Here is a 478,945-nt window from a genome sequence, read left to right as displayed (position 1 = left end):
ACCAAAAAGTAGATGCCAAGTAGGGGCATTCGAGACAAGTATCAGAAGGTCATTTGAAGCCATGAAAGCTAATACTCAAAGCATTATATAATTTTTAAGATTCTCAACTGAAATTTAGAAAAATATGTTATTACTTTATACTGAATAATGCATTTTCAAAGCATTCTTTGGTTTGGAACCATTGCCCATTAACATTTTGGGAGGACCCTGGGCCACTGTATGTTGTTTCCAGAGCTGTGTTTGTGATGGCAGCTGAAGAGGAGTTGCAGGGACCTGTAAGTTCATTAACATTTTCCTCCCGGAAAGCTCATTTCCCAGCTTGGTCCACAAAGAAGGGAATGACTGTTTTCTTTACTTCTGTTCTACTACTGGGCCCTCTTGCTCTCTGTTGAGAAACCTTGGCCTGGATTAAATTCAGTTTAGATAACTCAGATCTGCATACATACATAGTTTTACTTTGCTTTTGTAGTGTTAATGAACTCATTTTTCTTCTTGGAGAGCACATAGTCTTCTCCACTAAAAATCTCCATGTCTGAAAATTCAAGAGTGGGGAGATATTGTTAGTGAATCTGGCCAATCCTATGCTTATCTTTCAGGTTCCTTTTTGCACCACTGGGCCTGATAACCAGTAGGAACAGCCAAAAAAAACCAAAGAGTTATCCTTTAAGCTAGAGAGGCTTTGAGGAAATGTTAATTTATTTTAACTCCCAAAAGGGAACTGGTAGTGGAAACATCTTGTAACAGACATATTCTATGAGGTGCTTTGGTACCCAGCATGCCTTGAAAACAGAACCTCCTAATTCCTGAGGAGGTGCCTATGGGTGTGACACAGTGGGAAGAAGCGACAGTTTCAAGTTCTGTCCATTACAGGTTTTCCAAAGCAATATATCTCTGGTTATAAAATGTAAATCTATAAGGAAATAAGGATTCTATATACAAAATCTTAGCTTACATACGACTTTACTTTTCAGACAGTTTTTATGGCAAGAAAGCTATGTTTAACCACTTCTAAAAGGTTAACTACTGCAATTTCATCACTTTCTAATAATCCTTGGGTAAAATAACTTCAATCACAAAATTAGAAGAAGTGTTATAAGCTATGTTTTCTGAAACAGTCTAAAGACTCCTGGATCTTTTGCCATTTTTACAGGCTGCTGTAAATACGCTTGATGGCATTGGCTTCTTCTTTATCAAGGATGCCTTTCTCCACATAAGCATCAGCTTGTTGGTTGATGAAGTCCCTCATCTTTGAGAGGTCATAATCTGGAAAATATCATTAGAGTATCATGAGCAGAGATCAGGAAAGAGACATCCCATTATAATGATGACCATTAACTAAGAAGCTTTTTATGCAACAACGCCAACTACCATTCCATCCCCATCTTTCACATTGGATAACATATTAAGTCTTGGCATTTGTTCAGTCTTTACAATTTAAAATCATGTTTATATGTATTATATTATCTCATTTGCTGTCCATCATCACACCTGCAAGGTGTTCAGGTGGGGAAGTGTTCCTCATTTGACCATAGAGGAAATAGGCTCACAGACCAGGGCTGTGCAAACTTAATATTAATACCAATCCTCTGGGGGCTCTTGCAGATTGGTATTCAGTAGGTCTGAGGTGGAATTCCAGATTTTGCATGTTAAATAAGCTCCCAGGAGATGCTGATGCTACTGGACCAGGAATCACATTGGGGTAATAAGATCTTAAAGCTTAAGTGTTGAGGATCACATGGTTAGTAAGAGTTACAAACAGAACCAGGTGTTTCAATTTTCTGCAAATGTTATACAGGTTAAGTGACTGTTGATATAACCCACTTTTTTTTTCAAATTAAGAATTACCATGATTTTTCACACTATCTGATTTATATGCATGGAGAAAAAAATATATGTATGTATAGAGGTTTTTTTTTTTTTTTTTTTTTTTTTTTTTTTAAAGAGAAGCCTCTTTACAGCTCTTCTGTCCTTCTTAAACAAAAAAAACCTGTGCAAACCATCAAACCACCCATCAAAAACAAAGTGATCCCCCAGTAAGGAGGATGCCTGTGGCATGTTTCTGAAGGCTTAAAGAAAACCCACATCCTCTCTTGATGCTTATTGTCATAAAAAATGGAAAATACAGAAACATGGAAATAAAACTTAAATCATCTGAATTGTATTAATCATATAAATAGCCACAGTTGGTTTTTTGTTCTACTTTTTCACTTTTCAAATATATCTCAACCCAGAATTGAGATCACAGTAAATATACAATCTTATTAACGAGCTCCTTTCACTTCACCCAGTGAGCATCAATATTCTTCAGCAACACCACTTTTAATGGCTACATACAATGCATCCTCTGGATGTACCAGAATTTATGAAGCACGTCTCTTGGGGTTAGACATGTGGGTCTTCCACACCATGGCGTACTTGGGGAGACCTCCCTGCCCAGATTTTGAGTTGCCCGGAGCTGAGTTTCCTTGAGAACAACACTGTTCGCCTTGGCTATAGCAGCCCCTGGGACAGAGCCCTGCCTTCTATCAGGTTGTGAAGGAGGAAAAAAAAAAAAAAGGAGAGAGAGGGGAGCAAAAGCCCAGAGCACCCCAGGAAAGGAAAACTCTAAAGAACATCTCTGTAAGTGCCAGGTGTTTATCATATCAAGTGAGTGGAGGCTTAGAGAAAGCCTGTTTCCTCCCCACCAAGAAAGGCATCTGCTGCCTTTTTAGGGCTTGGGCGTTAAGATTCAAGAGATAACTGTCAGCCCTGGGCACTTTACCACCATCATCTGACTCGCTCTTCATGAAACTCCATGAGGTAAGTGAGCATTAGTAACCCCATTTCAGGCATGAAGAAACGGGCCAGACGAGGTTAAGTCACTTGCTTGGGTCATGGCCGAGTCAGGCTCTGATCCCACGTCTGTTTGTGGGACAGTCACTGCTTTGGCCATTCTACGGCCTTGAAGCAGTGAACATGAAGCAACTATCAGGTGTAGAAGAAATGCGCAGTAAAATGCTCGCGGTTTTTGTTGTTGCTGTTCTTTTTCAGTTCCCTTACTGTCAGGACAAAACAATATATTTGTGTGCTCCTCACAAGCTTCCTGACCGGCTCAAGGGGTACAAAGAGGTGCATCTTGAGTATCACTGGTTCCAATTACTACTGGCCCTCCCGAGTTGGTTGCAGGGTCAACATCTTTAGTGGGACGCGGGGCAGCCCAGGGGCAGATGTGAAGAGGTCTGGGTGATATGAAAGACAAACAGGAAAATACTTAGCTTTCTTTTGAAATGGAAAAACTGCATCATTAAGACATGGCTATCACTATGTCTTCTTTTTTTTTTTTTTTTTAAAGCACAGATCTTATTTTTAAGGGTGCATAAAGTTTTATTCTCCTCCTCTGCCTATCACATGGCCTTCCTTTTCCTGGATCTGGGAAGGAGACGCCGGTCACTCAGACCCCTGCCCGGCAAAGGGCATCGCAGAGGTTAGGGAAGGTCAGAACTAATAGAGCTAATGGACGCCCCTTCACACAGCTGCAGCCACTGCCGCCCCAGGAACTAGATCCCCACCCACTTCACGAGATGACCGAGGTCAAGCAGAGCACATATGAAGCCAATGGAGGAAAAGCTCTCTGCTTCTGCCTTCAGGAGGGTACCCTGGATGTCACCCTCACTTCCTAGAGGCAGAGGGGAGCATCGCACGCAACACCGTCTTTCAGAAATTTGCTCACAGCGCCTACAAGATGCAAGCGCTAGGGTATCCGTGCTTCCCCAGTTGGTCACTTCTGGAAGTGGAAGATTAGATCACAGGGTGTTGTGGGTTATGACCAGGAGTCTGGTTCATGTGAATCAGCAAAAGAAAGAACATAAGTACTCCAAATTGTTGGGCCATAAAATTAACACTGGCTTCAGAATGTATTTTGGTGCCTACTGTATTAGATTGATCCTAAGATCAACATCTTTTTGATTTGAGAGTCTTCAGTCACTGATGGCACCTTATAATTTTTCTTCCTTAGTGGTATATGCAACAATGGTGTATTTTTCAGTCAACGACAGGCTTGATGAAATATGGTTTCTGTGAATTTTAGTGGAACTGACAGCCTGGAAATTCACACCATTTTGAACCACATTAAATAAAATATGTGTGGAGAGCTGATAATTCTTTCCATCTCACTCCATTTAACAAGATCTCAGGCTGAAGAGGGGCTAAACAGATCCCCTTCTCCCACTGTGCTCTGTCTCTCAGTGGTTCTCAAATTTGGCTACACAATGGAATCATGGGGAAGGGGAGTTAAAAATACTGATGCCTGCGTCCTTCCTCTTTCTGCTATAGTGGTCCTGAGATGCCACCTGGGGACCAGGAGCTTGAGGAGCTCCGCAGGTGATCTGAATGCACATTCAAGTTTGAAAACGCGGCTCATCTCATTTTAAAAGCATCACTTGGCAACTGCTCAGCCAAACACCGGGGAGTCTTACTGACTCCTCTCTCCCCACGTTCTTCTCAAGTTTCTCCTTTCTTTATTCCTCTGCCTTGGTTTAAGCCCCATCATTTCTGCTCCAGATCCTTGCCTCCAATCTCTGTCCAATCCTCTGGAGTCCTATTTCTTCAATCTGTAACCATATTGCTACGAGATAAATTTCTTAGTTCTTAACCTAATTAAGCCCTAATTTGGGCTCTTCTGACTAAAACTTACCTCCTTCTCAGGGTGCACAAGCTCCTTCCAGATCTGGCTGCCACCCACCTCCCCAGCTCTGGCTGTAGGTCCTCCCCACAAACACCCAGTGTTCCTGGGAAACCGAGTGGCTCCGGTTCCCAGAACGCGTGACTCCCTTTCGTTCCGTTATGTCTTGGCACCCAGTGTTCCCTATGCCTTCATCTCTTGTCACTTAGCTTTACAGCAAAGGCTTTTCTGCAGACCTTTCTCCAAGTGCTGGCCATCCCTGCAAAGAGATGGGCCCTCACATTTGTACTACTACATCTGTCTGTGATGGCAGTGAGCAGGGCCACCGGTAGCTCCAGTGATGCTGGGAGCTCCTTGGTGGGCCACAGAGGGCAGGCGGAGACTGCATCTGACATTTCTACATCTCTGGTACTCAGAGCAGAACCGAGTCTCATTCTGTGCTTTCGGGAAGTGACAGCCTTTATGATTGCAGAGTGCATCTCATGTGTGGTCAGAAAATGCCTTTGTTTAAAATACTCTAAGGGCACCTGACATTCAGTCAGTTAAGCATGTGGCTCTTGATCTCAGCTCAGGTCATGATTTCAGGGTTATGAGATCGAGCCCCATGTTGGGCTCCATGCTGGGCATGCAATCTGCTTAAGATTCTCTCTCTCCCTGCCCCTCTGCCCCTCCTCTCAGCTTGCACGTGCGCACACACACTAAATAAATAATATTTAAAAAATAAAATACTCCAAGGAAAGTCCAAAGTGTTAATTATTGAACGTGGTTGATGAACACATGGGGATTCGTTATGCCATTCTCTCTACTTTTGACATTTTTTACAATAAAATGCTAAAGAAAAGGTCTTTGCTTGAGAGCCTGCTTTGAAAAATAAGGAAATGGAAATTTTATTCCTGCATCTGCATTCCTGAATCTTTTGGGGCCCTGACAGGAGACTTTAGCCCAATTTGATTGTGAGAAACTTTATTTAACAAGAATCCCTGACAAATGGGGTGAAATTGGTAATTTACAACCATATTAAATCCTTACCTTCTTTATTTCCTTTTTTGTTATGTTTCTTCAACCATTCAATATTTTTTCTGATGGCTTCCAAATAGGCTTCGGTTTTCCCTGGAAAAGGGAAGAGAACCCATATCAAACACTCATAAACTATCACTGCATTTCTTTTGAAAGACCACACTCTTGTTCGGAACCATAAACACTGACCTTGTGGAGCATTTGTGAAGTGGTGTCCCTAATGAAGTGGGGTGCATATTTGTGTGCGTGGTGGGGAGGAATGTCGAGGAGAATGGGTAGGGATAGGATTCCAGGAGATAGGACCAGGCTCATGCCAAGGAGCCATTACACACACTCACATACACACACATGCGCGGTCTGAGGTCCTAGCAGAGAAGAGTTTTGATTCCGTTCACTGGATGCGTGGATGTCTTCAATTCTCAGACTGCATCATTTCTGGTTCAGAATGGTTCTTCAAAACTGAAGAGTATTCTCAGGTCAAGAATTAAATCGGAGTGGCAGATACTGCAAAGCCTCCATCAGCAATTAAATGATGTTAAATATGTCTCAGTCTGTGGCTTTGTATTGGCCCTTATATAAGTCTCCTGCCCAATCTGGTAGGGAGCATGGAAAAACTCAGGTGAAGCGGTGACCTGGGCCTCCTTTCAAGGTTTGGATGCGAACCTTAGAACTCACTCTAGTGGACGCCTGGGTGGCTCAGCGTTGAGTGTCTGTCTTCGGCTCAGGGTGTGATCCCTGGGTCCTGGGATCAAGTCCTGCATCAGGCTCCCCACAAGGAGCCTGCTTCTCCCTCTGCCTAGGTCTCTGCCTCTCTGTGTCTCTCATGAGTAAATAAATAAAATCTTTTTAAAAGAGAAAGAACTCACTCTAGTAAATTTCCCCTGAATATAAACACTGTCCCATGGGCCTCAGGTGCAGCGAGAGAAAACTAGTCGGCACTGAAGTGCCTGCTTCATGATGCCCTTTATATACACTGGGGTCTGCAAGTGGGTATTATCAACCACTTAGAGATGAGGAAACTAGCACTCAGAGAGGCCAAGTGACTTGGCTGAGGCCACACAGGAAATAACCAAAGTAGAATTTAGACTCTGGTCTTACCAGGTTTCTGCTACCTACACTATCCGAAAGAAAAGCTCTGTCTTTAGACATGGATACTGACGTGCCCTAGTCTTTTTCAAAGAAAGCAACCACACCTGAAACCAGGTGAGGTCTCTAGTACTCAGAAGGTCTGTACCAACGGACCAGGTGGTCTGGAGGATACCAGATGGCCCGAGAAAAGCCTTCAAAGTCCAAGAGCTCTGCAAGAAGCAATGGCTACCAAAGTTCAGTGGTGACTATGGATTCTGTGCCCCCTTTGAGCCCTGTTACCTCTGGTGTACTGCCCAGACTTACTGAGTTACCTGTACTGTGTGCTTAGGATGTGCCAAGGGGTGTGCTTTGCGCTCCAAAATGCGGTTATCTCTTTTACTCTTCACAACAACTTCTTAGGGCAATCTCGTTTCATCCCCACTTTACAGATGAAGAAACCAAGGTGAAGAGAGACAAAGTAATATGCTGAAGATCATATGGCTAGCAATTTGGGGAGCTAGGCTTGAGCCCGGGTGCATCTGACTACAGACCGTGAACAGTAACACTGCCTTTGGTGTTCCAGTTACTGGAACTGGTGTTCCGGTTTCCACTACAGCATTTACCTAAGTGATCTCCTGAGTGAGCATCTTTCTTCCTCATCTTATAAGCCCATACTTGTACCTCACCACTGGGGCTCCATGTTATCTGGACCCCAAAAAAGCACAGAGAAGCTCTTGTGCAAAAGCAGTGAATGGAGAAGGGAAGAGATCCACGATTTTCAGCTCCTATTCACTGCAACCACCTGTATAGAAAAAGTCTTTATTTCAGTGCTTTGTTTTTAAGAATGTTGGAGCATGTGAAAGACCAAGTCCTCCTGGCTGATGTTATAACATTACAGTGAATATACTGAAATTCATTGTCTGTTGCCTGTTTGTTGAGAAGGTCAGTTGGATTTGTTAACATAAAAACAGTGTTCTCTATTTCAAATTAACTCAGATAGAAACGGCATTTTGAACAAAGAAAGAAATCTTAGTGTAGACTATTTCTAAAGAATGCAGCTTCATTTTTTTTTAGTTTAAATCAAATTAGTAGCTCTTATAGGACTAACAAATAGATAATTTGTCATTAGCACACTAATTAGGGCTTCTGAAACTTTTAAGAATGTTTGAAAATGGTCTTGTTATTTTATTTAAATGTTAGGCATTTGCCCCACAATCTTATTTATGATATATTATCATGTGGAAAGCTTAGTCAAGAAAAGGAAAACCTGGGTCACCTGGGTAGTTTAGTCAGTTAAGCATCTGCCCTCAGCTCAGGTCATGATCTCAGGGTCCTAGGATTCAACCCCACATTGGGCTCCCTGCTCAGCAAGGAGTCTGCTTCTGCTATTTCCTCTACCCCTTTACTGTGCTCATGCTCTCTCTCTCAAATAAATAAACATTTTTTAAAAAGTATTCAACATATGGAGAAATAAAAATTATTAAGAAAAAGGAAAACCTGAACTTAGCCTCTGTATAAATACTGTGTTAAAAGTCTGAATTATAAGAGCACCTTGGTGGCTCAGTCGGTTAAGTGTCTGACTCTTGGTTTTGGCTCATGTCAAGATCTCAAGGTTGTGAGATTGAGCCTTGCATTGGGCTCTGTGCTTGGCAGGGAGTCTGCTTAAGATTCATTCTCCCTCTCTGTTCCTGCCCCTGCTCCCTCTCTGTTCCTCACCTAATGATGGACAGAATTGGTAGATAAATACCCAGTTTCCTTTTGCTTCAGGAACATTCCATACAGCCTCCCAGAGATCCCCAGTGGGACTGAGCCCCAACTGTCCACAACTGACGCCCACTTGTGAGTCCACCTTATATGAGCTTCTTTCCTCTCCCTGTCTCATGTACCTCTTCCCCCCAGTGGTGCTTCCTGGGGTCATCTTCAGTCAAACTTGACCTCAAATCCTTCTCTCGGCATCTGCTTCAGAAGGAACCCAACCTAAGGCAATTTTAAATGGGGGACTTGGCATCATCTTGTTGGGTTGCTTTTTGCTCAGGAACCAATTTCCTGAATGTTAAATTTTAGGGACACCTGGGTGGCTTGGTTGGTTAACCATTTGCTCTTGGCTTAGGGTATGATCACAGGGTCCTGAAATTGAGTCCTGCATCAGGCTCCCTGCTGAGCGAGGAGCCTGCCTTTCCCTTTACCTCTCCCTCTGTGCCTCCTCCAGCTCATGTGCTCTCTCTGTCTCTCTCTCAAATAAATAAATAAAATATTTTTAAAAATGTTAAATTTTAAAAAGTATGAAATGCATGAAACTAATTTCATTCACTATATTGATATTACCAACCCATAACAGAATGAGTTTACTGCAGCTTATAGGAATCTATACAGCAATCCATAAAAAAAAAAAATACTGTCTTGTAGATCATAACAACATATGACTAGGATAGTTTCTCTAGTTTATTTATTGTTTAGGATTTATTTATTTATGAGAGAGTGAATGAGTGTTGGGGGAGAGGAAGAGGTGAGAGAGAATCCTCAAGCAGACTCTGCAATGAACTCCGAGCAGCACTCCATCCCACAACCCTGAGATCATGACCTGAACCCAAACCAAGAGTCAGATGCTCAACCGACTGTGCCACCCAGATGCCCAGTTTTTCTAATTTAAAATACCCTCATCCCCCTCATCCCCCTCTTTTGCTTTTTTATCCATTGTACTTATCACTTTCTACCAAATCATATAATTTATGTGAGCTTATTGTCTTCCTCCCTTAGAAATATTTGTTAGCTGATAAAGCCTGACATGTAGTCTACCGATAAGTATTTGTCAAATAAGTGAATGGGTAAAGGCTTCTTAGATAGAAGCCAAATTGTAATCAGAAGGATACAATTTTTTAAAAGTATAAATGGTATAGATTTATTTTTTTAACCAAAAAAATGAATTATTTGAAAAACTTGAAGTTTAATGAATTCTGAATGGATAGTTATAACAGACACAATTTAAAATACCTACAAATAGGCTAGACATACTATATCCATATACCATTTAATCTTCATAGACCTCTATGAAATTAGCATTATTATTCTCATTTGACTCATGAGAGAACTGACACTTGGAGAGGTTAAGTGACACATCCAAGGGGACACAGCTGAGTAAAAATCAGAGCCTGGTCTTGAACCAGAATGAATCCAGAGCCTCTACTGCGTGTAGCTGGGTAAAATCCACCTTTTAGACTAGAAATGATTTAGTGCCCGTTGTTGTTAACAAGCTGGCCAACAAGGCAGTAGTTATCAATCTTGGCTGCACACTAGAATCACTTAGAGAAGATTTTAAAAAATTCTATGCCAAGGTTACGGTTCATACCAATTAAATTAGACTATCGAGAGCTGAGGCCAAGCATCGTTAAAAAAAAAAAATGGTCTTGAGGGGATTCACATGTGGGGGGAATTTGGGGAATCACTGCCACCAGCACTGAGACCTCCATACATTTACCAGAGTACTGGTGACAAGGTGAATAAAGTCAGGTGTCACTCTGCTATTGGAGAGAAGCAGCTGGTTCCTGTTTACATTTTCTCTTCTCAGGAGCTATAAAGCAAATCTTTTATTTACACAGTGTGCAGTAAAAGCCGATGAGAGTCCACTTTGGAAAGCTGGACTATTTTTTTCAAATGTATTTGAGTTTCCTTTGGAAAAAAATAGCTCATGGTTGAGGTAATATGGCACAAGCTTTAAAACATATGCTGAAGCAGATGGGAAGAGAGCCAGAATCAAGACACAGCCCTGCTTTTCTGGCTGTTCTGGTTTTCAGCAGTGAAAAATACCCTTTCTTATACATCAATGGCCCTGTGATATATACTAACCTGATCTGTTCCCCCAGCCCTGTATAAAAACAACAACAAACTTGTAGAAATCAATAGAATTAACCTATTGAATACTGAACATACTAAAGATAATAGATCTTAAGAGTGTTTATAAAAATTAAGTTTGCTACCCTTAAAATTCTGTAAAGATTACATGATTACAGTTTTGAACTGCATAAAACAAAGTAAGTGATAATGGTATCACAGATGCCAACATGGGCCTCACAGACATTCAATTCAAGAATTCCTGTACAATGATGGCATTTTACTAGCCCCAAAGAAAAGCTCAGATGAGTACTGGATAGGAGTCAAGGGAAAAGGGTTCATGGCCTGGCTCTGCCACTCTTTGGCTAGATCTTGGGTGAGTCACTTCATCTTCTGAGTCTTGGTTTATTTATTTACAATTTAGGAGTAAATTCAAAAAAGAAGATTTATGGTTTCTATGGAAAGAAATTCTCCTTTGCTATCCTTGAAAAACCTATGTTGATGGTAGGTCTCCTGTGCCTGCCCTTAGCTCCTGGCACACTTGCTGACTCACAGGGGAGACTGGACTTACTATTTTTGGACATTCTTAGCAGAATGCCTTGGGCTTGAATACAGGCACAGATTTTCTCCTCTTACGTTGCTTTAAAAATAACAGCATCCACAAGTGTTAGCCAATTTATTAATTAAAGAGGCTACCTTCTCTTTTCTGGTTTCTGTAAGGAAGATAGGGGAATGGTAGGCTATTTCGGTGAAAGATGTCTTAAAGATCAGTTTTTTCACCTATTTCCATTATCTGGCCACAAACTTGACAAAGGACACCTTTGGAATGAGTTTATGGATATGATAATGCTTATCTTATCCCTTGGATGGTTTAAAAAAAAAAAAAGGTTTTTTTTTTCAGTGACTCATAGAGCAGGAGTGAATGAGTAAACATCAAATTGGCAAATAGAGCTGCACTGAGATAATGGAATAAAGTTTTCAAGTACATTTCTTTAGTCTCCAGAGAGCAATTTACTTGAAAACTTAGGCAATTTTATAAATACTGTTGAAATTAGAATAAATTTGACTTCATTGGCATATCCCTGAATATAGGAATAACTACTGAATCATTCAAATGATTGTACCAATGAGAAATCAGTATTTTAAAAGATTATTCTTAATGTGAATACCTGTAGAATCAAAGAGTTTAAATAGTCTAACTCAATTATATTCAAAAGTGGATATACCACTTTTCATCGTTGGTAATTATATTTTTTTACATTAAACCTAAAAAGAGAGCCATGGAAACATGCTCTGTAAGTTGAAGGGTGATATAAATTTAAGGTATTATTGTTATTCCTATTCCCATTATTATTCCTATTCTTCACAGGATCCAGCATATGCTTGGCATGGTTAATAAATATTTGCTGAGGTTTGATGGGGCCATCGCCCCACATCACCAGACCAAAACAAATTTTTTATAGATACTCATGACAGTGTGCTCTGCTTATAATTACTTTTTTAAGTGGTTTTAGCTGGACTATTACCTCATTCCTTGCTCTGCCCTGTAATGTCTTCCAACTTTCTCTCTGTTCTACATACTCCTAACTCATCAATCAGGAAGATATGTGCACATGTATGTAGCTTGTGTTATACTTGCCTACATATGGGTTAAGAACCATTCTCAAATTATTTCAAAGCTTGCTTGGGTCCTCAGAGGTAAGAATTAATTCTTATGTTACTTGTATAGGTCTACTTCCTGAGCACAGTGCCAGGCATGCTATCAGGATAGATGTTTATTTATAATTGAATACATGTCTCAGGAAACCCAGTAAGCCCTGTTTTTACCCAAATGGATTCTTTTATTTTTCTGTCCAGAGACAATATGTGTTGTCTCAGTGGGTTTTATAATAGAGAAACAAAACAGCCTCTGAAAAAGTACAGCAAAGCAATTGTCAATATAAAAGTATATGTCATAATATGCCCTTTTGGGGATTACATACTTTTCAAGAAATGTTGGCCCTTGGCTTAAGCTGAGGCTGATATTCTCTAAATTGTACTAAAATCAGTTTTCGTTATCTCAGAGTAATAGGAGTCAGGGGTATGATGAATAAATTAAATCTCCAAATAATGGAAAGGAACTAATTTTAGCTCCAAATCCCTATCCTCTAATGTTTCATGAGAGCCATTACAAACAAAAACGCTAAATGGACAGAGTTTTACTCTCTTTTCTCCCTATTAGTATCTGATGGAATTCCTAATGGGAAAAGAAATCTGACCTCATTAGTCTCTAAACACTCACATCCTAAATAGGAATAGTAGACTACCAAGAACCAACTTCTTTATGTTTCTTTTTTTATACAGTGTTTTCCTAAAATAAGCAAAGATACCTGTCAGCATCCATTCCCATGGATATTGGCATAGTGGTCATAGAAGGTGTTGCTTCTGCAAGTCAAGGGTCTCAGATATGGCTTACTGTCTTTGGGAAATGCAGTCATTACACATGGGTTGCTCCCAGAGGAGATGACCCAGGTATGCTGGTTTCCTGTGGGGGTGAAGAGCAGTGCTCTGTCCTGCCCAATTCCTGGCTTTCTATCTCAGGTCACAGGACTCTTTTCCTGGTTAGCTATCTTTTAAAAGTTTACCACTCATCTTCTACCTCACATCCATCAGTGTTGATGAGGATGTGGGGAAATTGGAACCCTTGCACACTCTCGGGAGGAATGTAAAAAGGTGGAGCTACCTATAGAAAACAGGACGATGGCTCCTCAGAAAATTAAAAGAATTAACATATGATCTAGCAATTCCACTTTTGGGGATATTCCCCCCAAATCGAGTGTAGGGTCCCGAGGGGATATTTGTACACTTGTATTGACAGCAGCATCATTTACAATAGCCAAAAGGTGGAAGCAACCTAAGCATCCAGAGACAAACGGACAGATAAACAAAATGTATATACATGCAATGGAATATTATGCAGCCCTAAAAAGGAAATTCTGACACATGCTACAACATCGATGAACCTTGAGAACAATAAGTGAAGTAAGCTGGTCACATACGATATGATTCCACTTATATGAGGCTCCTGGAATAGGCAAATTCACAGAGACAGAATATAGAATGGTGGTTGCCAGGGGCTGAAGAGGAAGAAGAATGGAGAGTTTTGTTTAATGAATATAGGGTTTCAGTTTTGCAGGATAAGAAGAGTTCTGGAAATGGACAGTAGCAATGGTAACACAATAATATGAATGTACTTAATGCCACGGAGCTGTACACTTAAAATGGTTAATATGATCATTTTTATATGTATTTTACTATAATTTTTTTTACTATAATTTTTTTTAAAAAGACATTCAAAAAAGTTTACCACTCATCCAGAGTAGACCCAGGGAAGTATCAAGGCAGTGTGACTCACTGGTCTACAGAGTCTGCAAACATGACATTTATATTACCCATTCCTCCCTTCTTATGGCCCTTGATAAACATTACTAATTAATCATCCCAAGTTCCTTCCTCCCAAGCCCAGATGCAATATCATAACCTTTCTCAACACAGGCTACTATGCCAAATTATTAGAGCTGATCCATCAGCTGCGTCGATGTAGGAGAAAATTGTGATGGTCTATGAAATCTGTGCTAGAGAAAAAAAATACAATGATATAAAGCTTCATAAAATAGGAAAAATCGACATGAACTTGATATATTAAGAAAAAAAATGATATTTCCTATCTCAAAAAAGTCCCAATAACTGAACTAGAGGCAGTACTTTTGGCCCACATTACTACTCATTTGAACCCATATAACCCAGGTTCAGGTTTCTATATTTTCTACAAAAAGGAACTAGAACTCTGTGAAGCAGGACCTATTATCAAGTATGAATATGAATATGCACTTGTTTCTATCTGTATGAGCAGGTGAGACTAGGAACCTGTAAGTAGGCCAAGTAGCCCCTTCAAAATGAAGAGCAATACCATGAACATGAGCAGCTTTTGTGGTCTTATGTCATCCAGAAAGGAATACGGAGCCCCTCAGTTCATTAACACTCATGATTGCACATAATAAATAATGAAAAGAGAGCCCAATGGCACATCTTCAGATGATAGATTAACTGGATGTCACACTTCCCCTGGCCTTGAGAGAGCCAAAACTGGGGACCCACTCCTCCAGTTTCTATGGAATAAAATCTCTAGATGACCCTACTAATGAGACACTGATAAGATATAAGTAATGTTCCAATTATACCACAGAGGTCAGTATATCATAACGTCAGAAAAATTAGTTAAGTTTAAGCCATCTGTTCACAACTTCTGGTAAAGACATTGAGTTTCAGCAGAAGAGTATCTATCTGAGGGGTAGATACACCTTCCAGGATATAACGAGCAGACTTCATAATAAAAGGGTTTTGAACCATTGGACTGTGCAACCAGATTCCACATCCTGACCTGAAACCGAAGGGTTAGTGATTTAGAACTTGCATCCTCAGAGGGTCTTCTTTCTTTCTTTCTCCCCACATCCCCTAACACCTCTCCCAATAGGGTCTTTTTCTTTAAGGCTGTAATAAAATCTCTAAAATCCTAGGAAGAAGTAAATTTTATACCACATAGACTTCTAAGGCAGAGTAGAAATTGGACCACAGGCATGTGTAAAAGGATAAAAACATAAGTTTTGTAATTATTGGGCTAGTGCTTTTGTGCTTAAGATATTCAGGTTATTTAAGGAAATGTGATTTATTTGATTTGTGATTCTTAATCAGGTCCTTAAGAGCGCTTGTCTCATTTCAATCACTATAAATAAATGATCGAGGAAATTTGCTCTGTTAAATCCACAAATTTTGGTGACTTTGTTCAATAAGTAGTATATGGCTATTTGGGGAATGTTAATTATGTTTAAAGAAATACTGCTTAATAAATTATAAATTAGACATTAAACAATGTACTAATGGTCATAAGTATTCTTCTCCAAGCATAAAAATCCACTGGACAGTAAAGACCATCAGAAGATGAAACCAATTTGCCATTCCAGGAGACTCAAGACTGTTAAAGAAGATTGTTATTCAAATAAAGATATCATGTGCTGAATCTTTTCTATACAGATGGTGCCAATTTCTCAGATTTGGTGGGGCTTGCATTTTTGATCAACTTATGTGTGGTGCCAATTTCATTGCCACCTTAGAGCTGTTGATTCCATACCTTTTGGCTCATCTGTCTTTCCTCTTGGGTTATCATCTTTTGTGGAATCTTTCAAGGTTCCATATTCCTTTTCCATCTTAGCTGCTTCTTCTTTGGTACTATCTGTTTCTTCATGACTCTTTTCTGACGGTGCTGTAATCAGATTGTGCACCCTGTGGTTATAACCCTATTTCCTATTAATTAATTCATAATGTAGAAATAAGCTTTATTGAAAAGGTACAGTTTAAGGTCAGATAATTTTTCAGGCTGAAAGGGATCTAGTGATTATCTAGGCAACTTCCTCCAATTTTGCAGAGGAAGAAACTGAGGCCACAATGGGGAGAGATGTGAACGGAGTCGGCAAAAGAGCTGGGCCATAGCCTTAACTTGCCAGATTGTGGTTTAGTGTTCTTTCCCTTCTGCTACCATGTTGTTGGAGCACAGACTATTTTCTTTACTATAATCAGTGTAGGCAGTCAAGTAGGATATCTCAGGTCCCAAAGTAAGGTTGAATCTCCATTACAAAGTAAGAGAACTCTGTAGTTGTTCAATTTCTCCATGATGTTGTCTTTTTGAAGAACACTCTATAATTCGGAGTAGCATCTAAGAATTTGGGGCTATGGCAAGACTTCTTTCCTTCTGCCTCTTTCTTCATACTCCCTTATCCATGGTCGCCCTACTGCAAAGAAGAGAACTGGACCCTTGCTGTCAAGATGGGATTATCTTTGTTCACTTGTGTACTTAAATATAACTAATTTCCATATCAATTATACTTCAAAAAAAAAAAGGTGAGAAAACAAGAATTGAAAAAAACTGCATTTCTCCTAACAATCTTATGTTGAATTAAAAACATCATAAACCTTAAAGTAGCTAACTGCTTGAAAGCAACTATAATGTATCCCTGTTTAATAAAATAGGAAACGTCAAGCAGCCTAACAAATAGCTTCGCTTTTTCAATAAAAGGGTTATTACTATAGAAAAAAGAGGAAAGAAGAAAGAAGTCAGTTGTTTCCTCTTTATGCAAACATCCATTCCTAGTGCTGTGGTCTCTCTATTTTTTGATGTGCAATTTTTTTTCATAGTTGCAGTACAATTTTGTTCCTTGCTTTTGCCATTAACATCATTACAGAAAGATGTTTCCAGGTTATTAAAAACTACTTGGAAACATCATTTTAAGGTGCTGCATAATGTTCCATAAAATATATGTACATAACCTTTGTGATAGGAACACAAGATTAAGCATATGAACGTGTGATTTTTGTCATTTTGTTCCTCCCTCCCCACTCAAAGCAAGCTCCTTTGCACAGCTTGGTTCCGTAGGGTGATGGGCAGAGATGCACAAGTGAAGAAACCAAGAGAAGGGGGTAAATCACATTACCCAGGGGCACAGACTGTCTCAGAGGAGAGAGAAGACTTGGAAGGGGAGAGCCAGGAGAGGGGCAGCACAGAGTGGATGCATGATCAGGGATAGTGCACTGGAGAAATGGTGATCTTAGAAGAGGAAAAAAAAATGGCTAAAGGAGATTTGCAGGAAGAATGACTCAGTTTTGTGATACAGTCTCCTCCCTTCCCTGTCAGCGACCTCCTAAGAATCTTCAGGAAGACCTGCATTTCTCTTCAATGCTCCTTGGGATCAGATTTCTATGCTGAGTCTAACGCAAAATAGCCAAGGTTATAGCTACTTGGTCCTCTGGTTGGATTTCAGATTTTAAAACTTTTGAAATCTAGAATTGTTGATCAATGTTTGTTGAACTTATTTACCACACAAAGATCAATTATGCTCAAAGGTAGAAAAAAATAGTTAAATAAATCATACCTGGGAAAAGTTTGCTTTTATTGTCAGTAACATTTTTTTCTAGCTTGTTCTTAGTCTGAAGAGCAATAGTTTCATCCAAGTTTTCTGGAGGGAGGAGGGGAAGAAATATGAAATATAATTTTATTTCCTGAAAGATGATACCAAACTTCTACTAAAACTGTTTAAACCTCATCAGAAATATCACAAAGCATTAACACTGCAATTAAGATACTTTGACATGGATATTATTTCTAGGAATGCACTATTTGGGATCCTTAATTCAGCCTCCTACTCAGTTAATTGCGGAAGTTCCTTCTACATCTCTGTGGCCGCTGCTAGAACACATCCGGGGTTGAACTTTTAATGGGAACCTGTGGTTTGGACTTCCTCAACACCTTCTGGTAACTACACCTCGATTTTCCTTTGAAGAACCCAGATCATTTCCATTCTCAGCACATTTGACTCAGGAGGGGCCTAATAACCCAAGCCTGGCTCCTCAGGGGCTCCACCACGCTGGGCTGAGTGGTTGGTTCAAAGGCGAGCTCCTGACACAAGCCAGGACAATGAGATTCAATGCTGGGACCACTGGGGGAAAGAGGATCTTTTCTTGCCAGGATTGCTGTACTGTGAGGATGGAGATTGCCAGCCATCTTTTTCCCATAACAGAACAGCTTGTCTGGAATGAATCAACACATGGAAAATCAGTGCCGGGAGATGGGGAGGGACAGATTCTTCACACTACTGGTGGACTTTACAAACCCAATGTCAGACTACCCCCTCCACACACACACAACTCTCCACCCCTAGACTCCTCAGTTACATGAGGCAATGAATGCCTTTTCCACTACCATGCTGCATAGCACAGTTATAAACAGTAGTGGAAATACCTACCTCACACCTAAGCCCTGGTGGCATTTCTAATCTATTTCCATTGGATGAATTACTTCAGTGTGGAATTTTGGAGTCATAGGGTATTGGTATGAAACAATGACTGATCTGAAACAACTGCTTTGATCTACTGTTGAGCAAAGCCGGGCACAAAACATTACATATGATGTGAGCTCATTTTTTGTTAAGCAAGATAAAACAAGGAAAGAAACAACAAAGGTATATACATATGTGTGTGTGTGCGTGCACAAACACACAAATATCTAGAAGGATGTACACCAGAACATTACCTGGGTACCAGTATTATGAGTGATTTTTTTTTTTACTTTTTTTAAACATCATTTTGCATTGACTGATTTTTTAAAAATATGCTCTTTTGTAATCAGAAACAAAACAGTTAAACAATTCTCATGTGGAAAAAAATGGAGTTCATAGAGAGTCTTCTGGATTATTCTGTCCTATGAGATTTTCTCTTCTAATTCTCCCTCCTCTGTCAGAGATCAGAGTAAGGGGCCGTGAGGTCATCTTGCCCAAAGGACATCAGGGAGAAATGGTATTTGTTGATTAAACCAAGCAGGAAAACCTAAGGCTTTTTTTTTTTTTTTTTTTTAAACAACCTGTATGCACAGAGAATGTCCAAGCTTATCTACAAAATCCAAGGAATCAAAGGTCAGCAAACTTTTTTGGTAAAAGGCCAGATAGTAAATATTTTTTGGCTTTGTGAGTCGTATGGTCTCAGTTGCAACTACTCAACTCTGCATTGTAGCACAGAGCAGTCATAGACAACATTGAACAAATGAGTGTGGCTATATGCCAATAAAATTTTAGTTACAGACCCTGAAATGTGAATTTTATATAGCTTTCTTGTGTCATAGAATACTATTCTTCTTTGTTTTTTTTCAAACACTTAAAAATGTAAAAGCAATTCTTAGCTTGGTTATACAAAAATAGGTAATGGGCCAGATTTGGTCCATGGGCAGTAAGTAGTTAACCAGCCCCATCATAGATCACAAAGTCCTTTATCTTACAGATGCAGAAATTGAGGTCAAGAAAGGTGAGTGCCCTCCCCCATGGGACAGAGCTGGTCTCTGCAGAGCTGGACCAGGAGGCATCACTTCTGCTGCTCAGTCCACTGCTCTTTCCTTCCCACCACACACAGACCTCACTAGTTAAAATCAACTATTTTAGTCTTCGCCATTCAAACACAATTGAGAAAAAGAATCAAATTTTAATAAAGCTATTTCCATGAAGATATCTAGAAAATGTTAATAAGGCAAAGTGTAATAAATGTGGCATGTTTGTACTCAAGCTATATCTATAAAGAGTTGAAAACTTCTGGTTAATTTTATCTGTATGCATTATCAAGTTGGTCAATTCTGGTTACTCAGATGATTCGGGCTATTTTGGCATAAATGATCACATTTGTGAGGGAATTATTGCCAAATCTCTAATTCACTTTGGACAATGAAAATTCTTACAGTAAAACAAAACAAGTAGGACTCTCACCAAGGTAGGAAACGCCTTCTTCTGGAGATATTGTACCATATTTTACCATCATCTTCACAAAGTCAATCAATGTTTTCATGATAGTAATCAGTGTTTCTTTCTCTTTTGCTTCTTTTTCTATATAAAAGGACAAAATACTTAAAAATATATTTTATTTATTCATGAGAGGCAGAGAGAGAGAGAGGCAGAGACATAGGCAGAAGGAGCAGCAGGCTCCATGTGGGGATCCTGATGTGGGACTTGATCCCAGGACCCTGAGATCACGACCTGAGCCAAAGGCAGATGCTCAACCACTGAGCTACTCAGCCGGTTCCCTGCTTTTTTAAAGATTAAGATAAAAGAATTAAAAACAAAAAAACAAAAAACTAGTGGAGTATAGCTTCCTCTTTCAGTGTCAGTTTATGAAGTATGGCATTTATTGTAATATTTCTCCTTACATTTATAGCTGAAACCACATATATTTAATTTATAAAAAGTCTAAGATTTGATTGGGAATACAGGATAATGTACAGGTGTACTGAACTTTTCCAGAAATGGGCAATTATAACTTCTCCAAAAAGATTTACTTTAATCTAAAATACTTTATTAATAGGGTAGAAAACCTGAGGTAATATGAACTCAGAAAGAAGATTCATGACCCAACAGGTTTTTCTTTACTCAGGCTATATGTTTTTGAGGGCAAGAATGACCCCATTAATCAAACTTAATATTTGAAAATAAAAACATATATGTATTTTTATTTTTTAAAACTTAAGGTTGATTTTTAAACAGTAAATATTGCTTTCTAAACTTTATTTTATTTGAAAGAATATATGCATATAGCAAAAATATTCCGACAGTAAAGAAGTAAATAATAATGGAAATAACATCCCCCCCACCCCCACACACACACACCTAGTCCCTGTAGGTAACCACTATTAAGTTTCTTAGGAACTCTTAGGATTTGACATACTGTTCTGTATCTTGATGGAAGAGGATGGCTGATTATTCCATAGTCATTCCATACACACACACACACACACACACACACACACACACACACCATCCAGAGACACATATATATAGAACCCACATATATATAGAATATATATAGATGTTCTAAAATGTTTAAAAAATCTATTTCCATTTTTGAAGAAAGGTACTAGACAGCAGCCTATTTTCCCTATTCTTTTAGCTGCCATGAAGGATTTCTCTTAAAAACTCCTAGCCTCCACATCCCCCCACTGCCCCCTCTCACCACCGATAATCTTTTCATCCTTCCCACAGATGAGGTTAGTAGACAATGACCATTAGTCTACATCTCTTGACTTATAGGGATTTGGAATATTTCTTTTTGCTCCCCAGGAACAGTGAAAGGCAGTGTCCTGAGATAAATGCCTGCTCTGTAGAATCAAACTATCCTTGGTATTGGCTGTTTCAAAAACTAGACTGAAGATTGGGAGTGAACAAGCCCATTGTTGGATCTCACACGAAGCTGCATCTTAACAATCCTTATAACCCAGACTTCATTAGTATCAGAAATATTTTGGTTTTCTACCTGTTTTATGTTAGTTCAGACCTTGGGTGAGAAAGATGGGTTTTGTTAAAGACTTTAGTGTAAGTATTTAAATTAAAATTCTATAAAAATAAAGGAAATAAAGAACGGGGTCAAGGAAACTGCAAGATAAAAACAAATAAAAAGCATTCCATACAGTGGAATCTTTAAAATATCATGAAAGTCCCAAAGTTGGGAGAGAAGAAAGGTGAGAGAGGAGATGGGGAAGAGATCCTAGAAAAGCGCTGGAAAATAACTTCTGCCATCACAGTATTTGTTCAAGGTCACATCTGTATAGTATTTGGTGTCATGCTGATGCTCTTCACTGACAAGAAGTGACTCACCAAAATGAGAAAGGTTCTGAGCTGGACATTTGCCATCCAATGGGGCAAGATGGCTGAGAATGGACCCTCAAGATGTATAAGCCCTGCAGACACCAGCAGAGGGGCTGGTGCCATCTGGCCAATATCTGGAATTAAAGGACAATGGATGTTCTCCAGAAATGAAAGCTCACTTTACGGTCACTTCTTGGGGACATATTTATCACAAATGTTCAATCTGGGGCTGAGTCTTTAAAAAGGGAGAAGAAAAGCCATAAAGAAGAGTATCTATCTGGACAATAGTAACAACAGAAAATTTGCCCATTATTAACTTCCTTGAAGATTTATCAAAATTAAACATGAATCGACATTTTCAGCTAACTTATTTTGGTGTATATTTAAGAGAAAAAGCACATTAAGGGCTTTATTTTTAAAAAACAAACCATTTCCCAAGTGTGTTAGTTTATTTTAACTCATCTCAAGACTGAAGCTGAAAATGTCTAAAAAGTAAAAATCTGAATTATTTTTAAAAAGGATAAATTATGTTATACACACTGCTCCCACTAAGAGGAAAATGAACACAGCCTTAAAAAAAAAAAAAAGATTTACAATAAGATTTGAGGCTTGAAAAAAAAAAAGATTTGAGGCTGAGCAGGTCAGGCAGGGACACGGATTTCTCTCCTTATCTGCACAGCACTCACTTCAACGTCACAAACACCATGCATACCTGGTAACTATTTGTTGAACAAATAAATGAAGCCTCTGGTAGCAAGAAAATTAAATTATCCAAAAATTCCACCTTTTCTGATTATCCTATCCTAAATACTTTCATGACTAGTATACTTCTTTGAAAAAATTGGACATGAACTCTTTTCCCCCGAGGCCACTGACAATATATGTCATCCAAAATTGTATTTAGAAACTGAAAACAGGAAGAAAAAGAACCCACCCACACATTTCCTGGAATTGATGTTTCTATTCCACATGGTCACAGTGTTTACCTGAATCAATACTTTTCAGTAGTGCATAGAAGTTTGGGAAATATTGGAGTTCCTCAAAGTTATCTTCATTGTAGATTTTAGTTCTCCTTTCCAAGCCATTTGTCAAGGTTAAGGTATTAGAGACTGTTTCATCATTTTGTCCATTAGTAAAACCATCTTGAATTGCTGCCATTGGAGTCTCCATTGGGGGGGAAAAATCAATAAAAAATAAAATTTTGTTAGAACGAATCACACTCCAGCTCAGTTCTTTCCTCTGTGGTGCCCTTGAATGTGAAGTACAAGAACATGTCCTCCTTTGCAAGCTCCTGGAGGATCAAACCCATTTCCAGGCATGGGCATCTAGCCACATGGAAAGGTCATTGGGGCTAAGAGACATATGTTTCACCTGAGGACCCTGGCTCCTACTCCTGGAGAATAGACAGGGAATTTCTAGGTTCCTACTTGGCCAAGTTCCCCTCTGTCAGTTCTCATGAGTGTCTCCTCATAAGAGTGCCTTTTACCAAGGCAAGCTTTGAAGTCACAGACTCTATGACAGGATACAGGAAAGCCTGTCAAAATATCTAACACCAGCAGAGCAGTCATACCTTGGGGACTTTGCAGTAAAATTTTAAGGGCTATCTGGAAGGGTACACAGGACTCTTTCTGCCAGACCTGCTCCATTTCTAGTGTTAGGTAATGATCCATTGTCCCTTCAGTGGACTAGACAGAAATTTAAAAGCCTTTCTTGTCTCTTCCTCTTCATTTCCTTCATCTAATCCATCAGTAGCCTTGTTTGTCCTACTTTCAAAATTTATCCCAAATTTATAATTTCTCTCTTTCTCCATTACCTGGCTCTAGTCCAGGTACCTTCATCTCTTGCCTTCTAACTGGCACATCAACTACTTCTAATTGATTCCCAACACTGCATTTTCTGTGTTATAGCCAGAGTTATCTTTTTTAAAATGTGATCACATAACTCCTTTGCTTAAAATCCTCCAGTATTTTCCTATTAGTCCTACAATGAAGATCAGAATCCAAGGCCTTGCCTGGTCTGCCCTGGGTCCACCTCCTCAAGCTCATCTCTCATTGCTCTTTCTGTATGCCAGCCAACCTGCCCTTATTGCAGCTACTTGGATACTCCACACATTTTTCTTTACATACTGCCTCTCACACTCAAAGTGAACTCCTATTTAGCCTTCAGTTTGGGCTCAAGTCACTTCTTCAGGGAAGCCTTCCCTGAGCTTAAGTCCAGAAAAAGTTCCTTTTTTACAAGGTCTCATAGAATCAGGTTTCTTTCCTCAGAAAACTTAAGGCAGTTGTAGTTAAAATAGGTGACTATTTGAAGACCATCTACTTCTTCCATTAGACCGTAAGATACATGAGAGTAGGGATTCTATCTCTTTAAATGAGTATTGTATCCCCAGTGCTTTGTTCATAACTGGTACCTCAATAAATATGTATTGAATGAATATTTCCTTTGCTTTAATGCATTTAGATGACATGAGTGAACAGGTCAAGCATATGAATGTTTTAGAGATGGGTGAATAAGGAGTACAAATGGGAGTGAAAGATCAGGACAATACAATAGCTATGTCACTTTCAGTTCAGATGGTAAGCTTGAGTGAATGTCATGAGTTCTTTGATAGATCAAGAATGTTTTGGGTGGATTTTTAAAAGCTGTTTAAAAAATGAAAGCTGGTGATTAGAAATAGGGAGACCAAAGAACTTTATGTTACCTAGTAAAAGAAAAATTCAGACCCAATTTCTGTTTTCTAGCTTCCTCTAAAACATAATCATAGGCCTATACATTCTTTTTCCTTGTATTTGGGATACGATGTTGGAGGGGATGAAGAGCCATGGAATCTGGGTCCTCTGGTGGAGAAAACAGGAGAGATGAAGAGTTTAATATTTTCTTATATCCTTCTGTGGTCAGCTCCAACTAGAGTTTTACAGGGATTCAAAGACGGGAGAAAGACTTTAGTAGCTTGGCAGATGCCAAGAAAAGATGAAGAGGCACAGAGTCCAGGAACAGGAAGGAAGGATGAATGCTTAGTCGAAGTAAAGGATGGTTCCAGATCTCCAAACCAATGAGAAGAGGATAGAGCAAGTGGAAGAGCTCAGAATATAACAGGCAGTATCAGGCAACTAGCTCTGGGGATATACAGGATGGTGTGGCAGAGGATCAAATCAACCCAGGTTTCTTTTTTTGGGTTCTGGAGGCAGATGATGACACTCTGTGAACAGAAGTTGTATACTGAAAGAGCTGCGAAATATTTGGTTCCAATTCTCTGACATTATACAAGCAGCTGTTATGTGGAATGGTTATAACATTTCCACATAACATTATGGGTTAATTTACTGAGCAGTATAAGACGTAGCCTTTACTGTAGAATATAATATAACGTGTATCTTCATTTTCAACATAGAGTTGATTTATATCTTTTAACTTAACAGTATTTTGTGAGTATATATTTTAATTGGGTCAAACGAATCACATACCAAATCTTCTTTGGTATCAAGGAAGATATTAATTATATACAGATTGTATTAATTATATACAAATACAAGCAGACACATACACACATCTATAACATGCAGATGATTTCATATATACATACCACTTTCTCTGGTATTTTTCCAGCCTGACTCTCAGTCACACTTGTCGGTTTATTGGGTTCCTCCTCGTAAGTGTTGGCTTCCTTTGAGATCAATTTCTGTAAAACTTCTGCTACTTCATCTTCTAGTATGTGTGCCTGGCTTTCTGTGATCTGTTACAAAGAGTGAAAATATATATAACTGTTATTCTCAAACTTGTGATTAAAAAGTCTAGATTAAATTCTGCAGTTGAATAGATTTTTAGAAGTTGAGAGAATCTTTTGGTCCTTCTTTCTAGATAACCCTTGTTTATACCTGTATTAGTTGCTGGCCATTCTAGTGACTACCCCAGCACTCCTGGGAAAAAGTGCCTTTGGTCATGCAAGTGATCAGGCCTGTCTTTTGGAATCCATGGAATATTTATTTTGAGAAACATCTTGAGGGTTATTTCTCCACCCTCAGATGCAGGTCATGCCTAGGTAACCACTGAAACAGGCAAATTTAGTACCCTACTAAAGCCTGATAGGGCTGTATAAAGGCTGGGAGCCAGGCTGAGGGACTTAAATTGCTTACAGTTTCCCAAAAGTTGCAGGTCTTTGCTCCTGTTATTCTTTTCTCACAATTCATGTATCTGTTATCATCATGTATCATAAAACATGTACTGCTGTTCATTAAATCTTAACCATCCTTTTAAGCTGACTTCAAACACCTGCTTCTCTGAAGCTCTTACTTATTCCCCAACTGGATATAGTCCATCCTCTGGCATGCTGAACTACTTTTATGGTTCTGATGCAGCTTGCATTGTGGGCATGTGTGCATATGTGTAGTTCCTCTGGTAGATTATAAGTTCCTAGAAGAATGTTGTCTTACTTGTTCTCAAAACCTATGTTTAATATAAAGTAGATGTATTATAAATATTTGGCTATTTGGATCACATGGCTTGGCTTCTTAGCCCATTCCAAACTGTACTAAGAAATGGGTTTATTCTCATGCATGACTTACTAGACCAAGATTCAGCAGTTTAGAAACAATCTTGTCAAATACTCCTCTGTCATTTTCCTCATAAATCCTGGTAGCAATTTTCTGGACGATGTCTTCAGCAGTTAAAGGAGTTCCATCTAGTTGATGAAGGCCATCTGGATCATCTAGACAAAGTAATCACAGCCTCACATTGTAGTTATCACGGGCCTATTTCATGGATATTATATTTTTAATTTGTACACTTAGATTTATTTGGAATGTATTTATGGTGTTACTTGGTCCACAAAAACCCTGGTTTGAAGTAAAATTTTACTTAAAGGGAAGAAACTAGGATGATAATGGAAATTCTGAAAGCTTCTTATGTGATTTTTAAGAAAAAGGAAGATCTTAAGACAACACAAAAGGCCTCTCCATTTTTTTATTTTCATTAATAATAAAAACAAGATTGTATATTAAGATTTTACAGTGTGCCATATTTATGCAGTATGCCGTATTGGCCAAAACACCTTTCCATATAATTTGATATTCCATTTCCATACAAGGAGTGGACTAGTAATATCTACGCATGTATTTCTTCTGACAAATTCCTGGGCTGGGGACGGGGAATCTGCCTCACACTCAGAATCAGAGAGGATGTATCGAAGATTTTATGACTTATCTGGAATAAATATTTACTTCTAACCGAATGTGTGTCAGAACTCCTTTATGGAAGACAGCTTAATTTGATAAGCCCCTTTCTCTAGAGAATAGGGAACTTAGTGTATGTGTCTGAAATTTAAATTTTCAAAATGAGACAATAGGGACGCCTGGGTGGCTCAGTGGTTGAGCGTCTGCCTTTGGCTCAGGGCATGATCCCCAGTCCCAGGATCGAGTTTGGCATCATGCTTCCTGCGGGGAGCCTGCTTCTCCCTCTGCCTGTGTCTCTGTCTCTCTCCGTCTCTCATGAATAAATAAATAAAATCTTAAAAAAAAAAATAAAATGAGACAACAGATTTGTACAAAGCAATATGTAAATATATGTAAATCTCTGCAGAGATGCTTGCAAATATGTATCCTTGGCTTTCCTGGGAATACACTTGGCAGCACTAATTCAAAGTAAAGCAAGAGCTCATCCTGAGAGAAAGGGAGGACACAGAAGAGTTGGTGGCAAGGAAGCATTGCACCAGGTCCAAGACAACTCTCAGGAATTAACTGGTCTTTTCTAACATATACCACACCAAGCAATATATTAATATGTGCAAGTTTAGAAAGCATTTAACTCTTCCTGTCACCTCTAGACAGATGGGAAAGATCAGAATTTTAGCCTACGATACCACTTGTTATCTATATATCCTTGGACCACTGTAAAGGGAAATAATAATATTATTTGTTTCATGTGATTATTATGAGTATCAGATGGAATAAGATCTAAATGCACCTTTTAAATTGCAAGGTACTATATGAAAGCTAATGTGTAGTATTATATGAAAGCTAAAAATTATCATATATAGTGGATTTGTACCAAATGCAGTTATCTTCTAGAGAAAATGGAAATTGAATCTCTGGTCAAATTCTGCCTGAATAATTCTGATCATATTTCCTCAAAGAAAGAGGAGCCTAGTATTTCTATTCTGATTCTGTCCTTTTCTTCCATGTCTTTTGGGATTCAAATGAGAAATTTCCCTAACAACCTTTCTTCCAGAACCTATATAGCTGAAGATATATGCTGCCTTAGGCAGAACATTTTCTTGTTGTTTGAAAAGCTTAGGAAACTGAAAAGGGTGATTATACATGGAAGACTGGAAAATTCCTGGCAGTATATTATTGCTGAACTGTCGACAAACCCATTAGCTATGAGCCCTTTGATGCTTATGTACCAGGGTGACTAATAAACAGAAAAGATCCTAAGAAAAAAACCATAAAATCAGTTCATCTCCTGACTGACTGAAAATTGGGTTCTTCATCCATTTTTTTCAGGAGCAGAGACTCACTGTTATTTAGGTCTGATTTTTTCCTTTTGCTGATTGCAAGGCAGACTCTGGGGAATATGTGGAGCAGAAACTACCAAGATCTATGCAGAGGTGGAAAAATTTATTTCCCTTCCCACTTAATCCCTCAGGATCTGAAAAAAAAGAAGAGTACTGGTTGCCTGCCGGAGCTGGAAAATAACTGAGATGACTGTTTTTTCAGTTCATTTACTTCATAACAGGGAGAACATAACCAACACTCAGAAAAAAACAGCCTCTTTGCTCTGCTGCACCGCTGTGTTCTCTTGAGCCAGGAGCTTAGGACTCCCTTAGCAGACCTTTGCTGGATGAAGTTAATAGTTGACCACTTGGGCATTGCTCTTTACCTTCCACTAATTTTCCTTGGCTTTTCTAAAATGGACAGAATCATTCAGAGTGACTTTTCTACTGCTCACGAAGGTATATTTTACCCTCTTATATACCCTCGGAGGGAAACCAAACATGAGTTCAACATCCATATCTTTTTTAAAGCAGCTACAACATTCTAGGTGGGTGTAGAAGGACCATTTTCCAAGTCATTGAATACTTGGCATCTATTTATGGCACCTGACATTCATTTGTCCAATCAATTTTTTATCTTTATTTTTAAAGATGTATTTATTTATTTATGATAGAGAGAGAGGGAAAGGGGGGCAGAGACACAGGCAGAGGGAGAAGCAGGCTCCATGCCGGAAGCCCGACATGGGACTCGATCCAGGGACTCCAGGATCGTGCCCTGGGCCAAAGGCAGGCGCTAAACCGCTGAGCCACCCAGGGATCCCCTGTCCAATCAATATTTACTGAAGTCTTAATATGGGCCAGAACTGGAAATAGACTTATAGTTTAGGCATGATGCCTAACTACACAGAGCTTATTGTCTAGTTCATAGTTTGAAACATAGTAAACATAGCTCAATGAATATTCATTTGGTAAATGTACATAGGCGCCCCAAAGCACTACTTCATAAAAGAAACTTGGAAAAATCCTGAATCACATATACTGTAGAAAACACAGAAAAAGCCCATCTGGAGGTTTCCTAAAGGTGTAAAAGTACCCTGCAGAAGTTTGGCACCCTCACACTGTCTTCTGGGGTATAAGTCTGCATGCCTTTGACGTTCCAATTAACTTGGTGACCCCAAACCCACCTGGTTCCAGGACTTCCAAGGTATAAGAAGAGGCCAGTAATCCACTCATAGACTATTCTCCCCAAGAGTCTTCTCTGTAGTCTCAAGAGGACTTGAAATGACTTCTAAAGTAAACCTAGAGCTATCAGGTCTAGTAATTGATAGTTCTGAACCCATTTGGGATGGTAATAAAATGTTGAACAATTAAAAAAAAATAAGTTACTCAAGTTAGTGGCCAGATCACAAACAGAGCTATGCCGCTGCCTGGACATACAACCAGTTTGAGCAAAAAAAAATGTAGTAAAACAAGCATTACACTATTTTTTAAAATTTTATTATATCAAACAATTGGTTTAATCAAAGTGGTTGAAACTGTTTTGTATGTAGCTATACCCAGTGTCTATTTATTTCTAGGCCAAATATTTTAGGGTTCTTTTTAAAAAGATTTTATTTATTTATTCATGAGAGACACACAGAGAGGCAGAGACATAGGTAGAAGTAGAAGCAAGCTTCCTGCAGGGAGCCCGATGCGGGACTCGATCCCAGGACCCTGGGATCACACCTGTGCCTGCGAGCTGAAGGCAGACACTCAACCACTGAGCCACCCAGGTGCCCCCCAAAATTTTCGGTTTAAAAAGTAGAATTCAAGAGAAACAAATTTCCAGTAATGTTTCAAAATATAAGCCATCTCCTCTATCCCATTCACTTACAACACACTTCTGAATTTTTCTCAGGCCATGATATCCAATGAAAATCATATTTATTTAGTAGTTGTTCCCTGGCAGAGAAAACTAGCATAATTCTCTTGTGACCATACAGCAGAATAAGAACATTAAAGAAAATCTGTAGTCACTCTTAAGCAGTGGTCTTCAGCACTGAAAATACACTCTCTTCCTCTCTTTCTCAATGCTCAGATATAGTGGTTCATTTATTCCCTGTGTATGAATTTATTTGCTCATTTATACATCTATTCATAGTGATTTCATAAGCATTGAGACATTGGGTATACAACTAGTGAAGTTTTCAGTTTAATTAAGGAGAAAGACATAAATCATAAGTAGTCACACTTAGGATTGTAAAATTATAAATTACAGTAAGTGTCAGGAATGAAAAGGACAGGTTTCTATCAGATCATGTGTACTGGATGAATATAGAAATCTGTCCTTCCAGGACTATAGAAGCCACGTTAAGGATTTTGGGTTTTATCCCAAGAGAAATAAGAATCTACTAATGGATTTTATGCAAGAGTGACAAGTTCATACTTGTGTGTTGAAAAGATCACTCTGACAGCTCGGAGATGTTGAAAGGCCAAGTGGATGCTGGAAGATCCATTAGAAGATTTTGCTGTAGTTCAAGTGAAACATGATTAGAGTTTGGACAAGGATGATAGTGATCAAGGATGGAGGAAAAAAAACCCATTTTATATATAGGTTATATATATATATATATATATATATATATAATCTTGGAGAAGAAGTCTGGGCTAGTGTTACAAGACATTAGGCTATAGATCATAATTAAGACCATGGAAAGGTTAGAATGACCTAGAGAGAAAGGACTACGAAAAGAGAGAAAGGACTACGAAAAGAACACTGAAAAGAAAGTAATGGATATTTTAGCTTTTGCGAGGAGTATTTTATTGATTTAGTTATTTGAGAATTATGATATTTTCTTTGTACTAATAATTAAAATAAATTGGAATGTTAAAATGAATTCAATAACATAAAATATAGATAGCAGATTTAAACTGATTTCAAAGCATCAGTAAAGGAATCTTAAAAAGAGTAAATAAAATTCGGACTTTTGTAGAGCTAAGGCCTCACCAAAATTTGGGCTTTGTCTAATTTTGGTCCTGACTAATAAGGGACTACGAATATACAAAGTCTATTTTTAAAACATAGGACTTTCTCTTAAACCACAATGGGGAGACTCCAAGAGAAAAAATAGGAAGCAAAAGTTCTTTTTCCTCATTTACCTTGAAATTTATGATTCAGTCCACTCTTAGTAGAATCATAATCATCAATCAGTCTTCGATTCTTGGTTGAATCAACATCTTCCACATTCAATTTATTATCATATGGGGAGCTTCTAATGGATTGTCTTTCTTTCTCAATTTTTTCCTTTTCTGTTATTGCCTTTAGCAGGTTCAAGTTATCAACAAAGGAATAATTGCTTTCACCTGGCTTATTTTCTGTAAGAAAAGCCCCGGAGCCAAACACATCCATTTTAGTTAAGATTTTCATAACCTACATTATTAAATTACATCAACATAATTTCTTTTTACCTGGAGGGTATGTTTTTTTAATCTTGTCTGCTTCTGCTTCAGCAATCTGGGAAGTAAATCGGAGGTAGACCTGGTTTTAAATCATTGCTCCACCACTTAACAAATATGACAGCTAAATGATTTAATCTCTGTGGGATTTAGTTTTCTTATTTGTAAAATGTAGATAATACTTTCTATTTCAAAGCATTGCCATAAGGATTAAATGAGATGAAATAAAGGGCAGATGGTCTATAAATATTAATTCCCTTCTCCTGTAATATTGGTAAAAGATAAATCTGACAAGCAGTCTTAGAGTGGAGGTGATGTTGAGCTTACTCAGTAATTATACTGAGTATTAAACAGTTATTATACAGTCAGTTCTATGTATTATACATTATTCTATGTATATTATACAGTCAGTTCTATGTATTATACATTATTCTATGTAAATAACTGTTAAGACATACAATTTCCCAAACCATATTTTCCATTCTAATTTCTGTCAATTTATTACTAAGCTCCTGAAGTTTGTGAATTCAAAATGGCTAAAAAGCCACAGCATAATAACATTAAATATAATAACTGAATGAAACTGCATGAAATAGCATTTACAGTCTGACTTTTGACCTACCTGTTCATTCAAAGGTCTTTCTGCACTTAATTCTCTATTATGTAGGGGTTTGTCTAGAATAATCAAACACAAATATAAATTTAATTGTGCAGTGGAAAGACACAATACGTCTCTTACTACATAAAATCTCCAAAAAAGAGAAATTATTAGGAGAAATGTCTTCGGATGACTGAGAAACAAAAACATGTATTAACAAAGATAATCAAGATTATACATAATGATGATCATCAACGTTGCCTTGCTTCTTATCCTGGTGTACTTGCTAAGTTAATAGAATTACACTTTTATTTTTCTGCCCAGAAATGTTATCAATCTAACATATAGTTCTAACACTTGGCTTAACAGCTGTTTCCAACTAGAGCATAATCTGGAGTGGAGTGGCATTACTGGCACATTAAAGGCTCTTTTGTCATATGCTGCACATATTACGAATACATATCTGAGAAAGGTTGTAAGACAACTAAAAAAAGAAAAAAAGTCACTTTTTTTTAAGGCAGAGAAACCACCACCCCCCGACCAGTTTCAAAATAAGATATTTCAAAACAACTCATTATTACTCTATCATTCAAAAAGTGTGAGGGGAAGAAAAAAAATCTTTCTGTCTCTAAATTCCAACTGATTTCTCCATCAATATGCACAGATACGACCTGATCAGAAAACGAGGCAAGGCAGTTCACGGTTCACGCTTTACCTTTTCTTGGCGAAATCAAAGGAGGTGGAAAGACAAGTGCCCGCGTACCTGGACTGCCTCCCGGCTTGGGGAAAGCTTGAGTTGGGCTGCTTTGGAGCACCAACACCAGAATCCAAGTGCCGGTCCAAAGGAACCCCATGCTTCCACGCTTGGCTTCCGAAACTGCCTGGCGCCGGGCTCCCGGGCTCCCGGAGCTGTGGCTTTTGTTATGAATGAAAAGGAGGAGTAAAAACAGGAAGAGCTAAGAGGGCGGGTGAGGGGAGGGAGGGCGGCAGGCGCCCGGCGGCCGCTGGAGCTCTGGGCTCGGCTGCCGGGTGCAGGGATCCCAAAGGCTCGGGGCGGGCGGGCGCTCCCGAGTCAGGTCCTCAGGTGGAGGAGAGCGCTGTCCGCGCTCTGGGTGCTGAAGTTCCCGTGACGCGGGGCCGGCCGCGGGTCGCCTAGGGCGTAGCCTTACTCTCCCCTTCCTTGAGAGGAAGTGAGGACGGAGGCGCATGCTCCCTGACAGCCAGAGGCGGGAAGGGATGGCGTCAGCGACTCCAGCTACTCCAATCCCCCGGGAAGGCGAGGGGGGAGGGGCGACTGGCAGGCCAGCGGAGGAGTCTGTGCCGCAGTCCTACCGGGCTCCTGCGCTCAGGGTCACCTGGATTGCCATAGACTTGGACGTCATTGTCGTAACTTCCCAACTGAACGTTACTTCAAGGACCAGATGCCTCCCTGCCCTTGTACCTGTCAAGGAGAGCTAGATAACCTTGTATGAAGGTTTCTGCCTTCGGATAGTTCTGGGGTATCTGCTCCTGAATCCCGTATTTGCACTCTACCTCCTGTACCCAAAATGTAGACATGATTCTTACATCCTTAGAAAAGCCCTGCCTTTGTGATGAGTTGGCATACAAAAAGTCCCTTGGTGCTCTTATTTCTGTCTTAGCTCTACGCAGTCTTTTGAATTGGGGAATTCAAGGGACGTTCTTTCAGGTAGATTGCTGCGATGCATTCTCACTCTCCTAGATGCTGAAGCAGAACTAAAAAAATTATTACCTGTTCCCCTAAGCATGGATGCCCTCATCAGTCGCGGGTAGGTAAACATCAAGGGCCAGTTTCATTGTAAAATTTCCCCTTCCCCACTAAGGGGAAAGCTCCCTCTTCATCAGTACAAGCACCACAAAACCAACCAACCAACCAACCAACCTGCATTTCAGTAAAATTCTTCCCCAGGGTTCAATTATGCCTAAGGGCCTGGCTGTTCCAAAGGTCTTTGAAGAGAGGGGAGAGTCACAAAAAGCATTTACATCGTAACTAGGTCAACTAGGTCATCGTAACTAGTATGTTGCATCGTAACTAGGTGCTTCCTACCTTCTGAGAATATTCCCCCAAAGCCTAACATTATAGCATAAAAGAAGTTATCAAAAGACTTTTAAATGATGAATACAAGAAACAGTAATGTGAGCAGGATGCTGAGTAAGCTCTTTAGTTTCTGATTTTTAAAAGAAGCTTGGAACCTTTCCTTTGGACTGTGGCATTCTGGGAACCAATCTGAATAATGACCAAATAGAAGGATTCAGCACAATCAGGCCTTTGATTTCTGCACCCTTGCTTTTCAAGGAGCAAGTTAGTAATTCAAGTACCTAAAAACAAACAAACAAACAAGCTAATAAACAAATCTCCCTTTTTCTGAAGGTTTTTGAGTTTGGAAGTCACTCAAATACTTTCCTTAAGAATCTGAAGAGTACTTTCAATCTAACAGCTATTTCAAAACAAATAGTTGTTTCTTGGCAGTGATAACACAGCATTATTATCCCAGGATACTGCATTAAAAAAAATTGTAACAATTTAAGATCCCAGCTGATTGAAGAGTAAATTTCCTCAGGTTCCGCTTCTTTAAAACAGAGATGACAGGCTCTGTTTATCTCATAATGTTATTGTGGGGATCAAATGGTACATGTTTTGATCAAGTCCTTTTGATGCCAAGAATATTTTGACACAGCCTAAAAATAGGTTATGAAATGTTTTCAGCACTTAAGAACATTGACGAATATTACGTGAAATAGCCATTCACTAATCCTGACATTCACTCTTGCTTACCTCATTCCTCAGTCTTACACTATTTTTTAAACCATTTTCTCCCATTTTTTAATTGAAATATAGTTGACACACAATGTAACACTAGTTTCAGGTGTACAACATAGTAATTCAACAATTTTATATATTATGTTGTGCTCACCACAAGTGTAGTTACCATCTGTCAACATATGACACTATCACAATACAATTGATTATATTCCCTATAATGTGCCTTTCATCCTGGTGACTTATTCATTTCATAACTGGAAGCCTTATACCTCCCACTCCCTTTACCCATTTAGCCTCATTCTTTTATTTGTCTTGTTTCTGACTTATCTCTCCCCTCAATATATATTTGCAGTTGAGAGAGAGGTTCAGGTGGAGTGAAGGTAAGGGATAGCTACTAAGTACGTTGCATCGCTTACCAAAAATTTTTTAAAAAGGTGTTTGACCTTTCTCTGCCATTTCTCAAAGTGACTGTGTTAAATGTACACTGAATCTAGGTACATGTTATGTTTCTTATCAAATGAGCTGTGGAACACTGAATAAACTCTAAGGCATGGATTTACATTCCTAAGTCTTATGGATGTTTCTGCTGGACTCAGTGTAGGTCTGAATGGAGTGATCCTAAGTTTCATTATTCATTTAGCAGATATTTATTGAGCACTTGAAATGTAGCAGGTATTGAGATAATTGCTGGGTGTACCAAGACAAATAAGATGGCCACTGCTAGTCTTACAGCCTAATAAAGACAAAGGACTGTAATTATAACAACAACAACGAACATAACTATTTACTGTGTAGTTTTCATGTTCTACACATTGATCTCATTTAAATATAAGAGAACAAATATGCACAGACATGTGTTATGGGTCCTCTCTTTTATGTGCAGATTTTAGGTGGTGTGCAAATAATGGAATGAATGGTCAGGCAAAATTTCAAAGAGAATATATCTCTTTTCTTAATAATAAGATTAAAATATTTGATTAGGGATCCCTGGGTGGTGCAGCGGTTTGGCGCCTGCCTTTGGCCCAGGGCGCGATCCTGGAGACCCGGGATCGAATCCCACATCGGGCTCCCGGTGCATGGAGCCTGCTTCTCCCTTTGACTATGTCTCTGCCTCTCTCTCTCTCTCTCTCTGTGTGACTATCATAAATAAATAAAAATTAAAAAAATAAAAATAAAATAAAATAAAATAAAATATTTGATTAGTGTGTATACCTACACTGTAAACATTGAATAGTGTAAAAAATGTTGAAACTACAAGTGTCATTGACACAGATCAGAGTATCATAAAATAGGCATCATGTAATGTACAGGTAGTTTGTCAGTGCTTTCTGTGTATAGGTGAACACACACGTGGATTGTTTGTCATGCTCTCATTCACTGGTGGAGAAGATGCCTTTTTAAAAAAAAGATTTTATTTATTTATTCATGACAGAGAGAGAGACAGGCAGAGGGAGAAGCAGGCTCCATGCAGGGAAACCAACGCAGGACCTGATCCTGGGTCCCCAAGATCACAACCCTGGGCTGAAGGTGGCATTAAACTGCTGGGCCACCAGGGCTGCCATTTTTTAAAAAGATTTTATTTAAGGATGCCTGAGTGGCTCAGCGGTTGAGCACCTGCCTTTGGCCCAGGGCGTGATCCTGGAGTCCTGGAATCAAGTCCCACTTTGGGCATGGCTGCATGAAGCCTGCTTCTTTTCCCTCTGCCAGTGTCTCTGCCTCTCTCTTTCTGTGTCTCTCATGAATAAATAAAATCTTCAAAAAAAGATTTTATGTATTTATTTGACAGAGAGAGAGAGAGAGAGAATAAGCAGGGGCAGCAGCAGAGGGAGAGAGAGAGAAGCAGGCTCCTCATTAAGCAGGGAGCCACAGGTGGGACTCTGATTCTAGGACCCTGAGATTATGACCTGAGCTGAAGGCAGACACTTAACCAACTGAACCACCCAGGTGCCCTGTGAAGATGGCTTTTGAGCTGAGTCTTGAATATAGAAATATTTGAAGGATGTTTTTATTCATTATTGGAAAATAATTATATTAGTTATTGGATGTTTTATTATAGGAAACTTCAAACAAACACAAAAGTAGAGAAAATCCTGAAATTAACACCCATGTATTCATTATCCAACTTTAATGGTCATTATCTCATGACTACTCTTTTTATTTTATATTCCCAACCACTTTGCACCCTCAATGGATTATTTACCTGTAAAAATCCCAGACTTCATATCATTTCATCCATAACTATGTCAGTATATTTACCTAAGAGATAAAGTTTCTTTTATCCTAACATTACTGTAATACCTTTAGCATACATCATAATAATAATATTACCTTAGTATCATCAAATATCCAGTCAGAATTCAAACTTCCCCACTTGCCTTATAAATATTTTGACAGTTGGTTTGCTTGGACCAGGACCTAAACAAAGCTATGCGTTACATTTGGTTAGCATGTGAGAGACACATATGAACATAAGATTGGAAAGACTCATGTTTCAAGGTTTTCTTTGAGTTCCCCAGACAAGTTAGTTTCTTTCTTAGAATACTGTGCACACTTCCAATGTGGCATGTAGCCCATTGCGCTGCTTTTTGAATATGCTTCTTTTTCCTATTTCAAAAATAATAAATGTACATCAAAGGAAAATTCTGAAAATACAGATAAGCAATGAAGGGGAAAATCTGGTAGAGATAACTACCAACTTTTGGTGTATGTTCTTTTGGTGCCTGTTTTTTTTTTTTTCTAAGAAAATATTTTTTATATATCTTTATAAAACTGTATTTCATACTATATAATTACTTACATAATTTATCCCACTAGCTATTTATCCCACTAAACTAGGAAATCCTCAAAGGAAAGGATCTTGTCTTACTTATCTTTCATTTCTCAGCCATCCTTACAGCATCTGGAATCCATTTGCTTAAATAAATGAATAAAATGACAAGAATTACCAGTTCACCTTTGGTATTCAAATGCTGAGATTATGATGGGTGTCCCACACTGGAAGTCTTACAGTGCCAGGAGCTGCCGGTTGCCAAAATTGCTGTTAGCCCTTCCATCAGTTTGAATTTCCACTCAGCAATTTTTTTTTTTTTACACGAAAGAGTAATCTTGCAGAAGAGGTGTTCTTGAAAGGCCTAAGAATAGAGAGGAAGAGCTGGCAAAGGACCTTACAGCTACAAAGTTATAGGAATGAATCTGTTACAGTGAAAGAAACTGACACAGGATACCAGCACTAGATATAGTTGCTGGTATAACTCAACAGAGAAGTAGATGTGAATCTGGAAATTCACCATCAGAGGAAAGTTGAAATAGCCAAGGGTAATGGAAAAAAAGCAGATAAAAAGACTAAGACAATCAAGGAAAATGAAGGCATGGAAATGGAAAAAAAAAAAAAAAAGTATACAAAGAAAGTGGGCCCAAATGACAAGATCTTATAGGTTACCTACAGAGTGGGAAGTGCCAGAACTGAATCTGACAGTGGGAAGGAGAAGGTAGCTGAATGGTAAACTACTCTTGTTCACATCTTTACCTTGGTTGTACCAAGGTTGAACCAGATGGAGTCAGTCACCTGCTCAAGGCACCATGGAGAGAGGTGTGAGATACTATAATGGAAGGCTCCCTCCAGAACTACAAGAGCAGAACACTTTCAGAAGGAGTCAGGGTGAAGATATAAGACAAACACTGCATTGTGGAATACAGTATTTAATATGGATTAAACACTATTGAGTGAAAAATATCAGGTTTCCTATTAGCACTATGATTCCTATTTATAAAAATTGTCCATGAGTGTGTTATGTTGTGTGCACAGAGAGTTATCTAAAAAAATTATTTCCCACAATATTTACAGTGGTTTCCAGTTAAGAGTTTTTTCTTTGTTAATTAGGCAATTTTGAATTCCTTGAATTTCAACATAAGTATATATTGGTTTTGTAATTAGAAAAAAAGCAATGCAATCTATGTAAGTAATAGATTACATACTATATACTATCCTGTATACTTCATGATGTTTCAGAGAATTGAAATGAATGATTTTCTTCTGGGATATAGGAATAAATTGTGATAAGATCAGCTGAGAGAAAATTAAAATCTGGTGGGATTTTTTTTTTTGAGATTTTATTTATTTATTCATGAGAGACACAGAGAGGCAGAGACACAGGCAGAGGGAGCAGCAGGCTCCACGCAGGGAGCCCGATGTGGGACCCGATCCCGGGTCTCTGGGATCACACCCCCAGGCTGCAGGCGGCGCTAAACCGCTGCGCCACCACCAGGGCTGCCCATGGTGGGATATATTTTTTGTTTGTTTTTTGGGTTTTTTTTTTTTTTTTTTTTTTTTTTGGTCTTCTCTGACCTTCTGCCACCACTTGAATGCCATTCTAAACAATTTCCACAGTGCATTGTCATTACTTATATGTCTTTTTATTGTGACCCCCACTTGGGAGAAGAACTTGGTCAGGATTCATCTTTTAAAAACTCAGTGCCTGTAAAGAAGTCAATAAATGTTTGTTGAATAGAATTTTATCATCTTGTGAATCTACCTATAGCAGCTCGTTTACATGAGACTTGGCACCCTTTTCTAAGCCACAGGTTTACCTCAAGTAGCCAAATTGCACCATTTCTCCCCACCAACCCTGCCCAACTCCTCCCTTTCCAGGGGCCAAACTGCTAGGTGGTCAGGGGCATGCTTGGAGGGCTAAGGCTTCCCAAGTACTCCTCAGGTTAGTACATACTCTCTCTATCCTACTGGGCCCTGCAGCTGGCCTTTTGGGCACCGGGAATTAAGAATATTCCAGTTCCTGTTCAATGGTAGAGGTATGGGGGTTGAGGGCAAAAGAGATAAAGGGTACAAACTGGGATTCCTTTATATAGGGTCCAGCCTTGGGGGATTTGCTAAAATACTGATGACATGGACTCCCTTGTGGATCTTCACAAGGTATTAGCCATTCAAGGTGTGTTCAACTTGCATGAGTCAAGCCATTCTTGACTTTCTTACTAATTTGGTAGTCAGGTTGATCTTGAGTAGCTACTCCAAATCCTTAGGAATGTTGGATAGGGTCATCTAGGTTTCCCAGGAGGAGAGAGTATACATCAGAAACTTGCTCTCTAACTGCTGGAAGGCACTCATCTTATTTATTTTTTTATAATTTTTATGTATTTATGTATTTATTTATTTAGGATAGTCACACAGAGAGAGAGAAAGAGGCAGAGACACAGGCAGAGGGAGAAGCAGGCTCCATGCACCAGGAGCCCGACGTGGGATTTGATCCCGGGTCTCCAGGATCGCGCCCTGGGCCAAAGGCAGGTGCCAAACCGCTGCGCCACCCAGGGATCCCAAGACACTCATCTTAAATTTGTGCAGAATAGTAGGTACATCAGAGTCATCCTGCTGGCCCCTGAGGTCAGGTAGAGGACAAGGTTGAGATGAGTACCCATTACCCCTTATGCATATCCACGAGGTCATGCAGGGTATGCATTAATAGCACAGGAGTATGGCACTAAACGAGTCAATGGCTCTGTCCTAGGTAATTGGGCTCCATAAAATTGTCACTATCTGGGTGTCTTCTGACTGTTCAATGTGAAGGAAATTGGGATCCTTCTCTCATTAGGTGTGGTGGGCTTAAACATGAGTTGTTTCTGACCCATAGTTGCATGAGTGGAGACAATGGACAAATACTAAGAATCACATCTTAAAGGAGGGCATGATTAGAGCTGTGATAAATAGTATAAGTCAAGTCACCACACTGGGGGATTCAGACACAGGAACCAGAGCTCAGAGCTGAAAGGGCAGGGAAACTCAGAGAACTGATGAATCAGAGTACCAAGAAGGGGGCCAGTCTAGAAGATTTTCTGACATGGCTGATGGGCACCATAACTTTTTATGCAGTTCTTTTTCTGGTTTGCCTGGTTGTGCAAGGTGAATTAAAGGAATAAAATGGACTGGCCAGCGATATATGGAAATGGGCATGAGTCTTAACTGTCACTGTAGAACTCATCACAGACCTTAGCACTCCATTCTTCTTTTTTTTTTTCCATTCTTCTTCTCATCTTCTGAACAAGATGAGAGAGATCCACAGTGCAGAAGAATTACCATTTTAAGTTCTCAACTGTGTATTCTCAGAGGGTCTCAATCTTCTAAATGTCAGGCTCTATGATGAAGTGTATCCATTGGGTCCTTATCTGGGCCCTGGATATGAAGATTCCAAGAGATCTCTCTGTAGGTCAGCCTAACCATGGACAGTAGAAGCAGTTTCTCCCAAGTTGTATCAGCCTTTGTTTGACTGTAACCTATCCAAGGGACTGAGGAATCAATGTCCATATACAGGTAGTCCACTCTCCAATGACTTAAAGGAACAGGCAGTTATATTTGTTCTTTACCACAATTCATGTTAAGTTGCCCTGGGGGGGGGGGGTCCTAAGACTTTCTCTAAGAAAAATGGTGGCCTGGAGACTGGTAGGACCTGGGCCCAGTGGAAATAGAGCATCACTTACAGCTGGGTTCTCATATGCCTCATAATGATGGATTAGGACCTCCCCACCCCAGGTATGGCTGGAGGCTTCCTTGATGCCTGTGGTTTAATTCATTTATCTGACTCATGCATCCGGAAGATGAGGAAAACCGGAAATCTTGCCTAGAGAGCTGAGTCTTTTCAGGCAGCCTGAGAGGGAAAGGGTATGAGAGACAGCCTTTAGGAAATTCTCAAGCTTAAAAAAAAAAAAAAAAGAAATTCTCAAGCTCTCTGCTTTACTCTGAGAAAGATTCATATATATATATATATATATATGTATATATGTATATTTATTACATATATATGTATATATGTGTATATGTATATATATATACACACTATTTGAATTTCTATCACATCTTTGATTTCATCTTTTATTCTTTTATTTCATCTTTTATTATTCTCCCCTTATTCTTTCCAATTTAGCCTCATTAGATTCCTTGCTGTTCCTTAAATACAGCAGGCCCACTTCTGTCTCAGTGCCTTTACACCTGCTCTTCTCTATTCCTGGAATTCTCTTTCTCCAGATATTCCCAGGGCTCTATTGCTTACGTATATCATATATTTGCTAAGAAGTCCTGTTCTTAGAAAGGTTTACCATCTCAAGTTGGGTTCCTTGAGATGCAGACTCTGAAATGAAGATTAGCAGTCTAAGAGGTGGAAAGGTGGAAAACCAAGGTACCTTACAAAGTTTCAAACAGATTGGAGGCAGATGCTGTAAAGTTTAGGAAATAGCAGGTACAGAAGAAACAGATTGCTGCGTTCCAGTTATATAGAAGAGCTAAATAAGTGGTGCATCATCATGATGGTTTAGATTTGAATTAAGAAAGCGATCATACCAACAAAAAGAAAATGTGACATTATAAAGCCTTTGGAATTAATAAAACAGCAAATAAATTGAAAAAAAAAAGCTTAAAAGCTTAAGCTTAAAAGGCATAAAGCAAAGCTTTTCATAAGCTTAAAAGGCAGAAGCAGTTGCCATTAATTTATATGTAAAAAAAACTTTTGAGCATTCCCATTCCCAGACCTCAAAAATAACCTCTTTGGGGTTTTTCTGATACTCTTGGACACATCTTGCTAATGGATACACAAGATAAATTAAGATAAAGCACAGATGCTCACAGACACAGTTGAAAGCTATGGCAGCTTGATGTGGACATGTTGAGTGTATTTCCTGGGGAAGGGGCTCAGTGCTGCCCTGTTTACATAGTGCTGCCTCTATAATTGATCTGGAAAACAAATGCTGAATGCCGCTTTTTTTTCACCTTTGTGAAAGCAAAAATCCTCTTTGGATTTTTTTCAGTTAGCAAAAACAGGTACAGATGTACGTCTTTTATAAAAATGAACTGGCATAATGTGAACTTTTGAAAAACAGAGGATACCTGTATGCTTTTGAATCAACATCCATGGAAGGGAAAGAATGGGGAGGATACCAGGTTTGCCAGTGGGAGAAGTTGAGCTAGAAGGTCTCAGGAGAAGCTTTAGTTGATTCTACAAAGGAGTTCTGTTGTTGTTGTTGTTGTTTTTTTAAGGATTTATTTATTAATTTATTTTCTTCTAAAGATTTATTTATTCATGATAGACACAGATAGAGAGAGGCAGAGACACAGGCAGAGGGAGAAGCAGGCTCCATGCTGGGAGCCCGATGCGGGACCGATCCCGGGACTCTAGGACCATGCCCCGGGCTTTGCAAAGGCAGGCACCGAACCGCTGAGCCACCCAGGGATCCCTGTATGTATGTATGTATGTATGTATGTATGTATGTATGTATTTATTCATTCATTCATTCATTCATTCATTCATTCATTCATTCATGAGAGATACAGAGAGAGCGAGAGAGACGCAGAGACACAGGCAGAGAAAGAAGCAGGCTCCATGCACGGAGCCTGATGTGGGACTCAATCCCGGGGCTCCAAGATCACACCCTGGGCCCACCGCAGGCACTCAACCACTGAGCCACCCAGGCGTCCCATGGAATTCTAAAGATCTAAAGGAAATGATCCTTCAGAGCTATCCTGAACTGGGGAGAGAGGTGGAGGCCTTCATAATCCTGCATTGGGTATAGGCTTCCCCAGAAGGAGTCATGCATGACCCTGGATGAGATAGCTTTTTCCAGCATCTGTGAGAAAAAGTACTTTGGTCCTAAATGGGATCTGAGTAGTATGTCCCAGTGTTCACCACAGGTATCCTGACCTCTTATTTAAAGTTACCCCTTGCTTCCTGTACCCTCTCTCCCTCTCCCCTGCCTTATTTCCATTCAACTTATTGCCTAACATACTGTACATTTCACTTATTTATTTTAAAGATTTTATTTATTTATTCATGAGAGACACACAGAAAGAGAGAGAGAGAGAGAGAGGCACAGACACAGGCAGAGGGAGAAGCAGGCTCCATCCCAAGACCCCGGGATCACAACCAGAGCCAAAGGCAGATGCTCAACCCATGAGCCACCCAGGAGCTCTCACATATTGATTTAGTTATTATCTCTCTTCCCTACCTAAACCATGAGAGATTTGCAAACAGGGATTTTTTTTGTCTACATACTTTTTTTTCCATTGCTATATTCAGAGCATCTAGAGTAGTCTCTTATATATAGTAAATACTCAACATATATCAATGTATGGAATATGCTATGAAACACCCCAGGAAAAAAAACATTGCTAGACAAATAGAAAAAATAAGATTGGCCATTCATGAATAATTATCAAATCTGGGTATTGACTATACGGAGATTCCATATATTATCCTCTAATTTTGTATATGCTTGAAATTTTTCATAATAAAAAGCTTTAAAATAAAAGGGTTATTTGAATTTTACTGTGCACTGGTAGAGAGAGGAGTAAGAGAAACTGTTTTCCTTTCTTATTTCTCCCAAAGGTATTCTGAAAACACAATTAAACATCTTCCTCTGTGGAACAGAAAATCAATCGCTTTTCTCTGGTGCTCCAAAGCCCATCCTCCAGTCATCCCTGTAAACATGCGGCTGCCATGGAGATCCTGATTGATTTAGCTACAAATGCCCCGCCTGGTTAGTGGTGCAATTTCAGGTCTCTTCTCCCAGGATGCCAACATTTTATAGGTATTAGAGAATTAGGCCAGCATTTCTTGCTAGACACCACACAGAAACAGAGAGGGCTAATGCATTCTGAGAAACTAAGAGTGATTACTGGATTTCCCTTCCTATCAGTCTTGGACCGTGGGTAGAAACAGAGGCTATGGGAGAATGCTCAAGAGTACACCTCTCCCCAAAGTGGAGAGCTGCTTGACCTGCACAGGGAAGCAGTTCCCTCTTCTCTACTGCTTCTACTCCAAACAAATCCCCCCAAAGGCGTCACATGACATGTCTCCTATGGCCTCTCTGACTTCATTTTTTCCCACTCACTGCCAGGCTCCTGAGCTCCAGTTACACTGGCCTCTGATGTTCTTGATACGGCGAGACATGCCCTTGTATTGGTGCTTTTATAGTGACCTCCTCCTCTGATGGGAATAATTTTCACCTCCTCCAAACCTTAGCTCAAATGTCACCTTCTCAGTGATGGCTCATTTAAAATTGCACCCACTGCTGCCACTCCTGTTTTCTCAACCCTATTACATTGCTCTACTTTTTCATTATTCCTCGCCACTTACCTCTTTTAAACATACTATGAAATGTGTTTATTTCTCTATCTCAAATGCCTATAATGGTGCCTGGCACATAAACAGTTACTGAAAATTTTGAACAAATGAATGGAACTCAGAGTCCTGTGTTTCTCCAGTGTCCATACATTCAAGAATTTTCAATTCAGTCCTAATTTTAACTCTGTTGCTGTCAAAATCTCTCTGCTCCCTTTCTCTTGCCCTTTATCTCCATCCCTCCAGTTTATTTTTTTTAAATATTTTTTTTCTTTATTTATTTATGATAGTCACACGGAGAGAGAGAGAGAGAGTGGCAGAGACACAGGCAGAGGGAGAAGCAGGCTCCATGCACTGGGAGCCCAATGTGGGATTCGATCCCGGGTCTCCAGGATCGCGCCCTGGGCCAAAGGCAGGCACCAAACCACTGCGCCACCCAGGGATCGCCTCCAGTTTATACTTTAAAGCAACCAGACCTTTTAAAAGTGTAAGTATGATCAAAGTAAAGGTGGAACTTGGGCAAAGCAACATGAAAGTTGTAGCAGCCTGTGCCTAGTCACAGGTGGGAGCCATTACCACCCAGCCTGAGCCTGGTGTGAGCTCTACCAGAAGGCCCGCTGACAGGGAGTATAGCCTACAGTAGAGGATGCAACCAACAGGAGACAAACTAATAGGGAGGGAGCTAGGGAAAAAAAATCTCATGACTCCACACTTTCCTTTATTCCTCTCATCTCCTGCCAGTGGCTCCTTGTGGCTAAATTCAGCCAGAAACCAGACAACAAGGGAGCCATTCATACAGTCCTCTGAGGTCAGCCTTCTTGGGCATAGGGTTGAGTGGACAGTGGATCTGGCAGGAAGGAGAAAATGGAAGATACCCACTTTTCTCTTGTTTCATGCAGCTCCACTCTCAGGTCCCTTCCTATCATTCTCAGAATATGACCAGCTTTCTTCCCACTCAGGGCTTTTGCACTTGCTTTTCCTTCTGTCTGGAGTGTTCCTTCTGTTAGCTCTGTCTCATCCTGGGAAATTTCCCCTCCTCAGGCCTTCTCAGATCTGTGTCTTCACTCAATTATTTTCTGTTATATCATCCTCTTTCTTTCTTAGCATTTATCACAGCCTTTAATAAATTTCTTTTATTGTCCATCTCCTCCTCCAGACTATGCAAGCATTTCAAGAGCAGGAACTTGGTCTTTTTTTTTTTTTTTTTTTTTTTTTTTTTGAATTCTAACACCTGAGACAGTCTGGCATCTAGTGGGCATTCAATAAATATTTTTTTGAATAAATGAACAAATACATGAATAACAAAAAAACTCTAAAAGCAAAAGTAGGGGAATTTCCTACTAGATATTATAAATATATAATAACTAAAACATTTTGACCCTGCATAGGAATAGAATACCAGTTTAGAAGTAGAACCACTGCAATAGCTTCCTAATTGGTTTCTTTCCAAATGGATTTAGTACATGATAAAAGTGGCAATTAAAATTGATGAAGATTAGAGAGGCACCTGGGTGGCTCAGCTAGTTAAGTGTCCAACTCTTGATTTTTGGCTCAGGTCATAATCTCAAGGTCATGAGACTGAGCTCTGCATTGGGCTCTGTGCTAAGTATGGAGCTTAAGATTCTCTTCATGTCCCTCTGTCCCTCCCCTAGCTCTCTCTCCTTCTTTCTCTCTCAAAAACAACAACAACAACAACAAAAACCAGTGAGGATTAAATAATTAATACCTAAATGATGTTGGGATATTGTCTAGAATTTTGTTTAATGATGGATATATTCCTCATGCCTTCATTGAAATAAATATTTAAATATAAAGCCATGATAAATTGTGTGAATACTTTTATGATCTTGAGAAAAGAAATGCTTCTCCAAACATTAGAGACAAAGCAGAAGACATAAAAGAAAAGAACAATATATTACCACCTAAAATTTTTATTTATTTTTTAAAATAAATAAATAATTTTTAAAAAGATTTTATTTATTTATTTATTTATTTATTTATTTATTTATTTATTTAGAGCAATACATAGAGAGAGGCTGAGACACAGGCAGAGGGAGAAGCAGACTCCTTGCTGCAAGCCCAAAAGGGGACTCCATCCTGGGACCAGGATCACACCCTGAGCTGAAGGCAGATGCTCAACTGCTGAGCCACCCAGGTGTCCCCTAGAATTTATATTTAAGAAAATGGTAAAATGTTATAGCAAATTTGAAAAACTGGGGACAATGCTTGCAGAAATTAATTTCTGTAATATATAAAAGGCTCTTATAAATCAATAGTAGAATAGTCTAAAACAAAAGAGGCAAAGGACACAAACAGAAACTCAAAAAGGGGAAGAAAAGGGCGGCCCGGGTGGCTCAGCAGTTGAACATCTGCCTTTGGCTCAGGGCATGATCCCAGGATCCAGGATCAAGTCCCACATCAGGCTCCCTGCATGGAGTCTACTTCTCCCTCTGTCTCCCTCTGCTTCTCTCTCTGCCTCTCTCTCTCTCTCTCATGAATAAATAAATAAAATCTTTAAAAAAAAGAAGAGGAAGAAAATCCAGGTGCCTGGCTGGCTCAGTTGGTAGGGCATGTGACTCTTAGGGTGGTAAGTTCAAGTCCCAGGTTGGATGTGGAGCCAACTCAAAAGAAAAAAAGTTAAACTTGGCCTCTGTCATTAAAGAGTTCATCATTTTGTATATTATTTTTTGCAAAATATGTGCCTGGCTCATGGTGGAGACTCCAGCTTACTGAATGGATTAATATAAATGTCTAAAAAACTATGGAAGAGATGTAAACCTGCAAAATTTCAGCACACAGTGAAGCCTATTAAAGCTCACTTATTAGTAACAGATCTCATAATAAAACTGAGGGCTTTTATATACATTTAATTATGTATATGAAGAAAGTTTAACAAATATGTGAAAAAATGTTCACAACCACCAATAATCAAGAATGCAAGTAATATGACTATAAAATATCATTTTTGATCTTTCAAATTAGCAAAGATTAAAATGACTCACAAACGTGAATGTTTACCAGTGTATTAGTTGTAAGCTATTACCACAAATGTAATGGCTTAAACCTTCATAAAATTTATTACCTTACAGTTCTTTAGGTCAGAATTATGCCATGAATTTCACTGGGCTAAATCAAGATATCAGCAGGGTTGCATTCTTTTTGGAATTCTTGGGACTAAAAAATCCTTTTCTTGCCTTTTCCTGCTTTTAGAGGCTACTACATTCTTCAGCTCATAGCCCACTATTTCCATCTTCAAGGCCAGCAAGATTGCTTCTTCCTCTGATCCCTTTTTAATAGTCAGGTTGCAAATTTACAATGCCAGAATCAGGATGTCGTCACATATTGTATGCTTCTATGGATGTACATGCAATGTTTAGAATCAACAAATCTGTAGAGACAGAAAGTAAATTAGTGTTTGCCTGGGTTTGGTGGGGGTAGTGGTTAGGAATTGGGGGTGACTGGTAATAGGTATGAGGTTTCTCTTTGGGATGATGAAAATTTTCTAAAAATTATTATGGTGATGGTTATAAGACTCTGAATATACTAAAATCTACTCAATTGCATACTTTAAGTAAATGGTATGATATATGAATTATATTTCAATAAAACTATTATAAAACAAAAGAATCAGGCTGACACTATCCAAATCTAGGGATAAATCTTAATATCACAAATAGAACAACCAAACATATGGATGTTCTGTTATGATGCAATTTAAAGTACCTCTGAAGTATTCTTGACAAAAAATAAAAAGTTTTTTGAGTCTGATCAAGGCTTTAGACCTAAGTTCCAGAGTACTTTTAATTCCAAGGATACATTCATTTCCACGATGAAGCAATGAGACAAATCCAGAAGGTGGCAAATCCTACCAGGCAACTCTTCTAGCCTTCTCAAGAAATCACTGTCATGGAAGGAAAAGTGTGGATGGAAACAGTTCCAGATTTCATAAGATTTAAGAGATGTAACAAATGCAAAGTGTGGGCCTTGAAGTAGATGTTACTTTCAGTAAATCAACCAGAAAGGACATTTTTTATAATATTGGAAAATTTAGATATAAAATCAGTATTTTATGATAAAAGAAATATTAATTTTGTTAGGGATTGTGGTTATTTATCCTTAATTATTAGAGATCTCCACTGAGTGAAATGACATAATGTCTGTAATCTACTTTTAAAAAATCAGGAGGTGGGATCCCTGGGTGGCGCAGCGGTTTGGCGCCTGCCTTTGGCCCAGGGCGCGATCCTGGAGATCCGGGATCGAATCCCACGTCAGGCTCCCGGTGCATGGAGCCTGCTTCTCCCTCTGCCTGTGTCTCTGCCTCTCTCTCTCTCTCACTGTGTGCCTATCATGAATAAAAAAAAAAAAAAAAAAAAAATTTAAAAAATCAGGAGGTACCTCACTGGCTCAATCGATGGAGTGCGTGACTCTTGATCTTGCGGTTGTGAGTTCAAACCCCACATTGAGTTTAAAGATTACTCTTAAAAAAAATCTTAAGAAAATAAAACAAAAAATAAAAAATCAGAAAAAATATAAATGAAGCATATATGGTAAAATGTTGACCATTGTCAAATCCAGGTGTGTATACGGGGATCTGTTTTACTAGTTCCTGTTTTCTCAATATGAAAATTTTCATTATATAAACTTTTAGAGCCAGGAAATTGTAACATCTGTAATGATAACCAAAAAGAATTATCCAAAGAGTTTTCCAAGAGATGTTTTTGTTGTTGTTTTTAAAAGATTTTATTTATTTACTCATAGAGGCACACAGAGAGAGAGAGAGAGGCAGAGACACAGGCAGAGGGAGAAGCAGGCTCCATGCAGGAAGCCCGACATGGGACTCGATTCCAGGTCTCCAGGATCACACCCCGGGCTGCAGGCGACGCTAACCCGTTGCATCAATGGGGCTACCCTCCAAGAGATGTTTGAATAAATTAAGGAATATAAATAATACTTAGCAATTCTGAGTTCTATATTAAGCTATCAACTTCTAAGGCAGACACATATATTACAAAATGGCAGCCCAAATATTATTGAATTTTGTACTGCATTTGATAGAACATATTCCTTTTTTTAGTAAAGGGAATTGAAAATATATATAACTAAATATTTAATATCTATACCCATATAAAACTTTTCATGCGCATAAATTTAAAAAACAGGAAAAGTTCTTTATCACATTATGATCCCTATGTTGTGATCACAAAATATGGAAATTTTAACCACATATAAGAGTTAGAAGCATATTCTTGACATTTCAGCAGATGTCAACAACAACAGTAGGAAAAAAGGAACTAGTTCTGAATTCCTGACATATTGGTCTAGTATTCCACAGTCCAGTTGCCTCTCTTGTCCTATCCACTCAAAGATCTCTACCTCATTTCTGGAATTTCTTAGCATTTAGATGGTCTAGGAAACTGAGTATGTAGTCAGGTTCTCTCAGCAAGGTCAGAGGCAAATCATAAACAAATGGCTATTTTTTCCTACTTCTGGTCCAGCCATTGTTTGCTACATTCAAATACAGATTTACTGTGAAGCTAATGAAATCTACTTGTCCAAGTCCCTTCTAAATCCTAGTTATTATTCACATAGCCATATGCTTTTGTAAAATTTAAAGAAGTTTTAAAACACAACTGATCTTTATCATGACTTTGTCTTTGTACTCCAACCTTCCACCAAACTATTCTTCATATTAAATGTTGGATAAATAGCTATTGGCATTTCTGGAAGTTGAATTGGGGATACATTGAATTTAGTTCATAAAATAATTTAAGTGGTTCATAATCATGTCTGGGTAAAGTTATTGCTAGTCTGCTGGATATAGGAATGGATTCCAGGAACACACCCACTACCAGCTGTGCCAACTCATGAAAGTGCAGAGCTAGAGGCCTTACCCCAGTATGAACATGTCCTAAGCTTGTGGCACCAAAATATGTTGGTAGTGAATGAAAATCAAAGTCAAGAGTGTGATGGAGTCACTGAGGAATGATCAATGCTGCTGCAGTGAGAACAACCCGTTGAGCATGCAAACGGACTACATACTCCAGTAGAAAACAAAGATTATTAGACTGGGTAAAAGAAACAATCCAACTACTCACTGCTCACAAGTACATACTTTAGGTAAAGACACAGAAAGTTTGGAAGCAAAAAAAGATAGAACCAAACCAAGCCAGAGTTAGTATGTGGAAAATTGTTCTAGTCATCAGAAGTGTAAAACTCTAAATGCAAGATTCCCCTTAAGGTGGGAAGGAGTTTAGTGAGCTTGAGAAAAAGAAAGGAGTGTGCCTGGTGCAGATTGAACAATAGGGAAAGTGCCAAGAGATGAGATTGAAGATGTTGGCAGGGATCCGATTACTTGAGGCCTTCTAGGCCATGGCAAGGAATTTGTAATTTATTCTAAAAAGTATTGGAAGATATACAGTGTTTTTAATTTAAAAGAGAGACAAAACCCATTGACTACCTTGAGCTACTAGGTAGCACCAGCTTTGTACCAAGGTGTCCAACAGAACTCACAGGATGTATTCATTTTAAAGAAAATATAGCAATACATCTGTCAGATATCATACTAACTGGTAGCTCCAGATGGTTAACAATTTCAACATTAAGTTGAGCTATATTAATTTGGTGATGTCATATCCTTGAGAATGTGAGTTTTCAGCACAGCTGTGATAAAAACCAAGTATTGCATGAAAAACATTGTGCAACAGGAAACAACCATGGCAGCATGCAGTCCAATTGCAAGGTTTGGGAAATTGTGCAGTGCCCAACAGGTGCACACATCTCATTAGTGATTAACTGCAAATACTTAAAAATGAAGTAAAAATATTTTTCTTGTACATATGTTTACTGTGTTTTCAAAGAACTATTAGGTTGTTAGAATTAAAACTTATGAAGTTATTTGAACCTAACTACTTAATAAATGGAACTATTCCCTTTTTCCAGAGGCATTGTGAAAAAGTCACTGAGACACTAGGGCACCATAATCCAAGTAAGTTTGGGATACATATTTTTTATTTCTTTCTTTCAAGATTTTATTTAAATTCTAGTTAGTTAACATATGTATATAGTGCAGTATTAGTTTCACAAGTAGAATTTAGTGATTCATCACTTGCATATAACATCCAATGCTCATCCCAACAAGTGCCCTCCTTAATGTCCATCACTCAATTATCCCATCCCCTCACTCCCCTGCCCTCCAAGACCCCTGTTTTTTCCCTATAGTAAAGAGTCTCTTCTAGCTTGCCATAAGAGACTCTTAACTGTTATAGTTTGCCTTCCTCTCTGTTTTTATCTTATTTTATTTTTCCCTCCCTTCCCCTATGTTCATCTGTTTTGTTTCTTAAATTCTACATGAGTGAAATCATATGGTATTTCTCTTTCTCTGATTGACTTAGCATAATACACTCTAGTTCCATCCATGTGTCATTGCCAATGGCAAAATTTCATTCTTTTTGATGGCTGAGTAATATTCAATTTTATATATATTCTTCTTTATTTATTCATCAGTTGATGGACATTTGGGTTCTTCCTATATTTTGGCTATCATGGACATTGGTGCCATAAACACTGGGGTGCCTATGCCTCTTCAAATCACTATTTTTGTATCCTTTGGATGTGGGTGTGGAGAAAGGAGAACCTTCTTATACTGTTGGTGGGCATGCAAACTGGTACAGCGACTCTGGAAAACAGTATGGAGGTTCCTCAAAAAGTTAAAAATAGAACTGTACGACTTAGGAATTGCATTACTAGGTATTTATCAAAGGGAACCTTTGTCTTAAGCACAATTTTAGATTGATGAAGGAGGCCAAGGAAACCTAAGAGTGGGGCTAGAAGAATCATTTGCACAAAGGAGTTAGCTGTGGAAAGGAAGAAGTATGTTATTTTCTTCTAAGGCAGGAATAAGTTAGATAAGTAAAAAAGAAGCGAAGGTAAAGGTACAAAGATAAAGACAAAAATGTGATAGACAAAAGAAAGAAGCTAAAGGCTTTTCCTCTGTAGGGCCATGATTTTCTTGGAATGATCTGCAAAGAACAAAGGAGTTCCTGTGGGCTTTAGAGCATGAGAAAGATTGGGTAGAGAAGACAGAGAAATCTCCACTTTGAGGTACAATGTAGTTTGATTTCATTTTTCTCTGATTATTTATTAAATATAGAAATTGTACTGGGCAATGCTATTTTTTCTCTTTCTTTAGCTATTATTTTTTTCCTAGAAAGAAGATATGCCCATTTTCAAAAAGCATTTATGAAAATTTTCATAATACAGAAATTTGAGAATAGTAATAATGAATCCTGATACACACATCATCTAGATTTAACTGTTAACATTTTGCCAAATTTGCTTTTTTTTTTTTTTTTTTTTTTTGCTAGAGTATATTAGAGCAACTTATAGTCATCATTGTATTTTATATCTAGGCACTTTAATAAGCATCTCTGAAATATTAAGACATTTTCTTTTGTGCTGTCAGAGGATGAGACCATTACTCAACATTTGAAACCCAAAGCTTTATCTATCACTTAAGTAAACAAGTGGTATTCTGGGCAAGGACAATTTATCTGGGTAGAACAGATTGCTGATACTATGGAGGGTTTAGAGGGGGATGGAGTTCAGAGATTAATGGATGTTTGGGGGAATGGAGGGATTGGATTTTCAGAGATGTGGAAGTTACTCCAGTGAGGCTATTGCTGATTAGGTGGCATTTGGAGCCCTGTTCTTTGGAGTAACTCAATTGACTGATTTTCCAGAGCAAGAGACTGTTGCAAATGAATTAGATTACAAATTGAATTGAGGCAAATGGTCATTGTCAGACTAAATGGATGTAAAACTAGTTCTGGTGGTTGTTACCACAATTATAGAATGATCATTTACTGTGGTGCCTGGGGGGCTCAGTCGGTTAAGCATCTGCCTCTTGATTTTGGCTCAGGTCATGATCTCACGAGATCGTGAATCTAGCCCAGCATCAGGCTCTGCACTCGGTGCAGAATCTGCTTGTCCCTCTACCTTTGTTCCTCCCCTTGTGCCCTCTCTTTCTCTCTAAAATAAATAAAATCTTAAAAAAAAAAAAAACAAAAAACCTGCCATTTACTGACCAAGCAGGTTTAGAACCATTTGTGGTGGCTGCTTATTACAATAGTTAGGGTACAATCAGTCTTTTCTCAGGAACACGGGAATTTTTTCTATTCTCAGTATCATTATTATGCCTAATATAGTTAACAATAATTTCTTAATATCATCTAATACAGTGCTATATAAAATGTGACCCATAAAGTAAGTGGTGTGAGTCCATAAACTATTACCTGATGTGAAGAAATGAGTAAAGAAATTAAAAGTAAGCATTTGTAAGGATAACAATTTCATGGGAGTTTTTCCGTCTGATGACTAATAATAATCATAGACTTTGTTGTACATCTTTCTTTTACAGTTGATCCTTGAACAACATAGGTGTTGGGGCACAAAGCTGTGCAGTCAATAATCCACATATAACTTTTGAGTCCTCAAAAACTTAATTTACTTAAGGAAATTTATTTAAGTAAATTTACTTAATTCTACTGTTGACTAGAAGCTTCATATGTCAATGAACACATATTTTGTATGTTATATGTATTATTATCATATTCTTACAATAAAGTTAAAAAATGTTTTTATAAAATATTTTATTTATTTGACAGATCAGGAGCAGGGGGAAGGGCAGAGGGAGAGGGAAAAGCAGACACCGCCCTGAGCAAGGAGCCCTATGCCTGACTGGATCCCAGAACCCTCGGATCACATGACCTGAGTGAAAGGCAGACGCTTAACCAGGTGAGCCACACAGACACCCAAGAAAATGTTTTTAAGAAAGTCATTAAAAATCACTTACAGAACTGTATTTACCAAAAAAAAAAGAATTCTACAGAGTAAAGACCCACATAGTTCAAAGCTGTATTGTTCTAGGATCAATTGTACTTCACTTTTCTAGCAATTAAATTTTATTTCATTTTTAAAATGTAGTGGTCTGCAGTAAATTGGGTAAAAAATTTCTTCACTACACTTGAAGCAATAGTGATCTCATACCCAGCCCATATTTAAATTTTCCCAATTGTTCCCAGTGTGTCTTTTAAGGTTGGTTTGCTTAGCCCATTTCCTTATTATGTTGCTTAAGACTCATAATCTGGAGGTGCCTGGTGGGCTCAGTCAGAGCAGCATGCAACTCTTGATCTCAGGGTTGTAAATTTGAGCCCCTCATTGCATGTAAAGGTTCCTTAAATGAATAAACAAACTTAAAAAAATAAGACACTTATAATCTAGTGCATCCTTCTAGCACCACTTCCTTTTTCATGCTTTTGACTTGTAAAGAATCCAGGCCAACTGTCTTAAAAGATTACCCAACCCACTTTGTGGTTTGATTGCTTCCTCAATGTATTTTTTTCCAGCCAATAGCTTGCTTTTTCATTTTCTTAATATCTCTTGAAAGGCAAGATTCCCTTCACCCTTTTAACCCAACCCCCACTCCCTGCCTCTGGCAATCACCAATCTGTTCTCTGTGTCTGTGAGCTTGCTTGACAGAAGTTGTTTATTGTTTATGTTTGTTTTTTTCTTTTTTTAGATTCCACATATATGTAAGATTATACAGTATATATCTTTCTCTGGCTTATTTCACTTAGCGTGATACCCTCAGGGATGTTGCAAGTAGTAAGATTTCATTCTTTTTTTATGGTTAATATTTCCATTCTCTATTTTTTTTTAATGCATTCATCCATTGATGGACAGTCAGTTCAATATCATGGCTAACATGGGGGTGCAGATATCTTTCTGAATTAGTATTTTCATTTTGTCAGATAAATACCCAGAAGTAGAATTGCTGGATCATATGATAGTGCTATTTTTAATTTTTTGAGGAACCTCCATACTGTTTTCCATAGTGGCTATACTAATTTACGTCCCCACCAACAGCACAGGACGGTTTCCTTTCTCTGTGTTCTCACCAACACTTCTTATTTCTTTTCTTTTTTATACTATCCACTCTGACTGGTGTGAGGAGATATCTCTTTGTGGTTTTGTGGTATTTCTCTGATGATTAGTCATGAGCATCTTTTCATGTACCTGTTGACCATTTGTATGTCTTCTTTGGAGAAATGTTAATTCAGATCCTATGCCCATTTTTAAATCAGGTTGTATTGTTTTGCTGTTGAGTTTTATGCGTCCTTTATATATTTTGGGTACTAACTCCTTATCTGATATATGAATTGCAAGTATTTTCTCCTATTCAGTGGGTTGCCTTTTCATTTTGTTGTTAGTTTCTACTGCTGTGCAGAAGCTTATTAGTTTGATATAGTCCCACTTGTTTATTTTTGCATTAGTTTCTTTTGTTTTTGGTGTCAAATGAAAGAAATCATCATCAAGACTGATATCAAGAAGCTTACTGCCTATGTTTTATTCTAGGAGTTTTATGGTTTCAAGCCTTACATTCAATTGTTTCACCTATTTTGAGTTAATTTGTGTGTATGGTATAAGATAATGGTCCAGTTTTCCCAACATCACTTACAAAAGAGGTTGTCCTTTCCCTATTCTATATTTTTGCCTCCTTTGTCATAAATTAATTGACTATGTATGTGTGAGTTTATTTCTTGATTGTGTTCTGTTCCATCAATGTATCTGTTTTTATGCCAATACCATACTATTTTGAATACTATAGTACTGTAATATAGCTTGACATTAGGAAGCATGATGTCTTCACCTTTGTTCTTAAAATGAAAACAAATTAATACAATTTATAAGAGCATAAAAAAACAGCAAATATCTAGAAATATATCGAATGAAATGCACAAGATCCTTCTGCTGAAACTGCAGTACATTACAGAAAGAAATTTTAGAAGACTTAAGTAAGTGGAGAGGAAGAGCACGTTTGTGAATTAGAAGATCAATAAGGTTAAGGTATTGGTTCTCCCAAATTAACCCATAGATTACATGCAGTCCTAAAAAAAAAAAAAAAAACAAACCCTGCAGCCTCTTCTGAAGAAATTGATAAGCTTAGTTGAAAATTTATTTGGAAGTGCAAGGGAATCGAATAACCAAAATCATCTTGGAAAAAAACAAAGTTGGAGTTCTTACACTTCCTGAGTTTGAGACTTACCAAAAGTTGTATAATCAAGACAGTGTGATATTGACTTAAGGATAGATAAATATCAACAGAATAGAGAATCCAGCAAAATACCCAAGGTGCCAAGACAATAGAAAAATGAAACTCTTTTTAACAAATGGCTCTGAAACAACTAGATATGAGTGTCATAAGAAGTAAATCTTAACCTTATCTCACTCTATACACGAAAAATTAATTCAAAATGAATTAGAGAGGATACAGCTCAGTGACAGGGTATTTGACTGCAAGTCAAAATGTATAATAAACCATATGAGAAAAACTGGAACTATGAGGCCTGCACTATTCAATACAGCGGCCACTAGCCACATGTGACTTGAGCACTTTGAATATGGTTAGCTCAATTTAGATGCGCTGTAAATGTAGAATATACACCAGATCTCAAAGCTTCTGTATGAACAATTATAGTGTAAAAATCTCATTAATCAATTTTTGATAATGCGTTGGATACATGAATTGAATAAGATATTATTAAAATCAATTTCACTTATTTTGTTTTACTTTTTTTAAAAAAGAAACTACCAGGACATTTAAAATGACATATATAGGATATAGAAGCAATGATACTCTGGTAGTGATGGGCATGTCTAATGCTCAGATCCGGTTTTTTTTTTTTTCTTTTTTAAGATTTTATTTATTTATTTGACAGAGAGAAGGGGAGAGAGAGAGAGAGAGAGAGAGAGAGCACGCACAAGCAGGAAGAGCTGCAAGGAGAGGGAGAGGGAGAAGCAGGCTCTCCACAGAGCAGGACTCAATCCCAGGATCCTGGCAGATGCTTAATTGACTGAGCTACCAAGGCACCCTCAGAACTGGTTTTCTAATGCCATTCTTCAATAAAAGAAAACTTCTGCTCCTTGTAGAAGCGAGGGATTCTAAAACCGAGGCAGGAAATTTTCAAGATAAGCCTGGAATTTTATAGCATTTAGAAAGTAAGAAAATGCTCAAATCAAAGAAATTTTTAAAAAACCTAACCTACCTTGATGGGACATACCAAAGGGGCATAGGAGCCAACTCAAAGAGCTCCACTGGCCAAAGCTGGAACAATTTGAGCAACAAAATAAAGTAGTATTGGATTATAATCAGAAGTAGAAAATAAATATCTGGGAGTCCCTACTGATATAAACAATTAATTGAATGAATGAATGAATGAATGAATGGGAGAGATGAGACAAGTTTCTCTTGCAGAAGAAGTCAATATAATTCATGCAGATACCTACCCTCAAGGAGAGGGAGCATGCATGACTCCCTGCTCCTTAGATATGGGCTGCACATAGTTATTTATGAAGAGTGTATTCACATAAAAGTGAATGAAGTACTGATGGGAAAACATGGATGTGCCTTGAAAATACTATGCTAAGTAAAAAAGTCAGAATGAAAAGGCCATATATTGTATGATTCCATGGATATGAAATGTCCAGAATAGACAAATCCACAGAGACAGAAAGTAAATTAGTGCTTGCCAGGGACTGGGAAAAGGGGGATATTGGGAATGATTGCTAATGGGCACAGAGTTTCTTTATGGGTGAAAATAATGTTCTGGAATTAGTGTTGATAGTTGCAACAGTAAGTACACGTCCTAAAAACATCAAATCGTACAATTTAAAAGAATGAATCTTATAGTATGTGAATTACTTCTCAATTTATTAAAAAGTTTTAGAGAATGGCCAGGACTCATCTTACCCAACTAAAAATACGCTTTGGGGGTGGGCCCCAGGCACTTGTATTTTTAAAAAGACTCCTTCAGGGCAGCCCTGGTGGCTCAGTGTTTTAGCCCCGCCTTCGGTCCAGGGTGTGATCCTGGAGACCTGGGATCAAGTCCCACGTCGGGCTCCCAGTGTGGAGCCTGCTTCTCCCTCTGCCTGTGTCTCTGCCTCTCTCTCTCTCTCTCTCTCTCTCTGTGTGTGTGTGTGTCTATGAATAACTAAATAAAATCTTTAAAAAATAAAAAAATAAAAAGACTCCTTCAAGTAGCTCTAGTGGGTGGCTAAAGATGAGAACTACCAGTTTAGACCAAAAATATTCACCACCAGAGCACTGGAGGTTAAAAAAAAAGGGAGTTTGCCAGCAAAAAAGTTGAGGGAGGAATGGCTGACAGAAGGCAACCAACAGTGTCAGCCACACTGTGTAATAACTTGGATTATGTTTCAGGTAGAATTTCTCTCTCCACAGGAGCTGAATATTTATTAAACACCTACTATTTGCTAATGCTGAGTGCATGGTGGTGAACAAAACATGGTCCCTGCTTAGTCCCATGGAGCTTAGTCATGGGGATTAACTGTTCTAGTATACAGAAGTGTTGCTAAGGTAAAGAGGCAGCAAAAATTCAGGAAGTGAGAGGGTTGAGGGTGGGTATGTCCAAGGTAGTGAACAAGGGACGGTCTGGGGCTCATTCTTAAGGCTTAGGACCTTCACATACCAGGCCACCTTCCCTCAGTATGCATGTGCAAGGAAGTCCTGAGATGGTACTATAACTCAGATTACAAAATTAAGATCTAACCTTCTATAGTACTCATGGACATTCTCTATAAATTAATTCCATAGGGAAATATTAAGTTAAAGGAGTTTTGCAGCCTTTTGTTGGTATGTAGAATTCTATGTGTCATCTGTTTTTATGACTGCTTGGAATTTGCCTGTCTCTGAGGTTGTCCTTTATACTTCAAATATTTATTATGACCATTTATGTAATCATTAAAGAAGACAAAGTAGCAAAGATAGGCTTATATTTGGTAGATTCTTAGAAAGCTTATGACAACTACCTACATAGGATTAGCCATCCGAAGCAAGCTCCCAGATGAAACTCATTTTTTTTTTTAAAAAAAAGATTTTATTTATCTGAGAGACACACAGAGAGAGGCAGAGACACAGCCAGAGGGAGAAGCAGGCTCCCTGTGGGCAGCCTGATGCAGGACTTGATCCCAGAACCCCGGCATTACAACCTGGGCCAAAGGCAGATGCTCAACCACTGAACTACCCAGGTGCCCCTCAGAAAAAACTCATTCATTCACCAAATATTTATTAAGATTCTACGATGGAAATGTGGGTAAATATGTAACATATTGGTTATTGACATTATCTTACATGATAGAATTTTATCTATATTTCTAGACTTTAAGGTTATCTTCTGTATCTCCTTCCCTGACCACTTCCCTGACCTCATTTCCAGACGCACCTGAATGACCCACAAACATCTCAGGTCCCGAATGAAACTACTCGAGCTCCTTCTACCCTCATTCCTCCTGTATCTCAGACGATGTTAGCCAAGTGTCCACTGAGGCACTGAGGGTCATATGTGACTCCATCCTCACACTCCATGGCCTACCAATCATTTTCATTCTCTTTGTCCAATCCATCTCCCTCTCCTCTATCCCCCCCCCACTCAATTCATACTTTTGTTAATTTAGTATTTTTTGACCATATACCATGTAGGTTTTGGAACAAAGTCTCAGTGAACAAAAAGTCAGTGAACAAAACCAACAAAGCTCTTGCCTTCATGGAGCTTACATTCAACTGGAAAGAGAAAATAAATATAATAAATAAGCAAAATATACACCATTAGAAAGTAACTGGTACTTAGGAGAAAAAAGAAAGCAGGGAACCCTGGGTGGCGCAGCGGTTTAGCGCCTGCCTATGGCCCAGGGCGCAATCCTGGAGACCTGGGAACGAATCCCACGTCGGGCTCCCGGTGCATGGAGCCTGCTTCTCCCTCTGCCTATGTCTCTGCCTCTCTCTCACTGTGACTATCATAAATAAATAAAAAAAATTTTTTTAAATTAAACAAAAAAAGAAAGCAGGAAGAGGGGTATGATGTGTAGGGGTGAGACTGAAGGGCTTCAGTGGAAAGGTAACCTTTGAGTGAAGACTTAAGAAAGAAATGAGGGAGTTAGTCCTGTGGCTATTTGGAGGACATCTCCACAGGAAAAAGTACATGAAAAGGTCCTGGGGTAGGACTGCACCTCGTCTGTTTCAGCGTGGCAAAGAGGCCAGTGTGGCTGCAGGAGGGTGAGCAAGGGAGAGAGGAGTAGAAGGGATGGAAAGAAGTGAGTGACTTAATAAAGACAAGATCCTATAGGTCACAGCAAGGAGTTGAGGTTTTGTTCCAAATGGGCAGCCATCAGAAGGTTTTGGGTAGAGGAGCGACAGAATCTAACTTTACTATTGTAAAATAAAAGGATCACTTCAGTTGCTACCTTGAAAACAGACTGACAGGCAGCCTGGGTGGCTCAGCGGTTTAGTGCCACCTTCAGCCCCGGGCCTGATCCTGGAGACCCAGGATTAAGTCCTCCGTCGGGCTCCCTGCATGGAGCCTGCTTCTCCCTCTGCCTGTGTCTCTGCCTCTCATGAATAAATAAATAAATAAAATATTAAAAAGATAAAAACTTAAGAAAAAAAAGAAAGGAAAACAGATTAAAGTGGGGAAAGAATAAAAAGAAGAGAAGCGAAGCTATTTGAGTAATCTAATCGGGAGCTGATGGTGACCCCACACCAGTGTAGGAGGAGTGGAAGTTATGAGAAGTGATCAAATTCTAGAGCCAACAAAATGTGATGATTAACCAGATGTGGGGTGTGAGAGAGAGGTCAAAATGACTTTAACACCTGGAAGGATGGAATTGTCATTAGTGGAGTGAGGGAAAATCGCAAGGGAAACGTGTATTAGTGGTGGTGAGTAACTTTCAGGATCTCAGTTTTAGACATATTAAACTTGAAATGCCTAGTAATTATCCAGATGGAGAGGTCCAGAAAGCTGCTAGATAAAGAGTTTGGAGTGCCGGGGAGAGGCCTGGGCTGGAGATACACATTTGGAAGTCAAATTAAATATGAATGGCATTTAAAGCCTTGAAACTAAATGAAATCATCATCTCAGGGAGGGTAGGTTGAAAAGAGAAGAGACCCAGTTCAGCCTGGGGGCCTTCAAACAGAAGTGAAATAAGCTAGAACCAGAAAAGGAGATTTAGAAGGAGCAGTCAAAAGGATAGGAAGAAAGCCAAGCAAGTGTGCTGGGAACAAAGTGAAGAAAATATTCTAAGGAAGAAAGAGAGTGATCATCCAAAACAAATGTTGAATGAGGTCAGAGAAACTAACTTAGGATTTAGTAGTGTGGAGGGCTTTGGTGACTTTGAGAACAGTCTCAGTTTGAGTGCTGGTATCCAGCCTGATTGGACAGGTTCAACAGGGAACAGGAGGAGAGAAATTGGAAACAATGAGTAGAGGCGTATCTTCCACTGAGTTTTCTTGTAAAGGGGCAAAGGAAAAGGAGTAAGAGCTGGAGAGGGAGTTGAAGTCAAGAGAGATCCTTTTAAGATGGAACAAATAGTGCATATTTATTTGTACATTGATGGGAACAATCCAATGGAAAGCAAAAAAAAAAAAAAAAAATTGATGTAGGACAGAAAGGAAAGACTTGCTGGTACCTATGTTCTTGAACAAGTGAGAGGGTTAAGATCTAGCCAGGGCACAGTCCGTAGGCTGGCCATGCATGATCACTCCATGCACTGTGACAGGGGCGAGGCCTGGCACATGAGTGCAGTTGCCAGTGGATGGGAGGTGGTAGATGCTTGTGGAAGCTCTCTCCTGATTGTTCAAAAATTTTCAGTGAGTAGGAACGAAAGTCATCATCTGAGAGTTGAAATAATATTGCTATAAACAATTTAGTTCCTGCCTTTTTTTTTTTTTTAAGATTTTATTTATTTATTCATGAGAGACAGAGAGAGAGGCAGAGACACAGACAGAGGGAGAAGCAGGCTCCCTGCAGGGAGCCTGACTCGGGACTCAATCCCAGGTCTAGGGATCACACCCTGGGCGGAAGGTGACGCTAAACCGCTGGGCCACCGGGGCTGCCCTAGTTCCTGCCTTTTGAAACACATTTATATATCTTTCTGTTGGGAATAAATCTAGAGATAGAAATGTTGGGTTGGATAGAATGCAAATGGAACCATATAGGATTTTAAGGATTATTTTTTTTCTGATTTTATTAATTTTTTTTCTTGTTTTTAAGAATTTTTTTTTTCTGATTTTAAAAGTAGAAAACACAAAATTGTTTAAAGAAGCAGATACAGGGCAGCCCAGGTGGCTCAGCGGTTTAGCGCCGCCTTCCGCCCAGGGCGTGACCCCGGGGTCTCCAGATCGAGTCCCATGTCGGGCTCCCTGCATGGAACCTGCTTCTCCCTCTGCCTGTGTCTCTGCCTCTTTCTCTCTCTCTGTGTGTGTCTCTCATGAATAAATAAATAAAATCTTAAAAAAAAAAGCAGATACAAGTAAAATCCATAACCACCACTCCTGGAAAAAAATGTCATTAACATTTTAATATATTTTATTTCAATATATTAATTTTTCAATGTGATTAATATTAGGAGGAAAGTAGAAGTCAATTTTATATAAAGTTTGATTGCAATGATAAAAATATGCTTAGAGGAAAAAGGGCCAGAAATATAACATGCTAACAGTTTCTATTAGTAAAAATAAATGCAACTTCTCTTCTTTATCTCAAAAAATTTCTGCAACCTGATATTTTTAATGAGAAAAATTAACATAAAAATTGTAATAGAGGCAATTTTTTGAAGCAATCCTCAAAGAAAACTTCTAGAATTACCATACAGTTGTACTGACCTAGTTAGTATTTTCTGTAACAATCCTATCTCTTTCCGTTCATGTGACATTGGACATCACTTTAAAGGATTCTGTTTACCTGGAAAGTACTTTTGAAATAACAGAAGGTACTTTTGGTCTCCTCGATATTCTACCCAATATTTAGGAAATACCGCCACCACGTGGCTGGTAGGAATTTAGTTTCAGTTCCTGTTTTCATTCCGTATGGAAAAGTCGGAATATACCAGACAAAAGGTGTGTGGGGGTGGATTTGAGGAAACTGGGCGGTTGGGTTGAATTAGGAGCATTAACTTAGACAATTGCACATGAATATGGAGCCAAATAAGAAAGATGAAATCCCAAATAGGAGGGAAGCTGAAATGGAAATCTTCAAGAGACTGACTTGTACATCTAGTAGGCTGAGTAGTGTGTCCTGATTCTAATTTTAGAATCTATCCTAAGGAAATAATCATAGCTGTATAAAAATATAACAATGTTGCAAATATTTGATGCTGGTGTTTATCATGTTTGCTTTGTAAAAAAAAAAAAACAAAAAATGTAAATTTCCAGTGACTGAGGATTAATTGAAAAAGTGATACATCTTTACAAGTAACAATTCCATGTTTTTCATCACAAGCATCTTTGTTGTAGCCATCTTTGCTGCAAGCATTTTTTTAAATGAATTTATTTTTTATTGGTGTTCAATTTACCAACATACAGAATAACACCCAGTGCTCATCCCGTCAAGTGCCCCCCTCAGTGCCCATCACCCATTCACCCCCACCCCCCGCCCTCCTCCCCTTCTACCACCCCTAGTTCATTTCCCAGAGTTAGGAGTCTTTATGTTCTGTCTCCCTTTCTGATATTTCCCACACATTTCTTCTCCCTTCCCTTCTATTCCCTTTCACTATTATTTATATTCCCCAAATGAATGAGAACATATAATGTTTGTCCCTCTCTGACTGACTTACTTCACTCAGCATAATACCCTCCAGTTCCATCCACGTTGAAGCAAATGGTGGGTATTTGTCGTTTCTAATGGCTGAGGAATATTCCATTGTATACATAGACCACATCTTCTTTATCCATTCATCTTTCGATGGACACCGAGGCTCCTTCCACAGTTTGGCTATTGTGGACATTGCTGCTTAAACACCAGGGTGCAGGTGTCTCGGCGTTTCATTGCATCTGTATCCTTGGGGTAAATCCCCAGCAGTGCAATTGCTGGGTCATAGGGCAGATCTATTTTTAACTCTTCGAGGAACCTCCACACAGTTTTCCAGAGTGGCTGCATCAGTTCACATTCCCACCAACAGTGTAAGAGGGTTCCCTTTTCTCCGCATCCTCTCCAACATTTGTGGTTTCCTGCCTTAATTTTCCCCATTCTCACTGGTGTGAGGTGGTATCTCATTGAGGTTTTGATTTGTATTTCCCTGATGGCAAGTGATGCAGAGCATTTTCTCATGTGCATGTTGGCCATGTCTATGTCTTCCTCTGTGAGATTTCTCTTCATGTCTTTTGCCCATTTCATGATTGGATTGTTTGTTTCTTTGCTGTTGAGTTTAATAAGTTCTTTATAGATCTTGGAAACTAGCGCTTTATCTGATACGTCATTTGCAAATATCTTCTCCCATTCTGTAGGTTGTCTTTTAGTTTTGTTGACTGTATCCTTTGCTGTGCAAAAGCTTCTTATCTTATGAAGTCCCAATAGTTCATTTTTGCTTTTGTTTCTTTTGCCTTCGTGGATGTATCTTGCAAGAAGTTACTGTGGCCGAGTTCAAAAAGGGTGTTGCCTGTGTTCTTCTCTAGGATTTTGATGGAATCTTGTCTCACATTTAGATCTTTCATCCATTTTGAGTTTATCTTTGTGTATGGTGAAAGAGAGTGGTCTAGTTTCATTCTTCTGCATGTGGATGTCCAATTTTCCCAGCACCATTTATTGAAGAGACTGTCTTTCTTCCAATGGATAGGCTTTCCTCCTTTATCGAATATTAGTTGACCATAAAGTTCAGGGTCCACTTCTGGGGTCTCTATTCTGTTCCACTGATCTATGTGTCTGTTTTTGTGCCAGTACCACACTGTCTTGATGACCACAGCTTTGTAGTACAACCTGAAATCTGGCATTGTGATGCCCCCAGCTATGGTTTTCTTTTTTAAAATTCCCTTGGCTATTCGGGGTCTTTTCTGATTCCACACAAATCTTAAAATAATTTGTTCTAACTTTCTGAAGAAAGTCCATGGTATTTTGATAGGGATTGCATTAAACGTGTAAATTGCCCGGGTAACATTGACATTTTCACAATATTAATTCTGCCAATCCATGAGCATGGAATATTTTTCCATCTCTTTGTGTCTTCCGCAATTTCTTTCAGAAGTGTTCTGTAGTTTTTAGGGTATAGATCCTTTACATCTTTGGTTAGGTTTATTCCTAGGTATCTTATGCTTTTGGGTGAAATTATAAATGGGATTGACTCCTTAATTTTTCTTTCTTCAGTCTCATTGTTAGTGTATAGAAATACCACTGACTTCTGGGCATTGATTTTGTATCCTCCCACACTGCCAAATTGCTGTATGAGTTCTAGCAATCTTGGGGTGGAGGCTTTTGGGTTTTCTATGTACAGTATCATGTCATCGGTGAAGAGGGAGAGTTTGACTTCTTCTTTGCCAGTTTGAATGCCTTTAATGTCTTTTTGTTGTCTGATTGCTGAGGCTAGGACTTCCAGTACTATGTTGAATAGCAGTGGTGAGAGTGGACATCCCTGTCTTGTTCCTGATCTTAGAGGAAAGGCTCCCAGTGCTTCCCCATTGAGAATGATATTTGCTGTGGGCTTTTCATAGATGGCTTTTCAGATGTTGAGGAATATTCCCTCTATCCCTACAGTCTGAAGAGTTTTGATCAGGAATGGATGCTGTATTTTGTCAAATGCTTTCTCTGCATCTAATGAGAGGATCATATGGTTCTTGGTTTTTCTCTTGCTGATATGATGAATCACACTGATTGTTTTACGAGTGCTGAACCAGCCTTGTGTCCCGGGGATAAATCCTACTTGGTCATGGTGAATAATTTTCTTAATGTACTGTTGGATCCTATTGGCTAGTATCTTGTTGAGAATTTTTGCATCCATGTTCATCAGGGATATTGGTCTGTAATTCTCCTTTTTGGTGGGGTCTTTGTCTGGTTTTGGAATTAAGGTGAGGCTGGCCTCATAGAACGAATTTGGAAGTACTGCATCTCTTTCTATCTTTCCAAACAGCTTTAGTAGAATAGGTATGGTTTCTTCTTTAAACGTTTGATAGAAGTCCCCTGGGAAGCCATCTGGCCCTGGACTTTTGTGTCTTGGGAGGTTTGGGATAGAGTTTGAGTATAAAGCTAATAGCCAATGAAACCTCCATAAAACCCAAAAGGACAGAGTTCAGAGAGCTGGTTTGGTGAAATGTGGAGACTGGGGAGAGTGGTGGCACTGGAGAGCGCATGGAAGCTCTGCACTCTTTCCCCATACCTTGCCCTATGCATCTCTTCCCTCTGGTTGTCCCCGAGTTATAATCCTTTTATGATAAACTGATAATCTAGTGAGTAAACTGCATTCCTGTGTCCTGTGAATGGCTATAGCAAATTAATAGAACCCAAGGAGGGGTTTGTGGGACCTCTGGTTTATAGCTAGTCAGAAGCACAGGTGACAACCTGGAGTTGCAATTAGTATCTGAAGTGGGGTGGGGTGGAAAGCACAATTTTGTAACACCAAGCCCTTAACCTCTCGGATCTGCCACTATCTAGGTAGATAGTGTCAGAATGGAGTTGAATTGTAGGACACACAGCCAGAGAATTGCTTGGTGGTGTGGGAAAAAGTCCCCATACACCTTAGAATTGGATGCAGAACACTTAACTAGTCATTTCCTTATGAATTTACTTATTAGAATTAGAATTTCTCTTAAGTTATGGTAGCTAGAATTGAAAAGTGTTCCCTGGATACAGCCTGAATCAATGCACAATAGAATAAATTTATGCTCCTACTAATACTGCAGTTTTTACAAAACTTTATATTCAAATGGAAATTTTGACAGATCAGATTTCTCCAAAACTATACTTGTGGTTAATTTTTTTTCAACCTATGTCTAATTCTCTATATTTATATTGTTGGTTTGGCTCTGTGTTTTAATCTGCTTAAATTATTTTGCATTTGATTTTGTTATTTCCCACATCAGTTATTCTTGCCATCTGTGTATTTGGCAACATTCAGTATCTTCCTCCAAACATTTTAGATTAAGGCAGAAAGAGGGACTGACTCCCTATGACTCAGGTGGCGGGAGCACCACTGACCCACACTTATTGGATGCATCCTGTAGGTGATCCTTTTGGCCAAGGAAACAGGAAATCCCCCACACAAGAACTGGAAGTGGCAGGAAAGGGGGACTTCAGATAATTCAACTGAAACTCAACAACTGAGATACTCAAAGCATATTCTTCAAGACGTAGATGCCTGAGATTTTTTTCCTTAAAGATTTTATTTATTTATTCATGAGAGACACACAGAGAGAGGCAGAGACATAGGCAGAGGGAGAAGCAGGCTCCATGCAGGGAGCCTAATGTGGGACTCAATCCCAGGACCCTGGGATCACGCCCTGAGCTAAAGGCAGACACTCAACCACTTTGCCACCCAGGCGTCCCGATACCTGAGATTGAATTGTTTTAAGAGAGGATGTGTCAGTATTAAGGATATGGAATTAGCTGTGCAGAAACAAAGGAAGATCCCTGAGGTAAAATATTGGTCCTATTCATCCAGCCTTATGTCAAGCCACTTAATAGAATAGCTCTGTGAGAGGTGGATATTTGAATCATCTGACAAACTCCTTTTGTTCTATTTGATTCCAGACTCAAGCAAAGACTTTCTGAAGATTCAGCTTCCCATATAATTGACCCACAGGGAGAAAATAGATTGGTCAGATTGACCCCACTGTCTGGGCCACCAGCCTATTATATTTTTCACTGGAAGTTAATAAAGCGGCATGTGTTTCAACAAAATATATAGCCACTGATGTTCCAACAAAGGATATATTCATCAATAAATTATATAAACTGCTATATTAATACAGTGAAGCTCTGCTTAGTAGTAAAAAAAATGATGAATTGTTGGTATATGCAATAGTATGAATGAATATCAAAATATAATGTCAAGGGGATCCCTGGGTGGCTCAGCGGTTTAGTGCCTGCCTTTGACCCAGGGCATGATCCTGGAGTCCTGGGATCGAGTCCCACATCGGGCTCCCTGCATAGAGCCTGCTTCTCCCTCTGCCTATGTCTCTACCTCTCTCTGTGTGTCTCTCATGAATAAATAAAATCTTAACATATATATATATGTGTGTGTGTGTGTGTGTGTGTGTGTGTATATATATATATATAGTCAGTAAGAAACTAGATACAAAAGAATCCATACTGCATAATACCACTTATGTAGAGTTTAAGAACAGATAAAACTAACCTGTGATGGTAGAGATCAGAATAGGGGGTTGTCTCAGGAAGGTGGAGATATTGTCTGGAAAAGGAGAATGAGGGACACCTGGGTGGCTCACCCATTGAGCGTCTGCCTTAGGCTGAGGTCGTGATGCTGGGGTCCAGGATTGAGTCCTACATCAGGCTTCCTGTGGGTAGCCTGCTTCTCCCTCTGCCTGTGTCTCTGCCTCTCTCTCTCTCTCTGTGTGTGTCTCTCATGAATAAATAAATAAATCTTTAAAAAAAAAAAGAGGGACGAATGAGAAAATTTTCTGAAATTATGGAAATAATCTATATCTGAATCTGATTGTTGGTTATATAAGTGTATACATTTTTAAAAATTCACCATGCTATACAGTGAAGATGTGTGCTTTTTTCTTTACATAAATGTATTTTAATATAATATTGTTAACATTTTAACAAGCACCTGTGTTTTTTTTTTAAGATTATATTTGTTTATTCATGAGAGACACAAAGAGAGAGGCAGAGATGCAGGCAAGAGAAGCAAGCTCCCTTCAGGGAGCCTGATGCGGGACTTGTTTCCAAGATCCTGGGATCATGACCTGAGCCAAAGGCAGTTGCTCAACCACTGAGCTACCCAGGTGCTCCTAAGTATTTAGTTTTAATTATTAGTGTCTTATGGATTTTGAAGGCATGTAGAGATTGAGTTTCTGAGCTGGCCGGGTGAAGGTCAGAGTTTCAGTGATGGATTTACCAAGGGATCTTGTCATTTTGTAGAGGCCCCTGGGACCTGATTTCAGTGTGATAATCCAATAAGGATTTTGTCAAATTTCTCACTGAAAGAAGATAAAAGTTGTCTGTGGCATTAATTATATTATTCAAAGTAGATGTTACATAAATCTGACATCTTCTGTTCTCATTGAGCACTTACTGGCTTCTGATAAATATATTCCTTTAAAAAATTGCCACAGGATATGTATGTCTCATTATCCATTGAGGAAATTCCCAGATTTATTGGTGTGTAGTGTTTGGTATCCCACTATTTCTAGAAAATTAAGATAGCATTTGCCTGCATTAAACCCGATGGCACTTCTCACTAAGAAGCAAGTTTGAGTCAGAAAATGTATTTGCTTTTTTTAGAGAGAAATGTCCTAGAGAAGATCATTAACAATCCGAAGAAGAACTTTTTTTGAGGGAAGCAAACAAGAATAGTAATCAGGTTTTTTTGGTTTTGTTTTGTTTTTTTTTTTGCTTCCAAGTTAGACCTGGTTTGACTCCTACCTCACAGATAGGTCACCTTAGGCAAGTTCCTTTGCTTTTCTAAACCCCATTTTCCTAATCTGTGCAAGGGAATTGCTATAGTGATGATGAAATTTATATAAAGCACTTAACACAGCATCTGACACATAGCTATCATCATCATCACTGTTAGTGGGAATACTAGCTAGTCACACATGAATTGGCTTTCCAGGGCAATCAATATTGTGAATTTCCGTAGAGTGCTTCATAGGTCCAAAACTTGATCTTTCTGCCAATTTGGTGACTGGGTTCAGAAAGATCAACTTACATACACACCAATTCACAGGAAACCCGCTATTTATGTAATCACAAAAAATAGCTGCAAGAGTACATTCTTTCTATATGTAATTGGGAAGCCAAACTATCTGTGAGGGTGATAGATGTATAGTCCTCAGTGCTTAGTATAAATGATCTCCATAGATAGTTGATCTTATTACCTGTTCATCTTTATAATGTAATTTTCAGGGGAAACCTTATCTCTAGGCTTTGGGGGGTACATTGCTGTCTTTAATTGTTCAGACTTTAATTTTTTTTTTTAATCTCTGAAGATCTGAATTTTGAAATGGTTCTTACAGGACTAAAATCAAAGACTGTTTTTTTCTGGAGGCTCCAGGGGAGAATTTGTTCTTTGACTTTTTCACCTTCTAGAGATTGCCCATATTCCTTGGTTCATAGCCACATCATCCTGACCCTGCTATCATTTTAACATCTCTCTCTGTCTTGGACCTTTTTGCCTTTCTCTGTCTTATTTTATATGCCTGAAAACCTTGAATCATGAAAAAGATGAGCAAAGAAACAAACAGCCAAACAAAAAAACTAGGTCACTGTGACTTGACATGCTTGTAAGCAATGACATTTTGTTCCTACTGACCTATATATAAACCTCCAATCCTAAATAGCATCATTTCTCTACAAAAGGCTACCTCCACATTTCTTAAGCACTATAACATAGCTAAAGAGCAACATGATTGTGTCTGTCATATAATCTCCTAAATCTACATTTGTGAAATAATATTTATTTATTTATTTATTTATTTATTTATTTAATAAATATTAAATAAAATAAACATATTTATTTAATAAAATAAATAAATAAATATTTATAAATATTATAAATATTTAAATTTAATTTAATATAAATTTATTTAATATTTAAGTGTTTAATATTATAAATATTTATAAATTTATAAATATTTATAAATAAATAAATAATTTATATTTATTTAATAAATAATATTTATTTTTTATTTTTAAAAATGTTATTTGTTTGGGGCACCTGGGTAGCTCAGTTGGTTAAGTATCCAAATCTTGGTTTCAGCTCAGGCCATGATCTCTTGGTTGTGAGACTGAGCCTCACGTGGAGCTCCATGCTCAGCATAGAGTCCACTTGGTTTTCTTTTCCCTCTCCATCTCCCTCTCCCTCCTCCTCTTCCCTTACCTATCCCCCACTCTTTAAAATAAATAAAACCTTTAAAAATGTTACGTGTTCTTTTAAATTCTATTATAATGAACATACAAATAGTAAATTAGCTTCAGGTATATAATAGTGCTTCAACAGTTCTATACATTCATTACTCAGTGCTCATCATGATAAGGATACTCTTTAACCCTCATCAGCTGTTTCACCCATCCCCCTACCTCTCCCTGGCAACCATCAGTTCTCTATATTTAAGAGTCTATTACTTTGTCTCTTTTCTTCTTTGTTTTGTTCTTAAATTCCACATATGAGTGAAATCATATTGTATTTGTCTTTCTCTGACTTATTTCACATAGCATTATACCCTCTAGATCCATCCAGGTTGTTGCAAATTGCATGATCTCATTCTTTTTTATGATTAATATTCCATTGTGTATATATGCCACAACTTCTTTATCCATTCATCTATTGATGAACACTGGGTTGCTTCCATATTTTGGCTATTATAAATAATGCTGCAATTAGCATGGGGGCTCTGGCCCCCACAACCCCCTAAGTGAGAGTTCCCTGGGATCCCCAAATTGCCTAAGGTACACATACTTGGGTCCCCCAAACACCTAAGGTAGAAATCCCAGGACCTTCAATATTTCCAAAGGTAGAATTTGGAGAGGAGAGTGTTGCAAAAATCACTAAGTTTACTTCTCCCTCAAACACCTAAGGTCTAGTTTTCTGCCCCTTTCTTCCCCTACTCCCCATGAAATATCCTAAGCTGTAGTTGCCTGGACCCCCTACATTTGCCTAAGGTGAATTTTTTTGAGCCCCAACAATTAATCAACTAAGCTAAGTATGTCCTGGCTCTCCACAAAATCACCCAAAGCTACAGACTCCTGAGCCTCCACAATCAATCTGGCAGCATTGACTTGGATCCAATCACCTAAAGTTCAGTCTCCTGGGCCCCTCAGTTACCTAAACTAGAGATACCTGGGCCACCACATCATCTAAAGCAGACCTCACTGGGCCTCCACAATCACTTCTATAGAGTTCCTATATTTACAATTCCTAGGGTAGTGTTTCTTGGGGCCTAATAACACCTAAGGGAGAATTGCCTAGGCTCTACACAATCACTAAGATATGGTTTCCTTGCCTCCAAAATAGAGTTTTCTTAGTACCTTCAATCACTTAAGGTAGATACTTCTGGAACTCTACAAACATACCAGGTAGAGTATTTGGGGCCACTCTATTCACATAAGGTACATTATCTTGAACACACACACTCAAATAAGACAGAGCTCTAGTTACCACGCCCTGCATCACCTAATAAAGAGATTCATGAGCACACACAACCACCTAGGTAGAGTCCTGATATTCACTATGCCTTTGTAGTTTATCTTGAAATCTGGGATTCTGATACCTAGCTTTTTTCTCTTTCAAGATTGCTTTGGCTATTTGGGGTCTTTTGTGTTCCATTCACATTTTAGGATTATTTGTTTTAGTTCTGTATAAAATGTTGTTGGTATTTTAATGGGGATGGCATTGAACTTGTAGATGCCTTTGGATAGTATCAACTTTTTAGCAATATTTGTTCTCCTAAACCATGAGTTTGGAGTATCTTTCAATTTGTGTCATCTTCAATTCCTTTCAATAGGGTTTTATAGTTTTCAGAGTACATGTCTTTCACCTCTTTTGTTAAATTTATTACTAGGTATTTTATTGTTTTTGATGCAATTATAAATGAGATTGTTTTCTTAATTCCTCTTTCGGCTATTTTGTTATTCATACATAGAAATGCAACAGATTTCTGTGTATTGATTTTATATCCTGAGACCCTCCTGAATTCATTTATCTGTTCTTAGTAGTTCTTTAGTGGAGTCTTTAGGGTTTTCTACATACAGTATCATGTCATCTCCAAGGAGTGAAAAGTTTTACTTCCTCCTTACCAGTTTGGATACATTTTCTTCCTTTCTTTTTGTCTAATTTGTGTGACTAGGATTTCCAGTACTATGTCAAAAGAAGTGATGAGAGTGGTGGTGAGAGTTGTCTTCTTCCTGATATTAAGAGAAAAGCTCTCAGTTTTTCATTGTTGAGTAGGATGTTAGCTCTGGGTTTTTCAGAAATGGCCTTATTATGTTGAGGCATCTTCCTTCTAAACCCACTTTGTTGATAGTTTTTATCATAAATTGATGTTGTATTTTGTCAAATGCTTCTTTTGCATCTACTGAAGTGATTTATAGCTTTTGTCTTTTCTCTTATTGATGTGATTTATCACATTGATTGATTTGTAAATATTAAACCACCCTTGTTTTTTTTATTTTTTATTGGTGTTCAATTTGTCAACATACAGAATGACACCCAGTGCTCATCCCGTCAAGTGCCCCCCTCAGTGCCCATCACCCATTCACCCCCACCCCCCGCCCTCCTCCCCTTCCACCACTCCTTTTTTGTTTCCCAGAGTTAGGAGTCTTCCATGTTCTGTCTCCCTTTCTGATATTTCCCACACATTTCTTCTCCTTTCCCCTTTATTCCCTTTCACTATTTTTTATATTCCCCAAATGAATGAGACTATATAATTTAAACCACCCTTGTATCCCAAGAATAAATCCTGCTTGACCATGATGAATGATTGTTTTTAAATGTATTTTTGGATTCCGTTTGCTGACATTTTGTTGAACATTTTTTTGTATCTATGTTCATCAGGGATATTGTCCTATAGCTCTCTCTCACTCTCTCTCTCACTTTTTTTTTTTTTTGTAGTTTCTTCACTTGGTTTTTGGTATCAAGGTGATGCTGTGTAGAATGGATTCAGAAGCTTTCCTTCATCTATTTTTTGGAATAGTTTGAGAAGGATAGTTTTGACTGAAGAATAGGTGATACCTATTCTATTGAGAAGAATAGGCATTAAATGTTTGGTAGAATTCACCTGTGAGGCCATCTGGTCCTTGACTTTTGTTTGTTGAGTTTTCGAATGACTGATTCAATTTCATCGCTGGTAATCAGTCTGTTCAAATTTCCTATTTCTCTCTGACTCAGTTTTGGTAGGCTATATATTTCTAGGAATTTATGTACTTCTTCTAGGTTGTCTGATGTGTTGACATACAATTTTTCATAGTATTTTCTCATAATCTTTTGCATTTCTATGTGTCAGCTGTTATTTCCACTGTTTAATTTCTAATTTTGTTTGTCTGAGTCCTCTCTCTCTCTCTTTTTTGATGAGTCTGGCTAAATGTTTATCAATTTTGTTGATCCTTTCAAAGAACCGGCTTCTTATTTCATTGTTCTGTTCTTTTTTTTTTTAAGTTTTTTTTAAAGATTTTATTTATTCATGAGTAACACAGAGAGAGAGAGACAGAGAGAGAGAGGCAGAGAGAGAAGCAGAGAGAGAAGCAGGATCCATGCAGGAAGCCTGACGTGGGACTCAATCCCGGGTCTCTAGGATCACACCCTGGGCGGCAGGTGGCACTAAACCACTGTGCCACCAGGGCTGCCCTTGTTTTTTAGTTTCTATTTTGTTTATTTCTGCTCTAGTTTTACTTATTTCCTTCCTTCTACTGGTTTGGGGTTTTGTTTATTCTTTTTTTCTAGCTCCTTTACATGTAAGGTTATCTGAGATTTTTCTTGCTTCTCGAGGTAGGCCTATATTGCTATAAACTTCTCTCTTAGAACAGATTTTGCTGTGTCCCAAAGATTTTGGATCATTGTTTTCATTTTGATTTGTCTCCTTGTATCTTTTTATTTCCTATTTGATTTATTGGTTGACACATTCATTGTTTAGTGGCATGTTATTTAATCTCTGTGTATTTGATTTCTTTCTAGATTTTTTCTTGTGGTTGACTCCTAGTTTCACAATGTTATGCTTAGAAAAGATGCATGGTATGACTTCAGTCTTTTAGAATTTGTTAAGAATAGTTTTGTGGCCTGCCATCTGATCTTCTGGAGAGTGTTCCATGTGCACTTGAAAAGAATACATGTTCTGCTGTTTTAGGATGGAATGTTCTGAATATGTCTGTTACATCCACCTGGTCTAATATGTCATTCAAAGCCACTGTTCCTTGTTGATTTTCTGTTTAAATGATCTCTCCATTGATGTAAGCAGGGTGCTAATGTCCCCTACTATTATTGTATTGCTATTGATTACTTCCTTAATGTTTCTTAAAAGGGTGCTTTATGTATTTGGGTGCTCTCATGTTGGGTGCATAAATATATACAATTGCCATATCTTCTTTTTGGATTGTTCCCTTTATGATTATGTAGTGTCCTTCCTTGTCTCTTGTTAAAATCTTAGTTTTAAAGTCAGTTTTGTCTGATTTAAGAATTGCTACCCCATCTTTCTTTTCACTTACATTTTCATGAAAAATGTTTTTCCATCCCTTTGCGTTCAATCTGTATGTGTCTTTAGATCTGAAATAAGTGTCTTGTAGGCAGCATATAGATGAGTCTTGCTTTTTTATCCATTTCATTACCCTGTGTCTTTTGATTGGAGCATTTAGTTCATGGATATTCAAAATAATTATTGATAAGGTATGTACTTATTGCCATTTTGTTACTAGTTTTATGGTTGTGCTTGTAATTCTTCTCTATTCCTTTCTTCTTTCCTGATTTGTTGCTTTCTCTATTCATATACTTGGATACCTTTTCTTTATTTCTTGTGTGTCTTTACCAATTTTTTTGATTTGTGGTTACTATTAGGTTTATGTATAATATCTTGAGTATATAATAGTATATATATTAGTTTATTTATTTGACACACACAGAGAGAGAGCACAGCAGGGGGAGTGGCAGGCAGAAGAAGAGGGAGAAGCAGGCTTCAGAGCTTGACATGGGGCTCAATCCCAGGACCCTGGAATCATGACCTGAGCTGGGGGCAGACACTTAACCAACTGAGCCACTCAGCCACCCCTATTAAATAGTATACATTAAGTTGATGGTCATTTAAGTTTGAACCGATTCTAAAAGCACTAGATTTTTACTCTTCTCCTCCTCAAGTTTTAGGCATATAGTGTCATCCTTTATACTGTTTTATTTTGTTAATTCCTTGACTGAACTTTATAGATATGTTTAATTTTATTGCTTGCGTGCTTCCTACTTTCTTACTCCTGCTTATGGTCTTTCCTTTTCACTCAAATAGTCCCCTTTAATATTTCTTGTAAGGCTGATTTAGTGGGAAACTTTTGTTTGTCTGGAAAACTCTTTATCTCTCTCACTATTCTGAATGATAGCCTTGCTGGATACAGTATTCTTCATTGCAGGATATTTTTCATTCAGCACTTTGGACATATCATGTCACTCCTTTCTGACCTGCAAAGATTCTGCTGAAAAATCAAGTCATAACCTTGTGGGATGTCTCTCTTATGAAACTATTTTCTGTTCTCTTGCTGGTTTAAAAATTCTCTGTCACTACTCTTTGCTATTTTAATTATGACGTGTGCTAGTGTGGACCTTTTTGGTGACTTGGGAGCTTTCTGTGCCTCCTGGTCTGCATTTTTGTTTCTTTCCCAGATTGGATATCTTTTTAGCTAATTTTTCTCCAAATACATTTTCTGCCCCCTTTTCTCTTTCTTCTTGTTCTGGTGTTCCTGTAATGAGAATGTTGTTATTCTTGATGGTATTGCTGAGTTCCCTTAATCTATTCTCTTTCTTTAATAATCTTTTTTCTCTTTCCTGTTCAGTTTGATTGTTTCCCATTTTTCTGTCCTCCAGATTGCTGAACCATTTTTCTGCTTCTTTGAGTCTACTGTTTATTCCCTCTAGCGTATCTTTAATTTCAGTTATTGAATTCTTCATCTCTGATTGATTCTTTTTTATATTTTCTATCTCTTTATCGAGGGTCTCACTGAGATCCTTTACTCTTTTCTCAAGTTCAGTGAGTAGTTTTACTTAAAGTTCTCTATCAGACATATTATTCATCTCTATTTCATTTTGCTTTCTTGTTGTAATTTTGTCCTTTTGTTTCATTTAAGACATAGTCCTCTGTCTCCTCATCTTGGCAAACTCTCTCTGTCTGTTTATATGTGTTGGGAAAGTCAGCTATGTCTCCTGCTCCTCCTGCAAGTGGTGCCCTGAGGTGCAATGTCCCCTGTTCTCCAGAACCTGGTCCTTCAGAGGTGTCCCCTTTGTGTGTTGCATGTGCCCTTCTGTGGCACATTTGCCTTCAGTCCAGTAATCCACACTAACCTATTACTAATCTCCAGTAATGGCTTTCTTTGCCTGGGTAGGGTTTGGTCCTTGTGTTGTTAAGGGGCCATTATGGGGGCCACCTTGGTCTTGAGTTGTGCTAGAGCTGTGGCATTTGCCAGAGCTGCAGTACAACTGAACTGCAGGGCACTCTCCTGCCACTAGCCAACCACTGGGTCTACAGTCAAACTGCTGTGTGTGGTTATCTTCCCCTCTCCCCAAGGCAGAAGTCATTTTGGACTCCTTTGCCCTAGCTTCTGTTGGAGCTGGTTGCACAATGCCAAGATTATGGTGCTGTTTTGGATGTACTCTTGCTGAGGCCTGGTTGGAGAAGGTAGGTGTGTAGAATGGGGTGGAGGAGCAGGGTGGGTGGTGTTAGCAAGGTTTGTGTGGGTCTGCTGTGGGAAGAAGCTTGGCACCAATTTGGAGAACTGCCAATGACAGGTTGAAGGAGGCAAGTCTATGCAGAAGAGTGCAGGGCAAGGTCACACTGTTGGCAAGCTAAGTGGAGAGTGTTGACACTATGCTGTTTCCTGCAGGTGTCTGTGTATCTAGGCTGGGGGTGGGGGAGGGAAAGTGCCAGCCAGCTCTTTTGTTCTTGCAGAACTCTCCCAAAGATCCTTGTCCCTCAGTACATGCTCAGATTAGTAAATAAGTCACTTTCCTGTATACCCCAGGTGTTTTTCAAACTGCTGCTTCTATGCTGTATCCTAGAAGGGCTATTTATTGTGCTGTCTCTATAAGGGTAGGGATTCAATTTCCTGTTGCCTTCTGGCTCTCCCAGATCTTAGCCCACTGATTTTTTAAAGTTCCAAGTGTTAAGCCCCACTGATTTAAAACCAAAGGGGCTTGCAAAGTGAAGCCCTTTTGGTTTTCAAAGCCAAATATTATGGAGATTCATCTTCCCAATGTGGGTCCCCAAGGCCTCGGGTGCCAGTGTGGGATGCTTGTGGTGCTTCTCCTTCCCACAAACAGTCTCATGGGTCAGCTTGGTTCCCAACTATGTCTGTACTTTTCCTATTGTTTTCAATGGGGCCTCTCCTCTATGTTTAGCTGTGGAGAGTTTGTTCTGCCAGCCTTTGGTCACTTTCTAGGCTATTTACATTGATGTAGGTGTTATCTAGTTGTATCTGTGGGATGAGGTCAGTTTAGGATCATCCTTTGCCATCGTCCCCATAAGTCTTTGGAAAATAAGGAAAATAATACTAAAAACAAAATACCTACATTTCATCCCAAAAATTAACTAGGAGATTTTGTGCCTAACAATAAAGTGGTATGATTTCTGTGGAAAGAAATGTTTAGGTTTTTAAAAAATAAGGTAAAACCTCATACGAGTCAGAATGACTAAAATTAACAAGTCAGGAAATGACAGATGTTGGCGAGGATGCAGAGAAAGGGGAACCCTTGTACACTTCTGGTGGGAAGGCAAGCTGGTGCAGCCAATCTGGAAAACAGTATGGATGTTCCTCAAAAAGCTGAAAATAGAGCTACCTTACGACCCAGCAATGCACTACTGGGTATTTACCCCAAAGATACAAATGGAGTGATTCGAAGGGGCACCTGCACCCCAATGTTTATAGCAGCAATGCCCACAATAGCCAAAATATGGAGAGTCCAGATGTCCATAGACAGATGAATGGATAAAGAAGACATATTACTCAGCCATCAAATAAAAAAATGAAATCTTGCCATTTGTAGTGATGTGGCTAGAACTAGAGATATTATGCTAAGTGAAATAAGTCAATCAGAAAAAACAATTTTTTTAAAAAGATTTATTTATTTATTCATGATAGAGAGAGAGAGACAGAGAGAGAGAGAGGCAGAGACACAGGAGGAGGGAGAATCAGGCTCCATGCTGGGAGCCCGACATGGGACTCGATCCTGGGACTCTAGGATCGCGCCCTGGGCCAAAGGCAGGTGCTAATCCGCTGAGCCACCCAGGGCTCCCCCCGCCTTTTTTAAAAGAGTTCAATCAGAAAAGACAATTTATGATCTTACTCATATGTGGAATTTAGGAAACAAAACAGAGGATCATAAGGGAAGAGAGGAAAAAATAAGATAAAATCAGAGAGAGACAGACAAACCATAAGAGACTCTTAATCATAGGAAACAAACTGAGGGTAATTGGAGGGGTGAGGGGTGGGAGGATGAAGTAATTGGGTGATGGTCATTAAGAAGGGCACTTGATGTAATGAGCATTGGGTATTATATAGGACTGATGAATCACTGATCTCTACCTCTAAATCCAATAATACATTATATGTTAATTAATTGAATTGAAATAGAAAATAAAATAAAATAATAAAAAATAAGGAAAATATGTAAGGCTAAAATAGGTCTGTACCTACAATGTAATTTATAAGGCATAGAGTGTCTCAAAATAGATACATATGTGAAGAATCCATTTTGAATATGTCCTGCATTTTTTTTTTAAGATTTTATTTATTTATTGATGAGAGACAGAGAGAGAGAGAGAGAGAGAGAGAGGCAGAGATATAGGCAGAGAGAGAAGCAGGCTCCCCACAGGGATGTAGGACTTGATCCTGGACCCAGAGATCACCCCCTGAGCTGAAGGCAGATGCTCAACCGCTGAGTCACCCAGGCAGGCATTCCTTGTCCTGCATTTTGGTCTGACATAACCAGTGGTGATTTATTTGCTTTCATTTTTATAGTTCTCCAACATCCTTTTCTGAGTCAATCCAGAGAGAAATGTCTTTCTTCTGGTTCTCTGTTATTTGCAGTCTAGCAACCAGTAATCTGTTCTCTGTATCTATGACTTTGAGGGTTTTGTTTTGTGTTTAGATTTCACATATAAGAAAGATGACGCCATATTTGTGTTTCTTTGACTTATTTCACTTAGGATCATGCCATTGAGGTCATTCTGTGTTGTCGCAAATAGCAAGGTTTCATTCTTTTTACAGCTGAATACTATTTCAGTGTGTGTGTGTGTGTGTGTGTGTGTGTGTGTGTATCAAATTTAACTATTTATCCATCAGTGGACCCTTAGGCTGTTTCCATATCTTGACTATTGTAAATAATGCTTCAGTGAACATGGAGGTGCATAAATCTTTTGAAGTTAGTGTTTTCATTTTCTTCAGATAAATATCCAGAAGTAAGTTGCTAGATCATGGTCATTCTATTTTTTGTTCATATTTTGTTTTTGACCAACTTTAATAACTTCTTACTTAAAGACTGGCTTTGAAATACCATGCAATGTACTGGATAAGAAGGTGGTGAGGAGTGAGAGGTGGGGCTAGAAATACATAACTACTGTTTTTCTGTTAAAAATGTCTTTGTGTGTTTATATTATGAAAAAAAGACTTCAAAACATTTCAATTATGTTGTAGCAGTAGTGCTAGTAAATAGGTAAAATGGTTACTTTTATTGAGCAACTATTATGTGCTAGATCTTAAACATGGGACATTATTATATTTAATCCTTACAATCACATTTTCAAAAGTATAGTTTTATTATCATTATTCATATGAAAACATTGAAGATCAGAAAAGTAACTCACCTAAGGCTACATAGTGAGTAACTGACAGAGGCACTATCTGAACATAACTCCTAATTTTATTTTTTTTTAAAGATTTTATTTATTTATTCATTCGAAACACAGAGAGAGAGAGGCAGAGACACAGGCAGAGAGAGAAGCAGGCTCCCTATAGGGAGCCCAATGTGGGACTTGATCCCAGGACTCCAGGATCACACCCTGCGCTGAAGGTGGCGCTAAACTGCTGAGCCACCCGGGCTGCCCCTGATTTTAAATCCTGTGTTCTAACCTCCAAATTATATCAATGAAACCTGTCCAGTCCTATTTTTTTAAAGATCATTGGTCCTCTAATGTCTACATGTTGAATCACAGAAGAGTAGAGTTGAGGAAATTTCCATTTCTGGTATTTATTACAAATTTGCAGTGTGAAGTATAAAGATATCATTAGTCATTTGTTTAGGGTGGTAATTGATCTTTGAGTTCTCTAAGTCCCACTTATTAGTATTTGGACGTTAGCCTGAGCCAGGGTTGACTTAAGCACTAGCAGGAACTTCTCAATTTATACATCTTGAAAGAAAAAAAAACAGGGGAATTTTACCGCTTCAGCCAAATATTATTATTATTTTTGAAAATATTTTATTTATTTGAGAGAGAGTATAGTATGCACGCGAGTAAGTGGAGAAATGGAGGAGGAGAAGAGAGACGAGCTGACTCGGAGCTGAGTGTGGAGCCCACCATGGGGCTCAATCTCACGACTCATGAGAGAATGTTGGTTAACTGACTGAACCACCCAGCCACCCCAGCCAAAAATTATTAAGTGCTTATTTTAGTGTTGGGCATAGACACTACTAATCTAGTTTATGGGGCCCCTAGACTCCTGGCTTAGTGAGTGTAGAGACTTTATATAGCCCCAGCTGCTAACTGAGGTCCTAGGGCAAGTGAGGAGTTTAAAAAAGTTAGTTGAATGAATGGAGAATAAACAAAAGACATTTATAAAATTACAACAAAGACAGAATGAATGGAAGCTTGTTTACCCAACTATGGCAAACTAGAATCAAGGGGATACTCCTTGATTTATTTAAGAGAAATAAAGGAAATGCCACAGATAAAATAAAGCAACATAGAAATGAGCAAAAACAAACCAATCCCAACCCAAAGCCCAAAACAAATTCCCTGCCTTTAGTAGCATTGGATTCAGGAGTGAGAATTGACCCTTATTTAAGAGAACTGGAATTGTGGATTCTGATCACATACTATATTAAGTGAAGTTTTACTACTATAAAAGATATATAGTATTTGCCTGAGAGGGCTCAGTAACATGGACACCTTTTCTGCTGATTTAATTAGGATGCAGGAATCAGATGATAGTTTTATTATAAACTTCTGTTGAATTTTCCAAACACACAATGCAAGAGGTGCCATTTTTTGAGCACCTAGTTCATAGTAAATGTTCAAAAAGTGGTCTTCTGATAATTTTCACCAGTACTTTCACTAGGCTTGATAGTGTCTCCTTAGTGATATAAATGTATCAGTTTATCAGTTTATCAGTTTCACGTTAGGTGAAATTTAATAATTATTATTACCATTAAATTTGATCTGAAACACTTACATAGCACTTATTCTGTCTCTGCAGTGTCCTAGGTATTTTATATGTGTTTATTTAATTCTTACAACAAGAAGAGATAGGTGCTCCTGTCACCCCCATTTTACAGATTAGAACACTAGAGTATGGCATGGTTAATGTGCTGAAATCACATAATTAGCATGTGGTAGATCTAGGATTTGAATCTTGCCTGTTTCACTAGTCTATGTGTTATATTGCTTCCCACCTGGGATTTTGTTCAGGAGAAACATCAAGAGAACCCTGTATCAGCCTCCTTAATAATCAGAATCTCTAGGAGTAGTACTTACATGTTAGATTTTAAAAGGCTTTCCAGCTGCTTCTACAATTAGGACAGCATCAATCAATGGGAAGACATTAAGGAACTAGCCCTAGGTTCCTCTTGCCATCATTGCTTGGGCAACTATCATGACAGAGTTGTCATCACCTATGCATGTATGTCAATTCTTTAGAATGATGTCAGAAGCTTGGAGAAAATTCCAGAGACAGTAATGAAACATTCTTTTGGAATTCTGTAGCATTAATGCTTGTGATCACTCAGAGAATGATAACGGTGGAGAAAGACTTGACATTGATAAATCTGAGTTAAAAAGTGATTCAGTAGAGTTGAAGTCTGAATAAGATCGAGTTTTAGGAAATTTTGACCCATTTACTTTATTTACATTTCTCTTTTTTCTTTCTTTCCTCTCTCTCGTTCTCTCTCTCCTTTTTCTCTTGGACTTGGTACTCATGCTTTCAACTAACATCAGTGCTAAAGTCATTCAGCCAGCTTGGAATAAGGAGTATAGGTGTGCAGAAGCACACTCACACTGTAGTGGGTAAAGAAACCTTTAGGTGAGAGGCAGACAGGGAGAAGGCTTGAGAAGAAGGAGATGATGCAAGTGAACAAATGCTACTTGTGCGGAACGTCAGTCTGGAAACTTATGGACATAACAATATAACCTGACCATCAGTCTCTAGGAGATAACTGGCCTTCTGGGAGTATAACATGTACCTTGTTGCTTCTGTTTTTGTATACACCCTTCACACTTCTTTGTCTGGTGGATACTCCAAGAATCTGACAAATTACAACTGATTTAGTAAAACACAAGGGCAAGGAGAAGGTTTCTAAAAGATACAGCAGATGGGGTACCAGGGTGGCTCAGTCAGTTGAGCTTCCAACCCTTGGTTTCAGCGTGGGTCAGAGTCTTGAGGTTGTGGGACTGTTGGGCTCTGCACTCAGCGGGGAGTCTGCTTGAGGATTCTCTCTCTTTCTCTCTCTCTCTCAAATAAATAAAATCTTAAAAAAAAAAAAGATACAGAAGCATCTCACAGACATCTAGAAAAGAAAGGCAATTGGGTCATACAGATTTCTGCCTGGAAATGCCAGAACCTGCTACCTCCAGTACTCATGGCCTCTGATCTCTGCTACTGTTTGTGCTCTACATTGTTTCCTGCTTCTCTCTGCTGCCCAGCCTTTTCTGCTTATGTAGGGTTCTCCTCTGCTCCATAGTTTGGTCTTTCTTGCATTTACATCAGTCCAATCTACAAGGCATTTCAAGTCCTACACTCATCCTGAATCATCTCACAGTCTCTGTGTCCTAATGTCATATTCCCAGCTCAAAAAAGGATTGGTTCAGCTGGCCTATATGTTGGTTCTTATTTGAATAGTTGTATAGCCCTGATCTAATCAGATTATGCAAACCTTTGTGGGGGTCAGATGGGACAAACATGCTTAGGGTTCCCTTTTTAGATTGGAAGGCAAGTAGAGGCAATTTCAAAGAAAGGGGCATGATTTTGATTGGCATCCCAAAATGTCTTTTATTTGTGGTAGAATCAGTCATTACTCTGTAGTTCTCAACACCATTATTGCATTGTATATGACTGAGGTTTTTGTGTTTTTCCTACTTCATTAGACTCTCAGCTCCTAGAGGGCAAGATTTAGCATTGTATGACCTCAATATCCTTCTGTTTCCTCATTTATAAGAAGGTATCTATAAAAGTATCTAGGTAACCAGATGTTTGGTAGCATGAAGGGTAATGTGCTCAGTAAATATCTATCAATGTTATTTTCTCTTCTTTGTAGCATAATTTAGTCTTCCTGTTCCTGACATACCAACAGTAAGTGGCATTCAAAATTTTGTGAATGTGTGTGTGGTTGAACTGCATTCTTAGTAAGTCATGAATGGGTTTAGCCATAAGGGTACGTGTGGGATCACTTCTTTCCTAAGAATTATCTTAATTGTTCTCTCTCTCCCGGTTCATTCACTGTTCCATTATGTAAGTGCCACAGGTTAATCTCCCTAAGTCACAGCTCTTATATAGCATATGTAAATTATTTGTTTCTATACCTTTAATCTATACCAAATATGTCCTTGCGATCAGAAAACCTATTTTTCTACCTTTGTATGTTTGTATCCTCTACCTTTGTATGTATGTGTACCTGGTATGAAGGAGCTCAGTTTTTGTCTTTTTTTTTTTTTAGGATTTTGTTTTTATGTGATTTCTATACCCAACATGGGACTCAAATTCACAACCCTGAGATCAAGAGTTGCATAATCTACCAACTGAGCCAACAGGCGCCGCTGAAGGACCTCAGTGTTAAACCAGTTTCTGAATATGTGGCTTTGAGCTCATATTCTAGCAGAAATAGATAGCTAAGAAAATATTATCCAACATTTGGAAATGAGCAAAAGAAATGATTGGATGTCCCTTCGGTGAAGTGTTAGGCTTTGCCTGAGGGAATTTTAGGGATTATTGGATTCTATTTGATTGATTTGCTATTGATGAGGCTTTTTTTTTTTTTAAGATTTTATTTTTAAGTAATCTCTCCACCTAATGTGGGGCTCAAATTTACAACCTGGAGATTAAGAGTCACATCTCAACTGAGACTATTTTAAAACTGTGAGAGTAGAAGTTAAATTTTACAGTATTGATAGTTTACAAATAATTCATGGTCATAGCAATGCAAATAAACATTAGAGAATATAAATTCTGTAAGTCAAATTCCCATTTGAACTAATTTTAACATCTTACCACTTTCCTCATTAATGAGTTGAATGAGATATTTGGCACGATTTCATTTTATATTTGCATGGAAGTAGAGTTTTTTAACTTTTCAAAAAGTGTAGTTTAATAGAAATAATGTGATAAATCCTGTAACGGAGACCCTAAGATTTGTGGGATCATAAGGTGGGATCAATTTATTTGATATCACTGGGGAGAGAAGATTTTACCCAGGAGGTGATTTTTGAGTTGGGGTTTGAAGACAATGTTGAATTGATATCTGGTTGTGGTGGGGAGAGGGAAGTGAGCAAAGAAAAATTGACAGGCCAAAGCAACTGTAGATACGGTGAGTCTGTCTCTGGCCCCCACTGCTTAAGAAGTATGAGCTTTAGAACTACCACTGTCTCCTCAATCACTTTTCAGAGATGGTGACATTTCAGAGTTAGGCCTCCTGTTGCTGTTGTAAGGCTATGGAAGTCATCACTGGCTCCCAGATCAAAGGCCCAGTAGGGATTTGACCCCTTTAGGTATCCCAACACATATTCTGTGTAGACTTATTCAGGGTATAGTATTCACTGAAATTTTAAAACAAATTTAGACATGGCATTTGTATTCATATTTGAAATTCTGTATATAAGTGTGTGCAAATGATTACATTTTAAAAAGAGTAAAATATATTCCTTCAATCTCTTATATTCTCATTTAAAATCTAATTCTGCAATAGGAAAACTGACATAGATTACATACTAATCATGGTTTCCTAGTTTCTTAATTTAACCTCTTCATAGACTTGAAAGGCCACCCTTTGTTTGAAAACTTAAAATCAGGGGCATCTGGGTGGCTCAGTCAGTTAAGCGTCTGCCTTTAGTTCAGGTCATGGTCTTGGGATTGAGTCCCTCACTGGGCTTCCTCCTCAGAGGGTAGTCAGCTTCTCTCTCCCCCTCTGATCCTACTCATGCTCTTTCTCACTATCTCTATCTCTCAAATAAAATCTTACAAAAGGAAAAGTTTTAAATCATTATATGTTTTCTCAATTTAAAAGCAATGTATATATGTCCATTGTGGAAAAATTGGAAACAAATGTACAAAAAGATTAAAATTAAACTTGTTCATAATTCTACCAACTGGACACAGGACCTGTTAAAATACTTTCCAGATTTTTTCTTTGTACTAGTTTGTTTTTAATTTACAAAATATGGCTGTTTCTTTTTTTTTTTTAATTGAAGTGAAATTCATATAACATGTGAACAATTAAAAATGAACAAGTCAAGGGCATATAGTTAAAAAAACATTTTCATCACCACATAAGGAGACCTAGTACCCATTAAACATTTACTACCCATTTCTTCCATTCCCATGCTCCTGGCCATCACTCATCTGTTTTGTCTCTATGAATTTACATATCCTGGATATTTTGTATAAATGGAATCATACAATATGCAACCTTTGTGTCCGGCTTCTCTCATTGAGCATACTTTGAGGTTCACTCATGCTATATAGCATGTATCAGTACTTCATTTTTCATTATGGCTGAGTAATTTTTATAATATATATATATATATATATATACCACTGTTTATCCATTCATCCATCGATAGACAGTGATTTCTTTTGACAATCTGTTTTTAAAAAATATAAAACCTTAATATGTCCTGAATATTTTTTTATAATCTTGCTTCTGTAGTCACAGGAATATGCCTATACAAATGTGCTTGCAACATTTAGAACGAGATTGAAAGGAGAATCAAGTTAGAACTTCAGTTATTTTGTTAACAACTAATGCATGTCAGCACACCCACACACGTACATACATGCCATCACTACCAACACCTCTGGAGTCAGACCCTCCTGAGTTTTCTCATTTCTGCCTCCAGATATGAATTTTTTCTTACAGAGGGGACACTATGAGGAAATGTTGATTCCTGTCCTCTCTCACCTCTCTTTAGGGGTGTGGAGTTAGGGGGGTCCAGTCTTTTGGTCATCTTAGCCATGCCTAAGAGTATTGTACTGTACTTGGTGATCTCAATACCACAGTGCCTGGTCTCTAACCAGTAAGAATACTAAGTTCATTTTATTCTGTAAGTCTAGGGTGAGATTAATTTATTACTCCCTATTTAAAGTTTTATTTTTCTCAAACACCATGCCAACAAGACTAATTCATTTCTCCAGAGCCATTGAGTGGTCTGTTTATTACTTGGTAGGCCATACCTAGCTTCAATAACTAATTCCAAGTATTGTTTAGTTCTTACCCCTTATCTTAATGCCACTAGCCTTCTTTCCCAATAACCACCATCTGCCACTCCCCAGAAGATGAAGTATTTTGTTTTCTGAGGCCTTGGGAAGCTATGTGAGTTTTAAAATATTTGTGATTTGGGATCCCTGGGTGGCGCAGTGGTTTAGCGCCTGCCTTTGGCCCAGGGTGCGATCCTGGAGACCCGGGATCGAATCCCATGTCAGGCTCTCGGTGCATGGAGCCTGCTTCTCCCTCTGCCTGTGTCTCTGCCCCTCTCTCTTTCTCTCTCTCTCTCTCTGTGTGTGTGACTATCATAAATAAATACAAACTAAAAAAAATTTGTGATTTTTACTAATTCAATTTACATAATGTACCCCTAGTACAGTTAATAACTACTTGGCTTAATAAACATTTCTTGAGTTCCTACCATGTTCCAGGCACTTTGCCAGGCTTTAGAATTAAAAAGAAAGAAAGCTAAAAATGAATTAGGATTAGGAATAATTCTAACAGAGACACAAAAAAGTAGTGCCTTAAACAAGACAGAAGTTTATCTTTCATGTAAAAATCTAGATGTAGAAAAAAAAAATCTAGATGTAGAAGCTCATGGCTGATAAGGGGACTCCATGAATGTCTGGGACTCAGTGGAAAGCTTACTTCCAACTTTCTACTATGCCATCCCTAGGAATGAGCCTCATTCTCATGTTCCAAGATGTTGCTCCTGCCATCATATCTATATTTTAGAGAAATATGATAAAGGAAGGATGAGACATAAAGACTATGATAGCTATCTTTTAAAAAAAATTTCCAGATACTGCTATATATTTCATCTTCAGCTAATATCTTATTTGTCAGAAGTTAGCAACATGGGACACCTGGGTTGCTCAGTGGTTGAGCATCTGCCTTTGGCTCAGGTCATGATCTCAGGTCCTGGGCTTGAGTCCCACATTGGGCTTCCCCAAGGAAGCCTGCTTCTCCTTCTGCCTATATCTCTGCCTCTCTCTGTGTGTCTCTCATGAATAAATAAATAAAATTAAATAAAAAAAAAAAGCGAGAGAGAGAACTTAGTAACATGAATGAATAGCAACACATAGGCTGGGAAATGTAGTCTTTATCCCAGGAATCGGTTTCCCAGCTAAAAACTGGAGATTCTAATGAGGAAAGAGCAGGCAAGGAAGAAGAAAATCAACAACTGTCATCAAGACACAGTCCCTGCCCTCTGGACAGATAAGGGAAGGAAACACCTGTAAGAATGCATAACAGGGGATCTAATTCACACTGGGCAAAGCTCTCTAGAGATATGGGCTTCTGAACTGAACTTTTAAGGAAGAGTAGAAATTAGTCAGGCAAAGGGCATGGTGGTGGTCGGTGGTGCTGATGGTGGTAAGGGAAATCCTACATAGGGGAAGTAGCAACTTTCCAGAAGCTGAAAGATTAGAGGAGTGAGTAGCACTTCAGTGTGGTTGCAGTGTATGTTTAAAGGTCAGGAATACTAAAAGATGAAGTTGGAAAGATAAGCAGGTAGGTTAGCTCATGTCATATCTAGTCTACATTGCATAATAATTATTTAGAGTGACAAAATATTTTGAAAAAAAAGTTCCCTCTCAAGCTCTCATTTAAATGTTTATGAAACCACTAAACATTGATATTTAAGAAAATCAGTAATATTTGTAGAGCATCTTACTTTTCACAGTACAATCATAAATAGTGCAAAGATAGAAGCCATTTACTACAATTCCTCTAAGATGATCAGTCTTCTCTGATCCTAGCAACAAAAGAATCCAACTAGATCAAAATTTTCCTTATTTACCTGCTTATAAGATTCATAAGGATTAATCTCTGCTTCCTCACAAAAAGTGTCTAAAAATTGCTCTGTGTTCAGTGTATCCATATTAGAGACAAAAAGCTAAAAAGCCTAAGGTGTGAGTTACATAGCAAAGATTCTGAGTGGTAGTCACCAGGAAGACAGTAATTTGATGCTGCCTCCAGCAGAGGACATTCTTTTAGAGTTCCTGGACTCAATTCCAATGCCCCACCCTGCCAAAATCAAGCAATTCTCAGACACCAGCAGGGTGTCCAAGAATTCAACTCAATTCTGACACTATCTACCCAGAGATAGTATCAGATGATTCTACAGGTTAAGGGTTATCCTGAAAGACTGTCCTTCACTCCCCACTTCAGATGCCAGTTGCAAGCCCCGGGCTGTTACCTGTGCTTCTGAACCAACTGGCTACTGATGAAAGGTTCCAGTGACCTTCTCCTTAGGTCAGATTAATTTGTTAGAGGGACTCAACAGAATTCAGAGAAACATTTACATTTACCAGTTTATTAAAGGATATGACAAAAGATACAAATCAACAGATGAGATACATAGGGCAAGGTCACAGACAAGAGAGAATCTGTGTTCTGGGAGCCTGAGGCTCAGCTTGTTGGTACGCAGAAATGTTCTGCTTCCCCAAGCATGGGAGTTCTCAAAAAAAGAACCAGTAAGCTACCTTCTTGAGTTTTTCACAGAAGCTTCATTAATAGTCATGATTGACTAAGTCATTGGCCATAGGCTCATTCAATCCCAAGCCCCTCCCCCCTCCTTGGAGGTGTGGTATGGGGAGAGGTAGGGCTGAAAGTTCTAACCCTCTAATCACAGGCTTGGCTTCCCAGGCTATCAGCCCCCAGCCTTAGGTGGGGTCCAAAAGTCACCTCCTCAACATGACAAAAGACACTTCGACCCCTCTCAATACATAGGAAATTCCAAGGGTTGGGGAGTTCCTGTGACCAGGAACTGCAGATGAAGACCAAATATATATTTCTGAGTGACCAAATACATATTTCTTATAAATCACAACACTGCAAGCATCATAATAAATATGTAAACATTTTCATCCTATAAGTGCATTCTTTTTTTTTTTTTAAGATTTTATTTATTTATTCATGAAAGACACAGAAAGAGGGGTAGAGACACAGGTAGAAGGAGAAGCAGGTTCCCTGTGGGGAACCCGATGCAGGGACTCAGGCACTGATCCTCTGGGACTCTGGGATCACGCCCTAAGCCAAAGGCAGATGCTCAACCACTGAGCCACCCAGGTGTCCCCTATAAGTACATTCTTAACTCAAACAAAGCAAAAATAGTAAGTCGGTGGCCATGGAGATGACCAGAGGTAGAGTTTGGGTCTGTGATAAAGAGGGTTTGCACAGATGGCTACAATAATTCTTCCTATATCCTTCTGCAATATGACTTTTCTGCTCCTCCCATCGAAAGATGGAATTTATTTCCCTCTCTCTTGAATCGTGATGACCCTGTGACTTGTTTTGACCAAGAAACACAGTGGAAATAATTCTGCGTATTACCTTTGACACTGGGCCTGAGGCTGGTATGGAAGTCTGTCTAGCTTAGGAATGATGAGAGGCCACGTGGAGGGAAAGTAAGGCACCCCAGCTAACAACTAGCATCAATTGCCAGCCATTATGCCATCTTGTACCTTCTACCCCAGTGACCCCTCCAGCTGAATGCAACCATATGAGTGAGCCCAAGTGAAACCAACAGAACTCTTTATCCAATGCACAGAGCATAAGAAATAATAAATTGTTGTTTTAAGCCAAAGTCTTAGGGTAGTTTGTTACATAGCAATAGGTAACTGAAATAGGATCATTCCCTTGGTATTTTAGATTAAAATACATTACCACTATAGCATACGACTCAAAAGCAATGAAGGCAAGGGTGCTTGAGTGGTTCAGTCAGTTAAGCATCCAACTCTTGGTTTCAGCTCAGGTCATGGTCTTATGGGTTGTGAGATGGAGCCCCATTTAGGGCTCTGCACTCAGCAGGGAGTCTGCTTGAGATTCTCTCTCTCCCTGTCTCTCTACCCCTCCCCTCTGCACACTCTCTCATAAATAAATAAATAAATAAATAAATAAATAAATAAATAAATAAAATGAAGGCTTGCTATCACATCCATTTCAAGTTTAGTATAACAGACTACAAAATGAACTGGTAATAAGGAGTCAGAGTGTTCATTACTAACAACTGAAGAAAACAGCAGCTTAAAGTGTTAGATATCTGTAAGACACCTGTAGGGGTCTCCAGAACTAGAGGGAACATTTAGACATGGATATTAGAAATAGAAAGCAGAATCAGACTTATACCACATGATCTTACTCATGTGGAACCTAAAAAATAAAACATGAGTAAATAAAAACATGGGTATTAGATTCCTGAAACAAACATACTCACTTGGAAAATTCAATATTTAAAACACACAGTTTACCATTAAAAAACTGATAACAGATATATCAAAGAGCATTACGGCACTCCAGATTTATGAGTAGAGATTCCAGTTACCTTTGTAGGTAAGAATGAGAATGACAAAAATGATGCCCCTTGACGCATGAAGATAAAATCCTTGAGTTCTGTGGTATGGCAGTTACCCTCCAAGAAGGCCCCCAGTGATTCTCATTTCCTGGTACTCATTCTCTTGGGAAATATGCTCCCTAAATTATGGCTAACCTGTGTATCCAGTAAAATATGGTGGAAGTAGTGGTGTGTGAATTCTGAGGTTGGGTTATGAAGATATTGCAGTGTCTAGCTTGATCTCTCCCTTGATCACTTACTCTTGGGGAAGCTGGTATGTCTTGAGTATACTCATGCAGCTCTATGGAGAGGACCTCATAGTGAGGAACTGGGGGTTCCAACTAGCCACTAGGATCACCTTACCAGCCATGACAGTGTGTCATCTTGGAAAAAGGTCTTCTAGTCTCAGTCAAGCCTCCAGGTGACTGTAGCTCTGGCTGACACTCCTTTAAATTTTTTTTTATTTTATTTTATTTTTTTATTTATTTATGATAGTCACAGAGAGAGAGAGAGGCAGAGACACAGGCAGAGGGAGAAGCAGGCTCCATGCACTGGGAGCCTGACGTGGGATTCGATCCCGGGTCTCCAGGATCGCGCCCTGGGCCAAAGGCAGGCGCTAAACCACTGCGCCACCCAGGGATCCCCTGACACTCCTTTAAAAGAGGTTTATTAAAATTACCGTTTATTTACCATAAAATTCAGTGATTTTAAGTGTACAATTCAATGATTTCTAGTAAATTTACAGACTTGTGCGGTTATGACCATGATCTAAATTTAGAATATTTTCATCATGCCAAAAGAAATGCCATGCCCATTAGCAGTTACTTCCCTTTCCACTACCAGCCCCAGGCATTCACTATGTATTTTCTGTGTCTACATATTTGCCTTTTCAGAAAACTTAATCTAAATGGAATCATGTAATATATCATCTTTTGTGTCTAGCTTCTTTTTAGTGCCTAGCTGACATTTTGAGAGACTCTGAATTAGAACCTCCCAATGAAGTCACTACTGAATTCTTGATGCACAGAAATGGTGTGTCTATTGTTGAAGTTAGCCACTAAGTTTGGAAGTAATTTGTTATACAGTAATAGACAAATAGTACACATGAGTGTGTAATTACTGCTGGGAAACTAAGTCCCTCTGACATCCATGTTCCATTAAACCCAACCCCAAAGGTTCAACATTTGTTACATTAAAACTTGTGGACATGAAAAATTATACTTTACAGTTGTATTGGCATGTTCTGTTAGTGACACAAAACTGTTACCTTTCTATTTTTTAAAAGAAGGTCACTTCCAAATCAGAAGAAAAAGTCTCCACTTTATTTTTAGGTCTACACAGAAGATAGGGTAAGTGAGGAAGAAATGAATTGTGGATAATTAAAATGGGGTGGGTGGGCTACTAAGGAAACTTACTATATTAGCCTGGAAGGAGATTTGGTTGGTCACTTTGGATAACAAAAGACTAGGCTGTAATTGCAAGAGACTTAACTAGCCAGTTGCACACTTAGATTTTGCTATCAAAAAGTCTTTTAGGGGCACCTGGGTGGCTCAGTTGAGTTAAAGCATCTGACTCTGGATTTTGGCTCAGGTCATGATCTTAGAATCCTGGGATTGAGCCCTGCATTGGGTTCCATGTTCAGTGCAGAGTTGGCTTGACATTCTCTCTCTCCCTCTCACCTCCTCCCTGCTTGTGCACACCTGCTCTTTCTCTCAAATAAATAAATCTTAAACAACAACAACCACCACCACCACCACCACCACCACCACCACCACCACCAAAACAAATGGGGCTCCTGGGTGGCTCAGTCAGTCAAGTGTCTGCTTTTTGCTCAGGTCATGATCTTGGGGACCTGTGATCAAGGCCCATGTTAGGTTCCCTGCTTGGAGGGGAGTTTGCTTCTCTCCCTCTGCCTCTCCACTCTGCTAGTGTTCTGTCTGTCTGTCTGTCTCAACTAGATAAATAAAAATTTTTTAAAGTTATATAAATAATTCAGGAGGGAAGAGAGGAACAAGTAGATGCAGGCTCCAGATTTTGAGTTGAGACCAAATGGAAGAAGGAAGAGGCTTACAATTTTACAACTGTGGAATGAGTCAAAACTTCATGGAATGCTGTAAGACAAGAGCCAATTGTGAAATGCTTTAAATAATAGCGAGTTAATAAAGCCTTGATAATAGGAGTATAATTTATTGTTTGATGATGGTCTTTACTCAGTTTCTAATGTCGTGAAGGTTGAAGATTAAGAGATTCATCTAGAATCCAGAAGTAGCAATGGTTTTAAAGCTTGGAAAATATTTATATTTTTATTTTTTTAAGATTTTATTTATTTATTCATGAGAGACAGAGAGAGAGAGAGGCAGAGACACAGAGAGAGAAGCAGGCTCCATGCAGGGAGCCTGACGTGGGACTTGATCCTGGGTCTCCAGGATCACACCCTGGGCCAACAAGTTCATTTCTTGTTATGCAGCTATTATTCACTAAAATACTAGCTTCTATAACACATATACCATTTTTTTTCTGTTTTTCAATATGTATTATTGTTTAGTAAGATATTTGCCTTTAAGTATGAGCATGATGTTGAAATTTTTTCAAATTTATTATTTTGCTGCATGTTTCCAGTTTTTACTGAAATGTTGTCTACATGTATTGTTTGTCCACATGTACTAAATATCTTATAAAAGAAATTTATTTAAATTTGTTGTATTTAACCTTGATTGCTTTATACCAATTTTTACTGATATGTGCTATACATATATAAGAATTCTCAAAAATTTGATATGTGGCATGCTTTTCTGTTGCTAGTACCAAGATGTAGCACCAATATTTGCCTTCACGATACTTCACATAAAGGTGGGGCTCCATTTACCGAATATTTTTTTGTGTGTTTTGTTGTCTGTTATGTTTTCACTATTTTTTTTAGCTATATGACTTAGTACCTTTATTTGTGATTATAATATATAAATATACAAAACCTGTGATTTCCTAGAACTTAATATACTGTACATTGTATACTATATTAACATGAGCATGTAATACTTCCCTCCACAAAACCACTGTAAAATCTTTTAAGTACTTTCACAAATATATACATGTATAATGAAAGGTATTTATTTCCGCCATAAATTTTTCTTGCAAGATTGGATGCTTTTATTCACATTCAAACCTTGTATTTCAGTGAATAAAGTACAGTTGACCCTTAATCAACATGGGTTTGAAGTGTACAGGTCCACTTATACATGGACTTTTTTTTGATAAATACAGTTCAATACTGTAAATGTGTTTTCTCTTGCTTATGAGTTTAACCTCCTTTTTTCTAGCTTACTTTATTGTAATACATATAACATACAAAATATATGTTAATTGACTGTTTTTTATTATCTGTAAGGCTTCCTGTCAGCAGTACGCTATTAGTAGTTAAGTTTTGGGAGAGTCAAAAGTAATACAGGGATTTTTTACTGCACTGGGGGTTGACTTCCCTAACCCCTGCATTGTTCACGGGCCAACTGTGCTATGATTCAGGTGCTGCAAAACAGAGAAAATAAGACTGTGATCCTGACATAAAATATCTAAGACTCTAGAGGAAGAAACAGACACAAAACAGTAAGTGATATGTGTGTTTCAAGAGGAAGAAGCCTTGAGGTATTTGGGGGTGGATAAGGAAGGCTTTATTGAATAGGTGATTTTTAAACTAAATTGTGGTTTACCAGGTCAATAAGAGGAGGAAGGGCATTCCAGAGAGAGCAGAGAGCATGAACCAAGACAAGGAAGCATAAAACAATATAGTACGCTCTGGAAATGGCGAATAGCTCAGTGAGGCTGGAGAATAGGGGGTGTGGGGGGAACATTCTGAGATAAAACAGAGGACTCCACAGAAGTCAGAATGCATGGGTCTGTCTGCCAAACTAAGGAGTTTAGACTTCAACCTCTAAGGAGAGGGGATTATAAGTGGGGGAATTTTTTCCTTAAAAAAGATTTCTCCAACTGCAGTGTGCCAGAGAGCAGAGATGGAAGGCAGTCAAACTAGTTAGGAAGCCATTACGGCAATTAAATGAGAATGGTGAGGTCTGGAATGAAAGTAAATAGCATGGGGGAATGCTCAGGGTCATGAATGAGGGACCTTGATAAGTGACTCTTAGATTTGGGCAGGAGAGGAAGGAGCCAAAAGTAGCTCTGTGGTTTCTAGCCTGGGTGACTTGGGGGAGGTTATAGCACTAAACAAAAATGAAAATGTCCTAGGTCTTTGGAAATTAATCTTGGACTCCTTCTCTCTTCCAGGAACATACTACCAATCTCTGGCAGGCCTGTGCCTCCTATCTTCCCCATTCTTCTAATTACCTTTCACAGTGGTACAAAGTCATCTTCCTGAAGCAGCTCTGATTGTAGACGTTTCTGCTCAGAAACATTTGATGGAGTCCCCACTGCATGCAGGATGAAATCTAAACTTCTTCAGGAACAGTCAAGACTCTCCTTGTTCAGGCAGGCCACAGGCTACCTCTTGGATACCTTTATCTTGCTAAGCATCTTTTCCTTTCCCTACTCTATGTAGCATTTGCTCCAAACATTAATCTTTGTTCCCTAACGCATTCTGTCATTTTATACCTTGAAGCCTTAGCTCCTGCCATTTCCCCCATTTGAATGCAGTTTCTTGCCCATCTGAAGTCTCAATCACACTTTTGGCGTCCTGCCTGGTTTTTTAGACGGTTGGGTCTTGGAATCCCTTCTATTCCCTTACCCTAGTGATTTCTACGCAGTAGAGGTTCAAAAATTGGTGATGGATTTACCTGGAGCCGGGATCTGAGTCTTGCATCCCAACCCACCGAAAGTTCAGCGTACAGTCTGGAAAAATGAGACGGTTCTGCGAATCCATGACATCACTCATGAAAAAGAGTCTAGGGGAGTCACCTGTCTCTAGGGCTTCCTTTCGCTATCTAGAACATCCGTGACAAAAGGTGGAAGCAAAATAATTTGCGGTCAGGGGAGTATGGCTTCTCCAAATAGTTGGAAGATGCCTTTATTGTTTATGTAAAATAAAATACCTGGCGTACTGAGGCCCTACGGGGATCTCAGAGCTTCCGAGACGGAATTTCCCGGTGACTGGCGTCCTCCTGAGGTCCACTGCCCTGACCGTCGCGCGGTGTCCTCGGGAGTGGGTCAAACCCTCGGCCACCGGGAACCGAGGCGCACCCCCAGGGCCCTGCCGGGGCCCGGCCCCGCCCCGCCCCCGCCGGCCGCAGCCCCGAGGCCCCGAGGAACTCCCGCACGTCTGCGCGCGCAATCCCGGGACAGGGTCCACGCGGCGCGCGCAATTGCCCTGGAAACCACTGCGCGCGCACGCGCAAACGCGGGGCGGGGAGCAGGACTGAGCTAAGAGCTCAGCGGCTGGAGGAGGGGTTTGCCCTCCCAGTCTCCCGTAGCTTCCCTCGAGGGTGGGCGCGCGCACCGCCCTTCTCCCTCGGGCGGAGCGTCCTCTCCAGCACGCTCCCGGCTCACGCGCTACCCCGTCCCCCCGCCCCCCCCGCCTCACACGCACCCTTGCGCTCCTCCCGCAGTTGTGCGCCGGTGCAGCAGGCAGTGGGAGCATCCGGGCATTTCCGCTAGCGAGCGGCGATCCGGGCGGCGGCAGCGGTCGACGAGCTTCCCATGGCAGGGACGGGGAAGGGGGACGGCGAGAGCGGGGCGAGGCGTTAAGCCGGAGCCGCCGCGGGGTGGGTCCCGAGGGAGGCGGAGGGGGAGGCGCTCTCGCGGTCCGGCGCGGGGCTCGTCGCTCCTCTCGCGCGGTCCCTGCCGGCCCGGGCTCCGGAGATGCATCTGCATCAGGTCCTCACCGGGGCTGTCAACCCTGGAGACAACTGCTACTCCGTGGGCAGCGTCGGGGATGTCCCCTTCACGGTGAGCGGCGTCCGGGAGCTCGCGGGGGGGGGGGGGACCGGGGGCCGAGATCCGCTGTCCCGGCCCACGCCTCTCCGGGGAGGCTGTGCGGTGTTGGCGGGCCCCACCTGCGCCCCCTTTGCAGCCCTGTTTCGGGGGAGGGGGAAGCGGGCGTGGGAATGCGAGTCCTGCGGCTGCTGTAGGAAATTACCCTTCAGGGAGAAGGATTAGGAATCCACCGCACCGTCCGTCCTCAGCAAACGGGCCCCGGGGGGGACTGGACTAGAAGGTTCCTCTCCTAGGGCGGCCCCCGGGTCTGCGGTGCAGGAAGATGGTTGCAGTCGCCGAAACCCCGGAGTGTCCGTTTCGCACCTGCTCTGGGCGTGGAGGCGAGGACTTGGTCTCGTCTCGGAGCAGGGAGGCGATGCTGCACCTGGCTCCCTCTGCCCGCCGTGTAGGGCAGCGAGGAGCGCCCGAGCCTGTGGCTTTAAGCCCCAGGCGGCCCGACCTTCTTCATTTCCTGACATGCAGAGTCTTAATTCCAGCAAGGAAATAGAACATTTCATTCTTTGCCCCCCGAAAAGTCTAAATGGAAGGCTTCGAGTGACAGTGGCCTGGAAAGCTAATTATCACGAGATCACAGTTTGGTGACCTTCCTAGGTAATGTTTAATCCGTTTGCGAGGTAGGCTGGTTTGTTTTTAAACTAAGGCAATGCAAAAATTTTATAACTGTTTTTGTTCTTGTTGTTCGTACGAGTAAAGTGTGTGTAAACAGTAACGTGTTAGAACCTCTTTCAGATCTCCATGAAAAAGACATGTTTTCTCAATGAGCTTGGACGGATCAGTGCTTTTGGAGAATGGATGTCGTTAGTATAGCTAATTCAAACTAAGCCCTAGAGATTCTTTTTATCCATAGATAGACTCCCTTGGAGCAACGTGAGTTCCTTTTCCGTATGAAATTTATACAGGGTCCCCCTTAGAAGGCACTGTAGGCACTAAGATCTTGATTAAATACACATTGTTCTTGATGACTTGTGCTTGATAGAATTGGAAATAGCATAATGATACGCTTTTTAGACAAATAAAACACTTTGGTCTGATGTCTTCTTTCTAACAGCGTGTTTTGAAAGCTGCAGAAATAAGAAAAGGTCCAGCAAAACTGCAGAATCATTATGTAGCACAGTGCATTCTGGAACAGAATTTGTCTATCATTATGATACATTAAAAATAACCCCACTAGATTGCTTTTGGCCGTTTTAATTTTTAAAGGTAATCAACTTGGCTTTGTTTCAGTTTAGAATGAACCTTTAAGGATCTAATTTGCCTGACTTATATTGTTACACATGACCCTATCAATGGTGTCATCTGTGTTTTGTGTCCATGTGACCTAAAAATCCATATAGAATTGAGCTTCGACTTCAGGTGTATAGAGGCAATTTGGGGCATAGAAGAAATTCCCCTGATGCCCAGTTGTATAGGTGAAGAGGAAGTTCCCGAGCTTAGAGGAGTAGGCTTCCTCCATCAAGAAGTCTGGAACCTTGGGTTATGGGATAGTTCCGCGCTATTCTGGTGGTAGTAGTTTTGTGTTTCCATCTAAACTTGAGCAGTGTCTCATTGTAGGAAGGGTGAATAGAACTAAACGAGTTCAGATGCGGTCTGGAAGAGCCAGTGCAGGAACTCTTAGCATTGCGCAGGTGTGGTTATGCTGTAGGCCACCCATGACCAGTGGTCCTTGAAATCATTTTCAAGTCTAACCACCTCCTTAATTCAACCTATCACTAAGGATGACTGACTCTCTGCAGTGTCTATCAAATTTATCCCTCTTCACCTTAGTTACCGCCTGACTGTAGAACCTAAATTGTGTTAATATAAACACTTCTAAACTGGTTTTCCTCATACTCCTCTCTGATCGGTTAATCTTCCACACAGCTACTGGAATAATTTTTCTCAGACACCATTTCACCGTACCGCATTTTTTGGCTTAAGAATATTAAGTTCCTAATAGATGTGTTATGAAATTTAAGCTTGTCAGATATTCTTCTTCCATCTTTGACTTTATTTTTGATTATAAGTACTCCTCATCTTGCCCTTCTGCTATAGACCTAATCATCTTACTCTATTTTACATTTTAAAGGATAGACCTACTAATTATCTTACTCTACCATACATTTAAAAAAATATTTATTTAAAAGAGAGAAAGAAGTGTGGGGATGGCCAGAGAGAGAGAGCGAGAAAAGCAAACTCCCCACTGAGTGTGGAGTCAAATGTGTTTGGGCTTCATGTCACAACCCTGAGATCATGACCTGAACTGAAATCAAGAATCAGATGCTTGAACAACTGAGCCACCCAGGCGCTCCATATCCTACATTTTTATGTTGCAACACAAGAATCCTTGCTTTTTGTTTTCCCAAATATGACTCAAAATTTACCTGGTTTAGGATACTTGCCTATGATTCTGATTATTTTGGCCTTTTGGCATTTACAGAGTCATGCTGCTCACCATCTCATTTTAATATTTTAGTTTTGAGTGCACTGATCCAGTTATAGTTTCACTGTGAACTAGAAATGACCTTCTGAACCCTACGAAGAACAGATTTGCTTAAAAAAATTGAGAACAAGCTGTTTTTAAGTACTCTAGTATCAACTAACAATTATTTGAATGCCTACATTAGTATATTAAAAATAAAAAAAAAACCCACAAAAGTAGAGCTCCTTTACATAGAGTGTACCATTTGATTTTATAGCAATCAGATGAAAAACTTTAGTTCTGGGTCAGATGACTAAAAAGGGGACCAGCCAGGACTGGAATGGAGGTCCTGTGACTTCTCCTCTGGGAGGCTTTTCTTTGTAGTATGTTTCTTTTCTAGCAGAGTGCTTGCTTTGGAGGGTGTGTGTATGTTTAGAAGGAACAGTCATGGCCAGTGTAGAAAGAAAGACTGTCTTGCAGCTAGACAGTGGTTTTTAGCTAACGTTATCTTTTTTTTTTTTTAATTTTTATTTATTTATGATAGTCACAGAGAGAAAGAGAGAGAGAGGCAGAGACATAGGCAGAGGGAGAAGCAGGCTCCATGCACCGGGAGCGCGACGTGGAATTCGATCCCGGGTCTCCAGGATCGCGCCCTGGGCCAAAGGCAGGCGCTAAACCGCTGCGCCACCCAGGGATCCCCTAACGTTATCTTTTATGATAACTTGAGGATCTTTTCAAAATAGTGTAGATCATTTATTTCAGTCTGTAAACTACAAAGTTTTTGAAAGGAATTATTGTTTTTTTTTTTTTATTGGTGTTCAATTTACTAACATACAGAATAACCCCCAGTGCCCGTCACCCATTCACTCCCACCCCCCGCCCTCCTCCCCTTCCACCACCTCTAGTTCATTTCCCAGAGTTAGCAGTCTTTACGTTCTGTCTCCCTTTCTGATATTTCCCACACATTTCTTCCCCCTTCCCTTATATTCCCTTTCACTATTATTTATATTCCCCAAATGAATGAGAACATATAATGTTTGTCCTTCTCCGACTGGCTTACTTCACTCAGCATAATACCCTCCAGTGAAAGGAATTATTGTTAAAGGATTATGAAGTGTTCATGACATTGTAATTGAAAAACAGTGTGTTATATATATATCGCACTGTGCGTGGTGGGTAGTGGGTGGTGTGATTATCTGGGTTGTGAATGACTACTTATGTCACCATGGCCCAATCTGTGCTATGTTGTCATGATGGTGCAGTTTATAGTGGACAGTCCCAGTGATGTATGTATCTGTAGTGCTAACACACGCTATGATGGTTTTCACTTGTGTTTGGGCAGTTAGTGATTTTTAAAAACAATTGCGATGTTATAAATGTAGTTGTATATATCACCTTTTGTAGTTGTATATATCACCTTTTGATCATTTTGTTCATTTCAGTGTAAGAGCTAAGTTATGGAAATACTGTTATTCTGTGATAAATCAGGACCCAGATAATCCAAGGAGATGATCTTTTACTATGTATGAACTTTGTTGTAATTTATTTTTCTGAGACATTCCCAGCTACCTTCTTCTATATGAATGTTTTAAGGTTTAATACAACAACAGATAGTGTAAATTTTCCTTATTTATGTTTTTTATTGCTTTTCCTGAAAAATAGTATTTAGTTTTTCAAATTTTTTCCTGTAAGCATTAAAATATTAATTAAAATAATGATTATTAATATAATTATTTTTTTTCACATGTTGGCCTTAAGGGATACAGCATATTTTCACGTGTATAAGGGCAGTTCATGTTATTCCAGTCTGATATGAATTCAACACATTTAGTAAAGTTTGCAAAAATTAGTCATTTCCACTCAGTTTATCATGTGCTGGTAGAGATTAAAAATGATGTACATAATTATAATGTAAGGCAGGTGAAAGAGATCACATATAGTTGGGAAGATAAAAGATTTCATGTAAGATTGACAGTTGTAAAGACAGGTATTAGGCCTTTCTGGATGGCAGGAACAACACAAGCTGAGGAATAGTGTGAGGATAAATTATTGGGTGAATATTCCTTCACAAAGAAATTAAAAAAACACAAAAGACTACCTAATTAAATAAGAAAACACCCTCAGAATGTTGAAAAATATAACTTGCAAACATTACTCAAAACTTTTTAGGAAAATGTGTTCTGATGCTTCCTAACTTTTGTTGTTTTGCCTTTTTCTTAAAGTATCACCAGAAGGTTAGTAATGAATGAAAAAACATTTCATTTAAAAGTTAGAAGTTACTGTTAAGTGACCTCTTTCTCTGGCTTTTAGATATATTTTAATTCTGCAGTATAATAATATTCCAGTCGTAGAATTATGGCAACACTAAACTTTGAAAATGACCAGCCTATTTATACAGTTAGCAAATATTTGTGAAACACATAGGTGTGTGAGGCTCTGGAGGTCATCAACAATGGCAACAACAGAGGAATAAGAACACAGTACTGATTTCTGGGAATTTATTCAAGAAGTATAGGAACCTGGTAATCTACTTGGAGAGTTAAGACATGTACTTAACCACAGCCAGCTGGCTGTGTAGTGTTGTGAGGCACTTCCATTCTTGTGGGAATTCAGGAATAAGGGATTGCATTTGGCCAGGAGAATGGAGAGGTTGAATGAACAGAAAAATGCTTCTGTGCTGGTCAGTTATCAATGCCTATAACAACTCACAGCTATCGACAGCCTGTGCTGATAAGTAAAGGGAAAGACAGCAGTCAAGAATTCAGAATGGAGTTGTTTTCTAAGAGAGGTTGGCTTGTTTGTTCCTGGAGAGTAGCTTCTTAATTGTTTAAATTGATCTCTTTCAGAGTTTGTGGGCTTGTGTTTCGTGTGAGCCTATAGGTAAGTATGAGGTTATGTAAGTTCTTCTGTCCCTGTGGAGATTGTTAGTTAGCTTTCCTTCTTATAGTGGGGAGACTCTTAGAGGCTACCCAGAAATTCTGGTACAAGTCTCAAATAATACCTCCTTAGAAATGAGAGGTTAGAGACCAATAACTTCTATGGCCCTGGCTAAATCACTTAAACTTAGGTTTTTCATCTGTAGAATGAGGTTCTTAAATATTTTCTTTTTCTTTTCTTTAAAGATTTTATTTATTTATTTGACAGAACGATCATGGGAGTGTGCACAAATAGGCAGAGTGGCGGACAGAGGGAGAGGGAGAAGCAGATCCTCTTCTGAGCAGAGAGCACAATATGGGGCCTGATCCCAGGACCCAGGAATTGTGACCTGAGCCACCCAGGCACCAGTTTAATAAGGTCCTTAAATTAGGTTTTTAAAAAGTATTCAGACCTTAAATGAACATTATATGGACTTCTCTAGAGATTTGCAGGAGGCAAAAGGGACGGTGGACCAGAAACATAAGATGATTGTGATAAAGTTATAGGTTTAGAGTCAGCTGTATATTGCCCCCTCCACTTACATGTGTAGGATTGTTCGTCTGACTTTACAGTTAGGGAGTTTGATCTCCTTTCAGGCTCAGAGAATAAGCCATGTAGAGTGTTGAAGTAGTGCATGTTCTTTGGGTCCACAGTTGAGAAAGTGGCTCTTGTTCATGATTATATCCTCAGCATATGGTATGTGGTAGTTGCATGGGACTGTCATAGTGCAGTATGAAGTGGAAGATGGGGAAGGGTGATTGTATTGAGGTTTTTTACCCTCTAGATATACTTACTCCTCTACTTTATGTTCTTAGGATTTGGGGTATTTAAAAGATGACTTTAGGAATTATAATCAGTATCTTACCTTGGTTCTTGGGAAATTTCTAGAGCAAATCAGAGTCTTAGGTGTTTAATTATCAAAAAGAGCACAGGGTGTTGGGTTACAACCGCAGTGGCACAGTGGAAAAACAGGTCATGCCTGACCAATTTAATTTCCTTCTATGATAGAAAGCAAAGCAGTATTTAAAAGGATAATGATAGGAAATATCTGTTATTCACATTTAATAAGGCTCTTCAAGCTTGTGGGTTATTTTTTAAAACAACTTTGGAAGCCAAATATTTTAATAGAATTTTTAGGGTTTTCAGTCTTCTTAAATTTGTAGAATCCTTTTATACTATATTTTTGCTCTGAAACTATAATTCATTAAGTAACAGGATATAGAACCTGCTATTGACGAAGCAGGTGCAACTTACACTGGTGGTATTAATGTATTTTCTTGCTCTTGTTATCATAGCTTATGTTATCATGGAGCTTATATATGTATGTGAACCCAGTTGCCTGGGCTTTTTATTCTTAAACCTTCTTATTTCGTGATTGCTAGGGGCTTGTTTAATGCTTCCCTCTCCTCCCATTCTAAGTGCCTGCAAATATGATTGTTATTTCGTATCCTTCTGATAGTCAGTAGGCATAAAAGGCTCAGTGAATAGAATGAGAGTCCTTTAGCACTGTACATGGTAATTTGATGGGATGATTTGAGAACCATAAATAATATCCTCTTAGATATTATTGTCATTGAACATGTTCCATTAGGGATGCTTCCTCTAAAAATGAGGAAAACTTCTCAGAATAGTAACATTTATTTAATTAATTTTTAATTTTAATTAGGCTCCATGCCTACCATGGCACGACCCTGAGATCAAGAGTTCCATGTTCTACTGGCTGAGCCAGCTAGGTACTCCTAGTAACATTTAATTTAATTTGTATTAAGTTGTGATGTTTTCATCCTGTGATTTTACCTAGGAAACTTGAGACTATGTGGTCATTATGCAAGGGGGGCCCATAGATGGACCCCAAAAAACACATTAAAGTTTTGGCGTAGACTCAGTTCAAAGATGACACATAAAACTTACATGGTAGTTACAGCTAAAAAACAAAATACTGACATATTCCTAGGAGTAATAACTTTGGTTTTATGATATGCTAATAATTCCGTATGTTTTCTCTGGCCTTGACTATGTATATACTTAGGAGGATTTAATCAGAGGGATTATTCAGATTATACTGTACTCTACCCATAGCATCTTCTGTCATGCCTTTAATATACATGAATTGTCAGTATTTCCAGCAAAGGCTGTTTCCTCTCTTTGTACTTGTGGTTTTAAATTGGGAGTGATTTTGCTCCCTAGGGGACATTTGACAAATCTGGAGACATTTTTGATTGTTGTGACAGGGTTATTGGAGGAGGACAGGCATCTACTGGAGAAAGGCTAAGGAATCTGATACATGGCATACAATGCAAAGGACAGCCCCCCCCCCCCCCCGACCACCACCACCATGTTAATACTATAGAAGTTTTGAGAAATCCCAATTGCTATCCTAGTTCCTATCCTCTCTAATCTACTCGAGGGCACTGTGCTAGCAGTTTCTCCTTTTCTTTCCTGGAAAATTATTTTTCTTCTTTATTAAAATACTTTTCTTCAATAGCTCTCTTGGTTTTCCTCTACTTCCTTACTTGCTCCTTCTCAGCCTGATTCCAGACTTCTATATACAGCCATTTCTTTGTTATCTCCCTCTTGAATGTATAATAGCTATCTCAGAATCCCTATCCTCATAACATTCTCTTTCTCCAGCCTTCTCTAAATCAGTAAATGGCTACTTTTTTTTTTCTTTTTCTTTTCTTTTCTTTTTTTTTTTTTTTTTTTTTTTGCAGTTCTTTTGGAATCTTTCACTCTTTTCTTTCATTACACCTCATATCTAATACTGGCAAATTCTGTTGGCTGTACGTTCAAGATGTATCAAGAGTCTGACCACTTCTTATTTCATGTGTACTGCTACCACCATGATCTAAGACACCATCATCTCTATATTATGGCAGTAACTTCTTAACAGGCCTTGTTTGCCTTTAGTCTCATCCTCCTTTAGTAAATTCTAAATAGTAGGCAGAATGATCCCATTAAAATAGAAATCATGAGTGAAAATATCAGTGAGGATGACAAAACATGAGAGACACCTAACTCTGGGAAAAGAACAAGGGGTGGTGGAAAGGGAGGTGGGTGGGGGTTTGGGATGACTGGATGATGGGCACTGAGGGGAACACTTGGCGGGATGAGCACTGGGTTAGTTATGCTATATGTTGGCAAATTGAACTCCAATTAAAAAAAATAGAAATCAAATCTTACTAATTCTGTGTTCAAAACTTTTAATTGACTTTTCTTTTCCACTCAGAGAAAAGACCTGAAATGTCCTTTAGTTTTATTTCTTTAGCACCTAGAATAAAAATTTATTGGGTACAAAACGTACCCAATACAATAGTGAATGGAAAGGGCACTTAGTGTAATACAGAATATGCTTAAGTAAACATAGTGACCACTTTTATAATACTGTTTTTTATAATATTTTTTGATATAGGTCAATGGCATTTGGCCGTGTTTACATAAATGAATTTTATAAGATGGGGGCAGGGAGAGCTGATAATTACAATCCACGTATAAAACTTTACTAGTCTGGTTTAATCTAAGGATTATATTGTGTACTGAGAGGAATTGACAGTGTGCCCATCAAGCAGTTCTCCCATTTTCCTTAATTATACTTTTAAAAGACTTTAATACATAAAAAATTAGAGATAACCTAATACTTGGAGTGTATAGATTTTGTGTTTTAAAGAGTTACATGTTTTAACAATCGGCTGAGCTGGGCCTGGAGTTGAAAACTCTGGAGCCTACAGAGACATGAAAGAGGTGGGTGCTCCACTTGGTTATAAAGAGAACTCAGTCAAAGGAATATGGGTAGAAGCAAGATTATCTTTAGAACATAATTTTGATAATGTTCTAATATATAAACAAATGGAGTATTCAAATAGGGCTATCATAATTTTATGCTGGAAAAATTTTATAAAATTTATATAAAAATCAAAAGCCCAATTTGGCCATTAAAAACAAAAAAACCCACAAATAACATACATTTTTTATTTTAAAAAATCATTAATGTAATATTTGCATTATAAAAAACTCATAATTCAGATGGTGTTGAAAATACAGAAAATAAAAAGGAAAATAAGGAAAATTTCCATTCCTTGGTAGAATTTTAAAGCATAACTTTGTGGTTATTTTTTACTCAAAAGATATTTGAGCAGGTAGGCATTTTGCTCTCAGGTTAACCAGCTGTTTAAATGTGCATTATTAAACAAGAGAACTTAGTATATGTTGTTTTAAGCTATGAACTAACATTTATGAAAGTAATGATTTGGTTATAGAGGAAATGAACTGTAGCCTGTCTTTTTGGCAGGATTTAATAGTGCCAGTTGTATGTAGTTGGTATATAAAAAACACACACATTGTTTTCTTTTTGAAATGGTAGTATTAATGTCAATCTTGTATGTTAAGTTGGTACATGAAATGAAATGTTTCAGTTTGATATACTACAGGAATTTTAGATCCAATAATTAAGGGATTTAATCAAAGACACAGCTAGACCTGTGACATAATTAACATTGGAACCCAAGCTCATTCATACGGCCTTGTAGATAATTGGAAATGCAGAAGAAAGATAAAATCATTTGTGATGGTATAATCCAGAGATAACCCCTCTTAACCTTTTGGGAAATTAGACATAGACCTTGTGAAGGTGGCTTATATTATTGATATGAGAATGTTTATGTACTTTTTTTCCTAAATAAGTTTTAGATATTTTTCTAAGATTTATTCTTTTGTGTAGATTTTCAAATTTATTTGAATAAAATTATTTGCAGCCACCTCTTACTATCTTTTTAGTTTGTAGCATCTTTTGTATTGCTTCTTTTCTCCTTACTGCCATTTATTATTTGTGCTTTCTCTTTTTCTTCAATAGATGTTTATCAACTTTATTACTTTTTAAAAATAACCTGCTTATACATTTATTAGTTTTATTGCATACTTTTCTATTTCACTAATTCTTATTTTTAATTATTTCCTTCTCTCTATAATATTTGGATTAATTTTGCTATTTTCTCCTGCCCTTGTTGAGATAAATACTTAAACTCATTTCAGTCTTTTTTTTTTTTTTTGAGAACGTAAGAAGGTAAGTTCTTTTCAAGAACATGAGTTTTATATTCTTAAGACCTGTTGTATCTCATACAAAGCTGTTTTTTAATTACTAACTTGTAAACAAGTAGCTTGGAAGTATGTGTCTAAATTTCCAAGTATACAGAACTTTTCTAGTTGTAATTCTGCTTACCTCTTTCTAGCATAGCTGTATTGTTTAAACAACATACAACATATACTTCAATTTTTTAAGTCTGTTGAAATGTATTGGTTAGTCTTTATGAATGTTTTGTGTATGTTTAAATGTGTGCTCTATAATTGATAGGTATAGTGTTCTATATACATCCTTTAGGTCATTTGTTAATCATGTTGTGTAGATCTAAGACTTTACTGGTTTTCTGTCTGCTTATTCATTCTCTTACTGAGAGATGTGTTAAAATCTGAGTATGGATTAATATCCCTATTTCCTTGTAGATTTGCCAATTTTTGCTTTATTTGTGCATACAAAGTTAAAATTATTATATTCCTGGTGAATGACTTGTTTATCATTATGAAATAGTCTCCTCTTTTTTAAATCTATAGTAATACTTTTTGTTGTCTACTTTATCTGGTATTAAAGTAGCTTTCTCAGCTTTCTTTTGGTTAACATTTTCAAACCTTTTTCCATCCTTTTACTTTGAATTTCTCTATGTAGTTATATTTCAGAATTTTGTTTCCTAAATATCCTATAGCTAGATTTTTAAGATTTTTCTGTTAACTAGAATTTTTAATTCACTCGCATTTAATGTAATCACTGGCATATCCGTGTTTAAATTTGTCATCTTACTATTTGTTCCCTTTGCTCTTCCCTTTTTCTCCTTTTTACCTCTTTTGAAGTGAATATTTTTTTCATTCCATTTTTTTCCTGGTAGTAGTCCTAAAGTTATATACTCTGCTTCTACTCTAGAAATTATAGTATGCATTTTTAAGTTGCCATTTAACTTGCCAAAGTAAAGTCTGGTGAGGCTTTATAGCCCTTCAGGCAATACAGAATCCTTTGGTATTGTTTTTTACTCTCTTCCTGATTGTAGTCTATCCTTCTGTGGTAAGTCAATTCATGTTTATTAATCCTGTCAGACATCATTACTTCACATAATCAGTGCTTATTTACTTTTACTTACATATTTATTATGTTACTCTTCATTCCTTCCTGCATCTTTCACCTTCCATTTGGGATCATTTTCTTTCTTTCTGGAAAACCTCTTTATAATTTCCTTTGGTGTGCATCTTTTGGTGTTTTAATGTCATCTTTTGTTTGTACAAAACTATCTTTATTTTGTTTCATTCTAGAGAGATAATTTTGCTAGGTAGGGGATGACACTATTTTCTTTTCTGCACCTTAAAGATGGCTGTCCTCTGTCTTCTGGCCTCTACTGTTTCTGTTGAGAAGTCAGCTACCAGCCTACTGCTGCTTTAAAAGTTGTATTTTTCTCTAACTGCTTTGGGATTTTTTTCTTTGTCTTTCTGAAGTTTTACTATGTTGTATCTAGTTGTGCGTTTATTTTTTTTAACCCCATTTGGGGCTTTAGAGATTTTTGAATCTGTGAATTGATGTAGTTTTTTTTTTTTAATATTTTAATTATTTATTCATGAGAGACACAGAGAGAGAGGCAGAGCCACAGGCCGAGGGAGAAGCAGGCTCCATGCAGGGAGCCCAATGTGGGACTCAGAGGATCACTCCCTGAGCCAAAGGCAGACGCTCAACTGCTGAGCCTCTGAGACGTCCCGGATTGATGTATTTTATCAAACCTAGAAAAACCTCAGCTGCTCTCTTCAGAAATTGCCTCTACCCCATTGACCTTATGAGGTTTAATATATTGGACCTTATCACTTTATTTTTATGTCTAATGTCCTTTCCTTTTTATCCTCTGCAGCATTCTGAATGATTTCTTCTAATTCGGTCATATCTAATTTGCTTTATTGTATTAAATGCACTGACTACTGACTAGTATTAGGTTTTGTTTGTTTTTGTAGATGTTCTTTATAAGATTGAGCAAGTTTCCTTCTATTCCTTTTTTGCAGAAAGTTTTTTTTTTATCATTAAAGGGTCTTAAATATTGTCAAATGTTTTTTCTTCACTGATTAATATGGTCATGTGGTTTTTCTTCTTTAGGCCTTTTTTTTTAAGATTTTATTTGTTTATTCATGAGAGACAGAGAGAGAGAGAGGCAGAGACACAGGCAGAGGGAGAAGCAGGCTCCACAGGGAGCCCAATGCGGGACTTGATACCAGGACCCTGGGATCACGTCCTGAGCCAAAGGCAGACACTCAATCACTGAGCCACCCAGGCCTCCCCTTCTTTAGGCTGTTAATGTGGTGGATTACATTGACTTTTGTAAATTGAATTAGGTTTGTATTACTGGTATATTATCTGTTTTATGTCTGATTAAATTCAATTTGCTAATATTTTATTGAGGTCTTTTGCATCTGTGTTCATTAAGGATGTTGATCTATAGTTTAATTTTTTAAAATATGTTTATTTGAGAGAGAGAGAGAAAGAGAGTGTGCAGGAGGCAGAGAGAGGGAGAAGCAGATTCCTTGCTAAGCAGGGAGCCTGATGTGGGGCTTGATCCCAAGAACCTGGGATTATGGTCTGAGCTGAAGGCAAATGCTCAACCGACGGAGTCATGCAGGGGCCCCTGTAGGTATTCCGGTTTTTTTTTTTTTTTTTTTTTTCCTTCCTTGTATTGTTTTTGTTTGGTTTTGGTATCATTGTAATGCTGGTTTCATAAAGTGAGTTTAGAGATACTCCTTTTCTATTTTCTGTTGGGTTATATAGAGTTCATGTCATTTATTCTTTAAATGTTAGTAGAATTTGCCAGTGAAACCATCTGGGCTTGAAGTTTTCTTTTTCAGAAGGTTTTTTTTTTTTTTTTTCCAGAAGGTTTTAAACCACATATTTGATTTCCTTAATAGTTAAAGGACACTTCAGATAATGTATTTCATCTTGGGTATGTTTTTGTAGTTTCTGGTTTTGGAGGAATTAGTCTTTTTCATCCATTTCTTTGTCATATTTATGTGTATAGAATTGCATATAGTATTTTAGTATTATCTCTTTAATGTCTGCAAAATTAGCACTTGTAGTCTCTCTTTTATTCCTCATTGTGATAATGTTTCTTCCCTTTTCTCTTTGTCTTCTAGAGATTTATACATTTTACTGTTCTTTTTCAAAGAACCAGATTTTGATTTTGTTCACATTTTCTATTATTTTCCTGTTGTCGGTTTCATTGATTTCTTTTCTTTATTATTTCCTGCCTTCTGCATGCTTTGAATTTGTTTTGCTTTCCTCCACTAATTGATTAGGATGGAAGCTTAGATTACTGGTTTGAGAGTGTTCACCTGTATTTCTTTGAACATTTTTATCTTCGCCACTTTAATGTTTTGTCTGATAATCTCAACATATGGGTCTGTTGATTGATTTTTCCCTTGTGAGTTGAGTTGGGTTTTTTGGGGTTTTTTGTTTGTTTGTTTTCTTGAGAGAGAGTGAACAAGTGCCTGAGCATGGGGCAAGGAGGGGTAGAAGGAGATGGAGACTCAAGCAGGCAACACGTCCAATGTGTGGAGCCTGATATGGGGCTCAATTTCATGATCCTGAGATCATGACCTGAGCTGAAATGAAGAGTTGGATGCTTAACCAACTGAGGCACCTGGGTGCCCGAGATTTTCTTAGTTCTTTGTATCACTGAATAATTTTGAATTGTAACCTGGACTTTTAAAAACATTATGTTATGAAACTCCGTAAATCCTTACAGAGGATAACTCCCTTACTCTCTGTAAAGAGAACATTGATATTTAGCAGGCAGTGTAACTTAATTCAGGCTGAAAGTTCTGACCAGCCTTCTATGGGATGTCATTTCAATGTCAGTTCCATTTTTAAAGCCTTTGCAGTGCTAGTTAGATATATCCTGTGTATGTTCCACCTAGTGGCCAGTAAAGCATCTGGTCAGTGGCCTCTCCTGGAGTTCAGTTCTTCAGGTTTTTGCTCTTTTGTTTAAGGTATGATCCATACATGTGCTGCCTGGGAATGAGCCCAGGAGTCTATAAACAAAGTTTGTAGGATTGTTTTCCTGAGCTTTTCTCTTTTCTGTGATTTCTCTGGTACTTCTGGTTTCTGGGGCCCCCCTTTGTGGTTCTCTGGCTGCAAATGTTTCAGTTACTCTGTAGTATACTTCTTGGGAATATATCTGTATTTAGTACCAAGTAGCAGTAGGATAGCACAAGATGAGAAGCAATGGGAGTTTACCCCATTCTCTTGGAATAATAACTCCTCACGTGGAGCTGTGGGACTGCTTGGCGGCTGGGATATGAAAAAATTGAGAAAGAAAAAAAAGGATAAATAGGAAATTCTCCATCCCTCTCTGAAAACTAAGTCTTTCTTCCCACTTCTTCAGCCAAGAGTAAATGGCTTCTTTTGGAGCTCTCTTTTTGCTTCTTGTTTACATTCTAACTTTAGTTAAACTGTGCTGGCACAGTGGACTTCAAATTCTGATTTTTTTTCCTAGTTTACCTGCTATCATTTACTTTTCAGAGTCCTCAAATGGCAGTTTCTTACATTCTGTTCATGTTTTATGGATGCATTCAGTGGGAGAGACATAATTTATTGCAGTTCTTACTTTGAATTGGGACGATGATACCATTTTTCATACTAATAAAAAATATCAAGGACCTAGCAATAAGTCTAATGATGTATGTAGAAGACTTCTGTGGGCAAGATTAATAAAACCTTAGGGAGATAAATCCTGTATTTATGGACTGGAAGATTCATTACTGTAAATATGTCAATTCTTCCCAAGTATATTTTTAGCTTTGATGTATTGCCAGTCAAAATATTAAGAGGATTCTGTGAAATTTGAAAGAATGATGCTAAATTTTATGGAAATAGTTGGAGCCAGGAATAGATAAGGAATCTTAGGGAACAATAAAATAAGAGGACCACTTTGAGCTGCTCAAGACTTAAAAGTCATGACCATTAAGATAGTGTGCTGGTATCCTAAGAACAAATACATGAAAGTAATAAAACAGAGCACAAGATACAGACTTGCACATTTTTTGATGTTTGATTTATGTCAAGGATGACAAGGTAGAGTAGTACAGAATAGTTGATCTTTTGGATTAGTGGTGCTGGGACATATATATAGCAAAGAAGCATAAATCTGTCCCTATGTCACTCCATATACAAAAAGGAACTCCAGGTAGATTATAGGTGCTGAAGTGAAATATAGAAAAATAAAGATTTTAGAAGGCAATATAGAAAATTTATTGGTGTTGTGTCGTATTATACGACTATATTTTGGATATTAACACCTTGTTAGATATATCGTTTGCAAATATTTTCTCCCATTTAACAGGTTGTCTTTTTGCTTTGTTGATGGTTTCCTTTGCTGTGCAAAAGCTTTTTATTTTGATGTGGTCACAATAGTTTATTTTTGCTTTTGTTTCTCTTGCCTCAGGACACACACCTAAAAAAATGTTACTAAGGCCATTTTCAAAGAAATTACTGCTTATGTTCTTTTCTAGGCATTTAATGGTTTCAGGTCTCATTTTGGTCTTTAATCTATTTCTTTTTAAAGATTTAATTATTTATTAGAGAGCAAGAGAGAGCATGAGTTGGGGGGGGGAAGGGTAGAAGATGAGGGAGAAGTAGACTCCCCACTGAGAAGAGAGACTGATGTCAGGTTCAGTCCCCTGGGATCATGACCTCTGAGTTGAAGGCAGATGCTAAAAGTGTTTACACCCTGGGCTGAAGGCAGACAGACGTTCAATTGCTGAGCCACCCGGGCGTCCCTATTTTTTTCTTTTTAATAAAGATTTATTTATTTGACAGAGTTCTGGGGTGGGAAGCAGCAAAGGAAAAGGGAGAGTCTTTTAGGCAGACTCCATGTTGAGCACAGAGCCTAATGCAGGGCTGGATCCCACCACCCTGAGATCACGACCTGAGATGAAACCAAGAGTCAGATGGTTTACTGACTGTGCCACCTAGGCGATCCCAATTCATTCTTTGCACATAGCTGTCCTGTTTTCTCAACACCATTTGTTGAAGACACTGTTTTCCCCATTGTATATTCTTGCCTCCTTTGTCATAGATTACTTGGCCATATAAGCATAGGCTTATTTCTGGGCTCCCTATTCTGGTTCATTGATCTATGTGTCTGTTTTTGTGTCAGTACCCTATTGTTTTGATTACTACAGCTTTGTAATAGATCTTGAAATCTGGGATTCTGATACCTCCAGCTTTCTTCTTTTTCAGGATTGCTTTGGCTTTTCTGGGTCTTTTGTGTTCCATACAGGTTTTAGGATTATTTGTTCTAGTTCTGTGAAAAATGTTGTTGGTATTTTGATAGGGAGTGCATTGAATCTGTAGATTGCTTTGGGTGGTATGGACATTTTAACAATATTAATTATTCCAATCCATTAGCATGGAGAATCTTTCTACTTTTTTGTCCAATTTCTTTCAACAGTGTTTATAGTTTTCAGAGTACAGGTCTTTCACCTTATGTAAGTTTATTCCTAGATATTTTATTGTTTTTTGTACAATTGTAAATGGGATGGGATTGTTTTCTTCATTTCTCTTTCTACTACTTTGTTATTAGTGTAGAGAAACAGAATTGACTTTTGGTTATTAATTTTGTATGATATTACTTTACTGACTTTATTTACTATTTCTAGTAGTTTTTTGGGGGAGTCTTTAGAGTTTGTTATGTAAGGACTCCTGTCATCTGCAGATAGTGACAGTTTAACTTCTTCCTCACCAATATGGATACCTTTATTTATTTTTCTTGTCTTATTGCTGTGGCTATAGCTTCCATACTGGTTGGATAAAAGTGGCAAGAGTAGTCACCCTAGTCTTGTTCCTGATCTTATAGGAAAAGCTCTCAGTTTTTTTTTTTTTTATCATTGAGTATAATGTTATGTGTGGGTTTTTCATATATATACTCAACACTGAAGAAAATCTGATTAACAAATGGGCAGAGGACCTGAATGGACATTTTTGCAGAGAAAACATACAGATGGCCAACAAACACATGAAAAATGATCAGCATCACTAATCAGAGAAACACAAATCCAGACTACAGTGAGGTATCATCTTATACCTGTCAGAATATCTAAAATAAAAAAGACAGAAATAACAAGTGTTGGCAAGGTTGTAGAGAAAAAGGAACCCTCAGGCATTGTTGGTAGGAATGTAAATTGGTACTGCCATTATGGAAAACAGTATGGAGGTTCCTCAAAAAGTTAAAAACAAAATTACCATATGGTCTAGTAATTCCGCCACTGGGTATTTACCCAAAGAAAATGAAAACACTAATTTGGGAAGATACATGGACTTACATGTTTACTGAAGCATTATTTAGAATTGCCAAGATATGGAAGCAACCCAAGTGTCCATTAATAGATGAATGGATAAAGAAGATGTGAGGTATCCACAGTGGAGTATTACTCAGCCATAAAAAAAGAATGAGATCTTGCCATTTGTGACAACATGTATGGACTTACAGGGTGTTATGCTAAGTGAAATAAGTCAGAGAAAGTCAAATACTGTATGATTTATATGTGGAATCTAAAAAACAAATGAATAAACAAATACAAAGCAGAATCAGATGAATAAATACAGAGAATAAAAACTGATGGTTGTCAGCGGAGTGGACGGAGATGGGCAAAATGTGTGAAGGGGCGTGGGAGATACAGGCTTCCAGTTACAGAATGAGTAAGTCATAGGAATAAAAGATATGTCATAGGGGAATGCAGTTACTTGTATTGTGATTGCATTGTATGGTGACAGATCGTAGTTATCTTGTGATGAGCATAGCATAACAGAGTTGTTGAATCATATGTTATATACCTGAAACTAATGTTGTGTGTCAATTATAGTGAAATTAAAAATAAATAAATAAAAAAGGTTTATTCATGACTTTAAGGTTGCAAAAGATTTCTTAAAATGCTAAATATAGGGCAGTCTGGGTAGCTCAGCAGTTTAGCGCCGCCTTCAGTCCAGGGTGTGATCCTGGAGACCCAGGATCGAGTCCCACGTCGGGCTCCCTGCATGGAGTCTGCTTCTCCCTCTGCCTGGGTCTCTGCCTCTCTCTCTCTCTCTCTCTGTGTCTCTCATGAATAAATTTTTACAAGAGCTAAATATACCACAGTTGCAGATAAATAAATGTATCTTGGGTGATGGGAGCCAGGTTTCCCATTATTGAAGAGGGAATTACAAATTTGGAAAGTAGGAAGACTAGAAGGAATCCTGTGTTAGAAATAATCAGATTGGGGCATTAGTGTTTGTGTGTGTGTGTGTGTGTGTGTGTGTATACATATGTATATGTTATGTGTTTGTAGTATAATATGCATATGTGTGTATATTATATATAGAGAGCAAGAGAACAGTGATGTATCAGTATAGAGATACATAGATAATAGTAGGGATGTATGTGTGTCCTGGGGTGTAATTGCTCTTAAGCCTTTCAGTGGAGAGTTAAAAGTGTATGTGAGTGTCTACATACAGACATGCACATATGTGCCCATCTATTTCCTAGTCTCTTGGCTGAGAGGCCCTAGAAGCAGTGATACCCCAGTAGCAGTAGACACAATTGGCATCAAGATGTTGGTTTCTAACTACCATTTTCCACTAAAAGGAAACAACATTCCTGGAGAAATAGCAGACTCTAGGCTGAGGCAGGGAAATCACAAAATGAGCCCAGAATGTTTTATGCCAGAAAGTAAGGAATTGTTCAGAGGAGATGCAACCATGTGAAAAGAACATGGGAGCTAGCTTGAAGAGTTACTAGCCAAATCTGGGACAATTTGAGCATATAAATAAGTGATAGTAATGGATTATAACCTTTTGAATGAGATAGGAATCTATGACTCTTACTAATATAAATAAGTACAGAAATAAATAAAACTCTTCCTTACAGAGGAAAGCCAACTAATAAATAATGAAATGTGAGAATTAGATAATTGCCATTTGGCAGCCATCATAGTAGTAACTAATCAGGTAAGAATTGTCCAGTAAATAATTCAAAACTAGCGGGTAAAAGTTTGATAAGTAACAAGATATTTATATAGTCTCAAAATATCTTTCCACAAGATACTTATTAATTATGAAGGAAAAAAATTATGAAGGAAAAAATAATTTTACAGCGGAGAAACCTTGCAGATACCACCTTTATCAACCAAAGTTAATATCACCAGAAATATGGTAAATTGACAGTTGTGCCTCTTGATGAAATGCAGTAAGAACATGCCACATTTCTGTGATATTCCTGCTCAAAATGTATAACCTGAATATAATCATGAGGAAACAAAAGACAAACCCAACTTTTGAGACATTCTTCTACAAAATCTTTTCTAGAAAACTTTGAATTTATTTGGCCCAGATCCATCAAAGGAATCACTACCTGTGGCAGCTGTAGCCTTATGAAATGTATTTATAGGACTTGAAAATAAAATAATAATAGGACTAAATAAAATAATAGGACTTGAAAGTCAAAATTACTCTTTGATCCATGGACTGCAGAATGGATGTTGAGTGAGCAGGCATGAAAATAACACTAATCTCATTGTACGTCTGTATCAGAGCTCTTGGATGACCAGGTGCTTTGACAATGAGCAATAATATTTTGAAAGGAATCTTTGTTTCTGAGCAGTAAGATTGAACAGTGGGCTTAAAATACTGAGTGAACCATGTTGTAAACAGATGTGCTATCATCTACACTGTGTTGTTCCACTGACAGAGCACAGGCAGAGTAGACTGAGCTTCATTTTTAAGGGCCCTAGGATTTTCAGAATGGTAAGTGAGAAATGGCTTCAACTTAAGTCACCAGCTCCATTAGCCCCTAATGAGAGTCAGCCTATCCTTTGAAGCCTTGAAGCCAGACATTGACTTCTCTCTAGCTATAAAAGTCCTAAACAGCATCTTCCAACATAAGGCTGTTTCGTCTACTTTGAAAATCTCTTGTTTAATGTAGTCATCTTCATTAATTGTTATAGTTAGATCTTCTGGATAATGTGCTGCTGTTTCTACGAGAGCATGAGCTGCTTCACCTTGCACTCTTATGTCGTGGAGATGACTTCTTTCCTTAAACTTCATGATCCAACTTTGCTAGCCCCACACTTACCTTCTGCAGCTTCCTCACCTCCTTTAGCCTTCAGAGAATTAGAGTTAGGGCTTTACCTTGGTGTAGGTTTTGGCTCAAGGGAATGTTTTGGCTTCTTTGATCTTCTATCCAGATTGCTAAAACTTTCTCCATATCATCAATAAGACTGTTTCACTTCATTATCATTCATGTGTTCGTTAGAGTAGCACTTACAATTTCCTTCAAGAACTTTTCCTTTGCATTTACAACTTGACTAACTGTTTGACCCAAGAGGCCTGCCTTTTGGCCTGTCTTAGCTCTACACATGTCTTCCTTACTAAGCTTAATTATTTCCAGCTTTTAATCTAAAGTGAGTGATGTGTAACTCTTTCTCTCATTTGAACACTTAGAGGTCATCAAAGAGTTATTCATTAGCCTAATTTTAATATTGTGTCTCGGGGAATAGGAAGGCCCAAGGAGAGGGGGAGTTTTGGGGGAATGGCCGCTCAGTGTCTGCAATCAGAACCCGTACAACTGTTATTAAATTTGCTGTCTTATATGGGCATGGTTTATGGTACCCCAAAAAATCACAATGATCTTAAAGATTGTTGATCACAGATTGGCATACCAAATATAATAATAAGAAAAGATTTGAAATATTGTGAGAATTGCCAAATGTGACACAGAAATAAAGTGGCACATGTTCTTGGAAATATGGTACCAGTAGACTTACTTGATGCAGGGCTGCCACAAACCTTCAATTTGAAAAAACATAGTTTCTCTGAAGTACAACAAAGCAAAGCACAATAAAAGGAGGTATGTCTGACCTGTGGTAGATCCCAAGGAATCATAGATGACTGCTTTGGTAACTGTATCTTTTATACATCCTGTTTGGCTAGCTTTCCAACCTAGGGTCCTCATTATGTTCTCTACTTTAATTCCCTAATCTAATCATAGCTGATTCCACTTTTTTTTTTTTTTTTGAAGCCCTGCTCTGCCTATTCCCAATCTTTGTATCAGTTTTAGTTCAAGTCAGGGGACAGATGAACTGAAGTAAAAGCAAGATTTATTTCAATGAACCATCAAGGAGGGGCAGTTGGATTTCAGGGTGATTGGGTAGAATCAAGACTGCCTTCTCTTAGGGATTTTATGTACTTGTATTTTCATGAATTCTTTGTTTTTGGATATCTGATCCATTCATTTCTTAAACTGATGGTTTTAGTTTCAGATTGCTGATTTATCCCTGAACATTAATGACTTTTCAGCTTAACTTTCCTGCTAACCCTGGGTCTTTGATTTAGATTCTTCAGAGTAGACTTTGCTTGGCATAGACCATCTCTGTCAGCTGGCTGATAGCCACTGGTCATTACTCTGGACCATCCTCACATCCTGTCAGTAGTAAGGGAGGGAGTTACAGCATATAGACCATTTATCTGTGTCTCTGTGCAGAATAATGCACACTAGATTATTTGATCTTTTTAGCAGGACTTTTTTTTTTAAGATTTATTTATTTATTCATGAGAGACACAGAGTGAGAGAGGCAGAGACACAGAGGGAGAAGCAGGCTCCATGCAGGGAGCCTGACGTGGGACTCCATCCTGGATCCAGGGTCACGCCCTGAGCCAAAGGCAGACGCTCAGCTGCTGGGCCACCAGGTATCCCTTATCTCAGGACTTTTTGAAGCAAATTTGTGCACACAACTGAAAAATTAAAGGGATCTCAGAAGCGATCTAGTTACGGTCTTTCCATTTTACTGATGAAGGAAATATCTATAGAGATTGTTATAGTCAGTATTAGCATTTCTAGATTCTCAGGGATATATTCTTTCCATCAAATTGACAGAATTGAGAGTAACAATGTAATAGTTTAATCATTTGGGAAATATTTTTTGGAACACTGTCAGGACCATCTCCCTCAAAATATCAATACTTAGGTTAAATGAGTATCTTGAAATTTCCATTAGTTACAAAATAAGTGGAAATTGTCAAATATTACATATTAATTTTGGTATATATTAATGTACTATTAACTTTAAAATTCTTTAATAAAATGTGTTAAATTAACAAAATACTGAGTCACTTATTTTCTGTATTTCTCATAATTTAATGTCAAGAAATTATTCTATTTCTTTAGAAGTAGCCATTTAAAAAAAGTAGTCTTTTACTTCATTATTCTTTATGAAGTAAATTGTTGTGTATCCCAAGCTTTAGAGAACAAATCTAAAGCTGAAAGGTGGTTCTAGGTTTCTATACATGGTGGCCAGCCATGTATAGACTTATTTTTATCAATACTGCTGTGATTTCCTTTAGGAATTTTTGGTAAGTAATACTTTGAATGGTTTATTCTTAGCACTGACAGATTTAGAATAGATGATTTTTGATTTCTGCTTCCAGACCTACTTTTTGTGAAAATGCATGTAAGCTGGAGATAGAGCTGATTTTGTAATAGCTTATTAAAGCAAACTAATTAATTATTGCATATTTCTCTTTATAAGGTCTCATTTGCTTTTCAGATATTACCTACTAGCATCAGTAAATAAAAAAAAAACCCATATATTTGTACTTTGTTCAGGGTGATAGAAATAGGCATAGGTTGTGCTGCAGGTGTCTTTCTCTCTAGTGTAGTATTTAGAAGTTTGTTATAGCTCCATCTATTTTGTCAGTAAATTATCAAAATTGGCTACTTTCTAACTAATATTTAAGATTTTTTAAAATACAAAGTTTTAATTAAAGTTTTACTTTCGGATCTGTCATTTCTTTGGGGTTGTTAGGAAGAAATTAAAACAAGAATTATTTTGTTTCTTACCATTTAATCACAAGTACTTGTAATATTTCTTTTTTTCCCCACTCATTTCTTAAATTTTCTTCGATTTTTTTCAGCCATAGATTTTTGTTTTTATATATTATTAAGTTTTGTATTTCATTCAGCTTGCAGCTTGGGTTTTTTTCTACTATAAGTAGTCTGTTAATTTTGCATTTCCTGATGTGAGTTGTTTCTAAAGAAACAATCCCCTTTGTTTACCATGCATGTAATTAACTTCACCTGTCTCTTGACCTAGGGTGATTTTTTTGCTCTAAGCTTTTTGCATACTGTTTAGTTTCTCATTTATTTATTCTGTTCATTCAGCATTTTTTTTTTCCTCATTCAGCATCTTGAGTGGACTTTAGGCTGTTAGGATGATTGAATCATATTAGTAAAGTCTATTCTAAGTCATGTGGAAAGAAGAACCGTTTGTTTAAATACTATCTTCTCCTCCTTTTCTAACTGTAGTATGGGCTTCTGCCTCACTGGCAGAAGGCTTATCTCTTTCCGGGGGGATGGTGTGGGGGGCAGTCGTTGATAACGGTTAAGGCTTTGATTTTAGGTATAGACGCTTGGAAGGACAAAGGAGGCTGAATATATTACTGATAAATACTGTTATTTTGTGGACTTAAAATTCATTTTGAGAAATCTCAATAAGTTTGTATATTTTTTGTATGTAAACATATAAAGTAATCCATTAATTGGGCTTTTAAAATAGTCCATGGCCTATTGTGATCTATTTATAAAACTTTTCAAATTGGAATTGTGTACTATATAAATATATGATTTCAATGAAAAATAATGATTTGTCCTTTGCTTAATATATTTTTAATTCAGGCATTTGGTCTTTTTTTTTTTTTTTAACTTATTAGCTACATATGACAAAGGGTGAGTTTCCTTAATCTATAAACTGCTGTTATAAATAATTCAGAACAACAGTACCAAAAACTCAGTTAAAAAAATGGACCAGGGATCCCTGGGTGGCGCAGTGGTTTAGCGCCTGCCTTTGGCCCAGGGCACGATCCTGGAAACCTGGGATCGAATCCCACGTCGGGCTCCTGGTGCATAGAGCCTGCTTCTCCCTCTGCCTGTGTCTCTGCCTCTCTCTCTCACTCTCTCTCTCTCTCTCTCTCTCTCTCTGTGACTATCATAAATTAAAAAAAAAAAAAAAAAAAAAAGGACCAGTAGCCTCAGGAAGTTAAAAATACAGCTATCCTATGACCCAGCAATTGCACTACTAGGTATTTACCCCAAAGATACAAATGTAGTGATCTGAAGGGGCACCTGCACCCCAGTGTGTATAGCAGCAATGTCCACAATGGCCAAACTGTGAAAAGATCCCAGGTGGCCATTACGGATGAATGGATAAAGAAGATGGTGTGTGTGTGTGTGTGTGTGTGTATACAGTGCAGTATTAGCCATCAAAAAAGGATTAAATCTTCCCATTTACATCAACGTGGGTGGAACTAGAGGCTGTTATTTGCTAAGCAAAATAAGTCAACCAGAGAAAGACAATTATATTGTTTTACTCATATGAAACATAAGAAACATAAGAAACAGTGCAGAGGATCATAGGGGAAGGGAGGAAAAACTGGGAAGAAATCAGAGAGGGAGACAAACCATGAGAGACTCTTAATTATGGGAAATAAACAGGGTTCCTGGAGGGGAAGTGGGGGTGGGGTACCTGGGTGATGAGCATTAAGGAGGGCATGTGATGTAATGAGCACTGGGTGTTATATACAACTGATAAGTTAGTGAACTCTATATCTGAAACTAATGATGTACTATGTGTTGGCTAATTGAATTTAAATTAAAAAACCAGACAATAACAAGAATAGTTTTCAGAGAACAGAATATAAGTGGTCAATAAATGAATAAAATAAATAAATGGAAAGGTGCTCAATTTTCCTCCCAATAAGAATACAAATTAAAACAACAGGATGACACCAGGTTTTGTTAGAATGGAAAGATAAAAACATTTGATAATTATCTGTTAGGAAGTGGAGAAAAAGGTACTTTTTATATATGGGGAATAAAATCTTTGGAGGGCAATTACCAGTAGTTACTGATATTAATCACTCACCCAGCAAACTATGTCTTAGAATTTATCCTTTGAGTATACTTGCACACATAAGTGTAATATCATAAATACATAGGTGTTCACTGAAGAACATTTTATGATAGTGAAAGAGTACAAACTAATTATGACAAAGCCACGAAATTGAAGATTTTGCAGCTATTAAGAAGAATGAGACAATTCTTTCTATGCTATTAAGGAAAGTTCTCCAAGATAAATTGTTAATTAAGTGGAAAACTGGTTGCAGAATTGTGTGTTGCATAATCCCTTTATGTAATAAAATGTTTACACATAGATACACTTATATATACCCTAAACATTTCATAGGTAACTGAAATGATTGCTTCTTGGGAATGAGGAGGAGTGGCCAAGGGTAAGGTGAACTAATTTCCCTATTTAGTTTTTAAATTAGTGTTGTTACTTTTTCTATGAAAAAAATCTTAGTGAAAATATTAAAATTAAACATTTAAGATGGTTATTTAACTTGTAGGTGGATTTTGTGGATAAGTGATACATGAAAATTCTAGCTTAAGAAGGGACCCATTCAAAAATTTGTTTTAGAAGTTAATTTTTTTTAAAGATTTGATTTATTCATGAGAGACACAAAGAGAGGCAGAGACAGGCAGAGGGAGAAGCAGGCTCCCCAAAGGGAGTGCAATGCAGGACTCGATTCCAGGATGCCGGGATCACAACCTGAGCCAAAGGCAGTCACTCAACCACTGAACCACCCAGGCATCCCAAAGTTAATTTTTTCAGAGTAATCTTTAAATCCAATAGGGGGCTCGAACTCATGACCCCAAGATCAAGAGTCAAGTGTTCCAGTGACTGAGCCAGTCAGGCACCCCTACAAGTTAATTTTTAGTTCTGAGGAATATAGCAGTTAGGTATTTAATTACATAAATAAAATGAAAAGGGAAAGGATGTTTTCTTGGGAAATTTTTGTTAATCTGTGCTTCATTTTCTTGATTGTAAGATTTTTCATAGGTCAAGACTGGTCTCTTAAGATGTTTTCTGTAGATAACTCGGCATAACCAAGTGACTTTCAAAGCCAGACAACCCTGTCTTTTCTTTAGCTTTTTGTTATAGAGCAAAGATCACAGCAGCATTGAAGAATTTAAATGAATTTGTGTAATTACCCAACCAATGAGAAGAACAAAAATTTGAGCAATAGAAAACAAAGCGAAAGAAGGTGGTCATGGGGCTCAGTAAATAAGTCTTAAAAAAATATGTGTGTGTGTGTGTGTGTGTGTGTGTGTGTGTATATACACACACACATATATATATATAAAATCTTAAAAAAAAAAAAGATGGTCATTCGTGAAGTGGATAAAACAGTATAAAGAGACCTGAATTTGCCTCCCAGCCTCGTATTTACCTTGCTACTTAAGAATTTGATTAAATCCTGTGAACTTCCCTTTCCGCATATTAAAGTGGAAATGATAGCTAACTTCTGGGATTACTGCAGTCTTGAAAAAGAGACTAGGAATGTAGAATGCATAGTATAGTATCTGTTACCCAGTAGGCTTTCAATAAATGGTACCTCTTAAAATGCTTGTAATTATTTTTTTAGCTCTTAATGACACATGCCCGCATTTGTAGAAGGGTTAATGTATTTACATGAGTCAAAATTCACTATCAGGGAGAGGTGGGAATTTAACAGTGACACTTGGTATTCTTGGTAAGACCACAATACCTTGTTAAATTAGATAAACCTCTCAGCATGCTTAATACCTCTTAATTCACCAGTGCTTTTCTTCTTTTAAATTTAGGTACATGTCAGCAGTTGTCAATGACCTCTAACTTTGACCCTGTAACCACCAGAATATTAAAGCATCCAAGTATTCCATAGAAAATGCCAGTGTAATTTATCTATTTGTATTTTATATTCACATAGGAAAATTTATATTTGTGTAGGATTTTTTAAAAAATGTTTCTTTACACTTTAAGACTTAAAGGAAATCTAAAAAATTAGAAGTTTGTGGGATATGAGTATTAGTTTACTTTTCTTAAAATAATGTTAAGGCAATCATACATAAAACCTAAGTTAGGACAATAATTGTGTTATGTCTATTCAGATACACTTAATCACAATGACATTAAACCCTCTAGGGAAGGCAGCATTACTTTATTATGATAATGATAGTATGTTAATTCAGAGTACTGTATGACTTTAGAAGATATTTAATTTTAAAAAAAAGATAATTTTTTTCTTTAAGTGAAATTTTGGTAAGGAAAAAAAGAGCATGACTTTGTTGTTCACCCTCAACTAATTGACAAGGCTCTTCTAATGAAATTTTGGGTGTCACAGCTAAAAACAGAAAAGAATCTTGGTAATAAGAAATACTCAAATTTTTGGCTTCTGTAGAATTACTGTGAGAAAATAGGACACACCATGTACTGTGTCTAAAGGAGAGGTTCTTCTGGACAAACTAATGAGATCTGTGGATTCAGGAAAACAAGCATGTTCTTATGACTTTCAATGTAATTTCCAGGAATTTGGAGACTTTCTGAGACCATCTATGACTTACATCCATTAGACTTTGGGTTGAAAACTCGGTTTCATTTCTCAAGGCACATACTACTTTTCTCTTTCCTAAAAGGATGGTTTAGTGTCTGAAACTACAGTTTTTTTTTTTTTTAAGTGAAGATTAATTTATTTAAAGCATGTCTTTGACATTAGGGCTTGTACTACAGAATGATCTCTTATTATGACTCACTGTTGTCAGCTTGTTATTCTTTATCATCATAAAGACAGTTCAGTTCTTCCATAAAAGAAATCCTCCCACATGAATGGAAGGAAAGTGTGTTTTTCTAAAATGCGTTCTCTTTTCTTAGGCCTTATCTATCTGTTGGGGCCAAACCGTATCCTTGACTTTGAGATGAAAAATTTTATAGGTCAGTAGTGTTCTTAGTGCAGGACACTGGTATGTGGTATTGTGGCACAGGAGTGGTTCTGCCAAGAACCCAAGGGAAGAAGAACCTGGCTAAGGGATTCCATTTGCTGCAGGCTTGCTGCCCCTTTTCCTGCTTTACAGTAATGATCCCGTGGCTTATCTCCCACATGTGGAGTAGTTTATACTCCGTTAAATCAGTGATACATCATTTACCTAGTACAAAGGAACCCACTCCCCTATTCCCTGGGTTCATTTTAGTATTTGTGTGTAGTCTCAGTGAGTACCCTCTTTTCCTCCTGCACTACAGTTTCTTTCTCTAGTAAGACTGAATTCTGAAAAAGAAGAATGGAAACAGAATTGCTTTTGACCTAAAATTGAGAGAATGGGAATCTCCTGCGTAATTGTATCTTTTTTTTTTTTTTTTTTTGTAATTGTAGCTTTTGTATAATCCTTCTTAGCAGTTGTTTTTTTACTAAGTACTTAACTCTGTGCTAGGTGCTGTGGTAAATACTTGAGATTACAAAGATGAACATGGGCCTTCTAGCACTAAGAAGACAGAGTAAAGATGGAGTGATGTAGTGGGAAAGAACAGAAGCTTTATTATAAGCAAATGAATCCTTACTCTATGACCTTGAACAAACTACTTACCCTTTCTGGGCTTCAGTTTCTACATCTTTATAAAGTGGCCTGTGAATATACAGTGTTCATAAAGACCTAGCAGATGGCCTTACTATAGTAAGTTTTCAGTAAATAGTGAATTCTTAAGGAGGGCTTTGATAGATTCCCTTCTGGTAGATCTTCTAAATCCATGATACTGTTAGGCTGGAAATCAGCCCAAATCTTTCTTTCCTTGTGTAGCTACTATTGTAAATTTGGCCAGATTATTATTAGCAATGACGTATGTCATCTGTCTGAACTCCATGTTCTTTGACCTTGTTTCTAGGTATTGAGACTTCTGGAACCAGAAATTAGGAAGATTTGGATCATTTGTTTGTTATACATATATTTATCGAAGGCTGCTTATGCTAGGTGCTAGGAGTACAGAGATAAATAAGACATGGTTGCTTGCTCTGATAGACATTCCAGTATAGTGGGAACCTGACAGATACTAAACACATTTATATAAATAATTAAAATCTCACGAGCCTTCAGTTATAGAATGCATGTGATTCAATCTTGACTGATTATGAGGTTCCCATTTTTCCCTACTTTAGACTCTTTTTTTTTTTTTTTTTTTCCTACTTTAGACTCTTTAAAGAGTAATAATAGTCTTCCCTGTACTTTTGCAGGTTGTTTGCTTGCAGTGGTTTAAGGGCTTCTGTTCTAGCTATGACCATGGATATTGTATAAAATTGTAGGCATTGCCTTATTGTGGATCTAGGAATCCAGTACCACACACATTTGTTCTATTTTTATGGGAATTACTAGTTTGATAAGGAATTCGAGACCATTTTATTTTTATTATTATTTTTATTTTTTAAAAAGATTTTATTTATTTATTCATGAGAGACACACAGAGGCAGGCTCCACACAGGGAGCCGATGTGGGACTTGATCCTGGGACTCCAGGGTCACGCCCTGGGTTGAAGGTAGGTGCTCAATGCTGAGCCACCCAGGAGTCCCATTGAGACCATTATAGACTAGTGGTCTCTAAACTTTTAGTAGCTACATAGTGATTCAGTGTATGGATATTCCGTAATTTATTTAACCTCCCCTACTGATGGACAGTATGATTATCTTCAGTTTTTGCTGTTATAAATAATAAGCCAGTTACTATCCTTCTACGTATGTTTTGGCAGAGTTTTGTAAGTGTGCTTATAGTGTAAAATAAAGATTTGTTTGAGTGAAGGGTATATTTAAAATTTTGGTAGATATTCTCAAATTCTTTTATCCATGAAGATTGTGATTTAAGAAGTTGGTGGGACTAAGCAAATTGTGTTAAATAGGTTCCTTAGGTGATTTTGATGGAGCCAGGTTTGAGAACTATTGCAGGATCAGAAAAATGGCAGGATTCCCTACAGCTAAGGAGTATGGTACATGTCCCTTGGAAAAGATCCACCAATTATGAATATCTAAGGAAGAGTAAATATCCTTTTTGGTGATTGAGCAGTAAAAGCCTGTCTCTAGTACCAGTTGCTAGGAATGGCCCATCTTTAGAGAAGCAGCTATACTAATATCTGGAATATTTTAGTGTCTTTGACATATAATATAGGGGAAAATAGCCCAAGAATTGTAAAAACCAGAATTTGAACATCTTCTGCTTACTATGTAATCTCAGGCAAAGTAATGAATTTTGTATAAAGAAATGATACCTTCCTTTTAGATTTATTGCAAAGATTAAAGGGGGAGTGATATATTTATTGATTACCTTCTGTCTTCTGGTAGTTTGTGGATATCTCTGTCATGGCAGTTTGTCATTTAATTGTGCCTGGTGATTCATTTAGTCATCTTCCCACTAGACTCACTGGAACCACATCCTGTGGTTGTGTAGTCCCCGTCTCTGGCACAGGCTTGGAACATCATGCACTGTTTTTTTGTTTTGTTTTGTTTTTCTTAACGAATGATGTGTGCTAAGCACTATGCAAACGGATTTTCTATTTTAATTTTCATAATTATCCTAAGAGGTTAATATTATTTCTCCCATTTTACCACAAGGAAATTCTCAGACAGTTCGAGTAACTTAAGATCATTTAGTATGGCAGAACCCAAATTGAAAACCCTGCACATGTGATTTCAAAGTAAAGTTTATGCTCTTTTCATCACTTTGCTTTGTTGGGCTAATACTATAAAGCACTTTGGAAATTTTGAAATATTGTTTAAAGGTAAGATTATTTTTGTCATTTTTTAAAAAAGATTTTATTTATTTGTTCATGAGATGCAGAGAGAGAGAGAGAGATGGGGGTGGTGGTGGTGCAGAGACACAGGCAGAGAGAGAAGCAGGCCATGCAGGGAGCCCTATGTGGGACCCGATCCCTGGACTCCAGGATCACACCCTGGGCCAAAGGCAGACGCTCAACCGCTGAGCCAACCAGGCGTCCCTATTTTTGTCATTTTAATGTAATTTTTTCTATTGAGGTTTAATTGACATATACCATTATGTTACTTTCAGAGGTACAACTCTGAAATAGTGACTCAATATTTGTATACATTGCAAAATGATCACCACAGTAAGTTCAGTTAATATCTGTCACCATACATAGTTACAGAATTTTTTCCCTTTTTTTGTGGTGAGGACTAATAATATAATTTTAAAAATCAACAGAGTGATGCAAACATTTCTTTTGCCTGCACTCAATATTCCCTTTCAGGTTAGTTTTTTTGAATGCATGGTATACCAAATCCACCTTGTCTGTAAGAGTGTAAGTAGTTACTTCTTCCCATAAGTGATTTTTTTCTATATTTCCCTTGCCTAAAATTCTTTGTTTTTCTTTTGGTGAACTTTCTGGTATTTATAAATACATGAGTTTAAGATGGTTTATATTAGTTACAGCGGGATTTTGGCAACGTTGGAAATTTTAGGCATCAGTAGAAGTAGTGTTTGTCTTCCTGCCTGGTCTTTGGTTTCATTTCCCTCTTTCATTAGCAGCTGTATGTGGACCTTTCCTATCCACATACGGCTGGTCATGTCATCACATGTCAACCCTGGCTGTTGGATGTCTATATTTTGTAGGACAGAACTGTATTGCTTAAAGGTGTAGAGATAGTGGGATATATTATTGTTAAATTATTTTGTTAGTGTATATACACACATGTATATATATGTAGCTTTTAACAGGGCTTTTTCATTTGAGAATTAGATTGTTAGGTTGTTTAGAATACTTACTCATAAGTTGAGTTCCAAAGAAAAAGGAAAAGTATCCTTTAATCTCTGCCCTTTATGTCTTCATAAAATTCACAAAGTTGCAAAACAGGAATAGCACACATCAAGAAGTGTGGCAATAGGAAGAAACATTTGGTTTTACTTATTATAGTTCTGTTGAACAAGGGACTTTTCCAGGAACTTAATTTTGTGTTTCATTTTGCAGATTGTATAGTTACACTTATCAACATTTTAAATAAACTAGTTTACTTTTAAATTAAGTTAAATTTATTTTAATTAATTTTTTTTTTGTGTGTGAAACCACTTTGGGTTCATTTCCTCTCTCCCTCATTCCTCATGATGTTGAGGGGAGGGGGCAGGCAGGCTGCCTCATGGATTCACTGATAGGCAGTTGGTGAGTTTGCCTTAGTGCATGTAATTCTGCCTTGAAGGTTCATGCCTACTTCACTAGCTTTTTAAGCCACGTGGATTTGTGTTGGAAAATGCATCTAATTTCTTTCTTGATCTTTCTCAAGCCTGGTTTGAACCCTGGAACACAATTGCAGCCTTCACTGCCTTATTACCCTCAGATGGAGGTTATATTCTTTGGGGGTTTACTAAGATGAGCTTAGTAAAAAAGATTAAACAGGAAGATTTATGATCTGCAGGGATAGAAGCTGTAGTGTTTAAGAATTAGAGGAATTCTTTCTTTGTTAGTACTATTTGTTGAAAGATAATGCATGGAGTGTCATCATCCTGTTTTTCTTTAATGTGACTTTTACTTATTTATTTTTGATGTGACTTTTATTGTCTTATTTGTAAATTGATATCTTCATTTTTTACATTAACTATTTTTGTAAAATGTGTCAAAGTATTGTGGCAGTAAGATCTAAAGTATAATTCACAAGTTTCATATATACTGTAAAATTTTTCTCTTTTAGGCGTATGGATCAGGCTGTGATATTGTTATTTTGGCAAGTGACTTTGAATGTGTGCAGATCATTCCTGGTGCTAAGCATGGAAACATTCAAGTCAGCTGTGTGGAGTGTTCTAACCAACATGGAAGAGTAAGGGATTTAATTACCTTATTAAATGTCATCTTTTAATGTATTCCTATCCTTTTATACAAGGCTTACCTACAGTTTCTTATTAATATGCTTGCCTAGATGGTTATTGGTGGATAAAGTGATAGGATGTCTACAAATTGAAAGGAGCCATTAAGCTGGTAATGTGATAATTATTCTACCCATTATACGGTCTTAAAAGATCCTTAGGCCTCACAATTCTGTGCATACTGATATGCTAGTTGATAGTTCTAGCAACTATTAAGCCAATAGTAAGGAAGTAAACTTTCATCTTCTCTGCATAGCATCCCTTATCTCACCCAAATTATAATAACATCAAATTTTTTTATCAAGTTTAGCTAATTGTTAATGTCTAATATATTCATCATATAGCAGCTGCTTTGTAAAGCTTCTGTTAATTTAATGAAAGTTTGTTGAATGAAGAATTTTAAAGTTTATTCATTTAGACTTTCAAACAGAGGCCTTATTTTTGAGATAGTTTCAAATTGAATTTAAATTTAAAAATGAAGTAATTTACATTTCATCAAATGTACCTCTTCCCCAAAATACACATCAAATGTAATATACATCAAATTTTGGTTATATGTAAAGTAAGTATAGTATATTTGCTGTGTACTCTAGCAGTTCAGTAAGGCCAGTATTGTATAGAAGGGTTAAATGTCTATACAACATAAAAACGAGACTTTTCATGTAATTAGGGTAATAATTTAAATAGTCTTAATGTTCGAAAACTTTTTCTTTACTGAGAAGTAACAAATTTTATCAAAGATATGTAAAATCGGAATTTTCATGGAGATAAATAGTAATGATACAAATTCATGCCAAATAATAAATTTTTATTATACTATTTTTTAGTGTCCCACTCTGTTGCTTGTATCAAGCTTTAGTATTTGTATGAATGTGGCATGATATGACAGTCTAGTGACATAATTGACCTGGTATTGAAACACTGAATTTCCTGCTGTTTTTGATAATTGCTTCTTGCTTTTCTGATTTTTTTCCCTCAGTTTTTTTCCCCTAAATGTTGCTTACTCTTTAGAAAGCACTGACAGTACCAGATTTCTTTCATTAATTTTTCAGTGCTCATCTCCCTAAGCCAAATAGAGTATCTTTAAACCTGTCTAGAATTGTATGGTAGTTGTCAGAGATGGGTTTTAATAAATTATTTATGTGCTGGTGACAATCACAATAAAATTATCTGGGAGCAAAGTTTTTTTTCACATGTAAGGCTTTGGTGTTCATAACCATGTTCCGACTTTTCCTTACCTGGTTGAAAATAAAAAAGCAAAACTGGTACTTTTGATTTATTGTTTTTATTTCCGTCTTCTTTTATTTCCTTTATTCCCAGTCCTTGTGGTGATAACTTTGCATTTATGACCTTATTATGTTAGGTAATTGTAATCATTTATTCATTCACTGACATGTTGAATGTGATCATTCATAACACTTTTTGCCTGAGTGTTTACCTCAGCTGGGCATTGTAAGTAGCTTCCTCCCCACCATTGTGGAGTAAAAGCTTTTTCTTGGAAAGAGTGTTAGATATTAAGTAACAGTGAAAATCACTCTTACATGTGAGAGTGCTCTGAAATGACAGACCTTTTTGTCTGGCCTTAAAAGAACATATATGTGATTTCGTTTTATAGGTTAACCTTTGGGGATGTCAGCAGAGGTTGTTTTTGGTCTATTCCTTGAAGTTGATTCCCCTTTGAGAAGAGGACGAGCTGGGAATTAGCTTTCAAGGAATTACTGTAAAACAGGTTCTGGTATCTTCTAGGAACAGAGGGATTTATGTCCCTTTTTATCAGATGTGTGTCCTGAAGCAAAATCCAGCTGGCCCCCAAATCTCTAACTTCAGTTCATTTAGATGTCTATGTCAGCTCTTTCTCTTCCAGTTGGAGAGGAGTCTGATTTCTCCTTCATCCATTTTCTCTATTCCTTCTAGATGGCTTTCCCCATTGGTGTTTTTTGTTTTGTGGTATAATTAATGTCATTTTATTTGATATATTTTGCATACCTGTTTAGTACTTTTTTGATGTCTTTTACTACTTTTCGTGGTTTTTATATTATTTTCTCTGGATTATGAAATTTCTGACAGATGTGCCATTGAAATGTATCTTTGTTAATAAAGTTGCTCCTATGTTTAAAAAATTCTTATAGAAAAGGATGATTTCTTTGAACAGATCAACCTGGTATTTGATATGTAAAATAAAGCCTGCTGAATTTTGGCAACGGAGAAGAGATTCTTAAGTCCAGTACTTTTTCACTTATATTTATGGAATGGAATAAATCATAAATACTATATTGGGATTATATTATATGTAATTGTATTATATATATGTATATATGTTATATTGTATTACATATATTATATATTTATTAATGTGAAAAGGATGTTTTCTTTTCCTAAATGTTAATGCTTTGTTCATTTCTTTTTAGATTGCAGCTTCATATGGTAATGCTGTTTGTATTTTTGAGCCCTTGGGCATAAATTCTCACAAGAGAAATTGTGTAAGTATTAAATGGTAGTAGACGTTTTTTAGAGGTAAGTGTAGAATCCGGTGGGTAGCAGTAAGGAGCTCCTTAGAAGCTAGGGCTGAAGGTGAATATCCATGTGAAGTTGGTCTGGTGCCATATGGTGTAAGATCTTTTACATTCACTAGGGATATAGATATTTTAGAAGTCCAGTTTTCTACAGTACTGCTAATTGAGATTTCCTGTGTTAAATGTAAAAATTAGTGAAAGGGAATAAAGGGAAAGGAGAGAAAATGAGTGAAAATATCAATGAGGGTGACAAAACATGAGAGACACCTAACTCTGGGAAATGAACAAGGGGTAGTGGAAAGGGAGGTGGGTGGGGGGTTGGAGTGACTGGGTGATGGGCACTGAGAGGGGCACTTGGCGGATGAGCACTGGGTGTTATGCTAAATGTTGGCAAATTGAACTCCAATAAAAAATTTTTTTTAAAAGATTTCCCATGTTAATTTGGATCTACCTTAGTTGAACTACTGTTATTTCTTGTCTAGATTACTAGCATAGTCTCTATGTTTTATGTTCCTCTCTCCCCTTCTCTATTCTCAGCAGCAGGTCATGACACACTTCTCTCCTGAAAACTCCGTGTTTCTCTCAGCCTCAAAGCCAAAAAGCCTTAGAATAGACTGTAGCCTTTCTTTACTTCAGTAACCACTTACCACCTCTCAGAGCTCAACTCCTACTCTTTCTGTCCTCTCTGATGTCACTCCAACCACACTGGCATTCTCACTGTTGTTTGAACAGTTACTTTTCCCCTCTTAGGGTCTTTGAGTTGTTTTTTCTCTTCTCTGGAAAGTTTGTTTCTCTAGCTAGCTTCAGGGCCCGCTCTTGCAGATCCTGTAAATCTCTGCTCAGTAATACCTTCTAGGGGGGGTCCACCCATTTTAAAAACTGCCATTTGCTTCTACCACCTTTATTTTATCCCCCCATCCTCCTATTTTTAACTTTTTTCCGTAGCACTTATCTTGTTTATTTGTTATTTACTGTTTAAAGTATGAACTCCATGAGGGTATGTATGGAACTCTGTTTCGTTTGTTCACCGACGCTTCTGAAATACTTAGAACAGGATCTGGAACATAGTAGATGCTTCTCAATATTTGTTTAGGACTCCTGGGTGGCTCAGTGGTTGAGCATCTGCCTTAGGCTCGGGTCATGGTCCCAGGGTCCTGGGATCAAGTCCCACATTGGGATTCCTGCAGGGAACCTCCTTTCCCTCTGCCCGTGTCTTTGCTTCTCTCTCTCTGTGTGTCTCTCATGAATAAATAAATAACATCTTTAAAAATAAAAAAGTAGATAAATACTTGTTTAATGAAGGAGTTAGGAACTAGGTAAACTAATCAGCTGAGTGGTCTAGCATATTACATTGAGAACCATTTAGATTCATTCTGGTGCTATGTTTAATTCCACTTAAAATTGAGAAAACCTTATATGGTTGGAATTGTTAAGCCTTAAAAAATTACTATGGACATTAAAACGCCATTATCACTTATGAATAGTCAAAAGTACCAGCGTGAAATCTGAATGCCAAGAGTATATATATATAGTTAGTAGTAAATTAAAAAAATATTCATAAATGCATTCAAAAAGTAGGTTTGATATTTTTCATTAAATATATGTATTTGATAATTTCTTTTCATATTTCAAAAAAACAGTTTTTAATTTAAATTTATAGATGCAATTTAAAATATGATAGTATTAGGAAGTGGATGTCACATCTTAGAGTGCTTGAGTCACCTAGGGTACATATTAAAATTCAGATTTCAGGTCTCATCTTCAAAATTTCTGCTATGGAGTTGGCCCACATATTGCACTGTGAGAAATGCTAAAGAAAAGACTATTAGGGATTTCTCTAGTTGTAGGAATGATTTGATTATTACTCTAAAAATAGATGTTAATCAGTGTTTGAAATACTGTTTTGACTTTTGTTTGATCAGCAGTGGTAGGGTTAAAAAAAACATTTTCTTCAAAAAATATAAAATTATTTTTAGATAGTGAAATTCAGGTTTTGCAATTATTTTAAATAGTTTTGGATAATGAAATTCAGGTTTTGCAGTTATTCTCAATAGTTATGATATCTTGAATGAAGTATTAAGTATTTAAAAAATATGAGTAGAGAGGGAATTGTTGTTTATTAAACTATTATTACTTGCCAAGCAATTAATGTAGAACTTGCCTAGGGTGACATGGCTTTACATTACACTATACTTTCATAAAAGGACATTTTATATTTATTTACACAAATAAATGTCTGAACTTTGTTTACTTACTGTATTTCATGGGAAAGGCCTTTGCTTTTTACATTTTAAATCTTTTTAAAGCTTTTAGAATGTAAATGGTAAGGAAAAAAACGCGGAAATATTCAAATAAATATGACATGTGTAATATAGGTTTGTGGATTGTATATATTGTATAGTTCAAATTTATTGACTTTGGGAACTATATCTAGTTTTATTTTAGACCTTGAGTCCATCAGATTATGATAATTTACATTTCTTTCTAATGTGCTTTTATTTTGTTTTCACAAACATTTACTGAGCATCTGCATATGTTCCAGCCATTACAGGACACAAGTTCCATTACTCAGGACACAAGCTTATTATGGAATAATTACTGCTCTGCAGAGTTAGAATTTAATAGGAGAGTCAGACATATGAATGGATAATTCTCCAGTGTGACCACTGTTATAATGGTAGAATACAGAGTGCTGAGTGCTGCCAGGGTGTCAGAAGAGGCCACACCGCTAAAGGGATGATGTAGCTGGATCTTGATGTAAGCATAGCGGTTTGCAGGTAGAGGAGAGAGAAGCAGCATATCCTAAGTATGAGAATTTGTTTATAGACATGTAAGGAAGCCTGAGATAATATGCTTTGTTTGGGTATGGCACGCGCTTGTTATGGTAGAATAAATGATAAGTGGAACTATTGGATATTATTTTAGAAACAATATTTCGAATATAATAGTGAAGTATTTACATCTTTTATTTTTTAAATATATTTTTTAGTTTATTTATTCATGAGAGACACACACAGAGAGAGAGGCAGAGACACAGGCAGAGAGAGAAGAAGGCTCCATGCAGGGAGCCCGATGTGGGACTCGATCCTGGGTCTCCAGGATCACACCCTGGACGGTGGCACTAAACCGCTGAGCCACCCTGGCTGCCCTACATCTTTGTTTTAGATCATAAGGTCTTAAGTCAAAGAAAATTATACAGTGGTAGTGTTTGTGGAAATTACTTTAAAAAGCCTATGTTTTTTTTTTCTTTCTATGTTTCAGCAACTCAAGTGTCAGTGGCTTAAAACTGGGCAGTTTTTTTTGAGCTCTGTGACGTACAATTTAGCATGGGACCCTCAAGGTATTTAATAATTATATTTAGAGATTATGAAGAGTAAATGTGGATTTTAAATGTATGATTACAATGTGATATAGTCTCATAATAAGAAAATGATCAGTAGTATATTTATTTTTTGCTAGTGGATAAGTGTTGGTATGCACTGCTTTGTACAGTGCTTAATTTACTATTAGTTCTGTGCTTTTTCCTATGCCTTTGAATGTCTTATTACAAGAAACAGTGATGATTTGTTTTCTTAGTTAATGTGTGCTGTACTTTACTGTTACTGAAATAAAATCAGAAATAGGGCCCATAAAACCCCTATCTCATTTTATTATTTGTGTTTTAGGAAATTAATTGTCTTTAAATTTGAAAGATTAGAAGCCTCTAATGATAATGGCTGTTGCCTCTTTTTACAGTCATGATTAATGAGGGCAATTTTTATGGTCCGCATAGAAAAACAAATTTCATTAATCTTTAGTTAAGTTGTATATCCTGAGAACATTCTGTGTTTATATATCAGAACTTTTTGGGTTTGTTTTGTTATACTTTTTTTTTTTTTTTTTAAGATTTATGTGACATACAATAGCCCTTTGCCAGTACTATCTTTTCTTTTTTTGTTCTCATGTCTCTCCTGAGAACTACTCTTTCTTGGGTAGTGGATTCTTAGAACTTTAAAATGGATATGCCCCAACTATTTTTCATAGACAGTATTGCTTATTCTTTGCAGAATAGTTTATAGACCTAAAGACAAGCCCACATATTCATTTCTTTCTCCATATAATTCTTGTTTATTCATCAGAACTTTCTTTAAATTTCAGATAACAGATTGTTGACAGCAACTGATTCTATTCAGCTGTGGGCTCCTCCAGGAGGTGACATTCTGGAAGAGGAGGAAGAAATTGATAATAAAATTCCTCCAGTTTTAAATGATTGGAAGTGCATCTGGCAGTGCAAGTTAGTATCTGAATTGTTTTGTTCATTAATTTTAAAAAAAGCTTCCTAAAATATATTCCCTTTCCACAGTGATAGTACTATTACATTTAGAAGCCTAGGAAGTGGACCTTTTCTAACCAAAACCCATTATAATATTACCCTTCAGTCTATGTTGCAGTTGATTATTTAAAAACAAAAATATTTACATAGTTATAACCTCAGGACTTGAGTAGATAAGGTTGACATATGGAAATTACTCATTAATGGATGAGATATGGGTGGGGAAGGGGAAGATGTGATGAAAGTTGCCAGCTGTTCTTTAGTGGAAGAATGGCTGTACCATTGACAATATGGATTATGTGAAGGGGACCGATTGGCCAGGGAGGATGGTGAGCTCAATTTTTAACATGTTATATTTAAGATGTTGGTAGGACATATAGGTGAAGATATCTTTTCTGCATGTTGATTGTATTCTTTGGACCCCCAAAGTAAACTTCAGATTAGTTTTATTAATTAATTTATATTTTTGGGGAGGTGAAATTTTTTATTTTTAGAAAACACTCTAGTTATGAAAATCTTATTTTGACCATTTATATATAGATTTTGACCATTTACATATACAGTGTTCTAGATTTTTAAAATGCTGACTGTTTAACATTGTTTTTTTTTAGGACCTCAGTATCTGTGCATTTGATGGAATGGTCCCCTGATGGTGAATATTTTGCTACTGCTGGAAAGGTAAAGGACCAAATAAAACATAAAAGAAACAAAACATTTAAAAGTGTTCCTTTTTTATTTTCATTTTCAGTTTTCTTGTCTGTGAAATTGGGATAATCCTACTTTGCAAAACTGACCTGAGGGAATAGTAATAGTATTTATGAAAGAATCTGGCATGTTTCCCATAGGTAGTATGTGCTTGGGAAAATAAATGGCTATTATTATTATTATTATTACTATTATTATTATTATTTAACCTTTCTTTAATATTTACATTTTTTTGAAATTAATTTTTATGTTTAAAGAACAGTATATGTAAGTAACTTAAAAAGCGAGATAGTACTACTAGATTCACAATGAAAAGAAGCACTTTTTTGACCCTGTTGTTAATTTCTGTGTCCTAGAGGCAGTTATACATCAAATTGCGTATTTTGGTATTTCTTTTCATGTGCCTAAACAACTTGCTTATGCTCTATCTCTTGACTTTTTTTTTCCTTTGTTTTATGTATCTCCTCTTGCCTTCCTACTATGGAAGCTGAGATCTGAGCCCTTTAGCTGCTTGCCCCCATCCCCATCTCCACTTCTACCACATACACATGTTCACTTCCTTTCCTCCTATCTTCCTGCTGTAGATAGCTCATGATATTTGGGTAAATGTTCACATTATTACGATTGGGTAAAGTACTCTTCACAGAACAATTACTTTGGAGTTACCAGTTACTTTGTTTTACTATTTGCTTCATTTTCTACATACTTAATTCATCTGCAAACTTCTGACAGTCTTTGGATCTCCTCTCCGTCCCCACCTAGAGGGGGTCCTGAAAATGTGTGTTCTCTCTGCCCTACTCTGGCTTAGTTACTCTCCAAGCTTAAAATAGCAGAATTTTCTTTTACCAACCTTAGGAGATTCTCTTTGCCCTGTTTCTTAGCATCATTTATCTTCTTTCCTTGCTCTGATGGAGATACCCTCTAAGTAAGTTTCTGAGAAGGGTGAATGGGCAAAATTTTTTTAAGGTGTTATAAGCCTACACAATTATTCTTCTTTTATGCTTGATTTGACTGGACATAGAATTAGTTTGAAATTTTTCTCTCATAACATTTTATGTCCTGGTTCCGTTCCCTTCTAGCCACCAGGGTTGCTATTTGAGAAGCAATCTCCCACTCTGGCGTCCCCCCCCCCCCCGCCCCCCGCCCATCTCCAGTTTGTAGGTTTTAAAAACCTTCCCCTTATTCCTAATGTTCTGAGATTTCCAGATGATGTCGTGGATGGGTCAGTCATGTATAAATACTTTAAGGGTATACCTCTAAGGGAAAAAGAGTTTTGTGCTCAGGTAATTTGGTAGACTTGTTTAATCTGAAAACTCTTCAGTTCAGGAGATTACTTTGTATTATTTCTTTTTTTTTTCCTTCTCTTCATGTTCTCTTGGTTTCTCTTTCTGAATTTCCCCTTAACTCAGAGGTGGATCGTTTTTTACTGACCTTCTAATTTACCTTTTCTCTTCTCTTCCAGTTTTTTCATTTCTTCATTTTTTAATTTAAATTCCGGAGCATTTTTCCATTTTAACTTTGAAGTAATTTTTTTCTGCTGTCACATGTTAATTTTCAAGAAGTTTTTCTTCTATGAATGTTCATTTTAGTTACAAAATATTTCATAAGTGTAAAGGAATATATATGAAATATGAAATATATATATGTAGTATAATACACATTTACCTACCATCTAATTTGGGGCAAAGAACAATAAAACTGATAGGTTCCTTATCTTCTTGCTTGCATCATCTGCTTCCTCCCCCACCAGACAACCAGAATCTTGAATTTTACAGTTTAATTGTTTTTTAAAATAATTTCACATGTATAAATTTCCCAAATAGCATAATGTTTAGTTTTGCATGGTTTTAAACTTACAAAAATTATACCGTAAAGTTATTGAAATACAGCATCAAGATATAAAAAATAAATTTTTGATAATCATTTGTGTAATTCTTAGTTAATGCTTCAGTAACAAAAAATGACGTTTAAAAATCACGAGGTAAAGTTTAATTGTACATAGTTGTTGTATATGAAATTAAAGCTTTTATATTACACTACAAGGCAAGAATAGGTTTTCCAAGAATTCACCCTTTTTGAGTTGATCTCTAGTTGTAGAACACTTAACTGTTTTGTGGCTGAGTAATTAGTTGGCCCAGAGATAGTTGCTCAACAGGTGACATAATAGACAGGAAGAATGCACAATATTATAGGCAGAAAGACCGCAGTTACATGCATTTCAGTAGTTACTAATAACTCACAATTTCAAAGTAGCAAGGGATGTAAAAAACATTTTGAGATATTTACAGCAACTGTCATGTAATATTAAAATATCTGTAATTTCTGTTGGAGACAAGGTCGTGGGTGCCACTAACACTGCTTTGGTTTGTTGCTTATATGCATAACTGGAATTTAGCATTTCCAGTTAGCAGTTATGAAAATAGAGAAGTAATTGTTTTTCACCACTCAAGTTCATGGTAACTTTGGGTCTCAGATGTCTCAGTTTCTCAAGAAGCAGATCCCGAGACAAGAATTCGAGTATAAATAATTAATATGGGGAATGATCACCAAGAAATATATTGGTTTTGAGGCAGGGAAGTGAAGGTGCTTCATAAAGGGAGTGTTATCATGCAAGGAATTAACAGACTTGGATCTCTAGGTAACTGGTTCCTCACAACATTGTCTTTGTTCCTCACCCATATTCCTCATATATATCAGTTGTTGGTTGGAGCTAGGGGCAGGGCATTAATTTTCAGCACTCGAAACAACTCCTAGAAAACCTCAGGCAAAAATATAGACACAGTCACTTAGGTTTGGCACACTAAAATGCTAAGACGTGAGAGGATACAGGATCTATCAGAAATACCTTTTATATCTTGAATTCTATCCACAGGCCCCACGGGTTAGGAGATCTCAGACAAGAACCTATGGCCAAACTCTGAACATTTGTTTGGTTTTTTTTTCTTTTTGTCTTCCACATTTATGACTAAAATTCATGTGGAATAATTTTTAGATTTGGTTTGAGGAAGAAGTCAAGTTGGATTTTTTCCTTTGTGGATATCCAGTTGTCCAGCACAATTTATTGAAAAGCCTCATCTTTCTCCATTGCTCTGTGGTACCACTTTTGTCACAGAATCCAGTGTCCATGTTTGTGTGTCTGTTTCTGGGTTATTTTCTCTCATTGTCTTTTCTTATACCAGTGCCACCTATCCTAATTGTTCTATCTTCATATCTGATGCAGCAAATCTTCCCAACTTTAAGATGATCTTTTCTATTCTTAGCCCTTTGTATTTTCAAAATAGTGTTTGGATAAGTACCCAGTAGTGGAATTTTTACCAGACAAGATGGTATTTCTGTTTTTAATTTTTTGAAGAACATCCACCCTCTTTCCCACTGTGGCTGTATTAGTTTACATTTCCACCACCAATGCAGGAGGGTTCCCTTTTTTTTCAATCCTCACCAAGGCCTTTTGCATTTTCATGTAAATTTTAGGATGAGCCTGATAATTTTTAAAAAACTAACAAAAATCTCTTGTGATTTTGATTAGTTTTTCTTTTTTTTTTTTGAAGATTTATTTTTATTTATTTATTATAGACATAGAAAGAGAGAGAGAGGTAGAGACATAAGCAGAGGGAGAAGCAAGCTCCATGCCGGGAACCCGGGAGCCCGGGAGCCCGACGCGGGACTCGATCCTGGGACTCGATCCTGGGACTCCAGGATCACGCCCTGGGCCAAAGGCAGGCGCGAAACCGCTGGGCCACCCAGGGATCCCCTGATTAGTTTTTCATTGACTCAGTAGGTCAGTTGGGGAGAATTGACATCTTTACAGTTGAATTCCCATCATGAATGTAACATAGCCCTTCATTTATTTTAGAGCTTTTTATTTTTTATTTATTTTTTAGAGCTTTTTATTTTTATCAGTATTGTGTTAAAATATTTTTTTGTAGAGGCCCTAAACATTTATTAGACTCATTCCTAGATATTTCATACTTCCAGTGTTGTTATAAATTGCATCATTACATAAATTTCATTTTATAATTGTTAGTAGTAGATAGAAATACAATCGATTTTTATATATTTGGTTTAAACCTAGCAGTCTTATTAAAGTCCCTGATTCTAATAAACCCTCTGTAGATTCCTTTGGTTTTGTATGTGCATAATCATATTATCTGTGAATAATGAGAGTTTTATTTCATCTTTTCTCTCAAATGTTGTATATCTTTTCCTTTTTTTATTATGGTGTTTAGGACCTCTAGTATAATGTTGAATAAAAGTAGTAAGAGTAGGTATCTTTTTCTTGTCCCCAGTTTCAAAAGGATACCTTTTACTCTTTGCCTTTAATTATGTTTACTGTAGTTCTTTCTCAGATAAAGTACATTACCTTATTTATAGTTCCTAGAGGGGTTTTTAAAATTTTATTTTTTTAAAGATTTTGTTTAAAAAAAAAAGATTTTGTTTATTTATTCATGAAAGACACACAGAGAGAGAGAGAGAGAGAGGCAGAGACACAGGCAGAGGGATAAGCAAGCTCCATGTAGGATGCCCGACACGGGACTCGATCCTGGGACTCTGGGATCACGCCCTGGGCCAAAGGCAGATGCCCAACCGCTGAGCCACCCAGGCGTTGTGGGTTTTGTTTTTTTTAAAAAGACAAATGTTGTTGAATCTTAGGAAATATTTTTCGTGAATCTAATGAGGTTATCATTTTTACTCTTTGAATAAGGAAATAGATGGACTTATTTTCAAATATTAAATAAACCTTGTGTTTCTGGAATAACCCCAACTTCATTATAATGCATTATCCTTGCTGGATTTGGTTTGCTAATGTTTTATTTAGGATTTGTGAGAGCTATGTGTTGGAATGAGATTTGGCAAATAATTTTTCCTTTTTTTGAAATGTCCTTGACAGATTGATATCAGTGTCATGCTGGCCTCGTAAAATGGATTGGAAAGTTTTCTATTACCTACTGTATGAAAGAGTTTATGCAAGATCAGTGTAGTCTTTTTTTAAAATTGTAGGATATTTAAATTTTTAGTAAACTTCTTATGTTAGAATAGTTTTAGATGTACAGAAAGAGGGATCCCTGGGTGGCGCAGCGGTTTGGCGCCTGCCTTTGGCCCAGGGCGTGATCCTGGAGACCCGGGATCGAATCCCACGTCGGGCTCCCGGTGCATGGAGCCTGCTTCTCCCTCTGCCTATGTCTCTGCCTCTCTCTATGTCTCTCTCTGTGTGACTATCATAAATAAATAAAAATTAAAAAAAAAAAAGATGTACAGAAAGATTGTGAGGGTAGTACAGAGAGTTTCCATATATCCCACACCCAATTCCCTCTATTCTTAACATACGTTAGTATACATTTGTTATAATTAATGAACCACTATTGAAGATTGATGTAGTTTTATTCTCAAATATTTGCTGGTAAAGCCATCTGGACCATGAGTTTTCTTTGTAGATTTTGGTTTTTATTTTTTATTTTATTTTATTTTTTTAAGATTTTTTTTTTTATTTATTCAGAGACAGAGAGAGAGAGAGGCACAGACACAGGCAGAAGGAGAAGCAGGCTCCATGCAAGGGAGCTTGACGTGGGACTCGATCCCGGGTCTCTGGGATCATGCCCTGGACTGAAGGCGGCGCTAAACTGCTGAGCCACCCAAGCTGCCCAGATTTTGGTTTTTAAATAGTCATAGGGCTATTCATATTTTATATTTCTTTTTTAAAAAAATACTTTATTTAAATTCAATTTGCCAACATCTAATATAACACCCAGTGCTCATCCCATCAAGTGCTCTCCTTAGTGCCCATTACCCAGTCACTCCATCCCTTTACTCTCCTTCCTTTCTGTAACCCTTTGTTTGTTTCCCAGAGTTAGGAATCTCTCATGGTTTGTCTTCCTCTCTAATTTCTCCCTGCTCAGTTTCCCTCCTTTTTCTTATAGTCCCTTTCACTATTTCTTATATTCCACATGTGAGTGAAACCATATGATGATTGTTTTTCTCCAGTTGGATTATTTCACACAGCATAATACTCTCCAGTTCTATCCATGTTGAAGCAAATGGTAGGTATTCATCCTTTCTCATGGCTGAGTAATATTCCATTGCATATATATACCACATATTCTTTATCCATTCATCTGTCAAAGGACATTGTGGCTCCTTCCAGTTTGGCTGTGGTGGACATTGCTGCTATGAACATTGGGGTTCAGTGTCTTGTTGTTTCATTATGTATCTTTGGGGTAAATACCTAGTAGTGCAATTGTTGGGTCATAGGGTAGCTCTATTTTAACTTTTTGAGGAACATCCATACTGTTTTCCAGAGTGGCTGCACCAGCACTGTAAGAAGATTCCCCTTTCTTCACACCCTTGTCAACATTTGTTGTTTCCTGTCTTGTTAATTTTAGCTATTCTCACTGGTGTGAGGTGGTATCGTATCATTGTGCTTTTGATTTGTATTTTCCTGATGGCAAGTGATGTGGAACATGTTTTCATGTGTTTGTTGGCCATGTATAGATATTCTTTGGAGAAATGTCTGTTCATGTCTATTGCCCATTTCATGATTGGATTGATTGTTTCTTGGATGTTGAGTTTGATAAATTCTTTATAGATCTTGTATACTAGCCCTTTATCTGATATGTCATTTGCAAATGTCTTCTCCCATTCTGTAGGTTGTCTTTTAGTTTTGTTGACTGTTTCCTTTGCTGTGGAGAGGCTTTTTATCTTAATGAGGTCCCAACAGTTCATTTTTGCTTTTGCCTTTGGTGATGTATCTAGCAAGAAGTTGCTGCAGCCAAGGTCAAAAAGGTTGTTGCTTTTGTTCTCTAGGATTTTGATGGATTCCTATCTCACATTTAGATCTTTCGACCATTTTGAGTTTGTCTTTGTGTATGGTGTAAGAGATTGGTCTAGTTTCATTCTTCTGCACATGGTTGTCCAATTTTCCCAATGCCACTTATTGAAGAGACTGTCTTTTTTCCAGTGGATATCCTTTCCTGCTTTGTTGAAGATGAGTTGACCATAGAGTTGAGGGTCCATTTCTCGGTTCTCTAATCTGTTCCATTGATCTGTGTGTCTGTTTATGTGCCAGTACTGTACTGTCTGGATGATTACAGTTTTGTAATACAGCTTGAAGTCAGGCATTGTGATGCCTCCAGCTTTGGTTTTCTTTTTCAACATTCCTCTGGCTATTTGGTGTCTTTTCTGGTTCCATACATATATTTCTTTTATGTCAGTTTTGGTAAGTTACCTAGAATTTGCCAATTTTCTCTAAATTTTCAAATTTATGGGGATAAAATTTTGCAGAACATCTTACCTTTCTAATATCTGTAAAACTGTGATGATTTCATTTTCATTTTTGATATTTGTTATTTGTGCCTTCTCTTTTTCTTGATTCATCTCACTAACAGTTTATCAATTTTTTAAGTCTTTTTGAAGAACTAACTTGGTTTTGTAGACCTGTGTATTATATGTCTGTTTTTCTGTTTTATTAATTTCTGTTCAGTTGCTCTTCTATTTTTTTTCAAACTTTTTTAGATGGATATTTAGCCGTTTTTAGAAATTTGTGGTATATGTGTTTAACACTGTAACTTTCCCTCTAAGCTTCAGTTTATCTTACAAATTTCTTTAATTCCTTAAGTATTTATATGTATTATTTTCATAATTATTCTAAGCATACATTTTTCCAGTTTTTATTGTGACTAATTCTTTGATTTGTGAGTTTTCCATAGAAAGGGTTAGAGTTGAGTTATGTGGGGGGTGAGGGTAGATGGTGCAGGAGTACTTTAATGGTAGTGACAATTTTAATTTTTTGTTATTAAATAAAACTTGCAAGTAGTTTATAATTAGAATAATTACTACTACTATTATGACAGCAACTACTAATGATTGAGTGTTATGTACCTGTGCCTCCACAAAGCCTATGGGGCAGGTACTACTCTCCTTGAGCAATAGAAGAGGAAATTGCAGCTTGAGGACTTTCTGGAGAAGCTAGAACTAATCAGGAGGCAGACCTAGGGTTTTAGTCCAGGTGTGTTGGGTAGCAAGGCACCATTTTTCACTGAGAAAATGTTTATTGCAAGTGTGTTTGTGGGATTCTCTGAGGCCTTGGTTGAGAGTGCATTCTTTTAGCTTCTACCAGGTACGTGGGGGACAAATCCAACTCAATCTAAATTCTCAGTTTGGAAGTTGCTGTGCCATGTAGGTAGTGTGAGTTTCGGTCTTGTGAGGCCTGCCTTGTGGTTATAAATGCCCAGTGGAGCCTCCCTCCTCCGCTCAGAGTCTGGGTGTAGATAGACCTTTCCTTGCCATATCCCTTTTCAGAGTTTTTTTTTCCTCCCTCAGTTTCATCCTTTCACTTAGGTGTAGTCCTTAGTGGTTTTCTTGGAGTTATGCAAGTGCCTCTGATGTGACTTCTCACCTTGCATGGACTCTAGGCATTGTCTATGTGTAGCTCTGTGTTATTGAGTATTGGCAGATTCCCTTGTAGCAGTCCATTTGCATCAGCATTTGTTTATGGTGGGTTCTTGCCTGAGAAAATAAATGCAGTCAGAAGAGGATTTTGGGAAGCTCCTACCATCTACCTGTATCTGTTTACTTCCTAATATCTTTGCCTATGTGTACTGCCTGCCTTTGTGTTGCCATGGGTGAACTGTCTGTGCTTTTTTTTTTTTTTTTTAAGAGTGCATTTGAGTGGGGGGTGGAGTGTAGATGCAGAGGGAGAGAGAGAATCTTAAGCAGGCTCCATGCCCAGCCTGGAGCCTTGATGTGGGGCTCAGTCTCACAACCCTGAGATCAAGAGCTGAGCCCAAATCAAGAGTTGAATGCTTAATCAACTGAGCTATGCAGGTGCTTTTATAGAAGGCCTTTCTTTCACTTGTTTGCTAGATCCCATGTGCTCTTGCTTACTCAGGGACATCACTATTTCAGTTGTCTCCTCTCTTCTCCATGAGTTTTCCCTTCTCCACTAGGCCATCACATTGGCATATGTTATGGGCTGAACATGGCCCTCCAACCCATTCATATTTTGAAGCCCTAACCCCCATTGTGATGGTATTTGGATATGGAGCTTTTGAAAGGTACTTAAGGTTAGATGAGGTAGCATGAGCATGGCCCTCATGATAGGAATAGTAAGTACTTTTATAAGAAGAGACACCAGAGAGCTTGTTCTCTTTCTGCAACGTGAAGACACAGCAAGAAGGTAGTCACCTACAAGCTAGAAAGAGAGCTCTCATTAACTTACCCATGCTTGCAACCTCATCTCAGCCTCCAGGCCTCAGAACTATGAGAAAACACATTTGTTTAAGCCACCCAGTCTATGGTATTTTGTTATGGTAGCCCGGGTTCACTAATACAGCATAGCATACCAAACATGCTATAACCTTGTCCATTCCCATTCTGAAACAACCACAATACCAAAAACCCTCTCTTGACCTTCTCTCAGGTCACATTTCCTTGTCCTTATGGCACCTTCAAAGAGTTGCTTATAGTTGCTGTCTCCCAGTTTTTCTCCTCATTTTCTGTTTTGTATACTCACTACTACTCTTCTGAAAGTGTCATTAGTGAGTTCCTGTTACTGAATCCTGTGGTTAGTTCTTTCTTAACCTAATTGCATGATTTAACACAGTTGGTTACTTCCTCCCTCTTGAACACTTTCTTCACTTTACTTCCAGGACACACAGGACACTCTTGATTTGCTTTTCAACTCTGGCTGCTCCTCATTAGTTGGCTGGTAGGACTTTTTCTCCCCTACTTTTAAATGTTGGCATTCCCCAGGGCTAATTTCTTAGACCTCTCCTCTGACCGTACTCACTCCTTTGGTGATCTCATCTTATCTCATGGCTTCAAGTGCATTCAGATTTGTATCTTTTGCCTGTACCTCTCCTCTGAGCTCCAGGCTGATTGTTTTATACATACATACATATATATGTATATACACACATGCATACATACATACACACATAAAATTAATACATGTCTTCAAGTAAATGTATCTAAAATGGAATTCCTGATCTCTGCCCCTGCCCCGTACTCCCTTGACGTTTCTACCTTCAAAATATATCCACAGTCTGCTCACTTCTATACCACCACCATTGTTATTATCTATTTGAAGCCTCCATCACTTATTACGTGTATTATTGTATTAAATTCTTAATTGGTTCTCCCAACTTTTGCTGTGCTCCTGTACAGTGTGTTTTCAAACCAGTGGCTAGAGTGATCTTTTCAAAATGTTTGTCAGATAATGTCACTCCTCTGGTCAAAGCTGTCAAAAGCTTTCCCATTACATTCAGTAAAAACCCAAGTCTTTATGATGGCTTTCCAGGCCGCCCTATGCTTACCACATTCCTATCACTTCTTTGACTTTATCTCCTGTTATTCTCCTCCTTGGAAACCTTACTTCAGCAACACACCCATTGTGATTATTTTTTAAAGATTTTATTTATTTATGATAGAGAGAGAGAGAGAGAGAGGCAGAGAAACAGGCAGAGGGAGAAGCAGGCTCCATGCCAGGAGCCTGACGTGGGATTCGATCCTGGGTCTCCAGGATCATGTCGTGGGCAGAAGGCAGGCGCTAAACCGCTGAGCCACCCAGGGATCCCCCCATTATGATTTTTTTTTAAACACAGCTTTTGTACTTGTTTTTCCCTCCATCCAAAAACTTGTCCTTCCGGAGACCTACATGGCTTTTCCCTTGAATGTCTTCAATGTCACCGTCTCAGTGAAGCTCTTCCTAAAGCACCTTTTTAAAAATTATATCCCACCTCCCATGATACTTCTTATTCGCTTTTCCTGTTTTAATTTTATTCCTAGTACTTATCACTAGGCGTCTGTTTTAGTTTTCTCTTATTGCGTAACAAATGACTATAGACAGCAGCTTAAAACCACACATCTACTATCTCAGCTTCTGTGGGTTACATGTCTAGGTGTGGCTTGGATAGATGCTCTGGTCTGGGACTTTAAAGGCTGCAGTAAAGGCACCAGCTGGACTGAGTTCTCACTCAGAGACATGACGAGGACAGAATCTTTTCCACGCTCACTCAGGTTGTTGGAGAGTTTATTTCTTTGTAGCCATATAATTGAGGGGTTGGTCTTTTCCTGGCTCTTGGTTGGAGGGCTCTTTCAGGCCCTAGAGGCTGCCAGTAGTTCCTTGACATTTTGGCTTTCTCTTTTGTCTCCCTTTTCCCTACTTTCTCCTTCTCCTTTCTCCCTCTCCTTTCTCCACACAGATAACAGAGCGACCTATACAGTTTGGCAGAGTAGATAGTAAGGAACCAAAGGACAATAGGAGAAAATAAATAACAAGTAAATTAGAGGAAAAAAATTAGATTTTAAAAACAAACACTGAAAAACTTGATAAGCCAGTTAAATCACCTGCAAATTAAAAAAGGCCCTAATATTTAATATTTCTGGGTAGAATATGGAGATACAAGAATTTTCCATGTCAGAGAAAAGCATGGTTAATAAAAAGAAAACATCCAAATAATAGGAAAAATAGTTTGAAAAAGAATATAATTCTTGTCTTTGATCTCTAAAACTAGGCACTTTTAAAGCCTTGATCTTTAAAAACCAGTGTCCCATTACTTCTAAAACTTGATTTAGCCACAGATTTGTTCTTTTTGTTACTCATATGGGTTAGCATATACGCACAGATGATTAGTAAACTTAGTCTCCTTTGATTTAATGAATCTGTCATAGGTGAGGTCGTGATGATTTAATATAGGACCAACTCATTGTGATCAGAGAGGTACTCTAGTAGCTGGAATGCAGCTGTATAATATTCCTAGTTAGTCATTCCCTGACATCAGCTTGGGCATTGTTGCGCATGCTATGCTACATTTGAAGCATATCTTCCTTCTACCCTTTTTCAAAAAAAATTAACGGCACTATTGTATAAAGTCAGGTTTTCCTTAAAACATGTATTTTGACATATATATTGTCTGATGTACCTTTTATCTTAGAAAATTTATCTAAGAAAATGCACTTCAGGATTTCAGTAATTGATACTTGCAAAGTATACAAGAATCTTATCACAGTTGTATTCACATCATGATAGACTCTGTCATATTTATGTAAAATTTTACATATGTGCATGCATATATATGTATATATATATAATTTGTCCTCTATTTCATAGTGCATTTTTGAAGAAAATTTTACTTGAAATTAACAACTTTCATGTGTTTAGCAAATGTTTTTTGAACACCACATGCCCTGAGCTGTTCTGTGTTGTCTGTCTCATGATGAAGAGGATAGATAAGGTTGCTGTGTGCATGCAACTTAACTTGTTGTGAGGAAAGACAAAAAAATCATGTATTAATAAATGCTATCCAGAAAATTAAGACAGGATGACATAGTAGTGTGACTTGGTGTCTGTTAGAGTGGATGATCTTTAGAGAATGCTGTTCTGGGGAAGTAACTTTAAACTGAGAACTGAATAATTGGAAGGGGTCAACTGTATGAAGTTTAGAAGAAAGGGTATTTTTGGCCAAGAGGACACCAAGTATAAATGCTCTGGGATAAGAATTAGGGCTTGTTAAAATACAGCAGAATGCTGGAGTGTAGAGGCTAGATTAGAGTATGCATTTTGGTTAAGATATGAAATAGAATAAGATAGGAGTTCCCCCCAAAAAATAAATAAATAAAAATAAAAATTAAAAAAAAAAGGTAGGAGTTCCCTGGAGAGGTCAGAGTTATGGATTCCAACTTTGAATTCATTAGGCAAAAGATGGTGTTTATAAAGTTATGGGGCTGGGTGAAATTAACTAGAAAATGTATGCTGGAGAAGGGAATAGGGTTTAGGATGAAACCCCAGAATCCTCGAATACTAAGAAGGGGAGGAAAATGGGGAGAAGCCACTGAGAAGGAGTGGCCACTAAGATAGATGGAAAACAGGAGAATGTGACACTAGAGAAATCAGAAAGAGAAAAAACTCTAGAAAGAGGCAGTAGTTAATTATGTCAAATGACCTATAACATGGAGAAGACAGTGTAGATGTGTATTGAAAGGTATGTGCATAAATTAAAATATAAACTTAAACACTTCTAGAATTACAGGATTCCAGCCATCTTTGAGATCATAGGAAGCTGAGGTCTTTAGGGGTAAAGCCCACTTCTCTGCCCCTTCACTCCCTCTAAGCCAAGTTAGCATCTTCTTGCCTCTGGAACCTTACAGGCATTTGAAACCTTCCTGTAATCCTGTGTTTTCCCAGAGGCCAGGGTCCCCCAAATGTATTACTCTCATAAGATTTTCATGACTCCTGTTGCTCCTGGGATAAAGACCATAGTCCTTACCATGCATGGTAAGGCTCTGCTGTAGGATATAGCAGTGTGTACTCCAGCTTGTTCCCACCTTAACACCTGTCATACTACTGGCTTTTCAGAGCCTTGAATGTGCCAAACTCTCGATTGCTTTCAGGCCTTTCTGTGCTCTCTGGGGAAGCATCCTTCTCTATTCTTTGCTTGGCCATCTATGGTATCTTTCAGCTCTCCATTGAAATATCGCTTTTTTTTTTTTAAAGATTTTATTTATTTATTCATGAGAGACAGAGAGAGAGAGAGAGAGAGAAAGAGAGAGAGAGAGAGAGGCAGAGACACAGAGGCAGAGGGAGAAGGAGACTCCATGCAGGGAGCCCGACGCGGGACTTGATCCTGGCACCCCAGGATCAGGCCCTGGGTTGAAGTGGTGCTAAACCGCTGAGCCACCTGGGCTGCCCCAAAATACCACTTCTTTAAGGAAACCTCCCAAAGTCAAACCTCCCAAGGAAATACATTATGCTTTTTCATTTGTGGCACTTATCATAATTGTATTAAAACAATAATTTGTATCTTTATTTATTGTTGTCTTTACTTCTAGAGTATAATCTTTGTGCAACTAGGAAAGATATTTTGTTGTCTCTATCTCTTCCTTCCCTTGTTCCAACTATATCTGCAGCAGTTCATATAGTGCCTGCCTGCATTCACTAAATGTTTGTGTGAATGAGTCATGTGACCATTCGGTAGTATGTAAGCAGTTACTAGCACATCATTATTCATTTATATGTTACAGACTAATTTTGATTTTAAGTCTGAGACAGACTTAAAGATACTGAATTTGCTCACTGTACAGTTTAGCTCTTTAACAGGTCTGTATCTGGACATGATCAAATGAAATATAATTCTTCTAAAAAATATGTTAAAATCCATGTAATTGGATTGAATTCAGAATAGTACATTAATACAAATTATAAGATGCCCACCCTTCTCTAAATGAGACAAATGAACTGTTAAAATTACTTATAAAAAGTATTGTTCGTTTTGTAGCTTCTTCTTTTGTAGTTGATTTCCCTCATATATTCATTTTTTAAAAGATTTTATTTATTTATTCATGAGAGACACAGAGAGAGAGAGAGAGACAGAGAGACAGAGACACCGGCAGAGGGAGAAGCAGGTTCCCCATGGGGAGCCCGATGTGGGACTCAATCCTGGGACCACAGGATCACACCCTGAGCTGAAGGCAGAAGCTGAACCGCTGAGCCACCCAGGCATCCCTATATTCTTTTTTTTTTTTTTAATTGAAGTATTATTAGCACACGGTTATGTTGATTTCAGGTATACAATACAGTGATTCAACAATTCTATGCATTACTCAGTGCTCATCCTAATAAGCAGACTTGTAATTTCTTTTACCTGTTATACTCATTTCCCCACCCACCTCCCCTCTGGCAACCACTAGTTTGTTCTCTGTATTAAGTCTGTTTGTTTTTCTTTTTTTTTCTTTGTTTTGTTTCTTAAATTCCACATGTGAGGGAAATCATGTGGTATTTGTCTTTCTCTAACTGACTTATTTCCTTTAGCATTTTACTCTCTTGGTCCATCTCTGTTCTTGCAAATGTCAATATTTCACTCTTTTTTATGGTGAGTAATATTCCTCTGGGTGTGTACATGTACACCATATCTTCTTTATCCACTCATCTATTGACGGACTTTTAGGTTCCTTCCGTATCTTGACAATTCTAAATAATCTTGTAAATATAGGGGGTGCATTTATCTTTTCAAATTAGTGTTTTTTCTTGGGTAAATGCCCATCAGTGGGATTACTGGATTATGTGGTGATTCTGTATTTAAGTTTTTTCAGGAATCTGCATACTGTTATCCACAGTGGCTGTACCTATTTGCATTCCCACCAACAGTGCATGAGAGTTCCTTTTTCTCCACATCCTCACCAACACTTGTTATTTTTTGTGTTTTTGATTTTAGCCATTCTGACAGGTGTAAAGTGATATCTCATTGTGGTTTTGATTTACATTTCCTGATGATTAGTGATGAACGTTTTTTTTTCATATGTCTGTTGGCCATCTGTATGTCTTCCTTTGAAAAATGTGCACTTCCTCTGCCCATTTTTAAATTGGATTATTTTTTTTATGTTTGGATTTTTATAAGTTCTTTATATGTTTTGGATATTAACCCCTTATCAGATCTGTCATTTGCGTGTATCATTCAGTAGGTTGCCTTTTTTGTTTGTTGATGTTTTCATTCACTGTGCAAAAGCTTTTTATTTTGGTATAGTCCCAATAGTTTAATTTTTGCTTTTGTTTCCCTTGCCTCAGGAGACAGGTCTAGAAAAGGTTTCTATGACTGATGTCAAAGAAATTGCTGTTTTCTTCCAAAAGTTTTATGTTTTCAGGTCTCACATTTAACTCTTTAATCCATTTTGAGTTTATTTTTGTGTATGATGCAAGAAAGCAGTTCGGTTTTATTCTTTTGCATGTAGCTATCCAATTTTTCTAGCAGTGTTTATTGAAAAGATGGTCTTTTTTTCCATTGTATATTCTTGCCTCCTTTGTCATAGGTTAATTTGACCATATAAGTATGGGTTTACTTCTAAGCTCCCCATTCTTTTCCTTTTTTCTATATGTTTTTGTCTCAATACCATACTGGTTTGATTAATTTACCTTTGTAGTATATTCTGAGGTTGTGATACCTCCAGCTTTCTTCTTCTTTTTCAAGATTGCTTTGGCTATTTAGGGTCTCTTATGGTTCCATGCAAATGTTAGGATTATTTGTTCTTGTTCTGTGAAAAATGTTGTTGGTATTTTGATAGGGATAACATTAAATCTGTAGATTGCTTTGGATATTATCGACATTTTACCAACATTAATTCTTCCAATCATGAGCATGAAATATCTTTCCATTAGTTTGTGTCACCTTCAGATTTTTTTTTATCAGTGTTTTATAATTTTTAGAGTATAGACATTTCACCTCCGTGGTTAAGTTTATATGTATTTTATATGTATATGTTAAGTTTATATGTATTTTATATGTATATGTAGTTTATATGTATTTCTTTTTGGTGCAATTGTAAATGGGATTATTTTCTCAATTTCCCTTTCTGCTACCTCATTAGTAGTATATGGAAACCAACAGATTTCTGCATATTAATTTTGTATACTGTGATTTTACTGAATCCATTTATCAGTTCTAGTAGTTTTTTTTTTTTTTGTAGACTCTTTAGGTATTTCGTAGATAGTATCATGTCATCTGCAAATAGTGAAAATTTTACTTCTTTCTTACCAATTTGGATACCTTTTATTTCTTTTTCTTCTCTGATTGCTGTGGATAGGACTTATAGTATTATGTTGAGTAAAAGTGAGTGGACATCCTTGTCTTGCTCCCGATCTTAGAGGAAGATCTCTCAGTTTTTCATCAGAGTATGATGTTAGTTGTGGTTTTTCAAATGGAGTCTTTATTTTGTTGAGGTATGTTCCCTCTAGATCTACTTTGAAGGGTTTTTATCATGAATGGGTGTTGTACATTGTCAAATGCCTTTTTGTTCATCTAGTAAGAGTATCATATGTTTTTATCATTTCTCTTGTTAATGTGATGTATCACATTAATTTGTGAATATTGAACCACCCTTGCATCCCTGGGATAAATCCCACTTGATTGGGGTGATTTTTTAAAATGTATTCTTTGATTAGTTTGCTAATATTTTGTTGAAGATTTTTGCATCTGTTTTCATCAGAGATGTTGGCCTGTAGTTTTCTTTTTTTGTGGTGTCTTTATCTGGTTTTGTGTTGGATAATGCTGCTACCTTCATAGAATGAATTTTCCTTCATCTTTTATTTTTTGGAATAGTTGTTCATATAATCTTAATGTATGTGATTCTCTCTCTTTGCTTACTCAGTGTGTCATATTTGCCTCAGCTGTGTGTCACGACTGGTTGAACTTCAAGACTATTTTAGGATGTATGGTCTTTTGACAGGGTCATGTGATACATTAAAAACTATTAATGACCCATGTAAGATGATTAGTATTTGTTATTTGAACATCTACTGAATTTGAACTCTCATCTCTGATGAATTCAAAAGATGCCTTTGTACTTTAAAAACAACTGAGTAATAAGACTAAAAGCACATCCTCTTAATGGGACATCTAGATTTTAAGCTCCTTGAAGGCGATTCTGTTTGCATGTTCCATAATGCTCAGTATCTTTTCTTTGAATTTTTATTACAATAGCCTTAGCAATTGACTATTGAGTATTTTTCCCCAAGTATTAGTCATACTTTCCTTGCATTAAATTCACCAGTTCTTCTAAGAGCTAAGTGTCCTGTAATTGAAATGGAAAGATAAGAGTGCCTTACTGGTAAGGATACTTTGGAAATTAATAAAATGCTTCACAGGTTTAAAAAGCTTATTTCCTCATATTTTTGAGAAGATACCATGTCTAATTAAGGTCTTCTTGAGAAAAGAACAGAAACTAACTTTGTAATGTTGGCATTTCCCCCCCTCCACAATCTGTTCTGCTTCTGTTAATAAAGCCAAGTTTGCCTGACTTGATGAAACAGATGGTGACTGTGTGATCTACCACTAGAAGGCATTTTCCTCCGCCTCTGCTACATATGACAGGATTTCGGTTCAGGTGTTGTGGGACTCAGATTCAGTTACCTTCAGGATTTTTAATATTTCAGTTCATTGAGCACTTTTGCTGGTAAGATCTATTTTTTTAAGTGTGGTAAATTAAATTTTCTTGCACTTAATAGTATGTTAACTTTTTATCTGAGCTTTAAAGTCTTGTTAAAGAACTTTTTTCCCCCCACAAGGTGTACCTGATTACATTTTCAACTCAAGAATTGTTTTCTTCAGTTTGCTTGCTGTATTTATTTAAATTATTCATTTATAAAGTTTGTATCTCATCACTTTGTATAACGTTTATTTTGTAAAATTTGAAAATGAATTAAGATACTATTTTCTTGGGGCCCCTGGATGGCTCAGTCAGTTAAGCATCTTTCTGACTCTTGATTTCAGCTCATGTCATGATCTCAGTTGTTCTGAGATCGCGCCCTGCATCGGGCTCTGTTCTATATGGAGTCTGCTAGAGATTCCTTGAGATTCTTTCCTCCTTTCTTTCCTTCCCCCTGTTCACATTCTCTCCCTTTCTCTCTCTCTCAAATAAAATCTTTCAGAAAATAAAATACTGTTTTCCTCAGAAACTTTTTTTTTAATAGAAGATTATGCTTTTCAGTAAAAAAACTGTTGTTGTTTTTTTTTTTAAGGGCTCAGATAAGAATTTTTGAGGAGGGTGATTTTGGCAGGAAGGAAAGGAGAAGCCTACAAAATGATTCCAGAAGGTTTTCTTCCTCTTGAAAGCACGTCTCTGTTCCTAGATTCAATGTTTTGATTATTTAAGGGTTGCCTTCTTAACCTTTTTCCTTCCTTAAAATGGAAATACCTTTATTTTTTAAACATGATATGTATTCATTATAAAAAGAATGCAGAGAAAATGAAAATCTCCTGCAAAATAGTCCTACTTACAATAAAAAGGTCACTGTTTTCTGTTCAATATATATTCTTTCAGACTTTTTGATGTCTTTGTAAACCACACACATATACATACATACACAAATTAGGTCATATTCTTTAAATTGGTTATTTTTTCACTTAGTATATCATAGATTGCTGTGTAATACACATGTATGTGTATTCCTTTTATTTATTTATTTATTTTAAAGATTTTATTTACTCATGAGAGACACAGAGAGACAGGTAGAGACATAGGCAGAGGGAGAAGCAGGTTCCCTGCGAGGAGTGTGATGTGGGACTCAATCCCAGAACCCTGGGATCACGACCTGAGCCAAAGGCAGACACTCAATCGCTGAGCCACCCAGGTGCCCCTGTGTATTCTTTTTAAAGGTGACATAATTTTCCATTATATGAATGAATGTTATTATATTTTGACTTAACCAGATGACTATTAATGAACATTAAGTAGTTCTCATTTTTCTTTTGCTATTAAAAATAAACATCCTTGTATATAAATCTTGTCCTGTTATTTCCTTTTTTAGAATTAACTTTATTGAAATACACTAGAGATAAAATGTGTATTTTAAGTGTACTGTTCAGTGAGTCTTGACAGATTTATAGACTTTCTCAAGATTACTTTGGCTATTCACAGTCTTGTGGTTCCATGTAAATTTTAGGATCTTTGGTTCTAGTTCAGTGAAAAATACTATTGATATTTTGATAAGGGTTACACTGAATCCGTATTTTGATAAGGTTTCCTTTGGGTACTGTAGACACAATAGTCTTCCAATGTATGAACATGATGTATTTTTCCATTTATTTGTATCTTCTTTGATTTCTTTCATCAGGGTCTTACAGTTTTCATTGTGTAGGTCTTTCACCTTTTTGGTTAATTTATTCCTAGGTATTTTATTCTTTTTGATGAAGTTGTAAATGGGATTATTTTCTTGGTTTCTCTTTCTGCTATTTTGTTATTAGTATATAGAAATGCAACAAATTTCTGTAGATTGATTTTGTGTTCTCCAATTTTACTGAATTCATTTATTCTAATAGTTTTTGGTGGAGTCTTTAGCATTTTTCAAATGTTTTCTTTGTATCTATTGGGATGATCTTAGAAATCTTATCCTTCATTTTGTTAGTGTAATGTATCATGTTGATTGATTTGCATAAATCGAATCATTCTTATATCCCTGGAATAACTCCTACTTGATTTTGGTGAATGATCTTTTAATTTGTTTTTGAATTGGTTTGCTAAGATTTGGTTGAGGATTTTTGCATCTATGTTCATCAGGGTTATTGCTCTGTAATACAGAGTTGTATATAGCTTTATTTTATGTTTGGTAGAATTCACCTGTGAAGCCACCTAGCACTAAGCTTTTGTTTATTAGGATTTTTTGATTACCAGTTCTGCTTTGTTACTAGTAATTGGTCTGTTCAGATTTTTCATTTCTTCATGAGTCTTAGGAGGTTGATGTTTCTAGGAATCTATCCATTTTTTTCTAGGTTGTTTAATTTGTTGGCATATAGTTTTCTTTGTGGTAAACTGTAATTTTTTTTATATTACTGTGATGTTGATTGTGATTTCCCTTTTCATTTCTGATTTTATGTTCTCTCTCTTTTTTTATTGATTAGCCTGGCTAAAGGCTTAATAAGTTTATCTTTTCAAAGAACCAGCTCTTAGTCTCCACTTGATCTTAGCCAAAAGGCTGAGAAGCAGTGAACCAGCTCTTAGTCTCAATTGATCTTTTCTATTCTTTTTTAGTCTCTATTTTATTTGTTTAAGCTCTGATCTCTATTATTTCCTTTCTTCTACTCTACTCATTTTGGGCTTTGTTCTTCTTCTAGTTTCTTTAGTTGTTAAGATTAGATTGTTTATTTGATATTTTGTTTATTCCTTGAGGTACACTTGTATCTCTCTAAACTTCCCTCTTAGAACTACTTTTGCTACATCCTGCAGATTTTGGACCTTTGTATTTCATTTTCATTATCACCATGTATTTTTTTTAAGATTTTTTAAAAAAATTATTCATGAGAGACACACATAGAGAGAGAGTGTGTGAGGCAGAGACACAGACAGAAAGAGAAGCAGGCTCCATGCAGGGAGCCCAACGCGGGACTCGATCCCGGGACCCCAGGATCAGGCCCCGGGCTGAAGGCAGGCACTAAACCGCTGAGCCACCCAGGAATCCCTCGCCATGTATTTTTTAAATTAACTCTGTTCTTTTCATTGACCCATAGGATGTTGTTTTGCCTTTCTGTCTTTATTTCCTCAGGTGTTTTTTTTCTTTTAATAATTGTTCATAATGTGATCAGAAAAAGATGCTTGATATGGTTTCAGTCTTCTCGAATTTATTTAAAAACTTGTTTTGTGGCCTATTGTCTATCTTGGAGTATGTCCCATGTGTACTTGAAAGGGATGTGTATTTTTGCTGTTTTTGGGTGGAATGTTCTGTATATATGTTAAATCCATCTGAATGTGCTATTCAAAGCCACTGTTTCCTTAGAGATTTTCATTCTGGATGACCTATCCATTAATGCAACTGGGGTATTTAAGTTCTCTATTATTACTGTATTACTGTCAATTCCTCCATTTATGTTTGTTACTATTTGCCTTATATATTTAGATGCTCTTGCATTGAGTGCCTAGATATTTATAATTGCTATATCTTCTTGTTGGACTGGAACCTTTATTGTTAGGTAAAGCCCTTTTTTTGTCTTGTCAAGGTGTTTGGGTTTTTGTTTTTGTTTTGTTTTGTTTTGTTTTGACAGAGCACATGTGAGAGAGTGCAGGGGTGGTGAGGGAGAGAGACAGACAGACAGACAGACAGAGAATCCCAATCAGGTTCCATACCCAGCATGGAGCCCAACTTGGGTCTCAGTCTCACAACCCTGAGATCATGACCTGAGCCAAAACCAAGAGTCAGATGCTGAATGGACTGAGCCACCCAGGTGCCCCGATAATTTTCTTACTTCTAATTATGGCCTTTTCTGTCCACTTAAGGAGTTCTCCTCAGTACTTCTTGTGAGGCTGATTCAGTGGTGATGAACTCTTTTTTTAACTTTTATTTCTCTGGGAAAGTTTTTTTTATCTCTCCTTAATTCTGAATAACCTTGCCTGGTAGAATATTCTTGGTTGTAGGTTTTTTCTTTTCGGCACTCTGAATATATCATGCCACTTTCTTCCGGTCTGCAAAGTTTATGCTAGGTCAGCAGCTGATAACCTTTGGCGTTTCTCTTGTATGCAACTGTTTCCTTTTGCTGCTTTTATGATTCTCTCTTTAATTTTTGCCATTTTAATTGTTATGTGTTTCCGTGTGGACCTCCTTGAGTTCATCTTGTTCGCAACTTTCTTTGGTTCCTGGGCCTGGATATTTGTTTTCCTTCCCTAGGTCAGGGAGGTTTTCAGCTATTATTTCTTCAAAGTCATTTCTTCCTTCTTCCAGCCAAGTCTCTGTCCTTCCTATACTTTTCATTGTGACCTTCTCTATGATTAGCTGTGAAAGATCTGTTCTGCTAGTCTTCAAGTTGTTTTTAGAGTTGCAGTATATGTAGTTGTTGCCTCGGTATGTCTATTAGAGGAGGTAAGCCCCGGACACCATCTTTCCTACTTTCCATTGCTTTATAGTAAGTTTTGAAATTGGGTAGTATGATGAGTCCTCTTTGTTTTTTCTTTAAAAATCGTGTTTGTGGGGGTGCCTGCTCAGTCACTTGAGCATCCAACCCTTGATTTTGGCTCAGGTCATGATCTCAGAGTCGTGGGATCAAGCTCCATGTCAGGCTCCCTGCTCGGCATAGAGTCTGCTTGTGCCTCTCTCTCTGCTTCTCCTCCTGCTCACTCATGCTCTCTCTTTCAGTAAAATCTTTAAAATCTATTTTTTTGGTGGTATTGTTTCTTTGATGTCCTACAAATTTTAGAATAAGGTAGTTTCTGCCAAAAAGCTTGCTGTGATTTTGGCTGTGTTCACATTAAATCTTTTTATAGATCAGTTTGGGAAGAACTGGGTCAGTAACATTTGTTTTTCAAATCCCTGAAGATGGTATGTTTCTGTTTTTATTTAGATTTTCTTTCTCTTAGCAGTGTTTTGTAGTTTTTAGCATATATATCCTATGCCTAATTTGATATCTTCCTAATGTAAAATAAAAGGTATTTAAACAAATTACATTTCCAATTATTGCTAACATATAGAAAGAGAATTGCTGTTTGAGTTTTGGTCTTTAGTCTTATGTTATCAGGTCTAAGTCTTTTTTTTTTTTTTTTTAGATTCCTTAGGATTTTATGAATAAAGACTATTTTATTTTTTTCCCCCTAATTTGGAAATTTTCTGGTTCTCTTTCTGTTAATGATTTCTAATTCACTTTTGTGTGGTTTTAGTTTTAGGCAGTAACAGATGAAAGTAAAACTGTTCTGTTTGAGTGAGGGGTTGCTAGTGGGATGGGAGAAAGGAGCTAGCATGCCATCTGCTCATGGAAGCACTCGGCTTTTTCTTTACGAATGCTGAGGGGGCTCTGAGGTGCCTCTGTGGTTTTTATGGTATGTGGCCTGAAACCACTGCTGTAGGTTGTGCAGTAAATTTGGTTAGATGAAAATGATGCTAGGTTGAAGAAGTTCTTGGAGGAAAGCAAGTAGTACACTGTTAAGTGGTTTTCTCAGACTAAGCACTTTAAAAAATTTGCTATATAATTAAAATACCCAAATAAATGAGACCTTAGTGGAAACATACATTATGCAGTATAAATTGAAAATGAGTACTGAGATGATGATAAACAGAAATATTTGTCTAGTCCAGAAGACAGTATTTGGACCTATACATACTTTACAGGAATAAATCATTTGTTTCATAGAGTAAGATTTTTGCATGAATGGTTATTTTATTATTTCCCTTAAGACCCTATTCACTATTGAGGACAAAGCACTAGAAAGAGAATGATTTCTATTAAATAAGATAAAATTATTTTGACCTTTAACAAAATTCATAGAACTAAGTTAAGTGATAACTTAGTGCCTATTGTTATTTTTGTATCTTATTTAAGTGGGCATAGAGGTGATCCCTGACAACTACCTGAGTGCCTTCACTTCATTTTAAGTGGGGATCAGAAAACTATGATTTTTATGTTTTTAAAGGGTTGTAAGAAAAAAAGGAGAATTTGTGTTAGAGTCTATGCGGTCCACAAAGCCTAATAACTTCCTTACTGTCTGGCCCTTCACAAACTTTCCCTGTGAATACTGATTCCTGACATAGAGTCTAAGAAGCATTTCTATTTCAAAAGGACGGGTTTAACCTTTACAGGTGTCTTCAAAAAAGGAAAGTATGTTAACAGTGACTAATAACATGGCTTCTTTCTTATCCAAGGGCATCTGGTTTCAGAATCTTCCCTACAGTGACCCCTACATGTTTAAATGAGAGAATTTGGCTTCAGTCTCTCTTTGTAAACCACCATTATGCAGAGGAGATTGATAATGAGAAAACTGTCCATTTATTTTTCAAGAGTAGTGTTCTTTGAGGTCATAAACATTTTACACATAAGTTTGTGCTATATAAAACTCACACTTTAGTTTTTACAGATAGCTTAATTTTTAAGGTTTCTCCAAATCACATTTTGAATTGTGTAATGTTCAGATTAATTTTATTGACTTATATATTTTTGCAGGATGATTGTCTTTTGAAAGTATGGTATCCCATGACTGGCTGGAAATCCTCAATTATACCTCAGGATCATCATGAAGTGAAAAGGAGACAGGGGTCTACTCAGTTTTCCTTTGTTTATCTGGCACATCCCCGAGCTGTGGCAGGTTTCTCTTGGAGGAAAACTAGCAAGTATATGCCCAGGTTAGACAAATATGTACTATAATTTTGGTTTGTTTACTTATATATTTGTAAAAATAATGAAAGCAAAGATACTTTTAGTGCATTGACTTGGTGGAAATGAAAAGCATAAGCTCTGGATGTAAACTGCCCGAATTCAAATCCTGCTGTTGTTACTAGCTTGGTGAGCTCTTGCGTAAATTTTTTAAGTTCTCTATACCTCAGTTTTCTTCTCTGTAGGTAGTGGTACCTACCTCAGAGAGTTGTAGTGAGACTCACTGTGCTAGTGCATGTGAATATTTACTGCAGGCCTTTGCACATAGTCTGGGCTTAGGCTGTGTTAGCCAATACTGTTAGTAATAGCAACAGTAGTACAAGATTCCAGGAAGGAAATGTTTGCAAGTAACAGGAAGCACAGATGGAAGGAAAATGAAACATAGTAATAAACTATCAAAAATACATGTGGTGGGAAAGTATATCATAATAAAATGGCCAGGTTTTTCTTAACATATGAGCATCAAAGAATTTGTTATAATTTTTTCCTCATTGTTCAGCACTCTTAAAAGTATTTAGAAGGTTAAATAAAACTGCAGAACAGCTCATACAAATGATTCCTTTATCATATATATATAGTTACTAAAAAACTTGCTTAGAAATCTGTCTTCATTTTTGAGAGAAGGTTATTTCATCTGTGAACTATTTACACTGGATAGGAAATATAGCACATATTATAGAGGTAGGTGCTCAGGAAATGGGAAATTCATTCATTTTTGGAATCTGAATAAAAAGCTAATTCTGCTTAAGTTATTTGCGTCTATTGAAAACATTTGCAAAATACTTTTGACTGAGTCAGAGTCCATGTAGACATTTTTTTTTTTTTTAAAGGGAGAATGGTTTTTTTGTTCTATAATGAGTAGTTAAGTCACTTCAGCTGCTTGATGCTATAACATTTTGCTTATTTTAACTTCATGGAAATTGATTTATAGTTTGAAATTACATTCTCCTTGCAGTTTTATTTTGAAGATTCTCATTTGTTTATCTGTTTATAATATTTTAGATTATAAGGATGACACAAGATGACACAAGTACTGCCATAAGCCATGCAGTTTAATTACATTTAACAAACTTTTTATTATGGTCATTCTATAACCTGCCACGATTAGGTTTTCTTTTGCTGTATAGTTTGTTTAGAAGATACTAATATTCCCCCAGAGGCTAGTTTTCAAGCAGCATATGTGTGATCAATCATACATTTCTGTTTCCTTTGTCAAGAAAGGAAGTTTTTATGGTGTTCACCTTCATAGTGATACTGTGTATGATTTTAAGCTCTTTGACCTCTTTTTCCATACACTGTAATTTTTAAGCAATTGGAAGCATACTAAACTGTCATTTAATGGAGCTGTTCAAGGCATAGTTTTAATGAATCAAAGTATCAGTGACTGCTAGGTTGTTTCTGTTTTATGGTAACTGATTGCAGCCCTTTATTCAACTTGCCACCTTGCAAGTATGAACAGGTAGTAAATGGGGTTTGGTGAGAATGTGAAATAGCCTGTGTAAAATCTGTTACCATGACTGAAAAAGTAACTACTCTTGATCATACTGTTAGTTGTGTACTGTTATTTTTATACCTGAGAACCAGATATTAATAGCCTTTAATTAATTAATGGCACTACTATTCATAGTAACTTTTATTTACTTCTCTTTGTCATTAGAGGTTCTGTCTGTAATGTGTTATTAACTTCATGCCATGATGGTGTGTGCCGACTCTGGGCAGAAACCGTCTTACCGGAAGATTGTCTTTTGGGTGAACAGATTTGTGAGACTACTACTTCTAGTGTTGCCAGTAACCTCACTCATGCTGGAAGACACAAAGACAGAATACAACATGCTCTTGAGGTACGATATTATTTAAAATGGTAAATATATTTTGAAGATAATGTGAGTTTGGTGGGAATTTATAAGCTGAGATGCAGATAATACACATGGTACATGTAATGATGAAATTAATAACAAATAATTCTCACTAATTTGTTTTATGCTTGTAAGACCATTAATTTTATGCCACTTAGAAGCCAGATACAGTAGAAATAATTTCAGACATGTAGTCTAGGGAGTATAATTTTAATTTTTTCACTGTGCATGTCAAATACAGTAATCTATAGGAATAGGCAGCTTTGGTTACTAAAACATATAAAGACTCAGAAACTAGTTGTAATGAAAAATGTTTTGCTTTTGTTTCATGGGATTAAATTTTACATGTGTGTTCTAATTAAAAATGACTATTTTGATTCTTAAGATAAAGATGTTAAGATATACACAAGTCAACTTTTTTTTAAAAGTCAACTTTTATATAATTTTATAATTTCCATAGTTTAGTATTTTGAAGGTAAACTACTTTTTAAACATTTTTTTTAAAAAGTTTTTTTTTTTAATTTATTCATGAGAGACACACACAGAGAGAAAGAGGCAGAGACACAGGCAGAGGGAGAAGCAGGCTCCATGCAAAGAGCCTGATGTGGGACTCGATGCCAGGACTCTGGGATCATAACCTGGGCCAAAAGCAGGCGCTAAACTGCTGAGCCACCCAGGGATCTCCTTTTTCTAATTTTTAAATGCAATATGTATGAAATAAAAGTGTGTCCTATGAAATTATATTATAATATAAACTGTTGTGTCCATTATGAGTAGGGATAAAATGAGGTAAACACATTTTTGAAAATTACCAGAAGTTTATCAAAGCAAACCTAGATTACTAATTTTCTGAATTTTTCACGTGACTTATTACTACACAAAGAATATGTGCTTATTCTAAAACTAGATTAGAAAAATAATGGAATTTATAATCCAACTACTCTGGTTATGTATGTGTATTTTTTCTTTATGTATAAGATTGAGATCATATTATGCAGTAATGTTTTATAACTTGCTTTTTATGCTTATTATGTTATAAACATCTATGTTACTAATTATGTTTTTACATTATACTTTTACATTAGCAGTTTTATGGTTGCATAGATAAAATGTTTTGCTGTTTCAGCTAGCAGAAATATTTTTTAGGTTTGGTAGTCTGAAGATACGCTCCTTAAAAATTTTTTTTTTTATATATAGTAGGCTGGCTCTGATATCTAATACTATCTGTGATTGGGCTTTGTTTATACATTTCCCCCTCCCAACTTAAAGTATAAATGAAATTAAAAGCAGAGATAAGAACAGTTAAAGTTATATTTTGTTTTAATATTTATTGAAATTTAGTGAGACAAAGTACTCAATTTTTACTACATGTTTACAGTCATTTTTATATTCTTATATGACATTTTATCTTTAAATTATAAATGAGCTTTTAGAAACTAAGGGCTTTGAGACATCCTTGTGTCCTCCATAGTACCTAATATGTTGCCTTTCAGGTGTTAAATTGAATTACTAATTGCTGCATAAAATAAAAGCAAAAATTATAAGTAAACATATATAGTCAGTGATTTGGCAAATTTTTGCTACCCTTTAGTAGTGTTATTAATTAATTAATAATGTTAAGATTGTTTCTAATAGAAAAAGCTTAATTGTCTAATGTATAAGCTACCTTGCTTTTTGATATCCTTTTGTCTTAAACTCCTAACTGTAAGGTCTATAATTCTGTATATACTTATACATTTTGTTCCTAGGAGAAAATAATCAGCCAATATTACACCAGTCTTGCCAATATAATTTTTAAAATAATGATAAATGTCAAAGATCTAATGAAAATAATTTTATAGGTGTTGTGGTACAGGAGGTCTCTAATATATCCATCTTAAACCTATTATCAAAGAAGTAAGCAGCTCTATAGCAGGGTGACCAGAGGTGAAGGATATGCGATAGATCTGATACTGTTTTCCAAATGAAAAGGGGTAAAAAGCTTTGGAAATTGAAAGAAAGGACCAGATATTACTTTAATGTAGGAAGAACTGAGAGAATGCCACATTTTATTTAACTGACTATGAGGAACAAAAGAATAAAATGGGAAATTATTGTAAAGCATGGCATTGGGGGCAGGTTAAGTGACAGAATAAGGAAATACTGTGAGTTGGGGTTATTGGTGTGGAGATCTTTTCTTTTTAAAATAGTTGAGATAATTGGGTGTGCTAGTGGAGAATTTTTGTCCTACAGTCATACCTCAATTTAAACAAATTTAATATGTCAGCATTTTCATGAGAGCTTTCTTGGCTCCTCTTACCTAAATAGATTCCCCTTATTCTATATTTTTATTTTTATTTATTTATTTATTTTTTAAAGATTTTATTTATTTATTCATGATAGTCACACAAAGAGAGAGAGAGGCAGAGACACAGGCAGAGGGAGAAGCAGGCTCCATGCAGGGAGCCCGACGTGGGATTCGATCCCGGGTCTCCAGGATCACGCCCTGGGCCAAAGGCAGGCGCCAAACCGCTGCGCCACCCAGGGATCCCCTATTCTATATTTTTATACTCTATTTTTTCTTCTTTATAATAGTTGTAATTTACAAGTAAACAGCTGTAATTGTTTACTTGTAAGTGAGAATATTGGGGAGAAAGGCTCTTCTTCCTGCTAGAAAGATTCAGGAATTTTTTTTCTTTTTACTGTTGTGTCGAGTAAATTTCATTTCATAGTGGAATATCCTGAAAAACTTAGACTTTGGACTTCTCATCTTAATCAGAGTCTCTATAAATAATGAGTATTTTGAGCAACTACTTCTGCCTTAAATTATAAAATTTGCAAAAACTGGAGTATATAGTCAGGATTGTTCAGCTGTAGTTAAGGAAATTTCCTTTAAAATGTTCAGATTTTTCAGAGAGGAAAATTATAAAATCCTTAATAATAAAAGATACTTGGATCAGCATTTATTAGGCTTTCCAGAGTTGAATTTAACCATTATTTTTCTATTTTAGACAATACACCATTTGAAAAATTTAAGAAAAGGACAGAGGAGGTCTTCTGTTCTTGTAACTCACACCGAATTAATGTCTGACCAGATGGCAACGCATGAAGTTCAGAGACACATTTCCCACCATGCAAATGCACTGTGTCATTTCCACATTGCAGCAAGCATCAATCCTGCCACAGGTAAAGGATAGTAAAGTTTTAGTTCCTATAAATATGCTGAAATAAGATAAGTAAATAGAAAAGTAGGACTATTTTTAGAACTTGTTTTTAATTTTATGTTAATATTCCGCGTTTCCTTTCAAAATAGCTCTTAATTCAAACAGGAATATAATATAAAGTACCGTTTCTTCAAGTGAGACTATGTGATTCTCAGGAAACAATTGCATGTAAGTATTTTTGAGCACCTCTGTGTAGTATATATAGCAAGGTTCTAAGTCAATTAGAGCGTTAGTTGAACTTGGGAACACACATGGTGGCAGTCCGGTTCAATTGATTTCCCTCATTTTTATATTTTCACTACTAAACCTTCTTTTCAACTTTTCTTTATAACTATCTAAATATATTTTTACATACTTTTCCTTGTATTTTAGCATATCTTGTTTTCTACTTCCACGGACTTACTTTTTTTTAAATCCAAGATTTACTTATTTATTTATTTGAGAGAGAGAGAGGATGAGCACGTAGTGGGAGTCCAACATGGGACTTAGTCTCATGACTCATGAGATCATGACCTGAGCTGAAACCAAGAATTGGAGTCTTAACTAACTGGCCACTCAGGTGCCTCCTCATGTGGACTTTCTTATCCTACACTTAGGGAAAGATATTATTTCTTCTAACCTTAATATTTTCTTTTTTCTCTTTTCCTCCTGTGAGGTTGAGCAGTATTTTGAGGCAAGTTGTGTTGGCAAAAGCATATTTGAAAGCTTCTATTTAGGGGGATTGTTTTCTATATGCATGAAAAACATGAAAAGGCTCATAGATAATTTCATATTACATTGCCAGTAGAACTATATTTGTGTAAAGTTACAGTCATATTTATTGAAATGAAAGTCGATATATTGCTTCAGGATGCAGAGGAGTTTATTTTTAAATGTTTGTTAATATAGAGGTGATACTCAGTAAATACAGTTCTAGAAAGGTGATCTTTAGGACACTCCCCCCCCTTTGTAATAGTGGCTCTAGATATGTGCTGTCTAGTATGGTAGCTCCTTGAGCACTTGAATTGTGGCTAGCCGTATTGAATTATGCTGTAGAATACACACTGAATTTTTAAGACTTAGAATAATAGGAGGATGTAAGATCTCTCTAACAATTTTATTTAATATTGATTACATGTTGAAATGATGATATTTTACATATATTGGGTGAAATAAAATATTAAAAATAAGTTCACTTGTTTCTTTTCTTACCTTTTATAATATAGGTATTAAAATAAAAAATGTATGCCTTTTGTGATTTGCATTATTTCTATTGAAAATTTTTGCTAGCTGGTTAAATGTCATTTTGCTTACTGATCTCACATCTTAACTGTATTCTGAGATTGTCTTTATAATATGGACTTGTTTACAAAATGTTAGTGGTTTCAGATTTTTATACATTTTTAACTTTTTTAAAAGAACATTATCCTGAGTTATTGATGATGATGAAGATCTAACTTCAAATAGAATGTAATTAGTGATTGCAGTAAATTCAACACATATTAGAAAGGTTGCTTTTTAAAATGTATACACTGTGCTAAACAAGTGGAATAAGATCACAGGATTGTCCCTTGTGGATAGATATTCTATCACATATTTGAGTCTAAGTACCGGATATGTTCTTTTAGCCATTCAGCCTTGTCTTGCAGCATCTTTATTAAATAGCCTTCACCTTTTAACTAGTTCATCCATTTTTACTTTAACTTACTACATACTATTTTAAAAATCATTTTGTAAAAATATTTAACATCATGTATTTATAGGTGTTGTATGTAAATATAGCATATAGTTTGACCAAATGATTGCTAAATACAAATGATTTTGTACTGTAGGACTCTTCCTCTTTAACTTTTTTTGAGGAAACTTTTTTGAATCTACATTAAAGCTGAGAGCATAGTTCAGTGAATACCCATATAACCTTCACCTAAATTCACCTGTGGTTAGTATCTTTTCCTGCAAGCTTTTTTTCTCCCCTTCTGCTCATGTATGTATGTCGTTGCTTCCTCTCCCCCTATATTTGGTTGAGCCATTTGAAAGTAAAATTGTCACCAAAGTGATCCTTTATCTCCTAAATTTTATGATGTTACCTAAATATTTCAAATGTGCTTTCTAATAGAGAGTTTTCCTCCATTATCACATTATTGTTATTGCATGTAAGGAACATGGATAAGATTATATTTAATATACAGTTCATATTAAAATATACATTCTTCTATGCATTTGTCATTTTTTTGAAACTTCTAATCTACAGCAGTTCCTCTCAGTTGTCAGAAAAAGTCTCTCAGTCTCAACTTCTCTCTTAGTTTATCTTTTAAAGCATCCTGTGGTCTGAATATTTGTTCATGATAAGGTTTGGGTGAAACCTTGTTAGCAAGCATAGGGGGCATATTGTTTTATAGTATTCTTAATTTAAAAATCCTATTTTATGTGATTTGTTTCATTTTTATTAGAAAAAAAGGACTGTCACACAGGAATTAGAAAAAAAGAACAACTTGGAACTTTATTTAACACTGATATTTACTAACAAAACACTATTAGAATATCCTGTGTATTTTATCTTTAGACTTGGCATGTCTTTTTGTAGAGGACAGTGTTTTTTTGTTTTGTTTTTGTTTTTGCTTTCTGTTGAATGCATTATTGATAATATGAATTGGGATCAAGGAGATTAATTTTTTTAGTTTTACTATTTTACATGAACTAATCTATATTGTGAATTTCAGATACCCCAAATGGAGGAACCCTGTTTGTCTTCCTTATTCTTCTTTGGCATTATTTTCTCCCAGCTTTTTAGTTTCAAACATTTAGAAAATTTGGAACAATAGTAAAGTGAACACTCCTGTCTTCTACTTTGAACAACAACTGCTAACATTTTGCCACAGTTGCTTTATTCTCATTATATACTTGTGTGTGGTGGGTGGGTGGGGGGGTGCGGACATGTGTGAGTGAAATTCTTTCTTCATCTTTTTGGAGTAAGTTACATATGTCATGGCACATCATGCTTATATACTTCAGAAACTAACTCCTAGAATAAGGAAATTCTTTCGCATGATCACAATATCACTATTATACCTAAGAAAATTATAGGTAATTCCATAATCTCTAATATCCGGTTCATATTTTAACTTAAATTTCTCCAGTTATCTCAGATGTCTTTTATAGCTGCTTTTATATTTTATTTTTCTGTTCCTCCATACCCAAATTGGGATTTAGTAAAGGTTCATGCATTTGATGTATTTGGTTTTTAAATCAGTAATTTAATTCCATTTATTAATTTAAGTGTGTGTCATTAATTCCTAATAATTTACTTTTACCATTAAATTCAATTAAAGTTTTTATAAATTCTGCTAGAGTTATGTTGACCTTTTATGTGTAAGTATATAGTTTTTGTAAGCACTTGGTAATCCTTTTATAGACATGAAAAATTCATACTGAAATACTATCTTTTTTCCCACAGATATTCCAAATGTCTTGGTTGGCACTGTATTTAACATTGATGATGGAAATGGGGGCTTTGTGGTTCATTGGTTGAACAACAAGGAGTTTCATTTTACATCATCTACTGAAATATTTATGCAGCAATTACGAAAACTTTCTGAGAAGCAGATAGATCATGAAAGTGATGAAGGTGATCGAGAAGATGAGGAACGTTCACAGGAGGAAAAAGAGAGGGGTTTACATATGAAACTAGACCATGGTTAGTATTCCATGTTCAGATTTTTTTTTGATGAATCAGCAGCTTTATTGTGATACCATTGTTAGTTTGTAATCCATCCTTCCTGGGGTGCCTGGGTGGCTCAGTCAGTTAAGCGTCTGCTTTCGGCTGGGTCATGATCCCAGGGTCCTGGGATTGAGTTCCCTATTGCAGGGAGTCCCAGAGCAGGGAGCCTTCTTCTCCCTCTGCCTCTGCCTATCCCCCCACCTTGGTCTCCCATGAATAAATAAATAAAATCTTAAAAATCCTTCCTTCCTGCTCTTCTTTTTCACTTTTCCAACCATTTACTAACCATCTACTATGGACCATCTGCCATATAGCTCTATATGCTTTGTTATGCATATTGCTTTGAGTAATATATAACTTTGGAAGCCATGTCCTTTTTGGGAGGATAAGTTTTGCTAATGATAATATGAATGAAATTTTGATTTCTTTAAAAATAAGAAATAGTCATTTTCAGTTTATACCAGAAAATGGTTTTCTTCTTTTTTTTTTCCTTCCTCCCCTCCCCCTGGCCATAAATTGGAAAAGGGATTTATAGTTTCTTAAGATAGTATGCTATTGGTAATCCAATATGTAAATGAATTTTTATAGTATTATTGGTGTGTACTGATAAATGTATTTTCTGATTCAGAATTATCCTTGGATAGAGAATCTGAGGCAGGTACAGGATCATCAGAACATGAAGATGGAGAAAGAGAGGGAAGTCCCAGAACTTTTTCACGACCTAGTGTACCAATGCCACTGCCCACCGTCCTGCTTGATCGGAAGATTGAAATGCTGCTAACTGAATGGAATAAGAATCCTGACATGCTTTTTACTATACACCCTGTAGATGGTACCTTTCTAGTGTGGCATGTGAAGTATTTGGATGAATATAATCCTGGAATATTTAGACAAGTCCAGGTATATTTTGCTGATGAAGATATTATTACATTTCTTTTAAAAAAAGATGCTATTCAGATTTACCATATTTTCAGAAATACTTGAAAGATTTTGTTTTTGAGAAGCAACTGAGAAGAGAATACTTATTCTTGTTACCAGAGCAGGGGATCAACGACCACAGATTTTATAAACCTGGTTAATTGAAAGTAAAATGAATTTGGCTTTTAAATGTGGTACTGAGTATTTGAATATATGTGCGTTGGCTTTTTCCCTGGGAATTCACAATATTTTGAATAAACTTAAGAAATCATCCTAAAAATGTGACTCAGGATCCATGCCCCCCCCCCCATTTTTTATCAATTAAATCCAGCTACCTTTATCTGTTATCTTTCTGGACTTCATTTCTATTTAGATTTGTGGTTGGGGTCATTTAGCTGTATAAGTAAGACATTTGAAAATTGTTTTTTTTCAGGATTCTTTTGGGCCACAAATAGAGATATGGTATTACATAAATAGAGGAAGGAATTAGACCTTAAAGGGGTTGAAAATGATAGTTTTTCTAGGAAACTAAGATTTGACATTTTGAAAATGGAAGTGTTTTTGGAAGACATTTTTTTGAGAGGAGGAAAACTACTTATATTGAATTCATACTGTGTTTTCCAGGTTTCTTTTTCTTCTCGGATTCCTGTTGCATTTCCATCTGGTGATGCGAGCTCTCTTAGTAAAAATATCATGATGTATGCCTGCATAAATGCTACAAAAGATACTCCCCACACCCCGTTACACCAGGAGATGATGGCAATAGGCAGTCCTCATGGATCACAGCTGTACTCCAGATCACACACTACCAATATGAATATTTTAGCTCCCACAGTAATGATGGTCTCCAAACACATAGATGGTTCTTTAAATCAGTGGGCAGTCACTTTTGCAGATAAGTCTGCCTTTACCACTGTTCTGACCGTATCTCACAAATTTAGATACTGTGGTCATCGATTTCACCTCAATGACCTGGCATGTCATTCAGTTTTACCATTGTTACTGACATCCTCTCATCATAATGCTCTGTTGACTCCTGAATTAGACTGTCAGTGGGACTCAGACAACAAATTAAGTAGATTGATGGATCCTGTAAGACCTATAAAAGGTTCCTCGAAACAGCCTCTTAGAAATGCAGCGACACGTACATTTCATGACCCGAATGCAATTTATAGTGAACTAATTCTGTGGCGTGTAGATCCAATAGGACCTTTGTCCTATACCGGAGGAGTATCAGAATTGGCTCGAATTAACTCTTTACATACATCAGCCTTCTCTAATGTTGCTTGGCTTCCGACTCTTATTCCCAGCTATTGTCTTGGTAAGTGTTCATTTTAATTCTGAAATTAATAAAAGCTTTTAAACTTTTTTCATACACACATGGTTTATATTTGTCATTATTAGGATTTTTAATAAGTATTGAGAATGTGGGCATCAGACTTATGTTTAGAATTTCCAGAAGTTTGTTTTTAATTTTTCCCCTTCGTAACATTTCTATTGAATTTTTCTGTTAATAATTTCATATCCATTAATTTTATCTATTTAATTATGATTCTGGACCATGGTTGTACCTAAAAAGAAAACCTCAACCCAAAATAAAAATAAACTACGTATTATAATGCAAAGCTTTTACTCTTTCAGGCACATACTGCAATTCTGCAAGTGCTTGTTTTGTTGCTTCTGATGGCAAAAATTTGAGACTCTATCAAGCTGTGGTGGATGCAAGGAAATTATTGGATGAATTATCAGATCCTGAATCTTCGGTGAGAATTTCCTAATCTTTATTAAAATATCTGGCCTGATAAAGAATTCTCTTTTTTACTTTGGGACTTTTAGCTGGTATTTAGGGAGTGAACACTTGTTCTAGCGTCTGTATGAAAAATTTACTATTTTTCTTAATTTCTGTTTCAAGGTACATGAATCAGTATCACACATCAGTACATTTTACATTTAAATAAATAAACCTGACTTTTCCCCTTAAATATAATGATTTCTGCTTGACAATTTTTGCTCTCTGGTTCTGTTAATCTTTCTTTGCTTTAAGGCAGCTTTACCAAGCTCTTTGTTTAAGTTGGAAAAATTGAGCTTTTCTGAGCTTCATTGACCATCCTATGGCTAGAATATGTTATCAGTGGTTGGCAGTTCTGTATCTGAAGTGGAAGTCGTGTATATTAGTTACCATTCAGATTTGAATGCTGAATTTTACATTTACCTATGAAAACGTGGCTTTTTATAAAACACTTGTTCTAACAAAAGTGTTTCCAATATTGAAAACAAAAGACATTTTTGAGTACTATGTGTCCTTCAAAGTGTAGGGAATACAGAGTATAAGTCTCAGTGTGTGGCTTTAAGGATCTTTTAATTTAGCTGAGGAGAGAAGTTACTAATAAAAGGTTAAATAATAGTTTAAGACAGAAACAGTGTCTGAGGGTGGTATGTAATTAATTGTCAAGCAGATGGCACTAGAAGTATTCCATAATCCAAAGGAGAAAAAGATCAGATTAGGGAAGGCATAGAAGTCTTTATTAAGGACAGTATTTAGGTTTGTTTTTGATAGGTAGATAAGGTTTAGAAAGACAAATCCTTTCTCTTTGCCTGAATAAGAGAATGACCTGAAAGTGTGGATACAGGAAAGTGTGCTTATAAGTAAAGCTTGTTCCAGGAATGGTGGGAAAACCAATTGGACCAGAGCCAGAGGTTTGGCATAGAGGAAGTAACATCTTAAAATCATAGAATTGGAAGATATTTTATAGGTCACCTAGTTTAAACCAGCCATCTGATGCTTTATTCCCCTCTACCGTATTCCTGCCAATTTGTCATCTGGCCCTGGAGGGGGGATCTTCGACCCTAAATGCTGCCTTTGAATTATCCTCACTATTAGACTGAACTTAAATTTATATTTCTTAGATTCTGCTTGTTAGCCTTGGTTCCATTTAGAATAAGTTTGGTATTTCTTGTATGTGAAATAACTTAGATAATTAAAGATGATGGTCTTTATTAAACCTATAAAACATTTTTCCTCAGGCCAAACCTGGCCCCCTCCACCAATAAACTTATTGTGTTTTATATGTGACCCTGATTACTCTCTTTAGCAGTTTTCGGTTTGTCTATGTTCTGGGCGTTGTAGGACCACTAGAATACAACAGGATTGCCTCTCTCATTAGATTCTATTGTGTTTTTGGTAGTCATGCCAGATTTTTTGTATGTAATTGATTCATACTGAGCTAACTTATTTAAATATTCCAAAGTCTCTTTTTGTCAGCAAGCCATTCTGTATTTGTGTAATTTGAGTTGTGGCCCAAATGAAGGCTTATTTCACTATTACATTTCATCTTGCTAGGTTCAGTCTTTCAGTATCTTTTTTGAATCCAGATTCTGTTATTTGTGTTATTGCTTTATGACTTATATCACCAGTCTCTTGGATGAATGTTTCCACATCTTTATCTGAATCAATTATAAAAATGTTAAACAGGATAGGACTAAAAAAAGAGCCTAGCAGTGTACATTTGACATCTTTCTTCATTTGTATTGTCTGAAAAAAGAGCCTAGCAGTGTACATTTGACATCTTTCTTCATTTGTATTGTCTGTCTTTCCTTGAAAGACCAGAGACTGGAATATTTCAGCTTGTTTCTAGAATTTCCATGAGGCAGCTTGTCATGTACTTTGCTGAAATAAAATACAAAATACACCGTCTGCTAAAATATTCTGTAGTCAAAAAAGAAGTCAAATCTGCATGAGATGATTGTTTTAAAGTATAGTGGGTTAAATGTACCTACCCTGATGTCTGTTACAAAGACATTGTACAAATAGACATCAAGCTTAGTTTGCCTTACTGAATTATATTGTTTTCCTTTTTGAAAATTGGAACATTTACATATTGCTAGTATTTGGCCCTGACATTTCCCATTATTTCTCAGAGAACATCTTCTGTAGTTCATTGATTTCACTTGCAAAATTTCCCACTAACCCAGGCATTACTTTTCCAAAAAATATCAAGTTATGTAGAGCTGTTAGATATGTTCTTGGAATTTCTTAATTTATCCTGGCCTTCTACTCTTCCCTTACCAATGTACATTTTTTCTTAAACCTATTTTCATTAATTTTTTTAGTGTTAAGAAGTAATATGTATTCATTGTAGAAAATTTTTTGTTTATTTCTATTTTGGCAAGCTAACTTCTTTTTTTTCTAATTAAATCTTTAATTTTTTTTTAATTTTTAGAATGTGAGGGTGCATGTGCATGTTGGGGGAAGGGCAGAGGGAGAGGGAGAGAGAGAATCTCAAGTAGACTCCACACACAGAATAGAGCCCGACTCAGGGCTTGATCTCACCACCCTGAGATCATGACCTGAGCCAAAGGGTCTGTTGCTTAACTGACTGAGTCACTCAGGCATCACCCCAACAAGCTAAAATCTTGAAATGAAAGACCAGAGACAAAGCAGGAATTAGGAGGTCTTATTCTCTGCATCTTTATTAACATTAAAGTATCAGCCTCTACTGATAAGCTTATCTTTTCCTGTATCTCTGTACTCTGAAAACAGTAATTTATTCAGTTACTTAATTTTTAAAATAAATTCTTAGTTTTTGAATAGTTACAGATTTATTGAAAAGTTGCAAATACGGTAGAGAGTTCTCATACACCCCACAGCCAGTTTCCCCTATTGTTAACATCTTATATTACCAGAATGCATTTGTTACAATTAAGAAACTATCATTAGTATGCTATGATCAATTAAATTCTAGACTTTTTAAGATTTAACTGACTTTCCTGCTAATGTCCCATTTGTATTCTAAGATCTCATTCAGAAAACCACATTATATTTAGTCATCACGAATCCTTAGCCTTCTCTGATCTGGTATAGTTTCTCAGTTTTCTTCATTTCTTTCTTCCTCCATATTTTCTCATGACTTTGACAGTTTTGGGTAGTACTTGTCTGACATTTTGCAGAATTTTCCCTTGATTTGGGCTTGCTATTTTTCTCATGGTGAGACTGGAATTTGTTTTTTGGGGGAAGAATACCCCAGATGTGAAGTACCCTTCTTGCTACATTATATGATGGATATATGCCATCAACGTGGTAATTACTGTCTTCCTTTTTTTTTTTCCTTTTAAGTCTTGCACAGATTTGTTCATTTTATTGATACTATCAAAGAGTGAATTCTTTGTTTCGTTGAACTCTTTGTTTTTGTTTTCATTTTCATTAATTTCTGCCCCTTTACCATTTTTTTCCATCTTGTCCTTTCTGGGGGTGGGGGGTAAGGGAGGTTCTTTTTCTAGGTTTTATAAAATAGTAGCTTGGAGTCTTGTTTTGAAACTTTTCTTATTTTCTAACATATGCATTGACTGCTGTAAATTCCCCCTCTCAGCACTGCTTTGGCATTTTGGTAAGTAGTATTTTAATTTTCATTCACTATATTTTTAAATTTTCCTTGAGAATTCTTATTTGACCCATTGGTTATTTAAAGTGTGTTGTTTAACTTCTAGTAAATACTGGGGAGAGATTTTTCTGTTATTCTGTTACTGATTTCTAATTTGATTCCATGGTGGTAGGAGAGCACCCTCTGTGATTTAAATCCTTGCAAATTTACTGAGGTTTGTTTTATGACCCAGAACATTGTTTTATTTTAGTATACATTCCATGGCACTTGAATATATTTCTGCTGTTGTTGGATGGAGTGTTCTAAAAATGTCAATTAGATTTTGTTTTCATAAAAATGGTGGCATTGAGTTCCTCTAGATCTTTGCTAATTTTTTGTCAGTTCTATCAATTCCTGTGAGAAGGGTGTTGAAATTCTCAACTGTAATTGCGAATTTATCCGTTTCTTCTTTCAGTTCTTTAAGTTTTGTGTTTCACATATTTTCCAGCTCTATTTTTTGCATACACATGTAGTCTGAAATCAAGGTGTTGGCAGGGCCATGCATGCTCTTTCTCAAGGCTCTAAGAGAAGATCCTTTCTTGCCTCTTCCTAACTTCTGGTTCCTTCTACCAATCATTGGTGTTCCTAGGCTTGGAGCTGCAACACTGTGGTCTCTGCCTGTCTTCACATGGACTTCTTTTCTATGAGTGTCTCTATGTGTCCTCTCCTCTTTTTAGAAGGACACCCAACCTAACCTAGTATGACCTTATCTTAAACAGATTAGATCTGCAAACATCCTTCCTCTAAATAAGATGGCATTCTGACATTCTGGGTAGACCAACTCGTTACACTAACAGGCCTTTCTTTCTCATCAGTTGTGTTTGCAGTTGCATAGTCAGGAATGTCCAAGTCACTCTAGCCTCCAGATTCTCTTAAGCCATTTTAACTTTTAGAGCCATATGTTACAAGGAATTCTGAGATTTTTGTCTTTCTAAATGTTAAGACTATAGGGCCTCACCCTTATTGTTAATCTTAAACTCTTAACATGATTGCATCCTGTCAAGTTCTCATTATTTCTGCTGATCTTTTTCTTTTTTTTTTTTGTAAGTCAGAGCTGCAGTTTTTCTAGTTACTTCCTCTACTAATTGTGAGTTGAAATATGGCAAGAAGTTGTCACATGCTGTCCTTCCTCAAAGGAGATTTTTCTTAGATGCTGGGTAGAAGCTAGCTTTTCCTTTCTTTTCTTTTTTTGCTATAAGAAACTTCTGAAAAGATTTGAATTTTATTCTGGAAGTGAAAGCTGGATTTAGAGGACAATAAACTTCTTTGGACAGGGAAGTAAAGAGGTTAGTTTATAGGATAGAGTGTAGTTGGTAGGCACTGGAAGCATTGGAGATGGCAGGAAATCTGTTGAGGTCATCAAAGCATGTGGTAAAATAAACCTGAGCTAAAGTGAGATTTGGCTTGGTAGTAGCTGAATATGGATACTAAAATAAATGATTCTAAGGTTTCAAGTTTGGTAGTGGATCCACTAGCAGTGGTTAGGTATTTGTAAGGTATTGATGATGACTTAAGTTTGAGATACATTGAGTGTGAAGTGATTGAGGTTTTAGGTAGCAAAATGTAGTTTAGATAACTTTTGCAGACGTTTGGAAATTCCTAATGTTCCTTGTCAGATACCAGTGTACATTTGGTACTTATTATTAAGGGCATGCTTGAGATCTTTTAGACCTCTAAAGACACAAGTAACAGTTAATGTTCATAAATGTGACTCTGAGTCATGAAACGGATTTATGTTGAGCAGACTGTTTATGAAGGCAGTAATTTAAAGACTTTATTTTTAAGTAATCTTTACACCCAGTGTGGGGCTCAAACTCACAACCCTGAGATCAAGAGTCGCACATTCCACTGACTGGGCCAGCCAGGCACCCAGAAGGCAGTGAATGAACTTTAAGAAAAAATCTCCATCCAAAATACTGAAGATACCATTGTTTTGGTGCTTGGTGTAATGTCCTTTAAGTTTCTCTTGTAGCAAGTGACACGATCTTTTTAAAGGCTGCAAGATACTCCATTGTATGCACATACCACAGTTTCTTTATCCATTCACCTGTCAGTGGGCATTTGGGTTGCTTCTATCTTTTGACTATTGTGAATGATGCTGTGGTGAACATAGTTGTGCAGATATCTCTTCTCAGTCCTGCTTTTAATTTTTTTGGGTGTATCTCCAGAAGTGAGATTCCTGGATCATATGGTCACACTATTTTTGCAAATCACCATACAGTTTTCCATAATGGTAACACCATTTTACATTCCTGCCAGCAGGGCATAAGGATCCAACTTCTCTGTTTCCACTCCAACACTTATTTTCTATTCTTTGATAGTGGCCGTTCTGATGGGTATGAGGTGATATCTCGTGGTGCTTTTGATTTGCATTTCCCTAGTGGTTAGTGATATTGAGCACATTTTCATGTACATATTGGCCATTTATATATCTTCTTTGGAGAAATGTTCTGTTGAGGTCCTTTTTTGTTGTTGTTGTGGTTGTTGTTGTTGAATTGTAGAAGTCCCTTCTGTATTCCGGATGTTAACCCCTAACACATGGATGATTTGCAGTTACTTCCTCCATTCTGTAGGTTGCCTTTTACTCTGTTGGTTGTTTTCCTTGATGTGCAGAAGTTTTTAAGTGTGATGTAATTCATTTCTCTATTTTTTATTTTGTTGTCTGTGCTTTTGATGTCATATCCAAGAAATCATTGATGAAAGCAGTGTCCTGAATCTTTCCCCCATGTTATCATATGAATTTTAGGATGGTTTTTTCAATTTGTGCAAAATATGCCCCTGGGATTTTGATAGGAATTATATTGAATCTGTTTATTGCTTTGGTAGTATGGACATTTTAACAATATTAAATCTTCTAATCCACAGCATGCAATATCTTTCCATTTATTCATATTTTCTTTTCTTAGTAATGTTTTGTAGTTTTCAGCATATAAGTCTTTCATCTTCTTTGTTCATTTTCTTAAGTCTTTTGTTTTTGACACTCTACTAAATGAGATTGTAACTTCCTTTTTGGACTTGTCATTTTTAGTATATAGAAACACACCTGATTTTTGAATGATGATTTTGTATCCTGCAGCTTTGCTAAATTCATTTATTCTAACAGGTTTTTGTGTGTGTGTTTTGGGCAGTGTGTGTGTGTGGATTTTTGAGGTTTTCTGCGTATAAGATCATGTCATCTGCAAACAGGTAATTCTATGTCTTTTTTTTTTAATGCTTATATTTTGTCTAATTGTTTTGGCTAGAGCTTGCAGTCTGTGTTGAATAGAGTGGTGAGAGTGGGCATCCTTTGCCTTATTCCTGATCTTAGAGGAAAAACTCTGTCTTTTCCCATTGAGTATGGTATTAGCTTTGAGCGTTTCATCTCTGTCTTTTATTATATGGAAGTAGTTTCTTTCTCTTCATAGTTTATTGGGTGTTTTTTTTTTTTTCATGAAAGCATGTTTAATTTTATCACTGTTAAATCTGTGTGTCTGTGGGGGGAAGGTGGTCTTGGACTTCCTATTCTCAACATAGACGTCAGAATGCTATTTTTAAAGTGTAATTTGTTTGGGTCATGTCACTCTTAAGCCATTGCCTACCGTGAACTGTAATACTGTACGGGCTTTACCTCTCACCCCCATCCTGCCTTCCTTCACTTGTCTGATACTATATTTTTCTACTTTTTTGCCCCCCTCATTTTGGCTCCAGCGATACCTGTCTCTTTAGTGGTCCTGGAGCATGGCCAACAGTCTCTCATCTTAGTGTCTTTTACTTACTATTCTCCCGACCTGGAATGTTCTTCCCTCAGATAACGTATGGTTTGTATTCTTGCCTCCTTTAGGTCTTCAGTCGAGGGAGGGCTTCCTGACCACCCCTGCGAAATACTTCTGCCCACTTCCCCACTTTATTTTCCCCTTCACACTTAGTACCATTTCATAGTTTGTTTTACTTGTGTGCTATTTGTTTGTCTTCAGTTAAATGTGAGATGAAGGCAGTGCTGTATTCCCAGTGCCTGATATCTGATAAACACTCTATAAATATTTGTTGAGTTAATGAATAAGTTAATGAATATCATGCTTAAGAGTTTTATTACCTTGTGAAGGCAATGAGAAGCTAGCTGTTCTACCAATTTGTACTTCATCAGCAAAGTATGTGAGTACAGGTTTTCTCTGCCCTCTTTTTCTTTCTTTTTCTTTTTTAAGATTTTATTTATTCATGAGAGACACAGGGAGAGGGAGAGAGAGAGAGAGAGAGAGAGAGAGAGAGAGGCAGAGACACAGGCAGAGACACAGGCAGAGGGAGAAGCAGGCTCCATGCAGGGAGCCCGATGTGGGACTCAATCCCGGGACTCCGGGATCATGACCGGAGCCAAAGGCAGATGCTCAACCGCTGAGCCACCCAGGTGTCCCCCTCTTTTTCTTCTTTCTGTCAAAATCATTGTTTTGAACTGATACATACTACTTTGATTTATGCATTTTTTATTATTGCAGGAATGGAATGTTTTTTCATATTTTTTTGGCTGTTTGTATTTCCTCTTGAATTGGTTGTTCAAGTTTTGTGGGATTATAGTATTTAAATTGAGAGGGATGAGTATACTAAGTAGAAGAAGCTACACAAAGGTCTTTGCATATTGTGGGGAGAACACATTGGTAAAGGTTGCACTTTTTCAGGGAGAGACAATCAGTGCCACCTTGATTTAATCTCTGTCAGTCAGGGCCTGTGTGGGAAACAGATGACACACTTTTAAAAGTTTAAGTATGAAGAGTTTAATGAAAGAACTCCTGAACGATTTGAGCTCATGATTCACCCACTAGTGATAATAAGGCACTCAGAGTCTGGCAGAGGGATGAAGCTATTATTACCATTATTAAAATAATGGCCTCAAAGATGCTCATGCTAATCCCCAGAACCTGCAGATATGTTACCTCACATAGCAAAGGAGACTTTGCAACTTTGCATATGTGAATAAATTAAGGACCCTGAAATGTCAAAATTTCCTCAGTTATTTGGGTAGGCCCAGCCTAATCACATGAGTCCTTGAAAGCAGAGAACTTTTCCTGGCTGTAGTCACAAAGAGACGTGATAAAAGAGGAATGATCAGAGATGAATTTACTAACTTTGGGGAAGGAGAGAGGGGAGCCATGAGCCAAAGAATATGGATAACCTCTAGAAGCTAGAAAAGGCAAGGAAATTGGGCTTTTCTCTCAAGTCTCCAGAAAGAAATGGAGCCCTGCTGACAAATTGATGTTAGTTCAGTGAGACTCATGTCAGATTTCTGACCTACAGAACTATAAGGTAATACATTTGTGTTGTTTTAAATCGCTAAGTTTTGATAATCTTTTGCAGTGACAGTAGAAAAATAGATCCCTGTGCCTGCGGGACAAGAGAGCAGTAACAGTATACCAAAGTCTGGTGAGAGAAAAGCCATGGAAAAGGAGCTGCCTGTTGGGAGAGGTAGCCACACAGGAGAATAGCCACTGCTAGAATTGTGGGGAGCAGGGGGCATAAATACCCCAACTAATCTCTCTCTTTTCTCTCCAATCTCTGACCAGTCCCTCCCATGGAGTGAATTCAGCCTGAAGCTGAAGTGGGCTTGGGAGCTAGGTGATACTGTCCAGAAGAAAACCTCTTGGGGCACAGAATAAGCAGACAATGCATATCAAGTTTAGATGCAGAGAAAGATTAGCTAGCAAAGTCCACTCTTTTTGCCCCCTAGCATCTATTCCTGATTTTTATTTAGATGGAGAAACTTTTATCTCCAGCACAGGGGAAATGCAGATTCCTGTTTGGCATTGTGTCATTGTGTAATGATGCCAGCTTAGTCATGGTCCTACTTGGAACCTGAATTGAAGCTGTTGCACTCTCAGTACTTGTCACAGTTGGAAAATCAGGGGAAAGAAACAATGTCAAGGAAAGCTCTTATAGCCCCTGCTTCTACAGATAGTCACAGAGCCTGAATTCAGTAATCATAGTTTCCTCCTCTCACCACCAAATTCTACATTCTCTTACGCTCTTGTCAGCACCTTGGGTATTTGTCTTTTTTTTTTTTTTTTTCTTTTTAAACCTGGTGGGGGGGCCTAAACATTAGTGTTCACATTTTCTTTGAGTAAATGTCCAGTAGTAGTGGAATTACCGGGTTGGGCAGTTTTAGTGCTGTATTTCAAACAATCAAAATAAATGCAGAGAAGTCCTTGATGAACAAAATGACAAAATTTTAAATACAGATCCAGCAGTGCCACGATGAGCCACATTGAAGCCTGTGGCAAAAGGAAGCCTCTATAAACATATGTTTCTGTAATTTCTTAATGGTTAATTTTTTACCAGAACATTAAAGTAGTTGAAAATTAGAAGTAAGTATATTAAAATTCATGGTATTCTTTTAAGTTTAAATGTTACTTATGCCCTAAACAGAATTTATTATAATTTTATTTTCTTGGCTTTCATGAAGGCAAACACTTCAATAATGTGATCAAAATTTACTTCTTTGCTAATCCAGTTTTCAATTGAGATTTGTTGGATATAGTGAGAGAGTGAGAGAGTAACTTTGAAATTATGTTTGGTGAGTGTAAATTATTAGCAAGAGGTATGCGTATAGTCCCTGAACCGAAAATGAATTAAAAGCAAAAGGGAAACTGGAAATACATGAATTATAAGATGTGATATTCTTATTGGAAAAAATGCCTATCAAGTAAAGATTACAGAGATTGTGGGAATCTGTATTAGTTTCCTACTGCTGATATAACAAATTGTCACCATCAAATTGGTGACTTTAAAACAATACATTTACTATCTTATGGTTTTGGAGGTCAGACATTCTAAAACCAAAGTGTTGGCAAGGCCATATTCCCTCTGGAGGCTGTAGGGGAGAATCCATGTTCTTGCCCTTTCCAACTTCTCCCCCTGTGTCGCTTGGCTGGCTCATGGCTCCTTCCTCCTTTTTAAAGCGAGCATCAGAGCATTTTCAAATCTCTTTCTCTGGCCTTTGTTTCTCTCTCTGAGTCCTTCCATACTTCCTCCTTCTTATAAGGACCATCATGATTATGGTGGACCCTTCTATCTAATCAAAGATAATTTCCCATCTCCAGACGTTTAATTTAATCACACACAAAATCTCTTTTGTCATGTAAAGTAACATATTTACAGGTTCTAGGAATTAGGATGAGAACATTTTGGGGGCCGTTATTCTGACTACCAAGCATACTAATTTCACATTCAAAATGGAGGTATAGGGATCCCTGGGCGGCGCAGCGGTTTGGCGCCTGCCTTTGGCCCAGGGCGCGATCCTGGAGACCCGGGATTGAATCCCACGTCGGGCTCCCGGTGCATGGAGCCTGCTTCTCCCTCTGCCTGTGTCTCTGCCTCTCTCTCTCTCTCTCTGTGTGTGTGACTATCATAAATAAAAAAAACAAAAAACAAAATGGAAGTATGAAAAATTAACTGAATTGTTTTAGATTTTGAATTTTTAGCTGGAGAAAAGTTAATCTTGTTTTTCTTTTTTTAAGATTTTATTTATTCATGAGAGACACAGAGAGAGAGGCAGAGACACAGGCAGAGGAAGAAGCAGGCTCCATGCAGGGAGCCTGATGTGGGACTCGATCCCGGGACCAGGATCACACCCTGAGCAGAGGGCAGCCACTCAACTGCTGAGCCACCCAGGCGTCCCTAGATAATCTTGTTTATAAAATGCAGCTACTGACTTGCAGTCTTGTGGAAAATTCATCTGAAAAAGTTTTAAGTGTCATGCAATATCCATAATTTGTAATATAAAATCAACATTGTGTTTGGGTCTTCTAAAACTGATTCACAAATTTTGCTTAATGCAGTTTTATTCAAATTTGGAAGCAGACTTCAGAACTTTAAAAAAAAACAATACTAGTCACAATGTTGTCCTGCAAAAGAAGTTTCAGTAAGCTGAAGTTAATTAAAAATAATTTAAGGAGGCACCTGGGTGGCTCCTTCAGTTAAGCATCTGACTCTTGATTTTGGCTCAGGTTATGATCTCAGGATTGTGAGATTGAGCCCTACATTGAGCTCCACACTGGGTGTGGAGCCTGCTTACATTTCTGTCTCTCCTTCTCCCTCTGTCCTTCCTTCTCCTCCCTCTCGGGGGAAAAAAAATTAATTAATGAAAAAAATTATTTAAAATTGTCATTCAGTTAAGAGACTGCCAAATAGGGAAGTTCTCTGTAGTTAAAACAAGATAAGCAAAAAGTAGATTTAAAAAATATTGCTAAATTAGCTCCCACTAAATCCAGGAAAGTAAAATAGTCATTAATCTTATTTTGGTATAAATAAATTTAAGCTTAAAATAATATTGTGAGTTTTAATACACCTTCTTTTCAATTTTTCAGTAGTTTTCAACCATTTTAATGTTCTGGAAAAAAGCCATTAAAAATACATAAAAACATGTCTCAGCTCTAATATGGCTCACTGAGGCATTTTTTTCTTTTTAGTTTTTATTTAAATAATCTCTATGTCCAATGTGGGACTCAGACTCATGACCCCAAGATCAAGAGTCACATGCTCTTCTGACTGAGCCAGTCAGGTGCCCCATAACACTGTTGAATCCTATATTTAAAATTTTGGTATTTTGTTCATTATAAATTTTTTTGCATTACTTTTGATTTTAAGAAATACTGCATTGGGAAGCCTGGGTGGCTAAGTCAATTAAATGTCTGACTTGTCATTTCAGCCTAGGTCAGAGTCTCATGAGTTGTGAGATTGAGCCCCATGTGGGGCTCTGCACTCAGCAGGGAGTCTGCTTGAGGTTCTCTCTCCCTTTCCCTCTGTCTCTCCCCCAACTTGCACAGGCATGCCCCCCTCCTCTCTAATAAATAAATCTTTTAAAAATACTGCATTAAGATATTATTTATCTTGATTATTGATTTTTTGGCACCTCCTTCCCCACCCCCTTAATTTTCACACCTAAGGTAGTACTTCATTCACTTTATCCTAATTCTGGCCCTATCTTCTGCTGTTAAAAGGGTTCTTTTGTTGGAGGTAAAGTTGAGTAAGATCCTGTAGTGTTGAATAAGGCATTTGGTAAGGCCTTAGTCACAGTGCTAGCAGCAGAGTTGTGGGCAGGAAAGGCAAATCCTTACCTAAAATGGGTATCCCTGCAAGGAGATTGCAACTTTGATTTCATATTAGAAGCACTGAGGAGTTTGTAAAATGCCTGTGATCAGATTATACTCTAGACCAATAAAGCAGTCTCTGTGAGTGAGAGCTGAGCAGCAATGATTGTTAAAGCTCCTCAGGTGATTGAGTGTGCAGCCAAATCTGAGAACCATTGATCTATGTCAGTACATATTAAACTTCAGTATGTACAGGAATCATCTAGAGATTGTGTTAAAATGCAGATGTTTTAGCTTCCGGGCCTGAGAATTGTATTTACAGAAAGCTTCCAGACACTGCTGTTGTTGTTGGTCCATTGACCACACTTGAATAGCAAGGATTCATGGTGTGTTAGAGGTATTCCAGTATTTTAACCTCACCACCTGTAGGCCAGAGTTGCATCCAGATTTCAGTTAACAAACCCAGCAGACAGATGTCTGAGATAACACTTCAAATCCTGAATCTTGGGTGAATGTACCCAACAATAAATTCAGCCATACCCAGCCATGTATTTTGCCTCCTTGGTCTAATAACCATAGAATCTGTTCTCATACATGTCTCTGGAATTCTGCTGATACAAATTGGAAATATCCTTCAACCCCAGAGTATATGTTGTTTTTCCAGAGCCAATCTTGTATTTATATCCCTAGGCTAAGCTGGGATCTCACCCCTCTTACCAGCCCAGAGTTCATAAATAATAGGTGATATAGAAGAGAATGGGCATCTCCTTGTTAAGTAACTGCTTCAAGTGAAGTTACTGAAAGGTTTTTATGCAAGGAAATCCTGATTGGAAGGATGGAGAAAGGACTGCTTTTTTCAGCAGAAAGGTTTGGGAGTTTGGGGACTCATAGTTAGGCTTCCCATATTCAAACATCTTCATCTCAAGTTGCAGAGTCCCACTTCTTCTCAACCATTGCCCATACCTTCTAACTGGCAGCGTTGTACTTTTACTTGGCATTGCACATCTGCAGACCTTACACATGGGCGTTGGGCCAAATACCCAGCCGTGTCTGTCTTGGAGCTTTAAGATTGCAAAATGAAGGCATGTTAAAAGAACCAGATGCCTTAAAATAATATGCTATTTAGCTAAACGCTGTAGAATTTTCTACCTGGTTAATTTTAAAAATGAGAATAAGAGTATAGAAATTTGAAATTTTTTTTGAATGTATGAATTGCCATTGCCAATCAGTATTTAGAGGGGCCTTGAATGTCTGAGATGCTGTATCATACTCACAATAGATTCATAAATTGTTGATCATTCGCATTTTCTGTTTTTTATTTACAGAAACTTATTGGAGAAGTGTTTAATATTGTGAGCCAACAGTCTACTGCGCGGCCTGGCTGCATTATTGAACTCGACGCAATAACCAACCAAGTAAAAACATGCTTGTGAATGGAGATATTAATGTATTCTATTCCAGAGTGCTTTATGTGCATATATTTCGTTGTCAGAATAATTCTCTTGTTTGATACTAAATATAGCCAGCTTCTCTTGATTTCCACAGTAAAAATCTAATGATTTAGGAATTATTCTCCAGATGAATTATATCTGTAGCCTTGTTTCCTGTTTAAAGGTCATTTAATTCAGTCAGGGAAACCATAAAGGAAAATACAGTACAGCTGCATAGAGGCTTGGATTGTGGTTTCCCTTTTTACGTTATTCCTCATTTCAACTCAGCTGATAGTTCAATTCAGCTTTAGTGTTTGCCTTGCTAGGCTGAATATTAGATATTTTTATGATATCCAGTAAAATTCAGCTGAAAGTGGGATCCAAATATACATTTACTTTCCAATCACAGGTCTTTTTTGTAGTTACTGTTCTTCCCCAGAAAATACCTAGGAAATAGGGAGAACCCTTCTCTCTACAGTAAATTCATGAATCCCTTTCTAGTTCTCAGGATATTTGTTTCTTCAGGATCATGTTGGTGACCTAAAGGATAGACCTAATGTATTTATTCCAAATAAAAAAAAAACAAGATTGTTGTGAGGAAGTTATACCAGTATTTTTAAACAAGGAAATGAAGAAAGAGCTGACCATTTTAAAAAACAAATATAATTGTGTTATTTTTTTCCCCATGGTGCCTGGTACATTCTGTGGGTGAAAATGTAATAATTTTCACCAATGTAGAGAAATTACCATGTCAGCTCTTGGCAACAGAAATGTGGCTGCCAGACTCAAACTACAAATGCCTCCAAGGAAATCCTTAACCTGTGATTTCCTTTTTCCACTCCATAGGGATATGAGAGAAGAGTGGATTGTCTTCATTCCCATAAAGGCCTTGATTTTTAGTGGGCTGGGTGCTAAATTCATCTCCCACTTCAGCTTCATCTCTTCACCAAGGGTTATTAACTGAGGCCACTCTTCACTTAGCATTATGCCTTTAACTTCATACTTGTTCAAGAATTTTCACCCTCTAGTTGTGGCTGTCTTTAACACAAGGATTGGTAAACTGCAAGCACTGATAAATGGCTTAGGCTCGTAAATTACAAAGTTTAAAATACATTCTAGGTTTGTGTCTAGTGTGCTGTATGATTTCTGTCTCCGTAAAGACCTTACCTTTCCCTTTTCATTTATTTTTTTCCTTTGGGGAGGTGACCCAAATGAAAAGATTTTTGGTTTCTATATAGAGAAACATAAAAATACCATATAACTTTCATAAAACTTCAGTGGGTTAACCTAATACTACAGTCCTTTCATTTCTGTGTAGTTTGTAAGGAGGTTGATTTCCTTTATTCTGTAAGATTTAGCCCACTCATCCAGTGCTTCCCTTTCCTAAAATCTGTGGGGTAGCCATCTAATTGTCTTGACACACTTCCATAATAAGATTTAGTTTTTCCTTGAATTTCAGCTCACTTTTGTAATTGTAAGCGGCCATTTGTATTATTTTTACTCTTTTTCTCTGTGTTGTTAAAAAACGTGCTCACATAGCATAGCAGTAGCAGCTGACAGTGTTGTCTCATCCATCCTTCTAGAAATTCTAGTTACTTACATGTAAATACATTAATCCAGAGGTGTGTCACCCAACCCCAACTGGCTGTCATAGGGCCCCTCACAATTTCCACTAGACAGTCAGGGAATACTTTGAGGACTTTTCTGGTTTTCCTTTTCTTTTTTTGGTTCTCAAGTGGAATTAGAAAACTAAGGGAATCCTGTACTAGTTGCCTCGTAACATAGCATAGTGCTCTCCAGCCATTCATGAGACCTAGTATTTTTTAGCTCAGAGTGGTGTAGATCACTTGTCGTGTGTGTGTGTGTGTGTATGTGTTTAAAAGCAGATCTGTTGATTTTTTTTAAATTAAAGCTCTTCAATTCTGCCACTGGCTATCGTATCTTTGAAAGCGATTTTCTCTGCCCAGGTGATTCTAATGATTTTTTCGTTGTTGCTTTTTCCTTTCTAATTTGTCACTTGATAAAGAATAGAAATTATTAGTTTATTTCTTCTACAATAGTGTTCTTGGGGAGGTGGTGGGTGGAGGCAGGGAATTGAAAGATTAAATTTTTTTTTCATATTTGTAGTGTGGCTCAAATACACAGTTGCTTCATGTGTTTCAAGAAGATTTCATTATAGGATACAAACCACATAAGGAAGATATGGAGAAAAAGGAAACAGAAATATTTTTTCAGCCATCACAAGGTACTTTTAAGGAGTAGACTTGAGTTTGATACTTTAATCCTAAAAAATGTCCTCCAAATTCTTATTGAGTATGGATCTATATTATCAAAAGTCATCACTCTTGTAATTTTTAGCAAATAATATCAGTTCTTTAAAAATTGCTTGTTTGTATGTGAAGAAAGCATTTGGATGAAAATTACATTTTGAAAGAGAGTTTTACCAATGACATAGACTTTTGCCAAGAAAATATTATTTTTGAATCCTAGTTTGTTTTATTTTTATTTTTTTTAAAGATTTTATTTATTTATTCATGAGAGACATAGGGAGAGAGTCAGAGACACAGGCAGAGGGAGAAACAGGTTCCCCATGGGGAACCCAATGTGGGACTCGATCCCAGGACCCCAAGATCACACCCTGAGCCAAAGGCAAAAGGCCAACCACTGAGCTACCCAGGTGTCCCAGTTTAATTGTTTTAAAAAGTAATTTTAAGTGTTCAATCTTACAATTAAATTATCTCTTATTGGTATTAAGTTCCCTGTAGTACCTTAAGCAAACTAATTTTAGTGTAAGTTTTTAAAAGTCCCCGATAAATTGATAAAGACCATTGATGAATATATAATGTAAGACATTGTTTTTTATGGTATATCAGGGACCTTAGGTACACTGTGAATTAAAGATACCATCTCACGATGTTGCCCTCTGATATGTATTTGTTTTTTTGTGTGTGAAAGAAAGCAATTCTCCATAAGAGCTTTCAGGAGTAGAACCCATATGATGTTTAGTTTAAACTTTATTATTTAGCTTAAAATGTTCCCTTTAAAAGTTCTAACTTTGTAATTATGAAACAGTCATGTGCTATTTGAATATAGAACATATGTGAACATAGAACAAATAGAATATTTTCTGTTTGAAAGAAGGAAAGATATGTTCTGCTTTAAGAATTCATTTTACAGGGGATCCCTGGGTGGCTCAGCGGTTTAGCGCCTGCCTTTGGCCCAGGGCCTGATCCTGGAATCCTGGGATCGAGTCCCACGTCGGGCTCCCGGCATGGAGCCTGCTTCTCCCTCCTCCTGTGTCTCTGCCTCTCTCTCTCTCTCTACGTCTATCATGAATAAATAAATAAATCTTTAAAAAAAAAAGAATTAATTTTACAGGGAATCCCTGGGTGGCTCAGCAGTTTAGTGCCTGCTTTCGGCCTAGGGCGTGATCCTGGAGTCCCAAGATCGAGTCCCACGTCGAGTCCCACGTCGGGTCCCTGCATGGAGCCTGCTTCTCCTTCTGCCTGTGTCTCTGCCTCTTTCTCCTCTCTCTGTCTCTCATGGAAAAATAAATAAAATCTTAAAAAAAAAAAGACAAAAAACAAAAGGTTTCTAGATCCTTTATCTAATTTGGTTATAGATCATAAGTTTCTAAATAGACAAATAGACATAATAAATTTTCTTGATATAGCTTATATCACAGAATTATATATAGACATTTATGAACAGTATTTCTACCAAATTTATGTAGTGTCTTTTATTTAGTGAAAAATAAGAGTGAATTCTTCTCTGACATGTCTTTACCACTAGTAAGTTTTTCCTTTCATGCATCTTCTTATATTAATAGTTTTCTTCTTAATAAGTTATTCAGTTGTCACATTGTCTTATTTCACTATCAATAGGGCATAACAGGACTGCTTTATGGATTTAAAACATGCTTTTCTGTAATATTTCACCTTTATCTGGTTTGAACTTTTTAAAATGCTTTCCCAAAACCTAGCTACACTTTATCATCTTATTTCTAACAAGAAATTCATGCTAACCTACTAGAGATAATGCTTATAGAAAGTAATTATTTTATCATAATATTTTTAATTGAAAGACATTTAAAATGTTTTTTATTTACCTCCTTTTATATTTCTTTATGTCATTGTAAAATTAGGTCAAAAGATTTCCTAATGCCCTTCTTGGTTTTCCCTTAGATTTTGGTATTCTTCTTGATTTTATAGCTATTTTATTTCTTTAAAGGACTTGATAGGCATATGTTCTCTCTTCCTTGTCCCTGCCTTATTTTGTACTTCTTAAGTTTTAGTTAAAAATTAATTTCTTTTAATATTTAAAAAATTTTTTAATTTTTTATTTTATGTAGGCTTCATGCCCAACATGGGCCTTGAACTCATGACCCTGAGGTCAAGAGTTGCGTGCTCTACCAGGCACCCCTTTAACTTCTCTTTTAATTAAGAAAAATGCCTATTAGAGTACAAAGTTTAAAGATTTTGTTTCACTTGCTTTATCCTATTTCCTTTTCCTTTTTTCTAGAAAAAAAATTATTTATTTATTTTAGAGAGAGTGCAAGCAAGGGGGGTGGTGGGGCAGAGGGAGAGAAAGAATCCTGAAGCAGACTCCCCGCTTAGCGCAGAACCTGATGCAGGGCTCCATCCTACCACCCCAAGATCATGATCTGAGCCAAAATCAAGAGTCGGCTGCTTAACCGACTGAGCCATCCAGGTGCTCCTTTCTGAAATATTTTAAAACAAACCCAACCATCATGTTGTTTCACTCCTGTGTACTTCCACATGCATTTCTAAAAATGACTTTCTTTTTTTTTTCTAAAAATGATTTTTTAAATGAGTGCTGTTATCACATTGATAAATAACAAAATTCCTCAGAATTGTGTAATAACTAGTCCATGCTTACTTTATTCAGGTGTCTCAAAAATGTCAAAAGTTACTTGGTTTTAATTTGTTTGGCTCTATATCCAAACAAACTCTCTACATTGTTGTATTTCATTGTTTAAGGGTATTTTAATCTAAAGTGATGCCCTCTTTATACTCTCATCATGCCACTTATTTGTTTTAGAGAAAGTTATTATATAGGAATTTCCCTAATTACCTACAGTGTTATTCAAACTTTCTCCTATTAGCATATTACCTATGTAGATTTTATTAGATCCAGGTTCAGATTTCTAGGTGATGCTGTGCCCTTCATAGAAGGACATAAGAAAGAACATCTCTTAGGATGTCTCATTTTTAATGATACTAGATGCAGAAGACGCAGGTGGTGGTTTCAGTGTAATGTTTGCCACCAATCTGCTATATCATGGTTTCTCCTATTAATGTTGTTGTCTTTAGATCCATTATTTCATTTAAGATCGCAAAATTACATTTTCCTAACTTTATCAATTCTCATTTATTTATTAGCCGGAAAGTATTTGTAAAGAAAGGCTTTCTCTTATCAACTAGAGCTATTTGGCTACTTTGAAATACAGAATTATTTTTAGGAAAGGCAGGTAAGTATTTAGTTCTTTCCCTTTAATTGGGAATTTTAGAAGAGGGAGTTTGTACTCAAGTTATTACCAGGGATTACTGGTGAATATATTATTGTTGTTGTTGGCTTTCTTTTTCTTTTGAGTATCATTATGAATCCATTTTTTAAAAACACTTTATTGAAGAATAATTACATAGAAGTACTTATCACTCATGGATTTTTATGTACTCAGCATATATCAGCCAGTTTTCAGTCATTATTTTTATTGCTTACATTGTCCCATATTAGGCTAGTGAGGGCCCTTTCAAGTTGGTCCTGAGTCCTTTTGTCACAACTTTACTATTTTTACTAGTTTACCTTCTTTCAAGTACCATAAATTATCCTAAGCTTGTGTTGTAGATATCCTTTGCAAGAGTGGAGTTGTCACTCCACATTGTTCTTTTTAATGAGATGTGGTATTTAGAGACAATTAGAGCTCTAGCAGTGCTCATTGCCAAGAGATTGTCGTTACGGATTTTCATTTTTAAGGAAAGATTTGTTTAATATCATTCTTCAGGGAAATGCAAATCAAAACCATAATAAGATATCACCTCACAACTGTCAAAATGGCTAAAACAGAAAACATGAGAAATAGTCTTGGCGAGGATGTGGAGAAAAAGAAACCCCCATATACCCATAAACTATACTATTGGTGGGAATGCCAACAAGCACAGCCATTGTGGTAAATAGTATGAAGGTTCCTCAAAAAATTAAAAACAACCCTGTGGTGCAGTAATCATACTACTTACTGGGTGTTTACCCAAAGAATACAAAAACACTGATTTGAAAAGATATATGCACCCCTGTGTTCATTGCAGCATTGTTCACAATAGCCAAAATATGGAAGCAACCCAAGTGTCCATTGATTGATGAACGGATAAAGAGAATGTGGGGGGAGTGTGTGTGTATACACATATACACACAGTAGAATGTTATTTAGCCATAAAAAGAATGAAATCTTGTCATTTGCAACAATATGGTTAAAGCTAGAGAGTATAATGCTAAGTGAAATTAGCTAGTGAGAGAGAGACAAATACCATGTGGTTTCACTTGTATGTGGATTTAAGAAACAAACAATTGAACAAAGGGAAAAAAAAAGACAAACCAAAAAACAAACTCTTAACTATAGAAAATAGATGGTTACTAGAGGGAAGGTTGGTGGGAGGATGGGTGAAATAGGTGAAGGGGATTAAGAGTACACTTATCATGATGAGTACCGAGTTATGTATAGAATTGTTGAATCACTAATTGTACATCTGAAACTAATATAACACTGTATGTTAACTACACTAGAATTAAAAGGAAAAAAATACAGAAAGTTTCTGTTTTGTGTAGATTTCATTGTCACATATGAAAAATAGAATTGTCAACAGGGAAAATTATATCCACAGTGTCTTTTAATTTTAAAAAAATGCATAAGATTTCTAAAAAGTCTCTTCTGTACTGCCACTACTGCCCTTCCCCCAATGCATTTAAATTTTTTTAAAATTGTGTTTTCATATAGGAAAAGGAGGATACATGTTTCTTCAATTTTCCAAATAAGGAACTAGTGTCTCATTTACTATGAGAGGCATCCAGTGAAGCTGACTATGCTCTTGCACATTCTCTTCCTCTTTTGCTCTGTCTCCTTCTTCCTCTGTCTCTGTCTCTGTCTCTCTGTCCTTCTCTTTGTTTCTCTTCCTTTTATTCCTTCTGTTTTTTCTTATTCTTCCTTTTCCTTTTTTTCTTATGTGCCCTTTTTTTTCTCTTTTAATATTTAGGTACTCATGGTTTTTTTTAAGTGTCAGTATGTTTTAATAAATTGTATTCATTTTTATTCTTTGATACTCAGATTGTCTCATCTTTGACCAATAGGTATACCTTTGTGTTGGCTTTGGTGTACTTTTGACAGAGTCCCATTAGTCCTTGATAGCTACCTAATTTTTGGCACAAAAATGACATAAAACTCCTACATATCTATTTTTTCCTCTTCCTTCTGACTTGTATACATATCAAGAGATGTTTTTAAAAACTGTCTTTATTTTATTTAGCCCAATGGAAATATGACTTAAATGTACTTTTCTTTTGAATAATAGGATATCGTCCACCACCGTTTTCAGAAAAGTTCTTTCTAGTAGTAATTGAAAAGGACAGTAATAATTACTCTATTCTCCACATGTGGCACCTTCACCTTAAATCTGTACAGGCATGCTTAGGTAAGTAATTATATTATAATTTTATGCACAGGTGAATGTGAAATCATTTTACTGAATATGTTTTAGTTTGGCTAATTCTTTAAAATGAAGATCCAGTAAACTATAAATTGAGTTGCTGGATTGAAGTATGGATATGCCAGACTTTTAATTACAAGATCATAAATAATTGATGAAACAGATTAATTTAAAACCAAACCAGTCTGTGGGCACATTAGACATATTTTTTAAAAGTTTGATCTTTATTTTTTTCAATTAATATTTATTGAATGCTTACGATGACCATGTCCTAGATACTTACTGTGTCTCTATAAATTTGTTTTGCCCATAGAATTAAAATTGTGCTTTTCTGTGAATTAATGCATGATTTAATCTGACACAGCGTACTTAGCTTCAGAATCACTAAGAGAAGCAGATTTGCTATTATTAAAATACAGTTGAGCATCTGAAGCTCATAAGTAGAACTGTTTTTGTAGAATATTAAGAAATCCAACAGTGATAAGTTACATTAACCATGCTTTTGCTATACACATTCATACTGATTTCTTAGCAAATTAGAAAATCTGTAGTATGAAGCAAAGAAGTTGATCATGGATCCATCTTTTTAGAACAAACTTTTACTTTCTGAGTAAAATGAAAATAATTGTAAAAATGAACTGCACAGATAGCTATATGAAGCTGAATTTGCGTTAAGCTGGTTAACTCAAAATATTTTGTTTTTAAAAGATTTTATTTTTTCTAAGTAGTTGTATAATATAACTGATTTTGTATGCATTAAACATTTAATACAGTCAACTAATATTTTTTGTTCCCTTTGTAATTCATATTATCACATAATAAACAGCAGTTCTGACTGGGCCATGAACTAGGGTTAGAAAAGCCAAATGATTTGATTAATCTTTACCTGTGCCCATTTGAGCCTAATCTTGAGGTAGCAGGAATCCAGAAGTTCTTTCAAAGCCTTTGAAGTTCACTCTTGGTGTTACATGTTGTTTCACAAAAATTGGAAGAGTAGAGTGAACTAAAACCAGCTTGTCATGAAGAGAATTTTTAACCCACCAGAGAATACAGTATTTTCTAGAGTTGGACACAGAGCTGGGAATGGTTCTGAAGAAATTAATAGAGGTAGCGACAGATCCTTGTGGTAGGACAGGAAGAATGTGATACCTTCCATCCTCACTGCTCATGAAGGACGTTTCCCACTGCTGCTCCTCTAAAGCCAGGCCTAGTGTAGAGTTGCTTGCTTACTCGGTTTCTGATAGCAGTAAAAGGTCACAAACAAGATTACAGTAGAAACAAACAAATATGTTCTCTTCAGCTATGACTGAAAGTGTCTATCTTTTGGTTCTAACATTCACAACAGGTTTAACGTAGTGTATGTTGTCATTCACAGCAAATACTTGAATTTATCAGTATGTTGAAAATCCTGGCAGAGAATGAAATTAGACGTTTAAACTTAGATGGAGAAGGAACATGTTGACTACCTTTAAGGTGCCAGGCACTGAGATTAGTGTTTTATACACATGAGACAGACATTATCCCCAGTTTACTAATGGAATAATATTAAGTAACTTGACCAAGTTCCACATCTGGTTTGTCATAGGACCAAGTTTCAAAATCAGGTTTTGTGTCTCTAAGGCCTTTGCTTTTTCCCCCTGCTCTTACTTCCTTTGTTAGCATGAGATATATATTAGAAAATGTGGCTATGAGAAAATAGCCAGAGATTGTGAAGTGAAGCTTGAGGAGGCATACCCTAGTTAGTGGTAGGGCCAGGAGCAGTCCTTTTTTCTGCTGAGAGGCTGATGCAAGCTTGTGGTATCATTCCATTTTATGGAATATTTCTCATCTAGTGGTCTGCCATTCTAAGATAGATTGATATATTTAACATCCATCAGAAGCAAAAGGGGGATTACTCAATATCTCTTAGTATTCTGATGCTTCTTGGGCTATACAAAGCAAGCATCATCCTTGCCTTTGATAAATTAATAGTCTCATGGAGGGGGAAACAAATAAATGTAATTCTGAGTATCCCTTACATGTAGCAGAAGCACAGATAATTGAATCTGCTTAGAGATTTACATTCCACTCTAATGTAAGAGCTGGACTCTTGGGAAGAACCTCCCCCACCTATTTTTTTACAAAAAGGTGATTGTTTAACAGCATGGGAAAAGGACCGATGGGCAGAAAGAGCTGTCCTAGGATTGTGAGGAGTGACTGATTATATACTTTTAAATTTGTGGAGGTGGGGGTAATAAAGATAAAGTAAGTTCCTAAGGAATTAAGGAAATTTGAAACAAGGCTTTTAGGACCTTAGGTTAGCTGCTGTTAAGATAGGGTTACTTTTAGTCTTTAATAAAACATAAACATTAAGACATTAAGGTACCCATGAGTTCCTTGAGAAATGTCATGCTCTGCATGTTTCTGGATTCTATCAGTGGGCTGCAAGCCAGTCAACTAATACTGTCTTAAATTTGTTTAGAACTTTTATTTTTTGTATCTGTTTTTGAAATCATCTTGTTGTAGTGCTTGCTAGTTAAGACCTGGAATTTTAGTGTCTTCTTTGCCACTAGCTAGTTATATGACTGTAGGAAAGTTATTAAGCTCTCCGAACTGAAATTCTTTCATCTACTATGTGAGACAATACCTTGCTATTTCTCAAAGTTTGACTCATGATGCTCTGTTTCAGAAACACCTGGGCTGCTTATTAATGTGGATTTCTGGGGTCTACCCCAAAACAACTATATCAGTCTCTAGATGGTGAGGCCCAAGAATCTGCTTGTTAATAAGTTCCTCCTCAAGCTTTGGATATATGTATGTGAGCATGAGAGTAGGAGGAAGAGGCAGAGGGAGAGAATCCCCAAGCAGACTCCCCACTGAGCATGGAGCCTGACCACGGGCTCGATCCCATGACACATGAGATCATGACTTGAACCTAAACCAACAGTTGGACACTTGACTGAGTCAACAGGCACCCAAGCTTTTGATACTTTTTAAAGGTTGAAAACACTGGATGAAATAATTTGAGTTTTTTTCCTAGTTTTTATGTGTTGGGATTAAGTCTCTGTGATGGAGTTGGTGATGCTAAGAATAAAATAGAAGAAAAATTCTGTCAAAGTAACTGAGTGCAAGTCTGAAAATTGACCTTGTCCCCTAAGTATTTTTAAAAAGCCATGTTTCTTAAATGGTAACAAAATATTCTAGCTAATGTATATAGTAGTGATAGTAATATATTTCATAACTTATCTTCAAAGCTAAAGCTTCAGAAGGCATTTCATCAGAGAGTCTACTTTCAGTCCCTGGACAGAAGAATATAGACTCTTCTCCAGAAACTTCTCCTAGTGTAAGCCCCATGCCACACTCTGCATCAATTGCCAATCTTCAAACTGCTAGTAAACTTATTCTGAGTTCTAGACTGGTATATAGCCAACCTCTTGATCTCCCAGAAGGAGTTGAAGTAATAAGAGCAACGCCTTCAGCAGGTAAGGTAACTTGAAGAGTGGTAACTTGAGCAGTTGTAGCTCAGAGTGGTCTTCAATGGGTCAAATGGATGAACCTTTCTGAAATATGTATGTTGACAGCTCTAATTTTCTAGTAACGATGTATCTCTTTAGAAACATATACTTATTAGAAAGTTTCCTGTGATAAATAAATCAGTCTGACAGGAAATTATATGAATATTTTAATGCAAAGTTTCTTGCCTGCACTCTGATTTTCTATAAATAGGAATAATATGATAGTACAGTTGCGAAGAACAAATGTGTTCATTTACAGATCATAGAAACTTTTTTTTAAATTGAAGCTTTTCATTCACGTTGTGCTAATCATGTATCACTTATTAAATACGTTTGAGCAGGAGTTGGCAGATAAATGGGGGAAAAATGTAGGATACAAGATTATAGTCTGGCTGCCCTAGAATGACACTGAGTTTAACAAGGTAGGTAAGATAGTTTGGAGGGCAGGTAAATTTAAAATGAACTGTCACTTGTAAACTGTGATTAAAGAGTTCCTAGAATAGTATTTTTGGGGAACTGAAATTGAAGGTTCAAAACCATTTCAGTTAATGGTGAATTATTTTGAGTATGAGGGTTCTTTATTGATCCATAAGATAGGTTTGAATTCAGAGTTGGAAAGATCACATTAACGGTTTATATCTGGGCTTTTGTGGCAGGTACAGATCTGGGCCAGTTTTTGGGTCGAAATTTCAGAGTATTTGGAAAGTTTGGGGTATACTCAAAATAAGTTTATTGGAATTAATAATAATAAATTATATTTTGCAAAGGCTTTATAACATTCTTGTAAATGTGTTACTTAACAGTAACACTCCAAAGGAAGTAGTAACATGACGCCTAATATTTAGATGGAACAGGCTTAGATGTTGAAGTGGCTTTCCCACCATTGCAATGGGCTGGAACTTGAATCCAGGTCTTCTGACCCCAGTCCTAATGTCTATCACTCTTCATGTTGTAGTTGACAGTGGATGGGTGGTATTGGTCTTCAGCTGTCAGGGTTCTGGTTCAGTGTTAAGAGAGTTCGAATTAATCATGGTAAAATGGTGAGATCTAGCAATCTAACTATCTGAAAACATTTTGATGGTAGGGGCAGATATAGAGTCTGTATTATTTAGGGGCAGGTTAGGGGCATTTGAATGGGAAACTGTAGTGATGACTTAAGCATCTCTGATGAAAGCAATAAGTGGAAACTGAAAATCCAGTGAGGCATGTGGTGAAGCCATATATAAATTATAACAGGTAACAGACTTCATGATTAAGGGTTGACTTGTTTTATTACATTTGAGTTTTATTTTAGTGGAATACTAACCTCACTTAAACTTAAACATCTAAAAGCTGATAGATTATTATTGCATATTTTGATTTCACCAGTGGGCTGTTCAAGACTTGTAGTTACCTTGGCCAGTGGACACTTAGTATTAAGGGGAGTTTGCAGAATTACAATGAAGAAGCTTACTCTGACTTTGGATTTATCACATTGTAGAACTTGATTATTAGCATTTTATATTATAGTTCTATTATCATGACTATCTGCTTTTTCTTTTTTAAGGCCATCTGAGTTCTTCTTCAATTTATCCGGTGTGCCTTGCACCTTATTTAGTGGTAACAACTTGTTCTGACAATAAAGTTCGCTTCTGGAAGTGTAATATGGAAACCAACCCAGAATGTAAAAGTGTTGAGAAGGAAACTTACCAGTGGAGGAGATGGCCCTTGATGAATGATGAAGGAGAAGATAATACCAGTACAGTGAGCATCGTGGGAAGACCAGTTGCTGTTAGCTGTTCATACACAGGTCGCCTTGCCGTGGCTTACAAACAACCTGTCCACCACAATGGTTTTGTTTCTAAAGAATTTTCCATGCATGTTTGCATCTTTGAATGTGAATCTACAGGAGGATCAGAATGGGTTTTAGAACAAACAATTCATCTTGATGATTTGGTCAAGGTTGGAAGTGTACTTGATTCAAGGGTCAGTGTTGACAGTAATCTGTTTGTGTACAGCAAATCAGATGCACTTTTGAGCAAGGATAGATATCTTATTCCAAATATCAAACATTTAGTACATTTGGACTGGGTATCAAAAGAAGATGGCTCCCACATTCTCACAGTGGGGGTCGGTGCTAATATCTTCATGTATGGGCGGCTTTCAGGAATTGTGACTGAGCAAATCAACAGCAAGGATGGAGTAGCTGTCATTACTTTACCACTAGGTGGTAGTATCAAGCAAGGAGTTCGGTCAAGATGGGTTCTTCTTAGATCTATAGACTTGGTATCTTCTGTCGATGGTACACCTTCTCTGCCTGTTTCTCTCTCCTGGGTGAGAGATGGGATATTGGTGGTAGGAATGGATTGTGAAATGCATGTATATGCACAGTGGAAGCATGCTGTCAAATTTGGAGACATTGAAGTTGATAGTCCTGATGCAGAAGAGACAGCGTTACAAGATCATTCTGCCTTTAAATCTAATATGTTGTCAAGAAAAAGTATTGTTGAAGGAACAGCTATTGCTGATGATGTTTTTTGTTCACCAACTGTAGTTCAAGATGGCGGCTTATTTGAGGCTGCACATGTACTTTCCCCTACTCTCCCTCAATATCATCCAACTCAGCTGCTAGAATTGATGGATTTAGGGAAAGTTCGAAGGGCTAAAGCTATTCTCTCTCATTTAGTAAAATGTATTGCAGGTGAAGTTGCAATAGTTAGAGATGCTGATGCTGGAGAAGGGACTAAGCGACATCTTTCCCGAACCATTAGCGTAAGTGGCAGTACGGCAAAGGATACAGTCACCATAGGAAAAGATGGTACTCGAGATTATACTGAAATAGATTCTATTCCTCCACTACCATTATATGCACTGCTTGCTGCAGATCAAGATACAACCTACAGAATTTCAGAAGAAAGTACAAAAATACCACAGAGCTATGAAGAGCATACCAAAAGTGAACCAGAAGATCAATATTCAGAGCTGTTCCAAATCCAGGATATAACCACAGATGATATAGATTTAGAGCCAGAAAAGAGAGAAAACAAATCAAAAGTAATAAATCTTTCTCAATATGGACCTGCTTACTTTGGCCAAGAACATGCTAGGGTACTTTCAAGTCATCTTATGCACTCAAGTCTACCAGGCCTTACTCGTTTGGAGCAGATGTTCCTTGTAGCTTTGGCTGATACAGTGGCTACCACCAGTACTGAGCTTGATGAGAGCAGAGATAAGAGTTATTCAGGTAAATATTCCCACTAAAATTTACCAAGTTACCATGAATAGAACCATTTGTATAATTTATATAATGATTCACATTAAATTGCAGTCTTTCTTTAAACTTTGTAGTGAGAAGACCTCTCTAGTAGACAGTTATTGTTACCTAATATGATTAATTGTGAAAGAAAAGACAGTTGGGGATAGGTTATGACTTGCAAATATGACTTCATGGGTTTGTGGTATCTGCATTCTCACATGAATTTTTACAATGAAAGCTTTGTGTAATTTTAGATATATGTAGTCTTGTTTTTTTCAAACATATTTACTTCTATAGCTTGTTTTAATTTTTATTTTACTTTTAGTAATAATAATGGCCCATTTGATAATTTTGCTATTGAACTAAAAGGCTTATACAGACCTCATGAACTCAACTTGTTCATCTTCCCGTTTCTAGGTATATATATTTTTTATAATTACCTAATTTTCTCTGAAAATCTTGAAAAAGAGAAAAAGAGGTTTTAATACATTTTACTATAATGTGTGTCTTGACTAATTTGCTCTATAACCAAAATATTTTTGGCTGTCTCCTGAAACTAGATTCCATTCTCTTTTATACAGATAGTTGAAGGTAATGGTGTTGATTGTAAATGATGGCATTAGCCAAGGAAACCGAAAATTATTGATCATTCATTCATTCAGTAAATATTGTGGAGGAGTGAACAATTGCTATGTGCCAGGCACTTTATGTACTTTATCATACTTAATTATCACAACAATCTTCTGGTAGGTAGCTATTATTATACTAAATTTTATAGATGAAGACACTGATCCATAGGGAGGCAAATAGGGTCACACAGGTAATAAGTGGCAGAACTGGGGTTCATATGTGGATACATGATTGCCTCCCAGCCTGTACATTATTTCACAAGATTTCCAAATTTGAAAAAAAAGACTGTTCCTCAAAGCTACCTGGAATATATCTCTTCATACAGGTTTATATCCTTATAATATATCCCCTAAGTTTTCTGTGTAGATTAAAATAACTAGAGACCTTAGAAAGTTTTGCCTCATGACCTATTTTCTAAACATGTTAATTAAACAAATCCTAATGATTATGAGGTGTTATGTGCAATAGAGCAGAATTCTCCCCAGGAGAGTCTTAAGACTTTTTTGAAAACTTTTAGAGTTTTTACTCTGGGATATTAAGAAAATAGGTATTTATAATCCATGAAAAATAGTTTATAAACTTTCTAACTCAGAACTATATGATTGGCTGGGCAGTATAAAAATGGCTCATGCTGGTCCCAGTGTACTTTCATGAGGTAGATAAGGGAGGAATTAATGTCTCCATTTCACAGGTGGGAAGCTGAAGCTCAGAGTTTAAGTATGTTGCACATCTCAGTAAATTATTTCTAAGTAAATGAATTCTTCCAAATGGAATTAAAGGTATTCCTGACTCTGCTTTTTTTTACCCGCCATATCCAGTTTTGTGACAACTGCTACCAATTCTCATATATCTAGGATCCAGTCATTTCTCACTACTTTTTTTATTACCACTCTAGTCCAAGTCACTGTTACCTCCTGCCTGGTTATTGACAAAGTCTCCCAAAACTGCTTCATTCAAAAAAAAAAAAGGAACAACAACAAAAAAAAAAACTGCTTCATTCTTGTTACCTCAGTCTGTTGTCTACATAGGAACCAGTGATTAAAAACATTTAATCTCTTTTCTGCTCAGCATATACCAGTGGCTTGCTATCTCACTTTAGAATAAAAGCCAGATCCTTACGGAGGTCCACAAGGCCCTGTGTGATCTGTGTTCATTTTCATTCCACTACATTGGCCTCCTTGCTGTCCTAGGAAGACACTAAACACATTCCTGTCTCAAGGCCTTTGCATATTTTGTGTTCTCAGTGTGGAAAGCTTTTTCCAAGTTTATGCCTGGCTCATTCCCTCACCTCCTCAAGTTTCTGCTGAGACATCGTCTTGGAAAGTTCTTCCCTGGGTATACTATATAAAATAGAATCCCCTTGTTCCAGTACTCCCTTTCTGTCAAGCCTACTTTTTATTTCTCTCCATAGCATTACTTTCTGCCAGACACATTGTTTTTTGTTTTTGTCTCCTAAAATGAAAGCACCATGAGAGGAGAGATTTTGTCTTATTCACTGTCAAATCCCCAGCACCTACACTGTGCCTTTCCCGTAGTAGGTACTTGATTTGTTGAATAAATAAATGAATGGGTGGATGAACAAAGATAGCTAATGGGAAGTAGAGCTGGAACTTAAACTTTGAGATTTTAAAACATTTTATATTCTTCTAGAAAATATTATTTGATTCAACATTCTTAGTACTTCCCAAGTGGCAGTTACTGGACTGGGTGCTGGTCATAACTTTTGTGTTGCTTCTCCAACAGTGTCTATAATTTTAATGAAACTCCTCACACTTCATACCTTTGTGCAACTTTTAAATAGGAGTTAAGTTTGTGAAATCAGGTTAAGGGTCAACCTTAGCTTTGTAAAACTAGCCTAGGGAATCGAATTTTAAATCTTTCATAGTACTATATTTCAATTGAGCTAACCAGACTAGAAAATATTAGCTTTTTAATTAACAGTGATAATAAATAATGATTTCATTTTAGATATGTAATTTCTATCTTTTCAATCTCATCTAACTTCATGTGGGAAATGCTTCTTAAAATTGTACCTAGCTTACTATATATAGTTAATATATTTTTTATTGGATTTCAAGATTTCATTTATTATGAATAGCTGTAAGTACTGTTATTACCTATACTAATAGGGAATTATATTTTCCCCAGTCATTTTTCATTTGGGAGTTTTTGTATTTACAAATACCTTTTGTAAAGATGTATTTCTTATAAAGATATTTGACTGTTAGCAAAGGGATACACTCAAACATACATCTTGTGTAAATCGTTATTATTGAATTTAATGCTTATTTCCTAATTATTTACTGGTTTGTGACAGTTTTCCTGAAACATATTTTCTATTTGCTTTATAGGAAGGGACACATTAGACGAGTGTGGTTTGAGATACTTGCTAGCTATGCGTTTGCACACGTGCCTTTTGACATCGTTGCCTCCTTTATACCGAGTACAGCTACTTCATCAAGGTATTTAACTCCTTGTTTGGACCTTTCCACAACTTTTATTTCATATTGTAGTGGAATACTTGTATTTATATTTGTGTATAAGAATTAGCCAAGTCATTATATACATACATCCTTAAGATCTTCTAGTCACATAGTTTACCCACTTACCCTTTTTCTGTGCCTCTTTCAGCTCTGTTCTGCAACTTTTGCTCTTCTATCTCAGTTTCTCAGACTTACTAAAGTCATAGTAGCTTAGTAGTAAACCCTAAGGCCATAAGGGACTCCTGGGTGGCTCAGTTATTGAGCACCTGCCTTCAGCCCAAGACGTGATCCTGGAGTCCTGGGATCGAGTCCCACATAGGACTCCCTGCATGGAGCCTGCTTCTTCCTTTGCCTGTGTCTCTGCCTCTCTGTGTGTGTGTGTGTGTGTGTGTGTGTGTGTGTGTGTGTCTCATAAATAAATAAATAAAATCTTTTTTAAAAAAGTGGCCCTGAATTTCTTTGACAACTGATATATTTTCTTTAAAAATTGTGTGATTTTTGCCCTATGTATTATTATTTATGTTTATTTTAATATAAGCATTTTGTTATAAGTCATATACTCACAAGGAAAGCTGATGTTTCAGGAATATCTGCCCGATAGCAATGCAGTAGATTTACATACTTGTAGTACACTGTCACATACCCTGATTTGAAATGTAAGGATTTATGTCAGCCCCCTAATTGACAGATTAAAAAAACTATAAAGTGACCTGCCAAGATATAGGGCTACTGATAGAGTTCGGAGCTAGAATCCCAGCCCAGTGCAGTTTTTATTAGGCTATATTCCTTTTGAAACCAGCATCCTGGATGCAGTCCTATAAATAATGCTTTAGTATTGTAGGAACTAGAATACCAGGCTCTATAATTTCTTGGTCTTACCCATAACACTTACCCTTTACCCTCATGTAATTCTAAATAGCTGTCTGATATCCATTGTGTTTCTAAACTGTGCTTCATCTATCCAGTCCTTTAATTTTGAAACAGATTTTGCTGGTTTTCTTTTCTATATGAATGATCACTGTGATGAATGACCATATTACTTTGCATATAGATATTTATGTATATATCTGATTATTTCCTCGTGTTACTTTCCAACAGTGGAATCCGAGGGCTTGAAAATTCTTAACTCTTTTTTTTTTAAGGTGGTTGTTTTTATTTTTAATGTTTCAGTCAACAGTTTACAGTATTACCAGGCTGATATTCTAAATTCTGAATGTAACTGTACCTTACTGGTTTTTTTTTATTCAAGTATAATTGATATACAGTGTTAGTTTCAGGTATACAATATGATGATTCATCAATTCCATATACTTTTCAGTGTTCATCAAGATAAGCATACTCTTAAATCCTGTTCTGTTTCACCCATCTGCCTGCCCACCTCCCCTCTGGCAACCACCAGTTCTCTGTATTTAAGAGTGAAATTTCTTAACTCTTGATAGGTATTGCCCCAGACAGAAACACTGTCTTCCATTATATTCCCAGAAGCGGTGTTTGATGATTCCAAAGTTTAACCCATTGTTGACACTTGATACTATCACTGTATTGTTTTTTATTTTATTTTTTTGATATTAAACAATCTGTGCCATTTGATTAGGTTTTAAACAATCTGTGCCATTCGATTAGGTTTAAAAAGTGGTATCTCAACGGTTCTTTTATATTTTAGTTTTAAATGATAGTGCTGAATCACTTAATGACCATTGAGGAATTGAAAATTCCATTTTTCCCTTTGATACAGGTAAAACACTGGACATAAGATGTGATTGGTATTATAGGAACAGTTTTCAGGGAAAGTTAAGTAGCCAGTATATAGGTAGAAAGGCTAAGAACAGAGAAAAACTGCAAAGAATAGTTGTTATTGGTAGAGAAAAAATAAATTGATAAATAACTAACTACATGTTGGTGCCCCTGTTCTTTTTCTTCTTAATATCTTTTCTTGGTATAGGATATGGGGCAGATCACCTTAAACTCTGAAGTTTTGATTTTTTAACCTGTAAAATAGGGGGCTGATATAAATCCTTGTATCTCAAATCAGGGTGTGTGGCAGTGTGCTACAAGTATGCAAATCTACTGGATTACTATATGACAGATATTCCTCAAACAACAGCTTTACTTGTGAGTATATGACTTATGATACAATGCTTGTATTAAAATAAATAGGCTTCCACATATATTCACTGCACTTTTAATCTTGCCTTCTGAACCTAATTCCCCTGACATACCTGTGTGTTTATTGTTCCCACTTAATCATACTAAAAGTTTAATCAATCCCATTTCACTTACAGGTATGAAGTGTAATATATTTTATATTATTCTTTATATGATAAATTTGCAGTTAGCAAAGTTATTCTGTGTGTATTGCTATGTAATAGCAACTTATAAAGCAAAGTGTCGGTAGTTTGATATAGTGATTATTTCTTAAATTGGGCAAAGATTTAAAAAGTGAGAAAATTAATCTGCCTTTTAGATTCCAAAAAACTACAAATTGATGTTATTAAATCTTGACCATTTCCCCCTAAATTTTTGGTGGCAGTCAAGGCTTGTTGCACTAATTTTTTTGTGCTGTGATTTCAAGCACAGTTGTATATAAATGTTAGCATAGGAAATTTAAAAGATTTAAGATTATTACTCAAAATAGTCATAATAAGTTTTCCTTTTATACTTTCTAAAGGAACTGTTGTAAAGCAGTAATGGTTAGAAAAGCTTGAAACTGTATTGGAAGTCTATATAGTAGTTGTTAATGAAAAAAATCATATGTAGTAATATTGATGGTCTTAGAGCATTGAGAAGCCTGTACTGTAATGTACAGTACATCATTGACTTCAGACATGAGGTCCAAAATAGGTCCATATAGATGTCTATGTTGACCAGTTTGGCCTCTTTCCTAGGCTCCTCTGGTTCTTCCTGGCATTCCCGCTATGTGTCACCAATCAGTGTGTCATTTTCCTTGTTTCCTCTTCACCTGCTCTAAGTGGAACGAAGTGTTATCAGAAGTTCAGCTGCTGATAAACTCTCTTGTACTCCCACGTCTGATAGTGTTGCCTCTAAAAGCGGCCTAGAGCCCCGTCAGTCTTCTACCAGGGCAAAAAGAGTTTGCCATATATCACCAGTGTTAGGCAGCTTTAAACTACTTTTAACCAAGATGCCGGAGGCAGAGAAATGTGTTCCCTGCTATTCCCTGCAACTCTACTGCAGGTTAGACTTCACTGTGAAATACGTAGTTCATTGGCTGTTTGGTTAAGTGGCGCAGTTTCCAGTAGTCGGTGCTAAGGAATATGGTCTGCAAGCAAGGGGCTTGCTGTGAAGAAACTGAAAAAAACTCCCAAGGACACAGGCCGAGATATTTTGACTTGACCAGAGCTTTCACTGTTGATAAGTGTGGTGCGTGTACGTGTGTGTGTATGTATAAATGACCCGATGTCCAAATATCTTTCCAGTGGTTAAGTTTTAGTGCCTATGTTTTTGCAGAGAAAAAAGCAAATATTTTGGAAAAAAGAAGTTTTTGGTTTTGTATATTCTGCTATTGCTCCATGTGTTTAGAAGCGTGTAGTGTAAAACTGAGTGAGGAAAGACCTCCTTTTACCTTTTTTTTTTCCTGCTTGGAAATTCTTCCCAGAGTGAATAAATGCATGACTGTGTGAAAAGTTGTTTTGTGTTCTTTTTTGATATAGTTCTGAAGGTTATTATTTTGTATTTCTAATTTAGGTGTGTCTACCTGCCACTTTGCCTGGGCTTTTCATTCTGAGGCTGAGGAGGAACTGATTAATATGATTCCGGCCATTCAGAGAGGGGACCCTCAGTGGTCTGAGTTAAGAGCTATGGGAATAGGTTGGTGGGTCAGAAATATTAACACTCTTCGAAGATGCATTGAAAAGGTAACTTTACTTCATTGGATGCTTAAGTTAAAAAAAATCTTGATGGGACACTTGGGTGGCTCAGCGGTTGAGCATCTGCCTTCAGCTCAGGGCATGATCCTGGAGTCCCGGGATCGGGTCCCACGTCGGGCTCCCTGCATAGAGCCTGCTTCTCCCTCTGCCTGTGTCTCTGCCTCTCTCTCTGTGTCTCTCATGAATAAATAAATAAAATCTTTTTTAAAAATCTTAAAGGATAAAAGATACTGTCTTCCAGAAAATCTGTTGTAGGGAATTAGTTTGTACATCTTGAGATCTTGAGAATTTCTTAAATAAAAAGTTTTGGAGATTCCAAAAACTTGGCCTTTATGAAATGTTTCTGTAGTATATCAGTTGCCTTTTACCATACATACTGAGTTTATAATATTTATAGAATTGCATGTTTTCTGCTATCAGTTGAGGTATGTCCTAGCTTGAGAAAATTCAGGGTTCTTTTTTTTTAAATAACTGGCAGTATGTCATGGATATGAAAAGTACAACACAGGGAATGTAGTCAGTAAAGTTGTAGTAACATTGTACTGTGACAGATGGCAACTGCACTTACTGTGGTGAGTGCTGCATAATGTATAGTATTGTCGAATCGCTGTTATACATCCAAAACTATATTTTAACATTGAATGTTGGGTGGGAGGATGGGGTAACTGGGTGATGGGCACTAAAGAGGGCCCTTGATGGGATGAGCACCAGGTGTTACACTGTGTGTTGACAAATTGAATTTAAATAAAAATTAAATTAAATTTAAAAATTAAGAAAAAAACATTGGATGTCAACTATACTTCAATAATAATATTTACAAAAGAAAACACAGAAATCTAAATTTAGAAAACAAACTTCAGTTCTTTTCAGATATGTACACTATAGATATAAAAACTTTTTTTATATAAAGGATTCTCTGTGTGGCTACATTAATAAATAGCAAACTTCCTTTGCATACTTAAAATACCATTCAATAAAAGGTTTTGATTTGTGTGCACTTGAGGAATATATCTGTGGCAACAAATTAAACATGCTATAAAATTTTTTAAGACAGGCTTTTGGAATCCATTTTCTGGTAGATTCCCTTTAGAAAAAAATTTGTCCCATAATTTGTTAGTGGAAGCTGAAAGTTCTTTCAGTGTTGCAGTAACAGACTGTTGGTGAGCACCTACTGTGTGCCAGGTTGGTGCTGGTTGCTTTTCATAGATTATTTCATATAATCTGGCCCTGTGTTAGCATCTCCATTTCCACATGTTGGACTAGATCTAGAGAGGTTAAGTAACCCACACGCTCCTGGCATTTTTAAGTATTAGACTGAGTCTGTGCCCTTTCTACTCTACGGGGGTTAGAAAGGTGAAATTCTCACTTATTGTTTACTTGTAGGAGTTCATTGAAATTCCTCCAGGTACAATTAATGATACTACATTTGTGAAGTATAGATTTATTTCTCCCAAGAGGAATTCATTCCTCTACAGTAGTCGTCATCAAATTTTAGTGTGTCCAAAGAATCACCTGGCAAACTTTATTTAAAGTGCATATTCCCTCAGGCCCATTTTCATTTGGTAAATTGAGGGTGATTAGAGATGTGCTGTCTTCATCTCAGCATCCTGAGATTCTGGTGTTCATCATGGCCCTCAGATCAGTTTGAAATGTAAGCACAGAAGTGCCATTTTCTTGTTACATGTAAAATTGACAATAAGATACCAGTATTTCTCTCTTGAAAATAGGCACAAATGTAAGAAGGAATTTATTCTCACACCAACCAAGTAATGTAGTTTCTGGTGTGTAGGGCAAGTTAATTGTTACAGCATGTACATAACACAATACATTAAATTTTTTATATTCTAAAGCAATGAGAAAAGGACATCTTTGAAATGTTTCAGATGTCTACAAAGATCTTTTTAATTCCATCAACAATTGGTTGTGTCATATAATTATTTCTGATATGTTACATACAATTTATTTCCACAAGAGATTATCTCTTAAAATCGCATCAAAGAGTTACAATAATTTTTTGCCTTAAGATATATATTATAAATCCTTAGCTAAAAATGAACAAAAATTTCTCTAAAATTATTAAACATCAGAATTAAAATTATTAAACATCCGAATACTAAGTTAAATGACTGAAGGCAGAAAAAAATACCAAAAAAGTAGAAGAGAAATAAGATAAACAAGTATTGAGAATACAGCATTTTTGTGACTCAATTTCCCCCTCTCCCATGCCTTGGTAGTTTCTTTACTATGAGTCACTGTGAGCTAATTGTTGTTTCTTATTATTATATCTCTCAACTTAGTGATTTCCAGAAGTTTTCTAAGTGTCTTTGAAAAACTTAGATATGGTCTGTATGGTAATCGTGTTCAAAACAATATAATTATATACAATAATGTTACTGGCTTAATTCTTAAACTTAACACTGAGTTGATTGGTTCTGCATGAATTCGGCAGTTTTGGTTATAAGCTCCCAAGGAGAGTATCAGTCATGTGCTCACTTAGACTCTTTCTCATGGAATTTCTAAGAACTGAAATATGTAAGCTCTTCAAAATAATGGAGCTTCAGCCTTCTGTATTTTAATTACATGCCAGAAAGAAGGTGTCAGTCTTTTAGAATTATTAAAATTTGATTGGAAAAATACCAGCAAAGAATGTTTTTAAAAAACAGTGGAACACTTATTTTTGTCTGTAATTTTTTAAGTGTGTGTGTTATAGTTGATATTCACAGATGTCTGTATCAATATGAGTTGAGAAAGCTTAAATTGTGAAATTGCATAGCCTGTAGAAGTTATTAGCATTTTGGCTTTTATAAAACATTAAGAAATGTAACATTTAATTTTCATGAAGAAGATCCTATCTATTGAATATTCTGCCTTTTTTGTTGTTGTTTCCTAGGGTAGATAGTTTCATTACCACTGGGATTCTAATCCCTTTTCCACACTTTACTATGTAGCCTTAGGCAATTCATTTAACTTCTCTGTGTCTCCATTGCGGCCTATGTAAAAATAAGGATAATTCTCATGAATTGTGGTCGTTTAAGTAAGATAAATAAAAGGCAGTTAGATTGGTGCTTGGTACATGGTAAGTAATCAGTAAATGCTAGTTGCTATTATTATTTTTATTAAAATTACGTACAAATGGTTGTCTCTCAGAGTATATATCATAAGCTACTGGAGATTGTGGAATAGAGCAAACTTTTTTCAATCTCCATGGTTCCAATCAGTCATGTAAGAGCAGGGAACCAGTAACTCTTGGTTAATTGGTTGTAATTCTTTTATAAAATAGTCAACTTAATAGAATATTTTATTTACCATTTAGGTTGCCAAGGCTTCTTTTCAAAGGAACAATGATGCCTTGGATGCTGCATTATTCTACCTTTCCATGAAGAAGAAAGCAGTGGTATGGGGTCTGTTTAGGTAAATTGCCTCAACATTGTACATGATTTAATGAAATGAAGATTGTACTGCAAATCTCTGATGCTAATACTTTTGAAAGTACTTAGATATATGAGCTTGACCAGATCAGCTTACTTTTTTGTGTCTTGGTTTCTTTATCTGCAAAAAATGGGCATAATATTGGTTCAGCTTAACATAAAGGGTGACATATTGTTAAAAAAAAGTTGATAAAAGCATTTTGAAAAGTACACAATGCTCCTGTGTGCTGTTTATGTGTATATAAGGATTTTGAGCTTTCCTTATTAGAAGTGAAGCTTGGTAACAGACGCCTATTACTGAAGTTACTGTTTTTGATGGATGTTTGGGGTTATTTTCACATATTGTGCAAAGGATTCAAAATATTTTAGATTTCCTTTAACCGCTGATACTTGTGTTCTCGTTCCCAGGTCCCAGCATGATGAAAAGATGACAACATTTTTCAGCCACAACTTTAATGAAGATAGATGGCGTAAAGCCGCTTTGAAAAATGCTTTCTCTTTACTTGGAAAACAACGCTTTGAACAATCTGCTGCCTTTTTCTTGTTAGCCGGCTCATTGAAAGATGCCATAGAGGTATGAATAAAGAAAACATGTTGTGAGATATTTGTAGGAGATTGAAAACCTGAAAAGTTTGTAGAGTAGACTGTAATTTTCTGTCTGGTAACTACAGAGGTCACCAAACTTAAACAGTGGTGTAGTAACAAGCAAAATTATAAATCAATTCAAGTGTGAAACATAAACCAAAAATTTTATATAGGGAATATGGTACACTTCAAGTGTATATGCATGAAAAAATGGCAAAAAATGGTTTATGAATACTTTCTTCCTAGCTATTTTATGATTCTAAACTATTTCAAGTCTGCATAGGTCACAACCTCCTCCTTTGGGGTAGATAGAGGCAGCTACTTTTAAGTTCTTTTTTTTTCCTAAATGAAATTCATAGATAAGGAACTGGAATTGCTATTTGTACTGTTTGTAATGTAGTCTTAGGTATTTGAAAATGAATGAAAGAGGTAAGACTTTGCATTTTTTTGATATATACTCCTGGCAGCTGATAAAGAGAGAAATCATGAATGTTACTGTTATGAGACCTTCCTCCTAGGATAGTTATTGTCATTATGAACAATCCAAACAGGTGAAGGAAAAATAAGAAATAATTGGAAATAATATATTATAGAAGAAATAGGAAGTGTTCAATGAAGAGAAGTTCTCTATATTTAGGAGTAGTCATATATTCAAAATTATCTCTGGTGTATGATTTTTTAAATTAACAAATATTTATAATTTTGACATGGGAATTTTAACCTAAAGATAATCAGGAGAAGAGAAATAGTGATTGAGAGATGTTTATGTTGCCTGAATGATCTCAAATACTCTATATAAGTAATTAAATTAGAATATAAACTCAGAGAGAGTAAAGAATATGTTGCTTTATTTCATGTTATTTGTTTTGTAATTAGAATGTCCTTTTAAAATGGTAGCAATTGTATTTATGTGGAAATGTATTTGGAAATTAAGAGGAACTGATGTATATATAAATTCAAAGTTGTAAGTGTATTTAATTTAAATTGACAAATCTGAAATGATGTTGATATTTGTCTTATGCTTATTTTTAAAATGATCTTTCTAGGCTAGAAGCTGCTAAGTTCTAGTTTCTTTTTTTCTTGCTATTCCTTAATCTCCTATCAAGCAGTCATTTAACTGCCTTTTACTGTCTCAACCTCTGGACCCCTCCCACCACTAGGAGAATATAAATGGTAGATTTCAGGGTATTAGTGGAATATTTCATATATCTAAGTAGTTATTAAATAAGTATTAATATTTGAATTTATAGGTATGCCTTGAAAAAATGGAAGATATTCAACTAGCCATGGTTATTGCTCGTTTATATGAATCTGAATTTGAGACTTCATCCACTTATATATCCATCCTAAATGAGAAGATTTTGGGTTGTCAAAAGGATGGCTTAGGTTTCGATTGCAAAAGATTACATCCTGATCCTTTCCTGCGTAGTCTTGCCTATTGGGTAATGAAAGACTATACCCGAGCTTTGGACACGTTATTGGAACAAACACCAAAGGATGATGATGAACATCAAGGTAGGACATTGTGGCTTTCTCTTTTTAATTATTTTTTTTTATTTTTAAAGATTTTTATTTATTTGAGAGAGAGAGAATGAGCAGTGGGGTGAGGCAGAGGGAGAGAGAGAGGGAAAGGGAGAAGCAGACTCCCTGCTGAGCAGGAAGCCAATGTGGGGCTCAGTCCTAAGACCCTGATATCATGAGCTGAGCTGAAGGCAACTGCATAACTGAATGAGCCACCCAGGTACCCCCTTCCCCCCCGTTTTTTAAGATTTTATTTTTAAGTAATCTCTACACCCAATGTGGGCCTCAAATGTACAACCCTAAGGTCAAAAGAGTCAAATGGTCCATCAACTGAGCCAGCCAGGTGCCCCTCTTTTTCTTTTTTAAAAGAAGCCTGTTTCTTTTCTTTCTTTCTTTCTTTTTTCTTTTTTAAAGATTATTTACTTATTTATTCGTGAGAGACACAGAGAATGAGGCAGAAATACAGGCAGAGGGAGGAGAAGCAGGCTCCGTGCAAGGAGCCTGCCATGGGACTCGATCCCGGGAATCCAGGGTCATGCCCTGAGCCAAAGGCAAAAGCTCAACCGCTGGGCCACCCAGGCATCCCAAAAGAAGACTGTTTCTAAACTTATGTTTATTTAGAAAAAAAAATACAAAACAAAAAACAATTATATTAAGTTGAGGCATAAATAATTTTTACACATTGTATAGCTCTTTCCATATAATTATACACCCAGTTTTCATTTTTCTTTTTTAAAGTAGGAATTTTGGCTGTTCACATATTGGTTTTGTGCATGAACTTTTTTATTCTTGTGTGATAGATAAGCTTTCTTTACTTCTAGTTAACCCAAATAATTTAGATTTTTTAAAAGCAGCTGGAGGACATTTATTAGTACTCTGCAATACTTTTTTAAAAATGGAACATTTTAAGTGTCAATAGAATAGTTAAATGATTTATCGTATATCCATACCACAGAAATAGTGTGCCATTAGAAAATGAGGTAGATCAATGTATTAATATATGCTGTATTATTAAGTGAAGCAAGTAAGATGCAGAACAGTGTGAAAGAGCAACATTCTTGTTGCTTTTTATTTACATGTGCATGTTGCAAATGTGTTTGCATGTACATACTGCATCTAGTTTCCCTCTTCCTCTCCCTTTGCTGTTTGCTGGAACAAATCAAAAGAAACTGAGTACTGGAGCACCTGGGAGGCCCAGTCAGTTAAGCCTCCGACTCTTGTTTTTGGCTCAGGTTGTGCTCTCAAGGTGGTGAGATTGAGCCCGGTGCCAGACTCGGTGCTGGGTATGGAAACCGTTTAAAATTCTCTCCCTCTTTTTCCCCAACCCCACTTCTGCTTTTTATTGCTTTCTCTAAAATAAATAAATAAATAAATAAATAAATAAATAAATATTAATTTAAATAAATAAATAAATATTAATTTAAAAAAAAACCCTGAATTACTTTTGGGGAATAGGTGTGGGGAGATCCATGCTTTTACTTTGTATTTTGTGCTTTCTGTAGTTGTAATTGGATGATGAGTATTAATACTTGGAGGGCACTTGTGATAAACACTGGGTGTTATATGTAAGGGCTAAATCACTGAATGCTACTCCTGAAACTAATATTACCCTATATGTTAACTAACTTGAAATTAAATGAAAACTTGAAAAAAAAATTTTTGTCATGTATTATTTTTAAATGCTAAAAAAACTTAACTTACGGGGTACCTGGGTGGCTCAGTCACTTAAGCGTCTGCCTTTGGCTCAGGTCATGATCCTGGAGTCCTAGGATTGAGCCCCTCAGAGGGAGTCTGCTTCTCCTCTGACCCTCCTCTCTCATATGCTCTCTCTCAAATAAAAATATAATCTTTAAAAAAATTTTTTAAGAATAAAAAGGCTTGCTTACATGGATAAAGAGATTAGGGACCCATTTTTATATTCTTCTTTATAAAGAAGAAATATTTTAATAAACAATATAAATTTTAAAGGAAAGGAAATAAAACCATTAGAAGAAAAATAAGTATCTGAGTTTCCCAGGTAATTTTAATAAAATGTGCACAGTCTCCTACCATTCTCATCATAGATTTATCTTGAAGCAAATTCCAGCATATTATTTCTTTTGTAAACATTTCAAAATGAAATCTCCAGAAAGTAAGGACTGTTAAACGTAACACATATCACTGTAACAAAATTTGATTAATAAATCATGAAATGGGTAATGTTCAGATTTTCCTGTTGTCTCATAAAATCTTATACAATTGATTTGTTTGAATCAAGATTCAAAAGAGGCATATATGTTATGATTAGTTAAGGTGCCTCTTTTGCCTACTTTAATTCATAGTTTTTCCTTCTTTTTCTTGTCCTTTGAAATAAAGTCAGATTGTTTGTTTTGTGATTTCTCACTTAATAGAATTTGTTGGTTGTGTCCCTTTTCTGTCACTTCATGTGTTTTTTTCCCCATGTTCTCTATATTTCCTATAAATTGGTAATTAATATCCTAGATGCTTTTTTTGGATTTTTGGCAGAAATATTTTATGGTGATATGGAGTACTTCTATCAGGGAACTCATAATGTTTGCTTGTTTTGCTTATTGTATAAACAGCCATCAGTGATCACTGCATAGATTTTTTATTTCATCAATGTCTGTAAAATTACGATATTCTAATTGTGTCATTTTATTTTTCCTTTATGAGTTGGAATTCTTCTCTAGGAGTACAGTCTCCCTTAGCTGTTTGATTACTCTGAAATTCAGTAGTATATGTAGTGAAGGGAGCATAAATGTTTGATTCTTTCTCTTTACCAGTTTTCAAAATAATAGTTTGGTTCACTAACATACTACAAAGGTGACTAATTAGCTTTTATATTCTATTTGAGTTATTTGAACTCACAGATTTAGATAGATTTGTGTTTGAATCCATTGTAGTTTATTATTATAGAGGCTCAGACTATCTCATTTCTAACCAGGGGAGCCTCTACAAGTTATTGAATCCTATCGATATTATTCCTTGATAGTTTCTTTGCTTTCTGCTATGGCACGATGTTTCAGGCTCATCTTGTACATTTAATGCCCCAGAGCTGGAAATGGCCATCCTTCCAAAGGATCCTGGTTCCTTTTAAGTGGGGGAATAATAGAGACTACAGCCTGGGCATAGGGATCCTCATTTGCTATTGATTTTTTTTTTTTTGCTATTGATTTTGATTATTGTGTCTAAGCTGTTTTAATGAATGGAGCTAGTATATATATGTATTTTTTAACCTGAGAATTCATGAGCTCACACTGAAAATTTTAATTCAATATAGATTATAGATTTCTTTTTTTTCTTTTTTTTTTAAAGATTTTATTTATTTATTCTCTGTCTCTGAGAGACAGAGACCCAGGCAGAGGGAGAAGCAGGCCCCATTCAGGGAGCCCGACGTGGGACTCGATCCCGGGACTCCAGGATCACGTCCTGAGTCGAAGGCAGACCCTAAACCGCTGAGCCACCCGGGCTGCCCCAGATTATAGATTTCTTTTTAGATTTTACATTTCTGTCTTATAATGAAAAACTTGAATTCTCATAGCATTAGCATACTTGTTATTTTATACATATATGATCGCTTGAGAATAATGATGCAAAAATTTTTCATAGCAACATGATTACTGAGAGCAGTTTAAGCTTTTTTTTTTTTTTTGCAGTTATTTTTATAACTTTTTTTATGGTATATCCCAGTAAGAATGTATAGCCAAATTACTTATTTTTTTAATTTTTTTTTATTTATTTATGATAGGTACACAGTGAGAGAGAGAGAGGCAGAGACACAGGCAGAGGGAGAAGCAGGCTCCATGCACCGGGAGCCCGATGTGGGATTCGATCCCGGGTCTCCAGGATCGCGCCCTGGGCCAAAGGCAGGCGCCAAACCGCTGCGCCACCCAGGGATCCCCAAATTACTTATTTTAAAGTCACTTTATAGTTCCTCTTTGTGTAGTTACACTACCAGCTTGATATACAGAATCACTTTTTAAAATTTTGCTGTTTTTTTTTCAAATTTAATTTTTCTTTCTATATAAAATGTTGACATGGTTTTGAAATGAAATATATAAAACCATGATATTTTCAGAGAGATCTAGCTTCTTTCCTCATCTCTCCATTCCTGTTCTTCCCTCTCTTTTTAGGGAACCAATTAAACATTTTTTAGATGTTTTCTTTCCATTTAAAAAATAAAAGCAATGTTTATATATATGTTTATATATGTTTATATATATATGTGTATTATTATATATATAATATTTGGGTATTCTTATTTCGAGGAAATGTTGACATATTTTATTCTTTTGTAATATAAGTGCAAATTAACATAATATCTTGTGACTGTATGTTTTATTTCTATAGTTATCATCAAATCTTGTAACCCAGTGGTGTTTAGTTTCTACAACTACCTTCGAACTCATCCTTTGCTTATTCGAAGAAACCTTGCCTCCCCTGAAGGAACTTTGGCAACCTTAGGTCTCAAAACTGAAAAAAACTTTGTTGATAAAATTAATCTTATAGAAAGAAAATTATTCTTTACCACTGCAAATGCTCATTTTAAAGTTGGATGCCCTGTTCTAGCCTTGGAGGTACTCTCCAAAATTCCAAAAGTTACCAAAATATCAGCCTTACCTTCAAAACAAGGTCAGCCTGACTCAATTTCTAAAAAAATGGATGATTTACCTTCAGAATCAAAGATTCTGAGTGATGACAATAAAAGTTCTGGCATTGATTGGTCAAATGTAACTTCATCACAGTTTGACTGGAGCCAGCCAATAGTGAAAGTTGATGAGGAACCTCTTAACCTTGATTGGGGTGAAGAGCATGATAGTGCCTTAGAAGAAGAGGAAGAAGATGCTGTTGGTTTAATAATGAAAAGTACAAATGCCAGGGAGACAGATAGACAAGATGAGAAAGTCTCGGACCCTAATGTATTACTGACTCCTCAGGAAGAGGACTGTCTGGAAGGTGATACTGAAGTTGATGTGATTGCTGAACAACTGAAATTCAGAGCTTGTTTAAAGATCCTTATGACAGAACTAAGAACATTGGCTACAGGTTATGAAGTAGATGGTGGAAAACTCAGATTTCAACTCTATAACTGGCTTGAAAAGGAAATTGCTGCCCTGCATGAGATATGTAACCATGAATCAGTTATTAAAGAGTATACCAGTAAAACATACTCCAAGGTAGAAAGTGATCTTCTGGACCAGGAAGAAATGACAGACAAACCAGACATAGGTTCCTATGAGCGGCACCAAATAGAAAGACGGAGATTGCAGGCAAAACGAGAACATGCAGAAAGACGAAAGTTATGGTTACAGAAAAACCAAGATCTTCTGAGAGTGTTTCTTAGTTACTGTAGCCTTCATGGGGCCCAGGGTGGTGGACTGGCCTCAGTAAGGATGGAACTCAAATTTTTGCTACAAGAATCCCAGCAGGTATGAACTTCACTTTTGTTTTCAGGCTTGGTTATTTTAATAATTTTAATAGCTCTTTTTATTAGCTAACCTAAATATGTCCCATTTCTCTGCTTGTAGGAGGCAGATATTTATACTCTGCATGGGTCTTTGTTGACCAGAATTTTAGTGATTATGAGTAGGCTTAACAGTTTGAGAGCACAGCTGTGTCACATTCAATTCATCTTTGTATCTTCTGTGTCTCACATAGCAACTGGTACAGATTGGGTGCTCAATAAATTTTTGTAGAATGAGTGAATAAGTACATGCTGCTTTTATTCAGTTGTTCATCACCAGTATTTTTATCATGTAACTATTAGTTTTTTCATTTTAACTACTTTGCAAAAAATAATCTACTGTAACCCACAGGAGACCACAGTGAAGCAGCTCCAGTCTCCACTTCCATTGCCTACCACCCTACCTCTGCTTTCAGCAAGTATTGCTTCAACAAAAACAGTCATAGCTAATCCTGTATTATACCTAAATAATCACATCCATGATATACTTTACACTATTGTTCAAATGAAAACACCACCTCACCCCAGTGTTGGAGATGTGAAGGTATGTAAAGTTTATGATCAGTTGATATTGTACACATTGAGAAGGTAAATATGTTATACTTGTCTTCTGGTTTGAACTTAAAGGAATATTTTAAAGTGCTCTTAACGTGCTACTTTCCAGTCCTGATCAGTGGAAGACTCTTTATGGAAAAGTAATTTAAGATAGGCAAATAATTTTTGATTATGGAATTTTCTAGACAGTATTCTTGCCTCTTAATATTTCTTTAAATCCTCACTCTCCTTAAATGAACCAGTAATTGAGAAATGTTTATGACTATATGCCAAGATATATGAAAATATAAGCTCAGGGAATATATTTGAGAGAACCAGAGCTGATCAGAAATATCCCAAAGTACCCTCACTACTATTTCCATGGTGATTGTGTTTATTGGAGGCTCTGCAGTATTAGGGGCAATCAAGATTTTGACAGACTTACTACCCCCAAATAAATCCATACCCTGTATTGAAAACCTAAGAACAGATAGATTCCAAGAAGCACTAGGAAGGAAGCTTGGTAGGATTTGAAATTGATCAGACTACCTCTGTGCTAGCCTGTGTGTTGTGCTATGCTTTTCCAGTTCCAGTGGCTGATGTCATTTCAGGTCCCTGGCGTTTTTTTTGTTTGTTTGTTTGTTTTTCTTTTGTTTGAAAGGCATGTTTGACCTCTGGTAGTATATTCTTCTGAACAATTTACTGGTTACATCAACCTATTAGAGACTTCTAATCCATAGCATGAATTAATCTGTATCAGTATTTTAGCAGAGATTACTTAAATTATTTGTTCGGTGAATATGGACACTTAGAAAAGGCATTAAATGCATATAAATTATAAGGAAACATTTCCAGTTTCTAGAAATTTGGATAAGGCTTTGAAAGAGTATTAAACTGATTTCTAAGGTCCCTTCAAATTTTAAGATTTTATGAATCTGAAAATGTTGATTCAATATGGCATTTTTAGGATGTAGTTTTTATATTGATAATTTTTAAACTTTCTAAATTTAAAATTCTAAGAGTATACACTACTCTTAAGTATTAAGTAAACTACTTGCTTTCTGAAAAATCAGCCATTTCACACAGTGATTGATATATCTAAACATTTAATTCATTCTTCTTGGTAAGATCAACTATTTATTTCATCAAGGGAAATTTTATAAGGCAGTTTAAATAAAAGCTCTGAAAATTGTATACTTATTTTGGTTCTGCTTTTTTTTGGAATATTAATCTTGAAGCTAATCATTAGGTATAACAGCCCATTGGCACATTACTCAGCCTGGTAAATGGCAGGGTCACAGTAAGTAAATATTTGATAAAGATATGTTTGAATCAATTAGCTTTGTTTTGGGCATGCATATTAAGTTAGGTGTTATTTTAGAAGTTTTAAAGTAGAATTCGTTAGTCTTAGGATCTAGTCTTATGATATTGCTAGTTTGCTGGGTATTTTCTATAATATATAAAATCTTACTATTGTATAGAAATGTTAGTATAAAATGTAATTGTGGCTGTTTTGGTTTTAGGTGCATACACTTCATTCACTAGCAGCATCACTTTCTGCATCAATTTACCAGGCATTATGTGACAGTCATAGCTACAGGTAAAAAAAAAAAATCATGTTAAATTATTAATATAGCAAAAATATTAAACTGTCCAGAGTTTATACCAAGTTCTATATCCTAGTGACAGAAAAATCCTCAAAAATGACTGCCTTGTAGGGTAGCCCAGGTGGCTCAGAGGTTTAGCACCGCCTTCAGCCCAGGGCCTGATCCTGGAGACCCAGGATTGAGTCCCATGTCGGGCTCCCTACATGGAGTCTGCTTCTCTCTCTGCCTGTGTCTCTGCCCCTCTCTCTCTCTGTCATGAATAAATGAATAAAATCTTTTAAAAAAATGACTGCCTTGTATACTTTGATAGATGAGAAAGAATGAGAAATAGAATAACTGTTTAATTTAGCTGTCACCTAGAAACAACAGAGGCATATAGAAACTGATAAATAGTAAATAGAAATGATGATCATCACTGTCTTTTTTATTTTAAAAGAATTTTTCACTATTCAAAATAATTTATAATACGAAGTTTTCTAATTTTTTTTTTCCTTAAGACCGGTTTCTTTTAGCATTGGATTAGCTCCTATTTGTTTAACTGGTTTTCAGTTGAAAGAGAAAATGCTTTTAAAAAACTCAAAAAGTACGTTTCTTACATAGAATTATTAAAATCATAGATTGTACATAGAATATAAAAGTCTTTGGAAGTGATATCAATAAGAAATAATGCTTTAAATTTTCCTAAGGATCAGATTACCTTTATCAGTGTATACTGTGCATTTTAACGATGAGGGGAATGTAAGTAGTAGGAAATCCAATCACTTGGAAAGATGACCCAGATTTATTTATTTATTTTTATTTTTTTTAATAATAAATTTATTTTTTATTGGTGTTCAATTTGCCAACATACAGAATAACACCCAGTGCTCATCCCGTCAAGTGCCCCCCTCAGTGTCCGCCACCCAGTCACTCCCACCCTCCGCCCTCCTCCCCTTCCACCACCCCTAGTTCATTTCTCAGAGTTAAGAGTCTTCCATGTTCTGTCTCCCTTTCTGATATTTCCCACTTATTTTTTCTCCTTTCCCCTTTATTCCCTTTCACTATTTTTTATATTCCCCAAATGAATGAGACCATATAATGTTTGTCCTTCTCTGATTGACTTACTTCACTCAGCATAATACCCTCCAGTTCCATCCACGTCGAAGCAAATGGTGGGTATTTGTCGTTTCTAATGGCTGAGGAATATCCCATTGTATACATAAACCACATCTTCTTTATCCATTCATCTTTCGATGGACACCGAGACTCCTTCCACAGTTTGGCTATTATGGACATTGCTGCTAGAAACGTCGGGGTGCAGGTGTCCCAGCGTTTCATTGCATCTGTATCTCTGGGGTAAATCCCCAGCAGTGCAATTGCTGGGTCGTAGGGCAGGTCTATTTTTAACTCTTTGAGGAACCTCCACACAGTTTTCCAGAGTGGCTGCAGTTCACATTCCCACCAACAATGCAAGAGGGTTCCCCTTTCTCCGCATCTCTCCAACATTTGTGGTTTCCTGCCTTGTTAATTTTCCCCATTCTCACTGGTGTGAGGTGGTATCTCATTGAGGTTTTGATTTGTATTTCCCTGATGGCAAGTGATGCAGAGCATTTTCTCATGTGCGTGTTGGTCATGTCTATGTCTTCCTCTGTGAGATTTCTCTTCATGTCTTTTGCCCATTTCATGATTGGATTGTTTGTTTCTTTGGTGTTGAGTTTAATAAGTTATTTATAGATCTTGGAAACTAGCCCTTTATCTGATATGTCATTTGCAAATATCTTCTCCCATTCTGTAGGTTGTCTTTTAGTTTTGTTGACTGTATCCTTTGCTGTGCAAAAGCTTCTTATCTTGATGAAGTCCCAATAGTTCTTTTGTTTCTTTTGCCTTGGTGGATGTATCTTGCAAGAAGTTACTGTGGCTGAGTTCAAAAAGGGTGTTGCCTGTGTTCTCTAGGATTTTGATGGAATCTTGTCTCATATTTAGATCTTTCATCCATTTTGAGTTTATCTTTGTGTATGGTGCAAGAGAGTGGTCTAGTTTCATTCTTCTTCATGTGGATGGATGACCCAGATTTAAATGAGTTATATAAATAAGTGAAAAGTTTGTAATATAAATAGAATCACATTAAATGTATATTAAACATATGTCTAGGTTTTTTTCTTATAAATTCAGCAGTTTTTTTTGAGAAGACTTGATATTGCAAAAGGGATCAGCCCTTCAAAATGGCCTGTACTCTGCTTTTAGTCCAGTGAGGCCATGTCTAAGTAGTTACAAAGATTTGGAAATGTAAATGAGGAACAAAGTTTATTTAATTTTTTTTTTAATTTTTTTATTGGAGTTCAATTTGCCAACATATAGCATAACACCCAGTGCTCATCCCACCAAGTGCCCCCCTCAGTGCCCATCACCCAGTCACCCAACCCCCCGCCTACCTCCCTTTCCACCACCCCTTGTTCATTTCCCAGAGTTAGGTGTCTCTCATGTGTTGTCACCCTCACTGATATTTTCACTCATTTTCTCTCCTTTCCTTTTATTCCCTTTCACTAATTTTTATATTCCCCAAATGAATGAGACCATATAATGTTTGTCCTTTTCCAATTGACTTATTTCACTTAGCATAATACCTCCAGGTCCCTCCATGTCGAGGCAAATAGTGGGTATTTGTTGTTTCTAATGGCTGAGTAATATTCCATTGTATACATAGACCATGTCTTCTTTATCCATTCATCTTTCAATGGACACCGAGGCTCCTTCTTCAGTTTGGCTATTGTGGACATTGATTGTCTGAATGATCAAAGACAACTTGTTTGATATAAGTCACTGGTTAAAATGGCACCAGATGAGAGTTCAAATAAATATTTTTAAAATGTGTATTTTCTTATTCTTAGGCTATGATTGACTCAAGGAAGTTAGCTTTACTTTCTGCTTTTGTATTTTCCCTAGCTCCACAAAGATGAGGGAAGTAAATATAGAAGTACATTTGACTTTAGGATCAAATATTTCTAATATGATTCTCCATATTTTAGTTCATACTTTAATTCAAGGTTAAACTCGTACAATTTTACAGAGCTAAGAAAATAGTACCCAGAAACTTGAGTCTAGTACCAAAAAGTAGTCTCCTTACTCTCAGATTTTCTTTTCTTTTCTTTTTTTTTTTTTTTTTTAGATTTTATTTATTCATGAGAGACAGAGAGAGAGAGAGAGAGAGAGGCAGAGACAGAAGCAGGCTCCATGCAGGGAGCCCGACGTGGGACTCGATCCTGGGTCTCCAGGATCACGACCTGGGCCAAAGGCGGCGCTAAACCGCTGAGCCACCCGGGCTGCCCCTCTTTTCTTTTTTTTAGTAAAAATGGGTGAATTTAGAAAAGATTTTCAAGTATTAAGTAGCATCTGGAAAAGATTTTTAAAAAGACTAAATGTCATACTCCTGAAACCAATATTACACTATATGGCAACTAACTAGATTTTTTTCTTCTTCTTTTTTAAAGTAACGTCTGTGCCCAATGTGTGGGGGCTTAAACTCATGACCCCAAGATCAAGAGTCACATGCTCTACCAACTGAGCCAGCCAGGCACCCCTTCACTAACTGAATTTAAATGAAAACTAGGAACATGATTTAAAAAAAAGCCTAAATGTCATCATGATAAACATCTAAAGATACTATATATATATATATAGTACAGTCTATCTCTGTTAGAATTTTAAATAACTGAATCTTATTTGTATTAGCAGTCAAACAGAGGGAAACCAGTTTACAGGAATGGCTTATCAAGGACTTCTTTTAAGTGATCGCCGAAGACTAAGGACAGAAAGTATTGAAGAACATGCAACACCGAATTCTTCTCCTGCTCAATGGCCTGGTGAGAATTTAAGTGTTTTTTGTTTGTTTGTTTTTGTTTTTGTTTTAAATCTTCTATTTGGTAATTCCATTTTAAAAACTTACTAACTGGTTTCCTGATTGTTGTTCTTTGTGGATTTGGTGAATGGTTTTTTATTTGTTTTTTGATGATGTTTTCTGCCATGGATTAGGAATTCTTAAGTACTGTAATGTTGTCTGAAGACTCAGAAAGTTAAGGCTTCAAAACCCAGCTGTGTTGACCTGCATAAAAAAGCAAGGTTTAACATCTTTCATAAGGGTGAGCACATCCTCTTCCTTATCCGTAGAAATCCTAAATTAGAGAGCAGTATCACAGAGATATTTTCACAGTTATATCAGAGAGACTGCAATTATTCTTGAGTGTAAATTTGTATGTGGGGATAAGAGTGACCATTATGTGACACTTCTGTCCTGTCAGTCCTTCTCTGTCTCTGGTTAGCTTTCTCTCTCATTCTCCATATCAGTTATTTCAGACCTTCTCCACTTTATTCACACCTTTTTCTGGTCTGCTGTGTCATTTAGTTTTTACTGTGTTTGCTCTATAACTGTGAGTTTACATGTTAATCATGGTAGTGAAAAATGGCAGTAGAAAAAAAGTGACAAACTCACGGTGTTTATTTAAAATTCATTTATACAAAAAAATAAAATTCATTTATACATGTTTCCAGAAACATTGTCTTCATTTTAATTTTTTTATTGAAATAAGTGAGACTTCCAAAAAGTTGTAAAAACAGTACAAAGAGTTTTTGTTTAGCCTTCACCCAGATTCTCCAAATGTTAGCATTTTGCCATACCTTCCTTACCATTCATCCCTCTCTCATTCTCACCCTCACTGTGTGTATGTGTGTGTACGTAGGTATTTTTTCTGAAGTGTTTGAGAGTAAGTTACAGATTATGATATCCTTTTACATCTAAGTATACCAATGTGTCTTTCCTAAAAACAGACACTCTCTTATGTAACCATAGCACAGTTTTTTAAATTCAGCATCTTAACATTGATACAGTATTGTTCTTCTAACCTATAGATCTTTCAGAAATTTCACCAGTTGTCCCACTCAATGTCTTCCATGTAACATTTAGTTGTACTATCTCATGAGTCTCCTCTGATATGGACTAGTTATTCATTCTTGTTTTTGGTCTTTCATGATTGACACTTTGAAGAGTACTAGCCAGTTATTTTTTAGAATGTCCCTCAATTTGGGTTTTGCTGTCTTTTTCTTTTCTTTCTTTCTTTCTTTTTTTTTTTAAAGATGTTATTCATTCATGACAGAGAGAGAGAGAGAGGGGCAGAGACACAGGCAGAAGGAGAGGGAGAGCAGCAGGCTCCATGCAGGGAGCCCGACATGGGACTCGATCCTGGGTCTCCAGGCTCACACCCCGGGCCGAAGGCAGTGCCAAACCGCTGGGCCACTGGGGCTACCCTGTGTTTTGTTTTGTTTTTTTCTTTCTTTCTTTCTTTCTTTCTTTCTTTCTTTCTTTCTTTCTTTCTTTCTTTCTTTCTTTCTTTCTTTCTTTCTTTCTTCCTTCCTTCCTTCCTTCCTTCCTTCCTTCCTTCCTTCCTTCCTTCCTTCCTTCCTTCCTTCCTTTTTTTTTGTCTTTTTCTTAATATTAGATTCGGGTTATGTATTTTTGGCAAGGTTATCACAAAAGAGATACTGTGCTATTAGTGCAGAATATTAAGAGGCACATGATGTCAGTTGGTTCCATTACTGGTGCTATTCACTTGTTAAGGTACTTTCTGCCAGATTTCTCATTTATTAAGCTACTATTTCTTCTTTGCAATTATTAAGTTTCTTTTGAAGAGATAGTTTGAGACTGTAAAATACTATACTTTTACCCACTAATTTTAGCATCCAGTGATGATTCTTGCCTGAATCAGATTATTACTGTGAGGATTCCTGGATGGTGATTTTTTTTTTATATAATTTTATCATTCCTTCTACTTTTAGTTGAAATTGTACTATGAGGAAGAGCTTTCTTTTCTCTCCTTATTTATTTGTTCACTCATTAATAGCATAAACAAATAGATTCTTATTTCATTCCATAAATTATAATCCATTTCTATCATTTATTTTGTTGCTCAAATTATGGATACAATATATATTATCTAATATAGATACATAATTTTGGTTAAGTTACAGATTTGGATTTTTTTTTCTTCTAGAGCTTTCTTCTGATATACTTACTATGATATTATATACCCTTACAGGTGTGAGCTCACTCATTAATCTCTTGAGTTCGGCTCAAGATGAAGACCAGCCAAAATTGAACATTTTGTTGTGTGAAGCTGTTGTTGCTGTTTACTTAAGTTTATTGATACATGCTCTTGCTACAAATTCCTCCAATGAATTGTTCCGACTTGCAGCCCATCCATTAAATAATCGAATGTGGGCTGCTGTTTTTGGAGGTGGTGTGAAACTTGTTGTGAAACCTCAAAGACAATCAGAAAATATTTCTGGTAAGATAAATTTGATACAATAATGTATATAAATGTAAATGATTTCCAGGATTAAAGCTAAAGTAAAAAGTTTTAAGAATTTTTATTTTGAAGATCAGTGATCTTCAAAATATATCACTTTGGTTAGGATAGTAAATAACTAAACTCATGTTTGAATAAAAATATTTTTTCAGTTCAATATTTTTTAATAAACCAGGACAAATTTGAGGAAGATAAAAAAGGAAATAGAAGATAGGTAAAGATAAGTAAGAAGAATGTTAAGGAATGGAAAGGGAAAAGGATAGTTTTTAGAGAAAGATTTAAATAAAACCTCATAATCAATATAGAACATATCAGCAATTGGCTTCAGATTAGGTTCATGATAATGTGCAAGAGAGCCTTTCCAGTCATGCCTATGGTTTTCGAAATTCCATTTCCTGTCTTTTATTCTCTCCCTTATGTACAAGAATGTATTTTTTAATCCCACTTTTTAAGATGGTAGGATATGGTAAGATGTAGACTGATGCTGTGGGAAAGGTTTCTATCTTGGTGCCAAAACATCTTAATTTATCCTTAAAAATTATCCCGGGATCCCTGGGTGGCGCAGCGGTTTGGCGCCTGCCTTTGGCCCGGGGCACGATCCTGGAGAACCTGGATCGAATCCCACGTTGGGCTCCCTGCATGGAGCCTGCTTCTCCCTCTGCCTATGTCTCTGCCTCTCTCTCTCTCTCTGTGTGACTATCATGAATAAATAAATAAAATCTTTAAAAAAAAATTATCCCGTTACAGTGAGGAACCAGTGGTACAAAGAGTTTAAATGGAACTGGTTCTAATCTCTGTCCTTTCTGCTGAAGGTTAAATTCTTTTTTAAAGAAGTTATTTATTTGAGAGAAAGAGCATGTGCATGCAGGTGGGGGCGGGGAGCAAAGTGGGAAGGGTAGGTAGAAGGAGAAATGATCTCAAGCAGACTTCATGCTGAGTGTTGAGCCTAATACAGGGCTTGGTTTTACAACCTTGAGATCATGATCTGAGCCAAAATCAAGGCTGACACAAAAGAGACTAGAGTTGTTTTTTAAGATTTTATTTATTTTTTCATGAGAGACACAGAGAGACAGAGAGGCAGAGACACAGGCAGAGGGAGAAGCAGGCTCCATGCAGGGAGCCTGATGTGGGACTCGATCCTGGGACTCCAGGATTACGCCCTGGGCCAAAGGCAGCACTAAACCGCTGAGCCACCCAGGGATCCCGAGACTAGAGTTTTTAAAGAGGAAAGAGGGAATTCACCTAAATTGTTTGAAGGAGAGATGATTGGTGCTGGTATAGCTACAGTTCCCCTGATCTGTATGTGATTGGTTGCTAAGACTAATGCTACCATTTATGTTCTTTCCAAATGCGGCAGGTGCCTTGGCTTTTAGTGGAGTTCAGCAACAGCTACGAAAATTGGAGACAGGACATAAACCCCACTTCTTCAGGATCCTCCTGGCTCCATTTTAAATAACCTTCTTAGCGATACTGACTCCATTTTATTCTATCATCCTCTTTCATTGAGGTTTTAGTCACTGGTTTCTGTCGTCCCTTCCTCTTTTCATGTTGAACTGCTGCCTTCTTTTTAAAAGGCATGCCTTATACATCCTGTATCTTCAGTGAATCCTTGAACAGCATAACCAGAAATAGTCATTCAAGCATTAATGAATATGCCATTTATTTAATTCGTTATACATAGAATTACTTTATTACTCTGTATAGCATGCAGGCTCCTTCATGGCAAGATACTCTTTTATGTTCTATCCTCATCTGCATCTCTGCCATGATTGCTGGAAAACAGATGCAGTAACTTGGAAAGTTTAGAAGCACAGATAGAAGTAATTTAGTCTAAATTAAAACATGGCAAAAATAGGTTGAAAAGAAAAGTTAATGTTAACTCTTTGAATTAGTAATGGAAAATAAATGCTGTCTTTTTTTTTTCTCTTCTGTCTTTATTCAGCACCTCCTGTTCCTTCTGAGGACATAGATAAACACCGTAGGAGATTTAACATGCGAATGTTAGTCCCTGGAAGACCTGTAAAAGATGCTACCCCACCACCAGTGCCTGCAGAGAGACCATCTTACAAAGAAAAATTTATTCCTCCTGAACTTAGTATGTGGGATTATTTTGTTGCAAAGGTAAGAGGTATGAGAAGCACAAGTTTTATATGTGTTTATTTTATTAATTCTTTTGTAGGCATTACATAGGAATGATAAGGCAGCTTCTCAGTTGAATAACTACAGTTTATTTTTATTTCTATTATTTTTTAAAGATTTTGTTTATTTGAGAGGAAGAGAGCTGAGTGAATAAGAGAGCACGAGCAGAGGGGAGGGCAGAAGGAGCCGGTGGAGGGGGGAGCAAACTCCCCACTGAGTGCAGAACCCAACATGGGGCTGCATCCCAGGACCCCAGGATCATGACCTGAGCTGGAGGCAGATGCTTAACCCACTGAGCCACCAAGGCACCCCAAATAACTATAGTTTAGATATTTAATTTCTCAAGTCCAACTGAATAGCCATTCAGGGATGATCAGATACATGGTGATTATCAGATACTTGATATGAGTGAAACTGATGAAAATCTGTATGGGATTTAGGTCTTAAACAAAAGTCAGATTTATTAACATATAATCAGCATCATCATTTTCTAGTGATTGAAATACTTGTATCTGCCATCTACATTCTCTTCATCTAATTATTAGTAGTTCCCTTGGTCAGCATGAAATTAGAGCAAGAGGAGATGGATGGATATTTGGGGGTTTCATGAGGCCCTAGTTTAGCCCCATGACATACCTGTTTCTTCAAAGCAGTCACAACTCTGGAGATCAGAATACTCCTGGTGACTAGACCCATTGTAGTTCCATTTCATACCACATTGGGTACATGCTGCTAGTACTTGCTTTCTGCACTTTGCTTTTTCAAGCTGATCACCTTCCTTCTATTAATATTTCCCTCTTTTCATCATGCCTCCTCCCATTTAAAAATTTTATTAGACCTCAGAGTTCTTGAGATATTGATCCCACTCAGCTTTTGGTAGGCTAAGCTCATCTTTAGAAAGTCTTTCAAGGTGAGTTTTAAAGATTTGTTTTTGTTATCCTGTCTTTCCTTTCCTCCCACTTCTGTTATCTTTGTCATAGATTAAATATACTTTTTTTGGACTATATATTTCCATTGATAAGTTATTTCTTTTAATTACTTACTTTATTATCCACTAAAAAATGGTATCTTTCACCTTAAGAAGATTTCTCAGCTAACCTTGTCTATTTTTCTTCCCTATGAAACTTTAGAATCATTATGAAGCTTCAAAAAAGGAAAAGAAATCCTCAGGGGGATTTTTATTACAATTAACTTAAAACCTATAAATTAATTTGTAAAGAATTATAGTTTTACATGTCTCAGTCTCCTTATATAGCTTTTAGAAGGATTTATGATTTCCTTCACTATAGCTCTCTGACAATTTTCATAGTTTTTCCTTTGGTATTTATGTTTTTCAGTGTGTCTTTTTTTCTTTAGACTTTTCTAACTAGTTATGTAGATATATAAGAAAAAGTCTTGGTTGTTAATATTTCTGTCACATATATTTTATTTAATTTTTTATTGAATTTTAGGTGACATACGGTGTTAAATTAGTTTCATGTATATAACACAGTGACCCAGTATTTGTATATACATTATATTGTGCTCACCACAATAACTGTAGTCATTAGCTGTCACCATACAATATTATTACAGTATTATTAATTATATTCCCTTAAGCTATACTTTTCATCCCCATGAATTATTTATTTTATAACTGGAAGTTTGTACCTCTTAATCCCCTTCGCTTATTTTGCCCATCTCCCACCCCCTGGCAACCACCAGTTTATTCTCTGTATGATTCTGTTTCCATCTTTTGTTTTTTATTTTTATTATTTTTTTTAAAGATTTTCATTTATTTGTGAGAGAACACACATGATTGGGGGAGAGGCAGGGAGAGATAGAGGGGGAAGTAGATTCCCTGCTGAGTGCGGCTCAATCCCAGGACCCCGAGATCATGGTCTGAGCCAGAGTCAGCTGCTTAACCAACTGAGCCATCCAGGTCCCCCAGTTTGTTTATTTTTTATATGCTACATATAAGCGAATCATGTGGTAGGTACTTGTCTTCTGTGTCTGACATATTTCACTTAGCATAATACCCTCCAGGTCATCCATGTTGTTGCAAATGGCAAGATCTCATTCTTTTTAATGTCTGACTAATATTTCTCTGTGTGTGTGCCATGTCTTCTTTATATGTTCATCTATCAATCAGTGGACACTTAGATTGCTTCCATTACTTGGCTATTGTAATTAATGCTGCAGAAATGTTTACATTGTATCTAGCTATTCACTTATTTTATGGAATTTGAGAATTTTGCATAGTCTTTTTTACTTTTCTAGGTCTAGTATTACTTGTGAAAGGAAATTTTTACTTAGAAAACACTTAAAATGTTCAATATTAAGATAAACACCAATTATGTATTTAAAAAATAACTGTCTTTTATTGCAGCCGTTTCTCCCTTTGTCTGATAGTGGTGTTATATATGATTCTGATGAAAGCATTCATAGTGATGAAGAAGAAGATGATGCTTTTTTTTCGGATACACAAATACAGGAGCACCAAGATCCAAATTCTTATAGGTAAATAAGGATTCTCTCTCTCTCTCTCTCTCTCTCTCTCTCTCTCTCTCTCTCTCTCTCTTCTGGTAAAAAAAAAAAATCCTGATGTTAGTAATTTTAAGTAATAGTATGAATTTATACAAGAACTGACTTCTATTTTCAGGTTAGTAATTCTGTACCTTTGAGGTAAATTTCTAGACAGTAGAATCTTTCATATCTGGTTTCAAAGAATAGCTTACATGTAGAGGAGAAACACATTTTTAGTGAGAGAAAATACATAACTTATTTGATGTGCTTTTAGAACTTATATATATTCATTGATATGCTATTAGATTCCATGTGACTGTGTGGTAAATCTTTTTCTATTAGGTAATTTTCAGATCTTCTAAGTATGATATATTGTTACATATTTTCTATTTACAGAGCCTACAAAGGTTTAAGTTTTAGAAAAAAAACAGCTTTTTTTCTGGGTTGGATATTGGGTTAAACAATTGATAGGAATCATTATTATGCTTCTCTCCTGATGTTATTTTCAGTGAAGGAGAATTTGTTTGTTTATTTCCTTTGAACAGCTGGGCTCTTCTACATTTGACAATGGTTAAGCTAGTACTTCACAATGTCAAGAATTTCTTTCCCATTGCTGGATTAGAATTCTCTGGTAAGTAAGTAATGTACTTAAATACAGTAAGTAAGCATCAAGTTTCTCTTCATAAAAATCTATACAAAAGAGCATTTGGTACTAAAAATGGGAGATTTTTAGAAAGATTTTATTTATTTGAGAGAGAGAGAGCATGAGCAGTGGGGAGGAGCAGAAGGAGAGGAAGAAGCTGAGCAGGGAGGCTCAATCCAGTGTGATCATGACCTGAGACAAAGGCATATTCCTAACCGACTGAACCACCCAGGCACCCCAAAAATTATAGATACTATGTATTGTGTGTATTTTGTATACAAATTGTGTATGCTTGTATATTTTGGGCTCTGGTCTATGGTTTTAATTCATGCAAGCCAAGAATCATTGTTTACCCACAGGGTTCAAAGAGCAGGAAATCAGACTAGAGAAGCAACACATTTTTCTCAGAGAGCTGGCTTTCTGTTTGTTAAAAGCACTAAGAATTCAATATGTATATAAGATTAACATTTTCAGATTTATTTGTATTTTTAGAGGTTTGGGCTCTAAAAATTCAGATTTTTAAAATATGTGGATGGTGATCAGCATTTTTTTTTTTAATCAAAGCAAGATGACATTTTCTATTGCCTTTTAGAGTTGCCTGTGACATCACCATTAGGTATTGCTGTGATTAAAAACTTGGAGAACTGGGAACAGATTTTGCAAGAGAAAATGGATCAGTTTGAAGGTCCACCCCCTAACTATATCAATACCTACCCAACTGACCTTTCAGTAGGAGCTGGACCAGCTATTCTTCGAAATAAAGCAATGCTAGAACCTGAAAATACTCCATTCAAGTAAGGATGCTTATAATACTCATGAGAGTGTAAGCTGGTTTAATTTTTCTGGAGGATAGTTTGGCAAAATATGCCCATATCATGCTTATATATAAAAACACTCACAACTTTGAACCTGCAATTCTGTTTCTAGCAGTATATGTTAAGGAAAACAAATCTGGATAGAAAACATTTTTCCCAGAATTACCTATAGTTCGGTAGATGTTACTTTTATAATCAGAAAAAGCAAATATTGTATTTTTGCCATTATTTTAAGAACCCATACACAAATATTTTGGAATAATAATCTACATATGCAAACAAGGTGCTGCTGATGTTTTGGCAGTAGTTTATCAGTAAACACAGTGGTTTTTTTTTTCACATTAAGGTTTTTTTTATTAATGTTTTGATTTTCTACCTGCCCCCTACCTGTCCTTTGGATTAGCAGCATGCTTTTTGTGAGGCACCTGTCCCATAACGAAAAGTATTGCTGATAAACTTGGAAGAACAAGGCTTTTTAGCTTTGTCGGGCTATTAAAAAATGAAATCTGTGACTTTATATTCATTGGTGATATTATGTAACCAACAGAACCAATTCTACAGTATGATTTAAAAGGAGAATAATAACTTTTTTTTACTTTCAACCTGTTCATTCAGAGAACCTGTAATTAGAGAATTAATTGCTAGATGAAGGAATGATTTTTAAAATAACTAAAAATTAAAAGAAAGACAAATTATAAAATTTTGTTGAGCTTGATGATGCAACTTATTTGCAATAGATAATGGATTTTTTTTTAAAGTTTTGCAAGCATATTTTCTACAGAGTAAAATAGGATATGTTAATTTTTTCTAATAGATCCCGGGATTCTTCCGCACTTCCAGTCAAACGGCTGTGGCATTTCCTTGTTAAACAAGAAGTCCTTCAAGAGACATTTATTAGATATATTTTCACAAAGAAAAGAAAACAGAGTGAGGTATTTGAAAAAAATTTTCTGTTGTAGTTTTTGTTTAGTTTTAACATTTTTAATGAAGTCAGTGCTTGATTTACTTTTTGCTTGGAGTAAAAGCAAGCATACATTGCTTGCTTTTCATACATTGTGGGTAAATAGTTTGCCAAACTACAATGAATTTCTTTTCTAAGACTAAATCTCATAATTTTCATTTTATAACAATGAAACAACATAGGTCTCTTGGTAAATCATGTATAACCAAGTGAAAATTGGTACTTCCTTTGCAGTACTTGGCCATTGGGCTTTTACAATTAATAAATCCTGTGATGGATGATTTGGGTAATTTAATATATAAATGAGCATACTCTATATTATGATTCTATGAATATCATTTAATTAGAAATCTAACATAGCCCATTAAAAGCCTCTTATTTATTTAACAATTAAAAATGAACAGGATAAACTTTAGAAGCAGGAAATTCAGGATAATTTTGTGAAAGAATAAACTACAGAAATACCAGTATGATATGAAGTTTGCTCTTACAAAGTGAGGCAGAGTTCTGCATTGCACAGTGATTTTTAAGCTAAATATAAATTAGGAATGTAATGCCATACAGGGTTCAACAAGAATCAGGAATTTGGGCGACTGGTACTTTAGAACTTAAAGTTATCTCTTCCTTATAAAATGAGTGGTGCACAGTTCTGTTATATGAGCATATCAGTCCATTTGACTGCTTAATGAGGTAATGGGCATTTTGGAGAGTGTTCAGAACAGAGTATCAGATGACGTTAAAGATTTGGCAAACAAAATCTATGAGAGAAGAGCAATGAATTATATTTCACTTAGAAAAGTGAAAACTGAGAGGGACACTTTACATGGCTCAGTTTTCCAAGGTAAAATATAGAACTGCATCTCCATTTTCCCCATACCTGGGGTAGCAGGACCTACCCAACTCATTCTCTTCATTAGTTACCCACACCTAGATGGTAATTGTGGTCAGCATTTTGAATAGTCATTTATTTTCTGTATGGATTTAAGGTTATGTACCTAAATGAAGTAGGGGAAATGAGCTGTGGGGATTCTTTTGAGTCTTAGAGAAGCCTTTTGGATAACAAGATCCAGATGGTATTGAAATCATTGGTGTGTAGGGTTTGTCAGGGAAATCACAGAGCCAAATTCTTCGCCTCTTTTATTCAGTCCACTGTTACAGTATTTCCTATATGATGCTGGGTACAAATTCTGTAAAATAAGATCTAGAAATCTAAGAAATAGATTTAACATAAAAGATATGTTATTTCCAGAAAGCCAATATACTGAAGGATCTATTTTTTTGAGTGTTTAGTTCTTCAAATTATTAAATATAATGACTCATTGAAAATATACTTTATTATTCATAAGGTTTGTAGCAGTGATTTGGTTGGATTGTCAGAGCTTTGGAATACAGTGGGAAGCCAGGGGTCTAGACTGCTGGGACCCTCAGTCTTGTTCTTCAGGATCAGACCTGTCCTTTCAGGTTTCTGTCTTCTTTAAGCTTCTCCCTCTTTCTGCCTCTTAATCTCTGTGTTCTTGGGATCAGCAGTCCACGCTGTGTGTTCTCTTCAAATTTTCTACCAGCAGAGGGTCTCTATGAAGAGGGAGATGGGATACAGATAAATTGAACATTTCTTAAAATGCTGTGTAAGCATTGGTTGGCTCCACAGTTGGGAGGTAGATGGTAAGAGTTTGGACGGGAGGAAGAATTTTTATCATAGACCCTTTTGTACCTTTTCAATTTCAAATTATTGAAAGGAATTACTGTCTTGTCCAGTGTTATCCAATTGAACTTTCTGTGATAATGGAAATTTCTATCTGTTCTATACAATATAGTAGTTAGCAGCCATATATAGTGAGCACTTGAAATGTGGCTAGTGTGACTTGACTTTAATTTAAATGTAAATGGTCATATATGGTCAGTGGCTATTGTACTGAACAGCACAGATCTGCTAAAAATTTGCTTTCATTAAGGAAAAAAATTGAAAAAATGTTAAAGCTGTTAAGACAAAATAAAAACTGGTCACTAAGCTCAGAAATATGGAACATTTATCAAAACTATCTAGTAAGAGTGGTTTATTTTTTTAAATTGTTAAATAGGATTTTGGTACTCATTAATTTGATAAATTCAGTGAATTGACAAACTAATCCTAAAAGTTCTAAAATGTTGCCTTATTTTAAAAAATTACTTAGAAAATTAACCTGCAAAAAAAAAGAAAGAAAATTAATCTGCGAAATGCTGATATTTTAGATATATTCATCAGAAGATACTTTTACTCATACAGTATATTAAAGAAGAATATTCTGTAAGACAATTTTTTGTGAAATCAATAAATATTGCAAACTCAACTACTTGATTAAAGGCAAACAGGTTCTTCAGCAGTTTGGCTTTTGCTGATTGGGCCTTGCACACATTTACTTTTTTGTCATTGTCCATTGCAGCAGCCCTTAGATTGCTGAAGGCATGCAAAGAGAATTTGGCCCTTTTGACTAAAAGTGAAGCAGCCACTTCTATAAAGGTATTAGGAGGAGTGTGTTGCTCTGATCAAACCTTCACAGGTTTCCACAGCAGAGCAGAACTGTTATTTCTGATTGTAGCCATCCTTCATCAACCAAGAGCAAGATCTTTATGTGATTTCTTTCCTGTGCCCCATTTAATTAAACATTTCTTTACTTACAAGGAGAAAAATTCGATTATAGTAAATAACTGATGGGAATTCTAATCCCTGACTCCTCCTTCGTGGATATATTTCTTATGAGTATGAGTGAATGATTATGATTACTTTGAATCTGTGTTCAGAAATAGTTTTAATTTGTACTTGAAATAGCCTGTAGGATAGGGATTTATATTTATGTAGTATAGAATGCAACTTCTCATTCAGGTAGGTTTTATTTTAGAGATTGTAGCTTAAGATAGTATTTTACGTTACATAACTGGTATGCAAATAACTCATTTCTATTTTGAAACACAGCCTTTTATATATGTAGTAGTCACATTAATTTTAATTTTGCTTGTTTTGCTTTGTGTTGTGTTCATCTGATGACATTGTGTTTTACTCAGTTTTTCTTTCTTGATTTTGTGCTTTAAAAAGGAAAGTTTACAAATTCATTTTACCATCTTTAAGTTATGGATTGACCATTTTAGTTTGAAATTTTTCATTCTCTTTGTAATTTCATTTCACGCATGTGTTTTGTATTTGTGACGGTGTGGTGTTATTTAGTCTGTAGAAGAACATGTGGAACAGGTCAAACAAAACTACGTAGCAGAAGATTACCGCAGCAAGGTAGTGTTCCATGCTCTTGTATTTAGCTCATTCTCAATGTTCAAGGAGCTAACCTTCATCTCTAGTACTAACCATGTTGGCTAATCAGAGTACTCATTGCTCCCATACACGTCAGTGGCATAGGTTAGGAAATACACCACTGTTTCCGACTTGTTCTTCCTAAGCATTGGTGCTTCTCTTTCCTTCTTCCTGTTCCATCTTCACATGTTCACCTTGCCAGTCTGTTCTCAAACATGGTTGTTTTATCTTTCCTCCTTGATTCTGCATCTTCTTTCCTTCCTGTCACCTTTGACCCTAAGCCAGTGCACCTTCTCATCAGTCTCTTTTATCCTTTTCTAACTGTTCTTTACAGCTTTTACTTATTCCTATCTTAATATCCTATTTTTAAAATGTTTAATTTCTCATATGACTCCTTTGACTTACCCTCTTTCTCCTCCACTCTTTGCCTCTTGATGTATTCACATTCTTACTGCAGTATCTGCATGCTTTTGGAAGAGATGCGAGCGGTATATTGCTGTTACAAATACTAATGAAAAGTATGCTAGCTATCTCTCATCACGATGGAAATCTTTATAATCGGGGTAATAACAGGGCATCAGAGAATTTAAGCTAATTCCAAAGCTAATTCTCAACATACTAAAATTCCTTTCTTCTTCCTGCTGCTATTACATTTTCTTCGTACCCTTCTTTTAATTTTTGTGGAATATGTGTGTGTGTCACATGTTGCTGTATGACAACTGAAACTGCCAATAAACATTTTGTAGGTTGAAGCTGATCTGGGCTATCCAGGTGGAAAAGCGAAAATCATTCATAAGGAATCGGATATGATCATGGCATTTTCCATTAATAAGGTAAAATTAAAATCATTATAAAGATTGTACTTTTTTTTTTAAGTGAAATTGCTTTAATTATTGACTGCTCTACAGGCGAACTGTAATGAAATTGTCTTGGCTTCAACACATGATGTACAAGAACTCGATGTTACTTCTCTTTTGGCCTGTCAGTCATACATATGGATTGGAGAAGAGTATGACAGGGAATCCAAAAGGTTAGTCTGTCTTGTGTAGTCCATTTAAAATGAGGCTTTCTTAAAAAAGAACCCCTTGGGGATCCCTGGGTGGCACAGCGGTTTAGTGCCTGCCTTTGGCCCAGGGCGCGATCCTGGAGACCCGGGATCGAATCCCACATCAGGCTCCCGGGGCATGGAGCCTGCTTCTCCCTCTGCCTGTGTCTCTGCCTCTCTCTCTCTCTCTCTGTGACTATCATAAATAAATAAAAATTAAAAAAAAAAAAAAGAACCCCTTAAATCATTATGCATATGATTTGAATTATCTTGAAAAGTATATATGTCTCTTCCTTTATTTAGGTAGGAGACAAACATATAATTTGTTTAGCTGCCAATAAAAGGCTCTTCTTACATCAATTAACAAATTACCCATACTTCTTCCATCAGACATGGAAGTATTCATAGTTTTGGAGTCAGAATAATCATGAACACCAAAGCCTAATGCCAGTAATTACAACATTGACATTTAAGCTCAAAGAAATGTCAGGAATTACATACTATTCAGTAAATTTGGCTGATTTGGCTGATTTAGTTATCCCAATCAGATAACTAAAGTAAATAGCAGAATCCAACAACATATTAATTAGACTGATAAGTCACATTTACTGAGTAATTATCACTTTTTTCTTGATTATTACCTGATAAACATACCTTTTTTACAGATAAAAATGTAGACAACTCTGCTTTTCATTTTTTAAAAATTTTTATTTATTTATGATAGTCATCACAGAGAGAGAGAGAGAGAGAGAGAGGCAGAGACATAGGCAGAGGGAGAAGCAGGCTCCATGAAGGGAGCCCGACATGGGATTCGATCCCCAGTCTCCAGGATCACGCCCTGGGCCAAAGGCAGGCGCCAAACCGCTGCGCCACCCAGGGATCCCCAACTCTGCTTTTCAGTAAAGCTGTGGGTACTGCACCAACAGTATCTCGCAATACTTTCCTATTTTGGGGTTCCTCTTCCATATCTGTCTTCCCTCTTGCTTTTATCCAGATTCTTGGACATTTTATGTGCTTGAGAATGGTGCATCGTAGCCTCTCACCTTGTTTTGTTAGGTTTTCTGTTTTGTTAGCATATAATATTACTAGGTTTCAGTTTCCTGCTTCAGAATTGATGTAACCATGTAATATGATACAATCCATCATAAAATTTGCTTTAACATTTTTATGTGATGATTACTAATACTTGAAATCTTAAAACTCAGATTTCTTTAAAATGTATGAATTTGATGCATGGGATACCTGTATTTGAAGAGACCTTATAATCTTTTCCCATACATGATAAAAAGAATGCTTGTGTTAAATCCTTGAAAACAAACATTTGTTCCAGCCTGTACAGCAGTAAAATTGCCCCTGAAGAACATTAGATCTATACATTTTGTCTTAAGAGAAAAAAGTGAACTAGTACTAAAATTTAAAATTGCCTTTGAATAGAAACTACAGCTAAGTTTTTCTTATGGATATTTTTTCATTCTCTATAAGTAAAGACTGTTCTATTGGGTACATAAGCAGTCCTGTAATTGGAATTTGTGTTTAAGAGAAAATGGAACTTTCACAGTAACACACGAATATTTTTCACAGTTCAGATGATATTGATTATCGTGGTTCCACTACAACTCTTTATCAACCCAGTGCAACATCCTATTCAGCAAGTCAGGTGCATCCACCTTCATCTCTGCCATGGCTGGGCAGTGGACAGACTAGCACTGGAGCTAGTGTGGTATGTTTTTTTTTTTTACTATTAGGTATGGTTTCTGGATATGGACTCAAAAATAAGTTGAAATCACTTTGACTTAGGAATGATCCTAAAGATCAGGGGCAGTGACTCGTTATAACCCCATCATAATAATAGCTAAGATAGCGTGACTGTGTCAGGTGCATGCTTTCCCTCACAACAACCCTAGGTGGTAGGTGCTTTTATTATCTCCCATTATCATTTTATTTTATAGATGAGCAAACTGAGAGGCACCAAGTGGTAAAGCAGAGAAAGAGGAGTTGTGTCTACTACAGGTGTTTGAAAAATGTATCTATAATGTTGTTGTTAGTCACTGTAGCTGAAGGGGTCCCACTGTCATGTTCTGAAGACTCTAGAGATACTCCTGATTGTCCTCAGGGAGGGCACTTGGAGGAGAGTTCCCTTTGTCACTCGGTGAAGCTGCTTGGTATCTGCCCAGTCCATAGAGGCCAGGGCTATGCCAGTAAGTGACTGGTTCTGCAGCCTGTTTGGACAGATGTCAAATGTGAAGTGGTTCCAAAAACCTACAACAGGGCATGTGTGAGTAATAATCGAATTGTAAGAGCATAAAGATTATGAGAATTGGAGTTGGCCTGAAGTGTATTATTATCTATTCTATGATGCACAAAATGAATTTTTTATCTTCTTTTATAGCTTATGAAAAGGAATCTACATAACGTTAAGAGAATGACGTCCCACCCGGTCCATCAGTACTGTAGGTGTTCTATTTATGATCCAAGGCATTGTATAGGCCTCTGTCGTTTTGAAGTTCATTTATAGAATGGGAAATATTGGAACTCCTGTAGCTTTTTCATATATTGTGCTTTTCCTTTTGTGTTTCAGATCTTACAGGTGCTCAGGATGGTAGTGTACGAATGTTTGAATGGACACGACCTCAGCAACTTGTCTGTTTCCGCCAAGCTGGCAACGCAAGAGTTACCAGGTTATATTTTAATTCACAAGGCAACAAGGTTGGTTCTTGAGACTTACTGCTTAATTCATGTGAAAAATATATTTATGAGTATATGGTTAGTAACACTACATCTAAAAACCAATTCAGTGATCTGGATTTATGCTGGGCAGGCAGTTTATTGGTGTCTGCTTAAATACACCCTTGGCTCCCAATAAAGCACAGCTCTTCAAAATTCTGTATGGCTCAATCATCCACTTAAAGATATTAAATACTATGAAGGTAAAGAACTCTTTCTGTTGAGTGTGTTGGTGGTACCTATAAGCACAGTCAAGCACCTGAGAGAAACCTTCCAGTTTCTTACTAAATTATCTTAGAGATGTTTGGAGGAAAATGAAATGGGTACAGAAAAACACTTAAAAGGTTGCAGGATATTTATAGGGCCTGACTTTCTTGGGAACTACAGTAATAGAAATAGGTGTTGGCAGGACGTTAAGTGATGTTTGAGTGACTCTTCATCAATGATTTTGCCTCCAATATGCTTACTAAGAAGCTGTGTTTAATATTTATGCCATTCTTATAGTGTGGTGTTGCAGATGGAGAGGGTTTTCTGAGTATCTGGCAAGTAAACCAAACTGCATCAAATCCTAAACCTTACATGGTAAGTATCACTCAGCACTCCCAGAGAACATAGAGGCTTTTTTGAAAACTCTAACTTATTGATAGATTTCTAATATAGTATCGAAAATGAATCACTATAAAATTCTAACAGGTTCTGTGTATTCTAATTTGCTCCCAAATTTTTCTTACTGGTTATAAATTAACCAATCCCAAGAGGGCATTTCATTCATTAATCCAAACCATATTGAAACATTTGGTGATGCAGACAAATATATCTTTGCTTGGTGGGGGCTCCGGTATAATAGGAAGGGTGGGAGGTAGTGCTATCTTGTGCAGAACTTCTGGCTTCATATATATTTTAATTTTCTTTTCTAGACTATATATATGTTTTTAATTATGTAGATGAGACAAGATATTTCTCTTAAATTAGTACCCTGTACACTCTCATAAAGGCTTTACATAATTGGAAGTAATCTTGAATCTATCCTTTTGCCTTCACTCAGATTAATACCATGATAATTACAAACAGAATAATGTCTCTTTTAAATACCTGGACACCCCCCTGAGTCTTTGCCTCCAAATTTGTATTCATTCACCTGATCTAACAAGAAAACTCATGACTGGCTCAGTAAATCATTTCCCCTGGTGCTTGGAATATCCTTAGGAGTGGTTGTGGGCAGCCATAAGCCTGCAGATTATTTGCAGGACCTCTTTTGACCTTGATTTTATTATTGCTAAAAATCCTCACGTGGAAGGGAAGGCGAGGGCAGGAATGTGGAGGTGGTAATAAAGGGTGAATATTTGCATTTAGGTTACAAAATTAATATGACTTGAGTTCTTCACATTGTAGTCTCAGACTACTAGAGGGGCATGTAGGAGTTTCCCTCCTTGGGTTATTATTGTTTATTATGATACAGGTTATTATGGAAAGTTTATTAAATGTATTTGAGATTATTAACACTGAGTTTGACTGGGCCCTTAATGTAATGAAATGGCTTGGTTAAGTTCATCCTGTTCCTTTGCTAGATAATCTAAAGAAAAGCCCTTTAATTCTATATTTTTACCAACTCTTCCAATTTTAAAATATTATTGGATATTAGCTAAATATGCAAATAATAGGTAATTTCTTTTATCACTTATTCTTTATTCTAGGTTTTTAACAACTGTTCTTACTTCATGCATATACTACTAGCAGAATTGTGTGTTTGTGCGATACTGGAATATCTTGGACTTTTAGGTAACATCATTTGTACTTTGTTTCTTGTAGAGTTGGCAGTGCCACAGTAAAGCCACAAGTGACTTTGCATTTATTACCTCTTCAAGTCTAGTTGCCACATCTGGACAGTCCAATGACAATAGGTAAGTTGACAGAAGCATAATAAGAAATAAGCACATTTTAAGCAGAAAGGTATTCTTGCTACAAAATATGGATTTTTTTTTTTTTACCTAGAAAGGTTTTTCCATCTCAGGAATATAAAAACTTTGTTGCATAATTCTTAGTAGTTTTCCTTACCAAAAAGAGAAAAGCAAATACTCCTAAGGTAGGCTTTCAATAAGCATATGTGATTATGTTAAAAGCTTTTTTTTTTTTTTTTCCCCTTCCTGTCAGGTTCTTGAGACTCTGTAGCCATCATTGATGCTCAGTATGTTTCTTTGACCTGACACTGCTTTCATTTCATTGGCAACATATGCCATGAATAATACCTCTAATTTCCTGGCAGTGGTAACCCCTGGGGCTCAGAAGCATCCCTTCCCAGGAAATTGTGTCTCTTTCCCTTGAGTGGTAATGGAAAAGTTGAGGGGTTGGGGACGAGATGGCAGAGACATGTGGGACAATGTGAGACAGGACTGTGTGGTTCAGAAAAGATAAACTCTTAGACATATCCCCAGCTTCTTCCCCTGTCCTAGTTGCTTAATAAATAAGTATAAACAAAAGAGGTAGTAGGATGCAATGAGTAAAAACCAGTAACAAAAAGCACATCATGAATCGTTGTGTTCTCTCTTTAAGAAACGTTTGCCTCTGGGACACACTGATATCACCTGGAAACAGCCTCATTCATGGTAAGTGAGTTAAGGTCTGTGATCATTTTTTTAATACAATATGAAGGAATGCTTTCCTGGTTTTACTCTAACCAGTGTTTTGTTTTTTGTGTGTCGTAAATGAGTATCTGGCTATCTCGCTGAGGTAAATACCCAGCTAGCATAGAATAGTCTTTGTTTTGTGTTCCATTTAGAAAATATGGTATGGAGATTGGTGCTACTACAAGGCTTTTTAGGAATTAGTTGCAAAGTATTTGGGCTCAATAGAAAGGAAATATTTTAACCTTATAAGAACAAGAAATATGAAGAATGCCATTTAAGTATTATTAAGTATTATTCCTTTTATTCCTTTTAAGACAGTTTTCCCAATTGGTGCCTTAAAGATCCCTTTCTCACATGATACTGTTGAGAGAAGGCCCCATGTTCCAGTATATTTGGGCTAAACATAGCTAGGTGGATTCTTTTAAAGAAAGATTTTTCAGTCTTTTTTTATATGGATAGACATTTTGAAAGTATAGTTGTTTCTGTTTTATCTCTTTGCAGTTTTTAAACGTTTTATTTGAGAGAGTGAGAGCGCAAACAGAGGGAAAGGGAGAAGCACACTCCCTACTGAACAGAGAGCCCAACGTGGGGCTCCATCCTAGGGCCCCGGGGTCATAACCTGAGCCGAAGGCAGTTGCTTAACTGAGCCACTCAGGTGCCCCATGATTGCAGATTTTTTTTTCTGTGAATAATTAACAGTTCTTAAAGATTTACCACATACTGGTTTAAGGCTTTAATTATATTAAAATGCAGAGAATCCTGGGAAAGCTAACTCCTTATCTTGTAGCTGGTCATTTTCACACAACTGTAGTTGAGTTTGTTACTTACCTGACAACAACTTGCAATGAGTCTGTATGGGCAGGAACTAGGATACAGTAGATTCTTGTCATGGTGGGGATTAATGTGGTGGCTGAGTGGATCACAGAGAAGCTTGGTCTCCTCTACAGGTTTTGCTTCTACAGGCTTCTTACAAGGCAGTGTAACTTAGTTTGGGCTTAACATTTAAACTCCCTGCATGTGTTTTCATATTGAGGTTACAGATAAGAACATTTTTTCTGTCCCTGCTTGGGATCTTTTTTAAATTCTTGGATCATGATTATAGAAATTGAAATGAAAAATTTGTCAGTAGTTTCTGTATTATCTAAATGTGCATTTAAACATTACCAGAATTGTCAGGATAGAAATTATTTGGGAAGACTTCTTATGTTTCCTCCTTCAGGCTTCACATGCCACGATCATGGTGCCACGGTACTCCAGTATGCGCCAAAACAGCAACTCCTCATCTCTGGAGGCAGGAAAGGCTATGTCTGCATTTTTGACATCAGGCAAAGACAACTGATTCACACCTTCCAGGCACATGACTCAGCTATTAAGGCTCTGGCTCTGGATCCCTGTGAGGAATATTTTACTACAGGTTCGGCAGAAGGTAACATAAAGGTGAGTCAGTACAGGAGGTGGCATGTGCTAAGTGTTATTTGTACATGCTGCTGTCAAGATTGGGGAGCAGCAGCCCCCCTGCAGTCCTTGAAATGAGACTGTAAAATGATGCTTTGCAGAGATATTGAAGGTCTCTTGACACCTTTCCTCGCTTAGTACTGTGGAGTTCTTTTTAAACGGTAAGGGTCTGGAAAACCAGACAGTCAAGCTTATTAGGTCACTGAAAAGCTTTGAAGAAGTCTATTTTGAGTAAAGAATAAGTTAATGCATAGGATTTTTTGCAATGCTCTTTTGGCTCCTCAGACCCTCCTCTCTTTCCCACATTCTGCCCTTAGTATCATCTTTGTTTTGTACAGTTGAGGTGAGGTTTCTGGGGAAATGAGACGGTGGTATGTTTCTTCCTCTATTGCCCCAGGGCTTCCCTTGACATTAGCCATGCATTTAGTTAACTTAAATATCTAACTGAATTAAGAGGGGAGTATCTGTAGTTAATATGAAACTACAAGAGAATGTGAAGAGACAGTGAAAGGTAAGAACAGTAAATGGATCACTTCCCCCCCCCCCCCCCCCCGGGCCAGGGGCTGTTAGGAGAGAGGCAGTGGACTAGAAAGTTAGGCCAGTTCCAGGGCAATAGAAGTGAAGGCCATGTTTTTGCTTTTGGTCTTTTTCTTTCTCTTTTTAATGACGTACACTTGGTACTTTTACTCTTTTAAACTAGGTTTGGAGATTGACAGGCCATGGCCTGATTCATTCATTCAAAAATGAACATGCTAAGCAGTCCATCTTCAGAAACCTCGGAGCCGGAGTCATGCAGATTGACATCATCCCAGGCAACCGGATCTTCTCCTGTGGGGCAGATGGCACGCTCAAAACGAGGGTTTTGCCCAATGCTTTTAACATCCCCAACAGAATCCTTGACATTCTGTAGACTTAACGATTGGGGCTTTATTTTTATAAACATTTCAGTTTAAATACACTGTAGTAACTGATAGGCATTTCTGCTTTCCAAGCAGCTGTTCACACACTGGAAACAATACAGAGAATCTCTGTGTAGAATTTGAAACTGATCCAAGCTGAGCATTGCCCATACAGGCTGGTAGAGTGACCGTGCATGTACCTTGTTATCATGCTGACATACTTAAAAACAAAAAACCCTAGTGTTGTATGAAGGGTAGCTATTCTTTACAGCATTTAGCAAGCCTGATTCAGAGAACATTTGAGGTTAGAAATTAGCATGTTAGTAAGTTATAATGGGAAGAACCTTTATACCAAATTAAGGAAGAAAGTGTTGCTGATTCAGGTTTTTCTTCCTAGTCTTACCACTGATGGAAGCATGCCTGCAGGCTCCTGTGTTCAGTGAAGGATAGTCACAAGGTGTGAGATGCTCTAGGTCACCAGAAACACTTTCTAAGCTGTGGTGCAGCGTGAGTGACTAGTTCTCTGCTGGGAGAGGTCATTTCCATTCTTTCCTGCTGATTATTTTTCCTGTTAGTGTTTATACTGAGCTAGTACTGTACCTTGCAATTGAGTGCAAATTTAAATGCAATGTTTTCCTTACAATTTGCACACTCACATTTTTTGGACTGCTAGTTTTTCTATTTAAATATCTGCCTTCATGTTAGGAATGTAATACGTGAACATGACGTATTTGTAGTTGACCAGCATACCAGTTGAGTACTTTTTCTTTCAGGGTTAAACACCCACAAAATTTAAGGCTATGTTGAAACTACACCAATAGAGCATTTCATATCATAATTTAAATGAATGTTAGGCTTTTTGTGGCCAGTTAATAGTTGATGAGATCGGTGATATTATTTATTACCACAGCCTATTGTATAAACTATGCAGAGTTAAAATATTATTTGCTTATAAATTATTAGCCAATGTTGTCATATTTTGATGTACCTCCTTGGTTATGACCAAAAAAATGTTCTTGATATTGAAACCAATGTCTGTGTGTTTAAATGTTTACCAGCAAATTGTCTCATCATGTTAATGAGAATGTTTAATGCCTGTGTGGTAAATAGTAAAATATAATGGCATAAAAGTACCTTTCTCTGAAGGCGATGTGATGTTTGGGCTGTGAAATACTTATGTAAAAGAAAAATAAATGTTATTTGTTAGAGTTTTACCTTAGTTTGGTCTGGTGTTCTTTGATAGTATTTTTAACTACTTATTTTAAATTTGAATAAATATTTAACTGTTAAAAGAATTAAGCTGCTAGGCCGTTCATTTATTCACAGATCCTGAGTACTTCCTGTAGCAGAAGCCACTCTAGGCAACAGGATGCAGTGGTGAGCCAGACAGCAGGCACTCAGCATTGAGGCTTAGTTGGGGAAGAACTAATGTGATGGTACCTTTTCTCATTTATTGAATCAAATGCTGATTTTAGGGCTGACACTGGTGAAGGCGCTGAGCTGGGAATAGTGTTTAGGTGGAGTCACTGCGAGGAAAGGAGGTCTGAAAGCATGGAAACACAAATTTGACAAAAATTGCAAATATAGACGTAGACTTACCACAGTTTAGTACGTAGTAACCAGTGCATGTTGCATCTCCTCCATCTTTGTACTGTTACACTGTAGTACCAGTCTGCATGAGAATAGAATTTTGAAATGAAATTCAGATTTTTACAGTAGCTGCCACCTTCTTTGAGCATTGCTTTACAGTAATCTGCCATGTGTCACAATAATTTTGTCTTAAAAAGTTCTAAATACATTTTAAAAAGTTTTAGGTTTACAAAAACAAGTGAGCCAATACTAGAATTTCTATTTTTCCCCTCCCCCTCAGTTGCACTTACTAACATTTTGCATTTGTGTGATACAATTTGTTACTGCTAGGGAACCAGTACTGATGCATTAGCTAAAGTCTGTGGATTATATTATGCTTCATCCTTTGTGCTGACACTTCAGTGGGTTTTAGCAAATATATGTATCATGTATCCATTACAGAATCATACAGAATAGTCTCTTGGCCCTGCAAGTCCCATGTTCACCTATTCATTCCTCCCCAGGTCCCCCCAACCCCTAGCACTGATCTCTCTACTGCCTTTCCCAGAATGGCCTATGGTTGGAATCCTAGATGATGCAGCCATTTCAGATGGTCTTTCACTGAGCAATATGCAGTAAAGTTCCTGGAGGCTTGTGTGTAGACATAAGTTTTCAACTCTGTTGGGTAAATACCTTAGGTGACATTTTTTGATCTTAGATTAAAACTTTTTACCTCTGTGAAAAACTGCCAAACTGTTTTCCAAAGTGACTGCACCAGTTTGTATTCCTACCAGCAGTGAGTGAATTCTGTTGAGTTGCTGAATTCTGAGCAGTCCTGTTGTTGGACATCCTCATCAGCATTTGGTAGGTGTTTGGGAATTTTAGCCCATTATCAAAGACGTACAATGGTATCTATTGTTTGAATTTGCAATTCCCTAATGATATAGGATGTTAAACATCCTTTCTTAAACATCTTTTCATCTGTGTATTTTCTTTGGTGAGCGGTCTTTTTAACTCTTTTGCCCATTTTTTAATTGGGTGGTTCTCATACTGTTGAGCCTTGTTTTCTTGTTGTTTTAAGATTTTATTTATTCATGAGAGAGACAGAGAAAGAGACAGAGACAGGCAGAGGGAGAAGCAGGCTCCCCACAGGGAGCCTGATTCAGGACTCGATCCCAGGACCCAGGGATCATGCCCTGAGCCACCCAGGTGTCCCTTATCCTGTTGAGTTTTAAGAGTTCTTCATGTATCTAGAATCCAAATTATTTTATCAGATGTTATTTAGCCAATATTTTCTTCCAGCCTGGGGCTTAGCTTTTCATTCCCTGAATGGTGTCTTCCAGAACATAAGCTTTTAATTTTAATAAATTCTAACTCATGCTTTGCTTTCATGGATTGTGCTTTTGCAATTATGTGTAAAAACCCATTTAAAAAAAAAAAAAACCTAAACAATGTCACCTAGATTTTCTGCTTTGTCGTCATCTAGAATTTTACATTTTATATTTAGGTCTATGATCCATTTTTGAATTAACTGTCGCTAAAGACCTGTGTCTAGATTCATTTTTCTGCTCCTGAATGTCCAATTGTCCTCACACTATTCTTTGGAAAGGCTAACTTTTCTCCACTGAATTGTCTTTGCTCCTTTGTCAAAGATTATTTGACTATATTTGTATAGATACTCTGCTGATCTATTTGTCCTTTTGCCAGAACCACACTGTCTTGATTACTGTAGCTTTGTAGTAAATCTTTCTTGAAGCATTTTCTGCACCTATTGATTAATCTGATTTTTCTTCTTTAGTCTATTGATATGACAGATTACATTAATTGGTTTTTAAACCTTGAACCAGACTTACAAAACTAGAATAAATCTCAATCATGGTTTATAATTCTTTGTATGCATTTCTGGATTCAGTTTGCGAATATTTTATTGAAGGTTTTTGCCTCTGCAAAATAAGAAGTTGGTCTGTAGTTTTCCTGTCTTGTAATGCCTTTAGCTGGTTTTGGTATTTAGGTTAAGACAGGACAAGTTAGGAAGTAGCTCTGCCTCCATTTTCTCAAAGATTTTAAATAGGTCTTGTTTCTTCAAATACTTGGTAAGATTTACCAATGAAACTTCTCTGAGCCTGAGGCTTTCCTTTTGGAAGGTTAGTTATTTATTTAATAGATATAAGCCTCTTAAGATACTTTTTTTTTCTTTTAGATTTTATTTATTTATTCATGAGAGACACAGAGAGAGAGAGGCAGAGAGACAAGCAGAGGGAGAAGCAGGCTCCATGCTGGGAGCCTGACGTGGGACTCAATCCCAGGTCTCCAGGATCACGCCCTGGGCTGCAGGCGGCGCTAAACCGCTGAGGCATCCAGGCTGCCAAGTTACTTTTCTTGTAAGGCCCTGATCTCAGGGTCTTTGGGATGAAGTCCTGCATGGGGCTCCCTGCTCAGCAGGGAGTCTTCCTATAACCTCTCTATCTGCCTCTCCCCGACCTTATTCTGTCTCTTTCAAATAAACTAAATAAAATCTTTAAAAAAAGATACTTCTAATTTTGTGAATTCTGGTAAATCATATCTTTCAAAGAATTAGTCCATTTCATTTAGATTATCAAATATGGGCATAGGTTATTAATATATATTTTCCTTTTAACATACATGGGATCAATAATGACCCCTGTCTCATTTCTTTTTTTTTTTTCTCATTTCTAATATTAGTACTTTCATGTCTTTTATTTTCTTAGTTCACCTAGCTACAGGTTTTTTTTTTTTTTTTTTTTTTAAGTAATCTACACTCAGCTGGAGGCTTGATCTCACAAACCCAAGATCAAGAGTTGCACACTTGTGGACTGGGTGGCTCAGAGGTTTAGGGCCACCTTCAGCCCGGGGCATGATCCTGGAGACCTGGGAATAAATAAATAAAATCTTTCAAAAAAAAAAAAAAAAAAAAAAAAAAAACCTAAGCTACTTTCAAGTAACCTTATACCACATCATAGGTAGTACAGGTACCTTATGACACAGTATTCCCAATTGCTCCCTCCCATTACTATAACATTGCTGTCATTTCTTTTCCTTGTCTATAATCCCAATATATTGCCACTGTTATACTTTGAACAGTTATCTATTAGATCAATTATGAATATGGAAAATAAAAGTTTCATTTTACCTTCACATTTCTTTAATGCTCTTTCATTCTTGATATAGATCTGTTTCTGACTCATAATTTTCGATCTCTCTGAAGAACTTCTTTTAACATTTCTTGGAAGACAGGCCTACTGGCAAAAGAGTCCCAGTTTTTACTGATCTGAGAAAGTCTTTTCTTCACTTTGGAAGGGATAACTTTACTGGATATAGAATTCTAAGTTGGTATTTCCACCCTCCCCCACCCCAATACTTTAAATATTTCACTCCACTCTTCCTTCCTCTCATGGTTTCTGAAAAGAAGTAGGACAAAATTCTTATTCTTGTTCCTCTACTTACCTTAATATGTTGGTGGGCTTCTGGTGGTAAAACCCACAAGTGTGGGGTCCCTTAAGACTTTGCTCCAGGAGTCTTTAACCCTTAAGCTGGTCCACACTCAGCCTCCAGGAATTACTTTTTAAGTCTTCCTACCAGTAACTGGCTCTGGCAGCTTCTACTTGAAGTAGGTGGTCATTCACTGTATTTGCAGGTCTCTTCAGTTTTTAGAGTGGCAGTTTCCCCTGTGCTTTCACATCCTCTAATGGATCTAAGAAAATGTGTTGATTTTTATATTCTGTGCTTTTCTTCTTGAGATATGGACAGGAATGATGACTTCCAAGCTCTATTTATTCAGGCTGAAACTGGAAGTTCTACTTAAGTGTTTTTATAAGCATTATCAACTGTGTCTGTAACTAAAATTTTATTGTGCCAGGATATAGTTTATAAAAAGGTACATTTGTATGAGTCAATGTTATATACCTAGAATACTTATATATTTGGGTTCCACTGGAAGTTTTAGAGGAGATTGAGATGCAATTATGATGGTATTTTCTCCAGGGAAATGATTATTTATGGATTACTGACTGTACACACTAGCCCTGGGCTAAGCTACTTACATAGATTATCTCACTTCCAAAACAAGCCTATGAGAGGTTGTATCTATTGTTAGAGATAATGCATTTTTAAGATCCCTATTTTCAAATGAAAAATTGTTGAGACTTAGAGAATTACTATAACTCAGTTGTACAGGGATTCTAAATTAGTTTGACTCCAGAGTTCACACTCCCTTAATCCTACATTATATTATAAACATTCCCCACAGATGTGGAAGTCTTCTCCACAGATTCCTGAAGCCCCTGACAGAAATCTATGCTAGATATCTAATGCTAGGCTACTAGATCTTTGAACTCCATGGGAGATTATTTAACATAAGCTATATAGACACAAAAGCTTAGGACCCAAAGCAGACAAAAACAAAACAAAAACCTTTGACTTGCTTCCTACTCAAAACTCAAATCTGAGTCTTGGTTCCTGTGTTGCTCCAAAGTAAAGGTGAATATACACAATGATGAGAAGAGCTGGAGGGAAAAAGCTTGTGAGATTTTTATTACCCCAATCCCTAAGAAAAACTGACCCCCGCTTCCTCCTCAGGGTAGGAGATTTCAAGCCTAAATGCTCTGAGAGAGAGATTTAAAAGGAGGTAGAGAACTTCCTACTGTCAAAGCAGTAAGAAGCTCTAGATTTACCTGCTTACTTGAAACAAAAAAATTATATAAAACAAGATATGGGACATCAGGCAGTGAAGGACAGGGATCCCACAGAGGTAAGCATTATTACTGTCCCAACTTACTACCTGAAGAAAATTTCTAAGCCACAAGCAAGGAAGGAAAGCCAGCAAAGCTTGATGGTCTCTCCAAGTTACCAAATAGAACTGGGCATCTGGGGGAGCACAAGATAGAGTGGACTGAGAAGGCTACGAGAGAGGTCTGCAGAAGTGCCTCTTCATGTGTTCAGCTGAACATGAATCAGTGCATCTGTAGGAGGAAACTACTGGTGGTCAGGAAAAGGAAACCTCATAATTCATAGGGTGTTAGGTACTAATAAGAGTTTTGCTGCATTAATGGGACAAAAATCAGCGAAAGACTAAACACTGCAGTAGTGTCACCTAAGAAGCCTAAAAAGGAAAGAATTAAGCTATTTCCAAGTTAATTGCAGCTCAAAATATAGTTCCAGAATCTTTACAGAAATACAAAAAGAACCAGTAAGGTAAAATTCATAATGTTTGACATTTAATAAAAATTACCAAGCATGAAAAGAAGTAGGCTATGAGCCTACTGAGGAGAAAATTCAATCCATCAAAAAATAGTCCAGAAATAACACAGGTGATAGTAAAGGATATTAAAATAGTTATTATAAGTGTATACTATATGTTCAGAAGCTTTAGACTGGAGAGAATAAAGCATTAAAAAATCAAAACTTCTAGAAATGAACTACAGACTACAATATCTGAGATGAAAAATACACTGGATGGGATTCACAGATTACACACTGCAGAAGAAAACATTACTAAATGTGAAAATAGAACAATAGAAACTCCCCAAAGAAACAAACATTAGAAGAAAGTAAACAGCCTCAGTGAGTTGAAGAAAAACCATTAAAAGCCCAATATATGCATCCTGGGGTTCCTACATAGGAGTAAAAAATATATAATTAAAGAAATAAAGGCTTACAACCTAAGGGAAGATGGTGGAGAAGGAGGACCCAAAGCTCACTTCATCCCATGGATACAGCTATGTAACGTTCACATCAGTGTAAATAATCCAGAACATGACCTGAAGACTGGCAAAACAAACTCCACAACTAAAAGTAGAGAGGAGACCACATCAAAGAAGGTAGGAAGGGCAAAGATGCTGTTTGGAAGGGAAACAGACCATGGCCATTCGTGGTCTGGAGAGAACTGGTGGAGCACAGAAGGCTGATAAACAGCCTATCACACTAGAAGACAGATCCCCATTACACTTAGCTCTGAAGGCAACAGGGGCCAATTCTTAAGTTCTTAATAACCCATGGGACTTAAAGCCTGGAATTTTAAAACTCAGGCTTGGCTTTGGGCTCTGGGTGAGTCCCCGCATTTAAAGGGACAACACAATAAACAGCCAGTGAAAATCCAACATGGACGCAGCAGATTGAAAAAGGCGTAGAGCAGAAGGGAGGGAGAGTGACTTACTCATCTCAGAGTGTGGTTCCAAGAGGCAGGGAGCACAAGGAGACTCCTCCAGGAACAAAGGAGCTGGCATGCACCATTTCCCTGCCCTACCCCCTCAGCACAGACACACGGTCACCTACAGAAACCATGACACTCACTGCCTAACTTGCTTACACCAAGCCCCACCTCCCTGCCCCACACTTTGGTCTCATTTTCCAATATGGCACACACCTTATTAATATACAACCCACCCAGCCAGGGGCCAAACATAGCCTACAACAGGCAAAGAGCTTCTGCTGAGCCACCCAGAGATCCCCAGGAGCTGGTTTTTTTAAAAGGATCAACAAAATAGCTAAATGTTTAACCAGACTCATTAAAAAAAAAAAAAAAAAAAAGAAGAGAAGGAAAGAAAGAAAGAAAACCTGAACAAAACCAGAAATGGTGGTAAAAAAAAAAAAAAAAAAAACCACAGAAATAAAAAGAACTATAAGAGAATGTTATGAGCATTTATATGCCAGCAAATTAGACAACCTGGAAGAAATGAATTCCTAGTAACATATAACCTACCAGAACTGAAGCAGGATGAAACAGAAAATTTGAACAGACTGATTACCAACAATGAAGTTGAATTGGTAATCAAAAAACTCCCAAACAAAAGTTGAGGACCGATGTCCTCATAGGTGAATTCTACCAAACATTTAAAAGACAGTTAAAACCTATTTTTCTCAAACTATTCCAAAAAATACAAGAGGAAGGAAAGCTTTCAAATTCATTCTGTGAGGCCAGCATCATGCTGATGCCAAAATCCGATAAAGGACACTACAAATAAAGAGAACTACAGGCCAATATCTCTGAAGAATGCAGATCCAAAAATCTTTGAGAAAATATTAGCAAATGGAATCTAACAATATATTAAAACAATGATTCACCATGATAAAATGGGTTTTATTCCTAGGATGTAAGGGGGGTTCAATATTCACAAATCAATGTGATACATGACGTCAAAAAGAGAATGGACAGAAACCTTGTGACCACTTCAGTATATGCAAAAAAAGCATTTGATAAAGTGTAACATCCACTCATGATGAAAACCCTAACAAAGTAGGTTTAGAGGAAACATAGTAAAGCCCATATATGAAAAACTCATAGGTAACAACAATGGTAAAAAACTGAGATTTCCCTCTAAAATTGGGAACAAAACAAGGATGTCCACTCTCACCTCTTTTATTCAACATAATACAGAAAGTCCTAGCCATGGTAATCAGACAACAAAAAGAAATGAAAAGTGTCTAAATCAGCAAGGAGGAAGTAAAAATTTTACTCTTTGTAGATGACATGATACTATAGATAGAGAACTCTAAAGACTCTACCAAAAAAAAAAATCAGTAGAACTGATATATGAATTTAATAAGGTCATAGAATACAAAATCAGTATACAGTAATCTGTTGCAGTCCTATAACTAATATTGAAGTAGCAAAAAGAGAAATCAAGAAAATAATCCCATTTACAACTGCATCAATAATAATAGAATCCTTAGGAATAAACTTAACCAAGGAGCTTAGAGACCTGTACTCTTAGCACAATAAAAAACATAAAAGAAACTGAAGGTGATGAGCACTGGGTGTTATTCTGTATGTTGGCAAATTGAACACCAATAAAAAATAAATTTATTATTAAAAAAAAAGAAACTGAAGGTGAGACAAACGGAAAGCTAGTCCATGCTCATGGATTGGGAGCACAGTATTATTAAAATGTCTACACTACCCAAAGCAATCTACACATTCAATGCAATCTCATTTAAAATAATGCCCCCGTTTTTCACAGAACTAGAACAAACAATCCTAAAATTTGTATGGAACCAGAAAAGACCCCAAATAGCCAAAGTAATCTTGAAAAAGAACAAAACAGGAGGCATCACAATCCCAGACTTCAAGATGTATTACAAAACTGTAATCATTGAGGCAGAGTAATACCGACACAAAGACAGGTAGATTGATGGAATAGGAACAGAATAAGGATCTCAGAAATAAATCCACAATAATATGGTCAATTAATCTTCAACAAAGCAGGAAACAATATCCATTGGAAAAGAGACAGTCTCTTCAACAAATGGTGCTGGAAAAACTGGACAGGGACATGCAGAAGAATGAAACTGGACCATTTCCTTATAATACACAAAATGAAACTCAAAATGGATGAAAGACCTAAATGTAACATAGGAATCCATCAAAATCCTAAGGGAGAACAGGGCAGCAACCTCTCTGACCTCAACCACAACAACTTTTACTAGATATTTCTTTAAAGGCAAGGGAAACAAAAGCAAAAATGAACTACTGGGACTTCATTGAGATCAAAAAAAGAAAAAAAAAAAGCTTCTTCACAGCAAAGGAAACAATCAACAAAATGAAAAGGCAACCTATGGAATGAGAAAAGATATTTGCAAAGGACATATTGGATAAAGGGCTAGTATACAGAATCTATAAAGAATTCATCAAAATCAACAGCCCAACAATAATCCAGTTAAGAAATGGGTAGAACATATGAACAGACATTTCTCCAAAGAAGACATACACATGGCCAACAGAGACATGAAAAAATGTTCAACATCACCCATCATCAGGGAAATGCAAACCAAAACCACAATGAGATAATCACACTGGTCAGAATGGTTAAAATTGACAACTTAGGAAACAACACATGTTGGTGAGGCACTGTAAAGGAGAACCCTCTTACACTGTTGGTTGGAATGCACACTGATGCAGCCACTCTGGAAACCAGGATGGAGGTTCCTCAAAAAGTTGAAAAAAAAAAAAAAAAGTTAAAAATAGAGCTACCCTACAACCCAGCAATTTCATTACCAGGTATTTATCCAAAAGATACAAAAACACTGACTTGAAGGGACACAAGCACCTCAATATTTATAGCAGCACTGTCAATAATAGCCAAATTATGAAAAAAACCCAAATGTCCATCAACTGATGAATGGATAAAGAAGATGTGATATAGGGATGCCTGGATGGCCTAGTGGTTGAGTGTCTGCCTTTGGCTCAGGGCATGATCCCAGGGTCCTGGGATTGAGTCCCACATCAGTCCCACACTGGGCTCCCTGCATGGAGCCTGCTTCTCCCTCTGCCTATGTCTCTGCCTCTCGCTGTGTGTCTCTCATGAATAAATAAATAAATAAAATCTTAAAAAATGTATGTGATATATACATATAATGAAATATCCCACCCATCGAATAGAATGAAATCTGGCCATTTGTAGCAATGTGGATGGAACTAGAGGTTATTATGCTAAGTGAAATAAGTCAGAGAAAGACAAATATCACATAATTTCACCCATATGTGGAATGTAAGAAACAAAACAGATGAACATTGGAGAAGGGAAGGAAAATTAAAACAAGATAAAAAACAGAGAGGGAGGCAAATTGTAAGAGACTCTTAACTCTAGGAAACAAACTGAGGGTTGCTGGAGGGGAGGTGGGTAGGAAGATGGGGTAACTGGGTGATGGCATTAAGGAGGGCTTGTGATGTAATGAGCACTAGGTATTGTATCTAAGTGATGAATCACTAAATTCTACCCCTGAAACCAATACTACACTCTATGGTAACTAACTTAATGATAAAGGAGCGATACTACTATTTTTTAATGGGATTTTTTTTTCTTTTTGCTTTGTAATTTTTTGTTTACAAAAGTCATCAGTTCATGCGTGGGCTACCCAACAGCACAGACCCTTTAGAGGAGGTTAGAAAGAAGCAGGTCAGGGCAACAGGTTCTCAAATAGTATTTTTCATTATTTGGCCCAGTTTTATTGTAAATTTGTTGTAGAACTAAGAACTCTTTTTGCTTATGCTGGTATGAAGTGTTAACTACCTAATCGAACAGGCCAATGGACAGAAACCGTGTGGCGTGGCCCTGATCCATTTCTGTGGCCCCTGAATCAGGCTGTGAGAACAATGGGATCACTCTGATTCTCCCTAGGGATGAACTATAAATGTAACAATAATTTCTCAAGAATTGTATAATTTTCATAGCACTTTTCATTTCTCATAGAAAAATGCGAGGAAGTAAGAATACTATTATACATTATACAGATGAAACAGGCACTGAGGGATGAAGATACTTGCCCAAATTCACACAAAGTCAGGTTTTATTGTTTTTTCTTTTTAAACCTGTCCTTTTTAATGTTTAGGCCAAAATGTTATGTTCAAGTTGCTTTGCCTATGCCAATAAATTAGCAGATCTTCATTGCATTTATCTGCTTCTGGTTCTAGTTACTAGCTTTATATAGTTTTCATGTTTTCCTATAGAGAACACAGTCCACATCAATGACTTTTGAGTTTTCCGGAGTTAGCAAATTGCAAGAGTTTTAACAGAGGAGCAACCAATATAATTCTTCCATAGTACTGTTTTGGGTTGTTATTTTTTCTTTTAAATGTTACATGTAAATTAACAAGAAATAAGAATACACTTGTTTCAACATGTGATTGTATTTAGCAGTGATTATTGTACTGGCTAACGTGAAGTAATGACAACCAGAAAAGAGCCATTCCTCAGGATTCATTCATTGTTCAGAATGGTTCAGACCTGTGGTTACAGACTGGAAATTATCGCTTTTAATAGCTTGCTATACTAGGTCACAGCAGTGGGGTGAAAACTGAAAAGCCCTATCTACACGCTTCTTCAGATGGTTTGACATCAAATAGTCACAGCCCACCTGTGTAGTAATGAACTTGGAAGGACTTGTGGCTCCTTCAAGGATCATAATATCTTATTTGAACCTTCACTTTGCAACCTTGAAGGTAATTAGACTGTGAAAGGGCCTAAGACCAGAACATTTCATTTTAAAACTTCCACCCCAGGGCTATTTCTCTCTCATAACATCTGTGCTTAGTGATACGCTGAGCCCATCACCGCCTGCATGGCTTCAATAGGACACATTATCAGTTTGAGAGAAAACGCTTTGAAACAGGGTCCAGCCTACATTTGAGGTTGGGAGGATGGTGTTATTTACTTTCCAGAGGAGAGCTATCTACATTAGATTAAAGAAGCATTAGAGTATTATCTGCTTTGATTCTGACATCAGAAGTGCAGATATTTGGAAAGTGCTTTAAAGCAACTTTGATTGTAAGTGACAGTGTAAACTTCTAAAATGATATCTTGGTTTTAAAACATTAGGTTGTATGATCTATTTTAGCAGTGAGCCCAAACTTTTTTTTTAAGTAGGGTTTGCGGGCAAGAATGAGTAAAATCTTAATTTTTTGTACACGTAAAGACAAACTTTCAACCATATTATAGCATTACCCATTATACCTTGGTCAGACTCCATTGTCCCTCTGCCATGGGAAAAAAAAATCCCAGTATGAGTTTTTCTAGAAGTATAGGATTCCATACCCACAGTCAAAGGAGCCAGGATAGCTCAGATATCAAGACTGAGGCTTCTAAAAATTTTTTTCTAAAAGGAATATGTGCTAATTCAATAACCTGTTTTGGTTTCTACCATATACACAATTAGTATTGTATACTATTATTACTAATACCACTGTTACTATGAAACTGTATTCATATCCAGGTCCCCTGTGTGCAGAAACAGCAACACATATATTTAAATACTTTAAAAGAAGAGTAGTATTCATCAGATGCATTGATCTTAAACATGAAACTATTTTACTTTGTTACAAAACATGAATTCGAAGAGTTTTTTAAGAAGCTATGCTGACATGACACAACCAATGTGATAAAGTGGAGAACAAATTTCAAATATCTGCTATTTTGAGAATACAACAACAAGTCCCCAGTAGCTGCCTAAGTGTTTTCAGGAGTTAGGAGGATTTAAATATTCAAATCTGTAAAGCCTCTAAGTTTTAAAATGCTTCTTTTAATAAGGTATAAAGCCACCAACTCAGGACTGAGTATGAATTGAAACTTATGGGGGGAGAGGGGGGAACCTGGAGCATGTAGCTCTCCTCCTCCACACACAGGAATTCAATAAAGGCAAATTGATGAAAAATCTTTGCGTAAGATTTTCCCTAGGCCCCCTTCCTGGCTGTAGGACCCAGTAACTCTCCAGATTCCTCTCTCTTCTTAGCAGCCCTGCCTGGACCCCAGGCTGCATAATGTTTGAAGAACTGATTTGGCAGAAACATAGGGTATTCAGGTGCAAGTTAAGCTGGATTGGTCTCCTGGCGTCCAAGGAGACCAGATCATATTCTTTAAAACTTTATCAGTGGGATCCCTGGGTGGCTCAGCGGTTTAGTGCCTGCCTTTGGCCCAGGGCGTGATCCTGGAGACCCGGGATCAAGTCCCCACGTCGAGCTCCCTGCATGTAGCCTGCTGCTCCCTCTGCCTGTGTCTCTCTCTCTCTCCCTGTGTCTCTCATGAATAAATAAATGAAACCTAAAAAAAAAAATCCAAAGACTATTAGGGAAAGAGCAGTTTACTAACTGCTTTCGGGGAGGTCCCCTTAATTTTATACTGTTCTCACCCTTCCCCTCGACCAAACACTCAAACCATATAAATTATGCCTTCTTAGGGTGGAATAAAACAAAACATAACAAAGAGCCCGCGGTGAAGAAGCCCTTCCAACAGTCAGGCTCACTTTACATCCTAGACCAGGGGTCGGCAAACGTTTGCTGTAAAGGGCCAGCGGGTGAACGTTTCAGGCTTTGCAGGCCCCTGCTCAGATTCTTTGCAGCGACTCGGTTCTGCCATCGCAGAGCAAAAGCGGTTACAAGCTGGGCTACGCAAGCAAATGCTTGTAACTATTCTAACGCAACTGACAAAAACTGGCAGTGGGCAAGTTTGGCCGAAGGGCCGTAGTTTGCCCGTCCCTGTTCTAGATAATAACCACATACGGTACCTCTCCCGAAAACCACAAAGTGCTTCCCATGGTTCTAGCCAGACGAATGCTCCTTACACAATATTCTGTGCTCTGAGAGCAGAGGCGTAGCAGAGCAAGAAGCAGCTAGGGGGGCCTGAGGAGTCAACGTTTACCCCCAGCTGCAAACCAGCACTACCCGAGATGGACAGGAGCCTGAAGGGCCTGTTCCCGGTTCATTAGCAAACCCGAGCACGTAGCTGTGTCTGGCTTTTGCTTATCTTGAGCCGCAATCAGGAGCCGAGGGTAATTTTCATTCTGGTGCTGTGGTGGCAGGTGCAGAGGCAGAGGAAGGTAATAAGTTACGGTAATAAGGTCCCTCCGTAGCCTGAAAGGGTCCGTGCGGCCGCCCAAGACACTGAATACAAGTCAGTACTAAGGCTTTCACCGCTCAAGCAATCGGGCTTATCAGCTCCGACGTAAATTTGCTCAGCATGTGGCTAAATACCCCCAAACAAAATCAAATATATAACAGTTGTGAGAGCAGCAACAGAGTTTCCTACAGGTAGAGGAAATCTTGCTAATCATTCTCACCAGCCCTTTCCTATTATCAGTCAGGAAAAATAAGGCCCTAAAGAGGAAGGGGTATAACTCACCCAGCCAGTCTGTGGAGAAATCACCAAATCTCAGCTATTTTGACTGCAAGTCTTTGCTATGTTCCCCTAAGGAATCTGAACTGCAGGGGGATTCCCTGACCATATCAACACTCACCTCCTGAGACTACGACAGCTAAATACCTGGTTACCCTAAAGACAAGATTTATGTTGGGGTATAAATGGTGCCAGAGAACATCTGAAAGTTACTGAGGGTGAACAGAATGAATCTTATCACTGGTTTAATGCCGATGACAAAAACTGCACAGGATAAAGCATTAAGTGGCCATCTTCCCACGAATATAAATACTGGTCTCTCATATTGTATGATAACATGGCAAGAACAGACTGGGAAGTTCTTAAATCAAAGTTAGCATTGATCTGTTTCCCTCCTAACAAATCAAAAGCAAATGTTATCCTCATATCCTTGGTGTCTGTGACATAAAGGATCCCTCGGGCAATGAAGGCGTTGCCGGCCTTGGTTTTGGGGTACGTGGTATTGATATGTTGCATCACAGAGAATGTCCTCTCATCCAGCTGGGCGACCAGAATGCTCGAGCCATCCACACTTGAAGCATAGATAATCCAAAGGCCCTTCTCATCCACAGCTAAATTGAAGTAAGTCTTGGAATTGGCAAAGAGGTATTTTCGATCAAAATACAGGGCGTTTTCAAGCTTCAGAGTTTGGGATGTTTCTTTGCCAAATTCAAATCTGAAATGCGTAAAAAGGTAGATATGAGTCAGCATTTTCGTGGACAATGGTAGTTTGGTTTGTTTGTGGCTATCTAGTAAACTGAGTGGGGCCTAGGATTATGCAGTTTTTTTTTTTGTTTTAAGGTTATTTGACAGAGAGACAGCATAAGCAGGGGGAGCAGCAGGCAGAGGGAGAAGGAAAAGCTCCCTGCTTTGCCAGGAGCCCAATATGGGGCTCGATCCAAGGACTCTGGGATCATGACCTGAGCCAAAGGCAGATGCTTAACTGACTGAGCCACTAAGCACCCTGGGACTCTGCATTTCTACATTCTAGGCCACGCTCTTTCCACTGGTCTACCCTATGCTCTGTACATCAAGGATGTAAAGGATAGGGATCCCTGGGTGGCGCAGTGGTTTGGTGCCTGCCTTTGGCCCAGGGCGCGATCCTGGAGACCCGGGATCGAATCCCACGTCGGGCTCCTGATGCATGGAGCCTGCTTCTCCCTCTGCCTATGTCTCTGCCTCTCTCTCTCTCTCTCTCTGTGTGACTATCATAAATAAATAAAAACTTAAAAAAAAAAAAAAAAGGATGTAAAGGATGGTGACTACATCTCAGTGTGCACCTGTGAGCCATGTAGCCCCAGGAAAATTCCTTACCCTCATGACTCTTCAGGTGTTTGCTAACCTCCTGAAATGCCCTAAGATTCTTAGACCTGCAAGGGGCCTTAAAAATGATCTAGTCCAGCCTTTTCATTTCACAAATGAGAAAGGAGAAGTGACTGGCCTGAGAATATAAGTGAGTAGCCAGAGTTTGAATTTAAGTTTTCTAACTGCAAGTTTGGGAGTTCTCCTTCTAACCTATGCTGGAGGTTTTTGTTTTGTTTTGTTTTTTAAGATTTTATTTATTTATTCATGAGAGGCAGAGACAGAAAGAGGCAGAGACCTAGGCAGAGGGAGCAACAGGCTTCCTGTGGGGTGCCTGATGTGGGACTCAATCCCAGGACCCCGGGATCACACCCTGAGCCAAAGGCAGACGCCTAACCACTGAGCCTCCCAGATACCCCCATGCTGGAGTTTTTAAGACAAAAGTGTCACAGCAGTCTCAATGAAGAAGAAAAGTGCCCGCTGAGAACAGATGTGGCAAAGTCATGGCCATGAAGTCCACTTTCTTGTCAGGAGAGTGACAGGATGTATTGAGCTACAGCGTGGACTCCCATGGCCCTCCGCTCCTGCAGGTGGCCTGATTTGCAGACTCTAAATCCAGACTCTGTCAAAAAGTTGATTATGATTCAAAAGTTACCTAGCTCCAGGAATGAAAATTCAGAAACATCAGGCTAAAATAAAAGAAAGGCACAAGAGGGAGCCATTGAGCAGCAGAAGAGCCGAGGAAAGCATGACTGTGGCTAACCAACTGGAAGCCAATTAAGTAAGTGCGAAAAGAAGCCAGAAGAAAGTGAGGGCTTGTAAGCGCTGCCTGCCCAGCTCAGCTCAGAGGCTTCTCCGTCCTCTGACGTCAGGACTGCCATCTGGTCCATCCTACCGTTGCTCTGGTCCTGGTGCCTAGCGGCTGCATTCCAAAGGGCTTATCCCTTGCAGGAGAAACAGGGTCTGATTCCAACCTGCCCCCCACCCCCATGACCCTCCATCCCCGACCCCCTGCCTGAGGCCTGGTAGAAGGCAGGGCTGCAGGACAGGCCTAAGCAGTGCATCACATGCTAAGCTTCATTAAAAGACTATGTCTCTCATGAATAAATAAATAAAATCTTAAAAAAAAAAAAAGACACTTTTTCTTGGAGTGGCCAATCCTCTTTCCAGGGCTCATTCACCCCAGAACTCCCTTATGGCCCTCATCCCTACGTAAAACCATCCCAGGGCCAGTAGGGAACTGCAGGATTTAATGAGGAGGAGTCACAGGGAGGAGCATGCCGGGAAGTGCTGACTTCTGAGCAGGAGGTGGGCTGGTTGCTGTTTTCTGTAGCACAAGACTCATCCAAATGATGTAGCCAGGGAGATGTTGAAACGATGGGGGCTCTGGTAGAGGGGATGAGAGGCCAAGGCGGGGATGCTTCCAGCCACAGCTGATGTGTGTCCTGTCCCCAGCCTGACCCACACTCTAACGCCAGCAAAGTCAGTCCAGCTGGGCCTCTTCCAGGGGAGGAAGGTGGTGAGGGAGAGAGATGACAGGCCTAGTTTTCCCTTGGGTCCTTATCTCTTGTTTTGAATGACTGGGACTGTGGCTTTCATAACACTGGCGTCATTTCAGATAGGGGTACTGCTGGAAGGCTGCAGAGGCTCTGGGCCCTCCTCTCAGTCTGACAAGGACCTGCAGCCCGCAGGAGGTGGGGTCTCCTCCAAAGGCACACAGTGAGTAGGGGAAGCTGGACCCTGACTGAGTTCCCTGCTTTCTTGACTTGCCCAAGATGACCTGCTTCTGCCTCAAAAGCCTAGAGCTTGATTTCCTCTTGAGCCACAAAGACAAAATTTTAGCACTTCTTTTGGGGAGCCAGGAAGACACTGCTCGGTCTACTCAGGGGACCACCTCCCTTGGGAGAGCAAAGAGGAGGAGAGGTAGCCTGGTAAGGGTCCCGTCAGGACAACAGGTCAGTCAGAACACAAAGACCCCTGACTTCACACCGTCTTCAGTCTTTGGTCTTCAATGATTGGAGCCGTGATGGGACATTCTTCACACCCAAGGGTTTTCAGGATAAAACTGACTTCGGTGTGTGACACCTTCCTGACAAGGGAGCCCTCGGTTCTTCCTGCCTCTTTTCTCAAAGGATAAGAAGGCTTATCCTGATCTCTCTAGGTCTACTCTCTGGCTCTGTCCTCACTCTTGGTATCCCCACCAGCAATACGGCAGACCCCAGGCCAGGGCTGGGTCCTGGGGCTCACTCATTGTGTCCTGTGGTTCACTCAGTCAGCAAACCCTGACTGACCCTGTGTGCCAGGTTCTGGGGACAGAAAGTTGAGGGAACCACTGTCCCACCCCCTAAGTAGCTCTCAGATAACTAAAGCACCACACAGGTGCGGTCTGCGATGCGTGGGGAGGGCGGCTGTGGCCCGGATGACTCACCTCACTATGGTGTTGGAGCCTCCTTTGTGGTAGTAGAGCGAGTTGTTGTAAACGGCATGCCCGCAGCCATGGAAGTAATAGGGGAGGTGCACGAGTGTGTAACTGCCATTCAGCAGTGAGGGTTGGTCTTTGAATTCCTTCACCCTGATGCCTGCAGGGGAAAAGCCAGGGAAAGGCATGGGAGTGAGTCAGGGGAGGGAGTTACAGGAATGGAAGTCAAGAGTGAGGTGTCTTGCAAGGGTCCGTGTCCAGGTTGGAGTCTCAGACCCCCAGACCCAAAGTCCAATTCTCTTCTCTGGATTCCTGAACTGTCCTTCAAAGATAGAAGCCACAGAGTTGGCTTTGCTCCTCCCAGGCCAACTGTATCACTCCTTCCCAGAACTCTCTAGATTGTTTATGAAATCTTCTATCAGACTGATATAGGCTGTACTGGGAACAGCAAATAGTTGGCACTTGGGCAGTCACCTCCACCTTCTCCTGCCACTGCTAATTCAGTGTTCCTCTTTCTTTCTGAGCCACCGAGTCCCTCTCCATTGGAATCCGGGTAGTCACTACCAGCTGATCACTGAGCCCTGAGGAAATGAAGCAGTGTCTCGGCAACTGCTCTGCCCAGTGAGTGTAGTCAGACCCCTTTAGGAACGAGGCTACTGCTACCACCACTGGCAATCCCTGACCATGCCTCCAGGATAGCATAACCAGGGCCATGCTCAGATGCAGCATGCTGCACGATGGCACTTCACCTTGTCCCCTGGACTCTCTGTCCAACAGGCATCTAGGAAAGATGGCCAAAAGTACTCTCCTTACAGAAAGATGGACGGTGCACGAGAATTTGTTTCTGACATTTCTTCCACATTGTGGTTTTGGGCTTTATAAGGCTGTAGTCATAATGCTATTTGTTCCCTTTTAGATACTTTGCCTAAAACTGGATAAGCTACACTGGAGCACCCTGGTCATGCCCCGGTGATTTGAGCTGTGAGGCTTGTCATCAGTGTGCTCAACTGAGAAAAGTGGTCTGCCCATTCCTTCCTTTGTGCTTTTGAAAATAACGAGCAGTTCTGTGACACCAGTCGGTAGGGATTTCAGACACACAGAAATAGAATAAGCCTGAAGGCAGGCAACAGATGAAGAGCAAACTACAACACAGACACGAGTCATTGCCAAGTGAAGGTACCTGAGAAGTGTTCAGTCACCCAGATCCGTTCATCACTGTTGTTCGCAGACTCTCTTATCCAAGTCCCAAATGTCTCTGTAACTTTCAATACTTGTGTCGGACTTCCGATGGAAGCGATCATGGATTCTACCAAAAGAAGAGAAAGGAAAATTAGTCATCCTCCAGTTATGACTTTAAGGCATCCAATATCTGAATTTCAAAACAAGATGCTTTGCTTCTGAACCTGCTGGTGGAGAATGGTGTTCCCCGACTTTCTCATCAGCTTTTCCAACCAAGGTGTCATCATTTGGTATCACACATGTCTCACCTAAAACAACGATGACAAGGATCAGAGCAAGTGCAGTGGCATAGTGAGATTTGTGTAATGTTATAACTGGTGCTTCCCCTCACTTCATTTCAGACTCTAGTCCTATAAGCAGCCCCTACAATAGGCCCACCAAGTTCTTTGGTGGCTTGCTTTTTTAAGCAACAAGTCATACACTTCTAATTCCCCCACCTGGCCCCCACCCTCCACTTGGTGAGTTCCCCACAAGCTTTCCATAATCACAGCTGCTAAGATAATACAATCCCAAGAGGATGTCAATGAAAGGGGAAAAGTGGCCTGTTCAAGCCCTCAGCATTCTGGGGTTGGAGGGAGAGGAGAGCCTTTCTGACACTTTCTTGGCCCATCTGGCTAGGTGGTATCACCATCACGGATTCCATTTTCCTGGAAGGATTCTCACTTTCAGGGAAGCTGATGGGGCCTCTGGATAGGGTAGTCACCTTTATCTCGTCTTCCTGGACTGCCAAAGGGAGGAACCACAGAGGAAGAAGGAGCCCAGAGATGTTGGAGCTCTCCTCCACCATCTCCCACCTGTGTCTGCTTGAAGGTCTATGGGACAGAGGTCCTCGACAGGCACCTGATTCATAGTTGGCTGGAAGCTATACCCGAGCTAGAAGTCATCCTACCTGGGTTATAATTGATCCCTTTAACAGATGTGCTTCATTCACACCTTTAGTGAAGAGGTGTCTAAGGTTAGCCGAAGCAGGACAGAAGGGAGGAACATGGCCAGTGTGAAGACAGAGGGAGTGGACTGGCTGGGGAGAAGGACCTGGTCTGGGGCTGCAGGGGAGCAGACGCAAATCAAGCTTTTTGGAGAAGTTCAGCCCACTCACCTAGACCAATTCTGAGAGATTCAAATCACCTGTAGTTGCTAGATAGAAAGGGGCACCTCTGTTGTCCCAAGCTCTCAGAATAATCTAGAAAGGTTTCTTTACTAGTGAAATAAAGGGCAGGACCCCATGTACTCTAAGCTTCTTTCTAGCGGGATGAGCCTGTGTCTCCCTCAAGTCCTCCTGTCCCCTGATGAGGGCAGTCTTGGGGTTCTGTTATGACTCCCCCACATGCAATCCTGCTGCCTCTGAGTTTCATCTGGAGTTTCTGTTAAGGAACGTGGTTGCACAGGAAGGGGACAGAGAGACTCCCCTATTCTTAGTCTGAAGAAAAGGCTCTCATTAATTCATCTTGTACCAACCTGCTTCTAGAGCTGTGGGGGAGGGAAGGGGCCTAAAGAAATGGGACTGGAGGAGGAGAGAAGGCAAGTTCAGGTGCAAGATGCGTGGCAACTGAGGACTTATTTCTAGGAGGCAGAGCAGAAGATTACAGCCTCTCATTCAAAGCAGTTTTCACAATACGGAGGCCCAGCCCCTGCTGACCAGCCTCTTACGCAGGTGAGGCAGGGACGGGTACTTCTCCTCCAAGCACCTGTGTCCTGGCTGCCACAGCCTATGGCAAACCAGGACTCTGTAAAGGCCCGGGTCAGATTCCCCCCTTCTCCCAGGCGAAGGTTGCAGCTCAGCTCATTCTCTGAGGGCAGCTGAACAAAGAGCTGGTGCTAATGGAGTGGGTGGCAGAGGGTCATGGAACTAACTGCTGGGCAGAGTTATAGTCAGTTTCCACTGACTGGGGGGTGAGGGGGGTGACATCTTTGAAAGCACAGATTCGCCCACTCTGACAGCTGAGCATGTGTGCCCAAAATGTCTTCCTGCAAAAATAGGGCACCAAACAAAACTAAAGACAGCTTAGGGAAGTGGCAGTGAGATTCACAATGAGTGTGCAAGAAACTCCAGGCAGGATCCTCCTTTCTCTGTTTGCCACTGAAGTGATGGCATCAAGTTGTGCCCTCTCATGGCCTTAGCAGGTGAGTAGGTCCCAGGTCACCACTCTGGGGAGAAGTTCTAGCATCACATTAGAAGTGTTTTTCATTCATATGGCCCTTCATCGTAATTAGCTTTCAATCCTATGGCCACCTCTGTCACAGACTGGCCAACAAATAAGTCCCTTGGCCTTCCAGAGATCAGGTGTCCCTAGCCTTTGGTTGGCTTAATCTCAAAGTCAGAATTTCCATCTCTGAAAGGAAAGCTCTCTAAGAGCAGAGCTTCAGAGCCAGGCAGACGTGAATCCCAGCTCCGTCACTTACTAATGGAGTGACCTTGGGCAAGCTACACAGCTCCTTGGGGTTTCAGTGTTGGATCTGTATGTTGGCGGCAATACCAATTCCTGTGTCATGACACTGCTGTGAGAATCCAATGAACTAAGCACTTAGCGCTGTGCCCCACGCGTCGTTAGCATGAAAAGCTTAGCGGTGGTGAGGGCTGAACTGTAGTACTGTGGGGAGTTAACCAAGCTGAACCTCCCCCTCATCTCCCCAGCATCATCAGCCAAGCCCTTCACACTCCCAGAGTGAATGGCTTAGCCTTTGAGACTGTTTCAGGGGAAGGGATGATGGATTTGGCAAGGAAGAGAAACAGGCTGGTGATAAAAGACGGGAGGGTGAGGAGGCCCAATTCTAAACCTGCTACAAGTTCTCACCCTCAGGGCAGACTGCCCAAGCAGCCTGTCTCAAGGGGGATCTCTCACTTCAGTCAAAAATCTCCTCCCTCTGTTTAAAAATTCTGATTGCAAAGCCTGAGTGAAGCCTGAGAGTTTGGGATCATTAGCCAAAGAGGTGGGCTCCCTGGGGCAGGGGCAGGGGCTGGTGACCTGTACACTGGCCATTGAACATGTTTGGCTGCCGAGGGCCTTTAGCTCGTCTGCTTCCAGGAGGTCCTGGGGGACCTGGAGGGCCTGGGGGTCCTGGGAGGCCAGGAGGGCCTTGGTCACCTTTGGCACCTGCAGAGAAAGAAGGGGGCAGGGAGAGAGATTGATTCAAGCACCATAAACAGAGATGGGTTGCTCCTAGGGGAAAGGACAATGGGTAGCTCCAGGGAGGATTGCTGAGCCCCCCTTCCCTGACATAACTGTGTCCTAGCACTTGTCCATGCAAAGTTGAGGAAGCACCCATAGTGGATGTTGAGTTCCAACTATGTGCCAGGAACTGTGCGAAGAATTTTACAAATCTCCTCCTCATCGTTCTTCCCAACCATTCTGTGAGACAGTATTAGTAGCTCCTCAGTGACCCAAGTCTTGGGGAAGTTTGGTACTTGGACCAAGGTCACAACTGGGAATAGGGTTGGAACTCAACCTCAGGTATGTCTCGAGACAAAGCTCATGCTCATGTCACTGGCCATGTTGAAGGATCTCAACCCTGACTGCTTATTAGAATCATCTAAGGAGCTCTGATACAATTCTAATGCTGGGACCCCACGCAAAATAGTTAGGTCAAAATGGTGGGGAGACTGGTCATCCATAATTTTTAAAGCCTCCTCATATGCTGCCAGGTATGTGAAGCACTGCTCTGTGTGTTAGAAGAAATCAGGGGAGCCTGCCTACCCTTGACCTTGGGCAGGCAGCTTAACCATTTGAGCCTCTTTCTTCAAATGAAGAATCTCATGATTCTGACTGAATCTCATCCTCTCTGTCTTGCCTATGAGAATCATAGGTGACTGGCGTGAGTGCTCTACCTTTTAAATTTTATTTTATTTTTATTTTTATTTTTATTTTTTTTAATTTATTTTTAAAATATTTTATTTAAATTCAATTTGCCAACACATAGTATAACACCCAGTGCTCATCCCATCAAGAACCCTCCTTAGTGCTCATCACCTAGTGGTCAAGCTTCTGCTGAGAAGCTTCTAGCATCCTAGTGTCCTAGCTTCTTCAGGACAGATGTCCTGTCTCGCTCACTTTCATATTCATATTCCCAGCTACTAGCAAAGTCTCTGACTCATAAATGGTGTTCTTTGACATTCAAAAATATTTATTGAATACATAAGGATAGTTAGGTTTTTATGATATAAATGGTCTCTGAAGTACTGTGCTTTTAAAACTCTTCGGCCTCTTCCTCCTCCATGACCATCAGCTGTCATCTACTCTTTCCACCATGTGACTTTCTGTGGTTTGTTATGTCTCTACAACCCTGCCACCCTCCCAGATGCCAACTGTCTGCCGGAAACCAGAAAAAGGAGATTGGCAACCATGTCTGCTCTAATTGTATGCCAAAAGGCTTAGGACAAAGATCCTAAGGTCTTCAATGACCCTCCCTGGACTGGGAAGAGAATGCCTGAGCTTTCTGTTAGTTGTCCCCTGAAGTATCTTAAATTGCTGGCTTCTTTGTCTTGTTCTACATTGTGCTAGACTTAATAGCTATTTGGAATAAAGGAAGCTCCCTCCATCCTAATTCAATCTAATCATGGTGTTTAGACTGGAATTATCTAAACTACTTATGCTTAGATCTTAGATTTGGTCTCGCCAACGTTGGCATAACATTCATGGTTTCCCCCTTTTTGAAGGCACAGAACTCCAAACCAGGCTGCAAAGCAGGTGGGCAGTACAGCAGATAAGGAAGACTGGAGCAGCCTTTGTACTAAAAACCAGGCTGGTCGCTGGGCCCGTTCACCTGGGGACAGCCCACGTGCCAGCCCCTTACCTGTGAGGAGCACGTCATTGGACACGTCCCCTTTGTCTCCTTTGTCTCCTTTTCGCCCTGCTGGGCCCTCATGTCCAGTCAAGCCCAGCTCACCACGGTCTCCCTTCTCCCCCGGAGCTCCTGTGGCTCCAGGCAGCCCTGAAGGAGAGAAATGATTTTTTAGCCTGTAGTTCAAGTTATTCTGGTGTGTGCAGCTTTGTACTATTATTGCACATTGTACTTTTAAGGTGAAGGAACTTCAACAACCAAATACCCAAGACTCTGTGACCATTTTAGGATAGCAGCATGATATCAACTCAGTAAAGACTTGTATTTCCAGGTGGCTCTTCTGAATATTTTAGGGACCTTTGGCTAGGCCAACAGGTTGGAGAGAGGAGTGGTCCAGAAAGGGGGCAATCCCAGCAAGAGTGGAAGGAAGGTAAGGCCTGAGCAAAAGTTTGCCACACAGGAAGGTTGGAGCGCTCAGATGACTACATTTGGTGCCCTAGAAGGGTGAGTGTTATTTCCCACGTTATTGGTTTATCCCTCACAACATGTTGGAGTGGCAGGTGGGTAAATCATCCTTACTCTCATTTTTGAGAAGCTGGGACTCAGGCTTACAGTGGTCATAACTGATGCCACTATGTGAGCAGCAGAGATCTTCCAATTCCACCACGGGTGCCCTCTTCTGTAACATTCCAGTGCAAAATGCTTTTACTCAAAAGTGCAAAACAGGTAAAGTTGCTCTAGCACAAGCGTTAAGAGGGATGGTGGTAGTGTGAACAAAATGCAGTGGGTGGACTGTCTGCCTCTGTTCATGGGGAGCCATAACTTCAGGAATTGCGGACCTGCCCCTCATGGTTAGAAATGGGTAAAAGTCTATGCAATGGCCCATCTCAGCATGGATTATGGACAGCACAGCATTCTGATCCCTAGGAGAAAGGAAGCAAACTAGTTGCATGATATGATTGCCCTGGTCACTGCTGGCAAGTAGTTTCCAGAACACAGGGAGTGGTACCCAAAGAGAGCCTAGCAATTTCACTGAGGTGAGGAGACAAAAGCCAGAGCCTGGGGAGATAGAGGTGGCTGGGATCCAGGAGACAGAAGGAGGTATTTGTGTAGATGGAGCTCTGGAGAACTTCAGAGGGGTCTCCTTGAGTCTTTGGCTGAGTAATGAATGATCGGCAGGGTGAAATTCTACAAGGCAGGGAAAAAACAAACAGGAAGTTTGCTATACAACTCTCAGTGCTTGCACAGGGGAAGGGCTCCATTCCTACCAGTCAAAGCAGAGAGATTTCAGAAAAAGATGTGATATCAGGTAAAGTCCTTGGAAAAGTCCTTGTCTCAGCTGTGAGCTTAAATTAGCCCAAGAGTCAGGCTGCTGTGGATCCATCATAACTAAGCTTAAAAACCAGCTTCAGAAATGTTAATGAGAGGTGAAAGCAGTTTCACTGCCAACATAGAGTCCATGATTTGAATCATTTAGTGAATGTAATGCAGCACATTAACAATTTAAGCAAGAAAAGGATCATCTCAGTGGATGCAGAAAAGGCATTTGGTAAAATTTAACACCCATTCTTAAAAAAATTCTTATCAAACAAGATAATACCTATGAAATACCTATAGCAAACCTCATTCTTAGTGATGAAACACTAAATGTTTTCTCCCTAAGGTCAGGAATGGAACAAGGGCATCAACACTCATCGCTTTTATTTCACACAACACCAGAAGTCCCAGCTAGTGCAATAAAGCAAGGAAAAAGAAAGAAAAGGCAAAAAGATCAGAAAGGATGCATTCGAATTGCCTTTATTTGCAGGTAGCTGATTGTTTTTGTAGAAAATCTCATGGAACCTCTAAAAAAGCTACTAGAACTCCTGAGCATGGGGACACTGGAGGCCTGAGAAGGAAAGGGATTGCCTAACACTGTGCTGAAGTCCTGCCACACAGGACTCTATTAACACAGTCTCTAGACGCAGGACCCACATGCTCATTTTCACAACGGCTTCCTGGAGATATTGCTCAAAGTGGCAGAGATCTCAGGCCACAAGGAAGAGCCAGAGCATGTTTTAGTGCAAACAGATCTTTAGTTCCACTCAACCTCTATAACCAAGAGGGCTTAGGATCCATTAATTTTATTTTATAATTACTCTGCTAGTGTCCAAGCCCCCCTTTTTTGAAGGCTTTTATTTATTGGAGAATGAGAGAGAGAGAGAGAGAGAAGGGACAGGGGGGACAGAGGGAGAGGAAAAGAATCTCAAGCAGACTCTGGGCTGAGCATGGAGCCCAATGTGGGGTTCCATCTCATGACCCTGAGTCATGACCTGAGCTGAAACCAAGAGCTAGGTGCTTAACTGACTGAGCCACCCAAGTTCTCCCCCACCATGCTTCTTCTTATAGGCTCTGGCTAAGTGACTGCCCATTCACCACCCCTCTCTTATGCTCATCAACTTACCCAGTCTCCACTTCCCAGCTGTCATCCTTTTGGCATTGCAATTGTCCTCCCTCCAGATTAACACTCCAGGTTTTAAAATCTGGACCCACTCCATCCCCACTTCCTACCATCCCCACTGTGCCTAGAGAATCAGAGAATTCAGGATTGGAAGGCACCTTGGAGATCATGCAGATTAACCTCGAGTTCCACCCTAAAAGCCCCTCTATGCTACCTGATTGGTTCTTCTCGAGTCCTTGTCATCAGTCAGAAGGTTATTATGTCACATCATATCACAGCATGTACTGGAATATTCTGCACTGCCATCAGGGGCAATATTCCCTAAAACCTACATCTGGAGCTCTTATCACCCTTTCCTTTATGTTGGGTGTGATAAATATTCAACGTGGTCTTTTCTCTTCCAAATCCAAGGGACCCTACATGGACCATCCCAAGGAAGACAGCAGTGTACTCAAGAACCTTCAAGTATTGATCACTGTTAGACAATGCAGTGAACAAAGAAGTGTGTGCTAGATTTCAGCCAACCATAAAAACCACATCTTCAGAAAAACTATGAAATTCAGCTGTTGCATGGGCTTGGAGGCCCGAGTTTCCTCCCTCTGCTGGTGGTGATGCTGGGGCATCGTACACTGGTGGAGGTGTCGGGACACAGTGGGAGAGGATGTGAGGAGGAGCTGGGGCAGCCCCCCTGTGATGGCACTTGCCCAGCATGGATTCAGTCCCATAGATGGCAAACCAGGCCTGTTGGGAGGGGCAGGGCTGCTAATGCGTCTCTCACAGCAACACTGAAGACCCGTGGCCCCGGGTCCCCCCACCCCTGCCCATAGTCATTAGGATGGCAGCTTGCTGCAAAGTGGTTCACTCACTTAAGAAGAGTCCTTAATCAGGGGCCTCTGCATAGGAAGACACGTCCTTTTGTTGGGATTTTAAATAGGCAATTTGGCACATTATCTGAAGGACACAAAAGACTAGAACGTTGCCATAGAGTCCAGCCAGCACAATGCACCCAGTATAACTGATACCTTCTAAAGGTTTCACATGACCCAGATTGGGCAGTGCTCTGGGAAATGGTGTCTTCTGGTTACTTCAGGCTTCTCTTTTCCGGGCATTTATTCTAGTCACAAAGAGCCTCTCTGCATCAGCATCCGATTTCCCCTTTATTCCTCCCTCTTGTGCCTTTTCTTTCTCAAAGAGGCCGACGATGTGTGAGACAGGAACAGCTTCATACCAGAGCGCAGCTGTTATAAAGCCGCCCCCCTCCCCACCCCGCCCAGGGTGAGTCTCTAAAGCTCAAGATATTAAAGACCTTTGCTTCAGAATATATTGCGGCGGAGCTGGGTGCGCGCGATCGTTTTGCAGCTTTCGGGAAGAACGGGCGGGGGCCCTTCTGTCTCCATAGGGTCTGTCTTTCTCTTAGACCAGTGCCTCCCACCAAGTTTCCTCTGGGCCCCCTTGGCCGTGCCCTGGCCCTGGGCCTGGCCCCTCGGAGGCCCTGGCACCACTGACCCCTGGGGGGCACCCCGGGGGCTTGGGCTCAGCACATTCTGTGGACCAGAAGGGCCAGAGTCGGCTCGGCCGCCGCGGGGGCTGGAAGCCCATCCCCGTGTTTTCCGTCCCGGTGGCGCCCACTCAACGCGAACTGTCTCACCAGCTTTAGAGTTGGGGGTTGCACGCTGTTGTCGGGGGTCAACTCCAACGCCAGCATCTTCCCAGCAGGGGGTGAGGGAGGGCGGCTTATTTTTGGCAGGACCGGCTGTCACTGACTGAGGCAGGGCGGCCAGAGGGGGCCAGAGGGGGTCGCCCGAAACCCAGTCCTGAGATCGGAGTGAATAAAAAGGAGGGCATTCCTCTGTTTCCCGAGGATTTTTAGAGAAGACGATGCAGAATTAACCCTTAGTGGGAAAGTGAGAGACAGATGGGAAAAAAAAAAAAAAAAAGCAAATGCTTGGTTTTGAAGCAAGGGAATGCCAAACTACACAGAAGATGCAAGATGGACAACATTTACGTCTCTTTAGTTCTTCTCTCCAAGTCTAAGTTGGGGTTTTCAAATGAATACAGGCATTTCAACTAAGATTCCCTTCTGGGTTGAAACCAAGTTTTTGGAAACAATAGCTAACATGAATATGGCACTTACTATGTGTCAGGTCCTATTCTCAGCCCTATATATATTTCTCATGTAATCTTCTAAATGGCATTATGAGGTGGATATTACCATTGTTCCTATTTTACAGATGCGGCAGCTGGCACAGAGTGATTAAGTAGCTTGCCCAAGGGCACAGAGGAAATAAGTGGAAGAGCCAGGGCCCAAACCATGCCCTCAGGCTCTGGCTCCAGGCTATTCCACTGTTGTTCTTGGCATTGCCGGATCAGAAAGTGAAGGTTATCTCCAACACTTCAATTTCCCAAACACAGTGGCTAGGCTAGAGCTCTATACTCTGGTTTCTGCTCGTTCTTCATCTCCTCAAGAGCCCACAGTGGCTTCCTGCCACCTCCCACAGACAGGCATCTGGCTAGCCTGGGTCTCTTCTAGCGTCCCGGGCAGTGTCACTAACAGTCTCCCCAGGCCAGGCCTTCTTCTCCTGCCCCTGCCAAACCTTCCACAGCTCCCCACTAGTTATTTCTAAGATGTTGATCACACTTCTCTCTCTCCCCTTACACTTAGCCCTACTATACAACCTGTCTTCTACACAGGGTCCTATTTGTCCATTATGCGCACAGGGAAATTGAGCTTTCTCTTCTGGGAGTGTTACCTGCTGTGCACTATTACAGCCTCCTTCTGGTCAGAATAACCAGCTACTACTCAACAGCTGTGTGTGGGATACATCTTCTCTTTCACCTGGAGGGGCAGCCCTCATGGATGGAAAGTATGCTCTCCTCTTCTCATGCATGCACGCACGCATTCTTCATTTGTCAATTATTCACAGAGCCTCACCTGAGCCTGGCAGAGAGCTGTACCAAATAATAGAATATAGAAGACATGGTCTTTTCTTCATGGACAAGCACTGGAGGAGACTATTTAGAAAATGGAAACCATGTCAGAGTTGTGGGAACCCGACCTCCTCAGTCTACAGATGAGACCAAGCCTCAATGGTGAAGTGACCTGTCCAAGGCCTCGGAGCTAGTTGGGACCCAAGGCAGGTGCTTCTGGGACTCCTTCCATTGCCTTCTTCTGCCTGGAGGGCAGGAAATAAGAGGTGCAAAATCAACTCTGCATGCCTGCCGGGCAATTATTCACTAAATGGTGCATATGAACTATGTGCATATCCTTGCACATGTCCTGGAGGCTTTTCTGAAGGGCTGGCAGCCTCTGGCGCTCCCTGTAAGACTTAATGGCACCAGCTCCCAAGACCAGGCCTTCTGCCCGTCTGCTCCTGCTCTGTGGCACCTCCAGCGATGCTGCTCCCACAGCTTGGGGCCAGCCCCTCCAGCCTAGAAGCTCGGTGTAGTTGTGTTTAAGAGCAGGGGTCTGGGAGTCAGAGAGACCTGGTTCGAGTCCTCCACTTCTTACCTTTGTGACATTGGACGAGTTATGTCCATTCATGTCAACAAAGACTTAATTGCCCATCCCCCCTTCACTGGGTATTCCAGGTCCCGCAGGTTAGGACTAAGCAAGATTTACATGGCTTGGCTGTCATGGACCTCAAATTCTGCCTAGGGGGTCAGACCATCAGTGTATCAACAAGCAAATGCAAGGAGAGAATTTCCGGGAAGGGATATGTGTTTTGGAAGAAGAGAGAATGTGACCATGTTCATGAGGCAGGAGCTAGGCACAAAGGTCGGGGACAAACTTGAGGACAAACTTGAGGAGAGATGATAGTAGACTTGAGACCTGCACCAGGACCAGCTGCAAGAAGAACAGGGAAAGAGTATTCCAGGGAGTGGGCACAGCAGTGCAAAGGTCCTGGGGCAAGGACCTTGGCCTGTTTGAGAAACAGAAAGGCCTTCTTCATCTGGAAAAAATAAGGCCAACAAAAATATGCATCTCCTTAGGGTTGTTTTGAAGAGTAAATGAGAAAAATATAGAGAGTACTCGGTAGCATGCCTGACAATAAATATTAGCTATTTGCATCCTATTGTTCAGAGGATCACTGCTAGAGGGCACAGTCCAGCCTGAGTCTTCTCTGTGGAACACAGGCTCTTTTTCCTGTTTTTAGAAATAGCACTTGTTGTTCCTTCTTTCTGGAATGCACGCCCACTCTTCCTCTCTCCCACCCCAGCCAGGCAAACCAGGATCCTGGAACGCTCAGTTGGAACCACAACACTTCCTTCTCCATAGACATGATCCTGGCCCACCAGGTCACATCCTGTATGAGACCCTGCAGTGCCTTCCTGGGAGCTAACCAGGAGACCCAGATGACTTATCAGAAGGCTCCGGAAGGGCCTGGTCCCTGCCTCCAGCCCCACCTCCCTTCCCACAGCCACACCTGTGGGGCCTCTGCAGGTGCTGTGCGCTCCACCTGGGCCACCCCCTGCCTGCTCTCATCCTCCCAGTATGACCTCGGACTTTCCCTCCCTGACCCTCCCTCTCTGGACTGAGTCTCTTAACCCCCAGTTCTTTCCTTTAAATGGGTGTCTCACATCGTGATTGCAGACATACTTGATTATCGACTTTTAATTTCTGCCTTCCCACCAAAGATGGAAAGTTCCAGAAGATGGGATGCATCTGTTTTGTTTCCCCACTATTGCTGGGAATCTGCTCAATAAATATTTGCTGACAGATGTTCCCACTCTCTCCTGGTATTCTTCTTGTTACTCAGTCCCGTTCTTGGCCTCCTTTGCTGGCTCATCCCCCTCCTTCTTGGTCATTCGATGTTGTTGCTCCTCAGGGCTCAACCCAGGCCCTCCTCTCCTGTTAGCTCCCTCCAAAAGTGACGGTGCCCATGCTCACATGGCCCCTACCTCAGGTGGTCCCCTCACATATACCTCTAGCCCCAGGGTCTCCTCTGACTGTAGTCCTGCCTGCATCTCCAAGGCCCCCGACATCCCCTCCAGGACTTTTCAAGGCATCAGACTCAGCACATCTCATGCTGAGCCATGCTTGTTTTCCTGGGCCTGAGTTGATATGGGGCTCCCCTCCTCAGGAATGGGCAGTCATCAGGGACAGAGCTCTCAAAGTCAGTCTTGGCGCCCTCCTCTCCCTTCCTCCTTATATCTACCCACCCCCAGATACGGCTGATTCCCCCCAGAATATCACTCAGCTCCACTGCTGTCTCCAGACCCTGGCCTGCCATCCCTTCTACCTACACACCAAGTAGCTTGTGAACCAGCTCCCTGCTTCTGTCCTTGCTCCTCTGCTGTCTTTCCACGCAGCAGCCACAGTGTCATTTTAGTGAAGCAGACCTGACCTCGTCACTCTCTCCTACTTGCAACCCCTCGGCGGCTTCTCCGTGCTCTCAGAACAGAGAGCCCAGGCCCCTGACTAGCTCCGCTCTCTTCTCCCTGCTGGAACCCTGGGTGAGGGTAGGATGTGAACCAACCCTAGGGCTAAGGAAGGAAGCAGAGGAGGGAAAGCACAGCGTCAGGGCCCTGGCAGGGTGACTGGACCCTTGCATGGGTGTTCATGGTCCGGGTCGGAGCTTGAGCTGCCCATGGCCAGCCAAGCAGAGCTTCCAACAACCTCTCCCTAGCACCAGGCTCTCAGATAGATCAGTTTAGCATTTGCAATCTAGGATGGTGTTAGTCTCCCCTCCCCTGGCCTGGGGCAAGGACGACCACGTGGGCTCTTAGTGACTCAAGTTCTCTGCTCAACCTTAGTGGGAAGCTTCTCCTAATGGGGCTGACTCCCAAAGGCCCCCCTCACTGGGAGACAGCTGCAGAGGGCGTCCCGTGGGACCCCTAGGAGACCAAGGATTTGGTCAACCCCCCCTGAAGAACAGATCAGGCCCCCTCTCCCTGCTCTGCCACTGCCTCCCCCTGCCCTGTCGCAGCCTCCCTCGGCCTGGGTGCTGGGTGATCCTTTCCTGGTGAGGCAGGGTAGCTCTCTGCACTGCTGCCAATCCTCCCAGCTTGCCCTGAGTACAAACCACAGCTCTTAAGGTTCCCCGGGGCCAACCTCATTCCAGGGCTATCTCTCTGGTTTCAACTCCACCCCATTCGTTCTGGCTCCCCTCTGTTGGCCGCCCTGGCTGTCTTGCTGTTCCTCAGACCCTGTGGGGACACTGGACACCTACACACTCTGCTGGAAGCCCCTTCCCCAAATAGCCCACAGCTCCCTCTCTCCCTCCCTCCAGGTGTTTGTTCAAAGGTCCCTTCTGGGTGGGGGGACTTCCCTGGCGTTCATCCCTACTCCCACCCCACACTTGTCATTCCCTCTCCTGCCACCATATTCTCTGTAGCACTTAGCACCATGTAACATGATTCTTTTCCACTGATTTAGCTTGTTCATTGGCAATCTAGCCTGGGTTGGAATATAAGTTTCACAAAGGTAAGGATTTTGTCAGCATTCTCAATTCTGGATCTCCAGCATCTAGAACAGCACATGGCACAGACAAAGGTGTTACAGAGATGAATGAACTTTTTCTTTCCTGGCTTCATTGGGTCGTGGGCTGCATATCAAACACACCTCTTCAAAGCCAGGGCTCTGTAAACTTTTTGAAAATCACCCCCGTTCCCACCTGCTCCATACCCAGGGCTAGCATGGTGGTTTTCTCCCCCTCAGAGCTGGCCCTCACAATACTCATTGCTGAATCCTTAGGACTAGATTACATTTCTGGGGCCTTTCTGGGATAAACCAAATGTCTGCACACTGATGGCCATCATTATTCAATGCTGACGCTCATTCATAATTATGATTATTATCCAACATGTAAGGATCCATTACTGCTCCGTAATTAAAGCTGTAATGAAAAAAAAAAAAAAATAAAGCTGTAATGGCTGGCCTTTGGAGGACTGAGCTGACTTGGACCGTGTGGGCCCATCTTCAACAGAGGCTGCCCCCTGGGAATATGAGCAACTGGCAGAGCCAATTAACAATTTTCCCACTTTCCGCCAGCTCTTATTTAAAGTGCTTATGGTATCGCTTCTCGGCCTTTTGGCTAAGATCAAGTGTAAAGTGCTTATGGTAATAAGAGCAGAGGTGCTTGAAGAGGTTACTGCCATCTGGAAGAATGTTCTAGTAGTTATTCTAGTCCAGGGCCTATCTAGGTGAGTTGGTGTAGCAACCTTAGAGGTTGAAAATAAACAGGAGGGTTTGGTACAGTCTGTACCCTCTGTGGGTACAGGCCTTCCCAGAGGCCTCTGGGGGAGTCTCTCTACTCCCTGCACTGGAGCCTCCACGAGGCCATGTGCCAGCTTACTTCAGGTGCATCTCCCAGGCCTTCTCCAGGGATTCCCCAGGATGGGTGCTCAAAGCCCTTCAGAACTTACCTACCCTGTCCTGCAGCCTCCCGCCAGGTCCTGCATGAGCCCCTGTTTCTCATTGCTCCCTGGACACATCTGACACTGGTGTTTCCAGGGCTTTGATTGGGGGATGGCAATGGTGCCACTCACGGCAGAGCAGCAGAACTCCTTCAGAGATGCCAGCTGCAACTGTGTCATCATCCTGTGCTGCCTGGACACATGATGTGAGTGCCAACCAGCCTAAGGGAGGCTGGATGCTACCTTGCTACTCAGATGGTTCTAGCTATTCCTCTAGCCCAGAAAACCCAGGGACTGACATCAATCAGTTGATTTCAAACACAAGGATTTGCTGGGCAGGAGGTAGTGAGAGCGCAGGGCAAGACCTGAGCTTCAAAAGAACTAGGGACCTCAGCACACAGGGCCACCACACAGCTCCTGGAGGGTCCCTCCCCAGGGCTCCCTGCTCCCGCCTCTTCCACCTGTCAGCCTGCCTCAGAGCAAGCAGAAAGATGGGAATCAGTTCCCAAGGAGGCCACTCTCTGGTTAGATATAAACCAGTGTTGCACTCAAAAGAATGCCCTCGGTGCCTCAGCACACAGCAGCTTCCAGGAGAGAATTAAACCAGTCCTGCATGTAAAGACGCAACATGTTCTCTCCTCTATGTCCAGCTTTGGCCCAGCCAAAAAGCAATATTTGAGATAAGCAGTAAGTTATCTAGCAAAGTTGCCAAAATACCCATTTTTCCTCTTTTTCCAGTTGCTCCTTTTTCTCCTTTTGGGCCCTGGGGGCCAGGCTGTCCATCTGAGCCATTGTGTCCTGGTAACCCGCCAACTCCCGCAGGTCCTGCATCAAAACATGGGAAGTAAGCACATCTTAAAACATCTCCACTGAAGTTAACATGATTTTCTTGAGCCAGTGAAATTGGACAGGCATCAATCCCTTTTCCAGATCTTCTCCTGCCTTTTCCACCTTTGCTGCCCCCACATAATGCAGTGACAGACAGGGAAGACTGATGGCAGGTTCTCAAGTGGGAGGAGACAGGAGAGCTGGTGATTTGGGTAGAGACAAGGAGGGGGACACACTCATAGTCAAGACTGCCTCCAGATTCTTCCCCATTTCCCGCCTCAGTCCCTTCTGAGGGGTCCTAGGGAACTAGCCTCCCCACAAAGTAGGACAGTCCATGGGTTCTTACCTGGTGGGCCAGGTGGTCCTGCAATAGAAAAAGAAATTTAGATGAAAAAGCATGGCTGGAAGGAAGCAAAGTCAGCACCATAACCCCTCAATCAAAGAGCACCTTCTCCCCTTATAAGTATTGATCATCTACTGGCTCTAAGCATAGTCTCCATGCCTTTTATTTAGAACCCAGAATATTCACTTAAAAGATCCTTAAAAGCAACTAGCCAGTCCAAACCACTTTTGCTCAGGTTTCCATGGACTAAGAATAATTTCTGAGTGGGCTTCACCATAGATTTGTAAATCAGTTATCAATCAAGCAATTAGCTTCATTAATGAGGTTGGTAACAAGGCAGGAGGGCTCTGGTGCAGCCCTGGCACAGGTAAGCATCATGGGCATGCTGTCACTGCAGGGCTGAGACCTGGCTGTCGTGAGAAAGCAGTCCCAAGGGCTCTCACCCAGCCAGCTCATCCCCTCCAGGCCACCAAGGGGATTGAAAGCAGAGCTGGTTCTCAGGTTTCTATTCTGTTGCATGAAATAGCCTGAGAACAATTGAGGGGCCAGATCAGGTAACAAACACCTTGCTTAGTGTATAATTACCTGAGGATCTAAGGGGTTCAGATGAACCATTTACACATAATCTAACAAAACAATTTTGTTTCCACACACAGGAGACGCTTTTTGTCAATTATTTTATTTAAGCACTCAGACAAGCCAATGGGTTTTTGACATGAGAAGCTGAGGTCCTTTTGTTTCTCTAGAACATATATAATGACACCCATGTTGGAGTAGAAAGGTCTTTCTACAAATCCAAGTATGTGACTTTTAAAACCACCATTTACTAAGCACTTACTACATGCACTAAAATCTGCCAAACAGCAGAAGTCTTGGTCCGTGTGTCTGTCGTGTTTACAATCTAGCTGGAGAAGGTAGACACTCTGAAACCACAATGAAATATGAGGGAGGGAGTTACAGAGAAGCAGTGCCTCAAAGGTGCCCCGGGGCAGTCTGGCACACAGCAGGCTGAGAAGGCGTCCAGAGAGCGTGAGCCTAGAGCTGTGGCCCTGAAGAAATAATGGGCCTGGCAGCCCAGGTAGGACACCAGCAGGAACAAAGCCACAGGGTGTGAACTTGCATGATTCAGGGTGAGAGAAAGGAGGAAGACTGGCCAACCTGGCATATGCGGAGATGAGGCTGAGTAAGTCCTTGGTGGGGAGGATGTGGGGCAGCAGCATTTGAATGCCAAGAAGAGAGGTATAGGTGGTATCTGCAAGGCAGTAGGGAGCTACACTAGGTCTTAAGTGGGGGATAACACTGTGAAATCAGTGTGTTTTTGAGATCCTCCCTGTAGATGGAAGTTAAATACAACTAGGGAAAAAGATGAGAGAGAGAAAAAGAAAACACCCTGAGGATCTTTGTAGTTAAAATTAGGGGCAAGGCTGTGGACAAATTGTTTGGGAACTGTAGAGTTGTAGAGAAAACTAGAAGTTTAAGAGGTATTTCAGCAGAAGAATGAGCAGGGCTCCATGTCTGGGTAAGATCAAGGGGCAAAGACGAGGAATCTCAGATGATGGGGAACCAAGGATACTGATGGAAAGAGACATGAGGATTCTTGGAAGAAGAGTCTGAACATGTGCTTTCAATACATGCAGTCCCACTTTGGGCAAAAATGATTTGCTGAGAAGGGCACCACATGGTCTAGGGTGAGGTAGCCTGTGGCTGCTACATGACTTTACCACCAGATGGCGCGTGTATATACGTGTGTGTACACAGGCTTCAACATACACGGGCAAGGAGGGCAGCCCCCGTGGCCCAGCGGTTTAGCGCCGCCTTCGGCCTGGGGCCTGATCCTGGAGACCCGGGATGGAGTCCCATGTTGGGCTCCCTGCATGGAGCCTGCTTCTCCCTCTGCCTGTGTCTCTGCCTCTCTGTCTCTCTGTGTCTCCCATGAATAAATAAATAAAATCTTTAACAACAATAAAAAACATACACAGGCAAGGAGGTGATGTGACCTATTGATAGACTACAGAAGAAATCAATCATCATTCCTGACTACAGATGGGGCCAAATTCAGATGTGCAGAAAAAAGGTAGAAAAAAAGTAAACAGGCAGGAATTGGCCATCTATATACGTTTCAAGAGATCTGAGGACCATTTCCATGCAGCAGGAGTACTGGAGAGAGGTCCTGGCCAGAGCTGTATATTTAGGACACTTTTGCCATGACCAAGAGTGTCACTATGGTGAAATGTCTAGATTAGGGTTTCCTGACATTGACCTGAGGTTCCTTGACACCTATGGCTACAGTTCTTAGTCATTTGAGTCCACAGGATCACCTAGAATAATTGTTAAAATGCAGATACCCAGACCCCAGCTGGAGATTCTAATTTCACTTGGATTTAGAGTGAGCGCCAGGGACACGCATTTTCACCAGGCACCACAGGTGACTGGAAGCAGATGGTCCTGGGTACCTGTGACCAGACTTGGAACTTTTCTGGAAAAAGAACTGGTCACTACCAATGGACCCCTAAAGGGGCCCCTGACCCTAGAAAGCCCGAGAGTTATTAATCTGGAGGCGAGAGTAAAATGTCGAGCCAAATTTGGGGATGGAGAGAAGGGGGACACACATCATATCTGGAAGGAGGCCAGTGATAGGAGAGGCACCAGGAAAGAGAGAGTGAACTGCAGATATAGGAGGGAATCTAGGGGGTCCTGAGCCCTGAAACTAATGGAGAAGAGAATTACAGAAGAGAAAGGAGACAAAACTTTCAAAGAGCTCAAAAGCAGGATGCTATAGTGATGGCTAGCCTTGAACCCAATGCCTGTTCGGGATACCGACAGAGCTGCCCAGGAGCCCTGGCGCCTGAAAGAAACCCTAAATATGTGTTGTTATACTAATGTCAAAGGTCAAATAATATGTGCCAGCTGGGCCGGTAGAAAACTGTTTTCTCAGGTTGTTTTCTCAGCTCTTGACTCTTTTCTTCTTGCATAACAGAACCCCTCGGGATACACTGGACAGCCAAGCTCACGTTGGCACTGGAAGGAGGGCTGGCCCCTTGGGATCATGGAGCATGTCTTGGGGACTTGGAGCCTTGGCTCATATGTGGCCCAGCCTCCTACTGCCTCCCGGCCTCCCCAGGACAAGTTTTCTGCTGCCTCTCTTGCTTCTGAGTCATCTGCCCCACTCCTCGCCCGGTCTGTGACTGCTGTCACCTTCCACATTCGTGGAGGCCTGGCTGCGAGTGCAGGGCAGGCCAGGGGTGGACACGTGCGCTGCATGCTTCGTCACAGAGTGGGGTCTCCTGTGCTTGTGAGAGCCTGTGCTCGTTTGGTGAGCATCCCACGCCTTGAGCCGTGTGACACTGCATAGCAAATAAAAAGCCCCACCATAGCAGGTGGAGAGTAAAGCCCTCTAAGAAAGGAGGAAGCCCTTTTCCTGCTTCTTGAACAAGGGGCCCCGCATTTTCATCTTCACGGGGCCTGCAAAGGCCTCGGGCTCTGACGGCCCCTCCCGCCTTCCCAACCAGAATCGGTTACAGGTGGGCAGGTGCTATAGGAGCCGAGCCACTTGGAGTCTTTTTCTCTCCTTGAAATCTAAGACCCACAATGCCCCTGGTTATGTAAGTTAGAGGGCTGCGGACAGACGGACGGACGGAAACGGTGCCCTCTGCAGAGAATGACAAGCAGAGGCGGTGACTGGCGTTGACACGATGGGACCACGAGATGGCAGCACTGGGACCGCGCGGACTGTCCCGGACTTTGCTGCGTTAGCCCCCGGGATGGTAAGGTTGCATTGCCCCCCGGCCCCTATCTTGACCAAGACACCCCTCTATCCTTACAGTCACGGGTAACCCCTTCACCTCTTTCCTCTCAGAGAAGTTCTAGCGGGCCTCTGCTACTAGCAGAGAGAAGCATTTCACAGCAGATCCGAGGAAGGAGTAATAAGGAAGTGTGAGCCTCACTTCCAGTCTCTGGGTCGGGGCCCTGGCCCCGGGCTCCCCCCCGCCTCGGCCATTCCAGATCACAGGAGCCGGCTTCACTCCCCTTTCACCCCAGGGCAGGGTCCCACTGGCGTTGTCAGACCCAAGACACCTGTTGAGCGCAGCAGTGACCAGAGGGGCCATGGGGACACATTTCCCAAAGTCTCTCTGTTAGAGGAAAACAAAGAAGCCCCCAAATAAAAAAATGCAAACAGCATCCTGTCAGAGAGTGAGGTCTGGTTCTGCCGCTTTAGAAAGAGCTAGTAAAAGACGCAGCTCATCAGCCTGATCAGGCCAGGCCTGGCGCCCGCCCGCCCCTGAGCTGTGAGGTCCATAGACCCGATTCGCTTCCTCTCCTATTCCGGGCAGGGACTCCCCGGGGCTTGGGATTCAGGCCAGCCGCAGCTTCAAGGCCAGACGGGAGCTCCAGCCAAAGGGAGTGTGGCTCCCCTTTCCCTTGGGAGTCAGGAATCCTTGGCTGTCCTTCAGGGATGGCCTGAGAGGGCCTTAGCTCTCACACGTGGGGCTGGAATCTCCCAACTCTTAACACAACAGACGAGCTGCTCAGTGAGGCCGGCTGAGTGAGAACACGACCAGCTCCACCAGCTGTTTCTGAGAACAGCCTGTCTGTCAGTTTACCACATGCTGTACTGGCCACAGCCCTGAGGCCCCATCCCCACCCTACGAGTGCCCGTGCACCCTCTGCGGCTGCCCCCGCCACCAACTAGTGGGCCAGTCCCAGGGCACCTAACTTGGCAAGGCACCTTTCCTCATACGTCCCTGCTAAACTGCATCTTTGGTCCCATCCCATGTATTTGGTGCATTTCAACTTTGGACCATGACAAGAATTAGAGTCAGGATGGCAGGTAGGTTTTATTTCGAGTGCCAATTCTAATCAATGAGTACCGCTTTCTGGAATGCCAGGAAAGAATTACAGGAGGCTATGCTCAGTGGCGGGTGTGATCCATTCTTAATGTCTACCTGGGTACAGGATAAGGAGGGGTGACTAGTGCCAGAGTCACATGGCCGTAAAGAGGACAGGCACTGTGGATCTGAAGCGCCTCTACCCCGAGAAGCAGTTCAGTAACATGACAGTTTAGAGATTTTCCAAAAAGCCCACATGCAGTATCCACTGGCAGGAAAGAATTACCCAGGAACCTGCCTTCTTCAAGACACCTGCTATTCCAAAAGATTTGTTTCTGAGATCCCAAGGAAATCTGGACTTAAGGAGAGCATACATCCAGAAAAGCATGCTGTTTTCTCAGGTGCACACAAAAACTCTTAACTACTCTAGCTACCGACTTGCCCTCACTATTTGCCTGAGGAGTTACAGGCTGCACACATCTGTCCTTGTCTCCATAGCAACCACAGCTGCACGGAGTAAAAGGAACAGGGATGGGGTTTCCCGGTCATACCTAAACTAGCCTCCAGTCAGTACACCTGCTTTTTCAAAGAAGACTCTAGGGTAGAGCTAGATTTTGTTCTCAGGTCCCAGGCCCCAGGCCCCACGCCCGGGGTCTGCTCTGGCCGCCCTCCCTGGCAGCATCTTCCTGGGGCTCTGGACCAGGGCTCTGTGCCCGTCCTGTGCCACTGGCTCTGTGGCCAGTCCAGTCCTGGGTCCTGTCGCCCTCCTGCCCCCAGACCAGGCAGTTCAGTCTACCCCGGTGGACCTGCCTCGCTTTGCAACTTGTACTTCTCACACCGAAGTTGGAATTGAAGAGCCTGCTGTGGTAAAAGGGGGCCCGATTTCAAGCTGGCAGGAAAGGAGAAGGTGCTGGCTTTTGACAAGATTTCGAGGTGCCAAAGAATAGCCTCCTCAACCCATTTCCAGCACAGATGCGATGCCTGCCGCCCCTCAGTCTTCCCTAAGTGGTATTGACAGCTCCATCTGCATTCACTGAGCAGCCTGGCTCTCCTCCTACCACTTCTATAATAAATATCAAAAAGGAAGAGGCTTTTCCTGTGCCTCTCGACAGGGCTTTTGTGCCTGTAATTCCATCTATCTGAGCACATCTCTGGCACTCATTACTGTCACACGGGAGGACTCTGAAAAGGCCTTCCAAAGATGGAAGGAAGGTGCTTAAGACACAAGAGTTTCAGAATGAAGGGCTGAGCTGTCCTGAAAATATTTAATTTTCTGTGAGGGCCTAAATGTGACTGGAGTAATTCAATTAGCATTTCCCAAGAAGCCACAGGATTACAGCTTTTCTCTCCAAGATCAGACTAACCCCACAAGCGGCAGACTTGGACTCAGGGTTCCCCAGGGAAGTGTCTGCCTTACCAGCCCACCACCCCTGATTTAATCAGCTACATAAACCATAGGTGTAGTGGTTCAGCAAACTCACACGGAGCTCCTAACACTCGGCAGGGGACGAGAGGTCATGGGGACAAGGTTGCTTATGGCCGGATGCACACTGCAGGGTTTCGGAGCCTCCGCCACTGGCGCCCTGTGAACCGGGCCTTCCCTGGGCCCTGAGGCCAGAGACTGAGAACGTTCAACAGAAGCTTCATCTGGCTTCAAAGTTTGCGGTTATGTTTTCAAGCTCACGAGAACTGTGCATTTACTCCATATTAGACTTTGCAAAAATCATTGCCCCATTTTCTCAGAATGGGGGAGAGGCAGGAAATGCTGTGGTCTGAAATCAGGATCCATGGGCCCATCCTGGGGCCCGGCCAGGGCCTTTCTTGATCTGGGGTGCGACAAACTGGGTGACCATTCTGGGATCCATGTTCTTCCTTGCCCTCGGCTTCTGAAGCCAGGAGGCAGGCACCTCTCCCCTCCGGCAAGAGGCAGGACACCTTGAGGCTCAGGTGTACATGATCAAACCAACAGCATTATCCTCCTCCCCCATCCAACCCATTAGCCATTCTGTGGCCTTTCGCTTGATACACCTCCTGGCTGATTCCCTTCCTCCCTCATGTTCGTTTGATTTCCTGAGTGGAGGGGAGCCGTGACATAACCTCCCATCTCATCTAGCACACAGTAGACACCACACACAGAGCACTCTTCATAAAGGGTGTTTTCTTGGCTAATTAGCAGTTCTCTTCTAGAACTTTCCATGCATGCCCTCTGTAAGATGGAAGGAAATAATTGCTTCTGATAAGAGAATATCTCTTTCTTTCTTTTCTTTTTTAAAAACTAACGTGAATAAGGAAAACACCAATGGCCCTGGTTCAAGGTACCACACGTTTCTAATTATCCAAGACCTAGTTATTTTCCAGGGCTATATTTCTCTGGCAATAACAAAAATATTATTTTTCATAATTATATTATGATGGGTTTTCAGCTTATGAAAAACATCTGGTAAAAGTAAACCAACATGTGTTTTTATAACCCACAGCGTTTCTAGGTGTTCATTCGGTGTTGGCCCTTGGGCTCACACATGTGTTTGCCGTGCAAGCACCGCTTGCTCAGTGCCAAGCTGCCTACCTGTCAGGCAGATGCCCTTGGTGCTGTTGCAGAGGTCCACCATCACTCGGATCTGCAGGGAGAGAGGGCAGTTAATAGCAGGACAGAAGACAGAGGGCCCTGAACTCGCCCTTTAGCAAGACAAGAGAGTAGTTATAAAGGTTCACAGAGTAACCTCAGAGGAACATGCAAAAATCTGAGGAAAAGTTAACCTACACTGAAAGAGAAACTATTAAAATACCTAACGATATATAACAGAAGCTCATCTATCAACATTGTCCACTAAATCTCCTTGATTTCTATTCAACTCCGAGAAGACAGAGGATGGTGAAGGAATTGCTAAATTCAATTTTCAAGGCTGTCAAGCCAGCCCTCCAGCAACTGAAGGCCTCACTCTGCCTGGGGTTTGAAAAAGGAGGGTGGGCTTGGTGGCTGGGAGGAAGCACCTTCTAGCTGGGCGAGCACAGGCAAGGGACCCAACCTCTGGACACTTGGGTTTCCTCTGAAAAGTGTAAATACTATAAGCACCTTTCTTGAGTTCTGTCCCGGGCACACAGATGCTGCCCCAGATGCTAGTACTTCTTGGGCCATTTGGCTACTGTCGACTCATCACTGGATGGCCACCTGTGGTAGGTGGTCACTGCAGCATGATATTAGCCTGGTATCTGATATCCCCACTCCCATTTTGCAGCCCCTCCCTGCACGCACTCGCCTGCAGCTCCCAGTGAACTTCTCGTAAACCCAATCTGGAGGGGAAAAAAAAAAAAAGAAAACCCAGTCTAATTGGGTGAGCCCTGATTCACACACTATTATGATTCCTTGCTGCTCTAACAGTAGAACAAAAGTCTTGCTTCTCTGGACTCATCTCACACCACTCCACTATTCCTGTCTTCCAGCTATTCTTTGCTTCAGTTTGCTCAACTATAAAATGGAGATAGTAATAGTGCTTAATTCTTAGGATTGCTGTGAAGAGCAAGCAAAATCATTTTAAGTGAAATTCTTAGTACAATGTTGGAAGCACACACAAAAAGTGATTTCCATTTTGTGGAGGCCACAGAGAGTGCAGACAGAAGCATGGATTCTGAAGTCAACCTCTTTGCCACTCACAAAGAGTGTGAGGTTAGAAGAGTTACTTAACCTCTCTGTGCTTCCATGTTTTTATCTGAAAATGGAGCTAATAGCACCTACCTTATACCACAGTTATATGGATTGAATGAGCGAGTACACATGGTAAGCACACTCTGTTTATGCTATTGTTTTAGATAGCTCTTTACCCATGCCAAGAATGACTTAGCAAATTTATCAATTTACCATCCAATTGTTTTCAACTTCTAGATTCAGTAGTTTTTAGATCCCCCAAATGTGACATTTGAAAACCATGGAGAGAAAACTTATTAGTTAACAAATGGATTTGAGGGACGCCTGGGTGGCTGGCTCAGCAGTTGAGCGTCTGCTTTTGGCTCAGGGCGTGATCCTGGTTCAGGGATGGAGTCCCACATTGGGCTCCCTGCAAGGAACCTGCTTCTTCCTCTATGTCTCTGCTTCTCTCTCTGTGTCTCTCATGAATAAATATTTTTAAAAAGGAAAGAAATGGATTTGAGACAGTTGGATAGACATCTGGGGGAAAGACAAAAAATTGAATCCTTACTTCACTCCCTACACTAAATAAGTTCCTTAAGTAATATTGATAAAACAGTTAAAAGTGAAAAACAAACTTGGAAAAGCACTGGAAGAAAACTTGGAAAAAATTTATAATAGCATTAAGAAAGAATTTTCGAAGAAAGAAACTACCCCCATATTATATAGGAAGAATGTATACATTCAACTAATAATTTAAAATTTCTGCAATAGGCAAAATACTACAAGCAATAACAAATGAGAACCACAGACCTTGAAAAATAACTGCAAAGGGCTAGTATATAGAGAGATGTAACAAAGCAATAAGGAACAAGAAATCAGAAGAAAAATGGGCGATGGACCCAAACAGGAAATTCAGAGGAAAAGAGGAGTGCCTCATTTTCACTTGTAAAGAAATACATTCAAATGATAAAGCACTATTTCCCATCTCTTAGATTTGTTAATAAAACAGCTAACAGAGCGCATATCATGGGAGTGGCAGGAAAGCAGCCCTGTCTTGTCCTGTTGACCAAGTGTGAAGGCATATTATCCCTTTGGAGGGCATTTTGGCAATACCTACTAGAATTTTTATGGGTCTACCTTCTAACCCATCATTTGCTCTTTGGGACTTATTCTTTAGATAGATTCATATATGTGTGAGGAGATAGAAGTACAAAGAGGATTATTGCAGAAATGTGGGCAAGAGCAAAAATAATCTAAGTATTTATCAGAGGAGTCTGGTGAAATGAAGTATAGCTTATCCATAGAATGAAATACTGTCAAAAAGAATGCATTTAAATCTGTAAGAATGATATTGAAATATCTCCAAAATAAATGAAAAAGCAAAGTATCAAGCATCAGGCATAATGTACTCTCATTTATGTAAAAAAAAATGGTATGCACACAAATGTTTCTATATGCTTCTCTTTCAAGATTATCTGTTTTTGGCTTTCCAGAATATTTTTGGAAAGAAACCTAAGAAGAAGAAAAAAAAAAAAAGGAAACCTAAGAAGCCTCAAGTGAGCAGGGGGGAAATGGAGAACCAGGGTGGGAGGAAGCCGAACTAAGTATGATACGCTCTTTTGTTTCGTTGGGCATTTTCACTGATTACTCTTTCAATTAAACTCCTTTTAAAAAGAACATGTTTTGATTTAAGGGGAAAAATTGTTTTGTCTTCTACATAGGCTTAATCTGTTTGCTAGGAGATCCAGAGGAAAATTTGTACTGTGTTTCCTTTGCCAAGTATATCAACAGGTATTTATTGACAGCTTTGGAAATTTATTGAGAAACATACATATCACAGATATATGAAATGCGTACAACTTAAAGATGAATAATAAAACAAACGTATATTTTGTCCTCCCAAGTAAAGAACTGGAGGTGCTTCTTCCCATAACACACCAGCCCCATCAACTCTGAGACAAAGTATATTGTTAAGTGTTCCTCTCCCTTTTAAACCAGTAAGAACACAGAGGCTTAGAGGGGTGACATCATTTATTCAAGGTCACATCACTTGCTCATAGCAGAGCTGGACTTAGCTTCAGCTCTCCTGATGCCAGGTCCGCTGTGCTTTCTTTTATGGCTCTGATGATTCTCTCAACACAACCAGACAGAAGAAATTTCGACTCCCTATTTTTAGTCATTTTCATAAATGAATGTAATCAGCTGCGCTATGGACAAGATTTATTATCTTAAAAAATGTATAATTGCCCATTGAGAGAACCATGAAACACTTCACAATGCTTCATTTGTTGCCTGGGGGATCACAGCAGAAGGAATAGTTTGAAACAACGAAGCATCAATAGGGAAAATTAGCCTTTCTCTCTCCTCCTCATCATGGGCCCAGGGTAGGCACAGCGTCTATAAAAGACGATGAAGAAAGGAGTTTCATTTCCTGACCTTTTGGCTCCATTCATATGCTAAATGTCAATTGAGAATTGTCAGTGAATTGTGTTAATCTTCATGCAGAAATATTCCTCTAACAGACTTGAGCTATAGAATTGTGGGAGGAGGGGCGGCGGGGTGTGTAACATATGAAAAGGTGTGGCCATAAGAAAGAAACTGTTTTTTTCTGATAATGATTAAGAACTTCGATCAAAATAAGAGGAGTCAAATTGATTGTCACACAACCTAGGTTGCCAAATCAATCACATTTGGCATTGAAGAACTTTCTAAATCTTAGTTTAGGACTTGAGAATGGTGAAGCTGGGAGAGGCCTTACTGCTCATTGTCCTGGGGGTGTCAAGCATAAACTGTCCATGATGTGGCCCTGCCCCCTCCCAGAGTCCAGCTTCCACCACTTAGCCCTTGTCACTCTACTCCAGTCACACCGACCATTGTCTCTGGCCTTGGCTCTGCCTGTAGGCTGTGCTCACATCTTTCTGAGACCTCAGCTCGAATGTCACCTCATCAGGAACATTTTCCCGACTACCCAGCTGAAAATAGCCCCAGCAGCCACTCTCCATCACCTCACCTGGCTTTTTGCCTCTGTCACACTCATCGTTATCCAATGGTATTTTACTTATGTCTGCATTTCTTTATCATCTACCCCTGCCTCCCAAAGAATGGAAGCATTTTGAATTTGCTCTGTTTTGTCTCTATCCCCTATGGATAAAACAGTGCCTGCTCCCAGACCTAGAACTTCTCCACCGGAGAGCTATAGTTCAAGTAGGAAAGTAAGTCAGTGGTCTAGAAAGGGAGAGCTTATCCTGAAAGTGACAATAAATTGCTAGCCTGGGTTTCTGATGTGAGAATCTGATGGTGCTGGAAAGAGGGTGGGTGAGGTGCAGATAAAGCTCCATAGCAGTGGTGGGAAGGCCCTCCCAACCCACCAACACTATTTCAAGGACACATTTTATGGGAACAAATGGCTGTCACCCTGAGTGCCATATAAAGAATGGTACCCCTGAGAACTCAGGCTTAGTGTACCCTTTGGTCGACATGTCAGTGAGGTGGAATCATCTCTCCAGAAGAAATACCATGGCCTGTCATGGTCATCTCCCCAGTAAGAAAGTCAATATAGTAAAGGACAGGGATGTATCACGTTGTATGGGGACTTGCTCTTAGCAGGGACAACATGTGGTAGTGATGGGAGGAAAGACAGTCCAAATGGGAAAGAGGGCCTCGGGTTCCTCCCCATGAAGTTCTTGGCTTTGCTTGAGAAAGAATTCAAGAGCAAGTCATTTAGAAGATGTGACAAAGATTTATCAAGTATAGAAGTCAGAAACAACAGAAGCATCTTCACAACGTAGCAGTCTCTCCTCCTAGAGGGGGAAAAGGATCCTCCTATGCCTCTAACAAAAGGCTTTCTACATTTTTAAGTTAGCTAGCCAACTAGTTGGAGGGGCTTACTCTTTAACTTTGGGTTTATCATTGACATCGGGCGGTTAATTTTTCCATTGTCCTTGGGTTGTGCAATTACCTACAGGGAGTAATTTTAAAAATGTCCAGCCTTTGTGGCTTTTACCGCTAGAGGGAGTGGGGTCTGGTGGTCTTCCATGAGTTAGATCCTATGACTCTTTTTTTATGACCTTCTGACTTTTAAGTTAAGGGTCAGCCAAAATGGCTTTACTTTGGTTAACTTGTCTCCTGCATCTTCCTTCCCCTCCTGCCTCAAAGTGGCTTGCTCAGTGATCTTACATAACTGAGTTTCAGCTTTTCCAGAAGCGTTCATCCATTACAGTGGGTGGTGGTGGCCACAGCACAGACACCTCCCTGCTCCACTCAAAGGGAGCCAAAGGTTATTTTTTTTATCAAGAACAACTTTGGCCAGAGAACCTAAGGATCTTTGTTGGCTAGAGAATCTAAAATCCAAGGATCTTGGCACCAGATTCTGCAATAATTTCAAGAATTATGAAGTTAGTCTCTATATTTATCCCTAACCAGGGAAGTAGGGCAATTAGAGAATCTTCTGGCCGAAATAAAAGGTTATTCTAAATTCCAGAGGTTACTCACCCTGATAATCGCCTGAGAAAGAAAAATGAGGGTGTTATTTTTCCAGGCCAAAGCCAGGGTAAAGGGAAGGAAAATAAAGAGAAAGGATCTAATGCTTAGAGTATGAAGTTTTGATCTGTCCTCTTGTGTGGAAGCAGCCCACCTTGATTTCAGCTGCTTTATTTCCTTGTCAATCTGATTTAGAGGTCTCCAGATTCTGTACAGGTGGAATCTTCTTTAGCCGTGTGATGTGTACCTACATATTTAAACAGCCATTGACTATCAAGGTGGACATTGGAATAATAATAGTGGGAGTTACTTTCCAATACCTTCTAGTTTTGCAGCAGTGTCAGTGGTCAGGCGCACTTGGTAAGATCCCCTTTCCAATGGGGCTTGAGGGCTGTCTTTTTCAGAACACCCAATCAGGCTCTAACTTGTGGCCAATTTAGATTCTCTGAAGTGGGACCTGGGAAGGCTTCTTTAACCTATTGATGATACGCTTGAGTATAAGACATTAGAGACCTCAGGCTTGAGTATAAGACATTAGAGACCTCAGTATAACATGACAAGGGACAAGCAGAAGGTTGTATCCTGATCAAATTTTAAGAAGTTTGTAAGGTTTTAATTAAGGTTTATATGATTTGTCCAGTGAAGTGGGTGCCTTAATCACTGGAGATCATAGAAGGTATACTCCCAGTGGAAAATGTACTTTTTGACAGTTTCTTTGCTCTTGTGAGGAAGGGCGTTAACCTTGCAGGTGGGGGAAGCTTTAGCTCATCTGTTACATATTGTAACAAGAACATATCGATAACCCAAACGAAAAAGCAGTTGAATGAAGTTCAGCAGCAAGTGTCGAAAGGGTCCAGATGGAGATCTGAGGTCTCTGGGAATAAAAACAGTTTTTTTTTTTTTTGTTTTGTTTTTTTTTTTTTCAGGATTATGGCTGGATCTGACAAGTCAGAAGGTAGCTGGTAGACTGCTTTTGCAATTTGATAGAAGTCTCCCTATCAATGTCTATTCATAATCTGAGTCTTCTTAAATGCACTACTGTGGGTGAAGGAATGCAGAAACAAAAAGTGGGGTTTTCCAGGGAGCTAGGAAGGACCAAGTGATCTTGGTCCTTGATCCATAGCCCCGACTTTTCATTTAGAAAAAGTCTACTTTTCAAGTAGAGCCACTGTTCACTCATCTTAATTTCCCTGATTTAGGAGCAGACTGTTGCCATGTGTTATAAGGACATCAGGATGGCAAAAGCCTTCTTAATATCTGTGGAGAAGATTTTTAAGGCTTGTGTTCGTTCCTGGAATTAAAGAGGCTGTGCTAGAGTTTAGGTATAAGAGCCCTTTTAACTGTTTATATGTTAAAGGCTTTGCTTCCTAAGCTGGGGGTGTTTGACAACAAAAAACATCTCCAGATATTGCCTAACATCCTCAGGGGCAAGAGGAATGGGTACAAAAGTCACCTTTGGTTGAGAACTGAGGTTCTAAATGTTAGTCACTCCAACCAGTAACACTGTGCCAGGTTTCTCCTTGGTATCCTCTTATTTTATCCTCAGGCAATGTAAGAGGTAGGTTTTATTGTTCCCAAGTTACAGAGGATTATCTTCCCCTGACTGACTTGCCCAAGACCCCACAGCTAATTATTATTATTACTTTTTTAAAGATTTTATTTATTTATTCATAAGAGACACAGAGAAAGGCAGAGACATAGACAGAGGGAGAAGTAGGCTCCCTGCGGGGTGCCCGATGTGGGACTGGATCCCAGGACCCCAAGATCATGCCCTGATGCTCAACCACTGAGCCACCCAGGTGCCCAACCTCATAGCTCATTAAACTGAAGCATGGAATTCAATGACATTGAGCTGAAGCAACCTTCCCAATTGGTGTGAAATATGACCAAAGTTGACCACTATGGATTTCAGGGAAATGTGTTAGCTGTGAATTCTTCTGTATGGGATGTGGTTTTCCTCAGTAGGTTTCTAAACATGCCATACTGTTGCTTAAAAAACATCACTGGAGTTTTGCTATCCACAGGATAAAGTCAAACCTTTGGTTAAGGACCTGATGTCAACCTACTAGCCTGGTCAGGGTGAAAGCCCTCTTCTCTGAGTGCCATGTGGCACCACTACATTATTCTCAATTGACTTCTTTCTTTCTCACTGGCACATTAAGTCCCCCCAGTCCTTTCCTCTGCAGTCCTTCAGGTGGACTCTTGACCTATAGCTAGAAGGAAAGTGGGGCTGCATTCTTTTTGTAGCTGTCCTTCTTGGAATAAAATGGATATCTGCAGTGGCATGCCTGGGTGGCCTCAGTCAGTTAAGCATCTGACTCTTCATTTCAGCTCAAGTCATGATCTCAGGGTCGTGAGATCAGGCCTCATGGGGAGCTCTGCGCTGGGCATGGAGACTGCTTGAGAGTCTCTCTCCCCCTCTGCCCCTCCCCACTTCTCCCTTTCTAAAAAAAAAAAAAAAAAAGCATATTAGCAAAATATCAGAGTGGCTCCTGCCTTTGGAAGCTAAGTTGAGGACCTCCTAAAATTTTTTTCTCTTAAAAGCTTTTGTCTTGAAAATTTCAAAGAGCATTGGATTTTAAATCCATTTTCTGGGATGAGATTAATTAAGCATGTATAACCCAGAGAGACAGCAGATTAATAGATTGCCACCCTACGAGACGTGGGGTGGGTGGGGAAGGGGCAGTTCATACTCAAGGGGACAGGGTTTCCTTTTGGGGGGCTGAAAAAGTTCTGGAACTAGACACTGATGATAGTTGTACAGCACTGCAAGTGTAAGTAGCACCAGAAAATTACCCTTTAAAAGGGTGAATTTTGGGACACGTGGGCTCAGTGGTTGAACGTCTGCCTTTGGCTCAGGGCCTGATCTCAGGGTCCTGGGATCGAGTCCCATGTCAGGCTCTCTGCATGAAGCCTACTTTTCCCTCTGCCTCTCTCTGTGTGTCTCTCATGAATAAATAAATCTTAAAAATAAATAAGTAAATAAATAAAACAATAGGGTGAATTTTATGTTATGTGTGTCTAACCAAAATAACAAAGTATCTGTTTAGAAGCTTAACTCTTTTAGGATACTTTTGTGTCCTTCCTTTCCTGGAACAACTTGATATCCTGGGATCAATAAGGAAATGTATTGAGGGATAATCTTAGGTTAACATTTCCAATGTTACTATGGTACACGAAATCCTTGGGTTGTGAATATTTTTCAATATTCTGTAGAGTTATGACTAACACAGTTTTGCTTTGTATCTTGTTCTGATGGGAAGATATAAAAACTGACATTGTTAAATTGATTTTAGGAGCTTCACATGTAGTTATATTTAATTTATAGTAAAAGAACAAATTTGTCCCAATTTACAGGTGAGAACTGAGCACACTTCTGTACATTTTAGAGCTAAAATCTAGGGGGCCAGTCAGACATTTAAACTGCCATTCACTATAAAGGTGGACATTGGAATAATAATAGTGGGAGTTACTTTCTACAATATTAAATATGGGACCAGTTGGGGATGGTGTCTAGAATTGGGGTGAGGGGTTTAGAGGGGAGGTAGAGTAAGAAACTAATCTGGTTCAGAAGAAAAACAAACAATAAAAGGCCTCATTCCCTTTCATTTTTTTCCTTCAGTCTCAGGTGATTGTGGGCTGTGTTTATATTTCAAAGACATGATTTAATGTATACATCAAGGGACAGAGAAAGAATGGAAGTTCTCCTAAGAAGGGCTTGGGTTTCCTAAAGCTAATAATTTATAAGTCTTTTGAGATAAACAAGGGATTGGCAAAGGAATAGGTGAATTTTAAATTCCCTCTTGAGCTAACTTCTGTTTTGTGAAAAATTTGTAATAGTAGGATAATTGCTTTCAATTCCTCCAAGAATTGGATTATAACTTAAATGACATCAAAGACTGAGCCACCCATGCCACTACATTATTCTCAATTGGTTTCTTTCCTTTTGGATACATACTTCTAATTTTAAATTCTTCTGGCAGTATTGCATAACTCCTCTTGGGTATAAGACAGGTCCCCAAAGAGCATACAAAGGGTATTATTTTCCCCAAATCCAGAACCACTCCCAAACACAGCCCAAAGAAAGAACCAGCAATCTGCTTGTCCCAGTCAGGCAGAAAGCCAAACCCATTTATGCAAAATAAGACAGGCTAGAAGGCAGTAAGTATCCTCGGGAAAGAAAGGATCAATCAACAATGGTTTGGGATTTGGAAAGGAAGACACAACGTGATATTTTATTTTCCTCTCTTGACTGGGTACTACAGACAGAGATTCAGAAGCACTGTTTCTGGTAAGAATTTTCACCTCTTACTGGCTTCTGCCAGTGTTCCTCAGATCCCCTCTGCAGGCTCTGGTATCTACCAGAGTGTCCCCTTGACTGTTTAAATGAATAATTAATTAGCAGCTTGTAATAAGGAAACCCCAGTTTTGTCAACCTTGGTAGGGAGACACCCCCATTTATGGGCCTTCTTTTGAAGGAAGAGATGGGGGTGTCTCTAAGGCCATTAATTTGGCAGCCTTTTGTTTACAGTTGTATAGTCTTTTTAGAGTGAAAAAACAATTCAGACAGGATTAGTAGAATGAGTACTCAGAGGAAAGTGGGGAACAGTAGGAGTTACGTCAGTCTTATGTTGTTGTTTTTTTAAACCACCTCTTACATCTTTAATTTTCCTTTAGCCTTTTGCAATGAATCTTTTGATGAACTATTTTGGAATTCTGAAACCTTTTAGAGATGTCTGCTTGAGGTTAAAACAGGTATCCCGTTCTGTTTAATTTGGCAACCCTTGCTTTCAAGATCAATGTCAATGATCTTATCTAATTGGAACATTCCCCATCATGGCCATTGTATTTCTAGGTTGTAATTCCTCTGAAAGATGGCAGCAGTTTGGGAGGACCCTAGCTGCAAATAGAGTTAACTTACATTTCTGTCCGGCCATATCTAGCCATGCCTGGGGGGCAACTCACATTTCTATTTGGCCTCCAACATTGTAGGCTATCAGCTAATGCTTTATTTACATAACTCAAGACAAAACAAACATGAGCACCTAAACACACCAGCAATAACCAAAAGAAGGTACCATGGACTGGCCAAGAGAAGGCATGTACACCAACAGCATTCCCAGCATGGACTAACCCAGCAAACCGGGACTGTAGACTGTAAGTGGGAAGGGATCCCAACATGAAACTGTGGACTGAACCGAGGGCTAAAGACTGGTGCTCTGGTAGCACCTCCCATCAATCTAGACTGACCTGTTAACTCTGGACTAGAAAGCCAATTGGATTGGTAGCTCAAATGCAAAAAACAAAAAACAAAAAACCAACCTAAACAAACAAAAAGAAATGAGAGAGACCCACCAATGGCCCTCAGAAACAGCGAGAAAGACCGTGAACCCAAAAGCTCGCAGAGCACCAGGACTCATTGTCCCTGAATGCCATCAGAAGTCAGCTTCAGATCCCACCACTGCTGTCAAATCTGTTAAAAAACAAAATTCAACTGAGTAAATTTGAAGATTTAATTGGCTTTGTTAAATGATTCATGAATGGGGAGCATCCCATCTAGCAAGCAGAGGGGTGCTCTGCTGAGCTAAACAGAAGAAAGGGTTTTAAAGGTAGAGAGAAGGCATTAAAAAAGAAGAAGAAAGGAATTTATTAGCAAAGAATGCATTGCTTAGGCAAGGTTGCTCTCTTAAGGGGAGCTAAAGGGATCTATAAGTAAATCTAATATTGACCAGGAAATTCCACGTTGGCTAGCTGAAGATTACATTCCTTGGTGGTGGTGGGAGGTGTTGAAACTGCTGTTAGGTCAGGTAGTAAGTCTTGGTTTGCTGACTTGGCCTAAGTGATGCCATTTGGGGCCTGCAGTTTTCCTTTTAACATAAGGCTATCCTGGACGAGAATGCTCATGGCAACGCTGTGATGGCAAATGCCAACAACCTAAATGCTCATCAATAAGGCAGTTGTTAAACAGATGAAAAAGAATGCTATGAATGATATGTCCTCATCTGGAAAGATGTCCTTAGCATACTCTTAAGCAAGGTGCAGTCAGAGCCACAACACATAATACAACTTTCTGGTTAAAAAAGGATATCTAAAAAAAAAAAAAAAAAAAAAAGGATATCTAGAAAAGTCTGGATAAGCACAAAGAAAAGTTGAGCGCGTAATGAACCAAACCATTAATTGAGAATCTTTTTTTCTCCAGACAGATGAGATCAGGAGAATAAAAGGGGATTGTCACTTCTCAGTGTATACAGTTTTTAAAAATATGTTGGAATAGTGAGTGATTTTTTTTTTTTTTTTTTACTTTGTTAGGTTTTTAGTAATTCAGAGGGAGAGAAGAGAGCATGCAAACATTATAGAACTCAAAAGATAGGTCTAATGGCCCAACTCTCCCTGGGAACCCAAACATCATACCTTCACAATTACTCTCATCACTTAGAATAATACAGACCCCTGTTGCTTCTACACAAATGAACATAGAATGAACTAGAACAGTTGTCTAGTCCAGTGGTTTTCAAACTGTTCATTAGTCATAAGATTTTTCTTTTTCCCACATAAATTGCCAAACCCCAAAATATAAAACAAATAAAAATTGAGTTACTCTGGGTGAACTGGGGTGAGGCTGGCCTTTTTTATCTGTAAAATGAGAGGTTTGGACTAGACATGATTTCAAATTCTGCTCCAAATGGAAGAAGACAAGGGAGAGGGGGTGGGGAGGGACACCCAGAGTCCTAGAGTCATGGGAGGACGGAAGAGAAAGCTGAGGACCAGAGAGAGTAAGTGGAGTAGCTGCTCTAGGTTCACTGAGCAGGCTTCCTGAACTAAATACTACTTTCTTTCACATGTACCTTTTTGTATTGCTAAGCCTCTGCAAAAGAAACTGTCTGAATTCCACTCGAAATGCAAATTTTTGCTTTAGTTTAATTTGAATTTGAATAGGATATTTGATTTTTACTATTTGGAAATGCATCAATCTTAAGAAATCTTTTCTGTGCAAAAGTGAAAGATTTAATCAAAAGTGTTTCTCCTCAGAATGAGTATTGCTAACTGCAGCGAGTTCACTGAACACAAAACTGTGCGGTGGTTGGCTGGCTACCTCTTGAACTACCTTCCCCTCACCTTTTGCTCTCAGGACTGATTAATGGAAAAGTAAGAGAGCAAACCTACACATCCATACCAGCTTGCTCTGGTTTGAGCACTGCTTAAACAATGTATGTTGCTGTGGCTTCTTCCTAAGCTCCCCAAGTACAGTCTCTGGTTTGCCAGCTAGAACACTGTTCAGATTCCAAGTTACCTTTCAGACCTGACCTATTCTATAAGTTAAATTCCATTTTTCTTAGACAATTGAATACTCTTTATGACTCTCTGTAATTATGCAAATTGCTGTTATTATGCACATAGAAATGGTCCTTTAGAAATAGCTCCAGGGAGCTGATAATCAGCCTGCCATTGACTGCAGGGATGGGGCTCTGAATGTGGCAGCCCAGCTGCTGGAGGTTTAGACCACAGGTGTTAGAGGAATCCCTCGTGGGGTCTGAAGCTGAGGTCAGGCACCCTGGATTCATCACTGTGAAAGATAAGAATTCATACTAGGGCCAAGACATGGTGATGACAGCCTACAAATCCCAATGGGAGTTTGCCTCATACGGGGCTGAAATTCTTGAGTATGACCTTATTCCTGCAGGCCCACAGGAAGATCAGCCAAAGGTCCAGGCATTTGTAAGCTCAAATAAGCAAGCCTTGGCCATCTCATACCAATGGCCTTGGAGCTGAGTTCTCCATCAGTTCATCCTGACTGGAATCCTGAGAGTCCAACTAAACCCTGTCCAGTGTTCCACAAAGACCTTTGTTCCCACTGATTGCCCCCTTTTGAGCCCAGCAGCATCACAATATGGCTGGTTGCTGGCACACTTTTCATGTGTTGCTCTGGCTTCTCAACCAGATGGGCTCGTTGGTAGGAACTGTTTCATCCTTTTTCTGTATGCCTTACTCACTCATTAGTTCTCTTCCTCAGCATTTGAATGGCATTGGGCACAAAGTAGATGCTCAATAAATATTTTATAATTGGTTACTCACTCAACTGGGAGGAGAATGTACTCCTCAACCAAGGATATTATTCCTTTCTGACCAGCAGTAACTTTGTTTATGGGAAGTGAACATCTAGCATGTGGTTACCTATCTCTCTTTGTGCCTGCTTGTTTAAGATAACTTTATTTTGGCACACATGCCACTAATGCCTAGAAAACAGGAGCTTGGAGCTGCTAGGATTATCCTATTAGGGTTCCTGAGACATGGCTGTCCTCTGCCCATATTAACATCATTGCAAAACCAGAAACAATTGATGTTCCCCTGGTATTCCGGGTAATAAGCTAAACCTTTCATGCTCTCTTGAGTAGAGGCACCAGCATGAGCTCTGTACCCAGCTGGTTAGGGCTGGGTTAGCTAGGCAGAGACTGGGGTGCTGACATTGAAGGAGTCACAAACATCAATGAAAATCCAATGCCATGAGGAAAACATGCTATTTACTAGCTACTCTTGCTTTACTAAATGGATTATTTTTTAAAAGATTTTATTTATTTATTCATGAGAGACAGAGAGAGAAAGAGAGAGAGAGAGAGAGGCAGAGACACAGGCAGAGGGAGAAGCAGGCTCCATGCAGGAGCCTGATGCGGGACTCAATCCCAGGACTCCAGGATCATGCCCTAGGCCAAAGGCAGGCACTAAACTGCTGAGCCAGCCAGGAATCCCTTACTAAGTGGATTAGAATGGGGGTAGAGGCTAGTCTGCCCTCCAAGCAGGGGTCGGACTACTTTTTCTCCCTAAGGCATTTATTTTCCAGAGCAGGGTCTAAACTGAATTCCTGGAGACAGTACAGCCTCCTGCCACCCTCCTTCTCACTCTGCCTCAGTCACTGCACAGACTCTAAAAAAAATGCTGAACAAATAATTAAGGAGTGTTGGTTTAGAGTCCACCCAAAAGCCTTGGCCAGCCCTTTTGCATGCAAAGTCACAGAAGCTGAAGCAGCTTGGGTTGGGCTCAGGACTCATCAACAATCCCAGTTGGAAGAGGTGGTTCCAGCAAACATCCTCACCCAATGTCTCTGGTAAAATTGCTTTCAGCTGGGATCAGGGCCTGGGGACATTAATTAATACTGGGAACATCTGAAAATGTGCAGTGCAAGTTCCTGAAGGAGCATTTCCTTCCCTGGGTATGCTTTGAGGCCTTCATTGGGCTCTGAACTCAGGTCAAACAATGATGGTGGCAGGTATTTGTTGTTTCTTGTTGACTACACAGGGCCTTGTACAAGTGCCCCAGACCCTTGACAAAATAGGACCCATAACAATACTTACCCCATGGAGCCTCTGGGAGGAGTAACGAAGTCCTCATAAAAACAACTTTATATGTTTGTATTGGTGTTAAAGATATCGTTTCATGATTTAAACATAAATGAGGTGGTCCTACTTTTCGAAAAATCATTAATTCATACTATTTTAATAAAAATATTTGACTAAAGTCTAGTTGCTAGCTCTAAAATGTTCCTAGCTTTAAAACGGAGTAAGATTTATGAAAACAGCCAGACAAATCAATAAGCTCCCTAACCCACTAAACAGAAGTTGCCCTTGGCCATTATGAGGGAATGGTCTTAAGCCTTTCCCTTCTCTTACCAGGCACCTCTCAGGCACCAATAAGCCCCAGGTTCTCAGTCTTATCCTGTCTGGAGTTCAAGTAGCTGCCCCTCAGGAATGGCCAGACCTTTTGCTATTTCTTCTGTTGACAGGCTGGGTGAGAGTCATTGGCAGCAAGAAACACTGCTCACACCAACAGGCTAACTCTGCTCCAGAACCAGAAACCTGGCCACTCTCAGAGAAGGCTCAGAACACGTTCTCCTGTGCTCACATCATTCTTCCACCAGATGGGAGACAGATGCAAACAAGAGACAATGTGACATTTTTATTTATCCTGAGACAGCTCTCCCCACAGCCCCCATCATAAAAAAAGTAGCAGCTTAAATCAAGCTACTAACCTCAAATCCTTATCCATACTTTAAAAAGCTTGTTTTGTAGTGAATGGCCTATTTTCAAATCCAGCAATCTATTGACTAATTCTGGCTGAGTATTTCTTAAAGGGGAAAGAACGTTTCTTCTTACTTCTGTACAGTTTAAATACATGCAAATGTAATGGAATAGCTCCCAAATGAAACTATATGTAATTATGAGAAAATAGAGGTGATGATTTGATCTTAAGATCTCGAGATAGGGAAGAACACTCTAAGTGTAAAAGCAAAAGAAGAACCCATAAATGAAAGACTATAGATTTGACTACATGAAATGAAAAAATTTCAATCCCCTTTGAAAGGGAAAAAACCCTATAAATAAAATGAAAAGATAGGAAAGGTGTGGCATAAAGAGCACAGACTTTGGAGTCAGATTCAGTTCCACCTGTTCTGAATTCTATTTCTTTTACTCACTGGCTCTGTGATCTTGAGCAGGGCGCTTAACCTCTCTAAGCCTCACTGACCTGTCAACTTGGGAAGTTACCCAAGGCCATGTGTTTTTTTCCCCCTGGTATAATTAAAGGGTGCCTAATTGGGGCACTTGGGTGACTCAGTCAGCTGATTGTCTGACTCTTGATCTTGGCTCAGGTTTTAATTTAAAAAAAAAATGCCTAGTTAAGCTATAAGCACCCAAAACAAGGTAAAACTCACAATGCATAGCATCCAATAGCAAACTATCAGACCTGCAAGTAGGAAAGTAGGAAAACAAAGGAAAGTTCCTCCATAATGAGGAGAAAAAAATCAATCGATTGAAACTCACCCAGAAATGACATAAATGAAGGAATTAGTAAACAAAGACAATAAAACAATTATTTTAATTGTATTCCAAATGTTCAAGGAGCTAAAGGCAAGAGAGACTGTGTTAAATAGAAACAAAAAATATTAAAAAATACCTGGTTCAAACTTCTGGCAATGAAAATTACAATGTCTGGATGAAAAGTGCCCTGAATGGGACTAAAATCAGATTAGATATTGCAGAAGAAAGATTAGTGAATATGAAGACACAGCAATATCAGCTAGCCAAAATGAAGGCACACAGAAAAAAGACTTAAAAAGTGAACAGATCATCAATGAGCTGTGGGACAGCTCCAAGTCGCCCAACACATGTGTAGAGTCTCTGGCTGGCAGAGTGATGAAGAGGGTAGAAAAATATTTGAAGAAATAACAGTAGAAAACTTTCCAAGATTTCAAGAAAACTATAAATCTGTATCTCCAACGAGTTCAACAAAACCCAAGCACAGGAACCCTGAAGGAAATGACACGAAGGCATAGCATAATAAAACTGCCTAAACATATATTAAAAGGAAAATCTTAGGGGTAGCAGAGGGGAAAAAAAAGACACAATCCATATATAGGAACAAAGATGAGAATGCCAACAGTCTTCTCGCTGGAAACAAAGCAAGTAAGATAGTGGGATAACATCTATAAAGTATTGAAAGGAAGATCAAAATAATTTTCAACAATGAGGGCAAAAACGTCATTTTTATGTCAACCTACATCATGTTGGAGCTGAAACAAACCACCTGCTGTTCAAGTGCCTTCTTGCTTCCAGCCAGCACTTACCTTGTGAAGTCCTGCCCATCCTTCCAGGCTTGGCTCAAATGCTGCCTCCTTCTTGAAACCTTTCCTGACTGCCCACTGGATTTTAGTCTTACTTCTCTAAGGATTCTATTATCCTTTGCTTTGCATCATAAGTGTTTGAGGATTTGCCTTGTCCTTCCCTAGCCAATAAATGTTAGGGGCTCCTTTCTTGTTCTTCCTCATCACCCACAGTGTGCACCCACACTGCCCAGAACAGGCACTTAGCAAGTTGTTATATTAACTTGCACATAACTTAGTTGCTTAAAGGCTTCTTTTAAACTTCTAAAATACTTCTGACCGATTTAAAGTACCTATTTATTCATCAGCAAACACCTGATAAGCCAGGTCCTGTGCTTATAAAAGTAAGAGAAAAAATCTCTGGGCTCGCAATACAGTTAGTTGGTTTAATTTGGTTGTTTATAAAAGATTTTTTAAAAACCACCCTGAGTTTAATATGGAGTGGATAGATTCTTGGTCAGAGCCTCCCAGTGTCCAGGTAATGAGAATTCTCATATTCAGCATTTCCATTATATCCTAGGACACTTCCAACTGGGACTGCTTCTCAGACTCTGGAATGTAAGACCTCTTCATTCGAACATCTAAAAGAATCTCAGTGTTAACATGCCCCATGCCAAACTCCTGACACTCCAGTCAAACATCTATAGTTCTGCCATCTTAGTTAAGGGCCATTCTATCTTGCATTGCTCAGTCACTAACCTTGAAGCCATTTAACCTCTGTTTTCCCCCTCACACCTATAATCAGGATGTCAACAAATTCTATCAATTTGACCATCAGACATATCTAGACCCTATCCACTTATTATATCTGTGCCAGCTCCCTGGTCTAAGCCACTATCTTCTTTCACCTGAATTGTTGCAATAGCTATATAGAAAGCCTCCCTGCTTCCACTGCTCACCCTGACCCCTCCAGACACTAGTCTAATCACAGTGATTTCTTTGAAAAGGCAGGTCACATCATGCCACTCTTCTGCCTAAAATCTTCCAAAGGCTCCCCCTAAAGATCAGTGTCCTTACAACTGCCTGCAAAGGAACATGGAAACTGTTCTCTGATCTACTTCTCCCTCCCATTCATTCTGCTCCCATCTCCTTCCTCAGGACTTTGCACTTGCTGTTCCCTCTGTCTGAATGGCCCTTCCCCAGATATCCACATGGCTTACTTCCTCTTTCTTCAAGTTTCTGCTCAAAAGTCACCTTCTCAATGGGGCATTTCCCACCCACATTACTTGTAATTCCACCTTCATCTTCCTGTCTCTAATCCCTACCCCTGATTATCGTTTTCTTTTTTTTTTTTAAGATTTTTTATTTATTTATTAGAGACAGAGAGAGAGAGAGAGAGAGAGAAACAGGCAGAGGGAGAAGCAGGCTCCATGCAGGGAGCCCAACGTGGGACTCAATCCCTGGTCTCCAGGATCACACCCTGAGCAGAAGGTAGCACTAAACCGCTAAGCCACCGGGGCTGCCCTGATTTTCATTTTCCATAGCACTTATCACCTTCTAATACTGTAGGTAATTATGTGCTTTGGTTTTTGCCTGTCCTTCCCTTCCAGAACATAAAGTCCAAGAGAAAGGGGATTTGTATGCTTTATTCCAGCTGTTTCGCATGCACTCACAATAGTGCCTGGGACATAGTAGGTGTTCAGTAACCACATACTGAATGAATGAATCTCTGACAGGCAGAGTAGGCCTCTAAGTCGTACCAGTTCCTGATACCATCTCTTATTTGGTGGGTAGCATGAATTCTGAGGAAGGAATTTTAAAAATGTTCCAGGACCCACCTTCAAAACTCTTAGCAAGGCAAGAAACCAAATTCAGAAACTGACAGATACCTTACTTTAGATTTGCACTTGTTGAGTTGTGGATGAATTCATCAGTAAAGAAGTATTCATCAACTACCTCACTTGAGGCATAGCAAAGAATGGTGAGATGTATTTAAAGAGACAAGGTGACTAGAGGTGACAAATTGTAGACCAAAACTGTACATAGTTTTAGTTTGTGTGATATAGACAAATAAATGCAGAACGAGTTAGGGAAGGAAAAGATGAGTGTTTTGAAGTGAGCTGAGAATCACTTGTCTCCTGCTGGCTTCTAATAGGGTTTTCTGAAGCATGAATGCTGTTGGAATAATCTTTCACCAACTGTTAATAACAATATTTTGTGCTCACATTGTTCAACAAGCATCTTCAGATAATTTCTGATTTTTATCTAAGCATTCTTATCCTTACCTTATAGTTGGAAAAGTATACATACCATAGCAAGTAATTTGTCTGTGTTGGTGGAATTAAACCCTTAACCCAAAAACTCTGCCCTGCGGCATTCTTTGCACATAGCAAAAGCATTTGTGAAGATGTTTTGTCAACCTACTCCTTGCTCAGCCCCCTCCTTCCTCCTCCTTGTATCAGGGAATAACTATAAGTGGTTACTCCAGAAAACATTTGGAGGATGTCCTTAGGGGTGAGATGTTTACCCACAAAATAATTATCGATGCTGTTAGCCTCAGAACACTGGCTGGATGGGACCATTGGTCTGACAAACATGCTGCTCCTATGGGGTTCAAAACATTTTGGTCATTGAAAGAATGAATGCATGAGTTCACATTGGACATGAATTAAGATATTTCAAATTATGCTCATAATCAAATTCCCTAAATATCTAAAATCTGTATTTTTTCCTTTTTGGACCCAATAAACAGAAAAATAACTATCTAGGAAACAGCATTCTTTCTAGAGATCTGTGTGTTTCCCCAATCACCTGAGATTCCAAACTTTAGAGTCATCTGGGATCTGCCCTTTCTCTGGCAAATTCTGTTGATTCAATCTGCATTGTTTTTATTATAAGGTTTCAAAATTCCCTGAAGCACAAAGGAAGCATTTGAGAAATACTAAAATATCAATAATAATAAGCTAACATTCTGAGTTGTAGGCATGATACTGAGGACTTTACATGGATTCCTGAATTGAATCCTTATGGTAACACCTAAGGTAGATACTGCTATCTTTGTTGCCTATTTCTTTTTTTAAGATTTTATTTCTTGGGACGCCTGGGTAGCTCAGTGGTTGAGCATCTGCCTTTGGCTCAGGGAGTGATCCTGGGTCCAGGGATGGAGTCCCACATCGGGCTCCCTGTGGGGAACCTGCTTCTCCCTCTGCCTGTGTCTCTGCCTCTCTCTGTGTGTGTGTCTCTCATGAATAAATAAGTAAAAAAATTTTTAAAGATTTTATTTACTTATGTGACAGAGAGAGAGAGAGAGAGGAGAGTGAGAGAGAGAGTGAGCGGGAGCACACAAGCAAGGGGAGTGGCAGGCAGAAGGAGAGGGAAAAACAGACTCCCTGCTGAGCAGGGAGCCAGATGCCAGCTCAGTCCCAGCAGCCTGGGATCATAATGTGAGCCAAAGGCAGACATTAACCGACTGAGTCAACGAGGCACCTTGCCTTCTTAAGGATGAGAGAACTGAGGCACAGAGAAGTTGACCTGTCCAAGGCCACATACCTAAAAGGGAGCCAGGAGTAAACACATAGTATGATTCTAGCACTCACTATAAAGGTTTTGGGTCTGCCTTTTACTTTTTAGACTCGTAAAGACCTCTCTCTCTCACAGCAAAGACAGAGTTTTGAGAAGGAGGATATTTTCCTTTCCCTAAATGCTCTTTCTTTCTTCAGTTTCCCTTCCTTCTTTTTTCCCCCTCTCTTTTCAGTCTCAAATTCTGCATCCTCATTTAAAAATTAAAAAAAAATTTTTTTAGAGGGTGGACAGGGGCAGAGGGAGAGGGAGAGGAAGAGAGAGAAGAATATCAAGCAGGCTCTACACCCTCCATCTACTGTGGAGCCCGATGTAGGGCTCAGTCTCATAACTCTGAGATCATGACCTCAAGATCATGATCAAGAGTCAGACGCTTAACTGAATGAGCCACCCAGGTGCCCTGTTAGCCTCCTCACTTCTAAATTAACCTCTTTGGGTGTTTACTCAATTTTGCCTGTGATGCCTTCACCCTCCTCAGTGTTGGATGGATCTGGACCAGATGGTTCCTTTCTCTTTCTTATACCCAATTAGTTAACCGTTCAATTCATTCTTCTGTCTTGGTATTTGTAGGATATACATCTTCTTCATTTCTGATGCCACCACCTAAACCAGACATGAATTCTTTCTTGCCTGGACTAAGGCCATCTCTTCTTGCCTCTGGTCTCTCCCCTGCCTGTCCTGCAGCACACTACCAGAGTAGTCCTACGAAACCATTTTCTCCATGACTCCTTCTTGATGAAAGATCTACAATGCTCCTCGTTACCTATCAGATTCATTCTCAACTTCTCAAAAGTGTAAATTTAAGGAATTCCCTTCTCCCTAGCCCGAACTTCCCAGTGCAGGAAGATCTTGATTCCTTGCTCTTCCAGCCTGGTACCATTGTTATCCTAGTCCCTCGAGCATGGTGTAAGTTGTTATCTGCCCTTGATATGACTCACTCTCCTTGCCTCCCCAAATCTTACCAACTCTACACTGCCCACTTCATGTTCTGTCTCCTCCATGAAACCTTCCTTCATCACTTTAGTGAGAATCAATTTTCTCTCTTCTTGACTGCCCTGATGCTCATCACCTAGCTCACTGCAAAGGATTTTTCTCTAAAGGTCTCCCTGTTCAGAGGGATTGATTCCAACATCCTCAAGTGTGGCCTAGAGGGAGAGGGCATTTTCCACCTCTGAGTGAAAATAAATCTAGACTCTACTACTCACCCATTAAGTTACTGAAAAACTGAGGAATTATTTTGCACTTGCACTTCATTTTGGCTTGGGTATAGTTATCTACAATTTTTTCTCAAATACTTCACAGTTTTTGCATACAGCCCAGGCAAGGTCTGGAAAGTTCCCAGCACTTTGGTTGAGCACAGGAAACTTTCTGAATGGCAGATGAAAGGTTACTCTACCTATTGCATTCAGAACAAACTCCACAAATTGCATTTTGAACAATCTTTAGTTGGCCTTGTTATTTTAACTCTACCTTTCAGTAAAGAAAATTGTGGCTTGAACCTTAGTTAAACTAGAAGTAAATTATATCTACTTAAAATATAGAGCTGTTAGAACCCAAAGAGCTATATAAAAGCAATTGATGGGCTGAAAAATGCTGTCTTTGTAGCAGAATCACAACCTAAAAGCTTCAGCTTATTTCACACAACATGACCTTTAGTCTGCAGATAAAATGCATGTAAATTAAGCTTGAATGTCAACTAGATTTGGCCAAGGATTTCTTTTATGGGAGCAGGGAGGGGTGAGTTTGAGGAATGTAGAGAAAAAAAATACATTTTTTTTCCAGATAAGTGTGTTTTGTCAGATCTGAAGTCCGTTCTGATAGTTCCCCCACAGGTAATCATATCCTGGAGAACCTGCCACCCCTAAGAAGTAAATTGTTCTTCTTTCTTAGAAGTTGTTTTTGCTCTGTCTTCCACTCACATTTTGTCAATTTTCCAAATGAAAGCATCCAAAACATTTTTTAGGACTGCCACCAACAGTAACCAGTTAAGTCAGTCAGAAAGGAGATCAAGCTGACTCCCTTTCAGTGGGCATCAAACCTTGTCATCAGTGGCTGTGTAGAAGGGGTGGGGGCCCAGGAAATCCTGACCAGCTCAAGAAGCCCTATTACCACATCAAGGCTAACTCTATTTTGCTTTCATGACAAGATGATTTAAGCTGGTGTGATGTCAATCTGGTGTCAAGAGACCAAACACTATCCCCAAGCAGCAGCTGTTAGAAGCACATAGGAACAGACAACTTGGCATTCTGAAGGAACTGGCAATAAAGAATGAAGCCAGAAACAAGATGCTGAGATAATGGGGCAAGAAGGGCTAATGATAAAGTAATAGTGAAAAATCTTCATAACAGTAATAATGAATAGTCACTGGGAACCTGACTCTATTAGGTGCTATACTTTACCAACATTTCCCTTAAGCCTGCTAGGGACAAACACTATGAAGTGAACGCTATTATCTCAATCTTGCAGATGAGGAAACTGAAGTTTGGAGAAGTTAAAAGACTTGTCCAAGGTCGCCCAGCTACAAATCTGTGAGTCCAGGATGTGAATTCATCAAACTCCCTTGGTCCACACTGCTCATCAGCACAACATACTCAGGGAAGCATCAGGGAGAGAGAATTTGGCTGGGAACCTAAGAGTGAGGAAGGAATCCCAGGTGCCTCAAATTAGGGCAGGCACACAATGACTGAAGGTGGCAGGAGTACCACATGGAGGTGAGCCTGGGCCAGTCATAGAGAGGATCCTAGGAAAAGGGCATTTGGGGGAGGAAGGATAAACAATCTCTTGGCATTGGAGGACTCATGATTTGAGAAGTTGTTCTGGAACTCACCCAGAAAGGGCCCTCTGCCCAAGGATCTCTCAGTCTGTAGTCTAGTGGGCAATGCCTGTAAATGACAGGCTGGTCTGGGGGTTCTGCTGTCTCCCCAGAGTAGAGTGGCACTGTTCCAGGGGGCATGTGGCTTTGAGTTCCAAAGGGAAAAAAATTCTTTTTTATCGCTGGCATAGAGGCAGTACAGGTTGAAGGAAAGGCAGGACATAGAGAGAGGGGACAATTGACTAGGTCCCAGAAGGTCCATCCTGTTTGGGTTGTAGAAGCTTAGCAGACTTGTTCTTGCTTCTCTTACCTCTAATGCTTTGGCTAGAAAGAGACTAAGGGCTTTTTAATAGCTCTAGGATCTGGGAGTAGTTCCGAATGGCTTAATGCCATTCATGTCAACACAACTGCCCTGTTTCCATGGGTCCAGATGCTCAGTCTCGGCACACTTGTCTTTCACATACATCCTTAGAGAATCATGACCACTGTATATCTACATTGAATGTTTTATTTGCATGTATGTAAAATGTATTTTGATAAAGTGTCTGAAGGATGTAACTAAGGAGCTAGCTCTCACCTATCTTCCTCAACATGCCATCATGAGTTAAGTTTATGGATGTGTTCACAGTACCAACACCAGTCACAATCTTAGCAGGCATGTAGCTTCAAGTTCTCTCTCACTCTTAATTGGCACTCAGAAAGGTCTTCTGACAGGCAAACCAACCACAGTGTCAGATGTGACATCCCAAGTGCCCACGTGCACATGCAGCTATGCAAAAGGCCACGGAAACATGTCTCTCAGGCATGATATGTGGGTTTGTGTCTTTTCTTGTTCTTCTCATCAGGCCTCTAATCTCTCTTCAGGGTCCATAGGACCTAATGGGGTATAAAACTTCCCCTTCCAATTGAAGAGAATGATGTGGTTTGAAACAAGGCTTAGACATGGGATTAACAGTGGTTAAGAGCCTAACATAACTGCTCTTGACTTGGGGAGCTGGCCTAGAAGGAGCAAAAGGCCTGAGGACCAGCTTGGCCCTGCAACCCCCATCCAGGGTGAGACTGCACTTTGGGTCAGCTCCATCCTAGATTCTGTCTCCTTGGAAGATGTCTTAAAACCCTGTCAGAATGGCTAAAATTAACAACTCAGGAAACATCAGACATTGTCAAGGATGTGGAGAAACCCTCTTATACTATTGGTGGGAATGCAACCTGGGGCAGCCACTCTGGAAAACAGTATGGAAGCTCCTCAAAAAGTTAAAAATAGAACTACCCTACAACTCAGCAATTTCACTACCAAGTGTTTATCCAAAGGATACAAAAATGCTGATTCGAAGGGGTGCATGCACTCCAATGTTTATAGTAGCAATGGCCACAATAGCCAAAATATGGAAAGAGTCCAGATGTCCATCAACAGATGAATGAATAAAGAGGATGTGGTATACACACACACACACACACACACACACACACACACACACAGGAATATTACTCAGCCGTCAAAAAGAATGAAATCATGCCATTTGCAATGACATGGATAGAACTAAAGGGTATTATGTTATGGGAAATAAATCAGTCAAAGAAAGGCAAATACCATATGATTTCACTCATGTGTGGAATTTAAGAAACAAAACTGATGAACACAGGAGAAGTGAAGGGAAAAAAAGATAATAACAGGAAGGGAGGCAAACCATAAGGCATTCTTAACTCTAGGAAACAAACTGAGAGTTGCTGGAGGGGAAGCAGGTTGGGGGATGTGTAAATAGGTGATGGGAATTAAGGAGTACACTTACCGTGATGAGCACTGAGTGTTACAGTATAATATGCAACTATAAACCACTAAATTTTACCCTCAAGCTTTTTAAAAAAAAAAACTCCAACAAAACAAACAAAAAAACGGGGTTAGCCCAATCCTAGAACAACCCTGATTTAGTTGCTTAGGTTCTCCAAAGGAACAACTCCTAGTATCTCCTCTGCTCCAGTGGACCACTGTCTAATGAGGAGTTGGCAAGCTTATTCTGTAAAGGGCCAAAAGGAAAATATTTTAGGCTTTGTGGGCCATATGGTTTATGTTTCAACTACTCAGTTCTGCTGTTGTCATGTGAAAGTAGTCACAGGCAATATGTGAACGGGCATAGTTGTATTCCAACAAAACCTTATTACGATTGCTAAAATTTGAATTACACATAATGTTTGTGTGTCACGAAATATTATCCTTCTTTTGATTTCCCTCCCCCCAGCCCTTTACAAACGTAAATCATTTTTACTTTGTGGGCTGTACAAAATCAAGTGGCCCACTTGATTTGGCTAGAGGGCGTAGTTTGTTGACTCCTGGTCTGAACCCTCAACTTTTAAATCTTTTAAATCTGGAGTGAAGTTGACTCACTCCAAGCGGTAGAAAAAGGAGGTGAACCCTGACACAGCCAATCTAGGGCTTTCAAGGAAGTATAGCATCCATGGAAACAGGAGCTGTGACTACAGGTAATGTGATTTTCCCCCTATAAAGAAGATAATGTATAGATCCGTATAAGTGTACCTCACTGCAGTCATCACAAAAAGCTCCACTTGTTACAAGAATGTGTTATACAGCTCGACACAGCTGGCCTCTCCTCCTTGAGAACTATCCTCAGAACTAGAGCATATGACTTTGAAAAGCAACAGTGCCGGGAAATCTCCATCCACTGAAGGTGGAGCTGAGTTTTAGAAACAGCCAAAAACCAAAACAAAACCCAAACCAAACCAAGCACACAAAGAAACCCATCTCACTCAACCAACAATAACAATGGCACAGTTACTAGTATCCTTGCAGAACCAGGGTGGGAAAGACATGGGGGGAGGGGGGCGTGGTGGAACTAAATAAAGCCATTTTTGTTCAAAACCACTCATGATTATAAGACGAGACTTCTGGAAACTAAGCTTGGTAGTCCTAACATGGTCCCTAACAATGCGAGTGTTGTTTGGCCAACACAGTTAGCCAGTTAAACACATTTTTGCGGGAATTTTTGTCAATATTTCAAAGCCAAGAGATTTCGCATAAAAAGTCAGATTTTTTAACTTCTCTTGAAAAAAAAAAATTCAAAAGACCAGGCACACTGAGCTCTTGCTCTTGTACAGCAACAATCGGTGAGAGCCTCCCCTTAGACATAACACATGAATTTCAGGCCAGGCCAGCCTCTGCTATGCCCTACGGCCCCCCAGGCCGGGGGCAGCAGCCATGTAACCTTGTGGTCATGGCCTTTTTACTCACAGATAGACTAACACAATCACACGGTTCAAAAGTCAAAATAATATACAAAGCTATATAGTGAGAGGCTCGTTCCCAACTTATCCCCACCCTCCTTTATTAATAAAGCACTTTTGTTAACATCGTCACTTATTTTTCCACTTCTTCCTTACACGAGGTAATACAATATATATATTTTTCTGTCTTGCTTTCTTTACTTAAAATATATCCTAAGGATTATTCCAATAATAGCACATAAAGAACTTCCTCATCCTCATTTTACAGCTACCTATTCCAGTGAGTGCATAGGTTGATGTATTAAACTACTTCTGTATTAATGAGCACAGGTTGTGAATAGTCTTTTGTTCTTACAAATATTCTACAACAGATATATGCATATGTCACTTCATAGGTGATAAAGTATATCGTGCAGGATAAATTCCCACAAGTGAGATTTCTGGGTTACAGGGTAAATGTATTTGTAATATTTTTAGGTACTGCCAAATCGCCTTCCACGTGGGTTGTGCCATTTTGCAGTCCAAAACAGCAATACAAAAGCATGTTTATTTTCCTTCAGCTTCCCCAGGAGACTATGTGGTCACATTTTTGTAGTTTTGTCATTCTAACAGGTAAAAACTATATTTCAGGGCAGGTGTAATTTGCATTTTTAACCAAGACATCTTTTCTCACATGTTTACCTAGAGACATTTGTATTTCTTTTTCTGAGAACTATGTTCCATTTTCCTATTGGATTCCTATTTCTGTTGATTTTCCTATTAAATTCTTGGGGTTTTTTCTTATAAAATTATAGGAGTAATATATAGATTAGCCCTGTATCTATGATATGAACTGTAAATGGTTTTTTTTTTCAGTTTGTGCTTTATCTTTTGCCTTTGTTTATGAGATGTGTGTTTGTTTGTTTGTTCTTTGTGCTTTTTAAATGTAGGTAAGTTTATTTACTCTTTGCTTCTGGCATTTACATTTTTAGACAGATTTCCCCATTCCAACATTAAAAATGAATTTACCCATGTTTTCCTCCAGTAGTTTTAGAGTTTCATTTTTTAAAACATGTGAATCGTCAACCCATCAACCCAGAGCTTAAGACACACATCACTAGAAGTAACATCTTTTTCCTACTGGGAGCTTGGGCCTAGATTTTGGACAGGATGATGAGGCTACCAGAAGATCAGTAAGTGTAAGACCTGAAGAATGGGAAAAAGAAGCAGTTGATGGGAAGAGAAGTGAGACGGGACTGGGGTGAGGTGGGGTGGGGAGTAAACTGAGGCACCCTCTCCTGCAGGAGTTCCTGGCAGATGGCTTCCTATTGTTGGTCTAGCTCAGGGGTACCCAGGGCCCTTACTACTTTTTTCCAAAGTATCCACTTACTTTCAAGGATTTAATGTTTTTGCTTGTACCGAACTAACTGTTCTTAGGTAATGACTACTTACTCTGCCCTTTTAACAACCAGTTTCTGGGCAGAATGTGCTAATCAGAATTACCATGCTGAGCTGATATGCTTTCAGCCCAAAGCACAGAACTTTGAAGTGTCAGTAAGCTTGAGGAGGCTCATCTTGGATAAATGAGCCTTTGGGAAGACTTTCTGAAATGCTGACATTAGTCTGCCTACAACATATTTCTTTGTTCCTAGATTTCTAAGGACACGGACTGTCAGTGGGGGGACCTCTGATCTCATCCCCATTCAAACCTACTGGTGCTGTAGATAAGGGTAGGGGAAGGTGTGACTTCAACCATAAGAGGTGTGCACACCGACCTCCATGATGTATACTAAATAGTTCTCTTAGCAACTTTTCTACCAGAGGTGCCCTTGAAGGTGCTTTAAAAAAAAGATTATTTATTTATTTATTTATTTATTTATTTATTTATTTATTTATTTAAGGGGGGGCATGAGTTGGGGGGAGGGGTAGAGAGAGAAGCAGGCTCCCTGATGAGCAGGGAGCCAGAGGTGGGGCTCTATCACAGGACCCAGAGATCTCCACTCCAGCCAAGGCAGAATTTAACCAACAGAGCCACCCAGGCACCCAAAAAGTGGTTTTTAAAACACTGTTTCCTCGTGTGAATTATTCTCTATTCTGAGAAAAATGGAGAAAATTTTGCAAAGATGAGTGAGAATATTGCTAGAATAAAGCAAAAGCCTTTCAGCAATAAAATGGGCTCCTCTGCTTTGAGCAGAGGCCTCAAAAGAGACCTGGTGGGAGTAAGATGCTTCATGCTGCTCACTGTCAGCAAGAAGGCATGCCAACGTCCAGGCATGCCAGACCGCACCTCTAACGGTGAATTCAGTCTCTGGTGGTGGGATCTGCATACAGTCCTGTTAGAGCCCCCCATGTGATTTCAATGTGCAACTACTGCTCTTGAACCATGCTATTCAGATTGTGGTCCTCAAACCAGCAGCACTGGTATGTGGGATCTCCAGCCTGAAATTAGACCTTCTGAGTTCAGAATCTGCACTTGAACAAGGCCATCAAGATATTCGTATACATATTAAAGTAGAGAAGCAGTGATCTACAGCAATTTCTCAAAGTGGCACCTGGATCGCTTGTATCAAGCTCACCAAGGGGGTGGGAAGGTGGGGGAATGGGGATCAGGCGACTTCTTAAGGAAGACAATTCTGGAGATGACCACTTTGTAAGTGTGACAGTGGGACCACGGAATCTGCATTTCAATATGCTTCCAGGTGACCCCCTAGCCTACTGCTTGAGAACTACTCCCAATGGGGAAGCCGGCAATATGACAGCTACTTTATCCTGATCTGCATGGAAATTCCTTCAATGATGCTATAAGGTGAAAGCATATCCATTAGAAATGGGGGGTGAGTGGGTGATAATCTATGAACGCTTCTCAGCCTGACAAATGTGATGTTTCTGCTCTCTGATCTATAACAGAGCAGGTGGTGATAGTTAAATCCAGCTTTCAGACTGACACAGAAATGGGTCTCTCTGTTCTCTTGCGTTAGTGACTGAACAGACTGCAATACACAGGCTTCTACCTTAAAAGCAGGATTAAAAATATAAAATGTTGATGCTCAGATGCATCCTTCCTGAAGGGTTTCAAAAAACCCTCAAAATGCATGGTAGAGAGCCAAGAGAAAGAATAAATTCCCTGAAAGGAGATTTCTTCATTTTACAAAAGTCTTTTTTTTTCTTTTAAGATTTTATTTATTTATTTGACACAGAGTGAGAGAGTGCAAGCAGGGGGAGACTGAGACGGGAGAAGCAGGCTCAACTGGGGCTCAATCCCAGAACTCTGGGTTCGTGACCTGAGCCTAAGGCAGATGCTTAAACTAACTGAGCCACTCAGGTGCCCCTACAGAGGTCTTTTGAAAATTCTTTGCTTGGTCCCAGATTTTTAAATGATGACACAAGTAAAAAAAAAAAAAAAAAAAAACAGGAATAGAGATTTTGATCTCTCTGAAAAGATGTATTTGCAGTATGCCACATTTCCATGATGTAGTTGTAAAAGCATTTCAGGTCATATAAGATATTTAAAAGCTTCTATGATACAGAAGCTTTAAGTGAGTTTATCTTCAGAATACCTAGGATTCCGAAGTACAGCTCACACTTGACTTGGGGGTGACAGAATTGAAATCTTTGTCATTATAAAATGAAATAAGACCATTGTGGTTGAAATGGGTAATGAATGGAATGGGGACCTGCAAGGTGATCTAAATGCAATTGTTAGATAATTATTGAGTTAAAAATCCGCAAAAGCAAACTTTGAACTGTAAAAAAAAAAAAAAAAAAAAAAAAAAGATTTTTGAGGCTTTACTCTAAAGACTTGGAGCAGAGTTTCTTAAACCTTTTTTGGGGGAGTGCAATTCTAATGAAAATCTAATGGAAAGCTAGGGACTCTCCCTCGCTCCACGCCCCCTGAGTGCACACTGGTAATCTCTGGGGTTCCATAGACCCGCTGGAGCCCGTAGGAGAACGTGGGCTTCCTCAGTGGATTTCAAGAAAATTTCTCTATTTTGATCTCTTCCATCTGGAAAGCGCTTTAAGACCCAAGAGCAACTTTATCAGCAGCACCAAGATTCCAGGCGACTCGGTAAAATTGGGGCTGTTTTCGCTTCACCCAACCTCACGAGGATGGTGGGAGGCCAGGTGAGAGGCCGGAGCCCTGGACAAGCCAGGGGAAGACTCTCCGAAATGTGCCCTCTCCGCGGGGCCCGGGCCCGGAGCGCGAGGCTCCCCTCACGCCAGGCTGCGAGCGCTCTCTTCCGAAGTCAGGGGCGCAAGTGGACGGTCCCGGACGCCGCCGACGCGGGTTCACCTGCATTTACCTGCACACCCAAGGATGCCCGAGGGGGGAGACAGCCCCTGACCCCCTCCCCCTCGCACGGACCTCCGCGGGCTCAGGTGCAGGGGCGCCTGCCCGGGTGCCAGCCCCCGCCGGGCCTCCCTCTCGGCGCCTCGCCGTCCGTCGGGGCCTGTCTCCCCGCCCTGCCCGCCGCCCGCCCCGGCGGAGGCGCCACGGGGAGCCGGGCCCCCGCCTACCGGCACCATGGAGTAGGTCATCAGCATCAGCATGTCGTGGCTCTCGGCGCGGAGGTGCGGCGCGGGCTCCCCGCCGTGGCTGCGCTTGCTGCGCGCGGCGCCGGCGGGGTCCGGGGGCGGCGGGGGCGGCGGGGGCGGCGCGCGGCTCAGCTCGGCCAGGAAGGAGCGCAGGGCGCTGTCCTCGCGCCGCTCGCGGCCCCGCTGGGCCTCCAGCGCCCGCACCGCCGCGCTCAGCCCGCGCCACTGGCACAGCGCGAACACGGTGCCCGCGGCGTTGAGCGCCGCCAGCAGCGCCACGGCCGCCAGCGCGCCCCGCAGCCCGCAGCCCGCGCCCCCGCGGCCTCGCTCCGCGCCCCCGGCCATGCTCTGCGCGCCTCGGCCCGGCCCGGCCCGGCTCGCCGCCGCCGCCCGGCAGCCTTTATACGGGGCGGGCAGGCCGTGGGCTGGTGGCAGCGCCGTGAGTCACGCTGCCCTCTGCCCCGGCTGGCGGGACGCGTTGGGGACAGCAGTGGCGGCGCCCGAGCAGCCCGGAGGGACCGGCGGGCGGGGGGGCGGGGCGGCGGGAAGGGGAGCGGGAGCAGGGGGCGGGGGCGGGCCAGGAAGCCCGGCAAACCCAGGTCCCCTCCTTTTCTCACTGCCCTGCGTGTGGGCATTGCTGTGGCCCGGGCGGGCAGAGGGAGGGGCCGACTGGGGGGAGCGGGGATGCTCAAGGCTGACAAGTCCCTGGACTCCACGCCGTTGCCCCCACACTGGCCTCCCCGGAGGAAAGGATCCAGATGCCCAGATGCCAAGACATATGCCCGCTGCCCCAGGGTTTGCTGCTGGGTGGGGGCCCAGGCTGCCCATCCCGTGGCCACTGAAAATCCCATGAGATATTTTCGGGGAAGGGGATGGATAGAGGTTGGCCGCCCATAGAACCACAATAGCTTTGTCCTGCCGGAGACGCAGGAGTCCTTTTTGAAGGGAGATTTCCTAAAACGTGACAGGCCAAGAACTCCCCCATGAGACCCATACCTAGGAGGCACCGGGGTGAGGGGGGGGAGAGAACTCAAGGGTAGAAATCAAGAGCCCTGATTCTAACCCCGTTCTGCTACCACTCAGCTGAAGGGCTTTAGCATGTCCCAAGACCACTCTGAACTGACTCTGAGGTGCTTTCTGGCTGAAGAGTTAGGACTCTGGCCAGGCCCTTTCTGGAGCTTACCTAGCCTTCCTTGCTTGAGGGGGCAGTTGACTCATGCCTCCTAGTTACTCCTTCACAACACCCTCTCTTTTCTGTCCGCTCAGGTGCCTGTACCTCAGGGATCACTATCCCCCCAAAGGCGGAGTCAATTTTCAGCCTCCTCACAGGACCCCTCCACTCTGTTCCTCATCTTTCCCCAGAATGGCTCTGCCTCCCTGGGGCCCCAAGGCCCCTAGGAGACCCTCATGGTGTTGGAAGACCCTAATCAGAAGCCAAGATCGCGGTTTCCACCGCCCATTATTTCAGAGGAGGAGGTGGCCCCCTGCCATCAAGCCAGCTGGAGCTGTCATGGTTCTGGGTCAAGGTCTGGACTCCGGAGTTTTAATTGGGACATTGACCAACTTGCATATTCTTAGGAGAGCATTCAGAATGAGGAGGAATTAGGAAAGCAAGCAGTTTCAAGTGGTTCCTGAAGAACCTCAACTATGGGGACAGGATGTCTAGGAGGAAATGGAAGCGATACAGACAGATTTGTCAAGTTTCTCCCAATTCTAACGTATTGTGATCTATTTGAAGAATGCCATGTTTCCTTATGTCATCCAGGCTTAGGATGCCAGGCTTAAACTAATGGGGAGAAGTCACAGAGAGACAGAGCTAGGAGTCAGGCGCAGTAAGATCTTTATTTAATTCACTGAAAATTTACTGAGCACCTGCTGTGTGTCAGGCATAGTGATGGACACGTGAGGTACAGAAATGAACAAGGCAAGCAGCTTGCGGTGTGAGCAATTGGAGTCCCATGGAGCTTCCTAAGCTTCTCTTTATCCTGGCATTCGTTATAATTACTATTTCTTGATCATGTCATCAATGCCCACCAGCAATAACAGAGTATTAAGCTCCTGAGGTTAGGAGCTATATACAAGCATATTGTTTGACCTAATCTCCCCCAATACCGAGCACAAGTCCCTGACTTGAAATGACCATTCAGTAATTTACCTCTTGAATGAGTGAACAAACAAATGAATGAATAAAAGGCTGTACAGTAAATATATGTCTATGTAACATGATGTGTACCTAGCGGTAGTAAGGCTTAAGCATGAAACTCTGCTTGTGCTACCAAACTGGAACTACCTTCTTTGGAAGGCTGCCTGTCCAGGGGTTGGGAGAGTAACTGTAGCCTGACACACTTGCCCCCACCCCTCTGGTTCAGACTCCACAGTCAGTAGAAGGAGTGGAGTTCCAGTTCCATTTGGAGTCAGCCAAGCTTTATCTGACAACCTCAGGCAAAGATGCTACCCTTCTTCGGATGTAGGACTTAAAAGGTTTGTAGCACTGACTTTGGGCTCCATAGGTGGAACGCCTGGGATGCTGCACTCAGAGCAGAGAGGCAGAAAGAGATCAAAGGAAAGGCAAGATTCCTCTTCCACTCAACACTTCTTCTAGTTCCCTCTCCAAGTCTTTCTGTGTAGGAATATAGTATTTTATTGAAAAGGAGAAGAGGGGGCAAGTTGTTACGGCACACAAGGCCGGTGTCCTCACCCCTCTCCCCAACATGGCTGTATCCAAGCAACCGGCCTTGCTCTGTTCTCTTTCCCCTTTCTTCAATGTCTTCTCCCTACAGCCTTGCTCCACCACAGCTCCATGCATTGACTCTCCTCCTTCTCTGTCCTGTCTCAGAGTTGTGCCTGTTTCAGGCCTATCTCAGAACCCTGTCCTTCATCAAGCCTTGCCTTCCATACCACACTCAATTCTCCCTCTCCCTGAAGTCTGCAAGCCCTCGCAGACTCAGAGGCTATAGTCATGAGCTTTGGAAGCAGATAGAACTAAGCTTGAAACTGCTCTAAACTTGCAGCCTTAGGTGTGTTACTCAGCTTTTCTAAGGAGAGTATAATCATGTCTATCTCATAGATTGTGAGGATTTAATGAGAAAATACATGTAGAGTGCTTGGTATATAGTAAATGCTCAGTGGTCATTAGTGCTATTGGCTATGGGCTGTCTGTATTGCCAATACCCATGTTGTGCCTTGTGCGGCTTGTATTGCCAATACCCATGTTGTGCCTTGTGCGGCTGACCAACAACTTAGCTCATCCAGATGTTACTTCTTTTATTGGGGTATGGTATGCTTAGGAAAGGGACCACTCTCCATTGTGACACAGCAGGGGCTTATACCAAGTAGGAATATTAGATTAATAAATTGATTAGCTAATTACACTTTTTAAAATGCTTTTTGAGGAAAAAAGTGTTCAATGGATGGTAAACTTGGCCTCTTTTCTGTATACAGTGGCTTTGAGATTGGTTATTTGGGGCCCTTCCATCTCCGGCTTCCTAAGCCTCCCGTGACTCCTGGAGGGGCAGATACATCTGTGTAGACTGCTCTACCTAGTGTTTCTCAGGATGGGCTAGTACTTTTAGTAATAAGTAATTCTAAAAAAAGTTAGCTATTAATCTGGCCTATTTTGTTGACATAGGGGTTCAAGATATAGTGAGGACACAGGGAAATATCTGACTTTCCTTTTCTGGATACCAAGGAAGCCAAGAACATTGCGTGCTATCTTTACAATGAGAAGTAGCTTTTCTATTAAAAGACAGATGCTTCATTTTCAAAGGTTAAATGGAATGGTTCCGAAAAAATGATTCCAGCTAGTAAACTTTAGGGCCCTGGAGAAAAGCATCCAATTCAAGAATATACTCCAACTTTAATTCCACAGCATTTCCTCCTGACTGTCAAGTGAATAATTTTCATTTACTCTCAGGCCTGATCTTGGGTATTGTCATTTTCTGTAATGAGGTTGGGAGGTATGCTTGTTCTGATGGTGCTGTCCTCCCTCCCCATCCCCATCCTTTCTCCTTGCCAGGGGTTAGGGAGAAAATCTCTGTAATAGTTGCCACCAAATATATCTTCCCCAACCATGTTGGGTTTTTAACTCAACATTTCTACGTTTTAACCTCATGAAACTTCAAGCTCCCCAAACAAAAAAAAGTCAGAGATTTCTTTTCTTTGTTCATACACTCATTCATTTATCTATTTATTCAACAAATTGGGTGTTTACTATCTGTCAGGAACTGCGCTAGGAGCAAGGAATAGGATGGAGAGCAAAACCAGACACCATTCCTGCCTTCCTGAAGCCCATGGTCTAAGTGGGGAGATGGAATTAGCCCAGTAATTGTGTGAGAGTATAATTCTAAATGAGACAGTGAGATAGATGATCTGAAGGAAAGGAGTGCTATTCTGTGAGATCATATCACTGAGGAATCTATCCTAGATGTGGGGTATGGGGTCAAGGAAGGTCTCCCTGAAGAAGCGTGGTGCTTGAGCTGGAATCTGAAGACCAGCAGTAGTTAACTAAGTGGAGGTGTGGGTGGGAGAGTTGTAGTCAGAGAGGACAGCACATGTGGGATCTTCTGGCAGGAGGCACCATGGATTATTTGAGGAACCATAAGAAGGCCAATGTGGTTATAGCATAAAGACCATAGGGAGCAAGGAGAAAAAGGGAATGAAATGAAGCTGGAGACTGAGTTAGGGGCCAGACTCTGTGGGTGGGACTTTGTAGGACTCAGGTCTTTATTGTAAGAGCAACGGGAAGTTAGTTAAGGGTTTTAAGTGTGTGTGTTGAGGTGGGAGATTGGGTTGATGAATGACAGATTTTCATTTTCAAAGATCACCTTTTATTGCTAGGATTTGCAGTGGCTTCTGTCACTACAGAAACTATCTCTGATCTCTACTCGGCTAAATCTCAGCTTTCAAATCCATCTTTCTAAATGAAATAAGAATACATTGAGTTCTAGAAAATGGTATTTTCTCTTTCATTGCACATTTAAAGGTAGTTGAAAAATAGAACCATGACTAACATTTAGATGATTTGGCTAATCTTGATACTAGCTGGAGTTTTTGTCTGACAACCAGCACATATTTGCACTTTTTGGTACTTCAAGGTGAGATCATCAAATCAAGTCATCTCTAGCATTGGGAATAAGAAAGATGTTGCTTCCCTTCTGAGATTTTGGTCTAAGTAAGTTAGGCAAGTAACAACAGCTTTCCACCTATCATAAGTGCATATCTGAGAGTCACTCAATCATTGTTAGACATGGCGTTGTCCAAAGTTGTAGAGTAGGGCTATTTCAAATTCTCCCTCTACCTTTTCTGTACTTAATTTGCTGTGTTTGCGATAAAGATGGCCCTCCCCACCCCATCCATCCTGCCTTCCCCAGTGCATCTTAGCCAATTATCACAGATTGAGTTCTCTGGAACAGATGCTGAGATGGAATTTGGGGTGCAAGATGTTTTTTAGGGATCAGCATCTGTGAAGGAAATAGAGGAAGCAGGATTGGGTAGAGGAAGAAGTCCAACTCAATGTAGTCTTGCAAAGTCTCAGCCAACCCTATGGGGAACTCTGAATCGAGTATTAGCCATTGGAGTGTCCCTTGTCAAGCCAGAATAGACTTGGCATTCGCCCCCCTCTCACCTAGTCACAGGGCAGATGTGGGCTACCTGAGGAAGAGTGTGGCCTTGGGCCAGGTGGCTCTCAAAGCTGAGGTATACCCTGACCTCATTCCCTGCAGCTGGGCAGCAAGTCCTTCCTTGAAATGGAAAGTGGGGCACATCTCCACATCTATCATATCAACCACCTGATCAATGTTAAAGACAGGTCTGCAATTCCAGTATTAGCAAACCTTAAATTGTAATCATATCACAGTGGACAGAAGCCTTCTTTTTCACCTACAGTTATGGCCTTTCAGTACATAAAAAAGTGATTGTTTTTAGAAACAGAATGAAAATATGAAGAAAAGCTCTACTAGTAGCTTTGACATGGTTAGATCCATGGAAGTAACTTAATACTTCAAAGCTCCACTTAAGAAACTTGAACCACTGTTTTTGAAAGGACAAAACAAAGTTTTACATGTGTAGGGCACTTCAGTTTTCAAAGTACTTTCTCATGTCATCTGAGCCCCATAATCAGCTTGTGAAGTGAGCAGGGCAGGTCTTATAACCACTTCACAGACGAGAAAGCAAGGCTCACAAAGGTTAAGCAACTCACTCAAGATCATACTGTTGAAACCTCACCAGCATTCATCGAAAGTGGGAACCTTCTCGACTCAAATCTTGGGCCAGTCAGGAATGCTCAAGATGATGGACAGGAAGTGGAAAAATAGGGCAGGGAAAGGATTCAAACTGATGAAATGGAAAAGGGCTTAGAGCGGCCCCTGGCTCCAAGATTCTAAAACAAAGGCGGAGCAAGCCCTGATTGTTAGACTATGTAAACTATGCAAGAGAGAGAAAGCCAGTCCCCAGTCTAGCAATTTATGGAGGGTTCAGGGAGAGCAATGATGTCAGACGATTTCCTGGAGACCAAATAGGGGAACTGTCATCCCTGCATCTCAGAGATGAATATGGAACCTGAACAAAAGGTGAATTTGGGGCCTGAGAAACCAAGACTTTTCCTCCTTGGGGTTCAGAAGCCAGAGTGAAAAGCAAGATTAGATATGCCTCACCTCTCCAAAGTCCAAGTGAAAGGGAACAAAAGGGATTCCTGCCAATACCAAGTCTGGAGAGATGGCACTCCATCTGCAGAACCAGGGGCCCGGAGGATTGTCCCCAGCCAGGGGGAACACAGGTCAGACTATAGACCCTGAACCAAGATGACTTCTTTTTCTTTTTCTTTTTTTTTAAGAGATGCGCATAACTGTGATATTAGGCTATATCTTACCTATCCTTTCCTTCCTTCCTTTTTCCCTTTTCCTTCCCTCCCTCCCTTCCTTCCCTCTCTCTTCTTTTGTTTTACAGTCTCACAAAGTTATTAGGAATGAATTATTCTTGTATGTCATTTTACTTTGTCTCTTCAAAAAAATTTATTTTATTGTGGTAAGAACACTTACATGAGATCTACCTTCCTGACAAACTTTTTAGTTATATGATATAGTACTGTTGACTGTAGGTACAATATTGTACTATAAATCTCTAAAACTTACTTATCTTTCTTAATTAAAACATTAGGTCTTTTGATTAGCAACTCCTCGTTTTCCCCTTACCCCGGTTCCTGACAACCACTAATTCCAGTCTTTCATTCTACAAATTTGACTATTTTAGATAGTCACGTGGTATTTATCTTTCTCTGTCTTACTTCATTTAGCATAATGCCCTCAAAGCTCATCCATGTTGTTTCATATTGCAGAATTTCTTTTTTAAGGTTGAATAATATTCTATGTATGTATATGCCATAGTTTCTTTCTCCATCCATCAAAGAATATTTAAGTTGTTTCCATATTTTGGTTAATGTGAATAGTGATGTAATGAATACTGGAATGCAGATATCTCTTCAATATTCTGATTTCAAGTCTTTTAGATAAATACCCAGAGTGGGATTACCGGATCGTATGATAGCTCTATTTTTAATTTTTTGAGGAAGCTTCATACTGTTTTCCATAGCAGCTGCACCATTTTACAGTTCCACCAATAGTGTCCAATTTCTCTACATCCTCAACAACACTTGTATTTTTTTTTTCTTGACAATAGCCATCTTGACAGATGTGAGGATGAGAACTCATTGTGGTTTTGATTTGCATTTCCCTGATGATTAGTGATGTTGAGAATTTTTTCATATACCTATTAGCTATTTATATGTCTTCTTTGGGAAAATATCTACTCAAGTACTTAGCCGATTTTTAAATTGGGTCATTAGGGTTTTTGGTTTTTTTGGTACTCAGTTGTAGAGGTTCCTTATATATTTTGGAGATTAACCCCTTATCAGGTATATGGTTTGAAAATATTTTTCCCTTTTCACATGTTGCCTTTTCACTGTTGATTGTTTCTTTTGCTGTGCAGAAGTGTTTTAGTTTGATGTAGTCCCACTTGTCTACTTTTTTCCCCACTTCTCTATTTTTGCTTTTGCTGCCTGTGCTTTTGTGTCAGATCCATGATTATTACAAAGACCACTGCCATGAAGCTTTTTCACTGTTTCTTCTAGGAATTTTACAGTTTCAGGTCTTACATTTAAGTCTTTAATCATTTTGAGTTGATTTTTGTGTATAGCTTAAGATAGGAATCCAGTTTAATCACTCTGCATATTTACACCCAGTTTTCTCAACATTGTTGAAGAGATTATCCTTTTCTCATTGTGTTTTCTTGGTACATTTGTCAAAAGATCAGTTAATCATATATACATAGATTTATTTCTGGATTCTCTATTTTGTTCCATTTGCCTATATGTCTTTATGCCAGAACCATGCTGGTTTGATTATTGTAGCTTTGCAATATATGTTGAAATCAGGAAAAGTGAGGACTACAGCTTGGTTCTTCTTTCTCAAGGTTGACCTGGCTATTCTTTTTGTTGTTCTATATGAATTTTAGAATTTTTTTTCTATTTCTGTAAACACCATCATAAAGATTTTAATAGAGATTGCTTTCAATCTGTAGATGACTTTGGATAGTATGGACATTTTCAACAATATTAAGTCTTCAAATCCATAACCTTGAGATGTCTCTTTCTGCTTATATTTTCTTCTATTTCTTTTAACAGTGTTTTGTAGTTTTCAGTATAGAAATCTTTTACTTCCTTAATTCAGTTTATTCCCAAGCACTTTATTCTTTTTGGCACGATTGTAAATGAAACTGTTTTACTTCTTCTTTTTCAGAAAGTCTGTTGTTAGTGTATAGAAATGCAACTGATTTTCATATGTTGATTTTGTATCTTGCAACTTTACTGAGTCATTTTATCATTCTAACAGTTCTTCATGGAGTCTTCTGTATTTTATATATATAAGATCATATTGTCTGCAAACAACTCCAACTTCCTTTTTTCTGATTTAGATGCCTTGTATTTATTTTTCTTACCTATTTGCTCTAGCTAGTACTTCCAATGCCATGTTGAATGGAAGTGGTGAAAGTGAGCATCCTTGCCTTGCTCAAGGTGAAAGTGAGCATCCTTGCCTTGCTCACTTTAACCACTGAGTATGATATTAGCTGTGGGCTTTCCATATACAGCCTTTATTATATTGAGTCAATATCCTTTTTAAAAATATATATATATTTTTTATTGAAGTTCAATTTCCCAACATATAGTATAGCACCCAGTGCTCATCTCATCAAGTGCCTAGGTGAGGGGCACTGAGAGTCCATTTCCTTTTATTCCTAGTTTGGTGAGAGTCTTTATCATGAAATGGTGTTGAATTTTATTAAAAAAATTTTTGTGGGATGCCTGGGTGGCTCAGAGATTGAGCATCTGCTTTCAACTCAGGGTGTGATCCCGGGATCTGGGATTGAGTCCTACATCGGGCTCCTTGCAAGGAGCCTGCTTCTTCCTCTGCCTGTGTTTCTGCCTCTCTCTCTCTCTCTCTCTCTCTCTCTCTCTGTGTGTATTTCATGAATAAATAAATAAAATCTTTAAAAAAATTTTTTTTGCATCTAGAGACAATCATGTGATTTTTAGCCTTTATCCTGTTAATATGATGTATCCCATCAATCGATTTTTATATGTTGAACTATCCTTGCATCCCAGGGATAAATTCCACTTGGTTTTGGCATATGATCCTTTTAATATGCTGTTGGATTCAATTTGCTAGTATTTCACTGAGAATTTTTGCATCTACATTCACCAGGGATACTGGACTGCAGTTCCCCTTTTTTTTTTGTATGTGGTGTCTTTGTCTGCTTTTGGTATCAGGATTATGATGGCCTCATAAAATGAGTGTGAAAGTGTTCCTTTCTTTCCAATCTTTTGTAAAAATTTGAGGATTGGCATTCTTTAAATTTTTGGTAGAATTCACCAGTGAAGCCATCTGGTGTTGGGCTTTGGTTTATTAGGAGGTTTTTGATTACTGATTCAACCTGCATGCTATAGGTCTATTTAGATTATCTGTATCTTTGTGATTCTGTCTTCCTAGGTTGTATGTTTCTAGAAGTGTATCGATTTCTTCTAGGCTATCCAATCTGTTGTTGTATGATTGTTCATAGTAGGTTGTTAATCCTTTTTATTTCAGTGGCATCAGTGGTAATGACTCTTCTTCCATTATTGAATTTATTTATTTGAGTCTTCTCTCTTTTCTCTTTAGTCTATCTAGGGGTTAATCAATTTTGTTTATCTTTTGAAAGAACCAACTCTTAGTTTTATTTTTTTTATTATTAATTTCCTATTCTCTATTTCATTGATTTCTGCTCCAATCTTTGTTATTTCTTTCCTTTTGCTAATTTTTGGCTTAGTTTATTCTTTTTCTAGCTCCTTGAGATATAAAGTTAAATTGTTTATTTAAAATCTTTATTCTTTTTTATTCCTTCTTTTTAATCTCAATAAATTTCCCTCTTAGTATTTGCTTTTGTTACATCCCATAAATCTTGGTGTGTTATGGGTCTTGTTGTTATTTGTTTGACCTGAGGTATTTTCCAATTTCCTTTTGATTTCTTCTTTGAACTAATTTTTGTTCAAGACTGTGTTGTTTAATTTCCACATATCTTTGAATTTCTCAGTACTCCTTCTGGTATTGATTTCTAGATTCATTTCAGAAAAGATAACGTGGTATGATTTCACTCTTCTTAAATTTATAATGACTTGTTTTGTGATTTAACCTGTGATATACCCCAGAAAAAAAATCCCATGTGCATTTGAGAAGAATGTATGTTCTTCTGCTGCTGGTTAGAATGTTTTGTTGGTCTACAGTGTTTGTTCAAATTCTACGTTTCATTATTACAAGTGAAGTACTGAAGTCTCCTACCATTACTGCATTGCTATATATTTCTTCCTTTGGTTCTGTCAATGTTTGCTTTATATGTTGAGGTGCTCTGATACTGGATGCATGTATACTTATAATTGTTATATCTTCCTAGTAAATTGACCCTTTTATCCTTTATATAATGTCCTTCTTTTCACTTGTGATAGTTTTTGACTTGAAGTTTATTTTGTGTAGTCTATCTATAGCCACCTCTGCTCTCTCTTGGTTACCATATGTATGGACTATCTTTTTCTATCTCTTCACTTTTAGCCTATCTGTGTCTTTACATCTAAATTGTGTTTCTCATAAATAGTATATTGTTGGGTCTGTTTTCTTATCTATCTTGTCACTCTATATCTTTTGATTGGGGAGTTTAATCCATTTATATTTAATTATTTGTAGGCATGGATTTACTGTTGCCATTTTGTTGTTTTTGTTGATCTTATAAATTTTTTTATCTGTCTTTTCCTATCTTACTGTCTTATTTTGAGTTTTGTTGATTTTTTGGTACTGATAATTTTATTTTATTTTATTTTATTTATTTTTTAAAGATTTTATTTATTTATTTATTCATGAGAAACACACAAAGAGAAAAGCAGAGACAAAGGCAGAGGGAGAAGCAGGGTCCATGCAGGAGCCCGACGTGGGACTTGATCCCCGGTCTCCAGGATCACACCCTGGGCTGATGGCAGTGCTAAACCGCTGAGCCACTGGGGCTGCCCGGTACTGATAATATTAAAATTCTTTTGTGTGTGTGTGTGTGTGTGTGTGTGTGTGTGTAAATTCTATAGGTATTTTTGGTGTTGGTGGTGTCTTTGGGGCTCATAGTTAAAAGTCTTTCTTAAGCTCATAAAAAAGAGTCTATTTTAAGCTGTTCAATCACATATAAAAACTCTACAGTATAATTTCTCTCCTCACATATTTTGTTGTTGTCACAACATATTGTTTCTCTTTTAAGATATTTTTAGTTATTTTTAATACTTTTATCTTTTTAACTCTAGAATTAAAAGTAATTTACCCAGTACCATTACAGTAACACAGTATTCTGTATTTGTGTTTATATTAACCTTTACCAACACATTTTATACTATGCTATCATGTAGCTGTTTGGTGCACTTTCATTTTAACTTGAAGAACTTCCTTTAGTATTTCTTTTAAGGAAGTCTAATGGTGATGAACTCCCTTTACCTTTTGAAAGTCTTTATCTCTCCATCATTTTGGAAGGGCAGTTTTGCCAGTACAGTATGCTTGGTTGGCAGCTTTTTCCTTTGAGCACTTAGAATTTATCCTACCATTCCCGTTTGGCCTGCAAGGTTTCTGCTGAGAAATTGCTGATAGTCTTATGATGGTTCCCTTGTATATGATAATTTACTTTACTCTTTCTGCTTTCAAAATTCTTTTTGCCTTTGAATTCTGACAATTTGATTACAATGTGTCTCAGTGTGAATTTTTCTGCTTCATTTTTTTTTCATATTTTTTTTGCCTCTTGGATTTGGTTGTCCATTTCCTTGCCCAGAGTCAGGGAGAAATGTTCAGCCATTATTTCTTGAATAAGCTTTTTGGTGCTTTCTATCTTTTATCCTTCTGGAATTCCTACAGTGTGTATGTTGGCCTGCTTGGTGATGTCTCATAAGTCCTTTAAGGTTTCTACACTGTTTCATTCTTTTTTTTTTTTTCCTTTTTGCTCTTTTGACCGAATTATTTTCAATGACTTATCTTTAAATTCACTGATCCTTTATTCTGCTTGATCTAGCCTGTTATTGAACCACCTCTAGTGAATTTTTAAGGTTAGCTATTGTATTCTTCAGTTCCATGATTTCTATTAGCCCCTTTTTATATTTTATATTTCTTTATTGAAATTATCACTTCATTCATGTTCTCTTGGCCTCAGTGTGCATCTTTATGACAGTTATTTTGAATTTTCTGTCAAGTATATCATATAACCCTATTTCATTAGGGTTGTTTTGTGAAGATTTTTGTGTTATCTTTGCCTGATTCTTCATTTTCCTGGACTCTGTGTTGGTGTCTGTACATTAGACAAAACAGCCACCTCTCATTAGTCTTCACAGACTGGCTGTATATAGGAGAAGACCTCCATCAATCAGCCTGGCCAGAGATTCTAGGGGATCCTCAATCTTTTGTATTAAACCAACCCACTTTCTACATTCTTTGCGGATCCCAGATGTCTAGAGTATGCTGGGACAAGTGAAATTGAAGTGAAAATTGAAGCCAGTGAAATTGAAGCCAGTTCCTTAGATGGTACTCAGAAAAGTTGTATCATTGGACACTCTGTCCAACTTTTCCTTCCCTAGGGAGAATCTGGGAACAGTTACTTATCTCTCTCTCTCTCTCTTTCTCTCTCTGTATGTATCTATCTATCATCTCTCTCTCTCTCTCTGCTTGCTCTGTGTTGAATCAGGAAGGGGTACTATGGTGACTGCCAATCTAAATCTCTGTTTCTGTTCTCACTAGCCCCCAGGAAGCTACAATATTTTAGGTCATATCAGCCTTCCAAGACAGGCAAGTCTTTTGAGAAGCTCCCAGAAAAGTTTTGATGTTGGAAGCCTGGACCAACTCCTTCCCTCACCAGGGAGAAGAAGGCAGCTGTGGTGTTTCCTATTTTCTCTGTGTTGAGCAGAGTCATGGCATTTACCAATCCAAGTCACTGTCTCTGTTCTCCCCTGGGTGGCTAGACTGTTGGCCCTTTTGAAAAAATTGGGCCACTGGATGCATAAACCAACTCTTTCTCTCCCCTTTGAAAACCTGGACCTGGAGAATCTCTTCCTGATCATACAGTGCTGTGCTAGGAGTAGGAATTCTGGCAAAAGGGTGTTCTGAATTTTCCTCCTGGCTTCAATGAGCCCAGTTTCATGTTTGCCTGGGGTGCAAAAACCTTTAAATTAGTTTCTGAATTTCTCACAAAAGGAACTTGTCTGTGAATTGTTGAATCAATATATGTATAGAGGAAGAAGGTCTTTCTACTCTGCCATCTTGCTTGCATCAGTGCCATCACTCTGAGATAACTTCTTGAATGAGACCTGTATTGTTTTCTTAAATCTGTACATGTAAGCACCTAGATTCCAGATTGCCCCTTCTTCTATGATCAGAAGGCGGCCCCAGTATCTGGGTACCAGTAGGTATCCTAGCAAAGAGACCCAGCTGGATGAGAGGGAGGGGAATTGTACAGGTGACTGTGTTCTATCTCTATTCCTAAGACTTGACAACATGATAAAGTGGGGAATGAGAGTATTCCTTCTGGCATCTTGCCTAGGTGAATACTGCCCACCGCTTGTGGATCTGCTCCTCTTAAAGCACCTCAGTGATTGACACTGACCCCAAAAGCAGTCAAAAGAAACTACTATTAATACCTAAGGAGGGGATTCCTGAGTGGCTCAGCAGTTTAGCGCCTGCCTTTGGCCCGGGGCGCAATCCTGGAGTCCTGAGATTGAGTCCTGCGTCGGGCTCCGGGCATGAAGCCTGCTTCTCCCTCTGCCTCTGCCTCTCTCTCTGTGTGTGTATCTCATGAATGAATAAATAATACCTAAAAAAAAAAAAAAAAAAAAAAAAAAACACCTAAGGAGCCCAGCAACACTCTTAGGAAAGAGACTTGCATAAAAACAAGCCACTAAAGAACAATAACTTTAAAATAATAAGAACATTAGGATGTAAAGATTCCAGTAGAACACAAAAAACCTTTCTGGAGCCAAAAGACAAGATCTGCACACAAATTAAGTAGATGGAAAAGAGAGAGATAATATTTCAGTAGTAGAAAATACATTTCCCAAGCTAAAAAAAGGCCCTAGACTGCTGATTGGAAAGTTTTGGCAAGTTCTGGGCAAGACAAATGAGTCAGAGTTTAGCAAATTCTTGGAGTCTAAGGATTAAAAAAAAATTTACAATCATCCAGAAAGAAAGTACAAGTTACAGACAGAGGAAGAAGGATCATGGGGCAATCAACTGTCTCTTCTATAACACTTGAAGCAGAGAGGAGTGTGGTGAATCATGTGAAGATCACTGGAGAAAAAAATAGTGCATACCAAGAACCCTATAGCAAGACTTTGTTCCCCTGTCAGAGTGAAAGAAGTATATTTAAGGATATGCAGAGATTCCAAGGACATGTCACCCACATCTTCCATCAGAGAAAAAGATATTAATAAAGGATCTAATCAAACAATAAATGAATCTGTATAAGGGCTTTAGGATGGATGGAGGATAAAAAGGAAAAAAATAGTGATGAGCAAGAATCCTTACAATATATAACTAGTTACATTTGTATGAATAATAATAGGCTGTTTAGGGATGTGTAATTGAAGTACTCAAAATAGAAGAGACATATTTCAAAGGAAATGTTAGAATTGCCTGGAACTGAAAGTACTAAAGGAGAAAGAGAGGAAGGAAAACTTTCCCACACGTCTCATGTTGGTGTGAGAGTGGGAAGTGAAAGCATCCTTTAGGGGAGGAAGAACAGCAGGAGAATAGAGCTTGGGGAAAATAGTTGGAGTCTTATCTTCATGCAATGGAAGAACAGTATGAGTCTATTAGTGACAAAAAGGAGAAGTCAATATTATGAAAAAAATAGAGACCCCAGATTAAAAAGAAAAATAACTGAATAACAGCTCTAACAGTACAACTAATTAGTACAAGGAAATGGAATGGGAAGATGAAATAAAAAATAAACAAAATAGAAGAAACAAGTCACTGATGACTTGTTTGCTGAATACAATGCATACTTCTCAATCTTACTGGACTTCTCTCTGCAACCTTCAGTGGTCTTCAACACTCCTCCCTTCTTGGCATTCCTTCCTATCCTGGCTTCCATGACAATATTTTCTTCCAGGTTTCCTCCTACTTTTCTGACCATTCCTTCTTAGCCTCCTTAAACTGTTCTTTAACCTCTGTTCACCTTGATTGCTAGTATTCTCCAGGGTTTTGCCTTACTTCCTCTCTATACAGACTCTCCCTTGGTGATTTAGTTCACTTCCATGGTAGGTGGTGGTCACTCCACCTAGAGTTTGGGATGACTCCCAAACTCTAACTGTAGTCCAGACCTCTCTCCTGAACTCTGGACCCACAGGGTCAACTACCAACGGAGTGGCTCCATTTGGAGTCCCAGAGGGACCTCAAATGCAACACATCCTGTATTCCCTAAAAATAAAAACCCTTATGAAGTCAATGGAAGAAAGTACTATCATTTTACTTTTTGCTTTATTAGTTATAGCAAGATTTTTTTTCATGTTTTATTGATCAGCAATGTGTATGTGTATATGCAAATCCTTTCTCTACTTGATATTCTGCATTCCCCTTCCTCCCTCCCTGACTTGTGCCTTAAGTGGGGTCCCCATCACAACTCAAATTTCTACAACACTTTCCTGAGTGCTCTTCCTGCCCCTGGTCCAGTTTAAAGACCAGACTTGATTCTTCAGTCTGAGTAATATGTTTATTATATAAATCTGATCATGCCCCTCTTCTGCTTAAAATATTTCATTGGCTTCCTATTGCCTTCAGAGTGAAAACCAGGCAGGCTAGCATGATCCACACAGGGTGCCCCATGATCCAACCCTTGTCTGTTATCTCTAGCTTAGTTCGCACCACTCCACACCTGTACCTTATATCCCTTTCTCTAGCTTCTAGGAGGTGCCTGCTCCCTTCTTGCTTTGTGCCATTGCAGCACGCATCTCAGCCTTTTTTCCTTTTTCCCCTTCTCTGTTTAGTTAGCTTTAATTCATTCTTCAAAACCCACCTCTGGTTTTCCCTCTGGTGAACTTTCCAAATTCCTGACTCCACCTCCTGGGAGGGTTAGCTGCTCCCACTGCAATTGTATTTACCCATCCTGCTGTACATTCTGTTGTTTTATAATTGCCTTTTACCTGTCTATCTCCTTGCCAGTCTGTGAGCTACTTGTGGATAGGTCTATATATTCCTCATCATTATATTCTCAAAACTTAATGTGAGCCTGGCATATAGTAGACATTGAATGAGTAAATATGTGATAAAATAAAATACTCTTGCTATATTTTCTGAGACTCCTTTCTTGATTACAGAATTAATTTATTTACTTAGAAGGGGGAATAATCAAAGTAAATCAAAATAATTGAAATGCCACCAGTCTTTTCCTAAAGGCCTTCCCTCCCTGTTTCACAAGAGGACCCAAGTCTGAGTGTCCAAGAAGACACCGAAAAGGGGCCAAAGTCTCAGGGCCAGTCAACTTTAAAGGGTGCCTTGTTGTGTTCCTTCCCCTTTCTGTTGGCCATTGCTTGCTTCATGCTATGTTTGGGATGGGATCCTATTTGCTGCAGCTGGAGCCTCCTGATACAGTGCTTCAGTGTCTTATGGTGGACCAAAGGCTGTGATATCAAGAGCTCAGCACTCAGAAGTGGGGAATCTGAGGGCAGAAGGCAGTACAAGGCAAAGACATTGCTCAGACTTGAATGGTAATATATTAGAACTCTTCAGAGAAACAGAAGTATCCCATCCTATTGGTTGTATATAGTTATGTATAAAGGATGTATATGTAGCTAAATGTAGATTATATATATGTTAACCCCATCCAAAACACACAGAAATACTTGGAATAATGTTTGACCAAATATCTGGGCACCCCCTGGCTCACAGGTTGACACTTTTTTTTTTTTAAATTTTATTTATTTGAGAGAGAGAAAGAGAGAGACAGAGAGAACATGAGTGGAGGGAGGGGCAGAGGAAGAGAGACAAGCAGATGCCCCACTGAGCCGGGAGCCTGATTCAGGGCTCTATCCCAGGACCCCAGCTGAAGTCAGACACCAAACCGACTGAGCAACTTGGGTCCCTCAACACATGAAATTAACCATCTCAGGAGGCAGTAGGGTGAGCAGGTGATCCCTACCTCCAGCTATTAGAAGACATATAAAAAAAATTAAAAAATTAAAAAAATTAAAAAAAGAAGACATATATAACCTACACAGACACACACACCTGCCCTCTGATCTAGGCTTCCCACAAACAGTAGTTTCACTCCCTAAGAGGCATTTTTGGAAATTCATGGAGGCATTTGTCACAATCACACTTTGTTACAATGATGAGGGGGTGCCCCTGGATGGGGGTGTCATGTTATGCCATGGTTAGGACAGTCTGTACCACAAGGTACTGTCAACATGACTTTCAAATGTCCCACCAGTTGTTTATGTCCAGGAAAACCTTGTTCATAATTATCTTGGTCTAGCATCCAACTCCATTTTACATATAAACATGAGGATTTTTTCACTTTTAATAGGGACCAAATTTTTCTAGGAATGCAAAATTGAATGAAGGTGGCACATTTTGTTCAGGACTTTACTAAGAGTTGTTCCCCAGGATCCCTATGATTCTGGAAAATCATATAATAAATAGCAATGCCAATCAGTATGCGAGTGGCCCTTAAAATACATGTGGATCTGTGCATTTATAAGTATTGTTTTCATGGTGATTCGGCATCTGTCTACTAATCTAACTACTAACTAGGTCTTCCAGTGTTGCTGTGTATACATTTTTTTCAGGTACTAAAATACTTACTATTTTACTATAAAATTGCTTTTCTTTACTCTTTGATTATAACATAGTGAGTGCATTATTTATAATTTTTTTAATTATAGATTTTGGAGGGGAAATTCTGTGTAGGCAGATTATATTATTTATGGTTTTCATTTGAGCATAACAAAGAGAGAGGTACACATTTTTTGTTATAAAAAGAGGCATTGGGTCCAATGTGGATGAGAGCCATTATTCTAAATTAATCAGTGCCTCTGAAGAAATGCTTATTTATCTGTCAGGCCCTGGCCCAAGGGGTCTGCATACAGTGAGGAGCCTAGGTCTCCAATAATCTTATCTTCCATTTTGGGGGAATTTCAGAAATTAATGAGTCCCAGGGCACCTGGCTGGTTCAATCAGTGGAATGTGTGACTCTTGATCTCAGGGTTGTGGGTTCAAGCCCCACATTGGGTGTAGAGATGATACTTAAAATCTTAAAAAAAAAAAAAAAAATCCCCAAGCAACTGGCTAATGTCACTGAGTGTCGTGGAGATATTTCTTTGTTCAATTAAGAGCTGGGAAGATCAAGAGGGCTTTCGGCCTACCTTCCAGGGGCTTATAGGCCCTGATTCCTCCATAAAGGCTTCTTCCACCTTGAGGAAGCAGTCTCTCCTCCTCTGCTTTGCCTACACATGCTCCACCTTAAATGTTTTTCATGAGTTCATTTCTTATCTCCTCATATTGGACTGTAAATTCCTTGAGGAAAGAGATTGATGTGTCCCATGTCCTGAGGTGCTCAGTAAGAATGCTGAATGAACAAATGAATGAAAAAATTAGTGAATGAATGGATGAATGAATAAATGAAGGCATGATTTGAAGGAATCTAACAGATGGCTCTACCAATATCTTTGGAAATCAAATGGGGGGACTGTTTTGTCCTTTATATTCAGCCAGCTTGCCAGCTGAATTCCCAGTGATGCCTTGGGCTTTAATCAGGAATTTAATTAGCCCTGGCACCTAATTCTGGAAGAAATAGAGAACAATGATGAGCATAAGGAGAAGAGAGCTAGGCTGTTAACCAGCCTGACATATGGTGCCATGTATCACCCACTGGCTTTCATTTAGGGCTGGACTAAGTCCTAAGTTACTTTACTTCTAAATGTTAGACTTGTTTATTCTCTTTCCTGATGCTAGATAATTAGGACCTTTTACTGACTGCCTGAAGCCAAAAGCATGAGATACTTTTAGATGTTTAGGTGTATATACAAAGTAGTTGCAGATGTTGCAGGTATAAGTAACAGTTCTGCATAGGAGTTCAAAACACAGGGCTTGATCCCTGACATTTTCCACCAACTATCTGCATGGCAATGAACAAGCCAGTTGATATTTCCACATCCAAGAGTCTATGAATCAATGAAATGCAATATATGACTATTTAAATGAATTACATGGTGATTCATTGGCAGAGGTAGGTATACCATGAAACTGAAGATGCTCACACTGTAAAGCCCCTCATTGCACACTGGCCTCTTTCCAATGCCCTATGCTTCACTTTGTCAGATGGTATTATTACCTTAAACCCGAGTCTCCAGTTAAGGTTTCTTCCAGGTTCAAAATTCTATGGTTCTGGCCAGTGGGCTTGAGGAAGGGCATTTTCCTCTCCAGTTTTATGCTACTTTTGAGTGTCAAGGACAATGCTATGCCATAGGTACATTGTTGCTTTCTTTAGGTACTTGGAACGATTTTGGATAATTCTGTAAAGAAAATAAAGACACTGAGTGAAAGTCTAGATCTGTGGGATTTACTAGTAAAATGCTTAACTCAAGCCACAGTTTATATTTTGTTGTAGCTGAGACTTCTACCAGCAAAATTCTTTGACTGTAAGGTCCATGTCATGTTCCTCATTTCTTGTTGTGGAGTCTCAACATTTGACTTAAATATTGCAGAGATACTTCTCTTCCTTCATTTTCCTAGAAGAGCTTTGACTCTGGCCTCTTGAAAGCAATGGCTGGGAGGTGCAGGTAAATCATGAATTGAGCTAACAGTGTTCAGTAAAACAGGTCTTCACTATGTAGCAACCTGATTCATACACCTACACTAACAGAACTGGGAAAATTTGGGGGCGTTCAGAAAGTCTCTTCCCTATTTGCCTGATGAATATAAGGCAAAAGCCCCAAGGTTAAGTGTCACACTGCTAACCCAAGAGGACAGAGCAGAGAAGGCAGATTGTGGAGGAGGTATCTTCAGGCTGGAAGTCCTTACAATGGAAGCTTTCTTCTCTTGTCTCTGTCCTCACAACCTCTTGCCCTGCCAGCAACAAGACCCACAGGACCTCTGTCCTCAGTAGCTTTCCAGAACCACCATAAGGGCCTTGCCCTGAAGCAACCTGGTTTGGACACTCACCCCAACAAACGGAGTTGATGTGGGCTCAGGAATTTTCTGAATTACACTGTTTTTCTTATTACTGGCATTTTATTCCTTTTTGTGGAGAGACGAGCAAGAACGCTTCTTTCATTTATTTTTCTTGGTGATTTCCACCAAAAATGAGATTACAGCTCCACTTCTGCCTTCAATTTATGTCAAACACAAGCCCCGGCATTCTGTTATTTTTGTCTTTAACCTTGTTTTCCCAATATATAATCACTTCTTCCTTCAATTATGACCCACTAGGATCCCCAGAGCTGACAGTAAAAAGTCCAGATCAATGGACAACTTAAGTGGCTCCAGTTAACATTTACTCTGTCTGAAATTTGCATTTCCACTTATGCTTTTCTTCATTTAAATTTAATTTCCATCTACTTGTTTGTTAGTTGGATTTAGATTGTTTAGTTTTGAACCAGCTTTGAATTTCCCTTGTTATATTTTTGGCTTATAATTATCTTTTAGTATGTATTATTTTATTGCTGTTACGTTCTCAGCCATCCATGAAGTGGATTAGAAGAACTGTGTTTTAACCCAGCTCTGATTAGTGTGTAGTGTAACCTCGTTTCCCAGCATGCACGACTTAATTTCATCATACAGGAGCTGAACAAACATGATGGTTCCTCTCTTTGCAATGTTCTAGTGTCCTATGAATTGGCTTAGTTTTTATTCACTTATTTCTACGTTAGTATTTTTAGACCAATTCCCAAACTTGTGTGGGAATACATTGTTAACATATAAGCCTAATGGTAATTAGGAATAGCTAGAATAATTCTCATCAAATTATGACTTTGTAAATATCAATCTTTGGAAATGATAAGAAATGTCTACATTTAAATAGAGTGTCCATTCTGTTGGGAGCTGGAGAGGCATATGTGGGAATAGCCCCATTCCATGTGCTGCCTGATTATAAAATAGCACCAAGTTGTCATCATGCTGCCCCGTCTTCAAGGGAACCGAGAGATGTTGGGCATAGTGTCAGAAGGGACACGTTTTTGTGTAGGTTTTTTAAAAAAAGAAAGCATGACCCTCAGGTCTCCTGATTTTGTTCACCAGGCAAATCCTTCTCTTTCCCAGCCTGCACACCAGTCTTCCATTGTCCTGTTGCAGAGCATGCTTCAGAGATTTGGAGTGCTTCCTTTGAGGGGTAGGGGAACAAAGGGAAATCCACATACAAAAACAACATTCAAAATCCCTGTGATGATTAGGAGGTGGGGAGGGGATGAAGCATGGGGAAGGCTGGAAGGGAACATGCCAGCATCTTTTTCTCCCTTGTTCTTCTCTCAGAGTAGTAAGAGTGAGTAGTGGAGCTAAGAAGGAGAAAATGGGACGGGGGGCGGGGGGGACCATAAGCAGGGGGGTTTATGCTGAATTGTACAGTTTTCAAGCACTTTCATGTTATCTCATGGGGGTTGGTCAGTGGCTCCAGAAGTCATTTTATTGTTCTAGAAATCGGATTTCAGAGTGGTTAAACAAATTTCCCAAGAGCATACACTTGTAAAAGAAAGGGTAGAGCCACACCCAAATCCAAGCTCCCATGCCATAAAACATCTTCCTCTCTTGGTTCATCTTTAATGCCTCAAGTTCTCTTTAAAATTAATTTCTTTGGGAACTTAATGCATTTTTTTTCTCCTATAGGACATCTGCATTTTAATTCTTTAGAAAGCATTATGTCTCAGTGTGAATTAGTCAGTTGGCTCCTTCCCACCTGAGAGCAACTTCCTACAGAAGGAGCTTCTCAGCAGGCAAGGAAGGAGAGGGCTGGAGAGGGCCAGGCACAGTGGGCATGTATAGGCCACCCAAGAGCCCAGACTCTTGCAGTGGTGATGGCATGGTGGTAGGGGTGTGGAGAGAGGTCCAAAGAAGGTGGTCCAGGGAACCACTGGAAGGGAACACAGGAAGAGAGCAGAAGATCAACTTCCTTTTTACTGGGCCAGCTAACTAAAGCCTGTACAGGACCCTTGTCATTCCAGCAGTCATTTGGTAGAAAACACTGAATTCCTTCAAGCCATTATTGAGGCTTTAAAGTTTGGAGCCTCTGTGTTAGCAGCAGTCTGGGAACAGTTCAGCCAGAAATGGGATATGTTCCCTGTAGACTCATAATTCTAGGAGCTGCATTGTTTCCTAATGGGATCACTGGTTCTCGACTTGGTGCTGAAAGGGGACCCTTTCAGAGAGAGAGAGACTTAGAGGTTCAATAATCACCAACTGAGACCCACAGGGATAGGGACTTGCCTAAGGCCACACAGTGGGTTAGCTTGGCCCAAAGTTGTTAGAATCAAGTACACTTGAAAAATCCTAATGGGAGAGGTTGGGGAGGGAAGGTGGAAAACATTTTGTTAAGCATTATATTATGACAAGTTCTTCTCAGAAGGTTCCCTATACTTCCAGAAGTTTGAAAATGTGATGACTGAAGGGGACTTAGTGGATATTTTTAAGCATTTTGGTGGTATTACTGACATCTGAGAATTTCCACTTGGCTTTTACTGTTTGGATGGTTAACAGCAGAAGCAGCAGTAACAAACTCTTATGTAAAACTTATCTCTAAATGCCAAATCAGTTTCTCTAAATATAATATCCAAAAAAGAGAGAAGTGTTTGCATAAAGTACTATTAATTTCCCTTTGTGCTTCCGGATCAGGTAAGGGGCCGCATGGTTCAGAGAAAGCCCCTGCTTATTCTCCACTCAGTAGGAGATCAGGGAAGAACACTGGACCCGGAAATTAGGCTTCCTTTCTCTGAAGAGATCAGGGTCCTCGAAACTCAGGAGTCCCCCACAGTGAGGCAGGAAGGTGGTCACAGGGCTCCCCTCAGTCTACTTCAAGTGCAGGAAATGGCACCTTCACCTATGTAGCCCAGCTCCAGCTGGTGGTGACCAGAACGGAGTTGCTGTGCAACCTTCCTGCCTCTCACACAAGGGATGATTTGCTACCTGACAGTTGCTTCTCTTAAGAATTTCACTTATCAGGTTTTTTCCTAAATGGCATTTCTCTCCATTTAGTTCATAGAATGTTAATTTTTTTTCCTTTGGCTCCTCCATGAGGTCTTAGGCCTCCTCCTTCCCAGGACAGAGTCCAGCCTGCCTGCACACTCTCCTTCATAGGCCCCTGAGACCAGAGGATGAGTCCCTAGTGTTGTCCATGTGCTCTATTTACATCTGCTCAATTCAGCAGATGTTCACTCTGGATTGATCTAGAGTAAGTCTGGAGCACATGGCAATGGAAACATTTGCTGACCTTGTGGAGCCTATAGGCCAGTGAAGGAGACAGCTTTGGGGACAAGGGACCTCAGCAGTGGCATTGAGGAAAGAGGGGGGATGATGCAGATTCCATGTCTCCTCAAACTGAGGTACTTCTTGGGTTTGTTGGCCACAGAAAGCTTCAGCAACTTCCAGTGTTCCCAAATGGAGCATCTGGGAATGTCCCTCTGTCCTGCCTACTCATCTGGCACCTGAACATGTACTGTTTTGTGTTCAGCTGTTTCTGTGTCTTGAGTTCTTGCCCCAGCCACATGACACACCTTTTCAGGGCAGTGCTACTGAATCCCATCTGCTTTCTGCAGGGGCGGAAGTGGAAGCAGGTACTCCACAAGTACATGGCTAACACATTTGTGTTGGGAAAAGTCAGGAAGCTGGGCTGGAAATAGGATTTACGGACAGGATGAAGGGGCTTAACTGCCTTCCCTTGATCCCTTTCTCCCCGTGTGGCTCTTAAGGACTGATTTGCTGCCAAACTTAAGGCCAATAGCTCAATAATGTGCTGTTTGTAGTGTGCAGAGGACACAGCCATGAGCAGGGATGGTGCCATGGAGTGTGCCTCCCTCAGAGAAGAGCATTGGACAGGGAGACCACAGTTTGGACTCCAGGCCCTCCAGGGCTAATTCACTTGAGTCTCCACATCTGTAAAAGGGGAAAATGACCTCTGTGTCCTATTGTTGTCAAGATTAAAAGTTAATGTGTGTGGTAAAACGGTTAACGTTTGAATATTGAAGGGATTTCCCAACTGTGATCTCATTTGAACCTTGTGGTAGGGCAAGCATTCTCATTTCCATTTCATAGATGAAAAACCTGAGGGTCAGAGAGTGTAAATGACCTAGTAGAGATCACACCATGAGTAAGAGGCAGAGTGGGCCTTGCACCCAGCTGGACTTTGGCCACCATCTGTTACCGTGTAAAAGGATAGCTGACACACGTAGTGTTATACAGGGTTTCAAAGTCCTTTCATGTCCACCAACTGCTTATGCTTCCAGGGGGGGACATATATGTGTAAATTGTTGCCATATATGAAACATCTAGGGCATAATTTTAATGAGAATGCTGTAGTCAAGGAAGCAGCGAGCCTTTGGTAATCGTGTGGATCCAACTACTTAACTGGCCATCACTTTTGGGTGACAATGACGGATTATAAGGATTGTATAAGAACTATTGATAAGAATGTCTACAAGGTATAATGACAAGATATAGTGAGATAGTTTAACTACATTACATTGCAATGCATGAAAGTGTAAGAATTGTGCTTCTGCATCTGACAATCTGCTTATATCTTCAGAAAACTGTTATGAACAAATTTAAATTACTGTTTCATGTCTGATTTCAGATGCTTTAAGTGGTACATCTGAGAATAGGAATGTTGATTATGATGTTTGCAAAGAAAGGATGAGTATTCTATCAGTAAATTAAAGTAAAAAATATTAAAATCTGCTGTACTTAGGCTAAGCCTAATAGATCTAATTAAAATAAGGAAAATACATTCCATCTTTAGCCTGATTAGGAAAAGAGTGTGGGGTGAGAGTCTTAGGCTGAACTTAGAAAGGAAGAGTATTTTGCCAACAGGGAGGGAGGTTGCACAGAATGGGGCGGCCTGGTGATGACCCAGGGCAAAACCTGGCAAAGTAGTTGGTCTCCTGTGGTTGGGTAGAGAATGCAGAGGGGATGGGTGTCCATCTGTCGCCTTCAGCTCTGCAGGCCACATCTCATGGTGTTTCCTATGGGAAGTTCCAGAAGAAAACCAGTGTGGTCAGCTTAAGGGAATATGTGGTTTGTGTTAGAACTCTGGACATACCACATTACTGGAAAGATGCACACTGGATAACTGGCAAAATAAAACGCAACTTTCCAAACGTTGGCAATGATAAGAGATTCAGTTCCAATGACCAGTTGTTTATTGAATGAATGCCAGTGCAAATCATAACAAATGCATTCTAACCATGACAGCCACAGGAAGGACACAAAGAATGCAGTGTCCCTGATTCCATGAAACAGCTCACTGGAATCTGTGAATTCTAGAACCTAGAATGGGAGGACTCTGACATCCTTGCCACATGACCAACCAAGACAAAGAACCCTGGGAAGCTTGAGGCCACAAAGGTCTGGAAATCTGTGGGTCTACCTCCCTAAGAGATCCCTCACCCCTGTGAGGGTTACATATAGGGCATGGGTGATAAGATTATTGGATAGGACGCTGACTCCTGACTGCAGGTGGAATGCTCACAGTGGGAATCTGGTACTGGTCAACCTATCAAACTAGGTAAGTCCTTGGTATCTGAATAGTAATAGAAGACTATTCCATGCTTTGGCAGGGATTGAGAAGACATTAGAATGTGGGGTTAAGAACACAGCTTGGTGATGAACTGATGTAGCTTTGAACTTCAACTTTGCCATCAACTGAGTGACTTTGGGTAGGTGGTTTCATTTCTTAGAACTTCAATTTCTTCATCTTTGTTGTAAAATAGAAGTGGTATAACTTTCTTGTTAGACTATTTAAGGCAGCAAATTAGATAATGTGTCCAGCACTGTTCCTGACACATGGGCACTTACTATATAGCAAAGCAGCACTCTGGGCATTATAACCTCATGGAGGTGGCTAAGCAGGAGGCTGAGGAAGGGTTCTCTGACTTCAAGGTAGGTCTGGATCCTAAACTTCTAGCAACCCCCCAAAGCTTCCTCTTAAAGGTGTGAGGGTATGAGCAGGGGTACAGTCTAGTTCCCTGGCTGTGTGAGAATACAAAACCTCCATTCCTACTCTTTTTGCCCCAGATTCTTTCAAAGACACCAGAACTATGAGATGGCACTGGGCCAAGTGTCAGTAGAACTGAGATTGGCTCTGCAGTTTACCGGCTGGGTGACCTTGAACAAGTCCTATAATTTGCCAAGGTCTGGGTTTCTTCATTTGCAAACTGGAGACAAGCTTACCTGCTCTGTTTGCCCATCACTGGGTCGAGTTCAATGTCATTAGCCTGGCATTCCAGCTCCTTGCATCATATTCCCAGTTCTCATCTCATAAAATCCTTTTCATTTCCACACAGCCCTGTCAGGCCAAACCTTTCTTAGCACTTCCTTCATACCAGACAGAGCCTTCCTGCCCAACAATTGGTGTATCTAAATCCTATATACCTTTACATCCCCTGCAGCATCTAGCACAGGGTCTTGAATAAAGTAGATGATGATTTTATCAATTAGTGTTACATTTACATGTGACAGGAAAACTAAAATAACAGTGGTTTAAAGAAAATAAAAATTATTTCTCTCTTATGCTAAAGAGATCCAACAGAAAATAACCCAGGGATAGGATGGTGGCTCAGGTGTCAGGGACCCAACTCCTTCTGTCTTGCTGCTCCACCATTCTTAGCATATCACCTCATACTCTACTATGGCCACCAAGTTCAAGACATCTTATTCTCATTCAGCCAGCAGAGAGGAGAGGACAAAGAGGGCAAAGAGTGTATTCTCCCCCTTTAGAGAAGCTTTACAGGGATGCTATACAGACATTCCTGCTCATATCTTATCTGTTAGAACTTAGTCATATGATCATCCTATCTACAAGGGAGGCTAGGGCATACATATTGCCATTTCTAATAAGTTGATAGGCAATAGTGGAATAATAGATATTGTTATACCCATATAGCTTCCCCTACCACAGTCATTTAAAAATTTTAAAATATGAAAACTCACTACCAAGTTTAAAACATCATATAAGATGTAAGATGACAATTCCCAAAACACTTACCTCATTTGTAAGGATATGGGTATCCTGATCTTTAGGTTGGAAACAGCCCAATTCTTCCTCACCTCTGGTGGGAATGTGGTGACATGTTTATTAATGAATGATAACTCAGAGCTGTAAGTGAAGATAAACTACCAGTCCTTTTCCTTACCACACTTTACCAATAAGGAAACCGAACTCTGGTGGCTAAGAGAGTTGCCTGTGGTCATGGAGGTAATGAATGAAGGTGCCGGGATGAGAACTTGAATTTCTGGACTCCATCAAGGCTATTTCCAGCTCCTCCTTGATGAGTAGCCCATTTGGCTTCTGAAGGCCTTTTGTGGGTCTTCCTGCTCATCTAGAACCCCTGGGAGCAGATCTAGGTCATTAGGTTGTCAACTGCATTCCTGTTAGCACATAGTTCAAAAAGCCTTCAGTCTGGAAAAGGAAAACACCAAGAAATAGAGGAGCATTCTATTCAAATAATGAGAGCATTACCTCCTTCCCTTTGTACCTAGAATACACAGGGCCCTCAATCAGGCACTGATGGGATAAACAGAGAAGCATATAAAATGTTTATTGTTCTTGAAGATTTGGATATATAGATTCTTTTCATTCATTTATTTAAAAAATTATTTCTTGAGTATTTATGAAAGGTAGACACTGGGCCGAGCACTGGGTATGCAACAGTAAAACCATGCAGATACGGTTTCTGCTCTGATCTTGCTTAGAGTCTACTGGGGCACAAAGACCAGTAAAAGGCACCTATTAAGTAGAATTAAAAGTATGGTGATGTGGAAGGGACAAAGTAGATCACCTAGACTGGGGTATGTGTTTGGGGGCAGGCAGGCTTAGTGGAGGAGATAACATCAAACTGGAGACCTGAAGACTGAATATGTGTAGGTGAAGCAAGAGCCGTGTGAGAGGCATGGTGTGTGGCAAGGAAGAGGATTCCAGATAGAATATCCAGGTGTGTGTGTGTGTGTGTGTGTGTAGCTAAGACGGATGTATCATGACCAGAATTGGCAGACCTCAGTGATAATGATGGAAGGGACTGGGGAGGAGGGGAGTGTTAAGAAATGTGACCACAAAGGTGGGCAGGGACCAGTAAACGAAGGTCTTTGAAAAGTCTGTTGGAAAGTTTATATTTTGTCTTGAGGCCAGTGGGAAAAAGACTTGAGGCAGATTCGTACCTTAGAAACAATCCCCTGGCCTCAGGGTGGAGAATGAATTAAAAGGGTTGGCCAGATGTAGGAGACTTCTTAGGAGGATGTTGCAGTAATGGCAGCCTGAGCCAGAGAATGACCCTGAGAGGTCATGAGAAGTTGATGGATTTAAAATAATTTTGAGAGGTACAACCAATAGGCTTTGATGACCTAGCTAGAAGAAAGGAATGAGAAAGATGGAGGAAACCAATATTTATGAAGAAAAAAAAAATTAAAAATACCAAAGACAGATGCTGACAACAAAACTATAGAATAAAAGCTATCCAGAAAGAAAATGGTGGCATGACCATGTGTTTTGAAGAAGGGATAATTGCTGTGGGCTAGAAAGATTTTGGAGGACTTCCCAGAAGAGTTAGTATTGCTACTGGGCTTTTTATACGAGTAGGATTTGGGTGAGTGGAGAGGACATTCCAGGCTGTGCAATGATGCAAGTAAGACTGTTGAGACAGAACAGTGTGTGATTTATTCAGCAGATGGTTTGGTCATGGTTTTTTGGGGAGAGATACTGAGACTTGGCTCTCCAGGGGGTACAACTAAAACTTGCTAAAGGGAGGGAATGAGGAGATGAATCCCATTGTTTTCCCAGGTTGGTTCGGAGTTTTTTGTGTACCCCAAGGCCACTTTTGTTGGAATCTTAAGAGGTCTGTGGATCACTACACAGCTCAGCATGACCAAAACCCCATAGATCCCAGTTTCCACCAGGAAAAAAAAAAAAAAAAAGGTATTTCTTCCCTCCCCAAAAGGAATGTTTTTATATTTGTGAATCTTCTGTAGTGACCTGGGTACTCATGTTGAGAGCTACTGCCATAGGGTGCTACCCTATTTCTAGGCCTCTGCAGAGCCCTGCCTGGCAGCTTGTATTGTGAGGCCTATGAGCCCATCAGGGAGACTGCTTGAACCCAAGGCTGTAGAAAATACAGCTGTATGAGTGGGTATGTGGGGCAGCCCCTCTAGTCCTGGTGTGTGAACTCTTGCCATATATACAATGGGCACTCTGTACCATACCTCTAGGTACTGGCCCTAACTTGTGTGCTGATGGTAGCTTGGTCCCACCTTCTCTGGCTCAAAACCCACTGATGTCTCCTGCTTTGACCCAGTACTGGCCCTAGGTAAGGTAAATACTCATAACCTCTACTTGGCCAGTAGCACCACTTAAGGTCCTAGTATTGTGCTGGACTCTTTAATCATTTCTAATATTCGCAAACCTCTGGCAAAGCACCTGTTATTATCCCAATTTTACCAAAGAAGAAACTGAGGGATGTAAAAGACTGTCCAAGCCCACTCAGCCTACCTGTCCTCTGTCCTAGATATCCTGTATGTGAGTCATGGAAGTCCCTGAGATAATTGTGGCAGATGTTACATTTTATCCTCACAGTGACCTTATCAAGATAAGTACTATACTCTTTTTATAAATGAGAAAACTAAATGAGACACAGAGAACTTAAATACTTATCCCAAGGGCATATAGCCAGGAAGTGGCAGAGGCAGGATCCAAGCCTGTCTGCCAGCAAAGCCTCCTCTCTCCACCTCTTCAGGTAACTAAGCCATGTGAGGGTTGAACCCCCTTTCTTGAATCAAGGTTCCTGGACAGGAAAGCACAGGGATTCAGAAAAATAGTTACAGGGAGGTCATGTACCCCAGTCCCAACCCACTCTTCTGTGATCCTTTTGAGGTTTTTATAGATGTGAAAACAGAGGTCCAGAGATGAACAAGGGCTTCATATGGTACCATGCTATCATTCTATTTTCTCAGTCCCTTCTGCCCACTCCATGCCACATAGACGTGGCCCCAGCTTGTGCAGTACCTACACCCTGCTTCTCCTCTTAACCCCCCAGCCTCCTGTTCAAAGGCCAAGACTACTCAGCTTTGATTCAGGTTGAATGAGTCATTAAGGGTGAAACAAAGAAAAGAAGGCCTTCTCTCTTGCTAGATGAAATGAACCCGCCCACCTTTTGACATCTTTTTGTTCTGAAATGATGATGGTATGCAATGACTCAGAATTATCATACTCAAAGAGACTACTTTGTATTTTTCTTGAAAATAAAGGGACAATGTGTGAGTAAATGAGCTGAAATTGGCTCATGAAGGGAGGGAAGGATGACCTCTGGGCACATCAATGCAGAGTGGAGGCTGAATGAATGTGCAAGAATGGGAGGGAACAGCAATTCCTCACTGGAGAGGTTAGCACGGAGGAAGCCCACGTGGGGCCCAAGCGGCAAAGCTCTTCAAGGCCCCTCAATGGCAAAACCTGAAGAAACACCCACTAGATGGCCTGGGATAAAACTCTCAACCTCTCTCAGACTGTTTCCTCTAAGGAAACAGAAGGTGATTGCTACAACCTACTGCAGAGGTTGGTGGTTGGATGAAATGAGAGTTTACATGAAAGAGAACTGCTCTGTTAACTGCAAATGCTATACAAGTGGTAGTTACTGTGTTTACAGACACAGGAGATTTAACCTACTCTGACAGACTTGACATCAAACTAGGAATCTGAGGCCATGGCGGGTATTCCATTCCATTCCTTAGCCTCTGTCAAACATGATGAGAATGGAAATGTATTTATTGGGAGTACAAAGTTTTCTGCAGAGCTTCCTTTCCTTTGCAATGAATTCCAGGTTTCCCATGGTGCTCAAAGAGCTCTGTAGGAAGCTGCTGGGGAAAGCTAACCTCCATTCTAGTTGCTACGAAACTTCATTTTTTGTTCTGTTCTGTGAGCATCTCCATTTCAGTCATTTGCACCATTACAAAGGGTATAAAGACTTGGCAGCAAAGTGGTATCTTGATTCATAGCACTAGGTTTTGGTAAATAATGTTATTTTGAACAGAAAAAGTCCACAGAGGAGCTGATAATGAGTGATATTTTAGAGCTAGAAGGAAATTAGAAAATCTTGTAGTTCAACCCTGAGATTTTCTAGATGAGGACCTGAGGCCCAGGCAGGGGAATTGGTTTTCCCTAAGTCTCACACTTCAGTCAGTCCCTAGGAGTCTGACCCCCATTCAGTGTTCCTTCCCTGACTCCAGGGTCAAAAATGCAGATGTCTTCAGGGTATAATCAGGAGGGCATTAGTGGGTAGGATGATAGAGAAAATGGTGAGACATTTAGTTCACGTTTTCTTTAAGTTTATTCTGTTTAGAGTTTCCTGAGCTACTTGAATCTGTAAACTTACATCTCCCACCAGATTTGGGAAATCTTCAGCCATTATTTTTTTTCAACTACCTCCTTTTATGCCATTCCTTCTCCACTCCCTTAAGAATTACAATGGCATGGACTTTAAGACCATACGAAACTGTTCCTGAAGCTCTATTCATTATTTTTCATTTTTCTCTGTGTTTTGCTGATTGCGTAATTACTATCGATCTATCTTCCAGTCTACTGACTCTTCCCTCTATTGTTTGCATTCTGCTACTAAGCTCATCTAGTGAATATTTTATTCAGATGTTGTATTTCTTAGTTCAAAAATTTCCATTTCAAAAAAAAGTTTCCTATTTCAAACCTACTGAGAACTTCTATTTATTTTTAAGAGTATTTACCTTAAAATCATGAAGAATGATTATAACAATTGCCTTAAAATATTTTTTTCTTGTAATTTCAACATTGTCTTATCTTTTCCCTTGAGAATCGGCCAGATTTTCCTGGTTCTTATCACATCAGGTAATTTTGGATTGTATCTTAGATATTTTATATTAGATGTTATATAACTCTGGGTCCTGTTAAAATCAGAGCATGTTGATTTTTTGTTTTGTTTTGTTTTAGCATTCAAGTAAACCAGTTAAGTGCAGGCTGCAAGTTCTGTCTCACCTTCTGCAGACGTTCCACTGTCAGTTCAGGTTTCAAAGCCTTTGCTATGTGTTTGGGTATATTCCACACATGCACAGCTTGGAGGTATAGCCCAGGACTTATGTTGGTTCATACATGGAATCCCTTTGTCCTATTCTTTCCTCTTCACAATTTTCCTCACATTCTTCAGCTTCAAGGATCATCGTTCACTAGATGATCTAGTGATCATCTAGAAAGATAGGGCTCTTAGAGTTGTAGCCACTAATGACATCGCAGAGTTTCATTCTACTATGCCTGCCATCTGAATAAAGTGGCAAGAGAAAAAAAGAATGAGATACAGTTCTGGGGAACCTGGGGCTTGGCTTCCCAGTAGGCTAATTTTACCAAAGAAGAAACTGAGGGATGTAAAAGACTGTCCAAGCCCACTCAGCCTACCTGTCCTCTACCTGTCCTAGATAGCCTGTGAGTCAGGAAAGTCCCTGAGGTAATTGTGGTAGCAGTGTAGTTCAGAAGCTACATCTGGCCTTCAGACTGAACTGTGAGAGAAAGACATATAAGGACAAGAACAAGAATTTCCCCCACCCACTCTGGCTTGCAAGGGCCCCCTTTGCAGGTCATTTGTCCAGAGAGATGGGCTATTTCATACAGTTGTTGCTGTCTATGACTTCTGTCCAGTTTCAGGAGTCAGCTAGCTCACCTTCAAGTCAAAGCCAGGAGAAAAATTCTAAGAAACTCACTGCCACCATATTGGTCATGTATTGAGTTTTTCTTTCCCCAATCCACCTGCTTTTGCTTACTTTTCAGAGTCCTCAATTGATTGCTTTGTGTATTTGTATTTTGTTCAGAGTGTTTAGTTGTACTTAGTGTGAGAAAGAGTACAGTGTCCTTCCTCCATTTGGTTGGACCTGCAAGTCTAACCACATACTTGGAATCCATCTCTTTTGGTTGGTGCTCCCCTGGGACTTACTGGCAGAGGCCCACTGATAGAAACTGTTATATTTAGGAATCCTATATCCCCTGGTCTGGTGGTGCCAGGTCCCAGGAGTCTATGGTTCCAAGTTTTCTGCCTTATTTGGGTTGATACTTGACATAGATGTTCACTCAACAAAGGTGCATTGAATGCCCCTATGTGCTGTATCTTGGAGCTACAAAAATGGCTTAAACATCATCCCTGTCCTAAATGAGCTCACAATTCAGTGAAATAACATAAATTTGGACTAGAAATTTAGGATCCAAGGTTGAAATCTTTCTCAAGTTCTCTTGTGTGCTTCAGAACTGCAACACATTGTTAGCATTTCCCAGATTGATTCTGGGGACTTTCCCTTTCTAGAAAACATCTTTGATAGTCTCCCTCTTCTGAGGAGAACCAATAGCAAATCACTTTTACAAAATGGTATATAAAGTACTATTTTTATAGTTTTGTGAACCCTACAAAATGTTGACTACTCCGTGTAATAGTCTTTTGCCTAATAAACATAGTCTTAGAGAATACAGTCAGGTTTGGGGCCCCAGAAGTCAAAAGGGAAATGAAGACATTGAACAGTGTCCAGAGTAGCAATTGAAGTGGAAAAAAGATGAAATCTGATATTAAAAAAAAAAAGAGTGGGAGAAGCTGAGGCCATTTGCCAAGGACATAATTTTTCATAAGGAAGATTAACTACTCCCCCAGCCCATCTCTGCTACCTTTTCTCTTTGAAAGCACTTACCTTCTCTTTCTGCATCAAATTAATGCCAGTGTGTTAAATCTGGGAAAGGAGATAAAAAGTGGAAGAATAAGTGTTAATCATTTAGCTAGCACAAGTAGATGCCTTGCATCAGCAAGAGTGTTCTGTGTATTAGTTATCTTATCATCCTCATGACAGTCCAGCACACCTTTGTGATAAGCTTTGTTATTCCTATATGGTTGACAGGGAGACAGACTCAAAGGTGATGTGATTTTCTCAGGGTCCTAACAAGGAAAATGTAGGCTAGAGCCTAGGTATCCTGAGTACAGGTTCTGTTTTCTCCACTGTACCAGCCTGTAAGACTTTGGGGTCTGAAGGTTTTCCCTTCTCACACCACTACAGCCACAGCAGTTTTCTATGTAACACATGGGTCATTCTGAGGAGTTTGAGGAAGAGATACTACTGTCAATAGTGGGATCTGGAGTCTCACAAGAGAGAAATTAGTCCACTGGGAAGCCAGATCCCAGGTTCCCCAGACCTGTATCTCCTTGGGAGTATAATTCAAGCAAGTGCTTATCTTCCTCTCTCAAAAATGAAAAATTCAGAAATTGACCATGAGACAAAGGAAGGAAAGGTGAAGAAAGGGTGGAATCATTTTCCAGGACTACTTCTTCTGATGAGGAAGGTGATTTGGGGATGGAGGAGGGAGGGACTGCTTGGTGGGGATTAGTAGAAGCAGGGGGTAGAATCATCCCTAGTTCCCACTGGGCCTCAGTGCTGGCCTTGGCTCAGGACGGCTGGGAGTGTTAATCTGAAAGTCCTCTCTCCCTCCTATGTGATCCGTGAAGAGCAGCTTTTCTTCTATTTCTCGGAGGGTTGGTGGAATCTGCTTGTTGCTTTCCGGAGCACACACACTGAGCTTCTCTTTGTCAGTCTTCTTTATGGCTCCTGCCTATCACCATCTCATGTCCTCTTTCTAATTTAATAGCCAGGAGAAAAGAAATGAACATTGACTGAGCCAAACTGTATTTAGCACTATGCTAAATTTTACATTGATTAGTTTCTAGCAGAGGACTTGGTACTCTCTAGGTGCTCAATAGATGTTGGCTCTTACCCTTAGTGTCCCCATCTCCTCCATTTTACTAGTCTCCCAAGGAGGTAGTGGGTGCCTACTCAACTTCACGACTGCTGAAGAGTGGAGGTGAAAACAGTGTCAAAATGTGTGTGTGTGTGTGTGTGTGTGTGTGTGTGTGAAAATAAGACTAGCATTTGGGTTAATCACTCTGGCTTCTCAGGGTTCTCCTCTTGTATGAGGCAACATAGAAACCAGCAGCCTAGCAGGGTACTAAATAAAAAGATATGTGGAAGCCTAGGAAATTTCAGGCTTGAGCAGCACCTCTAGGCACCAATTTGTCCCCGAAGAGCACCTTTAAAAGTTGTCCCAGAGCAAGCAGACTTTTACACCATGATAATGCTTTGTTCCAGATGTGACTAATTTTTAATCTCTGAAGTTCTCAATTCATCATGAGCTAATTCTCTAAAAATGTCACTGTAAGCCCACATAGAATTATATTTCTCTGCAAAGAAAAAGGAAGGTTGCCTGAGATCACTGGTCCCCCACTAAACAAGCTGAGTCTTGGCCAAAATCTTTGAAGGTTTGTGACATCAATAAATTCCCTAGAGAGGTATCATGTCTTTCAGATTTTTCTGTATATTATATTTTGAATGCCATCTTCCAACCTCCTTTCCCCCGGCCCCAGCTGGTCCTTATCACTTTTGCCATAAACTCTCAACAGGCTCCCTGCTGCCAATCCAAACAAACACAGCTGACCACGGATCTTCATGAAACACTTGCTTTTGTTGGATCCAGAAGACTTCAGTGGCTTTCCATTGCATACGGGAAAAGCCTAGACTCACTAATATTTTCCAAATATCTCCCTACTTCCTTTGAGATGAATCCCACCTTCAACCCAGCTGATTTTATTGCTACACAAATAGGCCTAAACTCTTCCAACTCCTTGTGCCATATATAATCATCCTGTATTGTTGTCTTTATATATCTGTAATTTACTTTCCACCCATGGATGTGACAACACTATCCCATACTTTTCTCACAGATAGGCAATTGATACTCTATTACACAATTTACTAGAGCTTTAAAATTTCATATGAAGATAACTTTGTCATTAAAAACATTTTATTATTTTCAGTGAAGATTTATGGCCCTTGAGATGGTAGAAGAAAAAGAGATGTAGGGATTTCTTTTTTAAAGCTATTTGTCCATCCTATGTATATTATATAACCCCTGATTATTTCCAGTGTTAAAGAAATTGTCTCTCTGGACCTTCTAAAATGATTCAAACATTGAAATGATTCACCAGTGTGACCCAATTTTTTTAAAAGAACAAAAAGAAGAAATAAAACCCAAACATTGGTTCCTTTGAGGGGAAAAATAAACTGGCTACACTTTTATTTTTTCAATATTTTCTAAGATTGAAAATGTACCACAAAATGCAAGAGTTTGCTTTTGCATTTTTGGTAACAAGTAAAACATGAAAAAAAAAAGCTCTAGGACACAACTAAATTTCAGGGAAGAAACTTGCCAAGTTTCATGGCACAAAAATGAAGTATTTGTCTTTTAAGGAAATACAATTTTGATGTCTCCCCAGGATATAAACATCATCTCTGGGTTCTTTCCTTTCCACCAGTCTCTTGTTGGGCAGGAGAAGTCACAGAGCCTCAGCCTTCACCACTCATCTGAGCATTCCTTTTGAGAAGGAAAGACTCATAGGTTTAGTTCCTATCACAGCAATCCTTAGGAAGTAGGCAGGGCTTTTTCGCCAGACTTTATACTTCAGCATAAGTATATGCTGACTCACGGACTGACTCGCTAAACAGAATGCTTCTTGCTTTCTAGCTTCTCATGGGGCTCTAGAGCTTACCTCCTCCTGTCTTCAACATTTACTCCATCTTTACCCACTGAACTAATTTTCTGTTGCTACATAACAATTTACCACAAACTCAGAGGCTTAAGACAGCATAAGTTTATTATCCCACATAATAATTTTCCCATACCAGAACAGGCACAGGTACGGGATAGCTGCTCAGGATCTCACCAGGCTAGAATTAAGGTGTTGGCCAAGGTTGTAAGCTCACTTGAGGCTTAGGGTTTTCTTCCAAGCTCACTGCTTATCCAATTCATTTCTAGCTCCTAGAGGCCACATGCTGTTCCTACCCATATAATTCTCTCCACAGCATGGCATTGCTTCCTCAAGGCCAAAAAGGAGACCCTCTCAGAATTCTACTTGGAATCACTCTGACTCCTAGGAAGTCCTGAAACCTTTTTAAAAAGGTCATGTGCTTAATTCAAGCCCAGGATAATCTCCCTTTTAATATATTTAAAGTCAACTGATTAGGGACCTTGATTACACCTAAGCCCCCTTTTACCATATAAAGTAATAAAATCACAGGTGTGAAATTAGATCTTCACAAATCCTGCTCACTCTCATGGGGAGAGGATTCTATAGGGGACTGGAATCTTGGAGGTCGTCTTAGAATTCCACCTACTATATCTACCCCCTCATCCTTAGTCCATGGGGCTCAGTATTCCATTTAACAGTTTGGCAGAATAGGTCCCAGATAAGTTCCTTTGTGATTCCTGAGCCTTTCTCTTGATGCGGTCTTTCGGATTTCCTCTCTGGGTCCCTCTACCCCTAGATCCTCTCCCATTGCCCCTCCCTAGTATACCTAGTAAAGAAATGCAAGTGTCCCTTCCTTTGTGATCCTCTTCCCTCTATTCTCCACCCTCTTTCACCAAGCAAAATTAGGAGCTCTTTGTGCTCCCTAACATCCTGTATGAGCCTCTGAGCCAGAAGTCATCTGCTTTACTGTCACCTTGACATAGCTGCCTCTCCTCTTGGCTCATAAATCTCTTTAGAAACGGGATCTATCATGTCCATTTCTATTATCTCAGAGCAAAGGTGCAGTAAAAGGCACACCAGGTACTCAGTCAAGGTTGAATGAATGGAAAGCCCAATAGTAGTCCAGCAGAAAGTATGTGGAGACACAAGGGATATTGTCAGCTGGCTCAGAGCATGGAGGTGTGAAGACCACAGTGGAGGGCAGTGCACTTGGTGCTTCCTGTCAAGTTCATAGTATCTGACTTTGGTTTTGAGACAACCCTAAGCACACGACTATGTTCTCCATTCATTCCTGCTAGCTGAATTTTTCCTAGAGATATGACATAAGCCGTGACCTTACAGTGTTCTCAGGAATCATCCAAAATTTTCCTGTAATGCATTGAAGAGTTGATACTCTTGGGTGATGTTCTACATTGGAAGGAAGAGAAGCAGTCACTTGGGAATAGTAAACTATTTTGAATTATAATCCTAAAGCTTACCTTATTAAAAAATACATTTTAGGGGTGCCTGGGTAGCTTAGTTGGCTAAGCATCCAACTCTTGCTTTTGGCTCAAGTCATGATCTCATGGGTTGTGAGATGGAGCCCCACCTTAGGCTCCTCGCTCAGCAGAGAGTCTGCTTGATAATTCTCTCCCTCTGCCCCTCCCCCCATGTGCGTGCTCTCTCTCTAAAATAAATCTTTAAAAATGAATAAATTTTAAAAACCTAAATATTACTAATGCTGAGAATTTTCCCTTAAGAGAGATACAGAGGCAATGCCATGTCACTGAGAATTTCACAGCTTATGAGGATTACCTTACAAGAATTTCTAAGAGTAATAACTCCATCTCCAATCTACTTTTCTTTCTTTAAAAAATATTAACTATGGAAGTAATATTTGGAAAATGCAGAAAATGTAAAGAAAATAAACATTCCTCATAAAACTCACCACTCCCCTGAAAACCACTGTTAACAAGATTTGGTTTGGAAAAAAATAGGGAGTTTTATTCCTGAAAAGGACTGTTGTCTCCATTTAAAACTTTGCAGCGAATGTTAGCCTTAGTGATGCTGGGTGGAGGAGAAGCAAAAATCATGTAAAGGTGATTTATTTGGCAAGATTTAGTTCCTGGCTAGCACCTAAAGGGAGATGAACAGGGAGAAAGTCCGTGGTTTCCATTATACCCCCAAGACAAGGAAGGAATGAACTATGCAAATCCAGCACCAGGGAGAGCGCCAAGTGGGAACTTCAACTCAATATCTTTTTTCAAGATTTTATTTATTTATTCATGAGAGACACGGGGTGGCGGGGGGGGGGGGTCCAGAGACACAGGCAGAGGGAGAAGCAGGCTCCACACAGGGAGCCCGACGTGGGACTCGATCCCAGGTCTCCAGGATCATGCCGTGGGCCGAAGGCAGCGCTAAACCCCTGAGCCACCCAGGCTGCCCAACTCAATATTTATAGAGCCTTCCATATGTCTTCCAAACCAGAAAAACAACAAAAATGTTAATTCTTTAAATCATTAAATAAATACAATGTCAAAATTTAAACAAAGTTGCCGTTAAAAGAGTACACTTAAGGTTTCTAATGATTTCCTTCTCCTCCATCTTGTATTTTTTTCTCCCTGGCCTTATATTTCTCCTTGTACTTTTCTGCTGCAGAGCTCAAAAGCACTGAAAGCACTGCCACCACTATCATGATCACCTCTCCTATCCCACCTTTTTCATTTGAACACCCCCTAAGCACACGACTATGTTCTGCATTCATTCCTGCTAGCTGAATTTTTCCTAGAGATATGACATAAGCCGTGACCTTACAGTGTTCTCAGGAATCATCCAAAATCATCTGGGCCGAATGTTGCCCAGATGAAAATAGGCTATTATTTATTTATAGGGAGTAATGTGACCTACCAACAACACAAAAGTTGAATTTCTCATGTCTCTCTTCAACTTGGCTCCCCTCTCCCCTCTCACTCCTTCCTGCCATGTAACCAACTCCATTTGTTAGTCTCTTAGGAAGGTCCTAAGTCACTGGCCATTCCCTCTGCACACACAACCTGCTGGTTTTCACCTCATCTTTATTCAGATGGTTTCCACCACCAGGAAACAGAGGTTTCAAAACCTGGACTGGCACTTTGGAAACTAAATCCATCTACATCTACTTGGCACCTCCAAGCACTTATGTGTTTAGGGTGGGCTATGTGTCTATGTTTTTTATGCTATTGATTTATTAGTAAGACATTAATGATTATAACTTAAAGGCTACTCTGTGCCAACACATACATCTTTTTTAAAAAGACACAGGCAGAGAACAAAAGTAGCTCGGGATACTAAAGGGCTATGATTGGAGGGGTATCAATAAAGAAGTCTCCCAATCCCCCAAATTCCTTTCCTGCCCAGCCTGTCATGCCTAAATCCTCTAATAAGAATACATTAAAAAAAATACATTTCCTTGGGGACTGAAAGTTCGCACCCTCACCTCCTTCAGCACTCCCCCAACTCCACCCCTATCCGACCCCTACTGTTGAGTGCAAAGATTTCTGGGAGCAGCAACATTCTAAACTGTTAACAGCTAAAACCTTCACAGAGGATTCTGTCCCACAGCAGCAGTTGGCTGAAGACAGTGAATGAGAGAGGTCTTTCAGGAATGGGCTGGGAGTGAGAATGGAAGGGGAAAGGTAATAACCACCTTTATGAAGAGGGAGACCCCAGGCCCAGGCTCCTTTCAGCCTACTGACAGAGTGTGCTGTGCCATGTTTAGAGTCTCACTCCTTCCACAGCCACTCCTGCATGCCTCCAAGAAGGTCTATAGGGCTCAGCCCAGCAAGGGACCCAGAGATGAATCAGACATGGATCCTGCCCTCGAGGAGCTGTCTAGTGGTAGAAAGTGCCAAATACCATAGCAAAGACAATTCCAAGGGCCATGGGACTTCAGAAGAGAGAAAGATACAGGCTGATCATCAAGGCAGGCCTGCCAGAGGAGGTCGCATTTGAGCTGGACTTAGGAAGGTGACAGGGATCCACAGGCAGAGATTGGAGGTGGTGTTAGTTATGGTGATGGACACCTTTAGTCCAAGACTGTGATCTGTAGGGGTGGGCAGCTGGAGAAAGGTGAGAAAAAGCCCAAGGAGACTCTGGGTGTGTTCTCTAGTAAGAGGACACCAGGAATGACACTTTGCCTGCTTTAACATTTTGCCGAATGTTGCCCAGATGAAAATAGGCTATTATTTATTTATAGGGAGTAATGGTTAAAAGTTGAGAAATGAGGGCTAGAATGACAAGTGCTCTCTGAGGGTGGTTAGGCTGACCCTCAGCGCCATTCTATTAGTATTTGAAGGGAGAGCCAATGATATACCTCTAGGCCTAGGCAAGGTCTCTCAGTGAATGCCCTCAAGCAAGCAATGATGTTTCACAGAATGGGAGATGGGACCCCAAAGAGTGAATATGCAACACTGTTCACTTGAATTTGCAAGAGTATCAGGTTGATGTTTAGTTCATGTCTGCCAGCAGGAACAATATGAGCACATGTTTTGAAGAGTCTGTAGGCAGAAATGAGAAAGAGGAGGACTGGAGCTGACATGGCGGGGAGGAGTTGGTAATAATTTGATGAGAACAACAACAAAAAATTGGTTAAGAAGGGGCAACTGAATGATAATATAAAGACAAAAGGGAAAACTTATTTAAGAAGTCCACACTCTAAATATTTAATCTAGTTATTCTTTTCCCTTTGTTGCTGTTTTAGAATCCTAGCTCTACCTAGCTCTGTAGAGACTACAGAGAGATCTATGAAAATTTTTTTGGCAGGGAAACTACACAAATATTATTCCTTTAAAAATGTTTATGCAACTTACAAGAAGAATTGTTAATCTCTGGTAGCATCATTCCCTTTGGACTTTGATCTTTAAGCCCAGACATAACCAACATTTCCCCATGATTATAGTCATTCCCAGTGAGCTGAATTTAGTCAGCAGTAACCCTAGCCTTGGAAAGATAAAGCAACCCACTGATACTTGATGGAAGAAAAGCTGGCAGATAAATAAGGTCTAGTCAACCAAAGGATGAAGAGCACAAGACTCAGGCCTGAGAGAGTAGTAGAATGCCTTGGATGGAGGCATTAAAAAAAGGCAGGCAGGCAGGAAGCATAGTGGGTCAGCCAGAGTAGGGTCAGCATGCAGACCTGTGGCTCCTGATCCTAAGAATCCTCTGGACAGAGGAGGAGACATTCTCTGCTTGACCTTTTATATACCTGGTTGGACCAGGAAGGGGTGGATCCTTGACCTTAGAGGTGTGGCCACCCACTCCCCACTCTGCCCCTTGCCCCCTCCCCCCCCCCCCACCATCCAGAATGAGGTGAATCCTACTTCTGGTCAACCCAGGATCTAAAAGGCTAAATTGACCTAATTTGGAAAGGAACTTTTATGCTCTCTAAGTTTTATGCTTAATGTCTGCCATTGTTGGGCAAAAACGACCATAGAATAGTGCAAATAATGTCAGTATTATCAGACAGGGAGGCAAATGACAAGGGACAACATGGCCAGGTCAACTACTTGGGCTCAGGATTGGCAATTTTCCCAGTGTGAGAAATTGCCTTTGAGGATTTTTCCACATCAGTTTTTTCAGCCTCCAAACTCAGCCTTTCTAGCCTCTGCCTCCTGTAAGTTGCCTTAAAATTCCAGCTTTTCTATACCCACTCCCAGCTCAAGCAAAATGCCTCTTTAACTCTTAACTGTGGCAGGTCCCTTTGGATCTGATTTCTCTTCTGACAGCTTCCCTACCCTCTGGTCTGATTGTATTATCTCACCTGGGGAGGTAGTTTCCTTTCTTAGCTTTCTGTTCACTTCTCTTCGCCTCTTTCTCCTTCCTGCTGTTTCTTTGATCACACTTTGCTGGCCTTCAGTCCTATTGGTGTCCAGTTCAACTTGTCCCCTACTATTATTTTCTGTTTCTGGGAGTGATGATTTTCTTAAGGGGAATGTTCTCATTGCTATACTTTTAAACAACAACAACAAAAAACCAATAGCTGCACTAACAGGGATCTTCAATCATTTGATACACTAAAAAGGCACTGAAGATGGATGGAATCTGGGAAAAATGCTCTTCCAGCAGGAGCTGGTTCCCAATGTAGGGCTAGAGGAGGAGCTGGTGGTGATACTACTCAGACTCTGCAAGTGGCACAGGAGGCACTTCCAGCCTGGCAGCTATGGTGGAACAGGCTCTTTAGGGTTTTATTCTTGAAAGTCTCTACCCTGACTATTGGCAGAGTGAAATGGACTCCTTCTAGTGCACCTGATCATTTGCTCCAGAGATGATTTCCTATGAAAGAGCTGAAAAGCACCACAGTGATTTCTAGAGAGTCTAGGCTCTCAAAGACTAGCTAATAGGCTGTTTGTGGCTCTTCTGGTTAGTTGTGGTTTGGCATATAAACGCAGAACATTCAGTAACTTATGTAGAAAAATGTTGGAAGACTCCAAAGAAGCCTAGACAGGGAGGGAGTCAGCTGAGTTCAGATCATGGAGTTTCCTTTTAAGGATTCCTTAGGGATTACTTCCCTCTCAAAACCCTCTATGAATTTCTATGAAGAAATGGGTCTAAAGAGTTTTACTCAAACTGGGCTCAGGACTCTTGGTGGCTCAGGACCCTTAGGTGGGCTGACTGATAAACTGGAAGAGTGGCTTTGTGGTGGCATAGTCTGTTTTGCCTCATTGGCTGCTCTTCCACCTGCCCTGCTGCTCAGATTGGGTCTGCATTCTATTACCTTCACACAGAGGCAGGTACATAAATGAAGGCTCTCCCATCTCCACTTTTTTCCCCAATGAAATTCTACCTCTCCTCTGGCCCAGCTCAAATGTCACCTCCTCTGTAGAACCTTCCATGAGTTGTCCTGTTGGAAGTCAACATTTCCTTCTCTGGGCTCAACTATTTGGTTGGGCACTCCCCTAGATGCTTAAAAACTGGACAGCATGGTAGCAAAGGTCTTTTCTCTCCCCCCTCCCCCCAGGCTGTAAACTACTAATGAAAAGAAGATTATGAGCCCCAACATCACGATAAAGCTAGAAAGGTGGCACTTATTTTTTCAGCCATTAAATTCCAACAAAGGGGCTTCTCCTTGCTCGCTCTCTGGGGAAGTGCCTAAAAGGGGTCCTCATGGCTTTGTCTTTGTAAAGACACAGTCAGGTCTGCAGAAGGATTTGAGCAGCTGTGGCAAGGCAATCCTTACCACATGGCCTTTTCATGCTCCAGCAGACCTGATCAAAGGCCACTTTGGGAACAGCTTTGCCACTAAAGTTGTGAGGGCAGGAGTGGGGGAGGAAAGGCAAATGTCAAAATCCTTGTATGATCCTGTGTAGCAACTAGCCAACTAGGGGATGAGAATGGGTGACAGAGCCTTTCACCTTTAGGGTCAGCAGCATGCTGGGCTGCAGGGCCAGAAGGCCAGAACATCTGTCAGCTGGGCAGCAGCTACTATGAATGAATCGCCTTTGTCTTGTTGGGGGTGAGGATGAGTTTGTGTTTATTTGCTCAACAGAAAGCCATGTAAACCAGGGATCAAAAGGAAGCCCCAGTGATGACAAGAGAAGCCCAGTTGCCATCAGACAACAAATGCCACCAATAATGGAAAGAAGTACATGGGAGGCTCTGGAGGAAGGGTCCTCTGTTTTGGCAGAGGACCCTTGTCTCTCTATGAAACCTTTTGAGACAAAGGATTGAGGGATCAGAAGTGCCTTTGCTGGCTCCAAGAAACCTAAAGAGATGGAGCTGGCCAGTGGGACCCGGCCCAGCCACCTTCTTTCCCAGCTTCCCACTAGTCATGTGAGCAAGATCACATTTGCAGTCAGCTCAGGATTTATTTTTAATTTAAGAAAAATAGTACTCCATTATCCTGGCGATGATTCTTTGCCTCCAACCCAGTTCCTTTTTCTCACTTTCTCAGCAACAGCTAAAGTGGGACAATGATCATTAGCAGTTGAGCAATTTCTGAGTCAGTATACTAGAAATGGTAAGAGTTACTGAGAAAGCAAGGGTTCAGAGTTTTAGAAGCAAATGATGCACAAGATAGGCATGGAAGGAAATGTTCTGGACCACTGTTCAATAAAGGAATCCCTTGAATTTTATCAAAAAAACGACAGAGCCGGAAGGGTCCTTAGAAACCATCTATTCCATTTTTCCCCTCCCTAGGCAACTGCTTCCTTTCTACAGATGAGAAAGTGGGTGGTAGTCAGGAATGAGACACTTAGTGCCAGGAGCTGAGCCAGGGTGAAAAGCCAAGTCTTCCCAATTCTCACCTGATCTTTCCACAAAGAATGTTTCTGGATTCCTTTACGTTAATTTCAATGATACATATCAGCTTTCAAAAACACAGGTTCATGACATACCTCCACCTAAACACTTTATCATACCATGCACCATGAAGTAGTCATATCATTACATTTAATGATCACCCAAGGCCATAAATGGTAGTGAGATATCAATATATTTAGTCAATATGACAATTAAAACAGTAATTTCTTAAACTTAATTTTTCATGGCATTGAGTCCATAAAAGTGTGAATTATTCTACAAGCTCTAAAAATAAATGTCAAAAATACAAAGTAACTTAAATATCGTTAGAGCATTAACTCTCAGCTTATAGTGAGTGGACAGATAACCTTATACCATCAGCTGGGGCATAACCCCAATCAGTAAGGAAGGACCATTTGATTCTATGCTACCCCAAACAGTAGCTACATCTCAGCCAGTGAATCCTCCCTGGCTCTTACTGTGCTTCTTCTCTCCAGTTCCTGCTTTGCTCTCTGAGGTCAGTTCTATGACTGGAGGCAAAGAGCTAGGTTTAGAAGATCCTTTCTCTGCCTCTAAATCATTCTTCAAGGCCCAGCTCAAATGTCTTCTCTGTGAAGCTTTCCTGGGTCCTCCCCCCAACTCCTCCCCCATTCCTCAGAGTGACCTAAATCTTACTCTTCTCTTCTAATGCTCCCACGGCACCCTGTCCACAATGTCCCTTACAGTCACAGCATCAGGTGACTCTACTGGGTCTCCACCAGCCCTACATGTGTTCTTGTTTGTAATTCCTGATCTTTTGGCCTCAAAGACTATTATGAAAATATTAGCGCTAATTGGTAATACTGGGATTCCCACAAGGTCTGGATCACTAGAAACAAGATGCCACTTCCTGCAGTTGGCACAGAACAGTTCAGTGAGAGAGGAAACCGATAGAGGAGGTATATGCAGGAAAGCCTTGTTGAAATCATGGAGGTTGAGGTGGGATATGAGAGCCTGGTCCTTAGAACTGACCTCTGGGTTGTTGGAAGAGAAAGAAGCCCCTCTGGAGGGAACTAAGGGTCTGTAGCAATAGTTCTAAGTGATACAATCAGGAAGACATTAAACATTTGAGGCAATAGCCATTATTATAAAGGAGAAAATGGCACTGTACTCTGTGTACCACCCTGTAGGCCAACCACGCTGGACCAAGGCTGCTGTTGTTTGGCTTGAGGCTTACCTATGGAGAAAGAGGAGATTGCCATGATCCTAAGCCAGGAGCAAGTAAAGATGGGACAGGATGGCTTGGGGATTTGGAGATGGGGCCTTTCCTGTTGACTCTGCTGCTAGTAGGTTATGTGGCTTTGGGCACATATGCTCCCTTTCATATAGGGCCTAAGATAGACTAATCTAAAAGAGAAGACAAAACAAATCCTAAAGTTCCTTCCAGAGGCCTAAAGGTCTGGGATCCCAGGGCTGCATGAGCTAGATTTCCACCACAAACCTGTTCATTGGTGTCTCTGGAGGGAGGTGTACACAAAAATCACCATGTCCTTTTAAAAATCTTTGAGTCAAAAAGACTTGGTTTCCCACTCATTTTTAAGGTAGTCCTCAAAGGAAATTATTCTCAATTTAACTGATACACTGGCAGGAAGTTGTAAGCCCTAACCAGGAAGACCAAACCAGAAATATCTTGTCTTGGGTGGCTCAAAAATACTTCATTTAAAATAATTTTTTTTAATTATTCATGAGAGACAGAGAGAGGTGCAGACATGGGCAGAGGGAGAAACAGGCTCCATGCAGGGAGCCTGATGTTGGACTCAATCCCTGAACTGGGATCACACCCTGAGCTGAAGGCAGATGCTCAACCCCTGAGCTGCCCAGGCATCCCTAAAATAATTGTTTTCTAAAACTATATTTTAGAGGTATATAGACATTAGTGTCAGAACAATTGTTCTCCATAATTTAAGTCACAAACAGGAACATGAAAAATAAGTGGTGGTGGTAACATAGGGAGAACACAGGGAGTAAAAGGAAAAGCATTGTTTTCTCTTGCTAAGTAAAGTCATGGAGGGAAAAACCAAACTTTGATCTATTATCATTGTTTCATGTTCAGCAAAGAACATATTAATACCAAAAAAAGCAAAGATGATGTAATCTCAGCATAAAGGACAATCCTTTACATTGAATTGAGTTCTATATAAAAAGAACCTCATTTCAGTGATTAGTTTACCATGGAAGTTCACTGGTCCATGGATTGGCCCCAAGGATCACCATTTTAGAGGTGATAGCGTCATTTGGTGAAGGCCAATAGATCCACACCACTGCTTGGTCTTTTTTAGTGACCAGCCCACACTACTAAGAAGTGACTGTGAAGGTCTTCATCCCTGTCACATCCTGTGTGCCATCTTGACTTGGAAGAGGAGGGGTACTTGTGAAAGCATGTCAAATCTACACCCATTCTTTTCTATTTCATCCTCCAATCTCAGAGGAAAAATGTACTTCATTTCCGCTCTTCAGAGTCTTTCTCTCAAGGTCCTTTCTACCATAACCCCTAACCCAGAGGTTTGCTGTAAAATGAACTCCAGCATCTGCCCCCTCCCCTAGCCCCAGTCTGACAGAGACCGCCCCCTTCCCCATCTTACCTCTTATCCACTACTGCTCTGGAAATGTGTGGTCTTTGCCCTGATGCCTCTCATCCTCCCAAGCCCCTCTTTTACCTGCCATCTGGCTTCTAGCCTCACCTCTTTGGAAACAACGGAAATATCTTGAAGCAACTTCCTGAAATCCAGGGGCTTTTCCTCGAGTTTGGCCTCAAACTCAACCTGTCTGTGATCTTTAAAATGCTCTCACACACCTTGAAACATCCTTATGTCTGCCTTGCTTGGCCTGGCCATGTTTTACTGAGCCACTTCTCTCTTTTCTCACTCTTCTCTCCACTCCCCCAAATTCTCCTGCTGCCAGAGCTTTGTGATCTGTGACAGGGCCAGTTTTCTTTCCCAAAACAGTCCTGACTCGCTGGCATCTCATTTAGAATCTTCCCAGAAAATGCAAAGAAGTTGACTGACTACTTCAGTCAAGTCCAGAGGGATGGAGGAAGCATCAGTCTGTCTGAAATTGGACTTTTTCCCATTTTTATTCCAGTCTCTCACTTAACTCTACATCTCTATACTCAATATCAATGCCTTCCTGAGGGTCTCCCAGATGTAAGTACTCTGTTGTGTGCTTTTGAGGACTAGGATACTAATCGCACATGGTCTCTGCCTTTATAGGGCTCCCCAGCTTATGGGAGGGTGTGGGGGAGTAGGTGAGCAGAATTGATATTTTGGTTTCCTGGAGGCAAGGCAGTTCCATGGGAACTCCGTGAGAGATGGGCAGCAGGTTAGGGGAGTATAAATGTAAAGGAAGATCCTTGGCAGGAACTGAGAGAAAAGTGGCCAGAGTAAAGTTGGTCTGGACTCCTGCTTAATGCTTTGGCTAACGTTTCACTTGTCCTTCTGAATCACCCTGGCATTATCAACAAAGAATAATGCATGATCCTTCTGGGAATAAAAAGCATTTAGTAACGCTTCACAAAAAATTCTTTTGTAAATATTGTGTCCTATCTCAAAATTATTATTTTTTTTTAAAGAAGAGAACGTTAATTCACTGCAAGCCCACTCAAACGCTGAAGAATTTAGAGTATTTGGCTAGAGAGCTTTGTAATGAACAAGTGGTTCAATTATTCTAGTTTCATTATACAACGTATCAGACATTCTTTGGCATCAAGGAATTAAAGCACATTTTCTCTGGCAAATGGCAATAATATTTGAAGACATATCCTACACAAGTGGTTCTTGACTAAATGTAGTTCCATTTAAAAATAAGGGTTTTCACATGATTTAACCTCTTAGAGTCTGGTCTCATCAGCCTCATTCAAGGAGGCAGGTAGCTCGGACTTGTTAATTTTCTGTTTAAAATAATTTAGGCAAATTCTGCAGTTGACACTATTTGGCACAAGCTTATTCCGACAACTCGGCAGGTCATCTGGGCCCCCTTCCCTATGTTAGCCAGTATTCCTCCTAGAGGCAGTCCTTTCTACTCAAGACCACCATGGCCTGTGGAGCATTGACACCCAGATCTCCCAGCAAGCCCCTCAACACTGTCTCTGTGGACTGGGCCTGTGGCCATGAAAAGGGCCCCCCATTAGACAAAATAGCTTCCCTTGGGGAGAGAGCTGCTCTCCACCATGTAGAAGGACCTCAGTCTTCCTCCTAGCATAAATGTTTAGACAGGCCCCCACTAGCCCACACTCCTTTGTGCAATTTAGAAAAAGGTGTCCCATCCAGAGGGATACAAAGCTTGGCAAGGAAACAGGGGCTGGATTTTACTTCCAATTGGCTCCGGTATGTGTGGTCCCAAGTAAAGGGAGCTTGTCCCTTGGCTTTTAACGTCATTCTCCCTGGACAGCCTCCTCTCCAATTCGAAGGCAGAGGCCAAGGAACAGGCTAAATCTGTGAAAGTTATATATGATTTGCCAGGTTATGAAAATGCTCAAAGCCTTCTATGGGATTTTTGGATCTACAAGACCCCTTGCCAGTGTGAGCCATTCCCACTGCTCCATGGAGGGTGAGGCAGGACCATCTCCCAGATCCCAGCATTGCATTAGAGAGCTACTACCTTTAGAGGCCAGTGATGGTGGCCGAATTACAACCAGTGAGGAGTTGGGGTTAAAAGGTGGTGTCACAAAATCGCTGAATGAAGATGTGGTCTGTCCAGGGGTAATACATCATCCAGTTGGGGGGTGGTTTCTCTTTTTGAGCATGGCACAGATTAAGAAGTGAGCGATCAGGTCTGTGCAGTTCAGTTGTTAGACTGGTCTACAGAGATCCGTTAGCCCTGCCCACCTTTTCCAGTCCACTCTTCTCTTACTGCCAAATTTCTTGAAAGAAGAGTCCACACTTGCTGTCTCAGCGGCTCCTCTGCCCACCGTCTGACTGGATCTGATTGATGGAGAGCACCAGTGTGTTCCTTGCTGAAACTGCTGGCCTTTTATTGTTTTTTAACTTATTTGTCAGTGTCAAGTGTTCTAAGCTGATGGTTTCTCTTTCCTGTTTTTATACTCTCCTCCTTGGACTCCAGTTAAATGGCCCTCTCCTGGTTTTCCCTCTACTCTGGTAGCTTCTTTTCTGTTTTCTTTATTAGTTCCTAAGATGAGGGTATCCCTCAGGGCTCCAGCCCAAGCTTTCTTCCCTGATCTTTACCTTCTGTATTGGAGATTTGATGTGTCCCGGAGTCCTGATCTATTTCCAGATCTCTGTGCTCCCATTTCAAACTGCGGGCTGCACTCTATCTTGCCGGTCCCTCGACATGTTCAAAGCCATTTTCTACCCTCTATTTTGCTTCTCATTTTGGCTCCTCTAGAGAAAAACTCTGCAGCACAAAGGGCCAAAGAATTTGGGGTCACATCCCTAGGTTAGAATCCTGGTTCTACACTTTTCTGTAGCCTTTGAAGTAAGGTCTTTTTTTTTTTTTTTTTTTTTTTACCTGTTCCACGAATGCTACCAATGCTCGTTCTCTAATAAGCACTTGTTAAATGTTGATCCTTTTGCCTATTGCTTATTAGCATGAACATTTCCCTCTAAAATGGGCTTGCCTCATTCTCAGGTGATTCCTGGGAAACTGAGCAGGAACCTCAAGTTAGATAGAAACCCCGAAGAGAGGCGAGTGTGGGCTTGCAGGGACTGGGACCAGCTAGGGAAGACAGCATTCAAAAGATGGTTTTGCAATTGTCCAATTAATGTAATAATTATTTTCCTTCCCCTACACTTCTCCAAATCCAGATCAGTTCTTCTGAACCACCTCTCACATTGGTCCCCTCCTTTCCACCTTGAGGGGAAGTTACCTGGATCTGGAGCTAGTCTCTCTTTTAGGCTCTGCCCATTTCAATCCACCTTTCCCATCACCACTGCCTAAAGCACAGCTCTGATCATATGAATTCCCTGTTTAAAAACCTTCAGTGTCCCTACCCCTGATTCCATACCTTCACTTTCAAGGTTTTTTTAATCTGTCTCCAACCTAGTTTTCTACCAAATTTAGGCTGGCTCAATCAAGGCATGCTAGGACTAAAATGATACATAATCTGGGGGCCAGAAGAGAAAAGGAGAAAGATAACTAGTGTCCTACCCAATGGCATTCAATCTAGAGCTTGGAGACAATGCTGTGTGGGGTCCTGGGGATGTTCAAACTGGAGTGGATGCTTCACCTGCACCTAGGTGCTGGGATCTAGCCCTCAGGGCAATAAACATGGCACATCTTAGGCAAAGGATCTGAGCCTCTGCCGCAGCTAAGCAGTTTAGAAGTCAAGGCACTGCTCGAGGACCAGTTGGAAGTCCAGAGTCTAGGAGATGGAGGCAAAATTCCAACCTCTCTGGGCAAAGCAACATGATAGGGGAGGGGGGAGAGAAAACAGCAATGCTGTCATCCCAGGTTTAAGGCAGCAATATTAATTCTGGACTCTGAAGGCAGAACCTCGGCTGTTTCTTTTTCTGTTCCCTGGCTTCAGGTGAGAATCTTGCAGATATTCCTTGCTTAATTGGGTTAACACACCTCACTAGCCTCACCTCCTTTTGTAGAAGGTGCCAGGTCCTTTGAAAGTTCTCTGCATCACCTGGCCAATTGGAATTCTCATAGCCAAGACAGAAGGCAGATGGCTTGTGTTTTGGTCCTAAATCTCCATCTTAGGCATTGAGTAGAATGCTTATTATTGCATGAAAAACTTTTTTTCAGATTCTCCTGGAGATTTAGGAATAACGAGTCTTAATGTCATTTGGCCAATGGACATTCTTTTTCCATTTTAAAGAAGTGAAACTCCCTCCAGGAACATGAAATGAATAGTCTACCATGAGGTGAGAAAGTAGAAGCCTACCACTGTCTCAGTTCCTTGACTACTCCTAGCAGCTTCTATGTAAGCATCTCAAGGATCCCATTCTGAATTGATTCTTTTTATTATTAATAGCTAACATTTACTGAGTGCTTACTATGTGCCAGGCACTATGCAAATGGAAACACATTGCCTCACTCCCAGGTGGCTCCTGGGAAACTTAGTAGGAAATGTGAAGCCAATAGAAACTCTGAGGAGTTAGGGCTCACATAGCCTGGGGCCAGCCAGAGAAGATGGCCTTTAAAAGATGACCTCAGTGTCACACACCTGCTGTCTGCCCTCCACTCACCCACTAGTGGGCCTGAAGTTCAGTGGTGGGGAAGGGGCATGGTGGAGGGATGTGAAGGCTGTCCATGTTAGGCCCTCACCAGCTTCTGCTTGGTCTGGCTGCATGAGTGTGTGTAGGATATTGGAGCACTGGAAGAGAGCGCTCCCCCCCTCCTCCCTGCCAGCAACTCCAGCCCCCTGAGGGTCAATGCTAAAATGCCTTCAATTGGGGATAAACTTTCATTCTTTAATTCACTGGAAAAAGGCTTAAACTACAAATTGCTCTTGAGAAGGTAAAAGGGTTGCCTCCCATTTATAAGAAGAGGTGAATGATGACTCAGGAAAGTTTTCTGACAGAGGCTAGGGAGGATGCCCAGGAATCCTATCCTGGCTGTCTGAGGAGAATGGGGAGAAAATGGGGGCACACAGTGCGCAGCTAAGAGTTTTGCAGGCAAACCTGCCCTCAAAGCGTTGCATAAGGTCCCTAAGTACCCACCCAGCTAGAGAAAGGATGGTGGTTTGCAGCCTTATGTGGGAAGAAGCCAAGAAAGATGACAAGCAGAACCAAGTTCACACCCCTGTTGATGAGAGCACAACTCTTGGAACATGGAGCCTGGAACAGGGCTCCGGAACAGGGGCACCCTGGGAAAGTGGCTCCATGCCCAGAACTGTCCCATCCAGAGAACTGCACAAGCAGTGACCTGGTCACCTACTCATCCAGGAGCCTTATTTTCCTAAACTCATGATTTGAGAAAGAAATTCTTTGAAAACGTTTTTAGAAATGTGTATGAAGTCTAACAAGGCATTTGAAAAATAGACATGTGTATTTAGTAAAAGCATAAAATAAATGCCCTTCATTGACAAAAAAAAAAAAAAAAAAAAAAGACACTAGGTAAGTGGGACTGTCCCAGATAATTTCAGTATTCTCATTGTCAGAGATCTATCTGTACCCCCAGATCCCCCTGCTTCCACTAAAAATGTAGAAATGTAGGTAACCAAAAACTCTTATTCTATATATAGCAGTAAACTCATTTCAGAATAACTCCTCTGGCTTAGTTCACCTTCCATTTCTCTTGGTAGTGCAAGAAGGAAGCTGGAATATGTGTGTGTGTGTGTGTGTGTGTGTGTGTGTGTGTGTGTGTGTGTATGCTGGGGAATGCGGCTATTAACCACCATATTACAGATCTCTTTGCCATGTTCAAGGTTGGCAGGGAAGGCCGGGAGATTGCAGGACCCTCTCATCAACAGTGGGCAGATGGTACGCTAACTGGAGGGCCAGCTGGGAGGGCAAACGGCTCAGCAATCTTCTATCTTAACTTAAACAAACAATCAACACCAGGGATTCACAAAACACAGTTGAGAGCCCCATTGGAGGGGCAAAGCAAAGACCAGGCCTAGGGCAGAGAGGTAGCTGTCACCACTGAAAGTAGTGAGTTTAACAGGAAGTGAGCTGTTGGGCCAGGGGTTCACATCAAGGCCTCTGTTTCCAGGCAGTGGGGTATAAGGTGAAGGCAGAGTGTGGGGAATAAAAGCAGAGGAACAGGCTGAGGGGAGAAGGGAACTTGCACTGTCTAGTGGGCTGCAGGAGCATACGACAGAGCAAGGAGGCAGAGCTGGAGCACTCACTAGACAGCTGGCCCAGAACCAGGAAAAGAGGTCGGGTGTAGTGTAGGGCCCCTTGGTACCCAGTGGTAAAGAATCTAAGTTTCAGCAGGAGAATCCCAGGGGTATGGGATGGTGGAGAATCTGTTACTTGAGTAGCAGCTATGGAACACTACAAATCAGCTCTGGGGCAATGAGAACCAAATTAGACTGCTGGGGGTGGGCAGTGAGTTGGTACCACAGAGATGTGGCTGCTTGAATGAGAATTCTTCGGAAGACATGACTGGTCTGGGAATGGGGCAAGATTGACTGGTCAGATACCTCAGTTATCAGGATCTAAAGAAAACCACGGAAGGTAAGGGCTGGGGGGCATGAGGCAAAGAGTAAACCATTTCATTCTTTCAAAAATCACTGCCCAACCACTGAGTGGTATAGGTATCAGCAGCCCAGGGGTAGGAAGATGTCCTTACTCTTGAGAGGTTCATGAATTTTTAGGGGAGATAGGCTGGGGAAAATAGACTCCAGTGCCTTAAGATTATTTGTCAAATACACGGTGCTTTTAATTATTATATGAAAGCAGCTATTATTTACATTTTGCTCCAATAATATTCATTAGCTTACATGTATCAAATCTAGTCAACCACCGACTGTTTCCCTGAGGCACTAACTTTTTAACATTCCATCTTAAATTCACACCCCACCTCCCAAGATGCACATACTTTGGAATTTCCTGTTACCAATAAAATCAACTGGTTTCCTGGACCTGCTTTGGGTTGGACAACAAGAAGATGGTGCTTCTGTTTCTTTTAATATAGCTTTAGCCCTGAATCACTGAAGAAAATCAGGAGCCTGTTTAATATTACTTTGGTAGTTTTAACTGAATGACTAGGGGGAAAGAGGGTGCCATTTGAGAGTAGGGTGGAGACCTGGCCAGGGTAGACTCGGGGTAAAGGTATTTGGGGTTCTGTGTAGGAACAGATCTTTCTGCAGAGCTGTGATACCAACGTCTGAACTACAGCTGCCTGAGAACCTGAGAGGAGGCTCACAGCATCCTCAAGGAACCAGCAGTAGAAGAAGCCCCAAGTCCACGTGGGCTCAGTTTTTCCTGGTTGACTCAAAACAGACCTGCCCTAATTTGCCAAAGAACATGCCACATCAGGGTTCACCCTGCTTTACCGTGCCTCTTGGAAACCATCAATCAGTTGCAGGCTGCCTTTCTTCTTGGCCAAAAAGTGTTGTTTTTCCTTCATCTTTAAAGAACATATTTTCCATTACTTTGATTGGGATTAGTCTAGGGGACTGGGAAGGACAGGATGGGTAAGGAAAGAAAGACTGATAAATTTTCTTGCTCATCCCAAAGGTCTATGTTTTGCTTGGAGTGGGTGTCACTTGGATGAGTTATGGGTGGGGGGAACACAAGAGTAGCAAGCCCCACTCTTGTCCATCCTGCCTGCTATCAATGGCACCCAATGGATGGAAATGATAGGTAGGATGAATGGATGAATTGAAAGCGTTCCCTGCTGGAATCCTCCTCAGCAAGACTGGAACAGGACCTCCTGTCCCCTCTAGAGGCCTCCTAGAGGGATATTCTGAATCTGCCACAGCTTACCTCTCTCAAGATGTCAGGGGCATGAGGTGTCAACTTCTTGCTTGTGCATCAGCCAATGCTATCTCCTGTGCATATATCCTTGCTTTTTATTTTCTTCTGGGTGATTTTCATCAATCTTCCACTGATTGCCTGCTCTCTGTTTATAAATCAACAAATTCCCTGAAGAATGAAAACAGTTGGGAAACCCTGAATGGGGTAGGGAGGAGACAATGATGTTTGGAGCACACACAGCATGAAAACATTTGCTCTGCTTGGGAGGATTCCCTTAAGCTATCAAAGGACTGGGAAATACAGATAGAAAACCTGCTCTTTCTCCTTGAGGAAAATTCCCTTAAGCTATCAAGGCCTGGGACCCCTTATACAGTGGGCTTTGGACATACTCGCTGTAATCAGGGCACACTTGGCCTCAAAATGTGATGTGCTGAATGAAATAAGAAGCACTTTGTATTGTATCCTGCTGGTTGAAGGTTGTGGTTCAGACAGGAATCAACCTTTGAAGGAAGAAAAAAAAAAAAAACCTCCCAACAAAACAAGTGCCTGAAGACAGAGCAGTTAGTTTAGTGTTTCTTGGCCTTTATCTTAGCCCGCCTCATTGAAAGATGTGTATCTGTCCTAGGCTTGAACAATGGTGTACAGAGGGGTGGGAGGCAGGGTGCTTACCCGCAGGTGAGAGGCAGCTGGTGGGATGTACAGGTAGAGAGGAGACAGAGATAGATTCAGAGGTGGGTCAGAGAAGAGACAGGAGGACAGACACTAGTTCTGTGAGAATTTTGCTCAGTTTAACTGTACTTTGGTGAAACAATATTGCTGGTATTTCAATTAGTAACTCCCCAATTTTTTCTCTGGAGGATTAGAAGATTTCAGAGTCAGTAGGTTACTATGGAATTTGTTCAGTGTGGATACTAATGTATGCACCTTGTGGGGGGCACATCACTTTAAGTACGAGAGGACCCTTACCTTCTGTTTGCTTCCACGTTTCCCCCACCACATCATATTCTTCTCATTTCCCATCCCTCTCCCCAGCCTTTTCTCATTCAGTAAACTACCCAATAGATGGGTATAATTAATACCTATAAGCTGTCAAAGGCAGTGACTATATGGGTAAATTATTAATTTAGGATCAAACTGAGCCAGACAATGTATGAGAAGAACATTGTGGTTCTTTGTTCAAGTGAAGCAGTAAGACTGGAATGTGCGGTGCTGCCCATTAGGCTGTACTCTTTCGTTACGTTATCCCACAAACTGCAGTCCAAGAGCCCCCTGCCTTGAATGAATGTTGGACACATGTGCTTGCTCTGGAGTAAGCAGTTGGTTGATGGGTTCTTTGTTGTGGTCTTCAACATATCAGAGCAAAGTATCTCAAAGGCCTTCCTGGTAGAAGGTTCCTGTACCTCCCAGGAATGGCAAGCTAGCTACCAGAGTATTGGTATGACCACAACATTGGGAATTTAGTGTGGGTGGAAGTCATATTTTCTATGGCAGGGGTGGAAAAGAAGAGAGCAGGGAGAGAAAGGGATGTTCCAGCATGAGGGAAGGGACAGAGTTGTTACAGGTAAATTTTCCTGGATAGCTGGATCACGTCTATTGCTGGTGACAGGTGCAAGAGCAAATCTTTCCCGAGTACCCAAGTGATACACTGTGTCTGGCCTTGCTCTTTAGGTAATCATTAGAGAACTGGTGGGTGTTCATGTGAACAGTTGTCCACCCCACAAAGCTGGGATGCAATCTGGAAGGGGGAGCAAGATGTTTAGAGGAATTTTTGCTGAGTAGGGCTATGATGATGTGCCAAAAGGGGAGGATGAAATGTGATGTCTTAAGGTCTCCATCACTGCAAGGAGGAGGCAAGACCATAAATGGGGGGAGAGGGGGGAGATGTGCAGGGGGCGCAATCAGGAAAGGGAACTATAACCACGTGTCTTGAGGTCTGTGCGCCATTGACCCAGGCCTCTGTGTCTCAAGGTCTTAGCATGCCAGAAGTCCCTAAGGGCTATAATGAAGACTTTTGAGTACAGAGAGGCAATCATGATAGCACAGGGCAAGCTTGGTAGCCATACCTCTGGCCAGGCTGAGCAGCTGTCTCCTGAGACAGCAGACCTTCTGCCGCTTCACCTCATCCTCCCAAAGGTACCCCAGAGTTCAAATTGAGGCGGTTGTGCTTTGCTGCCCTCGCTGCCTAAACACTACTCTTTAATGGCTGGGCTGGGTGGCTGGAGGCGCCTTTTCCAGGGCAGGCCTCCCTCTGCTGCCCCCTGGTGTCCTTGCTTATAAGAGTAGCTTTCTGCCTAATAACTTCGAGCATCTGGCAAGGTAAAGTTGCTTGGAAGAAGCAACCTTGTTTAGCGCTGGTCAAGCTTCTACTAGTTGCATGCAGAGGTCTGCCTTGAGAGACACTGAGCACTTGAAGCAGCCTCCATCCCTACGTAGCAGGTCATGCTTCTCTTTAGGCCTCTTCTGGAATTTCCTGAAGAAATATGAACAGAGTTGCAGGCCTTCCCAGGATTGAGGTGGATCCCACCTACCTCCTAGCTAAAGGGGGACCTGTGTAAGCCTTTTCTAGAAATGGTGTCTTGGCTTTTCCTCCAGGACAGGCAAGTCCTGGAGGAGCTACTAGCCATTGGGCAGTAGGCAGTGGATGGCATCAGAATTTTTGAGCGCTCAGGAGTAGGATTGGGACACTGGTTTCTGCAACAAAAGGTACCAGTGGTGGCAGCCACTTCTGCAGAGAATGACTTGGGGCTTGATGTCTCTCAGTGTATCTCCTGATTTGGAGGCAGGAGCCCACTGTTCTGAGCCCCCAGCTGCTCCCCCCCTAATTCCTGAAATTGGGAGATGGAGCTTGCACGGGCTGGGCAGCTTCCCAGCAGAGGTGGGATCAGGGTGTAGGGACTCTGTGGTTCCACGTACCTGAGATAACTAGTCTGCCATACTGCAGGACCAGACCACACTCCTTGGTACAGTTATATGCATGCAAAAACTCTCCTTTCAAAGCTTCAAGTTGGGACATTTGGCAAAACCCTTATGGATCCAAGCCTATTTCCTTCAGCCACACAGTGTTGACAACTGCGTGGATCCTTCATAGACAACTACATTTCCCCACCTCCACCCAGGTAGGTGAGTGCCTGGAGCCTGCAAGGACTGGGTATCCAGAATGGTGCTTCCTCATTGGCAAAGAAGGTGGGGAGCTTCATATCTCAGAGGGAAGCTAAGAATCCAAAGCCAATGGCCACAAGGCAGGGGAGAACCAAAGAGTAGAAAGACTACAATGGATGGATAAGAAGGATGGGCTTTTATTTTTGGATTGAAGTGTAAAATACAAATGTCTACAGAATATGCTCCTTTGGAGAGAACCAGGCACATGGAATACAGGGCCAAGTAATAGTTCAACCCCCTCAGGTCCATCCCTTTTCCCGTTTTTATCCTTTGACTTGAATTTACAAAAACATTTGATTGTGTTCTAAATGCAAAAGCCCTGTACAAGGTACTTGGAACCAGGAAAAGGAAAAGTATAAGGTGGCTTCTGCCTCAGGGAACATACAGTCGAGTTCATGACCTCTTTCCCCCTTAGCCTCCTCCTCATTCTTATTCTTTTAAACTAGCATTTCCTAAATACTGATTATATATTTGGACATTTTTATTTCTCTTGCTTCTTTCCACCCATAATTCCTCTAATCTCAGATCCCCTTCCTCTCTGCTTCCATTTCTCTCTCAAAAAAAAAATAGGCAATAAAGAGAAATTTGGGGGATTAGAAGAAGAAAAAAGACTTAAAGAGAAAATATATGCTTAGTTAGTACACCTGAGTTTATTCTATGACACTCAAATGTTCTGTATCCATGTCACTTGCAGCTTGGGCTGGGGAAAATGAGCACTTCATTTCCTCCTGTAATGAACTTCTGCTGAGCATTAGCCTCTTTCCATTTGCACAGGCTGTTAATATTTTTTTAACTGCTATATATTCCTAAATAAATTCAGGCTGGTTGTGGGTCTTACATCTACTCTGTAAATGAGTGATGGTATGATCTCATCTGACAGTTACCAGAGCTAAAGAGTGAGAGAGCCAGACCTGTCTGCTCTCCTACCCGGTGTGTCCACCCCAGCCCACAGCCCTCACTCCACCTTCTCCCATACAGTGTTTGTATCACAATCAAGCCAAAGGGATGAAGTCTTCTATGATGACAAGCATTTTGGAGGCTAGTAAAGGGGAAAAATTTCTAGGATCCTAGGTATTCTTTTACCTCTTATCTTGTTTTTTAATTTGCTTGCTTGCTTGCTTCTCACCTAAGATGAGACCACAGAGACCCATGAACGATGGAAGGGGGAGAGACAGGATGTGGACGAGGGGCTGTGTTATGGAGTCATACAGTAAAGGGTTGTGTCCAGCTTTAACTGACTCCTAAACATATCCCATCCTACCTATTAAGAAGTTTGGAAGGGGGCAGCCCAGGTGGCTCAGCGGTTTAGCTCTGCCTTCAGTCCAGGGCGTGATCCTGGAGTCCCGGGATCGACTCCCACATCGGGCTCCCGGCATGGAGCCTGCTTCTCCCTCTGCCTGTGTCTCTGCCTCTCTCTCTCTCTCTCTCTCTGTCTCTGTCTCTCTCATGAAAAAATAAATAAAATCTTAAAAAAAAAAGTTTGGAAGGCCACCATTTCTTTAGAATGGAATTTAAAAGAATTTAAAGGTCTTTCATTTTTTAAAAAAATAGTCCTAAAAAGTCAATGTCCTTGGGAGGGGTAACACTTAGGTGACAGTTTGTGGGGACAGAGGCTTTGTGGGACAGCCACCACTAAGGGGAAGAGGAAGAACCCCAAAGCCAAACCTTACAGACTTAACCAGTGGTATGTACTCCTATCTCCGGATTAGTGCTGTGTCTGAGTACAGGGGAGATGATAAAAAGCAGATTTGTGTCTGAGCCCCCTCCTCATGGCCCATGCACACCTGGACCTGAAACACTGACAAGTTGTTCAAACATGAAAACATCTGGCTGGAGGCTAAGATCACTTCAGATTTTCACCCTATATTTTCCTAATCTCCCTTTTGGAATAGACTAAAGTGGTTCTACAATTCCCACATGTTTTCATACTCTAAACTGCGCTCAAGTTTGCCTGGGACAGGCATGTGTGTATATGTGAATCTATATTCCCTGAATGTGTCCAGGACCCCCACAGGGAGTCAAAGTTTCCGAGAGCCTCATGACGATACACCTCCTTCACAGGGAATCTGTGGCATTACTCTCTGCCCATGAGAGCGTACGCACAGATCCTTTCTCCTCCTCATGGTCGGTTTTCTATTTGCGATTAGTAATTGGCTTCTCTTGGTACGTTACGATCTATTACAGAAGCCAAACATTCAGAGGGCCAGCTGAAATGACAAAATTTGGTTATAATTTATGTTGGCCCCTGACATATATATTTTTTTTAATGATTTGGTCTCTAAGCAACTGATCTCTTAGCAACAAGAAGCACCTTTATAAAAGATGGCACACAAAGAGTGATTGCCAGAAAAGCCACCCGGTTCTTAAACAGCAGCGCATCATTAGCAAAACTCACCATCTTCAAGAGTCCAAAAACTAGAAGTGACCAGCAGACCCAGGTAACCTTGATATTTGCACATTTTCCTGAAAAAGAAAAAAAAAAAAACTCATGAAACTATTGAAGAGAACAAAATTCTTTGAAATATGTGCATTTTTTGAGATCTTATTAGTTGGTTTTGGCTAACTTTTAATAGAATGTGTTCTATTAAATAACTGCTTCTTGATTTTGTTATACAACTTGGACATAAATTTTGTGATCAGAAAACAGTTCACTCAGAATATTTCATTGACATGAGGATGGAAGGGGGGAGCAATCTATTCTTTTCAGAGTTTATTTCTGTAGGTTTTCATTTGAAGGGAAAAAAATCCACGCTGTGGCAAAATAGGAGCGTGCCGAATGTCACCTTGAGTGGTGTGCACTGCTAGGGGGTTGTGTGTATTTCCCCTCCCTGGCTATTTTTAAACTGCTAAAATATTTAAAGAATAGCAAAATTATGTTACCTCCAAACTTCAGCATTTTAATGCAGTTGTCAATTCCAGTGGCAAGTGATGGTCTTTTGTTGCAAATATTCAAGGACTGGTTTTTCTTTTCTCTCACAGCACAAAAGCAAGCATTTTTCTATTTGTTTTCCTTGCTGTTAGGAAAAGTTTCATTCTAAAACTAAAAATAGGAGAGATTCCAGCCATCTGTACCTTGTTTGTTTTTTCAGGTACCCAGGAGTTAAAGATTTAACTAAATGTCTTTCTAGAAAATTGGAGCTGGAGATGAGGAACAATTGTTTTTCATCTGTATCCCTTTGATTAGGACGCAGAATTATGAACCTACTGGGGGTACTCATGGGGTAGAAAATGGGGACGTTTTGTGAGAGTGAAATAAAAATCTCCCCGATTGAGCTTGGCAACATTACACAGAGACATCACAGATCCAAGCAAACAGACTTCAGAAAATTTCAGTTTCAATAAACACAAGTTAGGATGGTGATACTTTGTTTTTTATGAGAATTGCATGTGCCACTTTAAATTGGGAGGCTAGCTGAAATAAATCTTTAGAACCAGAGGGGACAGGGTATGCTGTCATCTTCTGAGAATCAGAAAATGGGATACTTTGTCTCAAAAACAGAGCTTGGCAATGGGTCCAGAATCAGGACAACCCCAGAAAATTGGGACTTGTTAATCTTCTGCTGAGAAAAGTCTCTTTATGATTACACTTGATTTAAAAGGCTGCTCATGACTTGTATTTCTGTTATTGCTAACAACTTCAGACAGAAAGAATTCCTTCTTGGTGGTTGTTTTGCTTGGAAGTTAGCAACTTGAGTATGTTAAGCTGAATTGCGGAAACTCTTTTTAAAGCAATGTAATACAAAAGAACGGAGAAAAACGTATAGCTTTGTCACTCAGAACTAACGATTGTATGTACCTGTAGCGTGATCATTATTGTAGAAACATGTTTGTGGCTTTAAGGAACTTGGGTAAATAACCAGAAGATATGGCTTTTGTTGGCTGTGTCTGAATACATTTCCAGTTTTAGGTATACCTAGGTCTCCTAAATATGAAGGGGAATTAAAATAAGCAAAGGTATGGTAACTGCAAGTGGCAGCTAAGTCATTGCAGTGTTCTTGAAGATTTTTCAAATCCAGACCCTTTATCTTTTGAGGTTTGTGTCATCTATGTTTTGTCTACGCATAAGGAAACAAAGAGCGCCGGCGGCACTGTAGAGCTTGTCATTTTGGCTGTCTTAACGAGCCATCTGATGAAGACGGACAAACGATGGCAGGATTTAAAATCTGCAATGAAATCCTCTGACTAGACTGGCCATTACAAACGAAGCCAACTCCTCCTGCTCTGTCGGGATTAGTTACTTCTGAGATAAACACACACACACACACACACACACACACGATCTCAGTATAAATCATAAATCGGGAAATCAAAAGTCTCTCCATTAGTGAAGGCTTCTTAGGAAAAAAACGGCAGTTTTAACTTCATGAATGAGAATTTCCATCATAAACCTTATTTGGTGTCTAAAACTCCTAGACAAAACTTGATGGCTCTTTTCCTTCACACCTTGCCTGGGATGGGGTTGGTAGGGGTGAGGGTTTATTGGGGGGAGGGAGGGTGACAGTAGGCAAACCCATTCCCAAACACTCGTGCTGCATGGGAGATCCATGCTGCAAACAAATCTGTCTACTCTGGACACCTGAATACCTGAATTGAAATGATTAGGCAGGAACTTGGTCAATTACTACTTTTAGAAGAAAAATTTTAGCCTTCCTAAATGAATCATACTGGGGATAATTTGGTCTTTCTCTAGTGAGAAGAAAGCAAGGAAAAAAAAAAAAAACCTCTGGAGCAGCCACTGTGAGCTAGGCACTTTGTAACGTGCAGTTCTGTTTAATCCTTAAAGCAGTGGTGCAAAGACACCAGCATCTCTATTTTACAAATGCGTAAACCAGGTTCATCAGCTTGCTGATATGCTACCTAAACAGTGAATGGGCACGCTGGGCTTTAAAGCCAGGCCTGGTCTGACGCCCCACCCCCCACCCCCAAGCCTCTGCACTTTCCTTGTGCCACAATGGCACCAGCAATTATTTTAAGCCGATATTTAAGTAGTCTGTAGTCTTAGTGAAGCAAAAGCTCTGAGTAGTTGGGCTGGCAGTGGAGATTCAGGTAACTTTTCACAGAAGAGACTCCTTAATGCCTGGTTCTGTTGACTGAGGTGACTCAGATACTGCATTTTCAATGTCTGCCACAGGCTCTGAACTGGAGGTGAGCACTCACCTGGGCTGCGGCAGTGGAGTGGTGGCCACTGGGCATGTCGCCATTCCTTGCCATGATGCACATCCCAAATGAAGTGGGATGTAGGACTCCTTGAGGTACATTTTCTGTGAGGACAGAGCCTGAGATGGGGCTCTCGGTGGGGCATCCTCACACCACAACAGTTAGGGACTGCACAGATAGAGAGGAAGCCAAACCAAGATCCTGAATGGGTCAAGCAACCTGCCACCAAGTTAAGGTGGCAGAGAAGAGGACCCAGGTGTGGCTGGAGCCAGGCAGAGGGGTGCGGGGGTGTGTGAAATCATGCTCTAGAAAGCAGAGCTTTGCCCCAAGGACCTTGCTTCAAAATTACAAGATGACAGCGCCCTGTCCCCTCTGGTTCTAAAGCCTCTGGCTTATGCTGTAGCCCCTTCTTCAAGTTTCCCTAACAAAGGGATCAGTCTTAGAGAGATAAATCTTCTCTGAATCAGATTTTGGGTAGAAGTTTTGTAAAAGAATTCAGCCATGACTAGCCCCGAAACACAGCACCCTACACATCCCCATTTCTGTTGATCCTTGTATCAATCAGCTCAGAGACCAACACTATCTTGCCCAAAGGCAGAGAGTTTGTACAGATGGGACTCGAACTCAGGTCTTTTGATTAAAAACCCTGTGGCTCTTTCCTACAACTGGAAAATATGATGGTATTTATAGGCAGGCACATAACAGATTCTAAGTTGTTATATGGATCCAGAAAGGTTTGGAGCTGAAGGTGATATGACCTGAATGCATCCCTGGAGAAGGGACTAAACACATCAATAGGTATAAGAGGCAACCTTCCACTTCTTTTTCCAATCCCTCTCTGCTGGAGTATGCCTAAAGGGAATCCCTCCAACCATAAGTCAGAAGACTGGTGCACAGCTTAGGAAGTCTGAAAAGAATGCATAGTGATAGGTTTTATTTTTGTACAAAAAATAATACTTTTTGTGCAAAAGTATCCCAAGTAATGCACATGCCTCTATTTCCCTGGGTTCTTACACGCAATAAGACATGCATACACTCTTTGAGCTCCTGCCTTATGTGTGCTGCTACAACATACATGGTTGGCACATAAATGCCACATACCTACTATGGCCAGCACAGGTCAACAACCTCCCCCCCCCCCTCCCGTATAGTGCACAGAAAGTCTCATCTGGTATTCTTGGGTAGAAGAAGGGGGCCACTTGACCCATTTCCTTTCCTAAAAAACACATTTTTAATTTGAGAGCTGACTTAAAAATTGCTTACTTTACACATTATTGTGGAGATGAGGGGACCGAGTTGAATGATATGCCCAAGGTCTATGCAGCTAGTCATAATGAAGGACAGAGCTCAGTTCTCTTGACTCCCAGTCCAGTGCTCTTTCCTCTGTATCATGAAAAATGCTAATCCTAAAGGTGTGAGGGTACAAATTATTACCCCTAGTTTACAGATCGAAAAACTGAGGGCATAGCTCAGTTTAGGGACAATTGCCACTCTAAAAGTATAAAGATCATTAAATCCATGAAATTGATTTAACAGAGCTTCAGGATTAATCATTTTCATTCTTCCTGCAAGATACAAATATGCAGAGTTCAGTGTTACAGTGAACACAGTGGAGTGTTCAAAGGCTATTTAGCCTGTTGATAGTATTTCTCCCCCATGTGAAAAGTAAAGAAGGGGAAAGGAAAATAGTCTCCACTGTTAATGAAGCCTGGCATCCAAACAGAGTATGCATTTATGGAAGCCCTTAAAAAGATAAACCAGCATGTAGCTACGTATCAGAATTGTCACAGCCAAGCCCTACCCCAAAAATTAACAGTAGTCCTGTTGGGTCAAGATTTTATTTTCTTACAGATTACTACAACTCCCATAGTTGCATTTGATACTGCCTCAAAAGAGGGGCTAGCAAAAATACACTGACATCCACAAGCAAGTGTGAGAACTCTACAACTCTGACAACATTTCTAAAAACTTATTGGGAATATGTGAACTCACATGGATGGAGCTCTCTGTGCCAAGTTCTGTGCTAGGACCTTTACACCGGTTTTCTTTCGTTTCATGACTTCTGATGTCAGCATCCTAAACACATTCTCCAGGTGAGAAAGCTGAAACTCTTTTGTATTTAAGGAACTTGCTGAAAGGGCCAGCATCATAAAGTGGTGTTTATTTATTCAACATATGTTTACTGTATCTAAATGATGTGCCTTGCAATAGACTAGATGCTGGTGATATAAAGTTAAATAAGACATGGTCCTTGTCTTGAAGAAGCTCACATCCTCATGATATTCATTTCATTGGGAACTTCTTCTCATCAGAGCTAGTTTAATAGCAACTAAGATATTTACAAGTGTATTCTAGAAGATTTACTCTAGAATACACATCTTGAAGGTGGAAAAGGTTAGAAAAGAAATCCTAGGATAGGAAAATAGAGGCCTAGGGTTTACAATGAGGGGGAAATTGAAGATTGGAAGAATGCTAGCATTCATGGCATGTAGAATAAAACAGGCCAAAGCATGCACAAGAGAATGATCAGGTCACATAAGAGGACCAGCAAAGCTTGAGTTTCAGCTCTTGGCTGAAAGAATTCCATGTTGAGCAATGGTATGAACAATGAAAGTGGTGACACAGGACACTGATAGATGACCTGAAACATCTGACAAAGGAGATCAGGTTTAGTGAATAGAAAATGGGGAGCCAATACAAAATCTGCTGGCGCAGGCTCCTGGCTTTTGACTATCACTAGATTGTAGATACCTGTGACAGAAAGCACCAGAGGAAAATATTCTTGTCCATGTATTATTGACCTTGGCCAAGGGATGCTACAGACTAGATCAGTCTTTTGATATCCTTGACTCAATCAAAAGTGAACTGATGTGGCCTTGGCCTGGGCAATAGCTGCAAAAGATAGAAGTCAACCCAAAACACGTTTGAAGCAAATGATGGGCTACGCTCACTTGGTGGTTTAATGGGAGGCATGAAGGAGAAAAGGAAACAAAAAGATGGTGAAATCCCTAGAAGTAGGAGAGATTAGGAATTAGCTACCCATTCAGGTAGAATTATGATCTTGTTTTCAATGAGGTTTAGATACTTTAAATGTGCCCATCCAAGTAGGGATATTTCCTTAGAAATGTTAACTATGCCCCCCCAAGGTACAAATCAGAAGGCAGATAGAAGGTGACCAGAGACTTTAGAAGAGAACCAGGAACAAACTGGATCACTCTGTTCAAGATTTTCTGTGCTAAGGCAGCAGAAAAGTAAAAAATGCTTAGACTTGCAAACAGTCCATTAGATGGGTGAGAGAGAGGTCATGGACATTCTCAAAAAGCAACGTGGGTGGAAGAGGAAGCTGGGAAACCAGACTGGGTGTTAGGAACCCTGGGGGTGGAATACCAGAGCCCTGTCAGGCCTCCTAACCTGCAAGCCCATGTGCTAAATGAATGCCAACATGAGTCAGTCTAAAGACCTGGCTCTCACAGAAATCCAGTTTGAAATCTGTCTGCCTCAGTCAGCCTTAGGGATAGCCAGGTTGAGTCAGGCGGAAAGAGCATGAACTTTGGAGTCAGATAGATATATTTTAATCCTCCTGCAGACGGAAACCAACTATAAGACCATTTCAAGGAGATTTAATCACTTATTTCTTCACCTTTAAAAGGGAACCACTTCTACTTACCTCACAAGGTGTTTTTGTTTTCTTTTTAAAGATTAAAATGGGATAAAAGACATATAAAATATAAGGGGAGATGCTCAGTAAATACCAACTTCTCTGGAACAGTAGATTGTTCAGCTATGTTACTCAGAGTCTTGGAGCTCTTCAGGAGTTCCTTAAATCAGTTTTGAAGGTGGGGGGCGGGTTCTGGGAACGGAGATAGAAGCTAGTAGGAGGAGGAGCTCCAGCTACCCACACCCACTCTTACTACAGTTCTGGAGTCCCAAGAAAATTTTGTTTCAAAAGGTAAGAGGAGCAGATACAAAACTACTGGCACTAGTATTGTAGCAAGGTTTCAGGATGCACAAGGTTGATATGCAAAATTCAATTGTACTCTTCTATATGAATAGCAATCAACTGGAAAATAATTTTAATTCTAATATAGAAGTCCCCAAAATCATAAAAATACTTAAAGGTAAATCCAGTAAAAGATATCTAAGACCTCTATACTGAAAAGTACAAAACATTCCTGGGAAAAATTTAAGAATACCTAATAAATGGTGGTATATATATACGATGTAAGGCTCAATACTGTTAAGGTAACAACCCTTCCCAGATTGTTTGTAGGGTCACTGAACTGCCAATTAAAATTCTGGCAGGCTTTTTTCTTTTTTCCTTTTTTTTTTTGATAGAATTTTATAAGACGATTTCTAAAATTTATACAGAAATGCAAAGACCTAGAATAAACAAAGTATGTCATTTAAGGACCTTTAAGAAACAGGCAACATGACTGGGTTAGATATGCAAGAGATTTATAGGGGAAAAGACTGGGAAGGATAAAAAAAAAAAAGAGGTAGCAAGAACAGGTATGGAAGCAGTCAGATCCCAATGCCAGTCTGACACCTGAGAGAGGGAAGGAAGAATTGTATAGAAAGGGTTTCAGGTCACACTAGTCCTGAAAAGGAGCTTTGGCCAGAGATGGGAATCCTCAACCAAAGATTTTCTATTGGAAGAGTTCTTCACTGCATGGGATGGGCTAGCACTGCATCCCCACTATACCTAGTCACTGGTTAGAAGCTACCCAGAGAAGTGGGCCTTTTTGTGAAATCAGTTGGGAATCCATGGGGGCAGGGCCATCAACTACACTCCCAACAGCACGTTTTTTTTGAAGGAAATCTAAGCAATGCACTTCCATTGGCTACCATGCAAAGTAATGTTTAAAAAGAACAGAGCTGGAGAATCTATTTTCCAACTTGCTAACCTCACCTTTTATATCTTAAGACTTACTGTAAAGCTACAGTAGCCAAAACAATTTGGTATTGAGAAAAAAATAAGCATAGATCAATGGAACAGAATAGAGAGTCCAGAAAGAGTCCCACACATATATTGACAATTTTTAACAAAGATACTGAGGCATTTTCAACTGGGAAAGGAAAAACTTTTCAACAAATGGCACTAGATCAACTAGATATCCACAAAGTGGGAATTTATCTCACACCATACAGAAAAAAAGAAAAAATAACTCAGCATGGATCAGTGACCAAAAAATAAGATCTAAAACTATTAAACTTCTACAAGGAAACAAGAGAAAAAATCTTTGTGACTGTGGAGTGGCAAAGTTTTCTTAGAGCACACACAAAAAAGCAGGAACCATAGTAAAAGAAAAACTTTTGATAATTGGGCCTCATCAAAAATGAAAAACTTTCTATCTTGAATAGACATCAGGAAAATAAAGCAGATCACAAACTAGGAGAAAATATTTGAAACACATATCAAAGAACTTGAATCCAGAATGCAGTTTTAAAAAATCTTTTGAAATTCAGTAAAACAAACTAATTTTTATTTGTTTGGTTTTTAGAGAGGGAGATGAAGAGAAGCAGAGGAAGGGGAAGAGAGAGAATCCTAAGCAGATACAACTCAGATCTTGATCCCACAAGCCTGAGATCATGACCTGAGCCGAAATCAAAGAGTCAGATACTCAACCAACTGATCTATACCCGGGTGCCCCAAGACAAGTCAATTTTTAAAAACAGGGAAAGTATTTGATCAGACACTTCACAAAAGAAGATATATGAATGGCCAGTAAACTACTAAAAATTGTTCAAAATAATTAGTAATCAGGCAAATGCAAATTAAGACCCCAATCAGATATTTCTAGAACGGCTACAATTAAAAGACTGACACATACCAAGTATTGGTGAGAATGTGAAGCAATTGGAACTCTCATATACTACTGGTGGGAATTGTAGGGATACTTGGGAGGTCATTTAGTAGTTTCTTAAGAAGTTAAACACCTATCTACCATACAACACTCTTGTATACTAGTGTTCATAGCCGCCCGGACAGGGAAAGAAACCAAATGTTCATTAACAAGTGAATGGATAAATAGTGGTTTAACTATGCAATAGGGTCCTACTCAGCAACATTAGGAAACAAACTATTGATATGCAAAGCAACATGAATGACTCTCAAAATCAGTATACTGTGTGAAAGAAGCCAAACAAAAAAGAGCACAGACTGTACAGTTACACTGCTATAAAAATCTAGAAAATGCAAGCTAACCAATAGTGACCGGAAGCAGATCAGTAGTTGTTTGGGGATGGGGTGGAGGAAGGAGGGATGGATTACAAAAGGGTGATGGAAATGTTATCCTGACTCTGGCAGTGATTTTGTATGTGTGTACACATATGTTAAAACTCGTAAGACTATATACTTTAAGTATTTGAGGTTTATTGTATGTCAATTATGCCTCAGTAAAGTGGTTTTAAAGGGATGGAGGGAGATGGGATCTGATGTGACCAATGCACCCCCCCCCCCATACACTAAAACAGTTTGAACGGTGTCCTAGAAGACACCTTAGGGAGCAGTGAGTCTGCTACTTTGCTCTTTCCCCTTTTATTTAGTATGGACACCTCCCTCAGGCTGGGGGAGGGAATGGGAAGGAGGCGCAATGCCTAGTGCCACCAACCAGCTGTGGCGTTAAAACTCCCTTGAGACAAATACCCACCATTTGCTTCAATGTGGATGGAACTGGAGGGTATGATGCTGAGTAAAGTAAGTCAATCGGAGAAGGACAAACATTATATGGTCTCATTCATATGGGGAATATAAAAAACAGTGAAAAGGAATAAAGGGGAAAGCAGAGAAAATGAGTGGGAAATATCAGAGAGGGAGACAGAACACGAGAGACTCCTAACTCTGGGAAACGAACAAAAGGGGTAGTGGAAGGAGAGGTGGGCAGGGGGTTGGGGTGACTGGGTGATGGGCACTGAGGGGGGCACGTGATGGAATGAGCACTGGGTGATATACTAGATGTTGGCAAATCAAACTCCAATAAAAAAATAAACACAAAAAAGAAGTAAAACTACTTAAGTAAAAAATACAAAAACAAAAACAAAAACAGAAATCCTCCCTTGAGCAGGAAGGGGGATCAGACAGGCCAGCTGCCTGGGCAGTCAGTCGGTCAGTCAGTCTGCAGTTGCAGAGGGCTCAGCATCCAAGAGGGGCACCCGCTGGCAGGTTTAGTGCTCTGCAGTCACCGTATGGGAATTCTTAACAATTTTATCTTTGAACGTGTAAGTGAAGTCCAGTGGGAACCTGGCTGGGTCTTAGCTCATGCAGGGCCACCTCTTCTGTGGCTTCGCTGGGAACAGGGACGAATCCTTTGCTGCCTGATCCTACTCCTCTCTGCCCGGCCCAGTGGACACTGCTGCCCTCTGCCTGGCAGTGGCCTGGAGCTGAGGGGATCGGGGCTGGGTGCACAGCCAGGGGACTGAGTCACAGAGTGGGGGCCCCTGGGCAGCTGTGAGAGTCCACATTTGCCCATCGAGGATCCCTGTGCCTGAGGTAGCACAATATTAAATGGTAAATAAAAGACACCAGGACAGAAAGAAAGACTTCAAAAGGAAGGAAAAGTCCTTTTGCCTGCTTTCTGAACAAGGAAGGGGCTCTGCATTTCCATTTTGCACTGTGCTCAGCAAATTCTGTGGTTCAGTCCTGGCTGCTCCAGATCACTGCACTTCCCCACCCTGCCCGGCCAGGGGCTCCAGCTACTGATTACCACAAGGAGAGAAGTTGGGCTGATTCTGCTCCAGGAAGCTTTCCCTGGTGCCCGTCAGGGGAAAGATTTGGCTCAACTCACCCTGCCCAGGAGTGACAAAGACCAAAGTGACACCCTGCCCAGGAGTGACAGAGACCTTGTGATGGAGAGTCTGGAATGGAGGGCAGACTTGCCCTCCAGAGTAGTCAGGGTAGAAGAAGCAAGGCAAGTCCTGCTCTCTCATTTGATTCTTCTGGTTAGAGTCCTCCCTGTTCTTTGATTTCCTCTCCAGTGTAGAATAAGGGTGAGAGTCCCAATTTGTTGTTTTGAAAAAAGTAACCATGACAACAGCTGAGTCCACAGAGAGTAGTAAAATGCATCAGGCTCACTTTCAATGCTGTGCCTTTCCTTCCAGAATGAATGCACCTAGTCAGACAATGATCCAGCTACAACAAAAGATCAGATCTTAGAGAAATTTCATGTGTCCTGGCCCATCGCGGATTAGTGGCCCTACCTCTTTCATTTGCCAGTTCTTTGCCTGCAGCTTTTTCCACGTAGTCCAGGGCAGGTTTAGAAAGCTTATTCTAAAAGGGCCAGAGCAGATATGAGCTCTTTTTAGGAAACATGCCCTTACAAGTCTGTTAAACTCATGGATTTAGAAGGAAAAATACACTTGGGAAGTTCTATTAAATGAGTCAAGGCATGACAGAAATTTTGGACTAATCCTTGACTCCACAGGTTAGAGAATGAACTAGAAGTCTTATCTACCTCCATCTCTGTGAGGAGGGAAGGGCTTTTCCTTCCCCCTGGTGGGGAGGGCCTCCCACCCAGCCCTTCTCGGAGGCAGGATGCAGCAGGATGATCTGTGAGGGCATTGGCTGGAAGAGAGCAGGTCTGCATCTTTAACTCTGTCACTGATTAGCTGTGACACCTTGGGCACATACAGTTTAACCTCTTAAGATATGCCAACATTTGCCACTCTATCAGCACACGAACAAGTGCCTTTTAGTGAGAGGAAAACATCGTGAGCATAATGTGACATAACGTGACATGTGAGAGCATTATCACACATTCCTCTTTGCTCTTTTCTGCTGAGCCTGGCAGGATAGGGTTGGATCTGGCAGGTTTTTGCCCAGTTAAAAAGCTAAGTCTTCCTCACCTGAGTCTGGGCTGTGCATGTCGGGTCAGATTTACCAGAGGCAACAGAGGCTTAGTGCACCTTTGCACAAAGGAAACCCACGATTTTTCTTGGTGTTAGGGGAAACTAGATTTGCATTGTCTCTGAGGCCATCACTAGGTTTATCAAGCCTGGTCAGAGTCACTAACCCGTAGCCTGGCACTCAGCCTGTTGGGCATCAGGATACCTGAAGCTCAGAGAGCTACAAAAGGTCAGGCAGGTAATGATCAGAAGTAAGGGAAGGTGCCTGCCCCTTCGAAAGGAACAACAGACTATTGCCACAAGGGAATGTGAGTCCAGTGTGGTCAGATCTTCTGAATTTTTCTCAAGACAGGCCTAAAAAAAAAAAAAAAAAAAAAAAGACAGGCCTGAAATCTGGACTTTCAACATTTGAGATATTCAGAATTTTTACATAACGGCAGCAAAAGCACATTTAAAGCCCAGCATAAGCCAAAATGAGACTGGTCAGCAGGGTGAATAAGTTAAAGATAGAAGCTTCAGGGAAGGCAGGGACATAGGGCAAGAGGCTGTCCGGTGCCTGCTTCCTATAGACAGCCACCTCCTCCAGGCTGCCCAGCTCCTGCCTCAGCTTCTCCTTTACCCTCCTCCCTCCTGCCTGAGGAGATTTCATCCCTCTGGGGAAGGTGGAGATGAGAAGCCTTGCTCAGATAAGCTGTGCCTTTCCCCAAAGCTACTCGTGTGGCCAGTCCTTGCCTACCCCTACAGGGCCTGGATTTTGAAACTCAAAAACCAGGAAGATATTTTTCCCCCTCTATGTTCTGCTTCTCTGAGGCAATGAAAAATCCTCAGCTGACTCACTAAGGAGGGGGCCTGAAGAGTGATGAGCTAACACTGGCTAGCCTGCCCCCACCCCAGGGCCTACACTGATGGAGGAACATCACATACACAATCTCAAGAGGAGGTTCCCCAAAAGGGGATGGTGTGCTTGGGAAGTTAGGACTAGTTTGGTATGGCTGGTTGCAGTGTAGGGCACATGGCAGGGGAGGAGGAGACTGGAAAGGCTGATGAAATAGGACTTAATATAAAAATTTTTTCTTTCACTGGTTCAGATGTCTGATTACTTCTGTTATTTTTGTGAAGTTCCTTTGTAAAGTTGGTGACTAATCCTTCCTCCTGTTTGGTGTAATTTATCATCTATGCACTTTGAAGTGACACAAAGAGCTTCCAAAACCATGATTTGGAAACCATGCACATCATAATTTGGGTGGTCTTGACCTCTACGACGTATCCAGAACTGCTACAGGTGTGCACTCCTCTGAGGGTATTAGGTGCTGCCAGACGTCATGGAGTGGTATGCCACAGCTGTCACTAAACTTTGCTGTTCCTGGAACTGCTACTATTTTCTGCCTGCCCTCTACCCGCTCCAGCTTCCTTTCCCTATTTCCCTTGGCTCCAGCAACTCCTCTTCTTCCCTAGTGACCTTTCTAGCTCTGTCTCTGCACCACAGTTGGGCTGATGTCTGAAGACCCTGTTTTCCTGTGTGCCTGCCCAAGTAAAGGATGTGTTTCCAATCATCAATCTCCCAGTGTCAGCGTGGGGAACTGGGGTTGGTGTCTTCTAGAGTGTTGCCTCTGGACCTTTTTGTTTGTTTGTTTGTTTGTTTGTTTGTTTGTTTCTTTCTTTCTTTCTTAAAGATTTATTTATTCATGGTGGTGGCGGGGCAGAGACACAGGCAGAAGGAGAAGCAGGCTCCATCTGGGAGCCAACACGGGACTCGATCCCGGGGCTCCAGGATCGCGTCCTGGGCCAAAGGCAGGCGCTAAACCGCTGAGCCACCCAGGGATCCCCTGGAACCTTTTTGTTTCTAAAGAGCTGAAACCAGCTTGAGGTTCACAGCATCTATACACTCACCCTGTCTCCCCTAGTCACGGAAGCCTTTAGTCTCTTTCTCCATTTCTTCCTCTCTACCTCATCATTTGAAGCAGCTAAATGTCCCTGTGGCTGATAAAGGCCACCAACACCCTGGCTGCAGCACTGCATGACACTTGCACCTTGAGTGACCGTCTCCCTCCACCTCAGCACAGTCCCAGGGGCACAGCAGGGATCTTGGCGTCATTCCAATCTGCACCTCCTCTGAAATCAATTCTCTTGCCACATCTTCCAGCTCCTTTGCTCAAGTGCCCTCACTGTGAGATCTCCACGCCAGCGGTCCCTCCACTTTCTCTCTCCGTGAACCTCCTCCTGTCTTTACTTCCTTCGCATCTACCTGAGAGGCAGTAGTTCTTCCCAGGGTACCCTAAATGGATTACTTCTACTTCACCCCTTGGTGGAAAGTGCTCTTGCTGGGGTCCTAATAGCTTCCTTATTTTATCAGTACAAAAACTATCTTCATCTGACTTGACCTCCAAGCAGTATTCCATGCAGTTAACCATATCCTTCTTCTTGAAACACTCTCTCCTCTTGTCTTTGGTGATAAAATGCCATTTCTTCATTATACCCTCTATTTTTTCCTTAGGATTCTTTGCCTGTTCTTCCTCCTCCCAAATACTGAATTCTTGAGTTTTGGGGGAGCTTCTCTCATACCACAGTTGCCAATCCTTAGGCAATGTCAGCTTTTCCCAACACCATAAATGCCACCTCTAACCTTGTTTATTATATTTTCTGAATCCTCACCTTTTCTACCACAGAACTGTAATTAAGTACTTACTTGAGTGATTATCTGAATACTATTTGTTTCTCTTACTAGAACTGTAAGCTTCCTGAGGGTGGGCAATAATGTCTTCTTTGTTCACCTCTATAATCCACTGGGCCAGCTCAGTGACTGAGCTTCACTGCTGACTGCTACTCAATGGGACCCCACTCTGCCTGCCAAAAGGGAAAGCAAACATCTGATTTCCTTGGATTGTCTAATAGTCAGAATGTGTCACCGCAGTCTGTTCTCCAGATTAAGTATGCAACCATTCTTTTCTTTCTTGCAGAACAGGAAGTCTAGATGTTTTCTTTTGCCCAACATAGGGGAATCTTGTATAAATAAAAGTAAAACTAGCACTGAGGAGTGGGGGAGGTCTTAAAAGTTTTTAAGCAGGGATAGCCCGGGTGGCTCAGCAGTTTAGCGCCGCCTTCAGCCCAGGGCGTGATCCTGGAGACCCAGGATCTGGTCCCACATCAGGCTCTCTGCATGGAGCCTGCTTCTCCCTCTGCCTATGTCTCTGTCTCTCTTGTGAATAAATAAATAAAATCTTAATAAAAAGTTTTTAAGCAGAGCTGAGCTTAAGAGATGGTGAGCTCTACAATTTGAAAAGCTATCAGCAGAAAGGAGGAAGAATTGGTTGAATTCTGGAGAGAAGAGGGGTAGGGGGATTTGTGTGACTCTGTCCCAGGGGAGAATTGGGGAAAGCCTTAGCTCACAGCTGGCATTGAGAATAGAGACGAAGGGGAGAGGTGAGACTTGCAGAGATAAAATAGCAATTGAATACAGGGGTGGGATGGTGGGCAGTGAGAGATTGCCCAGAACCAGAGGATTCTAGTATTTTGCCCATCACCCACTTCAGTGGCCCGTCACACCCATGCTGTCGTCTCTCCTTGGAAGGACTTGCCCCACACTTCCCTCCTTGGAATCCTATTCCTCCATCATGATCTCTCTGAAGCACTCCTTGGTTACCCCAGGAAGAATGACTCCCTCTCATTACCACAGCACTTTGTTCAAATGGTAAATGTTACTGCTGGTTATGTATAACACAGGTGCTTTTGTAGTTGACTGTATCAAGGCATTGCGCCATCTGTGATGAACTAGCTAGTTCAAACTGAAACACTTGCCAATAAATTAAGAGAAGCATATTTACTATCTTTATTTCCTTGACTTATAATTAATCAAAAATATCTCTTACATCAAAGTTCTGGTGGGGTGTGTTACTGCTAATTACTCATTTCTTTGACAAGATTTCTATTTGACAAGATTTCTATAAAGGTTTTGGCCTATCCTAGCCTGCTCCTTACTTTGGTTTCAGAGTCAATAACCTCTTAACTCCAGAATAGCCTGACATACCAACTCCAGGCTTCTAAATGATGCTTATATTCTGAAAACCCATGGTAATTGCTCTCCAGCTCAGCTGGTTCAAATTAACCTCTTCTCAAACTATCTGTGCACGTGCGTGCTTTAGCAATTTAGCCTTTTTAAAGGGGCCAGACACTTTTAGTCACACTGGACGCATATTATAACATGGTTTAACTCATATATACTTCTGGATTGATTTACACAGACTTCCCCATATTTAATGCTTCTCCTAAAATTTCCCAACCCTTTAGGACCAATGCCTTCCAAGAAAATGATCAAAATACATCGGAATTCGTATCATACACCATTGCCAAGAGCACTCTGCCATCTAGTTCCAGCAGAATCCTAATGATTTCACAAGACCAGGAAGACTGCCTCCTTGTGAGACAGTTAGTTCCCCATTCCCATCTCTTTCCTTTGATCAGAGTCAATCCCTTTGCTGTTCTACTGTCATAATTTGCATACTCCTCTCCTGTGGAGTTTATCACATAAAGTTTTCTTGCTATTTTTATTCGTATTCATGTCTTTTTCTCTAGCTGTATCAAAAGCTCTTTAATGGCACACACAGTATTCTTTTAGTGTCCTTCCTACCTGCCCCCCCATACTGGAAGCTTAATACCATGCTTTGCACCTAATTGGAGTTCAGCATTCTAGAAAAGTCAATAAATGAGTCATAAATATAATTTGGGTCATTTTTGCCACAAAATGCATCACCCGTCTTTGCCCACATAGAAAGTCCTCAGCCACGTTTCTGCCTACTTCTACTGGCTTCCTATAGTTTCTCCTCATCTGTCTGGGATTTCCCTCTACCTCTAGAGAGCTTTCCAATCTGCTCCCTCTTTTAAGTCATTTTTAAAGCTTTTTAATAGGGCTAGTTCCAGGGTTTAGCATTTTTCCATTTGGAGAATTGTCCTACCACTCCTGGTTTCTCCAATTATTCCTGAACTTAAGCATTTGCTAGAATCTGATCCTTATGCAATGAATTCACCATTATTTTTCACTTTTTTTGTTTGTTTGGTGATTATTTGACTATTTAACAGACGTTCTGGGGGATAGTAACACTAAGTCTTAACTCTCCCTATCATGATTCTCTGGGTACTTTTACTACTGAGTCCCTAGCTCCTCTAGTGATTACATCATCCTCTAGATGGTGAGAAGGCACGGATCATTAGCCCCATTTTACAGATGTACAATCTGGGGCTAGGAGAGAGATTTTGTGATTGCTACAGCTTATAAATCATGGTAGGGTTTGCGGGTGGGGGGTTCCTTAAACTCACAGCTTCCTAAGTCTTTTCTCACTTTCTCAAGCTTTTGTCAAATTTGTCGTGAGCAGCATTTGCTGTGGCTAACTTTGGTTCCTTGGACATTTAGTCATCTACTTAAGCTGGATGACCTCCCTACTTTTTTGGATTTGAACTCTTCTAACTGAATAAATCAGATTTACATTTTTAAGAGAAAACCACTCTTATAGTCCTCTTAGCTTTTGTAAATTTTTGTAACAATTTCAACAGGTCCTACCTTAGAATTCCAGGGAGCAAACACATAGACAGGTATTGAGCACCTCCTTATTAGCCCTCCTCTATGGTATGGGGTGGGAAACGGGGTGAGGAAGGAGTGTGGGGGCAGGAGGAACCGGAATCTAGTCCAAGACCCACCGAAAGGGAGCCTTTTTCCAAAGCCTATCATCCCGGATGTGGACTTTTCTAAATCACACAAGTGTGCTATACAGGCTGATAGGGGTCCTGCTGGGAAGTGACTGGTGAGAGAGGCACAATAATTTACAATTTAGTCTGAGAATCAAATCACATGCTGAAAATAAGCCTCTAGGTTACAATGCGATGAAGATATGTTAGAAATGTCACCGAAGCAGTACACTCAAGTGCTGACCGTGGTCGTGGGCAATAAAGAACACAGGTGGGAGAGGTGACTGGGGAGATAATGGAAAGCTTTCTGGAGAAGAGGCAGTAATTTGGAAAGCATGCAATCCTGCTAAAAGGAGGAGAGCATAGTTCCATCCCGACAGTCCCATCTAGAGTCCTACCTAGTGCCTGCTCAAGGAGCCTCTGGTCCTTTGGAAGTAGGTAGGATATGTAATGTTAGCTACCAGTACAAAGCAGAGGAGAGAGAAGAAAACAAGAGGAAGTAGAGAGGATAAAAGTATGCTTCTGAGCCACACTGCCTGGATCTGAGTCCTGTTCTACCACTCAGTAGCTCAGTGAACTTGGGAAAGCTGCTGCTAGTTTCTGGACTTCAATACTAGTGCCTATCTCCTAGAGTTGGTATAAGGATTAAGTGAGAATACCACCTACAAAGTGCTTTGAACAGTGCTAGGCACACAGTAAGTGCTCAATAAGTGTTAGCTATCATTATTTACATTTACTGATATATACACATATGCATGCACAAAATGCCTGTTGTGATCTACAAGTAGGATTAGGATGCACAGATTGAGAGTATAGTCTAAGAGATACCACAAAAGGGAAAAAGGGCTTGACTTTCGTATCGCTGCTGTTTTTATATGGTTTAGCACTTTGGTAGTGTTTGGAATAAAATACTGTAGTGAAAATGGTGCTATTTGAGACTGACCTCAGTGCCCTGGGATTAGGCACTGGAGCACAGTGTCTAAGAAGCCAAGGCCTCTATTTGGATTTCCTCATGCTCTGGCATGGAGGCAAAGCTCCTGTTGGCCACCAACCCAAGAGTCAATATTCTTTTTGAGCTCTGCACCCTTCTCAGAGCTGTTTGTGGTTCAGACCCTGGAGGTCAGGGAAGACGAACTCCATTGACAAGGGAAATTTCCAGAGTGGCTCTCCTCACCCTCACAGAATCACCCACATGCTCTGCCCTTCCCTGGATTGAAGGCCACACAGAAGCCTGTTATTACATTTATACCTAAGTTCTACACTTGGCAACATCTGGACTCTTGGGCAGGTTACTTCATCTCTCTAAGCCACATATGTAAAATGGATGTAAGAGTAAAATCTTTATGGGACTGGTTGTGAGGCTTAGATGTAGTAAGGTAAAGCTTGGTGTTCAAAGGTAGCCATTAGGGGATCCCCAGGTGGCTCAGCAGTTTAGTGTCTGACTTTGGCCCAGGGTGCAATCCTGGGGTTGCCGGATCGAGTCCTGCATCAGGCTCCCGGCATGGAGCCTGCTTCTCCCTCCTCCTGTGTCTCTGCCTCTCTGTCTATCATAAATAAAAAAATAATAAATCTTTTTTTTTAAAAAGGTAGCCATTATAATAATAGGTCCAGTCACTGTAGTGTGATGCTGCAGGCAGAGAAGTGGCTGCTTCTGCAAGTACATTGGAGAATCACATTAAGGGGATTATAAAATTTATTGCCTAAACTGGAGCACTTTGAGAGTAAAGGGAGTGCTATTAATAATGATGCAGGGACAATAGGCATAATTGGGACTGTTGGGGGCAGAACAGTCCATGAGTGTCTAGCCACTGTCCACCCCTCATCTCCAACGCCAAGCTACCCTACTATACATCTTTCTTAGATGTATACATAGTTCTTAGTTGAGTATTTTTCTTCTTCTTGACATCTTTGTCTTTTGACAGGTATTTATTTTACCATTAAGGTTGACTATCACTTATTAGGGAATGAATATGTGTTAGCCCTTGTATTAGGTGCTTTAAGTAAATGAGATATAAAATCCTCACCAACCATGACAGAAGGTAGGTGCTACCTCCATCACAAAGCTATGGAATCCGAGGCTCAGGGAGGTTAAGTAACTTGCCCAACCAAGGTTACACGTCTATTAAATGGTATATTGGGGATTTACCACATAGGCCAAAGCCAGGCCTTTACTGGATCAGAAGTTTTAGAGGTGAGCCCAGAATGATTTCTTTGCAGGGCCCCCATGCCCACCCTCACCTGCTGGACTTATGGGGTGGATGCCAAGGTGAATGAATATCTTCCTCTCCTATAAATGAAAATTTCTAAACCCTCAGGTCAGAGAACTGGGCTAAATAACCAATGACTGTTATCTTGATTTTCACAGAAATGGGAGTTTCATAAATAGAGGTTATTGAACCTGCTCCTGGATTCTTTGTAAATGGAATTGTGTGTGGTTTTCATAAGACCTAAAGATTACACAGCTAAGCTGGTAACAGATTTTATCTTTATTTTCTCTATTTTAAAATTCCTAGGGTGGTGGCAGGGATGGAGAGCAGTTTCTCTAGGCCCGGTGCCTTTATCGATAAGCTATACAAGAACACTTCTTTCAGGAATGCCTACTTTGGATTCTGCTGTGGTGATACAGATATACTGCCTCACCCAATAAGTATCTGTTGGTGGAAAATATTAACTCTGAATGTCTAGTTCCATGTGAGCAAAGTTAGGGCTCTCATAAAACAGAAGAATAACACTCAAAATTCAGCTGAACCATTCGGGCCACTTTATCATTTCTGGGGCCATAATTTCCAGGAGGATGGTTTCCATGGTGTGAGGAAATGACAATTTCCTATAGCGCTGGTGTGAGTGTGAAAAGAGCTCTTTGGAAAACACCTTACTCATCCATCTTAACAGAGCCTGTCACCTCCAGGGTGCTTTTCCAGAAGTAATCTCTACCTACACCCATGTCCTAGCTAGTGGAGTGTTCCTCTGCACCCCTTAGCTGGTTTCTTAGGACCCACATTAGCAGCTTCCATGTAGAACTTGGGATTGATAGCAGGCAAGTCACAACTTTTGTCTCAGCTCAACTTGGGCCTTGGGGACTGTTTCTATCCATGGGGTTAAAGGAGTGGAAACACCAGAAACCCTCCCATCCACTCGTAAGCATAACAAACTGAAAATGAAATTTCATTTCAAAATACTCCATTGAGTAAAGATTCGTTTGAGTTACTGGGTTTTTATGGGAGACAGGGATCCCTCATTGTGTCCCTGGTCATGAGTGACTTCAATGAGAAATGGTGGAAGTTGATTCAAGTGAGCCCACCTGCACATGGGGCCAGTCCCCCACTTCACTCCCCCAGTGAGTCAGGAAACCATGTAAGAATGTACAGCCCAGCTGTTCCAGAGACCCTCAGCACAAATAATGTCTGCCCTCAATTACTGGAATAGTGCCTGCATAATTTGGAAAGAAGTTTTCCTACTTTTGGTAGAGCATTGTCTTCTTAACCATGAGAGCATTTGTACACACTGTTCCCTCTTCCCTAGAATAAGTCACCCCTTTGCCATTCTTTCTCCTGGAAAATATTATCTTTAAGATTGAGCTTAAGGGGCACCCGACCTCATCTGGGGAATATGGAAGAGGTTTTCTGTTACATACTCCTATAGGACCCCACGTGTTCCCTCCGATAAATCTCATCTCAATTTTATGCTTACTAGTTCAAGGCCTGCCTTCACTACTAAGGTCATGAGCTCTAGGGACCAGGCCTGTCAACCATGTTCCTCTGGTGCCCATCACTTGGCGTGATACCTAGAACAGAGACCCCTGGTGAAGGAGTGGACTCCTTGGGAGAATGTGTCTCTTTCACTGGCTGTGGCAGTTCAGAGCCTTGCAGGGATCCCTGGAATGCTTACCTGAGGCTTTTTCTCTCTTTCAAGGGACGCTAGATTGTTCATTTCTGCTTGGCTCCTAAACTCCAAGAGAGTTAGAAGGAGCCTCAGGCAAAATCCTGCCTGCCACTTGTACTCTATCACAGTTTAAGCAAATATTTCACCTAAGTTATCTCAAGGCAAAGAAGGCTGTATTATCTCCATTTTACTGGGTAGGAAACTGAAGGCTCAGATTGGTGTAGTAACTTGCCTCAAGTCACACAGTATGGAGCAGAACTATAAAGTACTATTCTCCACTATAACAAACTACATTAACAATATAATATCATAAAAACTATAACAATGATGATTGTTTTACTTCCAAGTTCCAACTGGTCACAGAGCATTCAGGGCCTTTTGCAACCTGCTTCTACCATTTATGAAGGATTCACCCATTGCCTTGTTCCAAGTTTACCCTGCCTCACAGAAATGTTGATTATTTTATTATATTTCTCACACCTGGCCAAAATCTCTCACGTTCTCTATTCCATCCACTCTTGGAGAAGCCATTTTTATGTGCTTGCATTTCTGCTTCTTTTCCTTCCAGCTAGGTCACTGACCTCCATGTCTAGCTCATACTTGTTATTCTGGGTCTCTAAAGTATAGCTCTCTTTATTCTTTGTCCCCTGCTGCCTCCTCTGTTTACCATATCCAACTCTGGGCCCTCCTTGGGTGAAGTCCAGAGCAACTCTGACATCAATGATACTGCCTTATTGTCACATGGCTCTGACCTCAGAGCCATGAGACTGATGGTAAATATTATATCCAACACTACAAGACCAAACAGATGATACTCCTATGCAGCCTACTCATTTCAATGATATAAGGCAAAACATCTCCAGAGCCCCTTCTTTGGAATTGCTTTCAGAAGTCTGAGGCACTAGACTTTTAATATCCTCAGTAAACTTCTGGTTCAAGATGTGGATGAAGCACATGCCTTTCTTTGTCATTCCAAATCTCTGGAATTGATAGAGAGGATACATATTTTTTAAAGATTCTATTTATTTATTTTGATAGAGGCGGGGGGGTGCAGAGACACAGGCAGAGGGAGAAGCAGGCTCCATGCCGGGAGCCCAACGTGGGACTCGATCCCGGGACTCCAGGACTGCGCTCCGGGCCAAAGGCAGACACTAAACCGCTGAGCCATCCAGGGCCCCGAGAGGATATTTTTTAAAAAGATTTTATTTATTTATCCACGAGAGACACACACAGAGAGGGGGGGCGGGAGGCAGAGATACAGGCAGAGGGAAAAGCAGGCTCCATGCAGGGAGCCCGACGTCGGATTCAATCCCGGGTCTCCAGGATCACACCCTGGGCCAAAGGCGGCACTAAACCACTGAGCCACCTGGGCTGCCCAGATATTTTTAAAATCTATAGCTGAACTACAAAACAAGAAGGGAGCTCCCCTTGGGCCAGAAATTCTGAAAGTACAAAAACTGATGGGATCAACACTATAGAGGAAAATATTCAAATACACACAGAAAAGTATTCCTAAAAAGGCCAGACAAAACCAAATGGGGCTCTGTACATGGAGAAGGGTACATTATGAGAACAGGAAGAAACTAGGGGCAACAAGCAGATTGAGGAACTGGCTTCAGGAGTACCTGTATATCTCCTTCCCCCTTATCAAGCAGCAGTGAGATAGGGGCTCTTTCCAAAGAAGATATTGGCACAAGGAGTGGGAGCTGGAGATGTAGAGTACATCCAAGCCCAGAAGCCTAACTCCAAGATATTCTGATTAGTGGCATGTTTCACCCCTTTCTCACTCTTCCTGTAAACAGCCTGTAATACAAACTGCACCAAAACATCCTGTTTCTTCTCTTCCTCTCCCAAAATGTGGACAAATAGAGGCAGCTGGATGACTAACTTGAAATTTCAGCCACAAATTAATTAAGCGCATAATTAAAACTCACCAAAATCTGATGAATGCTAACACCATGAGAGGAAGTCACAAACTAAACAGAAGAGTTTGCACCAGAGGAAACAGACTTAGTGATCAATGAAAACAAGGCCCTATAATACATTAATAACAGCCTCAGAGACATCAGCAGATCTTGCCATCCATAAAGAAATTAACATATAATGGACATTAATATTTTGATTTTTGAAATGAAAATCTGAATAGATGGACTGAAAAGCCAAATAACAGTTGAAAAGCTGGGAGACTCAATCAAGAAATCACCTCAGAATGTAGCACAAAGAAATAAAGATATGGGAAATATGAAAAGAACAGGTAAGAAACATGAAGAATGGATCCATAAAATTCAAAACTTGTCTAATTAGTATTCTAGGAAGCAAAAACAGTGAGAATGGAGGAGAGACAACATCCAAAGAAATATTATCCAAGAATTCCATAGAAATTAAGGGGACTGCCTGAATTCTCAGCAGTATAAGAGTCACATACAGATATCTCAGTGGGCCAATTCTTCACTCACCAGTGATAGACTTGATTTGGGAAGCAGTAAAAGATCATTTGAAGCCAAGTGTGGTGGAACGAATGATCAAACCCAGTGCTTGTTGACAATGAGCTGTAAGTTAGATATGAATTCAAAATATTTTTTCTTTTTTTTAATAATAAATTTTTTATTGGTGTTCAATTTGCCAACATACAGAATAACACCCAGTGCTCATCCCGTCAAGTGCCCCCCTCAGTGCCCGTCACCCTTTCACCCCCACCCCCCACCTGCCTCCCCTTCCACCACCCCTAGTTCGTTTCCCAGAGTTAGGAGTCTTCATGTTCTGTCTCCCTTTCTGATATTGCCTAAATATTTTTTCAAGGCTCACAAATTAGTTCTGAACATGCCTGCCTCTAGTATTAGCACTCACAGATACAGTTTAGCTAGTAGAATTTTCTCTCTCTTCAATCCTTCCTCTAGTTTCCTAGGAGTATATGAACAAACTAGAAGCCAGGGGGTCAACTAAGAGAATCATACCTCTCCTGTATCCTCCTTCATCATCCCTACCCCTACTTAGAGCTCCACCAGTCGATATTGATGCTTCCCAACAGGGATCCAGCTTCTTCGGTCTCATTATCCCAGGTCTCAACCACCTTACTCATTCTTGCCTCAAAACACAAAACCTGTCCTCTTTTTACTATTGAAACTCCAACCATATTTCAAGGCCCAGAACAAGTCTCACCATCAATGCAAAGCCTTCTTTGGCCACATCTCTATGCTAATATCTCTTTGTACTTGTCAACAATGTCATGTTTATTAGTTTTTTGCTCCAACTAGACTGAAGGCTCCCATAGAGCTGAGAGAGTGCCAAACATTTCTTTTGTGCTCTCCAAAAAACTGCTCCAGGTACCTGTTAAAATATCCCTAGGAGGGAGAACAAATTGAAAGATTAGCCCCTGGAGACCAATTATTTTGGTAAGATGATTTCTTATGACTGAGGAGAAGAAAGTGGGTGGATAAAAAATGTGGGCAAATGACACAGAAAAGGAAGTCCGAGTGAGGAGGAGCATTGGAGGAAAAAATCAATTATTCTGCAACTCTGCAATTCTGTTCAGGCCACCTCAGCCTCTCTCACATATCCCCAATTATTCCATGAGGAAAGGGCCATAGAGTCACTGACCTTCAGACACCTACCAACGAGCATAGAGTGCCCAAGGAAGCTGTGGTGACCTGCTCCAAAGCAGAGATTTCTTCAGTGACCCCCAGGACACTACTCCAGTCCAAAGACTGCTCCTTCCAGCTATTCCCAGGACTGTCCCTTATGACTTATGCTCTTGCTGGAGACTGAAGACTAATAATATTTATTGAAATCTTACTATGTGGTAGATCCACTGATAAGGCCCCAACATGCTTTATCTCTTTCGTTCCTCATAGTTACCATACCAAGAAACACTATTTCTCCCCTTTTTCTGATGAATAAACAGAGGCAGAGCTGTAGCAGTGAACATACACAGTGATGGGAGTCCATCTGAACCCAGTAAAACTAATGTCATGGGAAGGGAAGCGGGAGCAGCTTTCAGTTTCCCCTGTCAATTCTTTTCTCATTCTCTTAACCTGCAATGCCTTTCCTTCAACTTGATACCTTTAAAATAATGCTGCTCCTCCAAGGCCTGCTCATTAAACCATAGCCAACCTTCCCAAGATAATCGGTTTCCCTTGTCCTCCCATGGCTACTTATATCCCTGGTTAAACTCTTGTAGTTTGACTTATATGAATAGTAATACAGGTGGCTCTGTCTTGTCCAAATTAACTCCTTGAGGGAAAGGACCTCATTTTGTTCATTGCTATATTCCTAGAGCCTAGAACAGTGCCTAGGACACCGTAGATACTAAATTTTTGAGTGAACACAGTAGTTTGCATGTGTGTGTGTTCTCCCATGAGATGGCACCTTCCGCGCACAAGTGTAGAGATCCTATGAGCTTTGATGCCTACCAAGGGTTAAAGTATAGCCATAAGCAGTGTCAGTGTGAGGCCACAAATGGGATTTCAGAGTATCACACATTCTCCAATTAAATTTTTCTCACAATTCCATTGGCTGCATAATCTACCATTTTATCATCAAGGCTTCACCTGTGGATTTAGAGTCCAGGTAAGATAAAAAATTCCCAAAGGAAATTTCATTCATTTACAATCTGAAAATCACACTCTACTGATCAGTGAAGGTAGTTTTGATGTGGAAAGTGCCTCTGGGATATTGGGAAACTGAGGTGGAAGGTGGAGAAAGGTACTAGCCGCAGGAGCCGTTAATTTCAGGGGGTGGGTCCAGAACCCAGAACTGCATTCAAAAGCATTGCATGTTGATTCCTGAGTGTGTTTCTCCAGAGTGCAGTTCCACAAGTTCTTTCACTAGGTTCTCAGAATGGGTCTGGGGCTTTAAGAGAATGAGAAGAGCTAGAGGAGATGGCCAAAGCTGGCCATTTGCACTCCAGCTTCCCTGACCTCCCAGTTTTGCTCTGGACACCTGGGCCTACAGGCACCACTGGCTGGCCTACAGCAATGGTGCACAAGGAAAAAGAACCAAGGAAGATGAAGAGAGAGCCAAGGACTGGGCAGGGGGTGTCGGGGTGTGGGGGACACTATAATAAAAGGTAAGAATGTTGGGCATCAGACATGGAATTAGAAAAGGTCATTGGCCCAATCCCTGTGTTTTAGAGATAAGGAAAAAGGTCCAGAGGGGTTAAGTAACATGAGCACTTGGGGTTATCCAGTGGCTCCCTTGCCAGAGACTGGCCCTGCTCTAGGCCATCTCTGTGGCCTCACAGTTTGCTCATTCAACAACAGATAAGCTTACAAGGAAAGGCCAGCTGTTGTTATCTGACTGTTTGGGTGGTGGCCGTGGGCCACTGCATTGCTGAAATTTGGCATGTGCAATCACAGATAAGGAAAACATTCCCTTGGGGATGTGTGTATACATCATGCTTTGATGACCCCAAGCCCCAAAAGTTTAACCTGCTAACCATTCACTTCACTGACATTTACTGAGCACTTACTAGGTACAAGGCACTCATGTAGCCTCCATGGGAGCCACAGAGAGGAGAAAGATGTGACTCCTCGCCCTGGAAGAACTTATGCTGTGGTAATGACAAAAGACATCTCACTGCAGAGGCAGCTGGGTGTTCCATAGAGGAGGCAGTTATATTATTGCGCTTATAAGAACTTATCACATCCAGGTAGGTGAGCTAAAGCAAGGCCACTTGGGACCTCAGTGTGGTAAATCTTGGACACCAAGACTCAGGTAGGGCTCTGGATCTTGCCACAAGAAAGAGGTTCTCTTTCTGGGCCCTCTCCAGCTGGTGGCATCGTGGCTACCCTCGGCAGTCCCACTTGAGGACCTTGCATAGTGCTCCCAGAGTCATGGAATCCCACAACTCCATGTGCCACAGAGAGTTTAAGCCGAAGAACACAAGCCAACACCACTGGTGCGGACTCTGGAGCTTTCACTTTAACCCTTGTCTCCATGTCCTAAAGTAGAACTGGCTTCCTCAGCCAGGGCTCCGGGAGGCTTGGGAGGAAAATGAGCTAGCTCTTAGAGCTGGTTAGCCACTGAGACTTGAACTCCGGACCCAACCCCAAGTCCTGCTCCTGTGACACTACTGTCACTTCTGCTTTTTTTCCTCTTCAGGTTAAAAGCCAAGATTAGGCTGAAAAAGTCCACTACCTGTTCCTCAGAGGCCAGACAATATGTTAGGTCTTATAAAACTGAATTGAAAAGTGAAGTGGGAGAGAACTTCTTAGAGAAATGGCTGCTGCTGTGGGAATGATACCCAGGATGGCCCTTTCTGCCTCCACGAGACAGGTCCTAGTGCGAAAAATGTGTAGTTTGATGTGAGGCAGCCCCTGCACAAGAGCATCTTAGGGCCCCATGGTGGGCCTCTGGTCCCATTATACCCACACCTTGTCTAGTGGCCTGAAGATCTAGAAGGCTTTGCAGGCAGTCTCTGCTGACTATACTTTAAAACAAATTCTCTTGAGAGAGGATATTAGATATAGTCCACTGGGAAGACAACAGATTAGGTATCTGAGGCACAAAAGGGCACCCTCAGAGGGGCAAAGATGAAAGCTAAGGCAAAAGAACAGCCAGGCCTGCTGGTAGTTGACTAGCAAGCTATTTCAAAGAAAGGAGCATTTCCAGAAACATGCATCAACGTCATGGGACCTCATAAATGAGTAAGAAAGCCTTAGTCCTACCTGTTGCCTTTTGGATCTGCATGCTCATGTGAAATGTTGGTTTTGGCAGCAACACATTTACTGGAGAGGGAAACTTGCCTCTCATGCACGATCAATAGTCTTCCCTTTATGGTTGGAAATGCTAGTGGTTGAAGTCTTGCCAGTGGTCCCTAAAAGGTCCCTAAAAGGTTGCCCAGGCCAACCACACAATGTTTATCCTTCCAGGTTTCCCTTGTTGGTTCCTATTATCTCTCCTGCTCCAGAACAAAAAAATTCGCAGGGACTTACTTGGAAGCTTGCTGGGAAGAATGACTAGAAACTGCAATGTCATGAACCCAGCAGGAGGGCATCATGGAAATCAGATTGCAGAATGTGTATGTGGGTAAACCTTCCCCACTTGTAAGGGACCACTGACATGTAGCTCTTTACTTCCCTGGACCTCATGAGGTTGGTTCATTTTTCAAGGAAGAGAACTGTACTCTTGGAGGATCTCAGAGTTTCTTTCCAGCTGTGTTCCCTTGATGTAGAAGTTCATGGGCACCTCTGCCTATCATCCTAGAGACCTATGGTCCTCATACCATGCCCTGGCTTAACAGCACCTTCCTTGGAACTTATGCTTCTCATGACCAAATGTAACACCTTGCTCAGACAAGATCCTTAATAAATGTTTGTTTAATGAAATCAATTATGACTCGAGTTATAGAGTGACTTCGCAGTCAAAAGCAAGAGTGTCCCAGAACTTATGTCAAAGAAAGGAGGAGGGGTGTTTATATCAAGTAAGAGATGGCTCAGAGATGCGAGAGGAGGAAGCAAACCTTTCCTCGGAGGCCTGCGGGGCAGAACCAACCAAGCTGGGGAGACGTGAGGGAGGCATGAGGGAGAGTTCTCAGGTATGATGTCTATAGGTCAAAGAGGAGTCAGAATGTTGGTGCAGAGAGCCAAGAAATAAGTCTGAATGAGGATGAATTTGGAAACATTGCAATCAACTAGAAGCAAGGAAAAGTTTAGTAAGGAACTGATGTCATGAAAAATGAAATGAAAAACAGTCTGGCAACAGTGTGCAGGACAGACTGAAAGGGAGGATCTGAGAAAAAGTGTCTTGGGGAGGTTGCAATGGGGAGTAAAATCTGAATGAATGTGGAAACTGCAAACCCAGGCAACAGGCTTGTAGTGAGCATATACAAAGTAAAGTCCAGGATACTATTCTGGGAGTGGGATATAGTTGTGAAGGAGACAGGCACAGATTTTTGGCCTTGGAGAACTCACCTTCTAGAAGGAGAAGTAACAAAAGGAGAGAAGTTTTAAGAATGAGTGCCTCACTTAAGTCTGTAAGGGACTTAACAGGGAGAACCAAGGTAGCCGGGTCACATTTCTCTGCAAGTAGGGATGTGAAAGAGGGTCAGACCGGGTGTACTGAAGAGAATGAGAGGAAGTGCAGGCTTGGTACCTGGCCCTCAGACCCAGAATGGCTGGGTCCTCTGGACAGGTTTCTCCCATGCTGCAAGGTAGGATTGGGTAGGATCTGGCCAGACTGGGCAGCACTCCTGCAAGGCTAAGGCCTGCTTCCCCACCCTGCAGAGGGTCAAGTAAGTGAAGGTGTTAGGATACCTGTGGTTTCACACAGCACAGGAACAGAATGCCAAAGCCCCTGTTCAGTACCACGCCCAGTGTGGGATGCCCAGTGAGTGAAGAGTAGAGACTGCTCAGCAAACGAATGCCTAGAGACCCAAGTACTTGGGATGACATTTGAAGGAACATGGCACTTGAGGGCTATGTGTATGTACATGTATGTTTGAGGGTGTGTAGTGGGTATTCTTGGCACAGAGGATATATAAGCAACCCCTATGAAGTTCTAGGCCCTTCCTATATTCCTATACCACCATTCAACCTGTTCAACCAACCTGTCTGTGCAGCACATTAGAATGTTCTCCTGAACGGAAAAACAATGTGCAAGGAAGAAAGAATTTGAAAAGACCTTTCCAGCTGTGGTATTTATTCAGAGGTCTGAAAAGCTTGTTCCTTTAAAGGAAGACTTTCTGAGTAGCTTAGAAACAAACATAATTAGTTTAGGATTGAAACGTCCCTGAATGTAGAGACCAAATAAATCCCAAAATAGGCATCAAAACAGCACGATTAAGAGCATGGGCTCTGCAGTGGGGGTTGTATGTGAGTGATGAATCACTAGATCCTACACCTACAACTAATATTACATTGTATGTTAACTGGAATTTACTTTTTTAAAAAGATTTTATTTATTCATGAGAGACACAGAGGCAGAGACACAGGCAGAGGGAGAAGCAGGCTCCAGGCATGGGCCCGATGCAGGACTCAATGCTGGACCTGGGATCACACCCTGAGCCAAAGGCAGATGCTCAACTGCTGAGCCACCCAGGCATCCCTGGAATTTAAATAAAAACTTGAAAACCGAAAGAGCATGGGCTCCAGAGACAGACTACATGGACTCTAATCCCAGCTCTGCACCAAACAAGCCGGGTGCCCTATATATCACACTTCCATTTCCTCAACTGTAAAATGAGGATCATCTTACTTCACTTGGGGTTGTTGTGAGGATGAATGGCTTAGTATTTATAAAGCACTTGGAACAACATCTGACACATAGTAAATGCTTTGTAAGTGTTAAAAAAATTCTCATACTCTTTGGAGCATCTTTAGGACATACTTCTGAGAAAGACGAGGAACTAGGCTTCTAAGCCCTATTAAACATTTAGACATACAGGCAGTACAAGATGTAACAATGACCATGCAAAGTGAAACTAAAAATTGAGAGAAAAGGGCACCTGGGTGGCTCAGTTAAACATCTGCCGTGGGCTCAGGTCATGATCCCAGATCCTGGGATAGACCCCCACATCCAGCTCCCTGCTCAGCAAGGAGTCTCCTCCTTCTCCTTTTGCCCCTCCTCCTGCTTGTGCTCTCTCACTCTCACTCAAATAAATAAAATCTATAGAAAAATAGAAAAAATACAAGTGTTCCACAACCTATAAACTTTTTGTTGAGGCATTAAAAACTCTCTAACTACAGGTTTTGAGTGTATACGGAAATGAAAAAAATACTAAGACCAGTCATAATAAACTGTAATTTAAACATTAGAAATACTGCAATTCTTAAAAAGTGCTTTGTTAAAAATAGAGTAAACATTTCTCGTTGCCATCTCCTCTTTGTATGACTTATGGAGGGAGCATCATTTCTATGCCTCGGTGAATTGTTATACTCCTTTATAAATTTGCATCAGCTCCCAACATTTTAATCCTTTGTGATTTTAGTGCTGTGAAATATCAGAGGTTTGTTTTTTTTTTCTTTTCTTTTTTTTTTTTTCTGAGAGCTTCTCTAATATGAAGTTTTCTGCTAGAATCACTTCCTCTGGGACATCTTCCTCCCTTTTGTTTCCATCACCTTCTTCACTTATGCTTTTAACATTGGCTTCAGGTTTTGTCAATATCAGAAGAGACCTTGAGGATGCTGGCTGTTAAAAAGTCACAGGGAGCTTATTTAAAATGACGTAAAATTCCACATTGGAAAGTTAATATCTAAAATTCAATCTGTTCAAAGCAGCTTCTTATCAATAAAGGAACCAGATGATAACAGACACATCGCTGACTCTTCAGACTTATACATATTTTTGAAAAACAAACTGCCCACCATGTATGCAGTCATTTTCAACACCTTGCACTGAACTGTTAATGATTATTTAAATGGTGCAATAGAAATGAATCAGTAATGTGAACCAAGCAACTGAATAAATTCAACTGTATTACAACATTTCTCTAATTGCCAGAATGGGTTTTTAACTGGATATTTAAGATCTCATGTAGATCACGGAGAAATGTAATTCTATACTCTTTAAGAATCTAATGAGAGTTCTTTCCCTCTAGAAGTGCAGGTACGCAGATACAACTTTATGCAGCATTTCAGGGAGTTCACAGAGCACCCCAAAACTAATTAGAGGCCCTGGTTAAGCGTCTAGAACTATTCCTAGATAAAATCCTGCCAAACATCTGTTTCAGAACAATTACAAGTCCTACAAATGAAAGGTCACCTTTCCATGGGAGGCTAATCCTCAGAACAGTCACCTGGCACCAGAACTGCACTGAATGGTTGCTCTTGCCTTGCTATGCAAGGATATTCAGTCTAGGTCTCTTCAACAAACCACCATCCCTGAAACTCTCCTCTGTGAGTATTGGTCTTACACTACGTTATTCAGCAACACAGCAGAACCAGCAAATCAAACTGAAAAGGTCAGGAGATTGGCTGCTGGGGGGCAAAGCATGAGTGGCACCTGAGCATATTGCTGGTGGAATTCTACTCTTCCTGTCCTTTCTTTCCTTCCTCCTCTTTCTCCTCTCCCTTTATTCTCTCTCTCTCATTCTTCTCTCCTACTGCCTCTGACATTGGCCTCCATGGGCACTGCTTAATCCAGCCTGCAGTGCAAGAGATTTTAAGCCTTATTAAAATCCAATAGAGAAAGATCGTTCTGAGTGAGCCACGCTGGATTCAGCAACCTAATGGGAGGCTCTGAGGATACCTTGACAATGCCCAGGCAACTATTCTTGCTGGAGAAGCTTACTCTTTGGGGGGTGGGGGGGGAAGGGGGAGTAATTTTGAGCAAGGAAGGAGGTTGGGGATTTCTTTTTTTAAAAAATTGATTTGGCTTCAAGAGAAAAAGCACTATGTGTTGATGAAGTCACAGAATGGCTTCAACTCTGGAATGAGCTTCATTTTCTTATATTTTGGTAAGAAATAGGACTCTCAATTGGGAATTCAGTCACTCAAGGGCAAGACGATAAGGTTCTATCAGACCAAGCGTCGAAACGAACCTGAGATTCTACCAAGGTCAGAAATGCTGCACTTCAAGCCAAAAGATCTCCCTTTAGCTTGCTTGTTTTGACTTGTGACCACAACTTTGTCTTGTCTAGGTGTCCAATCACATAAAACACATGCTAATTTCTGTACTACAGCATCCTCTAAAGCAACGGGAGTCCTAATTGTTCCCTTAGAGGGATTCTCTAATTTCTTTGCTCCTCTGATTTCTACAGGACTTTAAGTTGTTTCTCCTAAGATCAAAGAACAAAACAATGGTGTTGGAAATGCTGAACCCAATGCATTACAACATCACCAGCATGATGCCCGAAGTCATGCCTGTGGCCACCATGCCAATCCTGCTGCTCACAGGTTTTCTTCTTTTGGTTTGGAATTATGAAGACACATCCTCAATACCAGGTAAGTCAGTCATTTAGCTATGTAATTAAGGAGATTGTTTACTTGGGTTTTTGGTCCATGAGCGTAAAGACCATTTTGCAAAAGGACAAGGAGCAAACATGAGGAGATGACCGAAGCCCATGGCAATGTGAGCAAATAAAAACTCAGGTGAAAAATTTTATACCAATTATCTGCACATTTCAAATGAAAGTATTTCAAAAAAGATCTTAGATAATTCCTTCCAGTCTGTGCTTTGCTTTGGTGAAGTAGTCTTGGCACAACTATCCTTTAAAGCAAGTTTGAGATGGGGTGAAGCAAGGTAAACCAGGCTTTTTTTTTTTTTTTTTAATTCAAATTCATTCCAATGTTGCTCTGAGGGTAAAAATGTCTCTGGGATGCCTTCTTTAAAAAACAATAGTTTTATTTTTAAGTAATCTCTACATCCAATGTGGAGGTTGAGCTCAGAACCCCAAGATCAAGAATGACACATTCCATCAACTGAGCCAGCCAGGCACCCCTGAAATGCATTCTATACTCCTCTCCTTCTCCCTTCTGCTTTGCCTCATCCATGTATTCTGCCCTCTCCCTTTCTTGACCTTATTTCCTCTCATTATCCCACTCTTCATTTTCTCTTATTCTTGGGGGTAGGTGTGATGGTGGTGCCACTGTAAGGGCTGGCTGGGACCTGGGAATTGGAAGAAAAATGGAGACCACTGTGGTTCCCTTGGAACATCATACCCTGATAGAATCTTCAACAAGGTCTGTGGATTAACCAAAAAGAGAGTATAATTATCTAGATAATTCCAATGGAAACCCCCACCCCTCCACACAGATTAATTCAGAATTATCAGAAATATCCAACTATTTCTTTAGTTTTCAGTGAAAATTCTTCATGGTAGTATATATCCCCAGTCCCATGAGATATCCAGTAAGGCTTTGCTTCAAGAACATAGTCATACACTTCCAAGTGCAGTGGGTCTCATCATAGAGTGATTTAGGGTAGGAGTTTGAAGCTTGTGCAAAGTCCCCTGTGTCTGGATTCTTCCAAATCTTCCAGAGAACTGTCTGCCTATCTATCTGATTCGGCCTGGTATTTTGGGTTGCTTTAATGTCCAATTAAATAGAGCATTTGGTTAATGTTGTTATCTCCTCCCTGAGGGGTCTGAAGGAAGACTCTTTCATGGCCTTAACTTTAACTCCTTTCCCACTACTGCCTCTTCCTCACCAGATTTCTTCTCCCACAGTGGGCTCCCAGGTCAGGATCCATGAATGGAGGGTGAGGTGGAGAGTATTTTTTTTTTTTAACAAGTCTCCTCAGATGTTTATGTTGCAAGTGTTAGAATAAGTCCTTCAGACCTTTGAAGAAGGAGGTCAGCCTAGAGGGGGCAAGCATGAGAGCTGGCATCCCTGAAGCTCTGGATCAGGAGCCCAGGTCAGATCACTCTGTGATCAGGACAGATCACTCTGTCCACCACTCCTGAGCTGGGGACATTGTGTTGTCACACACTAATAGTACTATGGTTATCAGTCATGTCTGGAGCGGGGTCTGCATGTTTATATTTTTAAAAAATCTGGGGTGCCTGGGTGGCTCAGTCAGTTGAACATCTGATGCTTGATTTTGGCTCAGTTCATGATCTTGGAGTTGTGAGATCAAGTCTGCACTGGCCTCTGGGCTGGGCATAGAGCCTGCTGAGGATTCTCTCTCTCCCTCTCCCTCCTGCCCTACCCCCACTAAAAATCAAACAATCAATCAATCAATCTTCCCAGGTGATTTTTCATGAGCAGTCAGGCCTGAGAGCCATAGATATGAGCCTCAACCCTTCATTTGACAGAAGAGGAAATTGAGCCCCAGAGAGGTGAACTGCCTTATCGAAGCAAACCATTATAACAAATATAGGAAACCATGCAGTTCAAACTTTTCATTTTACAAGTGAGGGGTGAAAGCCCAGAGAAAGGAAATGGCTTGTCAGCACCTCAGCTTGAAAGGAAGTGGGAATGCAGGCAAGGGGCCAACCAGGAATTCCTAAATCCCAGGGTGGTGGTCATTTTGCTAACCAGGGAGCTTCTTCCATGCTTTCCTGTTGAAAATGTGAGCTCTGGTCAGAATCCTCTCGTGGCACAGACTAAGGTCCCATGGTGCCTGTGGGGAAGAAAGGTGAGGAAACTTGGGTTTGTTGGGTTGGTTCTTCCTGACCAATACTTCTGTACTCCTTTTGTTGGTTTCCTCAAATCACTGGTTGTCCGGGTTCTTGGTTTTAAGGTTTGGAAGAAACTCAGGGTCAGGGAAAAAAGCCAAAGGGAATTAAGAAGGTATAATGATTTAAAAGCTCTTAAGTAAGTAAGTAAAAATAAATAAATAAATAAAAAAAATAAATAAATAAAAGCTCTTAAGTTAGTTACAATTTATAAAGCAGTTTCACGTTCATTTTTCTCTTGTGATCCTTCCAGGATTCTGGTGAGGTAGGTGTTGTTTATGCCTATTTTGCAGATGAAGAAACTGAGATGAAAGAGGGGAGATGGTGCACAGCTAGTAAGTGATGAAATTGGGACTCAGAGCTAAGTTTCTTGTCCTATATTCCCTGAAGGGCCCTGCTATATCCAGGGCTGAGGAGTATGCGTAGGTGACACCCATAGGCAGATGACTTAGTGCCAGGGAGAGATATAGGAGTCTAGGGGAGGACAGAGTCATTCCTACCTTGGAGTTTTGTAAGTGCCAGTTGTGGGAAATTGCCCCATGTTCACTGATGTCTATCCAGGACCCACAGTTACCAACTACTTAGCCCCTGGCAGCTCTCCTTTCCTCAAGGACACATAGCCATCCCCAACCTTGCACATGGGTTCACTCCCCTCTCTGCCCTGGGCACCATGTCCCCAGAGGGGATCACTGGGAAAAGGACATGGCAACACATTCCCCCTTCTCCTACTGAAAAACAACTTCACAGAAAAGTACACAATTAAATGTCATCACAGTCCAGGACAAGAAACAGGATGTTAAACAGCATCCGGGAACTTCCCTTGTGCCTTTTTAGTCATACCCCTCTCTCACCTCCAGAGGTAAACATTCTTCTATTTTGTGATAATCATTCCCTTGCTTTTTATAGCTTTGCCATCTAATTTCATATCCCTAAACAATACAGATTAATTTTGCCTGGTTTTAAATGTTTTAGCTATCAGAGTCCTTCATTACTTCTTCTATAGGGCTTCTCTTGCTCAATATTATGTCTGTAAGATTCATCCATGTTATGACATGCCTCTATAGTTCATATGGTATGCAGTAGCTCAAACATCTCGTGGTTTAATTACTGATGCTGTTGGTGGACATTTGGTTGTCTCCAGTTTGGGACTATTGTGAACAGTGCTGCTAAGACCCTTTATGTGCACAGGTTTCTCTAGGGTATACACCTAGCAAGGAATGCAGCAGCTTCTTGATTAGGGCAGTGGGTGAGAGATCCCAGATGTTTGCTTCCCAGAAGCCGCTTCTGCACAAAAATGCAGTGTAGTATTTATTGCTCCTCTTAGGGTGTGAAAGAGGCTCCCGCAATTAGTACATGCCCAGGTCATCATTCCCAAATCTGAGAAGCAGGGAGCAGCTTAATGTGGATGCAACCAGAATATTTCCCTAATATCCTACCAAAATTTCTCCCCTCCTAGAGTATTCTTTTCTCAGCTTCTCATCTGTACGGTATAAGATACATATGTAAATCAAAGGATCACATTGTGTTGTAATTATTCAATACTGTGCTTTCTCTGCACATACTCTCCTCTCCTGACAGGACTCTGATGGGAACCTAGTTATGCTTATCGTACCATCTCCAGTCTCTGATGTGTAGCTAGTGTCTATACCTAGTAGGGTCTCGGTAAGTGTTTGCTGAATGAAGTAAGCTGTCACACGATTCATCACTAGAAACCCTAGACTTGAATTCCCTTCTGGTTAGAACATTCAGGTTTTCAACCTGAGAAAAGTACATCATCATTTCCCTTTCTCAGTGGATAGTTAGGCACTGTCATGTTTCAAAACTGAATGGTGATTCCCTAAAATTAAGACTCTCTACATGGCACCAAACTGTTAGATAAAAAAACAAAGAGTGTAGCCTTTCATTTGTATGTCTTTGATCCTCATGGGCCTAGGATATTAAGGAAGTAAACGTTTGTTGAATGAGTCTATTCCCAAATAGCTGGGTGTCTGATCTCGTATGGACTAAACATACATGAAACAATATTTTTCCATTTTATCAAAATGTAAATACAACCCAAAATACTCTAAATGAGGATGATATTTAAGACTTCATCCTTTATATAATGCACACATATCTAGTTAATTTAAAAAATTCACCAGGAAACCTTTATTAAGCATCCACAACGTTTTATGCTGTTAAAGACTCAGCAAAGTAGTTTGTTACTATGTGTATGTTAGAGATCTGTATATCTGATGACCTTTTAAGGAAAAACGTATTCAAATTTGCTTGTTTTAATCTTTTGAAGAACTTAATGAAATTATTTAACATAAAGTCAGTCATCTATTTACCATACAGTGTTACTGCAACAATCAGAAGATTAAGGAAGAACCCTCTCAAAATGTTTTGGTTCTACAGATCTTACCAAAGACCTTCACTTTAAGGGGGGAAAAAACAAAACAAAGAAACAGTCTTATTCCCATTAATCCAGCTATTGCAAAGTTAAAGACTAAATCTTATTTGCCGAATTTGGGACTTAACATCCAATTTAGATGATTTAAGAAAAATCTTAGATTATCTAGATTTATTTACACAGATGATGGAGTGAGAATACTGTCTCATACAGTTGTGCATGTTGGCTTCCTATTTTACTGCTGGAATGGAATTAGAGGAGAAAGATTTAATTTAGAAAAGCTACTACTTCACAGGAAAACTCCTAAAACCATTCCAAGAAGTTTTTGTCTAACTTTTTACCACCATCAGTAAAATCAAGCTACTAAGTTTGTTCTCTGGCCTAAGTAATTGCAAATTCCTTTTTTTTTTTTTTTTTTTTTACGTAAGCAAGCACATGAGTGGTAACTGCTCTTGAGTAAAACCACATCACTGGACCCAAATTCTAGTTTAGACACTGATCAGACTCATTGCCTAATTCCTCAATGCTTAACTGTATTTTTTTGACTAATGAGATTTAGCTTAGGATTCTTTTCTTAAACCGAGTTCTTTTTGAAGGAAAAAAAAGAAATGGATATTCTTTATTTGGACATTATCTTTGCAGACCATGTCCCTCAGTTAAAAAGATTACACCAAAACTACAACCTAATTTTAACCCACCAATTCCATCAGCTGAGGCATTCAAACCAAAAGTTTTCAGACATAACTAGGCAGCCGAACAGATCAGCTTGTCACATGTCCTGGTTTCCATGCTTGTAACTAGAGGGACTGATTGACTTGTGTTTAAAACTCACTGACACTGTTTAATATGGCAAGAAAATAGTAGACACATACCCTGGTTCAAACAGACTGAAATGATCAAGACCAAATGGAACTAGTGTGGTATGGACACTGAACTACTGTTTTTTCATGTTAAGCTTGTTTTCTAGTGATTCACAAATACACATCAGAATATGTAAAAGAACTTTTAGATATATAAAAACACAAACAGCAATAACATAAAGCACTTGTTCTTCTTTGGTGTTTACTAAAATTCTGACTGTGATCTGATAACTCTCCTAGGTCCTGGCTATTGTATGGGAATTGGGCCCCTAATTTCCCACTGCAGGTTCCTATGGATGGGGATTGGCAGTGCTTGCAACTACTACAACAAGATGTACGGAGAATTCATGAGAGTCTGGATATGTGGAGAGGAAACACTCATTATTAGCAAGTGAGTCTGTTAATAATCGGAGACATATTTTTTAAAACCAAGGCTGTGTTTTTTCCTATTAAGTAACAAACTTATTCTGGTATCTTGATGCTTTTGTTGCTAAAGCTGTGTTTTTACTACTTAAATGAAGATGAACAATTCCCAGGTAGAAATCTAACCCTATGAGACAAGTGCAATAATTGGGCTTTGCCTAAACCCAGAAGTACATGGATAAGGAACTCTGGAAAGCTATTTGAAATTTCTCTGAGCAGTGAGTGTGGAAACTTAGAATCCAAGGATTTGGGTTTGACAAAATATACTTTAGAGAGAGGTATTATCTTTTCTACTCTCCTAAGATCTGATCTGATCTCTGTACATAAGCAGTTCAAACAAAACAAAACACCTGAGAGAAAGGAAACTGTACCAGTTTGATAATGTGCTTCTAATGGCAGGCTCCTGAGCACCACTAGAGGGGTAAACGGGAGGAAAAAATGCCAGTCATATGCTCCTAGTCTATTTATGACTGTGGGCCTACGTCTCAGCTGAGTTATCTTAAATAAATTAGGAATATTACCTATTTAAAAAAGTGATTTATCTTTTTTGGATAAGTTTAGCAGATTGAATTCATCCAGGGTTAACCAAATAGGCATCAACTGTAGAGAACTAGTTTTGTGAAATACTAGTTTTCTTATTTATTGAGCATAGAAAATGGAGAATTTCAGAGAACACATTTCCCTAGACTTTCAGTTATCTTTACCGAGTATCTTACAAGGTTATATGCCAACACTGTCTCATTCATGAGTTTTTATATTCCCTGACAGGGCTTTACCCACAAACTGAAACCAACTAGGGTTTTACTTATTTGTTAGAATTTTTTGTCCAGGTTCGTAGACTATTGCCCAGAAGTAACTGAAGCATTTCTGGAAACTACATTGATTTCTTTTAAGCCAAGATTACATACATCATTTCATAAAATACCACAGTAATCTCAAAGCCCAATTCTTTGACCCAAACAACTGACAGAATGGAGTAGAGGACAATAATTACCCCTGGATTTTACTTTGATTACTCTGGTCAGTCAAATTTAGGTGATTTTGGTAAGTTCTCATTTTAAAAATCGATACTTTACTTACCTTAGCAACTGGCTACAGTCTCAAAATGTCCTGGGACTGATGACACGAGGGCTTGGGGGCTTGGGACATTTGCCCTTGTTCTTTCATCCAGCAGCCCAGCGAGTTGCCTTCCAGGCTGCCTCAGCAGACAGGTGACATGATCCACAGGATATTTATCCAAAACAATATCTGTCTACAGCTCAGGATCTTAAGCCATGGTTCTCACCCTGGCTGCACATTGAAATCACCCAGTGAGCTTTTAAAAACCCCAATGTTTGGGGGTTTGGGGTCCCAGCCACAGGCCCAGCTTTCAGAATCTCTAGCGGTGGAACCCATGCATCAGGTGTATGTAGAGCTCTCCATGTAATGCCAGTATACTGCAGAGCCTGAGACAAGAGAGCAGGTAAGTGGCTTCTAGCACAAGGGGGCCTTTCCTTGGGGTTGGGGGAGCAGCTAAGCAGGGTTGGAGTGCTTTGTCTTGTCATCTTACTCTTCAGTCTAGCTCAGGTGGTGGTAGTGTAAGATGAGAACTAGAGTGAAGAAGGTAACAAAAGACCAGAGGACCAGAACAGAAATCGCTCTTAGATGACACATACTTGGGTCACCAAAGACGATCCTGAAGCCCAAAGGCGCTCCTGAAGTAGGATTTTTGTTACAGTGCAGGATGGCCTCTGACCACTCTGCTGCCTTCATTAAGAAAGTGGCCTTAAAAAAAAAAAAAAAAAAAGAAAGTGGCCTTAGACACTTGACAGGATGAGGACTGGGTGTTATTCTATACGTTGGCAAATTGAACACCAATAAAGATAAATTTATAAAAATAAATAAATTCTAACATCATAAAAAAAAAGAAAGAAAGTGGCCTTAGAGACTCAGGCCTGACCAACTCAGGTGCTGATTCACGCTGGAGATGTGCACACAAACCATCTCGCCCTTCCCCCAGCTCTCCCAGTTCTCTCCTCCTCCTGTCCTCACAGGCTTTTCACCGGAGTCTTTGTGTTCTCCTTAATTGCCTCCCAGCCGCTCAATTTTGTTGTTAAGGGCTGAGCTCCCTGAGGGAATAGGATGTGTTTGTCCCCATCTCCTTCCCTTGCCTACTCTTCAGGTCCCTTCCAGAACTACCCGTGCCTCTTGAAAATACCCCATTGGACCTCAGAAAGCTTTTTATTTTTAGTAGAATAGTTTGCTAGGGTTTTTTTTCCCCCTTTTGAAAAATTTGAGATCTGCAGTCATTACAACTGAGCAGAAATTATGACCCAACTTTTCCTATCAGCATAGTCCCGAAGAGGGGCTACAGAACTTCCTGGGGGGAGTCAGGCCCAGAGTGCTGCCAGGATGTTGCCCGAGCAATTAGGAGTTTGGGGGGAAATTTTATCTCGTCATGGGTAAAGTATGCACAATTCCCCAGGCAGGTAAACTCTAAATTAATGAGGGTCTAATGGATGCTGTGCATGACACTGTATGCTGTGTGGATATATTAGTTTTTGTAATGAATACAATAAAATATGAGCAGCATCCATAAAGGGGAGTTAGCAAATTAACATGCTAATTAGGGTTATATTTGCAAACCTCTTAGTAATTAACATACTAATTAAAATTACATTTGGGGACACCTGTGTAGCTCAGCGGTTGAGCGTCTTGTCTTGCCTTTGGCTCAGGGCGTGATCCCGGGGTCCTGGGATCGAGTCCTGCATCGGGCTCCCTGCGTGGAACCTGCTTCTCTCTGCCTATGTCTCTGCCTCTCTCTCTGCCTCTCTCATGAATAAATAAATAAAAATCTTTTTAAAAATTACATTTTTATATCATGCCTACATTTATAGGGAATGCATTCATGTATTCTTTCAACATATATTTATTGGCAATTTACTATATACTAAGCACTGGGTGATCCTAACATATAATCTTTATTGGTTCCCATTCATTCATTAAATAAGCATTTGTTGAGGACTAAACTATGTACACTGGGTATCATGAACAAATCTGCCAAATATCCCTATTCTCCTGGAGAAATACTTTGTTGTATTGTTAGTAGTATACCAACAATAGATGAGTAAAACATAGTATATGAGTAGGGTGACAATTGTCTTGGTATGCCTGGGACTAGGGAGCGTTTCTCAGGATGTAGGACTTTGAACGCTAAAACTGGGACAGTCCCAAGCAAACCAAGATGGTTGCTCACACTATCATCAGGTAAATACATGCTATATAGGAAACTAAAGTAGGGAGAGCCAGTTGCAGGGATGGAAGTGCAATTATGGTCAAGAAAGGCCTCATTGAGAAATTAGCATTTGGATAAAGACCTAATGGAAGTAAGGGAGTGAGTCATGCAGAGAAGCAGAGGAAAAGCATTCTGAGCGGAAGGAAGAGCAAGTGCAAAGGCACTGAAGTGGAAGGCTGTCTGAAATGTTCAAGGAACACCAAGGATACCAGTGTGGCTAGGGAAAGAACAGTGGAGATGACATTAGAAAGGTATTAGGCTACCCAGTCATGGTGGGCCTTCTTGGCCATTGTAACAACTCTGAATTAACAACCCTGCATGGGATGGGAAGCCTTTGAAGAGTTTGAGCAGAAGAGTGACATATCTGACTCATTCATGTTTCAGCACATTCCTGGCTTCTCTACTCACATTCTACCCCCATTCTACCCACATTCTTTAAGAATAGGTGCTAAAGGGAACAAGGATGAATGCACAGAGAGCAGTTAGGCAGGAGATGATGGTGGCTGGTAGACGTGAGAGCAGTAGAGGTAATAAGAGCACTGGGTGTTATTCTGTATGTTGACAAATTGAACACCAATAAAAAATTATTAAAAAGTGAAATTCTAGACATATCTTGAATGCAAAGCCAATAAAGTGCTAAGAGACTGGATGTTGGGTGTAAGAATCAAGGCAATAGCATAGTTTTTCCCTTGAATACCTAGAAAAATGAGGGTATCATTACCTCAGATAGGCGGAGCAAATTTGGGATGGGAAGAAATAGGGATTCCATTTGGAATATTTTGACTTGACAGCTGAGTGGAATGTTGTGAAAGAAGGTCTGAGTCTTTAGGCACCCTCCCCAGCTATAGTCAGAAACTAGAAAAGTAGGCTGAGAAGGATAGCCATAGAAGGGAAAACCAGAAGAGTGTGGTAGTCTGAAAGTCAGGTGATGAGTGCATATCAAGGAGGGGGGAATTGCCAGATAGTGCCTGGTGAATGGAAAATTTGAGTGTTGCATTTAACAATAAGTCATGGGTGACCTTGAAAAGGATAGTTTCAATAGAGTGGTGAGGGCAAAAGTTTGACTATAGTATAGAATGAAAGGAAAGAATTAGAAGCAGCATGTGTAGACAACTGTTCCAAGGAGTTTGTCATAAGGGCAGCAGAGAAGTGGAACAAAGAAATAGAAAGGATGTATGGTCCAATGACTTTTTGTTAAGATAGATACACATCGCATCGTGTATTGCGATGGCAATGTGGGATTACAGAAAAAAATTGCTGATGGAAGAGAAAGGAATGTGTTAGGTGAGATGTAAAAGGCATCCAAGTGACAAGTGGAGTTGGTCTTCACTAGAGACATGGAAGTTTATCCACAGTAAGTTTGGGAAGTTTGAATCTATAAGCATGGATCCTAAAAGTTGGAGCTTGCAGAGTTTCTAGTTGTTTCTTTTTCCTCAGTAAAATAGGAAATAAAGTCTTCAACTCTAAGACTGAGGAAGTAAAATACTTGAGGATAGAGGAGGCAGAACAAAATAGTCATCTAGAACAGTGACTGTGAATGGACTTAGGGAAATGTAGTAGATTTGCCAGCTGCACTAAGGGCTCACTTGAATTTAACTGGGACCTGTCCGTGTGTGTGTGTGTGCACGCATGTACATGAACATGTGCATGTATGTTTTTTTACCCAGCCACATTCAGCTGCCAGGGGCAAGCACAGAGTCAGCTAAGAGTTGGATTTAGCCAGGGGTGAGCTTTTATGAGGCAACTATGACAAAGTAAGGAGAGGGTCAAGGGAGTTGAGAATGCATGGAAGAGAGTAATTTTAATGATTGATGATAAAATGGGTTTTCCCCCCCCCAACTTTCTATTAAGAAAATACTCAAATGAACAGGAAAACTGTGAGAGGAATCCTCCCTCCTCTGACATTGACCTTTTGAAGAGATTAGGTCAATTGTTTTATGTGATGTTCCACATTTCCAAATTTCATTATATTATGGTGTCACTTAACATAGTCCTTGATTCCCTATATTTCTTATAAACTGAATATTATGTCTTAAGGCTCAGTTGCATTCAGGTTAACACTTTTGTAATTGTCATAGTAGGCACTTCATGTTGCATCACATCAGGAGACAAGGAATGGTTGTCCCACTAGTAGGGATGTTAAATGTGATCATTGGGTAGGGTAGTTACAGCCAGATCTCTCTGTTATAAAGATTGTTTTTCTCTTACAGTGACTCCAGTATTTCAGCTGGGTGAGTGCAGATAGTAGAGGGGCAAAGGACAGGGGAAAGGCAATGGGATCGAAAGACTCAGGCACAAGACAGGTCTACCCAGGCAAGTGCTTTTAAATGTTTAACACCAATTATTCCATTAATTTTTCCTCCATATTCCTAGTACTCATCATTCTTGAGCTTGGCCACAGATATGAGTCCTTTTGATTTTGAAGATTTTGTTTTTTTTTTGAAGATTTTATTTTTTAGGAATCTCTATGCCCAACATGGGTCGAACTCACAACCCCGAGGTCAAGAGTCATAACAAGTTCCATCAACTGAGCCAGCCAGGTGCCCCTGTGTGAGTCCTTTAAATTCAGAACTGAAGGTGGCTTCCTCCTCACTACCCAAGAACTTACTCTGGCTACTTTTCATTTTGAATAGATAATAGGTTTGCCAACTTTGGCAATATCTTTTGACTTCAGTCATGTTTAAAGAAGAATAATGAAGGGGACTGGGGATACAGGCTTCCAGTATGGAATGAATAAGTCACAAGGATGAAAGGTACTGTATAGGGAATACAGTCAAAGGTATTGTAATAGCATTGCATGATGAGCAAGGCATAATGTATCAACTTGTTGAATGACCATGTTGTACACCTGAAACTAATGTAACACTGTGTCAACTATGGAAGGGAGGAAGGGAGAGAGGGAGGAAAGAAGGCAGGCAGGCCCCAGTTACCATACAACTTACACTGCCCACTATCCCTTCTGAGCCTGGGGACTCCCTTGGTCTCTCTTCCCAGTCAGTATAACATCTCCCTTAACTGGAGTTATGGGGCAGGCCCACAAGGCTGGAGCAAGGTCTCTACTATTTTCCTGAATGCCCTGAGAGCTCTGGGCTGGAGTCCCTAGTTCTTTACCAATTTTCTTTTCTTCACTTTCTTGATGTACTCTGGCTAGACAGAGCCAGCCTATTTTGATAAAAGACTTTTTTTGAAATCCCTCACCTGCAGCCGGTCAGTCTTCTCCTGCCAGGTGTATCACATTTGTCTTGTCAGCTTTGTCCCCTGCCAAGTCTGAGCCTCTGACTCCAAATCAATGAGATGTTGGCGCCCCCTAAAGAACACATTTACTAATACACATTTAGTCAGGTTTAAGGTTGGGGTCTCTTGTTCTCTTTTTAAAATTGATTAGTATTTTATCTTTGTGTATCGTGTAACCATTTGCTTCGACTTGGATAGAACTGGAGGGTATGATGCTGAGTAAGTCAATCGGAGGACAAACATTATATGGTCTCATTCATTTGGGGAATATAAAAAATAGTGAAAGGGAATAAAGGGGAAAGGAGAGAAAATGAGTGGGAAATATCAGAGAGGGAGACAGAACATGAGAGACTCTTAACTCTGGGAAATGAACAAGGGGTAGTGGAAAGGGAGGTGGGCGGGGGTTGGGGTGACTGGGTGATGGGCACTGGGCAGGGAACTTGACGGGATGAGCACTGGGTGTTATGCTATATGTTGGCAAATCAAACTCCAATAAAAAAATACAAAAAATACATTAGTAATTCTTCAAAGTAAATGGACAGGTTGATGTGATTAATTTAATGCAGTATATAGAAGCTCCAGGTGTCAAAGCAGAAAAAAATAGTGTACTGCTTTACCTCTGAGCACTTAAAATTTTTAGATATGAATTTATGAATGAAGAATGTACAAATTACTTATTTTCTGCTGTAATTATAGAATAAGTTGGGGAAGGTAAGAGAAGGCTAAAGTCCTGAAATATATTAATAAGCTTTTAAGTCCTCTTATAGAACAATTTTTCTGTACAGGACAAAATTTTAGCTGTTTGTCAGTCAAATTAATTCCTTGGAATACAAACAGAAGCATCTGGATTTTTGTTTTTATTTTTGTTGCTAGGAAGAGAAAAACTTGTCCGAAACTCAGGGATCATTTGATGAATGTTATCTGGAATCAAATCGAGAGAATATTTGACCTAATAGAGAGTATATTGATTTGAAAACAAGATTTTTTTTCCTGAAAGAAATTATCTAGTATACAATTTATTCATATAATAATTCTATTTTCATTTCTTGACATTGCTATTATTTCAGGGTCTTCCTCTTAAAATTTAAATAGAACTATGGAACCATCATAAATGTGAGGGTTTAGCTAATACCTAGCCTTTAGCCTAATCTACTCAGCCAGAGCACAGCTCCTTTGGCCCAATGTCTTCTTTGGGAATGTGTTTTCACAGGCATTAACTGAACAACCTCATCAAGGCAAAGTCATCCTTTTAGGAACCAAGTATCAACTTTAAGAGGGAAGAGCAAGTGGTAGGATGGCCACTCCAGCCCAGCGAAAGAACCAGGTGCCTATACTACAAAGGCTACTCCCCATCTCTGAGAGTTATGTGTACAAAAGCCCCAGAGTAGGAGAATTTGCAGCTGAGAAACAAAATTTCAGTGGAGAAGTAGAGAGGAAGAACCAAAGTTGCAATGAACATGTAAAAACTTGTATAAATACTAAGTTCACCAAAATTAAAAAATAACAGCATCTAAAATATAACATTGATGATATTTTATGTATGTTGAATTTGCACATTTAAGGCACCATGTTGTTTGTTTCTTTCTCTCTCTCTCTCTATTCCTCCCACACCAGAAAATATCCTCCTTTGCAGTATCAGAAGTTTATAAATATATTTTGCTTTCTTGCAATAATGTGCATATGTCCTTCCTCTTCCTCTGCTCAAATGTTTAGTCCCTTTCTAACTTTATGATCTCTGCCTCTGAACTCTGCTCTGGTCTCAGAGACAGGGGGTAATTTGTAATCCTCAGGTGAAAAATGCTTTGGGGGAGCTATTTTATCTAGCAGACCTGAGCAGTTTAGTTCTTAAGGCCCGAGATCAAAGGTTATGTTACTTGAGCTCTACCTACAATCCCCACCAGAGCATACACAGGTAGGCAACATTTATACATGGCCTGGCTCTAGCACTGTTAACATGGCCAAAAGTCACACTCCTGACAGTCTACCCTGCCTCAGCTTTCTTCACGCCTCCCATCGTCACACTGCCAAAAAACCTCTACTCCTGTCTCTGCTAACCACTCCGCCCCTTGTTTTAATTCCCAAACTCTGCTCCCTTTTTCTCCCCATCTCCAAGAAAAATGGCAATCGATTTAAATATACTTGAGTGGAAATATTTTGAAGTTACTGAAAATATATATGGAGGAAAGTAAATCTGCTTACGCTTACAGTTTACTAAGGGGAGTTTGCATTTGTCCATGTTGTCCACATACAAATACTGTGACATCACTCTTGTGATCTGAAGAGCCTGTCGTCGTGTGCCTCAGAGGAGTCTGGGTAATATATGTACTGGATAATATGTACATGCTCTGGTAGTACAGGGAGGCCGAAGATGATAAACAAGACTTTGTAAGTGAGCACAAACTCTGTGGTCCTCTGGGTATTCTGTGTTCCTAGCATCTACTCAGCAGGACAGGGATGTTTGAGGGCCCAGAGCCTCTGAGGCAGCATGCTCCAGCCTTCTGTATGGAAGGGCAGGGCCTTAGAAGGAAGTGGCTGACATGTGACCTTCCTTCCCTCACTCACTCAACCATGAGCATGCGCCCCTGTGGGTGAGGATGCACCCTCTTCTGCAGTGTTTTGTCTGCCTCTTATCCTCACTCTTCTGACTTTCTTCCATATCCTCTAGATAACCTTATTTGATTTTTCCAAGTGGTGTCTGTGTCTGGTCTACACCTACAATATGATATTGGCATTTATGGAGATAACAGACATAGAGGCACCATAGGTCCTGTTTGTTATCTTCTCCATCCTCCAATAAACACTTGTCCTGTCTGTCTGCATGGAATGTCCATCTTGCTCAGCTTATGAAGGCTTAGCCACATAGTTTATTAGCCCATTCCATCTTGGAGTTCCAGTTTCCTGACCCACACCATCCACAGCCTTAGCTGTCATTCAGCTCATGTCCAGCTAGCCTGCTTCCCCATGAGCCCTGCATGAACCGATTTTCCAGTCAAAGTCCCATGCAGTCACCTACAGCATTTCTTGACAGGTGGAAAAACCAATTTATTCCATAATTCTCAACTCCATAAATTCCTGACAGACTTCCCTTCCTGAGCACTGAGCTAGGAGTCCAGTCTCTCCAAATCTTCACTCTACAGCATTCATCTCAGCTCTCTTCCCCCTCACTCCCCATGCTGCTTGCACCTGCCCTCCAATAAACCCACCTACCATTTATCCTGAAGAGAGTAATTTTTATTTTGTCCTTTATCCTTTTGATTAAATTATTCGAATTACCCATTTATCCTTCTAATGCCATAAGCTTACTTCCAAGAAGTCTTAACATCTCAACAAAGTAAGTCAGTCTCTCTCTACAGAAGAAGAGAATACTGGCCTCACATGTGCAGGCTCCTATGCCTTCTTCAGCTAGAATTTTATAACATTTCATAACTCTCAGTGCCTTATCATGCCTAAATTGCCCCCCTCCTGGGATGTGGGGTGCAGGAAGCAGCTTTTAGAGGAGGAAATGGGTACAGAGGGGCGAGACAGAAGGAGCTGCTTCTTCCTTCCTAGTTCCTCCACGGCCTTAAAAGCTGGGCATGGTGGGGGATGGAGGTAAAACAGTGAGGAGGAGCTGAGAAGGTCAAGGAAGCCTGTTGGCAAGGTCCCCATGTTGCTACCTCAAGTGCTATCTAATGGCTCACCATGCCCTATATCCTGAGAGAACTCTGTGCCCCTGGAGACCTTGATGAGTCAGGATGGAATGCAGAATCCCAAGATAACTGCTGTCACTAGCCCAGACAGCCTTCCAGGCTCAGCCCAGCCAGATAAGCCGAGAATCAGGAGTGTCCAGAAGATGTCCTTCATGCCCGGAATGATACCCACTGGAGGGGCCAGTCCTGATTAGAGATTCTGAGGATAGGTGGTTCAAGGCAGAACCACCAATTCCAAACTGAAGAAGACTTCAGCATTTCCAGGAACTCTAGATTCTGAGACTCACTCCTGCAGGGAGTGGCAGTGTCTGGAGTCGGGCAGGAGGCTTTCTGGACTCTCTGGTGGTGTGAAGGTCTCAGTCTCTCAAGGCCTTGCAGCTCTGACCCCAGCAGTGGGTAGTATTTTGGTGAGTTGGAGTTGTTTTTTTTTTTTTTTTTTTTAAAGGGAAATAAGGAATAGTGTGTGGGTGTTCTATCTTTGGTGATGCTTAAGCAGGCACTCAGTAGGTAGAAATATTTCAACTGGAGAGGGATGTTCTTATGCTAACAAATGCTTATTCAATATGACTACTAGAATGCCTTGTATTTATATTTTTTAGATTATTAGAGAGAAGGTGCAAGTGGGGGAGGGGCAGAAGGAGAGGGAAAGAATCTCCAGCAGACTCCCCACAGAGCACAAAGCCAGAAGGACATGGAGCTCAATCTCAGGACCTCGATGTCATGACCTGAGCCAAAACCAAGAGATGGACGCTTAACCGACTGAGCCACTCAGACACCCCTAGAATGCCTTACATTCAGATCAACAGGCATTTGCTAAGAGAGCCACCTGGTAGTCAAAATCATCACCATGAATTCTCCTAACCCTTAAAAATTAACACTAAGGTTTGCTGTCTCTGCAGGTCCTCTAGCATGTTCCACATAATGAAGCACAGTCACTACAGCTCCCGATTTGGCAGCAAACTTGGATTGCAGTGCATTGGCATGCATGAAAACGGCATCATATTTAACAACAATCCAACACTCTGGAAAGCTATTCGACCCTTCTTTACAAAAGGTAATCAGGTGCCAGTGACATTCTATTTTATCTATAAAAATGCCCCCTTTTCTGGAATTTAAGTTTTGCTGCTTCACTTATTTTGAAGTAATAAGATATGGTAGGCACTATTCTAAGTACTTGATATTTTAATCCCACAGCAACCCCATGTGGTAAATACTCTTGTCATCTACATTTTACACATAAGAAAACTGAAGCTTAAATAAATAGGCTAATTTACCCAACATCCCCAAATTAGTAAATGGTGGCCCAGAAGACAATGTCAGTGCCTACATTTTTAACCACCACAAGCTCCATTCTTCCTATTGATGCACAAAGCAATTCCAAGGACATGAAGAAGAGATGGAGCTCTGTACTTAGGATCATTTCAATTAAGAATTTAATGTTGTCAGTCACATGTTTGATTTAAACATAGCCACACAATGTGTTTGCTGAATCACTGACTGACATCCCAGATGTTTTAACAGAAAGCTATTTATGAATAAAATTAGAGAATTTTAGAACTAGGAAGGAATGTATATGTCATCTCATCCAGTCTCTGAATTTCATAGTTGGGGAAATATAGTCCTAGAGAGGTTGTGATTTTTGCTCAGACAACATAGCAAGTAATAGATGAGCACGGACCTGATCCCAAACTCCTTGTCAGTGATTTCCCCCTTTACTGTATTTTGCTAGAAATGAAGCATTTGGGGAATATACATGTCCAGTCTTTGACATCAACATCAAGTAAGATAATCATGTCCTGTAAACACTGTCAGTGATAGAATCTGGGGATAGATGGATTTTAGGTCTGACCATGCACCATTAATATTTTTCCCTCTAGTCAGCCCTGTAGTGAATGAACTTGGATGCTTCCCATGTGGCTACTGAGACAGGGAAAAACTATGCCTGTTCTGCTGAGCATTGATTACCTCTACAGAGTTGCCCATAACCAAGACTCAGTACAACTCTATTGTAGACTCCACTCTATTTGTCTTCTATTGCTGCTGTAACAAATTGCCACAAACTTAGTGACTTAAAACAACATATCGATTAATTTATAGTTCTATAGGTCAAAAGTTTGGCATGGGTCTCAACAGGCTAACATCAAGGTATTGGCTGAGCTGTATTGCTTTCTGGAGGCTCCAGAGGAGAATCTGTTTCTTTGTATTTTCCAGCTTCAGAAGCCACCTGCATCCCATGGCCTATGGCCCCTACCTCTGTCTTCAAAGCTAGCAACAGTGGGTCGGGTCCTTTCTATATCATATATCTCAAGACCATCCATCTATCATCACATCACTTTTTGACTCTGATGACAGCTGGAAAAGGTTCTTTGTTTTTGAGGACTCATGTAATTAGGTTGGGCCTACTCAGATAATTCACAATACTCTCCCCATCTCAAGCTCCTTAACTTGAATCATATGTGCCAAGTCCTTTTTTTTTTTTTTCCATGTAAAGTAACATATTGAGAGTTTCCAGAGACTAGGACCTAGACAGCTTTAGGGGGCTATTATTCTGTCTACCACTCCTGTTGGGGCAGATCTATCCTCTCATACCTTAGAAAACTGCAGACTGAAATAATGGAAAGACTATAGGACTCAGGATTATAGGTTGTGGGTTCAAGTCCTAGTTCTGCCACTTTACTAGCTATATGACCTTGGACAAGTCACTCAACCTCTCTGAGCTTCGGTTTCCTTCTCCACAAAAGGTGATAAATACAACAGAACATTAATTCTAGGACTATCATGAAGAATAAATGAAATAACGCTGTAAGATCCTATAGAAGTATGTTTTTTGTTTGTTTTTGTTGAAGTATAATTGACATACAGTATTATATTAGTTTTAGGTGTACAAGTTAGTGATTCAACAATTATACATGTTATGAAATGCTCTCCACGATAAGTGTAGTCACCATCTGTCAGAATACAAAGACTTGACAATATTGCTGCCTGTATTTCCTATGCTGTGCATTATAGCTCCATGATTTATTTTATAACTGAATGTTTGTACCTCTTAATCTCCTTTACCTATTTCACCCATCCCCCACCATCTCCCTTCTAGCAACCACCAGTTTGTTCTTTGTATTTGAGTCTATTTCTTTCCATTTGTTTGTTCATTTGTTTTGTTCTTTGGATTCTACATATAAGTGAAATCATGTGGTATTTGTCTTTTTCTGTCTGACTTACTTCACTTAACACAATACCCTCTAGGTTGATCCATGTCATTCCAAATGACAAGATTTGTAAGTTTTATTTTACTTTGCTGTTTGGCCCAGGTACATTAGGAACATGTGAACTAGTATTTAGGAGCAATTAATTCTCACATACCAACATCCTCCGCCTTGCCATGCAAAAATTAATAGAATTTAAAAATATTTTAGATTAATAGAATTTTCTAAACTCATCTGGTACAAGGGCCTACTTACAGTGCCCTGGGCATACAGTGCTGATCTACCCTTCTCTGTCTTGGAGTATCCTGTTCTTTCCTTCTGTGGAATGCATCCTTGTCAAATTTTCTTAATGTAGGTAGTTTTTACCTTCTTTCAAAACTTATCATAAGCATCCACTTCTCAAAAAGCCTCCCAGACCCTTCAGGATCCTTTAGTAGGCCCATTTTTCTGTACCTTATAGCACTCTGCACGCACCTCTAGCATAACACATTACCTAGGATGATATTTGGTGAGGTTCTGATCTGCCACTTTGCCCCTCACCCCATTATAAATTCCTTGAGGGGGACGACCCTGTTGGCCCAGCGGTTTAGTGCCGCCTTCAGCCCGGGGTGTGATCCTGGAGACCCGGGATCGAGTCCCACGTCAGGCTCCCTGCATGGAGCCTGCTTCTCTCTCTGCCTCTCTCTCTCTCTCTCTCTCTCTCTCTCTCTCTCGCTCTTGCTCTCTCTCTGTCATGAATGAACAAATAAATCTTTAAAAAAAAATTCCTTGAGGGTAGGAACTATGTCTTGACTATCATTGTATTTTGGGTACCCAGTTCAGTGATGAGAACCAAGGGGTACCTAGGAAGCTCAGTCAGTTAAGCGTCTGCCTTTAGGTCAGGTCATGATCTCAGGGTCCTGGGATCAAGCTCTTTACTGGGTTCCCTGCTCAGCGGGGAGCCTGCTTTTCCCTCTCCCTCTGCTCCTCCCCGTCATGTTCTTTCTCTTTCTCTCTCTCTCTCTTTTCCTCCCTCCCTCGCTCTCTCAAATAAATAAGAAAATTTGCTTAGCTATCATGACCTTGGTTGAGTAAAACAAATCTAGAAGTAGTTCAAAGGGAAACTAAAATTAAGAGAAGAACACTTATGGTAATTTTAAGACCAGCATTTTGAACCTCATAAACCACAAGTAAACAGGAAGCACTTTAGATCAAATAGCTAAAGTCTAATTTGAGTAGTTCTATAGCAATACCCTGCCACCTGCTGAAGCATGAAATAAATATCACCCTTGCCAAATCCAAACCTTTAGAGAAATATATATATACAACAAATATGGAAAACCACTGATTTGTGATTTATGACCACAAGTACTAAACATTTCACTTGCAGTCTCACAAATGATTTGCCATAATGTGAAAAGTTTAATTTTCAATATTTTGTTTAAAATATTTATTTATTCATTCATTCATACACTTTCACCCATAAAGGTAATGTATATTTGTAGAAAATTAGGAGACTGCAGAAAGGTATAAAAAAGAACACGAACACTTCTGCCAAATTACTGAATAAAAAATCGTGTACAGTAAACTCCAAACATAAAAGGCCAAAATAACCTGATTGTGTGTGCCCCTGAGTTCATAGTGACTCATTCTCTGATGTGTTCCCCTCAGCTTTGTCTGGCCCCGGCCTCGTGCGTATGGTAACAGTTTGTGTTGGATCCATCATAACGCATCTGGACAGGTTGGAGGAAGTCAGCAACGAACTGGGTTATGTCGACGTGTTGACTCTCATGCGGCGCATCATGCTGGACACCTCTAACATTCTCTTCCTGGGGATCCCCTTGGACGGTACTTGAGAATTAACATTCTGCCCTTTATTGAACAAGGGGATGAAAGGGTAACAGACCCAAGGAAAGATATACTGTTTTGTACAGCACTCTTGTTAGAACATCTCTAAGTATCCTTATGGGTTTTTTTTTTCCTAGTGTGTCTGCCTTGTTCATTTATAAGATATAAGTTTCTCTAAATAGGGTCCATCTCCTCTTTTGTATATCTCCTCATTGCTCTGGGAAATACGATTCTACCCACAGTCAAAACTTAACAAATGTATCAGTTCATTTGGCCATTAACATAACCTACCACCAATCAAAATGATATATTTAACCAATTCCAACCATTCTTTTGGATGCATACACACACAGATATACAAACACACATATATACATAAATATACATACACACACCTCCCTCAAAGCTACTAAGCATGAAAACTGTCTATAATGATAATGGTGCTGGTGCTGCTGCTGGAAATAATGAAAATAGCTACCATTCATTTAGCATCTACTATAAAAAAAAGTTGCTTTACATACAGTTTGTCATTTAGCATTATAACAATTCTGGCAAGAATGTCTCACTCAAAAAGCCACTCCCTTCACTATTACAGAAACTAATATTAAAACACGTACATGCAACTCTATCATCATCAAAAAAAAACCCATTAATCAGTTATGTTAATTCCATTCTGCTGTTGTCCAGCTTAATGTCCAGCTTAATGTAATTTTCCCTGAATTCTAGAATGTTCACTGACTCATTCGTTCATTCAAAAAATATTTGCTAATTGCCTATTTTCTGCTAGGCATCATTCTGGGTTCTAGCGATAGAACAGTGAACAAAATAGATCAAGTCCTTGCCTTCAAGGAGGTTGCATCCCAGTGGCAATATAAACAGCAAACAAGTAAATATCTAATAATACATTAAGCAATACTAACTGCCCTGAAGAACAAATGAAGCAGGGCAAGGGGATAGAAAGTGAAGGAGAGGTGTCACAGGGAGAGTGGGTAAGGCTATCACAGAGAGGGTTGTCAGGAAAGGCCTGCGCAGGGAAGACACCTAGACATAAGCTTAAATGCAGTAAGAGTGTGAGCCACATCCAGGTCTGAGGGAGGAACATTTCAGGCATGAGAACAGGGTCTTGTTTTAACACTGGCCCAAAGCAGCTGAGCTGACACACTTGCTGCCTAATTGGCCACTTTTGGACGAACAGACAAGCTATAAGCACTTCTTTTCTCTTCTCTAGCTCTGCTTTCTTCCTCTCCCCTGCTCTTTACTTACTCCCTACAAGAGTCATAGAAACCTCATCTGACTGTCATTTGGATGGGAGCCTCAGTCACTCTTGAGTATTTTTAGTCACACTCCTTGTCTGATCCTTTTCAGACAGGAACTCTAATCCCAGCTGGCCTGTCCTACATGCAGCTCTCCTAAGGTTAGGCAAGTCCATTATTTTATAAGTCCCTGTGTCATGGTTCCCTGTTAACCTCAGTTCTTAGGAAAGATGAAGTAAAGAGAATTGTAAATCTCTGTTAATTTAGGGATCAGGCTATGAGGCTAAGAACCTACATAACCCATGCAGAGTTATGTTTCTACCCTTCTCCATATCCCATCCTTGTTAAACTCTCAATTTGCCTGAGAGAGCCAGTGCAACAAAGAGGAAAGAACATTGCTCTGAGGTCAGGTAAGGCTGGGGTCCAGCCTAAGGGCCTGCCTGCCACACTGGCTGTATGGTGTAAGGCAAGCTTCCCAGTTTCTATGAACTGCAGTTTCTTCATCTGGAAAAGTGATGACACTACCACTCCCCTAGCAAGATTATAAGGATTAAATGAGGTCTCTTTTGTAAAGCACTTTACATGGTGACTGGTATTTGGCAGTTGAAAATAAATGCCTATTTCCTTCCTTTTTGTACAATTTGAAAAAAAGAAGGGGTTTTCTTTCCCCAAACATGCAATTTAATTAAAGGACATCCATTAATAGCTGACTATGCATGAGCCTTGGGACAAGATATTAGAGATACTCAGATGAATTCTATAGTCTGGACCAAAATGTAAACAGGAAAGTGGCGTGGCTTTTTTCCCTCCCAGGTGCCAGAATTGAGGAGAATAACAGCCATGATTACTGGTGTCCCTCTTATTTCCCATCATCCAAAAAAACAGGGAGGAGTTGAACACTCAGTCAAGGAGGGGCATTTGAGATTCTAGGCTGTGCCTCTAACACAAACTTGAAAAGTGGCAAATCTCTGGTTAACTTGGTTGATTTAGATGCCAAGAAGAATCAATCAACGTTGATTTGTCTAGTGGCATTCATATGGCTCAAACGCCCACTGAAAGTGGGACCTTGCCTAACTTAGAAGCCCAGGCTGTAAGAAACTCTACACAGGGGATCTTCTCTTCTCAGAGTACCCTTCTTGGGCTCACATTTTTGCTCAACTACTCTGCTCTTTTGTTTGTTTTGTTTTTCCAGAAAGTGCCATTGTGGTTAAAATCCAGGGTTATTTTGATGCGTGGCAAGCTCTCCTTCTCAAACCAGACATCTTCTTTAAGATTTCTTGGCTATACAAAAAGTATGAAAAGTCTGTGTAAGTAACACAAGTTTGGAAAACTTATCAGTGAGATTGGATTGACTTTGGGTTGTGTCTTTGCTATTGTTGGCCTCTTCAGCTAGCTTTCTACTCTTCAGAGCCCACGGGGAAGCTGTGAAACACTTTATAGCAATTTGGCTGCATGTGGCCAGACCAAAGAGTGAGGGAGGCCTTGGGCCCAGGCAGCTTTTCAACAATGGGGCCAAGTGGGTGGCCTGCGAGCCCCATGTCTGGAATTAGGACACTGCAGTGGAGTTTGAGTTGAAGAGAAGGGTTGGCTGAAGCCTATCATTATTATCTGTCAAAACTTTCTTTTCGTATCTGGAAATTGGAAACACAAAATCATTTTATAGTCATGTTGCTTCTGAATGAATTTAACATAATTCAACTTGTAGGAATTGACAGTAGTCTCAAAAGAATTTTTGAATATAATGGACTTCAATAAAATGTGGGATTTCCTTTTCTTAGTCATGTATATTATGTCTTTGGGGGATCCTGAAGCTGTTGTTAAATGGCTTTGCTTTGGTTATAGACGATTCTGACAAAAACTGGAAAAATGCCCAATAGCCCACAGTCTAAAAAAAAAGGTTTTCAGAGTGTAAGTAGCCAGCCACCGAACACTACCCGCTCAGACACCATTAAAAAGCCCATGGGGTTTAGAGGCAGACAGACCTGGTTTATATCCTGTCTCTACCACTTAGTAACTAAATGGCCTTGGGCAGTTATTCAAAGTAAAATGTAACCTACCATTTAGAAGAGAGATACAGGTTAATGAAATCCTTTATGTAGGGCAACTAACACAGAGGATGGCACATAGAAGGCACTAAATATGTTAGTTTTCTTCTTCCTTCTGTTCATATCTTCCACCAGATGTCCCTGATGATCTTAAATCCTCCATCTCAAAAAGTTCCCCAACTTGTTTGAAGACCCAACTTTTTGTGTACTTTGTTTGTATATTTTGAAATTTAACAGTGTTAGCTTCCAGGAAGGAAGACATCTTGTTGCTTTATATATTCTCATGTGGTTGGTGAGTATTAGGTGGGTGATTTGGCCACTTGGGTCTTTACACATTTCATTTAGTTTCCAAAAAGTTTATAGTGACTTGAATCAATGAGATAAAGGATCCATCACTTCACTATGTTCAAATTTGGCATGGGTCTAAAGAGTCTCATTTTATAGTTCCTAGTCATCAGTTTAGCTTTGGTTTTGGCCAGCAAGCTCATAAAAACTTACTGCATGAAACTGTATAATGGTTTCTCTTAGGTTTCTATAGAAATTAGCTCAGCAACATTCCTTCTACATGGAATATTTGCCACTGGTTAGTATATGAATCTATATCGCCTATGTCCTAGAGCAGTAAAGACCTAGAGAAATCTTTTAATCTCCTTTCCCAACCATGTCCATTGCAACAATGCCAATATTTTTTTAAATTTGAGGTATAATTGACATATAACATTGTATTACTTTCAGGTGTACAAGCAACATCATGACTCAGTATTTGTATATATTGTGAAATGATCACCATTATATCTAGTTACAAAATTTTTTCTTATGATGAAAATTTTTAAGATCTATTCTCTTGGTAACTTTCAAATCTGTAATACAGTATTGTTAACTATAGTCACCATATTGTATATAATGTCTTCATAACTTATTTTATAACTACAAGTTTGTACCTTTTCATTCCCTTCAGCCATTTTGCCCATCCTTACCCCCCACCTCTGGCAGCCACCAATCTCTTCTCCGTATCTATGAGCTGGGGTTTTTTGTTTTGCCTTAATACTCCACATGTAAATGAGATCATGTAATAGTTGTCTTTCTCTGTCATAGCAATACTTTTTAGAAATACACTGATGGAAAGGATTCTGGGACATCTACTCCCATCCCTAATTATTCAATTTTATATTTCTGCCTGTCTTAATTCCCAATATTACAGCAGTACATTTTCAACTTCTTATTCTGGCAAGTTTAAGGCTTTTAACCACAGAACACCTTAAATAGTGTTTGTAGCCTGGACTGATAACCTAGCCACCCTTGTTTTAGTATAAAAGTTCCAAACCACAGACTCACAGATATATTCTTGTATTACGTGTTTTTGTAAGTCAGAAATTTCCTATTCCCTGAAAATTGTCACTAAACTCAATTCTCCCAGTTTTTACAGGCATATAAATTCAGATGCACAAATTTATGTAGGGCCAGCTTCTAATCCAAATAAGGATTCCCAATTAGCATTCACGGGCCCCCTGATTCTGGCCCAGATGTTCAGAAGTGACTGCAGTTCCACCAAGGAATTCTCCATGAATTCATAGTCTAAGGGCATTTCAACAACTCCCAGACCATTCAGGGGCCACTGCTCAGGTAGGAATGCTATGAGCATTCACAGCCCACCAACTGAGTGAGTTATCTGTTCCTTGTAAGAGCATCAACAAATATTTGCTGAATAAATGGACTGATAGATGAATGAATGAATGAATGAATGAATGTGACTATAACCCTGGTGTATATCGGGAGGTAGGTGTATTTCTGCAGGCATGCTTACAGAGATACACAAAGGATGGCATCCTTATTTAGAATAACACAATTACTATACTAGCCTGAAGAATAGGTCTTCAAATGTTGAAACACCTTCCTTCCTTGAGATGCCCAAAAGAAACTTTAAAAAGTGGGTAGAATCTTCCCTTACTTTTCCTGCTAAGCTGGAGTAAACATAGAGGCTATCTGCATCAACATCATCAACATGGTTGTACAAGTGACCATGTCAACAAAAATTTGAAAGAAAATTGTACATTTATTGTACATTTACTATAATGCAGAATGAGACTCCCCTGAGTCTCCCCTGAGACTGGGCAACAATATTTACATATGGATGTATACACTTCAAGACAAATGCAAGAATAGCAGGGTTTAGATCTTACAGAAGACTTACTGTTCATTGAGTCTGAGACCTTCACTTTAAAAGAGATGTAAGAGACTTAAAGTAGGTTACATAGAAAGAAAACAATCCAGACTAGAAACTGACTCTCCCTTCCCAATGTGCTCTTCCCTCTTCCACCCTGTCAAAATGCATATACTCTACATACCCATGTGGCTAGTCAGTCAGTCAATAAATATTTACTTCACATTTACTATGTGGCAGAAACTTCAAGGTAAGAGAATATCAAGAATAATACTCAATCCTTTGCGTTTACTTTCTAGAATAGAAAATCTTAAACTCAGTTGTTTCCAGAGCTGGGCCAATAGAAGTAGGCTGTGTGGATACGAAGTAGTGAAAGGGACCATAAGGAAAGGAGGGGAAATTGAGTGGGGAAAAATTAGAAGGGAAGACAAACCAGGAGAGACTTGACTCTAGATAACAAACAGAGGGTTACTGATGGGGAAGCTGGTGGGGGGATAGGGTAACTGTTTACTGGCATTAAAGAGGGCATGTGATGGGATGAGCACTGGGTGTTATACTATATGTTGGCAAATTAAATTAAAAAAAAAAAAACAGGAAGTAAAGGTGCCTGGGGCAAACTGTGGAGAGTATGGTTTGCCTTTGCTGGTTTTTTGTTTTGTTTTTCAATTTAGACACTGTACTGGCCACATCAAAAGTCAGAAAACATGATTGGATTTACCATTTGGGTACCAGCTTTTAACCTTTCACTACAAGTTATGGCCTTCATTTTGCTATCATTACCTAGAAATCCTAGCTAAATTTGGTTCCTTAACATGAAGTATAATGAATACGTAATTTCAGGATATTTGTGAAGAATTAAGTTTAAATTCAGTTATTCATGAGCACTAATAGCTTCAATTAAAGCAGATAATTTTATTAAACAAATGGCAAATGAATATACTTTCTACATGTCTTAACTAAAGATAGATTATAAACCCCCCCCCTTTTTTTATAGCAAGGATTTAAAAGATGCCATGGAAATTCTGATAGAAGAAAAAAGACACAGAATTTCCACAGCAGAGAAACTGGAAGACCATATGGATTTTGCCACTGAATTGATTTTTGCTGAGGTACTGACCTAGATTAATCATAATTTCCACACAACATATGTATTTGACTGTTTGTGTGTAGGTTGTATAAAGATTCCCTCTTGTAATTGTTGTATACTTCTGCATATAAGTATTTATTTGCTCTTGTACTTCTATAATGGCAACCCCAAGAGCCCACTCATTAGACATTCTGGTAAGAATGACCTTTAAGATAGAAACTTCTGTATCTGCACAATACAAAATATGAAAATAGAGGAGCCTAAAGACAGTAAATACATAGACAATTGGTTAAATTTGTCCTCTTTCAGCTGAAGACTATTATAAAAAAATGTCAATTACAGAGGTGTAATATTTATGACTCCATTTTGTTGATACTTTTGATCATGACTGTCCCTTCCCCCTCCTTTTTGGAAGCATAAATTTACTTTTCCAATTTTTCTTCCCTCTTTTGTTCAGAAACGTGGTGACTTAACAAGAGAGAATGTGAACCAGTGCATACTGGAAATGCTGATCGCAGCACCAGACACCATGTCTGTCTCTGTGTTCTTTATGCTATTTCTCATTGCAAAGCACCCTAAGGTTGAAGAATCAATAATGAAGGAGATCCAGGCTGTTGTAGGTAAGAACTGATCAACTAGTAATAGAGCTTAGTAACCGTCTTCTAAGGTCAGCTTCTTATGTCCTAAGAATATGATTTCAAACAAAATCTTTATTACAATCCACCCACAGAACAATAATGGTAGTCATTTTGCCCCATCTGGTTATGCCACATGGATTGAAAAGTTAGTTCCATTCTGTGTTTTTGTTTTCATTATAAAAACAATGCATGCTCATTGAAAAAATTTTAAATAGAGATAGGTATAAAGCAAAAGGTGACACTCCCTGACCCCTTCCACTCTCCTCACCAGCCTCATTTGCATTCCCCAGGGGGAACCACTATTCATTCTTTGCTGCGTATTCGTCAATGTTTTTCTTAATGTGCACATAAATGCTCTGCCTACCTTACGCAGGCCAAATGCTTTTGTGGGTCTATCCAGGGAACTGGCTACAGTAATTACTTACTATGGAATGCCTTTGGTTACCTTCTCTGTCATCTTCCCTTCTACCTCCCCATCCCAAATAAATGTACCCCATTACACCCTAAAGTATACAAAGAGCAGCATACAAGGGGCAGGGCTGTCAGAGTTCTCTGACCAAATGAGACCCTTTCTGAATGATATGGCTGTACAGGAGACAGAGCTGCCTTGGGACTCTAGGCTTCTAGGCTGATTTTGATTCTGCAAATGTGGTAACTCATTTGACGATGCTCTGAAGCTTTGCCAATTCTGGGAATAATCCAAGCCTCTCTGACCAGTGTCAGACCAATCTGAAACAGTGCCAAGTATCTGTCAATCCCCAGCACACTGAGAGTTTAGCTGAAGCACCTATTTTGCTGTGGCAGGGAGAGGAGGTTCTTGCCCCTCTAGTACAATAGGTTGTTCTTGATGAGATGGAAGGAGGGACTATCAGTGATGCATTCTGGGCAGATGACTGCACAGGTAACCAGAGGAGAAAATTTCATTGAAAGGGATTCAATTCACCATCTCATTTTGACTAGAGAAGGAGTAAATGTTCCCTAGAATTTACAGTAGGAGACAAAATTCGAAGACCTCAGAGACCAGGAAAATATATGTTTGAAGCAGATTGTGTAGGTCTACATAAAACTGAAGGTGGATGCCCCTTCTAAAGGGCTCATTGGCCTTCAAGTTCAGCCCATCATTGCCATGTAGTGTTGTGGGCCCAGTTTTATCAGGTTTTCTTATTTTTCCAGAAATCCAGACTTTTCTATGAAATCTCCTAGGTTTTATAGTAATTGGCTTCAAATCTGAATTTTTACAAAGCACTCTTTGAACCAAATGACCTATTTTGCCCAGATTGCTGGTTTGCATTAAAACTATAGGAAAACAAACAAACAAACAAACAAACAAAAACGTTCAGCCAGGAGCAGACTCTTCTGTGGAAACTATGGGAGTTTTATTGCCCATCACATATTGAAACTATCATTATCTCCTTGTCCTATTTATCTACTCCCACAGGTGAAAGAGATATAAGGATTGATGATATGCAAAAATTAAAAGTGGTGGAAAACTTTATCTACGAGAGCATGCGGTACCAGCCTGTTGTGAACTTGGTCATGCGCAAAGCCTTACAGGATGATATCATTGATGGCTACCTAGTGAAAAAGGGGACTAACATTATCCTGAATATTGGAAGAATGCATAGACTGGAGTTTTTCCCCAAGCCCAATGAATTTACTCTTGAAAACTTTGCAAAGAATGTAAGAGCCCTTCCTTAAAACCAAGTGTGCCACTCTCAGAAATGTCAACTGTTAAATCCTCTCTTGTTCTGTGTTTGCACCATGTACATTTCATTCTATTTACTTATTCCCCTCTATTGCCTCACCAGAAGCACATGCTTCCTCTAGCTTAGAACATGACTACCATATTCATCCTCAAGCCAAGGATGCTAGGTCTCCAGCTCTGAGAAGTATCCCACATGGTGGCCACACAATGGGTCAAAATGTGAAAAATCCAGGCCCTTAATTTGGCTACAATGAGGCAAATGTTATTTAACCCAACCAACCTACTGTTCCATTTCAACTTGTCACTTTGTAATCATGTAGAGTCAACTTTAGCACCACCTAAGCAAAGGAAAGTCCAGTTGTGTTTCAGATGGATATCAAATGAGACCAAAAGATTTAGTTTTTGCAGTCTGCCTTTGGTTCACCAAATGGCCCCATAAACACTAGTTCCCATTCTAAATAGAACTCAGTAACCAGAAGAGCTTCAGCTTTTTCCATCCTTGAAATATACTGTAGATGCAGCTTCTATTATGTCAAATTTTAGGCACTGATATTTATTAATCAAAATTTTCCAGATATTTCCCTCACTGTTCTTTCTTGCATTTGCATATGATATAGAAACATGATCTTAATTACTCCAGTTCTCTAATTCATTCTGCTCCTAGGTGAGCAACCCATGCTATCTATGTTGACAACTGGTCAACAAAAACTTCCTGAGCCTCTACTTTGAGCCAGGTACTATGTAAGCACAGATGGTAACAAGACAGACAGATGTGGTCCCCATTAATTTTTCACATAACTAAAAATATTTGGATGCTTGGCACTAAGAGGCCAGGCAGGAGTCAACATATTTGCACAAAAACAATCTTTGCCTCAATGACACGCAGAAGAGTAGTAGAGCTGTGGTCATCCCATAGACCTAATTGAGTATGCTAACACTGGCTGTAATATGATGATGTGCATTGCTTTATCTCAGCAAATTGGTGTGAAAGGTAAAGGTAGGGACTGTCCAAGGTTGGGCATATATCAGAGGGGGTGAATAATATTGGATGGATAAAAGAACTTATTTGAGTTACAGTCATTTCATTGAGGGAAGAGCACGGTTTAAGCCCTGTGACAGCGTTCTGATTGATCAGTGTTTTCAGAGTGAATCAAACAGAGATTGCATGACTCTGGCTAACTGTCTGATTATTTTCATAGGTTCCTTACAGGTATTTTCAGCCATTTGGCTTTGGACCTCGTAGCTGTGCAGGAAAGTACATTGCCATGGTGATGATGAAAGTTGTCCTGGTTACACTTCTGAGACGTTTCCACGTGCAGACATTGCAAGGAGAGTGTATTGAAAATATGCAGAAAAAATATGGCTTGTCCTTACACCCAGATGAGACTAACAACTTGCTGGAAATGGTTTTTGTCCCAAGAAATTCAGAAAAGTGCCTCAAACACTAAAGAAGGTTGATCAGTATCTACTCTGAGCATTTCATCAGTAGTTCACATGGAAACTGCCTGTCTTTACCAAGTAGCGTCATCCTCGCAGTGAACATTTGGTGGCCTATGCCATTTTATAGCCATACCTCATATGGACTGTCAGCAAGTCAGGAGACATTGGTCATCTGTTTTTGTCCAAACCAGAGAACTTGTCTTTCAGAGAAAATAGAGGCCAAGAGATTGCAGGGAAAATGCTCAATTCCACAAAACATGCTTTGGAAAAGTTAGGCCATCAGCAAACTTTCTGTCCTCCTTCCCACAAAATTTCCACTGCCCTGCCCCAAGAGCATTTTGAGGTCTCGGGCAGAAGCACTCAAGTCCATTAGAAAAGCTGGCTGATGTCTGGGTACTTAGGGCCAAACATACCTGCTAATGTGAATAAAAGTATTTTGATTTAGTTTTCAGTGATAGGCTCTACAACATTCATATTCTTTGGAGAAATGCTTATAAATTCAGCATTTGACTTTTTCTACAAGTTATTCAACTAATTCTTGATTGATTATTCATGGTGACTTAACTGGCAAAAATTGAACAGGGGGACTATCTTTTCCCAGTCTCTCAATTGATGCCTCAGCCACTCACCTCTGCTACAATAGATATAGATTCAGGTAATATAAAGTAATTTAGTAATAGCCTGAGTAAAATACAATCAGGACCACACATCTGCTGTAGGGGGGAAAAAAAAATCACACAATGCATTTCAAATTCACATAAAATTTTCTTCATGTTTGCATCATTGCTTAGCTCCACTAGTGCTAACCAAGAGTAACTTTAAATAATGACATCTATTAACTCTTAAAATGGCCCCAATGATTTGAGGAAGGAGAACTCTACATCTATATATAATTCCACAAACCAGTGGATTCAAACCTATTCCATCCTCTTTCTCCCTCAACAGTTCCCCCCCCCCTTTCTTTCCATAACCTTGAAGTCAATAGCAACAGATCAGTGGAGAACATGGTCAGGGTGGAGGCCCTGCAATCATTTTTTATCCTACCTCGGATTTAATAGTTATCTTAAACATTTAACAACTATGGAGTTCATTGAATCACTATACATAGCCATGAATAAAATACACACCTTGTAAATTAGTTCTTTAAAGAGAATCAAGTATGGGGCGCCTGGGTGGCTCAGTCGGTTAGGCATCCGACTCCCAGTTTCAGCTCAGGTCATGATCTCAGGGTCATGAGATGGAGCCCTGTGTCAGGCTCCATGCTGGATGTGGAGCCTGCTTAAGATTCTCTCCCTGCAACCCCCACCCCATAACTCACTCACACTCTTTCTCTCTAATAAAAAAATTTAAAAAATAAGAGAACCAAGTAGAAGTTAATTTTCCATGTGCCACTACTTGTGTTAGATAGCCAATATGATTGTATCTAAGGAATGCCATTTAAAAATTGAAAAATTACAAGTAAGTAAATGTTTGCCATTGAATCAACTGCCATCAAAACATTTGAATACTCTTTTCACCCTACCTTTTGGTAATAGAGCAGCAGCTGAGTATTAAATTGTAAGCACTCTGAGAGCATGAGCTCTTTATTTGGCATCCTCCCAATCCCCCATTCTGACTCCCTATATTTACTGTGGAGGAAGGATAGCACTGAACAGAGACACTCTTGCTCATAGATAATCTAACTGAACCCAGAATCCAAGTAAACGGGAAGCAGGTATTCTAAGACCTCAAGGATAGCTATTAGTAAAGAAAGAAATATTTAAACTTTGGATAATCTATATGGCCTAAACATATACAGAAATATGCCTGTGTACCTGGATATATTCATAGTAAGGTCGGGACAATCATCCAAATAATTCAGACCCCTGAAAGAAAGGCCAGGATTTTAGATTTAATATATCCAAATCAATTCACTTGATGACTATTAACACACACTTTGCTTTGCCTCTGGCAAGAGATAGCAGAGGAAAAAAGACTTCAGATCAGTGTACACTTCACCCATCCAGTTCCCTTGGAATATCTACTGTATTTTGTATGTATATATGTAGCCGAGGTCTATGTCTACACAAAGTCAAATGGAAGGTTTATATAGTTATATAGAGACATTGTAGATATAAAAATATGCTGGGGGAAAAATTTTGAAAAAATTAAAATATGCTGGGGAAAAGCTAGGGTTGGGGGTGGGGGGCAGAGGAAGGACAAGAAGAGGGAAATGCTGGTTTGATCCAAGCAAATTCTCAGAATCAAATTATCTGGGTAATCAACTTTTTACTCTGCTTGGTCTATACTGACAAACCCCATATGTCTGTACAGGCTTTGCCTAGGGAATTTGGAATACCATCAACTTTTCATTAAGCTGATCAACATATACTTGAAAATCCTGTTTTCTCTTCAGAATTTTGCCTCATTGTTATGTACTTATCACTCTTGAACATGCTGTAGATTCCGTTTTCACCAGTTTTCAAAGAAATTGTCAGTGAAATGCATGTATTATAAGGGCTCTATTATTGTGAAATTATGAAGATAATTGTGCCCTCCTATCCTCAGGTGTACTAGACACCCCCATATGCCTTCATTAACATCACACTTTTTCCTCTTCCAAGTAGAAAATAATCCCATACAGAAAGCCCCCACATACTGACAAATGTGAGTTAGAAGTTGTCAGTTTTATTTATAAACAGCACCTTTGGAAACTCATGGTGCTAATATTCCCCTAAGTGTGTGGCATTGGCCCATTAGAAAGAATGCTAGCTGGATCCTCCTTAATCTCATATATCAGCTGGGCTCTGTGATTGAATCTTTCACCCATACCTGCAGAACAATTTGCTAAATTAAATTCTGTCAAAGTAATGAGTGGAATGGAATTTGTGATACTTTCAGTTGGACTTAGCTCAGAAAAATCAAACTCTCCAAGGCTAAATGGACAGGGCTTACCTAAATGAACTTTTCTTACTACCATTACAGTTGTTCTATTTTATTACTAGCTATTGTTGTTAATTTCTTACTGTGCTTAATTTATAAATTAAACTTTATTATAGGGATTCTGTACAGGAAGAAAACTATGTACAGGGTTTGTTACTATCTGTGGTTTCAGGCATCCCTGTTGGGTTTTGGAATGTATTCCCCATGAATGAGGTGGACTACTGAATTAGTAAAATATTTCTTGCGATGAAGATCTTAAATTACAAGACCTGGAGGTTGAGCCTGTGGTCCAGGTGGATTTTTTTTTAAGTTCCTTTCAGTTCCATGACTCTATAAGTAAGGAGACAGTGAAGACTTGAATCCAGATTCAGCCTTTTCTTAAATAAATAGTTGGGCAAGCTGTTCAATCTCTCCATACCTCAGTTTTCTCATCAATCCAAATGGGATAATAATTACTTGAGAAGGTTGCTGTGAGGACTACAAGGGATGATTCATGTGAAACTCTTAGGACACTGTCTGGTACAGGGAAACCTCTCAATAAGCAAAGGCATAAAAATGATGATGCTCAGTAGTTAGGCTGACTCATGACACCCTCAAAGCTTTTCGCATGCAGTGGAGAAAGCAAGAGATGTGCCAGATGCTTCTACATCCATTTTCTCATTTTAAGCTTCATGACAACTTTCATATTAAAAATTTCCCCAGGAAGCTCCATGTTGTATCCATGAGAACAGAGACCCAGGGAGTTTAGGAGACCTGCCCTCAAGTCCATCTCTCCTTCCAAAGTCCTTGGGCCCTTCATCAAGCTGCTTCTTTGCAACAGGACTCACTGCTGGAAGGCTAAGGAGGCCAGGCTCAGTTTCCCAACTCTCCCACTTTGTGATGTTAGGTAAACCCCTTTCAAGATTTGTTCATTCCTTGCCTTCTTACCCAAGGAAATATGACAGCAGGAAATATCTCAGTTCCTTCATCAATAAAATCTGAATGATTCTGCCTAAGCTACCTCCCCCCCCCCTCCACACACACACATACACAGGTATGTTTGCAGGATCTTTCTCAAAAAAAGATAGTCCATGGGAGAGCACTATAAAAATTATCTTAAAAAATAAAAAAAATAAAAATAAAAATTATCTTAGTGTAAGGTGGGGGATCTAACATGTGGATGACAATATCGCCCTCAATAGGAAATTATCAGATTCCATTAGGCTATTCCATAACCAGTAGGAGCATTTCTAGTTTTGCACAATTGCAATTCATTTCCAATGCAGTACTATGTAACTGAGTAGAGTTAAGAAATAGTAATTTACTATAACCACATGTGAACAAATCAGAGCTGATGATGGCCATAAAATCACCTCTATTTTGGCCAAATTGGAAGATGCTTCTAAGAAGTCCACTATGATGGACAGCTATTTCTTCATTTGACAAGGATTCCAGGTATCAGTGAACTATTCAGTCCCTCATCTCATTATTTCCAAATAGCCAAGTGTTTGGCATGGAGGAGACACAACCAGACACCATGTACATGGGCTTCCTCTGCTAGCCTAGCTAAGCTTGGTTGGATAAGTAGCTGAGCACATCACCCTTCTGCCTCCCTCCTACTCCAGGCTATTGTGAAAGTATGTTTCTTCCTTCAGACCAAGAAAACAAAAATGACTGCATTTACTTTCTTATTCTATTAATCCCTTTACATTACCATTTAATTCTCCCAACTATACTATGAAGCAGGTACTATCCTCATTCCAGAAAAATTCCTCCATCCACCCAATTTACATTCATTTGCTACTTGTTTGCTAGACTTTCTCTCTCATACCCACACATAACTCCAATACACATGGTCAGTGTCTCAGATTCTTTTATCAAAACCTGCTCTAAAATTTTTTTAAGTCTGCTTTTATCTAATCTGTTTTTAAAGATTTTATTTTTAAGTAATCACTACACCTAATGTAGGACTCAAACCCACAACTCTAAGATCAAAAGTCACATACTCCACCACCTGAGCCAACAAGGCATCCCTCTAATCTGCTTTTCAGATCTACCTAAGATAAATGATAAAGCAAAGCTAAGGATTGAAAGGTCATCCTCCCTTCCAACATAGGCTTTTGTTTGCCCAGAGGATTTCCCAAAAGAATTCTAGGCATCAGCAAGCCGGGCTCATGGAAAGAGAAGAGGGAAAAGGAGATAGTGCCTTTGAGAACCCCTTAAAATGATAGCACCTACTTCACCCATACATGAAGCTGGTTCTACCTATACAGTAGTGTCTAGGTTGTTAGGAATCTCGAATCAGAATGTCTAGAGGTGACAGGCAGGTAACATAAATCAGATGATCAGGCCAACTCTTAGAGCTTCTATGAACAAAAGGAGCATTCTCACCTAAAGGCATTTGAGTTCAGTGTTCTTAATACACAGTGCCAGCCAGACCAGTCATCCTTGGGCTGATTGGACCCCAAGGCTTAAGGTCTCCAGCATCAATCACTCTCACATTCATTATTTTGGGGGAGTGCCCCCTTCCCATCCAACCACCTGGTGAGGAAAGCCAAGAAGTCTCCACTTCACAGATGAGGAAACTGAAGCACAGGGAGGTCAAGTGATTTGTTCAATGTCAATAAAGGCCACATCTGGGAAATCCCCCCCAGGGATTCCAGGTCCAAGTCTAGGAGTTGTTTGACTTCAGCGAGCCAAACTTCCCTTCATAACTGTCTATCTCATAAAGGGTCCTGCGGTGTCTTCTCACCAATCTGAATGTTAGAGGACCATCTATAAATGCAGATTACACTAGAGGACTTCCAAGTCATTTCCAATGCTTTCGTTCTAACTTGTTATTTTGCTTCATAAACATAACACCATTTCCCCCTTTATGCATAAGCTCTAATAAACTGAGTGTATATAAAAAAAATAAATAAAAATAAACTGAGTGTATAAGGCAATGTTACTTCCAGGTCAGATATGCAATTTGGCTGCTGAAGGAATGACCTGGGCATTCACTACACATCGATTGCAGAATACAAGCCCCCAAACACTAATATGTCTGTATGTAGCCCTAACTTACTGCTACAGGAGCATAAGGATGTTCATGGAACACATTTCACTCACATATAATCACTTTATGCCCTATTGAACTTGCAGGCAAACCAATACATTTACTGAAGCAAATTTTTTTCTGAGGGGCTTTGGTTTCCCACTTAAACTAATGGATCACTAAGGTCAACAGTACCTCCCTTCTTTCCTGAAATTAATGCTATCTCTGGCATGTGCCTATCACTCTTCCCAAATGCAGCTTGCTGCTTTTACTGCTTGTATAATTCTAGAAACAATCAAAAATATGCAAAAAGAAATGAACTCTCTGCCTGTGATAATGCAGGAGTGCCTGACGCATCTTTGTGTGTGGTTCTTGAAACAAGCGTGAAGAGGAAAGAAATGTTATACATCATTAAGATGTCACAACTACGGGGATCCCTGGGTGGCGCAGCGGTTTGGCGCCTGCCTTTGGCCCAGGGCGCGATCCTGGAGACCCGGGATCGAATCCCACGTCGGGCTCCTGGTGCATGGAGCCTGCTTCTTCCTCTGCCTATGTCTCTGCCTCTCTCTCTCTCTCTCTCTCTGTGACTATCATAAATAAAAAAAAAAAAAAAAAAAAAAAAGATGTCACAACTAATAGCTTTCCATCCAACTTTTCTCATTTAAACCTTGAAACAATCATGCAGATTATTCCCAATTTTGCAGATGGTAAAACTGATTCTCAAAGAGTAACTTGCCCACAGTGTCTTACCTAGACATTTGAACCCTCTGACTTATCCTAAAATTTATGATTTTTTTTCCTGTATGTTATACCAACTAAAAGTGGGATTTGGTCCTTTGTAACATCAAATACAAATATAAATAACAATGCCTATAAATTTTCATTGGTATAGATATTAAAATTGGGGGATGAGGTAGCAGAAAATCAGGTCCTGAGAATACTATGAATCTTTGCCTCTATCTGTGCTTTGGCCAGCCTTATCTCCATGGAAGTAAGTCCAAAAACAGTGAAGTGGGACTTTGTCCTGTCTCTCCAACCACCAGTCAATGATGGGTCAAACCAGTTATATTAATTTGGCTATATTAAGGAGTCAAAGTAAGTTGACCTTTATGTTTTCTCTAGCCATCCATGTTTTTATTCATCTTGGTGTCTGGTACACAGAATGAACTCAATGCATTTTTGGAGGATAGAAAATTGGTAGAACATTTGAGCAACTAAGAGAATCACGTTCTACTAGATTCACGAAAATAACTGGTATCATATGTACACCTTCTAAAATGGGCCACTGAACCAGTCTGAAACACTGAATGAACTGGCTACACATTTAAAACAAGAAAAACATAGCCAAACAGGTGGAGCTGTATACTTCTTGGTCAGAGCTATTGGGGAGGGGGTTCCTGCCCACTAGGGAGTTGGACTTGATGAATCTTGGTGCCCCTCTTACAACTTGAGATTCTACAAGTTTATGGGTTAATAAAGAGTTGAACATTCTCTAATGGAAACCAAAAAGCTTGTCCTGTGGCACACATAGCCTTAAAGAGGTCATCTTTCAGAAGAACCTGTCTTAGCTTCATAATCAGTCCAAATTCATAAGGATCATGAATACATGGTATTTTTGTGCTTAATGATCAAATGTGATGCCCACTGGTTATCAGGAGAGGTAACACTGTGCATATTTAAAGTCTAACTCAGTTCCAAATAAATCCAAAAAATCACATTTCATCATATTTCAACGTGATTATTTCCCATTCTCCTTCTTAGGTCTCATTCTGGTCTCTAATTCAGTAGCCTGCATCCCTGCTTCTCATAGATCTTTTGCAGGGCCTTCCACAGGCATCGTCTTGGTAGCCCCTACACTGCCTCCCTGCCTATCTCAGGTCCAGTGCTGAGGAGTGTGCTCAAGGGACTCAGCTCCTGTCTCCCTGCCTGGAACTGCTGTTTTTGCCCAGAGAATCAGGTATACATGCGCTTTTCATCCATCTCTTTCTTCTTCCTCTGCAGATCCTCCTTCCACACACCATTGTGCTTTCTGAATCTCTGTTATCTCTTTCTTTTCTCATACAATCCCCAGTCACCTTCTCTAATTGCTCTGGGCACAGGTCACAGGTTCAGCAGCTTCATGGAGGGTTTTATTCAGCACTGGTGGAGCTGAGTTGTCCACTCCCCATCTACACCACAGGCTCTTGCCTCAATGAGGGGTAATCCTTCCTCACTGGGTCAGTTTCCTAGGAAAGCCAAAAACTACCAAAAGCGGGGAGATTCTCTCATGGTTCTGAAGGCCAGAGGCTGAAATGAAGGTGTCAGCCAGGCCATGCTCCTTCGGATACTCTAGGAGGGACTCCTTCCATGTCTCTCCAGCTTCTTCTAGGCCTCCTTGGCTTGTAGCCTCATCACTCTAATCTCTGTCTCCGTGGTCACACTGCCTGGTCCTCTTCAGCCTGCCTCAAGTCTCCCTCTACCTCTCTCATAAGGACACATCACGTGATTAGAGGGCACCAGGTAACCCAAGATGATCTCATCTCAAGATTCTTACCTACATCTGCAAAGACTCTTTTTCTCCAAGTAAGGTCACATTCACAGGTTCCAGGGATTTGGACATGGACATATGTTTTGGGGGTCATCATTCAATTCATATAGTCCCTCAGGACATGACTGGTAGTTCATACTTCTAGAGCAATGTTTCTTAAAACTTGAATTTACATCTTAGTTACCTGGGGATTTTGTTACTGTGGATCCTGATTCAGTAAGCCTGGGCAGGGCCTGAGACTCTGCATTTCTCCCAGGTCACTCTGATGCCTAGATAGGTGGTCCAAGATGAGCAAAGCATTTAGGCGTGTGGTCCACTGAGCAGCAGCAACAACACCCGGGAGCCAATTAGGATGGAGACCCTCAGGCCCTGCTCAGGCTGGCTGACTCTGAATCTGCATTGTAGCTAGATCCACAAGCTGTAAAGCTGGGGATTTGGTTGCACATTGAAGGCTGAGAAGCATCAATCACACTAGGAAATGTTTTTCATCCTGCATTACACCCAAGACCACTCCTGTCACTCTGTATCTGTTCCTGTGGAGTCTTCAGCCCTGGCAGGGCAGGTCTTTGGGTGTTCCCTGCATGAATGTAACTCCCCTGGGCTACTGAGGGGAAACCCCTGGAAGGAAATCAACCCCACTCTCTCTTGCATTCAATTCTATTGCACAAACTGCCCTACCCTAAGCCCCAAGCCAGGCAGTTGTTTGTCCTGAGACTAAGAATGCATGCTATATGATTCCACCAAGCCACAGCAGTTGTGATGCACCAGACTCCTGCCCAGAGAAATCACTACAAAACCCTTCCAGGAATCTGTATTCTTGATATAAGGATCAGTTAAATGTACTTCCTCTGCTCTTTTGATGCTCATGTCAAACTCTTTACTTCCAAGGAGTCAAACTATGCAAATACGTCCCTTCATGAACCTTCGTGAAATAAGAAAGGAGGTTCTCACAACAAAAGTCTTCTGTCCGGTATCTGCCATCATCATTTGTGTGGTTTCTTTGCTCAGGGAGTTTTCCTTGAAAAAGATGCACCCTTCAGCTTGATGCCTCCACACAGGGTATGCAGTCAGGCAAAGGCTGAACTCAGTCAAACTAGAATTAAGTTCTGGCTCTGCAATGTATGAGCTGTGTGTCCTGGGACCAGCTGCCTAACCTCTCAGAGCCTAGTTTTATCTGTTTATAAAAGTGAGTATAACACATACCTCAGAGGATCCTTCAATTAGATGGACCTTGTGTAGTAGTAGAATAGTACACAGAAGGATCAGCAAAAGCACTCACAGAGGATCAGTTCCTTTCTTCACTCTTCCTGTGATTTTTTCTCTTTCTGCAGCCCTTAGGGCAATGAACAGGTCAACTGCATCTTTCCTTTTTCTTCCTCCTTCTCCCTCTTGATGGCTCAGTGATCTTTCAAATACTCCATTTTATATTTTTGAAAGACATTTTTGGAGAGAGAGAGTGCAGGGGGCAGGGGAGGGACAGAGAGAGAGAGAGAGAGAGAATCTCAAGCAGACTCCCCACTCAGCACAGAGCCCAAGTGGGGGCTCCATCTCACAACCCAGAGATCAGGACCTGAGCAGAAACTAAGAGTCAGAAGCATAACTGATTGAGCCACCCAGGCACCCCTCAAATAGTTAATTTTAAATAAAAGACTGACATGATCTTGTCTTAAAAGGTTTATCTACATTTTTCTCCACATCAAAATAAAATTATGCCAATTAAAAAAAAACTCTGAAACCAATGTTATAAATCTCCAGAGGTAAGTTTTTCCCTAATGCTTATCACCTCTATCTTGCAACAAAAACAATTTATTCTTTCCTTATTCTTAATTTACTTCAACAAACATGCTACGTACTGGGCCCTGTTCTAAGTGCCTGATCCCTTGCAGTTCATATGTTGAAAGAGAAAATAAATAAGTTGACAGATAATAAACAAGATTGTTTCAGATGGTGGTAAGGACAGTGAAGGAAATAAGCTGAGTGATGAGATATGATGGGGGAAGGGGCTCTATTTTAGGGTTAGATGGTCAGATGAGGCCTCTCTGATACACTGAAGACCAGATTGACAAAGAGTAACTGGCCAAGATCGGGAAAAGAAAGTTCTAGGTAGAAGGAATGGCTCATGAGTAGGCCTTGGGTGGGATAAAGATTGGAGTATTTGAGGGCTCACAGGCAGTGTAGCTGCAGTGCATAATCAGAGGGAACATGCAACAGAGTTGATGAGGTAGGCAGATGCTATGCAACCCCCCCCCAAATTCATATGCTGAAGCCCTAACCCTAATGTAACTGTATTTGGAGACAGAACCTTTATGGAAGTAATTAAGTTAAATGAAGCCATCAGGTTGGGCTCTAACACTGTAGGATTAGTGAGCGCCTTGCAAGCACATGAGGACATAGTGAGAAGGCATCCATCTATAAGCCAGAAAGAGAGTCTTCACCAGGAATTGACTTGGCCTGACCTTGATCTAGGACTACCAGCCTCCAGAACTGAGAAAATTGATTTCTGTTGCTTAAGTCGCCTAGTCTATAGTATTTGTTCTGGCAGATTCAGCAGAGACAGCAGACCAAGCTGTACCACAGGAGTCACAGTAAGAAGCTGGGTTTGAGCAAGGGTATACTGGGTCTAGCTCATTTCAGCTCAGGAAGGTCAATTGTTGAGTTTTCAGGAATTTTGTGAGCCAGTAAATACCAAGTTGGTAGCTTGAGATTGGCTTTAGTGGGAGTATTTACAATACGGAAATTGGCAAATTTTACAAATCAAGGCTTCTCCTTCATCTCAGAACACCCTTCTCAAGAAGGCCAATTGTTTTTTTTTTTTTTTAAGATTTTATTTATTTATTCATAGAGATGCAGAGAGAGAGAGAGAGAGAGAGAGAAAGGCAGAGACACAGGCAGAGGGAGAAGCAGGCTCCACGCAGAGAGCCCGACATGGGACTCGATCCTGGGACTCGAGGATCATGCCCTGGGCTGCAGGCGGCGCTAACCCGCTGTGCCACCGGGGCTGCCCAGAAGGCCAATTGTTAAACACTAACCAGTACACGATGAGATATGTGCAACATTAGTGCAATCAGAAATCACTGGAAGATTTAAACAGGAGGATGACACAAACTAATTAATGGTTTGAAATAATCACTCTGGCTGCCACAAGCAGAATGGTTGTTGGGCGGCAAGAGTGGAAGCCAGGGACCCAATAAAGACACTTACACCCAGATCTTCTGACCCCAATTCCAGTATTCACTTTACTGTCACACTGAGGCCTGCACTCAGTATTCTCTTCCTGAAGCTATAGAAATTCTACCCTTTTAACCTTTTGCTCCTGGGCCTGATTTCCTGACATCAGCAAACCAGCTCTCTTCATTCAAAATAATCCTAAGTGTCAGGCTTCATAGTCAAGACCCCCCAAAACAAATCAGAGCCTAAAGATTCTCAGAGCTAAAGGGCCTATAAAGCCATCTAGCTGAGCTCTTGACCCACTCTCACTCTGCTCAATGTGGAACCTGAGGCCCAGAGCTTAGCAGCTTGTTCATGAATGTACTGACAAATGGTAGGGGAAGAGCACAGATGGCAGTGGCTCCTTGTCCAGTATTGTTTCTACTACATGGAAAGGCTGAACCAATAGTGAACACAGAAGACCGTCATGCCACTCTTACTTTGGTAAAGGCCAAAGCCAAATAATAATTGCAGGAAATTTTTACAAACTGCAAATCACTAAGCAATCATAACTTATGCAGTACCTGAGTGGCTCAGCTAGTAAGCGTCTGTCTTCAACTCAGGTCCTAATCCCAGGGTCCTGGGATTGAGCTCCACATCAGGCTCCCTGTTCAGCAGAGAGAGCCTTCTCCCTCTGCAGCTCCTCCTTCTTATACACACACTCTCTCTCAACCTCTATGTCAAACAAATAAACAAAATCTTTTACAAATAATAATTTAGGATTATTATTACTTATGTCTACTATAGAGTCTACACTACAGAGAACAATCTGCTTTTTACTCAACTTTAGGAAAATATACATTCAATGCTGATACTTTCTCAAAGTTTCCTGTTATTTATGACATGAATTCAGATAATTTAAAGGGGGCCATATGAGCAACCAAAGAAGCTTCCCTCTTTTAATCACACACAAAGAAGAAAGTACGTTAATCTACCCCCTTTTTCTTTTCTTTTTAAAGATTTTACTTATTTATTAGAGAGTGCAGGAGAGGAACGGAAAGGAGGGGAGAAGCAGAGGGAGAGAGAAAAGCAGATTCTCTGCTGAGCAGGAAGTCTGACACAGGACTCAATCCCAGGACCCTGGGACCTTGACCTGAGCTGAAGGCAGACACTTAACCAACTAAGTCACACAGGCACCCCAATCTACTACCTCTTTCAAAAGATCTTACAATTATATATTAGGGAAATAAAAGTGACTTAAGTTCATTAGGATGAAACACTTGCACCTTGTCTTAGGAATTAATCGTATCTCAGGGTTTCAAGAGAAATTCATTATATGATTTTTACCATTTTCATAGATTTACGGAATGTCATTGTCAGGGCAGACACAACCCACCATCTATAAACCCTGGACGCCAAGAGATTAGGAACTCTGCCTAAGGCCTCACAGCTTCTGGGCAGCAAGATGAAGAAGTTCAGTCTCCTGATGTTCAGTCCAGCGCATGCTAATGAAACTCTCGTTTTCCCTTCAAGATGGGTATCCTCTGCCTAGCATGGAGGACTGCTCATTGCCTCTGCAGTGGTACTGCCACCCCAGGATGTGGTCTAATTTCATTCAGCCTTCAAGGCCACCTCCCAGTAGAGGGGCCTGTCCTCTGCTCCCAGCCTGGCCCTGGCCCTGCCTCCCACAACCATAAAGCAAGATTGTGCTTCAGCCGGGCTGTGCACAGCAATATAGAAATGGCAAAAGACATTTTTTCCCCATTGATGAATGCAGCTGAGTGCTTCTACACTTCCTTCTACCAAGGTCTGGATGTGGGCCAGCCTTGGTCTACTTGGCCCAAATTCAAATCACTTTTCTTTTCTTCACCATGAACTATGGCTCTATTCATTACGGAGGAAATTAGAGGAAATGAATTGGCACATGAAGTTTTCAAGTCATCCTGTGTTTCTAAGGGACTGGCATCAAGCTTGTAGTAAAAACACAGTCATGAGATGCACAGATGGGGGAGACACGAACTGAAAATTCCTTTTTCTCTTTTTCCTTTTTTAAAAAATTGCTATCATCATAAAATCACATAACATAAAATTTACCATTTTAATCATCTTTAAGTGCACAGCTCAGTGGTATTAAGTATATTCATGTTGTTATGTAACCATCACCACCATCCATCTTCAGAGCTCTTCCCATTCCCTCTGTCCTATAGCCTCTGGCAACCATTGTTCTACTTTCTGTCTCTATGAATTGGACTATTCTAGGTACCTCTTATAAATGGAATCCTACAGTATTTGTGCTTTTGTGACTGGCTTCTCTCACCAAGAGATTAGGAACTCTGCCTAAGGCCTCACAGCCATAAGGTCCTACCTAGATTCATCCATGTTGTAGCATGGGTCTGAACTTCCTTTCTTTTTAAGGCTGAATAATATTCCATTGCATGGATATACCACATCTTGTTTATCCATTCATCTGTTGATGAACATTGTTATCTGGTCTATGGAGTCCAAGTAAAACAAAGGCAAACATCAGTTTTTTTCAATAGCAAAAGGTTTACCTATCTGATTTGAATATTTGCCTCAGGGTGGCAGGTGTGGCATGACCATGGTTGGGAAATTAGCTCAGTGAAGCTAGAGGGTATGGGATGAAGAACCTAGAAGACACTCTGCATACAGGGAAGCAGACGGGAGGACCAAAGTAGGTTGTGTGATGGGGCAGAGGAGGGATTTTTAAAAGTGCTAACATAGATTAACCCTGGGACCCTCGAAAGCAATGAGTGCCTCAGACTTGGCAGGTGAGCTCAGACTTCTGGATCTCTGGTTTGTTTACAAGCATGTGGAAGCTATACCTTAAACTACTGTGCTGCCCAGGCATAAAACAATAAAGATGACATTATTTGAAAACTCAGTTATCTGCAGAAGTCTTGAAGAGATTTTGAAAAATTATAAATTTTTCTGATTATTTGTTCCACACAATTTTCCAGGGGTTCTCTTATCTATACCTGAATGGACATAACCTGAGGGTAACCCTAAAATTCTATTGGTAGCTTATGTTCCTAGAAGATCCCATTTGAATTATTTCCCTAAATCTCAAATTATTAGACATTATAATGAAAAAGTTTATTAATGTATGTCAATACCAAGGGTATGGTCCTCTGAACACAATTCTAAAAAACATTGCAAAAACGTTCTGAGCAGTGACAGCATCATTAGAATAACAGTATGATCCCCAAGCTGAATATAGAAGCTCCGAATTTCCATTGAGAAATAGTCTCATTCCTGTAAATTATATCTCCCTCAGGGGCTTAGTACTATTTTTTTTTTAGTATATTAGGATATTTCCCAACAAGAGGATTATTTTGAAACCAGATTACTAGTGTACCTAATTTTTATTTTTCAACGAATAATGTATCATTAGCTTTGTAACTGAAATCAAAATAAAAACAGATTAAATTCAGTTACTAAGATCCAAAGCTGAAAATAACCAGAAAACCAGGAAGGATAGGCACAGAGTTGGCCACTGTCCAGTCCTGTCCCAGAGCCAGTTCCTGCCTGTTCTCATTTCTAGACATGTTTTTTTTTCAATATCACAATACGGATTCGGAGTTTTATGCTAAGTCTGGTAGAGTTTTATTAAAATGTGGTAGTGTGGTACTGTCCCTCTACTTCTTAGTATCTGGTATCGTAAATATGTTCAGGTTTAAAGTAGGAAAGTAATACTTCTGGTGATGCTGAGAAACAATATTAGAAATCAAAGTGCATGGCCATTGGACACATAAATGTCTCTTTAATGTAACTTTCTTTTGGTAAATGTGATGCTTCCAAATTAAATGCTATGAATTTTCCTTTTGCTCCTTGTGGAAATTGTCCATTTGTTAAAAAGTACTATCTCTACTGTAATTATGAAGATTGTTTTCCTCTCCAGAGAATCCAAAACTCAGAATTCACAAACTGGGACTCCTGGTAAGATAAATACAGGTATGGTGAGTCAACATTTAGAAATTTTATAGGAATATGACGCAGCCACATAATGCAAGTATGTGATCAGAGGACTCATATCACTAAAGAGAGTAGGTCACTGGTATAGGCATTTTTTCATTTCATTTTCTAGTATTTTTTTTTTAGGTATTAATCCATGATGGGCTGAAAATTAAGAAAAATAATTTGTCCTTCATCACAAAACTCTGCTTTAGACCCTATCTAGGGTTGAATAAATGTGTATCCTATATGTGCTCCAAAGTAAATAAGAAAAATCCTTTGGAAACTCTTATTTCCCCCAGATACTACCAGGGTTGAACATCAGGTCACATTCATAGCAATAGCCACATCCGCTGGTTCTAATTTCCAGCCCTGCCCCACAGGAACTCCAGCCCCCACATTTCTCTCAGGGATCTCTGGGCTTCAAAGGTAGCCACCACTGAACCACAACAATTTTATATGTCTCTCTAGATTTCCTTGGCCTCAGACTTTCCCAGAACCTCAAACATTTGCTCCAATGGAAAGTGCCAGCAGTCATCATCCCCTCATTTCTTGATATCCTTGGCTGTCCTAGCTTTGTCTGGATTGAGGGCCTGGTGCCAGCTCACTCCCCACCATGCTTGCCAGAGCTGGAGCCTCAGCAGCCATGGACCCAAGTCCAATCCAACCTGACCCATGGGACTCTGGTCTCTTTCAGTGCTTCTGGATCCTTGAAAGAACTCTGCATAGGGCATAGGGTCTGGCTTCCCCAGAAGCTGCTGGAGAGGATCAGTGACCCAACCTGGAAGTACAGGGGTAAAACAAGAGACAGAGGGAGCTGGCAGGTACATTCCTCTACTTTCCTCCCACAAGTTCTAATGCCTAATGGTTCTGCACATTGTAAAAAGCTTTTCCCACACAACCTGTTTTTATTCTTCACTATACCTGTGTGGTGGGTCTCATCACCCCCACCTTACAGTCAAGTAAACTGGGGTTCAGGGAAGATAATAGTTGTCCAAATACACCACACACAGATACAGGCTGGTCAGTGCAGGACAAGCCACTGCCAGCTTAGACTAGGATCTGTACCAGGAGGCCTGAGTAAGGGACATCTAGCCATGTAAGAAATCCAGGTGCAGAACTGTTCCAGAAGGAGAAGAGATGCTCCCATTAGAAAGAAGGGGTGAGAGGGCTTGTCTTGCCTGACATTGCCTTCTTCTGGAACTAATGACCAATGTCAGAACTCTCAGGCCTTGCACATTTCTGATTGGGTAAGTCCTGAGCCTGGTGTGGACCTAATCCTGGGTCCCAGCCCAGCCACATACTAGCTAAGTGACTGTGGACCTTGCAAATCTCTGGGCTCAATTCCTGCCTACATATGTGGGTGATAGAAATGCCTTCTTCACAGAGTTGTTCTATGACTCACAGAATGCTTTGTAAGTTGTCACATTGTGCAAAGGTTTGTTATTACATCAGACTCCATCTTTAGTGCCTGACGAAATCTCATATAAGCTGTTGGTTTCGGCTCCTTCTCTCTTTCTACATCTTGAGTTTGGTCTTGCCAGTGGGTGGGAGGCAAACTGGACCAAATGCTAAGTTCACCCTAGTTTACTTTCTAAACCAGAAGATTCTCATTTTCAGTTAGTGTGAGCTTGGAGACCTCATACAAAGTGCCAAGGCCTAACTTAGGGTGGGGAGGAATATGGGGCACCTAGGGCGAAGTTAGCTGGCCACAGAGGGATGCAGGTCAGCAGGCTCAAGAAGCGGAATAGCATTTGGAGAGGAGGTTTAGGGTGAGGAGGTGAGGTCCAAGGATACCCAGCTGAGGGAGATCTTTAAAGGATTTTACTTAAAGGTCAAGGTTTGGGGCACCTGGGTGGCTCAGTGGTTGAGCGTCTGCCTTTGGCTCAGGTTGTGATCTCGGAGTCCTGGGGTCGAGTCCCACATTGTGCTCCCCACAGGGAGCCTGCTTCTCCCTCTGCCTGTGTCTCTGCCTCTCTCTCTCTGCCTCTCATGAATAAATACATAAAATCTTTTAAAAATTTTTTAAAAATAAAGGTTGAGGTTTAGGACAAAAGGCCCATTTGAGTCATAAAATAATGCCTCATTTTGCAAATGAGGGAACAACTCTAGAGAGGACACTGCTACTCTGGTAGGTGGTACTCCTGGGACTAGAACCCAGATCTCCTGACTCTTGCTCCAATGCTTTCAAAACTGACCTGTAGTTCTTCCACGCCACCTCAACCCTACGCCAAGAGACCAGGCCAACTAGACTTGCCAGGACAGCAACCAACTTCAAACAGCCTATCCTAAGACATTTCACATTGTCAGAGCACAGGTTGCAGATTGAGGTTTGGGTAATACACCCACTTCCTCACAAACCACCTGAAGGACCACACAGAGGGCCTCACTCTGAACACCTCTTCCCACAGGCTAGGAGAATATCTTATTATCTGACGTCTGCCAGCAGGGGGCAGACATGGAAAAGGTTTAGCAGCTTTGAGATTTGGCCAATTCTGCCAAGGGGAGGGCTGCCTAACTTCATTTCCTGCAGGGCCTCTCACCAAATTGGGCTCCCAGCCAGGGACCAGCAGTAAAATGCCAATATGATTGGTTTTACCGTCTAGTAAAATAAAAATATTCATGAATGTTTATTTACTCTATCATTTCAGATTCCTTAGTGCTTTAGCTGGCTGGTTCCAGACCGGGCACTTGATTTTAAATCTTTACCAGAGAAGAGCTGTGCCCTTGGGGAATTACTCTTGACACTTGGCTTACCCATTTGAAAATGAAGGGGGAGATAAAAAAGAAAGAAGGGGGGAGGAAATAAAGGGAACCACAGTACCCACCTATTGGGGTTATTGCCTGGCACAGATTAGGATCTGCCTGCCACATAGTAAGGGCTCAGGTGTATTAGCCAGCACTTAATAGTGATTTTACTTTATTAGCTTATGTCTGAAATACTTATTGAGCATCTACTATACATGAAGCCCTAAGCCATGTGTATAGGAGATAGAATAATGAATAAGATAATTCTTCAAGAACATCACAATTATCTTTTATCTATTTTTATTTTTTTTCTTATCATAACAGTATCTATAATCTCTTTGATTTCTTTTATTGTTCTGCTTAGGAGGAAGCTCAGTACCAGATCTGAAGGCCAATCTGCTGTTTTGTCCACAGTGGCCAGCAGATTTGTGTTTTTCTTTTTGGTTGTTTCTCATATTCTATTTATATTCATTTTTTACTAAGTCACCATATAAATCTTGGACCTGACCTATTCCATCCAGGGGTGTGGGCTTGCTGCTTTGCTGACAGGAAGCCCTGATGAAAGACTAGAGTGCTTTGGGAAGAGAAGGGTGCCAACCCCGAGGAAAGAAAACAAAACAAAACCAAAAACCTTATTTACAGGTAAGGAAATGGCTAATGAGGCCTGAGGGAAAGGCAGAGGAAGCAGAAACAGCAACGGTCAAAACACCTCTGAGAAAGACAGGGTCTGGGCTCCTCTATAGGAAGAAAGAAAAGTGAGTGAAATACACACCTCCCACGGCCACCCTCCAAGGTGACAGAGAACAGAGAGAAGAGAAGGCCACGGGAGGTGTATGTGAGCTAAAAAGCACAGGTTAGAAGTTCCTTTACAGGCATTACAGGGGTGTGGGGAAGGGAAGAGGAGCCGCAGTAGGTTTCTCCTCAAGAAATAGAGTGTTACAAAAAAAAAAAAGAAAGGAAGAAAGGAAAGAACATAGATAACTTGTCCCCACAGAAAGAGCCAGGCACCTGAAGGGAGATGCTCCTGGGGTCAGCTCATCCCATAGCTGAGTCTCCAGGTTCCCCTGTGATTGTGAGCAGACCTCAGATCACTGCTGTTCCAGGCACCCCCACTCTGCCCACCTCCCATGAACCGGGATGTGTATAAGGAGCTAGTCACCACATATGTTAAAAATACAGCAGGGCTGCCATTGGCCTTGTGCGGCACATGTTGAAGAGGCCTGCAGATGGGCTGGCACATATGACCTGAAGCAAGAAAAGGAACAAAAGCCAAATTGCTGACTGTGGCAAAGGAGAAGCAGACTGACCCATCTGTTAAGAAAATGTCAGGGCCAACCAACTCACCAGTTACTCTTATAAACTAAGCAGACATCACAAAAAACGTGTATCTCTGTGGGCCAAAAGGTATGTGCGGAAACCATCAAAATGTCTATCAATTACGGAATGGATAAAAGGAGTTGTATTTTAATACAGCAACGAGAATGAATAAACCACAACTACTTACCACAAAAATGGGTGAACTTCATATGCAGAATGTTGAATACAAGAAGCCCGACACAAAAGAATGCAGACTTTGTGGCTGCCTTTACATAAAGATCAAAGATGCAAAACTGTGGTGACAGATGTCAGAGCAGTGGCCACCCTTGAGGCAAGTGACTAGAAGGGGACATGAGCTGGTTTCTGGGGTGCAGGGCCATATTTTTACATGCTTACATGCATAGGTATTCACTCTGAAAATTCACTGAGCTGTGCATTTTTCTATAAGTATATTCGATTTCAATAAAATATCAAAATAACAACACAGTAGATCCTGGGGTCTTGACACAGCGGGTCCCAAGGAGAGCAGTGAGCACTATGGCACCTCACCTATGTGCCAAACAGGAGTAGAAGGTGACCAGGGAATGTGGAGTGGCCACCAATCCAGTAGCTGGCTTCTTAGCATAATCAGCCAACTTCCCCAGAGATCACGACTTGGTTGCACTAAAGAAGCTAAGTAGTGCCACAGCACCTGCTGTTTCTTGAGTGCTGCTTGAGTGTGGCAGCAGAGCCAAGCTGCCCAGGTTTGAATTCCAGCTCCACTGCATGACCCAGTAGCATGACCTTAGGGTCAGTGCCTTAAATACCCTGTTGCCTCAGCTTCTATATCTATACAATAGAGGCAGTGACAGGCTAAATACATCAAATTTGGAACCATGCCAAGCGCTTTAACCCTCACACCCACCATATGAGGGAGATTCCAGAATTAAGTGATTTCAATGGAGCCATGTGCCTAGTAAATGCAAAATGGAGATTTGAATTCAAGGTTGCCTGGTTCCAAAGGCCACAGTATAAGGAAGAAAGAGAAGGAAAATTCTCTTCCAAGAAACCACAGAGAAGGAAGATGACCCAAGGAAAATCATTCAAACATAGGGGAAAATGTCAGACTTTGGAAGATTACAGACAAAGGAGATTACTGGAAAGCCTTTGCAAATTATCTGACGCTACAGGGTTCGTGCCTTTCATTGTGTTGGAGTTATTTTCCAACTCTGAAAATTGCATATGGGGATAGAGGTGCAAAGAATTCTTGTCTAAAGACATGGAAATAAACTCTGCAACCTCCCCATGAAACAAAATAAAGCAAGTTTCAAGTCCACATAAAGTTACTTCAACATTCCTTAACCCCTTACAAGCCTGTGGTTCTTTTGACTTCTCCTTTGAACATGTTACAACATCTAACCAGTTCCCTCATTCAATTAATAACTTAAATAAAATATTTGACATATGTTCACTTCATGTTTGCATGAGAATCATGATTTTTTTTTTAATTCTCTAACATTTGGGAAACAGGTTCAGATTTGTGGTCCTAGGATTTTCTAAGGAAGACCTACTCTTTGCTCTACTGAAATCTGCTAGCAGGAGGCCAGGTGACCCTCACAGGGCAGGTGTGAGGCCGGGGCCGTAGGTTTGGCCCTGTGCTCTTCTTCCTGGCCAGGGTTGGCAAGGAGAGCGGAAGGCTGTCTATACCTTGGAATGAACTCTGGTCAAACTGAAAGCAATGAACAGTGAGAGGGGACAGATTCTGGCAAAGCCAGGGCACCCTCTCAAGCTGCCTAGTGACTCAGGGGCCTGCAAAAAAGAAAAAAAGGGGGTCTGAGTGAGAGGCATAAGCACTGAACCCTGTACAATTAGGGGTTTAAGTCTTTCTCTGCCTATTTCCTAGATCTTTTTTTTTTTTTATAAGATTTTACTTATTTATTCATGAGAGACCGAGAGAGAGAGAGAGAGAGAGAGAGAGAGAGAGAGAGGCAGAGAGGCAGAGACACAGGCAGAGGGAGAAGCAGGCTCCATGCAGGGAGCCCAGTGTGGGACTCGATCCCGGGAATCCAGGATCACGTCCTGGGCCAAAGGCAGGCGCTAAGCTGCTGAGCCACCCAAGGATCCCCCTATTTCCTAGATCTGTGACCTTGACAAATTATTCAAATTCCCTAAATTTCATTTCTTCCTGCTTAAAATGTGGATAATACCACAGTATCTACCTTCCTTGTGGAATGAAGGATGTGCAAATGAAGCAAAGTGATATATATTGAGCCCTTAGCACCATCTCTGTCCTTACCATGTGATAAATGGCAACTATTTTCAATGTTAACATCCAGTAGGGGACTTTGCAGCTCCTGGTAGAGAATGCAATGAGGAAATGCTTGCAGTTTTAGGGTTTTTTAAATCAATGGAACATTATTTATTACTATTCTTTTCCTTTGACATAAAAGAGGCACTGTAACTCACACCAGGTGAAAAATAACCCAATCTAAAAACAAGTTCTTGTTAACTTACCAAAGCAAGAAATAAATACAGTTCTTGGCCCCATGAACAAAGGTGAATATAGGATTTCCAAAAGAAAAAGTAGCTAGGGGTGGGAATACTACTGGCTGGCATTTATTGAATATTTGCTCTCTGCCAGGCAAACCTAGGGCTTAGCACTTTCACCCTTTATGACAACCTCAAGAAGTGGGAAGTGTTATCTCAACCTCTCTTGCTGGGAAGTGAAGTGGAACTGAGATTTAAACCTAAGACAATCAGCTCTACTGTGTATAGAGTACCCTGAAAGACCTGATTCTAGATCTTAGGTTATGAGGATGTGTATCTAAATGAAGCTGGAAAGACTTCCAGGTGGCACTGTCCAGAGCCAGAAGATAGATGCTAAGGAGAAGTCAGATATTTTATCCATTCAACAAATATCTATTGAGGACTCTTACACGTTAGGCTCTGTTCTAGGCTGAACACAATAGGTAAAAAGGCTGCTCTCATTGAGCTGAAATTCCAGAGGAAGCAGTTAGATGCTAAACATACACAAAATATATAGCATGTTGGATAGAAATAAGTTCTATAGAAAAAACTAAAAAAAGAGAAAAAAAATTTGGAGAGCCAGGGGTGGGGTGGTAGGTACAGCTTTCCTCAGTGTGCTCAGGGAAGGCTTCAGCTGGGGCACATCTGTTTAAGACCTGAAGCTAGATGAGGTAGTAAGTCATCGCAGCTGACTTGGGGAAGAGCATTCAGAACGGAGGGTGAGAGGGTACTTGGTGTGTCTGGAGAACAGAAGGAGGCCATTTTTGACTGGACCAGAGTGGATGAGGACAAGTATGTCAGCGATGAAGCTGGAGAGTAGCAAGAGGTACAGATCAAGCAGGGCATTCTGTGCTGAGGGAGATGGGTAAGGTTCTGAGCAGACCAACATGAATGGACTTCTATTTTAAAGAACCACTCTAGCTGCTTCATGGACAATGACATGTAGTGGAGCAGGGGAGAAGCAGGGAGGTCACCTAAGAGCCAAGTGCAGAAATTCAGACAAGACACGATGGTAGGTTGGAACAGGGTGGTAAATGGATGTGGTAAAATATAGTCAGGTTCTGGATCCATTTTGAGGATGAGGCCAAAGGGATTTGGGACTTTCAGAAACTTTTTGTCACTATCTTTTAAGGAACATCCCAATGTGGGCCCCAATCCCAATAAACTTCTTGGAAAGCCCTCTCTTGGTGCCTCCAGGGTAATAGAACACATTACCCATGGAAAGAAGCTTCCCTGGCCCTTGCCAGGTGTCAGGGCATTGTGCCAGCCTTCTTCTGCCCCCTGTGGGTTCTGGGCCCCTCTCTGAAATGTGGAAAAGAGCAGGTAATGAGCATGCAAAACCCCTCTACTTCCCTCAGATTTCTCTCAGGATGAAGGCAAATGCTAGTAAGAGTGCTGTTTCAGTTCTTGTTGCTGTATAAAAAACCACCCCACAACTTAATGATATAAAACTATATTATGCTCTTGGATTCTGTAGATCAGTAATTCAGGACAACACGACAATGGCCGATCTCTGTCCCATCACTTCTGAGGCTTCAACTGGGAAAACTCACTAGCTGGGGGAGCTGGAATCATCTGCAAGTGTCCTCACTCTTGTTGGGACCTCAGCTGGCTCTTGGCTAGAACATCTACACATGGCCTTTCCCTGCGGTGTGTCTGTGTGGCATGGTTTGAGCTTCCACATCAAGGCAGTGGGTTACAGAGTCGTGCATGCATGAGATCTAAACCTACAGCGGCCACTTTGTAAGAAAGGGAGATACCCTAAAACGAGGTCAGCACGCTGAAGATGGCAGAGATGGAAAGAACCTGAGCCATTGAATTTAACACTCTACCTCAAACTTCCTTTTCAGTGAAATAAAATTGATTTTCTGTTGTTGCTGCTAAAGGCAGTCTTACTGATACAGGTCTCTTAATCTGCCACTCCTCCGGTGGGCTGCACACTCCTGGGAAGGGAGCAGGGGCTGTAGTCCTTGCCAGTGACAACTGCATCCAGCAAGTAGCACTGCCTCCCAGACCAGCTGGGGCCTGGCGCCCCACGCCCATTTATATCACCAATCTCTGGGCCTAATGCTTGGCACCTTCATCCATAAAGGCAAGGGATCAATTCTTTGCAATTATCAAGAACTTACACCTGGGAGCAAGGAGGGGGGGATAAGAGTGGTTCTGATGTGGGTAACTTGATGGATTCAAACAAAAATACCCTAAAAACCCTTCAGAGGTGGCTCTGTTACTGACTTCATGTCAGTTGCTTGCCTTAAGCTGTATGTGTGATGAGAGCAGGTGTTATGAGTTCCCCAGACACGTCGCTTGAACCTTCCAGGGCATTCCAGCCAACCTCAACTTGTATACCTGTGCCCAGGGACTCTTTCCTGTGGAAAGCCCCTCAGCTCACATGCAAGGAAGTTCCATTAGTGCCCAGAACTAACACCCCAAGGAGCAGTCCTCAACTATGCTCTAGAAGTTAGAATACAAATGCCCCAGCTCCCTCACTCTGGGCGCAAGCATTCTGAAGTGTGTTTGGATGCTGCTTTCCACAGTACCGAGCCCTGTCACAGCTGGTGTGGGGATGCACCCCTTGTTGACTCCCTTCCTTCCCTGAATCACTTCCCTACTGGAGTTCTCAGTCCCTCCCAAACAATTACCTGTACCTAAACCTTTGTCTCAGCATCTGGTTCTGGGGGAGCCCAAACTAAGGAAGTGATCACCAGGGAGTGGTCAGGGAACGTGGGGAAGGCGTTGGACAAGGAAGTTCTTGAGGGATGAAGTAACAACCTAGCCACAATCTCCTCTCTATTGGGAAGTTCGAGAGGCATAAAACCAAGGCTTCTCAGAATCGCCAACTGGAAGATGAGCCTTCTAGGTTTGCAAGGCCCACTGGTTGATTATGACTGCCCAGTTGGTAAGGCCTCATATCTATTGGTATCAGGACACTGTTCAAGTGGTTCTGATGAGCTTCCAATCCTGACAGCACCCTTGGGTGGCATCTTACACTGACAATCCACTCATCCACTCGGCCCCCATCTCCCTGCAGCTGAGGGAACCTCTGAGCAGTGATCAGCATCAAGAATGGATCCTCTTTTGTTCTTATACATTCAATGTGTTTATTTTCAAGATTGCGTTTGTGGAAAGCATTTAAACAGCCCCATTTAGAAGAAAACAAAAGTCACCAGATGGAAAAATAGAATAAAAAACATTCACACACAAAAAATTCCCCAAGCAATATAGGCAGGGCAGCGGGAGTTATTGTCCTGCTGTTGTGGATAATGCAGCTGTGTGGGAAAAGCTATCTGCTTTTGACAACCTAGAATTTTCAAGAGAGAATGGAACACAGGTCAATAGAATTCCATGCTGCGATTCACTTCTTGAGAAAGTTTGACAAACCTTCCTTCTCCCTCCCTCTAGGAAAGACAGAAGAACAGTTACTAGGACTACCATATATATTGAATTATAAAGTACAGGAACTCTCTCTTGAAATATGCCTTGCAGTCAGCTCATATCTTATTTGGACAAGCCTTATTCTCAAGAGCCTGGGCAATACCTTTAGCCACGGGCTGGCTGCAAAGCCAGACTAATGGGAAAAGCAAGAGAGATCATGGCTGCTTCTGAGGCTAAGGCGCACATTACCTGTCTCTTCAAGAAATCCCCCTCTCACCCCACCACCAAACACAACACAATTCTGCCTATAATAGGGGTTGAAAACTGAACCAAATATGTCAAGGGTGGCAGAAAGGTCAACCTTCATTCACAAGTAGGCTCTAGTCATTGTTTCTTCCTTGGGTTCTATTGTGCCAGTGCCAACACAGGGAGAGGAAAGATGGCAGTGTGAAAAGATGCTCAAGTCAGGACTGTTTTTCTGGGTCCTGTGAGGAGTCCTGACATTAATTTTTCCTGATCATAACTAGACTCTCATCCTCTCATGCAGAGCTATGCCGAATGCAATGTTTCTGTGGCATTCCTCCATCTGCCCAGGAAAAGGAATCTGGTCACAGACAGCAGCAGTGGGATATTATGTAGGATGGTGGCTCTGGCAGTGGGAGGGGAATATATTGGGTTTGTAGTTAGACAGTCCCACCCCACCATTTATCAACTGTGTGACACTCAGTAATTTATTTAACTTCTCTGACCTTTGATTTCTCTATCTGTAAATAGTGGCTCCTACCTGAGAGTTAACTTGAAGATTGGAAGCGTAAAAAACACTAGGGACTGATGCATCACGAGCTCTCTATAAACGGCAGCTTCTATTACTACTGGGGTATTTTGGCTGTGGTTTCTAATACTGTGAGCAAGAACGGACTAATAACAGCTGTTTCCACAATTGTCATTTTTAGGGGCAGTTAATGTGATTGCAACTGTGGGTCTTCAAGCAGTGATGATTATTGGAGAACTCAACTGGGATTTCACATTAAGAAACCAATCAAAAAAAAAAATCAAAAAAAAAAAAAAAAAAGAAAGAAACCAATCACATTATGGAAAGAATGGCATGGTGATCCCTAGGTAGATGGTTAGGACAGCTGGAGAGTATGTGGAAAGTTACCAGAAGGTCCAGATGCCATCAAGAGGGCTTCCCAAGGGAACAGCTCATTCGGCCTGACAAGGACACAGGAGCAGAGGAAAAGACAGGCTCGGACAGATAGAACTCTGTGAGCCTTGGAGCAGAACAGGCACACGCAAGTCTCATTAAGCACGAAGTCATGAGAAAGATTTTATAGAGGCCCAAGCTCTCTGAGGAGAAAATAAGCTGAAGACCACAGGCAAAGCCGTCTGCTTCATATATGTGTGCTGCCAAGCCAGGTCCCTGGGCTCAGCCATGTGGCGTGCCCCCTGAAAAATGATCCTGAGCCCTCCTCCATCACAACTTATGTTTCTAAAGCATGAATCTGAATCTAATTTGAGAATACCAAGCACTTTCTTTTCCATCCTTTCCAGACATGTCTGTGTATGGCTGGGAAATACCAACAATGCCCTAGTGAGAAAATTCTAGAAATGGGGTAGATTCTTTGAGGACAAGAGGTAAAATAGAGATTTTAGAGGGGCTGTACGTGATGTGTGAAGAGATGAATACCAGAATACCCTAGTGTGATATTGTGATTTATAATAAAACTTATATATTCATCATCCTATTTCTGGCACAGAGCTCCAAAACCCCTTGGAATTTCCTAAGTGAGAAGAGGAATAAGGGGGTCTCTCAATATTCTTTTATTTAAAAACAAAACAAAACAAAACAAACCCTTTTAACCACACATGAATTTATATCAGTGAAGTGACTTTTGGAAAGCTAAGTTTGGGGCTGGTTTTCAGGAGAACCAACCATGTGATTAGAGGGTTGGAACTCTCAGTTCTACCCCCAACCTCAGGGATGGGGCAAAGGACTGATATTGAGTTCAATCGCCAACGGCCAATGATTTAGTCAATCGTGCCCATGTAATGAAGTCTCCATAAAAAACCAAAAGGACAAGGTTCAGAGAGCTGCCGCGTTGGTGAACACATGGAGATTTGGGGAAAATGGCACTCTTGAAGAGGGCATAGAAGCTCCGTGCCCTTTCCCTATACCTTACCCTATGCATCTCTTTCATCTGGCTGTTCCTAAATTCTATCCTTTTATAATAAACCAGTAATCCAGTAAATAAAATGTTTCTTGATAGCCAATTGGTCAGAAGCACAGGTGACAACCTCGACTTGCTGGGGCCCAGAGCACCTTGTAGGAATGAACCCTTCACCTGTGGCTCTGAAGTTATCTCTAGGTGGATAGTGTCAGAATATAATTAAATTATAGGACACCCAGCTGGTATAGGAGAACTGTTATGTGTCAATCTTGCTTGGGGAACTTTTCATAACACAGAGAGGGGTGGTGATCTCTGAAGAGTATCAGATTAGGGAGAGTGGGGGAAAAAAGTTTTGAAAAATCTCCCCCACCCAAGTATATTTTATTTACACCCCTCCAAGCCAGGAGCTGAGAAGCCCCCAGAGAAGAACCTAGGCTACCAGAGAGAACTACAGGAAGTGGGAAAGATGCTGCCATGAATGTCTGAAGGCCAGGAACCATTCCCAATCCACATATAGTTCATTTATCTTAAATAATTTTTAAAAATTAACCTTGCTTTCATTTCTCTCAGAGATATAATAATTTCATTTCTCTCCCACCCTAACACTTTTTCCTCCATCCCACATGTACACAACACACACACAGCAAATCCTACATCTTGTTATATAATCCAATGCTAGCTCCTGCCCAGAAGCCACTGTCAGACAAGAGCAAGGCTGCATCCCACATCTGTTAACCACACTGATCATGACCACGTCATCATGGAGAGTTTTTAGTACATTTCACAAGCCTCTGCCTTCGTTCTGTGAATCTGTGGCACAATCAGGTCTGACTAGCAGATTTCCCTTTAGAAAAGCAAAAGAGAAAAATCTTTATAAATCTATTCTATCCTGGGAGAATAAGCTATCTTAAGTCTACTTAACACATTTGTTTCACTCCAGCCAAGCGAACCACACCCTCTACAAACTGCTTATGATTACCTCCTTGTTATTGCCATGTACCCGACCTGAAACAAACTTCCCA

At 39.7% G+C, this 478,945-nt stretch overlaps 4 protein-coding genes and 5 long non-coding RNA genes across 30 annotated transcripts; 3 read left to right on the top strand and 6 right to left on the bottom strand.

The window, feature by feature from the left end:
- Positions 1 to 678: 678 nt before the first annotated feature.
- SCG3 (secretogranin III) lies at positions 679 to 98,102 on the bottom strand. Of its 5 annotated transcripts, none has more exons than XM_072808516.1 (14): positions 97,944 to 98,098; positions 97,689 to 97,743; positions 93,271 to 93,353; positions 33,013 to 33,212; positions 32,322 to 32,374; positions 31,712 to 31,757; positions 31,403 to 31,618; positions 26,340 to 26,482; positions 25,361 to 25,510; positions 22,764 to 22,941; positions 19,909 to 20,025; positions 17,536 to 17,619; positions 5,690 to 5,770; positions 679 to 1,263 (listed from the first exon to the last, which is right to left on the bottom strand). In XM_072808516.1, the coding sequence occupies exons 3-14, from the start codon at positions 93,288 to 93,290 to the stop codon at positions 1,145 to 1,147; spliced, it is 1,407 nt and encodes a 468-aa protein (XP_072664617.1). In that variant the 5' UTR covers positions 93,291 to 93,353; positions 97,689 to 97,743; positions 97,944 to 98,098; the 3' UTR covers positions 679 to 1,144. The 5 variants fall into 5 exon arrangements, with proteins under 5 accessions (XP_072664617.1, XP_072664620.1, XP_072664619.1 ...); XM_072808517.1 differs by lacking the exon at positions 679 to 1,263 and adding an exon at positions 3,075 to 3,218 and having other exon boundaries at positions 97,944 to 98,102; XM_072808519.1 differs by lacking the exons at positions 93,271 to 93,353; positions 97,689 to 97,743; positions 97,944 to 98,098 and adding an exon at positions 15,741 to 15,872 and having other exon boundaries at positions 33,061 to 33,510.
- On the bottom strand, positions 40,450 to 89,908 carry LOC140622793 (uncharacterized). 2 transcript variants are annotated; one of them, XR_012022457.1, is made up of 3 exons: positions 83,638 to 83,802; positions 48,274 to 48,579; positions 40,450 to 41,729 (listed from the first exon to the last, which is right to left on the bottom strand). It is a non-coding gene; the product is annotated as an uncharacterized lncRNA (long non-coding RNA). The 2 variants fall into 2 exon arrangements; XR_012022456.1 differs by lacking the exon at positions 40,450 to 41,729 and having other exon boundaries at positions 48,246 to 48,579; positions 83,638 to 89,908.
- Positions 95,602 to 97,567, top strand: LOC140622795 (uncharacterized). The gene is made up of 3 exons (XR_012022459.1): positions 95,602 to 95,757; positions 96,427 to 96,507; positions 97,183 to 97,567. It is a non-coding gene; the product is annotated as an uncharacterized lncRNA (long non-coding RNA).
- A 228-nt stretch (positions 98,103 to 98,330) lies between the features above and the next one.
- DMXL2 (Dmx like 2) lies at positions 98,331 to 250,901 on the top strand. 4 transcript variants are annotated; one of them, XM_072808511.1, is made up of 44 exons: positions 98,331 to 98,796; positions 131,799 to 131,924; positions 134,379 to 134,450; positions 137,745 to 137,823; positions 138,621 to 138,756; positions 139,407 to 139,473; positions 163,896 to 164,074; positions 165,763 to 165,946; positions 168,952 to 169,126; positions 172,598 to 172,837; positions 173,490 to 173,761; positions 174,404 to 175,100; positions 175,421 to 175,542; positions 189,575 to 189,664; positions 191,807 to 191,924; positions 197,263 to 197,382; positions 200,631 to 200,858; positions 202,438 to 204,114; positions 207,108 to 207,218; positions 210,942 to 211,111; positions 214,437 to 214,534; positions 214,960 to 215,125; positions 216,387 to 216,651; positions 221,008 to 222,086; positions 222,474 to 222,665; positions 224,179 to 224,255; positions 227,974 to 228,101; positions 230,328 to 230,576; positions 232,540 to 232,718; positions 235,105 to 235,235; positions 235,787 to 235,872; positions 236,477 to 236,678; positions 237,514 to 237,631; positions 240,860 to 240,922; positions 241,687 to 241,773; positions 241,849 to 241,970; positions 243,567 to 243,705; positions 244,375 to 244,435; positions 244,564 to 244,691; positions 245,214 to 245,291; positions 246,519 to 246,610; positions 247,260 to 247,312; positions 248,553 to 248,770; positions 249,489 to 250,901. In XM_072808511.1, exons 1-44 carry the CDS (start codon positions 98,710 to 98,712, stop codon positions 249,696 to 249,698), a joined length of 9,171 nt encoding a protein of 3,056 aa, XP_072664612.1. In that variant the 5' UTR covers positions 98,331 to 98,709; the 3' UTR covers positions 249,699 to 250,901. The 4 variants fall into 4 exon arrangements, with proteins under 4 accessions (XP_072664612.1, XP_072664614.1, XP_072664611.1 ...); XM_072808510.1 differs by having other exon boundaries at positions 98,332 to 98,796; positions 227,971 to 228,101; XM_072808513.1 differs by lacking the exon at positions 240,860 to 240,922.
- On the bottom strand, positions 238,781 to 249,335 carry LOC140622796 (uncharacterized). The gene is made up of 2 exons (XR_012022460.1): positions 248,498 to 249,335; positions 238,781 to 239,232 (listed from the first exon to the last, which is right to left on the bottom strand). It is a non-coding gene; the product is annotated as an uncharacterized lncRNA (long non-coding RNA).
- Positions 249,419 to 257,765, bottom strand: LOC140622791 (uncharacterized). 3 transcript variants are annotated; one of them, XR_012022455.1, is made up of 5 exons: positions 257,429 to 257,765; positions 254,722 to 254,968; positions 254,408 to 254,513; positions 251,287 to 251,359; positions 249,419 to 249,616 (listed from the first exon to the last, which is right to left on the bottom strand). It is a non-coding gene; the product is annotated as an uncharacterized lncRNA (long non-coding RNA). The 3 variants fall into 3 exon arrangements; XR_012022454.1 differs by having other exon boundaries at positions 254,408 to 254,516; positions 257,429 to 257,764; XR_012022453.1 differs by lacking the exon at positions 254,722 to 254,968 and having other exon boundaries at positions 254,408 to 254,516; positions 257,429 to 257,743.
- A 3,416-nt stretch (positions 257,766 to 261,181) lies between these two features.
- Positions 261,182 to 324,637, bottom strand: GLDN (gliomedin). The gene is made up of 10 exons (XM_072808497.1): positions 324,260 to 324,637; positions 293,010 to 293,061; positions 285,621 to 285,638; positions 285,164 to 285,271; positions 274,663 to 274,800; positions 272,838 to 272,966; positions 270,039 to 270,122; positions 269,816 to 269,941; positions 268,645 to 268,795; positions 261,182 to 265,590 (listed from the first exon to the last, which is right to left on the bottom strand). Exons 1-10 carry the CDS (start codon positions 324,620 to 324,622, stop codon positions 265,113 to 265,115), a joined length of 1,647 nt encoding a protein of 548 aa, XP_072664598.1. The 5' UTR covers positions 324,623 to 324,637; the 3' UTR covers positions 261,182 to 265,112.
- Positions 324,638 to 330,930: 6,293 nt separating this feature from the next.
- On the top strand, positions 330,931 to 452,623 carry CYP19A1 (cytochrome P450 family 19 subfamily A member 1). Of its 11 annotated transcripts, none has more exons than XM_072808501.1 (11): positions 350,334 to 350,563; positions 390,395 to 390,636; positions 418,638 to 418,821; positions 424,488 to 424,638; positions 435,767 to 435,921; positions 439,721 to 439,897; positions 442,343 to 442,457; positions 446,351 to 446,465; positions 446,901 to 447,063; positions 448,520 to 448,761; positions 449,986 to 452,623. In XM_072808501.1, the coding sequence occupies exons 3-11, from the start codon at positions 418,677 to 418,679 to the stop codon at positions 450,232 to 450,234; spliced, it is 1,512 nt and encodes a 503-aa protein (XP_072664602.1). In that variant the 5' UTR covers positions 350,334 to 350,563; positions 390,395 to 390,636; positions 418,638 to 418,676; the 3' UTR covers positions 450,235 to 452,623. The 11 variants fall into 11 exon arrangements, with proteins under 11 accessions (XP_072664610.1, XP_072664602.1, XP_072664603.1 ...); XM_072808503.1 differs by lacking the exon at positions 390,395 to 390,636 and adding an exon at positions 350,616 to 350,714 and having other exon boundaries at positions 350,376 to 350,403; XM_072808509.1 differs by lacking the exons at positions 350,334 to 350,563; positions 390,395 to 390,636 and adding an exon at positions 330,931 to 331,049.
- Positions 341,166 to 365,045, bottom strand: LOC140622781 (uncharacterized). Of its 2 annotated transcripts, none has more exons than XR_012022449.1 (8): positions 362,947 to 365,045; positions 358,729 to 358,767; positions 357,458 to 357,558; positions 357,044 to 357,323; positions 352,043 to 352,456; positions 344,192 to 344,372; positions 343,224 to 343,426; positions 341,166 to 341,518 (listed from the first exon to the last, which is right to left on the bottom strand). It is a non-coding gene; the product is annotated as an uncharacterized lncRNA (long non-coding RNA). The 2 variants fall into 2 exon arrangements; XR_012022448.1 differs by lacking the exon at positions 341,166 to 341,518 and adding an exon at positions 341,565 to 342,004.
- Positions 452,624 to 478,945: the final 26,322 nt, after the last annotated feature.

The sequence above is a fragment of the Canis lupus genome, chromosome 32, assembly GCF_048164855.1.
Source record: "Canis lupus baileyi chromosome 32, mCanLup2.hap1, whole genome shotgun sequence".
NCBI lineage: Eukaryota > Metazoa > Chordata > Mammalia > Carnivora > Canidae > Canis > Canis lupus.
Note: the sequence above shows the minus strand (reverse complement) of the source record. Positions and strands in the feature narration are given on the sequence as shown.

Excerpts from the sequence above, each read along its gene's own strand:
- GLDN (XM_072808497.1), bottom strand. The coding sequence starts at position 324,622 with ATGGCCGGGGGCGCGGAGCGAGGCCGCGGGGGCGCGGGCTGCGGGCTG. Across the intron at positions 274,801-285,163 it reads TGGAAAAAGAGGAAAAATGG|GGCTGCCTGGAGCCACAGGA; the intron begins GTATTTTGGCAA and ends TCTCTCCTTCAG. Across the intron at positions 265,591-268,644 it reads GGCTCCAACACCATAGTGAG|ATTTGAATTTGGCAAAGAAA; the intron begins GTGAGTCATCCG and ends TACGCATTTCAG.
- DMXL2 (XM_072808510.1), top strand. The coding sequence starts at position 98,710 with ATGCATCTGCATCAGGTCCTCACCGGGGCTGTCAACCCTGGAGACAAC. Across the intron at positions 200,859-202,437 it reads AAGAGCAACGCCTTCAGCAG|GCCATCTGAGTTCTTCTTCA; the intron begins GTAAGGTAACTT and ends TTCTTTTTTAAG. Across the intron at positions 214,535-214,959 it reads GTGGTATGGGGTCTGTTTAG|GTCCCAGCATGATGAAAAGA; the intron begins GTAAATTGCCTC and ends TCTCGTTCCCAG.
- SCG3 (XM_072808518.1), bottom strand. The coding sequence starts at position 33,151 with ATGGGGTTCCTTTGGACCGGCACTTGGATTCTGGTGTTGGTGCTCCAA. Across the intron at positions 31,758-32,321 it reads AAAGACCTTTGAATGAACAG|ATTGCTGAAGCAGAAGCAGA; the intron begins GTAGGTCAAAAG and ends TTTACTTCCCAG. Across the intron at positions 15,873-17,535 it reads TAAAAGCAAACTTTTCCCAG|CACCGTCAGAAAAGAGTCAT; the intron begins GTATGATTTATT and ends ATCTGATTACAG.
- CYP19A1 (XM_072808499.1), top strand. The coding sequence starts at position 365,210 with ATGAGAGAGGTCTTTCAGGAATGGGCTGGGAGTGAGAATGGAAGGGGA. Across the intron at positions 365,261-418,637 it reads GTGAGAATGGAAGGGGAAAG|GACTTTAAGTTGTTTCTCCT; the intron begins GTAATAACCACC and ends TGATTTCTACAG. Across the intron at positions 447,064-448,519 it reads GGAGATCCAGGCTGTTGTAG|GTGAAAGAGATATAAGGATT; the intron begins GTAAGAACTGAT and ends CTACTCCCACAG.